Source organism: Manis pentadactyla, chromosome 3 (assembly GCF_030020395.1).
Source record: "Manis pentadactyla isolate mManPen7 chromosome 3, mManPen7.hap1, whole genome shotgun sequence".
NCBI classification, from domain to species: domain Eukaryota; kingdom Metazoa; phylum Chordata; class Mammalia; order Pholidota; family Manidae; genus Manis; species Manis pentadactyla.
Window position 1 is genome coordinate 63,636,339 of NC_080021.1, and position 576,716 is coordinate 64,213,054.

The 576,716-nt window shown below is 38.6% G+C and overlaps 4 protein-coding genes across 26 annotated transcripts; 3 read left to right on the forward strand and 1 right to left on the reverse strand.

The window, feature by feature from the left end:
* The first annotated feature begins 41,320 nt into the window (after positions 1-41,320).
* STAU2 (staufen double-stranded RNA binding protein 2) lies at positions 41,321-385,804 on the forward strand. 21 transcript variants are annotated; one of them, XM_036886310.2, is made up of 17 exons: positions 42,000-42,105; positions 47,176-47,241; positions 76,373-76,453; positions 77,684-77,806; positions 82,108-82,238; positions 91,489-91,648; positions 99,558-99,693; positions 166,951-167,110; positions 168,330-168,437; positions 170,444-170,662; positions 176,662-176,799; positions 194,383-194,514; positions 206,728-206,788; positions 241,942-242,246; positions 264,932-265,045; positions 383,516-383,604; positions 384,704-385,804. In XM_036886310.2, the coding sequence occupies exons 5-17, from the start codon at positions 82,125-82,127 to the stop codon at positions 384,795-384,797; spliced, it is 1,830 nt and encodes a 609-aa protein (XP_036742205.1). In that variant the 5' UTR covers positions 42,000-42,105; positions 47,176-47,241; positions 76,373-76,453; positions 77,684-77,806; positions 82,108-82,124; the 3' UTR covers positions 384,798-385,804. The 21 variants fall into 21 exon arrangements, with proteins under 21 accessions (XP_036742210.1, XP_036742209.1, XP_057353953.1 ...); XM_057497970.1 differs by lacking the exon at positions 82,108-82,238 and having other exon boundaries at positions 41,998-42,105; XM_057497971.1 differs by lacking the exons at positions 77,684-77,806; positions 82,108-82,238 and having other exon boundaries at positions 41,998-42,105.
* A 91,384-nt stretch (positions 385,805-477,188) lies between these two features.
* RDH10 (retinol dehydrogenase 10) lies at positions 477,189-504,122 on the reverse strand. Its single transcript, XM_036886209.2, has 6 exons — positions 503,155-504,122; positions 501,302-501,537; positions 481,700-481,798; positions 480,344-480,489; positions 478,652-478,783; positions 477,189-478,544 (listed from the first exon to the last, which is right to left on the reverse strand). Exons 1-6 carry the CDS (start codon positions 503,441-503,443, stop codon positions 478,421-478,423), a joined length of 1,026 nt encoding a protein of 341 aa, XP_036742104.1. The 5' UTR covers positions 503,444-504,122; the 3' UTR covers positions 477,189-478,420.
* Positions 504,123-505,025: 903 nt separating this feature from the next.
* On the forward strand, positions 505,026-508,197 carry RPL7 (ribosomal protein L7). The gene is made up of 7 exons (XM_036886210.2): positions 505,026-505,125; positions 505,896-506,004; positions 506,286-506,452; positions 506,960-507,097; positions 507,253-507,362; positions 507,660-507,869; positions 508,137-508,197. The coding sequence occupies exons 1-6, from the start codon at positions 505,079-505,081 to the stop codon at positions 507,866-507,868; spliced, it is 780 nt and encodes a 259-aa protein (XP_036742105.1). The 5' UTR covers positions 505,026-505,078; the 3' UTR covers position 507,869; positions 508,137-508,197.
* A 4,899-nt stretch (positions 508,198-513,096) lies between these two features.
* Positions 513,097-560,355, forward strand: C3H8orf89 (chromosome 3 C8orf89 homolog). 3 transcript variants are annotated; one of them, XM_057497977.1, is made up of 9 exons: positions 513,101-513,299; positions 513,458-513,639; positions 525,038-525,056; positions 525,790-525,872; positions 528,755-528,921; positions 530,493-530,646; positions 533,837-533,892; positions 545,149-545,335; positions 558,805-560,355. In XM_057497977.1, the coding sequence occupies exons 5-8, from the start codon at positions 528,795-528,797 to the stop codon at positions 545,298-545,300; spliced, it is 489 nt and encodes a 162-aa protein (XP_057353960.1). In that variant the 5' UTR covers positions 513,101-513,299; positions 513,458-513,639; positions 525,038-525,056; positions 525,790-525,872; positions 528,755-528,794; the 3' UTR covers positions 545,301-545,335; positions 558,805-560,355. The 3 variants fall into 3 exon arrangements, with proteins under 3 accessions (XP_057353961.1, XP_057353960.1, XP_036742168.1); XM_036886273.2 differs by lacking the exons at positions 513,458-513,639; positions 525,038-525,056; positions 558,805-560,355 and adding an exon at positions 550,692-550,715 and having other exon boundaries at positions 513,102-513,299; positions 525,777-525,872; XM_057497978.1 differs by lacking the exons at positions 513,458-513,639; positions 525,038-525,056; positions 533,837-533,892; positions 545,149-545,335; positions 558,805-560,355 and having other exon boundaries at positions 513,097-513,299; positions 525,777-525,872; positions 530,493-530,650.
* Positions 560,356-576,716: the final 16,361 nt, after the last annotated feature.

A 576,716-nucleotide genomic window follows, 5' to 3' on the forward strand; every position in this document is an offset into this window, starting at 1 on the left:
AATAAGTTTCAAAATACTACTTACGATAATTGAGGTTATTTACATTATGCCTTATCTTCACTTAACAATGTTTTGTTTAAAACACTATCTCTACATATTCAGACAGTCACAAAAATAGCAGCTAACTGCAGTGAACACCTGGTGATGGTCAGAAGACATTCTAATCCTTTGATTTTGAGGTGTGCTCAATTTTAAAAAAGGATTACTCTGAAATTATAAACCTATTATCTTGACAGCAACAATTAGGAACCTTTATTTAAAAATAAAATGATTTATAATTAATTAAAAGCATAAAATAATTATTTAGCATATCAACTCAATTATTATTAGTTTTAAAAAAGAAAAAAGGTAACAGACCAATCAGAAACATCATAAATCCCAAGTCTTAAAAATAATTTTTCCTTTTGTATCTTTGAATAAAAACTTGATAAACTGCTGCATGTACAGGAGAGTAAAGTGCAGATAATTATAAAGATAATAAAAACCACTCATAATTCTACTTCTTAGAGATATATTTAGAGCTTAATATATAGACATATATTGATGTATGACTATACAACAAATTTAGTGTTGGATTGAAATTAAGCATCAAAGGCAGTGTGATTCAACATCAAATGTCATTATGGAGTTACAAATGAAAGCAACAATGAGATAACTGATAAAATCCAGACAGAAGCACCATCTTTTTTAATAAGCCCACCCACCATCTCAAAGAGACCTAGGTTACAAGCATTCTCCAAAGGACACGTCAGCAAGCCACAAGCTCACCTTTCCCTGACCCCTCCCCTCAAAAAACCCACCAAAAAACCTGGCCATAAAAAGCCTCTTAGCCTATAAGGGACACCTTCTTTGTTCTGCTAGCCAGAACAGGGGGGTCCCTCTCAGGTTTAGCAATAAACCTGCTTTGACTGTTGAGTTCACATCCCCTCTTTCCCTTTCAATAACCACTATGCATTTATTAGAATTAGCTAAAATCCAAAACACTGACAACACCAAATGCTGCTGAAATGTGGAGCAATAAGTACTCTTATTGATTGCTGGTGGGAATGCAAAATGGTGCAATCCCTTTGGAAAACAGGCAGTTTCTTACAAAACTAAGTGATGTCTTATGGTATAATCCAGCAGTCATTCACCTTGGTATTTACCCACATAAGTTGAAACCTTATGTCTACACAAAAACATGCACTCAAATGTTTAGAGCATCCTGATTCATAATTGCTAAACTTGGAAACAACCAAAATGCCCTTCAGAAGGTGAATGGATAAACTGTGGTGCATCCATACAATGGAATATTCAGTGTTAAAAATAAATGAAGTACCAAGCCGCTAAAAAACAGGCACAAACCTAAATGTATGTTGCTGAGTGAAAGACCTAATCTAAAAAGGCTACTTACTATGACTCCAATTACATGACAGTGTAGAAGAGGAAAACCTATGGAGACCATAAAAAGATCAGTGATTGCATTGGAGTAGAGCAGGGAAGGAGGAATCAGCGGAGCACAGAGAATTTTTACAGCCCTGAAATGTTCTGTACGATATTGTAACGATGAATACATGTCATTATATATGTTCCAAACAAACCAAATGTCTGACACCAAGAGTGCACCCTAAGGTAAACTATGGACTTTATGTGTAATTCCTTTTCTCTTAGTTTGAGTGAGATAATTGATATATTGCACTATGTAAGTTTAATGTGTACAGCATATGACTTGATTTACATATATTGCAAAATGATTACCACAATAAGTTTAGTTAACATCTACCACCTAGTAAGATGTGAAAGAAAAAAGGAAAAAATGTTTTTTTCATTGTGATGAGAACTTTTAGGATCTACTCTCTTAGGAACTTTAAAATATACCATATGGCAGTGTGAACTGTAGTCATCATGTTGTACATTGCCTCCCCTGGACTTAAAAGTAGAAGTTTGTGTCTTTTGAACACTTCCATCCAACTCCCCACCCCATTCCCTAAACTGCGAAGATTAAATAATGATAATGCATGAATATATTTGCTCATCAATTATATCAAACATACCACACTAATGCAGGATGTTAATAATGGAGGAAGTGAAGTGGGAAGAGGGGGCATGTGGGAACTCTATACTTTCTCTTAAATTTTTCTATAAACCTAAAACTGCTCTAAAAAAATAGAGGTGACCAATTTGTTTCTTTAAAAAATGCTATTAACGGAGAGGGGCGGAAGATGGCGGCGTGAGTAGAGCAGCGGAAATCTCCTCCCAAAACAACATATATCTATGAAAATATAACAAAGACAACCCTTCCTAGAATAAAGACCAGAGGACACAGGACAATATCCAGACCACATCCACACCTGAGAGAACCCAGCGCCTCGCGAAGGGGGTAAGATACAAGCCCCGGCCCGGCGGGAGCCGAGCGCCCCTCCCCCCAGCTCCCGGCGGGAGAAGAGCAGGCAGAGCGGGAGGGAGACGGAGCCCAGGACTGCCGAACACCCAGCCCCTGCCATCCGGGCCAGAGTGCAGGGCGCTCGATACTAGGAAAACAGGGCAGCAAGAACAGTGAGCAGGCACTGGAGGCTGGGCGACAGAGGACATAAGAAAAGCGCGCGACCATTTTTTTTTTTTTTTTTGCTTTTTTGCTGCTTTGTTTTGGCGAGCGCTTTTTGGAAGTCTTAAAGGGACAGGGACCCCAATACTAGGGAAACAGGGCAGAAAGACCGGTGAGCAGAGGCCTGAGGCTGGCACCGGAGAATAAAGAAAAACGAACGACCACCTTTTTTTTTTAATAAAAAAATTTTTTTTTTTTTTAATTAAAAAACTTTTTTTTTCTTGTTTTTTTTTGTGGTCGTTGTTTTGTTTTGGCGGGTGCTTTTTGGAAGTCTTAAAGGGGCAGGGCGGGTCACTTAATCCAGAGGTAGGGAATCCGGGATCTCTGGGCACCCTAACCCCTGGGCTGCAGGGAGCAGGGAGGCCCCTTACGGAGATAAATAGCCTCCCAGCCGCTCCCGCTCCAACGCGACTCCACCATTTTGGAGTAGCTGCCCGAGCCAGGCCACGCCCACAGCAACAGCGGAGATTAACTCCATAGCAGCCGGGCAGGAAGCAGAAACCCTGTCTGCGCGCAGCTGCGCAGCACAAGCCACTAGAGGCCGCTGTTCTCCCAGGAGAGGAGGGCCACAAACCAACAAGAAAGGAAGTCCTTCCAGCCGTCACTCGTCCCAGTTCTGCAGACTATTCCTATCACCATGAAAAGGCAAAGCTACAGGCAGACAAAGATCACAGAGACAACACCAGAGAAGGAGACAGACCTAACCAGTCTTCCTGACAAAGAATTCAAAATAAGAATCATAAACATGCTGACAGAGATGCAGAGAAATACGCAAGAAAAATGGGATGAAGTCCGGAAAGAGATCACACATGCCAGAAAGGAGATCGCAGAAATGAAACAAACTCTGGAAGGGTTTATAAGCAGAATGGATAGAATGCAAGAGGCCATTGATGGAATTGAAATCAGAGAACAGGAACGCATAGAAGCTGACAAAGAGAGAGACAAAAGGATCTCCAGGAATGAAACAATATTAAGAGAACTGTGTGACCAATCTAAAAGGAACAATATCCGTATTATAGGGGTCCCAGAAGAAGAAGAGAGAGGCAAAGAGATGGAAAGTATCTTAGAAGAAATAATTGCTGAAAACTTCCCCACACTGGGGGAGGAAGTAATCAAACAGACCACGGAAATACACAGAACCCCCAACAGAAAGGATCCAAGAAGGGCAACACCAAGACACATAATAATTAAAATGGCAAAGATCAAGGACAAGGAAAGAGTGTTAAAGGCAGCTAGAGAGAAAAAGGTCACCTATAAAGGGAAACCCATCAGGCTAACGTCAGATTTCTCAACAGAAACCCTACAGGCCAGAAGAGAATGGCATGATATATTTACTACAATGAAACAGAAGGGCCTTGAACCAAGGATACTGTATCCAGCACGACTATCATTCAAATATGACGGTGGGATTAAACAATTCCCAGACAAACAAAAGCTGAGGGAATTTGCTTTCCACAAACCACCTCTACAGAACATCTTACAGGGACTGCTCTAGATGGGAGCACTCCTAGAAGGAGCACAGCACAAAACACCCAACATATGAAGAATCGAGGAGGAGGAACAAGAAGGGAGAGAAGAAAAGAATCTCCAGACAGTGTATATAACAGCTCAATAAGCGAGCTAAGTTAGGCAGTAAGATACTAAAGAGGCTAACCTTGAACCTTTGGTAACCACGAATTTAAAGCCTGCAATGGCAATAAGTACATATCTTTCAATAGTCACCCTAAATGTTAATGGGTTGAATGCACCAATCAAAAGACACAGAGTAACAGAATGGATAAAAAAGCAAGACCCATCTATATGCTGCTTACAAGAAACTCACCTCAAACCCAAAGACATGTACAGACTAAAAGTCAAGGGATGGAAAAACATATTTCAAGCAAACAACAGTGAGAAGAAAGCAGGGGTTGCAGTACTAATATCAGACAAAATAGACTTCAAAACAAAGAAAGTAACAAGAGATAAAGAAGGACACTACATAATGATAAAGGGCTCAGTCAAACAAGAGGATATAACCATTCTAAATATATATGCACCCAACACAGGAGCACCAGCATATGTGAAACTAATACTAACAGTAATAAAGGGGGATATAGACTGCAATGCATTCATTCTAGGAGACTTCAACACACCACTCACCCCAAAGGATAGATCCACTGGGCAGAAAATAAGTAAGGACACGGAAGCACTGAACAACACAGTAGAGCAGATGGACCTAATAGACATCTATAGAACTCTACATCCAAAAGCAGCGGGATATACATTCTTCTCAAGTGCACATGGAACATTCTCCAGAATAGACCACATACTAGGCCACAAAAAGAGCCTCAGAAAATTCCAAAAGATTGAAATCCTACCAACCAACTTTTCAGACCACAAAGGCATAAAACTAGAAATAAACTGTACAAAGAAAGCAAAGAGGCTCACAAACACATGGAGGCTTAACAACACGCTCCTAAATAATCAATGGATCAATGACCAAATCAAAATGGAGATCCAGCAATATATGGAAACAAATGACAACAACAACACTAAGCCCCAACTTCTGTGGGACACAGCAAAAGCAGTCTTAAGAGGAAAGTATATAGCAATCCAAGCATATTTAAAAAAGGAAGAGCAATCCCAAATGAATGGTCTAATGTCACAATTATCGAAATTGGAAAAAGAAGAACAGATGAGGCCTAAGGTCAGCAGAAGGAGGGACATAATAAAGATAAGAGAAGAAATAAATAAAATTGAGAAGAATAAAACAATAGCAAAAATCAATGAAACCAAGAGCTGGTTCTTGAGAAAATAAACAAAATAGATAAGCCTCTAGCCAGACTTATGAAGAAGAAAAGAGAGTCAACACAAATCAACAGTATCAGAAACGAGAAAGGAAAAATCATGACGGACCCCACGGAAATGCAAAGAATTATTGGAGAATATTATGAAAACCTATATGCTAACAAGCTGGGAAACCTAGGAGAAATGGACAACTTCCTAGAAAAATATAACCTTCCAAGATTGACCCAGGAAGAAACAGAAAATCTAAACAGACCAATTACCAGCAACGAAATTGAAGAGGTAATCAAAAAACTACCAAAGAACAAAACCCCCGGGCCAGATGGATTTACCTCGGAATTTTATCAGACATACAGGGAAGACATAATACCCATTCTCTTTAAAGTTTTCCAAAAAATAGAGGAGGAGGGGATACTCCCAAACTCATTCTATGAAGCTAACATCACCCTAATACCAAAACCAGGCAAAGACCCCACCAAAAAAGAAAACTACAGACCAATATCCCTGATGAACGTAGATGCAAAAATACTCAACAAAATATTAGCAAACCGAATTCAAAAATACATCAAAAGGATCATACACCATGACCAAGTGGGATTCATCCCAGGGATGCAAGGATGGTACAACATTCGAAAGTCCATCAACATCATCCACCACATCAACAAAAAGAAAGACAAAAACCACATGATCATCTCCATAGATGCTGAAAAAGCATTTGACAAAGTTCAACATCCATTCATGTTAAAAACTCTCAGCAAAATGGGAATAGAGGGCAAGTACCTCAACATAATAAAGGCCATCTATGATAAACCCACAGCCAACATTATATTGAACAGCGAGAAGCTGAAAGCATTTCCTCTGAGATCGGGAACTAGACAGGGATGCCCACTCTCTCCACTGTTATTTAACATAGTACTGGAGGTCCTAGCCACGGCAATCAGACAAAACAAAGAAATACAAGGAATCCAGATTGGTAAAGAAGAAGTTAAACTGTCACTATTTGCAGATGACATGATACTGTACATAAAAAACCCTAAAGACTCCACCCCAAAACTACTAGAACTGATATCGGAATGCAGCAAAGTTGCAGGATACAAAATCAACACACAGAAATCTGTGGCTTTCCTATATACTAACAATGAACCAACAGAAAGAGAAATCAGGAAAACAACTCCATTCACAATTGCATCAAAAAAAATAAGATACCTAGGAATAAACCTAACCAAAGAAGTGAAAGACTTATACTCTGAAAACTACAAGTCACTCTTAAGAGAAATTAAAGGGGACACTAACAGATGGAAACTCATCCCATGCTCGTGGCTAGGAAGAATTAATATCGTCAAAATGGCCATCCTGCCCAAAGCAATATACAGATTTGATGCAATCCCTATGAAACTACCAGCAACATTCTTCAATGAACTGGAACAAATAATTCAAAAATTCATATGGAAACACCAAAGACCCCGAATAGCCAAAGCAATCCTGAGAAAGAAGAATAAAGTAGGGGGGATCTCACTCCCCAACTTCAAGCTCTACTATAAAGCCATAGTAATCAAGACAATTTGGTACTGGCACAAGAGCAGAGCCACAGACCAATGGAACAGACTAGAGAATCCAGACATTAACCCAGACATATATGGTCAATTAATATTTGATAAAGGAGCCATGGACATACAATGGCGAAATGACAGTCTCTTCAACAGGTGGTGCTGGCAAAACTGGACAGCTACATGTAGGAGAATGAAACTGGACCATTGTCTAACCCCATATACAAAAGTAAACTCAAAATGGATCAAAGACCTGAATGTAAGCCATGAAACCATTAAACTCTTGGAAGAAAACATAGGCACAAACCTCTTAGACATAAACATGAGTGACCTCTTCTTGAACATATCTCCCCGGGCAAGGAAAACAACAGCAAAAATGAGTAAGTGGGACTATATTAAGCTGAAAAGCTTCTGTACAGCAAAAGACACCATCAATAGAACAAGAAGGATCCCTACAGTATGGGAGAATATATTTGAAAATGACACATCCGATAAAGGCTTGACGTCCAGAATATATAAGGAGCTCTCACGCCTCAACAAACAAAAAACAAATAACCCAATTAAAAAATGGGCAGAGGAACTGAACAGACAGTTCTCCAAAAAAGAAATACAGATGGCCAACAGACACATGAAAAGATGCTCCACATCGCTAATTATCAGAGAAATGCAAATTAAAACTACAATGAGGTATCACCTCACACCAGTAAGGATGGCTGCCATCCAAAAGACAACAACAAATGTTGGCGAGGCTGTGGAGAAAGGGGAACCCTCCTCCACTGTTGGTGGGAATGTAAGTTAGTTCAACCATTGTGGAAAGCAGTATGGAGGTACATCAAAATGCTCAAAACAGACTTACCAGTTGACCCAGGAATTCCACTCCTAGGAATTTACCCTAAGAACTCAGCAATCAAGTTTGAGAAAGACAGATGCACCCCTATGTTTATTGCAGCACTATTTACAATAGCCAAGAATTGGAAGCAACCTAAATGTCCATCAATAGATGAATGGATAAAAAAGATGTGGTACATATACACAATGGAATACTACTCAGCTATAAGAAAAGGGCAAATCCAATCATTTGCAGCAACATGGATGGAGCTGGAGGGTATTATGCTCAGTGAAACAAGCCAAGCGGAGAAAGAGAAATACCAAATGATTTCACTTATCTGTGGAATATAAGAACAAAGGAAAAACTGAAGGAACAAAACAGCAGCAGAATCACAGAACTCAAGAATGGACTAACAGGTACCAAAGGGAAAGGGACTGGGGAGGAGGGGTGGGTAGGGAGGGATAAGGGGGGGAGAAGTAGGGGGGTATTAAGATTAACATGCATGGGGGGGTAGGAGAAAAGGGAGGGCTGTACAACACAGAGAAGGCAAGTAGTGATTCTACAACATTTTGCTATGCTGATGGACAGTGACTGTAAAGGGGTTTATAGGGGAGACCTGGTATAGGGGAGAGCCTAGTAAACATAATATTCATCATGTAAGTGTAGATTAGTGATAGCAAAAAAAAAAAAAAAAGGGCAGTTCCTGTGTGGTAACCTCCAACGAGTTCTACACAAGGGTATAAAGGGCATATAAAAGTGTAGGCAAAGGGTCTGTTTGTGTTTATACAGAGGATCAAAGCCTAATTGGGCTACCCCGAAAATGAACTAAGATACGATATGAAAAAGAACTTCCAACATCAGCACTCTCTGGAAGACTCATGCCAGAAGATGATCATCAAAAAACCCCAACAAAGATCCACGCACTGCTACAGCTGTAGATGCACTCATCCCACCAGTTCCTGGACTTGCCATGGGAATGAGGAAGGAGATATCTAAGCTGGCCTGTGCATACAGTAAAACAACAAAATTGGACTGGATCTATACTGTTGGAACTCAACCAAGAATTTGGAGAAGTGCAAATTGTAGCGCTCCAAAGTCTTACAACTACAAACTATTTACTGTTAAAAGAACATATGGCATGTGAACATTCCCCAGGAATGGATTGTTTTAATTTGTCTGATTTCTCTCAGACTGTTCATGTTCAGTTGGACAATATCCACCATATCATAGATAAGTTTTCACAAATGCCTAAGGTGCCTAACTGGTTTTCTTGGTTTCACTGGAGATGGCTGGTAATTACAGATGTGCTTTGGTTATGTAACTATACTCCTATTATGTTAATGTGTGTGTGCAATTTAAGTAGTAGCTTAAAACCTATACATGCTGAAGTTACTCTACAAGAAGATATATCAAAGAAATAATCAATCTTCCCATGTTTTCTTCCGCCTGCTACTTCTATAGCTTTTCTTCTTCCTTCCTAATTACAACCCTTAAATAGAATTCGTGCCTCATATCAAATTTACCGAGTATCAGAATTCTTCCAAGTGGTAAAGATACCTCAAGACAAATGCTGGGCATAGAAGCCACAGGGCATAAATATGCAAAGAAGTAAAAAGCTAACTTTTTCAAACAATAAGGCTTCTCTCTCACTTACCAACTTCACATTTCCCTGTATGGCCCCGGAAGATGACTGGTTAGCCAGAGACGGGTAAGATTCCTCAAGGGAGGAACAACCTAAGACAGGCACAGTCGCAGGGGGGCCATCAGGTGAGAAATTGGGGATCAACAGAGGTGAGGCTTAGAACCTCACCCCCCCGTTCTGAGAGAAATCTTCTGCATACGTGGATGTTTTATTGCCCTGGTCTAGCTTGGATTAACACATAGTCTACAGGCACACACCTGATCATCTACATGTGCTCTCTTACAACACTAAACTATGTTTTCTACCTTTTTCTTGTATCTACCTACCACTTCAGCATTTTATTAAAAATAATAATAATAAAGAGAGAAATGTGGTATCCACATATAAATCAAGTATAAAAACCAAATGAGTATTCATATTTGAACTGACTGTTTATAGTTCATAATGCATGAGCAAAACCGAAAGTTCCTGAGATGACTGCCCTTGTACTGTTCACTATGTAACTTATTCATTATGTAAGAATTTGTTCTACATGTAAAAACTTGTTTGTTATGCCTCAGAAGATTGGAGACTGACAAAAATTAGGCTTGGGGTGGAATAATGATTGTGCATTGAGCATTGACTCCCCTATACAGAATTTTATTGTCGTTAACAACCATTTGATCAATAAATATGAGAGATGCCCTCACAAAAAAAAAAAAAAAGAAGGACAGACTTCCAATGGTAAAATAAATTAGTAACCGGGATGTAATGTATAGCATAAGGAATATAGTCAAGATATTTTAACAGCCTGGTAGGGTGATAGCTGGAACCTAGAATTATGTATATAAATGTTCTACCACTGTGTTGTACACTTGAAACTCATGTAATGTAATACTGTGTGTCAACTACCCTTCAATAAAAAATAATTATTAAAATTAAAAAAAAATGCTATTAACTCTAAAACCCTTGAGAGTGTCCAGAAATAAAAAATTATTCCCGGGTAATAGCAGGGAGTGATGGGCTCAGGACAGCCAGCCTAGGTTTACATCTCGGCCTTTCACTTCATATGTGTATGTGTGTGTGAGAGAGAGAGACTTTCGCCAAGTTACTTACCCTCTTGCCCCTGTGATTTTTGTCCTAAAAAGGGATAGTAACTACTTCCTACATAGAGTTGTTAGAAGACTTAAATGAGCGAATACTCTATAAAGTGCTTACAGTGAATTGTAACTGTCAGCCAGTATTAATTAAACTTCCTCTCTCCAACACTCAATTAAGATTAATTTAAGATTTCTCTGTCAATTTTATAGTCTTCTGTTTTAAGTTTTAGTATGTAACTTCACTGTAATCATAGTGTATTAATTTCCTGTGTTGGCTATAACAAATTAATACAAATTTGGTGGCTTAAAGCAACAGAAATTAATTTTCTCACAGCTCTGGAGTCCAGAAGACCAAAATCAAGGTGTCTGGACCGTTCTCCCTCTGGAGGCTCTGGGGAGACTGCTTCCTTGCCTCTTCCACCCTGTGGTGCTCCCAGGGGTTCCTTTGCTTCTGTATGTCTTCTCTGTGTGTCTGTCCCCAAGCTCCCCTTCCTCCCCCTTATGCTTGTGATTGCTTTCAGGGCCCACCCCTGGTACTCTAGGATAAACTCTTCCTTTTAAGTTCCTTAACTCACTCACATATTTTGCTGCATAAAATGATAGACACTCATATAAGCTAAAATCCCCAAATTCCAGGGATTAGGGAATCATCCCACCACACAAGCATTTCAGGATGAAATAGGCCTTTGCAATCCAGTGGGAATGCCACACCCACTGAGCATACTGTTTTCATGAGAAAAAGATCAAAGTTCAAAATACCAAAGACCTTCTACGACCAACTATTTTCTTCATTTAAAAACATATTTGAAGAGGATTAAAGATGGCGGCATGAGAGTTGAGGCAGAGGCTTCCTCCTAAAACTGCACATAATACGAAAATATAATTAATACATCTAATCCTGAAAGAGTAACAGGGAAGAGGACTGCACCAGACTGCATATACCTGGAGAAAAGAGCAGATCACATGAAACAGGGTAACACTAAATCTATGCCCAGTGGGACCCAGGCCCTTCCCCCACCCCAGTTCACCAGCCGGAGGGAGAGAAACGGAGTGGGGAGGGAGTGGAGGCTTGGGACTACTGCATACCTAACTCCAGAGATCTGCTCTGGGAGCACAAACCTACATTTCATGATGCTTTCATGATACTGTCATGATTAGGGGATTGGAAAGCTAAGACGGGCAGAATTCCTGGAGAGACAGATTCCAGCCGCTTGTGGAAAGCAGGGATCCACATCCGGCTGCTCTAGGACAAAAGAAAGGCGAGCAGTCTGAGAGACTTCCTAACAGGGAAGCCCTTAGCAAAAGGGCTGCTGACGGGGCAAGGATTGCACAGAGCTTACTGCTCTCAAGAGAAAGGACAGGTAGACAAAATTCTCCAGGTGCAATCTGCCCAGCAGGTTGGGAGCTTTCATGATTTCCATGTGCTCCAGCTCCCTGGCTGGCTATACAGTTCCAAGGACCCCCTCCGTGATACGCAGCCTACTGCACCTTTCTCCTAGGTTTGCCTCTCAAACTGGCAAAACCTACCCTGACATTAGGCCAGCCAGAGGGAAGATCTGTCTACAGCAACTACAAAAGCAAAGCACAGAGGCTTATACCTGTGTGCTCGGTGCACTGATTCAGGCACTGGAGACAGGCATAGAGTCGGGAAGCAGGAAACAGCTCTTTCCTCCCCACAGGCACCAATACCACTCTCCTGTGATCCCCGACATTGCTTCAGGGGCTGAGCAGCTCCAGAGAGTAGAGCTTCTGAACACTAGAGGGCACCATATACAAATATGAAACGCCAAAGGAACCTGGTTCAAAGTAAAATTAATATAACTCCTGAGAAAGATGACATGGAACTCATGAATCTTCCTGAAAGGGAGTTCAAAATGAAAATCATTAACATGCTCATGGAGGTACAGAAAGATATTCAAGAATTCAGGAATGAATTCTGGATGGAGATGCAATCACTGAAGAGCACAATGGAGGGTATTAAAAGCATATTAGATACGGTGAAGGAGACCATAAAATAGAAACTAGAGAAGAGAAATACAAAGAAGCTGAGGCACAGAGAGAAAAAAGGATCTCTAAGAATGAAAGAATATTGAGACAACTGTGTGACCAATCCAAACAGAACAATATTCGCATTATATGGGTACCAGAATAAGAAGAGAGACAAAAAGGGATAGAAAGTGTCTTTGAGAAGGTAATTGCTGAAAACCTCCCCAATCTGGGGAAGGAGACAGTCTCTCAAACCATGGAGATCCACAGATCTCCCAACACAAGGGACCCAAGGAAGACAACACCAAGACATCTAGTAATTAAAATGGCAAAGATCAAGGGTAAGGACAGACTACTAAAAGCAGTCAGAGACAGAAACATCACCTACAAAGGAAAGCCCATCAGGCTATCCTATCATCAGACTTCTCAGCAGAAACCTTACAGGCCAGAAGGGAGTGGCATGATGTATTTAATGCCATGAAGCAGAAGGGCCTCGAACCAAGATTACTTTATCCAGCAAGATTATCATTTAAATTTGAAGGCGGGATTAAACAATTTCCAGATAAGGAAAAGCTGAGAGAATTTACCTCCCACAAATCATCGCTACGGTGTATTTTGGAGGGACTGCTATAGATGGAAGTGTTCCTAAGGTTCAATAGCTGTCACCAGAGGTAATAAAACCACAGTAAAGAAAGTAGAACAGCTATTTACTAAGCAGATACAAAATTTAATTAACTATCCCCAAGTCAATCAAGGGATAGACAAAGAGTACAGAATATGATACCTAATATATAAAGAATGGAGGAGGAAGAAAAAGGAGAAGAAAAAGAAAGAACCTTTAGATTGTGTTTGTAATAGCATATTAAGTGAGTTAAGTTACACTATTGAATAGTTAGGAAGTAAACCTTGAACCTTTAGTAACCACGAATCTAAAGCCTGCAATGGCAACAAGTACATACCTATCGATAATGACCGTAAATGTAAATGGACTGAATGCACCAATCAAAAGACATAGAGTCACTGAATGGATAAAAAAAAAAAAGACCCATCTATATGCTGCCTACAAGAGACTGACTTTAAACCCAGAGACATACACAGACTAAAAGTGAAGGGATGGAAAAAGATATTTCATGCAACTAATAGAGAGAAAAAAGCAGGAGTTGCAGTACTTGTATCAGACAAAATAGACTTCAAAACAAAGAAATTCACAAGAGACAAAGAACGTCATTACATAATGATAAAGGGGACAATCCAACAAGAAGATATAGCCATTATACATATCTATGCGCCCAAAAGGAGCACCTACATATGTGAAACAAATACTAACTGAATTAAAAAGGGAAATATAATTCAATGCATTCATTCTAGGAGACTTCAACACTCCACTCACTCTGAAGGACAGATCAACCAGACAGAAAATAAGTAATGACACACAGGCACTGAACAACACATTAGAACAGATGGACCTAACAGATATCTACAGAACTCTACCCCCAAAAGCAACAGAAAATACATTCTTCTCAAGTGCAGATGGAACATTTTCAATAATAGATTACATACTAGGCCACAAAAAGAGCCTCAGTAAATTCAAAAAGATTGAAATTGTACCAACCAGTTTCTCATATCACAAAGGTATGAAACTAGAAATGAATATCACAAAGAAAATGAAAAAGCCCACAAACACATGGAGGCTTCAAAACATGCTCCCAAATAACCAATGGATCAATGACCAAATAAAAACAGAGATCAAGCAATATATGGAGACAAATGAAAACAATAATTCAACACCGCAAAATCTGTGGGACACAGCCAAGGCCGTGCTAAGAGGGAAGTATATTGCAATACAAGCCTACCTCAGGAAAGAGAAACAATCCCACATAAGCAGTAGAAACTCACAATTAATGAAATTAGAAAAAGAAGAACAAATGAGGCCCAAAGTCAGTAGAAGGAGGGACTTAATAAAGATTAAAGTTGAAATAAATAAATTTGAGAAGAATAAAACAATAGAAAGAAGCAGTGAAAGCAGGAGCTGATTCTCAAGAAAGTAAACAAAATAGATAAACCCCTAGCCAGGCTTATCAAGAAAAAAAGAGAGTCTACACACATAAACAGAATCAGAAATGAGAAAGGAAAAATCACTATGGACACAACAGAAATACAAAGAATTATGAGAGAATACTATGAAAAATTATATGATAACAAACTGGATAACCTAGAAGAAATGGACAACTTCCTAGAAAAATAGAACCTTCCAAGGCTGACTAAGGAAGAAACAGAAAATCTGAATAGACCAATTACCAGCAAAGAAATTGAACTGGTAATCAAAAACCTACCTAAGAACAAAATGCATGGACCAGATGGCTTCACTGTTGACTTTTATCAAATATTTAGTGAAGACCTGATACTGATCCTCCTTAAAGTTTTCCAAAAAGTGGAAGAGGAGGGAGTACTTCCAAACTCATTCTATAAGGCCAACATCACTCTAATACCAAAACCAGGCAAAGACACCACAAAAAAGAAAACTACACACCAATATCTCTGATGAACATAGATGCAAAAATACTCAACAAAATGTTAACAAACCAAATTCAAAAATACATCAAAGAGATAATCCATCATGATCAAGTGGGATTCATCCCATGGATGGAAGAATGGTACAACATTCAAAAATCCATCACATCAACAAAAAGAAGGACAAAAACAACATGATCACCTCCAAGGATGCTGAAAAAGCATTTGACAAAATTCAACATCCATTCATGATAAAAACTCTTAACAAAATGGGTATAGAGGGCAAGTACCTCAACATAATAAATGCCATATATGACAAACCCACAGCTAACATCATACTGAACAGCAAGAAGCTTAAGGCATTTCCTTTAAGGTTGGGAACAAGACAAGGATGCCCACTTTCCCCACTTCTATTCAACAAAGTACTGGAGGTCATAGCCATGGCAATCAGACAACACAAAGAAATACAAGGCATCCAGATTGGCAAGGAAGAAGTCAAACTGTCCCTGTTTCCAGATGACATGATATCATACATAAAAAACCCTAAAGAATCCATTCCAAAACTACTAGATCTAATATCTAAATTCAGCAAAGTTGCAGGATACAAAATTAATACACAGAAATCTGTTGCATTCCTAGACACTAATGATGAACTAGCAGAGAGAGAAATCAGGGAAACAATTCCATTCACAATTGTATCAAAAAGAATTAAATACCTAGGAATAAACCTAACCAAGGAAGTGAAAGACCTATACTCTGAAAACTACAAGACATTCGTGAGAGAAATTAAAGAAGATACCAATAAATGGAAGCACATCCCATGCTCATGGATAGGAAGAAAAAATATTATCAAAATGGCCATCCTGCCTAAAGCAATCTATAGATTCAATGCAATTCCCATCAAAATACCAACAGCATTCTTCAACAAACTAGAGAAAATCGTTCTAAAATTCCTATGGAACCACAAAATACCTTGAATAATCGAAGCAATTCTGAGAAGGAAGAATAAAGCTGGGGAGATTATGCTCCCCAACTTCAAGCTCTACTACAAAGCCACAGTAATCAAGACAATTTGGTACTGTCATGAGAACAGACCCATAGACCAATGGAACAGACTAGAGAGCCCTGATATAAACCCAACCATATATGGTCAATTAGTATATAATAAAGGAGCCATGGACGTACAGTGGGGAAATGACAATCTCTTCAACAGGTGGTGTTGGCAAAACTGGACAGCTACATGCAAAAGAATGAATCTGGAATATTGTTTAACCCCATACACAAAAGTAATCTGGAAATGCATCAGAGATCTGCATGTAAGGCATAAAATCAAAGAACTCTTAGAAGAGAACATAGGCAAAAATCTCCTAAATATAAGCATGAGCCACTTCTTCCTGAATGCATCTCCTGGAGTAAGGGGAAAAAAAGCAAAAATGAACTCATGGGACTACATCAAACCAAAAAGTTTCTGTATAGCATAGGACACCATCAACAGAACATAAAGGCATCCTACAGTATGGGAGAATATATTTGTAAATGGCATATCTGACAAGGGGTTAACATCCAAAATATATAAAGAACTTAAGTGCCTCAACACCCAAAAAGAAAATAACCCAATTAACAAATGGGCAGAGGATATGAAGAGACAGTTCTCCAAAGAAGAAATTCAGATGGCCAACAGGCACATGAAAAGACGGTTGACATCACTAATCATCAGGGAAATGCAAATTAAAACCACAATGAGATATCACCTCACACCAGTAAGGATGGCCAGCATCGAAAAGACTAAGAACAACAAATGCTGTCGAGGATGCGGAGAAAGGGGAACCCTCCTACACTGCTGGTGGGAATGTAAGCTAGTTCAACCATTGTGGAAAGCAAAATGGATGTTCCTCAAGAAACTAAAAATAGAAATGCTATTTGACTGGGGAATCCCACTCCTTGGAATTTACCCAGAGAACACAACTTCTCAGATTCAAAAGACATGTGCACCCCTGTTTTTATTGCAGCACTATTTACAATAGCCAAAATATGGAAGCAACCTAAATGTCCATCAGTAGATGAATCGATAAAGAAGAGGTGGTACATATACATAATGGAATACTATTCAGCCATAAGAAAGAAACAAATCCTACCATTTGCAACAACATGGATGGAGCTGGAGGACATTATGCTCAGTGTGTCCATACAGCCTGGGCACACTGTCAATGTATGGGACTACATTCTATATACAATGCTGAGGAACTTGCTTTATTAAAAATTTAAAAATTTTTTAAAATTTAATTTTAATAATAATTTTAAAAAACATTTGAAATGTTTTATTGTTTTTTAAAAAAACTTCAAGAGTAGTAGGTGCTTGCTGAAAAATACCATGCAGATGTATATATTTTGGTACATTAGCCACACCTTCTTAAGGCTCTTTGTAAATCTCTTCTCATTGCTCAATTTTTTTAGCTCTAAGGTTGTCTCTCTGATGGTATTGTGTAAACTAGCACCACTACCTGGTCCCATTCTCATTCCTAGTCACTTCTTTATTCCTTTTATTGCCTTTGTTTCTAACCCTCTGAAGTTCATCCTCCCCTACTCCTCCCCTCCCCTATGTACCTATATACATATGGCCTGGGCCCACTCTCTAATATATGGGACATAGTACTGTATACTGTGCTAGCACTTACTTTGATTTTCCCTACCTCCCCTTACAATCTTTCTCTATCCCTTCCTTTCTTTTCAAGTTGTTTGTGTACTTATTTGTTGTCTGTCGTTGTTTTCCTCCTACTTTGAATTTGGTGCTCAATACCTATTTGTTGAATGAATGAATGAACAAACTAAGGTAAAAAGTTTCTTCCTTTCTGTCCCTTTTCTTCCAGCCTCTAATACTGAAGATTAACCATCTGATGTATATCATTTTAGATATTTTTGTATACTTTTACTATGTAAATACATGCATACAGCCTGGGCACACTGTCAATGTATGGGACTACATTCTATATACAATGCTGAGGAACTTGCTTTATTTTTTCATCCAGTAATGTAACATGGACATATTTCCATGCCAAAATATATATACACAGTTGGTTTTTGTATTATCTAACTGCATCCTTGATAAGTTCATTTATTAGCTCTAATAGTTGTATGTGTGTTCCATAAATTCTTACCTGATACATTTATATCTTATTTTTGACTTAATCAATTTTAGATATTATTCTGCTATGGTGTGTGCAAGGATTTAAATAATTTACTACCTTTTTGCCCGCTGCTTCCCCTCCTTCATTCTCATCACTGCTTATACGATAAGTATGTGAATATTATTCCCCCATGAGCCAAGCAGCATAACTTTTTACCTTGTTAAAAAATTGAGGCATAATTGACATATAACATAGTTTCAGAGATACAACCTAATGATTTGTACCTGATCGGTAGTAAGTAAAATAAGTAAATAAGTCTAGTTAACATCTGTAACCATATATAGTTACTAACTTTTTTCTTGTGATGAGAACTTTTATGATCCACCATCTTAGCAACTTTCAAATATGCAGTACAGTATTATTAGCTATAGTCACCATCTTGTATATTACATCCCCGTGACTTACTTGTTCTATAACTGGAAGTTTGTACCTTTGACCCCCTTTACCCATTTGACAACCCCCATCCCCTGCCTCTGGCAACCACTAATCTGTCCTCTACATCTGTAAACTTGTTTTTTTTTTTAGGAGTCAATATATGTGATATTTGTCTTTCTCTGACTTACTTCATTTAGCATAGTGCCCCCAAGGTCCATGTTGTCACAAATTGCAAGATCTCATCTTTTTATGGCCAAATAATATTCCACTGTATATGTATACTGTATCTTCTTTATCATTCATCTATCATGAAGGTTGTTTCCATGTCTTAGCTATTGTAAATAATATTGCAAAAAACATGAGGGAGAAGATATCTTTTTTGAGTTAAGTGTTTTTGTTTTCTTTAGATAAATACCCAGAAGCAGGATCGCTGGATCATATAGTAGTTCTGTTTTTAATATTTTGAGGAACTTCCGTACCATTTTCCATAGTGGCTGCACAGCTTACTTTCCCACCAACAATGCATGAGGGTTCCCTTTTCTCCACATCCTCACCAACACATGCTATTTCTTGTCTTTTTGATAATAGCTATTCTAACAGGAATGAGGTGACATCACACTGTGGTTTTGATTTGCATTTCCCTGATGATTGGTGATGTTGAGCATCTTTTCATGTGCTTCTTGGCCATCTGTATGTCTTCTTTGGAAAAATGTCTAGTCAGACCTTCCGCACATTTTTTAATTGGGTTGTTTGCTTTTTCTTTGTTGAGTTGTATGAGCTGTTGATGTTTTTTTGGATATTAACCCCTTACTATATATATCGTTTGCAAATACTTTCTCCCATTCAGTAGGTTGCCATTTAATTTCATTATGGTTGCCTTTGCTGGGCTATTCCTTTCTTATAAGCATGTTTTGATACTAATAGTTATCTCTTTAACCTTTTTACTTATTATATTCCTAGTGCCTGGGAAAAATCCCTGACATGTAATAGGAATCCAATAAGCATTTGATAAATGAATGAATACAATTGTTTAAATTTCCTGGTACCTATCACTAATTTTTCTCATACTACAATTTTCTAAATGGCCAAAAGTATCAGATAATGTACCAGTCTCAGAATATGCCAGGTCCTGCTATGGTAACAAATTACCCCCGCATTCAAGTGACTTACAAGCGCAAAGTTTTTCCTGTTTTCTGTTTTTTGTTTTTCTTACGATTTAAGTTGTCAGAGTTTGGCTGCAGGTTGTCTTCACTCCAGCACCCGGTGAAGAATGGCCCTTTTGGGAGTGTGGCTAGTTGATGACAGACAGAAAAGGGCATGTGCAGACTGGCTCTTAAAGTCTCTACTCTAAAGCTACTCATCACTTTTATTCACAATGAACTGAGCCACACAGATTCGTTGACTAAGCTTAACATCAGCGGGGCAGGGATCTATAACTCAGGAAGGGACCCTGAAAGGAGAAGCATCATGGGAAGAACCAAAATATTTGGCAAAGAGTAATAATGTCTTCCACAGATAATTTACCAGACTCATTTTCTCTAGAAGTCATCCCAAGGAAGCCATCCATTCTCCTGTTCTGTGCGGATCGTTTGCCTTCCCAGCCTTCCTCATAACTGTCATGCAGGGACTCGCCCGTACTATCATTTTAGGAAATCCTTTTGTCTATCACATAGATTGGATCTCTGTTTACTGGATCTACTGTCTTTCCCTTTCTTTAATTTCTCAATTTGCCTTCATTTTCCCAGTAAAAAGAGAAAGCTGACTCAGGCAGTAAGTTTTGAGACCCTTCAGGATTAAAAATTTGTTTACCTCACAGATAGTTACTAGTTTAGTTTAGAATTCTAAGTTGGAGATAGTTTTCCTCAGAATTTTTTGAAGGTACTTCTTCATTAACTTCAAGACTTTGACTTTATTTTTTGAGGCGCCAATGCCATTTTCTCATTCTTTTATTTGTAATATGTTTCCTTTCTAGAAACAAAAGCTCTGGAAGCTTTTGGATTATTATTATTTTATCACTGAGCTATCTAATTTCATGATGATGTGCCTTTAAGGGGGTCTTTCTTCATTCATTGTGTGGGTTGCTTGATGATCTCTTTCAATCTGAAAATTTATGTCCTTCACCTTGGGGAAATTTTCTTCTAGTGTTTCTTTGGAAATTTCCACCCTTCATCTTCTGTTTCTGGAACTCTTAGTGAGAGATGTTGTACCTCCTTGTCTGATTCTGTAAAATTCTTTTCTTTTCCTTTAAAAAAACCTATTTCTACTTCTGCTTATGTGTGGTTCTTCTGATTCTTTTACTTTAATGTTTACTTCAGTTATCATTTTTGATTTCTAAGAACCTATATTTTTCAGACTGTTACTTTTTAAAATAGCATCCATATCTTTCTTTCTTTCTTTTTTTTAGTTGAGCTCTTTTATTAAATGGATTTTTCTTAAGACAGAATATGCTTACATTTTCCATTTGTTGACTGTCTGATTTTCTACAAGATGATTCATTCCAAAGCAACATTATTGTTTTAAGTGTCACCAGTTGGTTAGTAGAATGTAATGGGAAGACTATCAAAATACTCTCCGACTCTTCAACTATAAGAAAGGGGAATGAGATACATGAAAATAATTTTAAGCTTCAGTTTATCTTGAACATATTTCAGTATACTACTGTGATGGCCCCATATCCCCAAAACAAATAACTTAAAAATTAACTAATTGACCTCAAATTTTATTGAAATAAAAATCTTTCTGACTGCTGAGTTTAGTCTCATTGCTATGCCAATTATTGTTAAGTTCACAGGATATTTTAGAATATGACTGAGCCAGTTTCCTCTCATTACCATTCCCAAGTTTTCTTGACTGTTATTTATTTCCTGTTCTAGGAGTACTTTGTAAAGCTCTTTGAAAAAATTCCATACATTTTTTTGTCTTTTGGGATTTTTAACTGTGTTAAAATACACATAAAAGGACCATCTTAACCATTTTTAACTGTGCAGTTCAGTAGTATATATTCATATTGTTCCACACGCATCTCCAGAACTTTTTCATTTTGCAAAACTGAAATTCTATTTCCATTAAGTAACAACTCCCCGTTTCTCATATCTGTCAGCCCCTGGTTATCACCATTATATTTTCTGAGTCTATGAAATTGACTACTTATGTCATATAAGTGGAAGCACACAGTGTTTGTCTTTTTATAACTGACTGGCTTCACTTCCCATAGAATCCAAGGTTCATCATGTTGTAGCATGTGTCAGTTTCCTTCCTTTAAAAGGCTGAATAATAGTACATTATATGTAATATCACATTTTGTTTATTCATCTTTCAGTGGACATTTGGGTTGCTTCCTTTAGCTATTGTTAGTTAATGCTGCTATGAGTGTAAGTATACAGAAAGCTGGTCAGTTTCCTGCTTTACATCTTTGGGATAAATACCCAGTAGTCCATAAGTTTTGGGGTGTTTTGTTTTGTTTTGTTTTGTTTTATTTTATTTTGGTATCTATAATGTACAATTACTTAAACAACATTATGGTTACTAGACTCCCCCTTTATCAAGTCCCCACTATATACCCTGTTGTAGTCACTCTCCATCAGCATAAGATGTTATTGAATCATTACTTGTCTTCTCTTGTGTATACTGCCTTTCCCGCATCACCCCCAGCTACATTATGTGTGCTAATTGTAACGCCCCCTTTTCCCCTTATCCCTCCCTTCCCACCCATCCTCCCCAGTCCCTTTCCCTTTGGTAACTGTTAGTCCATTCGTGGGTTTTGTGAGTCTGCTGCTGTTTTGTTCTCTCAGTTTTCTCTTTTTTCTTATACTCCACAGATGAGTGAAATCATTTGATACTTGTCTTTCTCTGCCTGGCTTATTTCACTGAGCATAATACCCTCTAGCTCCATCCATGTTGTTGCAAATGGTAGGATTTGTTTTCTTCTTAGGGCTGAATAATATTCCATTCTGTATATGTACCACACCTTCTTTATCCATTCATCTACTGATGGACACTTAGGTTGCTTCCATTTCTTGGCTATTGTAAATAGTGCTGCGATAAACATAGGGATGCATATGTCTTTTTCAAACTGGAGTGCTGCATTCTTAGGGTAAATTCCTAGAAGTGGAATTCCTGGGTCAAATGGTATTTCTATTTTGAGTTTTTTGAGGAACTTCCATACTGCTTTGAACAATGGTTGAACTATTGTACATTCCCACCAGCAGTGTAGGAGGGTTCCCCTTTCTCCACATCCTCACCAACATTTGTAGTTGTTTGTATTTTGGATGTTGGCAATCCTGACTGGTGTGAGGTGATATCTCACTGTGGTTTTAATTTGCATTTCTCTGATGATTAGCTATGTGGAGCATCTTTTCATGTGCCTGTTGTCCATCTGAATTTCTTCTTTGGAGAAGTGTTTGTTTAACTCCTCTGCCAATTTTTTAATTGGCTTATTTGCTTTTTGAGTGTTGAGGCATGTGAGTTGTTTATATATTTGTGATATTAACCCGTTGTCAGATATGTCATTTATAAATACATTCTTCCACACTGTAGGGTCCCTTTTTGTTCTGCTGATGGTGTCCTTTGCTGTACAGAAGCTTTTTAGTTTGATAAAGTCCCACTTGTTCATTTTTCCTTTTGTTTTTCCCAGGGAGCTATGTTCATGAAGAAGTTTCTCATGTTTATGTCCAAGAGATTTTTGCCTATGTTTTTTTGTAAGAGTTTTATGGTTTCATGACTTACATTCAGGTCTTTGATCCATTTTGAGTTTACTTTTATGTATGGGGTTAGACAGTAATCCAGTTTCACTCTCTTACATGTAGCTGTCCAGTTTTGCCAACACCAGCTGTTGAAGAAGCTGTCATTTCCCCATTGTATATCCATGACTACTTTATCATATATTAATTGACCATATATACTTGAGTTTATATCTGGGCTCTCCAGTCTTTTCCACTGGTCTGTGGGTCTGTTCTTGTACCAGTACCAAATTGTCTTGATTACTGTGGCTTTGTAGTAGAGCTTTAAGTTGGGGAGCATAATTGCCCCTGCTTTATTCTTTCTTCTCCAAATTGTTTTGGCTATTCAGGGTCTTTTGTGGTTCCACATGAGTTTTAGAACTATTTGCTCTAGTTCATTGAAGAATGCTGTTGGTATTTCGATAGGTATTGCATTGAATCTCCAGATTGCTTTAGGCAGGATGACCATTTTCACAATATTAATTCTTCCTAGCCAAGAGCATGGGATGAATTTCCATTTATTAGTGTCCTCTTTAAGTTCTGTTAAGAGTGTCTTGTAGTTTTTAGGGTATAGGTCTTTCACTTCCTTGGTTAGGTTTATTCCTAGGTATTTTATTCTATTTGATGCAATTGTGAATGGAATTATTTTCCTGATTTCTCTTTATGCTAGTTCATCGTTAGTGTCTAGGAATGCAACAGATTTCTGTGTATTAATTTTGTATCCTGCAACTTTGCTGAATTCAGATATTAGATCTAGTAGTTTTAGAGTGGATTCTTTAGGGACTTTTATGTACGATATCATGTCATCTGGAAACAGGGACAGTTTGACTTCTTCCTTGCCAATCTGGATGCCTTTTATTTCTTTGTGTTGTCTGATTACCATGGCTAGGACCTCCAGAACTATGTTGAATAAAAGTAGGGAGAGTGGGCATCCTTGTCTTGTTCCCGATCTTAAATGAAAAGCTTTCAGCTTCTCACTGTTAAGTGTAATGTTGGCTGTGGATTTGTCATATATGGCATTTATTATGTCGAGGTACTTGCCCTCTTTTGTTGAGAGTTTTTATCATGAATGGATGTTGAATTTTGTCAAATGCTTTTTCAGCATCTATGGAAATGATCATGTGGTTTTGTCCTTCATTTTGTTGATGTAGTGTATAATGTTGATGGATTTTCAAATGTTGTACCATCCTTGCATCCCTGGGATGAATCCCACTTGATCATGATGGATGATCTTTTTGATGTATTTTTGAATTCGCTTTGCTAATATTTTGTTGAGTATTTTTGCATCTATGTCCATCAGGGATATTGGTCTGTAATTTCCTTTTTTTGTGGTGTCCTTGCCTGGTTTTGTTATTAGAGTGATGTTAGCCTTGTAGAATGAATTTGGGATATTCCCTCCTCTTCTACTTTTTGGATAACTTAAGGAGAATGGTTATTATGTCTTCACTAAATGTTTGATAAAATTCAGCAGTGAAACCATGTGGTCCAGGAGTTTTGTTCTTAGGTAGGTTTTTGATTACCAGTTCAATTTATTTGCTGGTAATTAGTCTATTCAGATTTTCTTGTTCTTCCTTAGTCAGCCTTGGAAGGTTCTATTTTTCTAGAAAGTTGTCCATTTCTTCTAGGTTATCCAGTTTGTTAGCGTATAATTTTTCATAGTGTTCTCTCATAATTCTTTATATTTCTGTTGTGTCCATAGTGATTTTTCCTTTCTCATTTCTGATTCTGTTTATGTGTGTAGACTCTCTTTTTTTCTTGATAAGTCTGGCTAGGGGTTTATCTATTTTGTTTACTTTCTTGAGAACCAGCTCCTGCTTTCATAGTTTCTTTCTATTGTTTTATTCTTCTCAATTTTATTTATTTCTTCTCCAATCTTTATTATGTCCCTCCTTCTACTGACTTTGGGCCTCCTTTTCTAGTTTCATTAATTGTGACTTTGGACTGTTTATATGAGATTGTTCTTCTTTCCTGAGATAGGCCTGTATTGCAATATATTTCCCTCTTAGCACAGCCTTGGCTGTGTCCCACAGATTTAGCAGGGTTGAATTATTGTTGTCATTTGTCTCCATATATTGCTTGATCTCTGTTTTTATTTGGTCATTGATCCATTGGTTGTTTAGGAGTATGTTGTGATGCCTCCATGTGTTTGTGGGCTTTTTCATTTTCTTTGTGATATTCATTTCTAGTTTCATACCTTTGTGGTATCAGTAACTGGTTGGTACAATTTCAATCTTTTTGAATTTACTGAGGTTCTTTTTTAGCCTAGCATATGATCTACTCTTGAAAATGTTCCATGTGCCCTTGAGAAGAATGTGTATCTTCTTGCTATTGGATGGAGTGTTCTGTAAATGTCCATTAGGTCCATGTGTTCTACTACATTGCTCAGTGCCTCTGTCTCTACTTATTTTTTGTCTGGTTGATCTGTCCTTTGGAGTGAGTGTTGTGTTGGAGTCTCCTAGAATGAATGCATTGCATTCTATTTCCTCCTTTAATTCTGTTAGTATTTGTTTCACATATATTGATGCTCCTGTATTGGGTGCACATATATTTATAATGGTTATATTCTCTTGTTGGACTTTATCACTTTATCATTATGTAATGTCCTTCTTTATCTCTTGTTACTTTCTTTGTTTTGAAGTGTATTTTATCTGATACTAGTACTGCAACACCTGTTTTTTTCTCCCTATTGTTTGCATGAAATATCATTTTCTATCCCTTGACTTTTAGTCTGTGTATGTCTTTGTGTTTGATGTGAGTCTCTTGTAAGCAGCATGTAGATGGTTTTGCTTTTTTATCCATTCTGTTACTCTGTGTCTTGATTGGTGCTTTCAGTCCATTTATATTTAGGGTGATTATGGAAAGATATGTACTTATTGCCATTGCAGGCTTCAGATTCATGGTTACCAAAGGTTTAAAGGTAGCTTCTTTACTATCTAACTGTCTACCTTAACTCTCTTATTAAGCTATTATAAACACAGTCTGATGATTCTTTATTTCTCTCCCTTCTTATTCCTCCTCCTCCATTCTTTATATGTTAGGTGTTTTATTCTGTACTCTTTTGTGTTTCCTTTGACTGCTTTTCTGAGTAATTGGTTTTATTTTTTGCATTTAGTTAGTATTTGGTTGGTCTGCTTTCTTTGCTGTGATTTTATTTTCTCTGGTGACCTCTATTTAGTCTTAAGAGTACTCCTATCTATAGCAGTCCCTCTAAGATACCCTGTAGAGGTGGTTTGTGGGAGGCAAATTCCCTCAACTTTTGCTTGTCTGGGATTTGTTTAATCCCTCTTTCATATTTAAATGATCATCATTCTGGATACAGTATTCTTGTTTCAAGGTCCTTTTGTTTCATTTCATTAAATATATCATGCCATTCTCTTCTGGCCTGTAAGGTTTCTTTTGAGAAGTCTGATGATAGCCTGATGGGTTTTCCTTTGTAGGTGACCTTTTTTCTCTCTCTATCTTTAATATTCTGTCCTTGTCTTTGATCTTTGCCATTTTAATTATTATGCATCTTGGTGTTGTCCTCCTTGGGTCCCTTGTGTTGGGAGATCTGTGTGCTTCCGTGGTCTGAGAGAGTATTTCCTCCCCCAGTTTGGGGAAGTTTTCAGCAATTATTTCTTCCAAGATACTTTTCATCCCTTTTCCTCTCTCTTCTTCTTCTGGGACCCCTATAATACGGATATTGTTCCTTTTGGATTGGTCACACAGTTCTTTTAATATTGTTTCTTTCCTGGGGATCCTTTTATCTCTCTCTACCTCAGCTTCTCTGTATTCCTGTTCTCTGATTTCTATTCCATTAATGGCTTCTTGCACCTCATGCAGTCTTCTGTTAAGTCCTTCCAGAAATTGTTTTATTTCTGTATTCTCCCTCCTAACTTGATCCTTTAACTCTTGCATATTTCTCTGCAGGTCTATCAGCATGGTTATGATCCTTCTTTTGAATTCTTTTTCAGGAAGATTACTTAAATCTATCTCCCCAGGCTCCCTCTTGGGGCTTGTCTGGGTAATTCTGGATTGGATCAAATTCTTCTGCCTTTTCATGACAATAGAGGTAGTCATAGGCAGTTGGCGGGTATGTCAGCTGGGAGAACAAAGTCCCTTCCTGCTTACTGGTTGCCTTGCCCTTCTCCACTGCCTGTGCCATTTACCCGCACATGGGGAGCAGCTTCTGGTTTTATTGCCTGAGCTGCCACATGTGGGGCTGCCATTGAGGCAGCCCTGAGCCCTGCAGGGAGTGGCAGGCACATCAGGTGTGCTCTCATGTGAGAATGGCGATCTTCTGTACCCTGTCCCAGCTTCGTCCGTGCTGGGCTGCCACGCACCAGCTTCGCCTCTGAGTCTGGCCCTGGTGGCTGCAGAGAAGGCTCTGGGCATCTGCTGTGGGTGCAGCTGCTCTCAGGCTGCTCTCCTGCTGTGGCGGGGCTGTGCTGGAGGGGGAATAGATAGGAGGCTGTTTATTGCTATGAGGGGCTTCAGAGCTGTGCTGCTGCCCAGGGGTTAGGGTGCCCGAAGTTTCCTGGGATTTCCAGCCTGCTGGGCCGAGTGTGCCAGGATGATTCCATGCAGCTTTGGAGCCCCTGTCCCTTTATGACTTTCAAAAAGCACTCACTTTTCTTTTGTCCCTGGTGTGCAGGCTGTGGAGACCCGCTCGCAGGTATTACTATTCCGTTTCCCTGATATCCAGCACACCACCCAATGTGTGTCTGTGCTCCTGGTGTGGATGACTAGGGCTGAGTATTTAGCAGTCCTGGACTCCCACTCCCTCCCTGCTCTGACTCCTCTCCTCCTGCTGGGGATCTGTGGTGAGGGAAGCACTCCAGTCCTGCCAGGTCACGGCTTGAATCTTATCCCCTTTGTGAGGTGCTGAGTTCTCACAGATGTAGGTGTAGCCTGACTGTTGTACTGTATCTTCTGGTCTCTCTTTTAGGAAAAGTTGTATTTGTTGTATTTTCAAATATATGTATGGTTTTGGGAGGAGATTTCTGCTGCCCAACTCACACCGACATCTTGGCTTCTCCCTCTCCTATAGTCAATAATTTTATAATAACTTTAAATAGTGACAAATAATAACTAAGCTTATTGTGGTGATCATTTCATAATGTATATAACTGTCAAATCACTATGTTGTACACTTTATACCTATATAATATTGTATGTCAACTATACTTCAATTTAAAAAAAGATCCACTGCCCTAGGGCATTGTCCTTCTCGATGACTGAAACAGGGTGTCATGCTAACCCATGTTCCAACCTGAGGAAAAGGGAAAAGCCAGGAGCAGTTCAGGTGTGTTTACATTCCTCTGGTGAAAGCTCTGTCCTCTGGTCATATTTAACTGCAGTGGGCCTCAGAAATCTGCTCCCTACCTGACATTGCACTCACCAGCTACAACTCAGGGACCATGGAAGAGGAAAGAATGAATTTTGGTAGACACCTAGCAGTTGGTCAGAGAAAGGCAAGAGTTTGGTGCATGCGACAGGCATTGTTCACTTTCAACAAAGTTGAGATTGTCAGCCCTTTCCCTCTGCCTACTCCAAGCATGGTGTACCTGAGCCCTGGGCCTGCCTCAGGTCAGTTCCCCCAGAAACCTCCTATCTCTTGGAGGACCGAATAAAAGAGAGTTGCTCAGCTGTTTGCTGCAGGGGTATAAACTACTTTAATGGCTTCTTATACAGATTTTTCAATCTTTTCTCATGCTGTAAGCCTAAAGCCTTATCCCCTCTAAGTGCTATCTGGTGTTTCTGTTTCTGGGCTATACGAGGATTCCTCTTGTTAAATCAACTCATTTTTCACTGGGCACTCAAGTTCAGCTTCCTCAGCTTATTAGTTATTGCTTCTCCATCCATATTACATATTCTCAAGTTAAAAAAATTTTTTTTGCTTTCTATTGTTACTTCTATTTGTCTTCATGAGCTTATTACTCTTAAATTCTTTAACTTCAGTATAATAGGATTTTGGAAGGACAAGAGATAAGTGGATGTGTTCAATCTGCCATTTTTAACCAGCATTTCAGTTTGAAAAATTGGTTTCCATGAGCCTTTCATATTTAGGAAAGAGGTTTATTATGAAAAAGTAGAGGACTTTCCGAGAAAAGAGGAAGGAAAACTTTCAGATTATACAGGGATGGTTAAAGGACACAGAATATAATTAATTGTATTATTTCAAGCTTAAATAAGCAAAATTCATTGAGATGTGACTTTGAAAAAAGATACACATATATGTATATATATTTAGAGAGAGAGAGAAAGAGAACTGAAATAACCCTATCTTTCATTTTATTTTTGTGTAGGAGCTGGCAAGTTTTTCTCTGAAGAACCAGATAGTTAATATTTTCAATTTTGGGGGACCCTACAATTCTATTGCAACTATTCAACTCTTCAGATGCATAAAAACAGCTATAGACAAAATGTAAATGAAAGGGCATGGGTGTACGTAAAAAGAAACTTTACTTACAAAAACAGGAGGCAAGCCATTTTTGACCCACAGGCCATAGTTTGCTAACCCTGCTTTAAAGCTTTGAAACTTATCTTTTTAGACATTGGGCTATCAATAGCCTTTTGAATATGACATTTTAGATCTTAGAATTTAGAAAATAAAGGCAATACAGAATGGAGATAAAGACATATAAAAATATGATCAGTTTGTGGATATAAGTCATTATACATTTGGCCAAAGCTTAGAAAGTTCAACATGAACAGTGAACACTAATGAAGGCTTTGGGTGATCATGATGTGTCAGTGTATGTTCATCAGTTGTCATCAATGTATTGCTCTGTCAAAAGATATTGTTAACGGCGCAAGCTATATATGTGTGAGGACAGATGTATATGGAAAATCTCTGTACCTTCTGCTCAATTTTGCAGTAGTAAAGAAGCTTCTTTAACTTTTTTGAACTCACAGCTTCTTAAGATGTGTTTAATCAAAGAATCCTTTCCTTACATAAACTCTATTAATGTCTGTTGAAATGATTTCATGGAATTACAGTACATGACATTCTGGATCAGTCCTATTTATGGTCTGGAATTTAAGAATCCATAGATCAACAGTTCACATACTTGATACTGTAAATCCTCTTTTAGACTGGTTCTGGCTTTGTATTTTGAATTTAGAGGATCTAAGGATAATTTTGACAGTATTCACTGAGACTGCTGCTAAAAGAAGTGCTGGGAAAACTGCGACTTGATAGGACCTAGTGATGAGTGTTTTCATTCCTTTTGTTCTATAAGGAGGAGACAGGCACTAACTCACTGGATGAAAGTGGAAAAGTGGTGTTGATATGGGAGTGGGATAGGAGGGGTTAGACCATTTCTGACCTAAGGGAATTAAGCCACCAGCTGGCTTAAGGGAACTGACTGAGCCCTGAGGTTCAGATATAATGTGCTCACAGTTTTGGGTTGTATGTTCTCAAAAGCCCCAGCTAAGTGATTAGTAGGTTTGGAAATCCAGTGTATCTTCTGCTTGCCCCTTTTTTCCTGGCACAAAGATGATGTCTACCCAGTAACACTTGCGCTTATGTACTGTGTCTGCTCAGATGGGTACATTTAAAAAATTATCATAAAGATACTTGTGGCATAATAAGATATATGTATTTGGCCCCTGCATCCAGGTCCTGACACAGAGCTCTTAAAATCCTTGCAGTTTCCTGAGTGATAGAGGAAATAGGAGCATTTTCTGTTACATTTTTAGTCTCTCCTGACACTAGAGCTTCTGAGATCCTTGGGTTCTCCAAGATGGTAAGAGTGTCTTTGCACATGCTAATGAGATGACTGGTAGCTAGGGACCCCTAGATAGCTTTAGAATGGGGACTGGCCACCAGAAAAATGAAGATATGGCTGGAGGGTTGGAACTTTCAGCCTCATACTCCCAACCCCTTCATCTCCCCAAACCCCACATCTGGGGATCAGTAAGGGGGGTGGGGCAGAGGTTGACTTAAGCACCAATGGCCAAGGATTTAATGAGTCATGCTTTCATAACAAAGCCTCCATAAAAACCCTGAGTGATGAGGTTCAGAGAGCTCAGGTGTCCACAAGCTGGAATGGTGCACCCCAACACCACAGGGACTCTGAACATGGAACCTTTCCTGACTTCACTCTATGTACCTCTTTATCTCAGTGTGTTAGAGGGTGTGTTGTGTATTTTCCTCAGTTCTTGTCCCCACCACAACAAAGAATTGAAGGGCAGAGACACAGTAGTGAAGCAGAATAAAAGTTTTATTTAAAGTTACTTAGAGAAAAAGTTCAGGCTACCTCAGGGAGGAGAGGTGTCTTGAAAGGTTTAAGTTTCATTTAAAGAGAGAAAGTGCACACTCAGAAAACTGGATTGTCTAACCCCATACACAAAAGTAAACTTGAAATGGACCAAAGACCTGAATGTAAGTCATGAGACCATAAAACTCTTAGAAGACAACATAGGCAAAAATCTCCTGAATATAAGCATGAACAACTTTTTTCTGAATGCATCTCCTCGAGCAAGGGAAACAAAAGCAAAAATGAACACATGGGAATACATCAAACTAAAAAGCTTCTGTACAGCAAAGGACACCATCAACAGAACAAAAAGGCATCCTACAGCATGGGAGAATATATTTGAAAATGACATATCCAACAAGGGGTTAACACCCAAAATATATAAGGAACTCACATGCCTCAACACCCAAAAAGCAAATAAGCCAATTAAAAAATGGGCAGAGGATATGAACAGACAATTCTCCAAAGAAGAAATTCAGATGGCCAACAGGCACATGAAAAGATGCTCCACATCACTAATTATCAGGGAAATGCAAATAAAAACTACAGTGAGATATCACCTCACACCTGTTAGGATGGCCAGTATCAAAAAGACTAATAACAACAAATGCTGGCGAGGATGTGGAGAAAGGGGAATCCTCCTACACTGCTGGTGGGAATGTAAGCTAGTTCAACTGCTGTGGAAAGCAATATGAATGTTCCTCAAAAAACTAAAAAAGAAATACCATTTGACCCGGGATTTCCACTCCTAGGAATTTACCCAAAGAATATAATTTCTCAGATTCAAAAGACATATGCACCCCTATGTTTATCGCTGCACTATTTACAATAGCCAAGATATGGAAGCAATCTAAGTGTCCATCAGTAGATTAATGGATAAAGAAGTTGTGGTACATATACACAATGGAATACTATTCAGCCATAAGGAGGAAACAAACCCTACCATTTGCAACAACATGGATGGAGCTGGAGGACATTATGCTCAGTGAAATCAGGCAGGTGGAGAAAGACAAGTGCCAAATGATTTCCCTCATTTGTGGAGTACAACAATGAAGCAAAACTGAAGGAACAAAACAGCAGCAGACTCACAGACTCCAAGAAGGGACTAGCGGTTACTAAAGGGGAGGGATGGGGGAGGGTGAAGGGGATTGACGGGTATCATGATTGGCACACATGGTGTGGGGTGGGATCATGGGGAAGACAGTGTAACACAGAGAAGGCAAATAGTGACTCTGTGGCATCTTACTGCACTGATGGACAGTGGCTGCATTGGGGCATGGGGGGGACACGATAATATGGGTGAATGTTGTAACCACATTGTTTTTACATGTGAAAACTTCGTAGGAGTATATATCAATAATGCCTTAATAAAAAAAAAGTGCACACTCAGAGAAAAGGGAGAGTTGGCTATTTCAGAGAGAGAGAGGTGCACTGAAAGATTGGAAAAAAGTTAAAGTTACATACTTCGAAAGTGCAGGTGACCCCTGAGAGAGGTGTGCACTGAAATGTTGGAGTTGCCCCCTTTTAAGGATTTTTCAGGAATGTGACAAAGGGCTAGGGGTGTGGACTTGTTAAGTGGTCTCAAATATCTTTGATGAGACATTAAGTTTCTTCTTATCAGTCTTCCAGATAGTTCTGCAAAATTAGCTTAACCCAAGAAATGTACTGCTCTGGTTCCCTCCCAGGATAGCAGCTTCCTGGTCTGGGAGCATATCAGTCAAGACTGCCTGCCCTTCCTCCAAGGTTGGACTGAGTTATTGTCTGCTTGATAAAGAATATGTTGTTACTTCTTAACCTCTTGGATTTTAAGATGCAATTTTAGCTTTAAGATGGAATCTTCCTGTCTTTATTTTGCTGTTTATAGGTGGGTCTTTTAGCAGGCTAAAGTAAATCTTACAATGGCATGCATGATCTAATTGACACAATGAAGACATGGGCTGTGCTCAGATACTTTTCCGCTCTGGGGAATATTTAAACATTCAAGGCCAAGTTGCTCCTGACCTTTGAGCTTTAACTGATTAACTGTAACTCTGAGTCTCTTTTGGCATTCTAGTTTTAACTGGTTAACTCTGAATCCTTTCTAGTGGGCTTTACTGACCTATTCTTTTTCCACCCCGCTCATATCTATTTTCCTGCCTAACAGCTGTTCATCTTTATCCTTTACTAAAAACTGATAAACATAAGTATTTCCCTGACTTCTGTCAGCTGTTCTAGCAAATTATCAAATCCAAGGAGGGGATCATAGGGACATCTGATTTGTAGCCAAGGTGGTTAGAAATACCAGAGGACTGAGACTGAAGTCTCAAGTGGGAGCAGTCTTATGGGACCAAGTCCTTAACTTGCAGAATCTGCACTAACTCTGGATGGTTAGTGTCAAACCTGAATTGAATTGTGGATACACAGTTAGTGTCTGGGGAGTTGGAGAATTGTTTAGTATGGAAAAAACCCTCTCAAATTTGGTGTCAGAAGTGTGTGAATATAAACAAATTTACCTTTACTTGGTGTCAGAAAACTAGGACTTATTAGAACAGCCCTGTTTAAGGAAACAGGGCTAGGGAAAAGAAAGGCTGAAAGGGTTGGGAATGAAGACCCTTTGATTCCTGGGTGGCCATGTAGTCACTAATGGATGGAGCAACATTTCTGCTGCTGTTACTAAAGATAAAAGTTACAAGTGGAATTTAGAAATGGATCCAACACGTGGGAGTTAGTTTATTGGGTGCATAAATACATTGTAACTCTGGGGGGAAATCCTGGGGCAAAATACCTTTGAAACTGAAATCAAAGGGAGAAATAAAGTGAGAGAAACCTGTTTATTGCTTACAAGCAGTCATCGACTTATGCTTTCCAGTGTCTCTCACGACCCAGCAGCAGGAAAAGGGGGGCCCCACCCAACTTCTCTGGTCCAGATAAGCCCTTGTAATTACCTATTGATATGGAGATGCACTAAGGCCAGGGAAGAGATTCTGAAATATTGCAATTTTCCCCACAGACATGCAAACGAATAAGCAAAAGCTGAAATACACAATCCCTTGGTAATTGTTATCCATAATAACTAAAATGAAATTTAAAGAGAGCACTGAATCAGATGCTTGATGCTAGACCAAGCTCTGATTTCTGGTTGGTCTGAGCAAGTTTAGGACACTGGCCTCAAAGTCCTCCACAGGAAAAAATTATGCAGGTACCACAGAGAGTATCTCTAAGATGTCTGGTCACCACTACGGTAGGCCACATGGTGAAGGCAAAACTAAGAAACTACTGTCACTGGAAGGTATAGAGGAGGAAGAAAGTGTTTTTCCTCTACTCTTCAAGTTCTCGACTAGGACCCTTGTAACAAAAGATAGATTAACAAGAGAAAAGCATGCAACTGTATCTAATATAAGTTTATGACATGGAGACTTCGTGAGGAAATGAAGACCTGAAGAAAAGATTAAGCTGTGTGCTTTTGTGGCAGGTTTGGTGAAGATTGGAAAGTTGCAGGGGGATAAGACAGGACAAAGGCTATGAGGTAAGGGTAGTAAACTGGCAGGATCTTAGCAAGACCTGTCCATGCAGATTCCTCTGTGTGCCTTCATCTTTGAAGATAAGAATGCCCCCTTCCTCCAGGTATAAGGAGGGTGCCTCTCACAGGAGCGTTTATGACCTGTTTCAGGGGAAGGTCAGAAAGTCCTTCCTGCATGTGCTGTGTTTCAAATTCTTCCAGCTTAAAATATTCATTATTCCAAGGCGCCCTATTATGGGGTAGCACGTCTGGATGCTGTCATAGGCATATATGTTGAATGAGCAAATGAACAAATGGCTTGAGGCTGCAGGTGATGTTTGGTGGGACTGGGAGAGAAGGAACAACCCATGCTCTGGGTGATGAGCACCTTTGACACTGCCAGTCGGCCCAACCTGGCCTGGCTGCCTTCTGCTGGTCCCTCCTCCCCTCCCCACTGGCAGCATGGCCCACTTCCAACTGCAGCATGCCCCAGAAACACAGCATGATTAGATGTTGCATGTTACTGCCTGGGGGTTTCCTCCACCTTCCAACTTACCCCTTCATCTCTTCTGTTGGAAGTGTTAACTGCCTTCAATTGCTCAAGCCTTCACCTTGACCTGGGGAGGAGAGTGGACCAGAAAAGCATACTAAGCCCTGTTCCTCTTGAACTTGGCTTTTGTAATCAGCATAATTCAGGAATGCAACTATCTTCAGTGGACAAGGAAAGTCTTAGATGAGTGAAGTCAGCTGCCATGATTCACGCAGACCCAGGTATCCATGGGAGGAATGTTCAATGTCACCTTTATTTTAACACAGGAGCAATACAATCAAAAGACAGGATGATGTTTCAGAGAATGTGTGAGTTTTAAATGTGACACTAAAATTCTTTGACATGCCTCCCATGGAGAGATGGGGTCGGGTCTCTGCACCTTGAATCTAGGCCCTATGACAACTTGACCGACAGAATATGGTAAAATTCACAGCACATCTGTGCCAACATCTGGTTCAGGCCTAAAAAAACTGGTGTCTTCGACTTCCTGTTTCTTGGAATTCAGCCACCCTGTTGTGTGGAAGCCAAGCAGCTACGCAGAGAGGCCACAGGTAGGTGTTCTGGCTCACAGCCCCAGCTGAGGTCCCAGTGGCTGCCAGCATCAACCACAAATGTGACCAGGCCCTTTCAGGATTTGGGCTCCTAGCCTGTGAGCTGCCCCAGCCTATAGTGCAGGGAGTCCCTGGGGACGAGCTATTGAGCTTTGCCCAAACTTTCTGAACTAAATAAATTGCTATTGTTTTAAACCATTAAATTAGGGGATAGTTTATTACACTGCAATATATTACTAATTCAGAATGTCATTGACAATTACCAAAGAGAGGAAAGAATGAAAAGGTATAAATAGCTGGAATGTTCAGTTTTGTTCTTCCTTCTTAAGTGGGAAGGGAGAATGTTTTATGAATACTAAAGACTTTTGAAAAGGGTGGGACAATAAGGAAAGATGGAGAAGTGATTTAAGATGATGCCTGTGGAAATAGTTACAATTACAAAGTGTTTGATCAAGGCACTGAACTATGTCTAAGAAGCAACACTTGCCAGCCAATGCCCCCTCACACCAGATGAACAAATTTATGTCCATTGCATGGAAAGTTAAATAATTATCAAGAAGGCTCATGTCTAGGCTTTGTTAGATATATATAGTTCAAATAAAAAGTATCAGAAATTTAGGGTAAAGATGGGAGAATAAAGCCAAATTATAGAGCCTCTGGTATGTTTTCCTACACTACCAACTAAATGGGATGAAAGTTTTCCTTTACTACTCACACCAGCGCTTCCTGCACCAGATGTATGGATTTTCCACACCAAGCAATTCTGGTCATTAACAGCCTGGGGTTAGAGCAGACCACACAGTTAAGACCTGAGTCCCCACTGACTGCCCCACTCCCCTGACTTCATTCAGATCAGTTGCAAGTCCAGGTTTTCACCTGTGCTGCTAATAGGCCCGGTATCAATCCCAGGTTTCCACCACCCTTTCCTCAGATTCAGTAATTTGCTAGAGCAGCTCACAGAACTCAGGAAAACAGTTCACTTACTAGACCATAGGTTTATTATAAAAGAATACAACTCGGGTAATCAAATTAAAGGGATGCATGGGACAAGATATGGGGGAAGGGGCACAGAACTTCTGTGTCCTCTGCAGGCATGCCACCTTTCCAGCACTTCAACATGTTCAGCAGCCCGGAAGCTCTCTACTTGAGTTAGGGATTTTCATGGAGGTTTCATCACGTAGGCATGATTGATTAAGTCATTGCTTATTGGTGATCTCCAGTCCCTCTCCCTCCCTGTAGGTAAAAGGGTGGGGCTAAAGGTTCCAAGCTTCTGATCATAACGTTGGTTCACCCGACAGCCAGAGCCCCCATCCTTAGGGGCTTTCCAAAAGTCATCTTGTTAACTCACAAACACAGAGAACAGGCTGGTGGTTGCCATAGAGGTGGGAGGTGGGGAGCTGGCTGAAATAGGTAGAGGGGGAAAAATTAGTGAGAATGTTTGATATCTTGATCTGGGCAATGGTTACATGAGTGTATACACATGTCAGACTTCATCAACTGTACACTAACATTTGTGCATTTTATTATATGTATTTCAATATAAAAAAAATTCTAAGGAAGAAGAAAAGGGAAATGAAAGCCACCTCATTACATAAATTCAGGTGAGGTTGAAAGAGGCCTATTATGAATAACAAAAGATGCTCCTTTAACACTGCAGCTATTTCAGGAGCTGGGAACAAAAATAAAACATTATAACAAAAGTTGCTCCTATCACTCTTATCCCTTAGGAAAATTACAAAGGTTTTAAGAACTTTGTACCAGGAACGCTGGACAAATGCCAAAATATAGTATTTCTTATTCTATTACTACATCACACTCTCCCATCCCTAAAAAACAAATGGAAGAATGAAACAAAACATAATTTTATTTACCTCAGATGTTCTACAGGGCAAAGCTAAGCTAGTAGAAGATCTGGCGAGAGCTTCCCAGGGTAGGCATGAACAAAATGATAATGTGTCAATCATTACAGCCAAAAAAATAAAGAAAGGAACACTCATGGTACAGAATTCTTTCTATGAGTGCTTTGCAAGTACACATTCAATAAAAGAACCCCATTTACAGATGGTAAAACACAGATTGAGATGAAAAAGCAGAATGTAAGCTATCTCATCTTGTATTTTAGCTAAATAAGATTGAAACTGAGATGTAAACAATGTCACTATAAATTTAACAGATAAATTAAAATGAAAATAATAGAATATAGCCAAATCAAATTTCTGGCATGGTAAAAAGTGTAGATATATCCAAAAGAAAACAAAATTGAGATATTTAGAGAGAAGATGATACATATGAAGGAAAAAGAAAGTCATATAAGCATAATTGGTTTTCTTTTATTTTTATTCAAAAATATTTATTGAACAGAATGTTTCATAAGCCTTAAAAGAACTTCTCTATACTTGATTAAATAAAATTTTGTTCCCTTGCTTGTATTGATTATATTTAAAACATTTATTCTGACTTTTTAGTACAGTGTTTTAGGCAGCTGATGGCCTAAAAACTAGTTGACATCATCACTATGGAAAAAAATACTGAGTACCAACAAATCACACGTTTATTAGTGTACACATAAACACATTGGTATTTCCAGAATGGTATTCTGATAGAGATGAAGGTTTTGGAAGTGCTTATTTCATGCATTTATCAACTAATTCATTCCTCTGTTCCACGAGGACAAAGACTTTGTGATTTTTTTCATTGCTATATATTCCTGGGCCACAAATAGTACTTGGCATATAATAGGTACTCAGTAAATGTTTGTCAAATTCACTAATCCATTCATTCAACCAGCACTTATTGATCACTACAGGCATTGTGTTACATGTTGCAGAAGCAAAGATGAAGAAGTCTTTGTTCTTGTCTTCAAGGAGCTGAAGTTGCACTGGAAGAAACAAATACTGCGTGGTGATAAAAATATGTTTGGATGTAAGCATATAAAGGAGAGTAACATATGGTGCGCACTGGGGTCAGATGAATTTTACAGAAATAGATGTCAAGAAAAGGACATTTTAAGAGAGGACATAGCTGGAAGAGAAATCATGATTTGTGATTCCGGAATCTGTTGCATTCAAATTGCTCAAGCTCGACCATGATGAATTTGAAAGCCTTATCTTTTTTCTGATTGTTGATTATTTGACTGCAGTGGCACTTGATAAAGATGCATTAATAAATCAGTTGCTTTGTTTTAATCAGCTGCCAATAGGACCACTCCTCTTTAAATATCCATTATTTCTGACTAATACAAATATTTGATTTTAAAGTAAAATCCTAGAAAGATCATAGATCTTTTTGTAGATTTCCATGTTACTCAAGTGATTTCATGTACTGATGCAATATACCTTGAGCAACTGAAAGTACTGATTCAAGTTTAAAACAGTTTTCTCTCTGATAATTATGGCTTGAAGGGGACCAGAATACGTGACCCCCAAATATGCCACTTAGGCATGTGAATTATTCTGAGTGAAGGCAATCAAGACCCAGCAGACTCAAGAAAAACTTTTACCTTTCCCTTAACTACCTAAAGGAATTTTGATAGGGGATCTGGCTGGGAGAGAGAGCTATTACGAGAGATAACTTATCTGAATGATCTTTCTGTATGATTTTGGCAAACATCTAGATTACCAAACATCTGCTCTTTTTATTGTCCTGTGAATTATCCTCCTTCCCTTTGAAGCCTAGGCCTCTATCCCACTCCTTAGCTCAATATGGGATATAAACCTCAGTTGTCCAACTTGTCCCTGGGTCTCATGTTCTTATAGGGCCTCCTTTACGTTTTTACTTAAATTTGTTTCTCTGCTGTTTATCTGTCTTATATCAAGTTACCAGCCAAAGAACGGTAGAGGACAATTTTTTCTACTTAACAGGTCTTTAAAAATTCATTGTCTTTGGGGTTTAAATGTAACAGGTTTCCCAGTTAGCAAGTGGATAACCAAAGACTTAGAATCGGTTATAAGAAAAAGTTAGCAGACATAAAGTTTTCAATTAACTTTAATGATGTGAACCAAAGGGAATGAAATTTCTGACTGCTCCAGAGTCATTTTCAAAAGCATAAACTCATCCATTTATTCCAAAAGCACTTCCACCCACTTGCTGTTGGATGCTGGGACTACAAAATGAATGAGACAGAGCTGCCCTTAAACAATGCACTGGTTGATGGGTAGAGACAAGCTCAGAACCAAACATCCCTGCCATGTCAGAGAAGAGGGAGGCAGGAGAAGAGCACTGGCCTGCTTGGGTGTGTCAGAGAATGCCTCTCAAGGAGGTGATTTTGGAATTATTTGAAGGGTGATTTGTTTATCAGGGGAGGGGAGGATGGACTGCAGCGAGGGAATAGCCCAGGGAAAGGCACCCAGGCAGGAGGCTTGTCCCTTGGCTGGAATGAAGGGCATATATTCATTGAAAACATTCAACTAGATGCTAGGTGTGAGCAGCTAGATGTCATTAATCAAGGACTGGTGCACACTTACGGAGGGTGCAACATGTTAAGTTTGAGGAAATTGGCAGAGGTGAAGAGAGGAAAAAGCATAAAAGAGAGTTTTAGGAGGAATGTAGCAGTAGCTACTATCTTTACTATGTGAGATCTATCACATGCCAGGCCCTGATGAAAGGCTGTATATAATCACATTTAAATATATATTGCCACATGTAATCTCCTCTTGAACAAAAGAATAAACTGACTCATTGGGTAACTAACATACTCATGGTCCTATTTAGCAAGTGGACAAACAGGCCCAGTTATCTAATTCTGGTGCCCTTGGTTTAACCACTAGGCAATACTATCCTCTGACTGAAATCACAGACCTGGTAAACATTTCTCATGCGAGGAATTGATAATGGGAAGGAACCCTGGAATAATGATGCAAATGTAAGTTCCTGGAAACACAGTTACAATTTTATTTCTAGACTTATTGTCAAATTATTTTTGGTGCCATTTACCAAATGAGGTGCTGAATTTCATTGGGTTTAACAAAGTCATCTGGACATCAGTAACCCACATCAAAAACCAGGGCGAAGCAAGAAGTAATTCGAGTTTTCTGGTACTCTTGCCTCAGCAACCTAGGATCTAGGGCACTGTTTGCAGATGGTCCTCATTTTTGGCTCCAAGGATTTCTTTTTCATGTGACCAAAAACGATTTTTTTGGTCGAGGAGGATGTTTGGCTCGCTGCCTATCTTGGAGAGCAGGTGATAACTGATCACTAGTGCTTTCCGGGCAAGACAGTTGCACTAACGTCCTCCCCTCCTCCTCCGCCCCCTTCCCTCCCCCAGTCTGGAAAGGTGCAGGATCCGCTAAACCGTGCATCACAGAGCGGCGGCCGGAGCAGACGCGGGATGGTCGCGCGTCCCCAGCAGGGCAGAGGGGGGAAGCCAGAGAACCTGAGGAAGGTATGAACAGGGAATCCGGACGCAGACCACCGTCTGGAAAGAGAAGGGGGTGAACTGGGAGAGGAAGGCAGCTGCTGAGTGCAGGTGTGGAAGGGGCTGCCCCAGGCCCACCCTTTGCAGCTGAAGGGGGCGGGGAGCCGGGGCTGGAGGCCGGGCCGCGGACCAGGAAATTGCGGACGGGGCGCGTTCCCCGCATTCGCTCGTCCTTGTTCTCAAGGCCCGGGGGAACAGTGCTCGCCCCGGGGCCCTGCTTGTCGGCGCCACACGGCAGCACCCGCTTCTGCGGGGGGCCGGACGGCCGCCAGGGGGCGGGAGCGGCGCCGCGAACAATGGCCGTGCTGGGCCGCGGGCCGGCGGGAGGAGGAATGGAGGGAGGCCCCGCGTCGGGCGCGCGGCCGGGGCCGCGGAGGCCGGGAGCGCGCGCGCGCGCGCCAGGAGGGGCACGGGAGCGGCTGCGCAGGCTGGGGCGCGGGGCGCGCGGCGCGGGCCCGGGAGGGCGCGGCGGGAGCACAGGGGAGGCGGGCGGAGGCGGGGGGCGGAGGCGGGGGGCGGGGAGCCCGCGGGGTGGAAGCCGGCGGCGGCGGCGGCGGCGGCCGAGCGGGGTCAGTTCTCAATAGTGTTTGTCAATGTTGGAGCCGTCTGCAGAGCGTCCCTGGCAGGAAGGTAAATCTCGCCATTGGGGGCGTGCGGGAGGCCCCGACTTCCGCCCCGCTGGTGGAGGAGACAGAGGGCGCTGGGGAGCCCTGCAGGTCGCAGGCGCGCGGCGAACCCCTCCACGGCCTCCCCTCCCCCGCGCCGTCCCTCCCTCCTCGGGCTCCCTTCGGGCGGGAGGGGGAGGGGAGGAAGGCGGCGGACGCCTTGGGGGTGGTGTACGTGCCGGGGGTGGGACTGCACAGGTGTCCGGAGGGGAGGGGCCAGGGAAGCACGGAGGCCGGTCCCGGCGGAGTCGGGGGGTGGGGAGGCGGCCGCAGCCAGCGCAGAGGCTGGAGGATAGGGGCGTGGGGCCTGGGTACGGCCGGCGCGGGCACGGCGGGTGAAGCGGCGACGTGGGAGAGCCCAGGGACGGCCCCGGGGTGGGTCCCTGCGGCGGGGAGGGCGGGGATGGAGGAAGGGCCCCGGAGGGCGTGCGGGATCGGGCCTGCGGGCGCTGGGGGGGCGTGCCGGGGCGGAATGTAATGGGCAAGTGGTAAGGACGTAACGCACCGACACAGGGAGGGTAGGTGGGGCCGAGGGGCAAAACATACCCTGTGACAGGCAAGTTCTGCTGTGGCTCTTAGGAACTACTACCGTGATGGCTCGGCTTAAAGGGGTAGTTGGCAGTTAGTGACCTTGCGGAGGTGAAGGGAGTTGAGCGAAGAGACAAAGATCAGGTACGGGAGCCACTGTGTGAAGGCAGAGCCTTCAGTCCCAGCCGGGGATAGTGACGAGGGGGCTGTTCTGCAGAGGCAATTGAGGAGATATTACGCTGGGATTCTTAGGGAGGGAGGCGGGGATAATGGCCTCGGGGTTGTGGAAGTCCCTGGAAATAATGTGCAGAATTTTGCGTTTGTGAATAATTTTCTCTGGAAAGGGTCCATACTTGGAGGGACAGCCCCCGCTCCTTGCAAAGGTTGAGAACTACTTGGGTAGAGAAGGACCATTCAATAAGGCGGGGGGTGTAGTAAAGGATTTTAAAGTGGGTGGTTCCTGCAGAAAGGATAGAGATGATCCTTAAAAGGTGTTTTACTGATAACATCATTTTTGATGGTTGATTTCACAATTTTGGTGAACTTTTCCTGAGCATTATTTCTCTTCTGATGCATCCTTATGTTTTAAGAAAGCATGGTGCACATTTGAAATCAAAGTTGTGATGGGCAGGCAGGATAATAATAACGTTGTAAGAGACAAGATTGCAACATTTATCCAGAAAGATATTTCTTCCCTGTACTTGCTTTCTTAAGATGTAAACTGAGCTTCAGTGGAAAAAGAATCTTATTTAATAAAAGTATCAAAACCAAGACACCCTGCATCTTTATTGTTTTCTAATAGGGCAGATTTTTCATTTTTCACTTTTATGTTCTATTGCAAATCAGAGATATCACATACCACTTGAGTTGTAGATTTGCTGCATTTTGCAGAAGGCTTCTATTAAATTTGTGAAGCACTTAAGCCAAACTACGTGGTGTGTGTGCTTTTCCCCCTGTTTTGGTTTAAACTCAAGTCACCATTGCTGCATTTCATTACATGGCAATATAGTTTGAAATTTATTCATAAGTGATTATTAGTAGGTAGGATATGGTGCATATTTGCTCACAAATCACTAAATTTTTCCTTAAAAACCCATGTTTTGCATTTGTAAAAACGTTGCTGTGTAATCCAGATGTGTATTGTTAATTTCAGATAGAATGCCATGTCATTAAGTTTTAACTTTTTATTTGGAAATATACTGAAATGTACTGAAAAGTAGCAGGAATAAGAAAAATACAACTAACACTCATGTAACCTTTGCTCAGATTCACCTGTTACTATTTTATCCATTTATCACATGATCTCTCTATTACACAAATACTGTGTTTTTCCTGAACCATTTGAGGGTAAGTTACATACATCATGGCTCTCTACTCCTAAATACTTCAGCATAGGAAATCGTATAAATTTTACGTTTTAGCTTACTTGGCTTGCCTTGGATGAAGTTCTACATAGATTGGCTTGGTCTGGCTTTCAACAAAGAATATCAGAAATACCTAAGATGGTCGTCAAATTTTTTAGTATAGACAATACAGGAAGTAAGGCTGAGTGGTTTTCCTGTTTTAGGATCAGGTTCTGGAAGCTGTAATTTGCCTCTGTTGGTTTTTTTCCTTTTTTTGTGGATAATCTCATTACTCCTATTACTGTCTTCCTTTGTGCACTTTTGAGCTCTGGATATCTGATCATTTATGTGTATAGCACATGATAAAGAGGTACTGCAAAATTGAATTGTGTTAATATTAGACTGAATTGTTGGAGACATGCAGTTTATAATCAAATCATATAGATATATTTGTGTCTCTAGAAAATGTTAGATGAGTGTCTAGAATCCATAATAGTTATAATCTACATTTGTATAATTGTTGGATTTTGACTAAATCCCCTAAGTTCTATGTAAGAGCCTTGTCGTGTTGTCCTAGAGGTCAAGCCTCTAGGAAAAATTATAAGAAGGCAAGCCTTTATTTATAATTTAATATATAATGAAGACAAGAGGACTTTGAACCAGACCATACTGGGTTTTAATCCTAACGATGAAAGTAACCCACCTTCTAGAAAAATGGGGATAACATTACATCCCAAGGTGAAGATTGGATGAGTTAATGTAAAAATGGCAAAATATAGCACATGGCATATAAAATTTGTATCTGATTAAGTTTTATTTTTTGGCTGGTGGTATGTGGAGTTTTTCAGTGAAGTAGTTCATCTAGTAAGATTTCTGTATGCTTAGAGTCTTTCATAGGCTCTCAGGAAATACATTTGGCAGTGTTTTGTTTTTCTTAAATGAAAAGTTTTTTTTCGGTATCTATTTTTAAAAATAAATGAAAATGAAAACTATTTTTTAACTCTTTTAAGGACCCCATGAATTTTTTAGAGTAAGCTTTGGGTTGATAGTTTTGCAGTAGTTTGGCATCTGAGAATGGGGATAAGAAATGTTTTTGCCTTTCTTACTGTCAAAAGACATCTAAGTGAGGATTGCCTATCAATTGTGGGATGGATGCTGACATAAAAATTTATAGATACATTAACTTTGTAATGCCATTTTATAAAGCAGTATTTGTAGAGAATTAAAAAAATATTTAATTATGTACAGCTTTCAGTTTGCCAGATGGGCAAAATGTAATTTATCATAAAAGCAGGGAGTTTTATCAGCAGTGCATTTCAGGTACTTGTTGGACCTTTAATTCTTCACAAGCTGCTAGTCTTGTGAAGACTGTGCCCTCTCCCAATAAGCTGCCCCGCCTGTTTTCATTTAGTAGCTTGGAATCTGGAACTGCATGTCCTAATGTGCCCGAGTGGATATCACTGTAGGGCATTTTTGGGACATGTGAATAGGTTTCAAAAGTACTTAGCTGTATTTGGAAAGAACGGTAGCTGGAAACTTTTTTGACAGAGGAGGGAAAGGTGGATTTCATGAAGCCATCGGCAGTATAAACTGCTGTGCATTTTATTGATATGCCTTGATATTTTATCAGATTGTTTTATAAATATAGGACAGTAGACCAGCCTTGTCTTTAAAGGAGAAATGAGGTGATAAAGACATGTGCCACTGTGGACATTCTGAATTGCCCATGATACAGTTGTGAATTATTTTTATATTTATATAAACCTAATATAACTTGTTTGTGAAAAAGATTAAGTTCAGAATGTTACCGAATTACCTCAGAATGCTGTTATAGACCTACTAGTTTCATATTTTAATTTGTACAGATCTTTATAACCGAAGGAAAGGTTTACAGAATATTTAAAATTGGTCCAATTTAAAGCAAATAGGCACTTTCATTTTTGAAAACAAAGCTATATGCATTGAATTGAACACTTAAAATGAGTGAATTTTATTGTATATAAGTAATGCCTCAGTAAAGCTGATTTTAAGGAACAAGGAAAAGATCAGAACTTTAAAAAATGTACCCCTATCTTATTGTGCCTACTTCTTGGAATCAGCCATCAGTGTTACAGAGTGCTAGTACTGAAGTAACAACACATACAGATGGATAGATATGCATTTGTGACTTTCAGAGGCTTTCATTAACTAAAGACAGGCGATTCTCAGATTTGGTGAGTGCTTGGTAAATGTTAAAAATCAAGAACTTTTGCTTCTGAGGGAATGTTCATTATTAAAATTTTGCAGCATAAACATTTCTATAGAAGTGAGTGGATTTAGCTCTTTTGCTCTATATCAAGACTGTTGCTTTTTAGATTTTTTTTTTTGGGTGGGGGTCTGTCCATAATTTATTTTTTTTGGTGAACTTTTCCCATTACGTGAACCCGTGATTACTTTTCCCACCCTTTTTTTGCTATCTATCTTTAAATGAAAAAGAGAAGACATTGGCCATATGAGATATGACTGTGGCAAGGAGGTTAAACCCAGGAGGAAATAAATCCACATGTAACAGTGGGATGTGTCAGGATGATGATTTTCGTTTTGAAAAGCTTATGTGAAATTTATGTGTATGCTGTTTTTATAATGATAATAAAATGACCACCTGAGTACATATGTATTGCATCTTCTTTAAGCTTAATTTATCTTATAGAGGGTGGAAACAAAGCTGTATAAAACCATACTGGAGAAAGGGGAGTATATATTAAAATTAACCTGAATTAATATAAGTTAATGTATTAAGTTAATCTGAAACTTTTTAGATTGTTTTTAACAGCTTCACTTTTGCTGGAATTGTCTTAGAACTCTAGAACCAGAAGGGACTTTATTCAACCTAGATCTGCACTGTCCAATGTGGTAACCACTAGCCACATATGGTTATTTAAATTAACATTAAATAAATTAAAAATTTACTTTCTTGGTTGCATTAGCCATATTTCAGTTGTGGGTTGTGGCTGCTGGATTGGATAGCACAGATATAGAACATGTTTATCATCATAGCAAGTTCTACATTGATGTAGATCTATTCAATTTTATGTTTGATTTTGATCAAGGATGTATGTTTACATTGCTGATCATTGAAATCAACAACTAAGTTGAACTTTATTTTCTCCATTTTCATTTTCCAGTTTGTGGAGCCGTAAGGGATACAGCAGTTTGGTCAATATTGTTTTAACATGCTTCAAATAAATCAGGTGAGTTTATGCTAAGGCATGTTAATACTTACATGGTGCTTGGGCTTGAATTGTGGAACATTTTAACTCAGCTTTTCTATAACCATAATCCGACCTCTGCTTTATAGAGAAATTACATACTGTATATTCATCACAGGAGACTGCAAGTCAGGTCGTTGAAGGATTATGGTGAAAGTTTTTAAAGTTGGTATCTTTTGAGCGTGCAGGGCAGATTTGTCTGTTCTTTTGATATCCTATCCCTCCAGGACCTGGTGTGTCCAGAATGCTCCTTATCGTGATCTAGCTTCCATAGGTGGCAGTTCTACAGAATGAAAGCACTTCTAGTGACAAACCTTGTGAAATAGTTGTATCTGTGTATTAAAAAAAGGTTCATATTCTAGGGCACTGGAAATGCCAAGGCTACAAAGAAGTCCTTTGCTAAATTATAGCATGTAATGCTTAGACTCACTGAAGGAAATATTTTTCTTAGGTCTTGGCATTTCTCTAAGAACTACATATTTAGTATTATTCTTTCTGAACAAATAGGTTATTGTATCATAGTTAAAATATTAGAAAATAATGTTTTATTTCAAATCAAATGAAATCAAATCAAGAGAGAAGTACTTTGGTTGCAAGAAATAATTCTTTTTTGTGATTTGAAAATGTAATACTCTCCTTCCCTCCCCTCAGTCCAGCTCACATTACCTAAGAAATCTCTTCCAGTTCCTGTATATCACACACCATCTCTAAGCCTGACTTTTAAGTTTATACTTGGTCTAAACCTCTTTTTCTGAGTTCCAGACTCATGTAGCAGTTACCAACTTGATCTCTTAATTTGGGTATCTTTGTACATCTTAGACTTAATCTGTGCCCAGCAAACAATCTAAATGCTTCATGTACACTGGACTGTTTTGAGTTCCTGGATTGGGCAAGGTTGTTCCAGCTGCAGGGGCTTTGCTCAGATGACCTCTGTCTGGTCCTCTCTTCCCCTCCCCTGTGTTTGGCTCCCAGGTCTTGTATTTGCTGTTATAGCACCTTGCCCTTTTATTTCATGATATCCTGATGTTTGCAGTTATACTCAAATATGTAATTATTTGTTTAATGTCTGTCTTCCTTGTTAGATGGTATGTTTCATGAAGGCAGTAATTTTGCTTGTTTACTCTTGTATCCCCAGGTCATAGACTAGTTCTTATTGTGTATGGTTTTCATGTATTTGTTCAATGAGTGGATGAATGGTGCTTGGTGCAAGGAGGTATCTATTCTTTTCAATAATAACCATCTAATTGTGTTGTCAGTTCAGGTATTATATGATGCTTGCTTTACACAAAGCCCATTAACATAAAATCTCTCCCTTATATGGAGTTTTTCTTTGATTTTCTCCTTGTACTAGAAAATTTTCTTGTGCAACGAGTATTGCTTTCATCAGAGACATTACTGGTATAGGACTAAAGGAATCTTAAAGCTGTACTGTGCTTAGTGCTTTGCACCTTCACAGTTGCTGTCAAGTCCTGTTGGATACGTTGATGGAGCTTTATGGGACATGACTTGCACACTAAGCCATAGGTGTGAAGTTGCCTATAAATGACTGTATGGTTACCTGCCATCAATTATATGTACAGTTAAAATAATTTGTTTCATATTCTAGCATAGGTGGATGGAAGTGATTATTCATTTTATGCTGTTATTTTATTATTCACTTTATGTTTATTTCAACATCATTGAAAATTATAGTTTATAGATGAATCATTATGAGGATTTACTAAGTGTGCTCCTGGTCATGTGGAATCAGGTATTCCAAACAATTCCTGGGCAATATTCTGCACGGCCACAAGCAGTTCCCTTGGCTTTGGCTAGAAATTGTACACAGTGCCTGGAGATAAAGGTGCTTTACTTGTACTCCTAGGCTCACTTCGGGACCCTCTCTTATTGTTAAGTTTTATTTCCCAAAATATTGAAGTCTGAGGGGAAAAGTTAACCTAATTTGGAATAGTAGAAATTATAGACACTTTTTCCTTCAGCCAAACCTAAAGTCACATTGAATTCTTAAACTTATGAATGATTTTTATGTCTTATCATTTTCATGATGACTGTTTTCTTAGTAGAGTGAGGATTCTTAAGATCAATTTGAAAAGGCTTGAAAAGGCAATTGAAGCTGCCAATTTGAAGCAGTTGAGAATTTTTACTGTGTAATTTTTCAACACTGTCTTTGTGATTAGTACTAAGTTTTCATTTGGGAGGCCTTTTCGTTTGTTGTCTAATATGTCTGAATAGTGCTAACAAATTCTTCCATGTGTATTCCTAGAACTAATTAAAAACTAGGCTGTTGAATACTAAGTTATTTGATACTTTATTAATTCTGCCTGACATGATTATTAGGGAACATGGCAGTGTTGCATGTTCTAGTAATGACAACGGCACATGTGCCTTTAAATTGTGCTCTTCATTTTTTACTTTTGCCCTTTAAGAATGTGTGTTGTTATCTATGTGCAACTTATGTTGAAAAATCAGGTGGTTTAGGTAAGCAAAAAGAAAAACAATTAAATAACTCCACTATTCTTTTACAGAGATAATCACTGCTAACATTTGGGGTGTATACCTCTAGATTTTTTTCTATGCAGGTAGGTTATTATATGAATATATGTTATTAAAAAAATGGGGATAATGTAATAAGTAATATACTAAAGGGATTTAATAATCCATAGTTTGGAAGTACTAAAAATTTAATCAAACCCTTATTGTTGGACAGATTTTATATTATAGATAGTGCCACAGTGATTTTTCTTTAAATATGCATATGTTCCTTTGTCCTTTACTTTCTTGTAATTAATTACTAGGAATGGAAATGTTGGTCAAAGGGGTATGTAATTTTAAAGATACTTGATGCATAATTACCAAAATTACAAAAGCATATCTATTAGAATGCCTGTTTCCTTACTTCCTTGAAAATTTTCAGTCTTTGCCAATCTGTCTAACAAAAAGTGGTATTTTAATTTGCATTCTATGATTTGCTTGTATTTGTTCTTTTGTGTTTTGTCTTTAGTGAATTGCTTATATGTGTCCACTGAAGTCTTTTCCTTTTTATTTGTAAATAAAATTACTTGAATTATACCCCCTTGATAATTTTCTGAGCTAGTGTTTATAATCATTACTTTATATTTTTTCATTCATTATTCATCAAATAACTAATGAGATTTCTAGGGTACTAAGTAGGAGTTTGATATATTTTAGACTTTTCTCCATAATGATTAATTATAAGCCCTAGGAAAAGGAGACCCATTTTAACATTAAGCTGTAGCAGATATAAATTAAGGAGGCACATGTGCTGTGATATAATATTTTTAAATGAGTGGCTGATGTAGGGCCAATTTTGTGGGATTACTTGGTGAGGCAAACTTGCCAGGGCAGTGTGTCCTGAGGATTGGAAGTCTGTATTAGGCTGCTGGCTCCGGGCAGGAGGTTAACAGTGGTTCCTTTTAAAGGGGTTTGGTAGTAGATGTTGGGAATGTGGAAGGTAAGAGAAAGCTTCAAGGCCTGATGCAAGTGGAATGGGGGAAAGGAAGGACAAACAGTGCCAGAGGAGTGGGAGAACCCTATAGGGCAAGAGGGAGCTAGGTATTATATAGGAAGATAAAAGTTGTACAGGATATACTGTAAAGTGTAAAGTCAGGGTGTGATCATCAAGAAACAAAGTCCTAGAGTTTAGGGGGTGATGATATGTATCTCAGCTTTGTTGTGAGGAGTAATTGAAATAACAAAGGCAAAATGCTGGAACTATTGCTACTACTAGTAAGTAATATTGCTATTGCTACCTGGCTCTGGAGATTGATGAGAAAGGAAGGCAAATATTTAGGTTGGTTATTAGAGTAAAGTAGTTTGGGGAAATGAAGCACTTGGACATTTCCCACCCAGGCTCTGGTCAGGTGCATGTGCTCTGCTGCTCTTTTTTGCCATAGGCACCAGGAACTCCATTCTTTTCTCTGAAAAGCTGCTGCTCTTAGTTATTGTTTTCTCCAAGTCTGGCTGTAGAGTAGGACCTACAATCTGCCTATCTTTCTTGAAGTTATAGGATGCAGTCTACAGTTAAAGATTAAAAAATAGTAAACATAAGGAGACTTTCTGCCATACTGGCATAACAGGATTTTTCCCTCTGTGTAGCTAGCTTCCAAGATTGCCCCCAGTGATCCCTGCCTCCTGGTATTTACACCATTGTGTAATCCTCTCGCACATTGTTTGTGTGACCAATAGAGTATGGTGGAAGAGGTGGATCATTTCCAGGGATAGGTTATAAAAGACATTATAGCTTCTGCCTCCTCTTGCTTGATTAGTGCAACATGCCCTCTCCCATTGCTCATTCAGAGTAATTATCTACATGTCCTGAATAGCCCTATGACGAGCCCCATGTGGTGAGAAATTGAGGCCTCCTGCCAACAGCTAACAAGGAACTGAGGCCTCTAGCCAACAGGGTGTGACTAATCCTTCTTGGAAACAAGTCTTTCAACTCTTGCCAAGCTTCTAGACCTACACTACTGGCCTACCTACATCTCGACTGCAACCTAATGAAGTCCTGAGCCACAACCACCCAGCCAAACTGCTTTCTCATTGCTAAACCTCAGAAACTTGGGGGGGGGGAGGGGACAAATGCTCTTTAAACTGCTAAGTTGGGGGTAATTTGTTATGCAGCAATAATATACCCTTCCTCCTCAAACAACATGAGAACATACAAATATGTAAACGATGGTTATTAGACATTGGATGACAGGGGGCACCAGACTGTGGAAACACATGAGATAAGCCCTTCTATTGAACTAGTTTGCAGTGGAGCCTAGAAGTTGTTGACAGGTTGTTTACAGGCTGCAGTGCAAAATGGAAGAACCAAAACGACCCAGTCTTGTTGAGATTAGGAAACAAAGATAAGAGTTTGGGAAGGCCAAGGTGGTTAGAATTGCAAGGCGGAATATCAGAGACAAGGGATCTTGGGGGAAGAGGTGTGAATACATGTTGAAGAGTGCACTCAAGCATTTCTGCATTCTGGAGATTTGCAGAGGGTTTTCCTTGAGTCTTTGGCAGAGTTCTGATTTGAAATACATTACAGAACGTACTCAAAACCAGGGAAAGAACTACTGGAAAGCAGTAAGAAAACATTTTTAGAGCTTGGACAAGGCTGGGAGTAGTTTGCGTTTCTGCTTTCCAGAGTATAAAGACCTGGTAACATGGAGGACATTGGGAAGAGTCCTCAAGAAGGCCCAGAGTGAGTCCAGGGAACTTAACTGCACTGAAGGGAAGTCCAGCACTACTTAGAGGGATGTAACATGATTTGGAATCCAACAATGTAAAGTGTGTATGTTTGGTTATCTAATAAAAATTAAAATGCCTGCCTCACCTTGAAGAAGAGAGAGAATATCTATACAGATGATCAGGAAGAAAACAGAGGACTTGAACAATCCTATAAGCCAGTTAGACCTTGACAGATGTATATAGAATACCCAGCAACGGCTTAATACATTCTTCCCAAGTGCATATGAAACATCCTCTAGGGATAGACTGATCATATGTTAGGCCACAAAACAAGTCTCAACACATTTAAACAACTGAAATCATACAATGTCTATTCTCTGGTCACAATGGAGTGAAGCTAGAAATCAATTACAGAGTACTGGAAAACTCACAAATGTATGGAAATAAACAACACACTCAAATAACCATTAAGTCAAAGAAGAAATCGTAGGAGAAATTAGAAAATTAGACACAAATGAAAATGAAAACAATATACTATACATGGGATGCAGTGAAAACAGTGCTTGGAAATTTATAGCAGTAAAATACCTATATTTAAAAAGAAGAAAGATCTCAAATAAATAACCTAACTTTTCACCTTAAGGAAACTAGAGAAAGAACAGATTAACCCAATGCTAGCCAAAGAAAGGAAATGACAGATCAAAGTGGAGATAAATGAAATAGAGAACAGGAAACAATATAGAGAGTCAGCAAAACCAAAGGTTGGTTCTTTGTAAATATCAATATGATTGACAAATCTTTAGCTATATTGACAAAGGAGAAAAAAAGCAAAGATGTGTATAATTAAAATTAGAAATGAAAATGGGGACATGACCACTGACCGTAAAGGAATAATGATTAAGAAAATACTGTGAATAATTGTATGTCAACAAATTGAATAAAATCTACATGAAATGGACAAATTCATGGAAGCACAGATTACCGAAACTGACTCAAGAAGAAATAGAAAATATAAACAGATCTGTAACAAGTAAACAGATTTAAACAGTAATAAAAAAATTACCTCCCAAACAAGTCATTCATTGATGAATTCTACCAAACATTTTAAGAATTAACACCAATCTTTCTCAAATTCTTCTAAAAAATAGGAGAGGAGAGAATACTTCATAACTCATTCTGAGATCAGGATTACTCTAATACCAAAGCCAAAGACACCACTAGAAAAAAAAGAACAAATGCCCCCCAAAACTACAGATTAATACTACTTGTGAATATAGATGCAGAAATCTTCAGCAAAATACTAACGAATGGAATCCAGCAGTATGTTTAAAGGCTTATATACCATGACAAAGTGGGATTTATCTCAAGATTTAAGGGCAGCTCATCATAGGAAAATCAGTGTAATACATCACATTGATAGAATGAAGGAGGAGAAAAAAATACAGTATCATCTTGGTACAGAAAGCATTTGACAAAATCCAACACCTGTTCATAATAGAAACACCCAAAAACTAGGAATAGAAGGGAATTTCTTCAACATGATAAAAGGCATTATAAAAAATCCACAGCTGACATCCAACTCATTTGTGAAAACTAAAAACTTTTTCTCTATGATCAGGAACAAGACAAAGATATCTATTCTCACCACTGCAATTGAACATTGTACTGGAAGTTACAGCCAGAGAAGTTAGGCAAGAAAAAGAAAGAAAAGCCAAATTGGGAAGGAAGAAGTAAAACTGTTTCTATTTGCAGATGACATGATCTCTATAGAAAATGCCAAAGGATCTCCAGAAAACATGGTAGAGCTAGTAAATGAGTTCAGCAGAGTAGGAGATACAAGATCAACACACAAAACACAGTTTATTTTTGTATATCAGCAGTGAACAATCCAAAAAGAAAATTCAAAATTTCACCTACAGTAGCATCCTAAAATGTATAGAAGTTGAAAGATTTGTACACAAAACCCACAAAACATTGCTGGAAGAATTAAAGAAGACCTAAATAAATGGAAAGACATTATCTGTTTATGGATTAGAAAATTCATATTGTTAAGATGATAGTACTATGCAAGACAATGTTCAGATTCAATGCAGTCCATATAAAAATTCCAGTGACCATTTTTGTACAACTGGAAAAGCTAATCATCAAATTCATGTGAAATTGCATTGGGCCCAAATAGCCAAAACAGTCTTGAAAATGAACAGAATTGGAGGCCTCATAGTTCCCCACTTCAAAACATACTGTAAAGCTACAGTAATCAAAACTGATACTGGCATAAGGGTAAATAGAGACATATGGGATAGAACTGAGGGGCTAGTTTATTGGTTTTTGACAGAGTGCCAAGTGGTTCTGGAACAACTGAATAACCATATGCAAAAGAATACACTTGAACCCCTACCTCAAACCATGTTAAAAAACTAACTCAAAATGTATCAGTGACTTAAATATAAGAACTAAAACTCTTGCAACTCAACAATAAAAAGACAACCCAACTAAAGGACAAAGGACTCAAATAGACCCTTCTCCAAAGATGATATACAGATGGCTGACATGCACATGAACAAATACTGACTCATTAGTGACTAGGGAAATGCAAATGAAAAGCACAGTGACATACCACTTCATGCCCATTAGCATGATGAGAATCCAGAAGACCATAAGAATAATTGTTGGCAAGGAAGTAGAGAAATTGGAACCCTTATACATTGCTGGTGGCAATGTGAAATGGTTCAGTCTCTGTAGGAAACAGTTTTGGCAGTTACTTAAAAAAGTGAAACATAAAATGATGATATAGCAATTCTGGGTTTAGGTGTATACCAAAAAGGAATGAAAATAGGTATCAAATATATGTACATGCATGTTCATAGTAACACTATTTACAAAGGCCAAATGATACAATTGGCCCAAATATCCATAGATGGAGAATGGGTAAACAAATTGTGGCATCTACATACCATAGAATATTATTCAGTTATAAAAAAAAGTACTGATACATGCTACAATGTGGTGAACCTTGAAAACATTTTGATAAGTGAAAGAAGTCAGACACAAAAGGTCACATTATATGACTCCATTTATATAAAATATCCAGAGTGAAGTATACATTTATAGGGACAGAACATAGATTAGTGGTTGCCAGAGCCTAGGGATAGGGAGAAATGGGGAGCAACTGCCTAATGGATGTGCACTTTCTTTTTGGGGTGATAAACATGCTTTGGAATTGGAATGGAGATGGCACAAAATTGAATATACTAAATGCCACTGATTTATTCACCTTAAAATGGTTAATTTGATATTTTTTCAGTTTTACCTAAAAAAAAGTTAAGGAGGTGGATTCAAGATAGTGGTGTAGGAAGATCCTAAATTCCCTCTCTCCAGTGCATACAACAAATATGCAACTACATATGTAATAATTTCCTTTGAAAAAGACCAGAAAACTAGAGATGAACAGAGCCTCCACAACAAACAAAAAGGACACCATTGAGACAGTAAGGAGAGGCAGAGATACTGTCTTGCCAAAAACAAACAAACAAAAAAACCCCACCCCAGGTTTAGTGATCTAAAATTGGGAAGGATCTCAAAAATATGGAACTTTTCCCTGAGAAGTGAGGGATTTGTGCTTCACATGAGCCACTCCAACCCTTAGATCCTGCATGAGAGACTAGCCCCCTAAATGCTGGGCTTTGAAAATCAATGGGGACTATGTCCAGAAAACCATAGAACTCTAGGGAATGGGGAACCTACTCTTAAAGGGATTGCATGCAGACTCATTCTTACAAGAAATGTTAAAAAGACTTCTCTAAACTGAAAAAAAAATATTAAAAGTAACAAAACAAAGTAAATTTTTCACTGCCAAGGGTAAATATATAGTAAAGATGGTGGACCGAACACTTACATAAAAGTATGAAAGTTAAAAGACAAAAATAGTAAAATTGTCTAGAACTACAGGGATGCATAAAGTAAAAAGATGTAAGCTGTGATATCAGAAATATAAAATGTGTGTGGAAGAAAAAGTTTTTTTGGTGTGAAAAAGTTCAGATTTAATTTGCTGTCAACTCAAAGCAGATTTAAATAAATAGGAAGTTATATGAGAATCTCATGGTAACCACAAAGCAAAACCTTATAATAAATACACAAAAGAAAATGAGAAAGAATCTAAACAAAAGACTAAAGAAAGCCATCAAAACACAAGGGAAGAGAGAGAAGAAGAAAGGAACTGAGGAACTACAAACACAGCCAGAAAACAAAAAAGTAGCAATAAATATAACCAATCAATAATTACTTTAAATGTAAATGGACTAAATTCTCTATAAGTCACAGAAGCTCTGAATGGATTAAAAAAATGAGACCCATTTATATGTTGCCTACAAGAGATTTGCTTCAGAAGTAAGGATACAACAGCCTGAAAGTGACAGAATGCAAAAAGATATTCCATACAAATAGAAATTAGAAGAAAGCTGGTGTAGCTATAATCATAGCAGTCAAAATAGACTTTAAAATAAAGATTACAATAATAGACAAAGAAGGGAATTATGTAATGATAAAAGGGTCAATCCAAGAAGACATGGCATTTATAAATATACACCCAACATAGGAGCTCCAAAATATATAAAGCAAATATTAACAGATGTAAAGGGAGAAATTGACAGTATAATAATAGTAGGAGAGTTTAACACCTTGCTTTCATCAATGGATAGATCATCCAAACAAAATAATAAGGAAAAATCAGCCTTAAATGACACAGACCAGATGGATTTAGATATATACAGAACATCCATCCAAACGAATACATATTTTTCTCAAGTGCACGTGAACCATTCTTCAGGATAGATCACATGTGAGGCCACAAAACAAGTCTGAATAAATTTAAGATAGAAATCACATCAAGTGTCTGTTTGAACCACATGGTATGAAACTAAAAATCAACTACAAGGAGAAAAATGGAAAAATGACAAAAATGTGGAGATTAATCAACATGCTACTGAACAATCAATGGGCCATCAAGGAAATCAAAGAAGAAATAAAAAAATAGCTGGAGACAAATGAAAACAAAAATTACAACATGCCAAATATTTTGGGATGAAGCCAAAGTGTTTCTAAGAGGAAGATCATAGCAATACAGTCCTACCTCAAGGAACAAGAAAAATCTTTAACAGTCTAACTTTACTCCTAAAGGACCTAGAAAAAGAACAGATGAATTCCAAAGTCAGTTGAAAGAAGGAAATAATAAAGATCAGAGTGGAAATAGAGGCAAAAAAACAAAACAAAACAGAAAAGAATGAAACTAAGAGCTGGATTTTGAAAAGATAAACAAGATTGACCAAACTTTAGCTATGCTAGCTAAGAGACAAAGAGTGTTTTAATAAAATCAGAAATGAATGAGTAGACAACTGACACTACAGAAATAACAAAGAATCATAAGAGACTACTATGAACAATTATACACCAACAAATTGGACAACCTAGAAGAAATGGATAATTCCTAGAAACATACAGTCTTCCAACTGTATCATGAAGAAATAGGAAATCTGAATAGACTAATTGCTAATAAGGTGACTGACTCATTAATCAGAGAACCTCCCAACAAAAAAAATTCAGAACTAGAAAACTTTGCTGGTGAATTCTGGCAAACATTCAAAGAAGATTTAATATCTATCCTCAAACTCTTCCAAAAAATTGAAGAAGAGGGAGCACTTTCACACTCATTTATGAGACTAGTATTATGCTAATGACAAAACTAGGCAAGGCACCACCACAAAAAGACAATTACAGCCTAATACAATTTATGAACATGATGCAAAAATCCTCGACAAAACATTAGCAGACTGATTTAATAACATTTAAAGGGTCATACACCATGATCACTGGGATTTATTCCAGGTATGCAAGGATAGTTTGCCATCTGCAAATCCACCAGCATATACACCATATTAGCAAAATGAAGGATAAAAATCATATCATCATCTCAATAGATGCAGAAAAAAACGTCTAACACAATTCAACATCCATTCATGATTAAAAACTCTCAACAAGACAGGTATATAGGGAATGTATCTAAACACAATAAAGACCAAATATGACAAACCCACAGCTAGCATATAGAATGATGAAAAGTTGGAAGCTTTCCTCTTAAGATCATAACTACCATATGATCTAGCTATTCTACTTCTGGGTATTTATCTGAAGAATACTATAATGCTGATTCAAAATGATGTATATACCCCTATATTTATTGCACATTGTTTACAATAGCCAAGAAATTGAAATAATCTAAATGGCCATTGATGGGTGAATGGATCAAGAAGACACACACACACACAATATACACTTGTATGTATACATGTATGTTATGTGTATGTATGTAATATATATGCATATATGTACACATACACACATGGTTGGATGCTAGTCAGCCATAAATAAGGAAGGAAATGTGCCATTTGCAACAATATGAATGGATCTACAGGATGTTATGTTAAGTGAAAAAAGCCAGAGGAAGACAAATACCATATGATTTCACCCATATGGAATAGAAAAAAACCAAAACAAACAAACAAGCCAAATAAAACAAAACAGACTCATAGTGAGAGAACAGATTGGTGATTACCAGAGGGGAAGGAGTTTGTGGGGTGTATGAAATGGGTTTAGGGGGTCAATTTTATGGTGATGGATGGTAACTAGATTTTAGTGGTAATTACTTTGTATTATATACAGAACTATAATGTACACCTGAAGCTTACATAATGTTATGTAGTAATTTCCTTCAGTTAAAAAAAATAATATGCTTGGAAAGAAGCATGATAATATGACCCATAATCAGAGTAAAAATTTCAGTCAATGGGAAGAAACCCAGAAATGACAGATGATTGATTTAGCAAAGATGTAAAAAGAGCTACTATTAATATGCTCTAAATGCTCAAGAAGGTATAAGAAAATAGGAAAATGATGAGGAAAGAAATAAAAGACATGAGCATATGCTTAAATGAAACTTCTAAATATGAAACATGCAATATCTGAAATAAGAAACAATATAAATAGTATTAATTGCAGATAAGATACTGTAGAAGAGATTAGTGATCTTGAATATGTAGGAATAACAACTACTGAAAGTGAAGCAAAGTGAAAAAGACCTAAAGTAAAATGAATAGAGCATCTGTGAGCTGTTGGATAATATCAAGTATTCTGAGACACATGTGATTAGATTCTCAGGAGAAGGGATGGGGAAACAGGAAACTAGAAGAGATAATGACTGCAAATTTTCTATGTTTAGTGAAAGTTAGAAGCCCATAGCTCAGTGAATCTATTTTGAAAGGAACATTTAAAAACCACTCCAAGACACATCATAAACAAATAGCTGACAGAAATGATAGTGAAAGAAAATCTTGAAAGCAGCCAGAGAGAAAAAGACACATTATGAACAGAGAAAGAGAGAAGAATGACAGAGGTTTTGTTAGAAATTGCAAGCCAGAAGAGAGTGGAGTCACATCTTTAAAATACTGCCAGAGAAATACTTGGCAACCTAGGATTCTATTTCCACTGAAATCACTTTTCACAAAGAAGTGACTTTTTTTGTTGTGTTTTCTTTTAAAATTTTTCGCTGTAGTAAAATGTATATAACCTACAATTTATCATTTTAACAATTTTTAATCATATTGTTCTGTGGCATTAAGTACGCAGTTTCCTGCTACCTTCACCATTATCCAGAACTTTTTGATATTCCCAAACTCTATACACATTAAAACAGTATCTTCCTTTCTCCTCTACACCAGTGCCTGACAACCAACATTGCTTTCTGTCTCCATGAATTTGACTATTTTTGGTAGCTCATATAAGTTGAATCATACAGTATTTGTCTTTTTTTGTGACTGGCTTATTTTACTTAACATAGGGTCTTCAAGGTCCGTCCATGCTGTAGCATGTGTCAGGATTTCCTTTTTTAAAGCCAAATAATACTCTATATATTCCCATATATACCATATTTTGTTAATCCAGTTATCCATCAATGGATCCTTGGGTTGCTTCCACCTTTTGGCTGTTGTAATTAGTGATCATTTTTGTGCAAATATCTGTTAAGTTCCTGCATTCAGTTATTCTGGCTATATACCCCATCGTGAAATTTTGGATCCTTTAGTAACTCTGTGTTTGATTACTGCTTTTCTCAGTTGCTTTACAATTTCACATTCCTGTCAATAAGGAACAGGGTCTCTAAGTTCCCCACATCCTCACAAATACTTATTTTCTATTTTTTTAGTAATGGCTATCCTGATGTGTGTGAAACAATATCTCATTGTTTTGACTTGAATATTTCTGATGATTAGTGATGTTGAGTATCTTTTCATGTGTTTGTTTGCCATTTGTATATCATTTTTGGGGAAGTGTACATTCAAGTTCCTTTGCCCATTTTTTGACTGTTTTTTTTGTCTTTGTTTTTTGTTGTTGAGTTATAAGGGTTCTTTATGTATTTTGGATATTAATCCTTTATCAAATACATGATTTGCAAAAGAAGTGACTTTAAGAAGAGCAAAATCTGAGGGAACTAATTTTCAGCATACTTGTACTGCAAGAAATCTTAAAGGAGATTCTTTAGGTAGGAGGAATATATTAACATGGGAATTTGGATCTTTGCAAAGAAGAGTGCAAGAAGTAAAAATGGGGTAAATGTAAAACATAATTTCTTCACTTTTAACCTTTTCAAAATAACTCTTTAAAGCAAAGTTAATAATAATGAAATTCAGGCTTTACCATACATAGAAATAAATTGACTGATGTCAGTAGTTAAAGAATGGGGCAGGGGAAAGGGAAGGTATAGTGTTGTTAGGTGTTTGCATCAAAAATGAAGTGGTAGGTACTTACAGAATACATGAAGGTGTTTTTACATGTACCATTCATGAAATATTTATTTGATGGTAGGTTGTGTGTATTTTAGAACAGTTGCTCTGAAACAAAGAAAAATAATTTGTAAGTCCACAGGGGAGATGAAATTGAATATTAAAAATTAATTAGTGCAAAAGTAGGTAGGTAAAGGGGAAAAAAGAAACAAGTAACATGTGACAAGAAATAGCAAAACAGTAGATTTAAATTTCCTACTTTTGTAATTACATTAAATAAAAATGATCCAAGAACTCTAATTGAAAGGCATAGATTGTTGGATTTGCTAGAACAGCATTATCCAGCTATATGATGTCTACAAAAACTCACTTTAAATATAAAGGTAAAGGTAAACTAAAAATACAATGATGGCAGGCATCTGGCTCAGGTGGAGGAACAGGAATTAAATTCATCTTTCTCTTGAAAGAACCTCCCCCACAAAAGAACCCCAAAGTACACAAAAATATTTGGACATGAGACAACAATGGTCAATGATCCCTGAGTGTTGATAAACAAATGAAATGATCACTGCAATTGCTCCAGCCTATCTCATTGGGAGACTTTCCAGGATGTGGCACATATAGTGAGAACTCAGGTGTGGAGCTTGGTGCTTTCCCCAGGTTGAGGATATGTTTCTGCTCTGGAGCTGCTCTGACTACAAAGTATAAGCGCAAGACTTGAAAGAAACAAACTGTTTCCAAATCATTTAACTGTATCCCAGAACAAAGTTCAAACAGATTTGTATGAATGGAAAATACCTAGCATACAAGTAAAAATTCATGGCGTATGTCATTCAGTTAAAGATTGCCATGTATGCACATGAGCATAAAAACATCCATAATGAGGAGAATTGTCAACCAATTAAAACTGACAAAATTGACAGTGATGATAGACTTCATGAGGATATTAAAAATAGTTGTTATGAATCTATTCCCTATGTTCAAAATTTAGAGACATGAAAAATGCAAAGCGATCCATATAGAACTTGTGAAGATGAACACTACATGAGGTGAAAAATACAGTGGTTGAGATTAATGGAAGATTAGACATTGAAGAGAAAAGATGAATGAACTCGAATCCGTAGGAATAGAAACCATCCAGATTGAAACATACAGGGAAAAAAGGGAGAAAATGAGGAAAACACTAGTGAGTTCTGGGATATTTTCAAGCAGCTAAATATATGAGTAAGTAGAATTCCTAAAGGAGGTAGGGTACAGAAAAATACATGTCAAGAAATAATGGCTGAAAACTTTCCAAATAAGTTGCATGAAGATGAAACCATAAACCTGCAGGTTAAAGTTGTTCAGTGAATTCCAAGTATAAGAAACATAAAGGGAACTGCACCAAGGCTTGTAATCATCTTGCTGATTGGTAGTGATAAAGAGAAAACCTTAGAAGCAGTCAGAGATAAAAAGACGTGGTCATGTTATGTGCATATGAGCAAAGATAAAGATTGTGTCAGATTTCTTGTCAGAAACAATATAAGTAAGAAAACAGTGCAGTAGCATCTTTAAAGTAATGAAGGATAGAAAATAACAACTTAGAATTCTGTATTTGGTAAAAATATGTTTCCAAAACAAAGATTTAAAGGAAGACATTTTCAGACAGAGAAAAACTGGAGGTGTTAACTTCAGAAAAATTTCAAAGTATGTCCTCAGGCAGCAGAAAAATAATACCAGATAAATAAAGGAAAAAGAACACTAGAAATGGTAACTACTTGGCTAAATATAGGTTTTTTCTCATTTAATCTCTTCAAAAGGCAATTGTTGAAAGTACAAAATGCTAACAAGATATTATGTGGTTTATAACGTAGAAGTAAAGTGCATGATAAAGCTTAAGACCTGGCAGTGAAACGAATGTACATCATTATAAGATTCTTATGCTCTACCCTAAATGGTAGTCATTTAAAGTTAGACCATGGTAAGTTAAATATATATATTATAAACTCTGAAGCAGCCACTGAAAAAACATAGATATAAGCAATAGGTTAAGAAAAAAAAACTAAGGTAGAATTGAATTATACAAAATAAGTAATCCAACAGAAGTTATGGAAAGGTAAAAAAGGGAACAAAGATCACATGAGACAAATATAAAACAAATAGCAAGATGATAGACTCCAACTTAATGGTATAAATAATCACATTAAATGTAAATAGTCTCAACACCCAAATTTAAAGGTCAAGATTGGATTAAAAAAACAAGATCCCACTGTAGAGTTTCCTACAAGACACTTTATAAAGACATCTTGGTTAAAAGTAAAAGAGTGGAAAAAGGGTATAATGTGCTAATCTAGTTGAAAGAAACTTGGAGTAGTCTTACATCAAGCTAAAAAGCTTCTGTACAGCAAAGGACACCATCAGTAGAACAAAAAGGCATCCTACAGTATGGGAGAATATATTTGTAAATGACATATGCGACAAGGGGTTAACATCCAAAATATATTAAGAACTTACACCCCTCAACAACTGAAAAGCAAATAACCCGATAAAAAAATGGGTGGAGGATATGAATAGACAATTATCCAAAGAAGAAATTTTCAGATGGTCAACATGCACATGAAAAGATGCTCCACATCATTAATCATCAGGGAAATGCAAATTAAAACAATAATGAGATATTAACTCACACCAGTTAGGATGGCCAGCATCGAAAAGACTAAGAACAACAAATGCTGGTTAGGATGCGGAGAAAGGGGAACCCTCCTACACTGCTGGTGGGAATGTAAGCTAGTCCAACCATTGTGGAAAGCAGTATGGAGGTTCCTCAAAAAACTAAAAATAGAAATACCATTTGACCTAGGAATTCCACTCCTAGGAATTTACCCAAAAAATACAAGTTCTCAGATTCAAAAAGACATGTGCACCCCTGTATTTATTGCAGCACTATTTACAATAGCCAAGATATGGAAGCAACTTAAGTGTCCATCAATAGATGAATGGATAAAGAAGATGTGGTACATATACACAGTGGAATACTATACAGCCATAAGAAAGAAATCCTACCATTTGCGTGGATGGAGCTAGAGGGTATTATGCCCAGTGAAATAAGCCAGGCAGAGAAAGACAAGTACCAAATGATTTCCCTCATTTGTGGAGTATAACAACAAAGGAAAACTGAAGGAACAAAATAGCAGCAGATTCACAAACTCCAAGAAGGGACTAGCGGTTACCAAAGGGGAGGGCTGGGTGGGGGAGGGTGGGTGCAGAAGGAGGGAGAAGGGGATTGAGGAGTATTATAATTGGTGCACATGGTGTTGGGGGGGATCATGAGGAAGACAGTGTGGCACAGAGAAGACAAGTAGTGACTGTGGAATCTTACTACACTGATGGACAGTGACTGCAGGGTGGTATTGCCGGAGGGGGGGACTTGATAATATGGGTGAATGTAGTAACCACATTGTTTTTCATGTGAAACCTTCATACAGTGTATATCAATAATACCTTAATATAAAAAATGTAAAAATAAAAGGAACTTGGAGTAGTCTTGATTTTATTATTATCAGACAAAACAGATTTCAGAGCAAGGAATGTTATCTGGGATAAAGAAGATAATTTTTTAACAATTAAGGCGTTCAGTTAATTAGCACGACCTAACAGTGGTAAATGTTTATGTACCTATAACAAGAGCTTCAAACACATGAGGCAAAAACTAATTGAAAGGCAAGGAGAAATTCACAATTATAGTCAGAGATTTCAGTAACCCTTCTCAATAATTGATATAACAAGTAGACAGAAAATTACCAAAGATATAGTTGACTTGAATAACACTGTCAACCAAGTTACTGTGACTGCGTTTGTAGAATACTCTACTGAAGAAGAGCAGAATACACATTATTCACAAGTTTACATAGAACAGTTTACCAAGATTGACTATATTTACCAAGATAGGGCCATAAAAAGTTTCAATAAATTCAAAAGGGTTCATGTCATAATCTTCTCAGACCACAGTGGAATTAACTTAGACCTTATTAATAGAAATATCCTTGGGAAAATCCCCAAATATTTGGGAATTAGGTAGCATGTTTATAAATAATGATAAATAGAAGAAATCAAAAGGGAAATTAGGAAGTATTTTTTAAACTGAATACGAACAGGAACACAACATGTTAGAAGATGCTGCTAAAATAATACCTAGGGAAAAATCTGTAGTTCTAAGTATCTGTCTTAGAAAAGAAGAAAGATCTCAAATAATGACTTCAGCCTCCACTTTACAAAAGTAGAAAAAGAAGAGCAAATTAATTCTGAAGGAAGCAAAAGAAAATAATAATCCAAATAGCCTTATATAATTAAAAACATTTTTTTATTAAGGCATTATTGATATATACTCTTATCAAGGTTTCACATGAAAAAGCAATGTGTTTACACAACATGAGGTATATCTCAGGAGTGCAAGGTTGGTTTAACATTCAAAAAAATAAATCAGTATAATTCACTATATTAACAGACTAAGAAGTAAAAATCCTATTATCTCAGTGGATATAGAAAAATAATTTGGCTAATTTGGTAATTTCTGACTAAAAAGACTTGTAGCAAACTAGGAATAAAAGTGAGGTTTCTCAATCTGATAATGGAAATCCATGAGAAACCTCATTTGCTGTTACTGTACTTAATGGTGAAAGATTGAACATGTTCTTTCTAAAATCAGCAAGACAGAGTGTCTTCTTATGAGGTTCTAGCCAGTATATTTGGGCAAGAAAAGGAAATAAGTGGTATTCACCATTAAAAGGAAGGGATAAAACTCTCCTTGTTCACAGATCACCTGATTGTCTATGCAGAAGGTCTAATGGAATTGTCTGAGAACTAATGAATGAGTTCGGTCAAGTTGAAGTACCCCAGATTAATATACAAAAACTAGTTATGTTTCTGTATACTAGCAAGGAACAATCAAAAACTGGAATAAAAAATACCACTTACAACAGTAACAAAAATATGAAATAGTTATGTATAAATCTAACAAAGCACATTAAAACTGAGACTACAAAATACTGCTGACAGAAAGTAAAGGCTGTCTAAATAAATGGAGAGGTACAGTTGAATCTCATTCACGGATTCTTTATGAATTGGTCTATTTGCTAAAATTAATTTGTAATCCTAAATCAGTATTTACAGTGCTTTTTGGGTCATTTGCTGACACATACAGAGGGGCAGAAAGTTTGAGTCACCCAATATGCACAATTTGAAGTTAGGTTGATTGAGGTGGCACTCTGCTTTCTTGTTTCAGCTCTCATGCCGTTAAGACCAAGACTTTTCTTGGTTTGTTGTATGTCAGGTTTGTTACGCTTTATGTTCATGATTTAGCTGTTTAAAATGTCCCCTAAGCAGACTTAATAATAGGGGGAGTCTAGTAACCATAATGTTGCTCCTGTAATTGTACATTAATGATAACAAAACAAAAAAAATGTCCCCTAAGCATAGTGCTAAAGTGCTGTATTGTTCTGGGGCACAGTAAAGCTGTTACTTGCCTTATGGAGAAGACAGCTATTTAGAAAAGCTTCGTTCAGGCAGGAGTTACAGTTCTGTTGGCTGTGAGGTCATTGTCAGTGAATCAACAGTGCTAAGTAAGAGGCCTGTAAACAGAAACACACATAAAACTCATTAACTGACAAAAATATTGTGACCAGGAATTTGCAGGAACCTAATCCTGTGCTTCCTCTAGAAGCAGTGGTTCAGTATTTATTCTGTTCACCATAACGTAGAACATGATTATCATTGAGATGTAATTATGTTACTCATTAGAATATCCTATACATCAGTTGGAAGACTCAACTTTGTTAAAGTCAACTTTACTAATTTTATTTTCATCTAATTAATCTGTAGATTCAAGGGAGTTCTACTCTGATTGAGGCATTTTTTTTTTGCCCAAAATACAATTCATATGGAAATACAAGAATTTTAGAATAGCTAAAACAACTGTGAAATAGAACAATGTTAGAGGGACCAACACTACCTCATTTCAATTATTATAAAGCTATAACAAATTTTTTTACTGTAAAAAACAGCTGGTATAAATATAGATAGATAAATCAATAAAACAATGGGTAGTCCAGAAATAAACTCACTTATATATAGATAACGGATTTTTGACAAAGTCATAAAAGTGCTTGAACATTGGATATTGATACACAGAAAACTAAATTGAACCCTACCTTTCAACATATTTAAAAATTAATTTAAAGTGGCTCAGAGACGTAATGTGCAACCTAAATCTATAAAGCTTCTAGAAGAAAACATCAGAGAAAATCTTCCAGACACATCAACGGCACAATTTATAAAGTAACCAATTAATACATTAGACATTATTACCTTTAAATTCTACCCTTCAAAAGAAAGTGATAAGAGAATGAAAAGAGATGCCACATACTGGGAGAAAACTTTGCCAAGCAAACACCTGATTAATTACTCAAATTTGGAATATATGAAAAACTCTTTGGAAGAGGCTTAAGATGGTGGTGTGAGTAGGGTGGTGAAAATCTCCTCCCAAAACCATATATATTTTTGAAAATAAAACAAATACAACTATGCCTAAAAGAGAGACCAGAAGATACAGTACAACAGCCAGGCGACATCTACATCTGCAAGAACTCAGCATCTCACGAAAAGGGTAAGATACAAGCTGCGACCCAGCGGGACCCGAGCACTCCCCTCCCCTCCAGCTCACTGGAGGGAGGAAAGGAGTCAGAGTGGCGAGGGAGTGGAAGCTCAGGACTGCTAAATAACCAGCCCTAGTAATCTGCACTGGGAACACAGACACACATTGCATGGTGTACTGGATATTAGAGAAATGGAAAAGTAAAATGTGAGACAGAGACTGAGCAGGTACCCACAGCTGGCTCCCTTGGGACGAAAGAAAAGTGGGTGCTTTTTAAGTCTTAAAGGAACAAGGGCTTAGCACCTGGATAAAATCATCCCAGCACACTCAGCCAGGCAGGCTGGGAATACTAAGGGACATCAGGGGCCCCAACCCCCTGGTGGGTAACCCACCCCCAAAGACCCTCACGGTGATAAGCAGCCTGCCATTCATTCCTCCTGGCCAGTGCGACAAGCAAACCAGCTCACCCACCACAGCGGCGGAGCACCTGGAGAGCAGCCTGGCCCACAGCAACTACACAGAGTCTCCTCCCAGCATGCAGCTAACTGGGACAGACCCAGGGGCTGCCGCTGGTGCGCAGCTGCCCAACATAGACAGAGGAAGCCTGAGCAAGGTATGGAAGGCACAAAGGGGCACCGTTCTTGCAGGAGAAAACAACTGGTGTGCCTGCCACTCCCCACAGGACTCTGGGCTATCATGAGGGCTGCCCCACCCATGGTAACTCAGAGGATTAACCCAGAGACTGCTCCCTGTCTGTGGGTAACTGACATAGGCAGAGGAGAAGGGCAAGGCGACCAGCAAGCAGGAAGGGACTTTGTTCTCCCAGCTGACACATGCGCCACCTGCCTACAACCACCGCTATTGCCAGGAAAAGGCAGAAGAATCTGGTTCAGTCAAGAATCACTCAAGACAACACCAGAGAGAGGGCCTGGGGAGATAGATATAACCAATCTTCCTGAAAAAGAATCCAAAATAAAGGTCATAACCATGCTGATGGACCTGCAGAGAAATTTGCAAGAGCTAAGGGATGAAGTGCGGAAGGAAATAACAGAAATGAATCTCTGGAAGGACTTAAGAGCAGACTAGATGAGGTGCAAGAGTCTGTTAATGAAATAGAAACCAAAGAACAGTACAGAGAAGCAGAGGCAGACAGAGATAAAAGGATCTCCAGGAATGAAAGAATATTAAGAGAACTGTGTGACCAATCCAAATGAAACAATATCTGCATTATAGGAGTACTAGAGGAAAAAGAGAGTGAAAAAGTGATAGAAAATGTCTTTGAAGAAATAATTGCTGAAAACTTCCCCAAACTGGGGGAGGAAATAGTCTCTCACCATGAAAGCTCACAGATCTCCTAACACAATGGACCCAAGGAGGACAAGACCAAGACACATAGTAATTAAAATGGCAAAGATCAAAGACAAGGACAGAGTATTAAAGGCAGCCAGAGAAAGAAAAAGGATCGCCTACAAAGTAAAACCCATTAGGTTATCATCAGACTTCTCAACAGAAACCCTACAGGCCAGAAGAGAATGGCATGATATATTTAATGCAATGAAACAGAAGGGCCTTGAACCAAGAATACTGTATCCAGTACAATTATCATTTAAATTTTCAGGAGGGATTAAACAAATCCCAGACAAGCAGAGCTGAGGGAATTTGCCTCACACAAACCACCTCTATAGGGTATTTTAAAGGGAATGCTCTAGATGGAAGCACTCCCAAGGTTAAATAGATGTCACCAGAGAAATAAAATCACACCAAAGAAAGCAGACCAACCAAATACAACTAAAGGCAAAAAATAAAATCAACTATTCATAAAAGCAGTCAAGGGAAAGACAAAAGAGTACAGAATAAAACACCTAACATACAAAGAATGGAGGAGGAAGAATAAGAAGGGAGAGAAATAAAGAATCATCAGAATGTGTTTCTAATAGCTTATTAAGGGAGTTAGGTTATACGGTTAGATAGTAAAGAAGCTGCCCTTGCACCTTTGGTAACCACGAATCCAAAGCCTGCAGTGGCAATAAGTACATATCTTTTGATAATCACCCTAAATGTAAATGGACTGAATGCACCAATCAAAAGACACAGAGTAATAGAATAGATAAAAAAGCAAGACCCTTAGAACAAGAAGGCACCCTACAGTATGGGAGAATATATTCATAAAAGACAGATACGATAAAGGACTGACATCCAAAATATATAAAGAGCTCATGCACCTCAACAACAAAAAAGCAAATAATCCAATTAAAAAATGGTCAGAGGAGCTGAACAGGCAGTTCTCCAAAGAAGAAATTCAGATGGCCAGCAGACACGTGAAAAAATGCTCCACATCACTAGTCATCAGAGAAATGCAAATTAAAACCACAGTGAGATATCACCTCACACTACTAAGGATCGCCACCATCCAAAAGAGAAACAACAACTATTGGCAAGGTTGTGGAGAAAGGGGAACCCTCCTACACTGCTAGTGGGAATGTAAACTGCTTCAACCATTGTGGAAAGCAGTATGGAGGTTCCTCAAAAAACTAAAACTGGAAATACCATTTGACCCAGGAATTCCACTCCTAGGAATTGACCCTAAGAATGCAGCAGCCCAGTTTGAAAAAGACATATGCAACCCTATGTTTATCACAGCACTATTTACAATAGCCAAGAAATGGAAGCAACATAGGTGTCCATCAGTAGGTGAACGGATAAAGAAGATGTGGTACATATACAGAATAGAATATTATTCAGCCGTAAGAAGAAAAAAAATCCTACCATTTGCAACAACATGGACGGAGCTAGAGGGTATTATGCTCAGTGAAATAAGCCAGGCAGAGAAGACAAGTATATAAAATGATTTCACTTATCTGTGGAGTTTAAGAACAAAGAAAAAACTGAAGGAACAAAACAGCAGCAGACTCACAGAACCCAAGAATGGACTAACAGTTACCAAAGGGAAAGGAACTGGGGAGTATAGGTGGGAAGGGAGGGATAAGGGGCGGGTGGAGAAAGAGGGCATATTAACTAGCATGTATAATATGTGTGTGTGGGCACGGGGAGGGTTGAACAATACAAAGACAAGTACTGATTCTACAGCATCTTACTACTATGATGGACAGTGACTGTAATGGGGTTTCTGCCAGGGGCCTTGCTGATGGGAGGAGTCTAGTAAACATAATGTTCCTCATGTAATTGTAGATCAATGATACAAAAAAAAAAAGCAAGACCCATCTGTATGCTGCTTGCAAGAGACACACCTCAAACCCAAAGGCATACACAGACTAACAGTCAAGGGTTGGATAAATTTCATGCAAACAATAGGGAGAAAAAAACAGGTGTTGCAGTACTTGTATCAGATAAAATAGACTTCAAAACAAAGAAAGTAACAAGAGATAAAGAAGGACAATACATAATGATAAAGGGGTTAGCCCAACAAGAGGATATAACCATTTTAAATATATATGCACCCAATACAGGAACATCAATATATGTGAAACAAATACCAACAGAATGAAAGGAGGAAATAAAATGCAATGTATTCATTCTAGGAGATTTCAACACACCACTCACTCCAAAGGAGAGATCCACCAGACAGAAAATAAGTAAGGACACAGAGGCACTGAACAACACACTAGAACAGATGAACTTAACAGACATCTACAGAACTCTACACCCAAAAGCAGCAGGATACACATTCTTCTCAAGTGCACAGGGAAGATTTTCCAGAATAGACCACATACTAGGCCATAAAGAGAGACTCAGTAAATTCAAAAAGATTGAAATTCTACCAACCAACTTCTCAGATCACAAAGGTATAAAACTAGAAATAAATTGTACAGAGAAAACAAAGAGGCTCACAACAAATGGAGGCTTAACAACATGCTCCTAAATAATCAATGGATCAATGACCAAATTAAAACAGAGATCAAGCGATATATGGAGACAAATGATAACAACTTCTGTGGGACATAGCGAAAGCAGTCCTAAGAGGAAAGTATATAGCAATCCAAGCCTATTAAAAGAAGGAAGAACAATCCCAAATGAATAGTCTAAACTCACAATTATTGAAACTGGAAAAAGAAGAACAAATGAGGCCCAAAGTCAGCAGAAGGAGGGACATTATAAAGGTCAGAGAAGAAATAAATAAAATTGAGAAGAATAAAACAATAGAAAAAAATCAATGAAACCAAGAGATGGTTCTTTGAGAAAATAAACAAAATAGATAAGCCTCTAGCCAGACTTATTAAGAGAAAAAGAGAATCAACACACATCAACAGAATCAGAAACAAGAAAGGAAAAATCACGACAGACTCCACAGAAATACAAAGAATTATTAGAGAATACTATGAAACCTATATGCTAAGAAGCAGGGAAACCTAGAAGAGATGGACAACTTCCTAGAAAAATACAACCTTCCAAGACTAATCAAGGAAGAAACAGAAAATCTAAAACAGACCAATTACCAGCAATGAAATTGAAGTGGTAATCAAATAACTATGCAAGAGCAAAACCCCTGGACCAGATGGATTCACTGCTGAATTTTATCAGACATATAGAGGAGACATAATACCTATGCTCCTTAAAGTTTCCAAAAAATAGAAGAGGAGGGAATACTCCCAAATTCATTCTGTGAAGCCAGGTTCGCCCAAATACAAAACCAGGCAAAGACCCCACCAAAAAAAATTACAGACAAATATCCCTGATGAACATAGATGCAAAAATACTCAACAAAATATTAGTAAACCGAATTCAAAAATACATCAAAAGGATCATACACCATGACCAAGTGCGATTCATCCCAGGGATGCAAGGATGGTACAACATTCGAAAATCCATCAACATCATCCACCACATGAACAAAAAGAAGGACAAAAACCACATGATCATCTCCATAGATGCTGAGAAAACATTCGACAAAATTCAACATCCATTCATGATAAAAACTCTCAACAAAGTGGGTATAGAGGTCAAGTACCTCAACATAATAAAGGCCATATATGATAAACCCACAGCCAACATCATACTGAACAGTGAGAAGCTGAAAGCTTTTCCTCTAAGATCGGGAACAAGACAGGGATGCCCACTCTCCCCACTGTTATTCAACATAGTACTGGAGGTCCTAGCCACGGCAATCAGACAAAACAAGGAAATAGAAGGCATCCAGATTGGTAAAGAATTCAAACTGTCACTATTTGCATATGACATAATATTGTGCATAAAAAACCCCGAAGACTCCACTCCAAAACTACTAGAAGTAATATCTGAATTCAGCAAAGTTGCGGGATAAAAATTAATACCCAGAAATCTGTTGCTTTCTTATACACTAATGATGAACTAGCAGAAAGAGAAATCAGGAAAACAATTCCATTCACAATAGCATCAAAAATAATAAAATACCTAGGAATAAACCTAACCAAGGAAGTGAAAGACCTATACACTGAAAACTACAAGACACTCTTAAGAGAAATTAAAGAGGACACTAACAAGTGGAAACTCATCCCATGCTCTTGGGTAGGAAGAATTAATATCATCAAAATGGCCATCCTGCCTAAAGAAATCTACAGATTCGATGCAATCCCTATCAAATTACCAACAGCATTCTTCAACAAACTGGAACATACAGTTTTAAATATATGGAACCACAAAAGACCCCGAATAGCCAAAGCAATCCTGAGAAGGAAGAATAAAGCAGGGGGGATCTCGTTTCCCAACTTTAAACTCTACTACAAAGGCACAGTAATCAAGATAATTTGGTACTGGCACTAGAACAGAGCCACTGAAAAGTGGAACAGAATAGAGAGTCCAGATATTAACCCAAATATATATGGTCAATTAACATATGATAAAGGAGCCATGGATATACAATGGGGAAATGACAGCTTCTTGAAAAGCTTGTTTTGGAAAACTGGACAGCTACATGTAAGAGAATGAAACTGGATTATTGTCTAACCCCATACACAAAAGTAATTTCGAAATGGATCATACACCTGAATGTAAGTCATGAAACCATAAAACACTTAGAAAAAAACATAGGCAAAAATCTTTTGGACATAAACATGAGTGACTTCTTCATGAACATATCTCCCTGGTCAAGGGAAAGAACAGCAAAAATGGACAAGTGGGACTGCATCAATCTGAAAAGCTTCTGTACACCAAAGGACACCATCAATAGAACATAAAGGCTTCTCTACAGTATAGGAGAATATGTTCAGAAATGACAGATCCGATAAAGGGTTGACATCCATAATATATAAAGAACTCATGCACCTCAACAAACAAAAAGCAAATAATCCAATTAAAAAATTGGCAGTGGAGCTGAACAGACAGTTCTCCAAGGAAGAAATTCAGATGGCAGTAGAAATTCAGATGGCATGAAAAGATGCTCCAGATCACTAGTCGTCAGAGAAATGCAAATTAAAAGCACAATGAGATATCACCTCACACCAGTAAGGATTGCCAGCATCGAAAAGACGAACAACAACAAATGTTGGTGATGTGGAGAAAGGGAACCCTCCTTCACTGCTGGTGGGAACATAAACTACTTCAACCATTGTGGAAAGCAGTATAGAAGTTCCTCAAAAAACTCAAAACAGAAATACCATTTGACCCAGGAATTCTACTCCTCCAAATTTACCCTAAGAACACAGCAGCCCAGTTTGAAAAAGACATATGCACCCCTATGTTTATCGCAGCACTATTCACAATAGCCAATAAATGGAAGCACCCTAAGTGTCCTCAGTAGATGAGTGGATAAAGAAGATGTGGTGCATATATACACAATGGAATATTATTCAGCCATAAGAAGAAAACATCCTACCATTTGCAACAACATGGATTTAGCTAGGGGGTATTATGCTCAGTGAAATAAGCCAGGTGGAGAAAGACAAGTATCAAATGATTTCACTTGTCTGTGGAGTAAAAACAGAGGAAAAACTGAAGGAAGAAAACACCAGAAGACTCACAGAAGCCAAGAATGAACTAAGAGTTACGAACAGGAAAAGGACAGGGGAGGATGGGTGGGAAGTTAGGGAAAGGTGGGGGGAGGAAGGGGGTATTATGATTAGCATGTATAATTTGGGGGTGGGCATGGGCAGGGCTGTACCACACAGAGAGGACAAGTAGTGATTCTACTTCATCTCAGTACACTGATGGATAATGACTGATGGGAATGTGCAGGGAACTTGGTGATGGGGTGAGTCTAGTAAACATAATGTTCCTCATGTAATTGTGATGATACCAAGAAAAAAAAAATCTACTGAGAAGCCAAAAAAAAAAAAAACGGGCACAGGATCTGTTCAGACACTTCTCCAAAAAAGAAATTCATATGGCGGACAGACACATGAAAAGATGCTCCACATCACTAATCATCTGAGAAATGCAAATTGAAACCACAATGAGATGTCACCTCACACCAGTAAGGATGGCCACCAACCAAAATACAAACGACAACAAATGTTGGCGAGGTTGTCTAGAAAGAGTAACCCTCTCCCATACTGCTGGTGGGAATGTAAATTTGTTAAACCATTGTGGAAAGCAGTATGGAGGCTCATCAAAAAACTCAAAATAGAAATACCTTTTGATACAGAAATTCCACTCCTAGGAATTTACCCGAAGAATGCTGCAGCCCAGTTTTAAGAAGACGTATGCACCTCAATGTTTATTGCAGCACTATTTGCAATAGCCAAGAAATGGAAGCAACCTAAGTGTCAATCAGTAGATGCATGGATAAAGAAGAGGTGGTATATATACACAGTGGGATATTATTCAGCCATAAGAAGAAAACAAGTCCTACCATTTGCAACAACATAGATGGAGCTAGAGGGTATTATGCTCAGTGAAATTGGCCAGGTGGAAAAAGACAAGTATCAAATGATTTCACTCATTTGTGGAGTATAAGAACAAAGAAAAAACTGAAGGAACAAAACAGCAGCAGACTCACAGGACCCAAGAATGGACTAGCAGTTACCAAAGGGAAAGGTGTTGGGGAGGGTGGGTAGGAAGGGAGGGATACGGGGATTAGGTATTATGATTAGTATTCATAATATAGGGGGTGCACAGGGAAAGCAGTATCACACAGAGAAGACAAGTAGTGATTTTACAGCATCTTACTATGCAGATGGACAGTGACTGTGAAGGGGTGTCGGGGGGAGACTTGTTAAAAAAAAAACCAAAAACATTCAGGTAGACAGTTCACTACAGGATATATCCAGATGGCATGTAAGCAAATGAAAAGATTTGCAGCATCGTTGTCTCCAGGGATATGCTAATTAAAACCCCAATGAGAAATCATTGCACACCTATTATAATGGCTGAAGTTAAGAAGACTGACCATACTGAATGTTGGTACGACCAGACTTTGTGTTATTGGTGTCTAAATCCGACGGTGTCTTTATTTGGAAAAGTCAGAGATTGTTGGATTGACTCGCCTGCTTTGAGTCAGGTCCTTGAACATCGTCTTTCTATTTTTCAGAACCTTGGTGGCACAGTAAAGACTTCAGAAGTAGCAATTAGCATCTAAGACTTTCACACCATAAACCTTTTCCTGATTTTGGTATGGCTTTGTTAATTACTTTTTTAAATATAAAATTTATATATACATATTTGAAAAAGTTAAACAACGCAGTATTTCAGAGTACAAAGTGAGCACTTCCCCCTCCGTCTGCCCACTTCTCCTTTGAAGCATGCATTTGTTTGATTTAAAGAAAATAAGATCTAAGATTCAGACAGTGGGCTGCTGGAATTTTTCATTAAACATTTGTGGTGTTTTCCCCATGTCAGTACTTAAGCACTGTACCTCATTCTCTTTTCCCACCTGCACAGTCAGTTTGTTTATTTAACTAAGCAATTATTGGTGGATAAATATTTAGCTTGTTTATAGTCCTTGCTATTACAGTCTTGCTGTGCAGATTGTTATTGTGTATATCTTGTGAGAGTCCTTCTGTAGTATGAATACGTAGATGAAGAATTGTCATTTTTAAGATAGGTGTAATTGAAACTTTGATCAGTGTTGTCTCATTTCACACCAAAAAGTTTGTACCTAGTTATGTTTACATCAATGGTTTGCATGCATTTTCCCACATTCTTGTCAATAGTTAATATCCATTGTTTCATCTTTATCATTCTAATGGTGTTAATTATATATCTCACTGAAATTTGAGTTTTTCTTTAAACATTTGGGTTTTGAACAAATGTGTTTACTCAAGTTATGAGTTCGTAGTGCATACATTTATCTTTTTCTATTAGATTAAACAATTGATTTATATCATTTTATGAATGTTTTCAATTTTTCTTTACCTGTTCCCAAGTATTTGTGCTCCAGTTTGTAGACTTTTTAAACATCGTTTATGGTGTTTGTTGCTTTACAAAAGTTTTACATATTTGTGTTGTTAAATCTGTCTTATCTCATGGCTTCTAGGTTTCTTATCTTACCTAGAAAAGCCTTCTGTGTTATAGGATTATGATAAATATTTAGCCAAGTTTTCTTGTATTTCTGTTATGTTTTTATATTTTGCATTTTAATACTTCTGTTATTTTTGTGTTTATATGAGATAGAAACTTAAATTTTTTCCTAATTGATAGGCAATTATAATAGAACAGTTTGACTCTTGGGTAGTGATTTTGTTTGGACAACCTTATATAGCCTAATTTGAATTTATAAGGTTTTTTGAGTTACAGGCTAGACAGGTAGTTTTATTTCTCCTAGAAGGCAAGAGCCTGTGGAAAGTAAATTCTTTTGCTCTATTGACTGTTTTCTTCCTTTTTATTTTACTTGGGGATTAAGATGAATAACTTCCAATAGCAGGGAATAGGGAAAGGGAAGCCAGCAAATAGACTTAAAAACTGTCCAAGTTATTTTGAGACCAGTGATGGAAGTGGATTCTTCTGTGGAGACTTGCCTTGGCAGGTGAGGTAGACTATGGCTTTATAAGCAATGTCTCTGGCTGCAATTTAACTAATTTAAAAATGTTTCTACTGTGAGTTCTGGCTTAGGAAACTTTTGGTGTTCTGGTGGATTGTGGTCACAGTTTTTTCAGCTATTTACCCCTATGCATTCTATATTCTGCAGATGATCTGTGCATTTGCTGAAATGTAATGTGTTTTATGTGCTTTCTTCTGCATGTGTGCTGTAGACTAGTTGGACTGCTTATCTTCCTCCCTTCCTAGCTTGGTGAATTCCTACTTACTTTAACCAATCTAATCACCACCTCTTGAAACCTGCCTTTCACACCTCCTTCACCTAAGGAGTCCTTGTAACAACTTTATTATAATACTTATCCTGTTGTGATTTATTGTATTTGTTCATTGTGTCTGTTTCTTGTACTATACTGTGAGTTCCTTTGGGACAAGGATTTTGCCTGTTGATTGAAAACGGTGAGCTATGTTATTTTGGTATAGTTTAAAGATTCAAATCCCAGCGAGTCTAAGACATTTTACAAAAATGCAGAAATAGAAGTAGAGTATACCTATGTTTTGAATGTGCAGAGACTGCTGTTACAAATATTTTGCAAGTGTTACTTATCAAAGTTATGGAGAGTTAGTTACATGTAAACAAATTTCATATTGACAAAGGTAGAGTATTTCCTAACACAAATATGAGAAATCTTAATTCTCTTTTATATCACATATGAGAATTTTTTAGTGGAAACAAACTTATGATGTTATAAGTCAGCAGAAAAAAACCCAAAAAACATGCTTTTTACAGAATATTAAGGAAATTTATTTGCAGGAAGAGAATCAACTTATCCTAACAGAACATATGAACTCATAATGTAGTAACTTAGACAGCCATGATAAAAAAGTTTGTAAAACCATATATCATTGTTTTCATATTTGATGATAGTATTTTAACAGATTGTTTATAATCAGAATAATAATGGATTCTTATTGTTAACAGTGTTTTGCATTCAACCCATACCATCATCCAGTAATATAAAAACAACTATTATTTCTGTTTTACTGTCCAGGAAAGTGAGATTTAAGCACTTTGTCAAAGTCACATAGATATCAGTAAGTGGCAGGGATACCTAAAACAGCCACTTCACCATTATATGACAGTTTGTCTCTCAAAATGGCAAAGTCTTAGACTATGAAATCCATTATCATAAAGTTTATTTGCATCTAAGTAGGCTTCTATTCCAGCCACCAAATGGACTTGAAGCCTATTGCAGAATATCTTTGGTGAGGAAATTGCTAGGTCTCTTGGAAATGTATACCTACACAGCAGTATATATATTTTTCACTTTTTGCACTTTTGACTTTTCTAAAAAGTTACATATGAAGTTTATAGATCAAAATTTTTATAGGCCAATTTGATAATTTTGGAGATGCTTATCAAAATTTTGGCTTAAATTTTAAATTATTGCTTTATCACTGAGCTCTGTCAAGTAGTTAATTTAGTAAGATTGCTTATTAAATAGAGGAACAACTATTTAAAGTTTCATTCATTTTTTAAAGTAAAAACATAACTAGGACTAATTCTTATAAAACTTACCAACTTTAACTCTTTGGATTTTGGTTATAAAGCTTTATCAAGTGGGATCTTACATGTATTTGCTCACATTTCATATCAAAACTTGAGTTACACATTAAAACATTTTATTGGATTCTTGTTATTTTTATAAAGCAGAAAATCAAAATTAATGGAGTGTAAGTTTAACACCATGTTATTAGCACTTTCCTTATAAGAGTTAGGTAGGTTTTCTTATGAAACAAGTTTACAGAGCTATAAAATTACCATTTTAACCACATTTTAACATATATTTAAAACTTACGCTATTAAAATTTTTCATGCTATAAGATTGTCACATTATGCTTGTTACAGGCCTAATATTTTCTGCATCGTAACAAATACACAGCATTGTTATGAAAATTGTACAGTGGTATAAATGCTTTTTCAGTGTTAGATAAAAGTGACTGATTTTTATCAGACTTTAATATTTTCTCATTTTAAACAAATTACTATTCTTTTCTTGCTTTTTGATATTCAGGCAGCTGTTAACTGTTGCACTTGAATATTTTATGCCATGGTGTGCAAGGGCCAAAATTCATTGTAGCCCAGTCACCTTGTATTTTATAATGACTAATTTTCTGGTACAATTGATAAGGTGTTTATTTGAATGATACAAATAGAATAAGTAAATTGCAAGTTTGCTCAAACATCTTTTGACTTCCCTCTTTTCTGTGCTGTCCCAAAAAATAATATTTACCATTTTTTTGTTTTTTGTTTTGCAAGCCGTTTAGAATGGTTTATTTAATTGAAGAATCAACTGTCAGCTGTATTGGTCCCACAGTTGATTGCTTAGAGTCTCTTTCCTTTTACTTATGCCTTACTAGGTATTTATGTAGTTTTCTTAAATTTCCTAATCATAATGATTGTGATCAAGTCATTGTACCAAATTATTGTTTCTGTAAAGAATATTAAAAAGTTACAAGAATAATATTTCTACATTAAACCTTGCCATAGAAAGTTTGTAGATAAAGTTCTCCGAGCCAGCTATTTCCAATTATGTAATATATCCTCTGTTCATTTTTTCTTCCTTTGTTCATTGTTACTTTAGTTTAATTGAGCAACAAGTAATATACTTGCTTGTTTTATGCTTAGATTTTAAGGGTTTTTCAGTGCTCACTAATGAAAGGTGAAGAAGAAATGTAAAAGCTGTTATATGTGTCCGTAAGTGAGATGAAGGAAAAATACAGGATAAAAGAATTTAATATGGTATTAGGAAAATATTCTGAAGCTATAATAATTGTAGTAGAATTAAAAATACTGTATATTTAAAAATCTTAACCTCATAATAAACTTATGAATAAAGTAGGGTAGACTTAAATACCCTTATTTTACAGATAGAGAATAGAATGCTTAGTAAATTTAAGTGAGACCTTGAAGGTTAGGGAAGGATTTCTTAAACAAGGCATGAAAAGCATAGTGTAAAAGAAAAGATTGATAAATGTAATATGTGAAATAACTAATAGAGAAAAGGACAGAAGTGGTTCTCAAAGAGTAAATCCAAATGATAAATAAATATAGTCATCTGGGAATGCAAATTAAAATAATAGTGGGGATAATAAAAAACAATAGTGGGATACAATTTGTCAGACATCAGATTGTCAAAAATTAGTATATCTGACCATATTGCATGCTTCCAAGGTTGAGGAGAATTGCTCATGCTGCCTGGGAGGATACCTTGGTACAATCATGCCGAGTGTTGTTTGGCAGCCTGTTTTTATTTGTAAGAGTGAGGATTGGAAACAACCTAAATGTCTACCAGTAGGGGAATGGACTAGAAACTGATACGATACTCTAATGGAAATTATACAGCAATTAAAAGTAATGCACTGGATCTATATGTTACAATATTAAAAACAATGAAGAGTGAAAAAAATAGTGAAATGATGTATTTGTTATATTATTATTTATGAGACTACAAAACCACATACAGTGTGTGTATCAAGACTATATATTTCTTCATGGATATACATGCATGCATATAAATGTGTTTGAAAATATCCCAGAGGGATATATGCTAAATTCATATAGTGGTAGTTTCTGGAAAAGATAGATCTTAACTAGAATGTAATATATATATATTTTTAATAAGACTTGAAGTAATCATGGAATGTTAATTTCAGTTCTGGGTAGTAAGAACGTGGGCATTTGTTAGATTATTTTTTGTACTTTTCACTTTGAAAATTTTGTTGAAAAAACAAAAAGAAGGAAGTTACTAAAAAGTGGTAGTTGGAAGACCTAGCACTTGAACTTAATTTCCAACTCTAGAGGTTTTCCAGTAAATATGCTGAAAAAAAGTAAGGTCAAACCATTAAAAAGGTATAAAAAATTTAGTTTTACAGTAATAAGAATCAGGAGAATGATTTGTTTCTGCTAAATTGAGAGGAAAGTTACAAGATGAAAGTTACTATAATCTTATATTATTTAAAAATCTTTAAGCATGCTGTTATCATATATGTGTGTAGAGAGTAACTTAGGTAACTAAGAAAAAAGTTACCTTAATTTACTGTTTAAAATGTGATATATATTTTTGTTATATATAATGGAACACTTTAGATGATTTGAAATTTTTATATAAAAATCATGAAAATAATTTAATCCAAATACATCTGACTTCAATCTAAAAAAGTCAAAACTAGCTTTTCTTCCATTTTGTAAAGTCATTCTTCACAAAAACTTTACAGCCTTTTTATTTACAGCTTCTCTCCAAGATAAAATGGCAAACCCCAAAGAGAAAACTCCAATGTGTCTGGTAAATGAGTTAGCCCGTTTCAATAGAGTCCAACCCCAGTATAAACTTCTGAAAGAAAGAGGGCCTGCTCATTCGAAGGTAAGGTTTTGAAGAGAGGTGGGGAGACATGCTTATCAAAGTCTATGAGATTTATCATCTCAGGTTTTAATTGTGTTTCACTTTTGGGGGAGGGGGAGCTGTTGGCCTTTTAGTTCTATATTGATATTGTGGAGTCTGTAACTAAACAATTTTTTAGCTTATTATGGTTTACAAATCTCAGATACAGTACTAAACAAAAACCTTAACAAACAATGAGCTAATGGATTTTTGATTTCCATTTTGTAAATTAAACTCAGGCACAGAAAAGTTAAGTGACTTGCTTACTCGGGCATAAGTGCCAGTGCCAATACTTGAATGTGTGTTTTTTGGCTCCCAGGTACAGTGCTCTTTCCATTAAATCATAACTACTAAAGTAAAAATGGAGACAGAGTAAATATAATAACTGCTACCTAGTGAGACATCTTTTCCAATGTGATGTTTAATTCTAAGAATTAATCATTTATATAAGTTTTATATACCAGTACTGTTATTATTTATGCATTCACATATAATGTTGTTCTTTTAAATGAAAAGCAATTTACATTTATATATGGCCTGTATTTATATGTATACATGTTACAAAGAAATCTGTAACTAATGATTTTATGTTTGCACTCTATTCATCTGTTTCAGTTGTACACACATTTCCTTGGCACATTTTAATCTTGGATATTAGAGATTATGATTGGATTATTTAATTATTTTCTAGCACCTTTTTCAAAGTAGGAAAATAAGGTGAAACTGAAATCCATCAGTTTTGTTCTCTGTTAGGCTTTTTTGAAGGATTTCTGGGCAGCAGTTTAATTTGTTCATAATACTTTTCTTGCAGAGCAGGGTTGTGGCCTTGATCTACCTGTGTGGTCATATATCCAGATTCTCTTTCTTACTCATTGATTCATACTTACGTCATCTTCTCTTTCTGCCCTTCATCATGTCGCTGTTTGCTTTTCTCAGAATGTTTCATGTGTTTTTCACATCTCTTTGTCTTTGTTGTAGTGTGTCTCTGCCTTGAAGGTCCTTTTGCCTTTATTCATTTTTGAACACTCAGCTCACCTATCACATCTTCCAGACCTCTTAGGAACTTCCCTGATCCCTCTGCTGGGTCTTCAGCGGGACCTGCCTTTCTCAGTGGTAGTCATTACTGTGCTTTAGTATGACGGTATATGTTGGTTATTACTGTTGTACTAAACTGAGCTTATCAAGGGTAATACGTCCCTCCATGGTAGTCATTCCCTAGCTCTGGGTGATTTCATCACAATTCTCAGGGCTCGCTTTCACTTCCTAGCACTTACCCTCCTTTTGATGTTATGATGATTTCACTGTCTGAATAGATGAGTGTTGTAGCTTGCTGACATTTTCTTGCACTTGTCCAGTTGTCTTGCTTCCATTTTCCTTTAGCCACTCATTCCTGTGGTCACATTCTTGGCCTTATTCCCATACAGCTGCAAGACCCTCCATAATTTTCATCTCAAGCATTCATCTCTCTCTCTCACCTCCTAGCTTTTCAGTTCATTTGCTTTAAGAGGTTGACCAGTAGTCCTTCCATGCCACAAATCCATTTGATTCTACCTTTTTACTATTTCTCACTTCCCTTAGTCCTCACATGGTTCCATATCTAGTTTAAATTTCATGTGCCTTGTTTGTGTCCTCCTCAGCTCTCTTGCCTTTCTTGGCTAGTACTTGTTTGGCAAAATCCCAACCTAAACCCAAACTCTGCCTTCCCTTATGAGTTATAGATGAGCTGCCTGTAGAGGCCAACTCTTTATTTCTGTGCTAGATTCCAAACCCTCTCACCTGTTCAAGGCCACTCCTTCAGCTTTCCCTTCTCCCCTCTCCTCTCCCTTTCTTCTGTGTCATCTATTTCCCCTTCTAGTGGAACAGAAGGTTTGTTGTGGTGGAAGTGGACCACTGTGGATAGCTTACAATTCCTATTCTAGACAGTCCCAGGATTCCCTTGGATTTTGAGGAGATTTGGAGACCCCCTTTACCAACCTGTGCCTATTGCTCTGGATGCTTTGGTTGTGGATCCACCCCCATTTAGCCAGTAGCTCATTTTTTAAAAGAGTGAGTACTAGAATAATTTGCATATTCTTGAAAGATAGATAGTATTTATGAGTCTAAGTAGTAGTTATAATTAATGCTAATATTAATTGGCTAGGTATTGATCCCATTTGTGGAAATTAAAGTCATTTTCAGTCATGTATGTCTGCCAATGGTTTTAAGAGAGGCATAAAATGTATTTTAATGAAATAAATGATTACCTCTGGCATAAAAATTTAAACCCAACTCATTAATTTTCTTGGGTCATTAACCAATTATTTGGCAGTTTTTACACACACACACATATATACATACACAGATATGTTAGTCTCTCTCCCTTTATATACATTATATACTTATAGTAGTGCTTCTCAGCTCAGGGGAGCTTTAAAAAATACTGATGCCTGGGTCTTACCCCACCCAGAAATTCTAATTTGATTGGTCTTGGATGAGGCCTGGACATGAAGACTTTTTGAAGTCTCAGATGACTCAAATGTGTTGTCTATCTTATGTGTACACGCTTTTCTCTTTCCTCCATTGAGTCTTAATAGAATCTGAATAACTTACAGCAACTTTTAACATGTGGCTATTAAATAAAAAATATTTAATATTTGCCTTATTCTTTTTTGTTTTTCTATTCATCTTTAAATTGAGCCTGAAGTAACTTATACCTTATATTAATGTTATTGTGACATTGCTATATCTCCTTTATTTTTTAATAAAGTTCTTTATTTTTTATGTGGATTGTTCTAATTTTCTCAAATCTCAAAAAAAGTATTATAATGTAGAGAATAAGGAAGAGAGCAATGAATAAAATAAAGTAAAATGGTATTTTTCCTTTTATTTCCCTATTTTGATAACTTGTCAGCATGCGCAATTAAGTGTTAAAGTTGTGCTGGTAGGGGCACTTGGAGAAGACCTAGTTGGGGTTATGTATCATTGAGGGGAGCAGTGTTCCCTAGTGGCCTTGAAGCCAAGTAGTCTTTTTGTTTTTTTGTATTCTTGCTAGATTTTTCAGGCTTTATCTTTGCCTACATTAATGAGCTTGTGTGGCCTTGAGCAACTAATTTAGGGTCTCAGTTTTCTCACCTGCAATATGAGAAATATAATACTTGTTCTAGTAATAGAATGACAATTTGTAAATTCTTGGCAATTACATTGATGATGGAGGTACTTAGATAATTATATCATTGCTTTTTAGTAGTATATAGGTCTTAAAACCCTAGGTAAAATACCTGTTAACTCATACTTTTGTGATAGGCACTGGAGCTTCCTACTTCGCCATCTTTGGTGATGTCTCTCTTTATATATTTTGTGTATAAGTCCCTTATTGATTAGATATATGCTTGGCAAATATTTTCTTCTAGGCTGTGGGTTATCTTTTCTTTTTGAAACAGTGTCTTTTGAAGGGTAGTAGTTAATTTTGGTGAATTCCAGTTTATCTACTAGCTCCCTTTAGATGATTCTTTTGGTATTGTATCTAAGAAATCTTTGCCTCATTAAAGGTTATAAGATTTTTCGCTTATTTTTTTTTCTATTTTATACTTTAGGTTTTACATTCAGGTGTTACATTTAGATCTAATTGCCATTTTGAGTTAATTTTTGTATGTTTGTGAGATACGAAACAGGATTTGGATGTGCAGTTGTTGAAGAGATTATCCTTTCTACACTGCATCACCTTTGCACCTTTGCCACAAGTCAGCTATGCATGTGTGTTTGTTTATTTCTGGACTCTTGTTCTGTTCTCCTGATCTATTTTCCTATCTTTATGCAAATGCTATGCTGTTTGATAGCTGTAGCTTTATAATTCTTGAAATCAGGTAGTATTAGTCCTGTAATATTCTTCTCCTTTTTCAGAATTTTTTTGGCTATTCTATAGCCTTTGCATTTTCATATGAATTTTACAGTCAGCTTCCATTCTATAAAACACCGTGCTGGGATTTTGAATAGAACTGCCATAAATCTATAGCTCAATTTGGGGAAAATTAGTATGTTGGAAAAATTGAATCTTTTAGTTCACAAAGTATCTCTCATTTATTTAGGTAGTCTTTAATTGCTCAAAAATACTTTGTAGTTTTTAGTGGACAGGTACTTTACATCTTTAGGTTAATCTCTAAGTATTTCATATTTTTCATGCTATTTTAAGTGGTATTGTTTTTAAATTTCAATTTCTTATTCATTGTTAGTGTATAAAAATACACTGATTTTTGTATATTGATCTAGTATTCCGTAGTCTTGGTAAACTCATCAGTTCTGGTGGCCATTTTTTTAGATTTTGTTGGGTGTTCCACATGGCATTTGTGAATAAAGACAATTTCAACTTTTGCTTTCTAATCTGAATATCTTATTTATTTCCCTTGCCTAATTGCATTGGCTAGAATTTGCAGGGCAATGTTGAAATAGAAGGTAAGAGCAGACATTTCTAACTTCTGATTTTATGGGCAATCATTCACTTTTCTCCTATTAATTGTGATGTTAGATGTAGCTTTTTTTGTAGATGACTTTTATCAGATTGAGAATATTCTTTTCTACGTATGGTTTGCTGAGAATTTTTAACATGAATAGATGTTGATTTTTGTCCTATGGCTCTTCTGTATTGAGATGGTCATACAGTTTTCTGCTTTTTGCCCTACATTATTCAACTTGTGTGGCCTTGATCTCTTGATACTATGAATTACATTGATTCTCAAATGTATAGTCAACCTTTGCATACATGGGATAAAATACTTGGTTATAATTTATTATTTCTATATTGATGGATTCCATTTGTTAATATTTTGTTAAGGATTTTAAAGTTTGTCTCTATGAGAAATACCTGGTCTATAGTTTTGTTTTATTTTTTTTTCCCAAGCAGTATCCTACTCTGGTTTTGTTATCAAGGTAATGCTTACTTTATAGAATAAGTTGGGGAGCGCTCCTCCTTCAACTTTTGGAGAGAGTTTGTATAAAATGGTATTATTCCTTAAATATTTAGTAGAATTTAACATTGAAATTGTCTAGGTCTGGAGTTTTCTTTGTGGAAAGATTATTTATACATATTTAATTTCTGTAACATATACAGGGCTATTCAGGTTACCTGTTTCTTTTTGAATGAGCTTTAGTAATTTGTTCTTTCAAGAAACTTAAGTTGTTGAGTTTATTGGCATACAGTTGTTCAAAAATGTTATCCTCTTTTTAATACTTTAAGAATCTGTGATGATGCCACTTCTCTAATTCCTGATTTGGTAAATTGTGTCTTCACTTTTTTTCATGATTAGTCTGGTTAGAGGTTTACCAATTTATTGATCTTTGTAAAGAACCAGCTTTTGGTTTTATTGATTTTTTTTTCTCTTTTGTTTTTCTATTCCATTAATGTTTGCTTTTATCTTTTTATCTGTTTAATTCTGATTTGATTTGCTCTTTTTCTAGTTTCTTAAGATTGAAGCTGAAGTTAACTCATTTGAGCCTTTTCTTCTTTTCTAGTATAGGCATTTAGTGTTAGAGATTTTTTCCTTAGTACTGTTTTAATGTTATCTTCTAAAAGGTAGGTAGTGTTTTCATTTTCATTCACTTTAAAAAACTTTCTAATTTCCCTTTTGATTTCTTCTTTTACCCATAGGTTATTTATAAATGTGTTGTTTAGTTTCCATATGGAGATTTTTTTATCCGAAGATCTTTCTGTTATTAGTTTCTAATTCCACTGTGGTCAGAGAACATACTTTTTATCAATTGAATCCTTTGAATTTATTGAGACTTGTTTTATGGTGCAGAGTGTTGTCTATCTTGGTAAATGTTTTATGAGAAATTGAGAACAAATATATCTGTTCTTTTTGAGCAGAGTGTTCTAAAAACTGGCAATCAGGTTAGGATGGTTTATAGTTTTGTTCAAATCTATATTCTTCATGATTGTCTGCTAGGTAGCTGTTGTGTCGATTTTTGAATCTCTGCCTTTAGTTGTGGGTTTTCTTTGTCTTTGCAGTTCTATTAATTTTTTGCCTCATGTATTTTGAAGCCATATTATTAGTTGCCTAAATGTTTAGAATTGTTATGTCTTCTTGATTTATTGGCCCCTTTATCCTCATGAAATGACCTTTGTTATTTATCACTATCTTTGCTTTGAAATCTACTGTTTGATATTAATATAGACATTCTGACTGTTCATTGATTTCTGTTAGCATATCTTTTTTCTACCCATCGCTTTTAAACTATGTGTTTTCATAGGTGAAGTGCATTACTTGTAAGTATAGCACATAGTTGGATTTTGCTTTTTTGTCCATCTTGACAATCTCTTACAAATGGGGCATTTATACCACTTTGTTTTAATTTTCACAACCATCTTATATATTCTGACTAGCCCCATTTCACTGAAGAAAACCAAGAGAAATAATAAGTAACTTCCCTAATGTTGCATAGTACATTATGGGGCTAGAACTTAAACTCATAAACAGTGTATTCCAAGATTACTGCTTGAAGTTAATTAAATTTTTATTGTAGTGGATCCTTTCTTTCCTCCAGTTTTATTGAGATATAATTGATATACAACATTGTGTTTGTTTTAGGTATATAGTCTAGCAGGATTCTTAAGAGAGGTTTTCAAAAAGAAAGAGGATTGATCAGATACATCTGTATTCTATAGAATGTATATGTTGATGGTGGTAAGAAGGATAGTTTGAATGGGGAGTCTTATGTTAAGGGAGTAATATTAGGTTGGTCTTGTAGTAGCTTGGTGGGTAGATACTAATATTCCTTACTAAGACATTAGTGAAGAATATAAAGAGAGGAGGCAGATCTGAAAAACATTTTGTGAAGTTGAATCAGTAGTTTGATAATTGGGTGTAGGAGAGAATGGAGAGAGAAATGGAAGAGACAGGAAGACCACCCAAAGGTATCTGGTTTGTTAAACTGGGAAAATGTGATATCCTGAAGTTTAGGAGGCAGGAAAGATTAGAGACAGGAGGTAAGTGAAGCACTCTCTCTGAGCATTAGAAGGGCCTTAGACTAGATTAAAAGGTTAGAGGTTTACCAAAAGAATGGGTTTGGTAAAAAAAATTTTTGTAGATGGTTAATTAGAGCAGGTAAGTGACTAGTAAGAGGTGACTGGAGATGTAGTTATGGAGTGGATTATGGTGGATTTGAATGCCAGCTTTGGTAAATTAAGTTTTATCTGTAGTTTGGGGATTAATTTATAGGAGCTAGTGGATGATGTATTTAAAAGAATATTTTAAGAAGAGTATGTGAATGGAAAATGGAAAACATATATTTAGTCGTTGACTAAAATGGTGATAATAGAAGTTGGGAAGAACAGTTTTGAGATGTTTGTTATTAGGAAGGCAAGGAAAGGTAAATAAAGATGCTATTGAGGTTTTTCACCTGAATTAATGGAAGAATAATGGAACATTCTGGATTGTGAACTGATTTGGAGAGGAATGGAGGAGAATGTTCTTTGGCAGAGTTATTTGTTAAATACTATAATTTGAAAAGCAAAAGAGGTAGTCATTGAAAAACTATTTTAAAATCAAGTAAATATAGTAAAGATATGTTTTAGATATATATTTTAAGCTGAATCAGAATAAAAGAAAAATGAATCACTTATAACAGATATGTATATATCTTGAATTTCAAATGATCATAAATATTGTCTGACTCTATTTTGAAAAATTGAAAAGCTATAGAAAAAAATGGAAAGAGTAGTACTGTGGATACTCATGTATATTTCAGATTTATTTATCTTCAGTTTATTTGCTACACTTATTTTATGTCTTGCTCCTTCTATTATAGCCATATACTTTTTCCTTGAATGATTGAAAATAAATTTCAACTGTCATGTTATTTCACCCTTAAATACTTGCACATCTACCTTGTAACCACATTCTTATCCATAAGCCATACTGTCATCATGCAAGAAATTTAATCTTGACTGAACATATTAGTTAAATTATAGTCCACAGTCAAATTTCCCTAGCTGTTCTCTAAATGTTCCTTAAACTCTTTTTTTCTTCTTAATACAGATTCAGTCAAGGATCATACATTATACTTTCTCATTCCTTTTCATGTCTTTTTAGAATCCTTTTAATCTAGAACAGCAACCCCCTGCATTTTTTTTCCCCTTTCATGACATTGACATTTTTGAACAGTTTAGGCCAGTTGTCTTATAAAAATATACCACTATCTAGATCTGTCTGATTATTTCCCTGTGGTTAGATCCAGGTTAAACATTTTTGGCCAAGAATACTACATAGCCTTACATTGGATCATATCAGGAGGCACATGATAACAGTTTGTATGATTATTGAAGATGCTAATTTGGTTAAGGTATTTTCTACCTGATCTCCTTCCTGCAAAGATAATTTCTTTATAGTTAATAAATATTTTTGGGTTAATACTTTGTATTCCTACAACATAGTAAGCTGTCTGTGAAGTAAAACAGTGGATTATGTGTGTATATTGTTTGTCCTAGCTTTTAAAGGTGAACAATAGGATTTTCTTGGGCTCATATGGAAATATGGTGTGAGTAGAATGTTAGGACATGCCAGGGGAAGGGTAGGTGTGAAATTAAGATGGCCAAGTAGAACCTTGTGCCCTGCTAGCATGGGAGCAATAGAAGGTTTTTAACCCAGAGGCTGTTGGAGTGATGGAATTGGATTTGAGTTTTAGCAGCAACCAGTTGGGAGATAATTACATCAAAGCTAAAGATGATAGACTGGATCCAGTGCAGCAGTGTCACCGGCAAGAGAGGAGAGAGATTTGAGAAATATTTGTGAAGTTAAAATTGACAGAATTTGGTGACTCTTTAAATGTCAGTTGTGGAGGACTGAGAATTCCTTGGTGACATAATATTTAATAGAATTGCCTTAGTTGTTGACTAAATTGTGCTAAATATAAAACTTAAGAAGACAGTACCTTTTGGATTCTCTTAGAGTTTCTTTTAATCTTTGCACCTATTCTTTTCTGAGGACTATTTGAATGACATTAACAGTATAATTCTATTTAGGGAAACAATTTCTTCTTGACTTATTCTACCCAAAATACACACTTATAAAGCTGCCATTAAGCCTTTGGAAAGGGCACAACAGAATTTGCAGTCTCTTAAAATTCTTTCATTAAATAGAATAACACTTTTCTTGCAAATGATCTATAAGGTCACCCGTAGCTCTAAAATTTTTATTCTATGGTGTATCTATTTTTTATTTCCTGAAAACGTTTTAACATTTTGTGTCTTTGTTTTTCCAAGATGTTCTCAGTGCAGCTGAGTCTTGGTGAGCAGACATGGGAGTCCGAAGGGAGCAGCATAAAGAAGGCCCAACAAGCTGTTGCTAACAAAGCTTTGACTGAGTCGACGCTCCCTAAACCAGTTCAGAAACCACCCAAAAGTAATGTTAATAACAACCCAGGTATGGACGGACTTGTCTCCATCTGTTGTGTTGCTGTGTTCTGCATGTGCTTGTTCTCTGCAGTTTCCTTCAGGGCCTGCCAGTTGCATAGTCAGCAGGTATTAACAGCACACAGGAAAAGAACAGCTGAAAAATACCTGCAGGTAAGAGCTTAAAGAAGGCAATTGTGATCATTGTCACAGATTTGCTTCAGTGGACACTCTAAAAGGTGCATGATTTACTTTTTAAATGTTGGCAAAAAAACATGTGGATATAGAACAGAAAATAAGACTGAGTTTCTAAAGCAAAGATAGAAATGATCAATTTCTCTATTTAAATATATAATACGTAATTTATAACTTAAAAGTTATTTTTTAGTTTAATAAAAAATCATAAAATCATCCCTAAGCACCTTATTATTATTTTGTTTGTTGTCATGGAAATGGTTGATAAAACTGTTTAAATTTAGAACATGCATATGTACTTTTTTAAGAAATACAAAGATTTCTTATACAAACAGTATATATGTGTGGAGTATACTGCTAAGTAAATGAGTGTTCTAATTTTAAATTGGTAAGAATAATTTAAAAAGTTGTTCTGGTTGCATACAGTACCAACAATATGGTATGTCCAGTTGTTTATTGGCCAGCAGCAAATTGATATTGGACATAGTAATGAATTGATCACAGTTAATAAAATTCCATAATTTTAGTATTATACCTACCTCCATTTACTCATTAATTTATTAATTTAGGTGGTTACCTTCTGACTAATACTGCTGTAGGTATTTTTGTGATGGAATAAAACAGACATTTTGCCTGCCAACTGTGACTCTGTAATCTATTAAATGATAGTCCATTCTTATGCTCAGAATCAGATTAGCTACTCTCTTTCTCATTGCAGATGTGCTCTGGGACTGCTCTTTCCAGAACTTCATGGCTTCCTATTACTAGTCCTTCTGTCTGTTTAGCTGATTACAGTTTTTATTAAATAAGTTTAAATAATTCAAAATTTTATTACAGTAAAGAAACCTATTCGCTTTGAGGCTATCTCCATTTTTTAATTTTTAAAAATGTCCTCAGCTGGTTGATAATTAGCACCTCTATTTATTAGGCACTTGCTTCTGTATATATAAGAGGAATAACACATTGTCCTTTCCTGTGAGGATTTTACAGTCATATAAATAAAACACCTAACTTGGTAAATATTATGTACCAAGTGACTAATAACAACCATCAGTATTATAGGTAATAATAACCATGGATTAAAGTAGTTGAGAAGAGATACAGGCCTTGAATGAAAGGAAGTAGCAGGTATAGAGGAAAGAATATTCTAGGCTGAGGGTATACTATGAGGAAGGGCATTGGAATAGTAATGAAAATGGGTTTGGTAAAAAAATTTTTGTAGATTAATTAGAGCAGGTAAGTGACTAGTAAGAGGTGACTGGAGATGTAGTTATGGAGTGGATTATGGTGGATTTGAATGCCAGCTTTGGGAGATTAAGTTTTATCTGTAGTTTGGGGATTAATTTATAGGAGCTATTGGATGATGTATTTAAAAGAATATTTTAAGAAGAGTACATGAATGGAAAATGGGAAACATTAAAAGCAAGATCAGTTAGGAAACCATTGTCATAGATTATGGGTGGGGAAAGAAGAAAGGAAACTCTTGTGCTTTGAACACTGTATGCTTCCTCCTCTGCAAGAGTGCTGGGACTGGCAGCTGGCACGGAAGGACAAATGTTACTGATCCGCTGGTTGAAGTCGTGCTAGTGGACAAGCTTTCTAGGGCATACAGTGTGAAGCAAGAGCAGTGTGCGCTGATCCCTAACCCAAGTCCACTTTAGAGGATTGCAATAGGGGGTAAACCAGTCAGAGAAAGGAAAAAGAGAGTCTGGAAAGGTCAGTGGAGATGAGGGTTTCCTCTGTTGAGTGTTGGAGTGAGCTGAGAGAATGAGTAGGTTTTTTTTTGGGGGGGGGTAAATTTTTAAAATAAAGTGTAATATTACATACTGGTAAGGGCACAAATTACAGTTGTACAGCATGGATGGGTTTTTGCACTGTGCATACTTAACCAATACCACAGGCTTTACCAGTGAGTGCCTCAGAAGCCTCCCTCATGCCCCCCTTCTACTGGTTAAACAACTCCAAAGAAAACCATTGTTCTGTTTTCTGTCTTGGATTTGTTGTCCCTGTTTGTTGGACTCAAACACCATACACTTTTGTGATAGCTTGGTTTTCTCTATGTTGTTTGTGAGATTATCCCTGTTGTGTTAAACAATATAGTATTTCATTGCTGTATACATTCCCCATTTAATAAATAGACCATAATTTACTTACTCATTGCACTATTGATGGATATTTAGGTTGTTTCCAGTTTTGGGCTATTATAAATAATACTGCTGTGAACCTTCTTGTATGTGTGCATTTGGAATTGTTGGGTGGTAGGTTATACATGTGTTCATGCAATTAGGAGATGAATTAAGGCCAGAAGTAGATGAATATACACAAAAGACAAGTGTCTTAGCTGCTGTTCTTGTATCACAACCTTCTATTCCTAGATTTGTTGGAAAAGTTAGAAAGCACTTCAGGCATCGATTAGAAACTATAAGGAAACTTGGCACTGTTGCAGCCAGATTGAATGGTGAATTTGCAGCAACAATTAAACGATGTCCTTGAGGAGAGAATTACCCTGCAAGTTCAACTTGGAGCAGCTTCACCCAGTCTGCCATATGTAATAGCCATTTGCTGTGAATGTACTGGTTTTTAAGTGGTTTGAGGTTACTCAATTTGGAGGCCCAAATGTTCAACTCACTTCTTAACTTCAGCCTTCAGTTTTATTACTCTGTTTTGCCCTATATGTTCACCATTGTATAGAAGTATATTTTATTTTTTACTCTCAACAATAAAAGGGCTAGAGTGACAAACAAACATATAATACATACAGATGGCGTAGTCCCCGCTACTTGGGAGGCTGACACAGGAGAATTACTTGAGCACAGGAGTTCTGGGCTGTGGTGTGCTGTGCTGATCAGGTGTCTGCACCGAGTACAGCATCAGTATAGTGACCTTCTGGGAGCAGGACTAAGGAGCAGTGAACCAGCCCAGGTCAGAAAAGCAAGATCCTGCCTCTTTTGCCCTTAGGGAATCATGTGTCTCATAAAGAAATAAATGAATAAATAAATATCTCCTTTTCCAAGTTCGTATTTCTAAAAATATATAATAAATACATAATGTATAACATCAAACAATAAATACCATTTTCCCCTCTGTCTAGCAGTGTGTGAGAGCTGTCCACACCCTTGTCAGTGTAGGGTATCTGCAGCTTTCAAAATTTTTAGCTATTCTTCTGGGGGTATAGTACTAGTTTATTGTGGTTTTAATTTGCATTTCCTTAATAACTAATGAAGGCGAAAACCTTTTTATATGCCCGTTGGCATATGGATCTCCTCTGTTGTAGATTGCTGGTTAAAGTATTTTTTCCCATTATAAAAAACTGCATTGTCTGTTTTTTAAGTTTTTCTACTTTTTATTGACTTGTAGGGTTTTTACATATTTCGAATGATATATTTTGTCAGATCTGTATGTTATAAGTATCTCTCCATACTCCTAATTGATGAACAGAAATTCTTCATTTTAATGAAGTCTAGGTTTTTAGTCTTTCCCCTTATTATTAGTCCTTTTTTGTGTACTATTTAAGACATCTTTTTCTCCTATAAAGTTATGAAAATAGCCTCTTGTTTTTAGAAGTTATATCACATTATCTTTTAAATCTACAGTCTGCCAGAAATCGAGGTTTATGTATGGTGTGAGATAGGGCTCAAGAATTTTCTTCTTCTAATACATAGACATTCAGTTAACTGCACCATTTGTTGGAAAGCCAGTCCATTCCTCTCTGAAGTGAAGAGGGGAGTTCACTCCTGAATCCATAGTACGTAGAGGGGTCTTAAATAGTAGTTATATCTCAGAGAAGAGTTAAATTCATTTATAGCCTGGCTATTTTGCCAGTTTAAGTAAGAACATGCCATTTTGCTTTCTCCCTACTTGTGTATTTTAAAACTTTTTTTGGAAATAATTTCATATTTATATAAAATTTGTAGAAAGAGCTCCCATGTGCCCTTCATTCATTCCAATTGTTAACATTTCTGAATCATTTGAGAGTCAATTGTGGACATTACCCCTGAGTGCTTCAATGTGTGTTTCCTAAGTACATGGACATTCTCCTGTCAGGAGGTTAACACTGATCTGCTGTACATGTAATCCACAGATGCCATTCAGATTTCATTGATTGTACCAGTAATGTGCTTAAGTAGGTCCAGGAACTAGTCAGGATCATTTACTTTTCTTTTCACTCCACTTCAATCTGGAACAGTTCCTCGGTCTTTCTTGTCCTTTATGACTATGACATTTTAAAGAGTACAGCCCCATCATTTGTAGAATGCCCCTCAATTGAGTGTGTATGGTGTTCCCTTGTCACTCATGCAATTTTTACATGAATATTGAAGTGACCTGGGTTTATCTCAGTGCTTCAAATCAGGAGATACCTGATAATTAATTTTTCCCATTAGTAATGACTTCTGTCTCATGGTGAACAGTATGTCTGCCATGCTTCTCTATCATCAAGTTAATTAATGTTTTATTACTGAATAGTAGTATTCTCTGAGGAGGTACTTTGAGACTATATGAACATTTTGTTCCTCCTCAAACTTTCTTCACCCACCAGATAAAGCATCTACTGATGATTCTTTTCTGAATCAGTTGTTACTCAGAAGATTGCCAGGGGGTGCTTGTCTGTTTGTGACTTAAAACACAGAAATTTATTCTCTCCCAAAGGGCAATTTTTTAATTTCAATGTTCTCTTTAGATTTATTAGTTGGCATTCTACCCAAGAGTTTTCTCTTCCTCCTCTTTTTCCTTTTTTTGTATTTGTTCATTTATTTGCATTACTCTAGAGTCTAGGATTCCTGTTTTACTTACAGGCTTTATAATCTGTCACTATTTATTGATTCTCAACTTCTTCCAGATTTGGCCTGTTGTATGGTTCTTCCAAGTAGACTCCTGTGTCTTTCTGTTACTTCCTCATCATTCTTTGAACACCTTTTACTTCCTGGCATAAGATCTTCCTAGGTCACCTTGTATTTTGCTTGCCCTGGCACCAGCCATTTCCATGGAGTCCTGGTTGATTAATTAATGAATTCATTCTTTCAGTGAATATTTACTGAGTGACCACTATGTTCCAGAACTATTTTAACTTCCTATAAAGCTGTATCCCCAAGTGTTAGCAATATGTTGCTCTTTGCAGACTAGTTGTGGCATTTTTCTTTGATTTGTCACAAGATAGGAATCCACAGTTGTTATGTACATTTGTATATCTAATTAATTAGCTTATTTATACTTACCACTGATAAATGTAGAAATTTCCCTCAATATATCTAAAGACCATTAAAAGCCAAGTATGTGTTTACAGTGTTAACTTTATGGCCATATGGTACATGAGGATTCCCATGTAATGATTATTTTTTTGCAACCTGGAAAACAGTGGTACTCAGCATTATCTGGAGGTATGTCATAGTTTGAAGTCATTCTTTAAATATTTTCTGTGAAAGCATTACTGTGTAACTGAAGCAGTTGTGTACATGTGGAGATGCCAGTCCAATTCTTCATGAAGCAGATGGGGAGGCACTGAAACCTTTTCAGCACATCTGTGCTCTACTGCTTCTCTTCTGGTCTCCTTCACAAAGCCCAGTGTCTAGTGTTTCTATGAAGAAAATAGACTGGAGCCTTACTTTTAAATGAGGAATTTATATGACTATAATTTATAAGAATATATACTGTTACCCAGCTTAAAATCTAGTTTTGATTTGGGTGGCAGAACATACTGTATTCTACTAGGGTATTAAAATCACCTCACTAGTGATTTTCAAACACATTAATTTCCTATTTATTGCTATACTTAAAGGATGAATTCTTTCAAGCTTTCTTCTTTTTTCCCATTTGAACTTTGTGATATTTGTGTCTGTACAATTATTGCAAAGTAGAATTCAAAATGACATAATTCTTAGAACTGATTAACATGTTAATCATCAAACTAAAATCTTTATGAAATAAGAAAAAGTTGAACTTTTTCAAAGGCTCTTTGGTGTTAAAAAAAATCTGTGGAAAACTTATAGTCAGTTTCTAATAAAGGTAAACCCACTCTGTGACCTTGCAAATCCATTGATAGGTATATACCCAAGAGAAACGAGTGTATATGTCTGCTGAAAAACTTACTTTAATATGTTTGTGGCTTTGTACTTAATAGTCCCAAACTGGAAACAACCCAAATGCCCCATCAACAACAGACTAGATAAATTCATTCAGTGATTTAAAAAAAATACCGAAATATTTATATATCTGAAGCTAGAAATACTGATGTATTAGTAAAATTGTTACATTGAATGAAGTAAGCAATACAAAACAATATGTATTTAGATTTGAAGAGTAGGCAAAACTAATCTGTGATGGCAGAAGTCAGAATAGGTAACTTGGGGAGATGGTTATTGACTGGAAAAAGGTGTGAAAGAACTTTCTGGGTGATGGAAATGTTTGTATCTTGATCTGAACGGTGGTCACGTGAGTGTGTACATGTATAATAATTCCTGGAGCTGTGTGCTTAAGGTTTGTGTATTTTACTTATCCCTCCATAAAATACTATTATAAAGAAGAGTGGAGATTCCCCTTGTGCTTCACTTTCTCTGCCTCTGCTATGAGTGTATGTATTAAATTAGGGATTTGAGCTAATTGGACTTATTATTCAATATGTTAACTTTTCTTTGCTCTTTTTCTTATCCTTATCTTTTTCCCTTCTTCTTAACCTTGGTTTAGATCCAGTTCTTATTATCCTGTTTGGTGGTTTCACATGAATTCTTTAGAAATATATTGACTCTTGATGGCTGCCAATAGTGTATGTATGTCAGGCCCTACCACCCTTTTGCTGGTATTTTAAGCCAGCTCCAATTTCTCTGCTGAAGTGGACACATTCTTGTATGTGATAGAGTCTTAAATGTATGATGCAAAAGGAATAATTCAAGTGAGATAGTACCGAATTTAATTAAAAATAATTTTACTTTCTATAAAATCATTAGATTAATTTTTGTGAGTTTGTTATATGGAACATTTATTGCTGTATTTACTAAATAATCTCTTTTGGACTGAAATAACTTGACATAATAATTTTTCATTGTGTGTTACTATGTTTTTTTTTTCAAACTTGTACCAAAGTAGAGAGAATAAGACTGTGAATGTCCCTGTACCTATCACCAGCTTCAACAGTCATCTACACATGTTGGCCAGTCCTGTTTCTCATCTCTCTCTCCTCTAAATGATTTTGAAACAAATCGCAGATATATCACTTAATCCATAAGTGCTTCAATATGTATTTTTAAAGATTACATACAGAAAGCATTACTTTTACTTTATCTTATTATTGTTTATAGAAAAAACTCAAAACTTATTTTTTATTAGGTAAGTCCAAGAATTACTGATGATATTCATTGCTAATTTTAGTTGCTTGATTATCAAAATATAAATAAAATTATTCACAGATGATGATGTTTTTAATGATTATATAATTATAAACTTTCTGGGATAATATTGAAGTTCAATAATTTATAATATCCAAACTGACCAATCAGTGAATCTTGCATTTGCCTTGTTTTGAAATAGAGTTGAAATTTTGGTCATTAATATATAGAAAATGTTGCAGAAACCTCAAGAGATTTTGTTAAAAATGATTTTTCTGTTTATATAGTTTACACCCCTTTAGAAAATGATATAGATGAGTCATCCACTCTCACATTCTTCCATGGTAATTATAGTTGTATAAATATAACTTTCATGACTTGTTATGGAAATATTTCACTTGTGTGCCTTTAATATTTTTTTTTAAACAGGTAGTATAACTCCAACTGTGGAACTGAATGGGCTTGCTATGAAAAGGGGAGAGCCTGCCATCTACAGGCCATTAGATCCAAAGCCTTTCCCAAATTATAGAGCTAATTACAACTTTCGGGGCATGTACAATCAGAGGTTTGTATGTCTTCTTTGATTTTGTTCTCACGTACTATTTGATGCATATTATAAAAGTTTCTGAGACTCAGTATTTTCATTGTAAATAAATGAAATTTCTGTTTTCACTTGGGGCACTTTGAGTGGAATTGAGATAAGTCAGGCTCACAAGGAATATGTGAAGTAATAAATTTTTAAAAATAATTTTTCAGGAACTAGTTTTTATTGAGTCATAAGCAGACCATATTTTTTTTTATTAAGGTATCATTGATATACAATCTTATGAAGGTTTCACATGAGCAACATTGTGATTACTACATTCAACCATATTATCAGGTCCCCCCCACATACCCCATTGTAGTCACTGTCCATCAGCATAGTAAGATGCTATAGAGTTACTACTTGTCTTCTTTGTGCTATACTGCCTTCTCCATGTCCCCCCTACTTTATGTGTGCTGATCATAATGCCCCTCAATCCCCTTCTCCCTCCTTCCCTTGCCACCTGCCCTCCCCCAACCCCTTTCCCTTTGGTAACCGCTAGTTCCTTCGTGGAATCTGTGAGTCTGCTGCTGTTTTGTTCCTTCAGTTTTGCTTTGTTGTTATACTCCACAAATGAGGGAAATCATTCAGTACTTGTCTTTCTCTGCCTGGCTAATTTCACTGAGCATAATACCCTCTAGCTACATCCATGTTGCAAATGGTAGGATTTGTTTTCTTATGGCTGAATAATATTCCATTGTGTATATGTACGACCTCTTCTTATTCATTCATCTACTGATGGACACTTAGGTTGCTTCCATATCCTGGCTATTGTAAATAGTGCTGCAGTAAACATAGGGGTGCATATAGAGAGGACCATATTTTAAAGCCATTTCACATTATAGTGCTGCCTTCTCGGTTGACCTGCTTATTTATTCACCCAGTACATGCTTAGCTTAATTAATGTTTTTCTTGTCCAAATACATTGTAAACATGAGTGTTAGTAATTAATAGGAAATTTGTTGGAAGGCTTTACCAAGTCTTTTTACACATTGCATAATTTTGTGAGTTACCAGTGTACAGAATTTTCTTTACAAGCAAGGCAGAATTTTTTTTTAAGTTTTTTTTTTTCCTGACCATTTTACAGGTCACATAACTTACCATATAGAATGTGCAAAATGCATAAAAAAGGAGATATAAGTAATTTAAATTCCCAGAATTAAACACCTTTGATATTTTGATCTACTTTATATTCTCTTTATTCATTGTATATATTTAACCATATTGAAGTTATCCTTTATATGCAGTTTCTACAGTACTTTATGGAGGTATAATATATGAATGGTAAAGTGCACAAATCTTAAAAGTATATTGTGGTGACTTTTATTATTTTATGTATGTATGTGTGTATTTAAAGTTTATTTCATGACTTTTTACATACGTGTATCATCAAGTGATCACCACTGCTGTCACAATCCAAAATTTTTTCATCACCCCTGAGGGTTTCCATATTCTGTTTAGCACTTGATACTCCTCTAAGAAGTAACCATGGTTCTGTCACCATAGATTAGTTTTGCCTGTCATTGAATTTCATATAGATTCATACAGTATTTATTCTTCTGTGTCTAGCTTTTTTTACGTCATATAATGGTTTTTTTCTTGTTTGCTTTTTTTTTTTGTTTTTGAGATTCATCTCTGTTGCTTATTTCTGGATTTTACCCTTTTTTATTGCTAATAGTGTTCCTTTGTATGGATATATCATAATTTGGTCATTTCGTATATGCAGCATTGTGCCTTTTTCATTTAATATAATGATCATTTTTTATATCTTTAAGTAGTCTTGGAGAAATATTTTTGATAGCTATGGAATGCTTCTGATGGCCAGAGTATACTTTATAAGTATATAAACAGGTATAAACATGGAATACTTGATAACTCTGAATAAAATATACCTGTTTTTGATCATCTAGGTTGTTTAACTTTATTTTGACAATAATAAGTAAAAAAAAGTCTTCATATGCAAACTTTTGTTTATATAACTGATTATTTCCTTTAAATAGATTACTGTAAGGGGAACATTGGGATAAGAAGAATAATGTATTGCCCAATTACATTAAAGTTTGTACTAATTTCTTAGAGCATATTCTGTTCCATTATGGCAACACTTGAGGTTAAAACGCATTATCTGGTTGGACAATTAAAAAGTGGTATGTTTTTAAATTTTGGTTTTATTGATTGCTTGTGACACTTTTTTCAGATATTTATTAATTGCTGTCCTTTTTGATTTGTCTTTAAGTTTGCTTATTTTTGCTGCATTGCTTGACTGGTCTTCAAATGTTTATGTGTTGAGGATATTACATTAAGTTTGTTTTGTTTAATTTTCCTGCATTAAAAAAATTGGCCTTTAGTTTTTTTTGTTTTTAGAGTACACCTTTAAATGTTATGTGGTCTAATCTGCTAGGGTTTGTGTGTGTGTGACTGCTCCCATTGCTCTTATGCCTAAGAAATTGTTGTGGCCAGATATTTGCTGATGCTTTAAAAATATTTTAAAATTAAGATATATTTGACTTAACATTGTGTAAGTTAAAAGTGTACAACATGTCGATTTGATAACATTTTATATTGTAGTATGATTGCCTTTGTAGTATTCACTGACACCTCTAGCTCATCACATAATTATCATTTCTTCTAGTGTTGCTTTTAAAATCAATTTGTATATTTACTGACATTACAATTAAGATGTGATATTATATTTAGTCTATATATCATCTGATACTTTTGGTGTCTTATTACAGGAAAAATTGTCGTTTAAAACTTAGTTCTATTCATTTCAATATTATTGCTCAGGTTCTCTTAGTTGGGGAGGTAGTCAGTACAAAGCAGTCACTGAGGAGGTGACTTTTGATAAGGACCCGAAGGAGGAGAGGGAATAAGCAGTGTGAATGTCACGAGAGAGAGAAAGAGCACTCCTGGCAGAAGAAACAGGTGCCAAGCCTCTGGGGTAGGAGCATGCTTCATTAGGAGGCCAGTGTGGCTGGAGCAGAATAAACCACAGGAGAAGAGGAGTTGGTGTGTGTGGATATGACAGGGGTTGTGTGGTTTGTTAGATTTTTTTTTTCTGTTTTAGATTTTCTGTTAACGTTGACAATTTTTCCTTCATTGGTGATTTCTAGTTTCAAGATCTGATTCCATGGTTGTCATGAGAGGTGTAAGAATTTTATTTATGATATCTCCAAAAGGCATGCCTTAGGACATTCTCATTTAATGGATAAAGTGGAGTTTTCCTTCAGAGTTTTGGAAAGTCTTTAGAATTTCCTGCAGATCACAAACATGGTAAAAAAAAACAAAAAACAAAAAACAATAGGGACATATGGTAAGCTGCCAAGCCGTGTTTCAACATGGAATCTCTGCTCACCAAAGGGGAAACCTAGCCATTACTCATTCATCTGTTAAAGTTATGATTTCACGTATGACCTCAGTTTGCAGATGACAATACCTTAGTGTGTTACTGGCAATTTGGAGCCAGAGGTCAGAGGAAACTCTTCTTCTTGTCATACTCCATATAAATCAGTAGCTTCTTAATAGGGTAGGGAATGAAATGTTAAGAAGTCCAAGAAACATATATCATTTAGAGGTTATTTTTGAAAAGGTCCTGTCATTTTCGACTTAAAATAATATTAAGTAATAATTAGGTTTTATCCATGTTGTTCTTTAAAATCTGTTTCTCTACTTGAAGTCTTTCAAAGGCTTAACAATGAACTTATAGAAATGTCCTCCACTGTACCCCATCCCCATTTTATGATAGCTGGAGAAAAACCATGAGCAAAACTCTATATCTATTTGTACAACCTGGGGATTCTGAAGTACTTCACTTCCTTTGTTATACCCAAGATACTTGAAAATGAATACACCTAGTTACATCTTTTTCTTCCTCATTTGGGGCACTCACTCTTCACTAACAGATATATTATAAGGTTGAAAGCATACAAAAATTTATATGACAAAAAGTGCAAGATATAAAGATGGGAGAAAAATTACATTTTTACACCTGTGTGTGTGTGTGTGTGTGTTATCAAAAATTATATACATAATCTCAAAGAACAGAATGACTGAAATCAGACCTCCTATACAAAATTTATTAATTTTGTGTATTCACAGATTAAAGAAGCATTATTGCTTGGCTAATGTCCAGAAAGCCCCCTGTCTATTTACGTAGATTGCCAGCGGGCCACAATTCAAACTAGACTATGTGAAAATGGGAATTTTTGCCCTGTGTACCTGGGAGGTCTCTTAGGCATGGTTGGATGTAAAGCTTTAGTGTGGTTTTCCCCATTTTCTATTTCTGTCTTTCTGGATCTTGTCTCATTTTTGCTTCTGCTTGACTGTATTTTCTAAGACTCTCACTTCCATTTGCTGTATGTACCTTATGTGCTACATAGTCCTTAGACGTGTAGTACTAGAGAAGGAACAAGTTTTTATCTTTTTAGATAATTCTTAGAAAAGTCCCAAGAAAGATTTTGAGTAGACTGTGTGTCCCAGAATTGGTCATTCAGACTGGATTTGGGGTGGGGTGGCCAGCCAGCTTTGGATTTGTGCCCGGATCAGAGCAACAGGGTTTAGACCCATCCAAACTGCTATGCGTAGCCCTATTTTACCAAAAGATTCCCTAAAGGCAAAGATTCTGAGGGGAAATCATTTTCATTATAGAGTATTTGTTTCAAATCCTAGTTTTGATGCTTTTAGCTTGTGCTCTTGGGGAAGGCACTGGCCCTCCCTAGTTCCTCATTGGCTAAATAGAGATAATACCAAATGAAAGGACTTTTGTGAGGTCTCATTGATTCAGCAAATATTTATTGAATCCCTACTCCTTGTTACATGTTATGTTAGCATAAATACTTTAATTAAAGACAACACAGTAGACTCTGAATCTATTAGAAGAGGAAGACAATGAAAAAAAAACAGTAACAGAGTGGTACATGGGTCCGTATAATGTTGTGGAAACACAGAGAACAAGCACCTCACTCAGATTGGGGAAGCAAATCTAGAAGGACTGGACACTTGAACTCAATCATCAAGGTTGGGTAGGTGTTAGTCAGGTGAAAAAGGTAAGGAGAAGCAATCTAGATTTTGGGGGACAATGGCAAGGAATCCTGAGAAGTTCATTCATGGAATTATTGGTTAGTTTGGAATTCAGTATGTCTGGAATGAAGAAAGTTATGTTCAGGCAGGGTGCTGATCTGGATGTCCTCAAATAGTATGTCAAGAGGTTTAGATTTATCCAGAATGTGGTTGAGAGCCATTGAAGAATTTTAAGCTGAGGGGTAAAATAATTGGGTGTCTGTTTTAGGAATATTGCTCTGGCAGTATGTGGTAAATAGTTTGGATAGACTTAGAATTTGAGAGAAGGATGGATTACAAGGATGTTTTAATTCAGGCTTAATGTGATGAAAGGCTATGACAGTGAAGATGGAGAGGAAGGGACAGTATCTAGATGTTTAAAAGGTAGACGTGATAGCACTTGGGGATTGATTAGATGGGGAGCATCTAATGGATAACTTAGTATCTGGATTTCTAGTAGTGGTGTTCACAATGAGAAGAGTTGGAGTAGGACTTTGGAAAGATGAAGAATTCACTTTTGACCATGTTGAGTTTAAATTGCCTGTGAGATTTAGGAGGAGTCCATTTTATCACTCATTAAAGCCTTATGAAGGGAACGTGGAGATTATCTTTGGCTTTAAGGTTTGTTGGAAATACACATGGGAAGAGGGACTAAAAGGTCTAGAGCTTCCAGAATCAGGATGTGTAATGTATCTTGCATCTTGGGCAAACCTAAGTTTGACTCATTAGTACTTCATTCAACTAGGATTTACACTTCCTTCCTAAAAGGATTTGGTTATATTGACTTGTCGTCAATTTGAAATAATTTCATGGCATAACTTAAAGTACCCCATCCTTGGGTGGTGGTGGTATATTTTGTGTCAAGACAATATTTGTTTGCCTGTGGCTAATGTATCCAATTCCCAGGCTAGTCATTTACAGCTAGGTTAGTAAAGTTACTTTCTCTTAACATGTATGGTATGAATCATAGCAATTAAAAAAGGAAAGAGTTTGTACTGTTTTGCTGAAAAGTTACTTATTCCTGTGGGCAGAGCCAGGTGCCCGCTTGAGGCTTCATGGTCTCCCCCTGTTGCCATGGGAAGGAAATCTGTGTATGAGGCTTGGAAAGAGCTATATGGATAGCTGTGGCTATCACTGAAAATTTGATAGATTTAAACAAGTTTTTTGGAGTATCTGCTCTGATTTTATTTCATTATGTTAATTATCATAAACCAGCAAGATTTTAGTTTATACACCAGCCTGTTTGTTGTATTTCAGTTTATGTTGTGTAGGCTGATGACAAGCTGTTAATTATTGTGATGTTGGTGTGCTATTTATTTTGTGTTTGTTCAAACTGTTAATCTCAGCTTTCTTTCTTGGTTTGTAAATGCAGTTTCAGAAAGGCTTTTGGAAAGTAGAACAGTTAAGAAACTGAATATATTTATAACAGTAGTATACAAACTGGTAAAAACCTACAGTTTTGCTTTCTGCCACCAGATGGTGATCATGTACTGATAAAACAGCATACAGACTGGGTGAGTTCATTTTGGTTAGCATTCTAAGGCCAGTGGTTAGCTGGTAAATGAGAGGTTAAACCATACGTAGTCGCCAATATTTGGCCTTTCTTTGACCTATAAGTATATCAGTTTCATATGGTTCAACCTAACAGGATTAAGTCAGTCAGGTACACAGCTTTAAAGTCCCATGGATAAACTAAATAAATGTAAAGTGATGAAAAGCATAAATTCATTATAATGGTTACATATAATTTTGACTTTTGTATACCATATCCCTTGGTTAGGGGAATACATTCTTTTCTCTTGTCATATGCTTTATACATGAAATATATGTCACACGTTTTCAAAATAGTTTTAAAAATGGTATTTCTTCATGAGGATAGATTTATAGAATGGATATAGCTGAAAGGTAAGCTACAAGACCCAAGTTTTAATATTTTCTCATATTTTTACGTAGGGTTACATTAATTAAATTGCAAATGTTTTTCATTTGCAGGAAAGGTTTTAAAGCCCAGAAAAAAGAAATATAAGAAATATGTTGTCTTTGAAAACTCTCATAAGTCAGAGGAGAGAATTTAAATAGGTTACCAAAGCAAAATGAGGGAGAATGAACTGGAATATAAAGGCAGGGAATCAGAGACCCAGAGAGGTATTTCAGGGTAAATGAAGGATTCTGGGTCTTATCTTAGGCAGGCTGTGTTTAGAATTAGGTATAGGAGCTAGTGGACATTATAACTCTTTTTTTTTTTAAATTTTTTAATTTTTCATTGAAGGGTAGTTGACACACAGTATTACACTACATTAGTTTCAGGTGTACAACACAGTGATTCAACATTTATATACATGACAATTCTAGGTACCAGCTATCACCATACCAAGCTGTTACGATATCTTGACTATATTCATTACATCCCGGTTACTTATTATTTTACCATTGGAAGTGTATACTTTTTTTGTGTGTGAGGGCCTCTCTCATATTTATTGATCAAATGGTTGTTAACAACAATAAAATTCTGTATAGGGGAGTCAATGCTCAATGCACAATCATTAGTCCACCTCAAGCCTAATTTTCGTCAGTCTCCAATCTTCTGAGGCATAACAAGCAAGTTCTTACATGGAGAACAAATTCTTACATAGTGAATAAGTTCTTACATGGTGAACAGTACAAGGGCAGCCATCACAGAAACCTTCAGTTTTGCTCATGCATTATGAACTATAAACAGTCAGTTCAAATATGAATACTCATTTGATTTTTATACGTGATTTATATGTGGATACCACATTTCTCTCTTTATTATTATTATTTTTAATAAAATGCTGAAGTGGTAGGTAGATACGAGATAAAGGTAGAAAACATAGTTTAGTGTTGTAAGAGAGCAAATGTAGATGATCAGGTGTGTGCCTGTAGACTATGTGTTAATCCAAGCTAGACAAGGGCAATAAAACATCCACGTATGCAGAAGATTTCTCTCAGAACAGGGGGGGGGGTGAGGTTCTAAGCCTCACCTCTGTTGATCCCCAATTTCTCACCTGATGGCCCCCCTGCGACTGTGCCTGTCTTAGGTTGTTCCTCCCTTGAGGAATCTTACCCGTCTCTGGCTAACCAGTCATCTTCCGGGGCCATTATAACTCTTAAAAGACAAAATTCTATTGCTAGGTAAGTCCAGATGCAACACACTTCATTTTAAGAAATAGAAGTACAACTTTTTGTCTTTGAGGTAAAATATGGAGTGTTCTCCTAACATCTGTTTCCCCAAGTATTGGATAAAAATCAGATAATATAAAAAACATTTTTGGGGTTTATGCTTCTAGCACAAGCATATGTAGTAACTGGGACCAAACTTACCCTACCACCATAAACACAGAGAAAACCTGGGTAAGGTTCTTATATTATACATGAACTGATATAATATGATATGAAGGGAAGTTGTGATAAGTTAAAGATGTATGTTGATGCAGGGCAAAAAAAGAAAAGAATACAATAGTGGTGATAAAATGGAATAAAAAATTGTAATCCAAAAGGAAGCAGGGAAGAAGTAGAAAAAAATTAGTAATTGAACACTGGGTAAATAGAAAATGCAGAACCAGATGATAGATTTAAAACCAGCTATTTTGATAATTACACTAAATGTAAATGGTCTAAACACTTCAGTTAAAAGGAAGAGAATATCAGATGGGATAAAAGAGCAGGAAATACAATCATATAGTATATAAAGAAATCCACTTTTCATGTAAAGACATAAAGTGGTTAAAAGGATGGAAAATGGTATTCCATGCAAACACTAATCACAATACAGCTCGAGTCGCTATATTTATATCAGACAAAATAGACTTCAGAACAAAAATATTAGCAAGGATAAAATTACCAACGATAAAAGGGTGAAATCATTAAGAAGACCTAATAATCTAAATATACATGTATCTACCGAAAGCCTCAGCTAATGCAGTAAAGCAATAAAGGCTACTACTGTGGACTGAATTTGGTTCCCCACAATTTACATGTTGAAGCTCTAACCCCCAATGTGATGGCATTTGGAGATGGGGCCTTTGGGAAGTAATTAGGTTTAGATAGTGTGTGAGGGTGGGGCTCTCATGATGGGATAGTGCCCTTGTAAGAAAAGACACCAGAGAGCTAGCTAGTACTCTGCTCCCTCCCCATTACCACCTCTACCCCGAATGAGAACATAAGAAACTGTTTACAAGCCAGCAAGAGAGCTCTAACCAGAAACTGACCATGCTACCACTTCTAGCATCCAAAACTGTGAGAAAATTAATTTCTGTGTTTAAGCCTCCCAATCTGCCATTTTGTTGTGACAGCCTGAGCTCAGATAGAGCTATAGAATTTTAAGAAAACACTGTCAGCCAGTGTTATGGAGCTCTGCATGTAGTAGTATAGTATAAATTATTTCCAAGCACACATGGAACATTCACCGAGATAGGTAATATGCTGTGCCAGAAGACAATTCTCAGTACTTTTAAAGGAATTGAAATAATACAAACTGTGTTCTCTGATCACAAAAGAGGTTGTTAAATGAATATCATATAAACATCTGGAAAATTCCACAATTATTTGGAAATTAACACATTTCTAAACAATGCATGAGTCAAAGGAGAAATCACAAAGAATATTAGAAAAATATTTGAACTAAAGATGACAATGAAACATTGAAATATGTGGATGCAGCTAACGCAGTGCTTAGAGGGAAATGTATAGCTTTACATTCTTATATGAGGGGAAAAAAAGTCCTAAATTGACGCTTTAGGCTTCCACCTAAAGAAGGTAAAAAAAGAAGAGCACATTAATTCCAAAAAAACAGAGAAGGAAATACTAAAGATTGGAGCAGAAATCAATGAAATTGAAAATGGGCAAACAATAAAAAAAAAAATCAGGGCATCAGTGAAATCAAAAGCTGCTTCTGGGAAAGGCTTCATATAATTGATAAATTTCTAGCTAGAAGAAAGAGAAGATGAAGATGCATATTACATATCAGGAGTAAAAGAGGAAATCCTACTAATATTTAAATGAATTATAAGGGAACTTTATAAATTTGATAACTTAGATCATTGGTTGGCAAACTGATCTGGGGCTCATTGCCTGCTTTTGTAAATAAAGTTTTATTGGACCATAGCTATGTCCACTCATTTATCTATTATCTATGACTGCTTTTGAGCTATAATGGCAGAGTTGAATAGTTGTGATACACTGTATGGCCTGCAAGTGTGAAATGTTTACTGTATGGCTCTTTAAGGAAAAGTCTGCTAATTCCTGTCATAGATGAATCGGGCAGATTTATAAGGAGTCACAAAGTACCAAACCAGACCTATGAACAAGTAAAACCTCAATAGCCCTATTAAATAAATTGAATTTGTATTAGACACTTTCCACAAAGAAAACTCAAATCTCATAAGTTCTAACAAATATTTGAGGAAGAAATAGTATCAGCACCTCAGAAAACAGGAGAAAGGAACACTTCGAATCTTATTTTATGAGGCCAACATTATCCTGACACCAAAACCTGACAATACCAAGTGTCTTGGCAGGGCAGCTGGACCTCTCATATGTGGCTGCTGAGAAGATAAAACGGTATGACCAGTTTGTCGTCGTGTTACTTCTTACTAAGTCACACATACAATTACTGTACCACCCAGCAGTTCCAGTCCTGGTGTTTTTACCTGAGAGAAATGAAAGTATATGGCCATTCGAAGGCTTGTACATGTATGTTTGTAGCAACTTTCTCTATAATAGTCTTAAACTGGTAATATCCACTATCAGTTGAATGGTTTTATAAATTGTAATAAAACCCCTCTATGGCATATTACTCAGGTAAAACTTCTGACTCTAGCAACAGTATGGATAAACCTCGAAAACATGCTGAATGAAAGAAGCTGGATACGTAGTATGTATATTACAAAATCCTATTTTTGTGACATTCTAGAACAGGCAAAACTAGTCCATAGTGACAGCAGTTTATTGGTTGCCTAGATTGGAAAGTGGGTATTTACTCTACAGGGAAACTTTTTGGGTGATAGAAATGTTTATTATCCTGACTTTGGTGATTGTTACATGGGTGTATGTCAAAGCTCATTAACTGTGAGCTTAAGATACAGACCCGTTTCATTATATGTAAATTTTATGAAGTTGATTGAAAATACAATTTATAATACTCATTTTTTTAAGCTAAAACTGTCCCTGAGAATGTTCGATTTTTGCTTCTGAAGTATATAGCCAACACCATGGTAAATGTTTTACTAGGGGCTAAAATATTTACCTCTTAGAGTGAGGACAAAATGACATGTCTATAAATTACTTAGCTCTGCTTTTCTTTTCTCTCTTTTTTAAAAATTTTGGTATCATTAATGTACAATTACATGAGCAACATTGTGGTTACTAGACTCCCCCCATCGATAAGTCCCCCTCACATACCCCATTATATTCACTGTCCATCAGCGTGGTAAGATGCTATAGAATCACTACTTGTCCTCTCTGTGTTGTACTGCCTTCCCGGTGCCCCCCCACCACATTATGTGTGCTAATGGTGCCCCCTTTACCCCCTTATCCCTCCCTTCCCCCAATGTCCCAAGTCCCTTTCCCTTTGGCAACTGTTAATCCATTCTTGGGTTCTGTGAGTCTACTGCTGTTTTGTTCCTTCAGTTTTTGCTTTGTTATTATACTCCACAGATGAGTGAAATCATTTAATACTTGTCTTTCTCCGCCTGGCTTATTTCACTGAGCATAATACCCCCTAGCTCCATCCCTGTTCTTGCAAATGGTAGGATTTGTTTTCTTCTTATAGCTGAATAATATTCCATTTTGTATATGTACCACATCTTCTTTATCCATTCATCTACTGATGGACACTTAGGTTGCTTTCATTACTTAGCTACTGTAAATAGTGCTGCGAGAAACATAGCAGGGCATCTGTCTTTTTCAAACTGGGCTGCTGCATTCTGAGGATAAAGTCCTAGAAATGGGATTCCTGGATCAAATGGTATTTCTGTTTTGAGATTTTTAAGGAACCTCCATACTGCTTTGAACAATGGTTGAACTAATTTACATTCCCACCAGCAGTGTAGGAGGGTTCCCCTTTCTCCACATCCTCGCCAACATTTGTTGTTGTTTGTCTTTTGGATAGTGGTGATCCTGACTGGTATGAGGTGATATCTCATGGTTTTAATTTGCATTTTTCTGACGATTACCAATGTGGAGCATCTTTCCATGTGCGTGTTGGCCATCTGAATTTCTTCTTTGGAGAATTGTCTGTTCAGCTCCTCTGACCATTTTTTGATTGAATTATTTGCTTTTTGTTTGTTGAGGTGCATGAGCTCTTTGTATATTTTGGATGTCAACCCTTTATCGGATCTGTCATTTATGAATATATTCTCCCATACTGTAGGATGCCTTTTTGTTCTATGGATGGTGTCCTTTGCTGTACAGAAGCTTTTTGGCTTACTATAGTCCCACTTGTTAATTTTTGCTTTTGTTTCCCTTGCCTGGGAAGATATGTTCATGAAGAAGTTGCTCATGTTTATGTCCAAAAGATTTTTGCCTATGTTTTTTTCTAAGAGTTTTATGGTTTCATGACTTACATTCAGGTCTTTGATCCATTTTAAATTTACTTTTGTGAATGGGGTTAGACAATGATCCAGTTTCATTCTATTACATGTAGCTGTCCAGTTTTGCCAACACCAGCTGTTGATGAGACTGTCATTTCCCCATTGTATATCCATGGCTCCTTTATTGTATATTAATTGACTATATATGTTTGGGTTAATATATGGACTCCCTATTCTCCTCCACTGGTCTGTGGGTCTGTTTTTGTGCCGGTACCAAATTGTCTTGATTACTGTGGTTTTGTAGTAGAGCTTGAAGTTGGGAAGCGAGACCCCCACCCCCCATTTTATTCTTCCTTCTCAGGATTGCTTTGCCTATTTGGGGTCTTTTGTAGTTCCATAGGAATTTTAGAACTATTTGTTCCAGTTCATTGAAGAATGCTGTTGGTATTTTGATAGGGATTGCATTGAATCTGTAGATTGCTTTAGGGAGGATGGCCATTTTGACATTAATTCTTCCTACCCAAGAGCATGTGATGAATTTGTTACTGTCCTCTTTCGTTTCTGTTAAAGAGTGTCATGTACTTTTCAGGATATAGGTCTTTCACATCCTTGGTTAGGTTTATTCCTAGGTATTTTATTCTTTTTGATGCAGTTGTGAATGGAATTGTTTTTCTGATACCTCTTTCTGCTAGTTCATCGTTATTGTATAGGAAAGCAACAGATTTCTGTGTATTAATTTTGTATCCCACAACTTTGCTGAATTCAGATATTCTAGTAGTTTTGGAGTGGATTATTTAGGGTTTTCTATGTACAATATTATGTCATCTGCAAATAGTGATAGTTTGACTTCTTCCTTACCAATCTTGATGCCCTTTATTTCTTTGTGTTGTCTGATTGCAGTGGCTAGAACCTCCAGTACTATGTTGAATAAAAGTGGGGCATCCCTGTCTTGTTCCCAATCTTAGGTGAAAAGCTTTCAGCTTCTCACTGTTAAGTATGATGTTGGCTGTGGGTTTGTCATATATGGACTTTATTATGTTGAGGTACTTGCCCTCTATACTCATTTTGTTGAGAGTTTTTATCATGAATGGATGTTGAATTTTGTCCAATGCTTTTCAGCGTCTATGGAGATGATCATGTGGTTTTTGTCCTTTTTGTTAATGTGGATGATGTTGATGGATTTTTGAATGTTGTACCATCCTTGCATCCCTGAGATGAATCCCACTGGATCATGGTGTATCATCCTCTTGATGTATTTTTGAATTCTGTTTGCTAATATTTTGTTGAGTATTTTTGCATCTATGTTCATCAGGGATATTGGTTTGTAATTTTCTTTTTTTGTGGGGTCTTTGTCTGGCTTTTGTATTAGAGCGATGCTGGCTTTATAGAATGAGTTTGGAAGGATTTCCTCCCTCCTCTTGTAGTTTTTGGAAAACTTTAAGGAGAATGGGTATTATGTCTTCTCTAAATGTCTGATAAAATTCAGTGGTGAATCCATCAGGCCCGGAGGTTTTGTTCTTGGGTAGTTTTTTGATTACTGATTCAATTTCTTTGCTGATAATTGGTCTGTTTAGATTTTCTGTTTCTTCCTTGGTCAGTCTTGGAAGGTTGTATTTTTCTAGGAAGTTGTCCATTTCTTCTGGGTTTTCCAGCTTGTTAGCATTTAGATCTTCATAGTATTCTCTAATAATTCTTTATATTTCTCTGGTGTCCATTGTTATTTTTCCTTTCTCATTTCCGATTCTGTTGATGTGTGTAGATTCTCTTTTACTCTTAATAATAAGTATGTTTAGGAGTTTATCTATTTTGTTTATTTTCTCAAAGAACCAGCTGTTAGTTTCACTGATTTTTTTCTATTGTTTTATTCTTCTCAATTTTATTTATTTCTTCTCCAATCTTTATTATGTCCCTCCTTCTGCTGACTTTGGGCTTCATTTGTTCTTCTTTTTCCAGTTTCAATAATTGTGACTTTAGACTATTCATTTGGGATTTTTCTTCCTTCTTTACATAGGCCTGGATTGCTATATACTTTCCTCTTAGAACTGCTTTTGCTACGTCCCACAGAAGTTGGGGCTTTGTGCTGTTGTCATTTGTCTCCATATATTGCTTGATCTCTATTTTAATTTGGTCATTGATCCATTGATTATTTAGGAGCATGTTGTTAAGCCTCCATATGTTTGTGAGCCTTTTTGTTTTCTTTGTACAATTTATTTCTAGTTTTATACCTTTGTGATCTGAGAAGTTGGTTGGTAGAATTTCAGTATTTTTGAATTTACTGAGGCTCTTTTTATGGCCTAGTATGTGGTCTATTCTGGAAAATGTTCCATGTGCACTTGAGAAGAATGTGTATCCTGCTGCTTTTGGGTGTAGAGTTCTGTAAATGTGTATTAGGTCCATCTGTTCTAGTGTGTTGTTCAGTGTCTCTGTGTCCTTACTTATTTTCTGTCTGGTGGATCTGTCCTTTGGAGTGAGTGCTGTGTTGAAGTCTCCTAGAATGAATGTATTGCATTCTATTTCCTCCTTTCATTCTGTTAGTATTTGTTTCATATACTGATGCTCCTGTATTGGGTGCATATATATTTATAATCGTTATATTCTCTTGTTGGGCTGACCATTTTATCATTATGTAATGTCCTTCTTTATCTCTTGTTACTTTTTTTGTTTTGAAGTCTATTTTGTCTGATACAAGTACATCAACACCTGCTTTTTTTCTCCCTATTGTTTGCTTATCTTTTTCCGTCCCTTCACTTTTAGTCTGTGTATGTCTTTTGGTTTGAAGTGAGTCTCTTGTAAGCAGCATATAGATGGGTCTTGCTTTTTTATCCTTTCTGTTACTCTGTTTCTTTTTATTGGTACTTTCAGTCCATTTACATTTAGGGTGATTATCGATAGATATGTTCTTATTGCCGTTGCAGGCTTTGGATTCGTGTTTACCAAATGTTCAAGGGTAGCCTTTTTACTATCTACCTGTCTAACCAACTCACTTATCATGCTATTATAAACATAGTCTGATGATTCTGTATTTCTCTCCCTTCTTTTTCTTCCTCTTGCACTCTTTATATGTTAGGTGTTTTATTTTGTACTCTTTCATGTTTCCTTTGACTGCTTTTGTGAATAGCTGATTTTATTTTTTGCCTTTAGTTAGTATTTGGTTGGTCTGCTTTCTTTGTTGTGATTTTATTTTCTCTGGTAACATCTATTTAGCCTTAGGAGCACTTCCATCTCAAGCAGTCCCTTTAAAATGCCCTGTTGAAGTGGTTTGTGGGAGGCAAATTTCCTCAACTTTTGCTTATCTGGAAATTGTTTAATTCCTCCTTCAAATTTAAATGACAACCTTGCTGGATACACCATTCTTGGTTCAAGACCCTTCTGTTTCATTGCATTAAATATATCATGCCATTCTCTTCTGGTCCTTAAGTTTTCTGTTGAGAGGTCTGATGATAGCCTAATGGGTTTTCCTTTGTAGGTTATCTTTTTTTTCTCTCTGGCTACCTTTAATACCCTGTTCTTGTCTTTGATCTCTGACATTTTAATTATTATATGTCTTGTGTCATCCTCCTTGGGTCCCTTGTGTTGGGAGATCTGTGGGCTTCCATGGTCTAAGAGATTATTTCCTTTCCCAGCTTGGGGAAGTTTTCAGCAATTATTTCTTCAAAGACATTTTCTATCTCTTTTTTCTCTCTCTTCTTCTTCTGGTACCCCTATAGTGCAAATATTGTTCTGTTTGGGTTGGTCACACAGTTCTTTTAATATTCTTTCATTCTTAGATATCCTATTATCTTTCTCTGCTTCAGCTTTTCTGTATTCCTGTTCCCTGATTTCTATTCCATTAATAGTCTTTTGCACTTCATCCAGTCTGCTCTTATGTCCTTCTATTGATTGTTTCATTTCTGTTATCTCCCTCTGGACTTCATCCCTTAGCTCTTGCATATGTCTCTGCAGGTCCATCAGTATGGTTATGAATTTTATTTTGAATTCTTTTTCAGGAAGATTGGTTATATGTATCTTGCCAGGCCCTCTCTCTGGCGTTGTTTGAGTGCTTTTGGACTGTACTAAGTTCTGCCTTTTCATGGTGACAGAAGTGATCACAGGCAAGTGGCGCATGTATTAGCTGGGAGAACAAGTCTCTTCCTGCTTGCTGGTCACCTTGCTCTTCTCTGCTGCCTGTGTTGGTTACCTGCACTTAGGGAGCAGTCTCTGGGTTAATTCCGTGAGCTGCAGTGGGCAGGGTGGCCCTTGGTAAAGCCTAGAGCACTGTGGGGAGTGGGGAGGAGTTGCAGACCTGCTGGGTGTTTTCTCCTGCAAGTCAGGTGTTCCTTTGTGTCTTTTGGACCTTGCGCCAGCTTCGTCTGCCTGTGCCGGTTAGCTGCGCATAGGCAGCGTCCTCTGGGTCTTGCCTGGTTAGCTGCACGCTGGGAGAAGACTGTGTCGTCATTGTGGGCGGGGGTGCTCCCTGGCTGGTCTGCAGTAGTCTAGGGTCAGCCAGTTTGCTTGCAGTGTTGGTTGGGGGGAAATGAATGGCAGGCTGCTTATTGCCATGAGGAGCTTTGGAGCTGCTTTGCCATCCCAGGGGGTTAGGGTGCCTGATGTGTCTTAAGACTCCAGCCTGCTGGGCTGAGTGTGTGGGATGATTTTGTCCACCTGTTAAACCCTGTCCATTTAAGACTTTTAAAGTGCCCTCTTTTCTTTTGTTCCTGGGGAACTGGCTGTGGGGACCCACTAGAAGTCTCCATCTCAGATTTTACTTTTGCATTTCTCTAATATCCAGTACACCGTGCAATGTGTGTCTGTGTTCCTGGTGCAGATTACCAGGGCTGGTTAATTAGCAGTCCTGTCCTTCCGCTCCCTCCCCACTCTGTTTCTTTTCCTCCCGCCGATGAGCTGGGGTTGAGGGGAGTGCTCGGGTCCCGCCGGGTCACAGCTTTGTATCTTGCCCTTTTTGTGAGATGCTGAGTTCTCACAGATTTAGATATAGCCTGGATCTTGTACTGTATCTTCTGGTCACTCTTTTGGAATAGTTGTATTTGCTATATTTTCAAAATATATGTGGTTTGGGGAGGAGATTTCCACTGCCTTACTCTCACTACCATCTTGAGCGCCTCTCTGCTTAGCTATGCTTTTGTTCAATAAGTGTTATTGAATTGTTAGCCTTCATTATATTGCAGGTCATATAGTCTACTTATATGTATGGACTGTGGAGTTGCAATGGTAGCTGTGTGGATTTGAGCAGGTTACCCAACCTTCTAATTCTCAGTTATGTCATCTGTACATTGGCAAGAATAAATTGTGCTTCCACATAGTGTTATTTTCAGGATTAAGTATTAAATTCTGTGACCACACATGGCAAATTCCCTTACTTCACCATCGTGTTTTTAGTTCCTTAAGAAGAATGTATTTGTATTGGGGACATTGTTATTTTGAGAGGTTTTTAAAAATTCACTTCTGCCCAATTAAAAAAAATCAGGCTATGATTCTGTTGTTTCTGAGTATATGCTTCATAGAAGAAATGACTGAATCTGTCATATAGATATGCATACCTTTGGCCTTTTGTTGGAATTTAGTTGATCCTACAATAATACTGCTGTTGCTGCCCAGAGAGTCATTTCTCCTTTGGCTAACTACTGCGCACATCAGCAGTTACTAACTTTGGAGTTAAACGTGAGCCTCAAAATCTGTGCCATTTATGTAATACTAGTATTTTATGCACACACCTCTTCTCCAGTGTATAGTTTGATGGCTATCCAGTTTACCTTTGATCTTTCAACTTTCTTACTTTCATTACTGAGGGATGGCTAGTTTGTGTTTTCTTGCCACTGAGTTAGTATTCAGGTACTAATAACTTAAGTAAATAAAAACTTTCTGCAAGTCACACAAGTTTAATATTTTTCATATCCCCCTAAAACAAAAAGAAAAACAGATGTAAGCAAAGCCAATTCTTAAATAAAAAATGAGTTTAAAAAATTCTCGGTTGATGATCATCTTATTTGGCCACTTTTTACAAAAATGTACATAGGATCCTTTTTTGAGTTCTTTATGCTTAAAGTTTAAACATTATTCTCCATAGAGATGAGTATAGGGAAAGCACCTATACAATAGTTATTGTAATCTCCCTCTAATATTACATAAATGGCACAGATTTTGAGGCTTACGTTTAACTCCAAAGTTAGTAGCATCAAAAGGATAGTTATTGTAATCTCCCTCTCCCCCAGTTTGTTAGAATTGCTTAGGAAAATGCAGCCATGACTTAAATGTGATAAATGCTTAATTTGTAGTTTTTTACAAGAAGTGATCTTTCTAGTCCTAAATTTGTTTTTGAAATTTCAACAATTTTTGTCTCTGATTAGGAGAAACAAACAGCATCCTCTATTTTTAAATATGAGGATAATTTTATTAATCTATTGTTCAAGTTCTGGAAACCAAGTGCAATATTTAGTTTTCTTTGTTTGTGTTTGAAGCAATGCTATGTCACAAATGTCTCTTTTATTTCAGTTGAGCAAAATCTTGCTATAACTATGTTTATTTGTGTTTTTAAAAAAATCTCGGCAAAATTACAGTTCACTTTATGAAAATCTTTTTAATGTGGCATGTGACTTCTGGATGAGTGGGCATTCTATTTTTAGAATTGTACAAAGAAAGTTTGTGCAGGTTGCTAGTCTTAGAAATTTGAAAAATTCTTAATATTTTTTCTTCATTTTGGAGATTTCCTTTATGGATTGAAAAATCATACTACCCACCAGGTATTTCTCCTTAACATTCAGTTGCTTTTGAACTATTTTATTTAATTATTGATCTTTAGTAAAGAGCTTCTGAAATTTTTGATGTTAATTTGATTTAGAAAGAAAATAAGTATGATTTTTAATGCACAATTTATATAACTGCTAATAATGAGACTTTGTGTTATATGTTTATAGAAGTTTCTGCAATAGTAGGATTTCTTGGAACTGGAATACTGAATCTAATAAATTCTTGGCAAGATTTTGGGCAAGCATCAAAATAGGCCATATTCCAAAGTTTGTTTTTATGTTGGTTACTAGGAACTTAGAATGTATTTTCTCGTAGAAAGATTGTGGTAAGTGGTGGCAAAGTTCCCAAGATAGCACATGAAACTCATTTTAATTGTAGTGAAACTGTACCTTGTAAATAGTTTTAAGTTTGGTTTCCAAGGGACATTTACCCATGATGCCATGTGATAACAGGAGTTAGCCTCTTGCAACTCTAATAGCAAGAGTAGAAAAGAAAGGAAGGTTACAGACACTATCAGGGGTGATGGAGAAAGACACATTCCCCCTGCACTGTTTAATTTCAAATTGTTTCTTTATAGAAGCAAGTTTAACAAGCTGATGGAAGGACCAGTACCTTAAGCATTGGATGTGTTTTAGAGAAGGCAATCCACATTGTCCCAGTTTGGTTTTGTACAAGGGTACCAATTTCTCCATATCTTTGTAAACTTACTGTTTTCTGTTTTTGATTGATTGTTTTTGTTTTTTGATAATAGCTATCCTCGTGGGTGTGAAGTGGTCCCACCAATTTTAACACCAGCTCTCAGTTCCAGATTCCTGTCTGGTGACAATCTTTTTTCTCTGCTTCATTGACACTAAGAATATATTTACCTAATAGGTGATTGATTCAGTGTGTCGGTGTCAGTCAGTCAGTAGTTCTTGAGAGCAGGATGCTGGTGAACATGAATATGAGTAAGACACTTCCCTTACTCTCGACAAGCTCATGGCTTGGTAGAGGAGGATACAGTTATAACTCAGAGTGATAAATGCCAAATGGCAACTACCACAGACACCGCAGGAGTACATTAGAAGATTATTTTAACAAGAAGATCAGGAATAAGGCATACCATTTCCAAAACTATTCAGCATTTTCCTAGAGGTATTAGCTAATGTAGTTAAGAGGAGAGAGAGATTTAGAGGCATAAGATTTAGAAAACAAGTTAAACAGGGAAAGAATTTAGTGAGGTTGCATGGTATAAAATTAACATCGGGAATCAGTAGCTTTCAAGCATAAAAGGAATTATCAGGTAGGATATATAATGGTAGAGAAAACTGTACAATAATGACAAAGATAAAATATTGATGACTAAGTTCCTAAAGAACTATGCAAAAGTGCACAGTGAAAACTACTGTTGAAAGACAAAAGGGTATACTGCAACAAATGAAAGGACATTTTTTTTGCTCTTGCACAGGATAACAACTTCATAAAAGCTAGTTAAAAAAATAAAAGTACAGAGAAAGAAAAAATGAAGATTAAGGCAGAAATGAATAAAGTAGAAAATAGAAAAACAGTAGATCTAATTAATAAGTCAAAACTCTCGTTTTTAAGTTAACAAAATAGACAAACCCCTAGTTAACTATCAAGGGTAAAAAAAGAAGGCAAAATTTTCAAAATGAGAAATGACAAAGATGAAATAACCATTGGAACAGAGAAAAATTTTAACAAACTACAAGAGATTACTTTGCAGACCTCTGTGCAAGTATACTGAAACCTAGATGGTAGAGATAATTTCCTAGGGAAATACTGTTTAACAAAATTGGCTCATTACAGATAGAAAGCTTAAATACTTTAGTATTCCTTGGGAAAAAATAGATAATAAACCCACAAAAAAGCACCAGGCCCACATGGTTTCACAGAATTCTGTCTACCAAATTAAAAAAGACTAGATAGTCTTAATGTTATTATAGACCAGACAGAGAAAGAGACGGGGGAATTTCCAAAGTTTACTATATGTAAGTTTAGGAGTTAAGCTGAAAAAAAAAAGAAAAAGGGATTTCCAAATTCCCTTTACAAAACAAGTATAATATTGATAACTAAACCTGGTGAAGACTACAGAAAAGGAAATGGAAATCTAATACCAAATATATAAGAAAAAATACAGCATGGGCAAATAGAATCTAACACCAAATTAATAATAATATATAACTTTTAGAAAAGCTTCTTGAACTTGAATTTAATCAATGCTTTCATTTTTCTTGATACAAATGTTGAAGGCTATGAATTTTCCTCTGATCATTACTTTAAATGTGTCATATAGATTCTGGTGTATGTTTTCATTATAATTTTTGTTAGTAATTCTCTAATGTCATTTTTATGTTCCCATTCTTCTAAAAGCTGTTCAATAAAGTTTTAATTTTCAAGTAGAAGGGCCTTCTTCTTTTAAAAAATTTGTCACAAATTTCTGGTTTATTTATTGTGATCCAAGACTTTTTCTTTTTTGGTAATATTTCTAGTTTGTGGCACTTACTCATGCTTTCTTTGAGATTCAATATGGAATCACTGTGAATATTGCATATGCACTTGAGAAGAAGTATGAAAGACATGAAGTCGGGATATATATGTGTATACATATCTGTGTGTATGTGTGTATGTGTGTGTCTATAATCTTTTATAAGATTTTGTTGCTTATGTTTTCTATATATTTATTTTTTTTCATCTGGCTGGTACCAAGTGTGATATGTTAAAATATCTTAGTGTTTCTGTTCTTCTCTCTGTATCTCCTTGAATTTTCTTTAGTTTTTGCTTTATAAGGTGGTTGCTGTATCCTTTAGAACATAGATATTTATAACTATATATGATTTGAGAATTGCAGATTTTAGCATTAAAAAAGACCTTTGATATTAATGCATTTTAGTTGGAATTCTGCTTTGACATCATGGTAAAAATCCATCACTTTTCTTTTTGTTTCCATTAACCTAGTGTATACCTTTGTTTGTTTTTAGTTTTTCTCTGCTTTTGGTGTATTTTTGTATGTAGCATATAGTTAGGTCTTGCTTTGTGAGACAAATTAAAAATCTTTTTCTTTTAAGCCTAACACATGTGACTTGAGAAAAAACAAAGTCAGATTTGTCATTTTTAGCTTGATTTGGGATCAGTTATAGCATGTACTGTTGTACCATAAATTAAATGAGCTAAGTCTGCTGCTCCAAAAATTTTGGGGAAAATATATATGAAGTGCATGATAAGATAAAAGCATTTTATAAAACAAATATTGTATCAACATCAAGGTATCGAGATTAACAATATTTTAATTTTTTCTACCCTTTCCAAATATATCAAATTAAAGAAGGTGCTACTAAAGTGAAAGAAGAATGGATATAATTAAATCATTTGATAAGTCTTAAGAATACAAATACCTTTTTGGACTACTTACTAGAAATTCAGAAATTGAGTAATTGTAATAAAAATGTTAACATATCCTATTGCAAGTCAGGTAGTTTCTAATTCTTGCTTTCAACAAACTGCAAGAGGACCTAATCAAATTGTCAGTTGTCACACCATTAAGAGTAATTTCTGATAGTAGAACACAATATAACTTGTGACAAGAAAAATATTTTTGCTACAACAGAACTTGGGTGATTTACTTCTTAATATGATTAATATTGCCCAGTGATTATACCTAAAAAATTGTGAAATAAAGGTAAAATTGAGAACCTGTCATTTTAGCAGTAAAGAATATTCTTTCTTATTAAAAAAACAAGTCATTAAAAAAACAAGTCCTATCCATCTCACCGAGAAGGCTTTACTTAAAAATATTATTTATCTAAATTTGAATTATTTATGTTGTTTCATTAATTTTCTGCTAATAATAATTGCAGCAGTGGGTTATTCTCCCAGTTTCTAAAAACATACATGTTTGTGGTCACAGAAAATACAAACTTCTAAAAATTTTATTTAATACCAGCATTTTTGATGCATGGAATTATGCTAGAATGAATCATAAAAGACTTTCAGGTATAAAATATAACATTAGGTTAAAATTCTATGGAGAGAGTAGAAAAAAATACAAGTTCACAAAGAAAAAAATGATGTAAAACTCCTGATATATTTGACAGTTGACAAATTTTTTGAAGTAGTTGAGGTAGGTACCAACTTGTTATACTATTTAGATTCCTTTGGATACATTTAACAGCGACACTGCACTTTTATATGAAAATATCAATATTTTCAGTAAGCCTGAAATGATGTCCTCTGCAAGTGTTTAAGTTTCTAATGAAAATTTTGGATGCTAATTAAATTTAAGATATAATTCAAAATGTGAAACAGCATACATACTTTTCAAAATTACTTGATGGGGTATGAATATTAAGTTTGAAGACCTTGCCATAGACTTACTTGAAGAGAAGCTGAATTAGTGGTAGCCACTGCAGAATACACTGAAGTAGTGTATATTTTTTACCTATTGGACATACGGGCAAATGTGGTAGTTTGATGAAAATGGCTTGATAAGTTTAAAAAGTCTTGAATGTAAATGTAGCAATCATAGTTAATCTTTTGACATCAGTCACACCCAAAGTGAAATCTTATTTTCCTTCTATGGTATTTAATATAACTCCTGCAATTATAAAATAAAATTACATTAATCTTCAGTATTTCTCATATAGTACAGGTAGAAACAATTTATTTAGAACCATTAGAGGGCAGCATGAATTTATTTTTGGAATTAGCTTTCACAACCATTGAATGTTTTGATTCACAGGGTTAATGTAAGTATTTAAATACACTATGAAAAACTTCAATTTGGAAAATTTTTAATATAAGAAAAAATGTGATGGCAGTAGAAAATTAGGCATTTTTTTCCTTCTCTCACCTCCTTTGCCCCGAAGCACATTAGAGTTTTTTCTTTTATTATTAAGGTATCATTGATACACACTCTTATGAAGGTTTCACATGAAAAACATTGTGGTTAGTACATTAACCTATATTAAGTTCCCCCCATACCCCATTGCAGTCACTGTCCATCAGTGTAGTAAGATGCCACACAGTTACTGCTTGTCTTCTCTGTTACACTGTCTTCCCTTTGAGCATCCCCCACATCACATGTACCAATCATAATACCCCTCAGTCCCCTTCTCCCTACCTCCTCACCCCCCTCCCCCAACCCTCCCCTTTGGTAACCACTAGTCCCTTCTTGGAGTCTGTGAGTCTGCTGCTGTTTTGTTCCTTCAGTTTTGCTTCGTTGTTACACTGCACAAATGAGGGAAATCATTTGGTACTTGTCTTTGCCTGGCTTATTTCACTGAGCATAATACCATCTAGTTCTGTCCAAGTTGTTACAAATGGTAGGATTTGTTTTCTTCTTATGGCTGAATAGTATTCTATTGTGTATATGTACCACATCTTCTTTATCCATTCATCTACTGATGGATACTTAGGTTGCTTCCATTTCTTGGCTATTGTAAAAAGTGCTGCGATAAACATAGGGGTGCATATGTCTTTTTCAAACTGGGCTGCTGCATTCTTAGGGTAAAATCCTAGGAGTAGAATTCCTGGGTCAAATGGTATTTCTATTCTGAGTTTTTTGAGGAACCTCCCTATTGCTTCCCACAATGGTTGAACTCATTTACATTCCCACCAGCAGTGTAGCAGGGTTCCCCTTTCATCATCTCCAGCATTTGTTGTTCCTAGTCTTTTCAATGTTGGTGATCCTAACTGGTGTGTAGTAATATCTCATTGTGGTTGTAATTTGCATTTCCCTGAAATTAGTGATATGGAGCATCTTTTCATGTGCCTGTTGGCCATCGGAATTTCTTCCTTGGAGAATTTTCTGTTCATATCCTCTGTCCATTTTTTAATCGGGTTATTTGCTTTTTGGGTGTTGAGGCGTGTGAGTTGTTTATATATTTGTCACATTAACCCATTGACGGATATGTCATTTACAAATACATTCTTCTACACTGTAGGATCCCTTTTTGTTCTACTGATGGTGTTCTTTGCTTTACAGAATCTTTTTAGCTTGATAAAGTCCCACTTGTTCATTTTTGCTTTTGTTTCCCTTGTCCGGGGAGATATGTTCATGAAGGACTTGCTTATGTTTATATTCAAGAGATTTTTGCCTATGTTTTCTTCTAAGAGTCTTATGGTTTCATGACTTACATTCAGGTCTTGGATCCATTTTGACTTTACTTTTGTGTATGGAGTTTGACAATAATCCAGTTTCATTCTCTTGCTTGTAGCTGTCTCGTTTTGCCAACACCAGTTGTTGAAGAGGCTGTCATTTCCCCCATTGTATATTCATGGCTCCTTTATCATATATTAATTGACCATATATGCTTGGGTTTATATCTGGACTCTCTATTTTGTTCCATTGATCTATGGGTCTGTTCTTGTGCATACCAAATTGTCTTGATTACTGTGGCTTTGTAGTAGAGCTTGAAGTCAGGGAGTGCAATCCTCCCAGCTTTATTCTTCCTTCTCAGGATTGCTTTGGCTATTCAGGGTCTTTTGTGGTTCCATATGAATAACTATTTGCTCTAGTTCATTGAGGAATGCTGTTGGTATTTTGATAGGGATTGCATTGAATCTGTATATTGCTTTTGGCAGGATGGCCATTTGACAATATTCAATCTTCCTATCCATGAGCACAGGATGCATTTACATTTATTGGTATCTTCTTTAATTTCTGTTAAGAGTGTCTTGGAGTTTTCAGTGTATAGGTCTTTCACTTCCTTGGTTAGGTTTATTCCTCGGTATTTTTACTCTTTTTTATGCACTTGTGAATGGAATTGTTTTCCTGATTTCTCTTTCTGCTAGTTCATAATTAGAATACAGGAATGCAACAGATTTCTGAATATCAATTTTACATCCTGCAACTGAAATTCAGTTATTCTAGTAGTTTTTGGGTGGATTCTTAAGGTTTTCTGTGTACAATATCATGTCATCTGCAGTGACAGTTTACTTCTTCCTTACCAGTCTGGATGCCTTTTATTTCTTTGTGTTGTCTGATTACTGTGGCGAGAACTTGCAGAACTATGTTGATTAAAAGTGGAGAGAGTGGGCATCCTTGTCTTGTTCCCGATCTTAAAGGAAAGGCTTTCAGCTTCTTGCTGTTAAGTATGCTGTTGGCTGTGGGTTTATCATATATGGTGTTTTTATGTTGAGGTACTTGCCCTCTATACCCATTTTGTTGATAGTTTTTATCATGAATGGATGTTGAATTTTGTTGAATGCTTTTTAGCGTCTATAGAGATGATCATGTGTTTGTCCTTTTTTTGTTGATGTGGTATTGATGGATTTTTTGAGTATTGTACCATGGTTGTATCCCTGGAATAAATCCTGTTTGATCATGGTGTATGATCCTCTTGATGTATTTTTGAATTCGGTTTGCTAATATTTTGTTGAGTATTTTTGCATCTATGTTCATTAGGGATATTGGACTGTAGTTTTCTTTTTTTCGTGGTGTCTTTGCCTGGTTTTGGTATTAGAATGATGCTGTCTTCATAGAATGAGTTTGGAAGTATCCCCTTCTCTTCTTTTTGGAAAACTTTAACAAGGATGGATATTAGATGAGGTACTCATGCACCTTCACTAAATGTTTGAAAAAATTCAGTGGTGAAGCCATCTGGTCTGGGGTTCTGTTATTAGGTAGTTTTTTGATTACCAGTTCAATTTTATTGCTAATAATCAGTCTGTTCAGATTTTCTGTTTCTTCCTGGGTCAGCCTTGGAAGGTTGTATTTTTCTAGAAAGATGTCTATTTCTTCTAGGTGATCCAGTTTGTTTGCATGTAATTTTTCATAGTGTTCTCTAATAATTCTTCATATTTCTGTGGTGTTGTCTGTTGTGGTTTTCCCCTTCTCATTTCTGATTCTGTTTATGTGTGTAGACTCTTTTTTTCTTGATAACTCTGGCTAGTGGTTGATTTACTTTGTTTATTTTCTCAAACTAACTCCTGCTTTCACTGAGTCTATTGTTTTATTCAATTTTATTCACTTCTGCTCTAATCTTTATTATGTCCCTCCTTCTACTGACTTTAGGCCTCATTTGTTCTTCTTTTTCTAGTTTCATTAATTGTGAGTTTAGACTGTTCATATGGGATTGTTCTTCTTTCCTGAGGTAGGCTGTATTGCAATACACTTCCCTTTTAGCATGGCCTTCACTGCGTCCCACAGATTTTGCAGTGTTGAGTTATTGTTGTCATTTGTCTCCATATATTGCTTGATCTCTGTTTTTATTTGGTCATTGATCCATTGATTGTTTAGGAGCATGTTGTTAAGCCTCCATGTGTTTGGGAGCCTTTTTACTTTCTTTGTAGAATTTATTTCTAGTTTTATACCTTTGTGGTCTGAAAAGTTGTTTGGTAGAATTTCAATCTTTTTGAGTTTACTGAGGCTCTTTTTGTGGCCTAGTATATGATCTATTCTGGAGAATGTTCCATGTGCACTTGAGAAGAATGTGTATCCTGTTGCCTTTGGATGTTGCCTTTGGGTTCTATAGATGTCTATTAGGTCCATCTGTTCTAGTGTGTTGTTCAGTGCCTCTGTGTCCTTACTTATTTTCTGTCCGGTGGATCTATCCTTTGGAGTGAGTGGTGTGTCGAAGTCTCCTAAAATGAATGCATTGCTTTCTATTTTCCCCTTTAATTCTGTTAATATTTGTTTCACATATGTTTGTCCTCCTGTGTTGGGTGCATAGATACTTATAATGGTTATATCCTCTTGTCGGACTGACCCATTTTAATATCCGTCTTTGTCTCTTGTGACTTCCTTTGTTTTGAAATCTAGTTTGTGTGATACAAGTACTGCAGCTCCTGCTTGTTTCTCCCTATTTAGCTGCATGAAACATCTTTTTCCATCCCTTCACTTTTAGTCTGTGTATGTCTTTGGGTTTGAAGTGAGTTTCTTGTAGGCAGCATATAGATGGGTCTTGTTTTTTTATCCATTCAGTGACTCTATGTCTTTTGATTGGTGCATTCAGACCATTTACATTTACGGTGATTATCAATAGGTATGTGCTTATTGCAATTGCATGCTTCAGGTTCGTGGTTACCAAAGGTTCAAGAGTAACTTCCTTACTATCAAATAGTCTAATTTATGTCTCTTAATATACTATTACAAACACAATCTAAGGGTCCTTTTTTTTTTCATCCTCTTCCTCTTCCATTCTTTATATATTAGGTATCATATTCTATTTCTATACTCTTTGTTTATACCTTGACTTACTTTAAGGGTGGTTGTTTTGATTTTGCATCTGTTTAGAAATTAATTGCTCTACTTTCTTTACTATGGTTTTATTTCTTCTGGGGACAGCTATTTAGCCTTAGGAACAGTTCCATCTATAGCAGTTCCACTAAAAACACTGTAGAGACATTTTGTGGAAGGTTAATTCTCTCAGCTTTTACTTACCTGGAAATTGTATAATCCCTTCAAATTTAAATCTTTACATTGCTGGGTTGAGTATTCTTGGTTTGAGACCCTTCTGCTTCATTGCATTAAATACATCATGCCACTCCTTTCTGGCCTGTAAGGTTTCTGTTGAGATGTCTGAAGGTAGTCTGATGGTTTTCCTTTGTAAGTGATCTTTTTTCTCTCTCTGGCTGCTTTTAATAGTATGTCCTTATCCTTGATCTTTGTCATTTTAATTATTATATGTCTTGGTGTTGTCTTCCTTGGGTCCCTGGTGTTAGGAGATCTCTGAACCTCCATGGCCCAGACTGGGGAAATTTTCATCAATTTCCTCAAAGATAGTTTCTATCCTTTTTTCTCTCTCTTCTTCTGGTACCCCCTAGAAAGCAAATATTGTTCCATTTTGATTGGTCACAACAGTTTTCTCTATTCTTTCATTCCTAGAAATCCTTTTTTCTCTCTGTACCTCAGCTTCTTTGTATTCCTGTTGTCTAATTTCATTTCATTTACTGTCTCCTCTATCTCATCTAATCTGTTTTTAAATCCTGCCATTGTATGTTTCATTTCAGATACTGCATTCTTGAACGTTTTAATCTCATTCCTGAATTCCTCCCTGAGTTCTTGAATATTTTTCTGTACTCCATGAGCATTTTTATGAATTTTATTTTGAAATTTCTTTCATGAAGTTTGATGAGTTCAATTTCACTTGGCCCTCTTTCTGGTGTTTGTGGAATTTTGCTTTGAACCAGATTCCTTTGATGTTTCATATTTGTATTTAGTCCCTTCTGGTGTTCAGAATCTCTTCTTTCTGGAGCTGCTCATCCCCTGGAGTGATGGTCGGGGTACAGGGGAGTGGCGCTGGTGCCTGTCAGGAGGAAAGAAGTCTTTCTTGCTTTTTGGCTGCAGTGCCTGTGTCCGCTGCCATGGCCAGTGTGCCGAGCACGTAGGGAGAAGCCTCTGTGATTGGCACTTGTAGCTGCTGTAGGCAGGGCTGCCCTCTGGCTCTCCTGGTGCAGTGGTGGGGTCAGCCGGTTTTCAAGCTGCTGCTGGCCGGGAGGAAGGCGCAGAAGGCTGTGTATCACAGTGGGGTCTTTGGAGCTGCATAGCCAGCCAGGTGGATGGAGGGTCTGAAATTCCTGAAAGTTCTCAACTTGCTGGGCTGAGTGCACCCAGATAATTTTGTCTGCCTGTCCTTTCTCCTGAGCAGAAAGATCTGTGCAGTCCTTGCCCTTCAGCAGCCCTCTTGCTGTTAGGAAGTCTGTCATACTGCATTCCTTTCTTATGTCCCAGAGCGGCGAGATATGAATCCGTGTTTTCCACAAGTGGCTGGAATCTCAGTCTCTCCAAGTATTCTGCCTGTCTTAGCTTTCCAGCCCCTCTAATCTCCAGAGCACCATGTAATGTAGGTTTGCACTCCCAGAGCAGAACTCCAGGGTTGGGTGTTCATCTGTCCTAGGCCTCCATCCCTTCCCTGCTCCATTTCTCTTCCTCCCATGGGGAAAGGCTTGGGTGTCTCTGGATCACGGCTTTGGTATGTTACCCTTTTCCTTGAGATCTGCTGTTTTCATCAGGTGTAGCCAGTTTGTCACAGCCTTCTTTCCTGTTCTTCCTTCAGGATATGATGTGTTTTTTATATTTTCATATTATATGTGATTTGGGGAGGAGGTTTCTGTCTCACCTCTCATGCTGCCATCTTTAATCCCTGAATATGGCATGCTTTTATTCTTGTTATTCACCAAAGGCCTGTTTTGTCTGAATAATAGCCCTGTCTCCAGTGAGTTTCCTCTGTGTTCCTGATGGAATTACTTTAGAGCTTGAGCTTTTCAAGGTGGCTGTTTGTCTTCCACGTGGCTGTTTCTGCAAAGCCTTCAGGGCTTCAGAGTGCTTCTGCCTTCACACATAGAGCAGCTAGGCTGGCCTTCACACATTAGAGTTCTTATAAATTTTGGAAAGTTTGGATATTTGATTCTAAACTTTATGATTACCTTGATTTTCAGCTGGAGATGTACCTAAGTCAGTATTATAAGGTGCTCCATGAAATATGGGATTAGAAGACAAATTTGGGAAATCCTGCATACTGTATCCCACTTAAAGATTTCTTTAAGATTCTTGAAAGTGTTATGTAGAAAACTGAGTGGTTGCCAACTCTGGCTGATCATCAGGGTCTCCTAGAAAGCTTCAGCAAGCCTGATGCCAGGCTCTATCTACACTAATTAAAATCAGAATTTTTGATTGGGGAATCTCAATAGCAGTGTTTTAAAACATTCCCCTGATAATTTCTAATTCCAGCCTTTGTAATACAATCCAAACACACATTATTCTATTAACATCAAGGATTAATTTATGATATGCTAGTTTAGATAGTCATAGAACTTTTGAGAGAGTTAAAGTAGAAGGTAAAAATTACAGTTAACTGCATTTAGAGAATCAGTTGTTCTAGTGAGCCAGGCTTTCCAAATTGCTGAGGATTTACATCTATTTAAAAATTAAAACTTTTCTCATTTCATTAATTGTGGACAGAAATTTTTATAAAAGTTATTATATGCATTTTCATATAAAAGCCATAAATATGAACATAATCTTTTATGTTGACTCAGTGTTAACCTTATAAATGACAAGCATTATTATAAGCCTTACAGGATATTTACATGGTTTATCCTTATGCCAGGTAATCCTAGATATTAGAGTACCAGTCTGTTTTTTGTTACTCTCTAAATCATTCCCTTTGGCAGTTAAATTGTCATCTTATTTCTTGCTGCACATCAGTGGACCTTTGTATGGCAATGCTCATCCCCACCCTCTTTAATCCTTTAAACTGCTATTGTCTTGCAAACTGTTCCTGTAGTTAGAGTTGGGGACAAAGTAAGAGTAACAAGGCTTTGAATTCAGCTCCAAGGGGCTCCTATAAGTGTGAAGTACATGAGTTTTATTTGGTTAATGGATTTTTTTACTTTAAATTTATTTTTCTCTTCATGTATTTTGAATTTCTCCTGCATTTTAGTTTAATGAAGTTTTCAGATAGCTGAATACAGACAGTTAGCTGAATACAGGTTTAGTGAATCATAACATTACTGTGTGAAGTAGAAGTAGAAAGTGCCCTGCCTTTGAAAGTATTTAAGTGGAGGAAGTGTTATCATCTGCCAGATATATTGAGAGGTCTCCTTCTTTGGCTTGGTGTAGATGAATGATTTTTAAAACACTTTTGACTAACCTGTGGTAGGGTATATTTTTAATTGTATGACTGAGTAAATACATATACATATGAATATATACATATATAACCAAAATAGAAGATTTATGAAGCAGTAGTATCTGTAATGTATATTGTATTCTCATATTTTTATTTTGTTCTAGTAAAAATACTAGTTGGGATTTAGTAAATTTACTTCATGACCTATTAATGGGTCATCATTTGTACTTTGAAAAACACTAATTTGGATGACTTCTAAGGTTCTTTCCAACACTAAGATTCTATGTTACTATGAACCTCAAATCTCATAGAACATTAAAGTTCATCGTAGAATACCTGGGAACCAAGTTAAATGAGGGATTTCATTTAACCAAGTATTAGGAATTCCCCCCATGACATCTGATGTCCAGTTACCTCAGAGGTGGCATCAGTTACTCAGGAAAGTATAGAATCTCCAAATAAAACCTGTGGTTTAGTTAATACTGTTGTACCAATATTCAGTTTTTAGTTTTGGCCAATGTACAGTACTAATGTAAGATGCTAACTTTAAGAAGCATTAGGTGAAGGTATGTAGGTATTCTCTCCACAGTCTTTATATCTTTATATATATGTATACATAATATCATTTCAAAATTAAACTACAGAAGAACAACTTTGGAAATACGCTCTCAAAAATGATATCCAAAACCCTAGAGTTTTTGTTTGGAAGTTTTTATTATGATGCAGGCATACCTCATTTTATTATACTTCACTTTATTGTATTTTGCAGGCTGTAAGTTTTTAACAGATTGAAGGTTTGTGGCAACCTTGCATTGAGCAAGTCTCTTAAGTGCCATTTTTCCAACAACATTTTGCTCATTTCGTGTCTGTCACATTTTGGTAATTCCTACAATATTTCCAACTTTTTTGTTATTACTGTATTGATTATGTTGATCTGTGATCAGTGATCTTTGATGTTACTATTGTAATTGTTTTGGGGGTCCACAAACCACACCCATATAAGATGGAGAACTTAATCGGTAAATGTTACGTGTGTTCTGAGTATTCCACCTATCCACTGTGCCCTAATCCCTCTCCCTGTCCTTGGGCTTCTCTATTTCCTGAGACACAACAATATTGAAATCAGGCCAACTAAAAACCCTACAGTGGTCTCTTACGTGTTCAAGGGAAAGGAAAAAGTTGTGCATCTCTCACTTTAAATCAAAAGCTAGAAATGATTAAGCTTAGTGAGGAAGGCATGTTGAAAGGCAAGACAGACCAGAAGCTAGGCTTATTGTGCCAACCACTTAGTCAAGTTGTGAATTCAATGGAACAGTTCCTGAAGGAAATTAAAAGTGTTAACTCCAGTAAAGACACGAATGTTAAGACAGCAAAACATCGTTATTGCTGATATGGAGGAAGTTTTAGTGGTCTGTATGGAAGATCAAACCAGCCACAGCATTTCCTTAAGCCAAAGCCTAATCCAGAGATGGGTCCTCCTTTCAATTCTATGAAGGCTGAGAGAGGTGAGGAAGCTGCAAAAGTAAGTTTGAAGCTAGGGTTAGTTCCTGAGGCTTAAGGAAAGAAGCCATCTCCATAACTTCAAAAGTTAAGGTGAAGCAGCAAGTGCTGAAGGAGAAGCTGCAGCAAGTTATCGAGAAGATCCAGCTAGGATCATTAATACGGTGGCTGCAGTAAATTATTTTTAGTGTAGAGGAAACAGCCTTCTATTGGAAGAAGATGCCATCTAGGACATTCAAAGATTCAGAGGACAAGCTGACTCTCTTGTTAGGGGCTAATGCAGCTGGTGACTTTAAGTTGAAGCCAGTACCCCTTTACCATTCTGAAAATCCTAGGGTCTTTAAGAAAAATGCTAAATTTATTCTACCTGTACTTTAGAAAAGGAACAACAAAGCCTGATGACAGATCTGTTTACAATATGGTTTGCTGAGTATTTGTAACCCACTCTTGAGCCTTACTGGTCAGAAAAAAACGTTCCTTTCAAAATATTACTGCTCATTGACAATGTACCCAGTCACCCATGAGCTCTGATTGAGATGTACAATGAGATTAATGTTTGCATGCCTGATAAAATATCCATTCTTCAATCTACGAGTCAAAGAGTCATTTCAACTTTCAAGTCTTTTTATTGAATAACCACATTTTGTAAGTCTATAGATGCTGTAGATAGCGATTCCTCTAATGGATCTGGACAAAGGCAATTGCAAGCCTTCTGGAAAGGATTCACCATTCTAGATGCCATTAAGAAGATTTGTGATTCATAGGAAAAGGTCAAAATATCAGCGATTTGGGAGAAGTTGATTCCAACCCTGATGGATGACTTTGAGGCATTCAAGACTTCAGTGGAGGAAGCAACTAACTGCAGGTGTTGTGAAAATAGCAGAGAACTATAATTAGAAGTGGGGCCTGGAAATGTGACTGAATTGCTGAAATCTTATGATAACACTTGAATGGAGGAGGAGTTGCTTGTGCATGAGCAAAGAAAGTGTGGTTTCTTGAGAAAGAATCTACTCCTGTTGAAAATGTTTTAAAGACTGTTGAAATGACAACAAAGGATTTAGAACATAACATATTTAGTTGATAAAGTGGTGTCTGGGTTTGAAAGGATGACTACAATTTTGTAAGAAGTTCTACTGTGGGTAAAATGCTATCAAACAGCCTCGCATGCTACAGAGAAATAATTCACAAAAGGAAGAGTCCATTGATGAGGCAAACTTCATTGTTGTCTTGTTTTAAGATAATGCCACAGTCACTACAGCCTTCAGCAACCATCATCCTCACTAGTCATCAGCCATCAACATGGAGGCAAGGCCTTCCACCTGCAAATAGATTATAAATTGCTGAAATCTCATGATGGTTAGCATTTTGTAGCAATAAAGTATTTTAAAAATAAGGTATGTATATATTTAAATAACATATATATATACATATAACTTAGTAATATATTATTGCACACTTTAATAGACTACAGTATAGTGTAAACATATTCACTGGGAAGCCAAAAAGTTTGACTCCCTTTTTTGTGGTTATTTGCTTTATAATCGTGGTGTGGAACTGAACCCCCAGTATCTCCAAGATATGCCTGTATATAAAGTTGCTTCTGCTTTTGAGGAATGCTTGTCCCATTCAGGGAGTGATAATAATAGTAAAAGTTATGGTGATAGTCTGCCATCTGTAGAACACTACCAGTTTCTGTTACATACACATGATAATTCTCTAACGATATTTTATTTGCATTTTACCTCTAAGGAAACAGATTCCAGTTTAATTTGCCCAAGGTCATGCATATAGTAAGTTAGAGAATTGCAACTTAAATCTGTTTCTGCCTGACTCAAACCATTTCATAAAGTGCTTCTTTTTACAGGGTATTTTGGATACTGTGAAGTAAAATCATCAAGGTCTTATTTCAAAATTCACTTTTTAAGAGTAAAAATCACCATGAAATAGTCATTCAAGAAAATTTATATTAGAAATGGTAATCATATAGCTTGTAAATTTTCTGCTTTTCCATCTGTATAATCTTGTCATCTCAAGAATGTTATGTAATATAGATGGGATCATAAAGTATATGACTTTCTGAGATGGGCTTTTACTCAGCCTTTTAGACTGTCCAAGTTTTTGTGTGTATCAATAGTTAGTTCCTTTCTATTGCTAATTTGTATTCTATGGTGTGGTTGTATGACAGTTTGTTTAATTATCTGTTGAGGTACCTTTTTGTTGTCTCCAATTTTTAGCTATTACAAATAAAGCTGCTATGAATACTTATTTATAGTTTTTGTGTGGATGTAAATTTTCATTTCGCCATGATAAATGCCTGAAATGTGATAGCTGGGTTCTATATTCTATAGTAAATGAATATTTAGTTTTCTAGGAAACTTTTCCAGAGTGGCTGAACCATTTTGCATCACAACCAGAAACATACATATGAGAGATCCAGTTTCTCCTCATCCTCACCAGCATTTGTTGTAACTATTTTAAATTTTAGTCATTCTGATGGTGATATATCATCATGGTCTTAGTTTATATATCTCTAATGCCTAAAGATATTGAACATCTTTTCATGTATTTTTTTGCCATCCATATATCTTCTTTGATGAAATGTCTCTGCATGTCCTTTGCCCATTTCTGTTAGATTTTTTTTTACTATTATTGACAATTGAGTTTCTAATATATTCTAGATATGAGCTTTTCTTAGGTCTGTGGTTAGAAAACCTTTTATTCCTGTTTATAGTTTGTCTTTCATCCTCTTAAGAGGGTCTTTTATAGAACAGATATTTTTTATTTTTATGAAGTTCATCCAGTTCATCAATTTTTAAACTTTTTGAGCATGCTTTCGATGTCATATCTAAAACTTCCTCACTAAGCCTTAGGTCTCCAACGATTTTCTTCTAAAAGTTTTATAGTATTGTGTTTTACATTTAAATTCATGATCTATCTTGAGTTAATTTTTTAATTAGCTGTAATGTTTAGGTCAGATTTCTTTTCCCCCTGTCAGTATATACCTGTTGCAGTACCATTTGTTGGATAGAATCCTTCCTCCATTAAATTGCTTTTGGACCTTTGTGGAAAAACAGTTGGTCATAGTGTGAGTCTGTATCTGGGTTCTCTATTATATTCTCTTGACTTCTGTATCTTTGCCAGTAACTCACAGTCTGGATTACTGTAGTTATGTAATAGGTGTTAAAATAACATAGAGTGGTTCCTCTCACTTTGTTCTTTTTCATTTCTTTTTTCATCATAGTACAGTTGATACACAATTTTACATTGGTTTCAAGTATGCAACACAGTGGTTCAGAGGTTACCCATATTATTAGATCCTCACCCCCACTAGTGCTGTTACTATCCTGTCAATGTAGGAAGGTGTTAGAGAATCATTAGCTATATTCTCCATGCTGTACTGCCATCCTGTAGCCAACATATTATTGATTGAGAATTTTTGACCCCTTTTATCCCCCTCAACCTCTCTACCTACCCACCCCAACCCCTACCCCATGGTTTCCACCAGTCACCTCTCAATGTCTATGAATCTACTGCTATTTTGTTATTTTGTTTTGTTTTATTCTTATATTCCACAAATAAGTGAAATCATATGGTATTTGTCTTTGTCCGCCTGGCTTATTTCACTGAGCTTAATACCCTTTAGGTCCATTCATGTTGTTGCAAATGGCAGGATTTCTTTCTTTTTTTTTAATGGCTGAAAATATTCCATTGTGTATATGTGCCACATCTTCTTTATCCATTCATCTATTGATGGACACTTAAGTTGCTTCCATTTCTTGGCTGTTGTAAATAATGTGATAATAAACATAAAGATGCATATATGTTTTCAAATCAGGGATTTTTGCTGTCTTCAGGTAAATTCCTAGAAGTGGAATTACTAGGTTATATGATACTTCTCTTATTTTTTTAAATTCAAGTATCATTGCTATACAAGTTTATATTGGTTTCAAATATACAACACAGTGGTTTAACGGTTACCTGTATTACCAAAACCTCACTCCCACTAGTGCAGTTACTATCTTTCAACACAGAAAGATGTTACAGAATCATTAATATGTTCTCCATGCTGTACTACCATCCCTGTGACTAGCTTATATTATGATTGAGAATTTTTGTGCCCCCTTTATCCCCCTTACCCACCTACTCCAACCCCTTCCCCATAGTAACTGCCAGTCACTTCTCAGGGTCCGTGAGTCTACTGCTATTTTGTTCATTATGTTTTATTTTGTTTTTATTTTCCACAAGTAAGTGAAATCGCATATGGCATTTGTCTTTGCTTGCTTATTTCACTGAGCAATAACATCCTCTATATTCATCCACGTTGTTGCAAATGGCAGGACTTCTTTTTACTGCTGAATAATACTCCATTGTGTATATGTACCACATCTTTATCCATTCATTTATTGATGGACACTTAGGTTGCTTCCATATTTGGCTATTGCAAATAGTATGGCAGTGAACATAGGGGTGCATATATCTTTTTGTATCAGGGATTTTCTTTTCTTTGGGTAAATTCCTAGGAGTAGAATTACAACATCAAGTGGTATTTCTATTTCTAGTTTTTTGAGAAACCTCTATACCACTTTCCACAGTGGTTGCATTAATACACATTCCCACCAACAGTGTCTTGCCAACATTTGTTATTTCTTATCTTTTGGGTAGTGGCTATTCTAACTAGTGTGAGGTGATATCTCACTGTGGTTTTAAATTGCATTTCTCTCACGATTAGTGATGTGGAGTATCTTTTCATGTGCCTGTTAAACATTGATATTTCTTCTTTGGAGAAATGTCTGATCAGGTCTTTCACCCATTTTTTAATTGGGTTATTTGTTTTTTGGGTGTTGAGGTGTATGAGTTTTTTATATATTTTAGATGTTAACCCATTATTGGATAAATTGTTTATGAATATATTCTCCCATACTGGAGGTTGGCTTTTTGTTCTGGTGATTGTGTCCTTTGCTGTACAGAAGCTTTTTTTTTTATTAAGGTATCATTGATATACAATCTTATGAAGGTTTCACATGAGCAACTGGTTACAACATTCACCCATATTGCCGAGTTACACCCCCATCCCGTTGCAGCCACTGTCCATCAGCGTACTAAGAATGCTATAGAGTCACTACTTTTCTTCTCTGTGCTATGCTGTCTTCCCTGTGATCTCCCTACACTATGTGTGCTAATCAAAATGCCCTTTAATCCCCTTCTCCCTCCCACCCCTGTCCCTTCCCTTTCATAACTACTAGTCCCTTCTTGGAGTCTATGAGTCTGCTGCTATTTTGTTCCTTCAGTTTTTGCTGTGTTATTATACTCCACAAATGAGTGAAATTATTTGGTATCTGTCTTTCTCCGCCTGGTTTATTTCACTGAGCATAATACCCTCTAGCTCCATCCTTGTTGTTGCAAATGATATGATTTGTTTTCTTCTTATGGCTGAATAATATTCCATTGTGTATATGTACCACATCTTTATTCATCTACTGGCGGACACTTAGGTTGCTTCTATACCTTGGATATTGTAAATTGTAAATAGTGCAACGATAAACATAGGGGTGCATATGTCTTTTTGAATCAAGGATCTTGTTTTCTTCAAGTAAACTCCTAGGAGTGGAAATCCTGGATCAAATGGTATTTCTATGTGTAGTTTTTTGAGGAACCTCCTTATTGCTTTCCACAATGGTTGAACTAATTTACATTCCCACCAACAATTTAGGAGGATTTCCCTTTCTCCACATCCTCACCAGCATTTATTGTTCCTTGTCTTTTGGATGTTGACCATCCTAACTGATGTGAGGTGATACCTCACTGTGGTTTTAATTTGTATTTCCCTGATAATTAGCGATGTAGAGCATCTTTTCATGTGCCTGTTGGCCATCTGAATTTCTTCTTTGGAGAAGTGTCTGTACAGATTCTCTGCCCATTTTTAAATCAGGTTATTTGCTTTTTGGGTGTTGAGGTGTGTGAGTTCTTTATGTATTTTGGATGTTAACCACTTACCAGATATGTTATTAATGAATATTTTCTCCCATACTGTAAGTTTCCTTTTTGTTCTGGTGATGTCCTTTGCTGTACAGAAGATTTTTAGTTTGATATAGTTCCACTTGTTCACTTTTGCTTTTGCTTCCCTTGCCTGAGGAGATGTGTCCAGGAAAAAGTTGTTCATGGTTATGTTCAAGAGATTTTTGCCTATATTTTCTTCTAAGAGTTTTATGGTTTCATGTCTTACATTTAGATCTTTGATCCATTTTGAGTTTACTTTTGTGTATGGAGTTACACAGTAATGCAATTTCATTCTCTTGCTTGGAGTTGTCCAGTTTTGTCACAACCAGTTGTTGAAGAGGCTGTCTTTTCCCCCATTGTATATTCATGGCTCCTTTACCATGTATTAATTGACCATATATGTGTGGATTTAAATCTGGGCTCTCTATTCTGTTCCATTGACCTATAGGTCTTTTCTTGTGCCAGTACCATAGTATTTTGATTACGGTACCTTCGTAGTATAGCTTGAAGTTAGGTTGCATAGTCTCCCCACTTTGTCTTTTTTCTCAGGATTGCTTTAGCAATTCAGGGTCTTTTGTGGTTCCATCTGTATTTTAGGAGTATTTGTTCTAGTTCATTGAAGAATGCTATTGATATTTTGATAGGGATTGTGTTGAATGTATAAATTGCTTTGGGCAGGATGGTCATTTTGACAATATTAATTCTTCCTATCTATGAGCATGGGATAGATTTCCACTTGTGTCTTCTTTAATTTCTCTCATAGCTGTCTTATAGTGTTCAGAGTACCTAACCTCCTTGGTTAAATTAATTACTGGGTATTTTATTCGATGCAATTCTAAATGAAATTATTTTCCTGATTTCTCTTTCTGCTAGTTTGTTGTTAGTATATAGGAATGCAACAGATTTCTGTGTATAATTTTGTATCCTGCAACTTTGGTGAAACTAGTTATTCTGATAGTTTTTTGGTGGAGTCATTAGTGTTTTCTATATATAATGTCATGTCCTGCAAACAATGACAGTTTAACTTCTTCATTACCAATTTGGATGCCTTTTATCTCTTTGTGTTGTCTGTTTGCTTGGCTAGGCCCTCCATTACTATGTTGAATAAAAGTGATGATAGTGGACATCCTTGTGTTCCTGATTGTAGAGGAAAAGCTCAGCTTTTCACCATTAAATACAGTGTTAACTGTGGGTTTGTCATATATGGCTTTTAGTATGTTGAAGTATGTATCCTCTACACACACTTTGTCAAGAGTTTTTATCATGAACAGATGTTGATTTTGACAAATTCTTTTCCTGCATCTGTTGAAATGATCATGCAGTTTTTATCCTTCTTTTTGTTAATGTGGTGTATGGTATTGATTGATTTATGAATATTGTATCATCCTTGCATCCCTGGAATAAATCTCACTTGATCATGATGAGTGACTCTTTTCATTTATTTTTAGATTTGGTTTGCTAATATTTTGTTGAGGATTTTTGCATCTATGTTCACAAGTGATATTGATCTGTAATTTTTTTTTGTAGTGTCTTTGTCTGGTTTTGGTATAAGAGTACTGCTGGCCTCATAGAATGAGTTTGGAACCATTCCCTCCTCTTCTACTTTTCAGAAAACTTTAAGGAGGATAGGTATTAGGTCTTCTCTAAGTGTTTAGTAGAATTCAGCTTTGAAGCCATCTAGTCCTGGACCAATTCAATTTCATTGCTGGTAATTGGTATGTTCAGATTTTCTGTTTCTTCCTGGGTCAGTCTTGGAAGGTTATATTTTTTTCTAAGGAGTTGACTGTTTCTTTTAGGTTGTGCATACTATTTTCATAAAATTTTCTAATAATTCTTTGCATTTCTGTGGTATCCATTATGACTATTTCTTTTTTGTTTCCGATTTTGTTTATTTATGTACTTTTTTTTTCTTCATCAGTTTCTCTAGGTCGCGTTCAGGGTTAGCTGTATTTGTTACAGTTGCTTCCTTGGTGTGTGTGTGGGAGGAGGTTTCTGCCTTGCCTTCTTCCTCCACCATCATTTTCTCCTCTCTCACTTTGTTCTTTTTCAAAATTGAGTTATTCTAGATCCTTTGCCTTTCATATGAATTTTAGAATAATTCTTATCCTGTGTTTTTCCCTTCAGTTTCCATGTGTTCAGTGGTAGTGTATAGGAATACAATTGATTTTTGTATTTTCATCTTTTAGTCTATGAAGTTGCTCAAGTCACTTATTCTAGGTTATTTTAAAAATAGATTTCTCGGGATTTGGTACATAGACAAATGTGCCATCTTCAAATAGGGGCAGCTTTATTTCTTTCTTTCTGATCTGTATGCCTTTTATTTTCTTTTCTTACTGGTTTCTTCTCTGTACCATTTAGCATCATCTGTATTACCTTTGTGTAGCTGAAGTGTCTAAAACAAAAAGGAGCAATGATATGAGATAAAGCTGGAGAGGCTGGGCAGAAGCCAGTGCTATCCTAAGAAATTTGTTTAACATCTTAAGAGTAGTGAAAGATGAAGATTTTTAAGGAAGAGTGAACATCATCACATTTGCATAGGAAGGCCATTGGAGAAGGGTAATAGTGGTTACGGGTTGATCACTAGGAGACTATTGCATTAGAATAAAAACAAAAAGAAAATCAAACAGAAGAGAAACCTTTAATGATCCAGGCATTCTCCTAGGTGTTAAAAAAACAAGGATAATAGAGCATGAATCTATCTCCCAGTTAAGGAATTGAATCCAGTGTTTGGAGAGCCTAAAAGAGTACATTTGGTCCAGAGAGTTCAGGCTTATAAACCTGAGTTTAACATTTGAAGAGCTTTCACAAAATGCCTTCTTAGAAATAGTCTCGCTAGTATCGTTGACCTTTGAATAACATGGGTTTGAGCTGCATGAATCCACTTTAACCTGGATTTTTTTCAGTAAATACACTATAGTACTATAAATGTATTTTCTCTGCTTTATAATTTTCTTAATGACATTTTCTCTTCTCTAGCATACTATGGTAAGAATACAGTATATCATACATACAAAATATGTGTTAGCATTTATGTTATTCATAATGCTTGTTCTGGTCAACAGTAGGCTATTAGAAGTTACTTTGGGAGTCAAACATTATCCATGGAATTTTGAGTGCATTGGGGGTTAGTGTCCCTCACCCTCACATTGTTCAAGGGCCAACTGTATTTTCAAATGTAGATCCTGAATGTATATTTATCTAATTTCTACTGATCAGAAAAATTACCGAAAATAGTGTGATATAAGAAATTTCAGTTTTCTGGGATGTATTAATATGTGCTGCTCAAAAAAAAAAGAAGTTTGGAGTGTTCTAGATGAAACCAAAGGATTTCTTTACTGTAGGACTTTTCAGAGCCTATGATATGCTTATCTTCATTATAAATGTAGAAATATATATATATAGCATTTCCCAATCTCATTTAGCCCTGGCTCCTGTTACATTAATGAATTATTTGTGGTTACAGAACAGACTTCAGGAAATGCTGGCTTACATGATTTGTTCAAGATCTTAATAGCTAGTTAAGTTGTTAACTAGAATACTATTTCCATGACTGTCTCATGTTGTTTTTCTAAGATATTTCAGTATTACCTGCAGAACAGCATTAACTAAGCAAATGTCAGATTTTTGTGGCCACATTTTAATATGTGTGGTGTGGATGAAATTAATAATTTGGCATAAATATGTCTAGTAACTCCACTTAGCTCAATGAGAAAATATTATATAGAATGAGTTTAATTCTGTGTGAAATTTATGACCCAAGAATTTGGAATGAAATAACACTTTTCTGTCTCTTTATTACCGCTTTTTTGTGGCTGTGAAATATTAAGAATATTTTATTTTAGCTTTCTTAGCTTTGGTTCAGTCATGATTTTGGCAAATAATGCTGCTTTAGAACTTAATGTATTGGAAAAATAATGGTATAGCAAAAATGCAATGTTATTTATATTCTATTATTAAAAAGAACATCTAGTAAATCAGGGGTTGGCAAACTGTAGCTCCTGCCACACCTGCCTGTTTTTGTTTGGTCCACAGCGTAAGGTTATATTTTAAAAATAATTGGAAGAAAATAAACAGAACAATATTTTGTGATGTGTGAAAATTATATAAAATTCACATTTCAGTAACTATAAGGAAAGCCTCATTGGAGCACAGCCACACATTTATGTATTGTCAATGGCTGCTTTCATACTACAGTAATAGTGTGGAGTAGGTGTGATGGAAACTGTTTGACCTACAAAGCCTGAAATATTGACTGTTGGGCTCTTTTCAAAAAGTTTGCTAATCTGTGGTCTAGATTAATGAGTTTATAGGGTTATTTTGTGATTTTTAAATAAGTACAGTTGTCTCTTGAACAACATGGGTTTGAACTGCATGGTGGCCACATACATTGTATTTTTTTCAATAGACAGTATGTGTAATTGGATATAAGGCCGCATATTCCATGGGTAATATGGTCAATAAGGAAAAGTGTTCTACGTAGTGGTCCTTAGGGAATAGTGTGACCTGTGTCACTAGCATGTGCTCTCACCAGCTAAGCTAACTGCCCACTATCTGGACCAGACAGAAACCCCAGGATCTGAGAGGAGTAGAGGGGCGCAGGCTTGGGTTGGGCATCTCCTCTCAGAGAGAGGAGGGAAACCTTTGCTCGTTCAGAGTGCACCCCTCCTAGCCCTGGCCTGGCACACCTGCAGGGGGCTGTCATTCTGGGCACGACCAGTAGAGCAGCTGATTCACCCTTTGCTTGCTTTCTCTTTTGAATCCTACAACCCTTCCATTTCTTTCCTACTCTTCTACTCTGTTGCATCTTAAGTTAATTGACCCATTTTACTCAAAGAAGGCTATCACTAGCTAAGTTTTGGGGAGTCTAGAGTTATATGTAGATTTTTGATGTGGGTGTTCAGTACCCCCAGCCCCCATGTTGTTTAAGGGTCAGTCAGCTGTATATGAAACTGTATAGGGAACTGTGTTTTATGTATGACTAACTCTTTAAATAAATTCTTCTAATAATTTATATTTATTTATCTTTGCTGGTTATGTTTTTTTTTCTGGTGTAAGATGTGTGTTATATTTGAAGTTGATTTTGATAGACTTAAGTCTTTAAAAAAAATAATTACTTCAAGTAATCATATAAGCAGCTGAATAGTATTTTTACTGGACTTAGTTGACCCAGTGAGTCAATGACTGATTCTTTTTCCTGAACACAGCTGGAGTAAATACTCATTTTTGAAGGCCATTTTCATTGAATATAGAATTCTGAATTGACAGCTTTTTTACTTTTGGCACTTTAAAGATGTTCTGCTGTCTTCTGGCTTCAGTTTTATCTCATGAAAAGTCAGCCATTTAAAAATGCATAAATAAATAAAAGCCTTAGCTGACCAAAAAAAGGAAGTCAGCTATCATTTATTTGAATTATTGTTCCATGTGTTTTTAGTTTTTAGCAATTCAAGTATAATGTGTCTTGTGTGATCTTTATATTAATCCAGCTCACTAAACTTGTTGACTATGTAAATATGTCTTTTGCCAAGAGATGTTTTTGGATCTTATGTCTTAATATTGTTCTGCCTCCTTTTCTCCCACTGTGCTGTATCTGTTAAACCTTTTAATACTGTCTCACAGGTTCCTAAGTTTCTGTTCATTTTTTCCCCAATCTTTTCCTCTGTATTATTTAGATTGTATCATTTCCATTAAGTATCTTTACTTTTTTGTCATCTCCTTTCTGTTGTTATGCCTATCTAGTGCATTTGTAATTTGAATATTATCTTTTTAGGTTCTAGAATTTTAATTTGATTACTTTTTAACAGCTTCTGTTCTCTGCTGAGATTTCCCATCCATTTATTCATTAAAAACATATTGTCTTCTATGTATGTGAGTATAATATAACTTCATCTGCTAATTCTAATGTCTGGGTCATTTCATGGTTGTATCTGTTCACTGTCTTGTATCATGAGAATGGATTTTTTTTCTTCTGCTTCTTCATGTATTGAGTAATTCTGGATTGTATTCTGGACATTGTGAATTATATGTTGTAGAAACTAGATTCTGTGATGTCTTTCTGGAGTATAGTAATTTTTTTAAGAAGGCAGTTAATTTGGCTGAAGTCTACCAACAAAACTTACCTCTGTGTTGGGCAGCAGCTCAGATTTCAGTATCTTAACTGTGTTGAGTCATTCTTGTGTCTATGTGGTTCAGGAGTCAGGTAGCCATTTGGGTAAAGTTTTATACACAGAATTTGGGGTTCTCCATCTCTAGATCTTTAATTTTTAGGATTTCCCTCTTCATTTTCCAGTGATCATGGTTGCTCTGATCCCTTTTCTCTGGGTCTTCAAGCCAGGAAGACTGTGTTTTCTATTGGCGTTTTAGCCTGCCCCACATGGACTAGACAGGGACCCCTCCCCCCTCAAATTTAAGCTGTTTGAAAAAAGAAAGAGAAACTCATAGGAGCTGTTGTCTCTTTCCAGATGTTAATGCCCCTTCAGTATCTGCCTGTTTTGTTTACTCTTCATTGCCTTCAGATGATTGTTTTTAAATTCTGTTCAGAGCTAGTAGTTTCCTGCAGGAAGATTGGACTGATCAGAGCGTACTTGGCCATACTGCAAACAGGACTACTACTTCAGTTATTTTAAGAACTGTTTTGTATTCCATTGTGCAATTTATCTGTAATTTATTTAACCAGTTCTGTATTCATGAACTTTCAGTTGTAATGTTTTGCTGTAACAATATTGTAGTATATATCTTTGTATGTACATTTTAACCATATGTGAAACATTTTTATAGGTATACATAAATAAATGAAATAGATATCCTTTCCTTGATAAAGCTTACATTCTAGTTGGTGGAGACAAGCAATAGAAAATATAGTAAGTACATTTCATAGTAGGTTTGAAAGTGAAAAGTGCTCTGGCCAATGGAAAAGTAGGTTATAATAAAGGGATGAAGATGACAATTTTAATAGGTCTTACTGAGAAGGTAAGATTTGACAAAGACTAAAGAGAGAGATTGAACGTGGAGGATGTTTCAGGGAGAAGCAAAAAATCAACCATTGAAATGCCTTAGAGTGGAAACTTGTCTGGTGAGTTTGAGGAGCAGGAAGGAGCCTGGTGTGGTTGCAGTGAGGTCAGTGAAGTGCTGAGTGATCTGACTTGAAGTCAGTCATATGACTTGGAGTCAGATTTATGTAAAATCTCGTAGACCATTGTAAAGACATTGGCTTTTACTCTGAATGAGATGTAGAACCATTGCAGGGTTTTGAGCAAAATAGGGATGTGATCTGACTTATATTTTGAGAAGATCACTTTGGCGACTGAGAGAAAGAACAATTTGGGGTTTTTACTATAATGCAGACTATTTATGAGACTATTTTTAATCTTTTGGGGTTTTTTGCTGACATTATTAGGTAAAAAATGATACCTCTTTGGCATTTTAATTTGCATTTTTTATGAAGTTGAGCATCTTATATGTGTAAAAATCATGTGTGTTTCCTTTTCTGTGAACTGTGAGTTTATAATCTTTGCTTATTTTTCTATTGATTTAATGGTCTTTTTCTTGCTGATTTGTTAAGTCAGGTGATTTCAGTGTATAGCCAAGGATGAAAACTGCAGAGCTAGCCTGTCCTCATCAATATATCATGCAGGTACCTGATCATGCCAGATGTCAAGAAGTGCTTGGAGCCAACCATCCCAGCTAAGTGCATCCACTCCTAGCACTTCCCTAGTGAGATCCCACATGTATCCTTTTTATTTTAAACTCATGCTGCTGTAAGGCCTGCTTTGCTCTACTTTCACACAGCTTAGAGCCTATCCTTGCTGGTCCAATTTCCTCCCTCCTCTAACTCATTCTCATGATTCACTCTCATGTTAGGAGGACTGTGGCAGTATAGTGTGTGGTAGCCAGTCTTCTTTGTTTGAAACCTGGCTCCACCTAGGCCCAGTAACTTAACCTCTCTGTTATTATTTCCTCTGCTGTAAAATGGAAGCAGTAATAGTATTTGCCTCCTAGGGCTCTTGTGAGTATTAGATGAGTTTCTGTGTGCATAGAGTAAACTGCTCAGTAAGTGTTAGTTATGAGCACTTCCTCAGTTAACAACTATTTATTGGATTGTTTTTGAGCTCTAGGTATCATGCCAGATACAAAATGCTAGGACCACAGTGAATAACACTCCCTTTTTCCCTTTATGTGAACAAAAATCATTCCAGTTACAGCCTTCCTAGAACACCACCCTTGGTGGTGTATGCAGTCATTTACTGTAAACTTTTTACTTCATTGAAGAAATTATATGGTTGTTACAGGGTTCACAGGTATTTGCAGGGGAGTCCTGGCCTTCTTAAATTAGAGAAGCAAAAGAATCTACTTATTTTGATTTTATTAGAATTACATTTTGATAAAACAAGAGTCAAATGACAAGATTATAAGTTTAGCTTTTCACCTAGTTGACTTCATCATAAGTTCACCAACTCTGAAGTATTCAGTTTCTGGCCAGAATTTCTTGTGCATACATGGGGTGACTGAGCTTCCTGAGAAATCAACGTGGTCTTGCTTTTGTCAGTCTTAATCACTGCCCTGCATTGGAGTTTGCCGAGTTTTAACATCTCAGATTACATTACAGATTTCTCTCCTTCTCTTATAAGAATTGTCACCCTCTGCAGATAAGGTTGTATAGTATTATTTGCAAGCCTTTCTCTTGTTCTCATGGCAGAATTTTTCAGGAGGATAAGTAAAATTTGCTCAAGATACATTCTTACCTTACTCCCGTGTGGGTCTCAAATTTACAGAATTCTCCATGTTGCTTCCTCAGATACTTCTTAAACATACTGGATTTGAATGACTCACTGATTTTGCTTGATATCCTGTCTTTTTAAGAGCATATAGAAGGCTTTTTCCAAATCAGTGAAGGTTGTAAGAGGTTTCTTAACTGAATAGAACGTACTAGTTTTCTTCATGTCCCATTTAAAACAATTTAAAGCTCTTATATTGTGATCTTTCCTAAATCTAGGTAAATTCTGTATGTGAAGTATTTAATACTCTATATTTCTAATGTAGTATAATAAAATAATCTTAATATACCTAATATCATCAAGCATATCTCTCTTTTCTTCATCCCTCTTCTTATTGAGATGGAAATGAGCAGCTTCAACTCTTTAGCTATTCTCTTTTACCTCTGGATAGGTTTAGTATCTTAGGCAGTAATGTTTGGACTATATATTTAATTATCTCAGGTATTATTCTCATCACGGTTTACTGCTTTTCTCAGTTTGAGTTTCCTGGGAGCTTATTATTCATTAATTTCCCAGGCTTTTTCTTGGCTTCAGTTACCAGAACCTTGACCCACTAGCTTTCTTTATTTCCTTATTATTTGTTGACATTCTCACATTCTCTGGTCAAGATGCACTTCTCCAAAGATAAATGAGTTACTAGACTCCTACACTGTGGTTGACTGACAGGTCACAGAATAGTTTGTATAGGTAAAACATAACCCCAGACACGTAAGTAAATATCCTTTAAGACATGAGACAATGGGAATTTTAAAATTACACTGAAAATAAAATTATTCATTACTTATATTAAATCCTTTTGAAGATTTATTTAGGTGGTTTTTTTACTGATTTTCATGATATTTGAGCTTATCAGTTTATTTTCTGAACACTTCTCATATTTTGAAGTGTACTACATTCCTGGATGACTGATGAACCAAGCCAGTTTCTTAGGGCAGCACAAAGTGGTATTCTCCCTGGTGTGGTACAAGCACCGACAGGGGACAACACCAGCAGATGACATGCAAGGCCTCAGGTCTTCTGGTATAACTGCAGTCCCTTCCTGGACCTACAGCAAGCGGCCATAGTAATGTGGAGCTAGTGGCATGGTCCCTAGGTTTGAGAAGCTAGTAGCATAGCCCCTAGGCTATTTGTTCTTTTCTCAGCTGTAAAATGGGAACAGTAATAATATTTATCTCCTAGGGCATTAGAGTTGCTGGAGCATAACAGAAACATTGTGGAATGTCTCAGAAGGATGATGGGTTAGAAAGAGGCAAGAAAGAAAGAGGGCATACAGTTATGATTTCTGTGTGTTCTGGGGCAGTGTCTCACTTGCCCAGGGTCACAGGACCAGTGAAGGACTGAGCTGGGCCTCCAACCTAGGATTATATGTCTTTGGAGCTTATGCTTTTTCTGCTGCACTGTTCTAACTCATGTAAACATTTGCTCTTTGGGAGTATTAGGATATCCTGACAGCCTTTTTAAAGAATATCCTCAGAAGCTGTTTTGCCCACAGAAAAGAATTTGCAGTGTGACTAAAATTCAGTCTCCTATCCATATGGTGAAATGGAATAAACTACCATTATCAGAGGTTAGAACTGTTAGCCTTTCAGAGCTCCAACTATCAGTTCACATGTGTGGTAATCAGACTGAATATCAATGTCGTTTCTTTACTAATATTGTCTTATTTTTGCCATCTTTTTGCCTCAGGGTTCGTGGCAAAGGAAAAGAGGATTTGTTGGTTCTCAGCTTAGTGCACACCCTAGAATAAGACACAATTCACACTGACTGATGAAAAGCATACCTACATCATCTGCAGCAACACAGGAAAAGGAGAGCATAGATAATTGCAATCCATGTAGTATTCCCCAGAGGATTTCTGCAGAAAAATTTAAAAATTAATTTAAAATGACTCAAAATTAAATTGCTTAGATTATACTGAAGTAATTGTAGTTAAAAGTAGGAACGTTTTCTAAAAGTCCCAGGTACTCTTCTGTTTTAGCAAAAGGTGTTTTTTATACAGTGAAAGGATCCAAGTCATTGAGTAACTCCTTTTATCCATTTTGTGGAAAAGTGTCTTTGAGTCAGATGATGATATTGGCTCCAGAGGCTCTGTATAATATATACTAATCATCTGGTATAGGTTATAATAAAACACCAGAAGTGCATTACCAATAGCAGAAGAAATTTCTGAGACCCTTAAATGATTATCATCAATAATCTGAGATTACTTGCATTGCCTGAATCTGTCTGACAGCATAGTGGCAATTCTAGTTAATAAATTATATTATTTCAGTTTCAGTGAACTCACCTAAAACTGCATTTAAAAAAATACTCATCCTTTTAAAGATAATGGAAATATGAAACAAAATGAGTATTCATTTGATTAATCTTTGTTGCTGGTGAGAAGATAAAATGTATTTTATAAAATGATTAAATGTACTTATTCCTTAGCATGCATGTTTAGATGTTTAATTATAATTTTTATGATGTGTTGGAGCCAGCATTTTCCTATGGAAATACAACTCAAGGTTTAATATTGGGCCATAGTGGGAAAATGGGATTTAGTATGAAAATATTTGCTTTATGTAAACCTTTTTATGAATGTAGCTAATGCATAAGTGAAGTCAAGCTGTAAAAACAATTAGCTGGGAAAATGCCAACTAAATTTTTTATATTCCAGTGAATATCTGTTAACTACACATTATTGTTATCAATTAACTATATGCAAATGTACAACTAGGTTCACTTAGATTCAGACAGAAAAGACAAAATATCAGAAGTATATAGTAAGTATAAATACTGTTTGCATCTCCAAACAAAGCACATTAATCTTTCTGCTATGCCGCTGATGTAATGTCTCTGTGTTACTTCTGGGAGTATTTGAAGTGGGCAGGCTTCCAAAGTTGATAGTTAAAGCTGATCAGGAAAGGCACTGGAGAAGTCTGGGTTAGGCATTGTAACAAAGCAAATAATTTCCAAAGCTCTTGGAAGATTCCACTGCAAACACAATCACCCATTTGAATCTCTTACTCTAGACATTACAAAATTAATTTATCCAAAAAGGGTGTGAAACCCATTCTAAAAATATAATCTGTTAATTTAGGTATCTTGAAAGCATATACTTTTGGCCTTAAAAAATAAGGAAATAGAAGTATTTAAAATACATTCTAGAACCAGTTTCAGGAACCATTTTGTTGCTTTCTAGAAAGGACTTTGAGAGACTCTCTGCACTATTGGTTTTCAAGGAATATTCTCAGACCCTTAACCAAAGATGATCTGTTGATGGGCTTAAATAATGAGATCCTCTTAAAACCCAAAGAAAAAATAGCCATGTTTTCTGTAATTTTCTTTCTCTTAATCTTTTGGCCTTCTTGACCCACAATTTTCTTAAACTTAGGAATCTCTATTATACTCCTAGCATGCAGTACTTAAAAAATACATATTAAAAACTTGAAACTGTTTTTCTCTCAAACATCTTACAAATGTTTTTGAAGTGCAAGATATGCTACAAATGCACACACCCATATAGATCTATTTGAAAACTGATGCTAAGTAAATACACAAATAAGCTATGATATTTCATGAGAAATACAATAATTTCTTTTGGGTTGCCACCTGAGTAAGGTTGAGGAAGTTAATATACACAAAATCTTTCATACTACTGATGAGTCTTAGTGAAAAGAAGTCTGCTTACCCAAAGTCCTAATAGATCTAGTAGTTGGAACTTAAATCTAATCGATCTCGCTGTAATTCTAAATAAAAGGTCTTTTCCTCTTTTCACACTCTGTTTATTTACTCCAATTTTATGAAAAGTACTTGATAAACATTTCTAATTGTATTTCTTAAAATGTTTAGTAATCTTTATTACATTTAAGATAAAAAGCTTTGAGTAACTTGGAGAAAGCACAGACTCGTAACTAAGGCATAATACCTAAAACAGCATATCTCAGGTGTGTTTGATAGAATACACGTGTGCCACAGTACCCAGAGTGTCACAGTGGCAGTCAGCCATGCCACAGGATAGCTGTCCAGGTCGCTCTGCCTGGGACCCTTTCTTACAGTTTCAAAGTGAAAACTCAGCACCACTATGCTTGTCAGTCACCATATGTGAGGCACACCTTGCTGCTCCTGCTTGCCATCTGTTCAGTGGGATGGCAGGAAATCGGGTGGTGTTTCTTGCCTGCACTTTGGGAAATCATTGACCAGAATCTCCAGGTTAGTTGCAACCTTTACTTACCTGCCAGATTCGGTGAGGCCACATTTCACTGGAGTTTATTATCATTCATTTCTCACCAGTCCTGTAGTCAGTTTCTGCATTCTCTGTTACCTCCCGGCTTGAATGATCACAGAAGCCTGGCAAAACTGTAACTGCTGAAGTTCAACTTCTACACCAGGAAGCTACACAAAAACATAACTATGCCAACTCTTCCGTGTTAAAATAATGACCACAGTCCTTGAGTGGACTTCAGCACCGCCTGCAATCCTACTTTGCCCTAGGCAACTCAACCTCCTATTTTCAGAGATCACTTGCCTAGACTATGCAGCTGCCTGTCAACTTTTCTCTTGCTTATCTTTGGGCAAACAGCAAGAGACTTTAAAGAAGGAAGTCAGACCATGTCACCTTTCTGCTTAAAACCCTCCATTGGCTCCCATCACATGTGGAATTAAGTTCTGATTTGCTGCCTGGCTACTTCTGAGACCTAGTTTCTTGCCACTCATCCCTACATTCACTACTTCCCAGATATGAGAACACTCTAAAAAAATGCCCAGTGTATTGCCTTGCTCGGGCAGTTATACTTGCTATCCCATTTGCTTGGAACATGTTTTTCCTGCAGGTATTCCCATGCCTAGCATTCTCACTCTATTCACTTGTTTAGGGGAGTCTTTATTACTCTCTTCCCTTACTTCTCTTCCTAGTCCATCTTACTGAGGGCAGTTGACCATCCTAAGGGACTAAAACAGTCCTTGGCATGAATTAGGCCCCTAATAAATATTTCTTGAATTAATAATCTAATTCACATATGCCTGGGCAATCAAACAACAGCACGATGAAGACTAGGTCATTAATTTCAGGGAATGCAAAGGAGAGGGCTGTCTTTTATTCCCTCTCCCTTGCTCTCCCCCAATTTGGTAGGCTAATTTGGGGGAGTCTGCCAAGAACAGAAATAGAAATAGAAATAGGTGAGATCACCTAGGAAGACTCTTGTCTGTAAGAAACAGAAGATTGAACCCTAGGGAGTATCAGCATTTAAAAAAACGAATTGTCTTTTATTGAGGTAAAATTCATAATAACAAAATTCACCATTTTAGTAATTTTAATTGTACAGTTCCATACATTATGAACTACTACTTCATTCACAGTGTTGTGCAAGCATCACCATGATCTAATTCCACAACATTCATCATCCCCAAAAGAAACCCCATACTCCTTAGCAGTTACTCCCCATTTTCCCTCTTCCCAGCCCCTGGCAACCACTGATCTACTTCTGTCTCTCTGGATTTGTCTATTCTGGATATTTCATCTAAATGGATTCATGTGATATATACCTTTATGTGTCTAGCTTTCACTTAGCATATTGTTTTCAAAGTTTATCCACATTGTAGCATGTATCAGTGCTTCATTCCTTTGGCTGTGCAGTACTCCGTGGTATGGATATGCCATATTTTGTTTACTGATTCATCAGTTGCTGGACCTTGGGGGTATTTTCCCTTTTTTGGCTGTTATGAATAATGCCTCTCTGAATATTTGTGTACATGTTTTTGTTTCAGCACCTTTTAAAATTTCTCTTTGGTTTATATATCTAGAAGTGATATTGCTGGGTCAATAGTAATTCAGTGTTTAACTTTTTAAGGAACTTTACACCCTTTCCCACAGTGAGTGGACTACTGTAGCTATTGTAGTGGGTGTGATGTGGTATCTCATTGTGGTTTAGATTTGCAATTCCCAAACGAGAACATCAACGTTTAATCATGGGCTCCAGAAAGGTGGGCCAGAAGAGGAGACAAAGAATGAGATAAAGTAGTAGGACTGCTGTCATCTTGGACTCCCGGACTTACAGTGCTTCTATCATGCTCTTTAGTAACTAATGTGACCATTGATCTCTTATGTTTAGTTCCACAAAATTGCCTTTATGTTGCAAGTCTAGCATGACTTCTCCAAAGTTTGTAATTAGTACTTCTGCAGTTTTATAGTGCTCTTTTATACAGTTTATTCAGAGGCAGTAGAGTGTCAAGATTATAAGATCATGGACTCTAGAGTGAGACCACCTGGGTTCAAAAGCTGGCTCAAGTGGGGTGGGCTTGAACAAGGTAGTTAATGTCTCTGTTTCTCATTTCCCCATGTGTAACATGAAGTTGGGGTTATGGTGACTGAGGGGGATAAGTTGTGTACAGTGCCTGGCCCATAATCTTTGTATGTCTTTGCTGTAATTCTGATAATAGTGGTGGTGGGGGGACGCTGATGATGATTTATCTAGACATCTATTTAGAGAAGAGGCTAGAATAGGTTTACGCTGGATCCAAGTTTCGGGATTGAGCATCTTGTGTTCACAAAATGGGTTCTTTGTTAACATGCTCCACTTTCCATGGTCCTGCTGTGGTGCTAGTGTCAGTGTCAGTGCAGATTATTCACTCTTGTGGCCCATATTCTGTCTTTCACAAGTCACTCCACTAATTTATTAGATGTACATTTTGAACTCAAATTATCTCTACTCATTTGGAGAGGAACTAGACTTACTTCAGTTAAATATTTTTTTCTGTTTATACTCTAGTACAACTATGTTATGTTTTAAAAATTGAAATTATGGAAGAAAGCGTCATTTATAATTCCATCCCTCCAAAACACTGTGTCCCAGCTTTTAGTGCGTATCTTTCTGTATTTTCATTCCCCTAGGCATCTTAAACAGTTATAATAATTCTACAAAGAGAATAGAATATCCTTGCACCTATTTTAAAGCTGATTTTCAGCTGCCTTGTGAATCTTCTCTAGTAGGTCTTAATTTTTAGAATTCCTCAAGACATAATATTGATCCCACAAAAGATAACATTTTTACAATTTATAGGTGTGAATATATAGAAAGAACCCTCTCCCATCTAGACATTTTATATACCTAGAAGCTTGAAAATGTGCCAAGGACTATTTTACAGCTTTAGGATAAAACCTAGTATTTTTCGATAGACAGAGAATGCTTAGCAGTGCCAAAAAGTGTACAAAGACTTAAAATAAGCAACATGTCATTTAAATTTTAGAGTTCTTTAAACATAGATTCTGCAAGTATTTTACAGATAAGTAAGCTGAGAGAAAGATTAAGTGACATTTCTGTTTTCGGTCAATGTTAGAAATAAACACAGAAATCCAAACCCTCTCCTTATTAGATCAGAAGATAACATGTTCATATATTTCAAGTCATAAACCTGTAGAGGAGATAGGAACACTTAAGCTGTGTTGAGATTTATGAATAATGCCATCAAATAAAATAAGGCAATTATTTTTCAATTTTTCAAAGTTCTTATGTTATTTGGAATATGTCTTTCTCACCTTGTAAAAATAATACTTAGAAAAGTGGAGATTTTGGAGAGCGAGGCAGTCACAGAATGGTAGGGAGGACACATGGATTTAGTTCAGAAAGATAATACAAAATGAGCCCACAGAAAGGGCATTAATGAAGTAATTTTGGGGGTAATAGCAAGGATATATGGTATGGAAAGTTGTTATAGTTGACAGCCAGATATAAGTAGGAGAATGCTTACATTCTTAATACTTATATATAAGAATGTAAAATCTTAACTTTGCTCAAAAATGAAACAAAATTATATAAGGGCTACTAAGTATTAATTCAAATACACTACCTTTTTTTATTGTTGTACTGTTTTGTGATATTTTGCAAATGGGCCAAATCTGAAGACTTTTTTGGTGTCTAAAGAAAGGGAAGCCTTTATATTATTATTATTATTATTATTATTTGGTATCATTAATCTACAATTACATGAGGAACATTATGTTTACTAAACTCCCCCCATCACCAAGTCCCCCCCACATACCCCATTGCAGTCACTGTCCATCAGCTTAGTAAGATGCTGTAGAGTCACTATGTGTATTCTCTGTGTTGCACAGCCCTCCCCATGTCCCCCCCATCGATACATTATGTCTGCTAATAGTAATGCCCTCTTTTTTTCCCCCCTTATCCCTCCCTTCACACCCATCCTCCCCAGTTCCTTTCCCTTTGGTAACAGTTTGTCCACTTTTGGGTTCTGGGAGTCTGCTGCTGCTTTGTTCCTTCAGTTTTTTTCTTTCTTTTTATACTCCACAGATGAGTGAAATCATTTGATACTTGTCTTTTTCTGCCTGGCTTCTTTCACTGAGCATAATACCCTCGGGCTCCATCCATGTTGTTGCAAATGGTAGGATTTGTTTTCTTCTTATGGCTGAATAATATTCCATTGTGTATATGGACCACATCTTCTTTATCCATTCATCTACTGATGGACACTTAGGTTGCTTCCATTTCTTGGCTATTGTAAATAGTGCAGCAATAAACATAAGGGTACATCTGTCTTTTTCAAACTGGGCTGCTGCATTCTTAGGGTAAATTCTTAGGAGTGGAATTCCTGGGTCAAATGGTATTTCTATTTTGAGTTTTTTGAGGAACCTTCATACTGCTTTCCACAGTGGTTGAACTAATTTACATTCCCACTAGCAGTGTAGGAGAGTTCCCCTTTCTCCACATCCTCGCCAACATTTGTTGTTGTTTGTCTTTTGGATGGTGGCAATCCTTATGGGTCTGAGGTGATATCTCACTGTGGTTTTAATTTGCATTTCTCTGATGATTAGCGATGTGGAGCATCTTTTCATGTGTCTGTTGGCCATCTGAATTTCCTCTTTGGGGAACTGTCTGTTCAGATCCTGTGCCCATTTTTTAATTGGATTATTTGCTTTTTGTTTGTTGAGGTGCATGAGCTCTTTATATATTTTGGATGTCAACCCTTTATTGGATCTGTCATTTATGAATATATTCTCCCTTACTGTAGAGAAGCCTTTTTGTTATATTGATGGTGTCCTTTGCTGTACAGAAGATTTTCAGCTTGATATAGTCCCACTTGTTCATTTTTGCTCTTTTTTCCCTTGCCTGGGGAGATATGTTCATGAAGAAGTTTCTCATGTTTATATCCAAGAGATTTTTGCCTGTGTTTTTTTCTAAGAGTTTTATGGTTTCATGTTTTATATTCAGGTCTTTGATCCATTTTGAATTTACTTTTGTGTATGGGGTTAGACAATGATCCAGTTTCATTCTCTTACATGTAGCTGTCCAGTTTTGCCAACACCAGCTGTTGAAGAGGCTGTCATTTCTCCATTGTATGTCCATGGCTGCTTTATCATATATTAATTGACCATATATGTTTGGGTTAATATCTGAACTCTATTCTGTTCCACTGGTCTGTGGCTCTGTTCTTGTGCCAGTACCAAATTGTCTTGATTGCTATGGCTTTGTAGTAGAGCATGAAGTTGGGAAGCGAGATCCCCTCTGTTTTATTCTTCCTTCTGAGGATTGCTTTGGCTATTCGGGGTGTTTGGTGGTTCCATACAAATTTTAGAACTATTTGTTCCAGTTCGTTGAAGAATGCTGTTGGTATTTCGGTAGAGATTGCATTGAATCTGTAGATTGCTTTAGGCAGGATGACCATTTTGACGATTTTAATTCTTCCTACCCAAGAGCATGGGATGAGTTTCCATTTATTAGTGTCCTCCTTAATTTCTGTTAAGAGTGTCTTTTGGTTTTCAGGGTATAGGTCTTTCATTTCCTTGGTTAGGTTTATTCCTAGGTATTTTGTTATTTTTGATGCAATTGTGAATAGAATTGTTTTCCTGATTTCTCTATCTGCTAGTTCATCATTAGTGTATAGGAAGGCAACAGATTTCTGTGTATTAATTTTGTATCCTGCAACTTTGCTGAATTACAATATTAGTTCTGGTAGTTTTGGAGTGGATTCTTTAGGGTTTTTTATGTACAATATCATGTCATCTGCAATTAGTAACAGTTTGACTTCTTTACTTATCTGCGCATGCCTTGTATTTCTTTGTTTTGTCTGATTTCCATGGCTAGGACCTCCAGTACTATGTTGAATGAGAGTGGGGAGAGTGGGCATCCCTGTCTTGTTCCCAATCTTAGAGGAAAAGCTTTAAGCTTCTCACTGTTCAGTATGATGTTGGCTGTGGGTTTGTCATATATGCCCTTTATTATGTTGAGGTACTTGCTCTCTGTACCCATTTTGTTGAGAGTTTTTATCATGAGTTGATGTTGAATTTTGTCCAATGCTTTTTCAGCGTCTATGGAGATGATCATGTGGTTTTTGTCCTTTTTGTTGATGTGGTGGATGATGTTGATGGACTTTGTACCATCCTTGCATCCCTGGGATGAATCCCACTTGATCATGATGTATGATCCTCTTGATGTATTTTTGAATTCTGTTTGCTAATATTTTGTTGAGTATTTTTGCATCTGTGTTCATCAGGGATATTGGTCTGTAGTTTTCTTATTTTGTGCTGTCTTTGCCTGGTTTTGGTATAGAGTGATGCTGGCTTCATAGAATGCGTTTGGAAGTATTCCCTCCTCTTCTATTTTTTGGAAAACTTAAAGGAGAATGGATATTATGTCTTCTCTATATGTCTGATAAAATTCAGCGGTGAATCCATCTGGACCAGGGGTTTTGTACTTGGGTAATTTTTTGATTGCAGATTCAATTTCGTTGCTGGTAATTGGTCTGTTTAGATTATCTGTTTCTTTCAGGGTCATCTTGGAAGGTTGTATTTTTCTAGGAAGTTGTCCATTTCTTCTAGGTTTTCCAGCTTATTATCATATAGATTTTCATAATATTCTTTAATAATTCTTTGTATTTCTGTGGTGTCCATTGTGATTTTTCCTTTCTCATTTCTGTTTCTGTTTGTGTAGATTCTCTTTTTCTCTTAATAATTCTGGTTAGGGGTTTATCGGTTTTGTTTATTTTCTCAAAGATCCATCTCTTGGTTTCATTGATTTTTTTTCTATTGTTTTATTCTTCTCAATTTTATTTATTTCTTCTCTCATCTTTATTGTGTTCTTCCTTCCGCTGACTTTGGGCCTCATTTGTTCTTTTTCCATTTTCAATAATTGTGACTTTAGACTATTCATTTGGGATTGTTCTTCCTTCTTTAAATATGCCTGGATTGCTATATACTTTCCTCTTAGAACTGCCTTTGCTGTGTCCCACAGAAGTTGTGTCTTTGTGCTGTTGTTGTCATTTGTTTCGCTATATTGCTTAATCTCTGTTTTAATGTGGTCATTGATCCATTGATTATTTAGGAGCATGTTGTTAAGCCTCCATATGTTTGTAAGCCTTTTTGATTTCTTTGTACAATTTATTTCTAGTTTTATACCTTTGTGATCTGAGAAGTTGGTTGGTAGAATTTCAGTATTTTTGAATTTACTGAGGCTCTTTTTATGGCCTAGTATGTGATCTATTCTGGAAAATGTTCCATGTGCACTTGATAAGAATGTGTATCCTGCTGCTTTTGGGTGTAATTTCTGTAAATGTGTATTAGGTCCATCTGTTCTAGTGTGTTGTTCAGTGCCTCTGTGTCCTTACTTATTTTCTGTCTGGTTGATCTGTCCTTTGGAGTGAATGGTGTGTTGAAGTCTCCTAAAATGAATGCATTGCATTCTATTTCCTCCTTTAATTTTGTTAGTATTTGTTTCACATATGTCGGTACTCCTGTATTGGGTGCACATATATTTATAATGGTTATATCCTCTTGTTGGACTGCCCCCTTTATCATTATGTAATATCCTTCTTTATCTCTTATTACTTTCTTTGTTTTGAAGTCTACTTTTTCTGATACAAGTACTGCAACACCTGCTTTTTTCTCCCTATTGTTTGCATGACATATATTTTTCCATCCCTTGACTTTTAGTCTGTGTATTTCTTTGGGTTTCAGGTCAGTGTCTTGTAAGCAGCATATAGATGGGTCTTGCTTTTTTATCCATTCTATTACTCTGTGTCTTTTGATTGGTGCATTCAGCCCATTAACATTTAGGGTGATTATTGAAAGATATGTACTTATTGCCATTGCAGTTTTTTTTTTAGGTATGTAGTTACTGAAGGTTCACGGGTATCTTCTTTACTATTTAACTGTCTAACTTAACTCACTTATTAAGCTATTATAAACACAGTGTGATGATTCTTTATTTCTGTCCCTTCTTATTCTTCCTTCTCCATTCTTTATATGTTAAGTGTTTTATTCTATACTCTTTTGTATTTCCTTTGACTGCTTTTGTGAATAGTTGATTTTATTTTTTGCCTTAGTTAGTATTTGGTTGGTCTGCTTTCTTTGGTGTGATTTTATTTCTCTGGTGACATCTATTTAGCCTTAGGAGTGCTTCCATCTAGAGCATTCCCTTTAAAATATCCTGTAGAGGTGGTTTGTGGGAGGCAAATCCCTCAGCTTTTGCTTGTCTGGAAATTGTTTAATGCCTCCTTCAAATTTAAATGATAATCCTACCGGATGCAGTATTCTTGGTAAGGCCCTTCTGTTTCATTGCATTAAATATATCATGCCATTCTCTTCTGGCCTGTAAGGTTTCTGTTGAGAAGTCTCATGATAGCCTGATGAGTTTTCCTTTGTAGGTTCTTTTTTCTCTCTCTGGCTGCCTTTAGTAGTCTGTCCTTGTCTTTTATCTTTGCCATTTTAATTATTATGTATCTTGGTGTTGACCTCCTTGGGTCCCTTATGTTGGGAGTTCTGTGGGCTTCCATGGTGTGAGAGACTATTTCCTCCCCCAGTTTTGGGAAGTTTTCAGCAATTATTACTTCAAAAACACTTTCTATCCCTTTTTCTCTCTCTTCTTTTTCTGGTACCCATATAATGCAAATTTTGTTCCATTTGGATTGGTTACACAGTTGTCTTAATATTGTTTCATTCTTGGAGATTCTTTTATCTCTCTCTGCCTCAGCTTCTCTTCGTTCCTGTTCTCTGTTTTCTATTCCATTAACAGTCTCTTGCACCTCATCCAGTCTGCTCTTAAGTCCTTCCAGAGATTGTTTCATTTCTGTAATCTCCCTCCAGATGTCTGTAATCTCCCTCCTGACTTCATCCCTTAGCTCTTGCACATTTCTCTGCAGGTCCATGAGCATGGTTATGACCTTTATTTTGTATTCTTTTTCAGGAAGATTAATTTTACCTATCTCCCCTGGCTCTTTCCCTGGGGTTGTCTCAGTGATTCTTGACTGTAGCAGATTCTTCTGCCTTTTCATGGTGATAGAGGTAGTCCTAGGCAGGCAGCTCATGTGTCAGCTGGGAGAACAAATACCCTTCCTGCTTGCTGGTAGCCTTGCCCTTCTCCACTGCCTGTGTCAGTTACACGCACACCAGGAGCAGCCTCTGGGTTAATCCCCTGAGCTGCCGTGGGCAGCGCAGCCTTCAGCCTTCGGGGTAGCCTAGAGCCCTGCGGGGAGTGGCACGTGTGCCAGGTGTGTTCTCCTTCAAGAATAGCACCCATTTGTGCCTTGCCCCAGCTTCCTCTGTCTGTGCTGGGCAGCTGCGTGCTGGCAGCAGCCTCTCGGTCTGGCCCGGGTAGCTGTGCACTGGGAGGAGACTCTGGGCAGCTGCTTGGGTGGGTCGCTGTCTTGCTGCTCAGCTGCTGTGGAGTTGCAGTGCTGGCAGGGGGGAATGAATGGCAGGTTGCTCATTGCTGTTAATGGGCTTCAGAGGTGTGTTGCCGCCCAGGGGGTTTGGGTGCCTGAAGTTCCTCAGAATTCCCAGCCTGCTGGGTTGAGTGGGTGAGTGTGCCGGGATGCTTCCATCCAGGTGTGGGGCCCTTGTCTCTTTAAGACTTTCAAAAAGCACTCGCTTTTCTTTTGTCCCAGGGGAGCTGGCTGCAGGGACCCACTCGCAGATTTTACTTTTCCGTTTCCCTAATATCCAGCACACCGTGCAATGTGTGTCTGTGCTCCCGGTGAGGATTACTAGGCCTGTTTATTTAGCAGTCCTGGGCTTCCACTCCCTCCCTGCCCTGACTCCTTTCCTCCCACCTGTGAGCTAGGGTTGGGGGAGTGCTCGGCTTCTGCCGGGTCGCGGCTTGTATCTTACCCTTTTTGTGAGATGCTGAGTTCTTGCAGTTGTAGATGTAGCCTGGCTGTTGTAGTGTATCTTCTGTTCTCTCTGTTCGGCATAGTTGCATTTGTTGTATTTTCAAAAATATTTATTGTTTTCAGAGGAGATTTCCGCTGCCCTACTCAAGCCGCCATCTTGGCTCCTCCTCCAGCCTTTATATTATTTTATTTGAAGTTTTATTTCTTTTTTTGTAAGACATTCAATAGGCAGAGGACAAAGAAGCATGGGGAAAAAAGGCCTTACAAGCAGCCTTTATATAATATAGACTGGTAGGCAGTGTGGCACAGGATTCCCATTATTCTGACTTTTTCTCTTGATAGGCTACTCAGTTGTGTCTATTTGTGATCCTGCTTGGCTTGACATACCATAAAAATAGAGGATTTCATTATGGAGTTCAGTTTGTTTCAGCTATTCAGGAAGAGGCCTCTGAAGTATGTTAGTAGACACTAACTTTAGAAAGAACTCTTCTGTTAGGTTCTCTGGCTTGCCAAGGGCACAGTCATTTGAGTAAACAAACATGGACAAAAATAGAAGAGGGTAAAGCAGATTTTTAGGAAATTACTTGAGTTTCCTGAGCTCTTAAGTTAGACAGACTCATATTTGCCTCCAGCAGCTCTGTTAGGGAGATTTGTTACCTCTCAAGGTGACCACAGGGACATCTGTCTTATGAGGCTGCTGGGAGGGTTAAATGAGAGATACAGGAAACCTTTAACTTTGGTGCTGTAAGGAATGTAGGTGGTTCCTTGCTTGCATGAAGTTTGAAGCAGTCAAGTCACATAAGCTATATTGTGGGATGTGGTGACAGTGTGGAGCATCAGCTCTCAGACTTGTAGTGTACAAAGACTCACCAGGAAAACTTAACTAAGGTGAAGCTTCTTTTCCATCCCAAGTCAGATTCAGCAGATCATGGTAGCACAGGAAACTGCATTTTTAACAAGCACATGATTCTGATGAATGTGGGATCATGTTTTGTAAAATATGCTTTGGAGGCTGCAGGTAGAAGTCATTTGACCCTGAAACTTTAATAGCCTTGGTGGGTGAGTTTTCATGGCTCATCCTTTAACAGCAGTCACTAAGGGAACCTGAGCACTGACCATAGAACTGTGCTTTAGAAAAATAATTGAAGAATAGCAGTGTAAGATGAAGTAGATGTGTACTAATTTGTAGAAATCTGTACATCAACTATTATAAGTACTTTACCAAAAATAAGCTTAATGTTTGAAATAAATAAAAATAGAAAAAGGAGCTCCATTAAATAGAACATACCAACTTTTAAAGTTAAACTTCTAGTGTTTCTTTATCAAAGGGGTATTCGTAGACCAGGAACTAACACAAAACTCCATTCTGCATCAGCTCTATTATAATTCAGTCTAGGTGTCATTAATGAGAATGCTCTGGTTAATCTTAATTGTCATGATGATATGAGGAGATGTGATATATAAGGTATTCAAACCACGTGCGGTAAATTATTAAGCATCATTGTTAAGTAAGAGGATGGAATGAAACTGGAATGAAATAAGTCAGGCGTCTGGTCTTGGTATTCCCTGTTGTTAGTACTGGAGTATTTTACTTTTTATGTTAAAAATACAGCATACCTAACTTTCCCTCTGATATTTATGCAATATAATACACACACACACATATGTATCTATGCATGCATGTACACATACATAGAGCCATATTTGATGGCCTGAAAGGAAGAGGCCCCAAGGGCTCTTTAGTGTGCAATTAATATTTTGGTCAGAAAATCAGCAGATTGTTTCAGTATGGTTATATGTTATGACATCATATTCCAGTAAAGTCATAATGAACAGAAATTTTGTTTGTCTCTGTGGCAAACCAAAGTGAGTTTTGTAATTGTCAGCAGACCTTAGTGATTATAGTGGCGCCCACTCCCTCTACCGTAGTTAAAAGTCTGTTTAGCATTCCCATTGTGGACCTCTGTTTTCAGAAGTGTATAATTAATTGTAAACATTTGCTTTATGGTGAAAGCCTGCCATATAAGATCTCAGTCCAGGAATAAATTTCTGATTTCAGGTTGTCTGTTTTAAAGTCTTAGAGTGGAACCAGTGAAAAATATGCATAAAATTTTAGGGAGGTGGAAAAACTGAATTTTGTGGGATGTAAAGTGAAGATAGCCTGTATTCACTGTATGAGTCTGTCAAAATTTCTGTTTTATAAAGGGATCTTAAAATAAAATATAGGTAATAGGAAATTGCACCCTTCAATACACTAGTTACTATAATCAAAGAGCAAAAAAGATTGTGGTTTTTAATGCTTTTTAGTCTCTGCATGTTAAAAATCTCTTACTGTAAGTGATTTTTTCAACTTTTTAATATTTGCTAATTAAAAATGAGAACATAAGACATGTAATCAAAACATATTTAAATACTTTATCTTCAAACAAATTAATAGAAAACTGTGGGCCAAGAAAACTGACTTTAAGAATTTAAAACAGCAGTCTTTTCTTTTTTCTTTTCATACTCTGGATTTTTCCATTACATTTGACATTGGTGACTCTCCATTGCCCTGACATCATGTTGTAATTTCTCTCTAACTCTTTCATCTCCTTCACTGCTGTTGATGCTTGATCATGGGCCTCAATCAGATCCCAGCCTTAGGCTCTCTTTTTTTGTTCCTTTACACTCACCCTTTCCAGGTGCTTATCCACTCACATGGTTTCTGTTATTGCCTCCCAAATCTGCATCTTAGTACCATGTACCTTTCTAGTCCTTCACCTTCAGTAAACCTCAACTGATTAGTCCCATCTGCCAGGTGAATTATTGTACAATGGGCTTTGTCCAGTTTTTATCAGGTCGAATATACAACACTGCTACTTGGATGTCCAAAAATCATCTAACATTTAGTAGGACCTCAGTTGGACTTCTCTTTGTTTGGAAACAGGTATCTTTCAGCACTGGAGTGATTTTTAACTTAGTTTTTTAGAATTACAATTATAAATCTACCATTCCACCAAAATCGATCTGATTAATTTTGCTAAAGTGTGCAATTCAGTGGTCATAGTTCTAAGTCATTTTACCTGACCTGTGGGTAGCATTTGACACAGTTGACCCCTCCCTCCTCCTAAATACACTTTTCCCCATTTGGCTTTCAAGAAGGACACTATGCTTGTTTGGTTTTCCTCCTTCATTCCCTCCCACAGAGTTCTCTTGTCTTGTGGCTTTAAATTCCATCAATGTGGTTGATGATTCCCAAATTGTATCCCCATTTTGGACGTCTTTCCTGGAGTCCAGACTTGTAAATCTGATTGTCCATTTCACATCTCCACTTGGATATCTAATAGGTTGAATAATTGAACATCTCCAAACCAGAGCTGCTGATACCCACTTCCAACAAACCCATTCCTGTGCAGTCTTCACCAGCTTACTGCACGGTGCTCCATCTTCCAGTTGCTTTGGTCAGAAACCCGGGTGTCATCCTTAATCTCTGTGTCATATTCCATACCTAGTCCTTGGGTAAAACCCCATCATCTCTACTGTTGATAGGTATCTAGAATCCAGCTACTTCTACAAACTTCCACTGCTGCCACTGTAAATCAGGCCACTGTTACTTTCCCCCCATATTATTGCAGTAGCCTCCTAACAGAGCACCTCGCTTCTGTCGTCATTCCCTGACAGTGTGTTCTCAACATAATAAATGAGCCTTCCAAAATGAAAGTCAGATCATGTTGTGTTGCTATTCAAGACTTTCTAGTACCTGGTCATTTCACTCAGGTAAAAGTCAGATCCTTACAGTGATTTCTACGGAGGGCCCTGTGGAATCCAGTCACCTCTCCTCTTCTCTTAGCTTACCTTTCCTCACTCCCTCAATTCTAACCACACAGGCATCTTCCGAATTGCTTGAACATTCTTGGCACACTGCTGCCTCAAGGCCTTTGCACTTAGTGTTTTCTCCGCCTTAGATGCGCTGTTCCAGAAACCTGTGTAGTTTCCTCCCTCATTCAGGTCTTTTACACAATGGTCATCTTCTCAGTGAGACCCTCCCTGGCCACCCTATCTAAAACCCACCTCCCTGACACTTTTGAACCTCTCCTTTTCCTATTTAACATGTATCTCCAACATACTGGATATCCTACATATTTACCTTATTTATTATTGTCTGTCTTCCCCAGTACAATGTGTGTTTTTGTTCATTGTCCTATTTCCATGTCATATAGAAGGTACCCCATAAATAATTGAGTTCATGGATTTTATTGCAAATCCTTTTAATTTTTTCTTCTTAATTTCTCTAGGTTTGTTCTTCCTTTTTATGCCCTCATGTCTGCATCCCTGCAGCTTTCTAGTCATGCCTCCTTACCTAGTCTCATTAAACACAAACCTGCTAAAATTTTTCACCTTAAATACATTTTATTATGATTCTTTATGTGTAAGAATTGGCTTAAACTCCCTATACTTTCATGTTGAATCTGATCTCCTTATTACTTTGCAAAGTATGTATTGTCTTGGCATAGTAGCTCCATCCCTCTATCCCTCCCATTTCTTATCACACCTATCTTCTGTTAAATGCACAGTAATCTGTGTATTGTCACCTGAATAGACTTGCTTGTCTCCAGCCTCTGTAGTGGCTCCCAGACCTCAGCACCAGAACAATTTGCTCACTTCCATCAAAATCTGACTGAAATCTTCTCACCATGAAGCCTTCTGTGATATAATTAATAATTTTTACTCAATTTATGTTTAATATTTTCTAATAACATTTTTCAAAGAGAATATATGTACTCTATTGTCTATAGATATATTGACTCACATTTTATCTTTCATAAATACATTTGTGAAGTTAAAACTTTGTTGGAGTTAAGAGGGCATAGCACATCATATGGTTGGTATCATTCTACAGCAAACAAATCTTAACCATGAGTAGAGTGGTTTTATTGAGCTAACATTAATATTTTTATTTTCTTATTTTAGGTATCATTGCCCAATGCCCAAGATCTTTTATGTTCAGCTGACTGTAGGCAATAATGAATTTTTTGGGGAAGGAAAGACTCGACAAGCTGCTAGACACAATGCTGCAATGAAAGCCCTTCAGGCACTACAAAATGAACCGATTCCAGAAAAGTCACCACAGGTGTGGTATACTGTTGCATGTGACATTTCTTAGAGTTCCTCAGTAGGGTGATTGAGAAGATAAATACAAGCGCATTTTTATGAATCAAATACTCTCTTCTGATCGGGAAGAATACTAGAGTGGTGATCTAATCTGATTTGCTTCTCAGATTACCTGTACTATACTGACTCGTCTTTCTGTTAGGATGACATCACCTTTGAGAATTTTGGTTTACTTAATGGAGTTCACTTTCTATAGGAAGTAGTAATGCAGAATTTGGGGATGTGAACAATAATGAGAATGTATTCAGTTACATTTAATGCTGTATTTATTGAGCATGTTAATCTATAGTGTGTTAATCTATAATCAAGGAATGAAGCAGAGGAGATCTTTATGGATTTTTCAGTCCTATTTTATTTACATATGAGGATAATCGAGTAATTTTCACCCATTCTCATGGCTTCAGCTACTTTCTCTACTGACTTTAAAATAGTATTTCTAGTTCAGACACATCTAATAAGTCAGCTTCTTAATGAATTCTCCACTTAGTTATTTAAAACTGTACAGTCCAGCCTCTACAATTCCCCTTTCCTCAAACCTGTTGTTTTTTCCCCCTTTGAGATTTAGTCAAACAGGTATTTTTCTCCTTGTACACTTTCATTATGATTCTTACCTGTTTGCTTATCTGTTTTCCTGCTAACTTAGACTTCTTGCCTCCTGATCTCTTTATCTGTAATACCCACACAATGTCCAGCTTCGGTGAGGTCCTCCAGAAGTATGTGTTAAATAAGTGAATAAGTAAACTGGTACCAGAGTCAGAACCAGAGCTCCAAAATTCTCATTTGTATCTCATACTCTTTAAATAACTTAGCCTTCTTGGAAGATTAGGTATCATATTAGAATGCCAGTGGAGGTATTGTGTGTATAGTGAGGTGGGGAGTGGAAATCTCGAGAGTGAACTGGGTCTGGAGAATAAATTCTGAGTGTGGAAATGGTTGAGTAAAAGATTTCCACACTCAGCATTTATTCTTCTACTTCGAGGAGAAAGACTAAAAACCAAATCACAAAAAGCTGTACAGCAAAGCCCTCCACTACTGTGGTTACATAGGAACTCACAAGATAGAGCCTCTGGGTTCCTGCTTCTTGTATTTTTTAGATAGGCACTCGTGATTATAGACTGTATGTAAAGTTTGTTACAAAATAGAGATTCAGTGTCATATCCTATTGTTTTGTAATTTAGAATGGCGAATCAGGAAAAGAAATGGATGATGACAAAGATGCAAATAAGTCTGAGATCAGCTTAGTGTTTGAAATTGCTCTGAAGCGAAATATGCCCGTCAGTTTTGAGGTATGTGCTCAGTAGAGATCTTCCGTTTTTCCCTTTGCTCCTCATTATTTTGAATAAGCAAATAAAGTTAATCAATATACTAGTATCCTGAAGAGGTTAATGTTCTTCCTTATGTTCAGACTCTATCATGAAATGATGTAGGCCCTGGGGAAATAGGACTTAATATAATATCATGGCTTCCTGCTGATTTCTTTGGCTTTTCTGTATTAAGCCATTTGTATATATGATATTTAAGTTTTTATCATAAAACTTAATTTGAGTGTAAGATAATTTGTAGTGCCCTATAGGGTATTTTAAATAGGATCATATTGAAAATATTCAAGTAAATATTTAAATTAATAGCAAGACATGTGTATTGAACATCTAATTTCTTCTAAATTTGTGGAGGCCAAAATATGTTTAAATGTTGAAGTCACTAAGAAGTAATTAAGCAGCTCTCTAGTTTACAACTAGATAGGTTACAAAATAGTCATTAAAAGAGGAAAAAATATTTTAATTAATATAATACCTCCTTTATTTAGAGTTCACTACTTTTGTAACTCAGTTATCTAGAAAATAGGCAAAAATCCAGGAAATAAGCTGAGTCATGGAGTATCCTTCAAATTGTGTGACATTTACCTGTTAGAAAGTCTCACATTTTTACTCACTGGCAGGATCAACTGACCTCGACTGAGAACCTGTTTGCTTTCTTCTTAGATATAATTCTAACAAGTTGTTTAATTTCTCAGCCCACAGCAGATTGAAAGTAGCAAAATAAAGCAGGGAGAGAATATCCTTAGAGGCCTATTGGTCCCAACAAGAAATGAGAGGGAAAATACAGAAAAGCTATCAAAAAGTAACTGTATATATTCAAAAATTATTGGAACATAGGGCCTTTTAAAGGCTACAGTGAATAGGAACAGCTTAATGAGTCCTAGAAGTCCTTAGAGGCATTGTTGTAATTATCTAATGTGAGCAAGAAAGGGTTAAATATTTAGTATTATCTGTTAAGTCAGAAAGTATATACTTTTTTTTAAAATTGAGGATGTCCATCAAAGTGGTTAAAATGAACAGTTTTTGTGTTTACACTGGTAAACTTAAATTACTTAGTATGCTTATCATAAATTCCTTATACCTAGTAATGTTGGATTATTGAGATACTATGTTATTTTTTCTTTTCCTAATCGGTATTCAGTATTAGAAAATAAAATTTTAATATAATGTTAAATGCTAAAACTATTTAACTAAATAGGGCATCTTTTATAGGTCAGAATTTTGAAGGAGACTAAAGGTTTGAGCACTCAGGTTTTGGAAGACTTCCCTCCAGAGCTGGTAGAGTTTAAAGAGTACATTAATACAGGGTGTAGGAACATTCAGAGTAGACAGATTGATAATCATAATCATTACTGTAGAAAGCTAGGTATTTTTATGGCAAGTCTATTTACCTTTTAAGATATTGTCACAGAGAGTAAACATTCCTCTCTATAAAAAAAGCTATTAAGGTCTTTATTAAAAATGGGCTATTTTTCACCCATGAGCTGTTTGAGAGGCTTCCACATGCAGGACTTGTTATGGGTTACAGAATTCCAATAGACATTGCCCTTGTACTACAGTAACTTATTCTTACAGAGGAGAAAATTAAATATGTACACAATTATATACCAATTATCATTCTTGATGGCCTTGCCATCAAATCTAATATGGTATGTTTTATGTTCTTAATTTGCTGTTCTATAAGAAATAGGGTAATCATATTTAGAATTGCCTGCTTCAAGCTGGTACAACACCATTTTGATTATGAATTCAATGTATTTATTTAGGATTCTTTTCTTTCAACTTCAGTTCATTAAGCATCATAAATGAATAGTTTCTATATAATACCTTCATAATAACTTTATTAAAGAAATCTGTAATTTTGGCATAATTTTTAATTTCAGTTTTTTTTATGATAGGAACATTAAGAAAGATTCATGTTACAAGAACACACCTGAAGTGCCTATATTAAACATGTTATTTATATGTAACAGGTTATTAAAGAAAGTGGACCACCTCACATGAAGAGCTTTGTTACTCGAGTGTCAGTAGGGGAGTTTTCCGCGGAAGGAGAGGGAAACAGCAAAAAACTCTCCAAGAAGCGTGCTGCGACCACAGTCCTCCAGGAGCTCAAGAAACTGCCACCTCTTCCTGTGGTTGAGAAGCCAAAACTATTTTTTAAAAAACGCCCTAAAACTATTGTAAAGGTAAAGGTATGATTGTGAACATTGGTCTGTTTTACTAGGTAAATACATAGTAACTACAGATAAAATTTTCCCATAGGGCAGGCACCTAAACCTGTGGATTATGTACAGTCCCAGAATCAGGGTTGGATATGTGACTGTAAATTAGTAATTCCTTTTCCTTTTAGACACTTGAATACCTGCTTTTGTTCATCAAATAATAATAATATACCTATTTTTAGTGTTTATGGTAAAAACATTTCTTTCCCATTCATGATCACCTTTATCATAATTCTGTTCATGACCTTGGAAGGTAGATGATGTTACCCCTCATTTTACAAATAAGGTTTTATGAAACATGTTTAATAGCTCACTTTTATCCACCTGTCATGTGGAGCAACTGTGAACTCTTCTGATCTCTAATCCAGTGTTCTTTCTGTATCCCACACTGCTATGTACTAACTTGTTAGTTTATCATAAAATGTTAATGGGACACAGAGAAATAGTCATATGAATGACACTGATGACAGCAGCAGCAGCTAGTGTATATAAAGCTGTGTGTCAGACTTTGTTCCAGCACTTTGCGTGCTGTATCATGTTTAATCCTTAGAGCAGCTCTATGAGGTAAATAGTAGTATTTTGTTCCCATTCTTTCAGGCATGTGTACTTTGCCAAAGAAGAATACAGAGCACACAGCTTTTCAAATTGATGTGACTCTGTTAGGATCAGATTTTACCTACATTAACCAAAAAAAAAAAAGAGAGAGAGAAAGAGAGAAAGAAAAAACACAAAAAGCAAAGGCCAAAGGAATGAATGAATGGTCACTTAGTATAGGACAGTGCCTGTGAGTGCTTGATATGCCTGACATAAATGGAGCTAGATTCTGCTCCAGAGAAAGCCTTAAATTGCCACTTGTCCATTGCCATCACAGCCTCACTTATTTAGCAGACTTCTGATTGAGTTCTCTGAATCAAGGAGTATAGAAATGAAGTTTATTTTATCTTCAGTGAATTTCTTTTGTTTCAATCATGCAATGGCACAGCTGAGGTATTTCTATAGGTTTTATACCTTTATACCTTTGCTTTATTTAAAAACATGCATACATATTTATATAATAAATAGCTATACGAGTATTTGTTCTTTTTAATGAGTACTGTAATTACTTCACTGAGAAGATGTAGGTTTTGCATTCTCTGAAATAGCATTCTACATTATATGTAAGGTAGACTAAAAATAAATGCCAAATAGAGCCTCTTCTCATGAGTCATAGTGGTTCCAAGGACTGGTTTTCATTCATATGCTCTAACCACACGGTTAGAGATGAGGATATGGCTATCAAGAACATGACCTTTGTTTATAAAGTGGGAAGAATAATTGAACTTGCTTCATAGGATTGTTATGTGTTACCTGAAGTAATACATAGGATGCACTAGTATTATGATTAAATATTCATTACCAGTACGAGTATTAAGTAATAAATATTAACTCCTGATTTTTATTTAGTGCTGTCTATTCACATTTTATATGGGTATGTGTATATCCATGGTTTACTTTCTTAAATCTCTGGTTTCACCATGATGGAGGAGCAGTGCTCTACATCAGAATGGCAGCTTAAAACTAGTCATAGTAACTTCCATCTAATGAAACTGAATCTAATCTGAATAAATTAAGAAAAAAATTTTTATTTTTAAGCTTAGAAAAAAATGTATTTTTCATGAACTAACTTCATGAAATCTTTCATGAATTCCTTCATTAACTAACATTAGGTTAGAAAAAGATCTATGTATTTTTATAGTAGGATATAAATATGACTCTTGTTACTTTTAAAAACTGTATCCAGTAAAAGCAAGATTATTGTTTAACTGTTATTCCCAAGAGGAGGAGAAACTTTTTGAATTCTCATTATTATTTGCTACTACATCTAGTATATAAGCATATTATTCAAGGACTTTCTATCTACCATTCAGATCTCAGCTTAAACTTGACTTCTTCAGGGAAACCTTCTCTGATGCTCCCCCACTCCCAGATTAGGTTAGCCCCCTGCATTTTTCTGCACATACGTCACACTTGGAATTTCTTGTATACCATGTCTGTCTTATGTTAAAATAAAACCTGTAGATATCCTTTGAAATGTAAGGTTATTTTGAGAAAGCAGTATGCATACGATGAGTTGGAGTCTAGATAATTCTAACTGTGATCACACCTTACAGTGGGCCAGTAAATGGGTCAGCTTGGAATAGTTCCTCAGTTTTCAACATTTCCATCACTTCCTTCTATGTCCTATATCACTGTAGTATCTGCAGTTCCTTATATGTAGTTGACATAGAGAAAATATCTGTTGCTAATTTGTCTTGACTTTATTTAGAATATTAAAGCTAGGACATTGTCTCATTTGATCCTCCTAATCAGTCTGTGATGGAGCTGTTACCTCCATTTTACAGTTGGGGTCCTCTGTATTTAGGAATCGTACCCATGATCACATAGCAGAGTCAAGTTTTAGGTCCAGTTGTGTCTGACATCAGTGTCCATGTGAAACTGGTTGGTTGTGAACTGCTTTTGGATTTTAAGATTTACTCTGCAGAGTTACGTTGTTAAAGTGTAAGATTGCCCTGATGATGTCTTTGGGTTTATATCTTGTTTTTTAATGTAGTTCTTTTTTTATAAGAGGCTTTCCAGTGTTGGAGATACAATTTTCTGGGCACAACTGTTAGGAGACTGTCCTTACTGGTTTGTAGAATGATAATCTAAGACTTGGTATTCAAGGAGTAACTTGTATTACGAAGGATACTAACGTACCCAAGTTAATTTCAGTCACGGGAAGAAGCCAGCCATCCTTACTGTCTCAGAACTCCATTATTATCTAACTGGGCTTGTGTGTCTGGTTCTTCGTCATTGGAATCCGTATGAACAGCAGTGTCTTTGGAACTTAAAGACATTCTTTTGAAAGAGGCAAATGAAACAGGAATAAAGACAGCATATCATTGAAAGGATGTTTTTATTTGAATATCTTCATGAACTAGGCATACTTCTAGTGCTAAACTCAAAAGCTTCCCTTTACTTTTTCATTGGTATCTCAATCTTAGACCTGTAAGTTATTGTCTGTCTTTTCTTATTGGTCTTTCTTTATTTCCTTTATAATTTACTTAGTTTTCATTGTTTGGAATGTAAGTAGAAACCAGTATTTTGTCAAAAGCTAATGTGTTCCTTTTCTCTCCTCTCCCTACACCTAGCTGTTGCAGTACTGAAGTTCTCAGTCTTCTTCCTTTACTGTCTTCCTGGGCTGATCTTCATACCAGGGCCTCATTCAGTCTTTGTGTAGATGATTCCCAAATACTCTACCCTATACTACCTATTGGGCATTTTCACTTAGTATTTCACAGGCCCCTCAAACTCTGTGTCCAGAGCTCATCATGTTTCCTTCTAAACCTCTTTCTCCCTCAGCATTCCTTACTGTAGTGACTGGCACCACCGTCCAGCTGCTGAAACAGAAACCTGGGAGTCTTCTCTCTTACTTCGTTTATCCAATCAGTCATTAAATCCATTGGTTCCATCACTTAATGTTTCTTAATGTAGTCCATCTCTTTCCATCCCTCTGCCACCCTTTTGGTCCAACTCATCTCTTGCCTGAATTACTACAGTGGGTTTTTAATAGGTTATCCTCAAGTGCTTTTGACATCAAATGGTCTTTTTAAAAGTATTGTCTTTTAGAAACATCGATTAGATAATGTCATGCCTCTGCTTAAAATCTTTGACTAATTTCGCATTGCTCTTTGGATTAAGTCCAAAATCCTAAATGTAATTTAAAAGACCCTGCAGGATTTGACCCTGCAGCACCCAACTAGTTATGGTAGAGACTCAAGCAGCACCCAGAAGAGCTAAGGCTGTGCAAGGGTTCTTATATAAGTTTAGTGTAACATTTAATCTGTGACATAGTGATTATCCTTGCTCTAATACCTGCTTTAGAATAAATGTTCACAGGTGGAAACAAAAGTTCCGACCATACGATAGATGTAAAACTTCATTTCTAGGAATACTGTATGAAGAAAGTTAGTTCACATGCAGAAATCATATTTGATTTGCAGGTTTTTTGTTTTTAACTCTTTTAGAAAATACTAATAAAAGCTATATATAAACTTTATTTAAAGCAAGCTTTATTCATAAACATTTTCCCATATAAAGTTAAAAACTAGAGTGCCTTTTGAAAGGTTTATATAGAATTTATGCATAAGTTAAAAGCATACTAAGTAAAGTAGGACCTGCTGCCCAACTTGCATATAGAACATTTCTCAGTGAGGCTGAAGCTGTCTGTATGCCCCTCACTGTTAGCCTTCCTCCCCCAGGTGACCGCCTCCCCAGGTGACCACCATCAGTAGTTTAGTGTTTAACATTTCCTTACCATACAGGTTTACTACATGTTTGCTTTTCTGAAAAGTGGTTTTTGGTAAGTTTTTAAAACAGCTTTATTGGGGTATAATTGACATAGTGAACTGTACATAGTTAAAGTGTACTATTTGGTATGTTTTGGTATATGTCTGCACTTGTGAAACCATGACACAAAGTAATGAACCTTTTCATTGCTCCCAGGAGTTTTCTCATGCCCCATTTTACTCCCCTACCCTCAGTTCCCAAGCTTCTACTGTTTTTGGCCTTGCTTCTTTCACTCAGCATAACCATTTTGAGATTCATCCATCCTGTTTCATGTATGAACTGCTGGCTCTATTTTATTGCTAAGGAGTATTCTGTTGTATGCGTATGCCACCATTTATTTATCCTTTCACCCTTTGGTAGGTATTTGAGGTGTTTCTACTTTTGGGATTACATATAAAACTGCTGTGAACATTTATGTATAAGTCTTATCAGCATATGCTTTTATTTCTCTTGGGTAAATACTAAGGAGTGGAATGGATTGGTCTCTGAGTGGGTATACATTGGACATTTTAAGAAACTGCCAGTTGTTTTTCAAAGTGATTATACCATTTTCTCATTAGCCATGTGTGAGAATTCTAGTTGCTGTGCATTCTAACACATAGTTTAGTCTTCTGTGAGTTTTATGGTTTCATGACTTACATTCAGATCTTTGAACCATTTCAAGTTCACTTTTGTGTATGGAGTTAAGACAGTAATCCAGTTTCATTCTCTTACATGTAGCTTTCCAGTTTTGCCAACACCAGTTGTTGAAGAGGCTGTCTTTTCCACACTGTGTATGCATGGATCTTTTATCATATATTAATTGACCATATATGTGTGGAATTATATCTGGACTCTCTATTCTGTTCCATTGATCTGTTGGTCTGTTCCATTGGTCTGTTCTTGTGCCAGTACCAAATTATTTTGATTACTGTAGCTTTGTAGTAGAGCTTAAAGTAATCTCCCCAGCTTTGTTCTTCCTTCTCAGGATTGCTTTGCTATTTGGTGTCTTTTGTGGTTTCATATGAATTTTAGGACCATTTGTTCTAGTTTGTTGAAGAATGCTGTTGGTATTTTGTTAAAGATTGCTTTGAATCTCTAGATTGCTTTAGGCTTACTGTGATCTTAATATGCATTTTCTGACTCAATGAAATTGATTCTTTTTATATCTTTTTTCCTCTGTTAAACATATGTTCATCTCTTCTGCCCAATTTCTTTTAGATTTTCCTTTTCTTAGTAGTTTTTAAAAACATATTTTGGATGCTGGATGTACCTTAATGTAGTTATGTGTATTGCCAGTATCTCTTCCTAGTTCATGGCTTGTCTTCTCATGTTCTTTTTGGTCTGTTTTGATGAACAGAAGTTGCGAAGCAACTCTACTGTATGGAAGAGTTTAAAAGTATAGTCAACTCAATTTATCAATAATACCGCTGAGCCCTAAATCCCATAGAAGCCCAGTTTGGGGTCCATTTTATGATTTTTCTGTATAAATCTTTGTAAATGACTCTCACTATCTTCTCCAGTCACAGTTTTGGGGGCAGGGGGAGAACCACTGTTTCTTTAAAGATCCAATACCAAGTTATACAAGCATATTTTAAAATTTTTCTTAAATTGTTTTTTAGGCTGGACCAGAATATGGTCAAGGAATGAATCCCATTAGCCGCCTAGCTCAAATTCAGCAGGCCAAGAAGGAAAAGGAGCCAGATTATGTTTTGCTTTCAGAAAGAGGAATGCCTCGACGTCGGGAATTTGTGATGCAGGTATTTCTAACTTTTACATTATGACAAATTTTTTAAATTATGAAAAAATTTGAAATCTCTAGGATGGAATAGAGATAAGGGGGAAAGGCAACTAGGCATAAATAGCAGAAAGTAAAACTCTTTACACTTAAATCGTTCATTTCCTTCAGGGCCACCTACCAACTTGGTTGAAACTTTCAAGTGTTGAGGATGTGTTAGAATAGATAGGATGAGTTTTGGAAGGGCTCTAAGTTCACACAGGTTATTTACCACAGAGCTTATCATTTAGAATGCCTATCTCTAACACTGTATTACAGTTTGCAGTCAGAGTCTATTAACAGCTGGTAATAGGAGATGGACGGAATTATAAACCAAATTTAGAAGGATGGATGTAGTAGATAAAACAGGGCCAAGAGCATGAGCTTTGGGGTTATCAAGAAAATTAGGGAAAGAGAGCTACCTAGTAACCTAACTGTGGTGAGGCCTGAGGGATTCAGAACTGCTGAGAAACTTAACTGTTGTGTGGCCATGACATTGAAGAATGGTTGCTAGTGTATTGGCAGATGGGTGGAATGAAGTAGAATGTCTGAAATATCCCCCTTTTAAAACCCTACTTATCCATCTTCATTTGCCAACTCAATGTCTAGGTGTCATTAGGACCCAGAATATGGGAGAAACCTTTAATTTATTATTATGAAAATTTCAAACACATCCAAAGGTGGATATATTTAATAGTATACTATTGGAGGGTATGCCCATCATCCAAACATAACAGTTAACTTTGCCACAGTTGCTTCAACTATTTTTTGTTTGTTTTTTTATTTTGGTATCATTAATATACAATCACACGAGCAACACTGTGGTTACTAGATTCCCCCCATTATCAAGTCCCCACCACATACCCCATTACAGTCACTGTCCATCAGCGCAGTAAGATGCTATAGAGTCACTACTTGTCTTCTCTGTGCTATACTGCCTTCCCCGTGCGCCCCCCCCCACATTATATGTGCTAATCGTAATGCCCCTTAATCACCTTCTCCCTCCCTTCCCACCCCCCTACTATTGGGTTCTATTTTCTCCCTCTGACCCCTCATTCCTCCAATCCTCACTTCTTTCTTTTCCTGAAGTATTTGAAAGCTAATTGCTAACCACATGCCATTTTATTCTATAAACTTAGTATTTCCAAGAAATAGACTTCTTCTTAAATTTTTTTTACGTTAGGCATGATTCATTAGATTCATCTAATACCCGTCGATATTTAAATTATCCTTATTGTCCCAAACTGTTTTTATTGTAATTGGCCTATCAGAATAACTTTTTCCAGTCAAACTCATGAATTTCACTCTCAATATAATCGAGTTAAATTCAACAGATATTTATTACATGCTGACCATATAGTAGACATTTTATCACTTAAACCTAGTATTTCATATTGATTATCAACTTCCATGCATATCTAAGTTTCACCTTTCTTCTGTATTTATATTCTCCATATTTCTTTATGTTATAGTACCTACTACAATAGTATGTATGTAGTAGGACCTTAATAAACCTTTGATACATCTTTGCTGTCTGCCTGCCTACTGATAGCTAATATGTTTAGCTTTTGCTGAAGATGTAAATTTATGATATAGTCACAAATAAACCACTGTTGAGAACCTAGATATCCAAAGAGGGGTGAGTTCTACGGTTAGTAAACACATTATTGTCTAGGTGTCATGAGGACCCCGAACAGCCGTCTTCTGGTATTTTTACTTTGTGAAATATATGTTCCATTTTTCTTTTTAGATTCATAGCTTTGAAGAATTTTAGATGGTATTTTTTGAACTCCAAAGCTTAAAGGAAAAAAACCCCCTCAACTTCAGGCTTGTATTAGGAATAAAAACTGGCCTTGATTTTATTAAACAATTCCTTTTCTGTGGAGTGTAGAGCCCCTTGTGAAAGAAGAATTTAGAATATCTTAGGCCAGCTTCCATTTTATGGGTATTCATAAACATTCTAGTCAAATGGGAACAGTTGGCTGTGGTTTTAAATGTTTTCACATTGAATTCATATTGTTTTTCTCCCTTCTGAAAGCCCCAGTGGATTCATTATAGTATTGCAGCAACTTTATCAAAGTAAAGGCTTTTGTGTAAACTACTTAAGCAGTGTTATCATTTGTCATAATTGAATGTGGAAGTAAAAATATCTAGAAATGATATGCTTATATTTGTCTATCACAAAAAAAAAAGTAAGTTTTGTGTTATAAAATGGATGCAGTTACTGTTATTGATAACTAGATAGAAGAAAATCTCTGATAACATTATTTGGGTATTTAGTTCCAGAGTAAATTTCTTTAAACTTCAAATTATTTTTTGGAGAGGGATATTTTAATTTTTCAAGAGAAACTAATAACTAAATTGTATATCACATTCTATTGTTAATATATCATATCATGTTAATTTTTCTACCTCTGACCAAGAGTCCAGGTTTCTAAAAAGTATATAAAGCAATTTTTATCAACTTGTGACTCAGTGAAAAATAAGAAGTAAGTTTTTGCTAACTGTTATTTTAGAACTTTTATGTTAGTTTTTGAGGATTTTATTCACTTAAGTGATTTGTTTAAAGACAAAAATATAGCAATCTTAAATTTACTGCATAGCAAAATCATTGAGCTTCTTTGCAAATTAACATTTGAATATAAAAAATGTTACTTATAATAGTTAAAAAACTTGTTAACTTCATAGGAGGATGACTTATGAAGTTACATACTTACTTGACTTTTATAATGATGTGGTTTTTTTTCTTGGGTGACTGTTGTACTTGTTGACAGGGAATGAAAGTCATTCAGTACAGTGGTCTTTTCCATTACTAACAAATAACTCTGGGGGTAACTGCTCACAAGCCATTTGACCATATAACTGTAAACTTGTGTGAGGAATGGGATGGATAAATGGGAAAAATGAATCTGGAAGCACCTATTTATAAATAAGTCTTAAAGGTGTCAAAGTGGGCCAGACACAGATCCAAGGTGAATGCTGAAATGGGAACATTACCCAAGATCAGAAGCCTGGAGCCAGTGGTCATCAGGTGTGGGTATAAATGAGATTTAGGGATGAAGCAACTAAAGAATAAGAGTGAGTGAGGCATAAATAGCACGTAAAAATAGATGAAACATTTTCTGCTGCTCAGTGATCTTTTGCTTCCATTTACTTTGGCAAGTCCTTTGACCCTCAGAGCGGTAGAGGAAGCTTCTGACGTAGCTGGCATGCTCTTTTAGTTAGCAAGCATTCCAGCAACAACACAAGGGCTGTGAAGCTGGAGAACAAACCAAGCACTGGAAAAAATAACAGGTAGCCGAGGCTGCCTCTAAGCTAGGGGTTCAAGCACATTACACGTAGGGCCTGTTGTGTTCAGGTCAGCTGCAAGCCAGCATATGGGAGGTGGTGTGTGTGTGTGTCCAGCTTCAGGGGCTTCAGGGATCTGCCGTGAAGAGTGTCAGTGCTTCTCAGTGAGGCCATAGACTACTGCTAATTTTTCATAATGTGGTGGTTTCTGGTTTCAGAAGAGAAAGCAGTGAAATGTTTCAAAAATGTTGTACAAATTTGAGGATTAGTATTTGTGATAGTTGGTACAGAAATTATGAATACATTTTTACTATTTCATACACTGTACTTTGTCATTTAGTTTACCTTGACCAAAATTCTGCTACAAAGAGTGCAATTTTTTGTCATATAATTTGTACATTGTTTATATTTCTTAAGTTTGTATTACTATTTTTTACTTCTGTCATATATCCCTAGTTCCTTAAAAGTAGCTGGTTCACCAAAGCTTAAAAGTAGTGATGGAAATAGTAACACAAATAAAACAAATATGGATACCAGATGGAAATCTACATGTTCTGAGACAAGTGAAATAGCCAGTGTTATGATTTCATACAAGAGCTAAAAAAGGAAAATATGGGTAGAATTGTCATGCTTTATATCTGAAAACTGGATTTAGTTGTACCATGTATCCAGTCATTGCTAATACCCAGTACAATATACTGTCATTGTGAAATTTTATTAAAGTGACATGAATCTACTAAAGCTTACAGATTTTTTTTTAAACAAAGTACTGTGACATCTGGTAAGCAGTCCAAATTTTCAGATATAGATTTCCTGTTCAGCAATCTTGCTCATTTTTCTATTAGTTTTAAAAAATGATTTATAGGAATCCACTATATATCCTGGAATGTGAGTCTTTTGCAGTTATATGGCATTTCAAATATCTTCTCTTATGTAGTAACTTTACTTTTTTCATGATGCTTTTGAGGGAGAAAAGTAATTAATTTTAATAAAGTCAAATTTACCTGTCTTTTCCCTTATTTTAACTTTATAATAAGTCTAGCTTTCCAGAAGAATAATGCTGTCACCTTGTTCTTTCTCAAAATGATCTTGGCTTCTCTTAGCACTTTGTATTTCCATGTAAATTTTGAAATCAGCTTGTTAAGTATGTAAAATATATGTGTGGGATTTGGATAAGAATTCATTGAATTTATAGGTCAATTTGAAGAGACTTGATATTATTATATGAGCTTTCAATACATGAGTATGGCATATGTCTATGAAGTTTATCTTAATTTTTCTTAATGCTTATTGTTTTCTGTATAAAGATCTTAAATATAGGTATTTGATGTTCATTTGATGTAAATGATTTCTTTTTACTAAAGTATCATTGATACATAATCTTAGGAAGGTTTCACAAACATTCACCATTCAGCCATATTATCGAGCATTCACCCATATTATCAAGACCTCACCCCCTCCATTGCAGTCACTGTCTATCAATGTAGTAAGATGTATAGAGTCATTAATTGTATTCTCCATGCTGTACTACTGTCCCAGTGACCTACCTATATTGTGATTGTGAATTATAGTGCCCCTTAATCCCATTCTCCCTCTCCATTGACCCTCCCCAGCACTCCCCTTTGGTGACCACTAGTCCCTTCTTGATGTCTGTGAGTCTACTGCTTTTTTGTTCTACTGTTTTGCTTTGTTTTTATACTCCACAAATGAGTGAAGGCATTTGGTATTTGTCTTTCTCCACCTGGCTTATTTCAGTGAGCATAATGCTCTCTAGCTCCATCCATGTTGTTGCAAATGGTAGGATTTCCTTTTCTTTTCATGGCTGAATAATACACCATTGTGTATATGTACCACATCTTTATCCATTCATCTATTGATGGACACTTAGGTTGCTTCTATATCTTGGCTACTGTAAATAGTGCAGCAGTAAACACAGTTGTGCGTATTTCTTTTTGAATCAGGCATCTTTTCTTCAGGTAAATTCCTAGGACTGGGTCAAATGGTATTTCTGTTTTTACTCTTTTGAGGAACCTCCATATTGCTTTCCACAATGGTTGAACTAATTTACATTTCCACCGACAGTATAGGAGGGTTCTCCTGTCTCTGCATCCTTGCCAGCATTTGTTGTTTATGTCTTTATGATTTTGGCCATCCTAACTGGCGTGAGATGATATCTCATTGTGGTTTAAATTTGCATTTCCCTGATGATTAGCAATGTGGAGTATCTTTTCATGTGCCTGTTGTTCATCTGAATTTCTTCTTTGGAGAAGTGTCTGTTTGGATCCTCTGCCCATTTTTCAATTGGGTTATTTGTTTTTTGGGTGTGGAGGTATGTGAGTCCTTTATATATTTTGGATGTTACCACCCTTTTTCGGATAAGTCTTTTATGAATATATTCTCCCATACTGTAGGATGCCTTTTTGTTCTGCTGATGGTATCCTTTGCTGTATAAAAGCTTTTTAATTTGATGTAGTCCCCCTTGTTCATTTTTGCTTTTGTTTCCCTTGCCCAGGGAGATGTGTTCAGGAAAAAGTTGCTCATGTTTATGTCCAACAGATTTTTGCCTGTTTTCTATGAGTTTTATGGTTTTGTGACTTACATTCAGATCTTTGATTCATTTTGAGTTTACTTTTGTATATGGAGTTAGACAGTAATCCAGTTTCATTCTCTTACATGTAGTTGTCCAGTTTTGCTAACACCAGTTGTTGAAGAGGCTGTCATTTCCCCATTGTATATCCATGACTCTTTTATCATATATTAATTGACCATATATGTGTGGGTTTATATCTGGGCTCTCTATTCAGTTCCATTTATCTAAAGGTCTGTTCTTGTGCGAGTACCAAATTGTTTTAGGGATGATGGCCATTTTGACAATATTAATTCTTCCTGTCCATGAGCATGGGATAGGTTTCCATTTATTGGTGTCTTCTTTAATTTCTCGCATGAGTGTCTTGTAGTTTTCAGAGTAGAGGTCTTTCATTTTCTTGGTTAGGGTTAGTAAATGATATCTTTTAATATTTTTCATTTTCTACTTGATTGTTCATGGAATGTAGAAATGCAGCTGGCTTTTGTATATAACCCTTTATAGAGAGAGAACTTAATATACTCTCATAAATTCTTAAAATTAATCTGTAGATCTTCTTGGGTTTCCTATATAAGTATCATATCTGCAGGTACTGACAGTTTGTTTTTATAGTTCCAATTCTTAAACCTTTTGTTTTTCTTGCCTTATTGTTCTGTCCTGGATTTGTAGTAAAATGTTAAATACTCGTAAAAGTAGAGGGCACTCTTGTCTTGTTTTTAATTTCACAATTACAACATTAAGTATAACATTTGCTGAGTTGTAGGTTTTTTGCAGAATGCCTTTAGCATATTAAGGAATTTCCCTTTCCCTAAATTTGCTATGAGTTTTTATTATGTATGGATGTTGAGTTTCATGAAGTGCTTTTGCTCCATTTATTAGGGTGACTGTATGGTCTGTCTCCTCAACCTATTAATATGGAAGATTCCAATGATCGGTTATGTTTGATTTTTGAAGGTTAGACCAACTCTGCATTTCTGGAATAAACCTAATTTCATCATGAGTATTCTTTCTATATATTGCTTAGTGTAGTTTATTATTATATGGTTTAAACTTAGGCATTTATGTTCATGAGTGAAACTGGTCTGTAAATGTCTTTTCTTATACTGTTCTTGGATTTTGTAATCAAAGTGATGCCTTACTGGATAATTGGGGACTGGTTCCTTTTTTTCTATTCTTGAATGAAGTTCTGTAAGTGTAGCATTACTTGTCCATAATTATTAGGCAGAAGTTTTCTTTATGGAAAAGTTTTTAATTATGGTTTTAATTTCTTATTAGTTATGGGCCTGTATAGTTAGGGATTTATTCTGTTCCAGTTTTGGTAGTTTGTGTCATCTATCAATTTTTCCATTTTATCTAAATAATTATTTTTAAAATTAGCTAAAATACTCAATGTCTTATTTCATAATGCTATAGAAGGTAAATTCATCTCCCATTTTCATTATTATTTGTGTCTTTTCATGTTTCCTTGATCAGTCTTACCTTTAGTTTATTAGTCTTTCAGGGAACCAAGTTTCTGCTTTTTGAAGTTCTCAGTTGTACTTTATTTCTGTTTCCTTAATTTCTGTTTTTGTCTTTATTCTTCTCTTTTCTTTGGGTTTATTTTGCTAATAAATTCTTGAGATGGATGTTCAGCTCATTACTTTCCTGCTTTTAAGCTTTTTTGGCTATATTTTTTTCTTCTAAATCCTTCTTTGCTCCATCCTTCAAGTTTGATATATTGTATTTCCGTTATTTAAAACATTTTCTGATTTCCACTGGGATTTCTTCTGTTGCGTGTATTTAGTGGCATTGTTTAATTTCCAGAGTTGTGAATATCTTGTTGTCTGCTTCTTTGATCACTTATTGAGACCAGTGTATAAAAACAAATCCCACTTATGTTGTACATTTTCTATTTCTGCTTGTAATCTTATCCTTTATTGCTTTCTAATTTACTTTTTATACTTGTATTACTCTTGGCACATGTATCTCTAACAGAGCATTACCCAACTTAGAAAATGTACATGTGGATATAAGATGGCTGATACATATTTATATATAGGTGTATATATACATGTATGTGTCAACAGTTCACAAAAAATAGCTGTGGAACAGTTATGATAAAAGCTGTATTTATTGAGCATCTATGATTTGTTATACACCATAGTTTACATATACTTTCTTGTTTAGTTTTCAAAGCAACACTTTGAGGTAGTTGTATTATCCCTCTTTTACTAGTGAAAAAAACTGAGGCTTAGAAATTTTGAACAGTTTGAAACAGTTCATACATCTAGGAAGCAGTTGAGTTGAATTTCATACCCAAATCTGACTGGAAATCTTTGTTCCTAACCACATTATTGTACTAATCCTTGTATATTCTCTTAAGGAACTACACTTGACCCTTGAACAGTGCAGAGGTTAAGGGTGTTAACACCTCCCCCAGCACCCACAGGTGAAAATCCGTGTATAACTTTGACTCCCCCCAAAACTTAATTACTAATAGCCTCCTGTTGACTAGAAGTCCTACCAATAACATAAACAGCGGGTTAACACATATTTTATATGTTATATGGAGTATATATTTTATTCTTAAAATAAAATAACCCAAGAGAAAAAGAAATGTTTTCCAAATTGTCACAAATCTCCAAAAAATTCACATATAAGTGGACCCATGCAGTACAAAATCATGTTGTTCAAGGGTCACCTGTATTTAATATATACCTTTTTAAACTTGGAGGCAATATGAGCATTGTTTTAAATGGCACCAACATGAATTTCAGACTTTTAGTTTAATAATTTAAATAATACTACATGTAGTCATGACCAACAAGAACTCTTTAACATGAATTTTATTTTTCTCCTTCCATAAATAATACAAGTTTATTGTTTAAAAAAATCAAATAATAAAGAAATATGTAAGGAAGTAAAAATCTTCCAGGAATCTGTCATCCTTCTGTAACTCCCACTAACATTTTGAAAACTCCCATTTCCATATTTTGCTCCATGTATATTTTCCTCCAGGTATATTTTCTTTTTTTTTTTTTTTCTTTTTTTTAAATAATTATTTTCTATTGCAGGGTAGTTGATGCACAGTATTACATTACATTAGTTTCAAGTGAACAACACAGTGGTAAAACATTTATATACATAATTCTAGGTTCCAGCTATCACCCTACCAAGCTGTTACAATATCTTGACTATATTCCTTATGCTATACATTACATCCCGGTTACTTATTTATTTTACCATTGGAAGTCTGTCCTTTTTTTTTAAATTTTTTCTTTTGTTTTTTGTTTTTTGTTTTTTGTGAGGGCATCTCTCATATTTATTGATCAAATGGTTGTTAACGACAATAAAATTCTGTATAGGGGAGTCAATGCTCAATGCACAATCATTAATCCACCCCAAGCCTAATTTTCGTCAGTCTCCAATCTTCTGAGGCATAACAAACAAGTTCTTACATGTAGAACAAATTCTTACATAATGAATAAGTTACATAGTGAACAGTACAAGGGCAGTCATCACAGAAACTTTCGGTTTTGCTCATGCATTATGAACTCTAAACAGTCAGTTCAAATATGAATACTCATTTGGTTTTTATACTTGATTTATATGTGGATACCACATTTCTCTCTTTATTATTATTATTTTTAATAAAGTGCTGAAGTGGTAGGTAGATACAAGATAAAGGTAGAAAACATAGTTTAGTGTTGTAAGAGAGCAAATGTAGATGAACAGGTGTGTGCCTGTAGACTATGTGTTAATCCAAGCTAGACCAGGGCAATAAAACATCCACGTATGCAGAAGATTTCTCTCAGAACAGGGGGGGTGAGGTTCTAAGCCTCACCTCTGTTGATCCCCAATTTCTCACCTGATGGCCCCCCTGCGACTGTGCCTGTCTTAGGTTGTTCCTCCCTTGAGGAATCTTACCCGTCTCTGGCTAACCAGTCATCTTCCAGGGCCATACAGGGAAATGTGCAGTTGGTAAGTGAGAGGGAAGCCTTATTGTTTGAAAAGGTGAGCTTTTTACTTCTTTGCATATTTATGCCCTGTGGCTTCTGTGCCCAGCATTTGTCTTGAGGTATCTTTACCACTTGGAAGAATTATGATACTCGGTAAATTTGATATGAGGCACGAATTCTATTTAAGGGTTGTAATTAGGAAGGAAGAAGAAAAGCTATAGAAGTAGCAGGCGGAAGAAAACATGCGAAGATTGATTATTTCTTTGACATATCTTCTTGTAGAGTAACTTCAGCATGTATAGGTTTTAAGCTACTACTTAAATTGCTCACACACATTAACATAATAGGAGTATAGTTACATAACCAAAGCATATCTGTAATTACCAGCCATCTCCAGTGAAACCAAGAAAACCAGTTAGGCACCTTAGGCATTTGTAAAAACTTATCTATGATATGGTGGATATTGTCCAACTGAACTTGAACAGTCTGAGAGAAATCAGACAAATTAAAACAACCCATTCCTGGGGAATGTTCACATCCCATATGTTCTTTTAACAGTAAATAGTCTGTAGTTGTAAGACTTTGGAGCGCTACAATTTGCACTTCTCCAAATTCTTGGTTGAGTTCCAACAGTATAGATCCAGTCAAATTTGTTGTTTTACTGTATGCACAGGCCAGCTTAGATATATCTCCTTCCTCATTCCCATGGCAAGTTCAGGAACTGGTGGGATGAGTGCATCTACAGCTGTAGCAGTGCGTGGATCTTTGTTGGGGTTTTTTGATGATCATCTTCTGGCATGAGTCTTCCAGAGAGTGCTGGTGTTGGAAGTTCTTTTTCATATCGTATCTTAGTTCATTTTCGGGGTAGGCCAATTAGGCTTTGATCCTCTGTATAAACACAAACAGACCCTTTGCCTACACTTTTATATGCCCTTTATACCCTTGTGTAGAACTCATTGGAGGTTACCACACAGGAACTGCCCTTTTTTTTTTTTTTTTTGCTTTGTTTTTGGTATCACTAATCTACACTTACATGACGAATATTATATTTACTAGGCTCTCCCCTATACCAGGTCTCCCCTACAAACCCCTTTACAATCACCGTCCATCAGCATAGCAAAATGTTGTAGAATCACTACTTGCCTTCTCTGTGTTGTATAGCCCTCCCTTTTCTCCTACCCCCCCATGCATGTTAATCTTAATACCCCCCTACTTCTCCCCCCCTTATCCCTCCCTACCCACCCATCCTCCCCAGTCCCTTTCCCTTTGGTACCTGTTAGTCCATTCTTGAGTTCTGTGATTCTGCTGCTGTTTTGTTCCTTCAGTTTTTCCTTTGTTCTTATATTCCACAGATAAGTGAAATCATTTGGTATTTCTCTTTCTCCGCTTGGCTTGTTTCACTGAGCATAATACCCTCCAGCTCCATCCATGTTGCTGCAAATGATTGGATTTGCCCTTTTCTTATGGCTGAGTAGTATTCCATTGTGTATATGTACCACATCTTCTTTATCCATTCATCTATTGATGGACATTTAGGTTGCTTCCAATTCTTGGCTATTGTAAATAGTGCTGCAATAAACATAGGGGTGCATCTGTCTTTCTCAAACTTGATTGCTGCGTTCTTAGGGTAAATTCCTAGGAGTGGAATTCCTGGGTCAAATGGTAAGTCTATTTTGAGCATTTTGATGTACCTCCATACTGCTTTCCACAATGGTTGAACTAACTTACATTCCCACCAGCAGTGTAGGAGGGTTCCCCTTTCTCCACAGCCTCGCCAACATTTGTTGTTGTTTGTCTTTTGGATGGCAGCCATCCTTACTGGTGTGAGGTGATACCTCATTGTAGTTTTAATTTGCATTTCTCTGATAATTAGCGATGTGGAGCATCTTTTCATGTGTCTGTTGGCCATCTGTATTTCTTTTTTGGAGAACTGTCTGTTCAGTTCCTCTGCCCATTTTTTAATTGGGTTATTTGTTTTTTGTTTGTTGAGGCGTGTGAGCTCTTTATATATTCTGGACGTCAAGCCTTTATCGGATGTGTCATTTTCAAATATATTCTCCCATACTGTAGGGATCCTTTTTGTTCTATTGATGGTGTCTTTTGCTGTGCAGAAGCTTTTCAGCTTAATATAGTCCCACGTACTCATTTTTGCTGTTGTTTTCCTTGCCCTGGGAGATATGTTCAAGAAGAGGTCACTCATGTTTATGTCTAAGAGGTTTTCGCCTATGTTTTCTTCTAAGAGTTGAATGGTTTCATGGCTTACATTCAGATCTTTGATGCATTTTGAGTTTACTTTTGTATATGGGGTTAGACAATGGTCCAGTTTCATTCTCCTACATGTAGCTGTCCCGTTTTGCCAGCACCACCTGTTGAAGAGACTGTCATTTCCCCATTGTATGTCCATGGCTCCTTTATCAAATATTAATTGACCATATATGTCTGGGTTAATGTCTGGATTCTCTAATCCGTTCCATTGGTCTGTGGCTCTGCTCTTGTGCCAGTACCAAATTGTCTTGATTACTATGGCTTTATAGTAGAGCTTGAAGTTGGGGAGTGAGATCCCCCCTACTTTATTCTTCTTTCTCAGGATTGCTTTGGCTATTCGGGGTCTTTGGTGTTTCCATATGAATTTTTGAATTATTTGTTCCAGTTCATTGAAGAATGTTGCTGTTAGTTTCATAGGGATTGCATCAAATCTGTATATTGCTTTGGGCAGGATGGCCATTTTGACGATATTAATTCTTCCTAGCCACGAGCGTGGGATGAGTTTCCATCTGTTAGTGTCCCCTTCAATTTCTCTTAAGAGTGACTTGTAATTTTCAGAGTATAAGTCTTTCACTTCTTTGGTTAGGTTTATTCCTAGGTATTTTATTTTTTTTTGATGCAATTGTGAATGGAGTTGTTTTCCTGATTTCTCTTTCTGTTGGTTCATTGTTAGTATATAGGAAAGCCACAGATTTCTGTGTGTTGATTTTGTGTCCTGCAACTTTGCTGTATTCCGATATCAGTTCTAGTAGTTTTGGGGTGGAGTCTTTAGGGTTTTTTATGTACAGTATCATGTCATCTGCAAATAGTGATAGTTTAACTTCTTCTTTACCAATCTGGATTCCTTGTATTTCTTTATTTTGTCTGATTGCCGTGGCTAGGACCTCCAGTACTATGTTAAATAACAGTGGAGAGAGTGGGCATCCCTGTCTAGTTCCCGATCTCAGAGGAAATGCTTTCAGCTTCTCGCTGTTCAATATAATGTTGGCTGTGGGTTTATCATAGATGGCCTTTATTATGTTGAGGTACTTGCCCTCTATTCCCATTTTGCTGAGAGTTTTTAACATGAATGGATGTTGAACTTTGTCAAATGCTTTTTCAGCATCTATGGAGATGATCATGTGGTTTTTGTCTTTCTTTTTGTTGATGTGGTGGATGATGTTGATGGACTTTCGAATGTTGTACCATCCTTGCATCCCTGGGATGAATCCCACTTGGTCATGGTGTATGATCCTTTTGATGTATTTTTGAATTCGGTTTGCTAATATTTTGTTGAGTATTTTTGCATCTACGTTCATCAGGGATATTGGTCTGTAGTTTTCTTTTTTGGTGGGGTCTTTGCCTGGTTTTGGTATTAGGGTGATGTTAGCTTCATAGAATGAGTTTGGGAGTATCCCCTCCTCTTCTATTCTTTGGAAAATTTTAAGGAGCATGGGTATTATGTCTTCCCTGTATGTCTGATAAAATTCCAAGGTAAATCCATCTGGCCCGGGGGTTTTGTTCTTTGGTAGTTTTTTGATTACCGCTTCAATTTCGTTGCTGGTAATTGGTCTGTTTAGATTTCCTGTTTCTTCCTGGGTCAGTCTTGGAAGGTTATATTTTTCTAGTAAGTTGTCCATTTCTCTTAGGTTTCCCAGCTTGTTAGCATATAGGTTTTCATAGTATTCTCCAATAATTCTTTGCATTTCCGTGGGGTCCGTCGTGATTTTTCCTTTCTCATTTCTGATACTGTTGATTTGTGTTGACTCTCTTTTCCTCTTAATAAGTCTGGCTAGAGGCTTATCTATTTTGTTTATTTTCTCGAAGAACCAGCTCTTGGTTTCATTGATTTTTGCTATTGTTTTATTCTTCTCAATTTTATTTATTTCTTCTCTGATCTTTATTATGGCCCTCCTTCTGCTGACCTTAGGCCTCGTTTGTTCTTCTTTTTCCAACTTCGATAATTGTGACATTAGACCATTCATTTGGGATTGCTCTTCCTTTTTTAAATATGCTTGGATTGCTATATACTTTCCTCTTAAGACTGCTTTTGCTGTGTCCCACAGAAGTTGGGGCTTAGTGTTGTTGTTGTCATTTGTTTCCATATATTGCTGGATCTCCATTTTGATTTGGTCATTGATCCATTGATTATTTAGGAGCGTGTTGTTAAGCCTCCATGTGTTTGTGAGCCTCTTTGCTTTCTTTGTACAGTTTATTTCTAGTTTTATGCCTTTGTGGTCTGAAAAGTTGGTTGGTAGGATTTCAATCTTTTGGAATTTTCTGAGGCTCTTTTTGTGGCCTAGTATGTGGTCTATTCTGGAGAATGTTCCATGTGCACTTGAGAAGAATGTATATCCCGCTGCTTTTGGATGTAGAGTTCTATAGATGTCTATTAGGTCCATCTGTTCTACTGTGTTCTTCAGTGCTTCCGTGTCCTTACTTATTTTCTGCCCAGTGGATCTATCCTTTGGGGTGAGTGGTGTGTTGAAGTCTCCTAGAATGAATGCATTGCAGTCTATTTCCCCCTTTAGTTCTGTTAGTATTTGTTTCACACATGCTGGTGCTCATGTGTTGGGTGCATATATATTTAGAATGGTTATATCCTCTTGTTTGACTGAGCCCTTTATCATTATGTAGTGTCCTTCTTTATCTCTTTTTACTTTCTTTGTTTTAAAGTCTATTTTGTCTGATATTAGTACTGCAACCCCTGCTTTCTTCTCACTGTTGTTTGCTTGAAATATGTTTTTCCATCCCTTGACTTTTAGTCTGTACATGTCTTTGGGTTTGAGGTGAGTTTCTTGTAAGCAGCATATAGATGGGTCTTGCTTTTTTATCCATTCTGTTACTCTGTGTCTTTTGATTGGTGCATTCAACCCATTAACATTTAGGGTGACTATTGAAAGATATGTACTTATTGCCATTGCAGGCTTTAAATTCGTGGTTACCAAAGGTTCAAGGTTAGCCTCTTTAGTATCTTACTGCCTTACTTAGCTCACTTATTGAGCTGTTAAATACACTGTCTGGAGATTCTTTTCTTCTCTCCCTTCTTGTTCCTCCTCCTCGATTCTTCATATGTTGGGTGTTTTGTGCTGTGCTCTTTCTCGGAGTGCTCCCATCTAGAGCAGTCCCTGTAAGATGTTCTGTAGAGGTGGTTTGTGGAAAGCAAATTCCCTCAGCTTTTGTTTGTCTGGGAATTGTTTAATCCCACCGTCATATTTGAATGATAGTCGTGCTGGATACAGTATCCTTGGTTCAAGGCCCTTCTGTTTCATTGTATTAAATATATCATGCCATTCTCTTCTGGCCTGTAGGGTTTCTGTTGAGAAATCTGACGTTAGCCTGATGGGTTTCCCTTTATAGGTGACCTTTTTCTCTCTAGCTGCCTTTAACACTCTTTCCTTGTCCTTGATCTTTGCCATTTTAATTATTATGTGTCTTGGTGTTGCCCTTCTTGGATCCTTTCTGTTGGGGGTTCTGTGTATTTCCGTGGTCTGTTCGATTACTTCCTCCCCCAGTGTGGGGAAGTTTTCAGCAATTATTTCTTCTAAGATACTTTCCATCTCTTTTCCTCTCTCTTCTTCTTCTGGGACCCCTATAATACGGATATTGTTCCTTTTGGATTGGTCACACAGTTCTCTTAATATTGTTTCATTCCTGGAGATCCTTTTGTCTCTCTCTATGTCAGCTTCTATGCGTTCCTGTTCTCTGATTTCAATTCCATCAATGGCCTCTTGCATTCTATCCATTCTGCTTATAAACCCTTCCAGAGTTTGTTTCATTTCTGCGATCTCCTTTCTGGCATCTGTGATCTCCCTCCGGACTTCATTCCATTTCTCTTGCGTATTTCTCTGCATCTCTGTCAGCATGTTTATGATTCTTATTTTGAATTCTTTGTCAGGAAGACTGGTTAGGTCTGTCTCCTTCTCTGGTGTTGTCTCTGTGATCTTTGTCTGCCTGTAGCTTTGCCTTTTCATGGTGATAGGAGTAGTCTGCAGAACTGGGACGAGTGACGGCTGGAAGGACTTCCCTTCTTGTTGGTTTGTGGCCCTCCTCTCCTGGGAGAACAGCGACCTCTAGTGGCTTGTGCTGGGCAGCTACGCGCAGACAGGGTTTCTGCTTCCTGCCCGGCTGCTATGGAGTTAATCTCCGCTGTTGCTGTGGGCGTGGCCTGGTTCGGACCTTTGCTCCAAAGTGGTGGAGTCGCGTTGGAGCAGGAGCTGCCGGGAGGCTATTTATCTCCGTAAGGGGCCTCCCTGTTCCCTGCAGCCCAGGGGTTAGGGTGCCCAGAGATCCCCGGATTCCCTACCTCTGGATTAAGTGACCCACCCTGCCCCTTTAAGACTTCCAAAAAAACAAAACAACGACCACCAAAAAAAAAAAAAAGAAAAATTTTTTTAATTAAAAAAAAAAAAATGTTTTTAATTAAAAAAAAATAAAATAAAATAAAAAGGTGGTCGTTCGTTTTTCTTTATTCTCCGGTGCCAGCCTCAGGCCTCTGCTCACCGGTCTTTCTGCCCTGTGTCCCTAGTATTGGGGTCCCTATCCCTTTAAGACTTCCAAAAAGCGCTCGCCAAAACAAAACAGCAAAAAAGCAAAAAAAAAAAATGGTCGCGTGCTTTTCTTATGTCCTCTGGCGCCCGGCCTCCAGTGCCCGCTCACTGTTCTTGCTGCCCTGTTTTCCTAGTATTGAGCGCCCTGCACTCTGGCCCGGATGGCTGGGGCTGGGTGTTCGGCAGCCCTGTGCTCCGTCTCCCTCCCGCTCTGCCTATTCTTCTCCCACCAGGAGCTGGGGGGAGGGGCGCTCGGCTCCCGCGGGGCCGGGGCTTGTATCTTACCCCCTTCGCGAGGCGCTGGGTTCTCTCAGGTGCGGATGTGGTCTGGATATTGTCCTGTGTCCTCTGGTCTTTATTCTAGGAAGGGTTGTCTTTGTTATATTTTCATAGATATATGTGGTTTTGGGAGGAGATTTCCGCTGCTCTACTCACGCCGCCATCTTCTGCCCCTCCTCTATATATATTTTCTTTTTTTAAAAAATTTTTTATTAAGGTATGATTGACATACACTCTTATGAAGCTTTCACATGAAAAAACAATGTGGTTACTACATTTACCCATATTATCAAGTCCCCACTTATACCCCAATGCAGTCACTGTCCATCAGTGCAGCAAGATGCCACAGATCTACTATGTCCCTTCTCTGTGCTACACTGTTCTCCCCATGATTCCCCCGCACCACATGTACTAAACATAATACCCCTCAGTCCCATTCTCCCTCCCTCCCCACCAGCCCTCCCACACCCCTCCCCTTTGGTAACCACTAGTTCATTCTTGGTCCAGGTATATTTTCACATGTGTTTATAGTATTACATAAATGATATCTTAATCACTGTTTTTACTGTGGACTAAACTTTACATTTTTGAATGCTAGAGAGAAGAACACATTGCTTCATTGTTTTAAGAAATTCCTGTCTACTAAAGCAAGTATCATTAATTTTGTATTTTAATCTTGTCAGGTCAAGGTAGGCAGTGAAGTTGCTACTGGAACAGGACCTAATAAAAAGATAGCCAAAAAAAATGCCGCAGAAGCGATGCTGTTACAGCTTGGTTATAAAGCGTCCACTGGTCTTCAGGATCAGCTTGACAAGGTGAGAGTTAAGTTTATATGCATGGGTCCTATCCTGTCAGAATATCAAATGATGATTAGATTCTGTTCCAACATTCCTTGCCTCTGAATAATGTCTTAACTGGTGTTAAAGTAGACGTCAAGCTTTAATTTCTCTCTAAGTCAGTACTTTATATCTTTAAAGATAGATTCTCAAGGTATAAAATAACATCTGTTTATGGGATCAAGATGAAATATTAATTATAGTAATAAATCAGCAAATACTAAAATTTTATTGTATGGTTGTAATATTTTATAAAATATCAATTTAATAATTTTAAGCATTTTAACTGATGATTTATTCCATGTAGACAGTTTTAATTTGTGCTTAAGAACAGAAGTTGTTTGCTTTTATTTCGGTAATACAGCTGAAAACTCTGGAAATAAGATCCTGAATTATCCCTTTTGGGCAAAAACTATATTGGACAGACACTCCATAAACTAATTTTTCTGTTTACTTTATATTTAAAGGTAAACTCAGAGGGTGTTTATTTTCTGCCAAGATTTATGTTCATGGTCCCCTGTTTCTTCTGCAGCAGTTAATGACATCATTAACACCTACCTCTGTTGTAAGAAAAGCAGAGAACCCTGAATTCAGGACTTGGCAGATAATTTGGGAGGAACTGGCTTGATTTCATTTTGTATTAAATTATCATTTTATCTATGCATATAGAAACTTTTTACTAAACATTTTGTTTGTATGAAAATTCACAAAACAGGCTTAATAATTATATCTGTCAAAAGCAGAATGCTTTTTTCCATGCCATTCTCTCATATAAGATTCTGTTTCAGAAATACGTTGTTTCTACAGGAGCACAGTTCTGAAGAAAATCATGTATTAAATAACATTTAGATGTAATTAAGGAAACTGTGAATAACTAGGCAGTTATTTTGAGTGATTAAAAAATTATTTGTCTGTGTGGTATTGCTAAAGATTTCAATTCTGTTTTTATAACCTGGCTAGTCAATGCTTTTTCTTCTTTTAGAAGTGTTTGTAACATGAAACCTCACATGTGTTCACGTTTTGGTAGTTCTTACATTATGATATGTTGTTTTAACACGTTTATACTGACTTAAAACTGGTGAGTGATGTATAAAAATATGTCAGAATAAATCTCCTCATAGACATTTATTTGTATGTTAAGTGAAAACAAAACAGAATAAAAAACCAGTATTAATTTCATTAATTCAAAAAACATTTTTTGCATACCCACTATTATTAGTCAAGGTTCACCAGAGAAACAAGAGCCCAACAGGATACATGTATATGTGTGTGTGTGTGTGTGTGTGTATGTGTACATATACATACATACCCACATCATACACAGAGACTTATTTTAAGGAATTGCCCCATGTAGTTGTGGTGGGCTTGGCTAATTCAAAGTATGATGAGAAAACCAGCAGGCTAGAGACTGGGAAAGAGTTGGAATTTGAGGCCATATGTAGTCTGCTGGGTAGTTCCCTGTTGCTTCAGGGGAGGTGAGCTTTTTCTTCTAGTCTGGGCATCAGCTAGGCTTACCCACATTATGGAGAGCAGTCTGCTGTACTCAAAGTTCAATGATTTAAATATAAATCTCTTCCAAAACACCCTCACTGAAAAACCCAGAATAATGTTTGAGCAAATGTGTGGGCACGGTAGCACAGACAAGTTGACACATAAAATTAACCATCACAGCCAGTGTACACCGAACACTATCACTGAAGGTAAATATGTAACTGAAACTTGGTTCCTGCACTCAAGGAACTGACCAGTAAGTGTTAGAGTTAAGGAGCTTTAATCATATAACAAAAGTTATAGTATCCTGGCACCTAGAGAACATGAGGCTGAATCTGGAAGGTCAGGAATAGCTGAGACTCCTGTTTTTATGTGATATAGAGAGCTTGAGGAATTATTAATCTAAGATTTGAACATTAAAGTGACTTGATCTGGTTAGCATTGTTCAAAAGACAATCCTGTAAGTAATGTAGTGAATGGCTTTGAGTGGATGGGACTGAAGGCAGGGAGGCTGGTTAGGCTAGTGAAATTGTTCAAGTAAAAGATACTAAAGTTTTGAACTAAGGAGGAGGTAGTAGAGAGGAGAGAGGAAAAATACCAGGGATATTTCTGAAATGTAAGTGATGAGATTTCAGTAGCAGATAATATGCGTGGTGGGGGGGCAGGAGGGAGGAGGAGGAAAGAATATCTGCAAAGTGGAGGAGAGAGTAACTTTATGAAATAAGTGGCAGTCATGCCACTGAGAGGTCATGGAGGAGGAGGACTGAACACATTGATTTGTCAACAAGATCTTTGGTGTGTTAAAAGCAATTTTAAAGACCTGCAAAAGCAGTTTTTTAAAAGGTATAAAGAAAGAAAACAAGATATGTATATGCTTAAGAGAATTCAGATAGCACAAGAGAGTAAACAATGAAAAAATGTTAGTCTCACTTCACTGAGGTCCTCTGTCTCTTCCTAAAGGCATATCAGCTCCCACAGTGAATGAATATTTGCACAGCATGTAGATTAGTGCTTGAAATACAGTGGATATTATATAAGGACTTGCGAAGTAAAAATAAAATAAATATCCTTTCAGAGATAGTCTATGTATATACACTAATATACTCCTTTTTTAAAAATTTAGATTTATTGAAGTGCAGTTCAGTGATTTTTGACAAATATGTGTGTGTGTACACTCATTAACTACCACAGTTTAGATTTTTAACATTTCTGTTACTCCAAAAAGTTCCTTTGTGCCATTTGTACTTTTTTATTTCGGTTGTTTTCAGTTTGAACCTATTATAAAGCAGTTATAAACACTCATATATGTCTTTATATGTACATATCCCTCTAGTGTATTCCATATATACATGTTTGTTTAATAAGTACATGTATGGATTTATACAAAACTGTAAAAATATTTTCCAGAGAGGTTGCTCCTTGCTGCATTCCCACCAGCAACGTTTGAGAGTTCTGATTATTCCACATCTTTTCCAGCTCTCGATATTATCAGATTTGATAGCTTTGATCATACTTGTAGGTGTATAATGTTATCTCATTGGATTTAAATTTTTATTTCCCTAGTAACTAGTAATGTTCAGTATTTTATCGTATTTCCCACTCATATCTCTTCCTTTAAGTGTCTGTTCAAAACTTCTGTTTTTAAAAATTGGATGCTTTGCTTTCTTATTACTGAGTTGTGAGAGTTCATTGTATGTTTTGTATCAAGCTCTTTATCAGATAAAGGATTCGCTTCCTTCTCCTGCCTTTCCCTCCCCTTCCTTCTGGTCCTCTCCTCTCCTCCTTTTCCACATAGGTTATCCAGTTGTTCTAGTACCATTTGTTTGAAAGATTAATACTTTGCTCCATTGAATTCCCTTAATAACATTGTTGAAAATTATTGACCACATATGTGTAGGTCTGTTTCTAGGTTCTCTGTTCTGTTCCATTAATCTATATGTCTATCTTTAAGCTGTTACAACTGTTTAGAGAATGTAGCTTTTTTAGTAATGTTGGGATAAGATAAAGAAAACTCCATCTTTGTTTTTCTTTTTAAAAATTGTTTTGGTGAGCCTAGAACCTTTGCATTTTCATATAAATTTAGAATCAATTTCTACACACACACACACACACACACACACACAAAAAGCCCAGTTGGGACTTTTCTTTGAGACTATGTAAAATATATAGATCAGTTTCACATAAATTGTTATTTTAAGAATATTGAATCTTCTGATTCACGAACAAGGTCTAGCTTTCCATTTAGTCAGTTAGAAATATGTCCGAATAATGTTGAATGGAAGTGGTTGCTTGTTCTCAGATATCCTTACCTTTTTCCCTATCTTATGGGAAACCATTTTTTTTCACCATTGTATATCATGATGATTTTTTAATAGATGCTCTATATCAGTATGATATTTCCCTTTATTCCTGCTTTGTTGAGAGGGATTTTTTTCCTTTAATTATCAATGAATGCTTTCTCTGTATCTATTGAGATTCTCATATGATTTTTGTTTAGTTTGCTAACATGGTGACTTTCTTTGATGGACTTATTAAATTTACATAATATATATATGACAAAAAATACCATTTTAACCATTTTTAGGTGTACATTTCAGTGGCATTAGGCACATTCACAGTGTTGTATAACCATTACTGCTCTCCATTTCCAGAATGTTTTCATCATCCCAGATGATGTACCTACCAAACACTAACTTCTCATTTTCCCTCTCCCCAGCCCCTGGTAACCTGTTTTACTTTCTGTCTTCATGAATTTGCCTGTTGTAGGAACCACATAAAAATAGAATCGTTCAGTATTTGTCTTTTTTTGTTTGGCTTCTTTTACTTAGCATAATGTTTTCAAGGTTCATCCATATTGTAGCATGTATTAGAATTTCATTCTGTTTAAAGGCTGAATAATATTCCATTGATGGATTTATCACATTTTGTTTATCCATTCGTCTCTTGATGGACATTTGGGTTATTTTCAATTTTTGGCTATTTTGAATAATGCAACTATGAACATTGGTGTACAAGTATCTGTTTTAGGTCCCTGCTTTCAGTTCTTTACAGTATATACCTGGACGTGGAATTGCTGGATAGTATGATAATTCTGTGTTTAATATTTTGAGCATTTGCCATATTCTTTTCCATAGTGGTTGTACCATTTTATATTCCCACCAGCAATATGCAAGGGTACCAGTTTTTTTACTCCTTGCCAACACTTGGGGTGTGCATGCATATGAGTGTGTGTGTGTTTTGTTTTATTTTTTAAATAATAACCATTCTAATGGATGTCAAGTGGCATTGATTGATTTTTGAATTTTGAACTAGCTTGCATGACTGGCATAAACCCCATTTGGTCATGGTGTGTTACCTGTATTTTAATATATATATGGAATATACTCGATAATATATATATATTTTTTTTTATTGAAGGGTAGTTGACACACAGTATTACATTAGTTTCAGGTGTACAACACAGTGATTCAACATTTATATACATGATAATTCTAGGTACCAGCTATCACCATACCAAGTTGTTACAATATTTTGACTATATTCCTTAGGCTATACATTACATCCCGGTTACTTATTTATTTTACAATTGGAAGTGTGTTTATATATATATATATTTTTTTTTTTTTTGTGAGGGCATCTCTCATATTTATTGATCAAATGGTTGTTAACAACAATAAAATTCTGTATAGGGGGATCAATACTCAATGCACAATCATTAATCCACCCCAAGCCTAATTTTCGTCAGTCTCCAATCTTCTGATGCATAACGAACAAGTTCTTACATGGAGTACAAATTCTTACATAGTGAATAAGTTACATGGTGAACATTACAAGGGCAGTCATCACAGAAGCTTTCGGTTTTGTTCATGCATTATGAACTATAAACAGTTCAAATATGAATATTCATTTGATTTTTAAACTTGATTTATATGTGGATACCACATTTCTCTCTTTATTATTATTATTTTTAATAAAATGCTGAAGTGGTAGGTAGATACGAGATAAAGGTAGAAAACAGAGTTTAGTGTTGTAAGAGAGCAAACGTAGATGATCAGGTGTGTGCCTGTAGACTATGTGTTAATCCGAGCTAGACAAGGGCAATAAACATCCATGTATGCAGAAGATTTCTCTCAGAACATGAGGGGTGAGGTTCTAAGCCTCACCTCTGCTGATCCCCATTTTCTCACCTGATGGCCCCCTGCGACTGTGCCTGTCTTAGGTTGTTCCTCCCTTGAGGAATCTTACCTGGCTCAGGCTAACCAGTCATCTTCCGGGGCCATACAGGGAAATGTTAAGTTGGTAAGTGAGAGAGAAGCCTTATTGTTTGAAAAGGTTTGCTTTTTTACTTCTTTGCATATTTATGCCCTGTGGCTTCTATGCCCAGCATTTGTCTTGAAGTGTCTTTACCACTTGGAAGAATTATGATACTCGGTAAATTTGATATGAGGCACGAATTCTATTTAAGGGTTGTAATTAGGAAGGAAGAAGAAAAGCTATAGAAGTAGCAGGCGGCAGAAAACATGGGAAGATTGATTATTTCTTTGACATATCTTCTTGTAGAGTAAATTCAGCATGTATAGGTTTTAAGCTACTACTTAAATTGCGCACACACATTAACATAATAGGAGTATAGTTACATAACCAAAGCATACCTGTAATTGCCATCCATCTCCAGTGAAACCAAGAAAACCAGTTAGGCCCCTTAGGCATTTGTGAAAACTTATCTATGATATGGTGGATATTGTCCAACTGAGCTTGAACAATCTGAGAGAAATCAAACAAATTTAAACAACCCATTCCTGGGGACTGTTCACATCCCATATGTTCTTTTAACAGTAAATAGTCTGTAGTTGTAAGATTTTGGAGTGCTACAATTTGCACTTCTCCTAATTCTTGGTTGAGTTCCAACAGTATAGATCCAGTCAAATTTGTTGTTTTACTGTATGCACAGGCGAGCTTAGATATCTCCTTCATCATTCCCATGGCAAGTTCAGGAACTGGTGGGATGAGTGCATCTACACCTGTGGCAGTGCGTGGATCTTTGTTGGGGTTTTTTGCTGATCATCTTCTGTCATGAGTCTTCCCGAGAGTGCTGATGTTGGAAGTTCTTTTTCATATTGTATCTTAGTTCATTTTCGGGGTAGGCCAATTAGGCTTTGATCCTCTGTATAAACACAAACAGACCCTTTGCCTACACTTTTATATGCCCTTTATATCATTGTGTAGGACTCATTAGAGGTCACCACATAGGAACTGCTTTTTTTTTTTTTATCATTAATCTACACTTACATGACGAATACTTTGTTTACTAGGCTCTCCCCTATACCAGGTCCCCCCTATATACTCCTTTACAGTCACTGTCCATCAACGTAGCAAAATGTTGTAGAATCACTACTTGTCTTCTCACTCGATAATATTTTTAAAAGATTTTTATGGCTATGTGTGTGAGAGATACTGATCTATTTTTTGTTGTTGTTGTAATATCTGTGTCTGGTTTTAGTATCAGTATCAGGGTAATGCTGGGGCTTCATATAATAAGTTTGCAAGTATCCCTTCCTTTTCCATAATCTGGTTCTAATTTACTCAGTTGGGTAACTCACATTATGTTGGGTCTACTTATATATGTTGGGTATAATTTACCAGTGAAGCCATCTGGGCTTAGAATTTTCTCTGTGGAAAGATTTTAACTACAAATTGGTTTTAAAATAATAGATACAGGGCTATTCAGATTATCTTTTTCTACTTGAGTAAACTTTGTCAGTTTGAATCTTTAAAATAATTTTATCTGAGCTATTAAATTTATTGGTATAAAACAACATTCCCTTCTTTCCTAATATAAGAATATAATGGTTTATGTTTCTCTTTAAGCAGCGATTTAGTTCTGTCCCACAAATTTTGACAAGTTGAGTTTATTTCAATTCAGAATATTCTAATTTCCCTTTGAATTTCTTCTTTTAAGTACTATAAACTTTCTGATTTTTACTTTTATTATAAAATGTTAATGTCTCCAATTATAAATTTGGATTTGTCGACTTAGAGTTTTATCAACTTCATTTTATGTACTTTGATGCTATGTTGTTACATGCATACATATTTAGGTGTTTTTTTTTGTATTTGACTACTTATTATGTGACTTTTTTCTCTCTATCCCTGGCAATATTTCGCATTCTGAAATTTTGCTTTGTTTGATATTAATATCACCACTCCAGTTCTGTTTTGATTAGCGTTTGCATGAAGTATTTTTCTTATTGTTTACTTTTAGCCTATCTGTGTCTTTTTATTTAAGTTGGTTTCTTTTAGAAAGCATCTAGTTGGGACTTGCTTTTTAAAATCTAATTTAACAGTCTCTGCCTTTTAGTTGGGGGTGGTTAGATGATTTGCAGTTATTATGGTTATTGATAATGGTTGGATTTAAATCTACCACATACTAGTTGTTTTTATTTATTTCATTTACTCTTTATTCATTTTTTTAACTCTAATGTTGGTCATATGTTTCACTTCTATGTTGCTGTGACCTCTTATTTTGGTCATAAATTTTATTTCTATATTAGTATAAAATTCACAATTCATTATTACTGATTTTGCTTTATATAGTTAATTATCTTTGTACGTGGTTGAAATCAGGAAAATGTCTCATATTTACCCTCATTTTTACCATTTTCAGTACTCTTCATTCATGCTGGTCTTTTTTCTGGTACCATACTCCTCCTTGTAGGACTTCCTTTAATATTTCATGTATTAGCAGGTTTAATGAAGAAGTCTTCTCTTCATTTTCATTTTTGCAAGTTACTGTCTAGATACAGGATTTTTGGTTTCTTTGGAGCTTTACAAGATCTTGTTCCATAAATTTTTCCTTTTTCATTATCAGCAGTCTGACTATGATGTGTCTAAATTTGATTCTTTTCATTCTTCCTTCATTACTCCTTCTCTTCTGCCCTCTCTCCCCTCCTTTCTGTTTTTCTGTTTTTCCTTTCTCTTTTTATTTCTCTTCTTCCTCCCTGTCTTCCTTTTCTAGTTTTCCTGCTTAGTGGCCTCTGAACGTACTGGATCTGTGATTTGTTATTATTTAGTTATTTTGTCAAATCTCAGTAGTTCTCTTTTCAAATATTTCTTGTTCTCTCTCTTTTGGAGTTCCCAGTTACATATTTGTTAGACCATTGGCATTGTCTTACAGCTCCAGGATTTTCTGTTCCTTTTTGTTTTTCACTCTGTGTGTGTCTCAGTTTGAGTAATTTCTTTTTGTTTATCTGCAACCTTACTGATTATTTCTTCAGCTGTGTCCATCTGTTAATAATGACATCAACATTAATTTTCATCTGTGATTTTTTTTTTCCCCCCTAGGGTTTCCATTTACTTTTGTTCTGTGGTTTCTATTTCTTTGCTGAAATTCCCCATATATTTATGCATGTTGCCCACCTTTTACCCTAGATCTTTTAACCTATTAATCATAGTTATTGTAAAATTGGTTTCTTAGAGTTCTAGCATCTGGGGTCATCTCTGGGTCCTGTTTTGCTGATTTCTTTATTTTTTGATAATGGTTTATTTCTTCTGGCAGTTTTGAGGGTCTCATAATTTTTGAATGAGTGTTAAAAATTATGTATTGAGAAACAGGGTGAGTTAAATAGTATTTATGTTGAGAAATACACTTACTCTTCTTCTGTCAGACTGTTAATATAGAGGGTGGGGTGGCATCAGTGTAGTTAGTAACTGAGCTCATTTTGGCTTTTGTGTGGCTATAGTCACTACCAACTTCACATTCCTTTAGTAGTAGTGTTTTGTGTGGGGTAAGGTTTAGGGAGAGTTTCCTACAGAGTTCTGCCGCCCTCAGGTCTGAAGTCTTTTCTTCACAGTACTGTGGAGTGAGGCCTGCCTGTGTTCTCTGTAATCAACTGCTGTTGCTTATTGTGTGATTATAGAATTGTCATGGATGTGGGGGGCATATAGTTCTTCATTTTCCTGTCCAGCTTCTTTCTCGGGCAGCCTCTGTGTGTCTGGACCTCAGGGGAGTTTTTCTCAATGTTTCTGCCTTCTTCCCCATGGTAGCCAAACTTTACTTTGGATCTGCGGTGGTGTTATGTTCAAAAAAGTTTCCTGCCCCTTTGCTAGAATTTTCAGACCTCTGCTTTCTATTGGTGGAGGGCCTGTCTCTCACGAGGGTTTTCTACTCCCTTTTTTCCCCAGGGGCTGGTTGGTTTTGCCTCTGTTCCTTTTCCAGAAGCAGTGAATGTTTGCTTGAGCCTTTGGGGCAACAGAATTTCTTACCTCTACCCAAGAGGCAGTGGGATTTGTTTCTCCCCTTTCTTTAGTGCTTGGTATTTGCTAGTTATATTTGTTATTTGATAATTTGCTTAGTATGAGACAAGAATGTAGAGAAGTGTGTTCCATGCCTTTCCATCAGTGGCAGACTTTTTCGCCTGTGGCATACATGCCTGTAATACTGAGTAGGTATTCCATGAATGAGTGACCTGCTGTGTGCATTCTTTGATAAATTGTGTTGGGCATTTGGGTTTCAATCTAGAATTTTCATATACTTGAAAGGTGGGAAATTTCTTCGATTATTTCTTTCCTTCCATTTTTTTCTGGAATACCTGTTAGTTCTATGGGTGATCTTTTGATTCATTCTTCCTTCCTTCCTCCTTCCCTCCTTCCTTCGTACTTTTTCTGTTTCTGTTTCTTTCACTTTTTATTCTGTTTTCTGAGGTTTCTTGAATTTTGTCTTCCAGTCTTGTTTGAAATTTTTTACTTTGGCTGTTTCCCAGAACTTGTCTTCATTCTCAGAATAGTCTTTATTATGGTATCCTACTATTGTGTAATGCACACAATATTTCTTTTATGTCTCTCAGAACTTCTTTTTAAACCTTTTTTTGAAGTTTTATTCTGCTCCCTGCGTTGTCCGTCCCATTCTCTGGACCAGGGCCTGGCTGCGCCCAGATGAGGAAGGAGCCTGGGGATCTGATATTCTAGGATGTCACTTGAGGCCCCATCTCTTTATTTACAGTGTGGCCTGCTGACCCCACCCTCAGCTGCTCCTGATGTCCAGAGTCTCTCTGTTTTAGCCTTTCCTAACAGGAAACTTATTAGGAAATCTGTCTCCTTGGGGTCAGAGAGGCGACCTGGAGATTTCGTAGCACTTTGAAAGACTTCCAAACAGTCCCTCTACGCCTAGTCTTTCAGGCCTTTCAGGATTCGTCTTAGAAGTATCATGTGTGCTTCTAATTCCTGACACTTTCTGGGGTCCTGGGGCACAAATCAGTTTACTCTTTGTAAGTTCTTTGTTGGCGACTCGCTCTGTAGGTTAGGTTTCAGCCTATTGACATCTGCTATGTTAGTTAGAACTTGTTGTTCCAGACCTTGATTGACTTAACTCTTCTACTGTAGACTCCTTTCATTTTTGTGGGGTGGGAAGAGAAGGGAGGGAGAATTTATGGATTATTAATTCAGAGATTTTGGGGAGAAAGAAGAGATTACTCCTTGTGTTCACTCTGTCCTGTTTAAGCAAACCTTTCAGAAGCAGTACCATTAGAGTGTTGAGGTAGAAATCAGAGAGCCGTAGGATTGATATTGAGTTGGAGGTGAAAAATTAGCCATAGGGAATATAATCTAATATTTAAATAACAGTGATTATTAATAGTAGGAGAAGAAAGAAAGAATGAAATGCTAAATTTATTACTACCAACTTTAACTGAGTCCTCAAATACCAGAGAATCTGCATTCTTCTCATCACTGGCTCTTTCCCTCCCTAAAGTGACTTACTCCTTACTGTATACACTTTCCTCAAATGTAAAACCCACTTCAATCAGCTATCCTCTCATTCTGTGATGTTGTGTTCTACTTCAAAGACAGTGTGTAAGTGGGAGTCTCCCCAGGCCTTCTCATCAGCATCTGTCTGCATTTGCAGCATTAGTCTTTTTGTACCCTATTGCAGTAGCAAACTACATGCTAGAATTGTATTTTATGTTTATTTCTGGGTTTAATTTATCCATTTGACATCTGATAACAAAGATAAAATGTTAATAGAAAATATGACTTTTTTTCCTGTATTTTCTAATTCCTAATACCAGCTCCACAAACATAGAACATAATCATTTAAAGTCACTTATTGATTAAAATACTTACTACCTCAAAACATCTGAGTTTCAGAATGTATTTTTCACCAAACGTAGATCAAATCATCTGGCAAAAGTCAGTATATTACAAGGTTACCTAAATTTAGGACTTAGTTTTCCCTTTTTTTGTATGTCATTATCGATGACTCTTATTATAGGACTTTTCTAGAACAAAGTAATATTTTTATTGTTAATTTAACCTCAGGAGTGATAAAGAAGCTCTTTTAGTTGTTTTAGCATGTGTGGTGATTATTACTGTTTACTGTTTGAATAATAATTATTTACTTTTAGCTACCTAGATAGAGCCCATGTTGTATATAATACATATTCTGAATATGAGGCTTCCTTGACTTAAGTTGTAAATTTAAATGAACAGATAAAAGCAGAAGACATAAGAAACAGATTTGAATGTAGACAAAGGAAAGATGATACTGTTCATGTTACTCTTGTGTCCATTGTCCTGGGGTCAGAGATGGTGAACATTAGCAGAATAACTATGTGAGAGACCTTTCCCCTTGCCTAATTGATGAGTTAACATTTTTCTTTTTGAGTAAGTTTGTTTCTCTGGATTTAAACAATTGATTTAATCTTTCAGACAGGGGAAAACAAAGGATGGAGTGGTCCAAAGCCCGGGTTTCCTGAACCAACAAATAATAGTAAGTTTCACTTTTTTGTTAACTACTTTGGTGTTCATCAGTGTTCAGTGATTAGTCTATGATTGGGTATTTATTGGGTCCATTTGGGCCGAGATGCCATGTTAAGTGTTAATGGGAGATGCAAGGAAGTCATGGTGTCTGCTTTCCTGGAACTGACAGAAGACCCAGACACTTTCATCCTTAACATAGTTAAGTGATTGCAGACAGAGTGCCATTTAATCCACAAAGTGATGATTTTTTTTAGAAGTTGTTTTTATTGCAGCATTATTATAATTTAAAGAATCAAAAAAGAAAAGCAATTATCTACAAGCCCATTATACTCCAAAGTAATGCTGTTTTCACAGTTCTAATGCCTTTAGGTACATGTGTTGTTTTCATTTAACATAATAACCATTTTTTATGTTGTGCTGAGTCATTAGAATTTTTAGTGTTTTGTTACACTCACTAATTGAAATATGAGAAATGTAAGAATAAAACTACTCAGAATTTCATTCCAACTATAGTATTATCAGATACCTAAAAATCCACTTCAGTTTATTTTTTTTCCGAAGGTACATGATCAAGCTGTTTGTTATGCATTGGAAGCATAGACATTTTTCTTTAACTTCTTCTCCACTTCTCTCCAAAAGCATCTATTTTCACTGAAGTGACTTTTACTGTAAATCAATGAAATAAAAAAACCTGCCAGTGAAGACCCTCTTGAACTGAAGTCCCCAGTGAAATCAAATCTACCTCATTTCTAACACTATTTCTTTGGAAGCTGAATAAACTGAAATATGTAAAATGTCATAATGAGTGTTCTTCAATATATACATCTTTTGGTGTATAAGGAAATTAGTATCTTAACTCTTATCAAAACATGCTTATGAAAATTGAATTCTTGGATCATCAAAACTAGCCTCTTGAAAAGAATATTTCAGTGAGGTAATGGTATTCATGAGTTACTTTCTGGGAATAATTTAAATAATTTAATACAACTCTGAGCCTTTGCCCTGTATATTATATAAGGGTGACGAATGTGATAGGCTTAGCACATATCCCAAAGAAAAAATGGAATTAGTTGAGGATTCTCAGAGAATTTATGTTTATTTCTTTTGATGTTTGAATATTTGGGTTTATAATTACTTGGTAAGGGAAGCATTAAATTGATTTCAGTTTATGTAAAGTACTTAGCACAGTATCTGTTTCCCAGTAAGCACGTAAATGAATACTGATCTCCTCCAACTCTTCTCCCTTCCTTTCTTTGTAAAAATTATATAATTCTGCATAGGCTTGCAAAAATTCCACTCTTACAATTTCTATCTGTTGTATGTGTTTCACATGTAGATGGTGACCAAAGAATAGATGTAACTTGTATATAATGCAGACTTGGTTCCAGACCATCGCAATACAGTGAATGTCACAAGAAAGCGAGTCAAATGAAGTTTTTGGTTCCCCGGGGCATATAAAAGTTATGTTTACACTATACTGTAATCCATTAAATGTACAGTAGTATTAGGTCTGAAAAACAATGTACATACCATAATTAAGAAATACTTTATTGCTAAAAAATGCTAACCATAGTCTGAGCTTTCAGCAAGCCATAATCATTTTGCTGGTGGAGGGTTTGTCTCAGGGTTGATGGTTGATGACTGATCAGGGTGGTGGTTGCTACAGGTTGGGGTGGCTGTGGCAATTTCTTAAAATAAGACAAAATGAAGTTCGCCAAATCAATGGTCCTTCTTTTCACGAATGATTACTTTGGAGCACATGAGCTGTTTGATAGCATTTTACCCACGGTAGAACTTCTTTCAAAATTGCAGTCAGTTTTTTGAAACTGTCCCTGCTTTATCAACTAGGTTTATGTAATGTTCTAAATCCTTCTTGTCATTTCAACGATCTTCACAGCATCTTCATCAAGAGCAGGTCAAGAAACCACTTTTTTTGCTCATCCACAAGAAGCAACTCCTTGTCCATTCAAGTTTTATCATGATATTGTAGTAATTCAGTCAGTCACCTCTTAAGGCTCCACTCCTAATTCTAGTTCTTATGCTATTTCCACCCCAGCTGCAGTTCCTCCACTGAAGTCTTGAACCCCTCAAAGTCATCCGTGAGGGTTGGAATCAACGTCTTCCAAACTCCTGCTAATATGGATATTTTGACTTCTTCTCATGAATCACCTTGTATATAATGCATACCTTGTATATAATATTCTTTTTAAAAAATTTTTTATTAAGGTATGATTGATATACACTCTTATGAAGGTTTCACATGAAAAAACAATGTGGTTACTACATTTACCCATATTATCAAGTCCCCACCCATACCCCAATGCAGTCACTGTCCATCAGTGCAGCAAGATGCCACAGATCCACTATGTGCCTTCTCTGTGCTACACTGTTCTCCCACGGATCTCCCACACCATGTGTACTAAACATATTGTATATAATATTCTTAATGGCATCTAGAATGGTGAATCCTTTCCAGAAGGTTTTCAAATGGCTTTGCCCAGATCCATCGGAGGAATTACTATCTCTGGCAGTTGCAGCCTTATGAAATGTATTTCTTTAGTAACAATTCTTGAAAGTTAAAATGACTCCTTGATCCATGGGCTGCAGAATAGATATTGTGTTATATCAGGCATGCAAACAACATTTATCTCATTGTACATCTCCATCAGAGCTCTTGAGGTGACCAGGTGCATTGCCAATGAGCAGTAATATTTTGAAAAGAATCTTTTTCGCTGATCAGTAGGGTTCAATAGCAGGCTTCAGATATTCATTAAACAATATTATAAGCAGATATGTTGTCATCCAGGCTTTGTTTTCCCAATTTATAGGGCATAGGCTGAGTATGTTTAGTATCCTTCTTAAGGGCCCTAGGGTTTTTAGAATAGTAAATAAGCATTGGCTTCAACTTAAAGTCACCAGTTGCATTAACCTCTAACAAAAGAGCCAGCCTGTCCTTTGCAGCTTTAAAACTAAGCACTGACTAGGACTGACTTCTCTCTAGCTATGAATGTCATAGATGACATCTTCTTCCAATAGCAGGCTACTTGGTCTGCATTGAAAACCTGTTGTTATAGTGTAGCCACCTCCATTAATGATTTTAGCTAGATCTTCTGGATAACCTGCCGCAGGTTCTCCATCAGCTGCATTGCCTTGCATGTTGATGTTATGGAGACGGCTTCTTTCCTTAAACCTCATGAACTAACCCCTTCTAGCTTGAAACTTTTCTTCTGTAAGTGCCTCACCTCTCTTAGCCTTCATGTCATTGAAGAGAGTTAGGACCTTTCTCTGGATTAGGCTTTGGTTTAAGGGAATGCTGGGGGCTGGTTTGAAATTCTGTCCAGACCACTGAGACTTTATATTAGCAATAAGGCTGTTTTGCTTTCTTATTTTTAAAAATTTTATTAAGGTATTATTGATATACACTCTTATGAAGGTTTCACATAAAAAAACAATGTGGTTACTACATTTACCCATATTATCAAGTCTCCACCCATACCCCAATGTAGTCACTGTCCTTCAGTGTTATAAAATGCCACAGATTGACTATTTGCCTTCTCTGTGCTACACTGATTTCTTCGTGCCCCTGTGGTCCCCCACATCATGTGTACTTAAACATAATACCCCTCAATCCCCTTCTCCCTCCCTCCCACCCGCCCTCCCACACCCCTCCCTCCCACACCCCTCCCCTTTGGTAACCACTAGTCCCTTCTTGGAGTCTCTTAGTCTGCTGCTATTTTGTTCCTTCAGTTTTGCTTCATTGTTACACTCCACATGTTTGCGTTCTTATCATTTGTGTGCTCACTGGAGTAGCACTTTTAATTTACTTCAAGAACTATTCCTTTGCATTCACAACTTGGCTAACAATTTGGCACAAGAGGCCCAGCTTTTGGACTGTCTAGGCTTTTGACATCACTTTTTGACATCAGCTAGCTAACTTTTTGACACTGACCTAGCTTTTGACATTGGCTTTTTTCTCATTTAGCTTAAACATTTCTAGCTTTTGATTTAAAGTGAGAAGTATGCAATTCTTTTTTTTTACCTGAATGCCTAGAGGCCATTGTATGTTATTCATTGGTCTAATTTCAGCATTGTTCTATCTTAGGGAAAGGGAAGCCCAAGCACGGGGAGGGGTGAGGAGTAGCTAGTTGGTGGGGCAATCAGAACCCACATTTACAGACTAAGTTTGCAGTCTTACATGAATGTGGTTTGTGGCCCCCGAGAGCAAGTACAATAGTAACATCAAAGATCATTGATTAGAGTTCACTGTAACAAATACGATAATAATGTAATGAAAAGTTTGAAACATTCAGAGAATTACCAAAATATGAAACAAATACACAAAGTGAACAAATACTGTTAGAAAAATGATGCTGATAGACTTACGCAACACAAGGTTGCCACAAACCTTCAATCTGTAAAAGAAACACAGTATCTGCAAAGTGTAATAAAGAATAAGACAAGTTGTACATACATATAGTTTATGTTTAAATAGTTACTTTTGGCATTGAATGTTTTTTCAAAGAATATAAACATTATGTATTTGGATATGGAAGTTGGATAGTTATTAACTTGACAGTTTTAACATGAAATTACATTATAGATAATATGCAAACTCCATCATTAAACAGATATTTTGGGTTTTAGGTTTATGTGTTTGTTAATGTTTTTTTTTTTAACTTGGCTACAGGATTTTGGAACTCCTTTGCAGGTAGGGGAAGAGTTATCATAGAGAAGCCAGTGAGTTTTAGTGATCAGAAATGTGTAAGAATGCATAAAAGATTTGCTTTGGACATAATATTAGAAGTGGTAAAGCTATTTGAAGCCAGCTTAAAAAGTCACCAAACTCTTAGCACTTTAGGATTTCCTCTGGCCTATAATGGTTCAAATGGAGAAATTGAAGGAGGGATGATCCCTCACCTGTTTCCAATAGTGAGGGGTGAAAAAGCTAATACAAGGTTCTTTCCTATCAGTGCTGGTGGTCCCTGCCTCAGGTTACTGTAGAGGGTTAGGGCAGCCCAGCTCTGAAAAGTTTATGTTTGAATCTCTGAGGTGTAGCTCTAGTGGGGCCCCAGACTCTTCCTGAGCCAGCTTGTTGTTACTGAACTACATTAGGAAAAAGTTGGTCTCTTAGGAATTGATCGCTCAGGTGATAAATCCATTACCTGAAAATTAAATTCATATAGTAATATTTAGGCTAAGTTCTCTTCTACTTCATCAGTTCCTTAAGTTTGAAGTTCTGCCTTAAGTGATTTTTGTCTTGTAAAGAATTACCTGTGTTAGAATTTTGCAGGCAAAGGCTAGAGCAAGGATCTCTCAGGATGACACATTTGGGGGAAGACAGAAATTTAAGATAGGTAGTGCTGGCTCCCTTACCTGACATTATCTGTCCTTGAGCAACTCACTTACATATTCTTATTAAGAGTTATACATACCAGTTTATAATGTGGAGTATCCTCGATTATCTAGCATTTGTAAAATGACTAGCCATCCTTGAGTAATATCTGAAAAGGTAACATATTACTTTGCTAAAAATAGAATGTCATCATAAAGTGACTCTCCTCATTGTTTTCTTTGTTAAAGTCTGTTACTTCACAAGTTGTAGTTAAAAAGATCAAGTTTTTAGCCAACCATTATTTGAATAAGTATTATGAAGTTAACTTGGACTCAGAGTGTATGAAAATTAAAAGAAGGGAATGTAGAATTGGAGAGGGGAAGGAAGACAATTTAAACCTGGCATAGCTAGCCCGTAACTATAAGTAGATGAAAAAGTTAATGCACATCTGCATTTAATTTTTGAAGTGGGAGATATTTTTTTAAAGATTACAGTTATAAGAAACTGCTAACAATTACAACTAAAAAATAATTTAAATGGTTTTGCAAGTGATTGTGATTACATAGCCTTGTCCTGGCTTGATTGCCTGCGGATTTAAAATAAGGGCCTAATTTTTGCATCCTTCTCAGGCTTTCTTCCATTGTACTGACTGCAGCAGACAAAAGTGTGTTTTTACCCTTGAATCACTGTCATTGTCATGTTGAAGTGCAAGCACACATAACTTTGTACTGTGAGTTTTTTGTTAAATTTAGCATGGGGCAGTTTTATGCTTGGCATGCACATAAAGAGCTAGATTTTCACAGATGAATGATAACATGTTTTTTAAAAGATCATGCATTTTAAAGATCTACTGACAGCTCATGGAAACCTTTGTAAAATATTTAGGTATAGTTCAGTTGATAATAATCTTTTTTTGTATTCACATTCCATGTTTCTTATTAATGTAGGGTTTTACTTAAAAACAGGTTCATTGTTTCTTAAAGGTGGATTCTAACTTAATTCAAAATTGGACTAAGCTCAAAGGTATTCGTTGGTATGTGCTGAATCCACCCACTAAAAGATTATTTGGAGGCATTTTTCACATAAATATTTTTCCATTAACCTTTTAAAGAGTTTTATTTAGCCCTGTGAAATATGCTGGCTCTTCTGGGTTCATTAGAGATGACCCAAGACAAATACTTTTGGGGTGGGATAGAGTTCTTATTGACTCTTACTTACCAAAATTTTTGTAACTTTCTTGTTATATCCATATATTATTAAACTGTGTACATACTGAAACTAGGAGACTAAACCATCCCAGTGACATGGCACTAGATAGATTGCATGCTTATTTCCTATATGCTTTGTGCAGTATTTAGGAACACTACTTTGTGTGTGTGTGTGTGTGTGTGTGTGTGTGTGTGTGTGTGTGAGTGTGTGTATGAGGGTTGTACTTTTCAGATAATAGATTAATAAATTATTTTAACTGTTGTAGGAGAGTTACCTGAACAATTTCCTTTTGGGGCTCGCATAACATAAACCACTTTGTAATGAGACGGTTAAATTAGTTGGAACCAATTGGATTTACCTATAAAACGGAGTGATCCAATTTAATTATTTATTTATATACACACACTATATTAGAAATGTAAGAGTAGCTGACTTACAGCATCTGTTTTGAAAAGATGGGTGGATTGCTTGTGCCTAAGCAGCCCAGTCCCCACATGGCCTTTGAACAAAGCCTGGCTCTACAAGTTAAAGGGGCTGTTTCTCTGGAGCAGTTGTGGGACTGGAGGAGGAGGGCGGTGAGACATGTGCATCCTTGTTGCTGTTGCGCCTGCTGAGACTGCAGGTGGCAATGCTGTTCCTTCCCTGAGCAAAGGGAGAAACCTCCAAATGGTCTGGAACGAAACTCTTCTTTCACAGTGGTTGCTGTGTTGGACCTGCCTAAGTGGGGAGAAGCCATAGAGCCCTTTTAATTTGTCAGACTAGGAATCTCTTTTTTTGCCCAGTATATCTTGGGAGATGATAGACAGTGTTAATTAAGTTTGCATCTGTTTCAGTCATACCCTTGAGTTTGTTGTTAAAGATCAGTTCATTTAAGGAAAAAGAATTTGAAACTAGAAAGTAAGTCTTTAATCTGATAACACAGCATATTTTTCTGAAATATTCTCAGGAAAGATTGAATTTAATTTTTCATTATTTTAAAATTTTCCCTGACTCATATTTTTACACACAAAAAAATTTCAGATGATTATTTTTTAAAAAGGTAATTGAGCACTTTAACAATACATATTTTTTTGCAGTTGTGTTCTCTAAGTATAAAAGCAAAAGATAAAATCATAAAGAAAAAAGAGATTTAGGTACATAAAAACTAAAAATGAATACATGGGACAGCCTAAGAAAATAAAAGGTGAATGACAAACAGAGTATATATTGTAGCATACATAGCAATACCTAGAAGTTAATCTAAAAAATAAAGGTAAATATCCCAATAGAAAAATGGCCAAAGGACTTAAGGGGACATTTAAAAAGAGCAGATGTTAAATAATGAAAATTGTTCAGCAGTTAGGAAAATAGAGATTAAAAATAAATGGTATATCATTTCTGATCAATAAAATAATTGGCAAGGATTTAAAAATGATGAGTTCAACAGTTGGGAAACATACAGCTGGTAGGTTGTTAATTAGCACTGCCTTTCTGAAACAAGAATACAAAGCTTAGGCCTATTTATTTCTAAGGTTTAACTAAAAGATATGGAAAAATATAAGAAGTTTTTCCATAATGAACATATACTGGTTTTATAATCAGAAAAAATATACATATTTATTTTTAATTTCTCACAAACCTTGGCCTGAATTATACAATCTTGCAGAATTTAAACAAAAAAGTATATTAAACAGCTAGTGAAGCAGTTATCTATGTACTGAAGTCAACTTGAAAGTCCTTTTGTGACTTTTTAAAAAAAGAAGTGGAAATATGTAGTTTTCTAAGTCTGAATGAAATTTCAGCTTCTGAAATTTCAGTTCCTGAAATTTGGTCTGGAAATCTTAAACATGTGCTCTTTATTTTCAGATCTCTATGGGGATTGAAAAGTGTTTAAAACAAGTATTCTCATAACTGGAACAGAGCATAGTAAAGACACATGTATGAAAGTCCCAGGGATTCAAACTTGAAGTATTAATAACTACTTAATTGATTTTCTTCTGTATCAAAGAAACTCTACAATAAGCATAAGGAAAAAATAATGGTAATGCTCAGAATTACTCATCATCAACTTGTCTAGAAAGATGGAGTTTTGTAACTCCAGTATAGTGTATTAAAATTTGCCAAGAAGTGTTAAACCTACATGTTCTCACTTTTTAAAGAAAAAAATCTAGGTAAGACTTGATACATAATGTAGTTAGCACATACCAGTTATGAAGCATGCTAATACAGTGAGCACTCTCCTTTATCCTCTTCTTGCATATCTCTTGGCCCACCATGCCTCATGCCATCGGAGGTAATCACTCTCTCAGGATTTTATATATAGTCACCCACCTTTATTTCTTATAATTTTATCAAGTAAGTATGATTCCTTAACAGTATTTGTTTGGTTTTCCTTTTTTTTTTAATTTTAGAAAAGTGGCATTATACTGTATATTTTCTGGAAGTTTTTTCTCCTACTTAACATTTTAATTTAAGATTAACTTTTTGAGGGGGTAGGCAAAATCTGTTAAGGGAATAAAGAGGTGCAGCTTTCAATTATAAAATAAACTCAGGGATAAAGTATAGCATAGGGAATATATTCGATAATATCTTTGTCTGATGTAAGGTGATAACCACAGGGTGTGCATTTAATAATGTTTATGATTGTCAAATCACTATGTTATACACCTGAAACCAGTACAATATTGTATACCAACTATACTTCAGTAGCAAACTATTTTTTAAAAGATTAATTAAATTTGTTATGTATGGTATTTTATCCATTTTCCTGTTGATCCCACATTTGGGATATTTTCAGGATTTTGTTACTATAAACAGCATTACTGTGAACATTTTAAAATATGTCTGCTGGTACATATGCATAAGAGTTGCTGGGAATACACCTAGGAGTAGAATTTATGCATTAACAGGGTAACTGTAAGTTCAGATGTACAAGAAATACTAGTTGTTTTGTATTAAGTGGCAGAGCCGGAGAGCCCTTCAAGAGTATCTAGTCCACTATACTGCTAGAAGCAGAAATACTTTTAAATCACTTTTGGACCTTTGATTTCATTTACAATATTTAATTTAGTTGAAGTTTAGTTCAAATTCTACTGTATCACTAATCTTCTTTTTTCTATTTCTACTCATTTTTTTTGAGTGAAAAAACATAAAAAATGCGAAGAGGTGAAAAGTCTCCCTCTACTTTTGTGCTGTTAGCAGTTTCCACCCTGTAAGCAAATAATTTATTATTGGTTAGTTTCTTTTGTATTGTTCCAGAATCTTTTTATACATATACAAGCAAAATCAAATATATATTATTTTTATCCCCTAGCATTTGAAACAGACTATTCTATAATTTTCTCCTTTTACTTAACAGTATATCCTGAAGAACTTTCCATATTGGTATGTATAGGACTTTATTATTATGTAGTCAGTTTCTAACTGATGGGCATTTACACTATTTACTGTATTTTTCTATTACAAATAATCCTGCTATGTAAAACCTCATACATACACCATTTTACATGTGTGCAAGTGTATTTGTTAGATAAATTCCTACAAGTGAAATGACTGAGTCAAAAAATGTGTGCACTTAAAATTTTGATAGCTGTTCCCAGTTTACACTCAGTAGAGACTACCAATTTATATTCTTCCCAGCAGTATATGAGATTTCCTCTTTTCCCACAGCTTCAGTAATAAAATGTGCTATCACACTTCTGGATCTTTGCCAATGTGATAGTTGGAATACAGTATTCAGTGTAGTTTTATTTTGTATTTCTTCTATTGTGAATGAGATAGAATACATTTTTTGTACATTTATGAGCCATTTCTATACTTATTATAATAGTCATATCTATTGCTCATTTTTAAGATTAGATTATTAGTGTTTTTTCTTATAGAAGTGTATATGTGCCTTTATGATATGACTTGCTAGTATTTTTCTTGTTCTTTGTTTATGATGGAATTTTCTTTGAAAAGTTTGGTTTTCTTAATGTGTTTGGACTTCTATAGCATTTGTAATCTTACTATAGTTAATAATGCTTTCTCCACCACTCTTAGATTGTAAAAAATGCTTTTATCTTCTGGAACTTATATGGTTTTATTTTTTAGTCTTAAAATCTTTGATTCACTTGGGTTTATACTGAAAGTATGGATCCAACTTTAATCCCCACTGCATTGAGACTTTACTGCTATCATATACTAAGATTCTGTATGCATTTGTTTTTATTCTAGACTTTCTCTTCTGTTCATCTATTTATTCATGTTCCAGTTTTGATCATTGAGTCTTTATTGTATTTTAACATGAATAAGTTTAAAGTTCTGTTCGTTTAAAACAAATGTGAATGAAAAAGTACTTGGTCCATGATCTTTCTGAACTTACTATACAGAGTGTAAATTATTGAAAAGACAAAAATCCCCTTTACCTGAGAAATAAAAGGGAGTGAGAGTAGTCAAAGCCTTGACTTAAAGCAGCACCAGGCAACTGTTATCTAGACCCATGGTTCTAAGCTTGGTCTTGTTGGACACAATATAATAATAGGTGTCATTATTGATATTTTAATGACCTAACAGAAATAATGCATTTATTCTGAGTAGATTTCTTTCCTTTGAGTTAGGATTGTATCTGAATTCATATCTCAAGATGTTCTGAATCTCAAATTGGCAGTCGTTAGTAGAAGAAACAGGAAGAAGATGATTTCTATTATTAAATAAATGCCAACTTTCTGAAAGGCAGATCCTTGAAACATGGTATGCGTGGAAGAAAAACAATACAAGACATCCTTAGCTTTAAAAGGTTGGAGGACATCCATCCTCTCATTTTACAAACAGGAAAATTGAGGCTTGAAGTGATTTTATTACTTGTCTGAGGACACTCAGAGGTGGTGAAGACTTGAACTCATATCTTCGAAGGTGTTCATTTGCTGCTAGACAACATGTTTATTTCTAGGTGTATCACTTGCTAATAATTAAGAAAAAATAATTTTTAAAGAAATTCCACTAAAATTAAGTATGCATTTTTTGAAAGAATGTTTTATATATCATGTACCAGAATCTTTTAGGATGTTTCATAACATGGAAAATGTCCAAACTATTGTTTCAGATACCAGTTTGACATTTGGGTGGATCATGTAAAAACACTAAAATGGCTGAGAAAGCATGTGAAATGTTTGTTTTAACAATGGACCAGCCATCTGCATTACATGATTTTTTTCTTAAGACTTAAAAAACTAGTAATAGTCCACTAAAAAAAAAAAAACTCAACAGGCTTTTTGGGTGTTGTTATTCAAATGTATTGTTTTATTCCAAGCTTTCTGGTTTGTGTTAAAATGATTCATAGACTTTTGGAGCTGAAAGAGGTTTTCAAGTTTCCTCTAGTCTAATTCATTTTAAAAATGAAGAAAACAAGGTAAAGAGCCTATCTGCTGCTTCTGTTCAAAGTGAGATAGCTAGCCTTCAGACTAGTGCATTTCCCACTCACTGTACTATGTCTTTTCTTTGTTACATTTTGTGCTAATATAAAATGTCAGACCTTCCTTTTATCTGCTATATTTTTTTAAAACAACACTTTTAGATTTACAACAGAAAGGAGAGGAATGTACAGAGGTTTTCCATATAGGCATGGCCTCCCCATTATCAACATGACTTACAGAATGTTACATTTTTTACAAAAGATGAACTTTTATTGATGTATCATAGTCATTCAAAGTTCGTAGTTTACCTTAGAGTCATTCTTAGTGTTGTATATTTTATAGATTTGGACAGATGCATAATGATATATATCCATCATCATAATATCATACAGAATATTTTCACCACCCTAAAAATCCTCTGTGTTTTGCCTATTCACCTCTCCCTCCCTCCCCCAACCTCTGATATCCATTGCTCTTTTTATTGTCTCTGTAGTTTTGCTTTTCCCAGAATGCCATGTAGTTGGAATCATAGATTTGTATTCTTTTAAGATTGGCTTCTTTTGCATACTAATACATATTTGAGGTTCCTCTAGGTGTTTCCATGATTTGATAGCTTATTTCTTTTTAGCACTGAATAATATTCCATTGCCTAGATGTATCACAGTTTATCCATTCACCAACTGAAGATATCTTGGTTGCTTCTAAATTTTGGCAGTTATGAACAAAGCTGCTATAAACATCTGTGTACAGATTTTTGTGTGAACATGTTTTCAACTCCTTTGAGTAAATTTACTTACAAGAAGCACAATTGCTGGATTGTATGTAAGAGTATGTTTAATTTTGTAAGAAACCACCAAACTGTCTTCCAGAGTGGCTGTAATGTACCATTTGGCATTCCCACCAGCAGTGAACAGGAATTATGTAACTCCATGCCCTTGCCAGCATTTGATGGTGGTGGTGGTGGTGGTGGTGGTGGTGGTGTTCTGTGAGGTGTATCTCAGTGTTTTTATTTGCATTATCTGGATGACATATGTTGTGTAGCATCTTTTCATATGGTTATTTGCCATCCGTATATCTTCTGTGGTGAGCTGTTTGTAGAGTCTTTGGCCCATTTTTTATTTGGGTTGTTTGATATCTTACTACTGAGTTTTAAGAGTTCTTTGTATTTTTTGGGTAAGAGTCTTTTATCAAATGTGTCTTTTGCAAATATTTTCTCTCATTCTGTGACTTATCTTTTAATTCTCATGCTATTGTCTTTTCCAGAGCAGAAGTTTTTAATTTTAATGAAGTCCAGCTTGTCAGTTATTTTCATGGATCTTGTTTTTGGTGTTGTATCTAAAAAGGCATCACTATACCCAAGGTCATCTAGATGTTCTCCTGCTATCTTCTAGGAGCTTTATAGTTTTGCATTTTATATTTAGGTCTGTTAGTTTTGTGAAGTGTATAAGGTCTGTGTCCAGATTACTTTTTTTACATGTGGCATCCAGTTGTCCCAGTACCATTTGTTAAAGAGACTGTCTTTGCCCCATTGTATTGCCTTTGGTCTAAGATCGAATGACTATATTTATGGGGGTCTGTTTCTTAGCTCCTTCTATTGTTCCGTAGATTTATTTGTCTGTTCTTTTCTAAGTACCACATTATCTTGATGACTGTAGCTTTATACTAAGTCTTGGAGTCTGGCATCAGTCCTCCAATTTCGTCTACACCTTCAATATCGTGCTGGCTACAGACTTTAGAATCAGGTTTTTTTGATATCCATTAAAATAACTTGCTGGGATTTTTATTGGGATTGCATTGAAGCTATAGATCAGTTTGGGAAGAACCGAAATCTTAACAGTAATGAGTCTTTCTATCCATGAATGTGGAAAATCTCACCATTTATTTAGTTCTTCCTTGATTTTGTTCATCAGAGTTTTATAGTTCTCTTTATATAGATCTTGTACATATTTTGTGAGGGTTATACCTAAGTATCTCGTTTTTGTGGGGTGCTCATGTAGATGGTATTTAGTTTTTAATTTCAAATTCCACCTGTTCATTGTTGGTATATAGGATATGTGTACTATTAAATTAAATTTTATTTGTTATTTTAAATTGTAGTTAAAAATGTACCACAAGAGATCTGCTCTCTTAACACATTTTTAAATGTACATTATTGTTAATGGTAAGCACAGCGTTCTACAGCAGATCTCTAGAACTTTTCCACCTTGCATGACTGACTGTAGACTCATTAAACAGCAACTCCCCATTTCCCCCTCTCTCCAGTCCCTGGCAGCCACTGTTCTACCTCTGCTTCTGTGAGTTTGACTCCTTTAGATAACTCTTATATGTGGAATCATGTAGTATTTGTCCTCTGTAACAGGCTTATATCACTTAGCATAATATCTTCAAAATTCATCTATATTGTTCAATATGATAGGATTTCCTTTTTTTATGGCTGAATAATTTTCTACTGTGTGTATATACCACATTTCTTTATCCATCCATTGACAGACATTGACACTATTCTTCTTGATTATTTTGAATAATGCTGCAATGAACACGAGACTGCAAATATCTCTTTGAGACCCTGTTTTCAATTCTTGTGAATAAGAACCAAGAAGAGGAGGTCCTGTTTCATGTGATAGTCCTTTTTATAATTTTTAGAATATCACTATACTATTTTCCATAGTAAGTGCATCATTTTACACTCTCACCAACAAGCTTTATAAGGGTTCCAGTTTCTCCACGTCTAGCTGCCACTCTCCTCTTTTTTAAATAATGGCCATCCTACCAGGTGTGACATGATGCTTCATTGAGGTTTTGATTTGCATTTCCTTGATCAGCAGTGATATTGAGCTCTTTTTGTGTGTTGACTATTTGTATGTCTTCTTTGGAGAAATGTCTATTCAAGTTCTTTCTTTGCACATTTTTTTTTAAGCCAGGTTATTGGTCCCTTTGTTATTGAGTTGTAGGAATTCCTTATGTATTTTGCATATTAACCTCCTATCAGATATATGATTTGTAGGTGTTTTCTTTCATTCTATAAGTTTCTTGTTCACTCTGTTGATTGTTTCATTTTCTGTGTAGGAGCTTTTTAGTTTGATGTAGCCCTACTTGGTCTATTTTTACAGTTCTTGCCCTGAATCTTTACTGTTCAGTTCTTTCGTGATTCCCTGTGAATTTTAATATTTCTTTTTCATTTTTGTAAAAAAATCCCACTGAGATTTAGGTAGGGATTGTGTTGAATCTCTAGATTATTTTGGTAGTATGTACATTTTAATACTTACAAGTTTCACACTGCATGAACACAGGATCTCTTTCCATTTATTTGTGCCTTCTTTAATTTCTTTCAGCAGTATTCTGTAATTTTCAGTGTTAACAAAAAAGTTATTCTCAGTTAAGAGAATTTCTAAGTATTTTATTCTTTTTGCTGCTATTGTAAATGGAACTGTTTTTGTCTTTTTCAGATTATTGTTATTGTATAGAAATACAACTGATTTTTGTGTGTTGACTCTATGTCCTGCTGCTTTGCTAAATTTATTAGTTCTAACAGTCCTTTTTGTGTGGCATCTTCTGTGTTTTCTACATATAAAATCCCATAATCTGTGAACAGAGATAATGTTACTTCTTCCTTTCCAATTTGAATGCCTTCTATTTCTTTTTCTTGCCTTAGTGCTCTGGTTAGAGCTTCTAGTAATTGTTGAATAGATGTATCAAAATTGGGGAGTCTTGCCTTATTCCTGTTCTTAGAGGAAAAGCTGGACTATTTTTGTAAAGTCTATTTCTCCTTCAATATGAAGTCTGATGTCACCTCTCAGAGAGAGTAGTGTTCAGCATGCACATAGTTACATGGAAAGTAGTTAGTAGGGCTCTGTTTTGCTGTCTCTCTGTGATCTCTGTAAAGCCTTCTGCCTCTGTTAATATTAACACTGAGCTGCTAGGCTCCCCTAATTGCTAGCATATAGCCCTATTATTTTCTTGGGACATAAATTGGACCTACTCTGATCCAATTAAATTTAGATCCTTTTTCAGGATAGTTTTTGAAGCCAATATTTCAGATTTTTTTCTGACCCCAAGGGCACTTTTCTTAGCTGTCTCTTTCCCTAGTTCTTTCTGGGAAACTAGCTGGTTTACAGTGTAGCTTGCTGCTACTTTCATGAAGCCACCAGACTTCTGTGAATTGCTTACAACCAAAATCAGCAGTGTTTTCAAGAGTGCCCTTAAGCTTGAACTTCCTCACATTCCATTTCAAATAAAGTCAGCACCTTTGGGAGAGCTTCAGAGCTCTGTTCTTATGGAGTACCACACCCCCTGGGCAGAATTTCTGAGTCACTGCTCTGGAGTGGGAATGGGGACAGTGGCCCCCTTCTCTGGGAGTGACACCCTTCCTTTATGAGCAGGGTGTTGAGCAAAGGAGGTAGTCTCCAATGTTCCTGGCGTGCCTTTCCTGACAACCTGTTTCTCATGAGCAAGCCGAGGAGAAGCCTGTCAGTTCCCAAGTGCTCTCAGCCTGCTGTGCCTGTGTATAGGATTCAGTTGTGAGTGGTGGCTGGGTGGAAGAAGGCATTGCCTCACTTCTTGGCTGTATACATGAGGAATTTAGATTTTGCAGCTTGTAACTGGGAGAAATGAGAAGTTCTTGTGAATGAGAAATACATTGTTACTTGAATTGTTTTTTCCCTAAGGTTAAATTTTGTTTTTCTCTGACAGCTTTTAAGATTTTTTTCTTTGTCTTTAGTTTCCAGAAATTTAACTCTGATGTGCTTTGGTATGGATTTCTTTGTGTTTATCCTGCCTGGGTTTCACTCACCATTTTGAACCTGTAAGGTTTATGTCTCTTGCCAGTTTGGGGAGTTTTCAAGCCATTTTTTTTTTTTTTCAATATTTTCCTTTTTCGCCCTCCTTCTCCTTTCCTTCTGGGACTGCAGTAACACAGAGTTTAGGTCTTTTGTTACAGTCTCACTAATTTTTGAGGCATTCTTATTTCTTTTTCCAGTCTTTTTTTCCTCTGTTGTTTAGGTTGGGTGATTTCTGTCTTTCTAACTTCCATTTCATTGATGCCTTCCTCTGTTTCCTCCTTTCTGTTGAACCCATCCATTGAGATTTTTATTTCAATTGTTGTGTATTTTAGTTCTAAAATTGCCATTTGTTCCTTCTTTTTTTTTTGGTAGATAATTATTTTTTATTGAAGGGTAGTTGACACACAGTATTATATTACATTAGTTTCAGGTGTACAACACAGTAATTCAACATTTATATACATGATAATTCTAGGTACCAGCTATCACCATACCAAGTTGTTACAATATTTTGACTATATTCCTTATGCTATACATTACATCCTGGTTACTTATTTATTTTACAATTGGAAGTCTGTACTTTTTTTTTTTTTTTTGTGAGGGCCTCTCTCATATTTATTGATCAAATGGTTGTTAACAACAATAAAATTCTGTATAGGGGAGTCAATGCTCAATGCACAATCATTAATCCACCCCAAGCCTAATTTTCATCAGTCTCCCATCTTCTGAAGCAGAACAAACAAGTTCTTACATGGAGAACAAATTCTTACATAGTGAATAAGTTCTTACATGGTGAACAGTACAAGGGCAGCCATCACAGAAACTTTCGGTTTTCCTCATGCATTATGAACTATAAACAGTCAGTTCAAATATGAATACTCATTTGATTTTTATACTTGATTTATATGTGGATAACCACATTTCTCTCTTTATTATTATGACTTTTAATAAAATGCTGAAGTGGTAGGTAGATACAAGATAAAGGTAGAAAACATAGTTTAGTGTTGTAAGAGAGCAAACGTAGATGATCAGGTGTGTGCCTGTAGACTATGTGTTAATCCAAGCTAGACAAGGGCAATAAAACATCCACGGATGCAGAAGATTTCTCTCAGAATGGGGGGGTGAGGTTCTAAGCCTCACCTCTGTTGATCCCCAATTTATCACCTGATGACCCCCCTGCGACTGTGCCTGTCTTAGGTTGTTCCTCCCTTGAGGAATCTTACCCGTCTCTGGCTAACCAGTCATCTTCCAGGGCCATACAAGGAAATGTAAAGTTGGTAAGTGAGAGAGAAGCCTTATTGTTTGAAAAGGTTAGCTTTTTACTTCTTTGCATATTTATGCCCTGTAGCTTCTGTGCCCAGCATTTGTCTTGAGGTATCTTTACCACTTGGAAGAATTATGATACTCGGTAAATTTGATATGAGGCACGAATTCTATTTAAGGGTTGTAATTAGGAAGGAAGAAGAAAAGCTATAGAAGTAGCAGGCGGAAGAAAACATGCGAAGATTGATTATTTCTTTGACATATCTTCTTGTAGAGTAACTTCAGCATGTATAGGTTTTAAGCTACTACTTAAATTGCGCACACACATTAACATAATAGGAGTATAGTTACATAACAAAAGCATACCTGTAATTACCAGCCATCTCCAGTGAAACCAAGAAAACCAGTTAGGCACCTTAGGCATTTGTGAAAACTTATCTATGATATGGTGGATATTGTCCATCTGAACTTGAACAGTCTGAGAGAAATCAGACAAATTAAAACAACCCATTCCTGGGGAATGTTCACATCCCATATGTTCTTTTAACAGTAAATAGTCTGTAGTTGTAAGATTTTGGAGCGCTACAATTTGCACTTCTCCTAATTCTTGTTTGAGTTACAACAGTATGGATCCAGTCAAATTTTTTGTTTTACTGTATGCACAGGCCAGCTTAGATATCTCCTTCCTCATTCCCATGGCAAGTCCAGGAACTGGTGGGATGAGTGCATCTACAGCTGTAGCAGTGCGTGGATCTTTGTTGGGGTTTTTTGTTGATCATCTTCTGGCATGAGTCTTCCAGAGAGTGCTGATGTTGGAAGTTCTTTTTCATATTGTATCTTAGTTCATTTTCGGGGTAGCCCAACTAGGCTTTGATCCTCTGTATAAACACAAACAGACCCTTTGCCTACACTTTTATATGCCCTTTATACCCTTGTGTAGAACTCATTGGAGGTTACCACACAGGAACTGCCTTTTTTTTTGACATCACTAATCTATACTTACATGACGAACATTATGTTTACTAGGCTCTCCCCTATACCAGGTCACCCCTATAAACCCCTTTACAGTCACTGTCAATCAGCATAGCAAAATGTTGTAGAATCCCTACTTGCCTTCTCTGTGTTGTACAGCCGTCCCCTTTCTCCCAACCCCCCATGCATGCTAATCTTAATACCCCCCTACTTCTCCCCCCGCCTTATCCCTCCCTACCCACCCATCCTCCCCAGTCCCTTTCCCTTTGGTACCTATTAGTCCATTCTTGAGTTCTGTGATTCTGCTGCTGTTTTTGTTCCTTCAGTTTTTCCTTTGTTCTTATATTCCACAGATGAGTGAAATCATTTGTTATTTCTCTTTCTCTGCTTGGCTTGTTTCACTGAGCATAATACCCTCCAGCTCCATCCATGTTGCTGCAAAGGGTAGGATTTGCCCTTTTCTTATGGCTGAGTAGTATTCCATTGTGTATATGTACCACATCTTCTTTATCCATTCATCTATCGATGGACATTTAGGTTGCTTCCAATTCTTGGCTATTGTAAATAGTGCTGCGATAAACATAGGGGTGCACTGATCTTTCTCATACTTGATTGCTGCATTCTTAGGGTAAATTCCTAGGAGTGCAATTCCTGGGTCAAATGGTAAGTCTGTTTTGAGCATTTTGATGTACCTCCATACTGCTTTCCACAATGGTTGAACTAACTTACATTCCCACCTGCAGTGTAGGAGGGTTCCCCTTTCTCCACAGCCTCGCCAACATTTGTTGTTGTTTGTCTTTTGGATGGCAGCCATCCTTACTGGTGTGAGGTGATACCTCATTGTAGTTTTAATTTGCATTTCTCTGATAATTAGCGATGTGGAGCATCTTTTCATGTGTCTGTTGGCCATCTGTATTTCTTTTTTGGAGAACTGTCTGTTCAGTTCCTCTGCCCATTTTTTAATTGGGTTATTTGTTTTTTGTTTGTTGAGGCGTGTGAGCTCTTTATATATTCTGGACGTCAAGCCTTTATCGGATGTGTCATTTTCAAATATATTCTCCCATACTGTAGGGTTCCTTTTTGTTCTGTTGATGGTGTCTTTTGCTGTACAGAAGCTTTTCAGCTTAATATAGTCCCACTTGTTCATTTTTGCTGTTGTTTTCCTTGCCCGGGGAGATATGTTCAAGAGGAGGTCACTAATGTTTATGTCTAAGAGGTTTCTGCCTATGTTTTCTTCCAAGACTTTAATGGTTTCATGACTTACATTCAGGTCTTTGATCCATTTTGAGTTTACTTTTGTATATGGGGTTAGACAATGGTCCAGTTTCATTCTCCTACATGTAGCTGTCCAGTTTTGCCAGCACCATCTGTTGAAGAGACTGTCATTTCCCCATTGTATGTCCATGGCTTCTTTATGAAATATTAATTGACCGTATATGTCTGGGTTAATGTCTGGATTCTCTTGTCTGTTCCATTGGTCTGTGGCTCTGCTCTTGTGCCAGTACCAAATTGTCTTGATTACTATGGCTTTATAGTAGAGCTTGAAGTTGGGGAGTGAGATCCCCCCTACTTTATTCTTCTTTCTCAGGATTGCTTTGGCTATTCGGGGTCTTTGGTGTTTCCATATGAATTTTTGAATTATTTGTTCCAGTTCATTGAAGAATGTTGCTGGTAGTTTCATAGGGATTGCATCAAATCTGTATATTGCTTTGGGCAGGATGGCCATTTTGACGATATTAATTCTTCCTAGCCACGAGCGTGGGATGAGTTTCCATCTGTTAGTGTCGCCTTGAGAGTGACTTGTAGTTTTCAGAGTATAAGTCTTTCACTTCTTTGGTTAGGTTTATTCCTAGGTATTTTATTTTTTTTTGATGCAGTTGTGAATGGAGTTGTTTTCCTGATTTCTCTTTCTGTTGGTTCATTGTTAGTATATAGGAAAGCCACAGATTTCTGTGTGTTGATTTTGTGTCCTGCAACTTTGCTGTATTCCGATATCAGTTCGAGTAGTTTTGGGGTGGAGTCTTTAGGGTTTTTTATGTACAGTATCATGTCATCTGCAAATAGTGACAGTTTAACTTCTTCTTTACCAATCTGGATTCCTTGTATTTTTTTGTTTTGTCTGATTGCCGTGGCTAGGACCTCCAGTACTATGTTAAATAACAGTGGAGGGAGTGGGCATCCCTGTCTAGTTCCTGATCTCAGAGGAAATGCTTTCAGCTTCTCGCTGTTCAATATAATGTTGGCTATGGGTTTATCATAGATGGCCTTTATTGTGTTGAGGTACTTGCCCTCTATTCCCATTTTGCTGAGAGTTTTTATCACGAATGGATGTTGAACTTTGTCAAATGCTTTTTCAGCATCTATGGAGATGATCATGTGGTTTTTGTCTTTCTTTCTGTTGATGTGGTGGATGATGTTGATGGACTTTCGAATGTTGTACCCCTGGGATCCCTGGATGAATCCCACTTGGTCATGGTGTATGATCCTTTTGATGTATTTTTGAGTTCGCTTTGCTAATATTTTGTTGAGTATTTTTGCATCTACGTTCATCAGGGATATTGGTCTGTAGTTTTCTTTTTTGGTGGGGTCTTTGCCTGGTTTTGGTATTAGGGTGATGTTAGCTTCATAGAATGGGTTTGGGAGTATCCACTCCTCCTCTATTTTTTGGAAAACTTTAAGGAGAATGGGTACTATGTCTTCCCTGTATGTCTGATAAAATTCCGAGGTAAATGCATCTCGCCCGGGGGTTTTGTTCTTGGGTAGTTTTTTGATTACCGCTTCAATTTCATTGCTGGTAATTTGGTCTGTTTAGATTTTCTGTTTCTTTCTGGGTCAGTCTTGGAAGGTTGTATTTTTCTAGGAAGTTGTCCATTTGTCCTAGGTTTCCAGCTTGTTAGCATATAGGTTTTCATAGTATTCTCTAATAATTCTTTGTATTTCTGTGGGGTCCGTCGTGATTTTTCCTTTCTCGTTTCTGATACTGTTGATTTGTGTTGACTCTCTTTTCTTCTTAATAAGTCTGGCTAGAGGCTTATCTATTTTGTTTATTTTCTCGAAGAACCAGCTCTTGGTTTCATTGATTTTTGCTATTGTTTTATTCTTCTCAATTTTATTTATTTCTTCTCTGATCTTTATTATGTCCCTCCTTCTGCTGACCTTAGGCCTCATTTGTTCTTCTGTTTCCAATTTCGATAATTGTGACATTAGACCATTCATTTGGGATTGTTCTTCCTTTTTTAAATATGCTTGGATTGCTATATACTTTCTTTTTAAGAGTGCTTTTGCTGTGTCCCACAGAAGTTGGGTCTTAGTGTTGTTGTCATTTGTTTCCATATATTGCTGGATCTCCATTTTGATTTGGTCATTGATCCATTGATTATTTAGGAGCGTGTTGTTAAGCCTCCATGTGTTTGTGAGCCTCTTTGCTTTCTTTGTGCAGTTTATTTCTAGTTTTATGCCTTTGTGGTCTGAAAAGTTGGTTGGTAGGATTTCAATCTTTTGGAATTTTCTGAGGCTCTTTTTGTGGCCTAGTATGTGGTCTATTCTGGAGAATGTTCCATGTGCACTTGAGAAGAATGTATATCCTGTTGCTTTTGGATGTAGAGTTCTATAGATGTCTATTAGGTCCATCTACTCTACTGTGTTGTTCAGTGCTTCCGTGTCCTTACTTATTTTCTGCCCTGTGGGTCTATCCTTTGGGGTGAGTGGTGTGTTGAAGTCTCCTAGAATGAATGCATTGCAGTCTATTTCCCCCTTTAGTTCTGTTAGTATTTGTTTCACACATGCTGGTGCTCATGTGTTGGGTGCATATGTGTTTAGAATGGTTATATCCTCTTGTTGGACTGAGCCCTTTATCATTATGTAGTGTCCTTCTTTATCTCTTGTTACTTTCTTTGTTTTGAAGTCTATTTTGTGTGATATTAGTACTGCAACCCCTGCTTTCTTCTCGCTGTTGTTTGCCTGAAATATGTTTTTTCATCCCTTGACTTTTAGTCTGTGCATGTCTTTGGGTTTGAGGTGAGTCTCTTCTAAGCAGCATATAGATGGGTCTTGCTTTTTTATCCATTCTATTACTCTGTGTGTTTTGATTCGTGCATTCAGCCCATTAACATTTAGGGTGACTATTGAAAGATATGTACTTATTGCCATTGCAGGCTTTAAATTCGTGGTTACCGAAGGTTCAAGGTTAGCCTTTTTAGTATCTTACTGCCTAACTTAGCTCGCTTATTGAGCTATTATATACACTGTCTGGAGATTCTTTTCTTCTCTCCCTTCTTATTCCTCCTCCTCAATTCTTCATATGTTGGGTGTTTTGTGCTGTGCTCTTTCTAGGAGTGCTCCCATCTAGAGCAGTCCCTGTAAGATGTTCTGTAGAGGTGGTTTGTGGGAAGCAAATTCCCTCAGCTTTTGTTTGTCTGGGAATTGTTTAATCCCACCATCATATTTGAATGATAGTCGTGCTGGATACAGTATCCTTGGTTCAAGGCCCTTCTGTTTCATTGTAGTAAATATATCATGCCATTCTCTTCTGGCCTGTAGGGTTTCTGTCGAGAAGTCTGATGTTAACCTGATGGGTTTTCCTTTATAGGTGACCTTTTTCTCTCTAACTGCCTTTAAAACTCTTTCCTTGTCCTTGATCTTTGCCATTTTAATTATTATGTGTCTTGGTGTTGTCCTCCTTGGATCCTTTCTGTTGGGGGTTCTGTGTATTTCCGTGGTCTGTTTGATTATTTCCTCCCCCAGTTTGGGGAAGTTTTCAGCAATTATTTCTTCTAAGATACTTTCCATCCCTTTTCCTCTCTCTTCTTCTTCTGATACCCCTATAATATGGATTTTGTTCCTTTTGGATTGGTCACACAGTTCTCTTAATATTGTTTCATTCCTGGAGATCCTTTTATCTCTCTCTGCATCAGCTTGTATGCGTTCCTATTCTCTGGTTTCATTTCCATCAATGACCTCTTGCATCCTATCCATTCTGCTTATAAACCCTTCCAGAGTTTGTTTCATTTCTGCAATCTCCTTTCTGGCATCTGTGATCTCCCTTCCGGACTTCATCCCATATCTCTTGCGTATTTCTCTGCATCTCTGTCAGCATGTTTATGATTTTTATTTTGAATTCTTTGTCAGGTTAGGTCTGTCTCCTTCTCTGGTGTTGTCTCTGTGATCTTTGTCTGCCTGTAGTTTTGCCTTTTCATGGTGATAGGAATAGTCTGCAGAGCTGGGACGAGTGACGGCTGGAAGAACTTCCCTTCTTGTTCGTTTGTGGCCCTCCTCTCCTGGGATAACAGCGACCTCTAGTGGCTTGTGCTGGGCAGCTACGCGCAGACTGGGTTTCTGCTTCCTGCCCGGCTGCTATGGAGTTAATCTCCGCTGTTGCTGTGGGCGTGGCCTGGCTCGGGCCGCTACTCCAAAGTGGTGGAGTCGCGTTGGAGCAGGAGCTGCTGGGAGGCTATTTATCTCCGTAAGGGGCCTCCCTGCTCCCTGCAGCCCAGGGGTTAGGGTGCCCAGAGATCCCGGATTCCCTACCTCTGGATTAAGTGACCCGCCCTGCCCCTTTAAGACTTCCAAAAAGCACCCACCAAAAGAAAACGACCACAAAAAAAAAAAAAAAAAAATTTAAATTAAAAAAAAAAAAAGTGGCCATTCGTTTCTCTTTATTCTCCAGCGCCAGCCTCAGGCATCTGCTCACCGGTCTTGCTGCCCTGTTTCCCTAGTATTGGGGGCCCTGTCCCTTGAAGACTTCCAAGAAGCGCTCGCCAGAACAAAACAGCAAAAATAAAAAAAATGGTCGCGCGTTTTTCTGGTGTCCTACGGTGCAAGGCCACTGGTGCCCGCTCACTGTTCTTGCTGCCCTGTTTCCCTAGTATTGGGGGCCCTATCCCTTTAAGACTTCCAAAAAGCGCTCGCCAAAGCAAAACAGCATAAAAATAAAAAATAAATGGTCTCTCGCTTTTCTTGTGTCCTCCGGCGCCAGGCCTCCAGTGCCCACTCACTGTTCTTGCTGCCCTGTTTCCCTAGTATCCAGGGCCCCCCACGCACACACTGTGTCTGCACTCTGGCCTGGATGGCTGGGGCTGGGTGTTCGGCAGCCCTGGGCTCCGTCTCCCTCCCGCTCTGCCTGCTCTTCTCCCGCCGGGAGCTGGGGGGGAGGGGCGCTCGGCTCCCGCGGGGCCGGGGCTTGTATCTTACCCCCTTCGCGAGGCGCTGGGTTCTCTCAGGTGTGGATGTGGTCTGGATATTGTCCTGTGTCCTCTGATCTTTACTCTAGGAAGGGTTGTCTTTGTTATATTTTCTTAGATATATGTGGTTTGGGGAGGAGATTTCCGCTGCTCTACTCACGCCGCCATCTTGGCTCCCTTCCTGTTCCTTCTTTTTATCATCCATTTCTCTGCTGAGATTTTCTATTTGCTGAAGCTTTCTAGTTTTCAGTTGTTTAAAGCATGTTGTACTTGCAAGCATTTTTATCATGGTTACCTTAAAATTTTTGTTGGATTATTTTTAAATTGCTGTTATCCTGGTGTTGGGATCCTTCGGTTTTTTTTCATTCACTTTCAGTGTTCATTGTTCTTGATGTGATTAGTAATTTTTTTGGTAGAAACCTGGACATTTTGATATTGTACTGTGAGACTGTGGATCTTATTTAAACCTACTGTTCCTGTTTTCTGTGTATGTCCTGTGTGACACCACTCTGGCATGTGGGGTGAACGGTGCCACCTCATCATTGCTAGTTGGAGGTACAAGTCCAGTTCCCCAACACTGCCTCCATTGTCACCCAAGGTGGGGAAAGCCTCATTATTGATAGTTGGAGTGGGAATTCTGATCCCCACACAGTCTTCATCGATACCGCAGTGGGGATAACCTAGTTACTGCTAGGTGATGAATAAGGCCCTGACTCCCCACTGTTCCTCTCCTGACACCACTCAGCAGGGAGGGGAAGGGTTTTTCATCACTGCTTGGTGGGAGTAGAAACCCAGGCTCCCTGTGGGGGCTCCACTGACCCCACCCGGGGAGTCGAAGTCTCAGCTCCCTGCCTGGTGAGGATGAAAACCTAGTCTCCCCAGGTGGCCTTTGGTGCCATGGTCAGAGGAGAGCAACAGTTTTTCCTGTATCTTTGGCTCAGCTAAAGTGGGTTTTGTCTTAAGTTTTCTGTCTTCTAGACTGCCTCCTTCCTGGTCCTCAAAAATGAATTTGTTACTTACTTGCACAAGGTGATTTTAAAATTGTGGAAAGTACTTAATATTTATATGATTTGAATCAGTTCATTTTAATTTGTAATATTGTGGAATCTGTCATAACTGAGTTATATGTAGACTACTTTGTAATAAAGTCAGAATTTATATTGTATAAGGGAAATAAGAATGAAATGTAATGTGAGTTTGCTCTTTATGTTATGTTCACCTGATATTTGAGGTTACTTTCTCAACAAATAAAATTATAACAGTGGCCAAACATATTATCTTTATATCTCTGCCTAAAGGATGGTTTCACAATGAATTTTTTTTTTTTTAAGTAACTTCTCCCTGGCCCCCATCTCCATCTTTGCTATTACTCTGCTACTGAAAGAGAGACTCTGGTTCATTTCCTAGAAAATAGGATTGACATGTAAAGAGGAGACACCTCATATGAAGTTCAATATCTGGACAGTTTCCCTACTCTGCCATGATGTTAGAATATTTTGACTCCATATGCACAGAACCTAAATGCACAGATAAAAAGAATAGTTTTTGCTTTTGTTATTTGTTTGATTGATTGTTTTGCTGATTGAATAGTAGTTACATGTACTGACTCCAAAGCCAGATGCCTGGTCTAGTCCCAGTACTGCCAGTTACTGGCTGTGACTTTGTGCAGGTCACACAACCTCTGTGTACTGCAGGGCCTTCAATTGTAAAGTGGGGGTGATAATTATCACTGCTTCATAGGGTCATTGAGGATTGCTGAACAACAGATGTGAATGAAGCGTGAGCTGTCTGGAGCAGATGTTGAAGCTTGTGGAATAGGTGCAGTGCTGTGGACCCCTGCAGTAGACCTTTCCCTAGGTGTTTCTTCCTGCTGAGAGATTGGTCATGTGTGTCGTGTGGCAGGTTTATATAATCCAGTTGTTAGTCTTTTTTATAGTCTTAAGGAAAGAATCACTAGTGGATTTTTTCTGTGTAGAAAGATAACTAATAAGAATGATCTTTCTTTTACCAGGAACATTTTTTATCCCATTTAAATAAACTACTAATTGAACATAACTCATTATTTTCACAAACTGCTCTCAAAATTCATTTTCGCAATAGTTTTGTCTTAATGAAAATATTCATGGTTCTGTCTTTATTGAAAATGTTGAGCTTTGAACAATTGTCTTCTATGTAGGCCAACTGAGATTATCTTTATTATTCAGATAAATGGTGAATTTATTCACCATAGCCAGGTTCTTATCCTTTGTTATTGTGTACTTTTTACTTTTCTCTTTCAAAGAAAAAAATATCAACTCAACCCTGGTTTGGAAACTCTGATCAGCCTCTTTTGTTGGCCAAGCTAGTGTACACTTGGTAGTAGAGCAAGCTTTTCAGAGGCGTTTCCCAGTTCATTTCAAATTGGTTTAAAAAAAAAAAAAACCCTTTTGTTGGCTGTTATTGGTGCTTGTTTTAGTTTTTTTTTAAGGAAAATTTATCACTTGCCGTTTCTCATTCTTCCCCTCCACCCCCACTGCACAGCAGAGGCCCAGTGTCTCCAGGTGTGCCAGGTGCTGTGTCATGGCCCCCTGCCAGGACCCTGCCTGTCTATCCTTTGTGGGTCAGGATTGGATCACCCACTTTTCCCTCTGGGTGTTGTGCTCATCAGAAGGCTTGCATGTCCTGCCAAAAAGTTCTTTTTCAGTAATTTAATTCATAAGCATTCACCAAATTGATAACTTTTCACATACATCATGTTAAATGTAGCAAAAAAAAAAAGACTAATAAAATGCACAACTTAACAAAATCAGTGCTTTCCAACTTTAAGGGCAAGAACAAGGTTAATTTTCACTACTAATTTAAGTTATGCTTTTTGAGCACATGAAAATACATCATTTTGTTCATTCACTCAGTAATGACTCTTTTTTAATGTAGCTGTTTCTTTTTAGTCCAGAGTAGTTTTAGTCTCATCAATAATATGAGATGTGACCAAATTTTCATTAATTAAGAGAAATTTTGCTTTCCAAGGTGATACTGAAACTGGCCTTAAAAAGAAACTTCTAGCATACTATTTACCTATTCGATTTTTTTCATGGTATTGCTATTAGCCAATATTTTCCTTTTTTAGTGTAATTTTCAGAAGAGTTCCTTTCAATTTTGCATTATTGACTTTTATATCCACTTAAATAGTGTATATTTGGCTTAAAAATTGGGCAGACCTAGGGATCTGAAGCCCTCATCTGGAAGGCAGGTGACAGTGATCTCTGTGGGAAAGGATAAGTCAAATTTCCATAAAAACACCCCCCAGTCCCATTGCATCTCAACAGCAGAGCAGCGGGAAGGTCCCTGTGCCCCAAGAGGACGGCTCTGGTGACCCTTGAGCTCTCCCTCACGTTGCATGTGCTCTCACCTAATAAATGGCCTCAAGTTCTTGGGAAAGAAAGAATCCCAGCCCTGAGGCCCATGCTGCCATCAGGATGTCCCTTGCTCTCAGGTACAACTTACAAGTTGCTGAGGGTTTTTCATTATTTGTGTTAACATAAAGCAACGGCAGATCTTGTTCAGGGAGATTTATTCATCGTGGCCAAGTGGTCGTTGAACTGATGCTGTCAAGGATCTAACCTGGGCTGCCTCCCTCCCACCTTGATGTCTCAGCATTTCCCTGTTCTAGGGCCTCTGTACGGAGGGAGAGGGCCAGGCAGTGTTATGTACTTTTATATAATTGGACTTTAACTTTCTGAAGTTGTAAAAATGGTACAGAGAGGTTGCACGTACTCATCATTCAGCTTCTCACAATGATAACATCTTGCGTAATTATACATTATCAAAGCCAGGAAATTGACGCTAATACAATACAACAAACTAGACTACAGATCTTGGGTTTCATGAATTTTCATATAAATGGTTTTTAAAAATTGCTGGAAGACCAGTGCGTCTGCTGCTGTTGCTCATACTTTTCTCAGGTTTCCTGTTGGGGAAGAGCAGTCCATTGTCCAGTTTTTAAGAATTTTTAAATTATATGTATTCTTTGAAACTTCAGAGATAAGATTTATTGAACCAATCAGAATGACGACAAGAGATTTTACTACCATCAGGCCACACAAGGGAAACTTAGTGAGTAGCAAATGCTAGAAGAGGTCGACTTCACATGTACTAGCAGGAAAATCAGCCAGATAACGTACCTGTACCTGACTGCCCCCTGAGAATTTGGACAAGTAAAGATATAAAAAAGGAAAAAAAAAAAAACTTGTCAAGAATCAGTTTTGCCAGTAACAACCAAGTAACTTTTTAGATAACCAATTAAAAAAACTGGGGGATGTTTTAAGATAATTGATGAAAATCAGGAGGCAGGACTCTGTCTTCTGATAGCACTAAACAAATAATTTAGCTGATCATAGAAGAATTAAACTCTAAGGCATCAGCTTTGAATACACAATTGGCTCTCTTATTAAAATTTGGTGATTCATCTTGATGGTATCTAAGTAGAAGCAGAGTCTACATATGCAAAAAATCGCAGTCAGAAGAATGCACCACCGTTCTGCCTTTTCTCTCACAAAAGTATTGTACCTCTGTGTGAATTATACTATTCGTTATGGAAAACTTACTGTGGCAGAAGTAGGTCTCCATATTACTGGGTTTTTGAGTATTTATAAAGAAAATATTTAGTCCAATAATGTCGTGGCAAAAAGTCAAGCTGATTTATGGAAACATACAGTAATATTTTTCTTTCAAAGCTTTGGTATAAGAAAATGACAAATTCATTTTATTAAGAAATAGCTATGTACTCATTCCATGGACTTGGAGAGAAATCCTTTGATACAGACTAGCATTAACTCGTTGGACCAGTGTACTATGTTGGCTTGCTGTGCTGGTCTGATAACTTCCGATACCACTTACTGTTCATCAACATTGATGTTCTTCAGACTCTGCAAGAATCATGACATTGTGAACAAAAGGCAAGGTTCTCCTGAGTTTGCTTATCTGTACATAGGATAAAACCTTTTAACAGATCTCAATTCAAATGTCTTCTACAACTCTTCCAGTAAGAACTGGAGCTCCATGAAGATGCTCCAGGAGGTTTTCTTTGTGCCAGAGGGCTCCAGAGAGAAGCACAAACCTAATGGGAAAAGCATGTAAAATGGACACCATGGCCTGGCATTCTTTATTTTGTAAGATGTCACAGTCCCTGGCAAGTTTGGGCTTTTAAAATCCTGTGTGAACATCATGTATTTTAGGGACATTTGGTGAGGCTGCCTCTGGCCCTAGATAGGGCCAACCAGGATGATATGGGTCAACCCTGGAGCCAATCTGGGCAAACCCCAGGTGTGGCATTTACTCCCTGGATTAAACCTAGGTGTTGGAGCTGGCTGAATACTGCATTTAGTTCCCTACTTGTTCTTTCAAGAGGCCATTTAATGCTATAGTTAAGTATCCTGGCTCTACAGACAGACTGCTTGGAGTCATATTCTAGCATTGCTCCTTATTATCCATATGAAGTGGGTTGAGTTTTGTGACTTCACCATGCTTCCAATTTTTTTTCTCTCATAATAGAGAAATAAAGCACCCATTTCATGTGGTTGTTGTCGGATTAAATGGGATAATGCATGTAAAATGGTTGAGTACTTCCATTGCTGTATCTGTGGTGTAGCTATGTACACTGGTTACAAACTGACAGTACCAAGATAGGAGTATTAAAGGCAGAATCATGGATAAAAGATAGATGATGGGAGAATGGGTTGGGGCATCTTCAGATAGAGGGTGACTGTATAGGATGTAATGAGCCTGAGCAAAGGAAAATGTATGTGAAGTCCACAAGCAAAACTGAAAGCCAACAGGAAGGCAGGCATGGGCCTTAGGTGGTTATGTAAGGACAAGTTTATCCTGCATGGTAACCAAATGTTGTCAATTAACATAACAATGAAATATTGTAGAGCAGCAGTAATTATTTAGAATAACAAACCTATTTTAACGGAAGTATGGGAAATTTCGCAGGCTTAGTCACACACTGCTAACTGAAGTGTAAATTGATAGAGTTTTTCAGGAGACCTAGTTGGCAAAAGAAGGCAAAAATCCTTACATATGCATACCCTAAATTATTCTTTGATTCTACCTTTAGGTCTTAAAATCCTAGCGAACAGCTACTTAAATTTACAACAGGAAGAACCTAAATGAATTGTGACTGACAGTCTGTTATTAATAATGAAAATCATTCAGTAATGACCACATAAATCCACATGTGTCTTTACACCCTTTCAGTGACTATTATATTAGTTGAACTTTGTAGAAGGGAATCTTCTTTATTCATGAAGAGAAGCCAACTCAGGCTTTACTGTGGAATAAGGGAGCCTGAACTGTGCGTGAGCTCTTACACTATGATGTAATGCCTCTTGAGTGTGGAGGGAGCATTTTTGTTTTCTAATATTGCTATTGGCAAGGCCATTACTGCTCTATAATAACAGTACTTGAAGCAATGCTAGTAGTTTCTTGATTTCTTAAAATAAGAATAGAATTTGAAGTCATAATACTTGTTATCTTTAAATAAGAATTATGTGTCATATTTATACAGCTAGGGAAAAAACAAATCAATAATAATATGACATTTTACTTGTAAAATTGGCAAATATTTTTACAACTATTGAGATAATTGAAGTATAATAAACTGCATGTAATGTGTACAGTTTGATCAGTTTTGACTTACAAACTATTTTTGCTCACAACACTTCTGACACCAAATGTTTGGGGAATTTTTTTCTCCATGCCAACCAATTCTCCAGTTTTCCAGATACCATTTGGGTTCCTACAATTCCAACACTACCCAGAATTAGCACAGACCTCACAGATAAGGGCTCAGTCCCACAAGACTGCCCCATGGTTGCTGTCAGTCACAAGTCCCATGGTGCTGCCTGTATTCCTGACCAATCGGCCATAAATTTAGGAGGTTTCCACAACTCCCTCCTAAAACTTGATAATTTGTTTGTATGGATCACACAATTTAGGAAGATATTTTACTTACTATTACAGGTTTATTATGAAGGATATAAAATGAACAGCCAGTGAAGAGGTACATAGGATGAGGTCCAGAGGATCTTGGAGCACAGAAGCTTCTGTCCCTGTGGTGCTGGGTGTTTTTGAACCTCAGATGATCTCTGTACCCTGTCAGTGAGGGTTTTCATGGAGGTTCCATTACAGAGGCAGACTGATTAAATCATTGGCCATTGCTGATTGAACTCAAAATCTCCAGCCCCTCTCACCTCCCCAGATCAGGGCGTGGGGCTGAAAGTACCTTTTTTCCTATTCTGGTATGGATATTATTATTAAAAAATCTTACCCCCAAATTATTATTTTTGTGCAATAGGTGGCAACATGGGACTTATGACTGGCATCTGAAGTGGGGCAGTCTTGTGAGACTGAGCCCTTAATCTGTGGGGTTTGTGCTGATTTAGGGTAGGGTCAATTAAATTGAATTATTATTAAAAAATCTTAGTAAAGATTTTTTTGTAATAATATCCAATACTAGAATAGAAAGGCAGTTTCATATGTTAATAACAGGAGTGTGAAATTGGTACAAGTTTCTTGAAGTTGCACCAATTTGGAGCAATTTGTTAGTGTTAAAAACCTCAAATGCATGTTCTTTGAATTAGCAATTAGTCTTCCAACTTAAGGAAATAAATTTTCTTGTAAACATATATTTAATTACCAAAATGTTCATCACTATGGTGTTTCTAATTGCAGAAAATGAGAAACAAATTAGATGTCCAACAATATGGAAGTGTTTAAGGAACCAATTTATATAATGAAATAATGTATATAATGCTTTAAAATTAGTAGAAATATATTGTTTTGTAAACAACAAGATCATATGATATTCCTGTTTTAACTTATTTTTTCAAGTTAACAAAGTACATTGGATAAAAAGACTAGAAGCCTGTCTTTAAAGCAAAATGTCAAAAGTAGTTTCCTCCGGCTAGTGAGATTTATCTGTATTTTTTCCAATGCATATGTTTTCTTTAAAAATATTTTCATTAAAATTTCTTCCTGATTGTAAAGTTAACAGAGAGGCATGAAGTAAATCCATAAAACAGGATCAATAGATTAGTTTGAGCTATAAAAAGTCATTTTTAAAAAACAACTCCTTTATGTTTAGTGCTATCAGGTTAAAATCCCCTGGAGCTTGGCCCCTGCCTACCTCCACCTTCACCTGTTACAGTTCCCAATTCCCTCTTAATGCTCTCGTGGGAAGGGACCTCGAGGTTTCCTGGGACGCACACTGCCAGTCCCTTGCTTTTGCTCATGCTGTCCATCTGCCTTCAGTCTTCTTCCTCCTTGGTTTCATCCTCCTCCTCTCTTGAGACCTGCTGTCTGTGTCATCTCCAGGAAGCCTTTCCTGAGCACCTAGTGCTTTTCCTTTACCATTCCCATCTCTACTGAGGCATATACCACGTTTTATTATCCCTTTTCGTTGTCCTCTCCCAATAGACTGAGCATGGCTAGAGGTCAGGACAGTATTGGTTAGCACAGTGCCTGGAATCTAGCAGTAGGAGCTTAACTACGTGCATGTGTATATAACTGAACAATAGAAATAAAGCTGGGATGGGATCTGACAGCCTGGATATTGGAAGAAGTGTGAGTATATTTGCATGATTGGACCACTGGGCCTTCATAAAGAATTTAAATGAGGATAGAGAGGTGAGCAAGAGCCAGGTCATTAAGAATTTCATGTGTCATCCTAAGGAGATTGGATTTTACAGTTTAAATGATGGGGAGCCAGCCAGTAAAGATGTTTAAGTAGGAAAATGGCTTGCCTTAACATTTCTCAGAGTGTTAGATATTATTAATATTATATAAAAAGCTTTGATATAAAATAAATTTGGGAAGTCCTGGATTAAACCAAGTTGAATAAATTTCTGTTCTGGACTTCTCAGATTGTTTTCTATGCTGATACACATTTTAAATCCTCCAAAAGGGTATATGTATGTGATATAATTTGCATTAATTCCCAGATTTGTTTATCCTGGAATCCTTATGTTTAGGGACTGTTAAAGAACATATTTTAGGAAATGGACACAGGGGAGACTAGTAGCTATGAAACCTCTTAGCAATTTGTTTCAATAGCCTAGGCAAGAAACACTGAGGGCTTGAATCAGAAGGTTAATGGTGAGAAGGGAGGGGCAAGGGAATAAAGTTGTATCTCTTAGAGCACATTCTCCAAATGTGGTGATTTATCAATAATTTTAAAAGATAATGTCATGATTTGAGAGTTGTTACTGCCCGATCCAAAGACATTAGGGCAAGTACTGTGAAATGTGGTTTGAAACATCTCTGACAGAAGGTAGACAAAGGAAAGTGCTGCTTTTATTTTATGTTTACAACACCACCAACTGGTCCCAGGCTCACTCCTCTTGATACCAGACACTGTCCAGGGCGTGGCATGAACTAATGCACTTGATGATGAAGGGACAGCTTCTAGACTGGACGTGTAAATACTTGTTAAATACTGAGCAGATAGACGGTGGTATCATAATAAGGTAACAGACAGTGTTAGCATTGGGAAGATTCTCATTTGATGTGGTCATGAGTTAGAGTTGCTGTGAAGAGGAGAGCACCTGTAGGCCGCTGGATATGTGAGTTTGTACAGCAGATGATTTGGGCTGATCCAGCTCTCATTTCACGTGCTATGTCTCAGTTGCTGCATATTTTAGGGGTTTCATGTCTCTTATGAGATCATAAAATACTAAACTACAGGATGAAGACACTGCCATTCTAGTTCTTACCCGCATTGCAACTTCACATGTCAGTTACCCTTGTCCCTCTACAGCTCCTGATCACAGGCTAATCACTCTGAAATCACTTCTGTGGATTTTTTAGACTTCCGATTTTAGGAATATTGAAATATAGGCCATTCACCTCTAAATGGAAGCTGCAGTTGCCTCAGCAAGTATGAGGAAGATCCTCATTTGGCAATGTTTGTCACTGCTTTGTTAGTGTACTTAGTGAAGTCATTGAGTTAATAGTTATATGTAACATGTTTTGGTTTCATTTATTTCAAGTGTGATAACAGTGTTCCCTTATTTTATTTACAGCTCCAAAAGGAATTCTTCATTTGTCTCCTGATGTTTATCAAGAGATGGAAGCCAGTCGCCACAAAGTAATCTCTGGCACCTCTCTAGGCTATTTGTCACCCAAAGATATGAACCAACCCTCAAGCTCTTTCTTCAGTATATCTCCCACATCGAATAGTTCAGCTACAATTGCCAGGGAACTCCTTATGAATGGAACATCTACAGCTGAAGCCATAGGTTTAAAAGGAAGTTCTCCTACTCCCCCTTGTTCTCCAGTACAACCTTCAAAACAACTGGAATATTTAGCAAGGATTCAAGGCTTTCAGGTATGAATTAAAAGCAAAAACAAAAACAAGAAAACAGGTTCATTAGCCCGTCCTTCATCTCTATCCATCAGAAAGCTCATTCTTGCCTGCTAGTGTGACCTATATGCCAGTTATAAATTACTAGGGATGCAAAGGACAGAAAAAAAAGAGCCGTATGCAGATGCCTCATTTCCTTTTATTTTCATTCTCTTTGCTATCCTTTTGCTGCCTGGCTCTCCTCCATTTTCTCTCTTCTAACTCTTTTTTTTTTTTTTTTTTCTGTTCTGTCTTCCAGTTGGTCTTGATTGGGTGCTCTATCTCCTTACTGTCTTCCACAAACAAAACTTCTGCCTTCATGCATTTGGTATTAGTACTTAGCACTAAATTCTCCCTCATTTTACAGTAAGGTTGAGTTTTTAATGATGACTTTACTTCCATAGCTGTTTTGAATTTAGCATTCTATTGCTGGTAATGATTCAGGTATATCATTAAGGTACAACATCCTAGAAGTTTATTATCTTTGGAGTGAAGTAAACATGTTCTAGAAGATGACATACTTTCTAGTTGCTTGAGGCACAAAAACGTGTTATTTGTTTTACTGGATCACATTTTGAACCATCTAGGGTTGTACCTGCCTCAGATGAAACCAGCAGTTCTCTTTCAGGGGGTGGTCTAAACTAGCTCAGAGCCCATGTAACTTGCGTATGTGAATCTGGGGATGGCAACGTTTTTTCTCCTTTTTATTCTTTGTTCCCTTAAAAAAAACCCAATAATCCTTTAAAAAAACCCAATAATGGATAGAACTTTTAAAAAAAATTGTTAATTCTAAGAAGAGGAAATACCTGTCTTCTGGTTTCTTTGTTGCCTTGAAAATCATGTACTGAACTGTAACTGCTGACCCAACTGGATGGCCAGCAGCATGCTTGTGCGTAGAAAGAGTGTATTGCTCCCTCATACTCCACTGTTTTCATCCCCTTTTCCATCTTAGTCTTATTCCTTAAGACCAAAAACTGTAATTTCCTTTAGAAATGCTCTAGAAGATCTGTACTGTGTGGAATGATCATGTATTTATAAGAATTTTACAAGTTTAGATATATAAAATCAGAAAGAAGATCATGTGTTTGGGCAGGTATTTTGCATGTTTTTTGTTTTGCTTCACAGAAACCTGATTCTTTCAAATCTATTGCCAGGTAACTGTAAGTGTTTTTAATTAGACTATTAATATAAAATTAAAGAAGCTGTTACCAATTATTGGCTCTGTCATCTGAAATTTTAAACATTTAAAGTGAAATTTTAGGATTTGTGTATGTTATTTACCTTAAGAATGACAATAAATCACTGTTTAAAATAAAGACCTTAATTCATACAGTTAAAATACTGGACAAAAAGCTAAGCAATTTTTAGTTCTATCTATAATCTGCATAGGACGAACTAGAATTGAACTGTGATGCAAAGAAATTCACTGCTTTACAAACTAGTCATTTAGAAATGTCTGAGAGTAACACTGCATTTTTATAGAAACAAAGCACAAATTACATTTAAGTGCTGAATTGATTATATTTACGTGGAGGTGTTGCTATGGTAGATGTAATTTTGCTGCCAAAAGAACTACTTAACTTTTAAAAAGAAAATTTGTATTCATTTGTTAATTCTTGGCAATAGCAATAATTTTAGAATATCTTTACTTCAGTCAAAATGTAGAGTCTGTTTCCCTATTATTAGACTGACTGCTCAGATGTTTTAAAGCTTATGCTGAGCCAATATACTCTTATTTACGGACAAGTTAACATTTCCAAATTTGTTTACTATGCTTTTTCCATACTAATGAATATAAACAGATGGTTTTAAAACATTACTGTGCTTCTTTGAGAGTTGAATGAGCTTGGTATTGCTGTGAAATATTTTGTCTCTGATGGATTACCACCTGCAGCTATGCAGTGAACAGCATCTCTGTGGGAAATGGCTTAGTGCTCTGTCCTGTCAGGTGCATAGAACATCTACATGATGTCTAGTAGAAGGCTATTTGTGGTTAAGATTGTTAAAGTCTGTTCTTTTTCGGAAACTTTCTACATGGTAGAAAAACATATAGATTATTTCTATTCCTTAAATGTTTCAGTTGGATGTAGTTTAGAGATTATAGGGCCAATTTATTATGGATTACATGCTATTGTGTTATTTTTATTTCTGAAATTTAAAAATAATAAATTCTTTTTCTGTGTTTCTAGGTTAGTACTTTTTAAATTTTGTTATTATACACTGACTAGATATTATTGCTTACTGAGTATTGTATAAACCCTCTGGCCTTCCTTGCCCATTGAAATTTGAATTAAGCCTACAAAGAGACATTGTATGTTACTGCTCACTATATTGTATTACAAAGTTAAAAATATATTAGTATACTGAAAACTAAGTTGTTTTAACTTAAAATTTTTTTTCATTATCCAAACTACTGAAATTTATAAATTTATAAAGCCTGTCTGCTTACCAGAATGTAGGTATTAAACTCACATCCTTTGCTTAAATCTACAAAATAATTAAAATTATTGTACAGTTAAAGTTATTATTAATAAAGCTGACTTCACAGAGCAGAATGTGACTGAACACTTGCACATTCTCAGTAATTCTTTTATCCTTGCTTGGTCTCACCTAGAGTTCTTATCACATTTTAGATGCAAGGTTCTGGATCTCTGTCATAAATGAATATTTTGCTTTCTTGAAGTCTTACTGAGTGTATTTCAATTAACTTCTTTAAAAACTTAAATGTTTCTATTGATTGTCTTATTATTTTTTAGAAAAAAGTGAGTTTTATGTCACTGGTTCTGTGAACCTCAGATTTTTTCCAGACCCCAGTTAGTACACTTCTATAACTTCAATGCATTTCATAAAAACTCATTTAAAGTGATAGTCATACCATAGTTTTTCAGATTTGAGACTAATTATAATGCCAAAATGCTTCAAAATCATTCAGCTTTTTAAAGAAAATTATTATGGGAGAGACATTCTTGAAATGCTGTGCATTTGAGCTGAAGTAGAAGACTTTGTTTTGTTGTCATTTATGTTAGTCTAAATTTTCACATCTTTAATATGTTTCCATACTAATTACATTAGAAACCTCTTTGTGTAATTAAATATAAGCAGTTCTTTTGTCTTTTGGTTCTGCTACCAATTCCCATGTAGGGGGTAATTCCTACGTAACACCAAGTAATTCTTTGGATACCAACAGGCTGTCCAATAATCCAACTCAGTTCTGATACTTTCTAACTGGAGATAGCATCAGACCCACAGGTTAAGGGTTAGTCCCACAAGACTGCCTCCCCCCACCTCCCACCACCATTACCAACACCTTATGCATTTCAGGCACTGGTTGCAAGTCCAGGTTGTCACCTGTACTTCTGACCAACCAGTTACAAGTCAGAGGTTCCCAAGACCTCCTTCTCAGGTTTAATTAGCTAGACCCACTCACAGAACCCAAACACTTTGCTCACTAGACTACCAGTGTATTGTGAAAGAATATAACTCAGAAACAGCCAGATGGAAGAGATGCATAAGGCAGTGTATGGGGGAAGGGCTGTGGAGCTTCCATGCCCTGTCCAGGTGTGCCGCTCTTCCCAGATTTCCACGTATTCACCGATTTAGAAGCTCTCTGAAAACCCTGTCCTCTTGGGTTTTTATGGAGGCTTCATAACATAGTCATGATCAGTCAAATCATTGGTCATTGCCAGTTGACTCAACCTCTAGTCCCTCTTCCCTCCCTGGAGGTTATGGGGGTAGGTCTGAAAGTTCTAACTCTTGAATCACATGGTTGACCCCGCTGGCAACCAGCCGCCATCCTTAGGTGCTTTCCAGGAGTCACCTCATTAGCATAACCTTTATCACTCTTAACATTTAGGAAATTCCAAGGGTTTTTGGGAACCAAGTGCCAGGAAAAGGGTCAAAGGTCAAATATATATTTCTTATTAGAAATCACAATGTCATACTTTGTTTAAATGAATCATGAGAAAAATGGCTAGATTGGAAATGAAAATGAATTATTTTAATAACTTATCCTTCCTAGGTGGATTAATTTCAATTTGCTATTCTGTGCCCCTCTTTGTGATCTTCATCCATTAAACAGTGTTGATTTTGAAGCTTTCAGGGTAAAATATGATAAACTTGGTTTGTTTTTCTCACATAAAGAATCACTTAGTTGGTGTCTTAGTTAAACCATAATTAGTTTATTTTACAAAGTCACAGAGTGTTTTATAGAGGGGCTTTTCATTATTGTAAGCTTTAGATGTTGGTAATATTTCCAGCAGATGAGAATGTTAGAAGGCTTTGAAATACCTACTTAAATTAAAAACTTTTTTTCAAATACAATTCAAACTTAATACATTTCAACTGATATGTCTCCTTCTGTGAAGGTTAATATTAATTAGAACAGGCTTCTTTTATAGTTACAGGCTTCTTTTAAACACTTGTTTTTAACATATGACATACAACATATTTTAACAATATAACTTTAGTGTAGATTACATTGAAATTGGTTATGTAGGGAGGGAACTGGCAAATCTGAAAATCGACCTTTTTCCTTCATCTTTTTCTTACCTTCCCTATGCACTTCTTGTAATCTATATATTTGTCAGCAAATGGCTATTTACAGCTTTTTTTTTCTTTGAAAAAAATGAGGGTTTTTTCCCCAAAGACCAATGTAAGTAAAACTTTGTAAGTTTCTAATAGAATATGGAGAAAGAAACCATGCATATACATAGAGTCCCCCATTTAGAAATGTGATTTTGCCCCATTTTAAATTTATCCTTAAAACATAACTTACTTTGTCACTTTTGAGCTAAAATTTTCATCTACGCTGTTACACAAAGGTTGTATGAAGTGATGAGAAATTAATCAGAGTACAATGAGCAAAACATTTGTGGGTATGGCATGAGATCTATAGATACTGCTCTGATTTTGCAGTCACTCCTTAAAAATCCCTCTTCAGTTTGGCGTCTGCTCCTTCCAAAACCTTGGCAAGATTAGGTTAGTATTTGAACTCTCCTGAAGGCTTGGTCTTTCTATAATACTCCTAAAATTCAGGTTTGTTCTTCAATTGGGCAGCACAAGTTCATGCAAATTGTCCTACTGTCTCTGGTATCCTGAAACCTTGAGATAATTGGCCAGACCCCCAAGGTATACAAGCTACATTATCACGTAACTATATTTCCATAAAAACCAGCGATTCCATAAAAACCTGACTCAAATCAGGTCCTTTTGCTGAAATTTCCAACTGTATAAGGGAAAATACTGTGCTTGAAGAAAAGAAATACTGATGCATATGAAAACATACTGTGATGAGTACCAGTAATACAGGTAAGAATCAAGCAGGCCTTGAGTAGAAAAGTCCACTTTTACTACATAAACTATTCAAGACCAAGTCCACTTTCAATCACTACAGATTGTAACCATGGAACTCAAAAGGACAAAGACACTCATTTTGAGCCTTGATGCACCAGCATATACATAGTAAAATAGACAAAATATTTCAAAGAAAAAGTAATATGTAATCACAGAAAGAGCAGTTTCTACCACAGTGACTTAGATGTGGATCTGAAGTGAGCCACTGTGGTTTGGAAAAAATGGCTGTTGTTACGTATCCTCTCCAAGTAAAAATATCTATAGCTTTTTCTGTTTGTATCAGAAGAGATTTCAGCTCAACAATGAGAATTCTATTTGGAATTAATTTGAAACTCAAGTCTTTAAAGAAAAATTATTTTTCATCTAAAAGTGAATTATATTTCCTTTTGCTATAAAAGATTGGCAAAGATGTGATTTTCACTTAGTGACATCAGATTAATTGTAGTACCCATCAGGTGCCCTCATGTCAGGCTAGCACCTATGCTCATTCTAAGTCATGTTGAAATGATTAATTCCCTCTTTCCAGCATTCATCCATGTCTAAGATACTTTTCATGAATGACAGTTACTAAAATAACACATGTATCATTCTTTTCTCACTCAGGACAACTCTTGAGAAAGAGAACAATATACAGAATACTGCATGTAAAGGATTTCTGCACACTGAAATAAACTACTCTAACATACCAGGGGCATGCTTCATTTACGAGATATATAGGTAAACAAGGAAACAAAACGGACATTTATTGACTGACTCTCATTACATATCAGATAGGGAAGTACTCACATACCTTCTTTTATGACATAAGTAGAAATGCATGGTACATTTTGCTTCTTGCTTACAAATCTTTACTTTTAAGTCAAATTATTGTATAGTGTTTAAAGACTGATCCCCAGGAGGAGGACCGGTTTGTGGTGGTGGTCCATGGCCTTCAGGATATTGTTTTGCTTTAGTCATAGATTTTGTTAATACATTTATTTGTGCTCTCAACTAGATACACAACTGATACACAAAATTTAAGAATTTTGACTCTTTAGAGCTAGAAGTAACTTTGGGATTTATCCTGAGGTAAAATTTTTTAATATAAATACACATTTGAGGAGCTACACAAGTGTGTAAAATACCCTATTACTAATGTAGTTTACTCATGTCTCCACATAGGATTATTGATTAACTTTAAACCTTGACAGATTTTAGGTTCTGGAAAAACCCACCATCTTAACTTGGTCACATCAAGAAAGCAGATTTAACTGACAGAGATAACAGTATTTTAAAAGCTTTCAAAATACTTTTTTCTATAGTATTGTCATTTTTTCAAGTGTAGGTCCCAAATCATGTCCTAAAATGGAACATTTGAAGAAAGAAGGACTACTGTTGGAAACAATACAGAGCTTGAAACACTTATTAAAAGAGAAAAATGATAGTACATCATGAATAGGTTTCAATAATTTCAGTATGTATATGAAGAATTAGGTGAATATGAAGTTAATCTGACTATAGGTGTCAACCCATTGAATACTAGAATTGATTTAGCTGAAGAACAGGAAATGGAACATTTGTTTATTCACCCTGGATAAGTACCTATACATGCTAGGTAGTATGCCAGGTGCTAGACACAGGAGGAGTTACAGTCAAGCTGGGGAGAGATGGCTAAATGAAGTCAACATACAGAAAACTGATCACTATCACAAATCAGTCCTATCTGGAGGGATCAGTATTTGAACATTATACAATAGTTTGGTAAAAATAATGAAAGATTTGTAGCATGCTGTATGAAATAATGCATGTAAATTGCCTGCCCCACATAATTGTCAAAGTGTAACTTACATGTTCATGTGAGGTATGGTTAACCTTGTCAGGAATTATGAATGGGAATGAGCAGTTCTGATTGAAGGTTAGGGAAGAATTTATAGTAGACCAGACGTTTAAAGTAAGTTTTAAAGAATACATGGAGTTTTAAGATAAATAAGAGGAACAGAATTGTAGGTAGAAGCTAAGTGCTGAAGACACAAAAGGGCATAGTGTTTTAGAAAATTTGGGAGTTTGAGTTTAGGTATTAGGCTGAGAGACTTATTCTTAAAAGGTTAGTGACAGTTGGTTTGGGTTTTATATTTTAGAAAGATAATTCTGTAAGCAATGTGAAGGATGAGCTAGACAGATAAGATTTGTAGCAGAAGAACTAAGCAGAGTAGTTTTGCATGCATCCAGGATTGAATTAAGGCAGAGCTAGTAGACACAGGGGCATGGGGCTCAGGTACTGCTGTCTAAGGTGCAATCGTGAGAATTATTTGACCTTTTGCGCTGATTTCTGTGAGGATGCTTTCACTAGCCTGGTCATGGGGAAGGTAGATTAAATGTGTGGAAGGATAAATAGAGGGTATTTGAGGATAAATATTCTTTCAGGAATTGAGAATGAAGTGAAGTAGAAAGATAATATGAAAGTGACATGTTTTAGGCAAAGTTTTATTTTTAGTATGGGTGAGATGAAAAAATTTGAGAAGCTAATGAGTTCCATTTTAAACGTAGAATTTGAGTTGCCCATTGGACTTGCAAATGGAGCTATCCAATAGGCAGTTGTAAATTTAGCATCTGGTGATCAGCAAGAGCATGGACACACAGATTGGATAGTCATCTGTATATAGATGTAAGTGAAGCCATGTAGTTGAAATTGACCAGGGAAAATGGGCAGTGGCCTAGGAGAGAGAATACTAATGTAAGGTATTAATTTGTTTGTTAATGCAACCAGAATGTGTTGGCAGGTGCTCAAATGATGTTATCCTAAAATAACAATTGCTTGGATATTTTGAAATTAATTATGATTATGAGAAGTATGAGCAGTGACTTAGCGCCTCCAACTGTTATGTCAGAGATAACTACTTCTCAGGTGTTTCAATCAACTTTATTGAAGTATACTATACATAAAATAAAACATACTCATTTTAATTAGTTGGGTGAGTTTTGAAAAAGGTGTACAACCCTGTGACTACCACCACAGCCAAGATGGGAATGTTTCCATTACTGTGAAAAATTCCCTGGTGCCTCTTTATAGCTTGTTTTCCTCACCTCCCATGGCTCCAGGCAACCAGGATATCCTTTTTGTCTCTAAAGATTAGTTTTGCCTTCTCAGGAATTTTATAAAAATGGAATCATACAGCATACATAGTTTTGTATCTGGCTTCTTTCAGTCACTGTAATGTTTTTGAGATTCATCCATGTTGTGTATATCATTATTTTGTTCCTTTTGTTGCTAAGTACTAGTCTACTATATGGATATACACTACAAACTGTTTATCAGTTTACCTGTTGATGGACATTTGAGTTGTTTTCAGTTTGGTGTTATTATGAATAAAGCTGTTAATGAATGTTCATGTACAAGATTTTGTGCACACATGTTTCCCATTCTCTTGGAAAAATACCTTGGAGTGCAGTTGCTGGGTCACATGGTAAGTGTACATAAAAATTTATAATAAACTATCAAATTCTTTTTCACTGTGTTGTATCATATTACATTTCTACCAGCAATGTATCAGGGTTCCATACACTGATGTAATTAGTTTTATTCTTAGGGTATAGTATACATCATTGATCATATTTTAATTTGTATTTCACTGATGACCATTAACAGGAGCTTCTTTTCATGTGCTTTTATTGGCCAATTATTTATTTTTTGAAATATTCACAGATTTTTTTTTCATATATTGTGTTATAAGAGTCCTTTTTATATTCTGGATACAAGTGTGTTGTATTGCAAATATTATCTCCCTGCCTGTGACTTGCCTTCTTATTATCTTAATGACATCTTTTGAATAGTTGAAAAGAAGCTACAATTTTGATAAAGTTCAGCTTTCCATTTTTTTTCCTATGGTTTGTACATTTTTAGTCCTAAGAAATCTTCGACTACAAGATTGCAAAGATTCACTCTGGATTTCTTCTAAGTGTGTTACAGATTTTGCTTTTATTTTTAATGCTAAAATGCATTTAAAGTTTATTTTTTATTTATAGTATGGGTAAGGGTTGAAGTTGATTTTTTCCCATAGGATAGCCAGTTATTTTTGCACCATGTATATAATGTGTTGTTTTAGTCTAGTTGCTGTTGAGAGAACTCTTATTTATCTTTGGCTTTCACCAATTTGGGTGTACTGTGTCAAGGAGTGTTTTTAATCTGCTTGGGATTCATTTAGCTTCTTAGAACAATAAGGTAATGCTTCCTACTAGTTTTGAAAAGTTTGTGGCCTCATTTTTTTGGTTCCCTTTTCTTCTCTCTTCTCATTTTGGAACTCGAAATCTTACACATTTGTTGGGCCTCTTGATACTGTTCCACAGGTCTCTGAGACTGTTTATTTTCCATCTTTTGGATCGTGTAATTTCTGTTGATTTGTTTTCAGCTTTACTGATTCTTCCCTCTGTCCTCTCCAGTTTGCTGTTGGGTCCACATAATAAACTTTTCATTTCAGTATTATGTTCTGTTACCTAACATTTCTATTTTTTTTTTGTTCTAGTTCTTAGTTGAGGTTCCATAATTGTATACTTAAGCAACCATACTTTCCTTAAGTTATTTGGACATCTTTATAATAGCTGCTTTGAAATCTTTAGTCATCTAAATCCAGCATCTGGGGCCATTAGGAGTAAATTTCTACTGCCTTATTTATGAATGTAGTTCACCTTGTTCTGTTTTTTGCATGTCTGTAATCTTTGTTTAAAAAATTGAAATTGTGGATAATAGGTTGTAGCAAGTATGGATCATGTTTTCTTCTTCAGATTCTTGTTTTTTGGTCTAGTACTCTGTTAAGTTGTCCAGAGTAAAGCCATGAGCTTTGCCTCTCCTGTGGTCATGCCCACAGTGATGCCTCCACTTACTTTCAGCTTTGAGCAGTGACTTTCTTTCTTGCAGTCTTCCTAGTTGCTGTGTAATTACTTGGAAAGAAAGAGTTTATGCTCAAATTTTAGAGCTCACCCTCTTTGCCTTTCCTAGCTTACATTTTTCCCCCCAAATTTCTGGGTAATGTGTTAGTCCCATGTCTGCTTGATATTCAGACTGGTAAAGCTTTGGCTTTATGTTACTTTTGCTGTGTGTTTCTTAGGGACTACACTCAATCAAAAAAGTAGCAGACTTTCAAATTTCAGTGGATTCCTTATTGGTCTCTGCCAACTTTTATATCAGGTTCTCTGGGGTCTTCCCTTGTATGTATTAAGTTTAGTGGTCAGCCAGCGATTTGGGTAGATTTTATATTTTTCAGACTTAGAGCTGCACCACTTCTGAAGCTCTCTTACTTCTAGGATTTCTTCCCTCATTGTCCTCCCTGAACTCTTTCCTGTGCCACTTCCAGCTGGTAAGGCTGCAGTTTTTGACCAGTGGGACTACAGGAAATGGGGAATGCCCTCAAACAAATAAACAAAAAAAAAACCTCATAAATTCAGAATTCTTACTCCATATAGTTGTAGTCTTGAAGGGAAAATTCTGTCCTGGTGTCTTCCTGCATTTGATCACATTCCCATGCCTTCAAATATTTTTTCTTTTATTCCATCTACATTTTATGTTCTTATCTACAAAAGCCTTTATCAGTGAATTCATTTTTCCATTACTGAAAGCTGGAACTTAACTAATTGTTTTTAAAGTCTACTGAGTTGGAAAATCAGTTTATTAATTACTAACTGATAATCTTTTGACATAAGCCCTAAGAAAATAATTCAAAATATGGGAAAAGCTATAAGGACACTTACCACTAGGTGTAGGACCCACTCTAAATCCACAATGGTCTCATCCCAAGATGTTTGACTTCATTATATCTGCAAAGACCTTGTTTACACATAAGTTCACATCCAAAAGTACTAGACACTACGACTTGGACATATCTTTTGAGGCCACTATTGAACTCACTGTATATTTATTGTTTTCTGAAATAAGTATATTGCTTTGATCAAATTTTGAAAATTGTTGGCAATTTTTATTCAAATAAAAGTTTTGCTCTTTTTTCTCTCTCCTCTCCTTCTGGTACTTCATATACTGTGTTCTTTTTATATTGTCCCAGAGATTCCTGAGGCTTTATTCATTAAACATTTTTTTTCTTCTCTGGACTTCAAATTGTATTATTTCTACTGATCTGTAAGTTTTGATCACCCAATGAATTTTTTTTTTTTTTACTCTGGGTATTTTCATTTCTAGAATTTTCCTATGATTCTTTTTAAAGTTTCTGTTTCTCTGCCAAGATTTCTTATCCATGCACTCATTACAGACATATTTCCTTTACATCTTCAAGGACAGTTATAATAGGTACTTGAAACACCTTTCCTGCTCATTTCAAGATCAGATATATTGGATTTGGATTCTGTTGATTGCTTTCAACTAAGAGTATGAATCACCTTTTCCTGTTTATTCTAGGTCAAGAAATTTTGGATTACACCCTGTTGTAAATGTTAAGAGACTCTGGATTCTGTTACATTCCTCTGGATAGTTGTGAGTTTTGTATTCTGATGCAGTTAACCACCTGAACTTGAACTCCAAACTTTGTGTTTCATCTTAAACTTTTTCTTCTCTTAGCTTCTGGTATAGTAGTCTCTTCTGGCTCTCTATCACCTTCTCTTTCAAATGCTGCAAGGAAAAGCCAAATAGAATTGGCTTTTTGGTGGTTACTGCTCCCTGTTAGTTTCAGAGGAAACTTTTTGTAAGGAAGTGAAGACAGAGCAGAAAGTTCAGGTAGTGGTAGTAATACTGTTCTAGAATAAGAATAAAAATAGCTAAAAAAAATAATCTGTAATAGACAGTGTTTGCTACCAATTTGGGTTTGCAGCTAATGAAGCAACTTAATTCTTCTTAGCTTTTACAAATAAGGTAGCATTTATTTACTAATGTTACTTGGTTAAAGTTTCTTGGTCTCCATTGCTAGGCTTCCCATGCATAGGCCTATATTATAATTTTTTCTCTGTATGTAACTAACTTAAGGGGGAACTTTAACTCCATTTTGTTATGCTTTGGATATTGTAATTTTCCAGGCTTTTATGCCATAATTTTTTAAAGAATATCTTTTTTCCTTCCTGTATCAGAGGTTGAAAGTATCACATTGCCCAGTGACTTTATTTTCCTAATGAAGAGAAAATATAGTCTCCCCTGATTTCCTTCTCTTGTGTTTGAAGATTCTTTTAGTATAAGATTCTGATACACATAGAAAAACTTAAGGTTATGTTATTTTCTCTACTAGGCTGGCTTCTTTCAAGTCTCCTTTATTTTGAAGCACTACAAGTTTTCTTTTCTGTTATAAATTGCCTTTAGAAATACACGTTAGATTTGGAGAAAAGTAGAAAAATAGTACAGAACTTAATATTAACAATTACAGCCATAGTATAATTATCTCTACCAGGAAATTAACAATGATACAATATTATTAACTAATCTACAGATATTATTCAAATTTGCCAATTTCCCTACTAATGTCCTCCTTCTGCTCCAGGATCCAGTCTAGAATCCCAAACTGCATTAGTTTGTGATGTCTTTTTTAAAGTCTCTTCCAGTCAAGTGACATTTCTTTAGTCTTTCATGATCTTGACACTTTGAATAATATTGATTACTTATTTTTTAGAAAGCTCTTAAATTTGGGTTTTTCTGATATTGTCATGATTTGATTGAGGGACATTTTTAGTAAGAATATCATAGAAGTGATGTTGCACCCTTCTTAATACTCTATATATCACTCTGTTTATAATATAATTGTGTTAAATATTTTCCCTACATAACATTAAGAACCACATCAGACAGTGTAATAATTTTTGCTTCTAATTTCAAACATAGTTTAGAAAATTTGAGAAGGAAAATCTACTGTATTTACCAGCACTTTTACTCTTGTTTTCTTTCTTCCTTCCTGAAAGTGTTCCAAGATTCCTGCTTTTATCCTTTCCTTTTTGTTTCAACAACTTACTTTTGCCATGCTTTTAGGGCAGGTATGCTGGCAATGACTGTACTCTTGAGTTTCTTTTCTTTTGGGAATGTTTTGGAATCCTATGCATTCCTTAAGGATATTTTTGCTGGATATAAAATTTGGGGTTGGCATTTATGTTAGCACTTGAAAAGTGTGCCAATTCTTTCTGACTTCATGGTTTCTGATAAAAAACTCCTGTCAAATTGTTTTACCTCTATAGGTCGAGAGTTGTTTCTCTCTCACTGCTTCCAAGATTGTGCTTTGTCTTTAATTTTCAGAAGTTTGATTATGATGTGTGTTGGTGTGGATTTCTTTGTTTTTATTATTTGTTTTTTTCTCAGCTTCTTGAGCTATATCTTTTACCAAAATATGGTAAATCTTCAGCCAGTATTTCTTTAGATTCTTTTTTAGCCCCAATCACTGTCTTTTCTCCTTCTGGGACTGATGATACTCTGATGATCTATGTTATGGTCCCACAAATCCTTGAAGTTCCATTGATTTTCCAGTCTGTTTTTTCTGTGTTCAGATTGAGGAATTTCTCTTTTTCTGTTTTCAAAGCCCCAATCACTGTCTTTTCTCCTTCTGGGACTGATGATACTCTGATGATCTATGTTATGGTCCCACAAATCCTTGAAGTTCCATTGATTTTCCAGTCTGTTTTTTCTGTGTTCAGATTGAGGAATTTCTCTTTTTCTGTTTTCAAGTTCACTGTTTCTTTGTTCTGTACATTGAGTTTTTAATTTTGATTATTGTATTTTTCAGTTCTCAAATTTCTATTTGGTTCTTCTTGTATCTTCTATTTTTTTGGTGTGAGTATATATTTTTTCATTTGTTTCAACTGTGTGTGTAAGCTTTTTGAAGTATTTCTCTAATGGCTGATTCATTTAAAACATCTGTCATCTTGGTTTTGTCATCTCAGGATTGTCTTTTCTCATCCATGTTGAGACTATCCTGGTTCTTGGTATAATGAATGATTTTATATTGAATCCTGGGTGTTTGGGGTATAATAAATCTGTGTATCCTCTTTAAATTCTGTTTAGTAAGCCTCTTTTTGTTGTTGTTGTTGTTGTTGTTAATAAAGGGATGAGAATTTATTGGCACTGGAGCTCTATTTTTAGGCACATGGTTGAGAACCTCTCCTGTTCTGGGAATAGAGCTGCAGCCCCACAGGGCTGGCAGTGGGACCCGCACGTGAGTCTCTAATTCTGACTTGTCCATGAATTCTAGATTCTCCCAGCTGGGATGGCCAGCAGGTTCTTCTGTCACACAGACGCCATATTTCAGTGGGGGCCTCGAGTGCCCCCACTGTTGAGAAGGCATCTGTGGTACATGTCCAGGCCAGGGAATGAGCACTGGGGTGGTGGATGGTCGATGTCTGCAGTAGGTGAGGTCTGGCATAACTGGGGTGTTTGCTGACTTGAGCTGAAAGAAGAGTAGTCCACGCACCTTCCAGGAATCCTCCCCAGATGTCTGTGGAATCTTCAGGTTGTTTTGCATTTCTGTTAGCACTCTTGAAATTAGCTGTTTTTGTGCAGACATCTTTTTCTGTTTGGGATTTGCTTCCTTACTATGTGCTCCAGGGCAAGGAGAGCTATTTGGATCAAAGGGTGTACACCAGTACATTCAGCATTCCAACAGTAGCTTCCAGAACATTCACTGTTCAACTGGCCTTCCCTGAGATGTCCTTGTTATTGTGAGATACAAATGTTGGCTCTACGTCACTTGCCTTAAGAGCTCTGGAGGCTGGATGTGTGAGATCAGGGTGCCCATGGTCAGTTCCTGTTGCGAAGCTGCTCCTGGTTTGTAGAGTCAGTCAAGCACTTGCAGGGTCTCACTGTGTCCTCACATGGGGGAGAAAGAAGGAGGGAAAGAGAGAAGACAGTAAGAGATTTATTTTCCATTTCTTATAAAGCCACAGTCCTTTCAGATCAGGGATCTACCATCACATCCTCATTTAACCTTAGTTACCCCTAATCACCCCCTGCCTCCAAATACAGTCACAGTGGAGGGGGGGTTAGGGCCTCAGTGTATCAATTTGAGGGGGTTATAATTCAGCCCATAGCTCTGTGTGTGTGTGTATATATGTGTGTGTGTGTGTGTATGTGTATGTAGATATACATGTTTGTATTCAGATTGATAATACTGATCCACAGTTCTTTGGAAAACTTGTAAATGTGTTTTGGACTTTGGAACTTCTGGGATTTTAGAAAGTGAAAATAGTGAATATACCATATATTGCATAACATCCAAATACCGTTTTGTAAGCCTCTTTTGACATTTCATTAGCTGGGGAAATAGGAGTGCTGCTTTTTTAATACCAGGTATGGGTAGAAGTTCACTTTCTCCACTTAGCTTCTGTTGACACCCTGTTTGGTGGGGGGATATGTCATAGCTGGATGGCATGTTAAGTCCTGACCCTCCAAATGCCCTTCCTGTCACCACCTGAATGTGAAGGGTTTTGGTGCCTCATTATCACCAGATAGAAGCAAAAGCTTAGGAATCCAGCAGGGATGAAGGTCTTGACTCCCCGTTCAAATGCTCTGTCATCACCCCAGTAAGGGAGTTGAGTTACCTCATTTCAGTCTGGCAAGGGTGGAAGTCTAGGTTCTCCAACTGGCCTTTGCTGTTGGGAGTGGAGGTTGGTCCACCATTTCTTCCATGTTACTTGGCTGGAGTAGGGTCGTTACTGTCTAAATGTTTTGTATTTTGCTAAGTTATTCCTTTTCTGGCCCTTTGATTAGAGACAGCAGGCCTTCTTAGTGCTTTTTTCTCCTGTATCCGTTGTATTTCCAGGGTGCTGGTTTCGCTAGCACCTAGTCCAGATACGTAAGACAAAAAGAAAACCCAGGAATTCACAGTGTTGTTTCTTGGATCTTGAGATCCCTGACTGGTCTTCCTCCTCCACTCCACCTTTCTGAATTCTCTTACGTCTGTTTCATTTTGTTTGGAGGCAGAAGTCATAAATGGCCTTTTCATTGTGAATGTAATTATATTTTAAATACAAATATAATATATTCCTAAAATTGTAATTACTGGGTGGAGAGCAGGGTGTTCCAATATTTTAGTAAAAAAATAATAATAATTAAATGCTGTTATATTTTAAAAGAGTATATAATGAAAGGATTTTTATGGTTTTGCCTTTGATGCCCATTGTTTGAAGTGATAGTACAGTGGAATTCTAATGCATGTAATGCAGAGTTGGTTGGCTGTGTTGGGAGATGATTTTGTATTAGTTTAACTTTGGTGGTGTACTGACTGCCTATATAACTGCAATTTTCTTTTGACCTAGGAAAAAATCTTCCTTCTTAAAAAGTTATCTTTCAAAGTCCTGTAGATTTAATGTGGCTTGTTTTACATATGTAAGTAAATATATGTGGATATGTCAAAACATGAGTATAAAGCTACATTAACGTGTGTGTGTGTGTGTGTGTGTGTGTATTTTGCATACTGATTAGCTGCCTCCTTAGACCTTCATTGGCATAGTCAATGAAACTGAAAAGCAAAGAACAAAGATTTAGGATTTGTCCTGTACACACTCATCATTTAAAGCAAGAATGCAATTATCTCCCTTAACAATACTGAAAATCAATCTGTTGTTGCATTTGTTAGATAATTTTTATGTGTGACTTATACTACAAATAAATCCATATGTCTGCTAGATTTTCAAAGTAAGATTTTAAGTTTAAGTCTGTAATTTTCAAAGCTTATCCCAAGCATAGAATTTCTAAAAGAGAGAATAGATAATGACAAGTTGAGTCTCAGTCTGTATAATGTGATTTCATTTATTCACTTATCCCTTTAGAGGCATTAATGTGACAAGCATATTGCATGTAGAGTGAAACAGATTACTCAAACAGCAAAAACACTGGTACATGACTGAGCATGTTAAATATATGTTTACATTTTAGTTACAAAGGAGTTGATTTTAGTTATGAAAAGGATTGGGAAAAAGAGCTTTAGAGAAAGTCAGTGACAGGCATTATCCTAATGTAATACTATTCTTAATAATTGTACATCTTGACATATCTTTTATTTTGTTACATGATTATGGGGGTATAATAAAATAGTAATAAGAAGAATATCTAATATTTATTTTAATGTTAACCAAGAGCCAGTTATTGTTCTAAGTGCTTTATATGGAGAACTCATTTTATTACATATAAATTAACTCATTAGTTAGAACTAATGTAATGTAGATCTGTACTCTTGATGGTAGTTGACCCAAATAAGTAGATGATTTACATGTCATCAAGTGATCTAAAAAAGTAGTTGAAAAATGTTTAATACCAACTTAATCTACTTATTAGGGCAATATTTATCAAATACTCATGCTGTGCCAAGAAAATGCTATTTGGGGTGTTAATAAAGACTTAGGTCTGTTGTACATGTAGTGTGCAGACTCTGCAAGAATCTAACATGTTTTGAGAATCCTAAGTTTTATAGTTGAAACAGTTGCTCTTTATTTAGCTTCTTGCCATCTACTCCTTTGTGCAGTAGCTACGATGAGGTGGGATAGGTAATCAGACATTTTCTTGATATTGTGATTGTGTTAGGTATCGTGTAAGAATGTGCAGGCCTTTATCTTTCCTTAATGATTTAAAGAGCAACTTCCTTTACATAGGGGGTCTTTCATACCCTCCTCATTTTTGTCCCGCAGGGGTGACCATTAAAAACAGCTGACAGACAGGCAGTTAACCAGTTCCCTGCTGAGATTAGTAAAATATTTAGTAGTCCTGCAACATCAAGGAACTTCAGCACTGCAGGAAACAGTTTGATTCAGCTTATTTTGAAGGTAGGGGGTAGGGAATTTTAAGTTTTCATTTGGATGGTCCCTCATATTTTCAAATGAGTGTGAAAAATTCATAGCTTTTTATGTAAATTGTTCTGAGGCTTAGAGTGTTTTTCTTTATTTCTTAAATTATATGAATAGTTGTGATTTATGTGCCTCCCCTCGGAAAAGAAATATCTAGACTGGCAGAATCAGTATCAGAATACACAATTACAGCATCTCATCTGGGTTTATGCAGTTACAGATCTTTACAATAAAAAGTATCATAGATTTGCAAATTTCAAAGGAAGGCACATTGTTTAATTTACATGTATGGAGATTTCTGACCCATCTTTTAATGGAACAATTTTTGTAAATCCATGAGAAAGAAAAAATGTCAATTTATAGTAGTTGATAGTGTTATAAATTCAGAATAAATGCTACAACATTGTAAAAATCAAGATCAGCTGCTGACAGTGTCAAGAATAGCAAAATGATATGATTTATAAACTGATGTCAAACTTGGGAAATGACTTCTGTTATATTCTAAAATTATCCTTGTTTTTCTTTCATCAAAATCAAGGTCCTGTGACACTGGATATTGGAATTTTTAATGTTGTGTTTGTAGAAGCACAGTCTTGTAAATGAAAGACTTTTCCCTGTTAAGCCTGAAGGTACATGTATTATAGAACATGATGGAATTGTATTACCCTGATTATTTCAGCCTAGTGTTCTAGAATTCCTGACTTCTGTTATTGCTTTGAATCATAGGAAGCATTTTTAGATTGAGAGGGATGAATTTTGAAATGTCATTCACACATTATTTTTTTTAATTCACAATTATTTGAATTCTAATATTTTTATGTGTAAGAAGAAAATATATACCTGCAGAGAGTCATATCAAACTTGTTTTTATGAGTGAGTGATTGTGTTAAGTATAACTTTTTCTTTAAGGCCTTTTTATCTCTATATTACTACTTTTTATTTAATTTGAAATTGTGTCCTAAAGCAATGGTTTCCTAAATTTTTCTTTTATCTGGTTTATTGGGCAGTCTCAGTGCAGTGAAGGTACAAATATGGGGTGATTTTATATTTCTCCAGCCATTTGATTTCCTCCATTCTCTGTCAGATCTCCCATTTGGGCTCCTTTATGATATGTTTGGCAAATTCCATCGTTTTCTGGTTACCTTTAGTTTTTAAAAAGTCTAGTCCACTTCACCATAAAATTCCAAGCTCCTATCCCACTGTCATTTTGGCTCAAGACACTTGGAGGAGGGAGGGTGTACACTGATTTCTTTCTCTCACTCTAGCAGCTTTGAATATTTATAGTTGATGGGCTAGGCGCTTGCTCTGCTTCATACTCTGCTTCTGTTCCATGGCCCAACTCCTCCGACATTGGGGAACTTGTCGGGAGACTCAGGCAAGGGAAGATGCCACACTAGTCTCGCTTCATCCCCTGCTGGTTCCCATGTAGATGGTGTTGCTTTTCGTGAAGCAGTATTCAGTTCCTCCCAATTCCCTCTGTCCCAGAAAGGAAGCCTTGTTTCCTTTGGGTTTTACCAGAGGTCCATGTCCCTGACCCCCTCTGTTAATAGGTGTCTCTTTGGTTGGCCTGAGTAGCCCATTGGCTGCTGAGATTCTCTTTCATTCCCTCCAAGAGCCATGGAGATTTGGGGTGAGAACGTCTCCCTTCCTCCATGTTTGTTTTCAGGTTTGCTGTGTGCCTAGGAATGTTTCAACAGGCTCTCTGATATCTCCAGACTCAGCGTCTGTATTTTCATATGTTTCAAACTGCTAGAGGCATACATTAGACTCAGTCAAGATTTCTTTTCAGAGGAGGCCTACAGGTGTAATTCGCAGCAAGCTCACTGCGAGGGAATTAGATGTTGGCTTCCCTTTCATATAGGCACTCCCACTGTATATCAGCTATTTTCTTAGAGCTGCCCGACTCCCTGGCAACACAGTGTTCCTCTTTAGGCTGACAGTCAAGGTGACTCCCTTCTACTTCCCTTCCCTCTCTAGTTCCTCTGTGTTCTTTATGGTTGGACCAGTTCTGCAGACTCTTACTAAGGAGGTGGGGGACAGGGCAGTTGGCAGTTTTTTAGAGGTCTTTTTGTCATTGACTGGGGGTCCTGATCTTGATTCTGTAGCAATATGAAAAATCCCTCTGGGATTAGGTGGTAAAAAGCGCAGTGACTTAAACCAAATAAATGTTTGTTTTCCTTTCATGTAAAGGTCCATAAAGCATGCAGTTTAGAGGTAGGGTGATGGTTTTGTTCCATGAAGTCTTGAGGGACCCACGTTCCTACCAACTCACTACTCTACTACCTCTTAAGTTTCAGCCCTTGTCCTCATAGTCAAAGATGGTAATGTCCATGTTCCAAGCAGCAGGTTGACAAAATGGACAAGGAAGAAATGCAAGATCTTGAAGTCTCTTTTTAAAGTTTCCAGGAAGCTATCACAGAATTCTTTCATTTACATTCTACTCTATCATATGGCTAGTCATAGCTACAGGGAAACCTGGGAAATGGGGTCTTTATTCTGAGCATTCGAATGCCCAGCTAAGAATTACTGTGTAGAAGAATACTGGAGTACTATTCGCAGTCTGTCATAGTCACTGATGCTCTGATATTTTCTTTGTGCAAACTTGGTATCTTTATCTTTTGTATATGAGTTATATGTGTACACTAATGTTGAATGCCTACAGAATGCATAGAATTTTATAGGGTATTTCAGGCTCACAATATGCAGTTAGAAGAAAAGTTTAATTTTTGAGTAGTAGTATCCAAGCCACTGACAGAAATGAAGGTTGAAGTTTATGTTTTCTGCTGGAATTGTCTTGTCATACTTCTGTCCATTCTAATTTTCATTTCTCTAGAAGAAAGACTAAACTGCAGTAAGTTGGCTGACATATAAGCATGTTCACTATCCATTTGGTTGTTTAGGAGAGTTTCATGCCTTTCCTATAGACTTTCCATTGATGTCAAAGGGTGATTATATTTCATTTTTAAAAGCATGTTTTATAATAGCAGTATATCAGATATAATATTTTAACTGTGCCATAAATGGCTGTGAACTGAAGCTGTTATGATGTCACCATTTATTGACTTTTTCATAAACCCGTTATGTGATGTTTCATTTTCCCTCACATTTAGCTGATGCATAGTAAACAACACTTCCACACTGTTGAGCTCCTGTACACTGAGTGGCCTTTTAATTTGTTCAGGAGGTATAGTACATGAATTAGAACCATTGTCAAGTCTTTTCTCCAAATTAAGTTGGAAAAAAATATTTTTATAATAAAATCTTTAAAGTTACTTTAGAAATAAGGCTTTGTATATTGACTTTATATGAACTCTAAAACTACTTTTTATAGATTCCAGGAAGTTTCCCTGCTTCCCGGAAACTGATAACCAATCTTCACAACCCTACCAGTTTTAAAAAGTTGAATCATGAAACCATTAAACTGGGATTCATAATGTCATTTTCAGTCAGATCTATATTATACATGACAAAATATATGTGGACCATAATCTGTGATAGTTATATGGATATTACACAGCTATTAGAATTAAACCTCAGGCAAGAAACTAATAATGTGTTTTAATTTTCTTCCTCAGAAATTCAAGATTTTCACCTAAGCTTTTACCTTGAATCTACACACATTTAACAAATTGGGCATGTAGTAGCTAATAAAACCAAATTTCCCTGTGATATAATTAGTAAGAATCCCATTCTATAGGCATATTTTCATTAATTTGTCACAAAAGCAATGCTATTTTTACTTTATTAGCTTAGGATTAAAATAAACACTGCTTGAAAGAAATTTTTTGAAAAAAAGTAGATAAATGGGAGGATGGAAATGTTCCCAGGGGGAAGATGAACTCACGCTTCTGATTTATCCCATTTACTTCTGATATGGAGCATCGTACATGTGGTTTTAATAATGGTTGGTTGTATTTGAACTGAAAGAAAAATGGTAACTTTATTTTGGTCTGCACATTACAAATCATCTCAGTTTAATTCGATTTGATTGTAATGTCAAAATTTCAAGCTGAACATGATATAGTGAGATACACACACACACACACACACACACACACACACACACACATACATTCAACAGTGGTTTTATAGAGGCCATAATAGAAATAGAAGAGTGTCACTACCAATTAAGTCACAGTCACATACACATAGAATCACAGATGAGAGAAACTCAGGTTGACAAAGTTCTTTTGGAATAAAGTGAACTTTAACTTACACTTACCCTTGAGTTCTTTATGCATTATGCATTATGAAAAGCTGAACCATAAAGATAGTTATAGCTGTTGTGAATTTTTCTATTGCCTTTATTTATTTTATTTTGTTTTTATAGCTCCAAAAATAAATGTATCTGTTGCCTTTAATAAAGCATTTTGCAAAGCACTTCTTAAACTCGTGAAACTTCAAAGGTACTTAAAATGGAAGTAATAAGCTTTCCATAGATACTGGAAAGTCCTGATAAGATTTTAAATATTTGAGATTTGTTCTGCATAAATTATCTGAATTTGTCTTGAAATCTAGACCCTTTGAAAAGGACCTATTGTATCTGGCTCCTCCTTACAAGTGGTGTTCAGCAGACTGCGTGTGTTCTGTTATAGGTTCACTACTGTGATAGACAAAGTGGCAAAGAGTGTGTGACTTGTCTGACATTAGCCCCTGTGCAGATGACTTTCCATGCTATTGGAAGCTCCATTGAAGCCACCCATGATCAGGTATAATGTGCCACTGCCATTTTGCTGCATTATGGTCCAGCTAAGAAATCAGTGACCATCAGAATGGAAGCTCTGTGTACACATACAGCTTGCTTTCCCTAATATGTAATGCACCAGCACCATTTGCTAGACCTTTGAAAAATCAAAAATGTTTCTATTGGGAAACTGTATTTTAGGAGATTTAAATTATTTTAGACTTCTGGTTTGCAGATTATTAATTTATGAATTATATACAGAATTCTCTCATAAGGATGAAATAATTACCCTACAAATATTATTTTTATAGTTATATATGGGAGGAAGAGTTAATGAAATACTGTAGATAACCCTGGAGTCTCACTGTCCTATATTCATTGAGTCCTGTTGAAGAGCTTAGTATTCTAGAGTGTATCTAATGTGGACTTTTGGAACCATCAGCTAACTACCATAACTTAGGATATTATTAAAATGAAGTTCCAGTGTTTTTCCTGTTAAAGTTTTATTTCTGAAATAAAGCTAAAAATCTGAAAAGTACATTTCTTAATAAACAAATCCCTTTGATTGTGTAGATGGCAGCTTGAAAATATATACCCTGTTTTTAAGATAATGCATATTCTCAATTAAAATAATCATCAGAATAGACTAAACTATAGACCCGGCCATTGAATTTCTACTTTGGAGTCAAAATAGACATACACAGTTTACTGTATGACTAACCAGCTATGCTTTCTAAATGAACTATTTACATACAGAACATCCATAACCCACTTTGATTTCCCCCTCCCAGTAAGTTTGAGGACTTCTAACAGTCTTGCCTTCCTAATCGATTTTCCTTCTATCTTAGTAGTGCCCTCGCATGAAGACAACACAAGGGCAGGGCAGTCTGTCTTCTGAAGCACATGGTTTATTGTCCAACTCAAACAAGATCTTGGAAAACATTCTTAAGGGCACACCTCTCTAGTTTATGATGTCTCTGACTTTGTGGATTTCCAGTCATCATTTATTGGTTGGTGGTGAGGTATTATGGTGTTTAGGAAAGAGCGACTAATTGGTCAGAAAATCTGAGTTTTAGAAACTGACTATGGTGTAAAGTAGCTGCAGCTGCCTGGGTGGCTCTGTCTTCTCTTTGGAGCTCTGTTTCCTGGAATGTTAAATGAGGGAGTCAGATTAGATGATGTATTATAAGATTTCTTCCAATGCTACCATTTTGTGATTCCATAACTGATCTTCCTGCTCCTGGTTGAATAAGCCCAACCAATAATAAACAGTTAATGGCATATGGATCTGGGCAACAGGTTAATGATCATTCCAGTGCTTCTCAGAGTTCTGCACTGATGTATGCCCTAGGTGCTGAGGGGAATGCAGCAGGAACCTGAGGGATGTTACCTAAACTAGCTTATAGAAAGTATTACATTTCTCTGTATAAAAACTGTAACTTACCCATATGCTAGGTGCCAAGGTAAGAATGTTAGACATGGTTCCTGGGTCCGGTTCTCACGGACTTTACAGTCTAAGAACTTCACCCCTTTGAATATTTGCCAAGAAGTATAGTTACTGCTGTATCCAACTATAAATCCATTCATGGGGGAAAAAATGGCATGCACAGCATGAGATAGCCATCCTGCAAAAGTCTTGCCTCAGGCTGAGCCTTAGAGTGCCTTAGAAAACCATACACCTGAGTAAAGCAACCCACTGTTGGCATCAATGCTGCGGTGAAAGAGCACTGGACTGGTAATGGAGAATAGGATCAAACTCAGATTTGCCATGAGCCAGCTGTGGCACCTTGTCTCTTCACCTCTTGGAACTTAACTTGGCTTCTTCATGAATAAAATAATGAGGCTGCTTCAGGCTTATGCAAGGGTACTCAAAGTCCCAGGCTAGTGTTAGCCCATAGGCCACCTTTAAATACCAGAAAAAAGGTGCCTTATAGCTGTCCAAGTCTGCAGTAACTACAGTGCACAGTGCACAGCCTGCATGACAGTACATGGTGGTCTTATACTACATCTATTTAGAATGTCAGTTTTACTCAGTGGTAAGTAAATAAGGGTATTTTTATATTAATGCCAATACAACTGCATTATAGATGATAAATATGCATGAAATCTTAAGATAAAAAAGAGACTCTTAGGAAATGTGTCAAAGGTATGGATGGACAAATGGATAGATGGATAAATGAATGGAGTTATGCCTGGAATGATCATTGTGTATACCAGACACACTGTTTTGGTGGTCTCTGATGTGCTAAATGGGGGTAGTCATGTGATCAGTGCTCTCCCCTTGTACTTGGATAATTGTGCCCCTGAGGAAAGAGATACAGAGTAAACCTCTACTCCACATCCTCTTGCTTTTCTACATTATGTTGCCATTACCCCTTCCTTATACAGACTCTTTGTCTAATAAAAAGGGATGCCTTCACCATACCAAAAGTATAAACCTGATCTCATGAGTTAGAAAAGATGGACCACTAAATTCTTTTTCACCAGTTAATCTGCAAAACACTAGAGAACAAGAAACATTTTAAAGCAGGGAAAATTATAATCACTTAAAAAATGTTTTCTATTTTTTATTCATTTGAACTAATGCAACTGAACAAACAGAATAATTATTCTGAGCAAAGAGTGTATAGAATTTAGAGGCAGTCCTTATGAAACTCAGGTTCTTACCTATGTAAAGAATAAAGTTGAGAAGGGAGGAGCACTCTAGCCTTAAACCTTTATGACTTTTTTTTTTTTAATTTAACTCTAGTTTGCTCAGTGAAGTGGAGACTAAAATGTGTTACCCAGTACATTCACTCACTGTTTTGAAGAGTAGCAGGACAGGGATTGTTTAGTGAAATCTTTCTATTAAAGGTCAGTACAAATACGTGGAATGCTCAGGGGAGAGATTCCATATAATCTGTGCACTGATGATGTCCAAATGTGTGGAACTCTTATTTCTTCCCTTCCCCCACCAAACCTGTCCCTTCCTCCCCCGATCTTTTCCTTTTTCCATCCTGGCAAATGACACCACCATCTTCCTTGTTGCTCAAGCCAAACTCCTTGAAACATCCCTGCCTCTCTCCTCCTCACATGCTACATCCAAGCCCAGCATCTCTTCCTCTGAATACATCACTGATCTGATCACTTTTCACCACCTCCAATGTTGCCATTCTGGTCCCTATCATTTTTAACCCAGACGCCACCAGTAGTATCTACACTGGCTTCCTTTTTTTCTGTTTTTGTTCCACTGTGGCCTATTTTTCATGTAGTAGCCAAAATTACTTTTAAGTTATAAATCCAAGGTTTTTGTGATGGCATGTGAGTCCCTGTGTGGTCTGGCCCCCTTCAACTCTCCAGTTCCAACGCCCATCACTCCCTGTGTCCCCGTCTCGCTGGCCTGGTTGCCAGTTACACCATCATAGATGAAAGAAACCAGACTTAAAAGGGTTGTGTACTCTACCATTCAAAGTATATGACATTTTAGAAAAGGCAAAACCATAGAGATAGAAAACAGATCAGTGGTTGCCAGGGACTGGGGCTGGCCATAAATTGTCATGGGGAAATTTTTGGGGGTGTTGGAAATGTCCTATGTCTTGATTGTGGTGGTAGAAACATGACCGTATGAATGTATTAAACTTACAGATACACTAAAAAAGGTAAATGTTCCTGTATTGTAGATTATACCTCAATAAACTTAAGTTTTTAAAAGGCCAGATTAATTCCTTTATAAGTTACTCTTATGGTATGGGGCCCAAGGAAATGTGGTTGGATGAAATCCACTTTCCTTTCTTGGACTGGATATGACGGATCCACCTTGGAATGCACTGACCGTAACTCAAAGCCTGGTATGGGTTTCTTCAAATGCCAGTGGTTAGGTAAGACCTGCTTCAAGTTTCCTAGGATAATTATTAGTCTCCAAAAAGTGGTCTAAGCCTGCCCCAACTAACTTCAGGGAAAGGGTCTGTAGATCAGTGTACCCCATTTGGGAACTCTGAATCCTCGTCGAGACAGTGGACAGTCATTCATGTGGGATTTGCCTGGAGATCACCATGGTGAGAATGTTCTACATGTTTGCTTGTTTGTCACAGCAAGTGTGATATTACAAATTCACATTAATGTAGAATGTTTAATTGTGCAAAATAAAGTAGTTGAAATTTCCAGATACTGATTTTTTTGGCAAAATTTGTTGACTGAACAACCATGTGGGAATAGTACACTAGATACTGGAACATACAAAGGTAACTCTAACTTCTAGTTCTCATAATAAACTAGCTAATTTATTGTAGTCTTCAGTGAGCCTATCTTTTCGTAAAGTTTAAAATTATGGATCATATGGTGGTTTCAGTGAGGAATGATCATCCTTATTTATAAGCTGAGTAAAGAGCACATTTACTGTTAAGATTGAGCAATAAGGGTTTTGCTCAGTATTTTTCAATATGTCCTGTTTGGAAATTGAGGTTATGTTGGTTAGTGTACGTTCTTAAAAGCAAAATCGTTTTTAATGGTGCAGAAAGGTTTTTGGACTCTTCTATCTTGGTATAACTCACCAGATACTCTTTACTCTCTCCTTCTGGCCTGACATGCTTTCTACACCTTTCTTCATCCCTCTTAAATGTTACTACCTCTTCCTCTCTCTTTTAATACAGTCAGTCACAGCCTCAAAGTCATAAACTTTCCTTCCCTGTCATACTGTTTTATCCATCTTCATTCAGACTGCATTGTCAAACTCACTAATCTCACACATACAGGCCAAGCAGACATAGGTTAGTCAAAATACTGCAGCTTAATTTATAGGTAATAGTTTAGTCACTGTCTACTTTACTTTGTTCAGCTTAACTTTGGAACTCACTTGCTTCATATAAAGAATGAACTAATAAGGGGGTGGAGCCAATATGGCGGCGTGAGTAGTTCAGTGGAAATCTCTTCCCAAAAACATACGTATTTATGAAAATACAATAAATACAACTCCTAAAAACAGCACAGAACAAAACACCCAACATATGAAGAATGGAGGAGGAGGAATAAGAAGGAAGAGAAATAAAGAGTCATCAGACAGTGTTTATAATAGCTCAATAAGCAAGTTAAGTTAGATAGTAAGACAGTAAAGAAGCTAACCTTGAACCTTTGGTAACTGCAAACTTAAAGCCTGCAATGGCAATAAGTACATATCTATCAGTAATCAACCTAAATGTAAATGGACTGAATGCACCAATCAAAAGACACAGAGTAATAGAATGGATAAAAAAGCAAGACCCATCTATATGCTGCTTACCAGAGACTCGCCTCAAACAGAAAGACATGCACAGATTAAAAGTCAAGGGATGGAGAAAGATATTTCATGCAAACAACAGGGAGAAAAAAGCAGGTGTTGCAGTACTAGTATCAGACAAAATAGACTTCAAAACAAAGAAAGTAACAAGAGATAAAGAAGGACATTACATAATGATAAAGGGCTCAGTCCAACAAGAGGATATAACCATTATAAACATATATGCACCCAATACAGGAGCACCAATATATGTGAAACAAATACTAACAGAATTAAAGGAGGAAATAGAATGCAATGCAATCATTTAGGGAGACTTCAACACAGCACTCACTCCAAAGGACAGATCCACCAGACAGAAAATAAGTAAGGACACAGAGGCACTGAACAACACACTAGAACAGATGGACCTAATAGACATCTATAGAACTCTACATCCAAAAGCAACAGGATACACATTCTTCTCAAGTGCACATGGAACATTCTCCAGAATAGACCACATACTAGGCCACAAAAAGAGCCTCAGTAAATTCCAAAAGATTGAAATCCTGCCAGCCAACTTCTCAGACCACAAAGGTATAAAACTAGAAATAAATTGTACAAAGACAGCAAAAAGGCTCACAAACACATGGAGGCTTAACAACATGCTCCTAAATAATCAATGGATCAACAACCAAATTAAAATGGAGATCCAGCAATATATGGAAACAAATGACAACAAGAACACAAAGCCCCAACTTCTGTGGGATGCAGTGAAAGCAGTCTTAAGAGGAAAGTATATAGCAATCCAGGCATATTTAGAGAAGGAAGAACAATCCCAAATGAATAGTCTAACGTCACAATTATCGAAGTTGGAAAAAGAAGAACAAACGAGGCCTAAGGTCAGCAGAAGGAGGGCCATAATAAAGATCAGACAAGAAATAAATAAAATTGAGAAGAATAAAACAATAGCAAAAATCAATGAAACCAAGAGCTGGTTCTTCGAGAAAATAAACAAAATAGATAAGCCTCTAGCCAGACTTATTAGGAGGAAAAGAGAAACAACACACATCAACAGAATCAGAAACGAGAAAGGAAAAATCACAACGGACCCCACAGAAATACAAAGAATTATTAGAGAATACTATGAAAACCTATATGCTAACAAGCTGGAAAACCTAGGAGAAATGGACAACTTCCTAGAAAAATACAACCTTCCAAGACCGACCCAGAAAGAAACAGAAAATCTAAACAGATCAATTACCAGCAACGAAATTGAATCAGTAATCAAAAAACTACCCAAGAACAAAACCCCTGGGTCAGATGGATTTAACTCAGAATTTTATCAGACATACAGAGAAGACATAATACCCATTCTCCTTAAAGTTTTCCAAAAAATAGAAGAGGAGGGAATACTCCCAAACTCATTCTATGAAGCCAACATCACCCTAATACCAAAACCAGGCAAAGACCCCACCAAAAAAGAAAACTACAGACCAATATCCCTGATGAATGTAGATGCAAAAATACTCAACAAAATATGAGCAAACTAAATTCAAAAATACGTCAAAAGGATCATACACCATGACTAAGTGGGATTCATCCCAGGGATGCAAGGATGGTACAGCATTCAAAAATCCATCAACATCATCCACCACATCATCAAAAAGAAGGACAAAAACCACACGATCATCTCCATAGATGCTGAAAGAGCATTAGACAAAATTCAACATCCATTCATGATAAAAACTCTCAACAAAATCAGTATAGAGGGCAAGTACCTGAACATAATAAAGGGCATATATGACAAACCCACAGCCAACATCATATTTAACAGGGAGAAGCTGAAAGCTTTTCCTCTAAGATTGGGAACAAGACAGGGATGCCCACTCTCCCCACTCGCATTCAACATAGTACTGGAGGTCCTAGCCACGGCAATTAGAGAAAACAAAGAAATACAAGGAATCCAGATTGGTAAAGAATAAGTCAAACTGTCACTATTTGCAGATGACATGATATTGTACATAAAAAACCCTAAAGACTCCACTCCAAAACTACTAGAACTGATATCAGAATTCAGCAAAGTTGCAGGATAAAAATTAACACACAGAAATCTGTAGCTTTCCTATACACTAACAATGAACTAATAGAAAGAGAAATCAGGAAAACAATTCCATTCACAATAGCATCAAAAAGAATAAAATACCTAGGAATAAACCTAACCAAGGAAGTGAAAGACCTATACCCTGAAAACTACAAGACACTCTTAAGAGAAATTAAAGAGGTCACTAACAAATGGAAACTCATCCCACGCTCCTGGCTACGAAGAATTAATATAGTCAAAATGGCCATCCTGCCCAAAGCAATATACAGATTTGAGTCAATCCCTATCAAATTACCAACAGCATTCTTCAACAAACTGGAACAAATAGTTCAAAACTTCACATGGAAACACCAAAGATCCGAATAGCCAAAGCTATCCTGAGAAGGAAGAATAAAGTGGAGGGGATCTCGCTCCCCAACTTCAAGCTCTACTACAAAGCCACAGTAATCAAGACAATTTGGTACTGGCACAAGAACAGAGCCACAGACCAATGGAACAGAATAGAGACTACAGACATTAACCCAAACATATATGGTCAATAATATTCGATAAAGGAGCCATGGACATACAATGGGGAAATGACAGTCTCTTCAACAGGTGGTGCTGGCAAAACTGGACAGCTACATGTAAGAGAATGAGACTGGATTACTGTCTAACTCCATACACAAAAGTAAACTCCAAATGGATCAAAGACCTGAATGTAAGTCATGAAACCATAAAACTCTTAGAAAAAAACACAGACAAAAATCTCTTGGACATAAACACGAGCGACTTCTTCATGAACATATCTCCCCGAGCAAGGGAAACAAAGGAAAAAATGAACAAGTGGGACTATATCAAGCTAAAAAGCTTCTCTACAGCAAAGGACACCATCAATAGAACAAAAAGGTATCCTACAGTATGGGAGAACATATTCATAAATGACAGATCCGATAAAGGATTGACATCCAAAATATATAAAGAGCTCACATGCCTCAACAAACCAAAAGCAAATAATCTAATTAAAAAATGGGCAGAGTTGCTGAGTGGACAGTTCTCTAAAGAAGAAATCCAGATGGCCAACAGACACATGAAAAGATGCTCCACATTGCTAATCATCAGAGAAATGCAAATTAAAACCACAATGAGATATCACCTCACACCAGTAGGGATCACCATCATTGAAAAGACAAACAACAACAAATGTTGGCGAGGTTGTGGAGAAAGGGAAACCCTCCTACACTGCTGGTGGGAATGTAAACTAGTTCAACCATCGTGGAAAGCAGTATGGAGGTTCCTCAGAATGCTCAAAATAGAAATACCATTTGACCCAAGAATTCCACTTCTAGGAATTTACCCTAAGAATGCAGCACTCCTGTTTGAAAAAGACAGATGTACCCCTATGTTTATTGCTGCACTGTTTACAATAGCCAAGATATGGAAGCAACCTAAATGTCCATCAGTAGATGAATGGATAACGAAGAGGTGGTACATATACACAATGGAATATTACGCAGCCATAAGAAAAAACCAGATCCTACCATTTGCAACAACATGGATGGAGCTAGAGGGTATTATGCTCAGTGAAATAAGCCAAGTGGAGAAGGAGAAGTACCAAATGATTTCACTCATATGTTGAGTATAAGAACAAAGGAAAACTGAAGGAACAAAATAGCAGCAGAATCACAGAACCCAAGAATGGACTAACAGTTACCAAAGGGAAAGGGACCGGGGAGGATGGGTGGGAAGGGAGGGATAAGGGTGGGGAAAAAGAAAGAGGGCATTACGATCAGCATGTATAGTGTGGGAGGCCACGGGGAGGGCTGTGCAACACAGAGAAGACAAGTAGTGATTTTACAGCATCTTACTACGCAGATGGACAGTGACTGTGAAGGGGTATGTGGGGGGGACTTGGTGAAGGGGAGAGCCTAGTAAACATAATATTCTTTCTGTAATTGTAGATTAATGATACCAAAATGAAAATTAAAAAAACAAAAAAAAAACTACCAGACACTCTGAAGAGAAAGTAAAGAGGACACTAATAAATGGAAACTCATCCCATACTCCTGGCTAGGAAGAATTAATATTGTCAAAATGGCCATCCTGCCCAAACAATATTCAGATTCGATGCAATCCCTATCAAATTACCAACAGCATTCTTCAACAAACTGGAACAAATAGTTCAAAACTTCACATAGAAACACCAAAGATCCGAGTAGCCAAAGCTATCCTAAGAAGGAAGAATAAAGTGGAGGGGATCTCGCTCCCCAACTTCAAGCACTACTACAAAGCCACAGTAAATAAAACAGTTTGGTAGTGGCACAAGAACAGAGCCACAGACCAATGGAACAGAATAGAGACTCCAAACATTAACTGAAACATATATGGTCAATTAATATATGATAAAGGAGCCATGGACATACAATGGGGAAATGACAGTCTCTTCAACAGATGGTGCTGGCAAAACTGGACAGCTACATGTAAGAGAATGAAACTGGATCACTGTCTAACCCCACACACAAAAGTAAATTCGAAATGGATCAAAGACCTGAATGCAAGTCATGAAACCATAAAACTCTTAGAAAAAAACACAGACAAAAATCTCTTGGACATAAACATGAGCGACTTCTTCATGAACTTATCTCCCCGAGCAAGGGAAACAAAGGAAAAATGAACAAGTGTGACTATATCAAGCTGAAAAGCTTCTGTACAGCAAAGGACACCATCAATAGAACAAAAAGGTATCCTACAGTATGGAAGAACATATTCATAAATGACAGATCCTATAAAGGGTTGACAGCCAAAATATATAAAGAGCTCACGCACCTCAACAAACAGCAAATAATCCAATTAAAAAATGGGCAGAGGAGCTCAATGGACAGTTCTCTAAAGAAGAAATTCAGATGGCCAACAGACACATGAAAAGATGCTCCACATCGCTTGTCATCAGAGAAATGCAAATTAAAACCACAATGAGATATCACCTCACACCAGTAAGGATCGCTACCATCCAAAAGACAAACAACAACAAATGTTGGCGAGGCTGTGGAGAAAGGGGAACACTCCTACACTGTTGGTGGGAATGTAAATTAGTTCAACCATTGTGGAAAGCAGTATGGAGGTTCCTCAGAATGCTTAAAATAGAAATACCATTTGACCCAGGAATTCCACTTCTAGGAATTTACCCTAAGAATGCAGTAGGCCCGTTTGAAAAAGACAGATGCACCCCTGTGTTTATCGCAGCACTATTTACAATAGCCAAGAAATGGAAGCAACCTAAATGTCCATCAGTAGATGAATGGATAAAGAAGATGTGGTACATATGCACAATGGACTATTATTCAGCGATAAGAAGAAAACAAATCCTATCATTTGCAACAACATGGATGGAGCTAGAGGGTATTATGCTCAGTGAAATAAGCCAGGTGGAGAAAGACAAGTACCAAATCATTTCACTCATATGTTGAGTATAAGAACAAAGAAAAACTGAAGGAACAAAACAGCATCAGAATCACAGAATCCATGAATGGACTAACAGTTACCAAAGGAAAAGGGAGGATGGTTGGGAAGGGAAGGATAAGGGCGGGGAAAAAGAAAGGGGGCATTACAATTAGCATGTATAATGTTGGGGGTGGTATGGGGTGGGTTCTACAACACAGAGAAGACAAGTAGTGATTTTACAGAATCTTACTACGCTGATGGACAGTGACTGTGAAGGGGTATGTGGGATAGACTTGGTGAAGGGGGGAGCCTAGTAAACATAATGTTCTTCATGTAATTGTAGATTAATGATACCAAAATAAAAAAAGAAGAATTAACTAATAAATTAACCGCCTACCCAAGCACTAATTAGCTAATGAATCTAACATTTAGTATTTGCTGTAATCTGACTTCCAGGCAACACAAAGTGAAATTATCAGATAAAGGACAATACTTGTTTAACACATCATTTAAAATTTTTTAAATCAATTTCATAAGGGAAAATAAACAAGAACCAAATTTATATATAATGTGTTTACTATGTACTAAATATTGTGAGGCTCTATGTACATTATTTTGTTTAAATGTAATAACTGTGAGGTATAAATGATAGCATTTGTATATTTGCTTCATTTGCTGCAGCGTGTTTAAGGGTTTATGTTCAGATTAGTGCTGCCAAGCAAGTTGTTCCTAGTGGGTGTGCTTTAACTAGAATTCAAGACAGATACCTCAGTGAAAGGAGAATTGTTACAAGTAAAAATTTATAAATTTAATGGGTATTCTGTTCAACTTTTAATTAATTAAGTCCTCTCATAGTTTTTTTTCCTGATTAATTAAGTCTCTTGCCTGAGTAATAATGTCATCATGTCTTACAGTTGTATAATAATTTAAAGCTAAAAGAGAAAAAGTCTTCACACATATTTAAATATATACTATGCCAACAGTAATATATAAATTTATTGTAAACTATGTACAGAACTTCTGTAGTAGTACATGGTTTTAAATAATAGTACTTTGCCCTTCAAGTAATTCTGTTCTACTGAAGTCTTATCAGCTAAGATGTTTTTTTGGCTACAGGTAACAGAAAACCTGACTCATACTGGCTTAAATAATAAGGAGCACTGTTATCTCACATAACAGGAAGGCTACAGGAAGGGTGAACTCCAGGGATGGCCGATAGAGCAGCTCAATGTTGTCAACAAGGACTCAGATTATTCTGTATTTTAGCAATGCTATCCTCTGTTTAATCCTTTGATTTATGGAAAGATGGCGACAGGAGTTCTCTGTGTCTCTGGCAATATAGCCACAGGCAAAAGAAAATGAGAGAGCTGATCTTCTTGTGTCTCCTTGTAGGGGCATAGACATCTCTATCAGGAACTTCTCCAACCATCTTCCTTTATGCTTGGGCCATGGGTTGGTCAAGTGCCATCGCCAACTAGTCACTGGCAAGAGAAATGAGATCACTACTAGTTTGAATTTTTGTGGAGGAAACAACCAGAAGGGCTACTAAAGGAGGGATTATGTGCCACATATATAATTTAAATTTTTCTAGTAGACCCATTTTAAAACTAAAAAGAAACAGGTAAGTTTCATCGTGATAATGTATTTTATTTAACTCAGTATATTTAAAATTTCAGTTCAGTGTGTAATCAATTTTAAAATTATTGAGATATTTTACCTTTTTATTCATACATCTTATTTTGGACTACCCACACATAAGGTGCTCATTAGCCACATGTATGTTGGACAGCACAGGTCTATAGGATAAAATCCAAGGGCACTGTGATGGTTTTCCTGCCTATCTCTCCAGTCTCATCTTTCACCACTCTCCCTACACCTAACTTACATCCACGCTTTATGCACTGGCAGTTTTGAGTTGTCACATCTCACCTGCCCTTGCATCTTTGTCTTTTGCACTGTTTCCTCTGCCTGGGCCATGCTCTCGTTTCTTGTAAGAACTTTAATTGTTGTATCCATCAGATCCAACCAAGAAGTTACTCCAGTCAGTAAGCCTTCCCCAAACCTGCTTTATGCATTATCCCACTATGACACTTACCAAACTGTTTTCCCATTATTTTTTTTCATATAGGTCACTGGGCAGTGACTTCCATGAGGTGCAGGGCAGTCATTAGTATACACCATGTGTATGCTCTGGTAGTTAGAAGGCACTCGATGTATGTTTATAGGGTGGAATTTAATTGAATTTCAAAGAAAATTAGAATGACTTGGATTTAGTAGAACTAGAGAAATAGAATGTGTGGCTTCATATGCTTTCTCTGGTGGTGGCCATATACACACATTATTTGTGAAAGCATCCTTGTACTTGGAAATGTTGGACTTTAGAGGATTTACATCCTCTGAATATACGTAACTATCATTAAGAATTCATCAAAAATCTATGTCCATTAATTCGTCCACTGATCTGGTTGTAGCTTTTAATTTTTCCTACATGAATATGACTATGCATGCTTATGACTACATCCTTCTCCATGTCCTAAATGACTGTCTTCAAGTTCCAGGGTCTGCCTCCTGATTCTGGTTTTCTGCAGTGTGATACACAAGTCGGTATTCACTTTGGGACTGCATTCCTCAGAATCCAGAGAGGCATGAACTTCATAGTTTTGAGCAACAATTACACAAGACAAAGCTTTTTGTTAATCTAAAGGACAAACCTAAGTGGCATTGCATAGTAACAGACCTCATGTTGTCATTCTAGTGGTGTCTGTAATAAGGTTCTGGCCTTCTTTGTATTACATTGGTTTTGTACGGGTTTTAAACTACAGCTGTTTCACTTCTCCATATATCAAGCCATGAGTTCAAGTCCATTGGGAGTTGAAAAAAGAGTATGATCACTGCCATTGGCAGCTTCTAGGAGGTTCTGGAGCTGCCAAAATTCAAAACATAATTTGATTTTACTTTACTTTTTGTGAAATAAGGTGCAAAGAGATATATTTAAATGGCACATCACTTTAATGTTTGGGAAAGTGCTTTCATATTTGTTGATTTTTATATTTCAAAATATTTCCTCTATATGAAACTTATCCCATAATTACAGGACTAAAATTACTTCTGACTTTTAACTTTATTATATAAAATTCCCATTTTTAGAAATACCTGTTAGAGAGTTAAGGAATTCAATAATATCTTTTTTTCCTTTACATTTTATATTTCACTATTTAGCCCAATAGTTTGCACAGCATTATTTTTGTTTTTTTTAATTGAGATATGATTAACATATAACTTCATATCAGTTTTAGGTGTACAACATAATGATTTGATATATGCATATATTGCGAAATGATTACAATAAGCTAACATTCATCATTTATTTAATCATATCTTCAAAAAAATATTTCAGCAGGAAAAGTCACTGGGAACGACTTCCCACTACACAATAGTTATACTCATTGATGGATTAGAACAGGAGTCAACAAACTGGCCCACAGGCCAACTCCAGCCTACCACCTGAATTAGGAATGGATTTTTAGATTCTGAAATGGTTGAAAAAGATGTATCAAAAGAAGAGATTTCACATTTCATGACTTGTGAAATTAGGAAAATTCAAATTTTAGTGCCCATAAATAAAGTTTTATTGGAATACAGCCATGACCATTCATTCAGGTATTGTCCATGGCCACCTTCATTCTAATTAGCAAGAAATGAGTAATTAACAACAGAAACCTTATTGCCTGCAAAACCTAAAATATTTTTTATCTGTCCCTTCACAGAAAAAGTGTGCTGTCCTAACCCCTGGACTAGAAGGAAGAAACTTTAGGCATTTACCTTCTGAGTTTTGTATCAAATGTTATTTATATGGTTATTTACTCTAAATAGAAACCAATTTTAGGAATACGTTTTTCTTTATCTGTATTCATCACACTATTGAAAGAAAGTTCGCCTGTAGCAAAGGTTACTTTTGTCTCCTCTCGAAAGTCCCATTTAGAAACATTTCATAGCTGGACTCTTTTTTTTAAGTAATAAATTCTGTTGTTTCCATAATGATATTTCAATTCTTTCATTTCAGATATATAATTAGTTTCCAGAACCAGCAGTGAGTTATAGGGGAAGGTAGTGGGAAGATTGAATATTATGTATTTTGTAAGTGACTCATAATTTCATTTCTGTTTAGTACAGCATGAGCACATTTCTAAGAGGTTGCATATCTCCGGTGATACTGTGCACACAAGTGACTTATAACTTGACCTATAAAATAATTTTGGACTATAGTCAAAATCCACGAACTTAACTTACAGCTTTCCTTCTCCCACATTTTTTCCTGATGTGATGAATAACAGTTATTTTAGTCAACAGAAAATGTGAAATTTTAGGTTTTAAAAAAACCTGACTTTTCTCAACTGTACTTCTTTTAGTGTGATTATTTGATCCATATCTATAGCTCAGTGTTTTACAACAGATTATCTCTTTGAAGATAATTTCATGTTTGTGATCTCATAGACAAATTAAATTGAATCCTAAAGTGTGATTTTTCTCCCTAATATAAGCTTTGTTCAGCTATGGACATGCAAACATACTCCACATCAATAGTCTTTAATTCTTAATTGAGTATTCTAAATTCAAATTATTTAAGTGGGAATTTAATATTCCTCCTATTCTATAGGTCTATATATTTGATGTTGATTTGGAGGTCATTGGGGAAATATTCTAAAAACCTTACTGTTCAGAGTTCATACTCATGAATCATAACCAGATACATTATTAAACCAATAAATACCATATGTGTATAATTGACTAAATAGATGTGAAGGTTATACTGGAAAACTGCTGTCTATATAGAATTTTTTTAAGTGACGATCAATGGAATATAGTTCCCTAGGCCACAGATTTGAGAGCATTATTGCCCACTGGAGGTCATTTTTATAGCCTAAAGAGTATTACCTTCCTCATAAACTCAAATTATGGTGTTGTGTATGATTTATTATGCTATTTAAAACTGAAAAACAGAAACATTCTCTCTCTTAGCAGTATGCCTTCAATTAAGTCATGCTTCTCCCCATTTTCAAAATTTCTTTTTAAACAAACCAGTGACTGGTTATTTTTCAGAATATTCCGTTTTATTCTTTCATACTAATAGTTATTTGGCCTGCTTTCTTTGTTTCTAAGTTGGCAGCTAATACCCGCTCAGATCACATAGTTTTAAAATACCCTTTAGTTAATTTGCTTCTCTTAACGTCCTCTGATGGAGAAAATTTGAAAACATTTTGAAGCCCAAAAATATTTAACATGTGAATTAAATAATAAGGGCCAACATAGAGATAAAAAATGTCTCTGTTACCCTTCATCAGTGGTCCTGTGATGTGCTCCCAGCAAACCTGGTACCTTTTGGTAAGTGGTATCACCTCCCTACCAAGACCCACACTTAAATTTCTCACTCGGAAAGACTAGTGTGCTGGTAAGCTTCCAACCCGGTTCACCCTACTTCATATGTAGAGAGAGGTCATGCCTTCACATAGGTTCTTGCCATAGTAGGAAACATAACAAATATTTCAGCTGAGTGACAAAGTTGCCTGGATGTCAGAGTCTCCTTATTGCTGACACACTTCTGCTTCCTAGACCACTGTTTGCTGGAATCCTTCCCTAACATTTCCTTACTGTCTGTTTGACCAGTCCCTGCCTCCTTATCGTAAACTCCTGTTGCTTACTCAAGGTCTGCCTTGGAGTTTGATTTGCCTTCCTAGCACTTGTTCTCTCTGATCTTGTACTGTCTAACTGACCCTTGACATTGGCTTCTGTTTTCTATTCTCGTGTATACCTTACCTTTCAGAGACTCACTGTCTTCATATTGCTCTCCAAATTCAAAACTGCCCATGACTGAAGGCCATTTAGAGAGAGGATACTCTACAGTCATTATAAAATCCATTATAAAATCACCTTACTTGTTAGTGAACTGATATTTAGCCTTTGCCCTCTGATGTGGTTGTACCAATTGTTAAGATCTTTAAATACTTTCATACTATTTGGCAAATAGCTGATGCTCCATATTTCACCCCCTACCATCCTGGCCTCATGATCAGGACCTCTGGGACCTCCCCATGATCTAGGAACTAATAAATCATTTCTTGGGTAAAAGGATTTTTCAGGACTCTATATTTTGTTGTCTGGTTATGCCACACAAATTCTTAAATATGTTAACTACCACCTCTGCTTTCAGAGGTATATGTAAGAGTTAATTTCTTGAAGGAGATAGGGGTGAAGATATCCTAAAGTGATCATTTTTCTTAAAAGATTTTGAAAATTTCCATAGGCAATCAACAAGCATTTTATTCATTCCATCATCATGAAATAAGGACCAGCTCTATGTTCACCACTGTTATAATAAGTGCTAAGAAGTATTTCCAATTTTGTAAATTGAGAAAACCCTTAAATTAAGTGTAATTAAAAGGTGGAAACGGGGTTAATGGGAATGCTCTATACTTTCTCAATTTTACTGTGAATTTAAAACTGCTCTAAAAAAAGTCTGCTTAAAAGGGGGAAAAACTTTGGCAAAGCCACAAAACATATACAGAAACAATTGAGGACGGATTGCAAAGCAACATGATTTAGTGTCAGAAATGTTTTTAAAAATCTATATATGTATATATGAATATTGAAAGGCTGTGAAGTATAGAGATGATCAAGGGCAGAACAGTTCACCTAATTAAGCTTCTCTTAGAAGTTGATAGACTAAAAATTGAAAGACAAATTATAAGGGCTTTCCACATAGGGGAAACAACATGAGAAAGAATAGAAACATCGAAATTGTCAAGGAATATGTTGGGTTAGAAAAACTCAACTTGGTTTGAGCCCCAGGAATAAATGAAGTTGCATAAGATCAAGGCAGTTGAGTACATTTTTGACAGCTAGGTTGAATGGTATGAATTATATGTTCTTTGCAACAAAGAACCATTCTTCAGTCAAGAGCAAGGGATATGATTATGCTGACATCTGTAAGATCAATCTGGTAGCCAGATACATGATTGACTGTGATGGAGAGGAAGGTTTCTATCATCAGAATTCAGGAATGAATGACTGCTGGTTACCTTGATGGGTGTGTCTCTTAAAATGGTGAGGAAAACGGCAACTCTCCCAAAGAGACACTGCAGAGAAAGAATCAGCAGACCTTGGTGACTAGCTGAGTATGAGAGAAAAACACAGAGCAGTTAAAAATAGCTTCTTTAAAGGCAGATTCCCAATATGTTGGAGTAAGAACTGGACAAATCTTTCCAAAACCAACAATTGAAACTGTACAAAATTTTCAACAACAGCAATTTTAGGACACTGGAAATTGACCAAAGGCATTCAACAAATTGAGACGTGTTTACTAGTGGAAAAAATACTGGACTTCAGGTAAGAAAAGTAGGATTCTGTGTCGTTGTTCCTGCTTGGAACTGCTGTCATCCCCCAATTTCAGGCTCAGTCAGCACAGGGGCTCTACATTGACAAGAAAAGCCATGAAAACCAGCAGTTTCACTGGAGTGGCCTTACTTGATTTAAAGTGACATTATGAGTAACAGTATACATCTTGGTGGCGAGGGAAAGGCTAGCACAGTGAACCTAAGTTACAGTCTTGGTTGGAATGAATAGTGGATCAACAGACAAGCCAGAACTTTACCAGGGAAATTTGAGAAATTATATAATGATAGGAGGCCTTGATAAACTCAACACATTGCTGGCTGACAAGAAGGCTTCATAAACCTGCAAGAGAGACCAGAGAGGGGCCCTAGCTATCTACACATTCCTGGCTGACTGAAATTCTGTGCATGTGCAGAGAAGATGAAAGGGCCTGGCAAAAAGTAAATGACAAGGCAGACTTGAGAATTACCTGAATTTTGAATGTGCTCCCCAACCCAAGCACAGATCCATTGACAGAGGGTGACACTTTGGGTATTTGAGCACAACCACTGATCAATCGTTTGACTAGGTTATATAGACAAAAGGGTGACCCCTAGGAAGTCAGGTTTAAATATAAAAACAAAAACAAATTTTTAAAAAACTGAGTAGAGATGCAAGCAGCTACATGCTGTGGGGAGATGAATACCACAGATTTAGCCTAGGCAAATTAACAAACAAGCAAGAAAACCACAGCAACAATAGTAATCCTGTAGGAGGAACATCAAAATTCAGAATCACTACTATATAATACCTACAATTCTAGTTTCCAGCAAAAAATTACAAGATATGCAAAGAAAGGAAAGGTTTACAATACTCAGTGGAAAAAAGCCATTGGCCCAGATGTTTGACTTAGCAGACGAAGACTTCAAAACAGCTAAAATAGATATGTCCAAGTAATAAAAGGAGAGCATGTTCAAATAAAGGAAAATATAATGATAATGACTCAACAGAGAATCTCAATAAAGAGATAAAAATTATTTAAAAGATCAAACAAATTAGAATTGAAAAGTAATTTCTGAAATGAAAAATTCATTAAAGGGCTCAACAACAGATTTGAGATGGCAGAAGAAAGAACCCACAGACTTCAAAATAGAGCAAAAGGAATTATCCAGTCTGAATAACAGAGGGAAAAGAGAATAAAAGAAACAGAGCCTCAGAAACTGTGGGACAACATCAAGCAACATTAAAAAAAAAAAAAAGGATTCAACACCATTGCCAAGGTTGGTTTGACATCTGGAAATCAGTTACTGTACTGACCATGTTAGAAAAGGAGAAAAACCACATGATAATCTCAGTGGACAAAGAAAAAGCATTTAACAAAATCCAACACCCATTCCTGATTAAATACTCTGAACAATCTAGGAATAGAAGGGAACTGCCTTAACTTTAGAAAGACATCTGTGAAAAAGCTACATCTAATGTCATCTTAGTGGTGAAAGACAGTGCTTTCCTTCTAAGTTTGGGAACAAAGCAAGGATGCCTGTTCTCTACACTTCTACTCAATGTTATGGCAGAGATGCAGTGCGAGGGCTGCGGGGGGGAAGGACAGAAAAAAGAGAAAAGGCATGTGGCTTGGAAAAAAGGAACAAAACTCTTCGTTTGCAGATAACATAACCCTGTATGTAGAAAATTCTAAGAAATCCACACACACAAAAAAAACTTATTAGGACTTAAAAACTAAGTTCAGTGAAGTTACAGGATATAAATCAATACACAAAACTCATTTGTATTTCTATATACTGGGAACAAATAATCAAAAAATAAATTTAAGAAGACTGTTTCTTATCACAGTATCATCAAAAAGAATACTTAGGAATCAGTTTAACCAAAGAGGTATTACGATTTATATACTGAAAACTACCAAACATAGTGGAGAGAAACTGGAGATCTAAAATAAATAAGAGTGTTCAATGTTCATGGATTAAAAGACTCCCTGTTAACTTGGCAGTTTTCCTCAAATTGATCTATAGAGTCAATGCAGTCTCTATCAGAATCCCAACAGGGTTTTTTGTTTTGTTTCATTTTTAGAAATTGACAAGCTGATCCTATAATTTTTAAGGAAATGCAAATAGCTAAAACAGTTTTGTAGAGGAAGAACAAATTAGAAGACTTACACTACTAAATTTCAAATATTACTGTAAAAATACATTATTCAAGTTAGTGGCATAAGGGAACATGTAGATCAGTGGAACAAAATCAAATGCAACACTCCAGAGATGAACCTTTAAATTTATGTTCAATCAATTTTCAACAAAAGTGCCAAGGAAGTTAAATAGTGAAGGGTAGATTTCTGAACAGGCGGTACTGGGAAAATTAAGTATCCATGTGAAAAAGATGAATTTAGACCCTTACCTCAACCGTACACAAAATTAACTTCAAATGAATATTATATTTAAATGTAAAACCTAAAACTTTAAAACTTGTGAATTATAGGAGAAATTTTCATGACTGTGGGTAGGCAAAAGTATTCTTAAGAGTCGACCCTGAAAGCATGATCCATAAAAGGAAAAATAAGTAAGTTGGACTTTATCAAAACTTAAAACTTTTGTGCTGTGAAAGACAAAGAAAATGAAATGAAAAGATAAGCCACCAACTAGAAGAAAATATTTACAAATCATCTGTCTAGAAGTGACTTATGCCTAGGAATATGTGAACAGCTCTTGTAAGACAATAGGAAGGCAACTCAGTTAAAGTGGGTAAATGATACGAATAGACAGTTCATCAAAGAAAAGATACTATTGGCCAATACACACCTGAGAAGATGGTCAACATCACCAGACATAGGAAAATGCAAAAACCACAACAGGATAGTACTTCATACACACTAAGATCTTTATACTAAAAAAAGCAGGCAATAACAAATGTTGACCAGATTATGGAAAAACTGAGACCTTCATAGATTGCTAGTGGGAAGGTAAAATTGTACAGCCACTTTGCAAAACAATTTGGCAACTTCTTAAAAAGTTAAACAAATTCACCACATCATTTAGCAATTCTGCTGTATCCACGCAAGAAAAAATAACGTGGTTATGTTTACACAAAGACTTGCATGTGGATATTAGTGATAGCATTATTCATAATAGCCAAAAACTGGAAACAGTCTGAGTGCCCACCAATGGGTGAATGAACAAAGTCATATATCCATACAATGAAATACTATTTAGCAACAAAAAGGAACAAAGACAAACCTCAAAAACATGATACATTAAGGATACCAGACACAAGAAACCACATATGGTATGATTCCATACATATGAAATTTCCAGAAAAGACAAAAATCTATAGTTAAAGCAGATTGGTGTTTGCCTTGGGCTGGGCCAGGGAGTAGGGGCTACTACAAATGAGCACAGCAAAATTTTCTGAGGTGATAGAAATGTTCTAAGATTAAATGGTGGTGATGTTTGCATAACTTACTAAAATTTACTAAAAAAACTTACAATAGATGAACTTCATAGTATATAAATTATATTTCAAAGAGGTGTTTAAAAAAAAAGGCAGCTTTATAAGCTTCAAAGCCTGAGAGACCAAGGAGATTATAATGCCATTCATGAAAGTGGAAATTTAGGTAAGCAAAAATTTATTTGGGGGAGGAGCCTTAGAAACTCTCAGCAGACTTTGAGGGCCAGGTAGTTTTTACTGTTTGGACAAAGGTACAGTGGAAAACCAGGTATCACCATGAATTTGCAGACCCAAGAATGCCATCCATATCTGAGCTGGTTGTCGGCCCTCAATCCTTGCATATACCTCAAGCCTAAGGATGTGAGAGCTCTGATACTTTCTCCAACCTCTTCTGCCTCTTTGTTCCAGTTTTCTTAGCTTTAGCTTTGAGCCTTGCCTCAAATTTCCTATGTTCCTGACCTTAATTCCTGTTCATTATTGCTCCACCCTAACTCTTGATCATCATGTTTCCTCCTGCCCAGCCCAGTAAACTGATCCTGACTTCTGATTGTTCCCTTTCCTTAACTTGTTTCACTAATTTTCACATATTAAAAAAAAATCTCCGTGCCATTTTTAACCCTGGACCACAGTCTAGCTCTGTTATGCCTGCCACCCTGGCTTGCATAGCAGGCCCTCCCCAATTCTTCTGGAGGATGATGACTTAGGTTTTTGAAACGTTGAATGTCAGTTCCAGAGGTGGTATTCAGTAGATTACTGAAGATTTGGGATTAGCGTCACAATGAGAAATTAGGAGTAAAGATATAGGTTGCTCCCCATATAAGTATAAAAAGCAGAATAAGCTAAAATGTAGACCTTGTGAAATACCCTAAGGTAAGGGGGATGGAGAACCATTGGAAACCAGAAGGTCAAGGTTTTTTTCCAGTCACAAATTACAAACTTAAGGAAGGTTTTAATTTATTTTGAATCCTCTAGGTTGATAATGGTACTGACACTACCTCCCTAAGAAGAAAGCCAGTGGACATGAAACAGACCAGTTTGGAAAAATTACTTAACGTTATAAAAAAAAGAATTCATCTAAAGTCCCCCATATGAAAAAAACATTTGGTCATTTGCTAATAAGAAACTGACCTCTGCTCGTAGGTCTTCAAGGAATGAGACAATCCTTACACAAAACACAAACTGAACCGTTAAACTGCCTCTCCCACTAGGTGGCAAAAGTAAGCTGCTGCACAGAGAACAGCAGGCCTCTTAGACCCTGCTTTGTCACTTCTTCCTAAGTGCTGTGTCCTTAAAACCATCATTTTGAATTAATTCACACCCTATATATTGGAAATATATAGTCTATGTAAATACCTAAACTTTCCAGTAAAATAGAGAAAGAAGACTGAAGATGTTACCTTGTGTTGATTTTTGGTAGCAAGCACTTATGTTTTGGGACACAACATAAAATACTAAAATACATAAAATTCTAAGGAGATAATTACTGTGTTCATTCACAGTTTTGTCCCTGGAGTTCTTGGGAAACATCAACTATTGAAGAACCCTGAGCTACATCATCAACTCCCTTTTTAAAAGCTGCTAGAGCTGATAGAAAATTATCAAAAATCTTCTTTAAACTAATGTCTACCCTGTAGGTTGCTTTCTCTTCTGGGCTTGCATGAATATAAAAAGTTTCTGAAAGTCTCCTTGATTATATCAAACTTGGGATATACTTCAAAATAATCTGAGGCAAAATAGCATGTTCAAAGTGTGCTATTCAAAGACTTTATCAGGAACACCAAATGGTGGTCTACTTTTATTTATTTTTTATTTTTTTTTTGAGAGGGCATCTCTCATATTTATTGATCAAATGGTTGTTAACAACAATAGAATTCTGTATAGGGGAGTCAATGCTCAATGCACAATCATTAATCCACCCCAAGCCTAATTCTCGTCAGTCTCCAATGTTCTGAAGCATAACGAACAAGTTCTTACATGGTGAACAAATTCTTACATAGTGAATAAGTTCTTACATGGTGAACAGTGCAAGGGCAGTCATCACAGAAACTTTCGGTTTTGATCACGCATTATGAACTATAAACAATCAGGTCAAATATGAATATTCGTTTGATTTTTATACTTGATTTATATGTGGATCCCACATTTCTCCCTTTATTATTATTATTATTATTATTTTTAAATAAAATGCTGAAGTCGTAGGTAGATGTAAGATAAAGGTAGAAAACTTAGTTCAGTGTTGTAAGAGGGCAAATGTAGATGATCAGGTGTGTGCCTGTAGACTATGTGTTAATCCAAGCTAGACAAGGGCAATAAAACATCCACGTATGCAGAAGATTTCTCTCAGAACGGGGGGGTGAGGTTCTAAGCCTCACCTCTGTTGATCCCCATTTTCTCACCTGATGGCCCCCCTTCGACTGTGCCTGTCTTAGGTTGTTCCTCCCTTGAGGAATCTTACCCGTCTCTGGCTTACTTTTATTTTTAATATTAATATTAGTAATGATTTTTTTCTTCAGTGTTTTTTCTTTCTTTTTATATATGTTTTACTTTGTCCTTTTGTCTCCAGATATCTTTGAAAAGGCAGCAGGCTATTGGTTTTATTCTAATGGAAACTGATTCCCTCCCTAGGGCTTGTAAGCTCAGGCCAAAACCATCAGAGAGTAATGGGGTTTCCCTGGCGCTGTTGTTCTTCAGAACCAGAAACGGTATAAAGTTGGGGAACATTTCTCAAGTCTCAGCTAAGAGGCAAATTTTTAGTTTCCTCCCTTCAAGTAATGCCCAGATATTAGCATTGCATCACTTGTCTAAGTGTTCTTATTTAATACTCTCATAAAAAAGACAGTAATTTATTCATCCATTCAACAAATATTTATTCAGTATCTCTGTGTGCCAGAGAAGAAGACGTACTGTTGCTTTTTAAGCCAAACGCAAGGTGCTTGGGTGATGTGCTGTTGTTTTAGATGAGTAACTTCCCAATTGTGATTCACTGTTTAGATCAGTTCCATGAAAGGAAACTCTATTTTATTAATTCTTCCATTACAGGTTTCTCCATTTATGCAGATGATAGGACTCTGAACAGAGAGAATCATGTATCAGCCCAGGAAATGAGCCACACTATTACTTTAAGCCTCATTGGTGTGGAGATTTTAAAATTTGACCACTTCCATAGCATAGTAAAAAATATATTCAGCAAAACTTCATTATAAAGTACTTCAGTGTACCATGTAGTCATTTCTATTTTATGCCAAATAATGTCTTCCATGTACACCTTGATACACAGTATTTCTTTTTCACAGTTGCAAGGAAACCTATCTTTCAGGGCCTTTTGCTTAGTCCCTGGCATCAGTATTTGTATGGGCTTCTACTGTCTCATTTTATGAATGAGGCTGATCACAAATCTCACCTCCAGTTGAATTTATAATTGAGAGATTAATCATTTCTTTTATTTGCTTTTGAGAAGAGATTACAGGCAGTAACAGTTTTGCCACTGGTTTCTACAGTACCTGCTCAAATAAGAATAAATCCAGAATAAAAGGTTATGATTTCATAAAAGTTAATTCATTCAGTAAACCCTTATTGAGTGTCTGCCGCACACAAGGCAGCATGATGGTGTGTGGGTACACGGGTCTGACAGTGTATGTAGGAAGTGGATGCTGCCCCTAAGAACTGATCATGATGAGAAGAAAATCTATAATGCAAATGAAAGCTGGCCTTTATAAAAGCAAAATATTTAAGGGATTTTGGGGACAGGGAAAGGATGATTTTGACAGAAAATTTTATGTAGAAGGAGGCCTTCTTCATGGAAGCTGAAAGATGAACCGGATTTCCCCCTGGGCAATAGGGAAAAAGGCATTTAATAAAGGGCATTGGTCCAGCAGCAGGGCCAACATGGGCCCACGTGCTGAGGGGGAGGAGTGAGTCTTGCTCAGTGCCCAAAACACTGGTCATCAGATCTGAGTGGGAACGGGGCTTAGAACGAGGTACACGTTAGAGTGAAGGATCTTGGGGTCCAGGGCAAAGAATTTGGATTCCATCCAGTGGGTCTTGAGAAGTCATGAAAATTGCGAGCATGCAAAGCACTTAGGGTTAATATATAACATTTGTATTAAGTGAGAAATGATTTAGCAAATTAACTTGAGAAATACCTTTTTTAGTTCTAAAATTATATGAAATGAATAATGCTGCCATGTTGATAGTGTCATTTATTACTATGTGGCTCAAATCATTTAGTTTTTTCCTTTAACTGGGAACATATATCCTAAAATATTATGCAGCAAAGGAAAACCCTACTGTAACATGTATTAATTTTGCCCCTCAATTATTAGCCACAAAAAAATTCTAATTTTAAGAAAATGATTTTCACAAATTAATAGATCCTGGGTCTTTTGAATATCATTGGAAGGAACGCTATGAATCATCTCCTGTGTGCGACTTATGGACACTTCCCACCCCCTACCCCCCTGCAGTTGCTATAGGAATGGAAACTCCTTTTTTGTTCCTTTGTGAAATAATAGGTACTTTCCCAGGATTAGCTGCTCCTGGAGAAGAAACAACAGCTCACTGAAAACATCTTAATTGACATTTATATTTTGGTTGACATTTGTAGGCCAGAAGACAATTTGCAAATGGCCTTGGTCAAAGAACAATAATCTTATTGAACATGCTTTGGAAATACTTGTTGAATTTTATACATCCTCTTTTCAGTGAATCAGGCTGGAATCCTGGATTCCACAATAGGTAAGGAAAGGCAGAGAGAAGTCTATGGTTCTTTACCTAGAAAAATATGTTAAATGTTATCATAGAATATGCTCAAGAAACTGACTTAAGACTTTACCTTTAGAAACTTAGAGCCTGGGAAATGTTTTACTTATGCTGCTGGGGAAGATTTATAGAGAAGTGAAATGTACTGGTATATATTTTTTCATAGATAAGACATCTGGAGTGTGTGTATGTGGGGTGTATACATTAAATAGCAAATGTTAATATATATTTAAAAATTTGACATTGAATATAAATACACAATTCTAAAATAGGTCATCCTTTGCCATTAATATCTATTTTCATTGTATAGAGTTTTGTTTCCATTTAATAGCCTAATGTTATTCAAGATAATTTTAAGAACTAATTTAATGAGAGTCCAAACTTTTATTTAGTAAATATCTAACTGAGAAGGTTTCTGCAGTTATTTTTAGTAGGAAAGTTTGCACAAAAGAAGTGTTTTCTTATTACCAAATTAGTTAGTTTGAAGTATCTGGCAGATTGCATCAGTCTCTTATTTGAATTGGTGCCGCAAGAAGATGTCTATTGTACATTATTAGTGATGCATTAAATTGGTTGTTTATGTTTTAAAATCTAAGCATAGTAGAATCTTTTGTATTTGCTTTTGAAGTTTGCTGTTATAATAAAACATTCTGAATTGAGTAAAGTTGTCCTTTTGGTTTAGTTAATGCATCACTGGAGAACCTAAAGATTTTAGCCTTTAACCACCCATCTCTTAGTTAAGAGAATGTGGGAAAATTGTGCAAATTCCTTTATATATGAAAGAATTTTTGCTTATTATTTGCATAATCATTTTATATTCACAACTGATAAAAAAAAAGACTGATTACATCACATCTTAAATGTAGTCTTCTGAACATAGTAAGACTAAAATACACTGTGCTATTTTATTATGCTCATATATTGTAATTGTGGTTTCTTGTGGCTGCTAAGATCATATAGTTATTTTAATAACTAGAATTATAACTAAACCATGTATCAGAAATCATGATTTCAAGCTTCTATTAGAAAAATTTTGTAATGGATGAAGAAGACATGGTACATATACACAATGGAATATTATTCAGCCGTAAAAAGAATAGAAATCCTGCCATTTGCAACAACATAGATGGATCTAGAGGGTATTATGCACAGTGAACTAAGCAAGGTGGAGAGAGACAAATACCATATGATTTCACTAATTTATGGAATATAAAAGCAATACAGAAGGAACAAAACAGCTGTAGACTCAGACACGGAGAAGTGACTAGTGGTTACCAAGGGGGAGGGGTTGGGACAGGTGGAGGTTGACAGAAGGTCCCAATAATTCGCAGTCACAATGTAAGTTGATCACAGGGACAGCAGTACAGTATGGAGAGCATAGTCAAGGATTTTGTAACATCTTTCTATGTTGATAGATAGTAACCTCATTAGAGGAGGCGAGAACTTGATAATGTGGGTAACTGTTGAACAACTGTGATGTACGATTGAAACCAACATAAGACTGTATATTCATGATACTTTAATAAAAATTTTTTAAAATTTTGTACAAACTATGAAAGGCAGAGAGGACCAGTGATATTTTTTACTAATCACTGGCAGAAATGAATATATTTGGCTAAAGGTTTCCCACAGTATACTGTATAACATAATACTAGTAATAATTTGACTCTAGGAGTAATTAAAACTTTATTTAGAGACTATATATGCACTAGGCCATATTAGCTGGACAGGTAGACTGGCAGAGAATGGGTCTCCTGTTTTGAAACTTATAGTACTAGACACATGTATATTGTTCAATAAAGACTAATGATAACCTCACCTCTGGATTCCCTAAGAAAATAAAGGATAAATACAATGAATACATGGAGCCCTAGCCTTTGAGCAATCATGAGAGGACCAATCTCTTATACATATACACTGCTTTGACAAAAGGGTATTTCACTTCTCATCAGAGTTACTCGCTGTCCCTGTGGTCTAGAACATATCTTCTGAAATATTTTACTTCTTCTGGGGCTTGGTTTCCCAACAGTTCCCATATACCTCTATCTTCTTCTGCAGTGGCTTTTTTACCTCAACTTAAAACTCTCCCTCATTCTAGTCTTTTCTGTCCACTATACCTTAGTTTCTGAGCTATTATTGTATGATTTCCTTTCCTCATTTGTCAAACGTTTCCACTTTCTCACCTCTTACTCCTCTGGTCAATGATTTCTCTCCCAGCCACCATTACAGCTGCCCTGGCCAAGGTCACCGTCATCATGCTGATCTCTCCGAATACCAGGGGCTACACTCAGCCCTCGTCCTATTTGACCTTGCAGGATTGCTGCCCCTCTTCACAAAACCCTCTTGCCTGACTTACCTCTTCCTTCTTACCTCTTGTCTTCTGCTGGCCCCTTAAATGCTGTTGTAGCTGAGTTCTATCCTGGGCACTTTGGTTCTTTTTGTGTCTTATCTACTTGGGTGAATCGTATGTGATGTCCACATTTGGGTGCCTTGGCCGCCTCTGTATTTAGCTGTGAGTCCTTGTATCACTAAGGCTCTCTAGAGACATAGACTCTATAAGATGTTTATGTAGAAAGAGATTTTAAGTAATTGGCTTGAACAATTGTGGAAATCTATAGTGCAGGTCAGCAGGCTGGAAACACAGGCAAGAGACTCAATTTTGAGTCTGAAATCCATACAGCATGCTGGCAGCATGGAAATTCAAGCAGGATGTCTATGATATGGTCTTAAGGCAGAATTCCTTCTCTGGGAAGTTGGATTTTGCTTAGATCTTTAGCTAATTGGATGGGGCCCACCTACCAGGATAAAGTCAGTTGATTACAAATGTTAATTACATCTATAAAATACCTTGATAGCAACATTTAAACTAATGTGTAGCCAAGCAACTGGGCACCACAGCTAGCCAGGTTGACATAAAATTAACCATCACACTCTTACTAGCTCCAAGCTTATGTTTCTTGGGGTAGTTGGAAGACATACAGATTGAGGTTTGACACTTGGTTCTTGTACTTACAGGCTGGGTTACCTTGGGCAAGTTTCTTAATCGCCACAAACAGCAATTCCTTTGTTTACATAATTATTGATCTGTTTGTCTTCATAGTACTTGTTCTTTTTATCAACCCCATTCGCATCATAGTGCCAGGTCAATAAATGCTTGATGAATTAATGGAGTGCATAATGAATAAAAGCAGGAAAAAGACTTGAGTTTTGATGTTAACCAAATGGACAGCTAAGATTCAGAGTCAGATTTAAAGTTCTTATTAACAAATTTCTCTAAAAAGAAAAGGAAACATGCCTACATAGTATACTTACAGTGTGTGTGTGTGTGTGTGTGTGTTATGTATAAAATATGTGCAGGCTGCAGTATTTATGCATATATATACTGTACAGTATATACACTTTACAGCTATTTGTGCAACAAACATTGAACACCTCCTAAGTGCTATGTATATGCTAGACATGGGTCACGCAACATTAAGACTTTCTCTGACTTTGCCTTTATTACTTTCTTCATTGGCCTTTGACATGTGATACATAATTGCCTGGAAGAATTACAGGTGACTAGGATACAGCAATTACATTGACCTTTTTTCCTCTAGAAATGAGACAGTATTATGTGTCAGGCTGTCTCTGCTGAATGCTTTTCAGTATAAATCATGTAGAAAGTTGACTTCAAATGACATGATTTAATCTTACAGCAGATTTACAAAACAATTTATTTTATGCCTACTTATTAAAAGATCAGTATGTTGTTATGCTGCCACTTATAAGTATGAATTAATATCAGCAACTTTCACTATATATAATGTTGAAACAAGTTTTAGAGATTTGCGGAACTACCTTTTGTATTTTGACAAAGTATGTTGGGTGGTTTCTTAATTTGTTTTTTTAAAAAATAAGATTTCTGTTATATAATCGTTCATAATGATACAGAAACACTTGAGTGTGCTGTTATTATTCATTATAAATCTTAGGGGGAAAGAGAAGATTGAAAAGATTATAGTAATTCCAGGGAGAACATATATGTAATTTCTGTAAAGTTTGGCATAACAAATTCATAAGCTAATTGAGATGATATGCAGTTGTGCCTGGAGATAAATAATGTCCGGGGGGTGGGGGGTCTGTTGCAAGTACAGTTGATAATTGAAAAGATGTCCTGTGATGCAAGTAGGTTCTACTCCATTCTTTAAATTACTAAAGGATATTGCATATGGTTTATATATTTTTCTCCATTGAACCAGAATATTATCACACATTTTAATGAGCACGGCCATTCCTAGTAATAAGCTGTCAAGAATGATGATTATCAATTATTGAACATTGATTTGCTTGTGCTGTGGTTCACTAGAATAAGACTCTTTCATAGCCTTAATAATTTTTTTATTGAAGAATTGTTGATATACAATCTTATATTGGTTTCAGGAATACAACACAGCGGTTCAACAGTTACCCATATTATTAACTCCTCACCCCCCAGAACGGTTACTATTTGTCAACAGAGGAAGATGTTTCAGAATCACTGGCTATATTCTCCATACTGTACTACCATTCCCATGACCAACTTATATTATGATTGAGAATTTTTATGCCCCTTTGTCCCCCTTACCCTTACCACTCACACACCCCAACTACTTCCCCATGGTAATTACTAATCACTTATCAGTGTCTGTGAGTCCACTGCTATTTTATTCATTTTGTTTTGTTGTGTTTTTAGATTCCACAAATAGGTAAAATTGGTTGATATTTGTCTTCCTCCACCAGGCTTTTTTCACTGAACATAATACCCTCTAGTTCCATCCATGTTGTTGCAAATGGCAGGATTTCTTTTTTTTTAATGATAGCCTTAATAATTTAGACTGAATGAAACAAAGCAGAAATTAAATAAGCTTTATCACTAGTAGTAATTTATATGTTTATTCATTTGAAAAACATTCTTATGAATCTTAGGATTACATAAAGATCAAAGCTTCAGACTAAGGCCAAACCTGCATCCTATAATATGAAATGGGGACTTGGCAATTATTTAATTGACTTAGGCCAATTTAATAGATTAAGTAATCCACTCTGGGGGTTGAGTTAGAAGATAATTGCTAATTCTTTACTTCTTAATGATTGTTCTGTGTTAGGAAAAATTACCCAGAGTTGGCAAATAAGATAGGAAAGAAATGAACCTTTCTTGATGAAAGTATATGTTCCATGGAAGCATTTAATCTATGATTTTCATATATTTGTGCAGAATTTAATACTAATTCTATTACTGTATTAACTTTGATAATAAAGTAATTATTCATAGAGTTTTTAAAACTGAAAGAACTGTTAGCCCCTGTCTAGATCTGTGTTGTCCAGGATTTTAACCATTAGCCATGTATAGCTATTGAGCATTTCAGATGTGGCTAGTCCTAATTGGGGTGTGTGCTGTAAGTATAGAATACATACCGGATTTCAAAGACTAAGTACCAAAAAAAAAAAAAAAAAGAACGTATAAGATCTCAGTAATGATTTTTTTTAGTTGGTGAAATACCAAAATGATCATATTCTGAATCTGTTGGGTTAAACAAAAATACATTATTAAAATTAATTTCATGTATTTCTTTTTGCTTTTTGAATGTGGCTATAAAAATTATATATATAACCCACATTTTATTTCTACTGGAGTGTACTAGTCTAACTATCCTCTTATTTTAAAGATGGGGACATTGAAACCCAGAGAAGTGAAGGAACTTACCCAGACTTGCATAGCTGATAAACAGCAGTGCTGAAACGCAAACCCTCTCTGATGCCTGATAGTTCTTTTCGTTCCAGCACACAGCCTTCAAACGTGGCAGTTCAGACACACACACACACACACACACACACACACACACACACACACACACACACACACACACACACACACACACCAGACACACACACACACACACACACACACACACACACACACACACACACACACACACACACCAGAGCAAATACATCTAAATAAGCATTGTGTCTGAAAGTATGGTAATAAAAGAAAGCAACTAGTGTGTGTGTGTGTGTGTGTGTGAGAGAGAGAGAAAGAAAACACACACACTTGAGGTAGACAATCTTGTGAAAAACAGTTCCAAAATGGAATTCTACAAGTATATTAATCTATTGTTGCTTCCCTAAATGAATATTAACAAGACAGTATTCTTTGTATATATAATTTCTGAGATATTTTAATCATTTTATAGTCACATTTTTCATTAGATAAACCCAAGAATTAGTGTTCACTATACACATATATTTTGAGTTTTGGGAATTCCCTCTAGTAGTATGATTTATTTTAAGAGACCCTTTCTTTAAATGTGGATAAATTAAGTAATGAAAAAGTATGAATTTTTATTGGCATTTTATTTGACAGCTGAAGATCCTATAATAGTACATTACATAGAGAAGACATAAAATAAGGAATGAAATCAATTGGTAAAGTAATTGTTTTTTAAAATAACAGAAGAAAAATGTGCTTAAGATAAACTTCTTTTAACATTTTGACCATTTCTTATACTCATTAACCATTAAAAAATCCTCAATTCCAATTAAATGGCAGAATACTTTTACTTTATTGATATATGATGCTAAGTATTTTATAACTGAGAGGAAAGAATACATTGTACCACCCTGCAAAATGATGTTTATTCATTTAGAAAACATTGAAAAACATTCATTTGAAAAGAAATCCTGTTGAGGTCTGTTATGTGGGTTTTACATTAGTAGTATACTTAATTTTATATCTGTAAATTATTGAATACCATAAGCATATTCCTCTATATATCATCAAATTTTATACATAATAATATATCTGGTCCTTAGACTATCTAAATAGACCAGACCACTACTACTTTGAATAGATTGGTATCTTCGCATGGTATTTTGGGTTACAGTCAACTATCCCAGAATGTGATACAAAGTAGATTTATGGTTTTGATTGCAAGTATAAAATCATACCCAGCAAATAAATATATATATATTATATATTATATAAATATATAATTTATATAGGTGTAAACTCTACCTTTTATCAGAATACATTGATTTAGAAATGGGAACAGTTTAGATTTTTAATCTGAATATATGGTAGAGGAAATGTTACTGTACATGACCCTGGGGGCTTCTGCACTATCTTGTGATTTGTTTATCTCCATTTTGTTGGCTCAACACAATTGGAAAAGTGTTGTTTTTCCTTCTGCATGCATTTAAGTCAGTAACATAAAATTCAAAGTGTTACAAAATCTTTCCATTAAAATTTAAGGTGACATTATTTCTTGATAAGTTATATATTTCTAATTACAGTGCACACAGCTTACAACTTATTGTGATTATAAATCATTTTTAAAAGATTCTTTGCTCTGATCCATGTGAAAGATTTTTAGTAGTCAGTGGTTAAATTATTGCTGCATTTTCATATTGTTCAAAAAATGACAAACTTTGAAATTCAGATCAACTGATCAAACAAAAAAAACAGACTTATTTTATATCTTCTTTTGACATTTTACATAGATGGGCTTGAAAATGAGTCAATCATTCTCTTTTAGGAGAAGTTAAATTTCATTGTATACAAAGATGAAAAAAGTATTAATAGCAGTGAAAGTCAGTTTGGGAAAATGTTATTTTGAAAAATTATATTTACATGTGCTCATTATAAGTCACCTGCAGTGGTGATTACTATACTTGCCTCCCCATATATCTCTCCTGTTAAGCATCTCTCTATTAATCTATCTTTTTTGGGGGGCTGCATTTCAAAAAAAGGAGCAGCACCCAGGTACCCCCCTCCCCAGTAACTCAGCTTACACATCATTAACATGAGTCCAGTGTGTGTTCACAGTTCCTCTTTTTCCTTTTTAGGAAATTTACATACAATAAAATGCACCAATCCTTTTTTAAATTTATTCATTAAATGCACAAATCTTAAGTGTACCAGTTGACAAGTTCTGACCATGATAGTGGCCGTTCTGATTGATGTGAGGTGATACTTCATTGTGGTTTTTATTTGCATTTGCCTGATAATTAGTGATGTGGAGTATCTTTTCATGTGCCTGTTGGCCATCTGTATGTCTTCTTTGGAAAAATGTTCAGGTCCTCTGCCCACTTTTTAATTGGGTTATTTGTTTTTTTGGTGTTAAGACATATGAATTTATATTTTTTGGACATTAACACCCTATCAGATATAACAGTTATGAATATATTCATTCTCTGTTTGATACACACTTGAGTTGTTTCCAGTTTTTAACTACCATGAATACAGCTGCAGTGAACATTCTTATATTAAGTCTTTTGTGGACATGTTTCCATTTCTCTAGGATCAATCCCTGAAAGTGTAAATGCTAGGTCATAGGGTAGGTGCATGTTTTATGTAAGACACCGTTTGACACTCCTACCAGTGACGTGTGAGAGATCCAGTTACTGTACATCTTTGGCAGCACTTGGTGCTATCTTTTTAATTTTAGCCATTCTGGTGGATGTGTGATGGTTCATTATGGTTTTAATTTTTTTCCCCTAATGACTAATGATGTAGAATACTTTTTTCATGTGTTTATTGGTGATTCATATGTCTTTCTTTGTAAAGAGTCAGTTCAAATTTTTGCCCCGTTTTAAAATAGGTTGTTTGTCGTTTTATTATTAATTTATAAGTTTTTTTATAATAGTATATATATCTATATGTATCCTTTGTACATCTTAGATGTCAGATGTGCTTTACAAATTTTTTTTTTAGTCTGAAGCTTCGTTATTCATTTTCTTATCAGTGTATTTTTATGAGCAAAAGTTTTAAATTTTGATGCAGAATAACTTATGTTTTTTATTTTGTGATTATCTCTATTTTTAAGAAACACCTGTTCTCAATTTGTGAAGATACTCTCCTTTATTTCCATCTAAAAGCTTTATAGTTTTAGCTTTTACATTTAGGTCTAAAATAGATCTAAGCTAATGTTTGTGTACCATGAGAACAGAGTCGAGGTGTTTCTTGTTTGTTTGCTTTCACGCTAGTGTCCAGTTAGGAATCCTGACATGGTTGGATTACTTTGGTGTTTTGTTGAAAATCAAGTGACCAAATAAGTGTTGGTCTATTTCTGGGCACCCTATTCTGTGCCATTAATCTATTTGCCAATCCTTATGTTAATATTACTGTAGCTTTATGTGAAACGAATGGTGATATTTAACAGTTTTACTGTAGCTTTATATTAAGTGAATGGCCACTTTTTAACAGCTGTATATGTGCCAGTGTATATATTTACCTTTATTTTTTTGCCAACATTTAATTTTTTAAAACCTTTTATTGAAATATAGTTGATATACAATATTACATTGGTTTCAGATGTACAATAATTTTAATTTAACTTATATCCAACATTGTACTGTCATAAAAAAATATTGCCTCAAAAATCCTTGCACATATATCTTTCCTCACTTGCTGAGTTATCTATCTCCACAGGGTTAATTTCTGTATGTGGGAATTCTGGGTCAAAGCATGAGGGCATTTTTCATTTTGATATATCCACCTAATCTGTCTTTTACACTGATCAGCCTTTGCACTAGAGTACCTGTTTCCTCTTGCCATAGGAGGAGTTAAACTTCTAAAAGGTAAATTTTAATAACAAGATAGTTTAATAACAAGGTTTGTAAGTCTATAGTTGTGTGTGTGTTTATGGGACCGTCATTTACTTAAGTTTCTTCCTAATTTTTATCTCTGAATCATGGGGAAAGTATTTCGACAGGGTACTTTTCTAGGAAACATCTTTCCAACAAGAGGTGATTAACTGAACCTCAGATTTCATTGTAGCCCTGGCTGGTAAAGACTGCCTATTGATGGGAGCAGTAGGTGAAGTTGACTAAGCCAATGAGTGAGGCTGTGTTGTGAAGTCACCTCTGAGAACTGTCATTGAACTCTGTTCTTAAGCTTTTCAAAAACAACTAAAAGATCCTTGAACAATAGAAAATAATCTGGGCTCATTTAATGGATACCTGGCAATTTTCTGACATAAGAATAACTTGTGTTGCACAGTTTACAATGCCAATCTGAATCAGTAACAGTGAAATGTTTAATTATTTTTGTACTCTATATTTGTACTAAACACTTAAATGTTGAGTTGAAAACAAAGCTTGATACGGGACTTTTTTTTGCCCCTCCCTCCCCCTACTCCCTCCACTTCTTGGTGATTTGGGGAAGGAATTTTCCATTAACTCTCTCTCTCTGTGGCCAGTTTAAAGAAATAAAAGGAAATCAAAACATGCCAAATCAGAAAAACTTGAACCATGAGATCTTGCCCAGCTTAATTGTTTCTTTCCTTAAGTTATTTCTACATTGCTAAATGAAGCCTAATTCTGATTTATTTCTGAAAGATAAGTATAGTGAATATACTAGGAAGTCAGAATATGGACTTTCTAGTCCTAAAACATCAGTAAATAAATATGTGGTTTTTTGGCAAATTACTTAAATCTCAACTAAATCTTTGTAAATCTCAGTTTCCTCATCTGTAAAATGAGGGGTTGAGTCTTTGTTTTCTCCAAGATTCCTTGCTGTTCTATAATTCTTAGACTGACTCTGTTCCAGATCTCTAACTTAGGATAAAAGTTGTTTGGAAATCATTATTATCTTTAAATACAGCTTAGCTAATTTTGGATGGTTTGAAAAGAAAAGTAAACATTTTAAAAAATGTATTTAAACCTCTTAAACTACAATTTCCCCAACTGCGCATGCTGTGCCTTACAAAGAAATGCCAGAGAAGAAGTCTAGGATCATTTTTTCTGTGTGAGTACACACAGAAATGTTGGGGAAATAGACTGTGCCTTTTTGAGTCACCTGTTGAGAAAATAGGCAACTATTGACAAGTCTGATTCATGGCTGAGTGACTGCTCTGCTAGCCTTCACATGATCCCCACAGAGCAAAATCGTTGACCGCCTGCTAAACGAGGTCTGTTTGAAGTTTCTTTTTAACATTTCCAAAACATTAATTCAGCAGGATGTCTCCACTGGGGTTCTCCATGTTACCAAATCAGCAGCTGTTGAAATCTATTCACTTCAGCATGAAATGTTTTCATAGTGCTTTTTTTTATTTGTGACAACAGCAAAGTAAACATAAGACTAAAATTCTACCTCATTCAACATTTACATGTGTTAAAACTGCTTCTGATTGCAGTTTACATTCGTGGTATTTATTTGCAAGCATTAATACCAGTAGATAATTTCACAACAGAGGATTTGAAGTCAGTCTTCCCTACAAAATATACTATGCCATGTATTTAAAAAAAATAATTTACCTACATACTTTAAATAAGTAGGAATTTATACCATGACTTTAAAGTAGAAGTTTATATTTCTTATGAAGCCTTGATTTTTGTGTTCATAGCCAGTGTAGGATATGTTTAAATATCCAGATGAGATATTTGTTAATTTTGCCTGGTAGTATTTATAAATTCTTTAAAATGTTTCCCACTTCAAAAGGAAAATTATTAAGCTACCAGGGAAATAATTTAACAGGATAAAGTAATGTAAAATTCTTGAGGTAAAGAACAGAGGGCCGGCAAAATCTGATGGTAAAGATAAGGCACACCAAGGTCTACAGACTATACTGAATTGTTTAAATAGAGCTGTACTTCTTAGAGCTAGGCTCTCTTATTCATTGTAAGTAAAAGCCATATATCTTTAATTGCTTGCAGAGTTAAGCATGAAAACTGCTGCGTCTTCTCAACATGGTTTGAGCTAAGACTCTCTTTCTGTTTATTCAGGTTTTAAAAGACTTAAGTGTAGTTTTATAAGTTCATTAGCTTGCTTCATTCTTTGAGATGCATTTCACCTCCATATTATCAAATTTCATTACATGCAAAGAATTATCAGATCAACCCATTATACAGCCTAGCAGCATGAAGTCTTTTTCCATCTACAGGGAGAATATTGTATAAATCAGGCTCTCGGGTTTCAGTGGGAGGCAGAGGGTTGCACGGTGTCCATTTGTCAAGTTGATTGCACCGCAGTGAGGTTACATTAGCTTGTCTTTGAACAGAAGTGAAATCTTATGTGAAGCTCCCCTTTCTGTCATTTACACTAACATCCATCCTCTTAAACCAAGGCCTCTGAGAAAAACAAAGTGATGGCACAATATAATCAGTCACTCAAGTTGTCTGTCATCTGTTTTCTTAAGGAAATGACTTTTAGAGAAGAGAACTGTAGAAAATTAACAAAGGTTGTAGTAGTAAAAGTAGGTGGAATTTTTTTAAACTGCAGATGTCTTTTGAGAAGATTTTATATGCAGAATGCCAGAAAAGCTTTCCCCCCTCTCTCTTAATGAATCTCATGAAATGTATTTCTTCTTGAACAATAGACCTACTGCTGTTAACAAGTGGAGTCTTTTTTGCTTAATGTGACTACATGTTAATTCTCTCAAGAAACTTTCTGTAAAACTGAGTCTATAAAACTCTCAACCTCAGTGGGTCTTCTGACAATTAGTTCGCCACCTTTCATTTCAGAGGGATCTGAATTTCAGTTATGTAACGGCAAATCTTGCATAGAGTAGGCAGCTTTAGGGTAATGGTACTTTAAAGGTAAATTATTGGCATTTCATTACCTAATAGTACACTTAGACAATTCCTTTAAAATGGTTGGTCTCTGTTAAAATCCTAACTATACTGACAATGGTGGCCAATCTATGTCTGGTGATCAAACTTGCAAGTTTTATTTCCCTAGACCTGTTTTATAGGCTGAAACACTCAGGTCATTTGCAACCTTCATCCATCACAAAGTAGTTAAACTCAGATTGTTGAACCAGGAGAGATTAGCTGACAGACAACGATACATTAGTAAGGCTTCCTTGGGTCTTACTTAACTATTTATCCATCCCATTTGTGCAACATTTATAGCAAACTGTGTCTTCTTTGTGGACATTTAAAGAAGCAGGAAGAGAATTTTAAAACAATGGGAAATAGTCTTTTTTTCAGTGATGTGACTCATTTTTTTATCATTTTCATTTGTTCTATCATTAACTAATATTGAAGACCTCTTGAAAAAGAAATAACTTGTAAAATGTAAAGGAAGTCTCCCTTGCGTTTGCTTTGTAGACATATTTAGTAGTTAACATTGCTGTTAGTTTTTTAAAGAAATAATAATAAAATATGAGAAAACAACATATTGCTGAGAGCACCATCTTTTCTTAAAAACTACTCTAGAAAATCCCTTAAGAATTAGTAGACAAAATTGACCCATACTTCTCAGTACTGGGGAATAGAAACAGGTTTTTCAGAGAAGAAAATAAATGCTTACTTATTTTAATTATAGTTAAATGTGTTTTAAAAGATGCCACTCTTATTAGCCTCTGTCCCACCATAAATTATTAAGCCTTGTATTATGGAGGGGATTTATTGTTTTCTTCCCTTTTGGAACTTAGGTGAACATTTGGAATTGGTGAACTGAGAAACCCAGATCAATCTTAAATTAGTTTATTTTTCTCAGCAAGGATTTTGATAGTCTGGTATAGCTTTTTTGTCTTAAAGAGCATTCCTTATTTCCTCTGTTGAGGGATGAAATACTCTTAAAAGCAACTCATAAATGAAATAGCAGGAAACAGTTTAAGTAACTGAATCTTTCATTGTCAAAGAGGAGACCTCAAATTTAAAAGACTGATTTTAATTGCCCTTTTCCTCATATTTCTTCCCAGTTTAACCTCAAGGTGAGTTTTAAAGTTATGGCTTAATTGGGTGGTCATTTTACCTTTGCTTTGGAGCAATTTATTACAGCTTTATTTCCTTTATTACAGCGTTATTTCCTTGGACCAGCAGAGACAGAAATGCTGGGTTCTTTGTAATCAAAAGCTATTTTATGATGAACTTGGTCTTCTAAATAAGAAACGAACACATTTTTACCTTTGAACACTTACAATTGGATGTAAACATGATGTCAAAAACATTCTAAAAATACAATATATAAGTATATTGTTTTCTGATTTTAGTCTCATCATTTTATTTGGAATTTGAAATTATGTTTACAAATGCAGATGTACTTAAAAAGTTTATAGCGTATGCCTTGTTGTGCTTTCAAGGGATGAAAAGTATTTATGGTACCGTTGTCATTCACACATGTATTCCCTAATGTTTATTGAGTACAAAACTGACATTCTTTTGCCTGGTTTAAATATTTGAACCACACAAAATGGTTTTTGTTTACAGTAAACTGATTTTCCCAAACGAATTAGGTAAGAAAATTTGTATTTTAGAATCTATGATTCTCCCAACTATTTCATTACAATAGGTTAATATAGGTTATGATCCATTATAAAACATGAATTAATTTTTACTTTGTATATAGGTGATACTCATAAATTTATATTCTTGTTTTTAAATGAAGTTTAGCCTCTTCTTTCTTGGATCCTGACTTTGGGTTTTCTTTTGCAGTATTATTTGTTAAATCTGAATTAAGCTAGCTTGATATGGGATAATTTAAGCCCGAGTTCAACATTGATAATACTGCCACAATATTGCCTTGTATACATATATTTAAAGCACTTAAGATGTGCCAAGATGTCTAATGTGGGAAGTTTTCAAGAATAGTGTTCTTTTTCAAGTTGCAGAGTGCAAGCAGGATCAGGCAAGAGGTGGACATTAAACAAATAAACAGATCAGAAGATCTCCTATCACCCTCTTTATCAAGTAGAAGGGCACTCCTGTGTGTTTACATTAACAGGGGAAAGGTGAATTCTTCATCCATAATCACTGCTATGTTTGGGAACCTCTTCTATTCTTACAGAGAATTCACGAGTCATCTCTTCACCTCGTTATTAATTTTCAGTGACATTAGAGGTTTTCAGTTTGGGAATTACCAGATTCCTTCATCCGTACATCAAGGTACATTTACAATCTCCACTCCTACTACCCACCAGAGTTAATAACAGGCACTGAGGCCAAGGTCCTTCCCGGAAGTAACTTGTGGAGAATCCTTTCAAAAGGACGTTCTTTGCATCATTTCCCTAACTGACCTACAGACAGCCTTGGCCAGCCTGAAGGACAAGAGTGTCCTCCTTAAGCCATACCTCCATTAAAATACTTCTCTGCTTAAATGAAGGCACAGGTGGGAGGGAAAGAGCTGATTGCTTTTATCATCCCCACCAATTTCAGGAGTTTAATGGCCAATGAGAAAGGAAAATTATGAAATATTAGGGTTTTCTGTGATGGGTAAAAGAGATTTTCTTGTTTTTCTAGCATGAAACAACCCTTTTAAAAGCAGATATGAGAAATAGCTATTTTTCAGGAAAAACTGATAGAAAAAGGATTCTCTATTATTAAATGTCATGTTTACTAAAATAACAGATTTACTTCTTATACAAAGAGCTAGTCGATAATATGCAATGTGACATCAACTCCTGGCATATAAAATTTGTTAATATTTCTTTGTTTATGATACTCTGAATAACCTAGAAAGGAAGTAATGACAAATAAAGACAACTCCATTGAGTTATTCAAGTGCTCATTTATTTGAAATAAATCACATAGGTATTTATTTGTATGAAGAAATATACTAATAGTAAAATTAATTTTTTCACATTTACCTTTAATAAATTTAGTTATATGTTCATGTGCTTATTTATTCAACATAAGTTATATGTGCTTATTTATTCAACAAAAACTTGAATGTTTGCTAATGTTTTCAGTTTGGGAATTACCAGATACAGCTGGTACCAGATATTCAGATACAGCTGACCCTTGTACAGCACAGGAGATTCAGTAGCTAGAACACATGATTCCTGTGTTAGTGGAGCTCCCACAAGCCTTCCACAAAAGAGAAAAGAAAATGGATCATGTACTTAATTGACATAGTTTCAAGTTAAGTAATCTGTTGAAGAGGCCTGGCCTCCATTTTTTTCTCCCTCTCTCTGGACTCCTTAAGAGAAGAATCCAGGATCCTAAACAGTATACCCCAAACTTCCTTGCCATCCTCTTCTCCCACTATCGCACACACAGTCTTTGACTTTGGCCAAACCATCTAAATTTTCTTGGGCTCTCCTGACTGCTTACTTTGTTCTTGCTTTTTTCTCATTTGAGGCAGCCTTGTCTCTGTCTTTTTCTTTCATAGTTAAATTGGTTCTTGAAATCCCATTGCAGAGCTCACCTTTATCCATATACATGATTGTTGATTCTCTAAGCTGGTTGCTTCTCCCTCCCCCCACCATCCCCATACCCGAGTCTCCATGCATTTTGCATTCTCTCCTAGAACCATTTTGGTAATTTGATTTTGGACTCCTGGAGGGTGGAGTTACATCTTTTAGAAACACAGAATTGTGCCTAGAAGGTTGTCAGTGCCTATGTTTTATTTTTAATTGATTGATAATTTTAGAACAAATTATTGTTTTAAAAGTATCAGGATGTAGTTCTTTAAAAGGTAAACAAAACAAAGCAACATTATAAAAATTGCTGTAATACCAAGTTGCTGGTGTTGAGGACGCATTGTGAATTCAGATATAGCTGACCCTTGTACAGCACAGGTTTGAACTACACAGGTCCACTTATACATGGATTTTTTTCAGTAAATATATTGGCTTTTTTTTGAGATTCACAACAGTTTGAAAAAATATTTTCTTTTCTATAGCTTTCTTTATTCTAAGAAAACAGAACTACAAAATGTGTTGTCATCTATCGGCTATTAGAAGTTAAGTTTTGAGGGAGTCAAATGTTATGTGCAGATTTTCAACTGTCAAGGGGGTCGGCACCCCTAATTCCAGCATTGTTCAAGGGTCAACCATAAAAAGGATTGTTCTGGCAGTGATGGCTGCTGGGCTTTCTTTGCCCATGAGATTAGAATGTGCCTATCTGAATTTGGTCTTGGAAGAAAGAGAAGTGTAATTATGAAGTAAAATTGCCAAATAACTAGTAAGGTATGGAAAAGTAAACACCTTAAGGTTGTTTCTTTTACTTCTGTCAGGGCCAGTTGTAAATCCTCATTTTATTAGAGAAAACTTTGTAGCTTATTTAAATTAACCCCCAGTGTGCCTAGTTTCTGAGTTTTTTTTTTTGTATAGAGAGTTGGGCAAATTATCAGGGTCAAACAGGAAGCTAGTAGCAGAACTAGGACCACAGTTTGGTCATCTCTTCTAATGTATGTATAGCAGGAGCCATAAACAGGAAAATGGGACCCTTTCTCTATAACCCTCTGTAACCTGGTATTAGTAAACAGGACTAACATCCACCTCACAAACTAAGATATTATACATACTTTTACTGTAAATAACAGGTGGTTTTGATAAAACATCATTTAATTCTTACTATGTCAGAATTCATGTAGTAAAAAGCCCTCTATTAGCAAGGTTCTACTGTGGTAGATTTCCAGTCCTGCACTTCTATTCCAGAAAGAATGTTTTAAAGACAGAATATTCCAGCCAGCTGACTTCTATTCTGTTACAATCATGTGCACTAGAAATACATAGTCAGAACTAGTCTTGTCTTTTAACATTTCAAGGATATGTTAATTAAGCTAAATTCCAAAGCTCTGTAGCAATTCTAGAAGTAGCTTCAAAACAATAATTTCTTCCATACTCCCATTCTCATAAATACTAAATTTTTTAAATTGCTTTTATATCCTGTCATTATGCTGGCTTCTAAAATCTTACTATTAGCAATATCCAAAGGGACCTACTGATAGTAACATAGGACTTGATGAGCTCATGGTCCTTGTTGTCCCTGTCTTTATATAAAATGTAGCTTTTTAAAAATTGTTGTTGACACTTAAAGTGAACACTAATCACGTCTTAATACGACACCAACTTTGGGCATGACTATATTTTTCTTTGCCTTGTGAAAATGCTCCCTTGCTGACGCCATGGCTGAAACAAAATCCTTAGCATTAAAAAGAACAGAGCTAGCAAGAGCAACGACTCTGTAAACAGTACTTCAAACTCTGATACCAAATATAGCATTATGTGAGATGCATGCAGGCGGGGCCTCAGAATGTCCCACACAGTTAATCTGTAAGTCCTGCATATCAGTCACACCTCCTGCACATACCTGGCTTGGAGCCTTAATGGAATTCCTCCTCGTTATTTCAGTGATAGCTTACTTCCTCTGTTTTTCCAAGTGGCTGCTCATTGTGCCAACTTCTTCAAGGAGCATTTTCTTACCTAAGCTACATTGTAATGTTATAATATGCTGACAGTTCATTTATACAGTCCTTCTTGTTCCAAATGTTTTTATGTTCAATTACTGAAATTTAATCATCAGAAGAGATTGAATTTTCTCTAGATCATACAGCTTTGCTTAAATGGTAAGTTAAATAGTACATTACTGAAATACGAGATTTCAGAAATTTAAAAATTCAGTGTCAAGAAAATTCATTAAGCTTTGAACTGGTCACCTTTGAAATCATAGATAAGAGCTGTGTAAGTGGTCACATATAAGTCACATATTTTAAGAGGAGTTCATTTGAAATTATAACAAACCAAGTCAATGACTGCTCATGATTGTCTAGACAATTTGTGAGGGTTTTTTGTTTTTCTTAATTTTATTTTTTCTGATTTCTTCACGTTCTTGTAGACATGCTTTTGTGTTTTATTTTACAGCCTCCCCTATCCTTGATGCTATATTGTTAAAATTCTTTCAAGCCAAGTGATTCTTAGTCTTTTCTCAGCATGTTGAAAACATTTTCTGTAACTCCATTTTGATGCTACTAGAAATAGAGAACAAAGAGTCAAGACCGGCTACTCCATCTCCAGTGTCTCTTGTTTCAGGCTTTCACATTCTTTTGCTGACCACCACTGACTCTGGGCTTTTTTTTTTTTTAGTTTTTTGTGTAAGGTACAAAGCAAATATTAAATATTATTTTTGGTTCTGATACAAGGAAATTAGAAGAGGTATGGGAGCTCTGTTTACCATTCTTTGTAGAGAAAACCACCAGTTAAGTCATCCCAATTGGCTTTACTTTAAGCTGAACCTAATTTCTTCATGTGATCCTGAAACTGAAGTCCTTAAGTTTTATTTGTAAGTGGTTTGTATCCATTAACAAACTACATGTGAAAATATTGTAATCCCCAAATATTGCTATATGACAAAATATCTGTACCACAATCAGTGATTCTTGGTCTTTCTGACTGTGAAAAAAAAAGTTTTAAGTAGTCCATGTAGCTTATAACCCAAATAAAATACTTCTATTAAAAATAAAACTTAAGTACATTTAATACAAATATGTAGTCCAGGCCATATTAAATTAAAGGCAGTATACTGAAATGACTTCTGCTACTGTTTTTTTAAAAGAACTTCTTTGGCTTAGGGTGTTTGTGTGAAGGTGTATGTTTGCATCTGCTCAATTTACAAAATGCTAAAGCCAAGGCTTTCTTCTTCCTTTGGATCCCTTTCATGCCTAGAAATATGTTGTGTATGCTGAATTAGGGTATCAATTAAGCTTTTGAACCAAAAAAAGAGCTTTTTAAGATCATGAGTCTTCTTCTTTTGCTTTTTCTTTATGTTTTGAAGTTATATCTAGTAGCTGTGGTGACCCCAGTGGGAATTCTCCAGGATTTGGAGCCCAGGAGTAATCTGCCAGCTCATCCACAGACCCCAGCGGTACAACCACATGCCAGGTGCTCCACTTGGCTGTGACGAGGAGAGTAAGAGCTGCCCAGCAGTGTTGTAGTGAAGGGTAGATGATCTAATATGTATAAAGAATTGAGTGCAGCCCCACTATTGAGAGGAGCCTCAAAAATGGTATAGACTAGCAGCAGCAGCAAAAAGAGGCTCTCCAGGCATCAAAGTACATTTAAATAAAAGGAAGAAGAATGCCACCTGTGTGATCACACTCTGCAGACTGTAAATTCAGACTAGCTGCACAACTGGGAAACTTCACTCAGAAAATGGCTCAGCTATTGTACTAGACCTAAAAGACAATAAAGTTCTGCCCTATGGAGCTGTTTTAAGAGGAGAGATTTTTTTGAGTCATATCCAACTTTGATTCAGTAGTCACATGCAGTGAAAATTCATCATGTTTCCAGAAGCAGTGTTTCCTACTTCCAAAAAATGCAAAAAAAAAAAAAAAAAAACTCAAAGCAAAGAATGTTTCTCCATATTCCTGAAATACGAGTATTTCAAACAACTTTTAGTTATTTGTATAATTTTAATGTTATTACACTTTAATCAGGGGTAATTATTACATAACTGACTTATACAAAAATGGTTCTTCAGGGCAACATTACAGAAATGCAGAGTTGCAGGAATAGCCTCCTAGTTAGAGAAAGTTTTTGTTTCATTCACCCCCAAAAAAGGTATTTTTTTGGCTAATTTGATCCAAACTCTTATTCCTAGAATCAAGAGCTAAGAAGTGACTCTCAAACTTCAGTGTGCTTAGAAATTCCCAGGTGCATTTGTTTGAACATGGATTTCTAGGGCCCATTCCAGAAATTCTGATTGAGTAGGTCTGGAATTACTTTTGGAAAAATTTACATCAATTTCCCAGGTGATGCTGATGCTACCAGTATGGGGAATCATCTGCTGTCTTCTAGAGGTCATCTTTTCAACCACTTAGAACTTGTTAATATAGTAATGTTCTGATTTTTGTTAGACATTTTATAGAGATGACTGTTCTATATACATAGCTGTCTGTTCCTTGCATTCAAAGAATTCAAAGAAAATCTAAAGGAAGCTAAAATGGCTATTTGATCTGAGAGAGAATAGATTTTAAAGCAAAGAATATTATCAAGGATAAAAAAGATAATTTCATAATAATAAAGAGACCCGTTCATCATGAGGCCACAATCCTAAATGTTTATGCTTCTATTAACAGCTTCAAAATATGTGAAGCAAAAACTGATAGAACTGCAAAGAGAAATAGGCAAATCTATTATTATAGTCAGAGATTTCAATACCTCTTGCTCAATAATTAAAGGAACAAATAGAAAATTAGTAAGGATATAGAGAACTTGAATACTATCAACCAACTTGACACAACTGACATTTATAGAACACTCTACTGAATATTATACATACTCTTTTCAAGTACTCATGGAACATTCACCTATAAAGTCCATCATCTGGGCCATAACGCAAGCCTCAATAGATTTAAAGGGATTCAAGTAATACAAACTATGTTCTCTACCACAATAAGATTAAGTTAAAAATCAATAACAGAATTATATATGGAAAATCTGCAATATTTGGAAGCTTAAAAGCACACTTCTAAATAATGAATGGGTCAAAGAAGAAAGTAAAAGGGAAATTAGATAATACTTTGCGTTGAATGAAAATGAAAGTAGACACATTTACAGTTGTGATCACCAGGATCTCCAGTGGGAGTGTACAGTCTTTTTAACCTGAAGACATTATGCCAGGTGAACCTGGCTCATTCTTTTCAGTACTTTTTTTCCCCTTGATCTTGTACTGATGAAGTTCCTATTCTCCTCTCCATTCCTACTTCCTAATCATCAAAGAACATGTATTTCACCTCCACCAGTGTGTTCTCCTATGAGCTGGTGGTAAGGACATGGTGAGCTTAAAAGCAGAAGATACAAACAAAGAGAGCCCCAAAAAACAAACGGCCTAATTCAATAATGGACCAAGGACTTCAGTAGACATTTCTTCAAAGAAAGTATACAAATGGCCAACAAGCATGTGTGAAAGTATTCAACATCACTAATCACTAGGGAAATACAAATAGAAACTACAACAAGACTCCACTTCACCCATTAGGATGGCTACTATCAAAAACACAGAAACTAAGTGTTGGCAAGGATGTGGAGAAATTGGAACCCTTGTGCACTGTTGGTGGGAATGTAAAGTGAATGGTAAAGCTGCTATGGAAAATGATTCCTGCAGTGGAAGCAGTTGTTTGAAAAAATAACACTTAGAATCACCGTATGATCCAGGCATATGCCCAAAAGAACTGAAAGGAGGGACTCAAAGAATTTCTTGTACACCCATGTTCATAGCATTATTCACAATCACCAGAATGTGGAAGCAACCCAGTGTCCATCAGCAGGTGAAGTGATAAACAAAATGTCGTACGTACATATAATGAGAGATGATTCTGCCTTAAAGAGGAAGAAAATTGTGACATATGCTTCAACATGGATGAATCTTGAAGACATTATGCTAAGTGAAATAAGATAGTCATAAAAAGATAAATACTGTATGATCCCATTTATGAGGTACCTGTCTTTGTTAAGACAGAAAGTAGAATGGTGGCTACCAGCGGTTGGGGGTACAGAGTTTCAGTTGGGGAAGACAGAAAAGTTCTGGGTCGTGGTTATGGTCACACAACAGTGTGAATGTGTTTAATGTCACTGAGCTGTACACTTTAAAATGATTAAAGTGGTAAAGTGTATGTTATGTGAATTTTGCTACAGTAAAAAACAAAATACACCCCAGAAGATAGGGAGCAGGCCACCTCTGACCACAGTCCTTCCAGACGTCCAGTTCTTGGTGGCCACTACAGCCATGACGACAGCCCGGATGCAGCAGGACCTGTTTCCAGGACACACTCAGCTGCCCTCTGACTTACAAACCCTCAAAGAACCTGAAGCCACACTAGGCCTTTGGAGTCTCTTCTCCTGACCTTCCATGTAGAAACAACAGTATTGCTCTTTACTTAAACTGCGAGGCTTGTGCTTGCTATGCAGCTTTCCAAAATTGTTTAATCTCCTATTTCAATCTTGCTCTTTCTATCAATCTTGCTCTTTCTATCATTTTGAGGGGGGCATATTTGCAAGTTGCTTGTTGAGGAAGGGGACATAGGAGATAAATATTTTGAGACTCTGCACGTCTGGAAGTATCTTTATTCATTATTGATGAATAGTTTGTATTGGTACAGAATTCTAATTGGCAAGTGTGAGCAGTTGGTGAAATGTAGATGGTAAAAGCTATAAATAAACAAAAGCAAAGGAATGATTACCAACCACACAGTACAAAATAGTGGTCACCACTCATACCAAGGGAGCAAGAGGCATTTGGCAGCAGTCTAGGAGCTTTCAAGATACTAGTCATGTTCTATTATTTAACCTGGAAGGTGCATACATGGATATTTGTTGGGGCTTTTTTTTTAAATTGAGTTGTAGATATATACTTTTTTTTTCTTTTTTTCTTTTGGTATCATTAATCTACAATTACATGAGGAACATTGTGTTTACTAGACTCCCTCCTTCACCAAGTCCCCCCACAAAACCCATTGCAGTCACTGTCCATCAGTGTAGTAAGATGCTGTAGGGTCACTACTTGTCTTCTCTGTGTTGCACGGCCCTCCCTGTGCCTCCCCCCACATTATACATGCTAATCTTAATGGCCCCTTTCTTCCCCCCTCACCCTTTATCCCTCCCTTCCTACTCATCCTTCCCAGTCCCTTTCCCTTTGATAGTTAGTCCATTCTTGGGTTCTGTGAGTCTGCTGCTGTTTTGTTCCTTCAGTTTTTTCTTTGTTCTTATACTCCACAGTTCAGTGAAATCATTTGGTACTTGTCCTTCTCCGCCTGGCTTATTTCACTGAGCATAACACCCTCCAGCTCCATCCATGTTGTTGTAAATGGTAGGATTTGTGTTCTTCTTATGGCTGAATAATACTCCATTGTGTATATGTACCACATCTTTTTTTTTTTTTTTTGTATCATTAATCTACAATTACATGAAGGACATTATGTTTACTAGGCTCCCCCCTTCACCAAGTCCCCCCGACATCCCCATTCACAGTCACTGTCCATCAACATAGTAAGATGCTGTAGAATCACTACTTGTCTTCTCTGTGTTGCACAGCCCTCCCCATGCCCCCCATGCACTATACATGCTAATCGTAATGCCCCCTTTCTTTTCTTCCCGCCCTTATCCCTCCCTTCCCACCCGTCCTCCACAGTCCCTTTCCCTTGGGAACTATTAGTCCATTCTTGGGTTCTGTGCTTCTGCTGCTGTTTTGTTCCTTCAGTTTTCTTTAGTTCTTATACTCCACATATGAGTGAGATCATTTGGTACTTGTCTTTCTCCACCTGGATTATTTCACTGAGCATAATACTCTCTAGCTCCATCCATGTTGTTGCGAATGGTAGGATTTGTTTTTTTCTTAGGGCTGCATAATATTCCATTGTGTATATGTACCACATCTTCTTTATCCATTCATCTACTGATGGACTTTTAGGTTGCTTCCATATCTTGGCTATTGTAAATAGTGCAGCAATAAACATAGGGGTGCATCTGTCTTTTTCAAACTGGAGTGCTGCATTCTTAGGGTAAATTCCTAAAAGTGGAATTCCTGGGTCAAATGGTATTTCTATTTTGAGCATTCTGAGGAACCTCCATACTGCTTTCCACAATGGTTGAACTAGTTTACATTCCCACCAGCAGTGTAGGAGGATTCTCCTTTCTCCACAACCTCGCCAACATTTGTTGTTGTTTGTCTTTTGGATGGTAGCCATCCTTACTGGTGTGAGATGATATCTCATTGTGGTTTTAATTTGCATTTCTCTGATGACAAGCGATGGGGAGCATCTTTTCATGTGTCTGTTGGCCATCTGAATTTCTTCTTTAGAGAACTGTCCATTGAGCTCCTCTGCCCATTTTTTAATTGGATTATTTGCTTTTTGTTTGTTGAGGTGTACCACATCTTCTTTACCCATTCATCTACTGATACACACTTAGGTTGCTTCCATTTCTTGGCTATTGTAAATAGTGCTGCGATAAACATAGAGTGCATATGTCTTTTTCAAACTGGAGTGCTGCATTTTTAGGGTAAATTCCTAGAAGTGGAATTCCTGGGTCAAATGGTATTTCTATTTTGAGTTTTTTCAGGAACCTCTATACTGCTTTCACAGCAGTTGAACTAATTTACATTCCCACCAGCAGTGTAGGAGGGTTCCCCTATCTCCACAACCTCGCCAACATTTGTTTTTATTTGTCTTTTGGATGGTGGCGCTCCTTATGGGTGTGACATGATATCTCATTGTGGTTTTAATTTGCATTTCTCTGATGACAAGCGATGGGGAGCATCTTTTCATGTGTCTGCTGGCCATCTGAATTTCTTCTTTGGAGAACTGTCTGTTCAGTTCCTCTGCCCATTTTTTAATTGGATTATTTGCTTTTTGTTTGTTGAGGTGTGTGAGCTCTTTGTATATTTTGGATGTCAACCCTTTATTGGATCTGTCATTTATGAGTATAGTCTACCATACTGTAGAATACTTTTTTGTTCTATTGATGGTGTCCTTTGCTGTACAGAAGCTTTTCAGCTTGATATAGTCCCACTTGTTCATTTTTGCTTTTGTTTCCCTTGCCCGGGGGGATATGTTCATGAAGAAGTCACTCGTGTTTATGTCCAAGAGATTTCTGCCTATGTTTTTTTCTAAGAGTTTTATGGTTTCATGACTTACATTCAGGTCTTTGATCCATTTGGAGTTTACTTTTCTGTATGGGGTTAGACAGTGATCCAGTTTCATTCTCCTACATGTAGATGTCCAGTTTTGCCAGCACCGTCTGTTGAAGAGACTGTCATTTCCCCATTGTATGTCCATGGCTCCTTTATCAAATATTAATTGACCATATATGTTTCGGTTAATGTCTGGAGTCTCTATTCTGTTCCACTGGTCTGTGGCTCTGTTCTTGTGCCAGTACCAAATTGTCTTGATTACTGTGGCTTTGTAGTAGAGCTTGAAGTTGGGGGTGAGATCCCCTCCCCCACTTTATTCTTCTTTCTCAGGATTGCTTTGGCTGTTTGGGGTCTTTGGTGTTTCCTTGTGAAGTTTTGAACTATTTGTTCCAGTTTGTTGAAGAATGCTGTTGGTAATTTGATAGGGATTGCATCAAATCTGTATTTTGCTTTGGGCAGGATGGCCATTTTGACGATATTAATTCTCCCTAGCCAGGAGCATGGGATGAGTTTCCATTTGTTAGTGTCCTCTTTAATTTCTCTTAAGAGTGTCTTATAGTTTTCAGGGTATAGGTCTTTCACTTCCTTGGTTAGGTTTATTCCTAGGTATTTTATTCTTTTTGATGCAATTGTGAATGGAATTGTTTTCCTGATTTCTCTTTCTATTAGTTCATTGTTAGTGTATAGGAAAGCTACAGATTTCTGTGTGTTAATTTTGTATCCTGCAACTTTGCTGAATTCCAGTATTAGTTCTAGTAGTTTTGCAGTGGAGTTTTTAGGGTTTTTTATGTACAATATCATGTCATCTGCAAATAGTGACAGTTTGACTTCGTCTTTACCAATCTGGATTCCTTGTATTTCTTTGTTTTGTCTGATTGCCGTGGTTAGGACCTCCAGTACTATGTTGAATAACAGTGGGGAGTGTGGGCATCCCTGTCTTGTTCCCGATCTCAGAGGAGAAGCTTTCAGCCTCTCGCTGTTCAGTATGATGTTAGCTGTGGGTTTATCATATATGGCCTTTATTATGTTGAGGTACTTGCCCTCTATGCCCATTTTGTTGAGAGTTTTATCATGAATGGATGCTGAACTTTGTCAAATGCTTTTTCAGCATCTATGGAGATGATCATGTGGTTTTTATCCTTCTTTTTGTTGATGTGGTGGATGATGTTGATGGATTTTCGAATGTTGTACCATCCTTGCATCCCTGGGATGAATTCCACTTGGTGATGGTGTATGATCCTTTTGATGTATTTTTGAATTTGGTTTGCTAATATTTTGTTGAGTATTTTTGCATCTAAGTTCATCAGGGATATTGGACTGTAGTTTTCTTTTTTGGTGGGGTCTTTGCCTGGTTTTGGTATTAGGGTGATGTTGGCTTCATAGAATGAGTTTGGGAGTATTCCCTCCTCTTCTATTTTTTGGAAAACTTTAAGGAGAATGGGTATTATGTCTTCTCTGTATATCTGATAAAATTCCGAGGTAAATCCATCTGGCCCGGGGGTTTTGTTCTTGGGTAGTTTTTTGATTACTGATTCAATTTCGTTGCTGGTAATTGATCTGTTTAGATTTTCTGTTTCTTTCTGGGTCAGTCTTGGAAGGTTGTATTTTTCTAGGAAGTTGTCCATTTCTCCTCGGTTTTCCAGCTTGTTAGCATATAGGTTTTCATAGTATTCTCTAATAATTCTTTGTATTTCTGTGGGGTCCGTCATGATTTTTCCTTTCTCGTTTCTGATTCTGTTGATGTGTGTTGGTTCTCTTTTTCTCTTAATAAGTCTGGCTAGAGGCTTATCTATTTTGTTTATTTTCTCGAAGAACCAGCTCTTGGTTTCATTGATTTTTTCTGTTGTTTTATTCTTCTCAATTTTATTTATTTCTTCTTTGATCTTTATTATGTCCCTCCTTCTGCTGACTTTAGGCATCATTTGTTCTTCTTTTTCCAATTTCGATAATTGTGACATTAGACTATTCATTTGGGATTGTTCTTCCTTCTTTAAATATGCCTGGATTGCTATATACTTTCCTCTTAAGACTGCTTTTGCTGCATCCCACAGAAGTTGGGGCTTTGTGTTATTGTTGTTACTTGTTTCCATATATTGCTGGATCTCCATTTTAATTTGGTCATTGATCCATTGATTAATTAGGAGCATGTTGTTAAGCCTCCATGTGTTTGTGAGCCTTTTTACTGTCTTTGTACAATTTATTTCTAGTTTTATACCTTTGTGGTCTGAGAAGTTGGTTGGCAGGATTTGAATCTTTTGGAATTTTCTGAGGCTCTTTCTGTGGCCTAGTATGTGATCTATTCTGGAGAATGTTCCATGTGCACTTGAGAAGAATGTGTATCCTGTTGCTTTTGGATGTAGAGTTCTACAGGTGTCTCTTAGGTCCATCTGTTCTAGTGTGTTGTTCAGTGCCTCTGTGTCCTTACTAATTTTCTGTCTGGTGGATCTGTCCTTTGGAGTGAGTGCTGTGTTGAAGTCTCCCTAAATGATTGCATTGCATTCTATTTCCTCCTTTAATTCTGTTAGTATTTGTTTCACATATATTGGTGCTCCTGTATTGGGTGCATATATGTTTATAATGGTTATATCCTCTTGTTGGACTGAGCCCTTTATCATTATGTAATGTCCTTCTTTATCTCTTGTTACTTTCTTTGTTTTGAAGTCTATTTTGTCTGATACTAGTACTGCAACACCTGCTTTTTTCCCCTTGTTGTTTGCATGAAATATCTTTTTCCATCCCTTCACTTTTAGTCTGTGTATGTCTTTGAGTTTGAGGTGCGTCTCTTGTAAGCATCATATAGATGGGTCTTGCTTTTTTATCCATTCTATTACTCTGTGTCTTTTGATTGGTGCATTCAGTCCATTTACATTTAGGGTTATTATTGGTAGTTTTTTAGTTATTGCTATTGCAGTCTTTAGATTCATGGTTACCGAAGGTTGAAGGTTAGCTTCTTTACTATCTAATTGTCTAACTTAATTTGCTTATTGCACTGTTATAAACAGTCTGATCATTCTTTATTTCTCTCCCTTCTTTGTCTTCCTCTTCTACTTTTTATATGTTAGGTGTTTTGTTCTGTGCTCTTTTGTGTTTCCCTTGACTGATTTTGTGGATAGCTGATTTTATTTTGCCTTTAGTTAGTATTTGGTTGGTCTACTTTCTTTGCTCTGATTTTTTATCTCTGGTTACAGCTATTTAGCCTTAGGAAGACTTCCATCTAGTGCCATTCCTTTAAAATACCCTGTAGATGTGGTTTGTGGGAGGCAAATTCCCTCAACTTTTGCTTATCTTGATATTGTTTAATCCCTCCTTCAAATTTAAAATAATAATCATGCTGGACACAGTATTCTTGGTTCGAGGCCCTTCTGTTTCATTGCATTGAATTTATCATGCCATTCTCTTCTGGCCTTTAAGGTTTCTGCTGAGGTGATAGCCTAATGGGTTTTCCTTTGTAGGTGATCTTTTTTTCTCTCTCTAACTGCCTTTAATACTCTGTCCTTGTCTTTGATCTTTGCCATTTTAAATATTATATGTCTTGGTGTTGTCCTCCTTGGGTCCCTTATGTTGGGAGATCTGTGGACTTCTCTGGTCTGAGAGACTATTTCCTTCCCCAGATTGCGGAAGTTTTCAGCAATTACTTCTTCAAGGACACTTTCTATCTCTTTTTCTCTCTCTTCTTCTTCTGGTACCCCTATAATGAGAATATTGTTCCATTTGGATTGGTCACATAGTTCTCTTAATATTCTTTCATTCCTAGAGATCCTTTTGTCTCTCTCTGCCTCAGCTTTTCTGTATTCCTGTCCTCTGATTTATATTCCATTAACAGTCTCTTGCACCTCAGCCAGTCTGCTCCTAAATCCCTCCAGTGTTTGTTTCATTTCTGTTATCTCCCTCCAGAATTCATCCCTTAGCTCTTGCATATTTCTCTGTAGCCCCATCAGCATGCTTTTGACTTTTATTTTGAATTCTTTTTCAGGAAGATTGGTGATTTCGGTCTCACCTGGCCCTCTCTCTGGTGTTTGAGGGATTTTGGACTGAACAAGGTTCTTCTGCATTTTCATGGCAATGGAAGTGATCGCTGCCAAGTGGCGCATGTGTCATCTGAGAGAACAAAGTCCCTTTCTGCTTGCTGGTTGCCTTGCTCATCTCTGCTGCATGTGCTGGTCTACCACACACAGGGAGCAGTCTCTGGGTTAATCCCCCAAGCTGCCGGGGGGAGGGCAGCCCTTGGGATGGCCTAGGGCACTGGTGGGGGTCGCAGGCAAGTGGCGTGTATTCTCCCATGAGAGTGGTGCCCCTTCGTGCTTTTGGTACTCTTTGCTGGTCTCCCCTGCCTGTGCTGGGCAACCGGGTGCAGGGGCATCCTCTAGATTGATCCCCTGAGCTGCTGTGGGCCAGGTGGCCCTTGGGATAGTCTAGGGCACTGGTGGTGGTTACAGGTGAACAGCACATGTTCCCCATGAGAACAGAGCCCCTACATGCCTTCTGGACTCTGCTCCAACTTCCTCTGCCTGTGTGCCATTCATCCGTGCGCAGGGGGCAACCTCTGGGTTAATCCCCTTAGCTGCCGTGGATAGGGCAGCCCTCAGGATGGCCTAGGGCATTGGCGGGGTTGCAGGCGAGCAGCATGTGTTCTCCATGAGAATAAAGCCCCTTTGTGCCTTCCGGACTCTGTGCTGGTCTCTGTTGTCTGTGTCGGTCAACTGCGGGCAGGGGGCAGCCTCTGGTTCTGGCCCAGTTAGCCACACGCTGGGAGAAGCCTCTGTGTGGTTACTGTGGGCAGGGCTGCTCCTGGTTTCTCTGCAGCAATGGCCGATCAGCTGGTTTGCTTGCAGTGCCGGCGGCGGGGAGTGAATGACAGGCTGCTTATTGCTATGTGGGGCTTCGGTGCTGCACTGCCACCCAGGAGGTTAGGGTGCCTGAAGTTCCTTAAAGTTCCCAGCCTGCTGGGCTGAGTGTGCCAAGATGATTTTGTCCACCTGTTAAACCCGTGTCCCTTTAAGACTTTTAAAGTGCCTGCTTTTCTTTTGTCCCAGGGCAGCCAACTGCAGGAATCTGTTTGCAATCTCAGAGTTTGCTTTTCTGTTCCTCTAATATCCAGTACACCATGCAGTGTGTGTCTGTGCTTCTGGTGCAGATTACTAGGGCTGGTTATTTAGCAGTGCTGTGCTTCCACTCCCTCCCCACTCTGATTCTTTTCCTCCTGCCGGTGAGCTGGGGTGGGGGGAGTGCTCAGGTCCCACTGGTTCACAGCTTTGTATCTTACCCTTTTTGTGAGATGTTGAATTTAAGCAGATGTAGATGAAGCCCAGCTCGTGTACTCTATCTTTTGGTCACTCTTTTAGGAATAGTTGTATTTGGGGTATTTTCTAAGTATATGTGGTTTTGGGAGGAGATTTCTGCCACACTACTCACACTGCCATCTTAAGAATTCCTGTCGATACATACTTTTTATATTGTACTTTTCTTAAGAATTTCTAAAATGTTTTAATTATTTAATTGATATCACAGTGAATGTAGCAGAAACTATGCCACATTCTTACATTTATGAGGGTTTTATAGTTTTACTTTTCAGTGTTGCATTGCACCTCTCCCTTTAGTGAATCTATTTTTGTATGCTTCATAATTTGTTAAAAGTAATGACTTCAGATTCTCTGTATATGTCAAAATGGTTGTTCTCTTTTTGCTATTCTCTATTTCTACTTTGGTTCCACAGATTTTGTGTTAACTTCGTAACAAAGACTTCTTAAAGTAAACCAATTGTATTTGATTTTGTGATTACAATCATAAACATTACCTTTAAAGAACTGCAAATGCTTATAGATTGAAGTCTTGAATATAGCCGTCCCTTGACTACATATTCATTCTGCATATTTAATTTTGGGAGTTATTAAATCATAGATTGGACCCTTGTTTCTCCACCTACTTCATGCATATTGTATTTCTGAATGCTGACTAATAGTTCCATCCATATCAAAATTCTCTACTCCCTCTTTTGTTCACCATGACACCTGGCATGTATTAATATGTATTTGTCATACTTTGAAAATTGCTTACTTACTATGACCATTAGGCTGTGAGCTCCTTGAGAGCAAAGACCCTGTCTTACTGCTTTATCTCTTCATTGCAAGATCACATTTATTATATGGCAGATAAATAAGAAATATGGTATTTCAGGCAGAGGGAGAAACATGAACAAAACCACAGAGGCATGAAAAAGACTGTTCAGGGAGTAGAACTATTCCAATACAGCCAGAGCACTGATGGAGCTGGGTGGGAAGAGCACTGGGGCACCAGGCTGGAAGAGTAGCCCAGGGGTGCATTGTAAGAATCCTAGACTACCACTTTCAGAAATTTGAACTTCATTCTGTAGACAATGGTTAGCAATGGATAATTTTTAAGTACGACATGTTGGAACTGTGTTTTAGAAAACTGACTCTGTCAGCATCTGTGTATTGAGTGAAATTGTGGAGAAATGGGAGGCGGGGAAGCCAGTAAGGAGGCCAACTAGAGCAGGACAGACACCCCGACTCTGTGTGCGGTCTTTGTTTTTCCTGAACCCACTCACTTTACTACGTCTATATTCCTAAAGATATTTTTACAGTGATGTAGTAGACATAAAATTTTTCAGAAACTTTGGAGTAGGACATTTTATTTCAAATTACAACAATAAAGTGTTCTTCATAGGCCTACATAGACATAACTATATATGTACATGTGTATATGTATATGCATTATATATATATTTATGTATGTGAATATAATAAATATATCTGCATTAGAAAGATACCCTGCTCAGAGTTTTGATGGTTGTTATTAATTACAAATTTGATAATTCTGAAGATTTTCTTAAGTGCTTGTTTAGCTCATTTCTGTGTTTTGTTACCATTTTCATTTTTATATCAGGCATTCATTTTCACACAACCATCAAGTGTTGAAGCTTCCCCCCACTGTGTGTGTTGTAGTTAGAGGAGATACAGCAGAATGGGAGGAATGGAGGAAGAGGGAAAGAGGTTGAAGGAATTGCTGGAGGAAGCCCCTCCTCAGGCTGTAAAGTGAAAGTCCCTTGGTAAGCTCCTATTCTGATACTAAATATAACTACCTGAGGAACTGTTTTATAAGTTGATCCAGGAATAATCATGTGTAAAGTTGGATCTATTAAACAAATTAAGAAACAACTGGGGGAAATTTGAACACTGGCTGATGTTTATATTATTAAAGAATTATTGTTAACTTCTTTTAGGTATGATAATGGTGTTATGGTTATTTTTTTTTTAAATAGAAGTATCATTGATATACAATCTTACATTGATTTCAAATATACAACACAGTGATTCAACAGTTACCTGTATATTAAATCCTCACCCACTCTAGTGTGGTTACTATCATTGGAGAAATATATTACAGAATCATTCACTATATTCTCCATGCTCTACTGCCTTCCCCATGACCAACTTCTTGTGATTGCAAATTATTGTGCCCCTTTATCCCCTTCACCTTCCCCTCCCCACCCCCCAGTCTAACCCCTCCTCCTTGATAACCATTAGCCACGTCTCAGTGTCTATAAGTCTATGGCTGTTTTGTTCCTTTATTTGTTTGTTTTTTATATTCCAGAAATAAGTGAAATCTTATGGTATTTGTCTTTATTCACTTGGCTTATTTCACTGAGCATGATACCGTCTAGATCCATCCACATTGTTGCAAATGGCAGGACTTTTTTCTTTTTTTTTTTTTTGGCTGAATAATATACCATTGTGTATACCACATCTTCTTTATCCATTTATCTATCAATTGACACCAGGTTACTTCCATATCTTGCTGTTGTAAATAATGCAGTGATAAACACAAGGTTGCATTTATCTTTCCAAATCAGGGATTTTGTTTTCTTTGGGTAAATTCCTAGGAGTGGAATTACTGGGTCAAGTGGTATTTCTGTTTTTAGTTTTTTGAGGAATGTCCATACTTATTTCCACAGTGGCTGCACCGGTTTACATTCCCACCAACAGTATAGGAGGGTTCCCATTTCTCCACATCCTCGCCAACACTTGTTATTTCTTGTCTTTTGGATAGTGGCCATTCTGCCTGGTGTGAGGTGATAGCTCTTTGTGGTTTTGATTTGCATTTCCCTGATGGTTAACTATGTGGAGCATCTTTTCATGTGCCTGTTGACCATCCATCTTTCTTCATTGGAAAATTGTACATTCAGGCCCTTTACACATTTTTTAATCAGGTCATTTGTTTTTTTGGGTGTTGAGGAATGTGAGTTCTTTATATATTTTAGAGGTTTACTCCTTATCGGATAAATCATTTATAAATATATTCTCCCATACTGTATGTTGCTTTTTGTTCTGGAGATGGTGTCGTTTGCTCTACAGAAGCTTTTTAGTTTGATATAGTCCCACTTGTTCATTTTTGCTTTTGTTTCCCTTGCCTGAGAAGATGTGTCCAGGAAAAAATTGCTCATGATTATGTTCAAGAGATTTTTGCCTATGTTTTCTTCTAAGAGTTTTATGGTTTCATGACTTACATTCAGGTCTTTGATCCATTTTGATTTTACTTTTATGTATGGAGTTAGACAGTAACCCAGTTTCATTTCTCTTGCATGTAACTGTCCAGTTTTCCCAACACCAGTTACTGAAGAGGTTGTCTTTTCGCCACTGTACATTCATGGCCTTTATCATATATTAACTGACCATGTATGCATGGGTTTATTATATCTGGGCTCTCTATTCTGTTCCATTGATCTGTGGATCTGTTCTTGTGCCAGTACTATACTATGTTGATTACTGTAGTTTGTAGTAGAGCTTGAAGTCAGAGAGCATAATCCCCCCAGCTTTGTTCTTCTTTCCCAGGATTGCTTTGGCTATTCAGGGTCTGTTTTGGTTCTATATGAATTTTAGAACTATTTGTCCTAGTTCTTTGAAAAATGCTGTTGGTATTTTGATAGGGATTGCATTGAATCTGTAGATTGCTTTGGGCAGGAAGGCCATTTTGATAGTTGTTTCTATCCATGAGCTCAGGATAGATTCCCTTTTATTTGTGTCTTCTTTAATTTCTCTCATGACTATGTTATGGTTTTCAGAGTACAGGTGTTTCACCTCCTTGGTTAGGTTTATTCCTAGATATTTTATTCTTTTTTATTCAGTTGTAAATGGAATTGTTTTCCTGATTTCTCTTTCTGCTATTTCATTGTTAGTATATAGGAATGGGACAGATTTCTGTGCAACTTTGCTGAATCCAGTTATTAGTTCTAATAGTTTTTTGGTGGATTCTTTTGTGTTTTCTATGTATATTATAATGTTATCTGCAAATAGTGACAGTTTAACTTCTTCCTTACCAATTTGGATGCCTTTTATCTCTTTGTGTTGTCTGATTGCTTGGCTAGGACCTCCAGTACTATGTTGAATGAAAGTGGTGAGAGTGGACATCCTTGTCTTTTTCCTGCTCTTACAGGAAAAGCTTTCAGCTTTCCACCGTCCGCATTAGCTATGGATTTGTCGTATTTGGCCTTTACTATGCTGAGGTATGTACCATCTGTACTCATTTTGTTGGGAGTTTTTATCATGAATGGGTGTTGAATTTTGTCAAATGCTTTTTCAGCATATTGAGATGATCATGTGGTTTTGATCCTTCTTTTAAGGTGGTGTATCACACTGATTGATTTATGAATATTGTATCATCCTTGCATCCCTAAAATAAATCCTACTTGGTCATAATCAATGATCATTTTCATGTATTTTAAAATTCATTTTGTTAATATTTTGTTGAGGATTTTTGCATCTATGTTCATCAGAGATACTGGTCTATAATTTTCTTTTTTCATGGTGTCTTTGTCTGGTTTTGGTATTAGAGTGCTGCTGGCCTCATAGAATGAGTTTAGGAGTATTACCCCCCTCTTCTACTTTTGGAATTTTTTCAGTAGGGTTGGTATTAGCTGTTCTTTAAATGTTTGGTGAATTCAAGTTCTGGACACTTATTTGTTGGAAGTTTTATTATTACCATTTCAATATCATTGCTGGTAATTGGTCTGTTTAGTTTTTCTGTTTCTTCCTGGGTCAATCTTGGAAGGTTGTATTTTTGTAGGAATTTGTCCATTTCTTCTAGGTTGTCTAATTTTTTGGCATATAATTTCATAGTATTCTCCAATAATTCTTTGTATTTTTGTGGTATGCATTGTGACTATTCCTCCTTCATTTCTGATTTTGTTTATTTGTGTACTCTTTTTCTTCTTGATAAGTGTAGCTAGGGGTTTATCTATTTTGTTTATTTTCCTAAAGAATCAACTCTTAGATTCATTGATTTTTTTTTCTGTTGATTTGTTCATCCCTTATTTATTTCTGCTCTGATCTTTATTATGTCCCTCTTTCTGCTAACTTTAGGTTTCATTTCTTCTTCTTTTTTTAGTTTATTGTGAGTTTAGACTGTTTATTTGGGATTGTTCTTATTTCTCAAGGTAGGCCTATATTGCTGTGTACTCCCCTCTTAGAACATCTTAGGCATCCCACAAATACTGGGCTGTTGAACTTTTGTTTTCATTTGTCTCCATGTATTGCTTGATTTCTGTTATAATTTAGTCATTGATCCATTGATTATTTAGAAGAATGTTGTTTAGGCTCCATGTGTTTGCAGGTTTTTTGTTTTCCCTGTGTAATTTATATCTAGTTTCATACCATTGTGGTCAATAAGAAAGTAGAAGGGAAGAAAAACTAACATTTTAGAGCATCTGCTATGCATCAGCTATTATGCTAGATGCTCATATACATTCTTTAACCTTTAACCTGTAACCTTATTCTGTTAATAATGATTCTTATTTGTATTTGCTTTAGACGGTTTCTTTATTTTTCAACTTGTCCCTGAAGTGTGGGCATTTGCAAATCCTTCATGTATTTACTCTATTTCCTTACTACAAAAAAAAAAAAAATATATATATATATATATATAATATATATATACACACACACACATGTATTTTATGTACGTATGTACATATAGGTATATACACACATATGTATGTATATATACAAATCTATATATGTATAAATATATACAAATACATGTTTTTCTATCATTAGTACCAAGTTTTAGTGCTAACTTTTAGCATCAAATAATAGACACTTGATAATGGTTGTAGATGAAAATTTTCTATAGAGAAAGTTCTCCAAATTGTGCTGGTTCTTCATATTTTCAGCCTTGTATTTCAACATGTCCTGACCTAATACTTTTCTTCTGCCTCCAAAACTGCTTTTGCTCGAGTGTTCCTTGCCTTGGAGAAGGGCTGGAAGACCTAACCAGTTGCCTAAGGTAGAAACTTCAGCAACCCAGGTTGTCTCTGATGCCTCCTCCACCTGAGTCTCCTCCTCCTTAGTGTCCTGGCATCCGTCTGCAGAAGTTGTCCTCACCAGCCTCACCCTCAGCTGAACACTGTCACCTGTAGCCCAAAGGTTACAACTGTTCTTCCTGTACTCAGAGCTGTCCCCTTCCAGTTCTTCCTACACAACAGCCAAACTGATTTCACAAAGTGCAAGACTATAGCATTCCTCCACTTAAATACTTCGAAGAAGTGACCTTCAAACTCTGTATGGCTTACAGTAAGAAATACATTTAACATCATGGCCCAACACATACTCACACACACACATACACACACTAAACAGTTTTTATGTTTTCTATTCTGTCCTATTCTATATTGATCTCTTTTGTTAAAAAAAAAAGTAATGCTGGTTGGAACCCACGAAAATGATTTCCTAACAGATGAGATACTATGCTGTGAAAAAGCACTACTTTATAGGATTCTTACTGTACAAAGATAAAAACTGACCTCTGTCACAAGAATGATGGGGCTGCTTATACTCTACCACCCGCCCATCTCTGTGGCCCAACCCTTGTGCCTGCCACTTGATGTCCCAGCTTTCCTTGAACCCCTGACAGTCCCAGAGTGAGCCACCCTCTTTTGCTTTTTGCCTTTCTCCCCATGCCCCACCCCCCATCTGCCTGGTTAATTCATCCAATCCATCCCATGTCAGCTTCAATGTCACTTCCTTCAGGAAGTGTTACCCTGGTAGTGTTTATAAAGTATAAAGTGTGTCATATACCAGTCTCTGTGCTAACTCTTCACATGGATAATCTCCTTTAAGCTTCAATTGCCAGAATAGGTGCTTGATAAGTATTTGTTGGATGAACTGAGTTCACATCATGCCCCTGCAGTTGTTTAGGAGTGAAATGGTATGTGTTTAATATTATCTCTATGCTAGAATTTTTTTTTGTTTGTTAAGGTATTACTTATATACACTCTTATGAAGGTTTCACATGAAAAACATTGTGGTTACTACATTCACCCATATTATCAAGCCCCCCTATACCGCATTGAAGTCACTGTCCATCAGTGTAGTAAGATGCCACAGATTGACCATTTGCCTTCTTTGTGCTACACTGTCTTCCCCGTGACCCCCCACACCATGTGTATTAAACATAATGCCCCTCAATCCCCTTCTCCCTCCTTTCCCACCTACCCTCCCCCACCCCTCCCCTTTGGTAACTGCTAGTCCCTTCTTGGAGTCTGTAAGTCTGCTTATGCTAGAATTTCTGCAGTACTTAGAATCCACTGGTGAACATAATGTCCACTGCACCTATGGCCAATGGGTCATCTCTGGTACAAGTGCCATGAGAGATGTAACCATTTCTTTAGGCTTGAGAGGAAAGTGCAGTCAGCATCCAGTCATCTGAGGATGAGAATGCAATAAGAGCCGAATGTCTCAGTGTTTTTAGGTTGTTAATTTTCTTTGATGGTTGCTTTAAAGCCGAGTTTAATCTAGCAATTCATGTTTTTAGAAGTGTACTGAATCAGACTATAAATGTTATGCAGCCGTGATCAAGGAAACTTACATTTTTAATCTATCACAATACCAAGTCACAGTACATTACTCATTATACAAAGCCAGAAGGTAAATCAGTTGAAAAACAATGGCTCTACTTTGTGCTACAGTCAATGAGTCAGAGCCATACATGTCCAGGGAAGCAGAATGAACATGGTAAATTGTTTCAACTTCAGGTAATTATTACTATTTACATATAATATTGAACCACAGCAGGTAAATAGTACCTGAAAGGCCATTATAAGGTAAAAATATCTCAAATGATCTCAAGCTAAGAAGTTCTTTAATAACATCAAATCTGTCTCAAATATTTGTTTTCAGATGTACATAGAAGGGTCTGATAAATTCTATTCTGGCTGGTTTGAGTCATTTAGTGCTCTTCCAACAATATATGTTCTTTGAATAAGAAAATAAAAGAGCCCACACAGCTCCCATTGGTAACAGTAAATGTAATTTCCAATGTAAGAGTATTAGCAGTGTTTAGTATTATTGGCATATGAGTTATTAAACTGATACTAGTCAATTTCTAAATATCGGTAATCATTTAGGAATACATAATTTATGGGCTGTGCTCTTTAGAATGTATGAGTATCATTATAAATTAAAATTTTAGTGTTGTCACATTGGAACTTCATTTCATATCTCTCTTTAGTTGTTTGTAATTTTGTGAATCAACAATAAAATGGAAGCCAGAAAGCTAGAATGAAAGTGAGTTGATTTAGTAGTTAGGGAACCTGAAGTCCCTAACTACTGCTTTTGATTATCTGTATGGTCGTAGGCATATCACTTAACCTCTTTTGGTCTCAGGTTCTTGGTCTGTAAAATGAGGAGGTTAAAATCATACCATTATCTTTTTCAAAAGGATCTCCTATGATTGTAAATTAGCACTAAATGAGATGCTGCTAGTATATCAATGGGGAAGCCCTTGTCAATTTAAGTAGATTTAATAGATGGTTTTGATTTATTTTTCTAGAGTTCTTTCACATAGGGAGTGTGGAATCTCAATGGTTTTTAAGACATCTCAAAAATGGAACACAATCCAAATAACCAAAATATCATCCATTGAATTCAGAGTATCCATGGATCTGTAAATCAACAATCTGCTGAATTTATAGATCCATTTACTGAATGCATGATTTACAGGAAGCATAAAAATACTTGTATATTGTGTCTCAGTTTTAAGCCTCAGAAGCCAGTTGAGTTTCTATCGATCAGTTGCTTCCTGATCCAGGGGAACTAGGAAGTTTGAAAATAGGTGGCATCAGAGTACCAGTCAGAGCAAATCTAATTAAATCCTATCAACTTAGAGGCTGTTCCACCATCTACATATTTCTTACTCAAGTAAAGTATACCATAGACAAAAGTACATAGGTGTAACTTGATGTATTTTCATCTATTAATCGAGAAATAACACCAGCATCCTAGGCCCCCTCATGTTTATTTTCAGTCACACCCACTTCCCCAAGCATCACCACTCTCCCAGCTCTCAACAACTAATTTGGTTGTGCTTGGTTTTTACTTTGCCCCATTGGAAACCTATGGTAAATACTCTTTTGTGATGTCTTTCACGCAATTTTAATTTTGTATATAGTATTGGATGTCGATGCAGGGCATTCATCGTCATTGCTCTACAATATTCCATTACAGGACTGCCTCACAATTTATCCTAACTTTTGGCTGTTAGGACTATTGTTGTTATGTACATTCATCTATATCTTTTGGTGAACACATGTACTCATTTCTGGGGAGACTGATCCATTTTTAAATGTAGCCTTTTGTGATACTTTGGCTAATAGACTACCCACGGCTGGAAGGTTGGATAGAAAATAGCTTTATAAGTATCAAAAGGCATGGATTAAATTTAGTTCAAACTGGCCATCTTTTTATCTCTTCTCTCCCCAGCAGACAACCCACTACAGTGGGAGATGAAGGGGGCGCACCCTCTCTGCCGTCAGGAGTAACAGATGGAGCACGATTGGGAAATGCCCAATCCTAAGCAATACTTAGGGATAGCAAGCTGTGGTGTTTGTTTTTGCTTTTGTTTGTAAATAAAGCAGCAATTTTTGGGTAGAACAAGCTTTGGTAATGTTTGGATAAGGTACACTTAAAGTTTCAGATTCACCAAAACTTTCCCAAATTTTTTTTTCTTGGATAGCCTAAGTTGACAGTAATTAGATCGTAAAATAATCCATCGCCCAAAATTGGTCGCCCACTTCTGTTTATACTTTATTAGACAAATTCCCTTTTACTGCCCTAAACTATGCAGTTCAGATGTGCATTGACAGACATTTCAAGAGGAAAATGCCTGCAGACTCTGGGGACATGATAAAGGCCTAACCATTTTCAGATACTTCTTGACTTTTTTTTAAAACCACTTAGACCACATGCCACAATAAATTATGAAAGGATTTAATAAATCATTCTTACAGACAGTATTTCATTCAATTGTCATAGCAACCCTCTGGGGCAAACAAGGAGGGTTGTGTGCATCCCAGAGTGACTGAAAAACATATTCTAATTGGGAAAGTGCCATCCACTTGTAAACTGATCTTATTATGGGCTATTTATTATTTTTGAAACTGGAAATTTCCAAACTTCTTCCATCTCCTGCATTCTCACAATAGTCCTCTTTATTTTCCTCCTTGGCATGAGGATGAGGCAGCTAGTAGAGTGCTGCATTAAGCTTTTCAGTGCTTGGAGCATCTTCTGATCCACCTTTTCATTTTATTTTTTAGCCAGTAAGCTCTTAATCCTTTTGATGGTGTTATATTAGAAGGTGTTAGACTAGGCAGTAGCTTGTCATATGGCATCGCTGGCAAATCCAGGCCTCCGGCTATTTCTCTGTCTTCTAGGCCAGTGTTCAGATCACAGCGCTAAGCTACAAGCTCCCCAGGAGAAAAGGGTGCTACTTGCTAACACAGTTCCTCTGGCTTCCTTGCACGTCCATATATCTGAGGTCTGCAAAAGTGCCCACTGCACATTATTGTTCTTGAACCTTGTGGATTTTTGTCCCATATTCAAACCACTAAGAACACAAAAACTTGGATAGGAAAATTCTTTTTAAAAACCATATTGCACAGCCACTCTGCCCCTGTCAGTTGTGGGTGTTCTATCGTTTGACCAGCCTACCCATTCTTTTTCTGTAGGAATAGCATTTGATCTGGGCTTCTCAGAGAGTCTTAAACCTATTTTCCCTAGGTTGCAGCTTTAAGGATTCCTGAGGCCAAGTATTCTCATTTTGATTATGACATACAGGACGGTGTTAATGACAGTCACCTCTACTACCTGAAGCCTGAGTGGTTCCGGGGCTTGCTTATAATCCTCACTATCAACAGATTCTTTGGGCTGTGAGCTACTATAATTCACTATTATTTGAAGAATGACAGTTTTATGTAAGCACTTCTTCCTCCATCATACTGGCATTCACCTTGGCTATTACAAATTATGTAGAGTATCGTATTTTTTTCCCAAAATAAATTGGGAGAAGATTCTATGGTATATTGTTTCATTTCTTAAACGTGCTGCTGAGTCATTTCCCCTTCATAACTGAGCTAGTTTTCACCAATACCTTTAATTGCAGCAGTTCTTTTTAATAAAGCTCATTTTTATTGACTTTCTCTCTACTTAATGAATTCTTCTTGGTGAAACAGGAGCTTACTGGAACAGCACGGCTGAAGGCAGGTTACATTTTTTTATCTCTTTTATCTATTAGCAGTGTATTTTCTTGTTTTTTATGCCAAATTAAATAGACTAAAACCTTTTATCTCTCTATTACATGTGCTGGCCTTACATTATGAAATACAATTCTTAAAAGCTAGTACTGTACATTAAAAAAAGATCTTTGATAACTTGAATAGTATTTTTAATGACACTTGAAGAAACATCAAGGAGAATTATTTTTGTAAAGTCAGGAATTATTTTATATTTTGAGTAATTATTCCTCAGTTTATACAGAGAGTTAGACATCTATAGATAATAATATCCATATATAATAATATCTACAATATCTGTATATTCTTTTACTGGTGGTTTTCTAATATACACTTGTGGTCAAACACATAGAACAAAAAAAGGACTACATTTTCCTACAGAATAAGCAAAGCAAAAAAAAAAAAAAAGTTTTCTTTTTTTTGCCTGGTGTATGCTTCTGTGTGGGGCCAACTTTTATTTGCCTTCAATATACCCTCCCCCAATCCTGTTCTTCCTCTGTGCACCCCCTGCCTTGGTTACTATGTGTAATTCACAGCTATATCTCCATGCTAATAATTAGTCCATTAGCAGCACTATTTTGATTGGGTGTTACCCAACTGTGTAGCTTTTTACTAAGCCTTATTTTAAACCCAGTGTCATCTCTTCTTAGCACATCAGTTTTTCTTCTCATGTTTTGACAGATTTGTCCTTCCCCACCCAACTCCAGTACACGGCCACCCTGCGCTGTCATACCTACCACACACTGATCACAGGCAGGTCCATTCTGCATTCCCTTCCTCTGTCTCTACTCTTGGATTTTGTTAACAGGTTAAGGCCTTCAGGTTAACCAATGTAGGGACGTAATATCTGACAAACTTAAAGTGAGGTCCTGCAACCCAAAGATCTCTCTTCCGCGGGCCCTACCCTGCGGTGCCCATATCTGCTGTGCAGCATTTGCACTTGGCTTTCCGGCGTTGTGGCTGCTATTAAAATGTGAACATTAAAAGAGAGCTGATCCACCAACATCTGAGCTTAAATTTCTTTCTTTCTTCCTTTCTTGCTTCTTTCCTCCTTTCTCCCATCACTTCTTGCTTTATAATTTTAGTCACAGAGGCAATAACCAAAAATTAGAATCTGAGAAAATTAAGCATAAGATAGTTGAGTTATTGGGGAAAAGAGAGAGAGAAAAAGAGAAAACTCTGGAAATGGGGCCTGCCATAGAATGGCATCACAGAGTGCTGATTTAGGGGAACTAAAAACATTAAGGTTGGGGGTAGTGGGCAGAAGAAGTGAAAAGGAAATGATGACATCAGATGATAATGCAAAAGGGAGACCCTAAAAAAAAGCAACTGGATCTCCTGATCAGTTTTGTTGGACACGTGCCTATGTATTATTCCTGGAAACTTAGTGGTTGTACTGCTTCAGCGGTTTCTCTTAATGGGCTATTCCATGCCTCTGTCTCTATCGCCTTTAATTTACTATTTAATTAGACTCATCCCCCAAGCCCTCTGCTTAGCTTTGTTAGTCCCATGACCTCTTTCTTCTTCTGTCCATTTATGCTTTCGCTGTTGGTGCTGGGCATTGGGTATTGTGGCACAGCTTGACTAATTGGAAAGCTTTTAACTCCCTTCTGCCTTAAATTCTCTTTGTAGAGTCATAAACAAAACAAAACAAAACAACCCACAAAGGCAAAACTGGCAGTCATTTTCCTAGACTCCCTTGCAGCTGGGGGCAACTATGTAACCGAGCCCTTGCCACTGAGACAAAGCAAAATCCGCCTCACAATTTTTGGGTGTACTGGTTAACAACCTAATCCAACCCTGCCAGTAATACTTTGCAAAACAAATCTGAGCTTCTTAATGAAAAGAAGAGGCATTCTTCATAACAACCATATAAAAATATAGTAGTATGCTACCCTAAGAAGAAACTAATTCTCAGAGAAGCTAAGTAACTTGCCCAAAGTGACACAGCCTGTAATTTTAAGTCAGAGACCCAAAACCCAGGGCTGCTTATTCAAATGACATTAGCCCCTCCCCCATGCTTCATGCTGCCTGTTTGTCACCCTTATATACACATAAAATATATCTGTACATTTAAAAAGTATATTAGCTAGAAATGCTCTCAGATCTGTTGGACTGTTTCTCCTTTTACCTGGGTTGCAACTTTGCTTTAATTTTAGTTTTAATCAAGTCTTCCGAGGTGCCCTCTGTATATTTTTGCATGTGTGTTCTTGCCCAGTAGAAATCACTTGCTAATATGCTTTTAACTCTGTTTCCTTTGACCCATTCTTTTCCTTTCTTGAATTGACCATGGATAGAATCCACGCAGCAGCAATACGTTCAATTTGTCTTCTCTAGAGACTACAAAAAATGATTGGGTTTCAGTTACAAGCACACCTTGTTTTATTGCACGTCACTTTATTGTACTTTGCAGATACCGCTTTTTTTTAATAAATGAAAGTTTTGTGGCAACCTTACAACTGAGCAAATCTCTCATCTCCATTTTTCCAACAGCATTTATTTACTTCATGTCTCTGTGTAACACTTTAATAATTTTTGCAATATTTCAAACCTTGTCATTGTATTTGTCATGGTGATCTGTGATCAGTGGTTACAACTTGCTAAAAGCTCAGATCATAGTTATTTTTTAGCAGTGAAGATTTTTAAATTAAAGTACTTACATTTTTTTAGACATAATATTGTTGCACACTTAATAGACTACACTATAGTGTAAAGATAACTTTTAGATACAGTGGGAAACCAAGAAGTTCGTTTGCCTCTTACTGTGATAAGTCCTTCATTGTGGTGGTCTGGGACTGAACTCACAGTGGCTCCAATGTCTGCCCACATTTCCCTGTTTTGCCAAGTAGGCATCTTACCATGTCTGTTCCCTATCTTTTTATCTCCCAATCCTTCTACTCAGTCTTTGAACCAAATACTCCTCCTAAGATGGCACAGAGGATACCTTTTTCTAACAGCAAATCTATTTAATCTGGTGGCTAGAGCAGAAGATGTGGCTTCTTGCTTAACCCTACCATCATTTAAATTTGGGGTCAGGTCATTTATCTCTCCATTTGTCTTAATTTGGGCTACTTTCACAAAATACCATAGACTTGATGGCTTAAATAACAGGAATGTATGTCTTACAGCCTGGAGGCTGAGAAGTCCGAGATCAGGATGCCAACATGGTCTGTTTCTGGTGAGGGCCCTCTTTCTGGTTTGCAGACTGGTGTCTTCTTTCTGTGTCCTTACTTGGCAGAAAGTGAGCTCCTCTCTCTCTCATGTCTCTTGTAAGGACACTAACATCCCAAAGGCTTCATCCCCAAATACCAATACACTGGGGATTAGGCTTCAACATATAAAGGGATGGGGGGGAACATTTAGTCCACAGCATCATCCCTTTGTTTCCTGCATACAAAAAGGTATACTGGTATCTTTCTCAGCTCACCTTAGAGGGACATTATGAGGAGAGCTAATCAATTATTCAGCTAATATTTAATGGGTATCTACAGTGGAACAGGCAGAGTGCTTGAGCTTGGAGAATGAAAGATTAGAGGGTAAGGTGCCTGCCCTGAATCCACTGGAGGAAGACTGGCCAATAGAAACTTTGAATTTATGGGAAGTGCTAACAGAGAAATGTGCAGATGCTATGGAAATTCAGCCTGGCAGTTCAGAAAAACCTTCCTGAAAAGTCTGTGCCTGAGCTTTGAAGGACAAACAAGGGAAAAGGACAGAGAGCATTTCAGGCAAGGGAGACTGCACTGACAGAGAAATGATACAGAAATAGGATGGTGGGGATGGAGGGCATGGGCCTGGTGCTGCAGGGGAGGGCTAGGCCAAGATGCTAAGCCTCTTGAGGTTAGGGATCATGTCCCAGTCACCTGTATACCCCTGGCATCTAGCAAAGTACCTGGCACCAAGGGAGGTACCCAGTAATTATTAAATGTTGAATGAATGGAAGGCCTACAGGGGACACACAAATAGCTGTATTACAAAGTAGAAATTGGTGAGGACTCTAAGGGAGATACAGATAAATGTTCAGTGATGGGAGAGTGAGGGGGTGGTAAAGGCAGGGATGGTTCCGTAGAGAAGCCTTTGAAATATGACTTAAAGGATAGATGGTGATACTGATCAGAGTGGCTTCTCTTTTTTACTCTTCTGTGTCACATTCTTCTATACACCAACCTCTTGATACTAGCTGAGGTTTCCCTCCACCCCCTTTGCTTCCTGGCTTCCTTCCTGGATTATTTCTTTCATCCTGCTAGAAACCCTTCATTCTCTCTAATAAGCCAGACAGCAGAAAGGTGTTGCTCAAGCCCTTTCACTTCTTCTCTGGAGGAATTTTATTACAAAGACTAGGGATATAATCACTGGCAAATTATTTTCTGAAGACCAAGAACCCAGAACTTTCTGAAGACCCAACTGTGAGGAAGAACTCACAACTTTTTAAGTTATTTTATTAAAATGATAGACTATACAAGTAAAGATGAACAGTAACTTCATTAATCTGAAACCCACAAAAAACAGTTACAGATTTACACCATGGTGTTTTGGTTTAAAGCACCATGATTTGTGGACTGCCACTCAAGTTTATGAGTTTTACAGATATGCTCTTCTAAAATGCAAAAATGCTTCCTGAGTGTTTGATACTCAAGAGATTAAGATTAGAGCATTTGGGCATAATCCTACAATAGCATACACTACCTTTAAATGCGGGGATGAGAAAATAGTAGTAAAGATACAAAGAAACAGCAATGTTAAGTCCCATTGTGGTATGGCCAGGAGAACATGTGCATACATACACACACATGTGCTCACCTGTTAAAAGGATTACAACTAAGCAAAGCTGTGATGGACATACAGAACTATTGGTGTTCAGTGTCAGTGGCAGCAAATCCTAAGTGGTCACACCTGGTAAAGTTAGGAGGCATTTTAATTGTCATTCTGTGAAAGCAGGGAAGGAAGTCAGTACGCCTTCAAAAAATGTATGCAGCTGCCCAAGCTTGGTTTAGAAAAGATAATTAGTTTGAAGAAATAGTTAAAAAAAAATTTTTAATGAGTCTCCCTAATGCTTCCACTAACAAAGAACACACGTCTAACACATTTTCTAGTCAAGTACATTCCTACTCACTGTAGAAACTGAAGGATTGGCTATATTCTACGATAACACAGAGGAACTGTGATTTTTTTTTTAAATGCCATTAAGTATTTAATAAAGTATTATCACATGTGCTGGAAAACATAAAATATGCTTCCCAAAAGATCTGAGATGTTTATCATGTCTCTAAACTGTTGAGCACTGAACAAGATACCCAGCTCTGTTTGGCCACACTGCCTGAGTGGCTGCAAAATAGAGGAGCCGACCCATGCTGTCGATGGGTGTGGGCTGGGCTGGGGGTCCTCCGTCTGCCACCTGAATTTCCTCCTTTGCAGGTCTCTGCTCTTTGAAGAGCAAGGCTGTATAAAAATTCAAAAGGAAAATGAATAGCTTCTGGGCAAAGGTAGAAAACATCATGATGTTTATTCTTCCATTTGTTTTGGTTCCACACATAAATTATGCTGAGAAAATAGTGGCATCCTCTAGTGGGCAATGACCTCATCTTAGCTGTATCTTCCTAAAATGATATAACAAAAACAAATCCACCCCCTCTAATATTGCTGACAAAGAGTAGATCTTTTATCATTCTGAAAGAGATCATTCATATTTGCAGGTTGGTGGTATAACTTCATCTAACTTGCTGACTTCCATTCTGTTAAGCATGTTATTACAAGCCACGTTCAACTTGGATTTCTTTTTTGTTTCCTTTGATTCTTCTTTTCCCCTTTTTTTAAAGCTTTGTTTTTAAAACTGTCCTTGCCTTTCCTGAAACCCTTAGAGTGTTTCAAGAGAAATATCGAGCTATTTAGGCTGCAGTTGTGTGTGCGTGTGTTTAAGTCCAGTGCTGCCTGCGAACAAATGTTGTATTGTATATTATACGGAGCTGCCTCCTTTCCTTCTTGAACAGAGCACCTGGTGTTACTGGTTTCAAAGAATATTTCAAGATTGGCAGTTGGAGTCTCTTCATAGAAGTGTAGCAGCGCTTCTCAGAAAGCTTGAAAAATGATATTCAAAGTGAAGGAGAATAGAGAATAGGTGTCACCCTCCGAAAGAATAGTAAGCAGCCGCAAGAACCTTCATTCAGAAGGGATTCAGAGAGAAAATGGAGAAGTCTGAGAACCAACTTTATAGCTCAATGTGAGCTTAGAAGATTGAGTAGCCTCTTGAAACAGGGTTCTGCCTGATCTTTCTGCCAGCTTCTTGCTTGTGTGAAAAAACAAAACGAAACAAAACAAAACCAGGGCCTTGTGCTTTAGGCAATATCCCAGAAAAGTTTCATTCAAAAGCTTGAAATTGCCACAGATTTTTAGGCAGCTTGTAAAGTGTTGTCTCAAACACCCCAACTCTTAAATTAAAAGGGAAAAGATTGGGGGAGTGAAGCTGTTTCATTACAAATCTGGCCTTCAGTGGAAAGAATCACGATGCACCATTTTAAAGTCTTGATTTCATAGTTGCCGCCACCCCCCATTTCCTCTTCAGTGCACATACAAGGTTAGGGAACCTGCTTGGAAGATTAAAATGTAGATTACTCGAAGTTAGTCCATGAGACATAAGATACTTGCCTTATCTCCTGCATCCTGCGGCTCATGAATGTTCCCTGCAGCTGCTCACTGATCAGAAATCCTTTTGCAAAAATCAAACTTTTATTCATCCCAGATATGGGATAAATCAGAACCAAAGGAAATTAACTTCTTGAAAGTCTCCTTCACTAATGGAGTAAATACTTTGACTCCTTTTCCTAAATACGGTTCCATAAGAGTTAGCATTTTAAATCTTGGATTGCACATCAATAAATAAACTTTCAGCAAAGCTGCAGGAAGAATATCAGACTAAGGCCTTAACCACTTAGAAAGACTTAGAAACCTGACCTGTAAACATGTGTTTGTGTCACCAGCTTACATAATAATTATGGTAATTTATTTTCCTACAGTCTTTCTTATGAAGCAATATCTTTTACTGTCAATTATTTAGAAATTCACACATAAGGCATATTTACATATAAAGAACTGGCACACATGAAGTGAAATAGATATGAGGAATACAATTTTTCTAGACAACATTGTTAAAGAAGTCTTTTTTAATTTGTATCTCATTACTTCAAAGCAGATCAGGAAAGAGTACAAATTAATCACTAAAGTCCAACACATGTACATTGCCATATATAAGGACCTATGGGCCATTTTCATTTTCAAAGACCAGCATATTGCTTTGATACAGTGTATAAAGTAAGATAAAACTAGATGGTATTAGTCTTACCACTCTCTAGCAAGTGTCATAATAACTAACTTGTCCATGATCAAGAGTCAAACCAGGTCTGTTAAACTTCACTTCTTCATTCTGGTTCAGGCAGTACTGGTGGGTAAGCAGGAAAGCAGGCAGACAGCAGACCAGAAGGAAGAGAAGGAACCTTCTCAAGGCCTCTAAATATGACTGGCTTCAAGTTAATTATCTGTTGTGCAAACAATTTTCAGAGAAGTTCATTCACCATCATTGGCTGCACATTCTAGAATCCCATAGTTTGATCGACTGTGTACATCCCAAAGATGCTCAAATAAGTTGCAAATACATACTTTTTAATGCTAGGTATCATAAAGACATTAAATGACTAAAAACATTTTGGCATCTTACAATGTAGGTGACACTTCATCTATACAGAAGTTCATAGATGCAGCGGGAATAAGGAAAATCTCATATTTTTTAGTTTAAAATCGTTATGTATCAGTAGACGTGGACAAAAATCATTATAAATGGGAGCTAGTGGTTGAAAAGATTGACAGCAGGTGATGTGATGGGCTGGGGTTAGGTAGTCACACTAGACACAGCAGGAGGGTAGATTGACTAAGGGCAAGGGCAGGGGCGGGGCTGCTGGGAACAATGGAGCTGGTGCTCTATGTGCCTGTGCTCCATGGCTGGGCGAGCCCGTGTGTGACGTTCCGGAGGACTGGTCCAATGCCGTCCCTGCTGGCTCCAAATCTAAGAGTTCCCCTACATTCCACAGATGGGTGAAAGCCTGCAGCTGGGTCCCTACCTGAATTCTGCTTCTCCCCACCTCATTTTTCCCCTCCTACACAGTCTCTGTCCTCCTCCCACTTGCCACCATGCTTACGCTATCTGTTGACCTCTTTGGCTGCCATCAGCATGACATGATGTCAATGGTATCCTCACCTGAGCATATACATTTGCAAATACACAAAAGAAATTGTGTGTAGCCTCCAGAGGCACCCCATATTTACCAAATTAGTTATGATTCCACAAGGCAAAATATCCCATGAGGGACTTCCTCTGAAACCAGAGAGAGAGGATGTCTTCCTCACTTACCCAGTAAGATACAGCTCTGGTATTGATTGCTGTATTCTTCTTCTGAGCCTCACCTTTCACCTAATTACATACTAAGGCTGGGATAAGTATTACTTCTTTAAAACTAGCAATTACAAGAAGTATGGAAATGACCTACTGAGCGTTTTCCTTCTCCACGAGCCCATGAGCTGTTTGTGGTGTGTAACATACGTCTATGTAACACAGCAACTATGCGCTACACGTGCAGCTCCTATATGTCAGGCACTGTGGTAAATACTCTGTGTGCCTTTTCTCATTGAGGATATTCATTGAGGAAATAGATGCAGAACAATGAAGCAGTTTCCTCAAAGTGTCCAGCCAAACTCCAGGCCAGGTTGGTCTGACTCCGTAGCCCATATGGTCACCTACATACCAGAGAACATGGCTTGTACTTACTCAGTGGATGTTTGAACTAAACTGAAAGAAGGAAAGAGTTGGGAGTGGGGAGGAGAGCAGGTGCAGACCAAAAACTAAAGCTCCGAGCTGTAGTTAAGTCTGCCAATCCAAAGCTCATTCTAGTGTCCGCAGCTAAACCATTTGGAATGACTCGTCTCAGAAAGATATTGGAAATCCGTGGAAGATGACCAACATGTCCTAAGTATGTTAGGACAAAGTTAGAGCCCCTTACGACATCAGTGCCACGAGTATGACAGTAAAGCCACATACAGAGTCTGGCACTAAATAAACGTGCCTCTCATCCTGAGAGCAAGCAGGGACACCACCGGACGCCTCAAGTCCCAAAGACCATGGACCTAAGAGGGCTCAAAGCCTTAGGCGACGACAGAAATCGCTCCTCTTAAGCATTTTCCTCAAAGACCTTTGTAATTACTATTTAGTGTCCTTTGCCTCCGATGGTTTACTCATGTTTCCAGGAAAGGTGGAAAGGAGTTCTTAAGCTAAATATCATCCAATGTGTTTAAACCTGTTCAGAACTTCTGCCAGCCTCTGTAGTAATTTAGCATACATAGTTAGCAATAATTAAGAGCCTCAAAATACTGATTTAGTCATGTGTGCCGTCTATCAAATCACGTTTCTTGCCTGACTTGGGAATGGCCTCCCCAAAGCCTCCTTAACCCGAACAGCAGGAGTGCCCAGCTCCTTAAGGGCCCCTCCTCCGTTCAGATAGAGACAGCAGCTGCTCCTCAGCCGCAGAGGCGGGGCGGGGGAACGCTGGCCAGGCGCGTGACTCGTCAGGTACCCGCGGCGAAGACACTGAGACTCTTTACGGTGAGGATGCAGGACCGGCACTGAGCTCGAGTCTGGGTCGGCGGCGGCCACAGCCAGGCCGAGTGTGCGGGTGAAGTGAGGGGCGCTGACTTGGGCTCTGGCGGGAGAGCAGCCCAGCCCTGCCCCAGGTGCCTTCGGCAGCATCCCTGGCTTCCTCCGTTGTCTTCAGGGCTGGGGCCTGGGCCAGGGGGTCTCGGGAGCCACAGGGACTGCGCCTGAGAGGCGTCGCTGCTCAGGAGACGGTGGCCGCATCGAGCGGAGGAAGATGTGCGGTCACAGACTCGTATTCCTGAAAGATGTATTGAAATTCCTATTCAGTGCATATATTCGGCAGCATACCAGGGCCCTGAGTGACGGCCCGTTGGGTGTTGGGACAACAGTGTGGGTGTGATGACAGCAGCACGTGTGGGATGCGGCCGGGCGATACCTGGGGGCAGAGCCGTGTGAGCCTGAGCGTGGATTCTGATCCCAGGTGGGGCTCTGCACATGCTGGGGCCCGGGTTTGAGGTCTCCGTGGAGGGGATCATCTCGGTGAGAGCAGACCGCATGCGGGAGGCCCCTCTTCCTGCTGGGGAGCGGGGCGACAATGCAGCCCCATAAACTGAGTGCCTCTCAGCTATTCAAAGTTACCTTTTAGAAAAAGCCTGGGCATTCAGATGGCTCTCAGAATGGATTAAAGGATTTCCGATTTCTACATAGAAAAATGTATTCTCTAAAGCTATTTCTATAGACCAGAACATTATGGCTCTTTCATAGAACTATAATAACAAAGCCTATTAAAAATGGCTCCTGTTCTCTGTATTTGTTGGAAATTAATGTTTTTCACACTAGGTGAGAAGGAGCTCTCTGTCTCTTCATGATACACACTCTCAAAGCAAGAGCATCCTTTCTATGTTGGATTTTGAGGGCTTGGGGTTTTTTTGGTAAATTATATCTCTGTATCTAACTTTGTAGTATAAAAATGTTGGTAAGTTTAACCTTAAATCATAGTCGTTAGTCATGAGAGAAAAATGAATATAGGAAACTTCTTTTAAAAAAGCCCTTTAGAGTCTAAATGTGATTACTTTCACAAAAGTAGGCTTCCATTCAATGACAATTTTTGTTAGATTATCGAGTCATTACAGGGAACTGGAGTGATTAAAATGTTTTATAATGCACTGTTTGTTTTCCATGAAACTCTAGTGTGGCCCTGTTCCCTGGCCACAGGAATGTAAAACTTCTTGGCAAGTCCCCTGACTAGGACCGGGTGGGACGATGTGTGATTAATGTCAAGTGTTATTGCCCTTCTCCGATGCCATCCACCCACTGACCAGCATCAACTTCCTCCTGTTCTTTCTGTATTCAGAGCTTGGTTTACACCACTTTGTTCTGAATATATCAGGATAGATTCCTGGTTTCCCCTTTTGAGAATACACACACGTAACCAAAATCAGATTTAACAAGAGTTAACTTTCTTCTGTCTTTTAAAAGGGTATGGAATGAGCCAACATTTTTACACTTACAGATAGTATTCAAGTTAGTAAACATTTTTTTCAAAGAACACTATAGCTACTTTTTAGGGAGTATTTTATGTTGATGATTTTTTTCTCTGAACTTTGCTTGACAAGTATTGGAAGAGAATGTCTGGTAACTTAATGTAACTGCAGGCTCTTTTCTCTCTCTTGTTTCTATAAATTTACAAGACAGGATTAAGTCCAAAGAACTGATAAAGTAAAAAGGTATTTGTACATTGAAATAAAAGCAGGAGTAAAAGTAATGTCTCTGAATGTGTGGAATATTGACTTGGGATCAGACTAGAAACCATGAGATTCAGACACCTTGTCATGAAGCTAAATTGTCTAATGAGGAAAACTAATTGTAATAACCAAAATTCCAAGTCCAGTGTAAGGCCAATTTTATTTTTATGAAACTAAAGCTGAAAATTTTAATTAAATAGTTTTCCTGTGAGGTTCCGGGGAAGGAAATTTAAAGACCAAATTTAGGAATGCAATTTAAAGATAGATCTTTAAAGAGGGGGTAGGTAGTGCTATTCATCAGATTGGTGTTAGTATGCCCACACTGGTTGTTAAAGTATTGAAATACTTGGTAGCCATTGGTAAATAGCCATGGCCCTCTGCCAACCCCATGGCTGCCCAGGCCCTTTTCTGAAACCCCCTTTCCTGTCTTCAAGATCCAGCTACTACAGGAGTAACGCCCAGTCAGCAGGGGTGTTAAGACCCAACCGCGTAGTCCATGGCCGCAGTCAGTCCTGCACTGTGAGTGCCCGTGTAACCTGTTAACCGTGTTTAGCTCTCTGCTCAGCTCTTTGCACAACACCTCTCCTAGTGAAAGACACATAAATAAAAACAGCTAAGATAAAGATATCTCAATAGAAAGGCAAGTCAGATGAATACAAATATTACACAAAAGAAAAAACTAAGAGTGGTGCTTAAAGCCCATATTGAAAAAATTGTAAGCAAAGCCTCAGAGTCATGGGGACGTGGGGGAAGATCAAAGTCACTGTGTAGCTTTTCTCGGCCGACTGCTTTGCCGATTCACAAATGTCTGAAAGTATTCTTTTCCTCCCCAATCCTCTTATTTTGGCAGCATATCATTTTTGTACCAAATCATTAGTCTGGAAAGTATAAAATGAAATTCCTTTATGACAGCATTACAAATGGAAATATGAGAGGGTGCCTGAGCATGAATGGTTTATTTGAGATGAAGACCCCACTGCATGTTGAAGAGCCAAGGCCATGGGAGCTGCCCACGGTCCACACAGCTCCTGGCACAGGCTTCTGGGCCCTGGTGAGAATCGGTTCCCTTGAAGGCCCTGCAGCCTCCAGGGCCTATGCTTGGACAGCAGCCTAGAGTCTTGTATTATTGGTTGGCATTAGATGCAGATAGCTGAAGGAAAGTGCTCTTTTGGCTGTTGAGATTTCTTTGTGTGTATTTCTTTTTCCACAGGAAAACAGTTATCTGACTGAACAGCAGGCATTTTGTGCCTTTCAGTGCCCTTGATAAGCAGGAGAAAGCCAGAGGGAATTTTGAAAAACTCTTAGTTCATGGACATAATGTGCTGTGAGGAAAAATCATAGCATTTCAGGGAGTGCCCAATGCTTATTAAAGAGAGATGTCAGGGCTAAAAGCAGGTAATTGGCAAGTTCAGGTGTCAATACATTTATTAAATCAGGGAGTTGAAGATTTTGGAACAGAGAAAAGGACCTTGGTTTCATTTGGTAAATGTAGCTATTTGCTATACTGTATGTGATTCCCTACTAAAATTTTTTGTAATACTGCTCAAATTTTAATTTAATAGACCCTGTTACTGTTTCCATTTTTAAATGGATGCCCAAAGATGTTCGTGTATAAATTTTCCATGTATGAAAAATGTAAGTGTTGTCATAGAAAACATGTCAGTGGCTCTAAAAATACAGGATGTATCAGCCCACGTGTCCCACACGTGAGTAGTAGGAAGAGAGTAGTTATCTGGTGGATAGACAGAAGGGAATGAAAACTCCCCAAGGCTTCCAGCATGGCCCCTAGCTCATTCCTGCCTCACATCTAGGCTATGTGGCCCTCCGCCTTCCTGCCAGGAGGAGCGCCTGCTCCCTCTCCTGACAAATTCCTTCTCTAGCGTGTACATTTCCTATTTCTTTACATCCTCCCTGAGACAGAGACAACTTTGTGCAGTTAGGAGGTATTTAAAAGACACCTGACTGAAGGAATAAATGATAACTCTGGGAGGATTTCAGTTACTCTTCCTCAGTGTAATGCAAGATGAGAAATTCCATTTCTTACCCTAGGTTAATTTAGACTCACCTATTTTAGATAGGTCCGATTTAGAGTCCTCTGTGCCCACCAACTAGGAACTGTTTTAATAGACCACACTGTGTATTTTAGATTACTTCTTTGTGCCTAATCTCATGCAGTAATTAAGCCCATTGAACTTCTAATTCAACAATGCTTCATGGCAACTAGACTGAAATACACTCTATTCACTTATCTGAATATCTTAAGAGATTTTTGTCATACTGCTGAACCTGATCCTGCCCACCAGAGAGAGTATGTCTTTGCAATGAATTTGTGCCTATACATAGATTCCTTTCTGACTTGGACCTAGACATTGAACCCATCTTCTTAGACTCGAAAAAATAGCCCATGAACTTTGATTTAGCTGACACCCTCAGATACCAAGCCTCAGCTCCCCACCCACCCATCCATCCACCCAATATTAACATCCACTATAATCTAGGTTCTGTGTTGGGGATAGAGAGAGAAATACCACACACCCCCAACCTCTGAGTAGCTTGTAGTCTGGTGGGGTGCAGACACACATAGTCTCACGTATCATCAGTGCCATAAAAATCTATAATGGATGTATGAGCAAAGCGTTCTGGAAGTGGAAAAGACAGAACAACTCACTCTCAGGGAATTGGGGGAGCATTTTTGGGAGGAAATGACATTTTAGCTGGATCTTAGCTAATGAGTAGTGGTTTTCAAGTGAAGACAGGTGGCCAGGGCACTGTAGGCCATGGACATAGCGCAGGCAGAGCCATCAGCACTCCCAGGCCTGTCTCTGGGACTGTGAGGCCTCCCTCCCTTCCTCCTCTGGGCTGTACAGCCAGCCCTGAGCTGTGGCTGCCCCAGAGCCCATTGGGAACATTTCCCACACCCTCCCCAGCTCAAGGGAGATCCGGTAAGAGATGTCAGTTTCTGCTGTGGCTGGAGTGAGCCTCCTGGGCCCATTGGCCTTTGACTTCTGACCTGTGGTCCTGGCTCCTGACCCTCCACCCTAGCCACAAAGGCTCTCGGAGAGCAGTACCTTGACTAAAGACCAAAGCGGTTAGGTTCTCCGAATTGATGCCAACTCTCCTTTCTGAACACTTAGAAGAGGAAACTTCCCCACCACTAGAGAGCAGTGAGTGCAGATCCAGCCCAAGCAGAGCAGGCAGTAGGCTTGGTGACCTGCACCTTCACTCAGGGAGCTGGAGTGCAGGTGGCCCTCCTGCCTGCAGTGGGCATGTGCTTGCTGGGTTTGCACACAGATGGATTCCAGTGTCATGCTGCAAGCAATGAGCATTCGGCTGATTCCTGTCTTTAAGCATGAGCTGACTTGGAAGAACTGCCCAAACCACTCCTCTTCTAGCCTAGGGGGGACTCAGTTCTCCCTCCCTAAGTGCTCTGCCTGCTTCACATGCACCCGCCCACCAGCATGAGCAGTCACAGACCTGTGCAGTCTGCAGCTCCCATCGGGTGTCACTGTTCCTGGGAGCACAGCCTCACCATAGGCTTTACTGTGAAGACGTAGGGGGTGTTCTGTGTGAGCTAAGATACCTCCACAGGCTGTACGTCTAGAGCTTCTGCAGCTCAGAAAGCTGAGATGATATTGAATTGCCTTTGAAAGAATGTCACCATTAGTCTTGTCTTGTACTCTTAGGTTTCCCCCTTTGAAAATAATTAAATGTTATAAGCACTCAAATATAACATCATCACAGACAGTTACTGTATCTGGTTAAGAGAAGTGAGTGGATGGGCAGCAAGTATAAGTGGCTCCAAGTGGCCCAGGGTCCCATTCCAATGGATCCTACTCTTCATTTTCCTTCTCTGTTGCCACCAGAGTTAGGGTGTAGAAACCCTCTCTCAATATAGGTACAAATGAAAACCACATAGAGAGGTCTTTTAAATCCATTTTTATGGTGATGTTATCAAGAAACATAAGGAGAAAATAGTAAGAGGCGTAAGGTGAAAAGGGAACCCTTATGTCCTATTAGTAGGAATGTAAATTGGTATAGCAACTATGAAAAACAGTGTGGAGGTTCCTCAAAAGTTTAAAAATAGAACTATGATATGATCCAGCGATTCTACTGCTGGGTATTTATCCAAAGGAAAGGAAATCACTCTCCTGTCTAGATCTGCACACACACACACCCCATTCCCCCTTGGTTCACAGCAGCGTTGTTATAATAGCCAAGACTGGAAACAACCTACGTGTCCATCAGGGAATGAACAGATAAAGAAAATGAGGTATATACTGACACTGGAATATCAGCCATAAAAAAGAAGGAAATCCCGCCATTTGCAACAGCATGGATGGACCTTAAGGGGATTATGCTGAGTGAAATAAGTCAGACAGAGGAAGACAGATTCAGTATGATCTCACTTGTAAGTGGAATCTGAAAGAAAAAAAAGTGAACTCACAGAGAACAGATTAGTGGCTGCCAGAGGCAAGTGGGGGAGAAGTGAGGGGGGGGGGGTAGAGAGGGGAAGTGGGTTTAAAAAAAAGAAGTGTAAGTATATATGTGAGTTGAAGGTAGATCTACTTAACATTTTTTAAATTAGGTCATATCTGTAAATGAAATATGCAACCAGATAACCCAAGATGAAATACTATTCTTTTGAGTTCTGCAAATTTTTAATTTGTCCAAGGGAGTGTTATATATCAGTTACTGTTTAATGTTTTGGCATGTGTAGTAAAATGCAACTTTATGAATGTGTGGCATTTTTAAGACTATCATGCAGCCTAAAGAGCTGAATTTGTAGCTGCCAATTGGGACTGGTGAACAGAAATCCTATTTTATAGCTTGCTCTATTGAGAAGCAAATTTAATCACCTCTGTTTTATGGATAACTTATTTATTAAGGGTAACTACTTTTTAAATAGTCCCGTAGTCTGGGTTTTCTCCTCAGAAGTGTATTGAAAATCAGATAATCTTGAGTAAAAGGCAGACAGCATTTAGTAGGTACGCCCATTTGACTTCTAGCTATGCAGACACATGTCCTCAGTGAAGGCACATGGCTCTGCCCTCTGGAACAGAGTAGCCGCGAGGACAAGTCATCTGTCCAGGGGACTGACACCCTGGAGGCAGAGTGGCCTGGCAGCTCTGGCCCACCCCTAGGACAGTTGTCTTCTTAAAAAAAAAAAAAAAAAAAGTTTACATGCCTAATCAATAGCTTTATGTCTTTTACAAATAGCTATTATTTGTGTTTCCAAACTAGAGTTTATATTCCTTGTTGGTATAAAATGAAAAAAATATCTACCTACCCTAAGAGTTAATTGCCTCTTAAAAGAAAAAACTTTCTCCTTCTGATTTCTAAAAAGAGCTATCTTTTTTCAAACTGGTTTATCTACTCAGGCCTCAAAGCACCCAGCTTGGACAAGCCCTGTGCCAATTTTCATCAGCCTGATTTGTGTAATGAAGTGACTCTCGGTTTTTCCCAAACAGTACACAGAATCTAAAGAGTGTGTTTTCTGAATGTATTTGGCACCTTAGGTCCAGATGTAGAGTGTAAAGGACAGGGACATTGAGCAAGGAAATGCAAATACATGTTTATGTAGTCAGGGAAAATATCTAATGATAGCTTTTATATTTTTGCTCTGATTCAAATGTTTGGGATAAATAATTTTCAGCAATTGTTTGTGAATATGCAACATTTCATCTGCTATGACAGGTGAACTTTGTCGCCACAGAGATGTGTTTTCCTGTTTATAATTGCTAGCCTCTAAAAAAAGAATCACAGGTGTGCCTTTTCTTTCCTTTTCTGCTTTTAAATCTCATTTTTAAGGTGAGATATAGAGATTACATTTTTTTGCTAAGAAACCTGCAGCTGTGAGTCTTAATCTTTGAGAATTATTCCTGCTTTTTTTACAATTTTTTCTTAAAGACACTGAGCTAGAGTCATCTACTAACCACAAATACAAAATGCATTAGGTTTTAACAGCAGATCTAAATTAAAAACTCAGTAACTTGGAACAAATGGTCCCTTTAGTTCATTTCCAAACTAAAATCCTCGTTATATTTTAGTGTTTCTAAACCTTCCTTACTGCAAACCATCAATCCACCAACTTCCCTCTGGCTCATTCGAGCTTTGAACTGTACCTTTACGGTGCTATAAATTAGCATATCACTGGGATCCACTGTAATTTGCATTAATTGCTTTCCAGTTGAAGTTGTCTATCTTTGAAGACATCTTTACAATGCTTAGAATTTGCTCAGAAAAGTAATACCCACCTTAAAGATGTAAAACATAAATTTAAAAAACATGTTTTGGCTTGTATCTCAAGACGGAAAAGACAAGTGGTCAAAGTTACGTGTGCAGTTCCATGACCCAAAACTCACTTTCTAATACTTTAGTACCATTGTTTCAGGCAGAGCTGTGTTAGCAGCAGGAAGGAGAAAGAAGAGCACAGCCCTGCTCTCACCCACCTGAAGACAAGGAACCATTTTAAAGATATTGTTACAGGGGGAAATGGTCAGGGTCATAAAATTGTCAGCGAAATGCACTCTCATCAGGGCTTTCCGTGGGATGCAAGGCAGGGAGAAGTGCAAAGTCTCCACTGAGCGGGGGCGAGGGCTCCTCCCAGCACTGCTTTGGCCGGGCTGGGTGAGGCTTACAAAGGTGGCCCCGACCAGGCCCTGTAAATGGCTCTTGTGAGCCGCTCCCAGCCAGCATCCAGCCCCTGCCCTCTGTTGTGATGGCGGGGTGAGAGCTAAGAGAGACGCAGCAGTGCATAATTGGAAGGCTCCTGAGGGAAAACCACACTGCTCTCCGGAGAACCTGAAACTCTCCAAGTGAGCCTTCGGGATGCATGGGGGCTGTTTGTCCACTAAACACCTGTCTGGTGGGGTGACCACGTGGCTCTGGTTTGGGCTCACGCCCTACATCCAGACCCTTGCTTCCACCGCCCTCTCTGGCCTTCTCCGTGCTGCATCCTGCAGAAGCTGATCCTACAGAGGAATTTGTTTTCCAAGCTTTAAAAACAAAATTACTGGGAGGGTAAGAGAAAACCCAAGCCTTCCGTCCTTGGGCAGCGTGCCACCAAACTCCTTGAACTCTAGCCCTGGGTTTTTGTGTCCCTTTGAAATAGACACGGTTTGGGTTGAACCTGCACTTCCTAGCATCTGGAGAAGAGAAGGAAGAATATACTATTTTTAAAAGGAACTTTCTGGAAAGTGTACAAAACCTGGTAATTAAAAAAATAAAAGCCAAGCCCTCAGCTGCACAAACAGCCCTTGTTCTCTTCCAGCAAAGGTCTGTCAGGAGTGCCCACCTTCCTCTCCCTGAGAAGAGCAATTAAGGAGACCCGGAAGCATCGCTGAGTTGGCCTGTTTTCTAGCAAAGCCTTTCCAGTCACCCCCTTTGATGTAGCTGTGAGTGTGGGGGGTAGCTACACCAACCTGCTGCATGCCGCCAGCCCTATTTGTAGGCACTGTGTTAGAAGAGCATTTTCTCTCTCTCAACATATTTTTTTGAATCAGAATGTACACATCTGTCTTTATACCCAGCCGCTTTTCTGGCCTCAAACAAGTTCTCTGTGTTTCCCCAACCGAGCTCAGTGGGATCTCTGTCAGCTGCAAGATTTATGTCATCTTGTTCAGTCCTGAGAACTGTTCCTTCAGCTTTTCACATCTGGATTTAATTGGAAAGACATTAAGTGCACTGGAAAAGCATATTTTAGGGCAGTTCTTTACAGACATGCCTAATAAAGGAGCTGACGGCTGTAGGTTCAAGTGGGATGAGCAAAGACAACATCTCGAAAGAAGAAAGCAGAAATTAGGAAGGAGCTGCTGGGAATGAAATTGTCCTGTTCAAGGATTACATTTATTTGGTTGCTTTGGGAGAGGAAAGCATGCGAGATGCCTGCTGACGGCAAACCTTGTCCAGCAGCACGCGGAATCGGCACACGGATAACTGGGCCTCTGGGTGTGTTCGCGGGCGGTCCCTCCTGTGCCTGGCGCCCATGTCCTTGGGGGCTGGCGTTTGGATACGTGAAACATGAACATTTTAGAGGAGCTGAGAGGGTGGTTGGTAATGCAAATGCAGTCACCTTCTTGCCTCCTCCCCTCCAGGGGTGATGATAGAGTCCCCAGGCCACCACGCCCTGCCTGTGGTGTCTCCATATATAACAATAAGAGCATCTAGCCAGTGGGAGCAAGGGCAGGACATACACTTACTCATGTGATTTTAGCAAAATCCCTCCCTGCCTAGCCTCCTTCTGCTTTAGTATACACTGGCAGGTTTTAAATAAACACATCCAAAAAGTGACGGCAGAGGGGTCCTTGCAATGATCAGCTTTAGACAAATGGTCTCTTAAATTTTCAGACTTGTGACTTATCTTCAAAAGGATAATGAAAAAGCAAAGAATAGTTGTCATCAGAGGAATATAGGTACCTTCCTTTTCTTTTTCTGTCTTACATTTTGAAGCCCTGAACTTTCTAAATGCTCAGGAGCAGCTTAAATTCTCCAAGTCCTAGCCTCCAAATCTCTCCCTGTTAGAAGGTATGGTGGGTATTTAGTTTCTTTCTCATCTGTGACCTTGGTTAAGAAGGGGTTCTTAACCTTTTCTGAGCCAGGTACTTCTGACAATCAGGTGAAAACCTATGGACCCTTCACAGAAGAATATTTTAAAACTTACATAAAATAGAAATACGTAAGATTTCAAAAACTTGGAATCAGTCATAAAAATATTTCATGAGTAACTAGTGCTATTGTAATAAACATGTTTATCAGCACATTAACTGATAAGATTTAGCAGTTGGCCTGATAACTTTCTAATATATTTCTAATATTTTGCCAAAAGAACAGGTAAGTTTCTGTTCGGTGTTAATACATATAAAAAAATGTAATCTCTCCCTTGTCTAAATTCATAGAGCCTCTCCATCCACAGATCCAAAATTAAACCCCTGGCTTGGTGGGCATGCCGTCTACACAGCAGCTGTGAACTGGGGATTTGTTTCCCAGTCAGTCCTTCACCCCTGGCAGCCACAGCCCAGCCTTCCACCTCCATCCCTGCTGAGTGACCAGGAAGGTGCTTGGGCCTCTGCCCGCTGTTGGCCCTCCTAGCCACCCTGCTGGGAAGGTGCTGCTTCCCTCAGTGTTTGTGAAAGGTGCCCAGCAGATTCGGTCAGAGTAGGGACCCAGCAGGGCACTTCCTCATGCAGCAGGCAGCAAGGGGATGCCTGGGAAGGGCCCCTCCAACTCCTAACCTGTCAGGCCTCCTGGGCCCAGGGAGAGTGACAGTGTCTGCCCAGTGAAAGTGGTGTAATAGTGAGGGGTGTCGGTGATGTACAAGTTGGGGAAAGATCAGGTCAGCTAGGAAGAGAGAAAAGGCTCAGTCCAATCTCCTGCCCCCTGATGGGCCTCCCCACCATTGCCACCATACAGCTGCCAGCAGGCGGCTCCTTGGAAAACAAATCTGAGCATGCCACTGGCCTGGTTATAGTGCGTGCATGGCTGGAGTCCTTGCCCTTGACACGAAGGCCCTTGTTACAGGCTGAGTTGTCTCCCTGTCAAAAATCATGTGTTGAAGCCCTAGTCCTCAGTACCTCAGAATGTGCCTGTATTTAGTGAGAGGGACTTTAAAGAGGTAATTAAATTAAATGCAGCCCTTAGGGTGGGTGGATTGACTGGTGTCTTTGTAAAAAGAGATTATAAGACACAGAGACACCAGGGTTGCATGTGCACAGAGAAAGACAATGGAAGGACACAGAGAAAGCATCTGTCTACAAGCCAGGGAGACAGACCTGAAAAGCAACCACCCCTGCCGATACCCTGAACTTGGCCTTCCAGCCTCCAGAACTCTGAGAGAAAACATTTCTGTTGCTTAAGGCACCTAGTTTGTGGTATTTTGTTATGGCAGCCCGACCTGGCTAATGCAGCCCTCCAGAGCCCACCCAGCCTCTCTCCAACTTCCTGTGAGGACAGACCTGCCTCCCCTCACCTCTCCAGAAACACTGGCACCCTGTCGTTCCCCACACACGTAAGGCGTACTACTTCTCACCCTACTGCCTCCTCCATGCTAGGCTCCATCCTGGAGCCTTTCTCCAGCACTTGCTCATCCTTTACAAAAGCTCATCTTGGGTGCATCTCACCCAAGAAGTCTTCCCTGCCCCTACCCTCAGGCTCTGGCCCCTCTGAACACACTACTGGCCCACACTGAATGTGTCATCACGAGGGACTCTGTTTCCACTGTCTAGGGCACCTCGAGGTTGCCTCTCCTTCACCTTTGTGTTCCCAGAGCCCCCACGGTGCTCAGCACAGGGCCTGGCATTTGGCATGCCATAATTATCAGATGAACAAATACATGTAGCCGTTCCTCTAGCTGGATCATGCTCGCTCTGCCCAACTCCAACACAGCAAACCGGGTTCAAGGCCAGGGTGAGCCATTGACCAGCTTTGTGACCTTAGAGGAGTCACAGACCACTCTGAGATACAAGTTCCTGCACAAACTATGGGCAGAGGTCTAGGTCAGTGTTTCTTAACCCTTTTAAAACCTGTGAGTTTAAAAATAAAATCATATGGGATTTTTTCTCCCAAAATAATATTTGCCAAACTGATCCCTGAGCCATGAATTCCTGTAAGCCAAAATTATTTTGCCAACCTTCACTTTCTCTAATTTAAAAGTCACTGGTGCCCACAGCTGGGAGGGTGAAGTTAGAGTTCAGAGCAGGCCTGCTTTGGAATTTTGCCCAGGGTCGTCCTTGGGAGGGTCCTGCTGCTTTGCACCTTGGCTGGTTCAATGTAAAGCCAAACTAGAATCGTGTTGGAAATGCAACTATGGTAGAACCAAAGAGGGAGGCAGTGGCAGAGGGAATTAGTCATTCCCTTCACCCAGCATGGCCCTGACTTCTGGAAGGGACAGTTCTTAACCAGCAGACCCTCAGTCAGTATTGGTTAGCTCTGGCAACTAGGGATGGGAGAAACTACGCTTGCTCTCTCTTGTTTAACAATATCATCCTGTGGCAGGTTAATGTAAAACCAATTATTAGATCAAATTATGCCAAACACAGTTTTGTTTTATTTTTAGTAAACAGGTGCAAAGTTTTTTATACAGCATATTGTTGTAAATGCAGGGAAACCCACCTCTGGCCTCAGCTGCTCCAGCAGGTTCAGACCAAGGCAAGTGCAACAATGTCCTGTCAGCAGGACTTTCAGCTCTACAGATGGGTCCAGTGACCACATGCCCCAAGGAAGCAGGTTACATGGGGTGATGGAGCACTAGACATCAGGGCTACCATGCCTTCACATCATTATGTTGCTGGGTTTGTCGATCATTATTCAGTAATGCAGAGGAGGTGGTCCCATATAATTTGGAACAAACCACTTATCTTGAGCACCAATTGTCTTAGCAATAAAAACATTATCTCTAGAATCTCTTATGCTATAAGAGGGACAGAGCTAGAACAGGGTAGGGATTCCAGATTTCTCACATCCACTCCCATACCCAAAAGTTAGCCCATGCTAAGTGTTCATACAAATACAGAATTGAGGGGGAAGAGAAGGAATGTGTCCAGAGGAATTCATACTCAAACTCATGTGCCTAGTGGGGATAATTCAGTGGACCTGCACAGACATGTTAAGCTCCTGCTCTGCTGGTTACTGGGTGTAAAAACATGAAGAAGAAGACATGGCTCATAGTTTTTAAAGAGTTCCTAGTTCACCAGGGTAGACAAATACACAATTTTAGTATCATGTAGAAAATGCTAAGCATTTGCAGAGAACAGACATTTGGTTAAAATAAAAGCCTATAGCCACAACAGAACAAAAAGGCATCCTACAGTATGGGAGACTGTATTTGTAAACAACATATCCAACAAGGGGTTAACATCCAAAATATATAAAGAACTCACATGCCTCAACACCCAAAAAGCAAATAACCTGATTAAAAAATGGGTGGAGGATATGAAGAGACAATTCTCCAAAGAAGAAATTCAGATGGCCAACAGACACATGAAAAGATGCTCCACATCACTAATCATCAGGGAAATGCAAATTAAAACCACAATGAGATATCACCTCACACCAGTAAGGATTGCCACCATCCAAAAGACTAAAAACAAAAACACTGGCAAGGATGCGGAGAAAGGGGAGCCCTCCTACACTGCTGGTGGGAATGTAAGCTAGTTCAACCATTGTGGAAAGCAATATCAAGGTTCCTCAAAAAACTTAAAATAGAAATGCCATTTGACCCGGGAATCCTGCTCCTTGGAATTTACCCAAAGAATACAACTTCTCGGATTCAAAAAGATATATGCCCCCCTCCAAGTTTATCACAGCACTATTTACAATAGCCAAGAAATGGAAGCAACCTAAGTGTCCATCAGTAGATGAATGGATAAAGAAGAGGAGCTACATATACACAATGGAATACTATTCAGCCATAAGAAAGAAACAAATCCTACCATTTGCAACAACATGGATGGAGCTGGAGGACATTATGCTCAGTGAAATAAGCCAGGCAGAGAAAGACAAGTGCCAAATGATTTCCCTCATTTGTGGTGAAGGGCCCCCACCCATAAGATGGTGAACCTCCTGCTTCTCTTCCGGGTCCTCGGTTCCCGCCAACGCCACCTGAAGCCCAATCACCTCTCTCCCCACTCCCAATCCCAGCACCTGGCCAATAGCCACCAGCCCCGAAGAAGTGACACCTCAATCACCCCATGCCCCTTCCTATATAACCCAGCACCTTTCCCTAATAAAGCGGAATTCTCCGGTGAATTGCTGCTGTGTGTCACTCCCTTCCTTTCATTGGTGCCGAAACCCGGGAGACGGGACACCCCAACTGGGCCCCATCTTCCCCCCGACACCAGCAGCAGCTTGCCCTCGTCCTCTTTTTCCGGCACTGGCTCATCACACTCACCACTCCTCTCTGGCCTTTGGGTAAGTTTTCCCCCAGAGCGGGCCGCTCTTCCCCGAGCTATCGCAGCGCCATTGACCGTGATCGTCCGGCAAGGCCCTGACGCTCGGGGACGAGGAGGGAACTCTCCCCGCCTCAGGCCTTCATGGCTGCAGCGGACCCTCAGGCCCCCCTTCAACAGCCATAAACGAGGTGACTCCTTTGCGGATGAGAACGCTCCCCCCCCCCCCCACCTTCCATTCCTTCCGCCAAAAATTCCGTTCCTTCTGCCGAAAATCCTAGTACTAGGTCCCTCGTGACTCCGGCACTCTGCCTTCTTAGAGGAGTCTGGGTGACGACCCACACTTCCTAAGAAACCGACTCGTATACGAGTTTCCGCAGACCCCCAAGGATCACTGGGGACGCCCTTTGTCTCCTTGCCGTCTGCTCCCAGTCCGAGGATCTCCGTTCGTCTTCCCCTGTTTGTCTCCTTCTCTGTCCTTTAGCCATGGGAGCCTCCTCATCCCTCCCTGAAAGTTCACCTCTTGAATGCCTGCTCAAGCATCTAGCCACCCTCTCCCTGACGCCTGATATAAAACCAAAACTTCTCCGCAAATACTGCTCCCAAGATTGGCCGACATGCCCCCTAGACAATCACAACCAATGGCCCGCAGGGGGAGCTCTTGATCCTAACATCACTCGCGATCTCTTTAACTACTGCCAGCGCCTGAAAAACTGGAAGGAGATTCCCTATACCGAAGCTTTCCCCCGCCTCCCCCCAAGTTCTCCTAGCCTGCAAGCCGTCTCCCCCGCAGAAGCCTCCCGTTCACTCCCTTCCCCCTCCTCTCTTACAACAGCCCCTCCCCCTTCCTCCACCACAATCTCCCCCCACCTCACCCCCCTGCAGATCAAGCCTGAGCCTTTCAGCCCCCCTCTAAGTCCCAGGAGCCTCCTCCGTCTTTGCCCCCATCACCTGTTTCTCCCCCACAGACTGAGCCAGAACCCTTCAGTCCGCCACTGCCGTGGGTCTCCGCTCTCAAGATATCTTCGCCTGCTGCTTAATAGCAGGTCTGAAAAAGGCAGCTCATAAAGTAGTCAATTTTCAAAAGCTCCAAGACATAATTCAAAGGAGGGAGGAAACTCCCTCCGAGTTCTTAGACAGACTCACTCAAGCCCTATTACAGTTACCAGCCTAGACCCAGAAACGCCTGATGGAAGACATGTCCCTATGACATACTTCCTAGCTCAAAGCTACCCCAACATTAAAACTAAACTCAAAAAGTTAGAACAGGGCCCCACTACCCCACAGACTGAGATCCTAACAGTGGCCTTTAAAGTCTTCCAACTGGGAGGAGGAGAAAGAACACTGTAAACAAAAGGCTGATCAGGCCAATTTCCAAATGTTGGCCCAGCTGATAAAACCACAACCTGGGCGCCCCTCTACAAACAAACCCCACCAGGAGCTTGTTTCAAGTGCGGAAAAGAGGGACATTGGTCAAGGGCGTGCCCCTCCCCCAGATCTCCTACCACCCCATGCCCCAGATGCCACAAAAAGGGCCACTGGGGGTCTGATTGCCCAACCACCCGAAGGGGAGGCTGGACGAACAACCCCCATCCTAAGCCCGCCGTAGTGGGGCTGGCAGAAGAAGATTGACGGGGCCCAGGGGCTTCTCGCCCGACCATTTCCATCACCAAACAGGAGCCCAGGGTTACTTTAATAGTAGACGGTCGCCCCATCTCCTTCCTCCTAGATACAGGAGCCACCTTCTCAGTCTTGCGAGAATACCGGGGCCCTACCACGCCTGCCATTACTCCTATAGTCGGGGTAGGAGGTAAACAGATTTTCCCATTAAAAACCCCCCCTTTTATGCACAGTCCAAGACAATCCCATACCTTTCTCCCACTCCTTCCTGGTTATGCCCCAGTGTCCCATCCCCTTACTAGGACGGGACATCCTTTCTCTCCTCCATGTTTCCATAACTATATCCACTCCTCAGACCCACTCACTCCCCGTTTAATACCCCCATATCAGCTGTTAAAAAAACCAACGAGTCTTTCTGCCTTGTCCAAGACCTTCACCTCATCAACATGGCCACCATCCCTATCCATCCCTTAGTCCCAAATCCATACACCCTTTTATCGCAGATCCCTGCCTCGGCCTCCCACTTCTCAGTCCTAGATCTCAAGGATGCATTTTTTTCTATCCCTCTGGACCCCTCCTCCCAAGATTTTTTCGCCTTCACCTGGACGGACCCATACACAAGACATTCTGAACAACTCACTTGGACAGTTTTGCCACAAGGCTTCCGAGATAGTCCCCATATTTTTGGACAGGTCCTAGCTCAGGAACTCAAACAGTTTCGTCATGATCACTCCGAGTCCACCTTATTACAATACGTGGACGATCTTCTACTCTGCAGTCCCTCGTGGGAACAGTCTCAACTTGACACTGCCTCCCTACTTAACCTTCTAGCTTCCAGAGGTTACTGGGTATCCCCTGTCAAAGCTCAAATCTCTTCCCCTTCTGTCACTTACCTCGGATTCCTTCTATCTCAACAAAGAAAATCCATTACCTTAGACAGAAAACGGCTCCTCTCTGACCTGCCCATTCCCAAAACCAAGACAGAAATCCTTTCCTTTCTAGGCCTGGCTGGGTATTTTAGAGCGTGGATCCCTAACTTCTCCTTGTTGGCAAGACCCCTATACGACCTCAGCAAGGGCCCCCCTGAAGAACCATTATCCTCCTCACCCCGACACTCCTTCATTAAGCTCCGTGGAGCCCTTGTGGAAGCCCCAGCTCTCCATCTTCCTGATTTGTCGAAGCCCTTCTCATTATACATTCATGAGAGGTCCAGTCAAGCTCTAGGAGTCCTAGGCCAATATTATAGCCCATCCTTTGCCCCAGTAGCTTATCTTTCCAAGCAATTAGACCCCACAGCTCGGGGATGGGCCCCCTGCCTATGGGCATTAGCCGCTGGACAGCTCTTGCAGAAGGAAGCTCATAAACTGACATTCGGGGCTCCCCTTACCATTCTGTCCCCACATCACCTAAAAGACCTCTTAACCTACAAAAGTTTACAGACTCTCCCTCCCTCCAGACTCCTGACCTTACTGTCCTCTTTCCTCCAAAGTCCCGTTCACCCCCTTTGCCATCCATACCCGAATCATGACTTTTTCCTCCTTTACTGCTCCCTCGCTCTCTCTCGCTTTTTTCCCTCATTCCTATTGTCTTCCCCACCACCCCAGCCTCCTTTGCATGACGATTCAAAGTCAGACAGACTTACACACAACATCCAACAAAAATTACTGCCCTCATTGCCACATCAGACTGCCCTCTGAAACGCTGCTCCGAGCCTTTATACCTCCACTTTCCTCCCTCCACCGAAGTGTTCACTAGCAGCTACCTTTATTCTCCCTACCTCTGCTTCCTCTATGACCAAAAACAAGCCTATTGCAGGCGATGGCCAGACACCCATGAGGGATGTCCCTACTGGTCTTGCGCCATTCACTACATGGGTAACTCCTGGTACCCACAGTATCACTCCTCCAACCGTTTCATAAAATATCCCAACAGCTCATTCTCCTTATCAATCCCAGATCCCTGGAACTCTCGATGGGCCACCGGAGTCACAGCCTCAGTTCACTATGAGGGGTCCTCGACCCCCCACGGTACCCTTCATATCTCTCGAGAGTATGTTCCCTCTCATTCCCAGATCTCTCAAGTTGCATCAGATATCAGACATTCCGAAAAAGTCATTGTCCAAACTCTTGATGGCGCCTCTTCATCTTCTTACCCCCGCTCCTACTCTTGGTTACAGCTCATTCAAGACACCACCATCTTTCTCAACCACACCCTCAACACTGCCAATTGTTTCTTGTGTGCATCACTACAGCGCCCACTGCTGGCCGCCGTGCCCCTTAATATTTCTAACTACTCCTTCCATGCAGAAGGACAGCCCTTCCGTCCCCTGGCAGACATACCCCTATGGGAACCAGAATACGTAAACAATCTCACCATCCACCACTGTGTAGGCCCAACCCCTCCCCCCTCCAGCGCACTTCACTGCCTCTCTATCTACACCCCTACCTCCGGCTCTAAGACTTTTACGCAACCAGGTCACTTCTTTTGGTGTAATGGCAGTCTTTTCAACTCACTGCCTCCCAACTCCAATATACCCTGCATTCTCGTCACCCTAATCCCATAGCTTACACTTTACAACATGGCAGAATTTCTTGAGCTCCAACCTCCCTTGCCCTCACGCACAAAAAGGGCTGCTTTCCTTCCCATCATGGTCAGTATCTCTTTGACCACCTCAGCCATTGGGGCAGGGTTTTCGGGAGGAGCCTTGGGTCACTCTCTTTGGGCAATTAAAGATCTCAACGCCAAACTTGAGGGAGCCCTGACATGCACTGCCAATTCCCTGGCCTCTCTCCAAAGACAGGTCACTGCGCTAGCTAAGGTCACCCTTCAAAACCAGCGGGCCTTAGATCTGCTTACAGCCGAAAAGGGCGGCACCTGCGTCTTCCTTCGGGAAGAGTGCTGCTATTACATCAACGAATCCGGCATTGTAGAAACTGACATTACCAAACTCACCGACCTTGCCTCCAGCCTCCACTCTGCTTCCAATTCCAACCCATTCTCTTCAATACTAACAAACCCCTTCCTTACCTGGCTGTGGCCCATTGCAGGCCCTATAATAATCATTCTCCTCACCTGTCTCTTCTTGCCTTGTATAATAAAGTTTATCAAATCCCAAGTTGGTAAAATCTCTAATCAAACTTTCAACCAGCTTTTACTCAGGAACTACCAGCTTTTAGCCACAGAAGATCCCTCACCCTCACGTAACCTCCTCACCACACGCTGAGATGGACCCCTCTCTCCGCTGGAAATTGTTCCTGGAGACAATGGTTGCAGACGCCTGGTTACTGGCACCCGTATCCTCCTGGCACCATTGGAATCAAGTCCTCGACCTATGGTTATAGGGAACCTTCACTGATTTCCAACCTGAAGAAGTCCACATCTACTCGTCCTTACTGTGGGGAGTCCTATCAACCCTTTCCTCCCGGTCCTCAAGCCCTCACTCCCTTCTCCGCCCCCGTTCAGCAGGAAGCAGTCAGAGAGAAAGCAACGTCCACAACCCCATAGAGGAGAAAGGGGGGAATGAAGGGCCCCCACCCATAAGATGGCGAACTTCCTGCTTCTCTTCTGGGTCCTCGGTTCCCGCTGGCGCCACATGAAGCCCAATCACCCCTCGCCCCCCTAATCCTAGCACCTAGCCAATAGCCACCAGCCCCGTAGAAGTGACACCTCAATCAGCTCATGCCCCTTCCTATATAACCCAGCACCTTTCCCTAATAAAGCAGAATTCTCTGGTGAATTGCTGCTGTGTGTCGCTCTCTTCCTTTCATGTGGTGTATAACAATGAAGCAAAACTGAAGGAACAAAACAGCAGCAGACTCACAGACTCCAAAAAGGGACTAGTGGTTACCAAAGGGGAGGGGTGTGGGAGGGCAGGTCAGGAGGGAGGGAGGGAGAAGGGGATGGAGGGGTATTATGTTTAGTAGACATGGTGTGGGGGATCACGGGGAGAACAGTGTAGCACAGAGAAGGCCAACAGTGAATCTGTGGCATTCTACTACACTGATGGACAGTGACTGCATTGGGGGTATGGGGGGGACTTGATAATATAGGTAAATGTAGTAACCACATTGTTTTTTCATGTGAGACCTTCATAAGAGTGTATATCAGTAATACCTTAAAGAAAAAAAAGCCTACAGCCAGTCTCCTGGAGGAAAGATATCTAAGCTAGATCTGAAAGTAAAAGTCAGCTAGGTCAAGACAGGTAGGGAGACCATTTGGTTCGAAACAGAGAAAACAGAAGGAGAATTATGCATGTAGGGCAACTACAGCAAGTTGAAGTTGCAAGAAAGGAAATAGGTGGGAGAATGGGAATAGCCCGAGCTAAAACGTGGAGAGGTATGTTCTGGTGAAGTCGTTAGGAGCCACATTGCCATACTCATTTCTGTTCCATGGATGCTGAAGAGCCAGGAGAGACTCACATTCAAGAGAGCGGGTGTTTACTTACAGTACCAATGGCGAAATGAAGTTCTCACTGGTCCTCACGATGATCATAGCATTCCAGGACTGTTGCTTTTGTTAAAGGAAAGATTTTAACATCATAAATGAATTCTTTTAACGTATTTCTCTAAATCCTGAAACCAAAAATAACTGGAAAGTTCTAGGATACCCAATGATTTTAAAGAGGGAATTGGATTTTTAATATTTATTTTGATGAAGAGAAGTTGGAGATTTTGGCTGAAAAACCCACCAATAGATGCCCTAGCCAGTGTTGAAGCTCATGGGAATGTCATAACATGTCTTGACAGAGGACATCAATCTGCTCACATTCCCCAGAGGGTGGCAAAATATGCCCTCTCCCTTCATTTCCATGTAGGGACAAAGTGTCATCTGGCCAGCCAGAGGTGAGAGGAAACAGGAAAATGATACTAACTTCCAGTAAATGTGGCTCCCCCCATAGTTGAGGGGGGTGGTGCAGAGCCACTTTTTGAGGAGGTACACCACCCCCCACTGCCAGGGAAGCACCACTGCTTCTCCTCCCTTCCAGGCCCTGGAGGCTCTGCCTGCCTTCTTGACATCTTTAAAGCAACCTTTACTCATAATTTGTTACAACTTTTTTAGAAAGCACTTTGACAGTATCAAAAATTTTAATTTATCTTACAGATTTGCATAAAATGTATGTATAAGGATATCCATTGCAATCCTACAGCATCTAACTATGCTGACAATGACCACAATGGGTGGTGGGGTGAGGACTTGATAATATGGGTGAATGTTGAAACCACAGTGTTGTTCATGAGAAACCTTCATAAGATTGTATATCAATGATACTTTAATAAAAAAATAAAAAGAATATTCATTGCAGTATCATACAGTAGAATACTATGCAGCTATTAAAAGAATAAGATCGAGCTCAATTTGGTGCCATGAAGTGATGTCCAAGGTGCCCTATCATTACATGAAAAAAAGTATAAGCCGCAGAAGAAGAAGCGTGATGATTCCATCTGAGGGAAGAAAAGGTCCACATAGAGGTAAATGAGAATAGAACAAATACAACAGCTGGGAAAATATACACCAAACTGTGAATAGAGATTACTTCAAGGTGCAAATGGAGTTGATTTAAGGGTAAGACAATACAAGGGACTTAGCCTCAACATTGAAGTATTTTTTTCAATTTTTACAGTTAAACATTTTAAAATTAAAAATACTAAATTTCCAAAAAGCACTATTATAATTTTATTGCTTTAAATTTTATTGTGAAATAAGTATAGATTCATAGGAAGTTGCAAAAATAGTACAGAAAGGTCCTGTGGACTCTGTATTCAGCTTCCCCCAATGGGTCCATTTATTTGCTTGTAGTACAGTGTCTAGATCAAGACATGAGCATTCGTGCTCCATGTGTATTGTAGGTCTATGCCAGGTTATCATGTGGCGGATTTGGGTGACCATCACCGCAGTGAAGATACAGACTCATCACAGAGATCTCCCTCGTGCTCTGTCTTTACAGTCTCTGCCTCCATCCGCTGCTCCTCCCACCCCTATCCCTAGCCCTTCGGCAACTACTGATCTGTTGTCCATCTCTGTACTTTCGTCATTTCATGAATGTTCTATAAATGGAATCACATAGTAAGTGATCTTTTGGGATTTGCTTGTCTCACTCAGCCTAATGCTCTTGAGATCCATCCAAGTTGAGTGCACCAATAGTCTGTTATTTATTGCTGAGTAGTATTCCACAGTGCGGATTTACCATAGTTTGTTTCATAGCTTGTCTATTGTGGGATATTTGGGTTGTTCCCAGTTTTTGACTATTACGGATAAAGCTGCTACAAACATTTGTGTGAAAGTTTTCATTTATCTGGGAAAAAATGCGCAAGAGTGTGATTACTGGGTTGTATGATACGTGTATGTTTAGTTTTTTAAGAAACTTCCAAACCATTTTCCAGAATAGCTGACCCACTTTACATTCCTATAAAAAATGTATAAGAGATCCAGTTTTTCTGAATCCTCCCCAGTACTTGGTGTCATCACTAGTATTCATTTTAGCTGTTTAATATGTTTATAATGATACTGTGGTCTTAATGGCTTGTGATGTTAATCATCTTTTCACATGTTTGTTTGTCCTCTTTGGTGAACCATCTCTTCAAGTCTTTTGCCCATCTTCTACCTGGATTACTCATTTTTTACTGTTGCTCTTGAGAATTGTTTGTATATTCTAGATATTAGTCTTCTGTGCATCTCACAGTGGCTATTTTTGCTTTGAGTGAAATGGAATGGATGCAGAAAGAGTAAGGTTCTAGATTTCTGTAAAGTTCCATAGTCCTGCTTATTTACCTCTAACTTCTGACTTCTTTCTCAGTTGTTAGGAAATCTGGTTTATGCTTGATAAAATTTTTCATTCCCTTTTTATTTTTGAGGTTAGGTTCACCAGAAACCCTCCACCCCATCCCTTGTCTTTTATGAATCCAGCCTCTCCCTCCCACACTGACGTGCCTCCTGAGAGACCAAGAGTGTAAGACTTTCTCTTGGGAAGGCTTCTTGCATGAGGACACAATGAGAATTAACAAAGTAGGTGCCACTTGCCCACTGTTGGCATGTGGTCCCTGTGCCCTCTGGAAATATCTTCACAAAAAAGCCCATCTGGAAGAAGGGAGAAAAATCCAGGCATTTCTTGGCACTACAAGAGCATAGACAACCAAGGTGAACATGTCCAGGCCACTCTGGTAGGCTTTGTGAGCCAGGCAGCACACATGCCCTGCCTATGAACTGAGCATGAACTCCCTGTCAGTGTCGATGCCAAAGTTACCAAAACCAGCAGGCGTCAACTCTGCCCTATTCTGGGGACTTACAGTGTGAGGAGATAGACATGCAGATGCCTCAGCAACTGAGTGCAATAACATGGTATCACTTGAGGTGGGGTCTAATTACCACAATTACCACACCTGCTTCCTCTTCTCAGCTCACAGCCAGACTTAGTCACCCAGACTGGAGTTGGGTGTTGTCATGTCACTGGATTCTGGTCAATGACATGTGAGGGTTTTCAGTCCTCTTTCATAAACTCTTTATGCTACCTTCCATTTGATTTTCTCTTCCCCTGGTTGAATGGAGAGGACTGTAATGCTAGCCTAGAGGAGGGCAGACTCATAAGATGGAAGGGGTCCACTGCTCAGGAACACCCAGTTGGTCTGTCATGGGCATTGAGATTCTTGGGGTGTTTGTTTAGCAGTTACCTTACTTTGATTAATACACAGGACACAGAAACCAAAAATCACTGCTCTCTTCCAAAAACAGAAAGGCTTCAGAGAGGAGCTGCCTGGTTTTCCTTAGGACTCACCCCACGTTGCCTCTCAGCCATGATAAGCTCTGCTTACTTCAGTGGATCAGTGAATCACGTTGTTGCATTTTATGCTCTCATTCATTCGTTAATTTTCCTTTTTTTGAAGTATCATTTTACCCTTAACAGTACTAGCTATACAAAGCACAGAAGTTTGATGCTATCAAATTCCAAATAGCTTAACCCTCCCCCTTTTCAGCAAATTCTTTTAACCTTTTGATAACTTAATTTATATCCTTTCCACATATTTATCCAAAAGGCAGCTTTTAAATTCTGGCATGGTCACCATCTCTTCCTCCTGGGCTTTGATACTACCAGATGCTAGAGCAAAAACATTCGTAATATGCCTACAATCTATTTCAATATATAATTCTATCCAATTGAATGTCAGGCATTTCTAAAGAATGCTGTTGGTTGATATAATGTCCCTTGCCCAAGTTAAGGTTTTGATTTGAAAGTGCATATTGAAATGCCTCGTGTTATATTTTGCCCCAAATTTATAAATCTGTCACAGATTCCCTCCAATCTATCTTGCCTCCTTGAAAGATTAACTATTGAGAGTAGAGTTTAACATATCTTTAGAAAGCAAAAGAAGAAAAATATTCTGCTTTTGAAAGGTAATGTAGCCTCAGGCAAAACAAAAAAATTCTGTTTCTTAATACACGTTGGGAACTGCCAGTTGTCAAGTTTACAGCTTAAAATGGATTAGGATTCCACCACCGATCATCACATGAATTCTTATACTTAGAGCCTGACATCATCATCTGCAGCCAAGCAATTAGAGAAAAACTATGTTTGGTTATATTAGAATGTGTGAACCCTCTTAGAGTACTAGCAGTTTCTTGTAATAACTTAGAATTTTTTACTTAAGTATTTGGCAGACCTAAACTAAATCCCCAAAAGCATACTAAATTTCTTCTCATTTTGGGGGTAGAGGTAGGGAAAGGGGGCCCTTTATGAACGTAACTTTTCAAACACAAAGTAAAATGTATTTGATTATATTATCTTAGTGAAGGTGTTTTTAGGAAATCAGGATACTAGTTTTTCTTTTGAGATGGTTATTTAACTATAAACTTTAAAAGCTACTTTTAATGGAGTTTCTAAAAATTACCAAACCAGGTGATGGGCTTTTCTTTCAGTGGTGACTAGAAAAAGAATAAATCGTTTACTTCTTGAACTTTACAGTGACTTTGCAACTCTCTTAGTTTAAAATAATAAAGCATGAAGCCTTTCTAGGAATAAAACCTCAGTTCCAATAAAGTTTCTTCCAAATTGCAATAATGTATTTGGCATAAAATAACTTTACAGCATCTGAGAACACCCACATTGAAGACCCATCATTACACTTCACTTTCTGCATTTGGAAGACCAACATTTAGCAGCTTCTTACTCCAGCTGAATAATCAGACTTTAAACATCAAAATGTTTACTTGAGAGTTTCAATTAATTGGGGAAGTAATCTACTCTGTATCCATATGGAACTCTGAGCATTAGTAGGTCTGTATGAAGTGGCTAGATATTCTTGAACATGGTCACTGTTTTTAACTATTCACTCATTCTTGCAAATCATTCAACAAAAAAATTTTTATTGAGTATTGACTATCCTAGGTGCTGAGTATTTTGCAATGAATAAAACAGACAAAATCTCTGCCTTCATGCGACTTAGATGTGCCAATGGAGCATATACACAATAAACAAGGAAATGGTTAAATATGTAAAACTTTGAGGGGCAGTAAGCACCCAAATTGAGGCAGTGTGAGGAGGTGGAAGAACATGGGGCTAGGATGGGGGTGTGCATTTCCTTTAGGCCCAGTGGTCAGGAGGGGTGATAATTGAGAACTGGATGAAGTGAGGGAGAGAGCCATGTGATGACGTGGGGAAGAGTCCAGGTCTAAGGGAAAGTATATAAAAGTTCTTGAGACGATAGTGAATGCAGGGTATTCTACCAAAAGCAAAGAGGCTGGGGTTGCTGCCAATCTGTGGGATTGGGGCAGCTGGTAGGTGATGAGACTGGGGGAGGGGCATGTAGAGCTTTGGGGCCCAAGTCAGAAATTGGGGTTTTGTCTTAAGAGCACTAGAAGCCTCTGGAGGGCTTTGAGCAGGGCCATGACCTGTTCTTATTTACATTTCACGCCTAGGACGGGCTTTCGGTAGGCAGAGACAGACAGACGCAGGGAGATGGAGTCAGGAAACCACAGCATGAATCTTGCTGAGGGACTTGGGCAAGGATGTCAGCAGAGCAGGTGGTGAGGAGAAGTTAGATTCTGGATGCATTTCCAAGAAGAACCAACATAACAGTACTGGGCTGGAAGTGAGAGGTGAGAAAGAAAAGAAGGGAGTGAGGTTGATTCTAGGGTTTTTTTTTGCTTGAGCTGTTGGTTGAATGGGGCTCCAACTCCTGAGAGAAGAGTGTTTTGGGGAATGGTAATCAAAAGTTTGGGTTTGGGTAGGTTTTAAATACTTTTCAGACACCTAGATGGAGAGAGTCCCCAGGCAGTCATATGTATGAACTCTAGGGCAGAAGGCAAGGCTGAAGATAGGAATTTGGGTGTGTCAATATTTATAAGGAATTTAAGCCATAGACCTCAATGAAATCTTCTAGGGAGAGAATACTGCTAGAGAAGATATGAGGTCCAAGGATGAACTTACAAAGGAAAAGCTTTCAGCAGCAAGGAGACTGAAAAGAGGTGCCCAGTGGTGTAAGAGGACAAGCAGGAAGGCTGGAGATCCTGGAAGCGAAGGGAAATGTAACCCTTTAATAATGGGAAAAAGTATGAAGTTTCTAATATACATTCATTTATAGGTTCTGGTTAGCCTGTTGAGTATCCGATCACAGACTATTGGGTTCTAGCTTTAACAGTTAATTCAGGATCTTGGCCCCACCTAAACAGCCCCCTCTTGAGGTCAACCCTGTCTGCTCTGAGTGCAGCTAGAGTCACCACTCCCCTCTCACCCAGACAGGCCTGGCAGCCTGTGCTGCCAGCTCTGCACTTTCTCACTTCCCAGCCCCTCCACTCCCCTGAAGACCATAGTTCAGAGAGCATAGAAGTAAGGGGGGAATCAAAGAAGGACCCCCATATTCTCAGAGCCTGCACCCAGATCCTCACACTTGCAGGGCTCCATGCCCTGGTCTGGCTCATGCTCTTTCCTGAGCATCCAATGCTACATCCTCTCACTGGACTGAGAGGTCACACCATACAGTCGTTAAGAATTTGGCTCCAGAGCCAAGCTGTCTAGGTTCAAATTCCAGATCTACCAAGAACAAGTCATGTTAGCCTTGCATAAATTACTTCTTCTATGTCTCCATATCCTCGTCTTCAACTGGGGACAAGAGTCAAGCCTACCTGTGGTGGAGACTGTGACAATTAAATGAGTTAGGAATGTAAAGTTCTTGAACAAAGCAAGTGTCATCAGCACAACCTGCTATATCATTTAATAGAAGAGGTTTTTACTTGCCCAAGGTCAGATGGCTAGTAAGCGGGGGAGTCATTCACTGAGCCCAGGTTTGCTGGGCTGTAAATCCTGGGCTCGTAACCTCTTTGCCACCCTGCCTCAGCAAAAAGCAGGGAGCTGGAAGGAGTGCCAACCATGGATTTTTTTTTTCTCCCAGAGTCAGTTGCTTAACATTTCCCAGACCACAATGTATATGGCAGACCCTCCAGGACACATCCATCAGTTACATCCATTGACTAGTCCCTAAAATGGGATGGTTTTACTGACTCAGTCTTCTCAAAGGAGACATCGAGGAACAGCAAGGGACAGACACCTTCTCACCTGAGCGGTGGTGAAGCTCGTGTCCAGGTTTTTACCCCATCAATGAGAACTCAGCTCTCACCTGCAAACCATATCTATGACATGTTACATAGCTCTCAGTGCCACCTGGCTGAAACTGATTATCTCCCTGTCGGCGTGCAGGTGTTCTTGACCTGTGTGGATCTATCCACATCAGCAGGCCTGACTCAAAGTAATCAGAGAGTCTGAGAGAGAAGGAGGCCTTCACAGGCACCTGCCTCCCAGCATCTCCCAAACGTGACAACAGCCCGGACAATGTTTGTCACCCATTCTTACCTCTGGGTCCAACATGCGCTCTTGGGACTCAAGGTGACTCCCTGGTTTGACACCAGATCTGTTTGCATGGGGCTTCCCCCAACGTGGGCTTGGCTCAGCTTTTCCCAGAACAAGGTGCCTCCCTTTTCTACAGCTTTAAAATGATCTGGGACACTTACTGTTCTGCCAAGTCCCTCTTACCTCCCAGCTCCAGCCACTCTGAACTGCTTTACTGGAGCAACTGCCTCTGCCGAGCATGCCCATCTCTTACTGTTTGCCTCCCTTAACAAGTCCTGCTCACCCTAAGTGTCACTCCAAATGCTACCCCCCCCCCCCCATGACACAGTTTTCTCCAGGGAAACATGAGTGCCCTGTCTCAGTGCAACTGTTGTCTGCTGTCTTAGAGCTGTCAGCTCGTTAGACTGGCATTGCCTGCATACCTTCCTCCCTGCTGGCGAAGGCAGGGACTGTGCACGTTGATCTTGGTTTTCCTGGTGCCTAACATAACATGGTGCCTGGTTCTCAAACAGTTGTGAATGAATAACAGTACACAGTTGTGGTTGAGACAGACCAGGCCCCTCCCTCCAGGAAGTAATCACAGATTGTGACAAGTGTTATGAGGAAAATGAACAAGCTTATGTGATTTGTTGGGGGCTGTGCCCTCTAGATGGTGCAGTCAGGGGAGGCCTCCTGGGAGCTGAACCCTGAAGGCTGTCAAGCAGCCGGCCCTGCGAAGGAAGGCTCAGGGCACAGGCCTTCAAGGATCCCTGAGGTGGGAAAGGGCTTGTCATGATGGGGCAGCAGAGCAGGCTGGCATAGCGTTAAAGGAGTGGAGGGGAGAGCAGTGCATGGGTTCCCAGGGTAGAGGGAGGTCTCCGAAGGGTGCATGTGAAGAGCTGACCTCTGTGTAGAGCCTACTTTGCAGAGGGTGGAGAGGAAGAGCTTTTCTGTTCCTGCCTGAGGTGGCCTGCAGGGAGGCAGCAGCGGTAACACGGGGCCACTCAGCACAGCCAGCCCCATTTTTTCTCAGGCCCACAGCCCCCCCTTTCCCGAACATCTCAGCCAGGTTCCAATGTCTGCTTCTCCAGCCCAGGATCAGTCTGGACTCAGGAAAGAATCTGACAACAGACATTTTCACCTCGTTGTCACTTTCAGGCCTCTTATAGGAATAGGGGCTTAAAACCACAACACGCACTGTCCTGTGGTTCCGTAGTTAGAAGTCAGACACCGTGTCACTAGGCTAAAATCAAGGTGCTGGCCAGCCTGCACCCCTTTCTGGAGGCTCCCGGGGAGAGTCCGGTCTCCTGCCTTTTCCAGCTCCTATAAGCGTACCTCATTCCTTGGCTCAGGGCACCTCCTCCAGAGGGAGGCTGTGTCTCTGACCCTTCCCCCCACCAGGGCCGGGAGAGCGTCTCTAATTTTAAGGACTTATGTGATTAGACTGGACTCGCCTGATAATCCAGGCTAATAGTCCCATCTCAAGGTCCTTCATCTCATCCCATCTGCAAATTCCTTCGTTAAGGGACATGCACAGGTACCGCGATTAGGACATGGATGCCTTAGGAGCCATCATGCTGCCTGCCCTGGGACTCCTAGCTCTTAAAAGATCAAACAGTGCATGCACTGTTGGGATATAGATTCAAAACCAACTTTAAAAGACATCTTCAAGACTATCAAGGAAATCTTGACGTGATTTAGGTATTTAGATGATAAAGAATTGTTACTTTAGTTAGGTATGATAATGCCGTGTATCTTCATCTGATATTTGATTTGGAATACTGCAGAAAGCCTGAAGATACATTAAATAAGATTGGCAAAATACTGATAATTCTTGATGTGAATAATAGGTCTGGGGTTCAGTATACTATCCTTTGTACTTTCATGACTGTATATTCAAAAAATAGAAACACACACACACACACACACACACACAATCAGATGTTAGTAAGAGGCTAAGGAGACATTTGGGATGGAAGCGAAAATCTATTCTGGTTCCCTCCCTACTACAATCTGACCACTAGGATGGCCACCAAATGCCCCAGGAAAAGATAAAACTTGTGCATGCCCTACCCACTGAGAGAATCAGCAAGGCAGGTCACCTGCCTTCACCACCTGCAACTCCGTTTCAGAACAACCAAAGGTTTAGAGTTAAACAGAACTTTATAGGTTATATTGTTTGACCATCACTCCCTGTTCCCCCACCACCCCCAATATAATCCAAAAATAAGGGCAGTAAAAATTATGAATAACTAAGTTTTATCAATCACACACTCAAACCCAAATGGAATTGCTGAGTAGCGAGCAGTGTGTACCTGCGTTCAGGGGGAATGCTTCTCATTCTCTTTGGAGCAGAATACAAAGGACCGAGGAATCCCAGATAGACTTCTCGGGAGTGGAGGAGAGGGCTGCAGAAGCAGAATGCAGCCACAGTTGCCTTGCAGAACCAGGCTCTCCTTGGGCCGAAGAGGCTCCCCTCTGGGCCTCTCTTTCAGGAGGCAACACCGAAGGTCTTAAGCAAAGCCCCCACCTTGGGGTCCTCCCAGGTAGGGTGTTCTGGGCACTTCCTCTGTACCCCTCACATGGCCGGGGAAGGCACAGTGCTCATTGTGGACCTCAGAAATGATATTAGCCAAAGCCCAAATGACTCGTGTTTCAAAAAGACAGTAATTAGCATCTGTATTGCTTGGAAGTAAATTGTGGGTCAGGGGACATTATCTCACATGGAGACAACCCAGCCCTGCCTTCCCAGAACTGTCGATCCCATGGCATGTTGGCCACAGAGTCTGTGGGTGGGGGCAAAGGGGTGCACAAGAGGAGGAGAGAAAACCTCAGTGGGGAGAAGCTTTGGAGGACATCCTGCCAGAGAGAAGCTAGTGAGGGTAAGGTGCTGACTCACAGAAGAGAGAGAAAACAGAAAGAAGAAATGTGTCTGTGAGCACTTGTTTGTCTGGGGGAGCTTCAGATGGAAGCCACTGGATAATCAATCAAGGAGTATATCCTGAAGACATCTGTAAACACATCGGGTTGATTTCAAACAGGAAAATGGCTCCACCAGTCAAAGACTGATCAACTACCTGGGAGACAGAACATAAACATTTTGAAGACAACTCACAGTTCAGGGAGGTAAATGGCAGGGCTGTCAGGCATTTATAGGTGGGAGACAGGCTGGGAATCAGGAAAGTCCACCTTGAGAAGTCAAAAAAAAAACTACAGGAGCAAAAGTGTGAAGGTAGGAAACCTCAGCAAACAGGAGGTAGGCCAGTTGGACCAGGCAGAAGATCCGTGTGGGCAGGGTTTCTGACATGGTGTCTCCAGGCCACCTGGCCAGGGAACTTGTTAACACTGATTCCTGCCAGGTGTTCTGAGGCTGGTGACTGGTCTGTTGGCTTGGGGATCACCTCCATGAAACAAGATGTAATAAAATTTCAGTAAATGAGGTTGTAAGACAGAATGGGGCCAGCTGATGGAGAGCCTTGAATGCCAGGCCAAAGATACAAATGTTATTCTGGGCCTGGAGTTATTAATGGCTTTTGATTAAGGGGGAGGCATAATGATAGAGTTCTCTTAGGAAGAGAGATGGGTAAGCAATGTGCTGGAAAAAATTAATAGAAATGTACAGGAAACAGGACATAAATTAACATGGATTTAGAGAGTATAAAGATTTTATGACTGGATACTGGGCTCAACAGAGACAGATGAGTAATAAAAGCCCTCATTTATTAAATACCACTATGGTCCAGGCATTAACCCTTCAAACAATCCAATGTTGTAGGTGTTACAGCTTTTTCCTCAATATACAGTTGGTGAAAAAGGAGCTCAGAGAGATAAAGTAACTTGCGTGAAGACACACACGGCTGTTCTGCAGTAGAGCTGGCATTTTATCGAGGCCTGACTGACTCCAAATGCCATACCCTTTCCGTTTCCTTGTCCAGACAACAGGAATCGTGTATTAGTTTTCTCTTGCTGTTGTAACAAATTAACAGACCAAGTGGCTTAATGCAACACAAGTGTACCATCTTGGAGCTCCTTAGGCCAGAAGTCAGACAGGTGTCTGACTGGGCTAGAACCAATTATTGGCATTTCCTTTGTGGGGCTCAGGAAGCAAACTGTTCTCCTTGCCTTTTCTGGCCACTTGAGGCTCCCCACATTTCTGGGCATGTGTCTCCCATCCTCCATCTTCAAAACTAACAACATTGCATTTCTTTGACCATTTTTTTTTTCCTGGCCATTCCTTACTGTCTACAAAGCCAGGAAAGGTTGTCATAATTTAAAGATTTGTGTGATTGGATTGCACCCATGCCCCTGGGAGAATCCGGGACAGTCTCCCCATCTCAGCATTCGTACCTCAGGCCCATCTGCTGAATCACCTTTGCAGCACAGAGAGTGAGCCTGCTGCCGTTCGTGGACATCTGCCTTTGTGCCGACTCCATATTTCGGTAAATGTCGTTACAAAGGGAACTTTCTGTTACATCACAAACAATAAATAAAGGGCAAAAAGAATTTAAAAAGGAAAGGTGTTGGTAAAACACAAATAGCCTGATTGGAGGGAGACATGGCAGCGTGGACACTGCTGCTCAAGTTTGTTCTGAACACACCGACAGCATTCCTTAGCACAGTTAATCCTGCTTTAAATCTGACTCTGTTATTGTCCGGGCTGGCTCTGGCAGCCACGTGGATTACCCAGTGTGAGAGCCTGACCGCAGAAATAAAGGTGATGCCTAAGTCTGTACTTTAAGTGCCCAATTTTGTACTAATTCCCCAAATCCCAGAGTCAAAATTCCTGTTCTTTGCTTTCATAGACTGTCTAAAACTTGCATGTCTTCCAACCACCCACCTTCCCCCCTTTTTTTCCACAGTGAGTAGCCATCATTTTAGCAGGCTGACATCCCTTTGTTCTAACAGTAAGCCATTTTATAAAGTACCAATTTTATGGAAATTATCTGAAGTAATAGGATTATGTAAGCATAAATGAAAAGTGTGGGCTATAATGAAATTGTTAGAAAGCAGTAAATGGTTTAACTGAAGCTCAGTATAATCCTTTTTTTCATTTTATTCCTAAAGTCCTATTGTTGATTCATTTGAAATGTAATAGACTGAGGATCCCACCATCGTGTCTAAAATTTACAAGTGCAATTTTTTCTTTTTGATCCTACCATCATGTCTAAAATTTACAAGTACAATTTTTTCTTTTTGGTTTCTCTTATTTTATAGAAAGAGAGACTTGGAATTTTGTTATAGACCTTCCAAAGCAAGAAAACAATAACTTAGAAACATTAAAATTCACATTCTTTGGGCAATAAGCCTTCAAGCTTCCTGAAAAAACTTCTGGTTTTTCAGTCATTTAAATGATTTAACGTAGAGTCAGTCTCAAAGGTTGTTGGGATGAAAAGTTAAGGGAGTCCTCAACTGCAAATGAAGATGTTTGCAATCTGAAGCCAATCATTTTCTCATTACAGGAGGTTGATTTAATGAGCTGCACATATAACTAATCATGTGCATTCTGAAATGAATCTAGCACTTAGATCTGCTCCCAGGAAGAGTTCCACACCAGCAAGCTCTTGTGGGGAAAAGGCAAAACAAAACAAACCTTGATCACTTACTTAAAACCGAAGGCCACATTCGACATGCATGGTTACCATTGATTTTAATGGGAACAGCCTGTCTGTTGCTGAGAATCAGGATATGAAATCGGTGGGAGAAGTGTGAAATAGAAAAAAAGTAAATACAAGGGTCCACTGGGCATCATGTTCAAAGACTCCAGAAAGAACTAGGTGTCATAAGGGGATGAGTGAAATTTAACATTTTACTAATGAATAACGAGGACCGTTGTTATCTCTCAAAAAATGACTTAATGTTGCTACATTGTCATTACAAACTATTTAATCCCTGAAGAAGGAAGCAGGAAGAATAGGGACTGGTTTCAACACAATTTGCTAATTGCTGATTGACAAAAGCAAAGTTAGACATGACAGAAATGGCTGGAAAGACCTCTATTCTGAGATCATACACACACGGGCACACAAAACCAAGACCAACAAACAGGCATGGGAAGGATCTGATCGGCATGTTCCTGGCATTGCTGTCGCTACACACAAGACAAGTGATAAATGAAATGGCAGAGACATCTGTTCTAGAATCTGTGGGGCTTTACTCACAAAACAGTTGTAAAATCTTTTGGGGACAAAAATATTTCTGTGTATCTATGCAGATGTCTCCTCTAAGGACAATACACAGACACAAATACACAAATGGATACAAGTGTTGAGCTGAAAAGACAAGAATAAGAAAAGAAAGATCATCCAAACAAAGCTACATGTATTGCCTTCAATATACCTTTAAAAAAAATCCCAGAACATATAAATTCTCATAAAGCTAAAGTTTGAGGTTCTAGTTGATAGTCTATAGGCAACATACCTACTCAGTGAATGGATACTGTGTGAGTTTGTTTTGATTTGGTAGGAAATATTTTCTGACCTTGGAAATGAAATCATTTAGTTGTCTGTCTGCTTATGGCAAACACCGAATGGATGGTCCTGGGCACTCATGTTAATATATCTTCGAAATTCTCAAATCTACAGCCTGTGGGAAGTTACACAGCTTAGGTTTAAGCATCATTCAGGTTGTTCCTCAGTAAGGAACCCAGAGTTACCACCTTCTTTGACTCCCCAAGATTAGTTTACATTTATCACGCAGCAAACTGTCCATGCTGAAAGGGTGAGCTGCAGACAGCAGGAGCTGACCATCTTGCTATGTATTTACCCTCTCAGTAATAGGCAATGTTGAAATCGCTTCTTAATCAGGCTTCAAATATGTCTCCCCAAATGAAAGGTTATACTTGATTTTTTTTCTCGCTGCAAACAAAGTATCCTTCAATGTTATGTAGCATATTTATAGTATGTTCTTAATTTTTTTAAAAACAACTAGCCTCTATCAAGTAACAGTTTATTTAGTTCAAGTCTTTTAAGTATGGTGAGTTTGTTGATTTTACCATCTTCTGGACAGATTTGGAGGTGCATAGTAAAACATTTTTGTGGACTGTTAAATTTTTACTGTCATTTGCAAAGCCATTGCATTTATACATTACTCTTTGAAAGGACTGATAACTAGATCAAATGTAATGTGGCTATTTTGGACTGCATAATCCTATTGTGTTTTGCTGTGGAAAGTGAAGCATATCCATCTCATTTCATGGAATTTTTTTAATTTGTAAAGTGTTCTTTCTGGGTAAGTAGTGGGCAGTGAACTGAGGGTGAGGGTGGAGGAGCCCCTGATGCTTCAGTTGAGCTCCTGATTAGCGGAGGAGACACGTGGTCCACAGCCCCCGCCCATCTCAGTTTTCCTAAACATATTTGGCTTACTGTCCTCTTTCTCTGTGCACGTCACCTTTGCAATCCCAGCACCTCCTCTCCTCTGCGGGATCCTACATCCCACAGTTCCAGGCAAACCCTGCAGCCTGTTCTCCCTCCAGCAGCAACCCCAGGAAGGTGAGACATGAACGCCTCTCAGAACAGTGGGGAGGGGAGGCAAGGAAAGGGAGCTAGACTCGGGACCCTCAGAATGCTATGAGATGGAGAATCAAGGCACTTTGATTTTGGTCACTGGGTAATCCTAAGTGACAAAACAATTACTACCGCAATTTAGCTTTAGCCCAAACCGCAAGAGTTATGGAAGTTCGGAAGGAAGCCTCAGAACTCAACCCAGGGACTACAGCAAGGCTGGAGGCTGGAAACTGTGTGATCTCACAAAATAATAAATCCCTTCCCTAGAAAATGGAGATAATTGGATGAGCGTCCTTCAAGTAATGATTGTGGGAAATAATTAATAGAATGAATATATAGAGGAGGTACTAAGAGTGATTTTGCCACAATGATGCTGAAAGGAACTATGCTGAATTTGGCCAAATGTGAGCTATTTTTATTGAAGGAAAGTGATGTAATCAAGAATGGGGGCTGGGTCCAAATCTCTCCTCTGCCATTTACTAGCTATGGGATCGCAAGTATGTTAGTGAATTCCTCATGGGTAGGACCTACCTTGCCAGGCTTGAGGTAACACCTGAGGTCATATAGGTAAAGGGCCCAGTCTCATGAATATGGTGGACTGATGCTCATCAAATGGTAGGTACTACAGTTTACATTTGCAAAGCCATTGAAATGACATGTCTTCATTGTCTTTTATAAATTGTAAGTCCTCTCATACTTTAAGCAATTGTATGAGGGTTATCAATAAGATATAGGTTGAATTATCTCATCAAATATGTAAAGGGATGTTATTTGGAAGCCTTTACGCATACCTCTGGAGGGAAGCAGCCACACAAGAATTCTAAAAGTCTGTTCATGGCATCAAATAAAAGGGCACAACTCCATTCGAATCAGTAGGACTTTTAGTGATGACGGGCATTTTGATAGTTTAGGGAGACCTGCCTGATGTGATGATAAAATCTCCCAGATTGTGCAAGAGCTAAAACACCAAACCTGATCCTTGAGACCTGGCCTGCATCCTATATGTGCATCTCTTGTTGAATGGAAGAGAGCAGGTGTCACTGGGCACAGGACTCAGTGAAGCAAGATGTCTGGTTCCTGGTATTCAGGCAACAAGTTTTCCCAAAGCCATTAATGAACATGGGCTACAATTAGCCTATAAATGATTTCTTAATATTTGTTTTTGGTTGTCATGTTAGCCTTTTTGAGAATAAAACAAGACCAAGAAGCCCTAGAGCTCTCAGGAGCCTCCTTGAGCAATATCACATTGCAGATTTAAATTTCTGGGACTGAATAACTTTCCAACTTCATTCGGGAAGAAAAAATCCAATTCATTCATTCGGGATTGATAAAACAGCATTCCTGCCAACAATTCACATATTAATGGATCACAACAAAATAGTTTTTTCAGAATTGTTGAATATGCAAAGACCTCTAAATTCATTAGCTCACCCCATGAAGGTGGGGCACCTGAACGGTCAGACATGGATTGGTCTTTAGAATTTAGCAGTGAGTAGGCCTGGCTCTTTGCTCCGCACATGCGTACGTGTGGTGGGACTCCAGAACTCAGGCTCACGGAACAAACCCACAAGACAGTTCTCAGCAGAGTCACTGGGAAGGCTGTCCAGACCCCTCAGCATTTCAGAACTTGAGAGGACATCAGAGGTCACCTAATTGAATCTAAATGAGAGTCAATTCCCTCTTTGAATTTGTTTTGGGGGAAGAGAATTGCCTAAATCTGGGTCTTCTGAGGCTGTTTAATTTTTGAAAGCAACCAAACCACACTTAAAGCCAAGTCCAGTGAATGAGGTAAGTGGCCAGGATGGACAAATACAAAATAAGGCTAGGCTATAAAATGATAAAACTGGTTTGTTCAAGTGACTCATAAAATGGTTCTGAAAGGTAACTCCAAAAGATGCTAGAGAAATAGATGCTCCTCACCCCACTGGTAAGGACACACCTCTCTGAGGACAGAGAGAAAGCCAATATCAGATATTTAAAAGTGTACATGCTGTTTGGCCCAGAAATTCAATTTTTAGGAATTAATCATGAGGAAGGTATTGAGATAGCACACAAAGATTTAAATATTAGGAAGCTTGATGCAGTGTTAATAAAAGCTAAAAAGTTGGGAGTGGTCTAAATGTCCAACAGTAAAGATTGGCTAAACATTGAAGAACGCACACAAAGCCGATGGGATAGTGTTGGGTCATGCTGACTGCCACTGCTGAAACATTCCTGTTGATGTGGAAAACTGCTCAAGTCCAATGAAGAGGACAGGTGGCCAAACAGTGTTAGCCCAGGACCCAGGTTAAGGCAGGTGCATGTGGGGAAGGGACAGGAAAGGCTGTGGACAGACATATACCACGCTGTGAATGGTGGGTGGAACTGAGTGATTTCACATTCCTTTTGCTTGCCTATACATAATGATTTTTCCATAATGAAAAACTATATTTATAATAAAAAGCTAATAAAAGAAAATATCAAAGAAAAGAGAAAGTGGTTCTATTATCCTTAATGAAGAATTGAGACGTACCTGTATTAGTTTGTTAGAGTTGCCATAACAACATACCATGAACTGAGTGACTTATTCAACAGAAACATACTGTCCCACAGTTCTGGCGGCCAGAAGTCCAAGCTGAAGACGTTGGTAGGGCTGATTTCTTCTGAGGGCTGGGAAGGAGGCTCTCTTACACATTTCTCTCCTAGCTTCTGGGGACATGCTGGCCATCTTTGGCATTTTTGGTTTCTGTTGCATCACTCCAGTCTCTACCTTCCTCTTCACATGGTGTTCTCCATGTGTGTGTCTGTGTCCAAACTTCCACTTTTTGTAAGGACATTGTCATATTGGATCGAGGCCCACCCTAATTCAGTATAACTTCATCTTCATTAATTACATCTGCAAGGACCCTGTTTCCAAATAAGGCCACATTCTGGGGTATTGGGAATTAGGACTTGGATGTTTCAGAGTAGAGGGACACAATTCAACTGTAACAGTACCCAGTGAGTCAACCACACTGCTCCTACCTGTTGCGGTTGGTGCTTACCTGCCACCACAACCTGTGACAGCTGCTGTATAGTATGAGCACGGGCCACAGGCAAGAGTAGCGGGGTGGGACTCATCCCTCCAGGATTCCTGTGCAAAGAGATAATGGCGAAAACAGAGAGCCTGAGCGCCTCCTCCCTGCCCCAGCCTACCCAGGCCAAGGCTGCGGGTGTGAGTGGGTGTTCAGATTACCACATCTGAACCAGGGAGACCAGTTTAGAGGCCTGAAAGGAAGGAGTCATCTAAAGAAAAAAAAAAAACACATTGTTACTTTTGATTGAATATAGGAATTGTGATTTTTAAAAAAGGCCAAGAGAGCAGGGAGAAAAAAATGTTACCAATATTATACAAGAATCATCACACAGATATCTGTAGCATTTTTACTCATAATCACCAAAAATTGAATACACCAAAGGTGTTCCTCAGTAGGAGAATGAATACATAAACAGTGGTACAGCCATACAGTGGAATATTATTCAGTGATCAAAAGAAATGAGCAAGCCATGAAAAGACATGAAGGAAACTTAAATGCACATTGCTAAGTGAAAGAAGCCAACAGAAAAGGTTTCACACCGTATGATCCTAACTATATGACATTCTAGAAAGGCAAAACTATAAAGACAGTAGAAAGATTGGTAGTTGCTAGAGTTTAGGGGAAATAGGGAGGAGGGATGAACAGGTGAGGCATGGGATTTTTAGGGCAGTGAATCTATTCGGTATGATACTGGGGTGGTGGACATAGGACATTGTGCATTTGTCAAAACCCATAGAATGTACAACACAAAGAGTGAACCCTAATGTAAACTATGGACCTTAGTTAATGATAATGTATCAATATTGGCTTTATTACTTACAACATGTATCACCCAAATACAGAATATTAATAATAGGGTAGACTGTTGGGGGGTGGGGAGGCTAAGTGGGATCCTGCTCAATTTTTCTGTAAACCTAAAACTACTCTAAAAAAACTTAAGTCTATTAACTTAAAACCAAAAAATGTATTACAAATAAAGAAATCTAGAAGTGATCATATACTTTAGTGAGCTACCCCAAGGGGCTTTGGGCAGATAAAAGACAGGGAAACTGCACGAGTTACCTCTTTCAAAGGCACTTGAGAAGATACAGATGACCAAAGTGTGACCCAGCGGGAACTCCAAGATTCAGACAAGCCTGGCCGCTCACACCTATCTCAGACTCAACAAAGCCCTTCTGAGGGAGCTTTGGCCGGGTGCGGTGTGGGGGAGGGGGAGAAGAACCAAATTCTTACTCAGAGAAATCACAATTTGGAACGTGCACAAGAGTGTCAACGAGTTATGTAGATCTTATCAGCATTGCATTTTTGGTGCCTCCCAGCTATCCAGAGAGGCCCCACCAGCCTGTCAACACCCTTGAGCAGCCCACGCAGCACAGGCATGGCTGCACCTCAGGAGGCTCTGCCTCGCCAGGCCTGGCTTCCCGGGATCTGGCACAGGGAGCGGGAAATTTCTCTCTCCTCACAGATACCACCATACCGACCCCTCGGTATGCATGTGTCTTCTGGCCATTTCTCTTCTTACATCCTGTGACCTGGTTGGGGCTGTCTATAGAACTGAGCACTACTTTGATGCTAGCTTTGGAAAGAGCACACAAGCTGGGAAAATCTGATGTTCGCACATCTGAAGGAAGAGGATTTGTAGTTTTAGTAATGAGGAGGCAAAGTCATTGTCAGAGCATAGTAGCTTATTATACAAGATGTTTCAACATTTGCAGATAAAGTATTGTGATTTTGTAGATTTATGGGTATGGGATAAAGCATGAGACCTGTGGAGATTTCTCTCCTCACCACTAACCACCAAAAAAATAAATGAAGTCCTCATAGTACATACATTGCTTTGTGATAATACAGCCTTTCAAATGTAATTTTGCTAACTGATGCAAAACTCATTTATTTAGATCAATGAAAGTAATAGCGTTTGCTATGTATCTCAGCTTTCTTTTGCAATTACCTGTTCATTACATTAAAGTCACCTGAATGGATCTCCATGCTTGTTTTTGTGTTTGTTTTCATTTTTAGGCAGCTTTAAGTGCCTTGAAACAATTCTCTGAACAAGGACTGGATCCTTTGGAAGGGGCAATGAATATTGAAAAAGGTTCTCTCGAAAAGTGAGTAAATCTTCAGTCATAGTACATTTGTAATTTTGTAACTGTACAAAAAATAAGATATGGATAATAAGGTAAAAATACTCAATAATATGTATATCTTACAAAATCAGTCATACAATTAAATGTTAATAAATGAGAAACAGTACATATTCATATCTTATCCTATGTTTGTGAAATTTTAATCTATGAATTGATCATTATTCATGCATTTTAGTGTCCTTGTTGGAAATATTTATGTGAGTTTTCTTAACTGTAGAGACTTGCAAAACTTTCAAAAGATTGTTTTTCACTTCAGACTGTTGAGCATTCTCTGGCTAAACCATTTTCTGAGGTAAAAGTTTTCACTCACATTCCTGCTAAGTTGTGGGTGCAACAGAGAGAAGAAAAAAAAAAAGAATTTGAGAAGAGACATTCCCTCCACCGGCTGCATTTTGTTTTTCACACTGTTACATGAAACATAAGCGCACACTGCCACCAAAGTATGGCTCCTAAGGGCTGCACTGGCAAAAAGGCAGCTAGTAAGCATTTCTGAAATCCAGCTCGTAGCCATTTCATGATACTGATCACCAGGTCTCATCTGAGAGACTGAATTTTAGGTCTCTCTCCAGAGACCCAATTTATAATAAAGAAGTTGACAGCAATTGTATTTACATAGTGGGATCCAAACTATTTCAAAGCAGTAATACTAGCAGGTGAGACTTCAGAACACACACAGGAGATAACATTTTTAGGATGAGAAAATTAGATGACCTAGGAAGTAAAACCCAGACAATACCAACTCCACAGTTAAATAAGCCTATCCCCCAAACAGCATTTGGTCATTAATATTTAAAAGGTGAGAGCGTGAGAAAAAAACATTTGGTAAACAGACGTGGCATTTTAAGTTGTCTATAGATTGGCAACCATTTATAAGCTAATTTAATCAAAAACATTTCCACATGATCTCATCAGTAGACTATCTGAACATAAATATTGTTGTTTCACTTTAAAATGTCACTTTTGTGGTGACCTTTGAATCCTGTGTGCCATCTGCTAATAAACATGTCTGAAGACGTGCAACCCTGGACCTTCAGCTCTTGTTCATGTATTAATCTTCTAGACAAGCCCCGCATCTGGGAGAGAAAGCGGACAATAACCAGACCCACCCGGGCTCCATCGCTCAGGACTGCAAGAAATCAAAGCCGGTCATCTAGCAGCTCCCAGAACCACGGCTGCCACCGCATCCTTATAAACCTGTCAGCACGCATGAGGGTGTCTGTGTTCAAGGAAATGAATGACTAATACCATTATTTGAGTCTTATGTGAAGACAACACTATTCTAACACAAGAGATAATATACATAGTACTGTTTATTCAACTGGGGAAAAATAAAACTTTGAGCATTTCCCTTGCAACTTGAGATCAGATCATAACTCATTTGCCCAGAGGCAGCAGAAATCTGATCCTGCTACTGGAGCTTAAAATAACAATTAATGAAAAGTGTTAGAAACAGAGGTAAAATTTTCAAGTGATTAATAGAGAAATCGGGTTTGGTTCTGTTGTTAGGATTGTTCTGTCGTGGCCCTTGTGTTCAGTTATATTCTCTTTCTTTTTAAATAATGCTTGATGATTCAAAGATTAACCAGTGACGTGCTGTGGAATGTGATGGTCGTTGTCTTCATATGGAGTCACACGGTTTTTCTTCTTATGCGGATATTTGTCATCTTCATCCTATATCAATATGAATGACTTTAAGGCACACTACGCAAAGGTGAATGCAAACAAACATGGTTTAAATCTGGTCAGACATTTGATTAAAAACATGAAATCATGTTAGAAACAACTAGTTTCAATATACTCCAGGAATTAAAAACAAAAAACAATTGTGGGTTTTGAGCTCCATAATACTATTAACCACTAAGGAGGCGTCTTGCCTCTGCAAACCATTTCTCAAGATTCCACGTTCTGTTATGGGAATTGCACCCACCCCATCCGTGTGTTGTATCCACTCACTGTTGCATCAAGACTGGTTTTAATGACTGCCTCTGGACTTGGGACAGTGAGTAGGATCAAAACAAATAATGTATATGGCGGGGAAGGGAAAGCCCGCTGGAGGAGCTGTGAAAGTCTTGCCAGCTTGTAGCCAGCCACGCTCTGGACCAGCATGTTGGAATCCAGTGTGGAGCAAATGCAGTAAAAACGTGGTTGGTTTCTGTGTGAAGTGTTGTAATTGTTCTTTCGTGCCCTCGCTCTCGCCTCTCAAATACCACCTCAGGGAAACCCATCCCGAAGGCCACCACCCGACCTCGTCATCCTGCACAGTCATGGCCACAGGGTCCAGGCCCCAGGCTCCCTGGGCCACTGGCCATATCTGCGAAACTGCAGAGCCACCTCCTAGGTGACTGTCGCTGGGCTCCTGAGCCGCCAACGTCATCTTACTGTTGACGCTTTCTCCTTAGTGACTTGCAAACGTTGTGCAATGAGAAAACACTATATGGTCTAATTGCTCAGCCCCACATGACAATAGGAATATAATTATGTAAGATCTTACAAGCCAAACCACCACAAATCATGATCTGGCTGACTCACACGCGACTGGAGAGTAAACAAACAGCAACATAAGGAAATAACTCTAGGGTTGTTTCTAATGATTCCCATGTGGGGAAGTCCAGCGGTATTGGGAGGGCTGGGTGCCCTTGGAGGAAATAGGTTGTGTTACATAAAGCTGGGTCCTTTTGGAAATAACAGCACATTTATAAAGTGGGACTTCAGGTAGGTGAGCCAGTTGAACAGTAAGCCCTGTTGCCTAACACAGGGTGCAGAGGGCCCTAAACCATTCCCTCAGAATGGGACGTGCCCTTTCTCCCACTAGGCCTTGGCTACCTGAGGTGTGGGCCCTTGGAGGGGTGGGGGATAGGTCAGTAGGCCCTACTTCAGACAGGGTCTTTAAAGAGATCTTCAGTTATCCAAAGGCAATAAACCCAGACCACCTCCCATGCCCACAGTCTGAACAACACCAAGGCTGTCAGGGATGTGGGACGGGGATGAACCCAGGGGACAAAGCTAATCAGTTCTCACAACCCAGGTATCTGAAGCATTTGCCTCTTGAGCTGTCCAACAGGAGTCATCCTCAGAGCTGGTGTAACCCTGAACACGCCACAGTGGGTGGGGGGGTGGCAAAGGGGTGTGAATTTGCATAAGATCTCAAGTTTAGTAATAGGATATTTATCCAAAATTCCATCGTCTCAGGCAGCTGGCAGAGCCTAGGAAGGCCTTTGGCTATTTTCCTGGAACAGCAGCACTTGCTGGGACCCTTTCGGGTTTTCTTTGGGTTCCATTATTAGCAAAGTTGATGGTGAGTCTGCAGTCCCTTGCAGGGACCTGCTATGATGCTCGGTTCCAAAGCACAATGTTATGTATCATTAGAGGGGAAACCATTAAGTAGATTTATTGAAATAATGTTTCTTCAGCATAAGGAGATCTTTTTGATGAAAAATGGAACTCATTATTCTTTAAAGGACACAGATTGACTTATCTCCTTTATCAATTACAGTGTCTGCTTTCAGCTTTTCTCAATCAGCAAGGGGCTTTGTGTCACTTCCCAGTGCTGAGGCCAATGTGTTTTATTAAAGAGTTTGTTTTTACATTTTAATTGGAAATACAATATTGGCCTTTGGAACTCTGACCATCCCTTTCCAGCATGACTTGCCGAAGATCAATGGTGAGACACCACTGAGTAGGCTGTGACAAGGACCTTGGTCCTTCTCCCGGGCTGACCTCTCTGAGTTGTCCTAGTATTCTCCTCCCCAGCACACATTCTCAACAGTGATATATTTTTTGACAGCTTCAACCAATTTCTTGCACCATAAAATAAAGATAGATTAATGAAAAAATTACCTTATTATACAGAGGTTTGTAGGACTCCTAGTGACCTAGGAAAAGTGGTCCAGACCAATTGATTGGTGTTTAAGTCCTGCTACCTGTGAGTTATCACTGAAACTGCCCAGAATTTGTTCTGTGCCTCCTAATTTCCAAAGGCCATTTGTTATCATTATGGCCAAGAATCACAGAACACCTAACAGTTTTGTTCACAGAGCTAATAAGTTGCTAATGACAAAATCATAGGAGAATTTGTCTTTGAGTCTCCCCCAACCTAACCCAAAAACAACAGAGATACCTGATAAATGTATAAATGATACATTGAACATGTCTCAATGAACAAAAGAGTGATATATCAAAGGAATGGATAAACTTGTTGAAATAAATTTTAAATCTCAAAGTTTAACATGACCTAGAGATAGGCATTCATGATAATACATAGCATTGCTGTTGATAGGCTTATTGAGTCCAAAAAATCCCTCACTTCAGAGGACGTTGGATCACTGGAAACCCCCATCCTGTCCCTAGCCCCCATTTCTGCATTTATATCCCTTCCCTAGGCTAGCAGATTTAATTCCAATTCCCCCCTGCAAATATATCCATGTATTTCCCCAATCACAGATATATGTCTCATAAAATGGACATTGTAATATCTGGTTCAAAGCAAAGACTTCTTTAGCCATTGAACCCCACTGTCTGTTTCTGGGAGATGCCACCCAAGTTCCATCTCATCCTTTCAAGACTCATTTAGCCATTACCTTGTTGGAGAACCTTCCCTTTTATGTTCAAACTTCTTACTATAACTAAAAGCTCCCTTGAGTGGATCCCCAGCACACTCTGATGCATGCTGGAATGCAGAAAATAAACAAACAAATGAAAGAACTCTGCCCTGAAGAACCCACACTCTAGCTAGAGGGAAACAAGGAAATGAATCTGGATCGCTGAGCATTCAGTTCGCAGACCCATGGCACTGGAGCAAGTTGCTCTCTGCTTGTGTTTCTCCCTCAGTCACTTACACCTTCTCTACTCATCTTGCTGTGCTTTGGGCACAGGGGTATATTTGGTGACACTGTCAAAAAGCCATGGTCTGCTTTCACTCTAGTCGTTTATCTTACCTCACCTCCACCCACACCCTGCAAAGTCCACTGGGCGCCTCCAAACCCAACCCCAAATATACATGCCCAAGGCAAACCTCTTTAAGCTCACTTACACTCAGGAGGCTGATGAGCTAAATGTATTCCTCATAGTATCTCCTTCATATGGTAAGTATACAATTACTTGGCTGAAAAGATGAGCAACATTAAAAACTCTGCCATGATGGATTTGCCAGTCTAACCAAATCAGTGGTGACCTGGATGCATGGACATGGACAGAGAAGTCTGATCTATTGGATGGAGCCTCCTGCCTGGGAATAAACTTCTAGTTCTACTTCTGTTAATGTGTAGCTTTGTTGAAATTATTTAACGTCTTCGTGTTTCAGGTTTTCGTCCAAAATGATAGGGATAAGAATATGCATGAATATATGGCCTATATTTAAAGTGCCCAAGTTGTGAAAGTAAATACAGTATTTTGACCAAAGTCAGTGGATATTAGGGAAAGAGCCATGGTCTAGGAGTCAAGAGTCTAGAGACCTGGTTCAGACACAGATGTGACCTTGGCAAGGGATTTAGCCTTTCTGGCCTCAGTTTCCACATCTATAAAATGGTGGCCCATAAGAGCATTGCAGCTGTAAATTTATACGATTAGTCCCTCTTTTACAAGTGGTATGCTTAAATTCAAATTTTGTGTCTAATGTATGAATTTTTTTAAACCAAATATCTGCAAGGAAAATACCACTCATGTCAATTAAGATTATTTGGTTGTAAATTATAAAAACCTATTCCAACCAGCAATGGGAAATTTGTTAAAGGGGTGTTTCACAGAACCTAAGGGCAGAAATGCAGACAGGAACTGGAGCCAGGAAGTAGAAGGCTGTGGGGAAAACCAGGAAGCTCTCCTTCTCCCTCGCTCTCAACTCCCCACCTCCCTCTGAATGTCTGAATCATTTTCTCTCTTTCCACACTAGCTCCTGATTCTCAAGTACACATATCAGAGAACATGGCTACCAATAGAAACCAATGTTATAGCCACCTGAAGAAACACTAAATCTCTCTTTTGATTTCATTCCTAAAGTCACAGGAAGGATCCCCTGATTGGCCCACCTTGGGCCAGGTGTTCGCCCAGGGGCTCCCAGTGTACAACCATCTGGAGCAGAGCAGAGCAGTCATCTGAGAAGAATCACTGTTTTGTGAGACAGCCCAGTAGGTTTTTGCCTCAACTGTTTCCCAGGAGGCAAGGCTCATTATAAACATGTGCTAGTTCTTACTTTCAATGTAAATAGTGAAGCTTAAAGACTTGAGTAACAGTCTCCCAAACGTCATAGATTGGTCTCAGATTTGTGAAGGTTGTACTGTTCTGTTTGGTTTTGTTTAATCCTTTCAATATTCAGTTTCAAGAGTCTGATGAACCACAAAGCTATCATGAATGAGTCATAAACCTACCTAGGAGAAAAAAATAAAAGCTTTGCAGTGATCCCAGATCAGAATATTTTTAAAAGTCTCCTTCAGTATGAGTAATGAGAAATTTAGGCAGTAGAGTGGTCATTCATCCTCGGTGATTTCTATAGAACCAGAACACCAACAGCCACGTTCCTGGTTTTGTTATCCTGAGTGGATTTTAACTGTAAGGGAATTTCTGACTCTTGACAACTGAAGTAGTAGAAATGGAGGCAATCTTGGTCTAGTTTTCTTTCCAACTTTACTCATAAGTTTTCAAGGGAGCCCGAAGAAAGGAGGAGAGATTTTTTAAGTGGGTGGGAGGAGGCAGAAAGTAGAAAGAATCAGAAATTTGGACTCAAAAGTAAAGTGGGTGAGGAAGCTAAGTTACACTAGAGAAGACTGAGGAAATGGGAAGCTCTGGGAAAGGTATCTGAGACTGGAACAGACGACGCGTTCCCTGCAGGTAAGTGTCTGAATGCCTGCACTTTACCTTCAGAAATTGGGTGGTCAAAATCTTCTGTGTCCTCTTAAGCCTGACCCTAAATCTTCCACATGGGTAGTAGTTTTCCAGAAACTACTCGTCCTTCATCCTCCTCTGACTGCAGGAGAACTAGATTCCTCCTCACCAGTTCAAGATGGTTATCGAGCTCCCAGCTTTGGCAAAGACCAGGACTTGATGCGAATGCCAAGGAGAATTTAGCCGATGGGTTATCTCTGATATCAGGGAAGGTAAGAACTCTTTTTTTGGCCTGGAACTAGAGTTGCTTCCACAATCATCACTACATAACACACAACGGCTGTTCAAGTGTTCAGTTCCACTATAGCCACTGCCTCTGTCTTAGGAGAAGAAAACACCACTACCCTGAAAATGTCTGGTTAAACATATCTGACCTAAATTCTATCAGTCAATCAGCAAATGTGAGTTGAGTTTCCACCCTTGAGTTAGTCATTGTGAGGAGCCAAGTGCAGCTTACAGCAAGCTACTTCACTCTCAAAAAAGCTTCCAGTGCAACTGGGAAGATAAAATGGCAGTAAGATACTAAGAGAAGATGTAAGAAGACAGAAATAGATACACTTCATTAGGAATTGGTTTCAGTTTCTCCTGCTCCCACAGTGGGGAAACTCAGACCAATGACCCAGGTTTTCATGTTTACAAGAATGTCTACTCCTGATTCTTGCTTCCCTTAATCTGGTGACCTGGGGTGGCCAACCCATAACCAAGATGTCGTAGGAGCCCAGTTTTCATTTTCCCTTTACTAGGGTAAATCCCTCTGATGGCTGATTCTTTATGAGCCACCATCCCCTCCACAGTCACCACCTACACCAGCAGCCACCTTCCCAACCACTGATGTATAATCCTGATCTACCTTTGACCAAGAAAGCAATGTTGGATATGGTTAAAAGTTAGGATTTTGGAGTGAGATTGCCTGTTTTCAATTCTTGGATTTTCCACTAACTCCATATATGTGCTTCAGTAAGTTACCTTAACTTCTCCAAGTCTCACTTTGTTCAACTATAAAGTGAGGATGGCAGTGTGTGGGTTAAATAAGTTAATTTTATGAGTTAATACGTGTAAAGTGTTTTGAACTATATGTGGCACACAGTAAGTACTCAATAAACATGGATTATTATTGACCAAGAGCCAATCAATGAATTAATCAATAATTATTGATCACCTACTGTGTGCCAGATACTATAACTAATTGCTGAGAAGAGAAAGAGGCTGAGATGAATAAAACAGCACTATTTTGCTTGACGGACTTTCAGTTTTCTTAAAGATACAATAAAACATGTATACAAATAAGTATTATCTCAGATTGAATGTTCTCAGAGACCTGGGCAGGAAGCATCTACAGAAGCTCCTCTGGGCTACGTAAACAATAGAACCATCTTGAGATGCCTTCTCCACGAAACCAAATATCTATGGCTTCTAATGCCTCTTGGGACTTGTTCAGTGAGAATGACTCACAGGTCAGAGAATTGTTTCTGAGAAAGGGATTACACATCTCCACTCACCTCATGCTGTACCTCTTGCTCTAGGATCCTCAGGGAACTAGAGGAAGATGGCAGAAGAAACCTAACAATGAAGAAAGGTACACCTAGCAGAAGTCAGGGAAATGAAAGCTGGTGAGGGGCCTTGGAAATAGCAGACCCAAGTTGGGCTAAATTTTTGCTGTTATATAAGTTTCTTGGAGGTAAAGAGAAAGAACTATAGATAGCTCTGTCCCTCCTAGCCAGTATGGAAAAGGAAGCTTACCTTTTCTGTTCTATCTGGTTACAAATATGCTAGCACTACAATGATTGTTTTACTTTTGTCCTTAGTATACCACCATGAGAAAGAGAAGGAGAGGCACGGGAAGTCCCTTGTAGTGGTTAATATAAGTTGTTTACAATGAAGTTGAGGTAATGAGCCTCTGAATGAGGGCAGTAGAAGTAGGGAGGGAGAACAGGAAACATAGAGAAGGTAGACTCAACAGGCCCTGATCACCAAAAAGATGTAGGGGTGGAGAGAGAAGGAGGCCATCCAGCCTGGCCCCAGTGCTCTGGCTTGGGGATCTGGCTAATTGGCAGCACCACTAACTAAGATAGGGTAGGGCAAGTTGCTAATGAGCTCAATTCTGGACTTGTCAAATCTGATGTGCCTGCAGGACATCCAAAGAAAGATCTTCAGGTGGTAACTGAGGATATACTATCAAAGATCAGGAGAGATATCTAAGTCGAAGAGAAGGTATTCGTGAGCAATAGGCACATGGGTGGTAATCAGTGATACATAAATTAGTGAGACCCTACAGAGAGATCGTGTAGAATAAGAGAAGAGCAAAAGACCAAGGGCAAATATTTAGGAAGTAGGAGTAGGCTGAGAAAAAGGAACTCATGCAGGAGTCTGAGAAGAAAGGGAAATAGTAAGAAAAGGATGGCCAGGGGAGGATGGGATTGTCAAGAATGTCCATTGTCACAGTGAAAAAGTGAGTGAACAAGAAAAGAGGGGGAAAGAGCTCACAAGACCTGGCATCAGGAGGTCATGGATGACCCTGGAGAGTCTTGTTAAGGAAAGAGAAGGAGGAAGATGCAAAGAAAGGTAGGCTGAGTCTCTTTCTGAAGGGCTAGGTAGATCCTCAAGCAACATCCTAAGTCCATTGTCTTCTAGATACTTGGTATCCTACTACACTAAATTTAAAGACTATAAATTGGCACATTTTTTCTAGAGAATAATTTTGCAATGTGTATTCAGATATTTAGTGAAGAAAGGATGCTGTTATCAGTAATCTGCTCAATCACGGCCTAGAGATGGTACCGCTTGGGTGCTGTCTGAGCAATAAAGGAGGCAGTGCCCATAGAAACTTGCAAATGCATGAGTATCAATAGGATAAGAATGCTCGCCCATGACCTGTGATCGGGGAGCATGTTGGCTGCCTCTGAAGATGGAGGAACTGCAGATAGGCAATGGGTACCCAGCTTATAGATGCTGCCACACAAAGGTGTTCCGAATTGAATGCCACTTCCCACCTTGGCTGTAAGTTGTCCATTGTTCTGGTACGCTTGTGCTCTTAGCTCTACCTGCTGTTATTTGCCTTCTGAGGAAAGGGCTTCTACTTTAAGAGAAAAGCCATGAAGCAGAGGATATTGGTTTAAATTCCATTGGAAATCAGCCTTTTGTAGGGTTCCTTGGCAAGGGCTATGTAGGGAACCAAGGTTGTGAGGATAGAGGGTATGTGGGCACAGACTGGGAAATGCTAACTTATGTAGAAAGGCTGTAATTGGGTTTTAGTGGTGAGTTAAGGGTAGCTATAAACTGTGTCTCTTCCTATTAAGAAGTGGAGTTCATTGCCCCTCCCCTTGAATCTGGGCTGGCCCTGTAATTGCAAAATCAGTAGATTCGTGTGGAACTGATATTGTGCCAGTTCCACGCCTACCATTCTGGTCTGGCCTCCTGCTTCCTCCCTGTTGGGCCACTCCCTTCTATGACTCTTATTTTTGGAACCCCGCCACCATGCTGTGAGAAACCCAAGCCACATGGAGAGACCACACTGTAGGCACTTCTGTCAACAGCCTTAGCTGAGCGCTGAGCCTTAGCTGAATCGGCTCCCAACATCAATTGACAGCCACAGGAATGGACCATCTTGGATGTTCCAGCCCAATAAAGTCTCAGATGACCACAACCTTAGCCATCATCACATGGAGGAGTACCACCCAGCTGTGCAACCAGTCCACAGAACTGTGAGAAATGAGACAAGAGTTGCTATTTTCTGTCACTGTATTTGGTGATGGTTTGTTATGTAGCAGGAGATAACAGTTTTCATTCATGGATTCCACTGACTGAGCCCAACTGCTGGAGTAAACTGGCAAAAGCAGACCCTAAATTACCCATTTGCTTCCATCTCTACTATACCAAATTCTCCCACAGTCCTTACAAGTAGCAGTGCAGGGTTGGAACTCCCTTTTGCCCCTCTCCGTCCCCTTGTGGTAGGTGCATAGAGTGGAGCGAGTGTCTCAGACGTGGGCTGAGGCATAGGGGGACTAGGAAACCCAACTGGAGAAGAGGGGACCTTCTCCAAATGGGTGAGCAGAGCCACTTGGGGCTGGGGCCATTTTTACACAGGTGGCTAAACACAGCATTCATATTTTTTTCTAGTTAGTGTCCATAGGAGAGGGCCAACTGCCAACTCTAGGTGGTCCCAAATGCCAAAGTGCCCATTCTTTTTTGCATGGAAGTCTAATTTTAGTTACATGATATGACACATCATCACAATAACTGTGATTGTGGCTTTATTCAGCATCCCTGACACACGTCTTCCAGGACCCCAGTCCACATGAGCCCTGCTCAGCCCTGCAGCCTACTTCAAACCCTCTGACATGGAGCTTGAGCTCCAGGGAACTATAACGACCTGTCTCATGCTTCTTCGCTATTGTTTCATCTGTGTTAGCTTTTCCTCAAAATTTCAGTCAGAAGCTCCTCCAGGGCAGAGGCTAGAATGCATTTTGGATTCTGGACCTTGGTAAGCAGATGAGGAAAGGATGACAAAAACCTGAAGCACACTGCTTTTCGTCTTACAGGAACAATGCCAGTTCAATGGGAGAGTGTGGTCCTGCTTGAAACAAGAGTGTCTCAGAAAGTTCTGGGTCAAAACCATCCTGGCCAAAGTTCCACTTTTCTTACTAGGTTGTGATACTTATAAATAAGCATACTTAGACTCTTCAACTCAAATGAATTCACTTGTAAGAGATGAAATTTGCTTAAAGCTCACACTACTGTTTTAATTCTTTGTATTTCAGATTTAAAGTAATTTCTAGCATAATGGTCATATTGTTTTCATATTGTCTAGAATATAAATGATAGCAGAAAGATCCCATTACTAGGAAAAAGTAAAATTAAATATTTAATTTAAAAAATTAATTTAAAATAAAAACAAGGTGGTCTGTGGTGAGTTATCGAGTATGGAATTAATTTCACATCCAGGTTTGGATGATCTCATAAATTGTTCTTTTGGTTGGCAATTTCACCCTAGCCTGCTAGATTGAATTATTTCCTTGTAATTCATACCCCCTGGGTAGTCCGTAATGAAGAACACATTGTCTCGCTTGGCTAGACAATGGGTGTTAGGAGGACAGATGCCCACCGTTGTCTGAGAGCCTTCAGCGCAGAGTTCAGCCACTCATCCTTGACAGACAACTGGTGATATTGTCACTGGTGCATTGTTGTGATATCAGGTCGCAGGGGGCAGGACAGATTCAGCCAGTGTGACATGGGTGTGTTTACACTGTGAGATCTGTTTCAATTTGGTCCAACACCAATAGAAAAATGGGATGCCCCAAACTTCTGTGGCATCTCAGAGAGACAGAGGCTCTAGACACCAATCATACAGACCCCCAACTACAGAGCGATGGCTTTTGTGATCTCCTGCAGAGAAGCAGCCCTCATATACTTGGAGGACAAAAAGAGCTTCCTTGGGGCAAAGTTCTCAGATCCTTCAAATCCAGTGGACAGGAACAGACATTCAGGAGAATGAACTTCTAGAAATAAAAGGCATAACCAAGGCATCTCCTTCTGACTCTGCAACAAAGCACCCTCCAGAGCTGCATCCTTTTTCTCCTAGATGTGAGCAGGGGTCAAATTCTACTCACCCAGCCTAGAGCCAAGCCCTCTGAAAGTTGGCCTCGAACCCCCATGTCACAGAGTTAAGCTCACTGCACTCATATCATTTGCTCCCTCTCAAATTTGCAAATAAAAATGCCTTTTAAGATCTATTGCTCTGTCAAAGACTGTGGAAGCTGATCTAGAAACTTCCCTTGCAGCCAAAAGCTGCAACTCTGCCTCTTCCTCCAGCACCAACGGCCGCCTCTGCAGACCGGCAGGGCCTGCACCACCAGCTCACTCACAGCTGGCTGGAAGAGGGCTGTGCTCTCTGCTCTCCTAGGCTGCCCGTGCTGGACAGTGAGGTGCCTCTGGATTTGATCTGGGACCTGTCAGTACAGGCCCCTGAGAATTCCTTTAACCAGCACTGGAGAAACCCAAACTTTATTCAGAGAAAAGTGTTCCACAGTGTTCCACCGCTGCTATTCACAGGGTGACCAACCTTCTCAGTTTGCCCAGGACAGGAGTTCCCCATCACGTGGGACTTTAAGGGCTACGGTGGGAAATGCCAAGCACACTGGACAGTCAGCCTCCTGTGCCACCAGCATGCAGACTCTAGGAGCTCGAGGCTTCCTGCAGTGCTGTGCAGGCTGCCTCCTAGCTGTGTGCTGCCTGGCCCCCTGGCACCTTTAGGCAACTGTTCTCTCACCATCCAGCACACCTAAGTGTGAGAGTGTTCCCCTGGTGCTTACTTGTGCCCTTTCAGCAATCCCTGTCCCCTACTACCAAAGAAAAAGGAATCATGTGCCAAGGCCCACAAGAGCTAGGCCACCCCACCGCTGCGCTCCTCTGCCTCTCACAGGGCGCATCTCCTCGGGGCGGCCCCCTTTGTCATCTCAAACGGAGGCCGCTTTGGAGCTCCGGCAACCCGAGAGTGTTGTAAGATCCACAAGAGCTGGTCAACAGATTTTTCCCTGCCTGAGGCCATCTGAATGTCTTTATAGGATTCTGAGTCAGAGACCTAAGCTTCATGGAGGACAGCGCCTTGGCTAAGTCTGGAAAAGATACACAGATTATAAAGAGCAGGGACATTTGTTTTTGTCAGGAGACAGTTTGTCTCCTACCAAGAAATAATGTAAAACGCAGGAAATACTCTGTCTTGCCACGTGGGAGCCCTGAGCCGCTGCCAGCTCATTTGGAGCATGTTTCACGGACCAGGACACTGAGGATGGAGCATGAGACTGAAGGTGCTCTCAGCCCAAATCCCACCTTCCTCACCTCCAGACCTCAAGGCAGCCTGGGGCAGAGAGCAGGGCACCCAAAGGCACAAACTGGGGCACTTAAGAAGCAGTAAGAGTGACCACTTCAATCTAGGACAAGAGCTTCCCTGCTCTGCACATTTCTTGTGAAGCTTATCCATCTAACTGAAAACTAAAAAGTAGAACTGGAATGTCACTAGAGTAGGGTGGGAATGACCTCGATAATCTGCAGCTGGAAATTCTTTGGAACTTAATATTCCACAGTTGTGTCTGGATGTTTGGAGTACTGTTTGGGGGCTAAAATTACCAATAACCCAGCTCACTGAGCCCCAGAAGAGGAAGGAGGAGAACCTTTTAAAACCTGAAATTCTGTTGTTTCATAGTCAAGGACCTGAGCCACAAGCGTCCTGCAGCCTCCTCTCCCCAGGCCCTTGTACTCCAGGCTAACTGGTTTTCTCTGTCTCCTGGTTGCACCTGGCCCAGTCCTGCCCCCATGTTTTCCTCACTGCCTCCTGTCCAACATGTCCTTCCCTCCCCTTTCCCAACTCACACACTCTTCCAGGTGAGCTCACATCTCGCCTCCTGCACGAAACCCTCCTTGATGCTCCAGCCTCTGCTGCCTAAACACATGGCGCCCGGCGCTACCTGGTTCATTCATTTGTCCTCGGCAGACAGGCAGCACGGTGTCCCACACTGTCATTTAAATGGCCCCATGTGCATATCTGTTGCCCTCACTGGACTGCAAACTCTTTGAGGGCCAGGTCTGTCTTTTGTTTCCTGGACATATCCAGCCAGATCTGGGCCATAGGAGAAACTCAGCTGTGATCACTGATATCATTTGGTCAAAGGGAATCCTGATCAAAACCAGGTGACAAGGGCATCTGCTCTGTGATAGTGCTTCCACCCCTCAGTGTCTCCCCAAGAGAAATGAACACCAAAATACCTGTATAAGAATGCTCACAGCGGCTTGATTTGTAAATCACCAAAAACTGTCAACAGCCAACATGCCCATCAATGGGAAATCAGATAAACATAATACAAAAGATCATGCAAATTCATCATTTGGATGAATCTCAAATGCATTATTTTGAGTGAAGCCTTGTATAAAATAGTCCATGCTGCATGATTCTATTTATGATGACATTTTGGAACAGGTAAACTCATTCATGGTTTAGATGGGAAAACTCTCAGAATAGTGCTTGCTTCTGGAGGGCAGAAAGGAGGGACTGGCTGGGAAAGAGGCACGAGGGAACTCTCTCAGGTGATGGTGACTCTGAATCTCAAAAAGGGTTTGGGTTGCCCAGGTGTGTGCGTTTGTCAAGCTTCAAAACTATAGCCTTAAGATTTCAGTATTTCATTGAAGGTAAATTTTTATCTCACAATCAACTTTAACAAATGTTGATTATTAAGTATGTGCACATTGAAGAGAAGTGTACTGATGCCTGCAATTTATTTTGAAGTGCATCAGAAAAGAAAATGTATTGATGGCTGGAGAGAGAAATGGTTGGACGGATAGATGATGAAAGCAACATAGTAAAATAGAGCACAACAAAACTAAACAGCCAGTGCCGACCGCTGCCCAAGCCACTGCACTGGCCTTTAGCCCTGCCTGTGCAGAGGAGAGGAGCTGGAAGGGTGGACACCTCCTCTGATGGGGCAGTAAGGGAGGAGGTGGTGTCCCTGGGGGCCAGCATGTTTCTGGGGAGCCAGGATGGGGTGGTGAGGTGTAGCAGAAGTGAGCAGTGAAGCTGGCCAGGGAGGGTAGAGTGAGGAAGAGGCCAGCTGGGGGACTGACTGGGAGCAACATGGCTTGAGGCTTTGATCTCCAGCCACAGCCCAAAGGGCGGCACTGTCCTTGGCGCCCACTAGGTACAAAGGAATGTTGAGTGAATGGCAGGCTGGCGGAGCTCACCATTGCTGGGCCTACAGCCCTTGAAGTCCAAAGTCAAATTCATGGTTCAAAGGACTATCTTTTCTTAGGAAACACTGATAATCCAAACCACATCTAACCTCATTCTTCCCTTTGATAGGGTAACTGGGCTGGTAGATCAGAGGAGAGCAATAGCTTCAGTCCATCTGGATTTCAGCAGAGGGTGCAAACCGGCAGCCCTCGGGCTGGATCCAGCCCACAGATGTGTTACGTGTTTTGTTTGGCCTCCCAGAGGGTTGTGTTTTTTTTAGTTTAATTTAGTTGCCAAGATTTTAGAATCACACAAGATCTGGATTGTCTGCATCTCTCAAAACACTGGAAGATCCAGCAACCAGGGGCCTACATGGCAAAAGGTGGCAGGAGTGAGTGCAGCCACCCCTCAGAGGCCTGGCCCTCAGCCACTCCTGTCCGCCAGCCACTATCTGACAGGCGTGGGCCCTCCAACCCCTGCATGTCCTGCCGCCTGTGGAGATGAGAGAGAGAGAAGTTGGGGTTGGCTGACAGTAACACTAAACTAACCTTCATGCAATAAACATTCACTGAGCACCTATTAAGTATGTTTGGTTCTAGGGACATGATAGAGAACAAAATGACTCAGTCCCTTCTCTAAAGGAACTTAGTTCTAGAAGAGGACATGATCCAAAAGACAGATATGAAAACAAAACAAAAAAAATAATCACAACTTGTGGTAATTGTTTGTTACAAAGGGACGAGAGGAAAGAGGAGATAATAGAGCATCCCTCGGAGTGGGGAGGGCCTGCCTTTGATAAGGCGATGGGATTGCATTTTTAAGCTGAGTCCTGAAAGATGAGGTGATTTGGGGAGATTGTTGAGGCAGATGAAAGGCCTTAGGTGGGGAAGAGTTTCGGGTTCCTCTAGCAGCTGAGAGCAGCCTGGCATTTGGAAGCAAAGGGAGCAAGATAAGGTAGGAAGGTGGGCAGGGGTGGGAATTATAAAACAAGTAAAGAGTTGAAATTTTATTCTGGGTGCAATGAGAAGCCATTGAAGGTTTGGGGCAAGAGACAGACACAATCAGTTTATATTTCATAAAGTCAGTTTGCTGGCAGTAAGGAAGGAAGGGGAACCAGCCAAAGGTCTCACTAGGAGGCCATTGCAGGGGCAGGTAAGACATGGTAGTGGCTTGGCAGGTGGAGGAAAGAACAAGATTCAAGTGCATTTTGGAGGAAGTAAATTCATAATTAGTCACAGTAGGAGGTAGCCTTGGAAATCCTATCAATGGCTGTATCAGATGCAAATACATAGAGGGATTTGTATAAAGATTGCCTAGGATAATAAAGCTCAATCTCAGCTTCTTCCAAAATGCAAGCAGCTTTCACATAAATTACAGCTTCCTTGGTCGTAGGATGTAACCTAAAGCAGTAAGCAGTTCAGTGTAAGTGGAAAATGTCTGAAAATGCACATAAATTTTGCATGCCAGTCTAGAATGTATCTGCATTTCATCTTATATTTAAAAGGTGCTAATGACATAGCATTGATAAGCAAACAAACAAGAAAAAAACCCCATATATTCCTCTCAGTGTCCCTGGCTAATACTCTCTTCCATAATTCTCAACCTTGGCTGCACATTGGAATCAACTGGGAAGTTTTAAAAACAGTGATGTCTGGGTTCCCCTCCCAGAGATTCTGACTCAGTTGTTCTGGCATGTGACCTGGGCATCTGGATTTTTAAAGCTCCCTGGTGACTGTAATGTGTAGACATGGTGGAGAACCACTCACTAAGCTAGGGCTGAGGTTCCTCAAGCATGGTTCCCAGACCAGCAGCAACGGTACAACCTAGAAACTTGTGAGAAATGTCATTTTCTTGGATCCCAGCCCAAATTTACTGAATCCAAAATTCTGGGCGTAGGGCCCAGCTAGCTGTTGTTTTTAAACAAGCGCCCCAGGTGATTCCGATGCCTGTTGAAGTTGGAGAATCATTCCTCTAGACTCTGTGCCTTTTGGTTTGAGAAGCTCAGATACGCAGTATTCCATCTGATCCTCACCTAGAGAGGTGAGATTGTCTTCTCCACCTGCCAGCTGGAGGTGGAGAAATTCGGTCAGTCAGTGGGAGACAAGAGACCCTAACCAGGTCTCCAGAAGGCAGAACGGTGTTTACAGTGACCTCTCCCCACTGTGCTGCCTCTCTCAGCTAATAGGTCTGATTCTGGGGCCTCCTTCTCAGGAAGTAGGCAGAGAGTCCTGGGCACTGGGCAGGGGGTAAACAGCAAACTTATTCTGTAAAGGGCCCAATAGTAAATAGCTCTGTGGATCACACTGTCGCTGTCAAAACTATTCATCTGGGCCATTGCTTCTTGAATGAGGCCAGAGACAATATGTAATTGAATGAGTGTGGCTGTGTGCCAATAAAACTTTATTTACAAGCATACATAGGTGGAGGGGCTGGATTTGGGTGTGGGACTAGGGTCCTGATCTGGAATAAGCTTCAGCCTAGTAAGCTGACTTGTGCCGGGCCTCCACTGAACACCTGCCCTTTATCTTCACATTCATTGTTCATGAAGCCCAGGAGGCCCTGCTGTGTAGTAGCTCAAGGCTGGGAAATAGTTCAGGGGAGACCCAGCTAGAGGAGGTGGGGATGGCTTTTCTGGCTTCTCTTCTTTACAGTGCCTTTGAGGGGTGTGGTTGGTAGGATCCCAAGGCCTGGGCAGGTCACCTAAGTGACAAGGTCAGCCAGGCTGTCCTCTGCTAGTCCTGCAGGAGCAGTGAGTGAGCCAGTGAGCTTACTATCCAAACCCAGTAGCTTATTCTTCTGGATATTATCTTCATGGAAAATTCTGGAAAATTATAAAGCCACTGAATACAGAAGGGAAAAAATAACTGAGTGAGATGAATAGCAAGAAAGAGCCATCAGAGGTGCCAGAGGGCAGGCTCTTGGCCTGTTAAAACACACTCAGTTTCAAACCCACAGAACAATTGCAGGAGTCAGGAGCTCTGCACACTTAACCCTATGATTTCTAAAAAATGAAATGCAGTTTGACAGGCAGAGGGCAATCCCTCAGGGAGTGATAAATTGTAGCATCATAGAATTTTTTCTTTATTTTAAAAAAAGTCTTAAAATATTTATTTTAAGTCTTAAAAAATTATATTTAATAGACACATATTAAATCACATATCTACATTATAAAGCTAAATGAAAACCTGTGAACCCATCACCCAGCCAAAGAACTAGGATGTTGCCAATAATGCATATACCTAATAATCTTTCCCCACTGGGAGCCCAGGCTTCCTCTCCAGAGGTGTCTTTATCCTGAATCTGGGGATATATATGTAATTATACATGATTATATTTGTATGTGTGCTTACCCAGCATATTGTTTACATTTGCTTGTTTTCAAGTTTTATAAAAATCATGCTATGATATGTTGTGTTCTGGAGGGGTGTTTTTTTCATGCTATATTTTTAAGATTTGTTGATATTGGATGTAATTGCAGTTCACTCATGTTCATGAATATATAATATTCCATTTCATAAATCTGCTGCAATTTATTTATCCATTCTTTTGTTGATATGCATATGCACAAAGAGAATTGCTGGTTAGTAGGACATGAAGATGTTGAGATTCTCAAAAGAAATTCCAAATTGTTTTAAAAAATGCTTGGGCCCATGTCTACTCCTACCAGTAATGTATAAGAGTTCCCATTACTCCACAATCTTTCTGACACAAGATATGTGTGTATACGCATGTGGGTATATACATGAAATTTTAATATATGCATTATATATGTGTATATATATTATTTGTTATAAAATATTTCAATCATATAAAGAAGTGGAGAATAGAATAATGTACCCCCATATATCTGTCAACCACCATCACTAATGATTAAATCATTGACAATCTTTTTTCACCAATACTCCCACATCCTAGATGTTATATCATTTTATTAATAAATATTACAGTATGTATATCTAAAAAATAAGGACTCTTTTAGAAGCGTAACCAAAGTGTAATTACCACACCTAGAAAATAACAATAATTCCTGATATCATCAGATATCCAAGAAGTGTTCAGGGCTCCCCAATTATCCATATTGTTTGAATCAACATTTAAATGAAACCCATACATTGCATGTGGGATTTGGTTGTTATGTTGCTTAATCTACATGTTCCCTCTCTCTTTCTTTCTCTCCCCAGCCCCTTATAATTTATTTGTTGATGATAGCACATGTGAGATCATTTTAAACTATTGGCCCAATTTCTAGATTAACTTCAGGACTTCTAATGTTTTCTAATTTTTCTTATCATATTTTATTTACATTTTTCCTATTATATATTTTGCTGTTAATTACATCATTTCTTCTGTTTTCAATATGCTTCCACAAAGCTATTTATAGTATTTTCTGATTATGTTTAAAATTTCTGCTCCATCCATTATGTCTCCCTGTAATTGCTTACATATTTTCTGGACTTCCCTTTTTTTCTTCTTGATAAGATGACAAGTGACAAGAAGTTTGTCACTTGGCTTGATTGATCTTCTCCATTATACCTTCTCTTTCTTATTTTATTTTTACTTTTATCATTCTTCTATCTTGTTACTGTTTATTTTGTTCTTCTCACTTATGAATTGGACACAACTTTCAGCTTTTCTTCTTTTTAATGCAAGTATTTAAGGTATAAATGTCTCTCTAAGTAAAGCTTTTACTGTATCTCACAAGATCTGACATGAGGTATTTTTATTCATATGTCCAGATTCCTGTATTTTTCATTTCTTTTTTACTTATCTTTTTGTTAATTGGTTTCTACCAATTTCAGTGAGGAGAAAGAAATACCAATTCTTTGATATCCGTTGAGTCTTGCATTATGAACAATAAATGATCAATTTGTGGGAATATTTCATATTCTTGAGAAGAAACTGTGTTCTCTGACATAACTTTCCATGCATCCCCATTAGAACATTGTTATTTGTGTTGTTCATAGCTTTTATATCTATACTAATATTTTGGTTGCTTGATCTATCAATATAAAGAAATGTGTTGAAATCTCCTAGTCTTATGGTAAATCTATAACCATATAATCTTTATTTTTATTTATTTATTTTTTTACATGTGGATAACCATATAATCTTATGGGGTTTTTTTTGGTATCATTAATATACAATTCTATGAGCAACATTATGGTTACTAGAGTCCCCCCATTATCAACTCCCCATCACATACTCCATTACAGTCACCATCCATCAGCATAGTAAGATGCTATAGAGTCACTACTTGTCTTCTCTGTGCTATACTACCTTCCCTTCCCTGTGCCCCCACTACATTATGTCTACTAATTGTAATGCCCCTTATTCCCCTTATCCCTCCCTTCCCACCCACCCTCTCCAGTCCCTTTCACCTTGGTGACTGTTAGTCCATTCTTGGGTTCTGTGAGTCTGCTGCTGTTTTGTTCCTTCAGTTTTTACTTTGTTCTTATACTCCACAGATAAGTGAAATCATCTAATACTTGTCTTTCTCTGCCTGGCTTATTTCACTGAGCATAATACTCTCTAGCTCCATCCATGTTGTTGCAAATGGTAGGACTTGTTTTCTTCTTATGGCTGAATAATATTCCATTGTGTATATGTACCACTTCTTCTTTATCCATTCATCTACTGATGGACACTTAGGTTGCTTCCATTTCTTGGCTATTGTAAATAGTGTTGTGATAAATGTAAGGGGGCATATGTCTTTTTCAAACTGGGCTCCTTCATTCTTAGGGTAAATTCCTAGGAGTGGAATTCCTGGGTCAAATGGTATTTCTATTTTGAGTTTTTTGAGGAACCTCCATACTGCTTTCCACAATGGTTGAACTAATTTACATTCCCACCAGCAGTGTAAGAGGGTTCCCCTTTGTTCACATCCTCACCAACATTTGTTGTTGTTTGTCTTTTGGATGTTGGCCATCCTAACTGGTGTGAGGTGATATCTCATTGTGGTTTTAATTTGCATTTCTCTGATGATTAGCAATGTGGAGTATTTCATGTGCCTGTTGGCCATCTGAATTTCTTCTTTAGAGAACTGTCTGTTCAGATCCTCTGCCCATTTTTTAATTGGATTATTTGCTTTATGTTTGTTGAGGTGTGTGAGTTCTTTGTATATTTTGGATGTCAATCCCTTATCAGATATGTCATTTATGAATATATTCTCCCATACTGTAAGATGCCTTTTTGTTCTACTTTATGTTTTTTTGAATAAGAAATTAATGAATTTTTGTTTTGTATATTTGAAGCTATCATTTATATACAAGTTTGGAAGTGCCCTATCTTCCTGATAAGCTGAATCATTATCATTATCATCTACACTCTAAAGTGGTTTTTGTCCTAAGTCTGTTATTAACATATATATGTAATTGAATGCCAGCTTTCTTTTGGTCAACATTGCCTGCTGTATCTTGTTCCATCCTTTTATTTAAAAAAAATACTGTGTTCTTTTGTTTTAGGTGTATCACTTGTAAACAACTTAAAACTGGATTTTATTTAATCCAGCTGACATGTCTTTTAGTTTAACTGATGAGTTTAATCCATTTTCTGTGATTATTGGTATATTTGGACTTGTTTCTCCATCTTACCTTTTTGTCTGTAATTTCTCATTTTCTATGCTTCTTTGTTCTCCTTTCTGAAATACATATATGATTAAGTATTTTACATCTTTTTCCTTTCTGGTTTTTATTTTCTCTACTACTTCAGAATTTATATATTCCTTTGCTATTTTAGTAGTTTCTCTTGGAATATTGCCATGCACATTTATCTTAACAAAGACTAAAGTTAAACTATGTTAATTACCTTCCCAAATTAATGCAAGTATCTTAGAATAGTTCCTTGCTGGTCATCTCCTCCTAACTTATATGCTTTTGTGGTCCAGGGTTCTGGTTCCTTTTTTTAACCTAACAAATTAAACATACTTACAACCACTTTACTATATTTTTACATGTTCTCCACCTTATTTTTTCAACATTCCTTTTATCTAAAATTCCTTCTGTTTAACTTTCTTTCTTACTGAAATACAATCCTTTATACTGAGATGTTTCTTGTTAAAGATCTGTGCAGTAGACCTTAATTTTATCTCATTCTTGAAAGATAATTTTGTTGGGTGCTCAACCATAAGTTTCAAGTTAATTTTTTTCAAACCTTTGAAGAGATTGTTCCACTGCCTTTTGACTTCTACTGTTGCTCTTATATACTATTATTCTGATTGTTTTGTTTTGTTTTGTTTTTTTGGTGAACAATCTGTTTTTCTCTGATTGATGTTAAGACCTCCTATTTGTCTTTGGTGTTCTACTGTTTCATTATTGTGACAAGGTGTGGATTTCTTGCTGTTTTCCCAAATTTTATATGGAAAAAATTTAGGTTTAAAGAAAACTTGAACATTAGCATAACAAACATGTATTTACCCTTCATCTATTTTCATTCAATATTTTGATGCATTTGTTTTACCTCCATCTCTCTATTTTTCTGAGCCATTTGAAAATGTTACAGAATCATAAGACTTCATCTCTAAATATTTCAGTAGGCATATCTTAAGGCAGACTTTCTCTTCTATAGTTATATACTCTTATCACACCTACAAAACTGACCAATTCCATAATATTATCTAATATTTAGCCCATATTCAAATTTACACAAATGGCACCAAATTTCTTTAATAGTTTTTGTTTTAGATCCAATATCTAAACAAGAATCATTCTTTTGTATTTGGTTGTTATGTTTCTTTGATCTCTAACTGTTTAACAGCTTACTGAGGTATGTTTTATATGCCACAAAGTTCATCCATTGTAAGTATATAGTTTGATGTATGTAAATGTTATCAGTTAAGTAACCATCACCACAACCAAATATTAGAACATTCCCATTATCTCTAAAAGTTCCTTCATGATTCTTTCAGCCAATCTTAGCTTCCAGTCCAAGTCCCAGGCAACCACTGATCTACTTTGTATATCCATAGATATGTCTTCATAGTTTGTGTATCCATAGTTTTGTCTAGTATGTTCTTGGAGTTCATACAGGTTGTTGCATGTTGGGGAAGCTGCCAAAATGCAGCCTGTCACCCTTCCCCCAGGTTGTCCAATCAGTGCCTTGGGCCTAGAACATTCCATTATTTGGAAGTCAGGTGTCTACCTGTTGATTGGCCTCAGATTCTTCTTCCTTATTAGGAGAAATATTTCCCTGTTCAGGGTACGTAGTGAACTTCCTTGTGTTGCTTAAGTGTGTGTGTCATATGACACCTGGCCAACCCCGCTAGTATAACTGCCCACTCAACCCCCAGACTCCCCTCCTCCATGGAAAACAGGTCTTCACCTACAGCATGAGAGGGGCAGGTGCAGTCTTTTGCTCTGTGTCAGTTATGGGAAGGGACCTGCTGTCCATGGGAGACTGGCACATACTACAGATGTTGATCTTGCTGCATCTTTTCTCCCTTCTGTGAGTAAAGAGTTGTTCCAATCAGTGCCTTGCATGTTGAATCCTCCTTGGCAATTCTCAACCCATAGGTGATGCAATGGGCCATGGTCTACGGTTCCTACTTCTGGTGGTTGGAACTGTTATGCTCTTTGCCATCCTCCATGCAGTGGGAATCCCCACTGGGTATTGGTAGCTGGATCTTCTACTTGACATTATATATATATCAATAGTCCATTTATTTTTATTGCTGACTATTATTCCACTATATGGATATACTACATTTTGTTTATCCATTCTCCTGATGATGAACATTTTGGTTGTTTCTATTTTGGGGCTATAATAAATGATGCTGCTTATATAAGTTTATGTGGACACATTTTGCTTGGGTAGATACTTTGCAGTGAAACTGTTGTGTTATATTGTAAGTATATGTTTACATTTAAACATATAAATTTATGTTTTTCAAACTGTTTTCCAAAGTTTGGCTGTATAATTCTATATTTCCATCAGCAATGTATGAAAATTCCAGTTTCTCCACATGCTTACCAACACTTGGTTTTGTTAATCTTTTGAATTGTAGCCATTATAGTAAGTCATAGCAGTGCCCTGGTATCTCATTGTGGTTTTAATTTGCTTTTCCATAATGGCTAATCAAATTCAGCATCTTTTCCTCTGCCTATTAGTCATTTGTATATCTCTTTGGTTGTTACCTATGTAAATGTTCTGACTATTTTTAAATTGGGTTGTTTATCCTCTTACTGAGTTTTTTTCATTTTTGAAGAATTGTGGTAAAACATATATAACATACAATTTACCATTTTAACTGTACAGTTCTGTCATTAAGTATATTCACATTGTTCAACCATCACCATCATCCATCTCCAGAACTTTTCCATTTTCCCCAACTGAAGTGCTGTATCCATTAAACACTAACTCTTCATTCACCTACCTCTCGTGCCCCAGCAACCACCATTCTATTTTCTGTCTCTGAATTTGAGTACTCTAGAAATATCATACAGGTGGAATTATATACAACAGTTATCCTTTCCTGAGGGGCTTATTTGACTTTGCATGATGTCTATAGAGATATCCATGTTGTGGATTCCTTGAAATTCCCCTAAGACTGAATAATGTTCCACTTTATGTAAAGACCACATTTTGTTTACCCATTCATCCACTGATGGACAGTTGAGAGTTTCTTATATATTCTGGATTTAGCCCAACATACCGATATTTTTCTTTCATGGCTCATGTTACTTATTTGTATTTATTAGAACAGCTGGGTCATGTTTTTGGTGTCACATTTAAGACATTTTTTTCCAAATATAGAGTCAAAAATATTTTTCTTATATGTTTTCCAGAATTTTTATAGATTTAGGTCTATCATTTCTGTTGAGTTAATTTTTATGTATTGTCTAAGGGTCTGAAATCATCTTTTTGCATATGGATATCCAATTCTTGAAAAGTTTAGCCTTACCTCAATGAATTGCTTTGACACCTTTTGAAAATCAATTGACTGTAAATGTGAGGGTTTCTTTGTAGACTTTCTTTTCCATTGATCTATGTGTTCATCCTTATCCCAATACCATATATTCTTGATTACTGTAGCTTTAATATAATAATTTATAAAAATTAAGTTTTATATAGCAAACTTTGAAATTTTCAAATTTACTTTGTCTACGTTAGGACCTTTGTATTTCTATAAGAATGTCTGTGACAAAAGAGAATTTATTTATTCCTTTCAGTTTTTTTTTTTTTTGTCACATCTTACTGCATGGCTAGAAACTTCAGTTGAATAGAAGAGATAAGAACAGACATTTTTATATTATTCCCCATATTAGGGGGATAACATTCAGTCTTCCGGCACTAAATGTAAAGTTAGCTGTTAGTTTTTGTTGGTTTCCTCAACCTTTATTGGGTTGAAGAAATTCCTTTCTATATTTAGTTTCTTGAAAGTTTTCATCATAAATGCACATTGCATTTGTCAAATACTCTTTGTATCTGTTGAGATATTCATGTGGCTTTTGTCCTATTTTCTACTTATATGAAGTATTAATGAGTTGATTATTTGATTTTAGGATGTTAAATTAATCTTGCATTCCTGGATAGCATTCCTGGAGCACCAACTCACTCATGGTGCATAATTCTTTTAATGTGTTTATAGATTCAGTTAACCAACATCATGTTAAATATTTTTACATCTATTCATAAGGAACATTGGTCTGTAACTCTTGTTTTCTTGTGTGTTTATCTGGCTTTGGTATCAGGTTACTACTACCTTCAATGCCTTAGTAATTGTTCCTCCTATATTTTCTGAAGGATTTTATATAGGATTTATGTTATTTCTTTTTTAAACATTTGATGAAGTTTATTAACAAAGCAATTTGTGCATAAGCTTTACTTCTGAGAGGATTTTAAATTATCAGTTCAATTTCTTTACTTTTTATAATTCTATTAAGAGTTTTAATATTTCTTCTTGAATCTTAGAAATTTGTGTCATTCTAGGAATTTGACCACTTCATCTAAATCATCAAATTTGTTTGCATTAAGTTATTCATAATATACTGTTAAATTTTTTTAAATGTTTGTAGGGTCTGTAGGTGTGATACCACTTTTATTTCTAATTTTGGTATTTTTTTGCCTTCTCCCTCTTTTTTCTTTTTCTTGGTCAGCTTAGTTAAATGTTTATCAAATTTGTGGTCCTTTTGAAAAATCAACTTTTGGTTTCCTTGATTTCCTCTATTATTTTTCTCTCTTTTATTTGTTAGTTTTCACTATGATCTTTATTACTTCCTACCTTGTACTCACTTTGGATTTTAATTAGTCATTTTTTCTAGCTTTTTGAGATCGAAGATTAAGTTACAGACTTTAGATTTTCTTCCTTTTCTGTACAAGTGTTGAAATCTATAAATTACCATCTCAGTATGTTTTAAGAGGCAACCAAAATTTTGACTTAGTGTTTTTTTCCATTTTGGTTCAGTTCAAGATATTTTCTAATTTCTATTTCCCTGTGATCTCTTTTTTGACTCATAATGCTTTATGAATAACCTGAATTTTACCTTCATACCTACTTGACACATGATAGTGTAGAAATGAATTAAGTGAGCAACAGAGTATGTGAATAAAACCTTTTAGTCTTGAGGTCCCATTTATATTGCTATCATGTCACCATGAGAAGCAGCATAGCCTAGTGGTTATGAACATGGATCTTGAAGCCAGGGCAACTTTTTTTGAATCCTGTCTTTATCACTTACCAGCTCTGTGACCTTGAGAAGTTATTTAATCCTTTGTAGCCCAGTTTCCTCACTCTGTCATAAAGGTGCTGTGAGGAATAAATGAGTGATATATGTAAAGCACTTAGTGTCTGGTATGTAGTAAGTCTTAGGTGTTAGCTCATTAATAACTGAATCTAAAGAGTCTCTCCCTTTTAACTATTAACAGTGGTCGGTGGAATTAGGTGGAGAAAATCTACAGGCATAGGGAAAAATGAGTTTCTGTGTTAGAACAGTTCTTAGAGAACAGTGTCAGGGCTGAAACCAACACTTAATTTTTATTGGAAAGAAAGTCTTCTGTGAAATATGAATACATATAGAGATTTTTTTTTAATCTCAGATAAAAGAAACAAAAGGATGCTACCACCAACATCTTTCACACACACACACACACACACACACACACACACACACACACACACACACACACAGAACCATCTTGCTTATATTTTATAGCCTGGTTTTAATATCATGAGAATCCCAGATATCTGAGATAGTTGCAATTTTCATTCATTATGTCACCCAAGTCTTTAGGTATTCTTTCCTTTTGACTCTTACCATTAATGACATTTCCTATATTTGTTAAGGTGTCTGTTTCACCATCAAGATATAAGCTCTTTAAGAGCAGAGACTACAGTTTTTCATCAGTGCCTGGAATGCAGTGTATTTGTTGCACTAACATAGGTACAATAAATATTTGTTGAATTAACATAGGTGTGTCGATGAATGTATACTTAAAGCAAACACTCTAGAGACATCCACTCCCTTTAGGCCTCTGAGGACATCTTCTTTTGGACTATTTCTTAGGGCAGTCAATGAAGGAGATATTTCATTGGTTAAAGTAGAAGTGGTCAATGTTGATTTAGGGGTGCAAGCGTCTTGTATATGTATGAATCTCTCCATGGTATCTGGAAGAAAAACTGTTTCCCAGAGTAGTTCCATGACATAGATAAAGAATATTGTGTTGGTTAATTTTATGTCAATTTCACTGGGCTAAGGAATGCCCAGGTAGATGGTACAACATTATTTCAGGGTATATCTGTGAAAGTGTTTGTATAAAGATACATACAGACTGAAAAACAGGCTGAAAAATAACTGAACCCAGTCTTCAGTCTTGTACTTTCTACTTTCTCTAAAATTTGACAATATATAATTTCATGCTCAAGAGAAGGGGTAACTAGAGAATAGACATGTTTTGAGTGTATTTTTTCTGTAACTGCACTCTGGAAGTTTCTGGGAAAGCTCTTGATTTTCTTAACAGAAGTTACTTCTTCTTCCACCTTTTTATCTCCTGGAAAGAAGACATGATGTCTGGATAAGCTGCAGCCATGTTGTATCCAATTCACCAAAAATGTGTAGTAAAAAGATAGGAGACTGGAAATCTCCTTACCATTTCCAAAATGGCTGACATGAGAAATGTAGATTCATATTTGTACAAGTTGGGTCTATGAAACTTGAAATCAAAAGCATTTCTAATTGATAATATAAATCATCTCTTTCATGCTATATACTTTGTCTGATACACTATGACTGACTCCAGCAACCAGAACTCAGCTAGAAAATTTTCTAGGGATTATGCAAACTTCTCCCTGCATTTACTATTTTTAAAATATATCTAGCTCATTTTATTTTTTTACTTTTAATTTTGAAAAAATTTTACACCCACAAATACTGTGACAATAGTTCAATAAACTCCTAGGTGCTTTTCATCTGGCTAGTTAATATTTTGCTACATTTCTTTCTCTGTGTCTGTCTCTTTCTCCATATATATATATATATATACACACATATACATATGTATAGACATACATGTGTGTATATATAAATATATAAAACTTTTACTGAACCCTTTGAGAATAAGTTGCAGATATGAAATTTAACCTCAAAATATTTCTATGTATTTCCCTTAGAAACTAAGATAGTCTCTTACGTAACTACTATATAATTATGAAATTCAGAAAATTTAACACTGATACAATACTGTTACTAAAACATGGGTCATATTCACATTTCACTAATTGTCCCAATGTTTATGGCAATACTTTTGTCTTGACAGGAAACCAGTCCAGGATGACGCATTGCATTTAGTTGTCATATCTCTTCGGTCTCTTAATCTAGAACTGTTCCTCAGAATTTCTTCATCTTACAAAATAGGTTTTTTTAAATGAGAATTTCCTTCAGCTTGGATTCATTTGGTAGTTTCCTTGTAATTAGACTCAGGTTACACATTTTGCCAGGAACACAACATGGGTGATATTGTGTCCTCAGTGCATCAGTGGGAGGGACATGATGTCAGTTTTGCCTGATTCTGAAGGAGTAAACTTTAATCATTTGATTACAGTGGAGTCCATCTCTGGCACATTCTTATGACTCTGATGCCTAAGGCCTCAGTGGGACAAACAGTCTCATCTTTTTTATGTGATTCATGGGCTACATGGAATCATTCCCATGGTTTCCTGGATACTGGAGAGTGAATTACAAGACCCTTCAGTACGGGATGGGGTCAGGATGTACTTTGAAAACAGGATTTGGGGTAAGTGGCAGTTACTCCCTCAAAGACTTAATAAGCCCATTGCTAGATATTTTGCAAGTTGGTAGGAAAGGGTTAATAAAGGCATAGGACATCTGGTTTCCCTGTAGGAGAATTGAGCTTCCTCTAAATATCACTCCTTACACCTGAAGAAGTTAGATGGTCCTGTTCCCATGGAATCCTCAGCCAATGTGGCCCGGACCTGTGATTTATATAAAAAATAGCTGTTCCTTAATTTTCCTCACAATGGCTTCATTCTTACCTTATGAACCTGCTTTGTCAGTGTTCACTTTGATTTATGGAAGATTTCAAACTCTGCAAATAACTATCCCTTTTCTTTTCATTAAAGTTAATCCCCACAAAGACACTTTCATCCAATGATTAGTCATGCCCCAGTGAACCTTGCTAACCAGAGGCTAAGTTATTGATGTATTAAAGATGCAGTCTCTAAGTCTTGGGACCACTGAAGAAAGTCCAACATGTTATTTCACAGTCAGAATCTCCCAATGTATTGCCTCCTTTGAGCAGCCTTGGTCGCACTCGTTCCTTGGGGTCCATAAATCTCTCTGGCCTGACTGCCTGTGAGGGCTACATTATTGTGGGGCTGAGTTTAGGTTGCCAAGACACACTGCCCTGCAGCCCAGGATATCATGGTGCTTTCTCCAGACCCCAGTTTCCATTCCCAACAACATGTATTCTGCGCAAATGTATTACACCAGAAGCAGCAGCTCACTGTTTCATGCCCTGCCTGTGGCCTTCCTCATAAATTTGTACCAACCCACAAGTCAACAGGACTGTAATTTAGATGTGATATTGGCCACCAATGGCACAACCCTTCCTCCTACTCATTGATTTTGAGCAATGTATAAGCTTGACTCAGACAATGGTAAGTCTGGTTAGGTGGTGATGAGATCCTTCCTGCACAGAAGAGGAGCCTATCTGGAAACCAACCAATTTTAAATTGGTAGATCCAAAAAGAAAGTAAATTTTAGACCTTTTTACATATGTGAGATTCAGTTTGGTTCATGTAAGGCCAAAATTCCTCACATGGCAGGACAGTTCATGGGGCAGCACAGCTCCTGCACTGTAGCATGTTTAGGGTTTAACATCGTCAGTGCTCACAGTAAATGGCAAGAGAGATGCCTAGTCATTGTGACAATCTCAAATGCCTGCAGAGATTTTTCCCTGCAAACATTTGTAACTGTCCCCTGAGAAAGTAGCACTGTTCACCTCTCTGCCCTGCACACACACAAACACACACCTGTCTAAGAACCACAACTTTCAACAACAAAAAAATAGAGTAGATAGAGGAGATATGTGGGTACCACCTTCCAAAATTATGGGCAGAAGATCCATCCCAGAAGAACATATCTTTGACCCTGGCATTTGATCCAAGTTTTTGTTGTTATTGAAATAAAACCCATTTACTAGCATACAGTTCTGTAGGAGAAGGCCAGGTGGCCTCCACTGGGATAATATGCTTAGGGTATCACCAAGCTGAAATCCAGATGTTGACTGGACCTTCTCTCAAGACTCAGGGAAAGAAGTACTTCTGGGCTCATTCAGGTCACTGGTAGAATTCAGCTCCTTGTGGTCGTAGGACTGAAGTTCCCATTTTCTGGCTGGTGATCAGCCAGGACCTGCTTTCAGCTTCTAGAGGCCAGTCACATTCCTTCCTGAGCCGCCCCCTCCATCTTCACACCAGCAACACCTTGAATCTTTGTCTCTCTTGGAATCCCTCTGCCTTCCTCCTCTGCTGCCAGCTATAGAAAACTCTCACCATGAGTTCAACAACTGGCCTTCACACTCTTTATTGAAATGAGCACACTGATCACGAGGTTGGTTGTTGGGGCAATGTCAAATTTCTGTAAAATTTTCTAATGGCTTATTCTCAATTCTTGTACCTAACTCAGTGAAAACCAGTTTATTTTCTTAAATGAAAATTACTTTTAAAAAGTCATTTTAATTACACAAGAGATAGATGAAACAAACTTCCAGAAACTCAGAGTACTGCTATGATATTATGATTTATAAGAAATATATATTTGATCTTTGTCTTTGGTTCTGGTACAGAGCTCCTAAAGCCCTTGGAATTTCCTAAGTGATCAGAGTGATAAAGGTGTGTGTTATGTTAATAAGGTGACTTTTGGAAAGCACTAGGTAATCTAAGAATGGGGGCTACTTGCCAGAGGAACCAAGCATGTGATTAGAGGGTTGGAACTTTCAGCCCCAGCCATGACATTTGGGGAGAGGGCTGGTGATTGAGTTCAATCACTAATGGCCAATGATTTAATCAGTCATACCTCTAATGAAGCCTCCATAAAATCCCCAAAGGATGGGGTTCAGAGAGATTCCAGGTCGGTGAACGTGAGGAGTTTCAGGGAAAGCGGTGAGCTCAGACAGTGTGGAAGCTCCACACCCCTTCCCATAGATCTTGCCCTATGCATCTCTGCCAGCTGGCTGTTCCTGAGTTATAACCTTTTATAATAAACTGGTAATCTAGTATAAGGACCAAGGGCAGGCCACCCCAAGATATACCATTGTGAGATGTAGACTATTTTAAGCTGAAAACCATCAAGGCCCAAAAGACTCTGGAAGATACTTTGACTTCCCCTCCTACTCCCATATATATAAAAAGAATTTGGATAGAGCACCTAGTCCAGGAGAGGAGCTGTCACCACAGATAGCTATATTACAATGTCAACTAGGTGACAGACAGGAAGGAATGCAACGAAATCTGTTAAAATTTCTATCTGTGCCCCATTGTTTCTGTGTGGTCTATCAAATATTTTGTCCTTCAAACATTTACTCTTTTCATATTCCTGTGAGTTGCTTCCCTTTTCCTTTGAAGTCTCAGACCCCTAACCCCTTCTCCTTGAATCAGGATGGCATATATACCTCATTCTCCCTGACTGTCTTTGGGATCCATGTCTATGGCTTCTCTGTATGTATGTAATTAAACTTTGTTTTTTGTCTCCTGTTAATTTATCACATGTCAACTTGATTCTTAAACCAGCTAGAAGAACCCTGAGGGGTAGAGGAAATTTATTCCTCCCCAATACTATAAATAATTGTTTTCCAGAGTTCTTTGAGCTGTTGTAGCAAATTAATCGAAGAGGTTGTAAGAACTTCCAATCTGTAGCCTGATGGCCAGAAGCACAGGTGACAGCCTGGACTTGCTTTTGGCTTCTGAGGTTGGAGTGAGCAGTCTTGTAGGACTGAGCCTTTAATCGGTGGTGTCTGATGCTATCTCTACATAGAGAGTGTCAGAATTGAACTGAGCTAATTGCTTCATGATAGAGAAAAACCCGCACATTGGAATTGGGTACAGAATTGAAACTATAAATAGCTAATATCCTCCTCAACTACCTGGCCACAATCTTAGCAACCTTATCTCTCCAGAAGAAACCATGGTTATGAATTAGTGGTTATGCACCCAGACCACTTGTAATACTTTATGTACATTTATATGCCACTTCCAGAAAATGCATAGTCATGTTTCCTGTGGATATTTTTACATAAAAGATTCCCCCACTGTACATTTAATCTGAAATTGCTTTCATCACCAAGCAATATGTTTTGAGGGTACTCTTTATTCATTCATATAGATGTGATTGATTTATCTGAATGTACTGAGCACTGTTTTATTCAAGCATTTCCTCTTGTGATATACATTTATTACTTTCACATTTACAAGCAATTCTGCATTGATGGTCTTGTATGTACCTCCTTGCCCTGAGGTACGGGTGTTTCTATAAAGAAGATCCCTATAAGTGTAATTGCTGGTCATAGAGTTGAAACTCTGAGATATAATAGATACAGTGAAATTGTTGGCCCTAAGGGCCAGTTGCTACTAATCTACAAGTGAAGCACTCTGAGGTTCCCCTTTCCCCATATCTTCACCAGCACTAGATATTTAAATTTAAATCCTTTGCTACATGTTGCAAAAATCTCCCCCCTCCCACCCCATCCACCAGTATATTAACATTTTTATGGTGTTCTTTGTTGTAAAATATCTTTTGTTTTGATGTAGTGAAATTCGTCATGTTTTCCTATATAGTAATGTTGGGGGCTGATTTGAAAACTGTCTTTATCACCCTGTAATAGTAAGTCATCCTTCGCCTAAGGTCACCTAAAATAATTTATACATTTTGTTCCTAATAATTTAAAATTTTTATGCTCTACATTTAGGTCTTAAAACCACCTGGATTGGGCAGAAGATAGAGAGGCATAAGTGGGTGTGACTGACAGGAAAAGGTGATTTTCGTTTCTTTCACATGGATAGCCAATTGTTCCAATTCCATTTATTGACTAATCTGTCCTTTTCCCACTGATCTGAAACACACCCCTACTGTATACTATACACCAGATGCCTTACCTCCACCTCTACCATATACAGTAGACTCATATGCTACTGATCTATATTTTCTATTTATTCCTATATCAAAACCATGTTGCTTTAAATACTTTAGTTTTATAATATATCTTGAAGCAAATCTTGACCTATTTTTCATCCCTTTGGTACTTTTTAAAATTGCCTTGGTAATTCTTAAACATTTACTTTTCTGTGTGAATTTCACAATCAGTTTGTGAAAAATCATGTTGGAATTTTTATCAAAATCACTTTAAATTTACAGATCAATTTGGGGAACACCACATCGCCATTTTCAAAGACTTGTGAAAATGAGACAAAGTAAAATAGAAGTTCAAAGATGTAAAATTTCAAGCTAGAGAGGGCTAATTCTAACACCTTTAAAAGATGCAGGCTACATAACATTTTTTTTCTGTGCCTTTTATTTTTGGTTTAAATTTTCTTAATTGAAATATAGTTAATATACAATATTTTATTGGTTTCAGAAGAACAGTATAGTGATTCCAATTCTATACATTACTAAATGTTCACCACAATAAGTACAGTTACATTCTGTCACCATACAAAGATGTTACAATATTATTGGTTACATTCCCTGTGATATACTTCCATCCCTGTGACTAATTTATATAGTCTTAAAATACAAAATTTTTACCTCTTTATCCCCTTCACCTGTTTCACACCCTTCCACTCCTACCCCATCCCTCGTGTAACCAGAGATACATAACATTTTTTTGAAAGTGGGGAAAAAAAGCCCAGTCATGCATTCAGCTAAGAGTTTTTGAATCCCTACTCTATGCCCAAGACATATTTGAGTCTATGCATTCAAGACATCACTGGAAAAGCAAAGACAGCTTCTGATTTTATGGACTTTGCATTTGACTGGGGCAGACGAAAGACAGCTAAACAAATACACAAACAAGAGCACTGCTGATCATCATGATGCCACGGAGAAGGTAAGCACAGGTGTGGCTGGGCACCCTGGACAGCCTCTCTGAGTCTGACTGGAGCTACCAGCTGGAGGGTGAGGAGCAGGGACAAGCCTGAGGTCAAAGGCCTGGGTCCCCCAGAAGCCAGCATGGAGATGGGGCCAGAGGATCAGGGACTGTTGGCCATAGTACAGAGTCTGGATTTTATGTTACTTGCGATGAGAAGCCAGGGGAGGGTGAGATAAGGGAAGAACCATGTATTGGAGCAGATTCTCAACAGTTACAAATTTGAAAGTGGGTATCTTCTAGAACTCTCATTTGCTCTGTGTTTTTAAAAAAACTTTTACTATCTTTGTAGTGTTTTTCCTGTTGCAACCCTCTCCTTCCTTTTCAGTCTCAATCTCTTGTAGGGACGTAAACCCAGGTTAGCAAGAGATTATTGTCTTTCTGGAGTAAACAGGTAAATAAACTCAGTTCTCTTCCTTTTTGACAGCTGGTGGAAGCTTTGCCATGCTCTTTAGCTGAGGGGGAAAATAAATAGAGTGACTAAAGATTTTATTTTCCTTCCTCTTTTTTTTTTTTTTTTTTTTTTTAGATAATTATTTTTTATTGAAGGGTAGTTGACACACAGTATTACATTACATTAGTTTCAGGTGTACAACACAGTGATTCAACATTTATATACATGATAATTCTAAGTACCAGCTATCACCATACCAAGTTGTTACAATATTTTGACTATATTCCTTATGCTATACATTACATCCCGGTTGCTTATTTATTTTACAATTGGAAGTGTGTACTTTTTCTTGGTTGTTGTTGTTAGGGCATCTCTCATTTTTATTGATCAAATGGTTGTTAACAACAATAAAATTCTGTATAGGGGAGTCAATGCTCAATGCACAATCATTAATCCACCCCAAGCCTATTTTTCGTCAGTCTCCAATCTTCTGAAGCATAACGAACAAGTTCTTACATGGAGAACAAATTCTTACATAGTGAATAAGTTACATGGTGAACAGTACAAGGGCAGTCATCACAGAAACTTTTGGTTTTGCTCATGCATTATGAACTATAAACAGTCAGTTCAAATATGAATACACATTTGATTTTTATACTTGATTTATATGTGGATACCACATTTCTCTCTTTATTATTTTTAATAAGATGCTGAAGTGGTAGGTAGATACAACATAAAGGTAGAAAACAGTTTAGTGTTGTAAGAGAGCAAATGTAGATGATCAGGTGTGTGCCTGTAGACTATGTGTTAATCCAAGCTAGACAAGGGCAATAAAACATCCACATATGCAGAAGATTTCTCTCAGTACAGGGGGGGTGAGGTTCTAAGCCTCACCTCTGTTGATCCCCAATTTCTCACCTGATGACCCCCCAGCGACTGTGCCTGTCTTAGGTTGTTCCTCCCTTGAGGAATCTTACCCGTCTCTGGCTAACCAGTCATCTTCCGGGGCCACACAGGGAAATGTTAAGTTGGTAAGTGAGAGAGAAGCCTTATTGTTTGAAATGGTTAGCTTTTTATTTCTTTGCATATTTATGCCCTGTGGCTTCTATGCCCAGCATTTGTCTTGAGGTATCTTTACCACTTGGAGGAGTTATGATACTCGGTAAATTTGATATGAGGCACGAATTCTATTTAAGAATTCGTTGTAATTAGGAAGGAAGAAGAAAAGCTATAGAAGTAGCAGGCGGGAGAAAACATGGGAAGATTGATTATTTCTTTGACATATCTTCTTGTAGAGTAACTTCAGCATGTATATATTTTAAGCTACTACTTAAATTGCGCACACACATTAACATAATAGGAGTATAGTTACATAACCAAAGCATACCTGTAATTACCAGCCATCTCCAGTGAAACCAAGAAAACCAGTTAGGCACCCTAGGCATTTGTGAAAACTTATCAATGATATGATGGTTATTATCTAACTGAATTTGAATAGTTTGAGAAAAATCAGACAAATTAAAACAACCCATTCCTGGGCACTGTTCACATCCCATATGTTCTTTTAACAGTAAATAGTCTGTAGTTGTAAGATTTTGGAGCGCTACAATTTGCACTTCTCCTAATTCTTGGTTGAGTTCCAACAGTATAGATCCAGTCAAATTTGTTGTTTTACTGTATGCACAGGCCAGCTTAGATATCTCCTTCATTCCCATGGCAAGTCCAGGAGTTGGTGGGATGAGTGCATCTACAGCTGTAGCAGTGCGTGGATCTTTGTTGGGGTTTTTTGATGATCATCTTCTGGCATGAGTCTTCCCGAGAGTGCTGATGTTGGAAGTTCTCTTTCATATCGTTTCTTAGTTCATTTTCGGGGTAGCCAAATTAGGCTTTGATCCTCTGTATAAACACAAACAGACCCTTTGCCTACACTTTTATATGTCCTTTATATTATTGTGTAGAACTCATTAGAGGTCACCACATAGGAACTGCATTTTTTTTTTTTTAATCATTAATCTACACTTACATGACGAATACTTACGAATACTTTGTTTACTAGGCTCTCCCCTATACCAGGTCCCCCCTATATACTCCTTTACAGTCACTGTCCATCAGCGTAGCAACCTGTTGTAGAATCACTACTTGTCTTCTCTGTGTTGTACAGCCCTCCCCTTTCTCCCACCCCGCTATGGATGCTAATCTTTTTTTTTTTTTTTTTTTTTTTTTTTTTTTTTATTGTTTGTTTTTTTTTTTTTTTTTTTAGATAATTATTTTTTATTGAAGGGTAGTTGACACACAGTATTACATTACATTAGTTTCAGGTGTACAACACAGTGATTCAACATTTATATACATGATAATTCTACGTACCAGCTATCACCATACCAAGTTGTTACAATATTTTGACTATATTCCTTATGCTATACATTACATCCCGGTTGCTTATTTATTTTACAATTGGAAGTGTGTACTTTTTCTTGGTTGTTGTTGTTAGGGCATCTCTCATTTTTATTGATCAAATGGTTGTTAACAACAATAAAATTCTGTATAGGGGAGTCAATGCTCAATGCACAATCATTAATCCACCCCAAGCCTAATTTTCGTCAGTCTCCAATCTTCTGAAGCATAACGAACAAGTTCTTACATGGAGAACAAATTCTTACATAGTGAATAAGTTACATGGTGAACAGTACAAGGGCAGTCATCACAGAAACTTTCGGTTTTGCTCATGCATTATGAACTATAAACAGTTCAAATATGAATACTCATTTGGTTTTTATACTTGATTTATATGTGGATACCACATTTCTCTCTTTATTATTATTATTTTTAATAAAATGCTGAAGTGGTAGGTAGATACTAGATAAAGGTAGAAAACATAGTTTAGTGTTGTAAGAGAGCAAATGTATATGATCAGGTGTGTGCCTGTAGACTATGTGTTAATCCAAGCTAGACAAGGGCAATAAAACATCCACATATGCAGAAGATTTCTCTCAGAACAGGGGGGGTGAGGTTCTGAGCCTCACCTCTGTTGATCCCCAATTTCTCACCTGATGACCCCCCAGCGACTGTGCCTGTCTTAGGTTGTTCCTCCCTTGAGGAATCTTACCCGTCTCTGGCTAACCAGTCATCTTCCGGGGCCACACAGGGAAATGTTAAGTTGGTAAGTGAGAGAGAAGCCTTATTGTTTGAAATGGTTAGCTTTTTATTTCTTTGCATATTTATGCCCTGTGGCTTCTATGCCCAGCATTTGTCTTGAGGTATCTTTACCACTTGGAGGAGTTATGATACTCGGTAAATTTGATATGAGGCACGAATTCTATTTAAGAATTCGTTGTAATTAGGAAGGAAGAAGAAAAGCTATAGAAGTAGCAGGCAGGAGAAAACATGGGAAGATTGATTATTTCTTTGACATATCTTCTTGTAGAGTAACTTCAGCATGTATATATTTTAAGCTACTACTTAAATTGCGCACACACATTAACATAATAGGAGTATAGTTACATAACCAAAGCATACCTGTAATTACCAGCCATCTCCAGTGAAACCAAGAAAACCAGTTAGGCACCCTAGGCATTTGTGAAAACTTATCAATGATATGATGGTTATTATCTAACTGAATTTGAATAGCTTGAGAAAAATCAGACAAATTAAAACAACCCATTCCTGGGCACTGTTCACATCCCATATGTTCTTTTAACAGTAAATAGTCTGTAGTTGTAAGATTTTGGAGCGCTACAATTTGCACTTCTCCTAATTCTTGGTTGAGTTCCAACAGTATAGATCCAGTCAAATTTGTTGTTTTACTGTATGCACAGGCCAGCTTAGATATCTCCTTCATTCCCATGGCAAGTCCAGGAGCTGGTGGGATGAGTGCATCTACAGCTGTAGCAGTGCGTGGATCTTTGTTGGGGTTTTTTGATGATCATCTTCTGGCATGAGTCTTCCAGAGAGTGCTGATGTTGGAAGTTCTCTTTCATATCGTTTCTTAGTTCATTTTCGGGGTAGCCAAATTAGGCTTTGATCCTCTGTATAAACACAAACAGACCCTTTGCCTACACTTTTATATGTCCTTTATATTATTGTGTAGAACTCATTAGAGGTCACCACATAGGAACTGCATTTTTTTTTTTTTAATCATTAATCTACACTTACATGACGAATACTTACGAATACTTTGTTTACTAGGCTCTCCCCTATACCAGGTCCCCCCTATATACTCCTTTACAGTCACTGTCCATCAGCGTAGCAACCTGTTGTAGAATCACTACTTGTCTTCTCTGTGTTGTACAGCCCTCCCCTTTCTCCCACCCCGCTATGGATGCTAATCTTAATACCCCCCTACTTCTCCCCCCCTTATCCCTCCCTACCCACCCATCCTCCCCAGTCCCTTTCCCTTTGGTACCTGTTAGTCCATTCTTGAGTTCTGTGATTCTGCTGCTGTTTTGTTCCTTCAGTTTTTCCTTTGTTCTTATATTCCACAGATGAGTGAAATCATTTGGTATTTCTCTTTCTCTGCTTGGCTTGTTTCACTGAGCAAAATACCCTCCAGCTCCATCCATGTTGCTGCAAATGATTGGATTTGCCCTTTTCTTATGGCTGAGTAGTATTCCATTGTGTATATGTACCACATCTTCTTTATCCATTCATCTATCGATGGACATTTAGGTTGCTTCCAATTCTTGGCTATTGTAAATAGTGCTGCGATAAACATAGGGGTGCACTGATCTTTCTCATACTTGATTGCTGCATTCTTAGGGTAAATTCCTAGGAGTGCAATTCCTGGGTCAAATGGTAAGTCTGTTTTGAGCATTTTGATGTACCTCCATACTGCTTTCCACAATGGTTGAACAAGTTTACATTCCCACCAGCAGTGTAGGAGGGTTCCCCTTTCTCCACAGCCTCGCCAACATTTGTTGTTGTTTGTCTTTTGGATGGCAGCCATCCTTACTGGTGTGAGGTGATACCTCATTGTAGTTTTAATTTGCATTTCTCTGATAATTAGCGATGTGGAGCATCTTTTCATGTGTCTGTTGGCCATCTGTATTTCTTTTTTGGAGAACCGTCTGTTCAGTTCCTTTGCCCATTTTTTAATTGGGTTATTTGTTTTTTGTTTGTTGAGGCGTGTGAGCTCTTTATATATTCTGGACGTCAAGCCTTTATCGGATGTGTCATTTTCAAAGATATTCTCCCATACTGTAGGGTTTCTTTTTGTTCTATTGATGGTGTCTTTTGCTGTACAGAAGCTTTTCAGCTTAATATAGTCCCACTTGTTCATTTTTGCTGTTGTTTTCCTTGCCCGGGGAGATATGTTCAAGAAGAGGTCACTCATGTTTATGTCTAAGAGGTTTGTGCCTATGTTTTCTTCCAAGAGTTTAATGGTTTCATGACTTACATTCAGGTCTTTGATCCATTTTGAGTTTACTTTTGTATATGGGGTTAGACGATGGTCCAGTTTCATTCTCCTACATGTAGCTGTCCAGTTTTGCCAGCACCATCTGTTGAAGAGACTGTCATTTCGCCATTGTATGTCCATGGCTCCTTTATCAAATATTAATTGACCATATATGTCTGAGTTAATGTCTGGATTCTCTAGTCTGTTCCATTGGTCTGTGGCTCTGTTCTTGTGCCAGTACCAAATTGTCTTGATTACTATGGCTTTATAATAGAGCTTGAAGTTGGGGAGTGAGATCCCCCCTACTTTATTCTTCTTTCTCAGGATTGCTTTGGCTATTCGGGGTCTTTGGTGGTTCCATATGAATTTTTGAATTATTTGATCCAGTTCATTGAAGAATGTTGCTGGTAGTTTCATAGGGATTGCATCAAATCTGTATATTGCTTTGGGCAGGATGGCCATTTTGACGATATTAATTCTTCCTAGCCATGAGCATGGGATGCGTTTCCATCTGTTAGTGTCCCCTTCAATTTCTTTTAAGAGTGACTTGTAGTTTTCAGAATATAAGTCTTTCACTTCTTTGGTTAGGTTTATTCCTAGGTATTTTATTTTTTTTGATGCAATTGTGAATGGAGTTGTTTTCCTGATTTCTCTTTCTGTTGGTTCATTGTTGGTATATAGGAAAGCCACAGATTTCTGTGTGTTGATTTTGTATCCTGCAACTTTGCTGTATTCCGATATCAGTTCTAGTAGTTCTGGGGTGGAGTCTTTAGGGTTTTTTATGTACAGTATCATGTCATCTGCAAATAGTGACAGTTTGACTTCTTCTTTGCCAATCTGGATTCCTTGTATTTTTTTGTTTTGTCTGATTGCCGTGGCTAGGACCTCTAGTACAATGTTAAATAACAGTGGGGAGAGTGGGCATCCCTGTCTAGTTCCCGATCTCAGCGGAAATGCTTTCAGCTTCTCGCTATTCAATATAATGTTGGCTGTGGGTTTTTCATAGATGGCCTTTATTATGTTGAGGTACTTGCCCTCTATTCCCATTTTGCTGAGAGTTTTTATCATGAATGGATGTTGAACTTTGTCAAATGCTTTTTCAGCATCTATGGAGATGATCATGTGGTTTTTGTCTTTCTTTTTGTTGATGTGGTGGATGATATTGATGGACTTTCGAATGTTGTGCCATCCTTGCATCCCTGGGATGAATCCCACTTGGTCATGGTGTACGATGGTTTTGATGTATTTTTGAATTCGGTTTGCTAAAATTTTGTTGAGTATTTTTGCGTCTACGTTCATCAGGGATATTGGTCTATAGTTTTCTTTTTTGGTGGTGTCTTTGCCTGGTTTTGGTATTAGGGTGATGTTAGCTTCATAGAATGAGTTTGGGAGTATCCCCTCCTCTTCTATTTCTTGGAAAACTTTAAGGAGAATGGGTATTATGTCTTCCCTGTATGTCTGATAAAATTCCGAGGTAAATCCATCTGGCCCGGGGGTTTTGTTCTTTGGTAGTTTTTTGATTACCGCTTCAATTTCGTTGCTGGTAATTGGTCTGTTTAGATTTTCTGTTTCTTTTTGGGTCAGTCTTGGAAGGTTGTATTTTTCTAGGAAGTTGTCCATTTCTCCTAGGTTTCCCAGCTTGTTAGCATATAGGTTTTCATAGTAGTCTCTAATAATTCTTTGTATTTCTGCGGGATCTGTTGTGATTTTTCCTTTCTCATTTCTGATACTGTTGATTTGTGTTGACTCTCTTTTCCTCTTAATAAGTCTGGCTAGAGGCTTATCTATTTTGTTTATTTTCTCGAAGAACCAGCTCTTGGTTTCATTGATTTTTGCTATTGTTTTATTCTTCTCAATTTTATTTATTTCTTCTCTGATCTTTATTATGTCCCTCCTTCTGCTGACCTTAGGCCTCATTTGTTCTTCTTTTTCCAATTTTGATAGTTGTGACATTAGACCGTTCATTTGGGATTGCTCTTCCTTTTTTAAATATGCTTGGAGTGCTATATACTTTCCTCTTAAGACTGCTTTTGCTGCGTCCCACAGAAGTTGGGGCTTAGTGTTGTTGTTGTCATTTGTTTCCATATATTGCTGGATCTCCATTTTGATTTGGTCATTGATCCATTGATTATTTAGGAGCGTGTTGTTTAGCCTCCATGTGTTTGTGAGCCTTTTTGCTTTCTTTGAACAGTTTATTTCTAGTTTAATGCCTTTGTGGTCTGAAAAGTTGGTTGGTAGGATTTCAATCTTTTGGAATTTACTGAGGCTCTTTTTGTGTCCTAGTATGTGGTCTATTCTGGAGAATGTTCCATGTGCACTTGAGAAGAACGTGTATCCTGTTGCTTTTGGATGTAGAGTTCTGTAGATGTCTATTAGGTCCATCTGTTCTAGTGTGTTGTTCAGTGCCTCTGTGTCCTTACTTATTTTCTGTCTGGTGGATCTGTCCTTTGGAGTGAGTGGTGTGTTGAAGTCTCCTAGAATGAATGCATTGCATTCTATTTCCTCCTTTAGTTCTGTTAATATTTGTTTCAGGTATGTTGGTGCTCCTGTATTGGGTGCATATATATTTATAATGGTTATATCCTCTTGATGGACTGAGCCCTTTATCATTATGTAATGTCCTTCTTTGTCTTTTTTTACTTTCTTTATTTTGAAGTCTGTTTTGTCTGATACCAGAATTGCAACACCTGCTTTCTTCTCTCTGTTGTTTGCTTGAAATATCTTTTTCCATCCCTTGACTTTAAGTCTGTGCGCGTCTTTGGGTTTGAGGTGAGTCTCTTGTAAGCAGCATATGGATGGATCTTGCTTTTTTATCCATTCTATTACTCTGTGTCTTTTGATTGGTGCATTCAGTCCATTTACATTTAGGGTGATTATTGAAAGGTATGAATTTATTGCCATTGCAGGCTTTAAGTTTGTGGTTACCAAAGGTTTAGGGTTAGCTTCTTTACTGTCTTACTGTCTAACTTAACTCGCTTGTTGAGCTATTATAAACACAATCTGATGATTCTTTATTTCTCTCCCTTCTTATTCCTCCTCCTCCCTTCTTCATATGTTGGGTGTTTTGTTGTGTGCTCTTTTTAGGAGTGCTCCCATCTAGAGCAGTCCCTGTAGGATGCCCTGTAGAGGTGGTTTGTGGGAGGCAAATTCCCTCAACTTTTGCTTGTCTGGGAATTGTTTAATCCCTCCTTCATATTTAAATGATATTCGTGCTGGATACAGTAGTCTTGGTTCGAGGCCCTTCTGTTTCATTGCATTAAGTATATCATGCCATTCTCTTCTGGCCTGTAGGGTTTCTGTTGAGAAGTCTGATGATAGCCTGATGGGTTTTCCTTTGTAGGTAACCTTTTTTTTCTCTCTGGCTGCTTGTAATACTTTGTCCTTGTCTTTGATCTTTGCCATTTTAATTATTATGTGTCTTGGTGTTGCCCTCCTTGGATCCCTTGTCATGGGAGTTCTGTGTACCTCTGTGGTCTGAGAGGCCATTTCTTCCCCTAGTTTGGGGAAATTTTCAGCAATTATTTCTTCAAAGACATTTTCTATCCCCTTTTCTCTCTCTACTTCTTCTGGAATGCCTATGATTCTTAAATTATTTCTTTTATATTGATCACTCAGCTCTCTTAAAATTCTTTCATTCCTGGAGATCCTTTTATCTCTCTCTGCATCAGCTTCTCTGCGTTCCTGTTCTCTGTTTTCTAGTCCATTAATGGTCTCTTGCATCTCGTCCATTCTGTTTTGAAGTCCTTCCAGAGCTTGTTTTATTTCTGAATTCTCCTTCCTTAGTTCTTGCATATTTCTCTGCAAGCCCATCAGCATGGTTATGACTTTTGTTTTGAATTCTTTTTCAGGTAGACTGGCTAAATCTATCTCCCCAGATTCCTTCTCAGGGGAAGATGTAGCAGATGCCGAAGCTGTCTGGGTTAGTCTTGTCTGAATCATATTTTTTTGCCTTTTCATGTTGACAGGTGCTATTGACTGTCAGCTGGGAGGGCCAAAATTTTCACTTACTACTGGCCTTTCTTTACTGGGGCAACTGCGACCCCTAGTGGCTTGTGTTGGGTAATTGCGTGTAGAGTGGGTCTTTGTGTCTTGCCTGGCCGGAAGGGAGAAATTTCCCTTTCTGTGGGCGGAATTTGTCTCAGGCTGCTTCTCTGCTTTCGCAGCGCCCGGTGGGGTGATGGATGGGGGGGCTGCTTGACTGTTTGCCTCCGTGAGGGGTCTCAGAGCTGTTGCCCAGGGGGTTAGTGCACCCGGTTTTCCCTGTAATTTCCAGCTGCTGTACTGTGACCTGGGTTGTTTCCGTCAAGCTGTTAAGTCCCTGTCCCTTTAAGACTTTCAAAAAAGCCCCCGCTTTTCTTTGTCACAGGGGCATCAGCTTCAGCACCCGCTCTGAGGTCTACCCCCTGTTCTCCCAGTATCCAGGGCCCCCTGGGCATATACTGTGTCTGCGCTCTGGCCCGGATGGCTGGGGCTGGGTGTTCGGCAGTCCTGGGCTCCGTCTCCCTCCCGCTCTGCCTATTGTTCTCCCGCCGGGAGCTGGGGGGAGGGGCGCTCGGGTCCCGCCGGGCCGGGGCTTGTATCTTACCCCTTTCACCAGTCGCTGGGTTCTCGCTGGTGTAGCTGCAGTCTGGCCACTGTCCTGCGTCTTCTGGTCTCTCTTTTAGGGCTAGTTGTGTTTGTTGTATTTTCAAAAGTATATATGTTTTTGGGAGGAGATTCCCACTGTCCTACTCACGCCGCCATGTTGGCTCCGCCTCTCCTATTTTCCTTCCTCTTGGCTGTGAAATAAATTCAGGCTTTAATGTGACAAAAGTGGAGCTAAATCAGTAGGACCGCCATTAGCTTGGGCGCCGGGTCACTCCCTCCGGCTACAGGGAGGCACTCCAGGATCCCCTGCTCCAGTTCTGAAGGTATCAATCAGTCTAAACAAAGTACCCATGCATATAATTTATTTTATTCAGTTTATCAGAAGCCTTGGCCAGGCTTCATAACAACTGGTAATAAAAATATTCAGTTACTCTAGGTGGGATTAAGTGTAATGTTTTGTTATGGATCAGAATCTGATTTAGAAACAGGAAGCAAAGGGTAAGACAAGCTGTGGGTGGAAACACACAAACAACAGAATCCTCCATTACCTGTCATTGGGAGTGGTCTTTGAAAAGCCACTTTTGTTAACTATATGAAGGTCACATAGATCTTCAGCTTTGCAAAGGGCGATGTTAAGAACTCTAGAATCTGACAGATCTGTCTTTTAGCACATTATAACCCACAAGCCTCATTTTTCTGATCTGTAAAATGGAAATAATGACACCGCTTCATGGGATGATGAGGCTAAATGCGGCAGTGCATTTTAGCTTAGTGCCTGGGGTTCCTCTGATAAAGCTGTTGGTCTTATTTTGGAGAGAAAAATACCAATCTGATGGCACAAACTACAGAAAATCCCAGTGAAACTGTATGTTAAGCCTGGAGAATATATGGAATACATGTTCCAAAATACATACCATCGTCATGCAAATTCTGGGCTTCTTCCAGCAACATGTATCTCATTTGGTGGTACCACCTTCACTCTGTGGGTCTGAGTTTGAGACCCCCAGGGGCTCAGCTCCACCCTCCTCACTCCCACCCCACCGCATCCATTCACCTCTAAATACTGATCACTTTTAATCTCTGTTTTCCAGCCCTATTTCCAACCTCAAAAGAGTTTGACAGATTTTCTCTGAAAAGGGTCAAATGGTAAATATTTGTTGCTTTGTCAGTCATACAGTCTCTGTCACTACTTAACCCTGCAATTCTAGCACAAAAGCAGACATGGACAATTCCATAAGAGAATGGGTGTGGCTGTGTTCTAATAAAACTTTATTTACAAAAACAAGTGGAGGGCCAGATTTTACCCACTGGATAAAGTTAGTTAGCTGACTTCTGATTTAGATCCCCATGATGTCTTGGGAATTAGGAATTTGGCTCTCAGATTCCCTGGAAGCCAGATCTAATCTTGTCACTCCCAATTTGAAACCTTTCAATAGCTTCTCATTAGTTTTGCAAGGGTGGTCTTGGACTGCATCATTGAAATCACTTGAGTTGACGTTCGTTTAAAATGCAGACTTCCAGGCTGTTCTCCAGAGCCACTAAAGCAGCATCTCTGAGGGATGGCCTGGGTGGCTGGATGTTAACAAGCCTCCCTTAGAATTTTAATGCAGCCGTTCTCAAAGGCAGGTCCCCCGTATGCTTTCGGGACATCTGCCAGTAGTAAAGCACAATGGAGTATGTTGGGGGTGGGAGGAGAACATCAGAGAGAAGATGACAGCTGAGTAAAGGTCTGAAGGAGGAAGCCACGCTGAACATTTCTCTGAGAGGAGTGTTTCAGGCAGAGAGAACAGCGCATTGAAAGCCCTTCGGTTGGCTGGCTGGCTGGTGTGGAGAGCAGAGAAGTGAGGGACGGAATGAGGCCAGAGAGGAAGGGGGCCAGAACAGATGGAGCAGGGCCTTGGAGACCGTTGAGAGATTTGGCTTTTAGTCAGAACAAAATGGGAGCTTTTGGAGAACTCAGAACAGGTCAAATTATGCAAGCTATTCCAGGAATTTAGGCATCTCCTCCGCCTTCCTCACACTCAGCCTGAGCATTTCTCTCTCTTCTCCAGTGGGCTGCAAGTTCCCTGAGGATCCCTGCTCTGTCTTACCTGCCTTTGTCCTCAGCACCCAGCAGTGGCCAGGACCTCAGGGTTGCTCAACAAACACTAATGAATATAAAAATGGCTTTGTCTTCCTCTGGGGCTGGATTCTGATTTTAGTTTGGTAGGAACTTCTTGAGAAAAAAATACACTCTTTTTCAAATAAACATGAACAAAAAAAATTCATTTTCCTATGAGCAGCTTAATAAATGACATTACCTTAAAAAAAAATCCCATCATCAAAAACACTTTACCAGAGGACCAGAAATTTCCTGTGTGACCATAAATAAATCTGAATAAACAAATCAGTATTTTCCAGATGCAATTCCGTGGCATTAGAAAAGCAAATCCCTCTTTTCTGTATCTGGTCACCAGGGACTTTGACAATTCTCTGTTCCGCTCTTTTTCCAGCCGGCCTCTCCTGCTGGAGCATCTCCTCCCTGTGGGGATCACCCGGGCAGGGTTTTCCTCTGCCCCATCTGAGGAAGGGGTTATAAGCACCGTTTCCACCCACCCCTGAGTGGCTTCCCGGCCTGGCCCCCCACTGCCACCTCTGGGCGCTGCAGAGCTCATGGCTTTCTTCCCCTCAGAGTAGGGAACCTGGCCACCCCCAGGGCTGGGAACCCCGAGAGTGGAAACGCGCCTGTCTGTGGGGGCCACCAGGAACCCCACCCTCCATAAGGGAAGTGAGCTGGATGCCTGACCACCTCTCACAGGAGAGATTTGAAGGATGAAGAATGTTGCCGCCAAAGAAATCACATTATTTTATTTAACATATATTTGCATGTGCGTGTGTGTTTCTAAGTTGTAAGCATGTGGCCCGCACGTGCTTTTGCTCCCACCAGGAGCTGTCTGTTCCTTATATCTGTATTTGTGAGAGGATGTTTATTAGTTCCTCCTGCTCTGAGTCTGAGAAGTCATTTCCCTTTGGGTCAGAAGAGCTAACTAAGAGTCTCCATGCAGGAGGAGTCTGTAACGCCCTCCCCCTAGACGGGCAGCTCTGCAATGCACTGTAACAACCCCCACCCTGGGCAGGGGCTGTCACTGCTTTTTGTTTCTGTAGTTGGCCCAGTGCCCAGCATGGCGCCTGTCAGGTGGAAGGGGTGCACCATCAATATTTGTTCAAGGAAGTGGTGTGAGATGTTGCATAATTTTTAAGATATTAATCTGTGTGCTCCCCAGTATTTCCTTCTATCCCCAAAGCTTTGCTGTACCTCGTAAAGGCAGCCATGAGGGGCACGCATTGCCTCAGGGAAGGAATGATTGGAAAGATGGGGATCCTGAGGGAACTCAGAGCAGAAAGCGTTGATTTGGATAAATTCCCTATGATTAGATTTCCTGTTGGTGGAGAATAAGTGGGGAAGCAAGGAGGGTAAGGATGAGTGCCCCTCCCTCCCTCCACGGTCACTCCTATAAACCACTTCCCACGTTAGAGAGCTGACATCCAAGGTGTGAGTGGTGTGAGATGTCTGGGAGACCTAAGAGACATGAGACCTGAGACCAGGCACCTGGCTGAGCCCAGAAAGAATTGGGTACCAAGACCCAGAGCAGATATGGCGGTGATGCCCTCAGCTGGGAGATGAAGAATATTCCTCGTGAGCCTGAGGGCAGCCCCGAGTGGGGGGCAGCGTGCCTCTGTGGGCCCAGCAGCAGAACGTCCTTAGGGCGGTATGCAACATCCCCATAGCTAGCAACCACTCTATCAGCTGCCTGCCTACTGCTGAGAGTAACATAGTGCCTGGCACAAGGCAGGCATTCAATGCATATATGTAAAATTAATTTATAGAGGTACTCAATGAATATTTCCAGATTTGACACTGCTTGAGTATATTTTAACCCTCTTATGTTTGTTACTTACTTACAAAGCAGAGACATTCTAACACCCTCACTAGAGACAAAGGGGAAAGTTCATCAATTGGTTATCACCCATGTACCGTGCTAGGCACGGTGTAGCGGTGGCATTGACACACGCTCCCTGAAGCTAAATAGTTACTGTTTGGGAGTACAAATTGCAGTGAGTAAAAGGAGAAAATTAAAAAAATAAGCATGTAAGAGCAAGATGAGATTGACCATCTTTGCCAGAGGATTGGAGAGAGGGAGAGGGGATATTGAAATATGAGTAGGATTGAAATAAGAGGGGTGGAGTGGAGAGGGAAAGAGAGAGGAGAGAAGGGAAAGTATGGTTGGAGAAGGGAACCAGACATACAAAGAAGTGGAACAGGAATGGGCATGATGTGTTCCAGTTACAATAGACTGTCATATAAATGGTCAGAGTGCAGGGTTAATGTCAATATCGTTAGACTGGGGAGAGGGGCCAGCCAAATTGTTACAGTTCTTAATGCCAAGCTAAAGAGTCTGAGCTTAGCATGAAAACAGGACCAGTTACCTAATTTGCAGGGCCCAGTGGGAGATGAAAATTCGGGTTTCCTTGTTCAAAAAATATTAGGAGTTTCAAGACAGCACAGCAGAGCACTGAAGCGGGTGCAGGGCCCTCCTGAAGGTGGCGCCCTGTGTGACTGCCCAGCTGGTATGCCCATGGGCCCACATTGTGCAAGCACTGATAATGCAGGGAGCGATTCTGAGCAGGAAAATGCCGGCTTAGGGTGGCATATTAGAAAGACTAGCTGTCAGGGGCCTCCTGGATGGGTTGGAACAGGCAGTGGCAGAGGGATACCTATTAGGAAATCACTGGACATGTCAAGAATGTGCTAAAAAGGGACACAGATTTGGTTGGAGGTTGCAGGCATGGGAAGAGTCTAGCGTGAAACATCTGTGGGCTGAGAGTGGGAAGAGGCCAGCCCTCCATGATGACGCCACTGCTTGAGCCTGGGGCTTGGAGAAAGCTGGACTCATCCTGAGAAAGGGGACGTGTGGAAAAGGAGGCTGGCTTTGGAAGACTGGTAAGGAGTAAGCAGTCTTACTCAAGCTGTGTGAGATAAGGCCAGGCCCTCTAAGGAGAAATGCCCAGCTGGCAGTTGAAAATGAGGAAGAAAGTTTGGAAATGTAGATCTGAAAGAAGTGAAATGTGCTGTGTAACTGTTGGAGCCATATATGCAATTTCTTAGGAATTAAGTGGATAGATAAGCAGGGTGCTAAAAAACACATGAGCACTTCACCATATTTTCTACCATCACTTAAAGGACTTGGGCAATTAGCAGTGATGTTGGACCCAGCAGCCTGGTGGAAGGGTTTTCCAACTGCTGTTTCCACAAGGTAGTTATACAGAACAACAAATCTGTTTTGATCTTGCAGTGCTAAAATGTGGTTTAAAAAAAAAAAGCTGAAATACTGGTAAAAAGTTACCAGCATTAACTGCCAAAGGGCTCTGGTGGCAGGTTTGCACACCCCTTAACTCACTTTTTAATGATCCGTTTATTTTTCAGGCAATTCTTTCAGGAATTTGAAAGTTAAAGCAGGGGTTACATGGAGAACTAACAGGAAATGTCTCATCTTTCCAAGTTTATTGTTGAGAGTGGCCAGATGTCATTTGTTTGTGAGTGGGAAATGGGACATTAGATCACAGAATGTGAAATTTAAAACTCCATCTTAAAAAAAAGTGGGGGAATGGAGAGGAGAAACACACAGAGGGAAGCCACTTTTCCTCCATGAGTGATGTTAACAGTGCAGTGAAGCAGTGCTCACTGGCAAGACGCTAATATGAGAACATGTTTTACTGTCTGCAGGCATCACTCTCTTCGAGGTCTGTGCAAACAGCTGGTCTCCGCCTGGCTGGGCCAGGGTGTTTGGGAGCTCTCTGTGGATCTGCTGTAATTATAGACCCCATGAAGGGCCAGGAATGGAGGCCAATGTTCTTATTGGTCATCATGCCCCAGAATAAAGAATGAGAAAGGAATTTACAAAGAGTCCTTCACTTTAGCACTTACAAAAGCAATTATACTGATTTTTAAAAATTGTATTTTCAGCCTCTGTGGCTTAAACTCTGGGTCAAACACTTCCAGCCTGTCAGGGCTGGCTGGCTCAGATCTGGCCTCCTTGTCTCTAATTGCTCACTGTCCCGGAAATACCCTCTTCGTCCCTCGCTGTCGCTACAGTGGGCTTTGGCAGGCTCGCTCTCTGGCCAGGTGTTTGCTCCAGCTGTTGCCATGGCAACAATGTTCAACTGTGGTTCTAAGGCGCTTGGGACTGACAGGCAGAGGGGGCCTGAGTTCCTGCCTCCAGACCACGATTTGCTGATCCATCTGTCTTCCTCAGAGAGAAAGAGAACACAGAGAGCACCATACCAGATTCCACTTCCTTGGAAGATGACAGGCTCCAGGCCAGACAAACAGATGTAAACTTGGAATCAGTTATTGGATCACTGGGCTAAACATAGGACACTTAGCTGAATGGAAGGATATAGAGCAAAGGGATCTAAGAGCAGCTCCAAGGCTCAGGACTTTTTGGCCAGTTTTGCAAAGGAAAAGGAAAAGATAGTCCCTACCTACTGGTGGGTTTCCAAGAGCGACAGAGAAGATTGTGTTCCACTCCACCACTCTCCTCCAGTCGGAGTTATTTAGCAGTTTTTCTTCCTTGGTTCCTGCCTAACATCCTGAAATCCCCCCTTTAGTCTCTTTTTCAAGTTAAATTACTTCAGGTTAAGACTTCATTTAGGCACACACTGAACTGCAGAAGCGAGCCCATTGGCCGGGCTCATCTCCACCGTGGCTATGGGAGCACGTCCTGACGTAGTGCCCAAGGGATGGGAAACACAAGAGGTATGCTTTTTTTTAATTGCAGTCAAATATTTTTTTACCAGTTTAACCATTTTCAAGTGTGCATCAACAACATTTACAGTAAGAATAGAAAAGGAAACAAAGCAGAAACAACAAAACAGACAAGACCATTCACAGTGTCGTGCAGCCATCACCCCACCTTTTCCAGAGCTTTTTCATCATTCCAAACAGGAACTCTCTACCCATTAAACAATATCTCCCCATTCCCACTTCCCCCAGTCCCTGGTAAACTCTAGTGTATCTTTGTCTCTGTGAATTTTCCTATTCTGGGTACCAACAAATAAGTTTTTAAAAACAACTTTGCTGCTTTGAGAAAATAATACGTGGTTTTTTATACATGCTCAAGGAACATGGACAAATACAGAGGCAAATAAGCAAAGGCCAATTACACCATAACATGCCATGGTCAACATCTGTGGAACATCAGCGCAGGTACTTTTGTATGCATACAGGCTTCTAGAACCACAGGAAGAAAACTGCACACTCACTGATGTACAGAAATGCCAGATCACTATGTTGTACATCTGAAACTAATATAACATTATGTCAACTACACTTCAATAATTTTTCTCTTTAAAAATGAAAAAAACACTCAGGTAAACTTTACAAAAATGAGATTAGCTCATACATGGGTGCTGTAAGTTATAAATCCAGTTTTTCTTAAATTTAACAGAACAAAAAGTAATTGAGGGTATTGCCAAACTTTGGATAAGCGATTGTTCACAATAAAATTATTAACTCTGAAAACTTCCTCTTCATGAGCACAAGGAAGACTCCTTATGATGTGTTGATCATGCTACTCAATTTTGGCTGTAGCAAGGGGAACCCTCTGATGAGATGGCAGGGGAAGTGCATGGACTTCCTCTGCCTCCTGCTTCCCCTCAGCCCCAGTTCTAAATCCCGGTTGTTGACAGTAGATTGTTGCTTGTACCTCATCAGCATGATGATATTTGCCTCCAGAACAGGCAAGCTGTGATGGGTGAGGTGAAGGGAAAGCAAGGGGACTCAGGAGGCCTGCGACTGAGGCAGATGGCTTCATGCCTGGGGCCACACGCTAGGGGCCTTCATTATCAGAGCAGAGTAAGGTACTCAGGAGCACAGCAACTCTTTTGAAAGTTTACTATGCTGCAAGCATTATGCTAATCAGTTAACTTCTGTGTATCAAGTTCCTTGATCTTTACATCCAACCTATGATCCATGCTTTTGGCTAGATATTGTTTTTGCTATAATTAGTTTTGCTATATGGATATGGAACAGAGGCTTCAGGACAGTACTTGCTTGAGGTTGCAAATGTCTAAGACATGGAGCCCAGGCAGGGTGACTGCAGAGCTCCACTCTTCTCTCTTCAACTCAGCAGGTGAACCTCCACTGGGTCTACAACTTCAACAAGGGGGCTTTTTCTGGCAGGGAACCCCGAGAGTGAGAGAGATGGTAGAGGGGGTAGCCAAGCCTTTATGTCGACATGGTGCTTTACCATGATTTATCTAGCTTGCTCTTCTCCATAGTACCCTCATTGTGGGAGAGGGTGGGAGGTGACTTGACCCCCCCCAGGGGCAGGAGTTGGGAGTCAGTTCTGGGGCGTAGGCTCCAGCACCAGCCTCTTTCGACTCTGCCCCCTTACTCAGCCCAGTGTTCTCTCATCTGGATGATGGTACCTGGCCCATTGTAATGGGGTGTGTGTGGGGGGGGTCTTTTAAAAACAAAATTCTTTGAATTAACTTCTTCTGTTAGGTGCCATATAAAGAAAATTTAAGGACTTTGTATTAGTTTCTTTAGGCTGCTGGTAACAATTGCCGCAGGCTGGGTGGTTTAAAACAATAGAAATATATTCCCTCATAGTTCTGAAGGCCAAAAGTCCAAAATCAGGGTATTGGCAGACTGTGCTCTGTTGAAGGCTATAGGTGCTTCTTTGCATCTTGGAGCTTGGGGTGGCCGCCAGTGGTCCTTTGCGTTTCTTGGCTCACAGATGCATTGCTCTAACCTCTGCCTCCATTTTCATGGCCCTCTCTTCTCTTACAAGATCACTTGTCATTGGATTTATGGTCCTCCCCAAATACAGAATGATCTCATCTCAAGATCGGTAGTTTAATAACATCTGCAAAGACTCTTTTTCTCAATAGAGTCACAGTCACATGTTCCAGGTGGCCTTATCTTTGGTGGGAGGTAGGGGGTGGCATTCAACTCATAGGCTTCATGGTGAACAACTGGCTCTTGACTCTGGAAGCCATACTCCCCCATTTGGCACTCTGAGCCCATCAGTGACAGTAGACAGAGCAGTTACTCTCTGGTTAAATTTCACGCCTGTCTTGAATAGGAATCTACAGGAGGCACCCTTGTGTTGGAGCTGGGCTCTATCCCCAGAGTCATAAACCCACCCACAACTGTAACTGTCCCTACATTTCACTATTAGAATTTCTCTTTGGGGTGCTAGAAATGCACATCCTCACTTCGTTTCTGACTAGAAAGCAGAAGAAAAGCAGCAAAGCTCAAACCCCACAAGGCTGTGTTACATGTCTACGTATATAATGCTCTCCTGTAGATCACACGAACACCCACAAAGGAGTTTTGTTTAATATTTTGAATTGTCCCCAAGATTATAGGACATATTATGGGGTTGGAACATCTGATGAATTATTTTTGGAAAATAAACTGAGGCTAGTTCAGACAGTCCATTTAAGTCTGTGTCCCTTTGTCTGAACTGGTACCTTTCACTGAGGATATGGTGGTCTGAGGCCTGAGGTCTCCAGCCTCCCAGGAAGTGGATGCCAGTGGAGAGATTCTGGTTTTACTCTGTCCAAGAGACCACGGATACTCTGCCATCCTAATCCCTAAAATTCTCCTTTTCTCTCCTTTCCTTTTAGTCCATCTCATGCCAAATTTAAAGAGACTTAAAATGGATTCCTTTTCTTTTTCTTCTTTTTTTGGTCCAAAGATCTTTCCCAGGAGGAAGCCTCCTTCCTAATCATCCTGTCTGACTCAGAGCTCATCCTGTCCTTGAATTCTCACCCTAAGCCTCAAAACAAGCCTTCCTCTGAAATCCCAAGGGTTTCATTGCTCTACTGCTCCTCATCGCTGAGGCTAGAAGACAGATGCTGCAATGTCTTGCCTCCCTGTATCTCCCATCTGTGTCCAGGACTGGTGAGACTAGATGTAAGTCAAGGTTGCTCATATCACACTGGAAGCCCCTGGTGTTCCTGGAACCCCCTAGGTCAGCAGGAAGATAGTTTCTCAGAATTCAATAGCTTTATAAATTTAATTCACTTTAGAGTAGTTGTCTTCCACTGATCTTCATTTATCCTCAAAACTAGATATAAGTCCCTAGCTTTATTCTTTTAAAATAGACCCCTGTTGCTTTTATTATTTAGACCCCATTTCTGTTTCAGAAAAAATGTAAAGCTTCACATCCTCTGCCTCCTGCTTCCCATTTTATCTGTGACTAATGCTATAATCAGAGAATCGCAGTGTGATAGGGCCTACCAGTCATGCATTGTTCCTTCACGGCTCCCTCCTGCTAGGAAATGAGGAAGAATCCTCTAATATTCAGGGTGCTCAGGACACCCCCCATTCAGCCTTAGTCACCATTGAGTTCGAGAACTTTTCTCAGTGGTCCCTGCCAGTAGCTCACATTGGACCACCCAAGTCAGGCATTATTCACCTGCTTTTACATGGATCTTTTAAAAAATTGAGATATAATTGATATACAACATGATACTAGTTTCAGGTGTATAATATAATAATTAAATAAATGTATATATTGTGAAATAATCACCACCATAAGTCTAGTTAACATCCATCAACACAATTTTTTTTGTGATGAGAATTTTTAAGATTTACTTTCTTAGCAAATTTCAAATCTGTCATACAGTCTTATTAATAATAGTCACCATGCTATACATTACATATCCCAGGCTTATTTGTTTTATAACTGGAAGTTTGTACATTTGATTGCCTTCACCCACCCCTACCACCCTGCTCTCCCTCTACTGCCTCTAGCAACCATCAGTCTGTTCTCTGTTTTCTATGAGTTCAAGAGTTTTTGTTTGTTTGTTCTTAGATTCCACATATCAATGAGATCATATGGTATTTGTCTCTCTCTGTTGGACTTATTTCACTTAGTATAAAATGTCCTCAGGTTCTATTTGCATTGTTGCAAAGGATTTCCTTCTTTTTTATGGCTGAATAATATTCCATTATATACATGTAATATATTGTATTTTCTTTATCTATTCACCCATCAGTAGACACTTAAGTTGATTGAATGTCTTGGCTGTTGTAAGTAATGCTGCAGTGAACATGGGGATGCAGATATCTTTTTGAGTTAGTATTTTTGTTTCTTTGGATAAATACCCACAAGTGGAATGGCTAGACCATATGATAATTATGTTTTTAATTTTTTGAGGAAACTCCATACTGTTTTCCATTGTGGCTGCACCAATTTACATTCCCACAAACAGTGCACAAAGGTTCCCTTTTCTCCTCACCATTGCCAACACTTATTTCTTGCCTTTTTGGTAATAGTCAGTCTAACAGGTGTGAGGTGCTATCTTGTTATGTTTTTTATTTGCATTTCCCTGATTAGTGATGTTGAGCACCTTTTAATGTATCTGTTGGCTATCTGTATGTTTTCTTAGGAAAATGTCCATTCAGATTCTTCGCCTATTTTTTTAAAAACCAGAATCCCATGTATAAGGGCCCAAGCACTACTTTTACCCATATTTTACTTAGGAGGAAACTTAGGGTTCAAGTAACTTGATTTGCCCAAGGTGTCCCAGTGGGTGGGTGGTAGAAACAAGATTTGAAACCAGTTGTTTTTTAATAAAAAATATTTTATTGTTTATGTGAAGATCATTATTTTATACCTTGCATAAATGTATGTGTTTGCACAATGTATTTCATCATGAAAATATTGAGTCTTTTCCTGTCATCCAGACGTTATATCCGACATCCACCTCTGTCAGTTTACCATGTCCCCAGTTTAAACCAGCTCTTCTGTCCTTAGGTTGACTGTTCCAAAGGACACATTTTCCCACAAATCCTGGGGCAGTGCCCATTTGGTCTGCTTGAATCATATTGATGAAGCTCACTTCTCCCCAGACATCTTTTGCACCGACTGCTCTCTAGTCTGAGATCCTTCCACCAGCCCTGCCTCTGCCAGACTCCCAGCCTGCAGGGTGTCCTCCACTGGGTGGGGTCCATTCACTCCCAGCACCTGGCCTGGAGTAGGTGCTCACAAACTGCATGTTGAAAGAATGGATGAATTTGTTCCGGGTAAGGCACTTTTCCCAGAAAATCCCAGTTAAAATGCAAATGTGTTGCCTGGCAGAGATGCCTGGAATTTGTTTGTTGGTTCCCTCCCAGACAGCAAGGTTTTGAAGGATGACTTGGTGGGACTAGAGGATAAACGGAGGAAAACCCTTGAGTTTAGGGAAATGCCCAAGGAGGAGTGGCCTGAACACTGCAGAAGAGAGGGTCCCTATCCCAGGGGTGGAATAGGCTCTGTCCTCTTCAGTTTTGCTCTGGGCTGGCTGGTTCTCAGGGCACAGTGAGAATGACAACCTCTGCAGACTGTGTGTGAGACTCACTGGCGGGTTCTTCCCAGTCCTGGAAAAGGGCAAAGAGTTCAGGTTTCCCCAAAAGCCCCGGGAAGCATTGTTACCAACTGGTCCTCTCCTATTAAGTCAGATGTCTCTTTTTCTTTCAGAACAGCAAATCAGGAAAAGAGAGGCAGTTATAGGACCCATCTCTTACCCCCACCCCAAGTCCATCGGGCATCCCTTCTCTGCCCCCTCCTGCAGGCAACTTTGTTCCAGACCTTTCTCTTTATGCATTGACACACACCAGTATGTATTGTAAATGAAAATTGGATCACATTCTACATAATGGTTCTGTGGCTTATCTTTTCCATTTAAACATACTAGACGTCTTTCACTGTCAATTCACATAGATCTGCTGTACTCTTTGGAAAATAGTTTCACTGAATTTCATCATTCAACATACCAGACATACCACAATATCCTAAACCCTCTCCCACTCACGAACACCGCTGCTGTCTCCAGCTTCTTGCTGCTGCCAATGGTAATACGGTGGACATTTTCGCATAGGGAGCAGACCCATTTTTAAAAGATTCTGTGGACTGCTGTGCTTTCTTACCATGGCTTTCTCTTAGGAAAGGACAAAACACGGGTGCATTTCTCCCGGGCTGAAGGGCTCAGCTTTAGAGACCCATGCCGGGCAGTGAATGACTCATTCTGCCAGGGATTCTGAGCCAACCTCAACGGAATGACTGTATAGAAGTGAGAATCCAGACCCCACGTGGTCGCTGCTCCGGGTGGCCTCTCGGCTCTCATTCCGGGGAATGGAGGCACCCTGCATCATTTTCTGTAATGCCAGAGGAAATCCCCAGATAAGACGGACACCGCATGCCTCACGGAAGACACTCCCCCACTCCCACGGAGATAAACGGATGAATGCTTTCTTAATCACAGTTCACAGTTCTCCATGGCCCTGCCTGGCTGCCAAAAACCTCTCAGCTCATTGTTCTGCTACCACAGCCAGACACAGCACTTCCTAGAAAATCGTCATTCCATTTACTGTTTATTCTTGGGATGGGTTATTGGTTCCCATAAACTCTCATTGACTTAAAGGAAGTTTTTCAGTAAATCTCATGGGATGTCTACATGAAAGGGAAAAGATGTTCTTTATTTTGTATTTTGTATTTTGTTTTTAATGCACCGGAGAGAAGGAAACCATGGTCTCATTTTTAGATAGTGATAAAAGCAAGCAACAGACAATTCTAGCTAGAGAACCCAATACTGTTTTAAAATCATCTTTAACTTGCTAAAAAATCAGTGTACTGGCTGGGAGGTGAAGAGGGTAGGGGGACTCTTTGCACATTACACATTCGAGTACATGAGTTTCTCATACTGTCTTTTAGTCTTCGATCTTTGCCACATCTGTGAACCAGTTGTACCATTAGTTCCTTATTATTTTTAATGACTTTTTAAAACAGAGCTTAAAACATACCTTTATCCTAATTAAAATCTTAAATAATAGGTTTGGTGTGTTACCTGTATTTTTTCTAAAGCATATTATAATAAAAAATATTGAATATCACCTAACGTGCTCTGGAGGCTTGAACAGTGGCCCACTTTGATAAACACTGGACTTGACTGGGTCTCAGATTCCAGCCTTCTAATAGCCTATCTTCTAACGGGTCGAATACCATTCAGACGCAGAAACATTGCCATGTGCCTTTGCATTTTTTGTGCACTTAATGTGCCATAGCTTCAGAAACTGGGGGTTGGTTGGGATAGAGAAATGACCTACTTTTGAAAGGCAGGGCAGCCTTGGAAATTGCACAAGCTTTGGAAGGAGGCCTAGGTACAAATCTTAGTGACATTAGACAAGGCTCCTCATTTGCAAAGGGAGCATTTAAGAGCCACTTTATAAAGTGAAGCAAAGATTAAATGAGATAATAAACACAAAGTGACTGGCTGAGGGAAGGTGGCCAGTGTGACTTTCAGTGCAAAACTATGTGTGGTAATCAAGTGCAGACACACTCAAGCCAATGGCAGGGTAGACCCTCCTGCCTCAGCAGGGCTTTCTCAAGATTAAATGAAAAATCAACAGCCTTTGAAAGAGGTTTCAAGTAATGGGAGGGTCAAGCTCCCTAAGACTTAAGATAAGAAAATGGAACACAACTGTGAAACCATTAGGAGGTGCTTGGGAGGCATCCTGCCTTTAAGAGCTTCCTTCGATTATTGGAGAAGCTGCAGGGATTCTCCATAATGTCCAGGGCTTTGACCTTCATGTGAGAACCCACAAATGGTTTAAAGATTAGAAAATAAGGTGATATTATTTCATATTATTGGGCATCTCTCCTGAAGTGGTGAAAACTGAGGTCCCATGTGAAAATCTTTGAATGGGAAAAGGCAGCATAGTGTCTGATGAAGGACATGGGCCCTAGCCTCAGGGATTGGGTTTGAATGCTGCCTCCATGGAGCACTAGGACTAGAGAACAGTAAGTGCAAAGGCCCAGGGGTGGGAGCGTGGCTGGGTATCAGGGCACAGCAAAGAGGCTGACATGGCTGGAGTAGACTGAGCACAGGGGGCAGATGCAGCATCTGTGTCCTGCACGCCCCCAGAAGGTGGCACTCTCAGAGACCACGATGGGAAAGGTGTCCCCCAGGTGTGGGGGAGCTGGGTTGGCAGATGAAGGAGGGAGGAGATAGTGTAGGACCTTGAAAACCATTGTAAGGATATTGATGAGGATGCTGAGATGAGAAGATATTTGCTGATCTTTGAGTAGAGGAAGGAAGTGAACAGATTTACTCTATTTTGCCTAGTTTATATTAGCCATATCACAGAGTTAGTGTCTATTTCTCTAGGTCTAAAATAGAAGCCGTGGTATCGTGGTTTTAATACTGAAATAGCAATGATAGTTATCCAATTTCCTAAAAGGAAAAGGAAATATATTACAGGTTTTCTAGTCCCAAGTTAAAGGATTCATTGAACAATTGGCTGCCCCAGCTCTGCTTGCAGTCTGTAAGAAAAGCAGGTGGGGAGCTGAGAGGGTCACAGAGCCTGGCCTCAGAGACATTAAGGCCTGACTGGGCCAAATGAGTGACCATGGGCCAATGACTTAATCTCTAGGGACCCTCAACTTCTGCAGCTGTACAATGGGGATGACAATGTCTGCAGGACTGCAGACAGGAGCAAATAGAGCATGTGGGGAAGCACCCCAGGCACCCAGGAGGCCCCCCCACCCCACATGTGACTGTCCCCTGAGCTGTGTGCCAGGATTAGCAGGTGTCTGAGTGTCATTAAGCTGGGACTTCTCTCCTTGTCTTCTGGGATTAGGGGGCACAGTGAGGAAGTTTTGATGATAAAGGACATTTGTGGCCAGTAGTGCCAGGACACTAGGGAAATGATAGGAAATGGCCATTATAGACTCATGAACACACTGGTGGAGTATGGCAGGTGGTGAGGGGCTCTTGCAAGCTAATGTAAGTTTAAATACAATGATATTTATTGCCTTTTTGAGCAGGGGGTGGCTGAAACAACCAACACTCAGAAAAACTAGGGGTAGTATCAAGCATCACACCATCCACAAGCCTCCACTGTGTTTTGCTCCTCCGTGCTGGTCCTCCTTAATCTCCATCATTTGGTGTGGGGTCTGTGCTCCCCCGGCTGTCCAGGGTGTGGTGGGGGACGGGGTGAGGGGCAGGCAGGGCTCCACACCAGCTGCGTAACTACAGCTCTCACAGAAGATGCGCTCAGATGTGGTGCTGGGAAAACAACTCTGCTTCCTGCAGAGACTTCAAAAGTCCACACCCTGTCTACTGCTGCACATTTTCACAGCTGAAGGAGAAACTGCTGGAAATCGGAGTTGCCCTTATGTCACTGGGATGAAGCCGACTGTGTTCTCCTGGAGACAACAAGGGAGTTTACTCAGAAAAGGCTGGGTGGGAAGTGATGCAACTTCGGACAAAGGCTCTGGGCTTTTTGAAAAAGGAGGTCAGGTGGGGTCCCTGGGTTCTGAGTTGACTGAACTTTCATCTGCACTTAATGCCAACAGAAAGTTCTAGTTCTAAGAGTAAAGATAGAGAAGAGAGATTCAGAGAAAAGGATGAACAGGACAGGGAGAGCTGTGTAAAGACACCTGAAATCTTCCTTTCTCCCCCCATCCTACTCTTTTCCATCCAGAAAGAAGAAACTTTTGTCCTATTGACTCATTTTGGTGCTTCAGTTCCCAATTTTATTCAGTTCTTCTAGGTTATGGTTACCACCCTAAGGGGAATCCTTGAAAGATGCCTGGATCTATGAAAGGAACCAGGGCTCCTTGGAGAAATAGCTGATGTCTGATTACGGCAGGAAAAGTCCAAGATGAGCCTACCTGATTGGGCCAGAAAGCGGAGAAGCTATCAAAACCTGGCCCAGGAGCCAGCTGGAGAGTCCTACTGGCCAAAGATGAGAAATGTTTAGCATCAAAAAGAATAATGACTGCAATATATTGAAAGGGAGCAAATATATAAAACTGTACTCCATAATGACAGAAAGAGATCCCTTACTGGTCAGCATTAGAGGTGTTTGGGTATCAACTCATTTTCTCTGAAAACTGATAGAAAGAATAAGCATGTTTCCCACTTTCCTGAGTGAACTGTATTTTAGAGCTTGTAGGGACCAAGGGCAGGCCTCCCCAAGGTGTGCCATTATGACACAGATTCTTTTGAGCTGAACACCATCAAGGCCAAAAAAACTCAGAAAGATACTTTGGCCTCTTTCCTCCATTCCTCTAACTCCAAAAAGAGAATTTAGCTGGAGGATAGCTATATTATAATGTAAACTAGGGTGATAGGAAGGAATGTGACAGTCTGTTTAAAGTTCTCTCTGTGCCCCCTGTGTTCCTGTTGCTGACTCAAGGATTTTGTCTATCAGACATTTACTTTGTTCATATGCCTATGAATTACTTCCCTTTGCCTTTGAAGTCTCAGACCCCTATGCCCTTCTCCTTGGTTCAGGATGAACTATATGTACCTCATTCTCCCTGTCTTTGGAGCCCTTCTTGTATGTACATAATTAAACTTTGTTTTTCCTCCAGTTTATCTGTCTCATGTCATCTTGATTCTTAGACCAGCTAGAAGAATCTTGAACAGGATTTTTCTTCTCCAACAAGCTGTTACGGTCAAGTTCATCTTTATGTAAGAATTCTTCCTAATAAATGCAGGAGGAATAACAGAATTAGAAAATCATGATTTTTGCAACTCCTAATAAAATAATAGACTTAGAAACAATCACCTATGGATGCTAAAACTACTTGGTAAAAAAACTATCTGACAGAGAATTTTAAAATAGGAAATCTACAGCAACACCTATAAAGTATTCTTCTCATATAAAAGATTTAAAACTGAATCTAAACAAGCTGTAGATTTGCCCTATCCAATATGGTAACCACACATGGCCCTTGAACACTTGCAATTAGGTGTTCTGAACTGAGATGTGCTTTAAGTCTATAATACACACCCAGTTTTGAAGATGTAGTATAAAATAGAATATAAAATATCTCATTTACAATTTTTTATGTTAATCACATTTTGAAATAATACTTTGGCTATTTCACATTAAGTAAAATATATTATTAAAAATAATTTCACCTATTTCTTTTAACTTTTTAAATATGGTTTCTAGAACACATGAAATCACATGTATGGTTTGCATTTTATTTCCATTGGATATTGTTGTTCTAAATCTTACTTAACAGCTTAGAAACTACTGGTAATAGTGAAATTAGTTAATACCAAGAGGAAACAATCAGCCAAGTCCAGAATGTGGGGAAATTCTACCAGACAAATGATTTACTTTCTTCTACAAATAAATGATTTTAGATCAAAAGGGGGGAGGGATGGCTTTAGATGAAAACAGATATGACAACCAAGTGCAGTGTGTGAACCTTGTTTACTTCCTGAAAAACCAGTTTTAATAAGACATTTTTGAAACGATCTGGGAAATTTGAACATCGGGGCTGAGTATCAGATCATATTAAGGATTTATTGTTTATTTTGTTAAAGATAATAATGGCATTATGATTATGTCTTGTAAAAGGTGCTTATCTATTAGGGACAGATACCCGAGTGTTTGTGGGTGAAATCACATGTCCTCTGATTTTTGCTTTAAAAGTGCTCATAGTAAATAAGTCTCAGAGATAGATGAAACCTGATAGACAAAATGTTGATTATTGTTGAAACTAGGTCATAAGGATGTGGAAGATCATTACATTTTTCTATTTCGTATATGTTTAAAAGTTTTAGAGTTTAACTGTAACTATAATATTTATAATTGTGGATAAAATGAAAGTTACTGTGGCCGGGATTCTCACCTGGCCCTGGTTGGCTAGCTCACTACACACGTGTGGGCAATATGTAGCTATTGACGCTATAGAGCTCTGCCCAGTGCTCTGGGCGACACAGTGGCAGGGCTGCAAGGCTGCAGGAGAGCAGAGCAGAGACTGGAGTGGTGGCAGCACCGAGGACAGAGGCCCAGAGGCAGAGACTGGCTTGCTGCATGCAGACTCGCTCTGAGTGAACGGGATTTTAGTGACTGACCTGCCACTGTGGAAATAAAGTTGGACACCCCAAGAACATTTTACTGTGATTTCTTTGGTCACATTGAATCCATAGTGAACTTGTCCGGGGCTGAAACCTATTGGCAAGACAATTGGCGACAGTCAGCAGGGTTCATTGGTGACCAAGCAAAGGAACAGGCTGCTGTCATGGAAGGAGTGTTTCAGCAGGCTGTGCCTGTGGACGGGGAGACTTCAAGTGTCCCCTGTGGACCTGGGGTACTATCAAGGGGTGGAGGACTGGGGTCCACGCCAAGAGAAAGAAAATTTGTTGGTGATTGAAATGGCATCACTATGAAGTGCTGTGAAAATAGTAAAGGATGTCAATGCAGCCCGAGAGGAAGCAGCACGAGAAGGAGCAGCGGCCTGAGAAGCAGCACGAGAGCGCCGGCTGCCAGGTGCCGTGGGGCAGGGGAAGGATGTAGTGGAGCCGTCAGCCCCAGAAATGGAGGAACGGAGGTTAGACTACACAGGTGTGGGCAATATGTTGTTACTGACTCTATATAAAGACAAGCAGAGGTGGGGGTGGAGGCCCTGCTGGTGCCAGAGGCATCAGCCCCTCGTCGGTTGAGACCCCACCTGGTTGAAAGCTGGTGGAAAGCCAGAAGGACTCAGCAACCGCGGGTTCCTCCAGGAGCGGTACAGCCCCCTCCTCAGGTCGTGGAGCACTCCATGCTCTGCTTCTGTCCTCAGGCTCAAGCACAGAAAGAGGTGCAGCTTCTCTAAGGAAGAATTTAAAGGGCCCCATGAAGGTCATGAGGACCTATATCCAAGTTGGTTTGAAAAGGCAGGAGCAGACAGAAATTGGATGACTGGAGCTGTGGCAGTGATTGGGACCAGAGCGGTGGTTCCGGCTGCTGAGGACGAAGCCGAAGGCAGAGACAAAGCAACAGGACTGGCCTGTGTGTCTGCAAGACTCTCTGCTGGAGAGGCTGGAGAAGGTGGGTGTTGTAAGGCCCACCCATGGTCCTTTTGGTTAACTCCTTTGAGTAGAATGGGTTTGAATACAGCCAGAATGACCACTTGGTGGCAATGGATCTCCTCAGGCTTGAGGGTTACTATAATTTGTTGTAACTTTTGTTATTTGTATATTGCCGTAGCCTCTGTTGTTATTATGGAATTTGGTTACAATGTTCTGGCTTTTTCGCACAGGGACCATTGCAGGGGACTGAGGGCACACAGATTGAGAGGAGAGAACCCTGGAGGGGTGGAGTGTGGATAAAGTGAAGGTTCCTATGGCCAGAATTCTCACCTGGCCCTGGTTGGCTGGCACACTACACATGTGTGGGCAATATGTTACTATTGACTTTATATAAAGAGCTCTTCCCAGTGCTCTGGGCAACAAGGTGGCATGGCTGCAAGGCTGCAGGAGAGCAGAGGCTGGAGTGGTGGCAGTGCTGATGACAGAGGCCCGGAGGATGGCTGTGTGGGCAGAGGGGCCCAGACGCAGAGACTGGTTTGCTGCATGCAAACTTACTCTGAGTGAATGGGATTTTAGTGACTGACCTGCCACCGTGGAAATAAAGTTGGGTATAACCCTTTCACCCCAAGAACATTTTACTGTCATTTCTTTGGTCACATTGATCCATAGTGAACTTGCCTTGGGCTGAAACCCATTGGGAAGACAATAATATATTTATAAATAATACACAATACTATATTTAATAATATAGTTATAATTATATGATGTATATACATATATTACAAATTAACATGATTTCTTAATGCCACAGAAGCATTTTTTAATTTTAATGCCTGGGAAAGGTAACACACAGATTGGTTTATCAGATGAAGGAGCATGAAACCCTAGAAGGTGGAGGCCGAAGGGAACAGGGAAGACGTCTGACAAAACAAGACACCCTCCAGTCCTATGGGTAACAGGTTGTCCCTGGGTTTCCCATGAGGAGCACAGGTGGACCAGGGCCACCTCTGAGGCACTGGATTCCTAAGGAGGGAGGGGGTCAGCGGGCCTGCAGCCATCTAAAGAAGGCCTGAGACCAGCGAGAGGTCTGCCTGGGTCTGGCCAGTTCAGCATCCAGACAGATCTCACAGGTGGGCCCTGTGAGCCAGGGGCTGGCCTGTTATTGGCATATCTGAAGGCACCAGGCCTGAAGTTCATGAGAGGAGATGAATAATCAAAGTTCCAGTTTGTTCGTTTACAATGAGGCGTAACCACCATCAAGGATCAGATGTCCGTGGCCACTGAGCAGCACACTGTGGGCAACCAACACCCAGGGGAGGAGGCGCATTTAGAAGATGCTGTGCTGGCTTTATCAGGCTGTGGTACTTCCTGATCCCTCTGTCACCACAGAGTGAAACCACCCATTGGCTTCAGATGATTTTCCTTTTTTGTCCTGAGAGGACAGGGCCAAAAGCAGACAAGTATGCGGCTGATTTCACCTGTTGTAGGAGGGCCTGATGGACCATCTAATCCTCCTCCTCTCTTCATACTTTTAATCAGGTTATAGTTGAGCCATTCCATCTCTTTAGAATAACTTCATTGTTATTTTATTTTATAAATCAGCTCTCAGAGGGCAAACCTATTTCTGCTTCCCTAGTCAGATGGGATCAACCATGTTGCTCCTTCAGGGTCTGGACAAGAATGGTACTAAAAATTGACTACCCGGCTCATGATTTGTGTAGCCTAGCTGGGATAAATAAGGGCTCGAGTTGCCCAGGGACTGCATTGCAACCCTATTTCAGCTGTTGACCACCTGTGTGACATTGAGCAACTAGCCTCTCTAAACCTTGGTTTCTTAAAAATGCATGCCCTTGACATCATTGTGAAAAACTGATTATAGAGAGCACCTGGTACAATGCCTGGCCTCTCTTAGGTGCTTGATAAATGATAACTTTAGTCATTGTGTTATTATTGTTGCAGCTTAGAGTTGGCCCTAACTAAATGAGCTTGACCCCTGGCAGCTAAACTAAATGTGAAATCCAGGAAGCTTAGATTTGCTTCATGCTCCCAAATGCCTAACTGGGGCATTTTATGATAGAATTGAAAGTGGGACCAGTGGAATATAGTAGGCTAACTGTGGAATATAGTAGGCTAATGCCATAAACAAGGTGTATTTGACAAACCCACTCTACTGTATCTCTGCTCTAGTAACTCCATGAGGTGTGGGGAAATGGAAATGGTAACCTCATACAGGTGGTGACTCCGTACACACAGGGTTAGCCTGTATTCCACAGGGTTTTCCTTCCCCACCAGCCTCCTGCACCCCTATCTGTCCTAAGACTCCACCCATGCAGTTGTCTTCTGCCTCAGCCGTCTCCTTGGAAGGAGGGTGTTGGTCTCTGATAATGCTTAGTGAATTAACCTCAAAGGGGCATTTGCTTTTGAGCTCACCATAAAGCCTAATTTAGTTCAAAACACCAAAGTTGTAATGATTTGGAGTCAGAATCTCCAAGTGCCTGGCACCTAGTAGGTGCTCAATAAATATTTGTTAAGTGATTAATGGAGGGAATTTCAGACATGGTAGTGAATTGCTAAGAGGCATCCTTTAGTCCTGGGGACTTTCCTGGGACCATTCCAATCATCACAGAGAGGGTGGTTTCCTGTCTGGTTACTCAGAAGGTCATCTTAGGAAGGGCACCAGACCAGTATGTCTTTAAGGACCAAGTCTGATTCCAGTCTGAGTTGTAGGAGCCATCTCCCTTTGCAGGAGAAGCTTACCTTCAGTGGATGGGCTCCCAGTGGGAGTGACAGAAAGCTTACCACTGTAGTCATTTAAGCTTTGACTGCCCAGGCCTGAAAAAATGCCCTTGGGACTGATCCTGAAGTGCCTGAGGATAAGTTAAATGGCTTAATAGATCCTGGCAGCTTCAGAAAGGACTAATGGCTCAGCATTAATTGGGTACAGAGAGTGAAGATGAATCTCTGAAAAGGTAGCTCAGATTTGCCCGTTCAAAGCATTACATCAGTTGGCTCCAAACCGGTGCTGATTATTAACAAAGTATGAATGCTCCATATTAGCCTCAGCCTTCATCTCCCAATCCTCTTGTTCATCTCCTCAGAAAACATAGAGTACCTACTATGTGCCAGGCATTGTGCCAGGGGCTACAGAGATACATGATGTTAGTCCCTGTCCCATTAAATCTTCTGAAGGCAGAGGATGACAGAAGCAATGAGACTGGTGTCTTGTTAGAGGCAGATCCAAGGAAGGAGCAAGAAAGAGGAGGCGTGACTGCGTGGGGTGGTGGATGGCAACCAGACTTCCTGGCTGCAGTTGTATGGGGACTAGGGGAATGTGCCCGGCCTCCAAGGTGGGCAGGCAGGTGGGCAGGGGCTCCTGGCAGAGGGAGTAGAGTGCTCACAGAGCCAGAGAGCGTGTGACGTACGCAGGGAGCTGTAGGAAGCGCCTCTGAGCATGAGGGAGGGGGTGGGGGGCTGGCAAGGCGGTCAGGGGAGGACTGGAACATAGACGTGGTGTGCATGGCTTTGCGTTGTGATAAAGACACAGACCAGAGTGAGCAAAACCCCAGTGAAAGGGGATGAGGTCAGAAGCAGGGAAACCTCTTTTAAGGGTCAAAGATATGAATCAGAGTTGGAAGCTGTATTTAAGTATTGTGCAGTTCGCTTAACCTCTCTCAGCTCCTTCCTCAGGGTGAGGAACACATGATAAGATATCCCCGAGAGGGTATCTTAGACACTGGCTGCAAGTGATTGAAAGCCATTTTGAACTAACTCAGGCAAGAGGAAGGATTTACAGGAAATCTCCAGTTGAGGTTGGCAAGCTCAGGGGGCGGGAACACCTGCTGCTGGGAGGCTGTCTCTCCATCTCTCTCACTCCCGCTCCCTTCTGCGCACAGGCGCACGCCTTCAGGTTGCCTTCCTCCACACAGCCACGGAAGCCTAGCCAGCTGTGCTCTCACATCTCAGATCTGAGCACTTATCCACGGGAACCTTCAGCATCTCTTGAGTTTCAGATGGACAAATCCTGGAACTTTGATCAGGCTGGAGCAGCGAGCTCTTCCATCAACTAGCCCAGGGACAAGGGATGAGATACTGTGATTGGTTCACTATGGGTCTGATGGCCCTCTTCAGCCTATTAAATGTGAGCAGGGAGACAGCGGCTGGAGGTCGCTCCCATTCAAAACAGAGTTGTAATGTGGGAAAGCATTTTCTAAAAGGGTGAGTGGAGGGGGTTAATTCCCAGAAAAAGAGGAGGGATGCTGGGGAGAGAAAACATTAGATCAGCATTACAAAATACTTCATAGATGTGAAACATCATTCAAATATAACATGTTACATTCATTCTTTAACTGTGGATCTTCTTTAGATTCATCTCCCTAGTTTCAGTGCATAGAACAGTTACTGACACATAGTAAGGACTTCATAAAAAATGGTAATGAGTTAGTAGATGACAGATATTGGGTTAGTGAATAGTTAGCACATAGCATACATACAGGGGAGTCAAACTTTTTCAGTGATTAGGCCTAAGGTCCACACGTACCGTGGAAATCACATGTGATTAATATGACCCTTGAAACCTTCCTAGAGAGACAACATGTTGAGAAACACATACCATCTCTCAGTAAGTTTGACAGAATCATATTTCCTCCATGTTGGAAGGGATCACTGTTTCCTTTGGTCAGACACCAGACAAAGCCGTTGGCTTTTATTTAAGAGGGATGCTTTATGAAAAACTACACGAACATTCAGAATCATGAGATGCTCAGGAGAAAACAGCAAATCCATGGCTCCCGTCGTAGCTCTCTCTGGAGGTGGACTCTGAGTGGAACGGCAGGTGGAATTGCTTGCCTTTATTAAAAATTGTTGTTTTTCCCTTACTAAGAATTGCTGAACACATGTAGTTGAAATTATGTAATTCAAATGGCTATTTAGTGTCATATCCTTGTTTATTTATTTTATATTGTCTGGTGTTCATCTATGAAAATGTGTATCTGTGAGTTAGAAAGCCTGTTTACCTTGCTCATTACAGACTGTCCAGTGCCTAGGACCATGCTTGGCACATAATATGCCCACAGTGCGTTGGGGAATGATTTCATTGCATAAGACACCGTGCTTGGTACTGAGTGGTTGAGATAAGGAGGCAGGTGAAACTGGTTCCTCCCTAGGCCATGGGCAATCTAATAAGGGTGGTAAGCTATGAAATGACTGAAAGTACATGTAAGGGTAATACCAAGCAGGAAGTGTTAACTATCAAAGAATCATAGAAGACAGAGTTCTGGTGGACTTTAAGAGGAAGTAGGACCATCTCCAGGGACAGCCTCCTGTCTTTTCCTCTAAACTCCATCCATTTTGCTTCTCCATTCATCCAGAGAGGTCTCTGCTTTCCTGCAGCCTGGAACATGCTCAAGAGCAAGGATTTATTTCAAGTATATGTTGCTGACTGGAGCCAGCTTGCTAGGGTTCTTTGTTCAGAGGCGTGCCTAGTGCAGGGAGGAATTCAACACTGGCTGATGATCATCAGTTAATACCAAAGCTTTTATCAGGCTTGTCTTATCTGATCTTAGGGAACCTTGGCATGGTAATGACTTGAAAACCTCCAGGGGGAAAGGGCCTTACATTCCTTCTTCCCCCACTGCCCATCCCTGCTTTGTGGAGTAGGACCATGAGCTGCCCCAGCTGCTCATTTGAATGTCTGACCCCTAATTCCAAAGCAGAGCTTGGGGCCAGTCCCACCTCTATTTTCACAAACCTGTTGATCTGAGAAGAGAGATTTCCTCTTTTGCTCTCACAGGCAAGAGAGAGAATAAGGAAGGACCCTCCACCCTGTCTGACCTGCTCTGTTCTGGGAAGTTTCTCTGCTGGTGGCTGGAGACTCATGCTCTGAGGGGGACCGTGTAACTGGGATCCCTGGTGAGTGGCAAGGCAGCCAGGGGTTCAAAGCATAGAGGGAGGTAACTACCTGGTGTTCCACTTACACCTCATGCAGAACACAAAATGCACTTTATTTTACTGCAGAAAAATTGGATAGTATGTATTACTAATCACCATACACAGGAGATGTTCTTCCAGGCTTAAAATTCTCTAGGTATCTGTAGTATATACACACTAATCAAAAATAGGATCATGCTATCATTTTGTAACCTGCTTTTCTCACTTTTACTATATCATGAACATCTTTCACTGTTAAGAAATACACATTAAGATTTATCACGTTCACATTCATTTTCACATAATATTGTGCCATAGTTTATTTAATATCCTATCATTTGGGCATTTAGTTGTTTGCCACTTTTCTGCTATTTTATAGGCGATGTCAGAATAAAACTTTTATATATACTATCATACGGTAATTTGGTAATTTCTTCTGAGAAGTTCTAAGAAGATTATAGAATCAAAGGGTATGCACATCTTAAAGTTAGATCAATTTACATCCTGCCAGACGTGGACAGGAAGGCCACCACCGAGGCATACACTTTGTTGATCTTTGCCACTCTGAAATCTCAGGTCTTATCTTAATTTTTGACTTTTAGGGAGTCTGGCCAGTTTTTCATATATATGATGTCTTAAATTTCTTTGTTTCGGGAATTGCCTACTTATGGGAGAGTTTTTAACATGAAGCAAAATGACTCCAATTTACAAGTTCCAAAAACCTGAAGCACATTAGTTTTAATTTCCATTTGTGTGTCTTTTCCACTGTTTTTGGATCTGAACTTAGGTCCCCTTGCCCCAACTGCACATTCAGCCATAGGTTCCAGTTCCCTGGTCTGTCCCTGCTGTGGCCTTTGGTCAGCATGACAGCCCCATCCCCACCCCCAATAGCCCCATCCCCACCCCCAATTGCCCAAGACATTTCTCAGGACAGGATTTGGTCCCTATTTCGATCTTATAAATACTGGTGATGGGCCAGGGCCTGGGCTGAGCACTGAGGGGTTAAAAATGAATCAAATACAATTACTGTTCTCTGGAGCTGAGCATCTAGTGGGAGACTCAGACCTACCATACATCACTAACGCAGGGCCAGCTCTGAGATGAGCGCCAATAGAAGTGGAGCGGGTCCAGAGGAGGAGTTATTCATTTCAACTCTTGAATCTCAGAGAAATTGAGGTTTGAGGGGGACAGGTATTTGCCACAGAACAAACAGTACAATATTAACAGCAACCACTTATTAAGTAACTGCCATGTGCCAGGTTAATGTATGTTATTGCTAATTCTCCCAACACTATTTCATAGCTGAGGAAAGGAAGGCTTAGGGAGGCTAAACAACCAGCCACAGGTTGCTGGGTTGTTAGAATGGGGATTTGAACCCACATCTGTCAACATATGCTTCGTGCTCTTCCAATTACTGTTTGAGCAAAAGTTGTAGGGTAGAGAGTTTGCAGAGCACAGGGTTTTTGGGGGACTGGAGTCGGCAGTATGACTGGTATACAGGGCCAAACTGCAGAGAGCTGTGAATGAGCTGCCCAGCGCCTGTTGTCCCTCCTGTCCTACAGGGCTCAATCCAGGCATCACCTCCTCTAGGGAGCCTTCCCTGACTTCCTCAGGTTACCTATGTCTACCATCACCCCCCCATTCCCACTGGTAGGTGTGACCCTGTGCCCTCCTCTCCCATGGACTTATTCACTGTCTACAATGTGTGAACTGTCTACTCATCGGCTTCTGCTAGACAGAAAGCTCCCCATGGGCAGGGTTGAGTCTCATTGTCTTTGCTTTCCCAGTACCTGAGTAAGAGAATGAGAGTCTCTGGGCACTGGGTGTGGAGAAGGAATTGATAGGTTCCAGGCAGCCTAGTGGGGTTTGGCAAGAAGTGATGGGCTGAGAGCAGAGAGGAAAGAAAGCACCGAGGATTTGGGCTGACTGGGAAGAAGGAGAGCCCGACTTAGAGCACAGGGGTGCGGGAGGAGAAGTGGGGTGGCTGGATGGTCACATCCCTTCCACAGCAGGAGGCAGGCAGGGGACAGAGAGGACAGAGGAACTGCTGAGTCTGTGGAGCCTGGTGCCAGCAGAGCCTGTGACAAAGGTAACATGGGCTGTGGATAACACCTAGGCTGTGGTCTGAGACTGTCTGGGTCCAAAATTCTGGCTCCACCTCATGACCCCCTAAGGGCCTGTGGCACTGAAAGAACTGTCTGCACCTGGGTTTTCCTTCCTGGTAAAATGGGGCTGTGAGTCCAGCTAAGCTCGAAGGCTGTTGGAGGATGAAGCGGAGATCCTGTGCGCCCAGGGCTAACGTCACAGCCTTCCTTTCTCTCGGCATCACCTGTGTCACCAGGCTCTGCCTGAAATGCAGAGTGTAGACAGAGCAAGTGCATGTCCACTGGGAGCTGGAGCAAGTACAGCCGAGGCTGAGCTGGCATTGCTAAAAGACCTGAAGCAGGGTTTTTTTTTGTTTGTTTAAGGTCTTGGGCTCTGGGTCACATCCTAGCTCCAAATTTACTAACTGTGGCAGCGTGAATCTGGGACCTGCCCTAACCTCTCTGCCCTTCCTAGTCTTCTCCTGTGAAACAGAGATAATTATAGTACGTCCTTGGTAGGGTTTTTTGTGAGCTTTAATTGAGATAGCATATGGCTCTTCTTAGACGTGGTCACTTTCAAACTTCTCATCACAGCCTGGGAGTTTTCGCCTGCTCTGACTTCTGGGCATGAATCCGATGGCCACCCCTCCGCCCCCTGCACCCCAGCATAAGCACACAGGACTCCCTGCCGCCCCCCAAGCTTGCTTTCATCTTGCGGCCTGGGCATTGCTGGGACCTGGCCAGAGCTGTTCTCCCACTAAATCTTTGCCAATCGCTCTCCTTCACTCTATTCAGGTCTGTTCAATGTCACCTCCTCAGAGCAGTCTCCCAAGATCTCCCTGCTAAAGTGACTTCCCTCCAGCCCACCGTGTCACTCCCTATCCCTTACTTAATTTTCATGATTAGCCCTTACCTGACGTAATATTCATATTTATTTGTGTGTTATCTCTCCCTCCTAGAATGTAAGCTTCATGAGCACAGGGCCCTTGTCTGTCTCATTCACAGATGTGGCCTAGTGCCTAGAAAAGCACTGAGCACACAGCAGGCACTCCATTAATGATATTTATGGAACAAGTGTGTGAATAAATAGATTTCTTAGCACGTACATGACCCACTAAATATTGCCTATCATGACCATCAACATTGTCATTATTGCTGTAGAAAAGCAGAGTTATTTGGGTTAGGGCGTGAATATAGAATAGAGTGCCTAGGTTCGAATCCCAGCGCCACCTTTCTGCCTGGATAGTCCCCTGTACAGCCCCTGGGCGTCACCTTCCCCTGCTAGGAGGAATAAATGGGCCAGCTCAAGAAGAGCCTAGGACAGGCCTGGGCAGCGGAGGCCCACCGCGTGTGGGTTGTCCTTAGGATGGCAGCCTTGGCTCACACTCAGCCACACTCAGCAAAAGCACTCAGGTTTTCAGAAGAACGGACATCAAAGCACCTTTCTCCCCTCTTCTACACTGTATGTTCCATTTTGGCTTTTTAAAAAAAAATAGGGCAAAACTTAGATAACATAAAATTAACTATTGTAAAGTGAACAATTCAGTGGCATTTGCTACAGTCACAATGTCATGCAACCAGCACCTCTATCGTTTCAAAATGTTCTCATCACCCCAAAAGGAAACCCTGTGTGCCTGTAGTAATCCCTCTCCAGTCCCTGGAAACCACTGATCTATGTTCCATTTCTGTGGATTTTCCTATTCTGGATATAACATATAAATGGAAACAGAATATGTAACCTTTTGTGTCTGGCTCCTTCACTTAGCATAGTGTTTTCAAGGTTCATTCACATTGTAGCACGTATCAAAAATGTAATCCTTTCTATGGCTAATATCCCATTGTAAGTATATACTGCCTTTTATTGATCCACTGATCTGTTGATTAACATCACCTTTTGGCTGTCGTGAATAGAGCCTCTGTGAACACTCATGTACAAGGATCTGTTTGAGTCCCTGTTTTCAATTCTTTGGGTGTATGCCTTGGAGTGAAATTGCTGGGTCACATGGTAACTCTATATTTAACTTTTTGAGGGACTGCTAAACTGTTTTTCAATGTGGCTGCACCATTTTATGTTCACTCTAGCAATGTACGAAGGTTCCAATTTCTCATCCTCACCCGTACTTATTCTCTGTCTTTTTTATTATAGCCATCCTTGTGGGTGTGAAATGGTATCTCTTCGTGGTTTGATTTGCATGTCCCTAATGACTAATGATACTGAACTTCTTTTCATTCACTGTGTTTTGTTGAACCAGAGGCAGGACCTGGTCTGATCGCCTTGTCTGAGTTTGTTTCATAGGAAAGTGCATCTGGAGAATGTGCTTCCTCCCCCTTGGTCTTCCCTTCATGGCTGGGCGTGGGATTGGCTTCCTGGGTCCTGCTTCCCTTCCATGTGTGGCAGAGGGATTGGACCCCACTCTCCTCTGTTAAACAGGGACACCTCTGTCCCAAGTCCCTGACTTAGAGTGGGGGCAAGGGAGAAAGGGGAGTAGCTAGAGTGCAGACTCTGAAACCAGATTCTGGGGGTTCCAGTCCTGGCTCTGTGCCTCTGTGTGGCCTTGGGCTCAATGAGTCAGTGTCTCTGTGCCTCCCTTTCTTGTCTGTAACTGAGGTTAATAATAGTAACTGCCTCACGGGGTTGTTGTGAAGATTAGGTGTGTTAATGTATGAAAGCCAGCAGGCAGTCATGCTCTGCTATTATTATCCTTGGCATTGTGCACCTTGGCTTCCGGTGGACACCATCCAGCTCATGTTTGTTCTGTGCTGCTCACCAGCTTCCTCGGAGTTCTTTATGGACCGTCTTCCATTTGAAGTCCATAAGAACTCTCTTCTGCTGTTTGTCTGCATCAGCCTTCAAAGCAAAAGGAGTGTGGTCTCAGTTAACAGCTCCTCTTGTATCCAAGCAACACTTTGATGAAACTCTTTAAAAACTGTGCATCTCTGATCATCAGACACAGGAACAGGAACACAGGACGGGAGAATTTGAAAGGCATGGTTTAGTTCCCCTGACCACAGCCGGCTGGGCACTGTGGGCAGGAAGGAAAATCTGCCTCTCCTTCTGCCTCGGGCCTCAGCACACTGTCTCTGCATCCTGCCCCATCCCGTGTTGGACCTCAGTCCTTTTGGTCAGAGCCTTGGTCCACCTCACTGCAACACACCACCAAATCCTTCCAGGGAATCCACCTTGAAACTTTCCTAACCACAGCTCCCTCCACCATACCTGGGGTTCTTCAGCTCCAGTGATTTTCTCACGCCCTTTCTTCAAGTCTTAAAAATCTCGAAATCTTGGCAGAAAATCTCTTACTTTGAGAATGAGAAGAAAGTCTCCTTGAACTTCTACTTTATCCATTTTATAGCCTTCTTTCCAGGCCCTACTGGAAAATAAAATGTTTAGATGGTGGAAAATGGGTTAGGCAGGGAGAAGAAGGCTGCACTGAATGGAGTGTGAGGAGGAGGGTGGGGGAGCTGCGCATGGCGCTGTCACCAGTTATGGTCTAAAGGGCACATCTGGGAGGCTCGGTAGGAGCCATTTGTGCTCGTGGCGGGCAGCTTACCCACTTAGGGATAACCTTCCATCCCGCTGCGGGAAGTCTAGGCAGGCCCTGAGAGCAAGGGCTCCAGTGCAGAGCCTGGCTGCATGCTTGTAGCTGCCCTCTGGGCAATGGAGGAATGAATGCTTTCTGTGGTCGGCACGGTGCCACACAGACTTGATCATCTTCATGAGATCTTTAAGCAGTCTTCCAAAGGCTGACTCAACAGAGACCAGTGCATGCTCTCAATTCAATGGATGTGTATGGAAATGCAGCCTGGCGAATCCGAGCATACAGTAGGAAGATTCCTTGCATTTCCAGGGCATGCCCAAGACTCAAATGAGGCTTGGCACACTCGTGGAGTTGCAGACTTCTCCCCCAGATACTCAGCAGTGACTGCTGACCTCTGGCTTGGTAAGTCAGGGGTGGGATTCCGAAAACCGGAAATTCAAGCTTCCTACAGCTTCCAATGCAAGTTCCTCTAGTAGTCTGTCTCTCAAACTACTTACTGATTTCAACTAGTGGGTGTAGTCGCTGCTCTCCTCATGTTGTCTATAAGAATTACCAATGAGAGGCTGCAGGCTGGGGCAAATGGACGCCACTGCCTAGACTGGGGGGCTTCAGAGAGGCCTGAAAACCTCAGGAAGGGGATGGCAGTCCAGCTCCTATACATGTTGGCCACAAAGCTTTGACCTGTCAGCCTCCAAATTTATGCCCATCTCCTTTGCCATTCTGTGACATGGGGTTCTCCTTCTTTCCTTCCATTCCTGTGAGACAATCACATTCTGCAATGGGGCCTCAGTGGGCCCTTTGGACAGGTTGGCAGGAGGGACACACAAATCATCTGCAGGTGTTCGAGTGGGGACCCATCAATGGGCTATTAAAGAAACAAAGGAATGTGCCCATATATCTGTCCATTTAATCCATGGTAGAAATGTGAATAGGCTGAAGGTTGGAGGCTAGAGGGACTGCTCCTCAATATTCCTCATGTGTGCTTGCCATACTTCTGCCACATGGCCTTTGCACTGGCTGTTTCCTTTGCTTAGAACACTCTCCCCCCAGATTTTTACATGGCTCACCCTGTCACCTTCTGCAAGTTTTTGTTTGAAAGTCACCTTCTCAGTGAGACCCACTCCATCCCCCTGATACTGCTCTAATTTCCCTCCAAATCATATAATACCTTCTATGATTTTACTCATTGTTTGTGTTTATTGCCCATCTCACTCCACTACAATATAAGCTCACTGAGGACCTGTTTTGTCACTGAAGTATCCCCAGTGCCTGGGACAGTGCCTGAACACCTCATAGTAAGCTTTCATTACTTGCTAAGTGAACTAATAAGTGAATGAATGACTTGTAAGGTAACTTTTAGCCCTAAGAAGCTGAGAATTTGGATGGTGAAGGGAAAGAAGATTGGATTTGGAAATCAGAGGGCCTGGGCCCCAGCTTTGTTACCTGGAAGCTAGGTTAGCTGAAGAAAGTTAGCTTTAAGTGTGGGTCTCTTAACATCCTCATCTGTAAAAATGGAGTTAATAAGAGACAATATTTATTTTGGGTTTGCTTTGTTCCAGGCAGTTACCAAACTCATTGCCACCTTCACCAAGATATAGTGGGACAAGCCTTACGAGTCTCCTGATGTGACACAATATTCAGTACACAGCACCACGTATGAAGCATTTGCCAATAGAATTTAACCTGAACATAAACAAGCCTTTTGGCATAACTTCTAGTTTACCAGAAAACTAGAGATAGAGATAAAGAAACAGGTTAGAATAATGTCATGAAGAAAAACTAGAGAAACTCAGAGGGATGATTTCATTAGGAAATCATTGTTCACATTGTCTGGTGTGATATGGTATACGGTTTTGTGGGGAAAATGGATCTTTCTGACCAGGATTCCCGCCTGGCCTTAAGAGTGCTCATTGTGTAAGAGCCTGTTTGCACATTTATGGGATGTTTACCAGCCACAGAGCCGCTGGTCAGTCACGGAAGTACCTGCCCGGGGGAGGGATAGAAAGGAGACACCCATTCTCTCCTCTGCCTGTTTTCCTGGTGCATAATTGGTCAGGTGTCCTCCAGTTACCAGGGATCCACCCAGAGTTTCTCCTGGAGCAGGGGAGCAGAGGGACGGGTGTCCATGGCCAGGAGAGTGGAGAGAGAGCAGTGGATACCCAGTGCTCCTGAAATCAAGCCCAAGCATCGGAGCAGGGAGCTTGCAGGGCAGGGAGCTCGTTCGAGCCAGCCGCATGTACCAAGCTGCCTGTGACCACAGGGAGAATAAATGTGGTAACCCTCTTCTCCCCTCCAGCTTTTTGCCCTTGCCTTTCTTCATGCTCACTGAATTCATTGTCACCCTGGGTAGGGAACCCCTGCCTCCCGGAGCAACAGTTATTTAAGAGAATATCCTTATTTTTAGGAGATTTATACTGAAGCATTTTAAGATAAAGTGTCACAATATCGGCAAACTGCTTTGAAATGATTCTGTAAGACAGTCAGACAGACAGCTAGATGGATGGATATAAAGAAAACCAGTAAGACAAAAGCTTTACAGCTATTGAATCTAGATGGTGGGTGAATGGGTGTTTATTGTACTATATGTTTTTCATCTTTCTGTATGTTTGAAAAGTTCATAATAAAAAGGTGGAAAAAAGATTCTGTGGAGCTTCTGAGTTATGCAGAGTTGAAGGCTTGGGAGAGGAGCACTTAGCCCCTGATGCCCGTACCTGGTGCTGCTCTATGTGCCCCTTCTGACCCACGTGGGCCTGGGCAGCCCCTCTGCTGCTTCTGTAAAGTGTTACAGCCCGTGTGGGTTGAGTTTTATAATGTCCTTGAGGGGATCTTTGTATTTAGAAGAGACACTATTTATTATTACATTTAACCAATTATACTCAATTTATTTAAGTAATAGATTGAAAAAAACCCCTAATTTTCCTTAAGTTTTTAAATTCAACTGACAACTCTCATTATTTTATTTATAAATCTAGTAAATTTTAATAATCACTTTTAAAGGGGCTTTTTACATTTTGTTAATGAAATCCCTTTATATATTTTAAATTGGGTTTATAAATTCAATATACTTGGTTTTATTTATAAGCACTTCAAATACCTAACAATCAGAACATTCCAAAACACTAACACAACTCAAGTAAATATAATAAATTAAACTTAAGAATATAATACATCTCAAGTTCTCATAAACATTCCAATATTGTTTACAAACCTAGTTAAATAACAACCCTAAACAATTACTCAATTACGCATTTTAAATTGGAATCATGAAGCTAATATATTAAATTCTTTAAGGCCAACTCCTCTTAAACATTACAAACACTCAAAATGCCCAATATACACAAATTGTTGCAAAACCTAATAGAGAAATATTAATACTTAATTTGAACCCTTCCCAAAGTCAAAAGACACTTACTCATGGAGGAAACAGTAAAGTCGAACTAAGCAAGTTGTAGTTTCCATCTCTGGACTGAAGTGATATAACAAAAACAGAGATTTTACTGTGGACAAGGACCCAGTTTTCTCTGCAATTGTCAGAGACAAGCTGAACTATCCTAACAGGAATTCCATGCTTACTGAGGGCACTGGAGTGTCTGGAGTTCAAGGTGCACCATCATCCACATCTCCCATCTGGTCTGCATATGCAACTCCCTACGCTCAGGTTGCTTCATTTTATTTATTTATTGCCCTATTCTGTTCATAATCCCCCACCCCTATATATTCTTCCTGTCTAGTAGTACCACAACTCTTACAGCTATTTAATGTCACCCAGTTGGAGTCTGTTTCTCTACGGGCTTTATCTGGCTCTACATTCGGATCACAAAAGTCATGCTGGAGAATGACTGGGACCCTGAACCCACTATGGCCTCCGTGTTGTGCTAAGGCAGCAGGTAGCCCAACAATGTTCCTGGGAGAGGGGCACAGGGCTCTTCTACACTCAAATCCTAAAAAACTGTCTTGGCTGTTGTCCCCTTCCCAGAGCTCTGCATGAGGGAGCTCATACTCTATCCAGGGGCCACAGAATCTATATTCTCCTTTGTGGCTTCTTCTCCATCTTCCTCCATGGGGACCCCAGCACCAGAAGGATTTTCATGGTGTGAAGGTGAGTGGGATCACTTTACCCTCTTAAGCACCCCAAGCCCAAATACTTTGTCTATGTCTTTCCTTTCCTCTAAGGAATGTTTTAAGTTTGTAGGGTTTTGGAAGGCAAACACAAAGATTCATACATTTGTTTTCTTTTGTCTAAATTTACCTTTTGACTTTCAAAAGACTGTGAAGTATTTCAAGCATACTTCAAGAAAAAAATAAAGAATAATATAGAGAGCATCCAGTTATCTACCACATAGTCTGTAGCACTCAGCACTTTTCCAAACTTCCTTCAGATATATCGATTTAGAAAAAAGCAAAAAGCATACAGTTGAGGCCCCTGTATACTCAGCCCCAACTTCTCCTATTCTTTCACTTCCCTGAGTGAGGACATCTGGGATTTGGGATTGACATTTTGAGTATGTTTTTACTTAATATGTGCATCTGTAGATAAACATAAAATAGTTTCATATAATTTTTGGTTTTATCATTTTTGTTGAGGTACATCAATAAAATGCATAAATCTTAGCATACAGCTCAATGAATTTTGACATGTGTATACACTCATGTAACCATTGCCCAGATCAAAATATCAAACATTCTCACTAATTTTTCCCCTTCACCAGTTTTACCCATCCCCCGTGCCCCTCTCCTATGAGTTTTGTGTATGAGTTTTTGAACTGTAAATAAATGACATCATGTAATGCATCTTCTCACAATTTACTTTTTGTATTCAACGATGTGCTTTGAGATTTATCAGTGTTGATGAATATAGCAAGAGTTCACTCCTTTTTTCACTCCTTTGTAATAATCCACTGATTGAACAAATCACAGCGTATCCATTCTCCTCTTGATATACATTTTGGTCACGTCTATTTTGTTCATACAAATACTACCACAGACACTCTTGTTCCCTTTCTCTTGTCAGCATGTGTGAGGATTTCACTGGGCCTTCTATCAGGGGAGGGCGATTGGGTAATGCAGAGTCTGCAGCCTCAGTTTTGCTGGGTATGTCAGAGGTTGTACACTCCCTCTGCAATTATGAGAGCTTGGTTGCTCCACACCCAGGACAGCCATTCATATATTGTCAGATTGGTTCCTTTTTGCTAATCTGATAGGCGTGAAATGGTATATCTTTGTGGATTAAATTGCAGGTCCCTGATTTCCAGTGAGATTGATCCTTTGTTTTCAGACACTTTGCTACAAGATTTTTTAGTCTGTGGCCTCTTTCCCCTGCAATCGGGAGCAGTCCAGCTGTTTTAAGGTGTGGGTATGTATGGGAGTGGTAGACTGACAAAAAGGTGGAAAGGAACTAATAGCTTCAAGCACCATACCAAGAAAGAATCCTTATTTTGCTATTCTGTAAATATATAGTGGTTGCCTGTGCTAGCAGGAGAATCCAGTCATCAGTGCCATATGTTGCTAGAATTTATTTTCTTTTTTAAAAAGTTACTGCAGCCATCCGAGGGAATGTGAAGAGGTATCTTATGGGTTTAATTTGTGCTTCTGATGTTGAGTATCCTTTTCACATGCTTCTTGGCCAGTTGCTGGTGCTTCTTTTTTGGAGAAATGTCTATTCAAGTTCTTTGCTCATTTTTAATTGGGTTGTATGTATTCTTTCATTGTTGAGTTATATATATTCTTCAATAAACATTTTCTGAGCACAGATTGTGTACCAGGACACTTTGGAGAAATGTAAAGATGAGTAAGGTAAGATCCTTGCCTTCCAGTTGCTTTCAGCAGTGGTGTGAATGGTGCGTAGCCCTAACAGGGACCTAGCACTCAGAGGTCAGTGCAGGGACAGAGGTGCTCTTCTAGTGGGGCAATTTTGGGGCCCCCTTGGAGGGAGGAAGACGTGAGATGGGCCCAGGGAAATGGGGGCTGAGTGAGCTTGGGAGCTGATGTTGGAGGTGGAGAAACAGGAAGCATGGGGGACAGTAAAGATCCCAGGGGTGCAGTACATCCAGGAGAATGCTGGGAATGGAAGTGGGGGAAGGTATGTGAGCGGGAGGAAATGCCTGAATGAGATGAAACCCAAAAATTGACCAGGCAAAGTGACATCATCATCGTCACCATATGAATGGGACGCTTCACCGGAGGATTCTAAGTGCAGGAGCCTCTAGTGACCTGGCAAGAACTGTTCCTAGATGCTTCTTCCAATTTGTGGTTGGGCTGCTTTTACTCAGGTGTGTGAGTGTGGTTTAGAAAGGGAAGCCTGAAGGCCTTGGCACCAAGAGGCATCCTGTGTCCTACTAGGTGACCTCTGTGTTAACACCTGGCTGGTGTCTAGGGCCTGGGATCCCTGGCAACCTGGGACCTGCCCTCAGAGTCCCCACTTGTTTTGTCTGAGTTCCGCCAGCTCCACAGGCTGCCTGGGGGTTGTCAGTTCCCTGCCAGGGTCTCAGCCTCAGGGGTTCTTGTCCTGCCTCAGGCCATTTATAACTGAGGTGGGGACTCTTGACATAAATCATTCTGGCTTCCATGACTTTCCACCTCAGGCCACTTACAGAGCTTGTTCCCACCTGTGTAGTCTCCTTCCTTAGCTCTGGCAGGAAGACAAGTGTGTAATGCAGTAACTCACATGCCCTGTAGGCCTACTGGGTGCCAAGCACTCCAGGGTGGGGAAGAAAACCAAGATTCAGCTCTGATTCAAGGACAGCACCTAGTTTAGCCAGGATTGAACACACTGTGAGGAGCAAAGAGTAGCTGCATTCCCAGGGTTGCTCAGAACCAAGTGCCCCTCAGGGCTGAAGTGTATTAACAGTGTGCCGGGATCATTCTGGCTTGTGGAGTATTTTTCTGGTAGCATTTCACAAGACTAGTGTTCCAAGGGACACACCAGGGGAAATGGTGCTATATTTCCTTGTGTGCACACTCGACATTATGTACGGGGTACAGCCTGGGAGCTGGAGAAGCCAGAGCACACACTGCTAGTCACTCAGAAGGTACGTGTGGCAACAGTCTTCGTAGTGTTCATAGAGAAATCATTCCATCCCAATGTTCAGCCTTCGGTCCCCTGAGAAAGGGTGTATGTCCTGGTCACCTTTGCATCCTCAGTGCTCAGCCTGCAGCATCAGCTCAGACAGTTTGTCCCGTGATGTCTTCCTCTCTGGTCCCAGGCAAGGATGACACTGGGTAAGGAGACGGTCTGCTATGACTATTTATGGATGGAATGCTGCCTTCTTAATAGTGGCCCCAAAGGGAGGCTATTTCAGCTCTTTTTTTTTTAATTGTGATAAAATAAACAAAACATAAAATTCACCATCTTGATCATTTTTAAGTATACAGTTCAATAATGTTAAGTATATTCACATTATTGCATAACCAATCTCTACAACTTTTTCATCTTGCAAAACTGAAACTCTGTACCCTGTAAACATTAACTCCCCATTCCTTTACCCCTCACCCTGCAACCACCCTTCTATTTTCTGTCTGTATGGATTTGACTGCACTAGGTACCTCATATGAGTGGAATCATACAGGATTTATCCTTTTCTGGCTGGCTTATTTCACTTAGCATAATGTCCTCAAGATTCATCCTTGTTGTAGCATGTCTCAAAATTTCCTTCCTTTTTAAGGCTGAATAATAGTCAATTGTATGTGTGTATCACATTTTATTTACCATTCACCTGTTGATGGACATTTGGGTTGTTTCTACCTTTTGACTATTATGAATAATGCTGCTATGAACATGGGTGTATAGATATCTCTTTGAGATCCTGCTTTCAGCTCTTTGGAATAAATACTTAGAAATGGAATTGCTGGATCATATGGCAGTTCTATTTTTAATTTTTTGTGGGCCCACCATATTCTTTTCCATAGTGGCTGTGCCATTTTGTAGTCCCATCAACAAAGCTCAAGGGTTCTAGTCTTTCAAGTAGCAGCTGTTTGAAGACTGGAATGTGTTCTCTAAACTCATCCCACTTGAAGATGGAAATAAAGAACCTTTTACTTTTTCATCTTCCTGCCTCACAGATTTTCCAGTGTACAGCTGGGTTGATTGCACATGATTTTAGTGGTTTGATACAATGAGAAAATTCTAGAAACCATAAGGCTGATTAAGAAATCTACTTTAGCCTAGAAGTCTCCACTGCCAGAGAGAGCAAAGTAGACTGGTCTCCTGAATCCTGTGATTTTGCACATTTTTCTACAGTCATCCTTCTTTTTAGCTGATATACTTAACTGATCTTTGAAATTACTTGATTTTTTTCTCCCATACATAAAATACTATTTCTTTCCTTCTACGATAAATCATTTCAAACTGATGTCTCTTCACTGAGAACAGGGAGGAAGTACCCAAACTGTGCAATCCTATTCTGTGGCTCACAGCGCTAAAACCTAGAGGCGTGAATGGAACTCGTTTCCAAAGGCTCTGACCCAGAGAGGGAAATCTGGCCAGTCCCTCTTCTCCAGAATGCACTCTATTGCCTCTGTAGCAGGTAAGAAGAAATGGTTCCTGGGCTTTCAGCTGGCTGCCGGAATGTCTTCAGGGACAGACTCCAGGCGGTGGTGGAGCAGGAAGTTGGAGCAGCTGGAGGAACTGTGGTTAGGGAATCTCCCCCGGGGCTGCTGCTTTTCTCCACCTAGTTCCTTCCGTGACAGCATATTCATTTCTTCACTCCCGGGCCAGGTTCTGCATTTCCTGGCTCTCTGTCCATGAGGGCCTCCCTCTGCGTCAGGAATGTTGAGGGCAGTGGATTGGGCTCCAGAGGCCATCATGAGAAAAGCATCTTGGGTCCACTTCCAGGGACGTTGCAAAGACCTGTTAGCATCCATCCCAGAATATCTGACAGTGCCGTGGCGGAAGTCAGAGCAAAGAGGTAGATAATAAAAGGCAGCTTCTGGACAATAGAAACTCCTATTTATTCTTTTTCTTTTCCTGACCAGTAAGCTTCCCATTGTCACCTCAAGCCAAAAGAAAATGACATCATAGGCTCCCAGTGACAGGTCTTTGTGTCTGCCTCAGTGCTTGTTCTTTCGAGAATGTGACTTGATTTTGTTTTCCTCTCTTGACTTTCCAAGACTGGCCAGATATTCTAAGGACTGGGAAGACCAGCATCGGTGAAGCAGCATCTGTGGGGGCCTTGCAAATTTTTCTGGTCTTCAGTAACTTTTGCATTCAGGTGAGGCTGATGGGAGCAAAGGCTCCAAGGACCTGGGCATTAGAAACCTCCTTTGTCCTCGTAGCTCCTTTAGAAGCAATAGAGCAGGAAAAAAAAAAATCCATTAATGCACAGAAGACTTGGGAAAGTCCTTCTCTCTTTCACAGATAAGATGACCATCAGGTGATATTGGAAGAGCACAAAGGTCCCTCAGGTCAACATTTATTAAGCATCTGTTGTGTGCTTGGTGCTGTAAGAGGTGCTTGGCTCTAAAGAGATGAATGAAAAGGACTCTTGTCCTCAGATGTACAAATAATTCACCTTAACACAGTAGGTATTTGTGATACAACAAAAAGATATACTTGATCTTTGTCCCGGTTTCTGGCACACAGTTCCTAAAACCCTTGGAATTTCCGGAGGATGGGAGTGTCTTATTATTCAAAACAAGCCTCTTTCTGCCATACCTGAATTCATGCTAAGGAGGTGACACAGAGTGGGCAGTGAGAGTCAAGGTGGGTGCTACCCATGCTTTAGGAGTTGAAATTCCAACCACCCCCCTCCATTCTTCTAGGGTGGGAAGAAGGGAGATTGAGTTCATTTGCTATTGGCCATTGGTTTAATCAATCATGCCTATGTAATAAGGTCACCATAAAAGTGCTTGAACTGTGAAATTCAGAAAGCCTCCAGACAGGTGACTGGACTGAGGTGTCTGGAGGGTGACGTGCCTGGAGAGGGCAGGGAAGCTCCCCTTGCCCACACGCTCACCTCTGTACCTCTTCATCTGGCTGTTCATTAGCATCTTCTGTAATAAACTGGAATCACAAGTATAGTGCTTACCTGAGGTCTGAGTTGTTCTAGTGAATTATCAAACCTGAGGTGAGGGGTTGTGGGAATCCCCAAGTTTGTAGGTAGCTGGGCAGATGTGCAGGTAACCTGGGACCCCACGATGTCTCTGATATTGGTGCCACCTCCACCACCATCGCCATCATTACTCTTAGGCTGAACCTATAAAACTGCCTTTTTTTGTAGGTCAGAAACAGTTGTGTATACCAGCAGGTTCCTGTGATTCAACCTAATGCAATCTCTTCAACATTGACAATTCTTAGGAGGCACCGTACCATGGGATTTATGTGTGTCCTCTTGTTCCTTCCCTCAGAATACTCGAGACAGCAACTGCTATTATTCCCCATTTACCCATGAGCAAAGGAGGCTTATCGAGGTTTAAAAAAAAAGGCACAGGCCACATGGAAAGGGAGGGGCAGAGCCAGATGGGAGCTTAGGCAATAGACTGCAGACCCTCAGTATGTTGGTTCCCTGGAGCTACCTTAACCAAGTGTCACAAACTAGGTGGCTAAAACAACAGAAATCTATTCTCTTCCAGAGGCTAGAAATCCAAAATCAAGGTGTCCACAGGGTTGATTCCTTTTCAGAGGCACTGAGGGAGAGTCTGCTCATGCCTCTTCCCAGCTGCCATCTCTGCAGGCTCTCATTGGCTCATGACTGCATCAGGTCTCTGCCTTTTGTCACATGGTCCCCTCCCGATGTCTCTCTTCTGACGCCACCATGCTCTTCACGCTGATCCAGGGTGATCTCGTTCTGAAGGTATCTGCAAAGACCCTATTTACAAACATGGTCACATTTACAGGAACTGGGGCTTAGGACTTGGCATTATCTTTTTGGAGGACACACTTCAATCCTCAACCCCGAGCCCTTAAATGGGGATTTTTCTGGGGTAGGACACTGTGGGCCTGTGTCTGGGCCAGGTCCCCACGTGCCCCTTGGCCTCCTGACCACACAGGCCTTACACAGAGCCAAGGTAGCCAGGGTGACAGCACCTGGGGAGGGCCAGGAGGGAGGAGCCAGGGTCCTTGGCTGCAGGGGAGGAGAGCCTGCAGCCTGGTGTCCAGGTGGACCACCCGGGACGTGCGGGCAGGACAATGGGGCATTTTTCATGGCTGCTATGGACACACATCTCTCCCTGCAGCATGGTTGAAATCACCTTGATGGAAACACCTCAAACTTAGAATCTGGCCTAAGATGCTTTGTTTTTCTTGCTAATCACTTCTCTTGTTTTTGGCTAGTGGTTAGAAAGGTTTCAACAATTACAGCTTAAAAAGCTTGTTAGAAGCTCCTGGAAGACAGGTAAGTGCTCTACAGAAATGGAGTAATATAAATGAGAAATACTCTCCCAGCGAGTAGGGTGCTGGGCTATCTGACTGTACTTTCTCAACACTTTCCGGAAGAGATAGTCATAAAAAGTGTTTCATGCTTTGTTGGAAGTAGCTATTGTAAGGTGGGGACTGCAAGCCTATGGGAGGGTCATAATGAATAGCACTGGGAGCTGTGGCTTCGGGCTCTGCCTTGACACTCCCTGGAAGGGCTGGGGAGCTCAGTGGATGTCCATCCTGCCCTAGGGACCTGTCGGGAGCAGCCTGTGACCTGCTGGGAGTTCAGTACTTGAGGGAACTCCATTGACGCCTGTCTTGTTGAGCAGACTGATAGATGTTGGTCCTGTCCCATCTTTTTGGCTCATAAAAATGGTTCATTTGAACTAATATGCATCCATTTGGTGATACTTGAAATGCATTTGTTTTTCCCCAGGGTTCTTATGAAACTGCCTGCACATTTAAGCCAGTTATGCTTAAGGCCAAGCAAACAAAATTGCCAAACAACAGTTTCCAGGTTTCACTTAGGAAGAAATTTTCCTTTGGTCATTTTAACAATGTATTCAGTTACTAGAAACCCGAGTGCACAGTTAGAGGCTCCATGTGCTATCTGTTAACACTGCCCTTCACCTTTTGGGCTTGTGCCCCAGGGCTGGCCACACAGACTCTTTTTCTTGGGCCAGACTGGGGTTTCTTAAATGTGACTCAGACTGGAGATTAGGTCCAGGCAGAGGAGGTAATTGTTTCTAGTCTGGTTTCTCTTTGGGAGGAGGAAGTTAACCTCCTAACTTTGCTCCAGTGTTACCTTTTATGTATTTTCCTTCAGCTGCTTCTTCACATTCTTTAAGTTTTGGTCACTGGACCTTCTCAGTCTGCTTTACACCTCCCAGTTTCCTTCCCGTCACTGCTTTGGTGCCGACGATGCCAGAATCCTAGCACTTACCTCCTTCTGGAAGACCAGATCTAGATGTTCACTTATCTGCTAGTAACTGTCACTTCCCACTTCAAATGTGACATTTCTAAAAAAAGATTCACTTGTTCTGCTGCTCCCACTGAAAAACAACCTGGCTCATGGTGAGCCATCCTTTTCATTCAAGCTTAAAAGTCACATCGCCTCTACAATTAGTTGTTAAGCCCTCAAGTTCTCCCTCCACAAACTCTGTAGTCACCCCTTTCCATTCTCACTGCCAAGCTCTCTTACAGGCCCCATCATCAGGATGTCTGCAACAGCTTTCCTGCTAACTGGTCTCCTGGCTTCCTATACCTCAATGTTCTTTATGGCAGCTTAATTGAGTCTATTTATTCCACAACTCTGCTCATGTCCTTTCCTGCTAAAAAGCTTCCTAGGGCTTCCTTCTTTATCCTCATTCTGGAATGAAGGCTGTTGTCCCATCTTGGAACCTTTGTAGAGAATGCATGGCATGCTTCAGGGACAATGATAATAATGCTTTTCAACCTCTGGGCCTTTCCTGATAATCAGTTCCCTGGAAAGCCCTTCCCATTCTCATCTCCATCTTTAGTATCACCAACCTTCAAGGGCTTATCTCAGTTGCCACCTCTCACCTCCCCACCTTGCTCAAACCTCATTGCATTCAGAGGCTTATACGTGGCATATGCACATAAAGGTACTGGTGTTTGAACTTGTGAGTCAACCGCAAACCACTCAAGTCCCTTAGTAGATGGCTGGTGTATTCACTGAACTGACTGTGGGTGAATACTGACTACATGCTTGCTCCCTGACCTGCAGTGCCAGCCCTTCTGGCCCATCACAGCCTTGCTTTCCCTACTCTTATAAATCAGACACAGGCAATACATTCGGCATGGAAAGAACTATCCTCCTCTCCCAACCCCCACTGATTTTAAATTTTGTTAGAGGCAAAAGCAAATTTCCAAGATTCAGGTCAACATCAATTTTGATTATTTCTGCCAGTTAGAAAAGAAAACTTTGAGAAAGACATTTGACTTCATTTTTTGTAAACTTGGGAAAATTTGAAAGCTATAGTCTTTCAAGGAAACAGGATACTTAAAAAAAAAAAACCCAGCCTGGCTTTATGTAGTTCAATCCTGTCAAGCTAATCTAATCTTTTGTGACAGAACAGCAGACCTGGTAGATCAAGGGGGAAAACAAGAGCTGGAATTTATCTTTGCTGGCTTCCAAACTTTTGATTCCTGGGTCCCACTCAATATGATTATCATTAAAGTGGTTAAAAGGTGAGAGAGAGAGAGAGGCAGCAGCCAGTCCTAGCTGGGGGATAGCAGTGGTGCTCCTGAGGGGGTCAGACTTGAGCCCAGTGGCCCTGAACATTTGCCTGAATGGGTCAGATGACAGAAAAGAGAACATATTCAAAGCCACCATTAATGTCAAGGTGGGGGATGTAGATGAATAATGAGCAAGAACAGTAACTTTGGCAATTACTTAAGTGATCAACACAAGTATGTAGGCTTGACTAGAAGAGAGTTCATGTTTAGGGAAAATAACAATCATTGGTGTAGTATTATCCTAAGACTGTGATACTGGGATGAATCCTGTGGCCCTAAACTTTCATGAACTCTATCTCCTCCCAAACTCCACAGCTAAAGATAGGACAGAAAATTTGGACAGCATTCAGGGGAGAGCCACAGATGTAATTAAACTTGGCTGGGGACATGGGAATTGAAGACTTCTACAAAAAAGTTGAATTTGGTTATTGAATTAGAGATGGGCAGCTTTAAAAGGGCAGTTACAAACAAACGTAGAAATGCGTTTAAATTAAAGCACATGAAAATAAAATTATATGTAAAGAAGCCTTTTCTTAGTCTTAACAGTGATAGATGGGTCTCTGAAGTAGAACAGATTTCTCTAGGACGGTTTGAGTGTGCTCTGGGCTCACGAGGAGGCAGGGCTGGATAAACTGAAAATATCTATCTCCACCCCACACTGCTATGAAGTACTACTTCAAAGTCCTTTAAATCCCAAATCAAAAATTACGAGGCAGCTAGTGCCTTGGCTGTTCTAATGGCATCAGGCTTGGTTATCAGTTCTTTTTAGAGAAATTCAAACATAGAATGAAGATCCTTAAGTGTCTGGGACATTAGCAATGTGGCTACAGTGGAGACTGATCTGTGGTGCAGCCAAATACATACAGGTAATGGGATTCTTTCTCTATTCCCATCTTGGGTATAAACAAGCCCCTGACAAAGGATCTAATCTAAGTAGATGGGAACATTCAACATTTGAGTATATGACGCCCTAAGCTGTTGCTGTCTGTTCCTGAACACTATCCCATGCAAACATTTTTCTTTAATTAAGATGTGATATGGCATGGAAAAAAAGAACCACACTAACCTCCAATGAGTTCTACACAAGAGTATAAAGGGCATATAAAAGTGTAGGCAAAGGGTCTGTTTGTGTTTATACAGAGGATCAAAGCCTAATTGGGCTACCCAGAAAATGAACTAAGATACGATATGAAAAAGAACTTCCAACATCAGCACTCTCTGGAAGACTCATTCCAGAAGATGATCATCAAAAAACCCCAACAAAGATCCATGCACTGCTACAGCTGTAGATGCACTCATCCCACCAGTTCCTGGACTTGCCATGGGAATGAGGAAGGAGATATCTAAGCTGGCCTGTGCATACAGTAAAACAACAAATTGACTGGATCTATACTGTTGGAACTCAACCAAGAATTAGGAGAAGTGCAAATTGTAGCACTCCAAAATCTTACAACTACAGACTATTTACTGTTAAAAGAACATAAGGGATGTGAACATTCCCCAGGAATGGGTTGTTTTAATTTGTCTTATTTCTCTCAGACTGTTCAAGTTCAGTTGGACAATATCCACCGTATCATAGATAAGTTTTCACAAATGCCTAAGGTGCCTAACTGGTTTTCTTGGTTTCACTGGAGATGGCTGGTTATTACAGGTGTGCTTTGGTTATGTAACTATACTCCTATTATGTTAATGTGTGTGCACAATTTAAGTAGTAGCTTAAAACCTTATACATGCTGAAGTTACTCTACAAGAAGATATGTCAAAGAAATAATCAATCTTCCCATGTTTTCTGCTGCCTGCTACTTCTATAGCTTTTCTTCTTCCTTCCTAATTACAACCCTTAAATAGAATTCATGCCTCATATCAAATTTACCGAGTATCATAATTCTGCCAAGTGGTAAAGATACCTCAAGACAAATGCTGGGCATAGAAGCTACAGGGCATAAATCTGCAAAGAAGTAAAAAGCTAACCTTTTCAAACAATAAGGCTTCCCTCTCACTTACCAACTTTACATTTCCCTGTATGGCCCCAGAAGATGACTGGTTAGCCAGAGACGGGTAAGATTCCTCAAGGGAGGAACAACCTAAGACAGGCACAGTCGCAGGGGGGCCATCAGGTGAGAAATTGGGGATCAACAGAGGTGAGGCTTAGAACCTCACCCCCCCTGTTCTGAGAGAAATCTTCTGCATACGTGGATGTTTTATTGCCCTGGTCTAGCTTGGATTAACACATAGTCTACAGGCACACACCTGATCATCTACATTTGCTCTCTTACAACACTAAACTATGTTTTCTACCTTTATCTTGTATCTACCTACCACTTCAGCATTTTATTAAAAATAATAATAATAAAGAGAGAAATGTGGTATCCACATATAAATCAAGTATAAAAATCAAATGAGTATTCATATTTGAACTGACTGTTTATAGTTCATAATGCATGAGCAAAACCGAAGGTTTCTGTGATGGCTGCCCTTGTACTGTTCACCATGTAAGAACTTATTCACTATGTAAGAATTTGTTCTCCATGTAAGAACTTGTTCATTATGCCTCAGAAGATTGGAGACTGACGAAAATTAGGCTTGGGGTGGATTAATGATTGTGCATTGAGCATTGACTCCCCTATACAGAATTTTATTGTTGTTAACAACCATTTGATCAATAAATATGAGAGATGCCCTCACAAAAAAACAAAAAAACAAAAGTATACACTTCCAATGGTAAAATAATAAGTAACCAGGATGTAATGAATATAGTCAAGATATTGTAACAGCTTGGTATGGTGATAGCTGGTACCTAGAATTGTCATGTATATAAATGTTGAATCACTATGTTGTACACCTGAAACTAATGCAATGTAATACCGTGTGTCAACTACCCTTCAATAAAAAATAATTATCTACAAAAAAAAAAAAAAAAAAAAAGAACCACACACAACTTTCTCTACATTCCTGATAACTAATAATCACACAGTCAGTTGCATGTAAGTTAATTTTTTTAATTTAATCAGTCCTTTATAAAACTTCCCAATTAATTAGTAAAAGATGGCTTATTTTAACAGCCTTAAACATTGGTTGCTATTTAAACAAGACATTCTAAAAAAAAGCAATCACATAATCGTTTATAGTAATTTACAAGTGGATGGTATACATTTAGATACAGAGGTAGAAGTTCACTTTTACAACATTTCACTAATACACATTTACCAAATTCAAGGCACAAATAGTTTGCTTTACAAAACATACTGTAAAAATGTCATTTGCCATTCTACAATGTGAATAAAACTTTCAAAAGAATCTTTATACCCTTGCACACATACTCCATGGCATCAGATTCATCCCCCCTCACTAATCAGTTGGCACAAAAATGGAACTCTTTTTAATGCATAAGTTCCCATTTTTAGAAATTGTGTCTTTGCTGAGCTGCTATGTATTCTAGATAAAAGTCCATCCAAAGAAATGGAGCATAACAACTTCCTGAGGCAAGGGCACTTTCTGTATGCAGCAAAATTCACAGGTAGAAAATGTGTGGCTTTTTTGGATAACTAGGTCTCCAGAGTAATAGCTATTTGAGGAAAGATTTCAGAGAAAAAATAAAAAATTCAGCTAATAATTTAGTTGTTACGACTTTAAGGAAACCTGATCATCTTTCCTGTAACAATCAAACATCATTGCTTCAAACTGATGGAGATTTCAAAATTCCTTTTTAAAAGAGCTGTACATACAAACACCATGAAAAGCCACACAGGCTTTGCAAAACTGAAACTTACAAAATGTGAGAAAATGTAGCACTATCAGTCCTTGAAGTTGCAAGGGTGTTAGTTGGCTAGAGTTTAATTACAATTATTAATAACCTCTATGGGAATAAGAAAATCACACAGGTAAAACACACTGTAGTTATCATCTCTAGACTTTCTGCTCATTAAAAAAAATAACGGTAGCCTGGAGAGGTCACACAGTGCTTGTCTAAAAGATTTGACTGGTTTTAGGGTTCTGCCTAAATGGTCCCCATAGGCAACAACCTAAGCTCACTTTTGCTGGTCACATTTTCCAAGTATTCTAGTTGGTTAATCTACATTTTTTTTTTTTTAAGTTGATTTAAAAAAAAAGTCAACATGGATTTAGAATCCAGAAAATGTCAGTAATGCTGATGTGGGTCGGACTGAAACATCTTGATCGTCTTCTGGTAGATATGATACTCCATACAAAGAAGATTCTTAGATTCCATTTTTTGCTTCATTATTGTTTGTGGCTTGTTTTCTTTGAGCAATAAAGGGGTACATACACTTGTCCGCTCCTAGGAATCGATACATGCACACAACTGCTTCAAAAGGGAGGATGCTGAAAAGGAAAGCCAGTTGTTAGCAAATGCGAGACATCTCGTGTTAATTAAGTCATAGGGTCAGGCCTGGAAAGACCCAACCTGTGAGGGAACCCCTCACAATTACCTCTTCATGAAGGTCACAATGTACATGAGGCGGGGGGTACAGATCATGGGCTGGTCAGTGAGGATGGCCTTCATGGCCTGCTTCACACAGTAATCAGGCTTCAGAGGGGGCAGAAAAGGCTCGATTTCTTTTCTGAAAGTCATATATTAAAAATAATGAAATTAAGAATTTAACACAAAATAGGGAAGACTAGAAACGCACATCAAAACATTAATAGTGATGCTATCTGAGTAACAGGATTTGGGGTCCATTTTGTTTCCTTCATCGTGTTTTGTATTTTCCAAATTTTCCAACTATGAATACATTTTATTTGCATAGTCTAGGGAACAAGTTTTTTTAAAAAGAATCAGTCTGCTTTTCTGTAAAGTAAGAAGTCATATTTTTAAGGTGCCTTAATAATGTATTTAAAATTATTTTTCTACCTTTTTTCTCTCAAAAGAAAAAAGAGAGGGTGTTGGCAAAACAAACACAAAACCCAAGCAGGATGCCAAACTTTTACTATTAAGCGTAGTTAAAATGACAGTGTATGGACAATCGCATAACTTTTTTGAGTGAAATAAAAGTCAGCTATATACTTTCATGGATGCCTGAATAGGGAAAGCCAAAATATTTTCTCCAGGGGTCTCTGAAATGAAGTGCCTATAGACATCCTACCTTCAGCTGAATTCATTAAGTTGCATGTTGAAATAACCTAATAATAAAATTTATTCTTGTCACTTTTCATTGTCCCACCACAGCTTTGGACACCTGCCATGATGCTAAATAGGAAACAGGACTCCTCAGACCCTCAGCAATTGGTTCCTAAGTACGTAAGAGGAAAAAACCCGGACACACACACACGGGAAAAGAGGCAGAGCTTGTTTGTTCCCAGTCCAGACCTGGAGTCAGCCTGAGCCTGGAATGACTCAAATCACCCTCCACCTACCTCAGCACTTGGTCAGGCTCAGGATGGGCAAAGGACAGCCTGACCAACAGGGACCTGGTTCAGGTATCTTCCTTTGCCCTTCAAATTCATCTGAGCAAAGACCTCAAAGCAAGCATGTCCTCACAAGTATCCTCTTAATGGTTCATGGTTTTGTTTATTCCACTTAGCCCAAGTCACATGTGACTTGACATTTATATTTCCTTATGCCTCCTTCTGAAGTGTGTGGGTATTTTATTTCATTTTTAGTACACCTAAATGGTTCTTCTCATTCTGTCACAGTGAATCTAGCTACATACACTCTACAGAAAGGGAGTTCTCAAATCTGGAGTGTAATATTCAGAAGTCTTTTTTAGAAGGCTGTTATTCTTCTGTGACAGTGACATTGTTTCATATCCAGATAAAAGTCACATTTACCTACCAACTTAAATATTAGAGAAATAAAATAACTCCTGAATAAGCAGCTTCTAAGGAAAATCTTGGATATTCAGGTTTCCTCCTTTAAGGTGTAGAGAAGCCATTTCCTCTCTGATGCTTCTAGACTGACTTCTGCCAGTTAATATTAATTAGTGTGGCAGCAGACCCTTGCTTGTTAATCTTATTCATCTCAATTTTACAAAACTTGACCGATGAAACTACAAGTTGACTGTCAAATGACAGGTGAAGTATAAGGATGGCACTGTTTGAAGATCCAATTCCACACATTGTCCCCAAATGGAAAGATGATTTTTTTAAAACAGCTTTGTATCAGTAATACGATAGGTTCTCACCTGATTCGGCAGCCTCTGAACATGCCAGTGTCTACAAGGTAAGGGCAGACCAATGTTGTTTTAATTCCATCCTTTTCAGCAGCCTTTAACTCATGACTCAGGGATTCATGAAAGCCCACCACTCCAAATTTACTGGCACAGTAATCCTGGGTTAGAAGGGAGAGAGAACAGAAAATACTAAGTATGTGCACAGATCCCTGACCAAAGAAAGCTTCCCAGATCTTATTGCTCTTGTTACATGTTTAACACAAAAGGTTACAGGTGAGTAAGTGAAGAAAAGAAAAGCATTTTAGAAGGCAGATATATCTGATGTGGTTCAGTGCAGAAATAATGTTTTCAAAGCAACAGCAGAAACAGATGAACACTTTTTGCCACATCAACAAAGTATCAAATTACTTTGGAGAAGTTACCACAAAGGATTCTATGAATGCTAACAAGCTGAAGTTAAAAATGGACAGAGGTTCACTTTAAAGTATCTGGAAAATTTACAAATGGTTTTTTGTTCAGTAAAAGAGACTGAAAAATCAGTTTTTTAAATTAATGCTCAGAGAACAAAGTCAAGTCTAGCTTAGGTTGAAAGTTATCATGATCCAATTTTCTTTTCTTTCTAGGTACATGATAACTGTATCTTGTAAACTTAAACTAGAACTTAATCCAAGGACACATGGTACAGAAAGAAAGTTCTTCTCCATTACCCAACTTTATATTAGGAATGGAAATGTAGAACGTAAAGTCATGTATTCTGTGTCCTCCTGTGTATCTGCATGGGGTGATGTTTTCAATTTTACACTACAAGCACCCCTAAGATGGAGAGTACAAAAAATATACATACACAAGCTTTATAATTTGAATATGGTGAAGAACAGGGTTTGATTAAGTCCAGTTCTACAAATTTACAGTGCAAGACACTTCTCATCTGCCATGACCATCTCATCTGATGACCAACAAAGATAGCTCACTTTAGCAAGCTGACCAAAACAGAACGTCAACCTTTGGCCTCATTTATCTGTTCCCCGTGGCACTGCCACTGCTCTCTGTGGTTTCATTCTTAACCCTGTGCCTTCCTACTATCATGGAGCACAACTGTGCCTTCCTACTATCATGGAGCACAACTGGCCCACTTCCTCCTCCTGTCGCTCCTGCTTTGTCAGCCTAGTGTAAGTGAGAGGAAGGCAGGAGACAGAGCTGCCTCTCAGCAGCCGGGCCTGGGTCGCCGCGGAGCGCGCCACACGCAGCCCCCAGGACGTGTTCTCCCGGGCTTCCCAAACCTTTGGGCAGCGGGTTCCCTGAAGACTTAGGTGTATTTGTCACAAGATAAACTGAGTCAACAAAGGAAACATCTTGTATCTGACAAACCTCAACTCCAGCAGTACTGAACAAGCCCAAGGAACTTGCAACTGTCACAATGTGGCCATGATTGATCTCCAGCATTGTAGGAAGAAAAGCCTTAGTGGTCTGAAAGAAAAGTAAGATTCAGGTTTTAGAACTGACATTGTGAGTTTCACCTAAAACCCAACCCAAGATCACAAAACAAAGTTTTACCCTCATAGTGTGACATTTCCCAATTCATTTAAAAATATTTTACATTTATCAAAAAGGGAAGATCCCTTAAGAGTCTGGCAAACTAGCACTATATCATTGGCAAGGCAAGCCTGGTGTAAGCTGTGACCGACAGGACTGTAACACAGGAACTTTTGGGGACAATGTTCCAGAGATGAAAAGGAAGCCATGAGAAGGCTCTTTATCACCTTTCCAGTGACAGTTACCTGTTAATCTAAACTACCCTAGGTCAGACGTTGTTTATCCTGACACTTCAGTGCTGCGACTTCAGGGACGGAGGCTGTGAGAGTCCTCGGCCTACCCACAAAATGGGCGCCTCGTACTTACATTTACCTTATGGCTATGTCTGAACAGTAATAGACCAATGAATGAAGAGATAGTCCAGTATCATCTTCCAGTAGCCAAAGCTTTATTACCAAAATGTACAAATATAAGCATTACAGAATGTAAAAAAAAAAAGGGTAGGTGTACCCAATCATTTTAATGAAAAATGTGCCATAATCCTAACTCTGTAATGACAGGAATTTAGCCTTCTGAACATCACTCTCCGAGGCGGGGCTCACTGGGGAGTGACCTTCCCATGGAGGCAGGTGACTGGCTGCTCAGTGCTACAGAGCCTGAAACAGAAGTTCCAGGGCACAGACCCAGAGGTGGCGTGGATTTCTTATTCACTAAACTCTCTTTTCTGCTCTTGCCTTCAAGAAGACACAAGGCTGTACTTAAAAAAAAAAAAAGATTTCAAATTGCTTAAGATAATCTATTAACTACTAGGCTCCCCATAGTTTTATGACCTGCTTCTTAGAAGAAAGCAGTGAAGAGCAATCTGTCTACTCTGGAGTTACATCCCACTGCCAACAGTTTCCCATGATTTATGACATCAAAACCCCAAATACTACCCCGTGAGTTTAGAGAAGAGTTGCATTCCCTTCTCAGAAGATTCCTGGCTAATGGACCACAGCATTTTTGCATAAATATCTAATTTGTTATGATAATTTTTGCATGTACAAGATCAAAACTGGGCACTCCATTATTTTGGTGTTTTTCAATTTCAATCCATGCTGCACACAGTTCCAAGATGAATCTTTGAAAAATGTCCCAAAGTCTTCCCCAGTCTGACTCCTAATTGTCATACAACCCCACCCCCACTCATACCCCACTCGTCTGGGTCTCCTCATTGTTGTGATCCATGTCACGCTTCTCACCTCTAAGCTTTTACCTGTGAACTAACTCTTCTCTGCCAAACTACCCCCATCCCAAGCTGCCTATATAATGCAAAGTATAACATTCACCCCATATTTACGTAGCTCCTTGAGCTTTTCAAAGTGCTGTGTCACTGGAGCCTCCCAATAATTCTGCTGAAGGTGTTAAGCCTTTACCTAATATAATCCTATATATTATTTCTTTAAGACATACAGTAGGTACCACCACCATAACATATCATTTTATGTTTATGGTGTTTTGATTTTGTTTTATATTTATTTGCCTGGCTGCCCAGATTAAGCTGAAAGATACAGATTATTCTCTCAAATACTAAAGGAGAGAGACTTTAGGCACTATGGTGAAAGAATGTGAACAATACCTCTCACGCACTCGAGAGACGTGGCATGCTGCTGGATGCAAGACAGACACTGTTCAGTTTGATTTGATTTCTCTGTGGTAGTATGTGAGAATGGTTAGGGTAACTACAATAGTAATCATTATACTGGTCTGCTTGATAGACAAAAAAGGCACAACCTGGTACTTAAGGTCATTACAGGTTCAACTTCAGGCTCTTTACTGTATAAAAGACATTATATCACACAATTGCAATAAAGTAAATCACAAAGAAGCTGATATATTCCAACGCAAAGTAGAAAACATACCCTTAAGTAATCAAGTCTAGAGGTCCTCTTTTAAGTATCTGGTTATGCTTAATTGTTCCTAGATTAGCTAAAAAGTATAAAATTTATTCTTGATGTTATCCAGAGATCATGCCTAGAGACTAAAAATTTTCCTAGTCTTGGAAGACAGGGATAGGTTTAGTGTGAACGGTCTTATTTTTAAGTTCTTAAGTGGAAGGTCTCAATTTAAACTCTAAGAAATCACACACTACAGAACACCAGTCGAATTCTGTTCCTTGGTTACCTGACAAATTCGGATCACTAACTGGGCTCGTTCATGCGGCCAGCGTCCAGGCTAACTCCCGCAGGTGACTGGCCCTGACTAGAAACACATGGGTGGTGAGTGAGTTGGCTCTAGTGACATCCCCATAATCGTGTGCAATATTGTTGCCTGCAGGTGTTAAATGACTAATCCAGATCCCCAGCACCATACAAACGCAGGTGACAGAAGATTAACAAGTTCCTGTTTTTTCGGGGTTTTTTTACTTTAATTTGTTCCAAGGTTCTGATATTGATTACTTCCACACCTCCTCCCTTGAAACTAGTCTGGTGGTTTTAACTTATTCGCCCAGTAAGTATGTCCTGAGCATCTATTACATACAGGTACTATATTATGATCTTCCCAAACCATGACGTGTGAATCGGAACTGATCCTATTTCTGTCTCTAAGCAGAATTTATACTTCCCAGAACTTAATTGTGTTAAATTAGTACATCAAATATGAAACAATTCTAGCTTATCCTTCACAAAAGCAGGGTACTATGGCTACATATTCTAAAAAATGGGATTTGGGCCTGCTTCTCTACTTGCCCCAAGTAGTTTCGGAGGGACATTCAAGCTCCTGGTTTTGTATTTAAAGGAAAAAAGAAAAAAGAAGAACAAAAGAATCCAAATACAGCTAATGACTCAAAATCTTTTCCAATCGTGGGTTGTATACATATTTTTCAGGGAGATACGCTTCACTTTAGGCAGTAAAATGTGAAACAAGTTTGTTTTAATATGAAGCTTTCTGTTGAGAGGGAGGGGTTAGTTTTGTTTTGTTTTTTAAAGGTAGTGGCAGGTCAATATTTAAGATACATGATTTCTCTGTTAAATCAGGAACAAATCTGGCCTTCTGAATACATGAAATCCAGTGTGTCACACTGCATTTTCTACATTCCAAGGCAAAGGCCTATATTCTTTATTTAGGAAGGCTCACCAATCATGGGTCTAATCCTACTGCTACTACAACTGCTAACAATGTAAGAGTAACAAACGAAGTACTGAGGAACCCAGGAGGTGAAGTAAGCTATGCCAGGCCACAGTCAGCCTTGGAACCCAGAGTGGCTGTCTTGCAAAGCTGGTGTCAAACACTCAGCTCCTACTGTGTGCTGGGCAAAGGCAAGCCTAAAAGAGCATGTACACCAGGATCACTCAGGTCTCCTTAAACCAGAGTTTTCAGGGTTCACACTGGAGCTCTATCCAAGTGACTAAGCATGGAGGCTGTTAATCATTTCCTTTGCTGCTTGAATGGAGGCAAGCAATTACTGCATGTGCATTATTTCCACAAGCAAACTCCTGCCTTATGTCTGGAGCATATTACCAAATAAACTTTGATCAACACTAATTCTACCCCTTACTTTACAAGAAAAATGCTATAAATGGGTGGCTAGAAAGCATCACATTTTCAGGAATTTTCTCAAGTAACCTGACTAGTTTTCTTTTCTAATTACGCTTGCCCTCAACAGTCTGGTAGATGACATCTGAGATAGCACAGAATAGTCTGTCCCTGACACAGTTTGACAGCACAAAGAAACCTGGCACTTTGCAATGAATTATTAATGTGCACAAATATTGTAGCATGTATGAGATGGGGACCAGCAAAAGGTGAAGTGCTAGTTGCCATGACACCAGTCAGTTCAAGCTAAGGTTTGTGATCTTTAACTCTGTCTCAAAGAGTTGTTCGATGAACACAAAGGGCAAATCTGAGTGCACACCCAAACGCCTTTACGTATAAATTCACACGTGTGCTGCCGTCAGTGACTGAGAGGGGCCGCCCAAAGAACTTGCCCAAAGCCAGTGTTATCACCACTGTAAGGACTGACTACTAGATCAGGAGTTACCACCTAGTTAAGGGATCTCTAAAGAGAAGTACAGATTAGTTGGTACCAATGGGGCAGTAGACACTTAAACTTAAGTCAGAGAATTATGTTCCATCACCATGTCCCCTCTCATGCAGGGGTCTAAGAAACAGGAGGACATCTAGCTCCTCATCAGGAAAATATGGTTGACTCTTAATGAAGGAGGGCCAGTGTCTCAAGGTCAATAATCAATATACAGTAACTGGTATGTTCAGTGAGAGAATTTCGAGTTGGAATGGTCCTAGGGATTATTTTATCTGCAAAAGAGGAAACTCTTAATAGACTCTGGATCAAAAGTGTGTAGACAGACCTTTGATTACCCATAAGTAATTTTATCACACGACTCACAATACTATAATCTGCCACCAGTTGACAACAGGGTTATGATGTGACTTAAAAACCAAACCAAACCTGGGAAAAGGACACTTAAATGGACACTGACATTCCTACAAAACCTACTTAACAAGTTTAATACCACTGTAGCTCCTCAGAGTTTCTCCTCAAAGCACTGGGCATTTTGAAAGATAACTGTAAAGGTCATATTTATAATATAAACAAGAACTTCTTAAACAGAAGTGTGACTGGACATAGACATGACATGTCGTATCTGGAGACATCTTTGAAAGTTAGGTTCATGCCAAATTAACTTCCAACAGTTCCAACCTTCCCAATCATTCTCGGTGCTCATAGTGACAGACGGCACTACAGAGCCTGCAGCTGCACTGTCAGGGCAAATTAGCCTCAAGGTAAACAAAAGAGAATGGGAAGAAATGTGGTATCCGGCAAAGTCTGGCTTTTGAAATTTTAAGATTGATGACATCTTAAAGGTGGAGGTAAAACATCCAGAATGTGTTTTCCATATTTGTAAGCAATTCCTGGCAAATGGACACAGAGGGAAAGCAAAGTTAATTTCCAACAGTAGGAAAAGGCCTCATACTGTATTTTTGTACATTTGCATAACTGTCTTATGGTCAATTTAAGAAAAGGCATCTTTTTTAAGAAAATCATTTTGAAGTGTGTATCTCTCATTTGAATGTCCAAGAAACAAAGTAAACTTCAATTTTTAAAGAGGACCACAAATCATGTTATGATGGGGAAAAGATGCACACCACCAGCACATATATAATAGTTTTCTCATGTACATTTAAGGATTTTCAAATAATATATACAATTTGGAAAAAAAAAAATACTCAAGATTCCATTTCACAAAGAACCTCTCCTGGACATCCTTTTAGTATCCCTCCAAGTGGCTCAGCAACTCTCTTGGGTGCTCTGCTCCCTCTGCCGGGGTGCCTACCTGAGGAACTTCTCGTCAGCAGAATCAGAAAGGAACATATTGTTTACTTAGAAGGCTAAAATGACATCTGGTGGCACTCTGAGAACTCAGTCACTGCTCCTGGAAAACTGTGATTCAACAGTATAAACTACTGAAACCAATGAAAACACATTGAATTGTGTTAAAAAGGCTAAAAAGATAAATTATTAGGGTCTCCAAAGATTCAAAAATGGTGACACACCACCAAGCTCATGTGGGAAGGGCACATATGGCTAAATAAATACTCTTAATTCTGTAGATTTAAAGGTATCTGCTTAATAAATATACCGACTACCAAACTTTAGAAATTTTACCTTGCCCATAAAACGTGTTGCCTGAAATTTCCCATTATAAAATTATCTTTAATTGGGAAGTAAAACCTATATCTATACTTTCTAGTAATACACTGACTTAAAATATTTTAGTTGCATTTGACAACACAGATCCTGATAATCATGTAATTGAATTGAGAGCTTTTTCTTTTCCCCCCTTCTTTCCTATTTGGGTGTGTTTGTAAAGAAAGAAGAGTTTCCTGACAGGTCATGCAATAGAGCCCCGAGATATTAAAGCCTGTAAATACTCTTCTATACTTAACAAAATGTTCTTTAAAATCTCAGATTGACACAGAATGTTCGCTGGGTAGCTATAGAGGAAAGACTAAAAAATATGTCACGATTGTAAAATTGGTACCAATGTTACATCTACTACCTTTTTATTGTTATTTTGAGGGTACAGGGATTAGTTTTAACATCTGAAGGCATCAGCAATTAATACTTAACACACATGCACTAATATACTCCCACAGTTGCCCTGCAACCAAGAAGCTAATAAAAGAGCAAGGCTTTTCAAATGAACACCTAGATGATGACACCATTAGATATTCAGCAAAAACAAGTACTTCATTAACTTGCCTTCCCACTGTTAAAGAATGGGATGAATCTATCCCAAGGCAGCGACTCAGCAACATGCCCTTACATTTTGGGGTTTGCTATGAGAAATATCAGAAAGGAGGTGACTTAAAATTCAATCTGCCTGGAAAGTATACTGGCCTTTGGAGTCCAGAAACCACAAGGTCCCAACTGCCAATGGTTTAAGCCTTCCTTGTTACCTGAGCTCTCTGAATCTTGATTTAACTCAATTGTGAGAAAAAAGGAGGTCTCCATGGTTTCTTAGTTCAAAAATCTTATGACAACTTATATCCAATAATTCTTTCTTTGATTCCCACCACACATTCAAAATACAAGTTGTAACACTGAGGTATTCCTAGCATAACTCTCATAAATGACTCAGGATGGCATCAACTCCATTAAGGCAGTTGCTAGCATCTGATAGGCAGTAAAAATATCTATATCTATTCATTAAACATTTATATGCTGCCATGGCTGAGCCTTTTAAAACAATGTAACTTGAATTCATGTCTCTTATATATTAAAAGAATTACAAATTATCTGCAAAACAATCATTAGTTTTCTGCTTTACTTGAGTCCCTGGATGCTCAGTGTGTTAAAAGAAACGATGAATGCTAAATGCTGTTTCTGAAATGCTGTTTTCTCTGACCCTCCCCCTAGCTGAGTCCCAGATGATCAAAGGAGTGTTCCATGATCTCTCTCAAGCTCAGGCCCCTTCCCCCTTTTAAAACTCTCTATAGAATAATGAAAATAACCCACAAAATTGCAGTCAACTAGTCCACTAAACAACACGCTGTCATTAATCCCTTAGTTTTGCCCTAAATTTAAAATCACATCTCAGAAACTGAAATAAAGACAGATCGTCCAAAGGGCAGAGACTTTGGTTCTGCTCTAGTGACTAGTAACCACTTCCATGAGGCATAAACATGCTCCCCCAAGCTCAGCCGCTGCTCAGGCTGTCTGAAGTGGCAGGACTCCTTTGCCCCTTGCCGCTTCCGACAGCACGGCTCAGCAATGTCCCCACCATCGCCTTCCACCACCCCTTTTATTTCATATGTGTAAACAGTTCAAACTCTCTGCCTTCTAATTTACTGTGGAGTCTTTAAAAAAACTAAAAATCTTTAAGTGAAAGATAATATAATCAAGAGATTAGTCCTGAAAATTTATTTTTATTCTAAAGCGTGCATTAAAACTCAGAATTAACTCATATCTAAGAGTCCATGAAGTACCTATATTGTATTAGACATTGTTAAAAAAAAAAAACCCTTGAGCCTCTTAAAGAAATTTAAGGACTATAGAAGCCACCTTTTTGTTTAATCAGCGGTGCTCAAACTTTGCTACACATTAGAATCACCTTTTACTCCTGACCCCATGCTGCAATCCATGCCAATCATCCCAGGCAGGGACTGGGCACCAGGAGACGATATTCCTGGAGATTCCAGTATGCAGCCAAGTCTGCAAACCAGGCTTCTGGAACAGAGTATCTCAGTCTCCTCAGCACCACTGATGCTTGAGGCTGGGTAATTTTGCAGCATGTCCTGAGCACTGCAGGGTGTTTAGCGGGTCATTGGTCTCTACCAACTAGATGCCAGTAACAACCTCACCAGTTCTGACAGGTGAGAATGTCTTCCAGATTCTAAATGCCCCCAGGGGGAAACGGCCCCTAGAACCATGCACATTAACAAGTCAAGTTCCATATAGTCCAGTGACGATTTTTCCAAAGCTAATTCTCATATTGTAATGATGTCTTTCTAGGTTTAGAAGATATCCTGGGCTTAAAGAAAAAAATCACAACTTAAATTTGGACTCAAAAGCCCATCACTTTTGGCTTAAATGTCAGTAACTTCAAACTACCACTTCACTACTAAATTAAGAAATATCTCTGAAAGACGATCATAGTGATCCAGTAGCTGGCTTGGTATATTGTCGCGGCCTCACAAAACAGTTGTAGAGTGTAATAGAAGACAGTACTAATCACTTATTAGTCTCAACTCTGGCTAAATCACTCAAAACATTACAAAATTGTGAAAACTAAAAAAGAAAAACTTTCTCTTAGACATAGTAAGTGTATGTGAGACATCGTTCCTTCCACTATCCAATACTGAATGTCAACAATATACCAAGGGCCAGGAGCAGAGGAAGGAGGTGCACAATGGGTATGGTCTCTGCCCTCCTGGAACTTATTTCCTGGGCAGGAAGAATGTAGCTCCTGGATGCATGATCTTGACTTTGTGCCATGATGCTATGGCTTTGAAAACTCTCCTGGGCACAGTGACCAAGGGGAATAGTGAACTAGAAAGCATCTCTTCCTTTTAGGCACTGGACCAGAACGCAAATCAAAAAGATAAACCTAGATTAGGTGAACCACAGAGTGTGTGGTCTGGCATTGCCCTAGTCTACAAGATTCTGAAAAGGCTGATTAACTCAGGGGGGAAAAAAAGGGCAGGGGAATAGAGAATATTGAGAAAGTGGGAAAGAAACTAAGTATTCAAGAGCAGTTCCTCTTCAAACTTCCATGTGCGTAAGAATCACAGGCAAACCGAATCAAAGCAGATTCTGATCCAGTAGGTCTGGAAGGGGGCCAGAGGGTCCTGCCTGGCCAGTGATGCTGTTGCGGCCCTGGACCACAGGCTAAGCACAGGTTCTAGCATGAGCCAGGGAATCTGTCTACTTTAAATCTCAAGGGGCTGCAGGTCAATTTCTCCTAGAAACTCAGGAAAATAGAATAATTTCTCTGCCTTTTATTCCACCCATGTTCTTTGCTCCAGAATATCAGGGGCTGGGAAGTCCCACTTTTCACCCCCTTTCTCCAACAATGTTTCAGATAAGGGCTGGTTCAAATCAACATTAAGGGCAACCAGAGTTTTGTGGATGACTATTGGAGTTTACTGCCTGTGTATCTGCCTTCAATTCATTTTTAGCACCACTAGCAAGCCCCTCTGCTGTGGTTTGAATGTTTGGTGCCCCCAAAACTCATGTTGAAACCTAATGCCCAACGTGCTATTAGGGGCCTCTGGATGAAACCCTCATGAATGGGATTAGTGCCCTTAATAACAGAGGCTCCAGAGTTCCTTTACCCCTTCTACCATGTGAGGTTACAGCCAAGACAGCTTTTTCCAAACCAGGAAGTGGGTCGTCACCAGACACCAAATCTGCTGATGCCTTGAGCTTGGACTTCCAGCTTCCAGAACTGTGAGAAGTGAATTCTGTTGTTTATAAGCCACCGAGTCTATGGTACTGTTACAACAGCCTGGATGGACTAAGACATACACGGTCCTCATTAGAAGCAGCTCTCAAAAAGGGACCTAGAAGGCTTCAAAATCCTTTCCCCTTATCCACAGAGGCTTACAAGGTTTAGTTCATAAGGCAAGGAATTTACACCCTTTTAACCTCAGCAAAATGTACCTTTTTCATTTTCCACATTTATCCTTCTGAAACTTTCATGCTTCAGTAAGCCTGTGAGAAAACTCTACCTGGGAAATGCTTTAAATATCAGGTGCTTGGGCCAGAAGTTTGGACACCATTAGCTGGCCAAAACTGCATTATCTTGAAAATCCGTGATTAGCATTTCCAAATGCAAAGCTTATGGGGTTATCTGGAATTCTGAGCCCATAAGATTATTAGGCAACAGAATAAAGGTTTTACATTTTCTAGGAGAAAAGCTTAAAAAAAAAAAAAACACTAAATCAGAACTTCGCTATTACTGACATTGTGGTACCAAGTATTTAGAGACCTTTGTTCAGCCAATCCTTGTAGAAGAGCCCTTTTTATTCACTAGTTTTTATGTTCAATGAGTCAATGGAGGCATGTGAACCGGGAGGAGAAAGGAGGGAGCTGAGTGACCAAGGATGTAGTACACTATTGTCAATGAAGCAACCACCTCAGAAAGAGACCATGGAAAATTACAGAAAAACACATGAATTGGGTAATAACATTCTACTGTGGTTTTGGTTCATTAGTCTAGAGTTTTACTTCCTTGTCTAATTAATGGAACAAACTTTCTGGAGATAATAAGCTAGGGTGAATTAGTCATTCCTAAACTAACCATGGTAATAAAAAATGTCAACATTTGAAGGTAGATACCTACATTATACCACAGGGCAAAAGCATAAAGGACTCGTAGGAAAATCTACGAGGAGCTTTGAACTGTAGCCCAGGTCAGTATTTGCAGAGGTTCTAAACTAAAGCACTAGGATGAGGGTCTGGGCCCGAGTTCCTTCCTTCCCCAGCCGTGACCTTAGGTAAGTGCCATAAAATAAAAATGGGGTAATGGATCTCCTTAATGCAGAGTTGCTCTGAAGCTCAAATGAGAAAAGAGTGTTTATGAAAGGGCTTTGTAAAATTTAAGTGTTGTATAAAAGCGGAATAAATGCACACAAGGCTCATTAAGCATATATTTACAGACTATTCAGATTATAAGTACTATCTATTTTTGGTTATGTTGTTTCTTCAAGTTCCTGTTCTTACTGTGTTTAACTCCAGGCCTTCCTGCCTCCATGTGGGCCAGACCACACTTCCGGCAAAAAACCCAGTACCTGACCACTGGAAGCAACCTCAGAAACACCTTGCTAAGTAGCTGCTTCAGGGGCCTCCCCCTTACAGTAGGAATCCTAAATGATATTTTGAAACAACAACAAAAGCACTTTCCAGTAACACTTCTTTTCTAATTTCTACTTTAGCCCTTAGGAGTAGAAAAATACAGTTTTAAAATATAAATATAAATCACAATGCTTGATGGAGACGAGTCCAACAAACATATAAATACTAAAACTTAGTAGAAAACTATTTCAAAATAATTTTTATACCTGATGTTTCTTCTTCCCATGAGATTATAGACTTAGCCCACCAAAAAAAAAAAAAAAAAAAAAATCCTTGAGGAAATCAGTAGGGGGCAGTATGTTAATTACAATTTGCAGGTGGGAAAATGCAGGCTTTGAATTTTAAGTTTCACTTGTCCTCAAAATACCCATGTGCTTACATAAGTTACACCACAAATATTTTCCCAGTGACACCGATTGGGAAGTGTTATTTTGAGCCCCACTGTTTAGAATAACACCAAGAAGCTGAACCATGTTAATATATATATAAAAAAAGAATCCAGTGCTGAGCTATTTGATGGAAAGGCAAGAAATTCACGTTTTATGCAAGCAACAAATGAAACAGAACATTAGTTTCCCCAAATCAAAAATGACAATGTTCACAATGTTAACACCATTGCCACCTTTCGCACATCTTTGTGTGATCTCTGGAAGTTTCATACCGAGTCATGTTTTGTTTCCAAATGTGAATTCATTGTAAGGGGCTTGTCAGTTGGACTAATTTGACAGCACTCAAGGTTGTGGCAGTAATTGCCCTTACTTGTTAAATATTCTAGCAGCATTTGCTGCAGTGTTGAAAGTTTTATGATCATTATGAGAGGATATTCAATTTTTTCCCCATGGTTCACTTAATTTTAGTTTCAGAGCATTTAGGAAAATGGTCTCTGACAGGTGTGAACTTGAGTTTTAAGAGAATTGACAAATAAAGTGAGGGAAAAAAAGGAATTCAAGAATGCACCATGCTGGGTAAGATCAAGTAAAAGAGGTTAGCATTCCTTCTGTTGAAAGGCATATGTTCCCTCCAGTGCTGAGACGTGTAAACCTTCATAAACCCAGAGATCCAGGTGACTGGCACTCGCTGGCCAAGTGAGTCAGGGTAAGCATGATTAAATCCTAAGGCCACACTGACAACCTTTATTCTGAACAATAGTCTCTTAACAGAGGGTTAGGTCACAATGCAGCGAAGTTCTCTAAGGCTGCCCTATTATGGGAACCAGCTGTATGCTTTACCTGTCTATGTATTTTCAAAGAATTAAAAGACTCCATCCTCAGTATTATTTTCCAGTTATGCTTACAAGGGGTCTCAGCCTAAAAGGAGCTTTTAGGTTAGTTAATAAGGAGAGGTTAGTTCTTTGAATAGCTAACTACCATAGTAACTTCTGAGATAAGAAATCATTCATTAAACCAAGAAAGATTAACACATTTTAATCTGATCCCCAGAGTTACAGGCTCAAAACATTACATTTTACCCATTCAGCTGAGGCAGGGAATAAGTTCCCTACTTCTTAAGGACCATCAGAGTTTGTCATACTCCAAAGATTAGCTACAAAAGGCCCTTTATCTTGGGAAAATTACTGGTGGCGTGTGCAGAAGATACAAATCCACCCTGCCAGTACACCCCCTAGTGGAATTTCAGCATAGTACAATTTGGGGGTCTAAAAATGTCCTGGGTATTTAGTACTTAAAGGCTGCAATGGACTTTTTCAAGTCTAGCAGCAATAAGCTACGCCACAGTCATGAGCTTTCTACTTATCATTCACTGAGCATTCCAAAGCAAGCAAACAGACAAAACATATCATTATACAACTATCCTTGTAGACAGATATGTGGATTAGACAAGAGACAAATTGGCTACTTACAATTGAAACAAGCATTAGTTTCTGAAAATAACTAGAACAGAAAATTTAGATGAGTTGACTATTAATATTTCTTAACTCAAGAAGAAAACTTTAAACAGAGTTTCCTACTTTACAAAATTGTTCTAACTCCCAAGTGAGGTCATTAAACTGCTTGAAAGGAATTGTCTGATTGCCACATCTTTGATATATTCAAGTTACTCAAATCAATTCACTAGATTTTGTCAGAGATCTTGAAAAGCTGAAAAACGATTAGGGCGAAAACAAATGTAAGGGAGAGAATAAACTGAGAGACCATATGCGGTTAAGCATTTACACACAGGGTTGATAGCTCTTCTCTGGGCCCCAGTGACCCAATCCTGCAATGAATGGATAAGGGCTCTTGCTAGGGCAAACTCCACTCAGTCTTTTCGCAAAAGCTATTCAATCAGTGTTAGCATTAACACAGGTTAAAGAAATGCTTCCACGTTAACAAGTCCCATAGTTTGATTTCTACTTGGGCAGATAATGGATAAAGCCCTGGCTGTAGAAATAACAAGGGAGAAAGGAATACAGACTAACTTTACCTCTAGGAATTATGTTAAGTAGCACAGTCAAACAAGAGAAGGTCATTCCCTGAACCGGGAATTTTTAACTATTCTACATGGACTGCCCTCTTAATGTATAAAGATACTAGGAAGTCAACATGAAAATATTTTGTATGTGTTTGTTTTTCTTTCTCAGGAGCAGGGATACATTTTGTCTGAACTACTCAACTTCTTTTGCCTCCCAATAAGACAGGGCTCAAATGGCAGAAGAGCCGAGGGTTGGGGGTCCTTTGGCACACAGTGCAGTGAAGTGTCCAGCCTGGCTGCGGTTTGGGGTACACCAGGGAATATAACAGGTGATGAGCTTGGAAGGCAGGAGGAAATCAGTTTTGGAAGGCCTAAGCTACCATGCTACTGAGCCTGGACTTCATGCTGTGACATACAGTCATGCAAGAGTTTAGGGTAGTTCTAGTCAACATAATCTTTAGGCAGGCATATAACAAACTCAGGTCTGCCTAGATAACCCCAGGTCGGAGAGCAAAAGCTGGAAATGGGGAAAGAGTTCAGAGACATTCCAGAGTCAGGCAAGAGGTGATAGAAGCACACAGGAGAAGGCAGGAATGGAAAGGAGGGGATAGGAGTACTTGGTAGCAACAGAACAATCAGGATTTGGTGACTCATGGCTATGTGTGGGGTGGAGAATTAAAGATACTGCTCTGTGTCCAACCCTGGTACTGGCCACATCAGTGAACTCAAGAAGGGACAACAAGTTAGTTCAGTTTTGAGACTCCCTGATTTTAGGGAATGCGTGAAACAGCAAAAAGACAGTTGTATGAACTAGGGAACTGTCTCAGGAAGCATAGTTTAAGCCACTGAAATAAAAAGATTACCCAGGTAAAGGTGCACAGTGAGAAGAGATCTGAGCATACATACTAGAGTCACTACATTCTGGAGCTAGGGAGGCTAAGAGGATTGGGAAGACAGAAAAAGGCAAAGAAAGTGGGTTTATCATGGAAGCTAAAGTACTGGAGTTTCCAAAGGTGGCCAACAAGGTCACATTTTGTAGAAAAATCAAGCTGCATATTGGATTTGGTAATTAGAGAAGGACTGTTATGTTTCCATATGACATCAGTCACTTAGCAAAATTTTCTAGACAACTGAGATAACCAGACACAGATTAGAACATTTAATCATGTCACAGATGTTGATTTCTAGTAGTAAGAGATTTGGGCCCAGCATGAAATTTCTATCAAATACAGAACCACAAGTTTCAATGAGCATGTGATCTTATTTTGTGTTAGGAAAAGAAGCTATGAAATGGCCTGGAGTTAGGTATATACTCCCAGGTTTCCAAGGAGTTATCTAAAGAGATGTTTTACTCAGTTTTTAACTGTGATCACAAGAATTAACAAAGATAAAGCAGGTGTACTCCATGTCAATTTCCAGTTCAGTTCAAGGCATAAAGTTTTTATTTCTAAAGCTCAAACATTTGATTTTTATGCATTTGATATTAAATAACAGAAGCCAACTAAAAACAGATCTTAAATTCCAAGTTTTTACTAGCTACCTTAAGACAGGAAAGCAATACTCTATGAAATAGTTAGTCTACAATTCTTAATATTATAGTTTGGAGGAGGATATATTGGCCAAATAGTTTTACATGAATACTTTAGAAATGATTTTTTTTTTTAATTCTAAAATCTAACAGGCCTTTAACAAAACTAGGTTTCTCTAACTAGAGAACAGAGGAATACAGTATTTGAGATTAAAAACCAGTAAATCACTTAAGAACTTAAACATTAACGATTAGGGACAATTCATGAGATATTAGGTACAACCACAGCACTAATGTCTTTAAGTGCTACATTACTCAGATCTAGCTGGTGGGCTTTTACTTTTGCAGGATGGATTTTAACTAAATAGACTTTAGACATTTGGATATAGATAAATGCCTAATTCAGTAATTAGTATTTTAAAACTGTGAAACCTTTTAAGTTAAGTGGCCTATTAATTAACTACCAATTATCTTGTCTGACTACCATATCAATAGAAGTAAATTACTGACTAGCTATTTGACAGATTTAGTCCTTTACCATGCAAAATTTCTTCAGAACATAAAAGGCCTGGAGTTAAATGCTTTTGCTTCCCCCTTTTGGTTAATCAGGGATCAATTTGCTGCTCACATAGAAAAGGCCAAATGCAGCTCTTTGGTTGAAAAGGATCTACAGCTAAACTTTGGCTTTTAGAAATGGCAAGCTAAGATTCTACTCCTCTTAAAAGATTACAAGTGAAGCAGTACTAACGTTTTGGGGAAAATATGAGTTTACAATTCCTGTATGGAGGCCAGCTTTCTGTATTTCAAAGAGACTAGACAGGTATTTTCAAGCGTTTGCATCTCACTGAAGCAGAGCCTAAGTTAAGGGTTTCCATGACTCTGCTAAATGTAAAGTGCAGTGTATTGCATATATGCTCCGTGGTCTTGTCCTAACCATGAATGTTGCATAACAGATTAGGTTGACTAGAACCTACTCCAAATCTATCACTTCTTGCCTGGTGACCAAGAGAAGGTTCCTAAGATAGCTACTGGTGATAGAATACTGGAAGATGAAGTATCATAGCAGACTGGAGGGCTGTGCAGAATAATGCCAAGTACTGTAAAAACATCCAGCATGTATGGAAATAGTACGAGGTTAAGGAGAAAGGAATGAATTGCAGTAGAAATCCTTGCCTTGAGACCCAGTCATTGGGAAATACGAATGGTTGCCATACATTCAATTTCAGTGTGACTTAAACTAGAACATCAACAAGCTGCTAGCCCTGCACCAATGAGTAGAGTTAACACACTATATAAATATGAGCATAGAGTGGGGCAGGGAGAATGGAAAAGTTGTGTAGGAAGACAAGAGATGCAAATAATAGTGAGTGTGAGCCAGCCCCATTTTTCAAATCTTATCAACCACAGCTTGAATTAGTCCAACATAATGCTTACCTTCTGAAACTTCAAAAGATCGACTCATGTGAGCATTCTTTGAGTAAGTTTACTTTTGAGTATTTAAGCAGAAGCCTAGCCTATATTATCAAACATTTATTGAGCGACTTATGAGTACAGCTCTGTTCCAGGCAGGGGAAAACAGATGCATGTAACAAACTGTCAATAGACAGCTTGAAATCCACTTTGGGATTTCAGGGCACAATGTATAAAAAGTTACACCAAAAAGCACATACTGTGCACCAAAGGATGTGAATGACAGCAAATGCTGCCAGAGATTGGATGACAAGTCATTTGGCTGCAATTTCATTAGAAAACAAGGGGTTGGACAAGAAGACCTCTAAGGATCTCTGGTTCTAATATGCAAAAATGACAGAAAAGGGTTCAAGTCAGGAGGGAATTGAGCTAGGCCTGACAATGTACACGGAGTAGTGAAAAAGGGCCTTCCGGGCAGGTGGGATAGTATGAGGAATGGTTTGGAAGTAGAAGCACCCACTGTTTTTCAGTGGAAGACCACATGGTTTTCTACCTTGCTGTGTGTGACTTTAACTCAGGACCCACATATCATTTATTCTTTTATGAAAAGAGACATCAACTGCTACTTAAGTTGGGCTCAAGATGGTCTGTTCAAATAACTGAACAAATCTTTGCTCAGCTGATCTACTTTTTAAAATGTATGGAATAACTTCTTTTCCCTATCCGGATACAGTAAAAAGACACACTTTCTTTTTCTTGGAAGGAAAACAGCATATGCCAATACATCTTTGAATACTTACCGTGAACATTTTCACCTAAGAGGAGTACTGAAAAGGAAGCTGAATCCAGGTGGCTCCTACAGCATTTAAACTGTGATGGAAACATGCCTCCCTCCCCCCAGAAAAAAAAGTTAACTGTAAAAATTATAGTCTCTTTTAAACATTAGTTGCTAGATTTCAACTTCTTAAAAGGTTTGTGAGTCTCGGCAAGAAGTCAGAAATTCCAACTCTAAAATGAATTTTCTGACTCAATATTGAAAATAAACTCTTAAGTTTAGATGCTTAGGGGAAAAACAGCTGGAGAATTCAGGAGCCTCCCATATTTTAATATGAAGTGACGTCATTACTGTCAAGGCTTCCAAGAACTCCCAAAACTGTATAGTTAAGCAACATCTTGAAGCAAAGGATGGGGGCTCTGGGAAGGTGGTATGTTCTTTCTTGGTGTATAGAGTCAGCTCCACAATAATTTTTCTATTGGAGATTTGATTCAATTTTATCCTAATGTTAGAAAGTAGCCTAATATTAGAGGTATAGTATATTAATTGATATGCAATTTCAAAGCTAAGGCTATGGATTTTCTGTGCTTAACACTCTAAATTAGCTCTTATTTTATAGGATGTCTAGAGAAGAGAAGCTGCTTTCTTCTTATAAGTATTTAACTGCAGACTGTATGGGGTTTCTTTAAAAATCTGATTACATTTAAAATTTAACAACTCAGCAAAATAATCATGCAGAGAAAGTAGGCAAGATGGCTAAACCTTAACAGTATCTTGCTTAGGTAAAGTTTACAGCTTGGAAACCGTACATCATCGCAGTCGAAGGTTACTGGGAAAAAATCCTGGTGTCTTGTGGTTCGCACCTAGCTTACTGATGAATGTATGTCTGTTTAATGACGAGTTTATAGAAATTAACTGGAGTTACTATGGCAGCTTCACCCTTACCATTCTTTAAATATGAAAGCTACATTCCACCTGCAATTTATGAATGCCTTGTATTTCAAACGGTGGTTGTTTAACTCAGAACTATAAACATACAAGATTCTTGATAAACTGTACTGCCAAGTTTATTCAGTTGTGCTGGCCTTTACTCACCTGATCTACCCCTGTTACTTGCCTCCTGTTCTTGTGGACCCCGCAGCAGCAAAGCCTTTCATTCAGTTGCCCACCCCCACTGCATAATACACACACACACACACACACACACACACACTTCTACACCCGTACACAAGCATACTTAAATCCTCCCCAACTGTATTTGGTAATCTCCTTACTCATTTAAAACATAAGTATGAATTAGTTCACATCATTTATGTGTTCACTTTTAGAGGTTTAGAAATGAATTAAATAAAGCTCATGCTTAAAAATGAAAACATTAAAATAAGCTTCTTCCAGGATCAGAGAAATAGTTTGATGTTTAAGGAGCAACATCTGAATAAGTACTTCTAAAGCCAGATTAAGTTTTTAAGTAGTTGCTAAAAATTAATGAGGTTTAATATGACCTATTTAGAAGAAACAGTTCTTTGTTAGTTTCTATTAGAAGGCTAATCCGCCTATGGAAAAAAAAAAAAAAAAACCCTATCTCCTTACCCTTTCTTTTTATTGGATCCTATCCTGTCTACAAAGAAAAGGGGAAATACTATGGAGGAGGAAAAAGCATAACATGGGTCAACAGTGTATAGTTATATATAGGGGAGAGTGTTACAACTCCCATTACTGAAGGTAAGTTCGGCTGAAAAACTGGGGTTAGCTTTGTTCCCAGTGGCAGAACGTCCTCCCCTCTCCTTCTCAGATGCTGTAGTAGCTCTGATGGTTAGAAGCTGATATAGTTTAAATCTGTGGTCACCAGGTCTCACAATCCCCTTGCCCTCTATAGAGTGTCTCTGTGATCCTATCAGGGTGACTTCAGTTCTCTTAAGCTGAGAAAATTCTAAATGTACTCCAACAGGACAATGCCATAGATCCCATGGATGGCCAATGGATGGTAAGTGACGGCCAGGGTGGCCTGACCACTCCCAACTGACCACAAATGCTGATCTCAGAATCTTTGGCACTTACCGAAATGTGGCTGAGCAGTAATTTAGAGAGACTAAACTCTGACTTTAGGAATTCATAAGAACAACCAATGTTTTACAAACTCAACAGAAAGTAAAATAAACAAACCCTGGGTTATATATACTCCCTCTTGTTATTTTTATGGCAATCTTTCAAACTAGTTCAAAATGTTCAGTCCCCTAACCTCTCAAGAAACACTGAATTGAGGGAGAAGAAGAAAACATCTATTTTATATTAACCAGTACATATTACAATTCACCATGGGGTAAGAGCAAATTAGAAGGAAATTGTGTGGTGAAACAGTGCAGGTAACTTTCAGGCTGGTGCTGAAGTCTCCCTCCTGCCCAACCTTCTCATTGAGGAGGGCCCAGTAATAAAAACAAGGATGTTTATATTTACCCAGAAGTGTGCGTGGCAATTGACCATCATGGTTCTTTCAATGAGCTCATCAGGACATTCCAGAAGGTGATGCCCTGAGACCACACCGGCATTATTGACCAGGACTGAGACCTCTCCAACCTCCTTGCGGACCCTTTCTGCCGTCAGGTAGACATTCTCTCTTTTTCCCACATCACAGGTGTAGGTAAAAACCTGCAAGTTACAGTGGGGCAGAATTTCTTCCTCACCATTCCCAGCTGTCCTCAGAAAAAAAATGGAACAGAGAAGGGTTCGGGGATGGGTGAGATGGGGGAGGGGGGTGGTGCAAAACGTGAGTCACAGGACAATCAGCAGGCCAAAGATCACACAAAACAAAAATACTACAGTGAGCTTCAAATTTCTAACACCGTAAGGCTTGCCAATGACTGAACTTACAGCTGCCTTCCCTCCCCCAAAAGTCTTTGGGAATTATAGCAATTTACTGGATAACTTTGCTTAGGGGAAAATCATGTAATTGTGACAAGCCCAATACAAGTCAGACCTCATGGGATCAGCTTCCTGGAGCTAAAGACACCTGGAAAGAACTTATCTCAGCCCAGAGAGCAACACCCGCCCCTTTCCAAACACACACTGCACACTCCTTTTGGGGAACAGTGGCCAGAGCAGCTTATTTTCTAGTACATGCACCCTCAAATGGAAACTCTCCTCAAGGCTGACAAATCAAAACTAACGATTTGAATTTATCCAAAGCCAAGAAACGAACCTAAAGCTCCTTATGAAAAACTGGAGATCACTGGTTTGTTCTAACTGGAGTAGCTTAACTCTCCCTAAGAAGCACCCTCAGGTAAAACCAAGTTAACAGGTAAACATGCAATTTTAGCACAGAAGACTTCCATTTAAAAACCAAAATCTCTTTCCTGGTGTTTGAATACCTTTACCTTCCAGGTTTTTGCAGGGAGCACAAGAATCAATTATTTGCTACCTCTCCATACCATTGCTGAAAATGTTTCTGACCTTTGATTTTCTGACCTAAAAGGCAGGTGCCAATAGTTTTGGCGACAAAAAAATCAATATAGGGGAGAGGTGGGTGCTATCCAAGTTAATCTCAGGAAAGGTCAATGTTTCCCCTAGAAATGAAAAATTTTGTCAAAAGAGCAAGGGCCACTATCAAATTTCCTGGACCTATGTTTATAGTTCGTCATGGTCTCCGCTTTGGCTTTTTAAAAGAGAAGTCTCCGAACAGGTTAGTTAATAAATATACAGAAATGCAGATTTCCCAAGGTTATCAAAAACATGAAATAAATTTACAATGAGGCTTAAATTCTTCAAGAGCTGTCCCTTAAGAGGCAGGGCATCTTTCAGTCAGACTGAGTATGTAACCAAAACACTTATCTCTGGTAAACAATGTAATTCTTTTCTGGTGGTTAAAGTTAATAGTGAAATCATCAAAGCTGCCCCAGTCTAAGCGGTTCAAACCGCAGTAACACATATACCTGCCATCAGTCCAGTCTGAAAACAGGACACTAGTTTCCCATCTCAAATGCGAGTGAAGCTTTTCTTTAGGATTCAAACCTGTAGTAACAAGTTCCCTCGGCCTTCCCTATCCACAGATTAAGGACACCCTACATTCGTCCCCAAAGAGGACCTCCGTTAAGACGGGGTTCGGCACACTTTCCCACCTTCTCTTACAGAGGTGATCATGTTCCTTTATCAAGGGGCAAATTCCACTAGCAGAAGTGGTGGTGGAGGCGGGGTGTTCTCTTCCCCCCCGAGCGGGGCTTACCGCGACAGCGGAGGTTAAGGGCGCTCCGGGGAACAGTGCAGGGGTGGGGAGAGGCTTGACCCGACTATGCTCGGGCGCAGGTCACAATTACCTTGCAGCGCCGCAGCGTCGGCCGCCTCCAGGTCGCGGTAGATGTGGCGCACCATGCCCGCCGTCTCCTCGTTGCTCTGAGTGTTAATGTCCCAGAGCACCAGCAGCGCCCTGCGCCGGGCGAACTCGAGCGCAAAGAGGCGGCCCAGGCCGCTGCCGGCACCGGTGATGAGGCACACCTGGCCCGCCACGCTCTTCTCCTTGGGCCGCACCAGCCAGCGAGCCGCAGCCAGCACGAACGCCCAGAGCACTTTGAAAGTGACCACGAAGAACTCCACCACGATGTTCATCGCGACGCCCGGGAACCCTGCACGAGTCCAGCGCCCGCGTCCGCGCCCACCCCGAGCCACGTAGCCCACCCCGGGGCACTTGTCAGCGGCCGGGGCAAGAAGGCTGCGCCCCGCACCGCCCCCGAGGTGCTTGCCCGGGCTGGAGTGTGCGGCGATGCTCCCTGCTTGCGCGGGGCCGCTCCCTCCTGGGCTAGGCGCAGAGGTCCCGGGCTGTGCCCGAGCCGGCAGCCGCTCAGCTCGGCGCCTCCTGTCGGCAGCCGCCCGCACGTCCCGGAGCGCCCGCCTGGCCGGTGGGTCCCGCAGCAGCGGCGGTGACAGCCGCGAGTTAGGCGGCGCGCGCTGCCCTCATGGCCAAGCCGCCGCCGCGGCTCCCTTTCACCCTTGGCGAGGAGCGCGCAGCGGAGACAGCACTGGCCTGCCGGCCGCCGTGGCAGTTGTCAACTTGACCCAAGTTGCCAGAGGGTGGGAGAGTGGGGTGCGGGGCAGCAGGAGTGCCAAAAAGGGGCGACTCGCTCGGCGCAGTCGAGCACTGCCCAACGGCTTGCGGCTGCTCCTGTGGTCTCGTGTCCCCTGCCCTGCTCTGCCCACGGCTGTCACTCGGGTACCGGGCTCCTCAGCGAAATGCCGCTTGCAAGCCGGAGCGCTCTCGACCGCCTCTGAGCGGGTTCCAAGCTCCGCACTATATAACCCTAGACCGGGAAGAGCCGGCGGCGGCATCGGCCCTCCCTCCGCTCGGCCCTCCCCGCCCCCGGGCGCACCCCGCCCCCGGCCCAGCCCCCCGCCCGCCCGCCGTCCGCCGAACCGCGGCGGGGCAGCCCCTCTCACATGGCCGTGGCCGCAGCCTCCAGCCTCCGTCGCACTTCCCTTCGCTGCTCACGCCCCCTGCCGTGGGATGTCCCAGCCTTCGCCTGCCAAGCCCAGCAGTCGGCAGTGCCTCGGCCATCCTTCTCCAGCCGACGGTCCTTGCTTGCCCCTATCTCGCTACTTTCGTTAACTAGGGTATTCAGGACAGCCCCGCCTGCGGTCAGGCGCTGCGGAAGACAGCCCGACAGTCTGGAGAAACGAAGAGAAGGACCTCAGCAGCGCGGCAGAGGGGGTGCCGGTCTGACTAGGGCTGGCAGAGAGCCGAGAAGGCGGACAAAAGTTGAGTCTCGGGAGCGACTTAGAATCGCAGCTAGCCCTTTGTAACGTGGGCCAGAAGACGCTCATTTTTCCTGGCTGGAATAATCTCCGTGGTGGTTGTCTACGGTCCCGGTCAGGCATTGCCCTCCCGCTGGGCTGGCAGTGGAAGAGCTGCATGCCGGGACTTGTAGTTCACACCCGTGCAGCGTCTCGTTTGCGTGCATTGCTGGGTGGAATTTGAGCCGTACCTTGCCAACGCTGCCTAGATACTAGGACCCCGAGCGATCAAAGTATTAGCACTGTGGTCTTGTCATAATGACTAAAGAGTCTAATCAGTGCATGCATTTTTCCATACAAATTTATCCGGAAACTGATCGTAAGAGACTGAATCAGGAAGTTCTTAATTTTGCTTATGCAAGGCGAGTTCTCAGTTCTGAGTTCTTTTCTGGCTTATCCAGGGACGCCCATGAGTCATGGGGCTTCACGCTCGTCGTCTTTAAGTGAGCACTGCGCATGCGCAAACGTTCTCTTTTTCCGGCTGGAGCCATGGAGGCTGTAAAGTAAGTGGAACTTCGTTTTCTCGAGAATCCTAATCCATCCATGAAATCAGAGATCTTTTGTCTCGTTTTTCTCCGCTCCAGCTGTAGCTGCACCTCTTCCCAATTATGTGTGTGTGACGTTAGTGGTGGCTTCAGGCTAAGCTGGGATGCAGGCGGCCTTGGGGCGGAGGTTTTGGCGATACCGGGAACAAGGTGTGGGAATTGAGTATGTCCGGAATCGGTGGGTTGTCCAGCCCTCCGTTATTTTGTGGAGGAACAGAGCCTCTGAATTGGATTCGTCCTCAACTGGTCCGTGGCTCAGCTGGCCCTGCTGTCATGCTTTGCTTTTCGGCCTGTGTAGGTTGAGACTCGAACCAGGGTAGTAGTTGGGGGTTTTGGTTTTTTAAAATGACAATCCTGAGCCCTCTTAGACTCCTTGAGAGTCTAGGGATCAAGGGTCTTGTGACGGTCCATCAGTTTGTACGTTTTGCTAATTTTTGCTGTAGATATTTTTGTTGTGGGAGGCCCGGACAGTTCGTGGATTAGGTGAATTTATTGTTGTCTTTGTGATGGACGTTTAATTAAAGTAGCCCATTTTAAAGGTGAAGATTATTGTCATAGAAATTTCCTAGAATCTGTATCTTAGGCACTAAAATATGTTAGAGTAGCAAAAGATAGGTGTTGAGAGCTAATGACATAGTTCTGTAAAACGACAAAGTGTGCTTAGTGTAGAATGGGAGTAATGAAGCGCTGGGAACTTATATTAATACCGTTTTGTTTGCTGTTGCCAGGGAGAAGAAAAAAAAGGTTCCTGCTGTGCCAGAAACCCTGAAGAAAAAGCGAAGGAATTTCGCAGAGTTGAAGATCAAGCGCCTGAGAAAGAAGTTTGCACAAAAGATGGTAAGTAAACTTTTTGGCACTTAATATAAGAAGAGGCTTTGCAGTTGGGATTGAAAAGTTTGTTCTTTATTAGCGAGACATGTTTATGTTGTACCAGAGAGTTTGGCTTAGCTCCTTAAAATGGCATTCTGAAATAAAGGTAGCTGTTTAGCTCATAGAATGTTAATGCATACTGGGGCGAGAAAAGGTTCAAGGGAAAGTTTTTTCTTTGAAAGAGCTGTTTAATGCTAATTGTGTTTTGGAGGTAAAAATCAGATGGATAACCAATAATGATTTTTCAGCTTCGAAAGGCAAGAAGGAAGCTTATCTATGAAAAAGCTAAGCACTATCACAAGGAATATAGGCAGATGTACAGAACTGAGATTCGAATGGCTAGGATGGCAAGAAAAGCTGGCAACTTCTATGTACCTGCAGAACCCAAATTGGCATTTGTCATCAGAATCAGAGGGTAAGTTCAGTTTATACTGCATTCTAGCTTTAAAGGGAAAGCTATGCAGTCCCAACTTCTGGAGGCTTTGGTTCTGAAACATTGGAATAAAAATGTTTTGGGAGTAACTAGAACAAGGGGGAGTTATTTTCATGGTTTAGTTGCTAGTCCTGTGCCCAAAACCCTTATCTGTTTTTTAACTGAGGACTTGAGTTTGGTGTCCTTGAGATTAACTTCAAAAGTCGTTAAATAGGCTTATAAGTGCCTGTAATAAGAGGTGTACAAAACTAGGAAGGGGTAAAAGGGCCAGGGGAACTTTTAAATATCAGTTATGTGTCTAAACACCAGTTTAGTTTGGGACGGGGCAAGTTGGGAGGAGTGGCAGAACAGCTGACTAAAGGAAAAATGCCAGTGGTCTTTCTGACAGAGGAATTCTGTCTCTTTAGGTAGGACTTGTGTTTTTCTGTCCTTTATTAATAAAATTTCTGATGAAACCCAAATTCAGTTTCTGGTCTTTTTTCATTGCAGTATCAATGGCGTGAGCCCAAAGGTTCGAAAGGTGTTGCAACTTCTTCGCCTTCGCCAGATCTTCAATGGCACCTTTGTTAAGCTCAACAAGGCTTCCATTAACATGCTGAGGATTGTGGAACCATACATTGCATGGGGGTAAGTCTGTCTTTTCCTTTGGTTTCTGTTTGGTAAAGTGGCTACATCAACAAGATGAACTTTAGGAGTTTTGACAGTGATAACCTGTTCAGTCAAGAAAAGGTTTTTGATTTAACTTTATTTTAATAGGTTTTTTGTATTTTTTCATATTTCAGGTACCCAAACCTAAAGTCAGTAAATGAACTCATCTATAAGCGTGGTTATGGCAAAATCAACAAGAAACGAATTGCTCTGACAGATAACACATTGATTGCTCGATCTCTTGGTAGGTTCTGCCTGTTTAGGGAAAAGTTAGACAAAGTTGATATTTTCTGGCATCTTGTGGCCCAGCATTTCTCACTGTCATGAACTCTCCCATATTCCCTACAATACTTAAGTCTCTAGAAATTGTAAGGGTTTGATTTCATTGGCTTTCTTGAACTTTTGTAAAATACAGCCATGTATTTTCTTCTTGGTTGCTTTATTCTTGATTAACCTGTTAGTGCTTTTTGAAAGCCTTAAAATTTAATCTTAAAAAACCATTAACAATTTTAATAACCTTAAATGGTCTTAAAATGTTCAGGTAAATATGGCATTATCTGCATGGAGGATCTGATTCATGAGATCTATACTGTTGGAAAACGTTTCAAAGAAGCAAACAACTTCCTGTGGCCCTTCAAGTTATCTTCTCCACGAGGTGGAATGAAGAAAAAGACCACCCATTTTGTAGAGGGTGGAGATGCTGGCAACAGGGAAGACCAGATCAACAGGCTTATTAGAAGGATGAATTAAGGTGAGTGGCTATGTCCTGGGAAAAATTTACTAAATACTATAATAAAAGTGGTGGTAATCTAAAATACTTTTTCTAGTAAATATTGATAAGATAAACTATTATATGTATAATTGGTTTGGTTATTCCTTTCTTTTGAGTATATTTATGGAGGAAAGAAAAGGCTTGTGTTTTGTTTCTACTTAAAAATGAAAATCGATAGCTTCCTTAAAATTTGAATTCTTAGCTATTAAGCTGGTTTCTTTAACAGGCTTATTTTTTTTCTTTCAGGTATCTACCATATTTTTGTAATCTGGTCAGTTAATAAACAGTGAGTGCTTTCAAATTGAAATGTATTGTTGTCTTGGTGACTTTTTTTGTTAGCTGGCCTCTGCTGTCCGGTAATTATTGTGGCAAATCTTGGTGTGTGATAAAGTTAAGCCAAATCATTGGCCTGTTGCATGCAAAACTAGGGTCCAGTTTGTATCAGTGGAAGACATTGGTTGGGCTTATTAAATACTTCACTGTACAAAAAGAAATCTTAATATTGTGCCATTGAGTTAGCCAAAATGGGTCTGTTCTAAGAAAGCCTATTTCATAGGCTTTTGTGAATGATTTATAGGCAAGGTAATAAAAGTTGAATTTATAAATAAAAATAAATTCTGTTCCTGAGATTCCATTTTATCAGGCTTTAGCTTGCCAATAAAGTACCATATAAATGTGTTGTTTTCCTTTTACATGCCTTTTTTTACATCTTGTTTTACATCTTCTGTCATATTAAGGTGAAATTTTAATAATCCATTACTTTGTATATTGTGAAAGAAGATAATGACATTTGTGCTTATGGATGTGTGTTATTTTGGAGTGCCTAAATAAGCACTCATTGAAACTAGAGTGACAAAAACTTAGGTCAACTAGTGAACTGAAACGTTTTAAGTGTTTGGTGTAACATGAAGTGGCAATTATTAAATAAAAACTTTTGTAGTTCTCATTGAATATGCCAAGGTGTGACCCAGTATGAAACAGGTGACTTGTTGATTCTTTTGACACTTGCACCAGAGTCATTACCACTTACTTGTAAGTTGCAGCACAAGTATGTTTAAGAATTTCTTGAAATTCTTTGGTTTTGAAGCTATTTTTCTGGATTAGTGTGTTCAGGTTCAACGAATCCCAGAGAGAAATTAAGAAGACTCTAGTAATTTAAAAGAGCTCATAGAGTTGAGTAGAAAGTACAGGGTTCCCATGTAGTCCCTTTCTTCAAACACCCAGTCTCCCTTCTTATGGACATTGAATGGTTATTTGTTAAGAACCATACACATTAACAATCATCACCCAGAGTAGCAAAAGCCTTTTTAGCTGGTGAAGGATTGTGTAGGAATGCCTAGGATAAACAAACAGGCAAGGTGTATTGGCTGTTCGTACACCTTGCAGAAGACCGTTTTTCAGTCTTGGAAATCGAACTCTCCATATAAGTTACTGTGGGACCTGGGACCAGAGAGGGTGGGAAAATGTATGGGAGGAATTACACTTAGGATTGCCCTCGAGAAATCTAAAGCAGTTTGCTTCAGAATTAAGCAATTTCAGAGAGGGGATAAGTAGAAAAAAGTGCTGTCAGGTGACAATTCCAGCTATTAGTTTCCTAGGGAGTAGTGGAATGTTCATTTGCTTTCATAGGATTGTGAGGACTAAAATTGGTATAAAAGTATTTTGTGGACTGTTAGAACCTATGGAAATGCACATTAACACCTTTTTTTAATTTAGAAAACTCACCTCTCCTGAAAGAGTTTCACCCACAGCAGACCTTCCATTAGAAGGCTAACAAACCTTCCTGAAAGTCTGGGCCTACTCAGTAGGCTCTACTTCTACAGAACCTCCCACAATACATTTCCTTTTGTATCTTTCAAAGTTCCAGCTCTATTAGGTCTTCTAGCTGTCCCAGTCTTCTAAAAGCTTGGTTGTCTGTTGTATTTACTAGCTTTTAGCTGGTGTTACCTAGTATTCCTTATCTTCGATGGTTCCTTTGTAGGCTGGATTAAGAGAGCTGGCTCTGGAGCCAAACTGCTTGAGTTCATATCCTGCCTACACTTACTGCCTTGGGCTGAATCTGTTTCCTTAAAATGGGGAAAGTAGTTGTACTTGATTTCATATGATTTTATGATTAAATGTCTCAGGTCATATAAAATGCCTAGAACAGTGCCTTGCTCAAAGTGCTAAGTAATTACTGTTTACTATGTATGGTAACTTGAGCACTTAGCAGAGGCAGACAAATGAAAATAACCTCAGCTTTCATGTGTCAGTCTAATGGGCAAGATAGACATAACACAGATACCGTGAACTAAGTGGTACAGGCATGTCTAGGATGTGACAGCCTCTTGGTGTGTCTTTGGGGACAGCTCCAGGGGAAGACTGGTGACTTTCTGCCTCCACTGTTTTCCGTTAACAGATTTAGTACCAGACCAGCCAAAACATTGCTTGTAAATGTGCCTCCCTTTTCTTGGGTAAATTTTTTAAGGCTGGTCTTTTTTACCTGACATAAAACACAGTAGGCTCCTAGTATTTGTTTCCTACTGCTGCTATAAAAAATTACCACAAACCTAAAGACTTTTTTTTTCAGCTGAAGTATTGTTGATACACATACTGGTTTCAGGTGTACAACAGAGTGACTTGACAATTATGAGTGGTGTACTTACTGTCTTGTCATACAATATTGACTATATTCCCTTGCTATATTCTCATCCTCATGATTAATTTATAATTGGAAATTTGTGTATCTATCCCCTTTATCTATTTTTCCCATACCCTTCCACCGCCTTTCCTGTGGCAATCACCAGTTTGTTCTCTTGTCTGAGTGTATTTATATTTTGTTTTTAGATTCCACATAAAAGTGGAATTACGCGGTGTTTGTTTTTGTCTGTCTTGGCTTACTTCACTTAGTATAGTACCCTTTGATCCATCCATGTTGCAGTGGCCAGATTTTTTTGTATTAGCAGTTTTGGAGGTCAGACTCAAATCAGTCTCACTGGGCTAAATCAAGGTGTCAGTCGACTTGCTCTTCTGAGAGCTCAAGGGTAGAAGCCTTATGCCTTTTTCCAGTTTCTAGAAGCCACTGGCATTTCGTAGTTTGTGGCGCCTTCTTCCATCTTCAAAATGCAGCTCAGCTTCCATCCTCCCATCATCTCTCCCTGGCTCCAGTCTGTCTGCTTCCCTCCTGTAAAGACATTGGGGCACCCAATAATCCAGGATAATTCCCCATTTCAAATTCCTTAACTTAAATACATCTGCAAAGTTTCTACACCAGGTAACATACAGTTTCCAGGAATAGAGCTAGGGAAATAACTGGGGAGGGCCATTTGGTTTTCTGACTCGCATGTAACTGTATTTTCTTAAAAATACAAGCTTATAATGAAATGCAGGGTCTTAGCACTTAAAATCTTGTGTCTGGAACACTCAGCCCTCAGGTCTGTGTACTTGGCTTCATTTTCAATCTGTAAAAAGGTCTTCTCTGACATCTCTTTTCATATAGCCGTTTTTCATGGCATCTCTTAACTACCTGAAATGCTTTTTACATACACTGATCTGTTGCTTTTCCCAGCCATTCCTCAGGGTTTGAATATATGTACTCAAACCACTATCAAGTTTGAGTTTTAGTATTTTCTAGCAATTAAAACAACGCCTCGTACATTGCTGATGCTGCTCTTTTTGATGGAGTGAGTCTGGTCTCTTAGCAGTAGCCATTTAAAACTCTTAATCTCTGGTTGATGGCACATTGTAATCCTTGGGTGTTTGGATGGAGAATGGTGATAGGAGTGGGAGGCTGCAATGTGGGTTTATGGATATATATATATTATCTGGAGGACTAAGATTAAGTTCCCTTGTGAAGAGAGTAGTATGTGAAAATAGAACATGTTAGGGGAATATGGGAGGAGACAGTTCCTGCTGTGAGGATCAGGAAGTTTCTCAAAGGAGGTAGAATTTGGACACCTGGTGATAAAACAGCAGGGACTGAGGCCTGGAGTTGGGAAGATGTCAGTGGTGGCTGTGGTAGCCAAGAAGATGTGAGAGAAATACAGAAGACCATTTAATAAACATTTGATTGCATATTGAGTGCTAGTATATACGTAAGTCCATGTAATATTAGGTCAGTGGTTCTCCACTTTGAGTGTAACCCCAGAACTGAGTTCTTAATTGGTTTTGGGATGGGCCCCAGACTTTAGTTCTCAGTGTGGTATTTAATAATACAAACTTATTCTATTAACTATACCACTATCTTCATTTTTCAGATGAGGGATTAACTCCCCTCCCCAAGAAATACATAACTAAGTGGTGGGGCTAGCATTAGGTTCCAGGTCTAATTTGAGCTGGTTTTCTTAACCAGAGGATCTAGGAAAATGTTAGTATCAAGCTTAATGAAAACCAAACGTGCGCTTGAGGGCAGTTTCAGGAGTTCTGTGGGATCTGAATCCCTGTATTACCAGGGCTAAAGTTGAAGCAATAGTGTGGAGGTCAAGAAATGAAGGCAGAGGGTATAGAAGACAGTTTGGCATAAGTATAGATGGTAAGGTCCTACTGTGCAAGTCGGTTTCTAGGCTTTCTAGCTAGCGGAAGGGACACCTAACTTTCACTTAAGAACCTAGACAAAGGAGGCATGGAATACGGAATTCGGGTGTGCAAGGTGAGAGAATATGGGGATGACTGATAGACCCGCGACTGGGCTACTCAAAAAAGTATTGCTGGGCTCTTTGAAAGTTCCAGACTCATCAGTACTTGGGAGAGACTGGTTAGTTTGAATCTTAAAAAATGCAGCCCAGAGAACTGAACATCATCAACCTTGTCCAAGTGCCCACTAACCATCCTGTAGTGCGTGGCGCAACTTTTCGTGCCCCACCGATCTTGTATCCCGGACCTCTGTTCACGCCGCCTTGTTTCAGCTCCTTCCGCCCATCGCCCCTGCCTGTTGCAGTGATCCCAAAGCCGGCGGCCTCCCAGTCGCCCAGGCATCCTCCTGGCGCGCATCCTAGCTTATGAATCTCTTCGCGGGACCTGGCCGGCTCCCTCCCGGAAGGCAGGCCGGAAGCTGCGGGCGCCTACCAACAGGCGCGCGTCGGGAGGGCGGGGCTGCAGCCGACGGAGCGGCTCGCCCGGCTTGGCGGGGCTGAACGGCGGGCGCGCCGCGCTCCCGAGGGTTGCCGGGATGCCGGACGCTGAGCGTGTTCGCCACGGCAGAGGCGCCCGTGCGAGCACGCGGCCGGCTGCCCCGCCCCGCCGCCGCGGCCAATCTCGCGACAGGGCCATGCTGGGCGGGGGCCTCAGCTCGGCTCCCAGCCGCCACCTGCTCACCCGCTGTCCGCTGCTCCCGCTGACCCCTCTGCCCGAGCCTCAGACCGGGACGCCGCAGCCGCCACGGGCCAGGCGCGCCCAGAAGCCCCTCCCGTCCTCGGTGGAGTTGCGGGGACAGTGAGTGCGGGCGGTCGACCAAGGAGCGGGGGGCCCGGGAGGGCCAGGGGCCTTGCCGGGTCAGGGTCGAGAGGGAGGTGCGGCCTCCTCCCAAGGAAGGCAACTAGCCTAGTGAGGCATGTGAGCCACTCTAAGGATGCTCTTGACGCACTTTAAAGGGAACTTGTCGGAAGGCCGGGGCCGAGGACCTGACCAAGGCTGCCGGGCAGGGTCGGGGGAACGAGAGAGGTGGGAGTGAAACCCGGGGAAGACGGCCTGCCTGCCAGATCTGTATCTCCGCGCTCCTCCCCTGGTACAGGCACGCACACATCCATCCCTCAAGTGGACTCATCCTTAACATGTTCGTCCACCCAGGACTTAAACTGAAGAGGAGGGAGTATGTGTTACTCTCTTCTTTGACTACCACTGTGTCTCCCTTTCTCCCACACTTGTGGACTAGGACTTGGGTCCCTGACTTTTAATTAGATCACACTGGTCCCGTGTTCATTGCCAACTTTGCTTTGTACCATTTCTGATTTTCCTATAATTTGTGTTTCATGAGGGTTAAAAATACTAGAAAAGATTTGAGTAATGCTGGTAGTGTTTTTTTATGCTAGTACCATTTACTCCTACAACATTTTGGGGTCATAGACGTGAAAACTGTGGAGCCTCTCCCTAAACAAATGCAGTTTTACAACCGTTTTCAGGGTATTGTCCTCAAAAACACAAGAATCCTTGCTCTTCATCTTTATTGGCTTTTTAATCTACTTGCTTATGATGAGTTTAAATATCCAATTACGTCATTTCCTCAAAATTCTTTCGACATTGCCTTAAGTTCTTATATTTTTGAAATTATACTTCTCATTCAAACAGCACAGAAGTATATAGAGTCAAAGGTGAAAGCCCTCTACTTCCTTTTCCGTTCTTTACTTTTGAACACTTCTTAATTTAATGTTTATTCCTCCATTTTCTTTAACTTTTTTTTTGATCATCAGTGGAATCATATAAGGGGTCTTAATTGTCTTTCATTTATGAAGGTATAGCAAATACCTTTTATATCTAGGTCTGCATTGGGTATTTCAGAGATGTATCATAGAGATTTATAATCATAGTATAGATGTATCACGATTAATGTAACCATTCCTCATTAAGATAGGTTCCAGTTTTTCCTTATTACAAATGAAGAAACAACAAACACTCCTACATTTAGAAACAGTTCTATAAAATGAATTTCTTGAAGCAGAATTGCTCTGTCAGATGTATGTATGTATGTATGTCAAAAATTTTGGTAGAACCTTGCCTTCCAAAAAGTCTTTACTGATTTACATTCCCATCAATAGGCTGTGTTGAAAACAACCTGTGTTTATTATTATTGAAAAAAAAAACCCAGTATCTTCCGCTTATTGAGTATTACATGTCCAGCACTGTCCTAAACACTTTACATGCATTTCAAAATGTTACCCTCACTAACTCTATGAGAGTCAGAGGCACTATTAATCTCATGACCCTATGGTTATGCAGCTCTTGAAGGGCAGCCCGTATTAGAATCCAGGTTCATGTACTCTAATGCTTGTATTCTTTGTCAGGTGTGAGTTCTTGGTTAGTAACTGGGAATTGTTTCACTGGGTTGTTTGAGGAGTAAATGAGATTGTGTATTTGGTGTCACAGTATTAGTAGTTCCTTCCTCTCCTAACTCCTGTAGAATAGGACATGTTCCAATGCTTTCTATGATTCTGGTTCCTTTGGATCACCCGCCTCTCTAATCACTTCCCTACCTTTTAAGGGAACCTGGCTTTCTTCTCTCTCAAATCTCCTTTGGCTACTTTAATCTAGTCTCTGGCCTTAATTCTCATCAGGAAATAGATAACTCTTAAAACTTGCATCTCCCAACCAAACCTATAGTTCTTAATTCCTACAATTTAGATCCAGGTTATATATCTCCACCTGGATGTTCTATACTCATTTTATTGAAAACTAAGCTCCTTTATGCCCTCTAACCCCAGATTAACACTTTTGCTTTGAATTTAATTCATGGTTCCATAATTCTCTGTCACCCTAGTTCACAACCTCAGGGACCTTTGATTCATTTTTCTTGCTGAACCTCCTAAATTCCTTCAGTTGTCAATCTTGCATTCTCACTGCTGCTACTCTAACTTAAGCACTCAAGACTATTATAATAGCTTCTTAACTTGGCTCCAGTTTCTGCCAGATTAACCTTCCTAAAGCCTAGCTGTAATCTGCCACACCTTTGTTCAAAAACCGTCAGTGTCTTCCCATTGCTCAAAGAAGACACTATAAACCACTTTGGCCAGCATTCAAATTTGTCTGTGACCTTGCCCCAATCTGTCATTTCATTATTTCTCACAGTGCCCTTGTCTGAACCTCTCTCCCCATTCTCCATGGCTTCTTTCACATCTACATATTTTTGTGGAATGCCTTTACCCACTTTTCTGCCTGTTTAAATTCTATTTAAATGTATCCTTCAAGTCTCTTTTGAACCTCCATGTAAAAGTAATAGCTCTCTCTCCTTTTAACTCCTCTAATATATATCTCCCCTAAGACTTTAATGTCACTCTTTTTCTTATGGTTGTATGAGTGGTACTGTTTTTCTTTTGGACCAGAAATTCTGAGAAGGCAGAATCTCTACTTAATTCATCTTTCTATCTGTCATGCACATGGCACATTGACTTGCACATAGTACATACTCAGTGAGTATATTTGAGTAAGTGAGCTAATATATACATACTTGGGAATAAAAAATTACATGTATTTGTCTATTGCTATCTATAATGACAAACAGACCTCAACATTTTAGTGACTTAACATACAGAAGTTTTATTTCTTGCTCACTAACAATTCCAAAGCAGGTGTTCTGGTTATGAGGCTGCTTTCTTCCATTTGGTTGTAGGATCAGGCCCTGCCATCCATTAGAACTTTAGTGATGTAACTACTGCGAGCACAAGGGGAAGGAGAAAGTGTGGAGAAAGCAGACCTGCTTCTTAAAACCTTCTGTAGAAAGTATTACACATTGCATTCACTCATATTCCAATCATAGGGAGGTACCCATTTCCTAGGAACAAACCTATTTTTTGAAGGAGCAAGAATTTTAGTAGACATGCAGCTCCCTCTGACATGTGTAATTTCTACTTACCAAGCTTGTGGGACTCAGTTTGAGCATCCCTTTCTCAAAATCAAAAGCAAAATGCTATTACTTCCCCAATCTGGTTACATTAGCAAAGGCTCTGTTTTACTGCAGAATTTAAACACAGCTTTATAATTAATATTTACCATAATGAATTGTAATTTACTCCATTCCCTCTAATAGACTGTATGCTTTTACAATTTAAGCATTTTTGCATTTCAGCTCCTAACATAATGACTGGCATTGTGGATAAATAATTAGCTTTTTCAATGAGTCTACAAGTTGTCTGTATGTTCACATGATAATTATTTTGGTTTAAACAAAGCTAAAAATAAAGAAAATCTTACCATCTGGTGTTTGATGTTTTGTCTTTTCTATCATATCATAAACATACTAGGATTTGACATCTTGAAGATAAATATTTGTATTTATCAATGGTTATTACTTTAGGATAATTTCCTGGTAGTGGAATTGCTGGGTCAAAAGTATCTAAAATTATGAGGACGTATTTATGCACGAATGCTGTCTGGAAATAGAATGATATGTATACTGAAACCTTATGAGTGCCATTTCTTGAATCCCATCTTACACTTCCTAGTATTAAAAAAAAATCCTTGCCATTTTGACTGGTGAAAGTCATAGCTCATTATATTATTTTGCTTTTATTTGAGTACTTGTGAGAATGAACTTTTATTTGTACTTTTTATGTAATGAATTATATTTTTTAATATACCCTGTATGGTTCATTTTCTTTTTGAGTTTTAAGCATCTTTACATATAAAAGAAATTAAATTCTTCAAATTTTTAATGACATCATTTGAAAAGTTACTCTGGGAACTTCTGGGCAGTGTGGCAGAGTAAGTTGACATGGAAGGAACTCCATTCTGCTTCAGTATATTTCAAATGCTGGGTAAAATATAGTCTAATAATTATGGATGTGTAACTGAGCTAGGAACCAAGAAGAAGTCCCCAGGTGCCAGAAATGAAGAAATGTTCACATAGGAAGCCACTGTTGAACATCTGCTGAAAGCTCGAAGTCACAAAGGATTACTGTTCCAGTTCCTATGACTGTGTTGCAAATTTCTCCAAAACTTAGCTGTGGAAAACAGCCATTTATTGTGCTCATGAATTCCGTGGGTCAGGAATTCAGATAGTGCATAGCAGGGACAGCTTGGCTCTGTTTTGTGATGTTTGGGACCTCAGATAGATGAATGGAAGGCTTAGGGTTGCAATCACCTGCAGGCTTATTTGCTCCCATGTCTGGTGGTTGATGCCAGCTATGGACTCTTCCTGTCACCTGACTTCCTCACAGAAGGGGGCTGGGTTTCAAAGTTCAGTGTCACCTTTTATGATCTAGACTTGGAAATAACGCATTGTCACTTTTACATTTTATTGATTGACCTTGTGAAGGAGGAGTGTCAGCATCACATTGTAGGAAGAACATGTGGGAATGGATATGTATTAGTGCATCCTTCTTTGAAAAGTACATCCCGCCACAAGTGCCTTGACACTGACATGATAACTAGAAAAATAACCCCCATTGGCCTGAGGAGGTTGTGAGGAAACCAGCGATCCACTTGAACTATGGCAGGAGGAGAGTCAGCTGCTAGACATTAGAGCTTCATACCCTGCACAGCTCAAGTCTGGGGTCGGAATTCATATTGCTACATTCTTCAAGAGCCACCATCCAAGAAGTTGACATATTGACTGGGCTGGCACCTGTGAAACCCAGGGCCAGACAGAGAAGAATGGAAAGCCTCTGCATAGCAAAATTTCCTAGCTCAGGAACAGTTCTGTAGACACAGAACTCCTGTAGATAGCAATCTCTCTAAAGATGAGCTCACAGTCAAAGATTACAAATTGTATAAGGAAATTAACCACAAAGACAGAGACTTGGCACAGGCAGCAAATGGAAGATCTGTACCACAAACCAAAAGTAATGAACATCATGGCAACATACTTAAATTTATAGTATTAAAGGAGATGAAGGCATGGGAACCATAAGACAAGAACAGGATGTATGGAAAAGAACAGGAGAGGTCTAGAGTTACATATTCACCATGAAAGGAAAAGAAGAGACATTGAGTCAAGCTGTACCTCCCCCACCCCAGCTATTAGTTCATTCTTGGCCTATAATAATAATCTTGGTCATATAATAATAACAGCAGCTGTCATTTGTTTCTGTGTATAAAGATACTTTACTGCAGTCTGAAGATTCTTATTTGAGTGATTGTGTCATGTGATCCCCTTAATGAGCTGGGTTGTTGATGTTTCATCACTGAAGGAGGCAGAAAGCAGTACCTGAGTACAGTTGGAGGAACCTAACAATTTATTGAAAGAACCTAATTAATTGTCCTGGGTCAAACTCCACAATCTGATTTTGCCTATCACATCCTTGTGATGTCATTTAGTATATTCCTTTGTCACCTGTATTTCCTCTAAATTCGCAGTTAGATCTAAAGTCTTGATCAGAGTCAGGTTTGTTTTGTTTTTGGCAAGAACACTTAATAGGTGTTGCTCCATCAGGAGGTAGATTGTGTTGCATCTCCTTTTATGATCAGAGCTGCCATTTGATGAGGATTGCTGCATGAGGGTTCTCCAAAGAAACAGAACCAGTATGTGTGTGTATGCATATATATGAATCTGTGTATATATGTGTATATGTAAAGAGATTTATCCCAAGGAGTTAACTTATTCAGTTGTTAATTTGAACAGTAGGCCAGCAGGCCGGAAACTCTCAGTCAGGAGTTGATGCTGTAGTCTTGAGGTAGAATTTCTTTCCTCCTGAAAACTCAGTTTTGTTCTTAAGGTCTGATTAGGCCTTAAGATAAAGTCCACCCAGATTTTTTAGGGTAATCTCCTTTGTTTAAAATCAACTGATTATAGATGTTCACTGCATCTACAAAATACCTTCACAGCAACACCTAGATAGGTGTTTAAATTGAATAACTGGGTACCACAGCCAAACCGTGTTGACATAAAATTAACCAGCATAACTGCCAGGATTAATTAATTAATTAATTAAGATTTGCAAAATGGTGTGGTTTTTTAAAGCTATCATTCCTTCATTTATTACCGGAGATTCTTCCCTATCATCATCCACTTGGATTCATTCTTATCAATGCTTGATTGTTTCCTTATATATACAAGTTTCAAATCAGGTTGATTCTTTATTACCTTCCCAAGATGATCGGTGAGATGTTTTTTTAAAGTATCATAATACAGGCATACCTTGGTGAGATTGTGGATTTGGTTCCAGACCATTGCAATAAAGTGATTATCTCAATAAAGCAAACCAAATGCATTTTTTTGTTTCCAGTGCATATAAAAGTATGTTTATACTATACTGTTGTCTATTAAGTGTGCAATAGCAATAGGTCCCCAAAAAAGTACATACCTTAATTAAAAAATACTCTATTGCTAAAAAATGCTAATCATCATCTGAGCTCTCAGAGAGCTGTAATCTGTTTGTTGGTGGTGGGTCTTAATGCTGTTGGCTGCTGACCAGGGTAATAGTTATTGAAGGTTGGGGTGGCTGTGGCAATTTCTTAAGACAACACTTTCTTACCCTCTTTTTTTTGTAATTTAGAAATTGGTTTTGAGAGAGAGAATAATTTTTATGTCTGCTTGTGTAAGTGGCATTGTTTTTAAAAAAAATTTTTTAAATTGTCTCCAACACATACTTTGCCACATCAATCGACTCTTCTTTCATGAATGATTTCTTTGTAGTGTGTGATGCTGTTTGACAGCACTTTAGCCACAGTAGAACTACTTTCAAAATTGGAGTCAATCCTTTCCAGCTCTGCCACTGCTTTATCAAATTTATGTAATGTTCTAAATCCTTTGTTGCCGTTTTAACAGTCTTAAGAGCATCTTTACCAGGAGTAGCTTCCTTCAAGAAACCACTTTTTTTACTCATGCATAAGAAGCAACTCCATCCATTCTAGTTTTATCAATTCAGTTACATCTTCAGGGACCACCTGTAATTCTAGTTCTCTTGCTATTTCTACCACATCTGCAGTGACTTCCTCCATGGAAGTCTTAAACCCTTCAAAGTCATTTGTGAGGGTTGGAATCAATTTCCCAATTTCTGTTAATGTTGATATTTTGACCTCCTCCCATGAATCATGAATGCTCTTAATGGCATTTAGAATGGCGAACCCTTTCCAGAAGACTTTAAATAGACTTTGTCCAGATCCATTAGAGGAATCACTATCTATGGCAGCCATAGCCTTACAAATGTATTTCTTAAATAATAGGATTCAAAAGTCGAAATAACTCCTTGGTCCACAGGCTGCAGAATGATGCATTAGGAGGCATGAAAACAACATTCCTCTTCAGTCTTTTATGTAGCCAACGTATTCTCTGCCTATCCCTCAAATATTGGTGCCCTTGGACTTGCTCTTACTCTCCACTCTTCACCTGTACACTCCACTCACCCTAGATGGCCTGTGTATTCTCAGGGTTTTAACTATGCTGATGACTACCAAATAGGTATCGCTTGGCTAAACCCACTCCCACCTCTGGACATCTGCTTCTGTGAATGTCACACTGGAACTTTGAATTCATTTTATTCACAGCTGAATCTCTCTTCTCACTCAAACTGGTTGCTCATTCCCTCTTCCTAGCATTGGGAGCAATACCAGTCACGCTGAGTTCCCAGGTCCTCTAGATGCTACCTCATTAACCTCTACCTTGTCTTTCAATCTGCTTTTTTCCTTGGCTTAGGGCTTCACTACCCTTCACCTAGATGATTACAGTAGTCTCCCTGTTGGCTTCCTTGCCCTGTTCTCTTTTCCAATATTGTTAAAGTTAGAACAATATGTTTAACCCTTAGGTCTAATCCTTCAACAACTTCCACTATTTATAGCTGTTGTCTCCAAAATAGGGTGGATGAACTTCAAGATATGATGCTTGGGAAAGTAAGTTGAATTCCTATTACATATGTATTTTAAATTTGAGAATTTAAACTAGAATAACACCTAAGAAGTACACAATCGGTCATTGTTGAACAAATTAGAGCAGGGGCTGGCAAACTTTGGTAAAATTAGTAAGTATTTTAGGCTTTGTGAGCCATACAGTTTCTGTTGTAACTACTCAACTCTGTTCTTGTGGCCAAAGGAAACTATAGAAAATATGTAAACAAATGGGCATTTGTTTCTGTGTTCCAAAGCAAATTTATTTACTAAAAACAGATGGCGGGCTGGATTTGACCTGGGGACCATAGTTCGCTGACTCCTGAATTGGAATATGGGGGAGGGGGAACTGTCCAGTGATAAGATTACAGAGATAAGATGGGAACAGTTCTTGGAGGGTTCTGTATGAAAACTAGAGTTAGCAAAATAGATTTTGGAGTTCGATTCAAACACCAGTTTCAGAGACAGATATTAAATAATCACATATAAATAGACGATTATGAACTGATTAATGCTATGAAGGAAATGACAGGTTGCTATTAACAAATAACAGAAAGCCTTGATTTGTTTTGGGGGATTAGGAAAGGATTCCCTAGGCAAGTATCATTTGAGTGGATATTTAAAGGACGATTTAATTAGACACAGGATAAATGAAGTTTTATATGTCCAAAGGCCCTGAGGTTGAAAAGAGCTTGCCCTACCTCCCAAGTCTCACATGAAAATAAAGAAGGCTACTGTGGCCAGGAGACTAGAATGAGAAGAAGATAGAAACGTGGAAGCCAAACTGGCCACTATCTTGTATGACATTAAGGATTTTTGTCTTTTGACCCAAAACAATGGAAAGCTATTGAAAGTTTGAGCAGCTAGGTGACATAATGAGATTTACTTTGTTGATTTACTTTACTCTTATTTCCACAAAGAGACTATTGCATGGAGAATGGATTAAGGAGAAGAGGTAAGGTAGAAGGGTGGGGGAGCTTTAATGGCTTCACTGGTTCAGGAGTGTTGGAATTTCTTACATATGTTTCATCATGTGTGAACTTCTTAAAGTTAGATGTTATCAGTATTCATTAGAACCAAATGTAATATATATTTCCATAAATTCACCTCCATAAACTGCCTAAAGTGATTGCTGAGAATAACATCAGTTTAAAATGTTCCATGTAACATTTTAAACATAGTGAATATTGTCCAAATTATCAAATAAGAACATCTGTAGGTCCTGGAGTGCATATCTGGGAGTCTCAAATTAGATAGAATACCCACTGGTGATGACTCAAGCAGAAGATCGATTCTCTTACCAGAGCAAAGGGTCCAAGAACTGGAGTAAAAACTCTAGTATTCTGGCTCTCTTTTTCTATGTTTCAGTGACTCCCCAGTTGAGCGTGTAAGAACTTTGAGCAAGGTATCCTAAGGAAGAAGATCTTCATGGGTTGCTTCCATCTTAGAATTATGTGAGGAACCAGGCAGCATGTCTGTGCATCTGTCAAAAAGCCCAAAAGGCTGCTTGCCAACTCTATAGTAATACTAACTGAGCTGAAAGGTGTTAGCTCTTCTGCTTCCCCCTTCCTCTATGTACTTTCTGTTCTCCAGGTGAATGGAGATATGAGAAGAGGAAAGAATCATTAAAAAAATAAAACAGTTAAGGTACCTTCATTAGGATTTTGAAATTCAGATTTTAGGCTGGGAGAATTTGAGTAGATATAAGGAGAGCAGTTAAAAACCTAATGCACTAATCCAGGGCAGGAGATGAGGATAGTTTGAACTAGGGTGGAGATGCAGAGAAGTGGACAGATTAGGAGATACTTTGGCAGTAAGATCAATAGGCCTTGTTAAACGACTACATTTTGGAGAAAAGAGAGGTTGTTAGTGTTGGCTACCAGGTTTCTACCGTATATGATTGGAGATGGCAATGACATGTACTGTCTTAGGGAATACTGAAGGAAACAGACTTTGATAGGTAAATGAGCTTTCCAAGAAAAGCTGTCGAATAAGCAGATGTGTATATATGGCTATTGCTCAGAAGAGAGACCTGAAGATACAGATTTAGGATTCCTTGAAAAATATCATGTAAAAGATTGTCACGTTAGTCATACTTAACTACTTGTGTTCCTTGAATAGAGCAGTTCATTCGATCCTTCTGTCACTGCCCAGCAATGACACTCTGCAGAGTGGCCTGACCCACTCTCCCTGATCTGGATTTAGCTTAACGGTCATCTCCTCAAAGTTTTTCCTGGGAATTAACTACTCTCTTTGTATTTCCACAGTGTTCTGTGTGCACCTTTTTATTTGAGATTCATTTTTTACCCAACTCTAATATGTTTCTTTCCTACTCAGAATTTTTCAATAGATTTTCAATGTACTTAGAATAAAATCCAAACTCTTTATTATGGTTTATAAAGCCCTAATGTATTGGGATACCTGCTATCTTTCCAACCTTACTTCCCTCCCCATGTTTGTAAGCCACATATATAATTTAAAATTTTCTAGAGGCCTCATTAAAAAGGTAAAAATAGACAAGTGAAATTTAAATAATGTATTTTATTATTAATTCAACATATTCAAAATGTCATTTCAATATAAAATCAATATAAAGCTTATTAATTAGCTATCTCACATTCTTTTTTTCTACACAAAGTCTTTGAAACCTGATGTGTATTTTACACTTACAGCACATCTCAGTTCTGACTATAGCCACATTTCAAGTGGCCAGTAGTCATATATGTCTAGTGGCTATTCTATTGGATGGCATAGATGTTAATACACAGATGTTTTTCTGCTTTGGAACATGCTAACCTCATTCTGGCTTTGGGGCCTTTCCCCTCACTGTTCTCTTTGTGAAGAATGCTCTCCCTCCTTACATTTTCCTCAGATATCTCTGGCCACTTCTGGTCCATTCAGATCTTTCTTTGTTCAAGATTCTACGTTACCTAAGGGGGCCTTCTTAACTACTCAATCTGAAATCTTTCCTGCCCCTTGGCACATTGCCATGGGAAATTACAGTCAATCCTCATTTCTCATGGATTCTGTATTTGCTAATTTGCCTATCATTAAAATTTTTTGGAACCCTGAAATCAATACTTATGGTACATTCTAGGTTATTTGCAGACATGTGCAGAAAGGAAAATTTGAGTTGCCTGACACAGAGTTTCCAGCTCAGGTCAAACAAGAGGATGCTTTGCCTTCTTGTTTGAGGTCTTATATTGTAAGCAAATGTCCTTTTCACCATCTCTTTAGTGCCATGTTTTTCATGTTTGTGCTTTTCTTTTTTTGGTAATTTAACTGTAAGTGTAGTGCTAAACTCCTGTCTAATGTTCTGAAGAGCAAGAAGACTGTGCAGTGTCTTCTGGAGAAAATATGTAAGATAAGCTTTCTTCAGGCATGAGTTACAGTGCTGTTGGCCGTGAGGTCAATGTTAATGAATCAACAATATATATTAAATAAAGGGTCTTTAAACAAAAACACACTGAAAACAAGAATATGTATTGATCAGTTAACAAAAACGTTGTGCCCCGATTCTCATAGGAACCTAATTTTATATTTTCCCTAAGAACATTAGTTCAGTATTCACCAATTCAGTGTTCACAACTTAAAAGAACCTAGCTATCTCAAATGAGGATTGGCTTTACTTTCATTGTGTTTTATCTGAAATAAACTTTGTTCATTTATTTGCTTCCTTTATATCTGTCTCCCCAACTAAGCTTCAGGACAACAGACATGGTATGTGGCAACATGCACCCTTAGATCCTTAGTGCCTCACATATGATTGTCATCAAGACATTTTTATTAAGTGAATGAATGGATGGATGAATAGTAAACAAAACATTTAATTAACATTTCCTTCTAGTTGTAAACTAGGTGATAAAAAGGTAATCTTAATTTAAAAATACTTAACAATAGTTATGTAAGATTAGTAAATTCTAGAGATCTACTCTTCAACATTGTACCTGTAGATACCATATTGTACTTTAAAATCTATTAAGTAGGTAAACTTCATGTTAAGTGTTTCTGCCACAATAAAATAAAAAACTTTTAAATTGTTCCATTATATTTTCATGTAAAAAATGTTTAAATATGCACTTATTTTGGTATGCCCTGAAAATTTTAGTTATTTTACAGCTATTAGTTTTAAACAATTATTTTATCTCAATCCTGAGTCTCTAGTTACTGTTAATTTGAGAAAGCATTTGTTTTAATTGAGTTCTTTTTGGCCTGCCCTACAACATATGTACTTTATTCTATTTATTATCTCTTTCTATGTGTTTTTTTTTTTTAACCATCCCTTTTTAGGCCTGATAAAAAGATGATTTCTATGATCTGTGAAAATTAAACATGTTTTCATAATAGCCATTACTTTTATTCTAACCTATGGGCACAGAAGAATAATCAGTCATGTATCTTGCTTATTTACTATGTATTCAATTCAATCATACATATTAGGTGTCTACTACAGGTAAGGCATTACTAAACTCTGAAGAGAGAACAACCCAGAGCAAGACGCAGCCCGTACTCTCAGGAGAACGACAGCCACCCCAGGTAAATCAAATTGAGTGCCCATTATTCTGTGTTCCTTGCTGGGCATTTTATATTCATTTTCAGCAGTCTTCAGAGCAAAAGAATTCTAGTTATCCAGATTCAGCTGTGCTCATTCACTCACAAAAAATATTAACTGATGGTTGATTCTATGCCAAGAATCTCACAAGGCACTGGAGAAACATGACAAAACAAAACCAGTCTCTGCTCTTGAGGAGTTTAAGAGTCCAGTAAAGGAAACACAGAAAGGAAACAGGTAATACAGTGCAGTTAAGTTCTATAAAGGGAATTCAGTACAGGGTGCTAGACTGCATCCAGGAGGGACACCTAACCCAGACTGGGGACATTAGGGAAGCTAATTAGCAAATCCCCATTTCCTTCTCCCCTATCCCCCGACAAACACTATTCAATGCTTCTATGCATTGACTGTTAGATACTTCCTGTAAGTAGAATTCTAGTATTTGTCCTGTGACTAGCTTATTTCATTTAATATAATACCCACAAGGTTCATCCATGTTGTTGCATATTTCAGGATTTCCTTCTTTTTTTGTAGCTGAACAATATTCCATTGTATATCTATACCAAAATTTCTTTATCCATTCATCTGCTGTCGGACATTTATGTTGTTTCTACATTTTGACCGTTGTGAATAGTGCCACAGTGAACATGGGAATGTTAGTATCTCTTTGAGATTCTGATTTCAATTCTTTTGAATAAATACCCAGAAGTGGGATTTCTGGATCACATGATAGTTCTATTTTTAACTTTTTGAACAGTCTTCATACTATTTTCCACTGTGGCTACACCATTCTGAATTTCCACAAATACCATACAAGGGTTCCAATTTCTCTATACCGTCACCAGCACTTACCTTTTTGTTTTCTGTTTTTTATATTAACCATCCTAAAATGTGTGAGATAATATCTCAGTGTGGTTTTGATTTGCATTTCCCTGATAATTAATGTGATTTTGAGGATCTTTTCAATACTGTTGGCCATTTGTATGTTTCTTTAGAGAAATGACTATTCAAGTCCTTAACCCATTTTTTAATTGGAGTATCAGATTTTATTTATTTATTTATTTATTTTTTTGCTATGCAGTTGTAGGTGTTCTTTTTATATTTTGGATAGTAGCCCCTTATCAAATATATATCAAATATTTACAAATATTTTTTCTCTTTCTGTAGGTATCCTTTTTACTTCTTTGATTGTTTCATTTGCTATGCAGAGGCACTTTAGTTTGATATAGGTCTCACTTGCCTATTTTTGCTTTCCTTTCCTGTGCTTTGGTGTCATATCCATAAAACCATTGTAAGACCAATGTCATAAAGCTTTCCCCCTATGTTTTTGTCTAGGGGTGTCAGTTTCAGGTCTTAGGTTTAAGTCTTCAATCCATTTTGAGTTGGTATTTGTGTATGGTGTAAGATAAGGGTTCAGTTCATTCTTTTGCATATGGATGTCCAGTTTTCCCAGCACTGTTTATTGAAGAGACTATCTGTCTCTAGTGTATATTCTTGACATCTTTGTCAAAGATCAGTTGACTCTAGATATGTGGATTTATCTCTGAACTCTCTATTTTGTTCTATTGGCCTATATGTCTGTCTTTTGCCAGTGTCATATTGTTTTAATTATTTTAGCTTTGTTATATATTTTGAAATTAGAAAGTTTGATGCCTCCAGCTTTCATCTTCTTTCTCAATAGATGAAAAAATTGTTTTGGCTCTCTGGGTGGTTCCATATGAATTTTGGAGGTTCCAAAAGAATTTTTGAATGGTTTTTACTATATCTGTAAAAATGGCATTGGGGTTTTGATAAGGATTGCATTGAGTCTGTAGATCACTTAGGATAGTATGGATATTTTGACAAAATGACGTTTTCAAATCTGTTAACATGGGCTGTCTTTCCACTGTTAATCTCTTCCTTAATTTCTGTTTTCAGTGCTTATATTTTTTTTAGCATACAAGTCTTTCACTCCTTAGTTAAGTTTATTCCTAAATATTTTATTCTTTTTGATGTTACCATAAATTGGATTGTTTTCCCAATTTCCTTTTCAGATAGTTTGTTGTTAGGGTATAGAAATGAGAGAGATTTTTGTTTGTTGATTTTGTATTATGCAACTTTACTGAATTTCCTTATTTTAACATTTTTTGGTGGGGTCTTTAGGGTTTCATATATATATTTCTTCCTTTTCAATGTGGATGCCTTTTCTTTCCTAATTGCTGTGGCTATGGCTTCTAGTACTATGTTAAATAGAAATGAGGAGTGGATATCCTTACCTTGTTCTTGATCTTAGAGAAAAAGCTTTCAGCTTTTCACCATTGCGTATGATGTTAGCTGTGGGCTTTTCATATATATAGCCTTTATTATGTTGAGAGAATTTCTTCCTATTCCAAGTTTTTAAAAGTTTTTTTTATGAAAGGATGTTGAATTTTATAAATGCCTTTTTTGCATATATTGAGATGATCATGTGATCTTTCAATCCTTCATTTAATTTTTGTATGTTGAACCATCCCTGTGTCCCAGAGACCCTCCTTGGTCATGCTGTATGATGGTAATATTTTTGAAAGAATCCTAAGCATTTTATTGTTTTATGCGTGATAACTTGCTGTTGGACTTTACATTTTCTTATATAGCCAAATACCTGTGATCTGTAATTTTGAAAGAATTCATTAAAATATTTAAAAGAAAAAAACTCTTCCTACATATTCTAGCTATTAAGGCCTCTTGCTTTAAAACTCCTCCAAATTTGTATTTACATCATGATTGATAAACTTTTCATTTAGGTTTACTAGTATTTAATCTGTATGATGGAAAATAAATTAGAAAAAAATTTTTATCTCTTAAATACTTTTTTTCTTTTCTATTTTCTATCCTGAATCTGGAGCAGCATCTCACTTTCATCAGCACTGTTGAAAGAAGAAGAAAAAATGCCAGTGCTATCTCCTGAAATCAAATTTGAGGCTTCTAATGTTGCCAGAAATTCCCTTGACAGGTGTTTTCTTTCTGAGAGTAGTTGGAGGAAAGCTGTTTTAGAAACACAAAAGATGAAGAAAGGTAACTTCATTTTTACTTTTATTTGCTCAAAAAATATAGAAATAATACCTTGAATTTACATGTGTTTTTTTAAATAGTCAAGAGACATTTATAATTCCTGTAACATTTTTGTAAGGATTTTATCTTAGACTTATGAAAAAGAAAAGTGGAAGCAAATGAAAATTAATCTACTTAATGTAATTATTCTCTTACTCGTGATAGGAACAAATTTTAAAGAATTAGTTCTCTTGGTATCAATGCAATACTGTCTCTGTTGGATCATACTACATAAGCAAATAGTGTTTATTTTTAATGCCCTAAGTTGGTTTTTATGTTTTAAGGAAACCAAAGTTTTAACAGCATCTTTTTGTAGTAATAATTCTAACCAAAACTATTTTTTAGAGAGTTATATGTAAAGTATCTTATATCCTATAGTTGGTCAGTAAAGACTAATTTGAGAATTTCATCTTGTATAAGAGTGTATGAAAAGCTTTCCTCCTTTAATTTCAAATTATAATTGTATTTCTTGTTTTTCCTAAATTCTGCCTTCAGCTTTTTTAGTGGAGATAAAATTCTTGAAAATAGCAAAATTCACACTGTCCAACCATTTCATCACTCCTTATTGTGAGTGTGGTGCTGTATTTTTTCAACTTTTTCACTAGATTCCATTAAAGGTACATAGAAGATGTCAGTTTACCTGCCCTCCTATCCACAAATCTAATTGCTGAAAATAAAATCTGTTTTTAGAGAAATGGTTTTTACAAGAGGCAAGTCTTTCTTCCAAAAGAGGAAAAATCAAAGGTTACAAAATCACATTGAGCGTTTAACTCCAGTCTCATTAAATACTATTTTTCTTGCTGTCCTAGACTTGCTTAGTTAGAGAAAGCTTAAAAAACAATTCTCTATGCTTAGTTTAAGGATCATCCAAACCTTTAATCTCTTAATCTGCCTTTTCTATTGACTGCCTTTGTTTTGAAGTTTTTTTGTTTCTGTTTTTTTAATAATTTGGCAATCTCTTTGTCTAAAGATGTGTGGGGTCAGTAGAAGAAACAATCTTGATGCTTCAGTGTAGCTGTTTACAGATTTGGTGTGGAATTTTGCAGAGAGAAAATAAAAATCAATGCTTGAAAAAGAATTCTTTTATCTCTCATTGCTTTTTCAGATGATCATGTATTTATACTTCTGGATTATTTCCATAAAAACAGGAATGTGGGAAAATTTAAAGTAACCAATAATACAAGACTCTTGAAAGTGACTGAAAGTATTTCAGTGTGAATTTATCTAATATCCTGGAAACTCTAATTACATAAAATAATGAAGGCAGAGGACAGTGATGACTGGGGGAAATCTGTGGAACTGTTCTTTTTCCTTATTCTCCTTAATCAACCCCTTCATTGACTCTTTCCTATAGTCCCTGTACTAGGAATTGAAAGGTATTCCCTTGGGAAAGATGTGCGATAAAGTACAGTAACTTAATTTTCATTACTTAATGACTGACTTAGTATCTTTTATCATGTATTTTAGTAAGCAGTAAAAGAAGCTATATACATTTAACCAAGAAATAATACAGATGATTATACTAGCTTAATTAGAATATACCACAGCATTTGGTCTAGAAGAATTCAAAGAATGTGTCAAAATGCCATATTTACAAGGATTGCAAAGTTGCCAGAAAAGTGTAAGATCAGCTCCACTAGAGGTTCATAGAAGACTGCTGAGAGCTGATACCCAGATGCCTCCCATCAGGTAGCTCACTTCTATTCAGTTATCCATTATTGAATATTTATTTGTAGTAAAACTGCCAAATGCAGAGGTTTTCCTCACTAGTGAATTTAATTCTTTATTGCCTACTAATGTTTTTCCCATAAAGGATTTAATTTTTTTAAACTAAGGTAGTGGCCTTATTCAGTTTGACCATCGGGCACTTTCCTTAGTTTTCAAGTGACATTGCCACCAAGGATTTAAGGGCTTCCTTTTAAAGATATTTATTATCCTGGTGTAGATTAACCATGAGAATATTGGAATTTTTAGCAATAAAAATAAATGAACTCTGCAATATTAATAGGTTTCTATACCCTGAATACAGAACCTTGTGTTTCTAGTTTGCCTGAAGTAGTGTGAGGGGAGATTCTGAATAAGCTGTCAGCCTAGTGAAGACCCTGAATTGACTATTGGAAATGAGTTTGTCAGCCAGAAAAGCCCCACTAACTTTGAATACTGGCATTTAAGAACATTGTTGTAAGTCAGACCAGCTCACATATCATTAAAAGAAAACCCCTTTCACAAAACGTATCTATAAATTAGTTACTAAGACAGTTTCATATTCTATTTGGTTTCTGCTCTGGTTTATTTATTTATTCATCAAGTATTTATTGAATATCTACTACTTGTTCACTTTCCCAGCCTAAAAAAAAAAAGTTGAAGCATTTATAGCAGTCTGAGTTGCAACTTTCTGTAGAGGAGGATTTATATTTTTATATTAGCTTTTACCATAATGAACTTTGAAGTCATCTAGTTCATACATAGCACCCAAGTATTGGAATTTCAGAATATATTTCTTGAGTTTTCCATGTTATTGTTTTTGTTAATTAGTCTTGAAGATAAATTCTTGTAATATAAACAGAACTAGAAAGTAAATAAAAATGAAAAGTTATACATGATTTATACTTAAGAAAATAAGTAAGAATTTTGCAGGAAATTTGGGGAAAAAATAAAAACAATTATTGGTAATTTACCCATCTTAACATGTTCATTTTAATTTTTGAGCATTCTTTTCTTTCCTTCTTCATTTTCATGGATTTTCATTTTAGTTGTGATTTTAGACCTGCAATTTTTTATTCTGCTTTTTTTACTTAATGCTACATGTACACATTTTTCATGTCATTATGTAATCTTCCAACAGTCTTTACTGGTTACATTGCATTTCATTGATGGATCCCTAGTTTATTTAGCCATTCCCTATAGTTGGACTTCTAAGCTGTGTTAACTGTTTTGGTTTTGTAAATAATACCACAGCGAGCAAAGCATAAGGCCTCTCCCATCATTTTAGATCTTATCTGAGGAAATTGCCAAGCTATAAAAATATAAAAAAGCAAAATTACTCTTTCTCAATTGAAATTATAATGAAATAAGACAGAGTCAGAGTTGGTGAAAGAATCACTAGTAGTTAATGGTAACAGTTAAAGAGGAGGGATGGCAGGGGGGTAGAGAAACACCATTGGAAACAAGAAGAATATAAATCCTACTTAAGGACAGTGAGTTTCCACCATAACCAATACACCTGTATTCCTGACACTCAGCTCGCTTTTGTCATTTTCACTGGAGTCACAGTGCCCTTTGAGGAGAGTGTAGGGCTCTCTCTGGCAAGAACTTGCCTCAGTATAGACCAGTCTTGTTATCCTTTCAATACGCATGATCATCTTTAAGAAACTGATAGCCCAGAAAGCACACCCTGAACTAGCCTATTCTGCCTTTTAAGTTTAAGTCTTCATTTTGCTTCCTACTGTTTTCACTCTATTTCAGCTTTTTTTTCATTTGTGATTTTAGCTGTTTGTAAATGATTCCTCAACATTTTACACTGACTTACAGTGTGAATTTACTTAAGTTGACGAAGGATAATTTGAATACATTATATCTCTGTTATGACAAGTGTTTTTCATATGCAAAATGGAAGAGTGGTGGCTATGTGCCATGTTTATGAAGTGCTTGGCAAATGTAAATGTTAGTTCTTTTCCCTGTCTTTGAAACAAATGTTTTTATTTTAGCCATTCTAGTAAGAACATACCTAGTTGCCTTCAAGTACTTTATTCGCCTCTGCATATTGCACAGCACCCTATGAAAGAACAACTCTGGGAAAGCAGGGAAGTGCTCCTTTTTGTTTATTATTTACAACCCCGTTCTCTCTTTTATCACTCTGCATGTGATTATAGTTCACCCTTAAACATCGGTTTGAACTGTGCAGGTCCACTTATACATGGATTATTTTTTCAATAAATATTATTTGGAAAATTTTGTAGAGATTTGTGGAATTTGAAAAGATGTTTTATTTTCTCTAGCTAACATTGTAAGAATATGGTATAAATTACATATAATATACAAAATATCTTAACCAACTGTTTATGTTATTAAGGTTTCCAGTCAACAGCAGGCTAGTAGTAGTTAAATTCTGGGGAAATTTAAAGTTATATGTGAACTTCTGACTGGGTGGGGAGGGGGGACAGTAATCAGCACCCCTAACCCCCCACTTTTTTCATGAGTCAACTGTATTTGATTTTAAAATGCTGAAAAAAGTCTAATATGTTTTCAAATTTCTTTAATGATAGTCACAACTTTTCAGTGAACCTCAAGGTGCACTCTGGTAATATGACTGATAATAGATAATCCTAGAGAAGAGCATTTAAAAGTGGTGGCTGACTTCTGAAGTTTAATATAGTTATAAGAAAATTGTAATTGTTATGGATTACCTCAGCCACAACAATTTCAATCATGTTTCCTCTAAAAACATATTTACTATCTAGGTCTGTTCCAGTAGGAAAAAACTTAATTATGAAAAAATTCAGATTGTAGTGATTAATAGTAAAAAGTATACAAATAAGTGATTATCTACTCTTCATCCCCTTGCTCTTAGCATTCCACTGAATCATGATTGGTAACAGTTAAGATAAAGCTAAGATAAACATAGGAAAAGTTAGACATAACACTCATCCACTGATAAAATTTATTAGCAAAAACCAAGATAATGAGTTGGCTCAAATCTGCTTCTGGTTGGATTGGTTACGATGGAAGGAGTTTCCTTTCTTTACCTTTATTTAATTTCCACTTGATGTCTTCAACAAGTGAATTCACTGAAGCACACTTCTTGTCTTTTACTGTATTTTTAAAAGTTAATATACTCTGTGTTTATATAAAAAATAATTTTATATATATATAATTTTAGAATAAAGAAGACCAAGGAGATCTTTACTGTGGTACCACTAAAGGAGAAATCAAAAGGTGAGCTGGCTCATCCTTTTCTCCTGCCATGTTTTACTAGGGTGTTGAATATCTATTATTTTATTCTATTTTATTTTTTAATGTTCTAGCTGTTATTTTATTTTATTTTATTTTTTGCTATCATTAATCTACAATTACATGAAGAACACTATGTTTACCAGGCTCCCCCCCTCACCATGTACCCCACACACACCCCACTACAGTCACTGTCTATCAGTGTAGCAAGATGCTGTAAAATCACTACTTGTCTTCTCTGTGTTGCACAGCCCTCCCCATAACCCCCACAACACTATACATGCTAATCGTAATGCCCCCTTTCTTTTTCCCCACCCTTATCCCTCCCTTCCCACCCATCATCCCCAGTCCCATTCCCTTTGGTAACTGTTAGTCCATTCTTGGGTTTTGTGATTCTGCTGCTGTTTTATTCCTTCAGTTTTTCTTTGTTCTTATATTCCACATATGAGTGAAATCATTTGGTACTTTTCTTTCTCTGCCTGGCTTATTTCACTGAGCATAATACCCTCTAGCTCCATCCATGTTGTTGCAAATGGTAGGATTTGTTTTCTTCTTATGGCTGAATAATATTCCATTGTGTATATGTACCACATCTTCTTTATCCACTGATGGACACTTAGGTTACTTCCATTTCTTGGCTATTGTAAATAGTGCTGTGATAAACATAGGGGTGCATCTGTCTTTTTCAAACTGGGCTGCTGCATTCTTAGGGTAAATTCCTAGAAGTGGAATTCCTGGGTCAAATGGTATTTCTATTTTGAGCATTTTGAGGAACCTCCATACTGCTTTCCACAATGGTTGAACTAATTTACATTCCCACCAGGAGTGTAGGAGGGTTCCCCTTTCTCCATAACTTTGCCAACATTTGTTGTTGTCTTCTGGATGGTAGCCATCCTTACTGGTGTGAGGTGATATCTCATTGTGGTTTTAATTTGCATTTCTCTGATGACAAGTGATGTGGAGCATCTTTTCATGTGTCTGTTGGCCATCTGAATTTCTTCTTTAGGTAACTGTCTATTCAGCTCCTCTGCCCGTTTTTTAATTGGATTATTTGCTTTTTGTTTGTTGAGGTGTGTGAGCTCTTTATATATTTTGGATGTCAACCTTTTATCGGATCTGTCATTTATGAATATATTCTCCCATACTGTAGGGTACCTTTTTGTTCTATTAATGGTGTCCTTTGCTGTACAGAAGCTTTTTAGCTTGATATAGTCCCACTTGTTCATTTTTGCTTTTGTTACCCTTGCCCGGGGAGATATGTTCATGAAGAAGTCACTCATGTTTATGTCCATGAGATTTTTGCCTGTGTTTTTTCCTAAGAGTTTTATGGTTTCATGACTTACGTTCAAGTCTTTGATCCATTTGGAGTTTACTTTTGTGTATGGGGTTAGACAGTGATCCAGTTTCATTCTCTTACATGTAGCTGACCAGTTTTGCCAGCACCACCTGTTGAAGAGACTGTCATTTCCCCATTGTATGTCCATGGCTCCTTTATCGAATATTAATTGACTATATATGTTTGGGTTAATGTTTGGAGTCTGTATTCTGTTCCATTGGTCTGTGGCTCTGTTCTTGTGCCAATACCAAATTGTCTTGATTACTGTGGCTTTGTAGTAGAGCTTGAAGTTAGGGAGCGAGATCCCCCCCCCCCACTTTATTCTTCCTTCTCAGGATTGCTTTGGCTATTCGGGGTCTTTGGTGGTTCCATATGAATTTTTGAACTATTTGTTCCAGTTCATTGAAGAATGCTGTTGGTAATTTGATAGGGATTGCATCGAATCTGTATATTGCTTTGGGCAGGATGGCCATTTTGATGATATTAATTCTTCCTAGTCAGGAGCGTGGGATGAGTTTCCATTTGTTAGTGACCTCTTTAATTTCTCTTAAGAGTGCCCCATAGTTTTCAGGGTATAGGTCTTTCACTTCCTTGGTTAGGTTTATTCCTAGGTATTTTATTCTTTTTGATGCTATTGTGAATGGAATTGTTTTCCTGATTTCTCTTTCTATTAGTTCATTGTTAGTGTATAGGAAAGCCACAGATTTCTGTGTGTTAATTTTGTATCCTGCAACTTTGCTGAATTCCGATATTAGTTCTAGTAGTTTTGGAGTGGAGTCTTTAGGGTTTTTTATGTACAGTATCATGTCTGCAAATAGTGACAGTTTAACTTCTTCTTTACCGATCTGGTTTCCTTATATTTCTTTGTTTTGTCTAATTGCCATGGCTAGGACCTCCAGTACTATGTTGAATAACAGTGGGGAGAGTGGGCCTCCCTGTCTTGTTCCCGATCTCAGAGGAAAAGCTTTCAGCTTCTCGCTGTTCAGTATTACGTTGGCTGTGGGTTTATCATATATGGCCTTTATTATGTTGAGGTACTTGCCCTCTATACCCATTTTGTTGAGAGTTTTTATCATGAATGAATGTTGAATTTTGTCGAATGCTTTTTCAGCATCTATGGAGATGATCATGTAGTTTTTGTCCTTCTTTTTGTTGATGTGGTGGATGATGTTGATGGATTTTTTAATATTGTACCATCCTTGCATTCCTGGAATGAATCTCACTTGGTCATGGTGTATGATCCTTTTGATGTATTTTTGAATTCGGTTTGCTAATATTTTGTTAAGTATTTTTGCATCTACGTTCATCAGGGATATTGGTCTGTAGTTTTCTTTTTTGGTGGGGTCTTTGCCTGGTTTTCGTATTTGGGTGATGTTGGCTTCATAGAATGAGTTTGGGAGTATTCCCTCCTCTTCTATTTTTTGGAAAACTTTAAGGAGAATGGGTATTATGTCTTCTCTGTATGTCTGATAAAATTTTGAGGTAAATCCATCTGGTCCAGGGGTTTTGTTCTTGGGTAGTTTTTTGATTACCGCTTCAAGTTCATTGCTGGTAGTTGGTCTTTTTAGATTTTCTGTTTCTTTCTGGGTGAGTCTTGGAGGGTTGTATTTTTCTAGGAAGTTGTCCATTTCTCCTAGGTTTTCCAGCTTGTTAGCATATAGGTTTTCATAGTATTGTCTAATAATTCTTTGTATTTCTGTGGGGTCCATTGTGATTTTTCCTTTCTCGTTTCTGATTCTGTTGATGTGTGTTGACCCTCTTTTTCTCTTAAAAAGTCTGGCTAGAGGCTTATCTATTTTGTTTATTTTCTCAAAGAACCAGCTCTTGGTTTCATTGATTTTTTCTATTGTTGTATTCTTCTCAATTTAGGCATGATTTATTATCTTTTTTATCTACTGCCACTTAAAATTTACTAATTTACTTGAGATTTTTAAAATCTATTAGTTCTGGGAGAAAAAGATGGCAGAGTAGGAAGACAAGGTGGAAACCTCCTCCCAAAAAAACATAAAACATGAGAATACAGTAAATATAACTAAACCTGGAAACAACCTGAAGACTGCCGAACAGACTGCCTACATCTGGGAAGAAAAGAAGACCACACAGAAAAGGGTAAAGTGGCAAAACCACTATTGAGCAGTACCCCAGTCCTCACCGAACCCCAGTCCACAGATGAGAGAAAGAGCAAAGGAATAGGGAGGGAGTAGGAGCCCAGGATCATAGAACACTGGCTCTGGACATCTGCCCACTTTACGTGGGGTTTGGTGATTAGCAGGACTGGACACCAGGGACAGCTGGAACATTCAGGTAGGCTGAGATCCAGCCTTCCCAAGTGTTCTGAGTATACTTGTAGAGAACAGGCATGCTCCACTGGTCCCCCTGAGAAAAAAAGCAAAGCAGGCAGTTTGAAAGACTTCCTAGCAGCAGGAGGGGTACCAGAGGGGCAAGTGTTGAATGGAGCTCTCTTCTCAGGAGAAAGGGCAGATGGACAGTACCTCCCAGCCTGCCCTCAGTCCAGCAGTTCAGGAACTCTCAGGAGCTCCAGACGCTCAATCCCACTCACTGGCAGCGCAGCCCCAAGGCTCCTCCCTGTGTGTGCTGCTGGCAGAAAACCCACTTGGCCCAGCAGTAGTATGAGACTTTGCTGCCTGGTAGGCAGAGGGAGACCCTCCCAACTTTATCAGCTTTCTTTCAGCCCAACCAGGGAGGTGCCTGCAGGAGCCAGCCTGAAGAGGTCCTTCCTCCCCATCGGTGTCCAACACAGCAGTGCTGCTTGTCAGGCCTGGGCAGAGCCACACATCAGCCTTCCCACCCCATTAACCCTGCAGCCCCACCCTTGCTGAAGGCCAGGCAGAGGGCAGCCTCGCCCATGTGACTCCAGCAGAGACTTCTGCAATGATTACAGAGGTGCAGCCAAAGCAAACCACCCACCTAGACCAAGACCACTACAGAAGCTGCACACCAACATCTGGGGTTCCCGCACTGGAGAGTAGAGTTGAGCTTCTGGGCATTAGAGGACACCTCTTTCAGAAAGCTATTGCTCCATAGCTCAGGAAGCAGCGGAACCACCTAATACAAAGGGAGAAACAGAAACCCTGACAGAATGAGGCAGAGGACTGTGTTCCAAATTCAAGACAAGATACCAGAAAGAGAGCTAAGTGAAACAGAAATCCCTAATCATCTTGATAAAGATTTCAAAGTAGAAGTCATAAACATGCTCATGGATCTACAGAAAAATTCAAGATCTCAGGGAGGACTTCAACAAGAGAAGGCCTGAGAAAGAGCCACTCAGAGCAGAAGAATACAGTATCTGAAATGAAACATACAATGGAGGGATATAAAAGCAGATTATTGCAAGTTGAAGAAGTGTTGACTGAAATGGAAATTAGGGAACTAGAAAACAATGAAGCTGAAAAACAGAAAAAATGATCGCTAGGAATGAAAGAATAGTAAGAGCTGTGTGACCAATCCAAATGGAACAATATTCACATAATAGGTAACAAAGGGATAGAAAGTCTCTTTGAGGAAATAATTGATGAAAACTTCCCCAAGCCGGGGAAGGAAATAGACACTCAAGTCATGGAAGTGCAGAGAGCTCCTAAAAAAGGAACCCCAGGAAGATAACACCAAGACATACAATAAAATAGCAAAGATCAAGGATAAGGAGAGAGTACTGAAAGCACCCAGAGAGAGAAAAAAAATTTCTTATAAAGGATATCCCATCAGGCTATCAGCAAACTTCTCAGAAGAAACTTTACAGGCTAGAAGGAAGTGGCATGATTTATTTAATGTAATGAAACAGAAGGACCTCCAACCAAGAATCCTCTATCTGGAAGGATTATCATTTAAATTTGAAGCAGGTATTAAACAATTTTCAGATAAACAAAAATTGAAGGAATTCATCACCATTAAGCCAGTCCCACAGAATATGTTAAAGGGACTGCTGTAGATGGAAATGTTCCTAAGGCTAAATAGCTTTCACCAGTGAAAATAAACCCACAGTAAAGGTAGTAGAACAATTAATTACCAAGCAAGTATGAAATTAAAACAGAAGAAGCAGAATCAACTATTCCCAAAATCAGTCAAGGGATACATAAAAAGTACAGATTATGACATCTAATACATAAAGTGTGGAGGACAAAGAAGAAGAAGAAAAAGTATCTTTAGATTGTGTTTGAAATAGAGTAATGAGCAATTTAAGATAGACTGTTATATAGTAAGAAAGCGATCCTTGAACCTTTGGTAATCACAAACTAAAGCCAACAATAAATACACAGACATAAAAAGAAAGAAAGAGAGAGAGAGAGAGAGAGGAGAAGGGAAGGGAAGGGAAGGGAAGAAGGAAGGGAGGGAGGAAGGGAGGAAGGAAGGAAGGGAGGAAGGGAGGAAGGAATCCAATCACACCACTAAAGAAATACATAAAATAATAAGACAAGATTATAAGAGGAACAGAGGGGAGCCAGAAAAGCAACCAGAAAACAATTAATAAAATTGCAATAAGTACATATCTATCAGTAATCACCTTAAATATAAATGGACTGAATGCACCAATCAAAAGACAGAGAGTGGCAGAATAGATAAGGAAACAAGACCCATCTATATGCTGCCTACAAGAGACTCATTTCAGGCCCAAAGACATACATAGACTAAAAGTGAATGGATGGACAAAGACATTTCATGCAAATAATAGGGAGGAAAAAGCAGGAGTTGAAGTACTTGTATCAGTACTTCAGACAAAATAGATTTCAAAACAAAGTAGAAGAGACAAAGAAGGACATTACATAATGATAAAGAGGTCAGTTGAACAAGATATAACCATTATAAATATCTATGCACCTGATACAGGAGCACCTAAATATGTGAAACAAATACTAACAGAATTAAAGGGGGAAATAGAATGCAACACATTCATTTTAGGAGACTTCAACACACCACTTACTCCAAAGAACAGATCACCCAGACAGAAAATGGGACAGAGGCACTGAAATACATTAGAGCAGATGGACCTAACAGACATCTACAGAACAGTCCACCCAAAAGCAGCAGGATACACATTCTTCTCAAGAAGAGGAGGGACTACTTCCAAACTTATTCTGTGAGGCCAGCATCACTCTATTACCAAAACCAGACAAAGACACAACAAAAAAAGAAAATTACAGACCAGTATCCCTGATGAACGTAGATGCAAAAATACTCAGCAAAATATTAGCAAACTGAATTAAAAATAAATGGAACAGATCATCCATGATGACCAAATGGGATTTATTCCAGTGATGCAAGGATGGTACAATATTCATAAATCAATCAATGTGGAACACCACATTAACAAAAAGGATAAAAATCACATGATCATCTCAATAGATGCTGAAAAAGCATTTGACAAAATTCAACATTCATTCATGATAACTCTCAACAAAAGGGTTATAGAGGGTATGTACCTCAACATAATAAAGGCCATATATAACAAACCCACAGCCAACATTGTACTTAATAGCAAAAGCTAAAAGCTTTTCTGCTAAGATTGGGAACAAAACAAGGATGCCCACTCTCCCCACTTTTATTCAACATAGTACTGGAGGTCCTGGCCACAGCAATCAGACAACACAGAGATAAAACAAATCCAAATTGGTTAGGAAGAAATTAAACTGTCACTATTTGCAGATGATGTGATATTATACATAGAAAACCCTAAAGACTTCATCAAAAACTATTAAAACTAATAACTGAATTCAGCAACATTGCAGGATACAAAATTAATACACAAAAATCTGTCCCATTCCTATATACTAACAATGAACTAGTAGAAAGAGAAATCAGGAAAACAAGTCCGTTTACAATTGCATCAAAAAGAATAAAATACCTAGGAATAAACCTAACCAAGGAGGTGAAAGACCTTTACTCTGAAAACTGTAAGACACTCATGAGAGAAATTAAAGAAGGCACCAATAAATGGAAATCTGTCCTCTGATCATGGATAAGAAGAATTAATATTGTCAAAATAGTCATCCTGCCCAAAGCAATTTACAGATTCAGTGCAATCCCTATCAAAAATACCAATAGCATTCTTTAATGAAATAGAACAAATAGTTCTAAATTTCACATGGAACCACAAAAGACCCTGAATAGCCAAAGCAATCCTGAGAAAGAAGAACAAACCTAGGGAGATTATGCTCCCTGACTTCAAGCTCTACTATAAAGCTACAGCAATCAAAACAATTTGGTACTGGCAGAAGAACAGATCCATAGATCAATGGAACAGAATAGAGAGCCCAGATATAAACCAAGCATATATGGTCAATTAATAGACGATAAAGGAGCCATGAATATACAGTGGGCAAAAGACAGCCTCTTCAACAATTGGTGCTGGGAAAACTGGACAGCTACATGTAAGAGAATGAAACTGGGTTATTGTCTAACTCCATACACAAAAGTAAACTTAAAACGGATCAAAGACCTGAAGCCATAAGACTTTTAGAAGAAAACATAGGCAAAAATCTGAATATAAGCATGAACAATCTTTTTCCTGGACACATCTCCTTGGGCAAGGAAAACAAAATAAATGAACAAGTGGGGCTACATGAAACTAAATAACTTCTGTACAGCAAAGGACACCATCAGCAAAACAAAAAGACATCACACAGTATGGGAGAATATCATCATAAATGACTCATCTGATAAAGGGTTAACATCCAAAATATATAAAGAATTCATATACCTCAACATACATAATACAAATAACCCAATTAAAAATTGGGCAGAGGACCTGAACAGACACTTCTCCAAAGAAGAAATACAAATGGCCAACAGGCACATGAAAAGACGCTCCACATCGCTAATCATAAGAGGAATGCAAATAAAAGCCACAATGAGATATCACCTCACACCCATTAGGATGGCCACTATCCAAAAGACAAGAAATAACAAATGGTAGCAAGAATGCAGAGAAAGGGAAACCCTCCTATGCTGTTGGTGGGAATGTAAATTGGTGCAGCCACTGTGGAAGGCAATATGGAGGTTCCTCAAAAAACTAAAAATAGAAATACAATTTGACCCAGGAATTCTACTCCTAGGAATTTACCCATGGAAAACAAAAACCATGATTCAAAAAGACATATGCACCCCTATGTTTTATTGCTGTACTATTTGCAATAGCCAAGATAGGGAAGCAACCTAAGTGTCCATCAATAGATGATTGGATAAAGAAGTGGTACATATACACAATGAAATATTATTCAACCATAAAAAGAAAAGAAATCCTCACACCTGCACAATATGGATGGATCTAGAGGTATTATGCTCAGTGAAATAAGCCAGGCAGAGAAAGACAAATACCGTATGATTTCACTTATTTGTGGAGTGTAAGAATAAAGCAAAACAGAAGGAAAATAATAATAGCAGACTCTTAGACACTGAGAAGGGACTAATGGTTACCAAGGTGGGTTGGCATGGGTGTAGGGGGAGGGTGAAGGGGGTAAAGGAGCACAATAATAGGGAATCACAATATAAGTTGGTCACAGGGAAGGTAGTACAGCATGGAGAATATGGCCAATGATTCTGTAACATCTTGCTACATAGATAGATAGTAACCACACTAGGGGGATGAGGATTTAATAATATGGGTAACTGTTGAACCACTCTGTTGTACATTTGAAACCAACATAAGATTATACATCAATGATACTTTAACAAAATTTTTTAAAAAGCACCTGGAACAGTTTATGTTAAAAATACAGTGTTGAAGTAATGAATAATTATAGGAAGAAAACTGGGGAATGGGTGGTATGTTTGAAAGGATAGCAAGATATATCTTAACATTCAAGAAGTTGGATAATATCACTAGAGACCTTATGAACAATCAGCTGGTATTTGTTAATGTTTCTTTTCAAAAAAGAAATTTTTGATGAAACTTTTGAACATTTTACCTGCAACATTTCTGTGTTTGCTTAATCATTTAATTTGTCTTTAAAAATTGATGTTAAATATTAAACAACTAAAACTTTTTTTAAAAATATGCCTTAATGAATGAGATTGCCACTAATTTTCCTTTTTAACCTACCCTTGTCTGGATTCAGTATCAAGATTATAATGGCCCCATGGAATGAATTGGGGAATATTCATGCCCTTTCTATTTTCTAAAGGAAATAACCTAAAATTGGAGTGATCGCTCTTGAAAGGCTGATAGAATTTAGTTGTAAAATCATTTGGGTCACTTGTTTGGAGGAATCTTTTAATCTTGATTCATCACTTTAATTTTAGGATTCTTAAGGCATTCTAATTCTTCATGTTTGATAAGTTATATATTTTCTAGAATTGTTTACATTTTGTCCACATTTTTTAATTTATTGGCATAGAAGTTTAGGTTTGCTCTATCTGTATTTCTGTCCTCCTTCAAATATTATTTATTTGTACCCTCTGTCTTTTTCCTTGATTAATTTCACCAGAGGCTTCTTTTCTTTATTAATTAGTCTTTTCAATGAAGAACTCTTTTTAAAAATCTTTTCTTATAAGTTTGTTTCTACTTCATTGATTTCCCCTCTTTCCTGTATTATCTTTTTTTTTTACTATGTTCTTTGGGTTTATTCTTTTCCTAAGGTATAGCTTATACCTAGCTTATTAATATTCAGCCTTTTCTAACATTCGAATTTTAGGGTATAAGCCTCTCTATGTACAACTTCTGCTGTGTTGTACAAGTTTTGTAATATTTTATTTATCATTTAGTTATAAGTTAATGTATATTATGATTTCTTTTTTTGACTGATGAATGAGAATATTTTTATAAATTTTTACTCTATCTGATTGTTAACAATTTTCAACTTAATTGCATTGGTCTGTAGGGTACCAAGTCTTTGAAGTTTTTTGAGGTTTGCTTAATGCCTAGAATCTATTTAATTTGTAGCCAGACAGTCTTTCTAAGTGTCAGGTCCATTGTACTGTTAAGAGCAGGAATCCTGATCATATTCTTCCCTTCTCCTCTCTGTCTCTGAACTTCCCACTCATGTTACATGCTCAAATAACAAAACAAACAAAAACTAACAACCATACTGGAAAATTGCAGACAGCTTTTTGGCACTTGACCATTTGAAATCAAATGATAATATCTTAAAGCAATGTGGTTAAGGGTATTACTTTCAAAGCCTTTTTTTTTTTAAATGGAAGTACTTTTACATATTTATATATTGAGAGCAATATGTAGTGATTACATGGGAACTTTGAATTTGATGTATCTGGGTTCAAATCTTGCTGCTAATGGTTACTAGGTGTTGCCCTTAGGCATGTTTTTTAGCCTCACTAAGTCTCGTTTTCTTTTTTAATCTGTAATCCAAATAGTACTACATACCTATTTTATATCATGTTGTATGGATAGAATAGATGTAAAGTTCTTGATGCACAGAGATCATTCAGTAAATGTTATCCATTATTATCATCACTACCACTCTATTATAGAAGCTTAATTAATGCTGTTTGAGTTAGTGCATGGCTTATTTTACTTTAGAGTTTTATAATTTTACTTCACCTAGCATTTATGAGAAACAGTTCATTTGGAGAAAAAAATCTTGGTATGTGCTCAGGTATAAAACAAATTAATTATTTATGGAGATTGTACCTTTTACTTTGGAATAAATTCCACAGCCATCCCATGTTTTAAGGAGTGCATTACAGACTTTGATTCAGTTTTACCTAATTAAATACAAGTGTAACATGTTTTTTTAATTAAATGTTTTCTGAGATGGCTTGCCATCACCATCACTTGAGAGAGTAAATACTTTTTATTTCTAAGAAGGTGATAAATCAAGAATTTATATGTTTAATGGCTATTTGAAGAACAGAGATTTTGCCATCATCCTATTTTAGAGAATATAATTTAAGTGTGCTTAACTGAACTTTAATAGCTGATATTTTCTTCACAGGCTCTGGCTTCAGCGATTCTCTCACTGGGGCATCATCTCAATATTTACAGAGACTTTCCAAAATGGCCATACTGGAATATGACACCATTCGTCAAGAAACAACCAGAAAATCAAAGAAGGGCAAGAAACGAGAGCTACAAGACTGCTTATAAGCATCATATGGTGGGATGCCTTCTTCACTTTTAAGGTTTATATTTTTTTCCTTTCTTTTTCTTTTTTTTTCCCTGATATGTGATATGATGTGCAGTGATTTACATAAAAATGGAAATGTAAATAGGAAATAAATATTTTATGTTATAGATGGAGTAATTTACATTTGTTTTGATCTAAAAAGAGACATTTAAGTTGTGGTTTTTGAGGACATAAGTATAGGACAAATTATATTCCACAAATTTTATGCACATTGATTATATATTTTTATTCAATAATGTTTTTAAGTACCTGTCTATACAATGAATGAACTTTGCTAAGAGCTGCAGAAGACTCTAGAAAGAGTATGTCCTTATGGTTAGAGTTGGAATATGCCAGTAAGAACCCCTCTTTTTCTGTGCTTGAGTTTGAAAACAGTTGTGATGTAAGTATTCAAACTGATGAAGATACTAGCTTTGTTTGCTGATAAAACCTGGAAGGGAAATCCTGGTCTGGATGTGTAGCAATGGTCAGCCTCTTCACCCTGAGCTTCAGAATTGGGCGACTGTACATACTCAGGTATTGCCAACACCCTCAGGCTCACCTGCCAAATCAGGGCTTTTCCTGAACAGTAGAACATGGCATCTCTGCTGTGTGGACAGGCAGATCTGAGGGCTGAGGTGGGGGGGAGAGACTCACTGCTCCATCTCTGTGGGGAAGAGGAGGAAGATCCACCAGGTCAAGGGGAAAGAAAGCCCAAGGAGCTGGGGAGAAGTATTGTGAATGCACCTCCCTGAGAAACAGGGCAGAATTGAGGATACCAGCGACTGTGATCCAGTGGAGAGCAGGGCAGGGCATGGAACCACAGAGTGTTACGGAGGTTCAGAAACAGGGTAGTAATACCCAGTGGGGCAGTCAGGGAAGGCTTCATGGAAGATGCAGTGTTTGAAATGGGCCTTTATTGAGGACAGGAAAGATGGAGGGAGAGGGCATTTCTAGAAAGATGGAATAACGTAAGGAAAGACATACCATACATTTATGAATGATATAGTTGGTCAGAGCACCAGCAAGTGTAGTACAAGCACCATAAATTCAGTGATTACAGGCACCAAGCCAGTAGCAGACTGAGTAACACCAATCAGTGAAGGCTGTGACAAACTGGGTCATGTTTCTCCATATAAAAGGCACTCACTGCCCAGCTTCAGCCCTTTGTATCATGTAGGAATGTGGGTCCAAAGTTCATGTTAGCGACTAACTTGAAATAAGCAATTAATTCAAAATTTATGAAGTCATTGTGTAGGCCAATGAAAATTACATGTGCAAGATAGATCTGGCTTTGTGGGGCCACTCATTTATGCAACCTCAAGGTCAAAGGAACAAAAGGGAATAGGACTCAAAAGATAGCTTGAATAATATCTAGTAGGAAAGTTCAGGGACCAAGCATGAGTTTTTATTTCCTCTCTTTGGCAACAGATTTTGAGAATGAAAGCAAATTATTGCTTTTGTAGTTTAGGAAGATTTATCTAGATATAATTTATAGGCTAGATTGTAATGGGAAGAGACTAGAGGTAAGGAAACTGGTTAGAAGGTTTTATAAAAATTGAGTAAGAATCTCAGTAAAAGGTAGAAACAGGAATGAGAAAATAGGTAATAAGGACATCAAGGCAAAGGACTTAAGTCAACTGATCAGATACAGTGTGTAAGGGAGGAAGACTCAAAACCAGCATGTTTCCAATTTTAGGCATAAGATTCTCAGGAGATGATGCTAGTTTTGGGAGTGAGAGGATATAGGCAACTTTGGGTATGTTTATTTAAAGTTGCCATCATGCCATCCACCTAGAGATGCCAAACAGGGAGCTGAAAGCAGATATGTAGTTCCAGCAAAAGATACTGACTAGAGTTAGAACACGGAGAAACATATGTATGTATGGCAAAGGCTGTGTTTTCCAAGATAAAAGAGCAGAAAGAGAAGAGAGCCCAAATTCCTAAGGGATGGGAGGAAGTAGGGAGAAGACAAAAATAAAAAAAAAAGAAACAGTCACAGATGTAGGAGAATGAGCATATTCTGTGTTCTTGTCACTTTATCAGTATGTAAGACATACTACTAATATGTGTGTGTTTGCATGCATTATCACAATGCATTGTTTCCTAGAGGAATAACTAAATAAATAAATGTAAATGGATATATTTGTGCTTTCTTCTGAATTTCAATTGACATTTATATAGATAAAACATACATTTTCTATCTCCTGATCACCCGCTTCAAGTGTGGTCAATGATTTAAGAAATGAGAAACAGGAAAAGTTATTCTCAAGCATAAATTCAAACTTTTTTACATGAGCCCTTCTAAACACCTTTGACTGTCAAGTGGATTTCATTCATTGAGCTCCTACAATGTACTGTAAACATTTACTATCATTTGCAAACCCTACAAAAACCCTAAGAAATAGGTAGGTGATATTATTCCTGCTTTATAAATGAAATAAATGAAGGATCTTTATATTACACTGCATCTCTATCTATAAAATAGGACAACTAGAATTCTAACCTACTAGGATTCAAAGCCCATGTACATAAATCTAATGGAATAATAATTTTTAAAAAATTCAAACTTGGTACTAGGTTTAGTTATTATGTTTTAGATAGTAAGTCATGGCTTTGTTACTTAAACTTTAGGGGAGGATAGTACTTGCATAGAGAAAAATATCTCCTAATAATTGAGTTGAGTTCCTAAGTTATTACACTAACACATCTTGGAGCATTTATGCTAGCAGAGTGGAAAGGCCCCTACTCCCATGTCCCCTGTGAAAAAGTTCAAGTCAAACCAATTCAAGGAAGGAGTAGAATGTTTATTTCTTCTTAATGAATGAGATATGATGGCTATAATTAATCACCTTTTTAGCCTTGGGTTGAATTTAATTTATGTTTTGCATTAGATCTTTTAAAAAAATCCACAGGCTGTACTTCCTTACACTGCACTTATTCTTTTATTCCACATGAACTTTTTAGGAAAACTAGCATGTATTTAGTACACAGAAAGCTCAAATCACCCCCAGGTAAGAAAAAGCCAAGATTTAGAGATAAGGGTGAGATACCAACTTTTGATATGGTAGCTACCATAAATGTTAAATTTATGTTTGGAATTGAAGACAGTCTTGCTAGAAATAGCACTTTTGCATTTGTGATTTGGAAATTCCTCTAGTGTAAGCATTATCAATCATGATCTTGGGCAACTGTACCTTATGATAAATATTTAGGATGGGAAGGAGATCTTGATTTTAGGAATTATTCTACAAAGAATAATTACTTCAGTGAAGGACAAATCATTAGTCAACTGCAGTCAATTTTCAAAGAAATTTCCAAAGATTTACTGCCTTTTCTCCAATTCTGTGCTCATCAAGCAACCCTCTACTATGTAATTTAGATTCCTGAGAAAATATAGTGACCAAAAAGCAGATGCCTTCTCCGGATGACATGTCTTAGATCTAGAGAAGGGGATGTTGATTATGTATTATAATTCTGATTCATAGTCTCTATGAATTTTATTAGAATGAACTGGTACACAGATCCTGATCATCCTGGCCAAGTTAATGAAATGAGAGAGCTTTTTTTAATAGAAAAATCACTTTAGAATGTTTGCAAAATAACATATGTTTTCAGGAATTTCAACAGGAGAAATAGAAGCAATCAGAAGAGAACTTCCATTCTTGCACTAGGAATCTGCTAGCTCCTCTATTTACTATCCCTGCTCCTTAGTGCAGGCTTCTCCTTTGTGCACCAGCTCCATCTCTGTCTCCTCTCACCCCATCCCTAAATCATTCAAATTTTCCCTCCTGACTTGATCATTCTATCAGTAAAAACTTGCTGTTTTTTTAAAATCTCCTGTTTAACATACCAATATTTGTATGTTTAAACAAAATACAAATAAACCTCTTATGATCTGCCACTCCGTTTGTTTCCCCTTACAGCAAAACTCCTTTAAAGAGTGATCTTCAGTCAGTCTCCACATCCTTGACCTCCTTTCTCTCTTGAACCCTCCCCAGTTAGGTTGCTGTGCCTACCACTCCACTAAATTTCACCATGTGGCCACAGCCATTGAAAATCCCCAGTCCTTATCTTATACAGCCTCCCAAGCTGCATTTGACGCAGTTGGTGTCTGCCTTCTGCCGGAGGAGGCTTGCAAAGCATCATTCTCTTTGGGTTCTCCTCCTGCCTTTCTAGCCACTTCTCAGTCTCCTTAACGAAGTCATGCAGCTAGTAAGGGGAGTAAATCTGAGATTTGAAAACTCAAAGGCAGGAATTACTTCTTACCCATTTCTATAATCCTAGTAACTTGCACTGTGTCCAGCACATAGCATGAACTGAGAAGCATCTTTATTATTTTGTTTGAAAGAATATCAGTTAGAGGTCAGCCAGTAATGAGGCAGTTCAGACAAGAGAAACTGGACTCTGTAGTCATGAGAGGAATACGGAACCAACTAATAGAATTGCAGGGAGTGGGAAACAGGTAGGAGATCTAGACAGGTAAGTAGTAAACTTTGGTTAAGACCTGACAGAAGGAAACTGGGTCTAGTCTGGCATGTACTGCCTTCAAAGGCTAAGCAGCATGAGGTGGAGAGGTCATTTCCTCTCCCCGCTGATTAGTCACTGGATCACTAGACATGCACTGCATTTGGGGAAGAGTGTGACCCTGGGACAGTAGCCCTTCTCTGCTGAGCGAGACTCCTGAAGGAGGGCTCAGCAACCCAAGCAAGTGGGGAACGAGTACTGCAGTCCTAAAAGAGAGGTCTGCATGGCACTGCCCTCCAAAGCACCTCAGAGTGGAGGAAGAAGATGGTTCCACCATGCACCGGCAAGGATCCTTCTAGGAAACTGTTCAAATAAAGAGACTTCACAGGCAGGGTCACAGCAGCGATCCAGATGCTGAGGTGCCCAGAGATGACCAACCGCAGAAGGTGTTAACTGCCTTGGAGCTGAAGGGCTGAAGGAACAAAATAGTATCACCTGAGCCCAGTAGGAGCAGGAGCTGGGAAGAGACTGTGTGGTAGGAGCTGTGATTCTGAGGGCTGCCAGAAGTATGCCGGGGGCAGAGAAGGGCCCAGCCTCTTTTCACCACAATTCTCTGCCTCCTGCCAGAGCCTCCCATTGGCCAACCCCAGTTGAAAGTCAGTTGGTAACGGAGCCTGGGTGAGGCATTCCACAAGAGTGAGCATCTTAGCACAGAGCCGGTGAACAGAGTGGATTGGGGGTAAGCAAATGGAAAACAGCCAGCAAAGTCCACAAGTTGGAAACAGCCCAGGAATGGAAACTAAGGGCAAAGGTTGGGGTGCTGCTCTGTCCCTCCTTCCAGACTTTTTACTGACCTATCTGAGATGGATCTCACTGTTTTGTTTGATTCTGGTTGAGGTGTCCAGCACAGGGATCAGGTGAAGGACTAGATGCTCTCCTTGCAGAGGCATCTGAACGAGTGCACTTGAGGAGGGCAGCTTGAATATGCTGTGCAGCCTGGAGAATCTGTGAGCTGCAAGGAGGGGGAAGGTGAGAGCACAGTGAGGGAGCTGGTCTGGGTGGGACAGTGCCGGGGTGTGAGCTGTAGTCCATCGCTAAAAAAATGCCAGCATCTGCCAGTGAACACACATGGAGTCCAAATGAGAGTGGCTGATATGGTGTCCTCTTCCCATACAGTCAGCTTGAATCAGGCATCCAGGGCAGCTTCTCCCTCTGTTTTTAACCCATCTAGCCTGTCTCTTCCCCATCCCTGTCTTGGCTCCCTCTCGGTTGTGGGAAGTCACAGCTCTGGAGATGATGTTTCCTGAGAAGATGAGAAGGCAGCAGCTTGTAAACAGTCCTCCTTTTAGAGGTGAACTTGGTCTTTTAGATTTTCACAGTGGAGCACCTGCAGGACACACATGTGCCTCTTGGGAGATGGAACCTCTCCAGACCACCGCTTTGATGTGTTATTCAGGTAAATCCCCCTTCCCACCAAGAGTGAGGCTGGGAAGGAAGGAAGGGGTGAGGGAGACAAGAAGCCCTGTCCTTCCACACTGAAAACAGTAATAATAACTATTATCCTAGTGGCTAATATTGAGCAGTGGCTCCTATATTGAGTGGATTCTCTATGCCGGGTACATGTTAGATGCTGTGGTGGGTTAAATGGTGTCCACTCCCAGCCCAACCCTGCTCAAAGGTGTGCCCATGTCCTAATCCCTGGAACCTGTGAATATGACCTTATTTGGAAAAAGGGTCTTTGCAGATGCTATTAAGGATTTGGAGATGAGATCAACCTGGCTTATCCAGGTGTACCCAAAAATCCAATAATAAGTGTCCTTATAAAAGATACACAGAGACACAGGAGAAGATGAGGAGACCATGTGAAGATAGGAGCAGAGATTGGAATTATGCAGCCACAAGCCAAGGATGGCCTGGAGCCACCGGGTGTAAAAGGCAAGGAGTGATTCTCCCCTAGAGCCTCTCTGGAGTTGGGGAAAGCCTTGCCCACCCCTAGATTTCATTTTTCTGGCCTCTGAAACTGTGAAGGAATAAATTCCTGCTGTTTTTAAGCCATCAAGTTTGTGATAATTTGCTTCCTTGGCCCTAGGAATCTAAACAAATGCTTTCCTTGCATTATTTCTAATCCCTACTTGGACTGGCAAGGTGAACTTATTTGCCCATTTTGTAGACAAAGAAATTGTGATTTAATAACTTACTCAAGTTCCCACAGCTCCTAAGTTGCAGGGCCAAGGTTTGCACCTGGCTTTACCTAAATCCTGAGTCCCTGCTCTCTCCACCCCAGCACAATCCTCTTGGAATAGCGTCTCTAATGTCCTTCTGGTTCAAAAGGTGCTCTCCTGTGTTCCTGGCTTGTGGGCAGGTCCCTGCAGCCTCCACTCAGACTCATCCATCAACAGCATTTAATCGATGGGTCATCTGTGTTGGCCACTAGATTAGAGCTGTGGATACAAAGTTGATTGTCACTAATGCCTCCTTCCTCACCCCATTTAGGGCCTGATGCTTCAGAGGAAGGGAAGTCTGGCTTCCCCATCTCAGAAAATTAACACATTTATTGTAGAACCCTAAATAATAACTTAAAATTTTAGTAATTACTGGCATCAGTACAGTACAGTGTGTTGAATAAATGACAAATATCAGATTAGATTACAAAGTCCTTTCACTTACTTGGCTTTATTAGAGGCTTGGAAGATGAGGTTACACTGGAACATTACATGTGGAGATGTCATGCCTGACATGGCAGAGGGTCTCCAAGTCAAGTGGCTCTCTCAGTGCCACCCAGTGCCAAATAATCTGAAGCAGCTGGCCACAGCACCCTGTCATCAGGGACACTATAAACCTCCTTTAGTTCCATCATAGACTCATATAATCAGCCATATAATTTCAAGTGCTTAACATTTATTTGATTTTTCTATCTGGATTTTTCTCATTCAAAATAAAGGGGTCATCCAAGTGGAATTATGAAGGTCTGGCTCCTATTTGAATGAGTTTGGGGTGTTGAATAAATGACAAATATCAGCAGACAGCCCAAGTCAGAGGAAAGCTGAAGACCTTTAGGATAAATATTTGTGATTCCTCAAGCAGTTCTTGCCTCTTAATGTATGGCTTTTTCAAAATGCTTACGATCTGTACCCTGATGGATGCCTATGTTTAAAGAAGTATAGAAATGGCCACCAGTGCCTGGTGATTCCACTAAAATGTTCAACTAAACACAGAAGATGTATGAGTTCACAGTTACGAGCATGATTTACTTTCCTGGGAATGCAAGTTGATATCCACACAAAATGGACACGTGAGGAGAAGAATGCACTTAAGTCACTGAGAGTGTTTTACTTGTGTTATGTTTTTATCTGTAACTTAAGAGATATCATGTCTGTAACTGTTCTACAACCTGAATATAATCTGAGGTAATGTGTACAGGAAGAGAGACCAAAAACCCGTCTTCCAAAAACTGGGTCTGGTGAAATGATGCCATCAGGGACCTTATCCTAAAATTGATGATTTCTGAAGTAGCTAACAAGCTTAAAATCTCTTCTTATAGTGTGTTGCTTTGGCAAAAACAATAAAAAGGATGGAAGAAAAGACACCACTGGCTTATGACAACTCAATTTCATGTAATGTAAATGTATTTTAGCAGATTAAATATATTCAGAAATTGGTTTACCCATTAGAAGATTTGGCACATACACTTGCAACCATTTCTGACAACTATCTCCCCCCCTCAAAACAAAGTCTTATTTATATAGTCTTTTTATGTATGTGTTCAAATACACATAACATAAAATTTACCATCTAAACCATTTTTAAGTGTATAATCCCCTGGCCTTAAGGACATTCGCATCAATGATCTTGAGTTCCCTTGGTGTTTTGTTTAGGGCTGGCTTTGTTTCTTCTTTCCTACTTTACTTTTCTAGCTTGACCACTGCCATCCCAACATAGGCAAAACATTCTGAAGTTTTGTACAAAAGGGGGAAAAAAATGATCCACTTGGAATCTGTGGCAGGATCTCTGATCACACACTTCCGAGATGTGGGCTGTGGGGGCCTTCCTTGTGTTTCCTATTGCAGAGCCAAGAGGGCTTCTGGGCTGGGGTGTGCATGAACAGCTGGCAGTAGGGAGGAGGGAAGATAGTAACTTCCAGGACACAGTAGAAGGCTTTTCTGTTTCCAAGGTCAGGTCTTCTTTAACCCTAGGGAGGCCAGACAGAATAGTTCATGCATCAGGACCCTTCCAAACTCTAACTGATGGGCCGTCGGTTTCTACAATGACAGAAAAGGAAAGGAACAAGCTCTTTTGGGTTGGAAGACCCTGATCCAAAGAGGTGGGAAGGGAGAAAAGAGAGGTCTCTGTGTCCTGAGGATCAGCTGAGTCCCAACATGACACCAGTCTGAGAGTCAGCACAGAGCCCGAGACATTTGGGGCTCATGGATGCTCATGCCAGTGCCTAGAAAGTATGGTCGGACCAGAAGATCCAGCCCTGGAGCTCAAGGAAAGAGTAGTTATCAAGACTTCAACAATGATGGAAGTAGTTTTAGAGGGGTTGCAGCTCTCGGGGAAATGTAAGGACTCTGGCACGGCTTACAAAGACTGGGAAGGACTGAAGGCAAATAGACTCCTAGTCATATACTGATGCAAAAACTCAACATGCAGTGGCAAGGCGTGACAAGCCTATGTGACTGGAGCCATCCCAATGGAGAACAAAGGAGACTCCTGGTACAGTATAGTTTGAACCCATGAATTCCTGGGAAAGCTATGGTAGCTCATGGAAACTTTCTTATAATTTGGCAATATAAGAAAGAAGTCTACTCCCAAATTCATTAGTAGAAGTTGTAGATGGCCTTGGGTGAGCATTGCCATCTAAGCATACAGTTTCTGCTTATAGTGAGATTATTCAGAGGAACTCAACAGCCACCACTGGGCCAACCACATGAAGGCCTGGCAGGGGACATTTAGTGGGGAGTAGGATACAGTTTTTGCCATCAGCAATTTTCACACTAGTGTGGATGGGTGGCATGTATTACAGGATGGCATAAATATTGTAAGCTAATGTAAATGCACAACACTGAATTACTTCTGCTGTGGAGGGTATACGGAGCCAGTAAGTAAAATGCAGTCTTAAGGAAATCTGTATGGAAAATTACTAGTTAATTTATTTCAATATATGTAGATGTCACAGACACCAGGCCCTAGACTCATCACTGGAAATCCAGAGGAAAACGAGCACAGTTCACTGTTCTGGAGGGCCTGATATCAGGACAGGAAAGGGAAACTGATGGCCACCGCAACACAACATGAGGAGAGGCATCGGATCCCTGCAGCTCTGCACCCCTTTCTTGGGTGGAATTTCTCAGGACCACTGGGACAGGAGCACCCTGCTCACTGAAGTCAGTGGAGACGTGACAGGCACGGTCCTGCAGGTGGGTGGGGGTGGGGTGGGGGGTGGGGGCAGGCAGGAGAGGGAAGCAGGTGGGAGGGGAAGGAAGGAAAGTGCAAGGAAGGGCAGAGAAAGAAAGATGATCCCCCAAGAGTCTGGGCACGTAGCCGCCAGGTGTCTCGGTGGTGGCTCTGCTGTGGCTGAAGCTTGCAGCTACCTCTCTAAGATGGAACGGGTAAAGCTGTGGTTTTCTAAGGGGCCTGGGAACATTTGCCAACCCTACAGTTGAACTAATCAGAATCTTCCTATTTCACTGCAAGTGTATCACAGTTTTTACCCAGCAGGATGGAGTTTGAAATTCATATTAGAATATAGGTTAACCACAAGGGCTCTGATGCCAGGCTGCCTGGGGTCAGATTCCCACTCTGAAACTTGTTAGCTGTTTAACTCTAGTCAGGTTTCTTTGCCTCCCCAAGTATTATCTGTAAAAAAACTAAAATAATAATACCACTTTTTCTTACGGGTATTGGGAGAGGTAAGAAAATTAAAGCTTTTATTTATGAGTTAAGTATGTAAAGCTTTTAACACAGTGTCTGTCACATGGTGTTTCATTATGTTATTTTAATCCTTCAGGATGGTTCCCACTTCTCCCGGGTTGGGAGACACTTATGAGTGTCATGGGTGGTGTGGGAAAGAGAAGCACTATGTGAATAGGACTGTAATGCAAGAAGAACTGATCAGTCGCCCGCCTCCACCGCCTATCTCCCCTATGGAAGGGGTTGAGTGGGATACAATTACCAGTTCCTGGTTTTCTTTTCAATCTTAGCAGAAAAGGTATAATTTTCATAAGATGAAAGAAGGCTTGCAGGCTCCTGACAACAAAGATAATCACAGGCCACCGCTGTGTGTCCCCACTTTGCCTCATGCCAAGGAATCGGATTAAGGAGTCTGCAGTGTAGATGGGTGATGCTAACGCACTCCCCTGAGACCTGACTCTCGCTCTGGGGGCACCGGGCAGGAGAGGAACCCAATTCAAGTTCTCTTTCAATAATTGCTGATGTTAAGATGGGGTGAGGGTGCAAGTGTGTTTAAAAAGATTTTTCTAATCATTCCTATCTGTCCTGCCAGGGCAGCTGCTCTGATCTCTCAAATTACTTGACGACAGTTTATGATTTTGACTTAGGGGAGAACAAGTATGTTTTTGAAAGATAATATGTAAACACTCATATGGGAGTTTAAATGTTGATACATATTCTTTTAAATAAACTTTTGCACTGGCCCCTTCTCTTCCCCTTAACTTTGGAAGTAAGAGACAACAATATCAAGCCCTTGTACTTACTTGGCTCAAGGAAACAGCACAGAATCTAGGATTTTCTCCCTCACACTCCCCACCCCTGCAAGCCCCAATCATGGTTTTCTCCTCCCTGCTCATGTTTTTTTTCTTTATTCACAGTCCTATTGCCCAATACTTTACACTGATGCAGGAAGACATATAGTAGACTTTAAATCATCAATCAGTGGGTGACTTTTATATATTCTGCCTCTGTCTTGAAAACAGCAACTTTCATTGTCTTCTCCCCTCCCCAAACCTGCCTTGAAGTCATACAAAAGCCTGAGAAACTAAACCATAGGAGTTGTTAGATCGCTAAGAAGGAAAGTGACATCTCCATAGAGACCTATGAGATATGGATAGAGCCAAAGCAGGTAATATTTAGAGGATGTGCAGATCAGTAACTACCATCATTGTCTGCCCAATCTATGTCAGACACTGTACTAAGTATTTATTCATATTATTTCATTTATTCCTCACACCAGCCCAGTGAGCCAGGTGTTATTGTTATTACTACTATCCCCATTCTTTGGTGAGGCTCAGAGAGATTTAGGTAACTTTCTTGAGGTCCCACATCTAGTTAATGGAAGAACTGAGATTTGAACGTGTCTATCTTACACCAAAGCCCATACCTTTAGCCACTGTGCTGCATGGACATGGACCCTTTGTGGGATTATAGAAAAGAGAGGCTGCTTTCCTCAAGCAGTTTATAGGCTAGAATGAACTGGAATGTATGTCATTGTATCTTGGTGCTGTACCTTATCTTCAGTATTTGTTTACCAAAAGAACATATGTAGCATCTGATTTTGCCAGGTGAAGGAAGAGTCCTACTGGTAGATTCACATCCCAGTGCATGATTTAGACTCACTTTCCCCAAAGACAACTATATGGAGACGTGAGTATTTACCCAGTAAACACAAATGACAATTTCAGCCCTGTACCACTCACTGAGGAGGCCTGGAGATGACAGGGTGGGCTGAGTATGAGGGAATGATTTGGCTTGTGAGATGTTGCCGACAAATTCCCATGTTTTTATTGAATGACTAGTCCAGTTTTCTCCAGCAGTAGCAGAGTTGCAGGTCCCTTAGCATGACAGAAGGATGGGCTCTCCTAATTACTGCTGATTACTTCCCTTGGGGATTTACCAGTAGTGGTGTAATGGAAGGAGCAGGAGGCACTGTGCTAGAAATTAGGAATGCAGAGATGATTTGTCTCTTTGGTTCTTCCTTGACGCAAAGACAGATCCACAAGGCACCGGTTCTACTATTGAGGTCCAAGTGGAGAATTGGAAGCATGTGTGAGGGTCTGTGTGAGCACAGAAGTCAGAGGGACTCATTCTGCTTGGGACACTGACAGCAGATTCACAGCATTTGAAGGAGGTTTTGCTAGGTGGGGAACAGAAAAGGTAATTTCAAGTCAAGGGAACAGTATATTCAGTGGCTTGGAGGTATGAACATGTACATTGTTAATGCACGATAGCGAGAAATTTGTGACTGAAGCATAAGATAAGTGTGGGGAACCGAGGAAGGTGGAGTCCCCATAAATAGGGCTTTTGGCAAAGATATGGTGCAAACCTCTTCCTGTATATTGTAAACCCAACTTAATCTCAAAGTGGGAAGGAGAGCACTGCAGTATGATTTTCATAACCACTGTTTTTAGAGAAAGGTTCACATTTCCAAATATTCAAGAGCATAACAGTTCCTTCAGTCACAGTCAGTTTTGAGCCACTGAGTTCCCCATAAGAACTCCGGAAAGGAGAGCTACTCCTTTTATAACTGGAGAGGACAAGACTGGTGATAACTTATTGTGACCTGACAGATGTCTCTAGCAGACTGGGGTGGGACTTTTGAATATTTTCTTGATGTTGCAAGGTAAGAAATGTAAAAACTCTTCAATATAAAAAAGATAAGACAAAGATTAATCCATAAACTTTTTGTTTCCTTGCTCTGATCATCCGAGTAACTTCCATGAATATGTGTGTGCTATGCCAACAGTCTGCTGGAGAATTATTTGTAGCTATTGACAAGGTTGCTGTATTTCATAATTGGAAACTTCCAATGTTAAATAAAACAACCTAATGTATGTCATAATTCATAAAGTTTCCAGGACATTCCAATCTTTCTACCTGCTACCCAATTAATGTTATCTCACGTTTAAGCAAGTGAGAAACTATGGTGAAAAAGGAGATTTACTCTGAGAATGCTCTTTGGGATAACACTAAGGCAGTTGAAAACTCCCTGGCTGGAAAAAACAATGGAGATTCTGGGAACCCCAAGACACCTCCTCACAGAACAATTTGGTGCTTTAATTTCAGGTGTAGTTCTCTGAACCTCTCGCAGAGGATGGGTTATGTCCAGTCCTGGCTCCTGATCTTTCAGAGAGGTCCTCAGACAAAGAAGTTTCTGGAACAAGAAAAAGACTTGCAATTCAACCTTTCTCCTTCAGTGATCACAAAGAAAGGTAGAGCACAATAATCATGACAGGATGGCTTAATTTTAAATTATGAAAAGAAATAGTGAAAAATAAATATAAAAATGTAATTCAATTTCTATGGAGAGAAGAAAATTAGCAACAATTTCCCACTCTGACCCCTTGTATGTTAATGGGCTCTATACTGTCCAAGAAATCACAGGGCTTCTCATTATTTTGAAAAAGGAATTTGTTATTAGCATATCAATGTATGTTCTTAACCATTTTGTGGATTTTATTTTTCAATACCCCTCTTTCATGTTCTGGAGGTTTTCTGGGACAAGGTCTCTCCATCGTGCAGGATTACACATAGCTAAATTCATTTTACATTGGATGACAAATTGCATTTGAATTTGCAGGGTTGAAAGGTCAAGGCTGTTCTCTATTAGTCAGCCAGCCTCCCTCAAAGTATCTAAGTCGTGAGAATATGTTGGAAACCCCTCCCTACCATGGCCTGCTCAAATCCTCATGAATACCAGATTCTTCACTGACTTGGATTCCTAATTACTGACTCCACCCAAAGGAAAGCATCAGGTCAGGGGATTGATAAAATAAACCACATCATGCCCAGCAGCACATTATTCACCCTGGGCAGTCCACAGTCAATGATAACCCAGATTTTGAAGATCCGTGTCTTGAACCCTAAATAAGAGATGTGTCTTGAGGGCTCTGCTCCAACCTGTCAACCAGAAAACACTATGTGAGAATCAGCTCCTTTGCCAGAGATATGACAAGAATTGTCAGGAGGGGAACAAAAACATAGTTCCATACTTCTAAACACTAAGTAACAAAGAATTTAGAAGTTGCCAGTTGTAAAATGGATTAAAAACAATGTTTTTAATCCAAGTAGCCCACAGGCCCACCAGCCTTGAGCACATACTTTGACCTAGTGGAGGTTTAGCCGTGCTAAATTTACACTAATCTGATTAAAAATGACTGACCCCAGGATGGTTGGCTCTCTTATGAGTATTCTGTTCATGTGTGTTCATGTGCTACATACAAATGTCATGCTGTACACCTACAAACACATGTAGGAGAATACCCACATCAAGTCAGACTCTGCTAATTTTAAGTTTTGTGCCCCTCACGCAGTTACTAGTCTGAATTTAATGTTGTACTATCTATAATAAAATGAGTTTTCATAGACCTTTAGTAGTGTAAAGGAGATTGTAAGTAAAATACTCAGGAAAACATTATTTCCAAGTACTTACAAGCTCTAGCTGACATACAAACAACAGAAATGCTAATTCAAGTCATTTTTACCCAGCCATTTAAGGAGGTCCCTTCAAAACCTTTACTGGGAACAAATTATATTAAGATCTGTTTCTTCAGCTAATTATTTACCACCTTCTTTTCCCTAGCCTATGGTATTGAGTGCCCTAAATTAAATAGATTCCAGAAATATCTGTTGATAATTGTATTGAAAATTAATGATAATTTGTCATCAAATATACTTTAGTTACTAAATGTATATTAAAGTAATAAAGCATTAATAAAAATTCTACAATTCAAACTTTTCACTTCATTAAGTATTTAATTAGCTATAATTTATTAGACCTTTATTTTATTAGGATGCTAAATGTTTATTTTCATTATCTTATTTTATTTTTCACCAGCCCTATGAGATCAGTGTGAATATGATATTAATATTACAGATGAGATTCAGAGAGATCAAGTAACCTGCCCCTATTTCACTCAGCAAGTGTGTGGCAGAGCTGGGGTTCACACTCAAATCCTCTTGTTCCAAACCCAGGACTTGTAACCACTATAATGTCCTGCATTGATGGCATGATTAGACTCATCTCCCATGTGTCTGAGTGGGTAGGATTTTTACTGGCCATATCTATGCCCTTCAAGGCCTGGCCTCCATGTAGTCATTTAGCAAACACTTGCCCTGCCCTCATGGACGTTTTAGAATGAGTGAAGAGTCAAGGTTAAAGGCAAAACAAAGGTACTATCTACAACAAGAAAGACTTGCTAGCAAGTTCATGAATCTGATTTTGGTATTCTTACATAAAACAAAACTCCAGATACTGCTTGCTTTTTTTGGGCTGTGAAATACTGACCAAAAGACTTAGCAGTTAGTTGTTCATTAGGCAAAAGACTTTAATTAAAATGGCATTTAATGTTGAAAACAAAAGTGCAAACATCTTATTGATTCATTTTTAAAAATGTACACTTCAGTACTTTCAAAGTAAAAGAATCTAAACTTTCTGAAAAAGGTTTCAGATGGCAGATCCTGGTAAATGGATTTTAATAGATTTTAATCCATTCTTTAGTCTTCAGGTACATTCCATATATAAAGATACTGGAAATTTAATTCTGTTCTCCCATATTTATTGATAGCCTACATATACCATTCTCTGAGTTAGATTTTTTGGAGACACTTTTCTTTAGGGAGTCATAGGTAGCAAGTCAGGCATACATGCATGCAATGAGCCTAAAGTTGAGGTTTAAGATGATGGTTATCAACATTACGTCTCATTGGCCTAAGCACTAACACACCAATATTTGCTACAAGCAGTTGAAGAGTAATAATAAAATCATGAAGCACTTTCAAGAGAGAAGCCATGGCCCAATTCAAACACCAATAGTGTACTTGAAATTTCACCCAAGTAACCTCAGCTAACATGTTTGTATTTGTCTAAACTGAAGATTAGATTTTCTCCACGTCCTAACTGACCAACCTTTCTTGCAAAGGAGCAGGTTAATTTTATCTGGGCAAGAAGTTACTGAACAAAGCCTGATGCTTTACATTTAAACTTGGAGGCACTGATATGTTTATGGGTCTTTTAAATTTCTGGTGGACGTGGTCTTCAGTGTTTCACCAAATGAGGAATGACATCTTGCTTCACAAATTAAAGTACAAGTTAAAACTACAAGGGGGGTGCTATTCAGTCTGGCACACATGCAGCAAATGATGTGCTTGGGAAACTGGATAGGCTGCTGTTCAAAAGGCTTTGTCACAGGTCAAGGAAGGATCCCCCCAAATCCCTACTTTTCTTTCAATAACCCATTATACATCTGTTTCCCAGAATGGAAAGTACAATTCATGGTCTCTGATCCAGACAGACTTGGGTTTGACTCCTGACTTTGTCATCTAGTATCTATTTGATATGGCTGAATTGTGCCCACCACCAAATTCATGGGTTAAAGACCTAACCCCCAAACCCCATAAGAATGTGCTCTTATTTGGAAATAGGGTCATTGCAGGTATAATTATGTAAGATGAGGCCATACTGGCAGAGTGGGCCCCTAATCCAATACTGCTGGTGTCCTTCTAAAAGGGAGGAAGTTTGGACATAGACACGCATACAGGGAGAACACCAGGGAAAGATGACGGCAAACATCCGGGTGATGCTTCTATAAGCCAAGGTTCAGCAAACCAGAAGCTCAGAGAAAGATATGGAATAGGCACCCCTCACAGCCCTCAGAAGGAACCCCCTCCTGACACCTTGACCTTGGGCTTCTAGCTTCCCAAAGTGTGAGACAATAAATTGCTTTTGTTTCCACCACCTAGTTTTGGTGCTTTGTCACAGCCGCCCTAGCAAACTAATACATTATATGATTCTGAGGTAGTTGCTTCATTTCAGTAAGTTCCGGCTCACTCATCTGTAGGCAGATACTCCTACCCACCCCTCTGGGTCATGGAGAGATGAAAGGTGCTTATCCCACTGTGTTTGAGGGACTCCTTATTTGTTCTCCACTTCCTATTCACTGTGAACTAAGTGGCCCAGGGCCCACGGTTGTTGGCCTTTGTTCTGTTCCCAGCGGCTGCACAGATGTTTGATTAATATTTGTTGAATGATGAAGTGAACTGTTTAAGTGAGGAAAAATATGCAAAATATCTAGCACACAGTAACAATAGTGGCTGCTTATTTTATACCAGGCATACAATTTAATCCTAATCCACACAATCTTTCTATCTAATTCTCCCAGCAACTCAATGAGTTAGGGTGCTATTTTATCACCTACATTTTACTGAAGAAGAAACTGAGACAAAAAGAGTTTATATAATTTGCCAAGAGTAGTAATTATCAGCAAGCTGAGCTTTGAACCCAGGCAACCTGGTTTCAAGTGCTAGTATCTTTTTTATTATTATTAAGGTATCATTGATATACGATCTTATGAAGGTTTCACATGAGCAACATTGTGGTTACTACATTCACCCATATTATCAAGTCCCCCCCACATACCCCATTGCAGTCACTGTCCATCAGTGTAGTAAGATGCTATAGAGTCACTATTTGTCTTCTCTGTGCTATACTTCCTTCCCGGTGCCCCGCCCTACATTATGTGTGCTAATCATAATACCCCTTAATCCCATTCTCCTTCCCTCCCCACCCCCCCCACTCCCTTTCCTTTTGATAACTGCTAGTCCCCCAAAACCGCTGTTTTGTTCCTTCAGTTTTTGCCTTGTTGTTATACTCCACAAATGAGTGAAATCATTTGGTATCAAGTGCTAGTATCTTAACAACTACACTATGCTGCTTTTTTTGGGTTGCTGTGTGTGTGTGTCTATACATACTAGTTCTCTCTTTTTACTTTCCTTCCATAATTTTTCTTTGCCATTGCAATGGTTCTGTGGTGTGTGAAATTGACTAGGCTAAAGTACAGTCATATCCAAAATTCCTTTTCTAGTTTGTTTCTAGATAGAGTGAGCTACACGAGATATTCTCGTTGAGAGTTGGAGAACAGAAGGGAACCAGTAGCCTCTTGTAACACACACACACACACACACACACACACACATTCTCCCAATTGTTCAGTGAAACCTAATCTGGAAGCTACTATGAAGGGATTTTGAAGATGTAATTAAAGTGCCTAATCATCTGACTTTAAGTTAGAGAATCTTGGGTACATCTGACATAAGCAGTTCGAAGAGAGATTATCCTGGGTGGCCTGACTTAATCAGTTTCCAGGCCTGTAAAGAGAGGTCTTCACTAGAGGAAGGGCAGAGAATGAGACTGAGTCTAGTGATGACCTCTGTCTGAGATAATCTGCAGCACCAAATGTGTACACAGGTGTGACCCATGACTTCTTTCAAGGATAACTATGTTTTCTGCTTGGTTTTGTAATGTTCACTTCAATTTGAACTCAATACCATTTATGAAGTACTTGTTAAAGTCATGTACTAAGATGGGCTTGAAATTTGTTACAAATCCTCAAAAGTATAAATATATAATATTGGAAGGAATTTTAACCAGCATCTCGCCTGATCCTTTTGCTCTGTACATCAGGGAGTTAGTTCAGGGAGTGATTTTCTTCAGGTCATGCAACCTGTTAATTATAGAACTGAATTTAAAACCCAAGTTGTCTGATTCTTAATGCTGTTTTCTTTTTACTACACCAAACCATCTCTCAGTTGTTATTCATTTTAAGAAGCAGTCTTTTAGACATTAATAACTTCATAAGCTATGATGAGGTATTTTTCAGATCATCTCATCCTTTATACTTAGAGCTAACAAATGCTTATTATCAGTAACATTGATTCACTGCTGCCCCATTGTCTTGTCAGTACATCAAGAAGTGAAGTTCAGATGTATTATCTTCATGTTTGACAATAGGACAGCAGCATATTTGTAAGCAATATTACTGAAGCATTGGGATTAAATTTAACTGTGATGAACCAAAAACCAAGGGGAAGTAATGTGATTCTCACCATCACTGGACAATCCTCCCTCCTTTGGTCTGAGATATCTTTGAGTTTGCAGGTGAGTTCATGGAAACACAGAAACAAAGCTTCCGAGATACCACTCTGATTAGGACTTCACCCCAGTTATTCCCCAAACTATTATTTCAGAGATGGAGATTGCAGTTACCTCTGCCAGGCCAGAACCATATCCGTGCCTACTCTCTGCCTGCCTCCCATGCAGCTATTAGAAATCTTGACCCCAAAAGCATATCAACTGAAACACAAAGATATCTTGTAGGAGAGCCTTGAGGGAGCAGACTCTGCCCTGAGGTTACAGAAGCTTTTGACTGGGATATGAAGGTAAGGATCAGGGGATGGTGGGGAAGGACTAAAGAGGAGAAGAAACAGAAACATTAGGAGTGAATGAGCCAAAAATTATGGACCTTTTTTATTAAAAGGCAAGGCCATGACCAAAAATGAATACTAACAGGAGTTGTAATAAAAATAATACATGAATAAACAAAATTAATATCTATCTGTTCCTTGTAGAATGTGAAAAATACACAATAGCAAGAGCCCAGAGGATAACAGAAATCACTAAGTTTACTTCTCAGAGAAAACTGTTAATGTTTATATATGTTTCCACCAGTAGTGTTTTCCCCATACATATATGTATATCTAAGACAATTTGGTACCATGCTGTAAAACTGACTTCCATATATTGTTTTCCACTTGATACTCTATTATGAGAATTTTATATCATGTCATTATATGTTCTTCAATAACATGAAGTTAGATAATGTACAGAGAATAGATTCTGGTAGGCCTACAATGGTAAGGAGCTTAAATGTGTATCCTAAGAACAGTGGAAATTCCCTGGGGGGCTTTTCTAATTGTCTGTTTTGTGGTGAATACTTTGATGAGTTTAACAAATGTACATATGTCATGTAATATATCACCACAACCAAGATATGTATTTCCATTGCTACAGAAGTTCCCCTGTGACCTTTTGTAGTCACCTTTTCCAAACTTACCTTGGCCACCATTGTGATCTGATTTCTTAGTTTTACCTTTTCCAGAAAGTCATATAAATGAAATCCTACAGTCTGTCACCCTTTGTGTCTGGTTTTTTCCACTTAGCATAATGTTTTTCATCCATATGCTTGCATATTTGCTCATTTTGGTGGCTGAGTGGTATTGTGTGGATAGGACAGAGTTTGTTATTCACCAATTATTGGACATTTGGGTTGTTTTCAAGTCTTGTTTATTATGACTAAAGCTGCCATAACACTCACATTTTTGTGTGAATTTATGGTCTCATTTGTCTTGGATAAATAGTACTGGGATTACCTATGTACACTATAAGAATGTTTTAACTTTGAGAGGCTTAAAGATGGAGGTGTGAGAGATGACACAGAAACCTCCTCCCAAAACCGCATATAATATGAAAATATAGAACTAATCCTGAAAGAGCAACAGGGAAGAAGGCTGTAGCAGACTGCCTACACCTGGGGAAAAAAGCAGACCTCAAGGAAAAGGGTAAAGTACCAAAGCTGTGATCCAGAGGGATGCAATGCAAGCCCTTCCCCCACCCCAGCTTACCAGCGGGAGGAAGAGAAACAGAGCTGGGAGTGGGTGGAGGCTTAGGACTTCTGAACACCCAGCCCTTGAGATCTGCTCTGGGAGCACGAGCCTACATACATGGTGCTCTAGAGATTAGTGGGGTTGGGAAAATAAGACAGGTGGAATACTTGGAGAGACTGAGATCTAGCCACTTGTGGAAAACAAGTACCCACAATTGGCCACTCTGGGAAAAAAGAAAGATGGGCAGTCTGAGAGACTTCCTAACAGCGAGAGGGCTGCTAAAGGGGCAAGGATTGCACAGAGCTTCCTCTTCAGGAGAAAGGACAGAAATATTGGGAGTGAATGAGTGACCCAGGTGTACAAAGTTGTCTGGGCACACTCTGCCCAGCAGGTTGAGAACTTTCAGGAGCTTTAGGTGCTCCATCCCCCTAGCTGGCAAAGCAGCTCCAAGGCCGCAATAAACGGCCTTTTGCTCCTTCCTCCCAGCTGGCACCGGCTCACAAACCAGCTGCCCTGGCCATTCTGCTAGGCCAGCCAGAGGGCAGCCACGTCTACAGCATCGACAAGTGCATAGCATAGAGGCTTCTCCCTGTGTGCTAAGCCCACTGGCCTTGGCAGTGGAGGCAGGCACTGCAGCCAGGAAGCAGGAAAGAGCTCTTTCCTCCCTGCAGGTACCAGCACCACTCACCTGGGACTCCTGCCATTGCTCCAGGGGCCAAGCAGCTCCAGAGAGTAGAGCTTCTGGGCACTAGAGGGTGCCACCCACGAATATGAAACATCAAAGGAACCTGGTTCAAACCAAAATCCCACAAACCTGAACTCATCAATCTTTATGAAAGAGATTACAAAATAAAAATCGTAAACATGCTCACAGAGCTACAGAAAAATATTCAAGGACTCAAGGAGGAATTCAAGAATGAGATACAAACTTTGAAAAATACAGTATCTGAAATGAAACATACAGTGGAGGGATTTAAAAGCAGAATTAGATGAAGTAGAGGACAGGAATACAAAGACTCTGAGGCACAGAGAGAAAAAAGGATCAATAGGAACGAAAGAATATTGAGAACTGTGTGACCAATCCAAATGGAACAATATTCACATTATAGGGTACCAGAAGAAGAAGAGAGAGAAAAAGGGATAGAAAGTGTCTTTGAGGAGGTAATTGCTGAGAACGTCCCCAGTCTGGGGAAGGAGATTGTCTCTCAGGTCATGGAGGTGAGCAGATCTCCCAACACAAGGGACCCAAGGAAGACAACACCAAGATGTATAATAATTAAAATGGCAAAGAACAAGGATAAGGACAGAGTACTAAAAGCAGCCCAAGAGAGAAAAAGATCACATACGAAGGAAAACCCATCAGGCTATCCTCAGGCTTCTCAAGAGAAACCTTACAGGCCAGAAGGGAGTGGCATGATATATTTAATGCAATGAACAGAAGGGCATCGAATGAAGAACACTATACCCAGCAAGATTATCATTTAAATTTGAAGGAAGGATTAAACAATTTCCAGATAAGCAAAAGTTGAAAGAATTAACCTTCTACAAACCATCTCTACAGTGTATTTTGGAGGGACTGCAATAGATGGAAGTGTTCCTAAGACTAAACAGCTGTCTGCTGGAGTCCAGCTCCAGTGGTGGACGGGGGTGGGGGGGCGGTGCGGTGAAGCCCAAAAGGATGAGATGGAGTCAGTGCACAGAGAGACAGGACACAGAGTCAGATGGAGGTGGTCTCTTGACAAAGTGCTGATGACAGCTTTATTTATACCATTTTGCACAAGGATATGATTATTTTTTATTGTTCTGTTGAATAATTGGTATAGGCAGTTGATTAATAGGTATAGTCAAGCTTTTTTCTTTCTTTTTCTTTCTAATCTAATCATGGTTGGTCAAGTGTTAGACAGGTGATCTTTTTCTGTTCCTTGACCGAAACTTTTCCTAGCAACATGTACTCTATTGTGTTTCTTGTTTCTATGCAAAGCGGTTTCTAAGTAATGCATGTGGCCACAGAAATGTGCAGCATGTAGCAGTAACTATGGAGTCTATCAGCTCAGGGTGAAATACAGGTCACTCACTACCACAGTTAGCTAGGCAGGTATCATCATCTATATTTCTAATGCAATAGGTACATTTTATCCCCTTATAATATTTATTCTATCATAGGTAGATGCAAGATAAAGATAGAAAGCATGATTTAGAACTGTAAGAAGGCAAGTGTAGATGATCAGGTTTGTGCCTATAGACTAGGTATTAATCCAAGCCAAACAAGGGCAACAAAACATCCACGGATGTAGACAATTTCTCTCAAAACTGGGGGGGGGTGAGGTTCTAAGCCTCACCTCTGTTGGCCACCATTTTCTCACCTGATGGCCCCCCTGCGACTGTGCCTGTTTTAGGTTGTTCCTCCCTTGAGGAATCTTACCCGTCTCTGGCTAACCAGCCATCTTCCGGGGCCATTCAGGGAGATGTAAAGCTGGTAAGTGAGAGAGAAGTAATATTCTTTGTAAAGGTTAGTTTTTCACTTTGCAGATTTATGCTCTGTGGCTTCTATGCCCAGCACTTGTCTTGAAGAATCTTTACCACTTGGAAGAATTACAGTACTTGGTAATTTCACGTATGAGGTACAAATTCTAGTAAAAGGTCTGTAATTAGGAAGGAAGAAGAAAAGCTATAGAAGTAGCAGAGGGAAGAGAACATGAGAAGATTGATTAAGTGTCAGACAGGGTTATTCCATTCAGTATTCCCGTATAGCTCTATTTCTCTAATTTTCCTATAAAACTCTTCATCACTAATTTCACTAGCATTACAAACAAGGGGAGCATTCCTACTTAGGTGGAGATGGGGTGGCCAGTGTTTGACTAACTGACTGCAGGTTTTGGTATTCTATGCCAAGATCACCATTTGGCCCCTGCGTGTTCTATTCTTCAGGAGCACTGTCCTGAAAAGCTTTTGGGAAGTTTATGTTCTCATCCTTTCCACACTGCTCAGCAAAGGTTAGCTTAGCTCTTGGCAATAATGCAAGCAAAAAACAAAACCAATAGTATAATGGAGAAAAACAAAATCAAGGTGGGTAATAGAGGGAGCCAGCTGCGAAGGCCCCTGCTTTGCAGGGGTCTTCCTCCAGCCTGAGCTTTGCTACACAGCTTGAGTAGCATGGCTCCCACCAGCTGTCAAAAAAAGAAAATAAAGCCACAGTAAAGAAAGTAGACTAATTAATTACTAAGCAAATGCAAAATTAAATCAACTACCCCCAAAGTCAATCAAGAGATAGACAAAGAGTACAGAATATGATACCTAATATATAATTTTGGCAGAGGAAGAAAAAGGAGGGGAAAAAAAAGAACCTTTAGGTTGTGTTTGTAATAGCATACTAAGTGAGTTAAGTTAGACTCTTAGATAGTAAGGAAGTTAAACTTGAACCTTTAGTAACCATGAATCTAAGGCCTGCAATGGCAATAAGTACATACCTATCAATAATCACCCTAAATGTAAATGGTCTGAATGCACCAATCAGAAGACATAGAGTCACTGAATGGATAAAAAAACAAGACCCATCTATATGCTGCCCACAAGAGACTCACTTCAAACCCAAAGACATACACAGAGTGAAAGTGAAGGGATGGGAAAAGATATTTCATGCAAACAATAGGGAGAAAAAAGCAAGAGTTGCAGTACTTGTATCAGACAAAATAGACTTCAAAACGAAGAAAGTCGCAAGAGACAAAGAACATTACATAATGATAAAGGGGTCAGTCGAACAAAAGGATATAACTATTACAAATATCTATGCACCCAAAATGGGAGCACCTAAATATGTGAAACAAATACTAACAGAATTAAAGGGGGAAATAGAATGCAAAGCATTCATTTTAGGAGACTTCAACACACACTCACTCCAAAGAACAGATCCACCAGACGGAAAATAAGTAAGGACACAGAGGCACTGAACAACACAATATGACACATGGACCTAATAGACATCTATAGAACTCTGTACCCAAAAGCCACAGGATACACATTCTTCTCAAGTGCACATGGAACATTTTCAAGAATAGATCATATACTAGGCCACAAAAACAGTCTCAGTAAATTCAAAAGCATTTAAATTGTGCCAATGAGCCTCTCAGACTACAAAGGTATGAAACTAGAAATGAATTATGCAAAGAAAACACAAAAGTCCACAAACACATGGAGGCTTAATAATATGCTCCTAAATAATCAATGGATCAATGATCAAATAAAAACAGAGATCAAGCAATATATGGAGACAAATGACAACAATAACTCAACACCACAAAATCTGTGGGGCTCAGAGAAGGCTGTGCTAAGAGGTAAGTATATTGCAATATAGGCTTACCTCAGGAAAGAAGAACAATCCCATATGAATAGCATAAACTCACAATTAATGAAACTAGAAAAAGAAGAACAAATGAGGCCCGAAGTCAGTAGAAGAAGGGACATAATTAAGATTAGAGCAGAAATAAATAAAATTGAGAGGAATAATACAAAGAATCAATGAAAGCAGGAACTGGTTCTTCAAGAAAATAAACAAAATAGACAAACCTCCAGCCAGAGTTATCAAGAAAAAAAGAGAGTCTACACACATAAACAAAATCAGAAATGAGAAAGGAAAAATCACTATGGACACCACAGAAATATAAGAATTATGAGAAAATACTATGAAAAATTATATGCAAACAAATTGGATAACCTAGAAGAAAGGACAACTTTCTAGAAAAGTACAACCTTCCAAGACTGACCCAGGAAGAAACAGAAAACCTGAACAAACCAATTACCAGCAATGAAATCGAATTGGTAATCAAAAACTACCTAAGAACAAAATGCCTGGGCCAGATGGCTTCACCACTGAATTTTATCAAACATTTAGTGAAGACTTAATACCCATCCTCATTAAAGTTTTCCAAAAAGTAGAAGAGGAAGGGATACCTCCAAACTCATTGTATGATACCAGCATCACTCTAATACCAAAACCAGGCAAAGACACCACACAAAAAAAGAAAATTACAGACCAATATTCCTGATGAACATACATGCAAAAATACTCAACAAAATATTAGCAAACTAAATTCAAAAATACATCAAAAAGATCATCCATCAAGACCAAGTAGCATTTATTCCAGGGATGCAAGGATGGTACAATATTCGAAAATACATCAACATTATACACCACATCAACAAAAAGAAGGACAAAAACCACATGATCAACTCCATAGATGCTGAGAAAGCATTTGACAAAATTCAACATCCACTCATGATAAAAACTCTCAACAAAAGGGGTATAGAGGGCAAGTATCTCAATGTAATAAAGGTCATACATGACAAACCCACAGGCAACATCATACTTAACAATGAGAAGCTGAAAGCTTTTCCTTTAAGATTGGGAACAAGACAAGAATGCCCACTCTCCCCACTTTTATTCAACATAGTTCTGGAGGTCCTAGCCATGGAAATCAGACAACACAAAGAAATAAAAGGCATCCAGATTGGTAAGGGAGAAGTTAAACTGTCATTGTTTATAGATGACATGATATTGTACATAAAAACCCTAAAGAATCCACCCCAAAACTACTAGAATTTCTGAATTCAGCAAAGTTGCAGGATACAAAATTAGTACACAGAAATCTGTTGCATTCCTATACACTAATGATGAACTAGCAGAAAGAGAAATTAGGAAAACAATTCCATTCACAATTGGATCAAAAAGAATAAAATACCTAGGATTAAACCTAACCAAGGAAGTGAAAGACCTATACCCTGAAAACTACAAGACATTCATGAGAGAAATTAAAGAAGATACCAATAAATGGAAATACATCCTGTGCTCATGGATAGGAAGGATTAATATTGTCAAAATGGCCATCCTGCCTAAAACAGTCTACAGATTCAATCCAATCCCTATCAAAATACCAATGGCATTCTTCAACAAACTAGAGCAAATAGTTCTAAAATTCATATGAAACCATAAAAGACCCTGAATAGCCAAAGCAATCCTGAGAAGGAAGAATAAAGCTAGGGGGATTATGCTCCTCGACTTCAAGCTCTACCACAAAGCCACAGTAATCAAGACAATTTGGTACTGACACAAGAGTAAACTCATAGATCAATGGAACAGATTAGAGAGCCCAGATATATACTCAAGCATATATGGTCAATTAATAGATGATAAAGGGGCCATGGATATATAATGGGGAAATGACAGCCTCTTCAACAGCTGATGTTGGCAAAACTGGACAGCTACATGTAAGAGAATGAAACTGCATTATTGTCTAACTCCATACACAAAAGTAAACTTGAAATGGATCAAAGACCTGAATGTAAGTCATGAAACTATAAAACTATTGGAAAAAACATAGGCAATATCTCTTGAATATAAACATGAGCAACTTTTTCCTGAATACATCTCCTTGGGCAAGGAAACAAAAGCAAAAATGAACAAATGGGACTACATCAACCTAAAAAGCTTCTGTATAGCAAAGGACACCATCAGGAGAACAAAAAGGCATCCTACAGTATGGGAGAATATATTCGTAAATGACATATCTGACAAGGGGTTAACATCCAAAATATATAAAGAACTCACACACCTCAACACACAAAAAACAAATAATCCAATTAAAAAATGGGTGGAGGAGATGAACAGACAATTCTCCAAAGAAGAAATTCAGATGGCCAACAGCCGCATGAAGAGATGCTCCACATCACTAATCATCAGGGAAATGCAAGTTAAAACCGCAATGAGATATCACCTCATACCAGTTAGGAAGGCCAACATCAAAAAGACTAGGAACAACAAATGCTTGCAAGGATGTGGTGAAAGGGGAACCCTTCTACACTGCTGGTAGGAATTTTGAAATTTTGAAATTTCAGTGTTTTTTCTTCAATTCATAAATATATGCCTCTCCATTTGTTTATGTATTTTAATATTTCAACAGTAGTTTGTAGTTTTAAAGTTATATGTTCTACACATTTTGTCATATTTATCATTAAATATTTTATTTTTTTGGATGCTAGTGTAAATGTTTGTTGTTATCTACATTATTGAATGCTCACCCCAACTAATGTAATTACTATCTGTCAACATAAAGATGTTACAGAATTATTGATTACATTCTCTATGCTGTACGTTCATCCCCATGACTAATTTATATTGTGATTGAGATTTTGTGCCTCTTTATCCCCTCCACCTATTCTAATTTCTGATAATTCATTTCTGAGTGTAGAAATAAAGTTGATTTTTGCATGTGATCCTCTGCAACATTGCTAAACTCAGCTTTTTTTTTTGGTAAAATCCATGTTTTCTGCAAATGAAGAGTTTTACTTCTTCCTTATCAATCTTTATACCTTTTATGGCTTCTCCTATCACACTAGGTGCAGTGCAATGGTGAAAAGAAATGGTGAGAGGGGACATTCTTGCTTTGTTCCTAACTTTAGGGCAAAGAATTCAGTTTTTCATCATTAATTTTGATGTTAGCTGTTTATCTTTCATTGATACTCTTTATTAGAATGAGGACGTTCCCTTCAACTCCTGGATTATTGAGAGTTTTTCTCAGGAATGAGTGTTGGATTTTGTCAAATGCTCTGGATTTCATATTTTGTGTGTGTGTGTGTGTGTGTGGTGTGTCTGAGTGTAATAAACCTTTAGGAATAAACCTTAGTTGATCACGACATATTATCCTTTTTACATATTTTTGGATTTGATTTGCTTAAAAATCATGAGGGATATTGATAATGTAGTTTTCTTTTCTTGTAATGACTGTCTAAGTTGGTATTGGTAATTCTGGCTTCATAAAATGGTTTGGGAAATATTCTTTCCACTCACATTTTCAACAAGAGCTTGTGTATAGTTGGTATTATTTCTTTCTTAAATGTTTGGTGGATTTTACTAATGAAGTCCCTAGTCTGTTGTTTCTTTTGTGTGCAGGTTTTAAATTAAAATTTCCAATTATTTCATAGATGTAGGACTATTCTAGTTTTCTAATTCTTGTGTAAGTTTTGTAGTTCGTGATTTCAAGGGTTTTAAGTTATCAGGCCTTTTGATACATAGTTCATAATACTCCATTTTCATCTTTTAAATATCTGGAAGATCTATAGTGATCTTCCCTCTTTCCTTTCAGATATTGGTAGTTTCTGCCTCCTCTTTTTTTTTCTTTATCAGACTTGCTCAAGGTTTATCAATTTTATTGATCTCAGAAAGCCAGCTATTGGTTGCACTGATGATCTTTATTGGTTTTTAGTTTACTTGCCATATGCTCTTATTCTTAGATTCTTTCCTTCTGCTTGCTCAAGTTTCATTTGCTCTTCTTGCTCAAGTTTCTTAAAGTTGAAACTTACATTATTGATTTGAAGTTTTTATTTTCTAATATAAGAATTTAATGTTATAAATTTCCTTGTAAGAACTGCTTTAGCTGCATCCACTAATTTTGGTATGTTTTCTTTTTCATCTAAGAATATTTTCTAATATCTCTCATGAATTCCTCTTTTAAGGATTTCATTTCTAATATCTCTCATGAATCCCACTTTTAAGGGATTATTTAGAGGGATAGTGCTTAATATATTTAGTGATTTTTCTAGATATGTTTGTGATATTGTTTTCTCTAGTTTTAATCTGTTGTGGTCAGAGAACAAACTTTTATATGATTTTAATTTTTAAAAACTTGTTGAGGTTTTCTTTTAATGACTCAGAATATGGTCTGTTTTGGCAAATGCTTCATAAGCATGTCAACTGTATTCAGCTGTTGGCTAAAGTTCTCTGTAAATGTCATGTAGGTCAGTTTGTTTAATGTACTGGTCACTATGTCTTACTGATTTTCTGTCTACTTGTTCTGTCAATTGTTGAGAAAGGAGTGTCAAAATCTCCAATTGTAATTTGTCTTTAACTTTTTATTTTTGTTCAATCAATTTATGCTTCGTGTATTTTGAGGCTCTGTTAGGGGCATGCATGTGTAGGATCTTTATGTCTTTTTGATGAATTGACCACTTTCAATTGGGTTCAGGGTCTTTCACTGATGCCAAGCAGAAGTCAGCCATTGCTGGGGTGGGGATGGGGGAAAGTTTCTTGTAGTTACAGACAGGGGTATCTTACTGGAACTTTATCAAGGTCTGCAGTCTTGTCCTCTTTAAGTGTTTGCCTCTCCTGCACTCCCTGGGAGACAGACACTCCCTGGTCTGATGGGTCCTGGCTGCACTACACAGATTCCTACTTTGGTCATTATGTAATGTCTCCCATTGTCCCTGGTAGTACTCTTCTTTTCCTCTAGAAATCCAGTTTGTCTGATATTAATGTAACAACTTCTGCTTTACATTGAATAGTAATTTCATGGTATATCTTCCCCCCACCCATCCTTTCTCTTTTAAACAGTTTGTGTCCCTCTATTTTTAAAGTGGGTTTCCTACAGATGGTGTATAACTGGGTCTTGTTTTTTAATCCAATCTGACAATCTGAGCCTTTTAGTTTAACTTCAGCTATACATGTATCACTAAAAGGATCTCTCTGGTCTATTGCTCATTCCCCAGTCATTCTCATGTGCACTGGCTAGAAGCCAGTGGTAAAGAGCTTGCAAGTGAGTACAACTTCCCTTGTGTCTGGTGAGCCTACCTATTCCAGACTGGCATGCTGGCCCACATTGGCTTTTAAGAATGTGTCAAAATTTTAGATAATTTCTTTCCACCCACTTGTATGATAGCCATTTCTTCCTTCCTTGCTCTATCAAAGGTAAAACAATATTTGTGTCCCATTTCTCCTCACACGGCCTGTCACTCTGGAGTTCAGTTTACTTGGTTGCCTTGTGACCTCAGCACTTTGATAAGTTCAAGAAAAGCTATGGTTTTGTAGATTATCTGCCATTTTCTCACTGTTGGGGGAGCTATGTTCTCTGTGGCTTTCTACCTCCTAAGAGGAAGCAAAAACCTCCTGGAGGGTTTTAAGCAGCAGAGAGATATTATCTGATTTACATTTTTGAAAGTTCCCTTTGGCTGCTTTGCAGAGATGCATTTTAGGGGTGTAAGAGTGGAAGTGTAGACTGTTGAGGAGACTAGCTGTGCAGTTTAGTCAGGAGGTAATTGTGGCCTGGACTAGGGTGGTGCCAGAGGAGAAGGGAGACTTGGAATGTATTTTAGAAGTTAACTAGGAGGTTTTGATGATGGACTGGAGGAGGGGAATGAGGGAAAGGGAGGACTCAAGGATGACTCCTAGGCTTAGTTTAACAAGGGAATAAATGTTGGTGCCACTTAGTGATAGGAAAACAAATCTGGGGGAAAGTCAGAAGTTCTACGTTGGACATCAGCATAGACTCAAGTTCTAGGTCAAGCAGAGGTATCAAGTCAGAAGTTGGATACTCAAGTCCAAAGCTCAGAAGAGCATTCTGACCTGACAGTTTACCTGTGAGAGTTAACAGTGTACAAATGACATCTAAGGTCTTCAGACTGGATAGGGTTACCTAAGAAAAGGATGTAAATAGAAGAGGTCACCCATTTGACACAGGATGGAGGAGGACAGAGCCTAAAGGAGACAGAGAAGC

Excerpts from the sequence above, each read along its gene's own strand:
- STAU2 (XM_036886310.2), top strand. The coding sequence starts at position 82,125 with ATGGCAAACCCCAAAGAGAAAACTCCAATGTGTCTGGTAAATGAGTTA. Across the intron at positions 168,438-170,443 it reads ATATGCCCGTCAGTTTTGAG|GTTATTAAAGAAAGTGGACC; the intron begins GTATGTGCTCAG and ends TATATGTAACAG. Across the intron at positions 206,789-241,941 it reads TCCTGAACCAACAAATAATA|CTCCAAAAGGAATTCTTCAT; the intron begins GTAAGTTTCACT and ends TTTTATTTACAG.
- RDH10 (XM_036886209.2), bottom strand. The coding sequence starts at position 503,443 with ATGAACATCGTGGTGGAGTTCTTCGTGGTCACTTTCAAAGTGCTCTGG. Across the intron at positions 480,490-481,699 it reads TCAGTACTGCTGGAGTTGAG|GATTACTGTGCCAGTAAATT; the intron begins GTTTGTCAGATA and ends CTTCTAACCCAG. Across the intron at positions 478,545-478,651 it reads ATTGTGACCTTCATGAAGAG|CATCCTCCCTTTTGAAGCAG; the intron begins GTAATTGTGAGG and ends TTTCCTTTTCAG.
- RPL7 (XM_036886210.2), top strand. The coding sequence starts at position 505,079 with ATGCGCAAACGTTCTCTTTTTCCGGCTGGAGCCATGGAGGCTGTAAA. Across the intron at positions 505,126-505,895 it reads GGAGCCATGGAGGCTGTAAA|GGAGAAGAAAAAAAAGGTTC; the intron begins GTAAGTGGAACT and ends TGCTGTTGCCAG. Across the intron at positions 507,098-507,252 it reads GAACCATACATTGCATGGGG|GTACCCAAACCTAAAGTCAG; the intron begins GTAAGTCTGTCT and ends TTCATATTTCAG.
- C3H8orf89 (XM_057497977.1), top strand. The coding sequence starts at position 528,795 with ATGCCAGTGCTATCTCCTGAAATCAAATTTGAGGCTTCTAATGTTGCC. Across the intron at positions 528,922-530,492 it reads AACACAAAAGATGAAGAAAG|AATATACCACAGCATTTGGT; the intron begins GTAACTTCATTT and ends TAGCTTAATTAG. Across the intron at positions 530,647-533,836 it reads ACCCAGATGCCTCCCATCAG|AATAAAGAAGACCAAGGAGA; the intron begins GTAGCTCACTTC and ends ATATAATTTTAG.